Source organism: Plodia interpunctella, chromosome 19 (assembly GCF_027563975.2).
Source record: "Plodia interpunctella isolate USDA-ARS_2022_Savannah chromosome 19, ilPloInte3.2, whole genome shotgun sequence".
NCBI classification, from domain to species: Eukaryota; Metazoa; Arthropoda; class Insecta; order Lepidoptera; family Pyralidae; genus Plodia; species Plodia interpunctella.
Window position 1 is genome coordinate 4,339,848 of NC_071312.1, and position 472,859 is coordinate 4,812,706.

Consider the following 472,859-nt stretch of genomic DNA (forward strand, 5'->3'; position numbering starts at 1 on the left):
TTCATATTTCTGTGATGATGTTACACTGTTGGCATTAACAATATTCTTCACGACTTGCACTCGAGTTTAAAACAGGCATTGTTCTGTGCTCAAGTTCTCAGTAATATGAAAGGTTACTTATTCATGTCATATACATCAGATGTGTTTTGTTTATTATCAGAATAGATACAAAATTTGAGTCTGGACTTACGCGACTCATATCAAGGATCTGACAGCTACGGATGGTGAAGATTGTGGGAAGTGAAGAATAAAAAGTAGGACAGCAGATGAAACCTCCAAAACGCTTAGATGAGATAAAGAGAAATTTGTTAAGGCATGTAAAGTATCTAAAGTACTACTTATCTTTTTATGTCAATGTAAATGGGTTTGACATATATTCTTCTTTACTTTTGTGAGGTTCCTTTATGAAAGCCTCATGGGAGAGGGTCCTGAGAGCAGCATCTATTTTATAAATAAAAGTTAAGGCAGCTAAGCTAAAATGTGACTTTCAAAAGTTAGGAAAAGATTCGTGTCTGGGTTTACCCACATATACTAAATCTATAGGTTTACCCAAAGTCCTCACTGAGCGATTGAGCACAGTATGACACGATGCAACGCTTTGCGGTTACAAATATTACGATAACAAAAAGCAAAACAATAGCATACGTTTGAAATTGACGCATTGCACCGTGTCAAGCTGCATTGTCTCATTTGTATCTCATCCGGCAATTCTCGCTGAGTGACTGAGCGCTGTACGATGCGATGTGGTAAAGATCACATACATTTAAATCCCGTATCAAATGTACACGTCGTGCTTCCTTGTCGCATATGTGTAGCTTACCCGGGATCCTCACTGAGGTATTGTCCTAATTAACACAAAGCAGCCGCGACGCGAAAATATACGGATGCATGTTACACAGGCCATTGTATACAGACAGGATACCTACACATAAGTCTATACATTTGATATTATCGCGCCGCTTTGTCTCAATGAGGATGCGGGGTTAGGTTTTGACGATAGCTACAAGTGAATACGGCACATTGGATTTTGGCATTGTAGCCTTATGACATTTGTTGCTCAGCTAGGACGTTGGGTAGCGCCACGCGGCCGGATCCCGTAGGATTATCCCTGCTTGCCGCCCGCAAACGGGATAAATTGAGCAAATATCACCATCATGGGATTACGGTTTCAATGACACATCTCACTTTTGAGGAGACTATTTATTACAATTCCAGTTTTTGCTCCGAAGGATTTATTAGATTAATTGGAACATACACTCTTTATGTAATTCGCTTATGGTCCGGAAGGTCCCAGGTTCGAGTCCTACTTGTGGCACGTGATTTTCTTGTGAGGAAACCTACACTTAAAGTTGACAAATTTACCATCTAGCATGTGAAATGGAGAAAGACAGTCCAAGAAAGTAGTTTCGTTTGTTTCATTCTATGTAATGACCTCGACTCGACTATAAGGAAAGATAGAGGGGATATGAATAAAAAAAATAATGGGTTGCACTCCGGAGGTGCCGGCAGAAGTGAAAACTTGTGAATTTTCGATCAGGTGACGTGTCGTGACGCGAGTTTAACATTTTTAACCCATTACAAAAATTGCACAACGCCGCTAAAGAAGTTTTAACTTCAACAAATGTTTACGTCATATTAAAACATAGCAACAAACTTGTACAAATACGTCCACACCTAAAACTGAAAAACCCCAGTGGGAAAATCCGAGGTAAGCATAAGTTGATCCAGTAAGCGTCCCTTTGTGCTCCAGATGAGCATTTTATTCCGCAAGGTCGCACGTTAAATCCTAGTTTGAGGGTTTATTTGCAATTAACATGTTTATTGTATTTTAAAATCGCCATTTTAGTCTACATTTTGGATATCTTCTATCGATTCTGTAATCGATAGAAGATATCCAATGTCAATCTGGAAAAACCTTTCTAAAATCTGTATTTTAGAAAGGTTTTTCCAGATTGACTACACCAGTCGACGTATTTCTATAAAAAATAAGATTTAAACAAGCGACAGCATTTCGTTTGAGATTAGAAAAATTCTATTAGTTGCTTGGTTGCTCGAAAGTTAGCTTCAGTTAGCACAGCTAAGTACAGCTCTGCTCGAGCCCAGCCCTTCAACCACCAGGTGTATAAATAAGTATATGAATCATCTGACTACGTATAGCAATATTTTATTAGCTAATGAACCCTAAAAAGCGCTAAGTTCGTCAAAATGCAAATCATCGAACGAGTAACAAGTAAAAATTGCAAAATTGTCTCTCCATAAAAGTTTTTCTGCGATAAAAGTTGTCTCAAAGGATCTTCGCAAAGAACATCGCTTCTGTGATGTTTTATTTTTTATTTACTTCCTCTTAATAGCACCGACGTAGGATCAAAATAAAGACACCAAAGAAGTGAAATATTAGCTTGACACTTTGAACAGGTCTGAATAATTGAGAATACTTTGAAGTTAATGTTAAAATGTTTTTTTTTTCCTTATGTTGAGATAGAAAACTATAGCCCATTTAAATGCCGGTTAGAGCGAATGCGTATGAGTGCGTTTATTGTATAGAATTATATCACATTATTCATTGAGCTTAATTCATTATAAAAATAGAAATTCATTCATTATTTATAAAGGCAGGAACAAATGAGTTCGCGTAAGCATGTATATGCGTTAAGTGACATTGATTATATATAATTGAACGAGCATATGCACGCCCACGCATGCGTCAGGTCTGCTCCGGCCTTAAGTTCTGTAACCTCCACATTTTGTCTCATAGTCACTACAGGTAATAATAACTTGACCCACTAATTTAATTGAAGTTTCTTAATTGCTTTTCTGGGATCAATCTTACCGATAAACTGCGGCAATAACACACACGGCACAGAAAACGCAAAGTACGCCATTTTATCTAAACGAGGGCGGCGTGCAGGTTAAAGTTAACGTCAAAGTTGACTGTCGCAACCGACTCTTATACATCATAAGCATTTTGTAAATATCCAATAAAATTCAAATCAAAAATATGTTCATACTTTTGTTGCAAAAATATATGCTTTGCTACCTATTTTTGACTACTACTTATAGGTAATTAAATATAGACAAAAGGTTCCTATTTTGTCTTTCTAATTTATATTACTGGTTATAAAAAAGAAGCAGTAAAATTGTCGTACAAATTGGCTTATCACATCTACAATATTTATCTATCTAATTTTCGGCTCTAATGGTTTCTCGTATTACTTAATTTGTACAGTTTATCTGTCTTTCCCGCTCTGGTTCTCTTATTGGCTTTTATGACGACTTAGCAAATAAAAATTCTGAGCGAATTTGTCATCGTTTTTGTACAGTCAGCAGTATCAAAGTACATATATTCAAATGGCAATGGGGTGGTTTTCAGAGAGTTTCAATCGCTCCGGCCGCGCTGTCGTTACGATCCGTCAATTTTCTTGAGAAAGGAATCATTTCCAATACTATAAAACAACATAAATATTCGAAAAATTGTAATGAACAGCGCGGCCGCAGCGGTCGTATACGTCCTGAGAACCACAAAAAGTTACACTCTATTCGTGGGTTGAATAAGTCAACTTCAATATTACATACCAGCACAGAAAACGCAAGGTACGCCATTTTGTCTAAATATCAGCGGCATGTAGGTTAAAGTCAACGTCAAATTTACCTGATGCAACTCAAATAATTGTGAATACAATTTCAGAAGGAACAAATGATTGCCTCGACAGTTTCCGTCAGGTCCTGACAATCCGGAGACGAGGGGCAGCCCAAAAAAGTGCTGGCTTGATGTCTTCAACTAGAATAGCCAATGATCATGCGAAGTGAAGAAGAAAAGTATGAAAGTGGACTCTGGGCTCCGACACTTACGAAAACTCGTTGCGTAGCACAAAGACGAAGATTTTTTTAATTACAAACAACGTATTTCATACTATTATTATGCTGTTAGGTGCGCGATCGATTATTAACTATGCAGTCCAACACATGTGACCATTAATATCGATACAGGTTAGTTACATCTGGCATTGTTATAGGTATATTAGGTATAATGTTATAGGTATAATATAATCGTCATAATTCATTGTACATGCTCATACAATTGCTGTATTAGCAGTAACATGAACAGCGTTTACATAGCTATGTCAATACGGAAAGCACCCAGCTTTGCCTGGTTGCATAATTAACTCCGATAACGTTATTAGAGAGAGAGGGAATATGAGAGTTATTATACCAGTGTTTCACGCGGCCTAAAGGCATTTGACATGACCACCGCCAGTGTGCCATCTAAAGGTCACATTACCTAATTAGCTGTCCGACAGATCCGCCCAAGGCAATATGTATTGGGTGCGTTTGTCATACAAAGTTTATAACCCTCATTTCAGGTCTCTGGGGGAAGACATTTGAAAAAAAGAAATTACCCTATGTTTAAAAACGGTTCTTTAATTACATGCATACTAAATTTCATCAAAATTGGTGCAGTGGTTTAGCTATGATAGCTGGTTTCGCAATTACATTAGTAATATGGACTAAAGTGAGAAGGAAAAATGTGTGTGTCTCATTAATAGCTTTAATTTATACTGCAAAATTGAGGCGTGATATTAATAACGATGATTTCCTTTTACCGGAGCCAGAGGATCCATTTAACGGAATGAAACTCTTTCTTAGAAAAAATATTTATATAAATTCATACGACAACCCATTTTAAATCAATTTTACATATTGTATTCACAATCTTGATATAAGTACATACTCTACTAAGACTATATTGCAAGAAGTATACATATATTAATTATACAGTTTGATAAAAGATAACATGTATTTTTTTTTATTTGAATATGTTAATTATTTACATGTTACATTAGATATTTATACATAAGACAGGCACACCGGTTTTGATGATGTTGCACAGGGATAAATAAAGTATGAGGAAGGGTTCACTAAGTTTTAACCTAAAAGCATCAGTACTTGTAAAGTCCTTTAAAAAAAGTTTCACCGAATGATGAATTAGTAAACAACTGATTCCGCAAATGTGTCATTTAGCAAAAACAAAAACAAAAACTGAAATTGCAAAAACCTTAGTTCTTATTTTGCAAAAAAGGATTCATAAAATCGTAGATTTGGCCAACATGTGTTATTTACTAAAAGCACTGTTTTGATGACTTATTTTAATTCTCATTTTTGGACAAACGAATAATTATATTAATCTTTAATTAAGATTAAAAAACTATTTTAATATACAACTTTTCTGACGAAATTACATTTTTATTTTTATTGCAACATAAGTACTCGTTCGTATTACAATATATACATAAACTTATTTTTCCATTTTAATATTTCTGATTTTATGAAATTTGGAATAAAGTAAATCTGTCATAATAACTTTATATTCACCTGCAGTATAAATTGAGACCGTGCTAGATTCATAAATTACTTCGAATATCACGATATTTCCTAGGAATGTGAGGAATTGAAGTAAGCCTAACATTTATACATAATTTTTACATAACCATGAATTAAATTCTATTTGTACATATAAGTATGTGACATGGATAGTTATCCAACATCAATAAAACGATCACTTTTTATTAAAAAACAAAAACACATGAATATGATAATATATGGTAACTTCTTTTATATTATGCAAGTATTAGGTGAGAAATTAATACCTTAATGCTTATTAGATTTTGAACTTTATGAAATTACATTAATAATTATTAAAAAAATATTTGTAGACAATCATAACAACTCGATTAAACGAATATAAAATAATATAATTGAGCAAAATTATTAAATATTATATTTTAAAATAACAACATTTAATATAGAACGAGTTATAATGCCCATACAATCAAGTGCTCCTACGTAAACTTTATAAACAACACTATATTTTGAGTAGGTAATTTAAGTAAAATAAAGTTCTTAGACATTAAACAACAAGAGCACCATTACTATTCCTTTTTTGTATGAAATAACTAATACTGATAGAAAGATTATTTAGACCACCACAACGAATAGGTCAATATTTAAAAAGGTCCAACAATTTAAAAGATTTTTAAAATTACTTTCACTTTCGGAAATATTATGCAATTTAGAACCTCTGTTAGATGGAAAAAAGTTTTTTTTAATAAGATTTTTTGTAGTGTGCTCACAACGTACAGTACATCCGTTACGTGAATTTTAATAGTTAAAGCATTATAAAATTTAATGGGATTAGTGTCTTATGCCTAATAAAACCACTTCCTTCTACGACAAGATTGTTACTTTACTAATTTACATATTACACAAATACTTGACTTTTACAAACCAATATATAGAAAAAAAAATTTTTTTCTTTATTAATTAGACAGAATCATTCTTATTTTAACTCATTTTTCATTAAAAATCAAGTTGATATCTTAAAAAAATATATAAAATTGATTTGCTGCATATATGTGCTAGATTGAAATCATTATATATTTAGGTACATTTTGAAGCGTATTACTTCCCTTATTCATAAGCACAGTGATAATTCTACATGTATCTACTCCCATACATGCAGAATATATAAAAATATCAGATTCGTATTTCTAAAGATATGGAATAAAAAAAAATGTAATGGTGGGGGAGCTCTAGGTCGTAAGTAGCTAGTAAACACATGTAACTGTTTAACTGAACACTCGACTTAAGAATCTCCTTCTTATTCAAAGTTGGTTGAAATATGATTCTATTTAATAGCCAAGCTCTCCACTAAATCTCTCTCTTTTCAAACAACCAATAGAATTTCGTCATATATTTTATTGGGTTCGAAACCTATCTCTGCTTTTGAGGAGTCCCAGCCACACATCTGGACAGACTGAAAAATCTATATACCTATCAGTTAGATACTTATTTAGTATATTAACTACATTCACCATACACATTTAGATATTCAATTATTTGAGATGATAATGATAAATTACAATGCGATAGAAAATATTTACTGTACAAGTTAATCAGTAAATCACAGCTCCTGATTGAAAGTTTCATAATATTCACATGTTTACGACTCAGGCCATACGACTTCATGCATTGCTACATCAAAGCTGATTGATTTGATATTCGACAAGGTACCTGTACTTTTTTTGGAAAGTTGAAAAATCCATTTAAATACAAACCTTCTTTTTAAACCTTCTTTTAAGATTCAGTTCAGTCTAAATTATACAGATAAAGGAAAGTTAAGAGCAATCATGTGATGTTCGAAAATGTTCGTTAAATTGAAGTTATTAATGTAATTGAACACTCATCCCAATATTGATCAAAGAAAATATAGGTCAATTAATCTCGTCACAAGCTCTAATGTTCACTAACGCAATACTGCACTAGGGACTAGAGTGATGAAACTTTGATTTACAATTGGACGAATGGCCACGAGTCTTGAGACTAAAACTTAAAACAATTTTTAATTTAAACTACTTCTAATTTGAGATCACTTCTGCTTTGGTTTGGTAAGTGACTTTTTTCTTGCTCATATTCCGTTTAATAGACGGGTTTCGGCTTTCGCTTTCTAGGCTGATCTCACTGACAGACTCGGAGTCTTGGCAGTAGGGGACGTTGTCGGGGCACAAATGTCTGTCAACACACTGTATGGGTTCTTCGAAGGAGGTGTGTTCGAGGTTCCTCATGCGGTAGTTGTCGCCGCGCCTGCGCAAGGAGCGGCGGTCCCTGCATCAGGAGCAGCGAGCCCGTGGGCCCCGACAAGGGCCCGCGCGGGCCTGATGTCACAAGCGACACATCTCATGCTGCGAAACCGACGAATACATCATTGTCGAGACTGGGTACTGGAACATAAACTGTGTTATTTGGCAATTGCTTGCTACGAAATTATAGTCGACTCTTATCGCGATCTTGAATTTGGATATATAAAACACATCCATTTAGGAATTTAATCAATTTATCTGATTTAGTGTAGTGTTGGAAATAAAGAAACATATTTGAAATAGGCACATTTAAAAGTACGAAAAATATTTTAACAGATTATGGCATGTATTATATCATGATTGGCATTATGAGAAAGAAAATGTCAATTGATTTTCAAGTCCTATTTGGAAGAATGATAAATTGAAATATAACGTGCATAATTACATGTAAATAAATTTTAAATAATAAAAATGAAGAAAAATATCATATTTGTACTAATATAACAAAAATGGCATGCATAAAAGTGAAAATCTATGCTAAAATTTTACAAAAATACAATGAACATTTGCAAAATACAACAAGATAAAAAATTATAACAATCAAAAATATAACCAAAACACGAAAAAGTTGAAGAAATCAGTGATGCCGTCATTGCGATAGGTCCATGCCTGGTGGTAAGAGGATTCAGTGAACAATTGATGACAAGGAATATTGAAGTGCTTTGTTGGTACGATCTGTCGATGAAGGAACACATATAACACTGAGAACACTTTTGGAAATAGAAACATCAACAATAGGTAAAGAATTGAATACAGAAAATGATGAGGATAGGGTCACACCGTGTGGTAGTGCAACATATGACGTGAAACATCCTCACCTCTTAATTTATTTGTGACAACCAAACTGATGGACATTGAAGGAAATAGTATCTTCCTCAAAAACGCAAACTAGAAACCCTCTTTATCCATAAGAAGTAAACTTTTGGAAGATATACGAATCGAAGGCACTTGGAAGATTGGAAAGAAAACCAAAGTGGTTATTTGACTATTGATTTGCTAAATGTAAGTTTGTTCGCAGGAGTTTTGTCTTATTTGCTGTATGCCCATTAGTTCGCTGGATGAGTAATAACGTCTGGTCGAGCGGAACTGTAAAAAAAATATGAAAGTCTAAGTAAAAAGCAAACTAAATCTTGAACTGAGCTCATTTTGATGAGGTTCTGTTATAGACATAGAAGTTTTACCTGGGACTGTTTGAAGCGGAGCTGTGGCTGGTATTTTCTCCGCAGTTTTCGAGGACAACACACGCAGAGGATTCTTAAAAAGGCTCTGAAACAAAAGAAATACTTTAATTTATTTCTTGACTTTACGAGTAATTCCACTTTGGAACACTTATTTTTAGTAAAAGATATTATTGTCTTCTTACTTAAATACTTATTCTATTTGATTAAATTTTGGCTTTGGTATATACTTAAATGATACCCATTGATGTATACTAAAATCATTTGACAGACAGCCTAATGTATGTTTTTGGTTCGTTACCAAGATTTATGTTTAACTTAATTGAAACATTTTTACACTTTCCGATTGTTTAATTTCTAATTTTGTGAAAATTGTAGAATTATCGAAACATACAAACACGAATTAACCTCGAAAACAGAAATCTATTAAACTAAATCTCCGTTAAATTACAATACTCGATACTAAACAATAATCTCTTGTGGATTTAGCTAGATTCGACGCGCTCTATTTCCATATTATTACGGCAATATGGGACACTGAAGCTACAGGCAAATTGGCCTATTAAAGTGACTTTGAACACCTATCCTATGAGCACGTGCAATGGTTTTTAACAAGTATTAAAAATATGGCGAACTTACGCATGTCTACTTTAAATAAATATTCCAAATTGATAGTAGACACTTGCAAAAAATATTCTTTTAACTTTATTCCAAACAATGTAGCATAATTTAGTAATTAATATGTGTCCTATGTACACTTTCTACTCGTATTACATGGGATATTCACGTCTATTTAAATTAATATGCATATGCTTGTCTAAACGGATGTCCAAAAGCTAAATGCGTTTTATACACATAATGTAATGATTTGTGTTAGAAATAAAAATCACATTTACTCGATCATCTCCTAAATGGTTAATATCATAAGTGTTTTTGTTCATACAAAGCGGTCTACATAATAGCCACGATTTGTCAGGACAGTCTCGATGAGACAGTGTTTATTAATTAGCATACACTTAATATGTCATAATGTATTATGCGGGTCGTAACTGGTTTCGTAAGTTACAAGACCGAGAAGGATGGCGTTCATTAAGAGAGTCCTATTCCCAGCAGTGGGAAATAGAGGGCTGTCAATGATGATCATGATACGCTTATTAATGTAATTATTATTAAATATGGTATTGGTGCACAATTCTCATTAGATAGTCCCCTAAGCAAAGAACATTCTTGTTATCTTTATTGAAACCGTGTTTTCTTGGAGGATTTAATGGACTGAGCACTTCAGAATAAATCACCAAAAAAGACCATGAGATTCATTATCAATAATTGAAACAAATCGAGGTAATGTGACTATATAAAAAATAATCTTCTATTTATTACTGGCGGCTGACGTTTTAATAAGTTTCAAACTCCGTATTCGTTATGCCCAAAGATTTGGATAGTTATGCCTATCTTCACCATACTGCTGCGTAGGAAAGAAGCTGTGTTTTTCCACAGCCACACTTTTTATCTAAGCTATGGTTTGATTATACTATTACAAATAGTTGTAAACTCCCATCTCCATATTGTCTACGCCCTCGGCTCACAATAAAATTATCATACATATGTACACTTTGTTTTGTTTTATTTATGTATGTTGTACTGAAAGCTTGTGGCAATAAATCTCCAGAACTATTTGGCTGTAGAGGAACAGAGGGGAAAAAGTGTGAGAAACAGATTAAACCGGGGGCGCGTTTGAAAATACACATTTGTTTCGAGAATGAATAATGCGTGCAATCTTCATCTTGGAACCTTGTGGAATTGAGAATCTGTTTTTGACCAACGTTGAAAGGGAGGTTGCTATTGCAAAGATAAAGAAAATAATAAATAGTAAATATATGGATACAAGACCGTAGGAAGTGTCGCAAAAGAAGGGAGTACTATATCCAGCAGAGGGTTGATTTAATATAGAGAAAAATAACATAGAGTTTGTATATATAACACAAATTTGTTTTAGGAATAAATCAATGATAGAACACCTTTGTTATTACATAGGTGTTCTATCGTTGATTTATTCCTATTTTATCCTAATTTTATAAATTATACATATCGCATGTGGGTAAATATCTAACGTATTTTCAGAATGTAGATTGGAAATAATACAAATAGAAAAAGAAAAATTACAATAAACTTTTTTATTAAGAACAAAAAAAAAATCCCGGCATGTTTGCCCACTACATACTATATAAAAAACATGAAGATGTCAACTCAATGTAACTTATTTAAGCGGGGTATTTTTTATAAAAAAATATTTCCACGAGCCTTGTGGCAGCCCTAATTTGGGAGCACAAAGGGAGTCCTGAACAGCATGTAATGAAATTTCAATTGTTGAGGTTTCTCCTTTGTCTGCTGTATTAAAGCTCCTTATAACTTTTAACCAGTTTTATTATTTAGAGTTGGATCTGGTCGACATAGTTTACGATATGAAATGCCCGACTTCCCCTGGTTTTTATATTTTGCACATTCTTAACTGTTCATAATATTGATATAGTCCATTGACGTTTCGAAGTAATATAAACTATCCTAAAATAGAGTCTTGAGGAATTTCTGTCTGTTATATTAAATGTTATCAGCTTTATTGATTATTTGATTATGTGTCAATACATATTGTATCTATAGACTTTGAGCAAAATACCTAGTCTTATGTTAATTACAATCGAATGTTTATTTATAAACATATTTTACGTATATGCGAAAGTATCATAATTTGTTTTTAAGCCTAAAAGTAAGTTACAAGTTGTATACTACTAGATAAGTCTAAAGTAATAAAAAAATATATATTTTTTATATAAATTCATTGATGTATTCTTATTTTGTATTATTATTATCATGTATTATTCTGACTGAAATAAATATGGTCAAATAAAATATAATTGTAGTTGTTTTATAATGATAATTTTCTGTAAGAATGACGAATATAAGCATAAAACTAAAAATAAGTAAGTACTTTTTATCTTTTCATTCTAGATCCTTTTCTCTACATTTTAATCTGTTAAATCCTTTGATTAATTATACTCAAAGTCTATTCTTTTACAGAATTAAGGAAACCCTTTTTCAAGTTCACAAGATTCATATCTTTATATCCAGTGCAAAGTTAAATATATCTGCTGTCAGTATAGGTAATTGTTTTGTGTATTTTTAAAAATAAAACCAAAACTAAACTTAAAATTAATCATTACAATTTATACACACCAAATAGTTAAATAAATTTATGAAACTTATTTAAAGTAGTTGATTTTAAGTTATTAGAATACACATCGATGACTAATAGCATTTAAACTATACATAACTTTAAACACATTATTTTACAAGTAGCCGTATTAATTTACTGCATTGTCGTATGTAGTGATTTTGAGTTTGATTTTGAACATCTGAAAAAATGTACTTACGTGCCACAAATTTTCTATTTAAGGTGGCGCCAAGTGGAAGTAGGGAAAATTTTGTGATAGATAAAATGTACTTATACTTCATTATTTTGAATTCATAAAAAATAATTTAGTTTACATGAATCAAATAAACGAAAATTTCCATCCGTAGGCGGCTTGTTTTTTATATTTTAATGTTGTAAATATATTTTCAGCCTAATCTCGTTTAAGGCGCGAACAGAGATGAAAAAGGAAAATGCTTGGTTCTGTCGCAGCTGGAGACATCAAGGTTAACTTGATCCTTATTAATAGGTTTAAGTTTTTAATTTCGAAGTGTTTGTGGACTTTTTATATTTTTTCCCTGCGATTACATTTTTCACTCCTCTCATCATTTAAAGAGTAGAATTATTAAAAGCCGTTTTGTTTAAAACTTTCAACTCGCATGGACATGACAATACAATACGTCTGTGTCTTATTAAGTATATTTACATAAATAATTATCACGTTTTGTTCAACTTTATATAAATTAGCATTTAAGGGAATACAACCTCTAAATACCTAAAGGATTTTACTCCTAAATGCAGGTGACGGCAAAAAGTCCTTTATACCTACTATAGCAATTTTTATTAATATTTTATAAAGAGTACTTTGTTTTTAGAATTAATTAATTTCGATTGATTTTTTTGTCCTACCTGACAGGAACTTTGTTAGGTTTAATAAAAAAGAAAACCTCTTTTTTATTAAACCTAACAAAGTTATTATTTTTTAGAATTTTAATTCCGATACTAGTATTTAAAACTACTAGTAATAATTGTGTCACTTATTATACTTTTAAAAATTCGATTACAAAACATTTTTTAATCACAGATGACCTCTATTGGTTATAAATCGATTGTAGTCTTGTCTGTTATATGTATATATATATATATATATATATATATATATATATATATATATATATATATATATTCGATTGTCATTCCAATCTCTCATTTATTCATATTTAGTCATTTTTCTTATTAGGCTCAATTTGACAGACTTAAGTACAGAATATTAGACTTTAGTCGCCTAACTCGAAAGATATGACCGCGAACATCGGGCAAGTTCGAAAACAAACAGTTATTGTTCCGATATTGGCTTATCTGTGAAGGCGCAAACTTCAGGCCACGCTGGAAACCGTCCAAGGTTCAAGGGTAACGGTGGCTATGTTGAGACCATTAGGTAGGGTTACCATAATTTCTAGTGATTGAACAGGACCTCCCTATATCTTCCCGATGCATTTGGCACAGTCGCGAATGTAACCGGGAAAACTCAAGGATAATGGAGACATAATTTTAGTAATCAATACGAAAATTTTTCTTATTCGATGGTCACACACCGAGGATTTTCAATTTTTTATTGACTATATCGATCGACCATGATGTGCAAATATCTATCCCATCTAACTTGAAGGAACTTGGAGAGGCGAGATATTCACACACATCACACACATGGTCGATATTTTGATATGCGGGAGTTGTTGTAAGACAAAATGGTACGTTCAAGTACTGTAATCTCGTACATACAGGACGTATGGTAACCCTACTGATAGGCTTTCACAGCCTGCAAATTCATAGTATGACGCAATCTGTTACTAGAGCCGCCAATAACGTCATTCTCATAGATTTCGAATATAAATGAACTTGAAATAAATCGGGCTAAGGAATATAATATTAGTTAGATCAAAATATAAACTATTCATTTCAAATTATTTTTTTCATTCTAATAACACTATGGTCCCTATTTAGTTTTAGAAAGTCAGAGTTTTTTTAAACTAGTTATGAAAAATAGTAATGAATATATATTCTCTTTGTCAAATTAATTCAATGAATGAAGTGAACAATGACATTTCAAAGTTAATCGACTTGAAAGTAGGCACTATCAGTTTCCATTAATGGCTTCTATCTAGTGTTTGTATAACATAGATTGACTAGATACTCGTATCTAATATTATAATTATTATCTCAATCGAGATAATTAACATTAGATGGTATCCCAGAATGGATGATGGAGAGGTATATATATTTTTGTTTTAAGCTATAAAAAGGGAAAAAAGAAAACGGTTGAGATACCTTATGAACTGAACCTTACAGAAAAGCATACATGTACTAATCCATTAAGTTATTTAAAATCAATAGGTATAAATAGACGTCCAAATATATCTCTTACCAAAATGTTTATACTCGCAAAAATGTATTCGCATTAATCTCAGTAACAACAATTTGGAGTTCGTGTTAAACTTGTATTAGCATTGCAATTTAATTAACAGCCAGCAACAAACTTAGGTGATTCATTAATCAAAGCTATGGTAACAGTTTAGTTGTAGCATTGTTACTAACATTTACTATGGATTCTGTCCAGGATTTATCTTACACACACTGGCCACTGATAAAAGAATAAGTTACGCTGTGTTCTAAGTTTTTTTTTATATGACAGATAGATTTATCCCGCAGAAAATTATAGTTATTTTTTTGTTGATTTTGTGTGAAACTATAGTATTTTATTTGGATTTTATAGGGTTTATTTAATTAGTAGATTCTGTCCGAAATAAATAATTACGATATTACAGTCAGCCCTGGGTAACTGGTATGAATTTGGGCAAGTTACTGTGTTATTGTAGAAACTGAACATTTGCAAGATTGACTGAATTCAACTTTTGTAGTTATTTAAAAATAAAATGTACCTATTCAAATTACGAATTCATAAAAACTTATCAATATATCTTATATACCTACAACAAAAATTCATTCTTACAATTTTTTTTTCAGTAAAGTGTTATTTTTATCATTCCGCTCCGCTCCGCTCAATAGCGGTGGAAGCAACTGGGAAACGCTAAGAGCTAACGAACTAAAAATATATAGTTTTACCCGCGAAGCCGGGCCGGGTATTTGATAAAATAAAAACATTGGTGCTCTCCAAAACAATAATACTGCATTGTAAATATTCGAAATGCGCAAAAAAACATGGCGAAAAACAAGCAAATTTTGCAAAGCGATCATCAATCACGAACATTGCTCATTCGTGCCGGCTCAATTTGGCGGGCGATTTAATTAATGTAGTAACAAATAGGCAGTTTGCATGCGCGAGACATGTCGTGGCTATGATACGTCTTAAAGGCAGGGACTTTGAAACTGTCTCGGATTTCGAAACTTCGCACAATTTATACTCGTATGGAATTTGGTAATTATATATTATTTGTAAGTTTATGAAAAAATACGATAATGAGAATAGTTTCAATGTGAACACGTAAATTTAGAAATTAAAATGTTTTACGTCTGTCTTGTCATCTTGTAATCTCATATTTGATAAATTCTTCGAAGTTAACTTTTGATAGTGTGTTCCCCTTTTTCGCTTTGGTGTTGTCGTAGCTTTCATTATTGTCTGTAATAGATAAACCTTTCGATTTTGATGGTTAGGCTGTGATTTTAATGTCCTGTTGTCATTTAGGGAATGCTATATGCAATTCTTGGCTTTGTGGTATACATAAAAAAGACAATGTTAGTCGCTTCTTCTAGAGGCTTAAAAAATATTAGATTTGCATTTTACAAAGTGAACACTTTCCTAAGCTTAGACGATACCACTAAGAAATCTGAATACGTGTGCGTGCGTGTACGTATAAAAATGTCGTATGTAAATAAATGTTAATTTATGATGTGCATTTTAGTACACATACCAACATAAATGATTGTTTTATTTTCCACATCGTTAAGCGCGTTCCATTTTTTGTGGTCGTGCGGTTGAACCCGCTGCGACGCAGGGCGTTCTTGGGAATAAATTTTGCCGTCATTAGGTAAAAAGACGTATCTAATTTTGTTTTTCGAAACGTAGTATACATATTTGCAATCGCCATTTCATCCTGATTCTGAATATGTTTGCAATACGTTAAAACAAATATAAGTGTATCATTTTAACTGATTTTATTTACATGTTTTCATTATTTATTTCTCAAGCACTGGTTGGACCAATGGGTTTCATTTTTAGTTCTTTATACATAAGAAATTTATATAATATGAAAACTTCCCGTAAGATTGAACTAGCGCTTTCTTTCGGGCATTATAAATGGAGGTACTGAACCTCCTTGATCTTATTGGTGGCTAGTAGTTCCCATAGACTCTAAGGGGCAAATGTCACCAGTGTTTTGTTTGGGGTTCTGCGTCATGTTCTCATAATACGCAGTGGTTTTTTGGAGTTGCTCGTTTTGCCTCTGTGAGAAAACCGTCATAGATTCTCCTAAGTTATTGGAGACACTGTTAATAAGTGCAGTGGTTTGGTTTGTGACTCGTGTTCAAGTGAAAATAGCTTCCGACAAGAAAAACGTATCAACCTAAGCCCCCTGATAGCACGTGAATACCTGGACATCAGGAGCTGCTGGTTGCTGGGGGTGATAGTTGGTAAGTGCCTTCTTTGTATTGTTTTGGAAGTAGTGCGGTTTGACTTGCGGAAGTTTTCATATACAGAAATATAAAATGACCATAATTTATTTGGTCTGAACTTATGAACCTGAAGTTATCCTCCCCGCTTGGAAGGCCTATTTACACGGCCAACCATAATTTTATTGGTCCTTCGAGCCGGATTAACCACAGACTCATTGGAAGAAGTCTTCGAGGAAGTCATTTTTAAAAAATTATGTTTTAAATTTATTTATATAGTTAGAATTAGAAATATATAGATAAGTATTAATCCACAAAACTAAGAAATATCAATGTTATTTTCAATGTATTTCCTGAGGAGTGATACTATAATAATAATGAAGGAACTAATCAATTATGTACCTGTCAATTGAAAAATATGACAATTTAAGCCAAATTTATCTTGATACAATGGCGGTCGCTCGAACGAATTTACGCGTCAATTATAGTTACACGCTATATTTCGAAAGATTGACCTAACCAGTTCGTATCAGATGGATAGCTTGGAAGGCCTATTTACACGGCCAACCAAGCACTTTTCTCACGAAACGTAAATATTATGAAGTACGCAACTAAAAAACACTTAGGTCTAAACTAATCAACGAAGGATTCCACGCAACCTCGGAATTCTTTGATCTAAGCAGTGAAATAGTTAGAAGCACGGTGAAGGACATAGGGTATCTTTGATTAAAAAAAACAATTCTCGTGGAAATCCACGTGGGCAAAGCCGTGGGAAAAATTTAGTCAAAATATACCATTAAGAGTACTTTAATCAAAACTCAAAGTATTCCACTTGACCTAGAATCCTAAGATTTGGCACGGACCAAGATTTCACAAGACAAATAAGGAAGCAATCATATTTTATACTATCTACTTATTTGGGATCAGTGAATTGGCATGAAGAAGGTTCCTAAGTGCGGTAGTAAAACTCGTACCTCCACTTTTTATATTTCATAGCTATGCCTCGCAGTTTCGATTCTGTGAAAATTTTGATGTTCTGAACGTCGACCTCCGTGACGTCCGTCTGATGGAAAAGTATTTGTACCTGTTTCCACAGATTTTCGTCCGAGATTCTGGGTGTTTATGTCTATTGGATCCACGATGTCTACCATATAAGGTTAGTATTCAGTCTGGGTCGTTGACGTTATCCATTGAAAAATACATACTTACATGATGGTGTATGACATAATATACTATCGCGCGCCTATTTTTTGTAACGACTAGGGAAAACTTACAATTACTTAACCTCAATATATCTTGTTATATATCTTGTTTCCTCTTCGGTATAAGTAAGAAATATAGGGTACCTATTCTTTCTTATTGAGCAACAAACATTATTGCTCTGACATGACTTTACACCTACCGCCATCTAGTGGCAAGCAGTCGCATACATACTAGTTAGTTAAAGTACTAGTTAGTCTACTAGCTTGTAGGTAGGTTTCCTCATAATATTTTCGTTAACCGGAATGGGTCATTTAGTGTTTTAAGCTAAAATTTAGATATAGATACAAAAATAGAAAAAACCTCTACATTAGAAACTTGACATTTGGCCAGAGCTCGTCAGCTGTGGCAAAAAACCAAGGTTGCGAAAAGGTCCGTCGTTCGCACGAGTACACGCTCGATAATGCTCACGGATCGCGATGGAGTCACTGATATTATACCAGATCGTAATGGAAGTTAATCTTACTACAACCTTTTGGAAGGTTATGTAAAAACTGTATCAGTTTCCTACCATACCGACAGCGTGTGAGAATAAAATAACAACGAATACATTGTCATCTTCTTCATGTGCCGATTTATTATGAATGTCGTTTATTTCAGAGATGTAATAAACGACGTGGCCTATTATTCACCACGTCCGTTCGATATCTGGAGGGGTAACCCAAGACGGGTTCGATTCCCAGGGTGGGTAAATATTTGTACCTATGAACACATATATTTATTTGCGGTTCTGGGTGTGTTGTGTTGTGCCCGTTTCTGTATTTACCCGTGATACAAGCTTAGCGTGGGCCGTTGAAAAATAATAGACTATCAAATATTTTCGTTTAGCGTTATGTGAGAAGTAATCAATTGAGTAAAGTACACATCGTCATTAATTTAACAAAAACACCTACTGCATAATTTCAAACTAATGTTAAACTGAACGGAAAACAGGTTATTATTGTCTCGTAAGAAAGTGTCGACAATCCAAGCTACAACTGACCGACTTTCTAAATGTTGGCAACACTGCCTCCAACAACCTCGGCAGTTCCGCTCCTAGTTCCAACAGGAAAGGGACGTAGAACATTTAGCGGACAATCAACAGCATATCAAGAAGCCTCCATTCATCTCTATGCGCTGGTAATAAAGGCGAATTTGAAGCGAGTTTGGGATGGTTCATGCTGTTGGCTGTGCGTAATAGAAAATTGCTGTGGCACAATGACAGTTATTACTATTGTTATTAGCAACTAGTTTCTAGATAGTTACTGAAAAGAGGAATTGAAATAGATTGCGCTAGAATTAGCTAGATTAAATTTTGCAACATTAGTACAACAATTTGATCATATGGGGAAAGAAAAAAAAAACTTAAAAATCTATCTAGGTTTAGGGCTTCGGCTTCCTCATAAATTAGGTCAACACATACCCTGTATTAAGTATTCAAATGCTATTTTAGATCTCATCGGCTCACTTCCCTGTCACTGTATTAGACAGTCTGAACTGAAATGGCTTTCAAGTAAACTAAGTTTATTTCGTAAGACCGCAATATAGTGGGTGGAAATGCCCACGCACTATACGCCTACGAAAATAAACTACTAGCTGCGCCCCGGGGCTTCGCTCCCGTGGGATTTTCCGGACAAAAAGTACCGTATGTCCTTCTCCATACTTTACACATCGTGTAGGCAAGAAGATTGATTAAGCAGGTAAAGCTTGAAGAGGTAACAAACGAACAAAGTTACATTCGCATTTATAATATTAATTAGGATTAGGTTTAGGATAAACGCAGTCGAAGAAGCACATTAGCTAAGATATATGTCCATGAATAAATACAAATAATACATATAATAAAACTGTAAGTGGGCTATGTACAGGAATATGTATACAAAGGAGATATTAAAGAAAAATAATTATGGAGGGTCTTCATGAGACTAATAGAAGACAAAACTTTTCTGAAACGCCTCATTCAAAGAAATGCAAGCTATAAATCTCATGTTTTAATAAATAAATAAATAAATAAATATATTAGGACAAATCACACAGATTGAGCTAGCCCCAAAGTAAGTTCTAGACTTGTGTTATGGGATACTAACTCAACGATACTATGTTTTATAACAAATACATATATAGATAAACATCCAAGACCCGGGCCAATCAGAAAAAGATCATATTCCATCATGACCCGACCGGGGATCGAACCCGGGACTCTCGGTTCAGAGGCAAGCACTTTGATACTGCGCCACCGATGTCGTCGAAAATGTTGTTAATAACTTTTGTGATAATAGGGATGATTATTACTCAATCACATAAAATCTACTGGACTTAGTAGAATACTAATACGGGTAGAATAAAGAAGAAGTCGTAAAAAACTTCATATCTCTTTTGTCAGGTTTCATTAGAAGCTCGAAGGCCACATTTAAAAATATTATGTTCTCAACCAGTTTTTACCTGCGAAAACGGGTATTCTAAATCGATAATTTAATAATCTTACAGTGCATAATTCCATGAGCGACTGAGTGCATAATATAGTGTATAATAATAAATGTTCACATTAAACTGCATGTAGGTCGAGATTCAGTTATTACGAGCATGTAGTGATGTATCGATAGGCTTTTAACGATAGTATATCGATGTTCAAGTAATAGTGGAACTGCTGTAAATTATTATCGATACTGTGATGATGATCTACAACAGTATTAATACCAATTGACAGTAGTAATCACCACATAAATACGTAGATACTATCAATATCTTAAATGATTTTCGAGATAGCGATAATAGAACTGTCGATAGCTCAATCAATTCAATTGATTTGTTTCATTGTTGAACATCGATAATACATTATATGGATAATGTATTATCGATGATCATGATATACACATCATTACGGATTTGGTTGTTAGTAGTAAGTATGTTACTGTTGTACTCTCAGATTTTTTACTTTAAAAGTTCATACTAGCTTCTCGAAGAGTACGCAAAAATACAAATGTAATATGTACTCTCGCGGAGACATACAAAATTCATGCATCTTACTAATATTATAAATGCGAATGTATGTGTGTATATAGGTGTGTTTGTTACTCTTTAATGCAAAATCTACTAGACAGATTATGAAATTTGTTACACGAATAGACCTGGAATACCTAACACATAGGGTACTTTTACCGAAATTTCCCATGGGAGCCAAGCCCCGGGGCGCAGCTAGTACGTTATATTTTGAAGATATCTTCATGAAAGAACTCCAAGACAGAACTGATGGATAGTGCTATTTCACATTTCTAAAATCACCAAATATAAGTAAAATCGAAGTTGTAATTAAAATCATCATTAGTAGTGGAAGTTAGACAAACGACGGTAGGAATTGGTATTGTTGATTGCGACTGTCGTGTTCGCCCGCCCATCACTGGGTTTGATGCTTTGTAGCTTGAGTGGAAACACACGGGAGCTTTCTGCGACCGCGCACGCTTGGATAGATGTAATTTTTGAAATTACATTTAGAAACAGGAGTGATGTAGTAATATTGAAATGTTGCTCTGCTGAGTAGAGGGTTGTCCGCTTAAATGCAATTTTAAGATTTTTTATTTATCCCTAGAAATCTAAAAATGTAGCCTAGAAGGAAAATAAAAGTGATACTATTAAAAATATTACATTAATTTTTACACATCCAAAAAAATATTATTTAAATAACAATCTTGAAAGCAAAGGTGAGCTGAATATTTACTAAAAGTTGCTGATATGATTATTAAATACTCTGTAACTTTTAGAACGCGAGTTTTGTTACCCGTTTTAAATAGATAAGAAGCATTAGTTTTAATTTTTTTCCAGTAAAATGAAGCACCTGTCTCGTTACGATTGTACCGTTTACGTGAATATTCAGAGCCCATATGTTTCCTCGACGCTGACGATTGCGGCTGTTGTTGTAGGATGTTTTGCCCCTCCAACTTCAGCATTATTATTTTCAGTCTAAATTGTATCTTATTACCTTGAAATATATTCAATAGAATAATATTGTTACCTACACATGCATACATAATTTTAAACAATATTTTTCACATAAGTATTGTTTACTTGGTTTTATATTCCAAATATTTTACAACAACATATAACAACTCTAATACGGTCTAATAGATATGTAAATAGCTACACCTTTGGCTGGAAAGTTGAACCAAAGGGCTGATTAAAATAACATTCACTGTATCATACATGAAAAAACTGTACACGTTATTAACCTAGGTGTCGACACTACAAACTATAATCATTATCGTGTCTGAATAGTGATTCCTATTGCGTATTCATTAGAGCTATTATTGAACAACGATTTCTGCCGCGTGTCCAAGTGGATACAGAATTGACAATCTATTATCGGCACACTTAATACAAAACCACCACTTTTCGAACCACGCAATCTCATATATAATTTCTTTATTGTCATCATTCCTTATTCATGTGGATCAGTCATTTTAGGCTCTATTTAATTTAACTTTGTTTCATATGTGATTTCTGAATAAAAAATGTTATAGAACAGTCACATATGTAGAGGCGGACGGTTGCAAAATCACAGCCGAAACAACTTTTTACAACTTTTTAAGGTTATTTTTTTCATTGACCCCCGGCTTTGGGGCGTCACAACCCCCGGAGGCAACCGGGAACATACGGAGATGAGTATATAAAATTTATATTACCTATATCGTGACTAGCACACTGTTCTTGTGAACCTATTTTTCGTTAAAAAATCGTGAACCTATCCTAGTATCCACTGGCATTTAGAAAAATTATGTTTACCGACTTACTTTCCCGGAAATGCTTTGCAATCCTAGGCATGAAAAAGAGATAAAAGGACAGACATAGTTTCTTCCATAATTTCCAAATGTGGAAAAGGAACAGTCGAAGACGAGAGCCATTCTGTTATAGTTAAACCCTGTTATGCATAAAAAAGATAAAGCTTACTTTAAGCTAAAGTATGTTTTATCACTATCGGACTTGAAATTGACAGAACGAGACAAAACATATTTTAGATTAAAGTAAGCCTTTTTATGAAAGACAGGAAAATTCAGTGTGTTCTGTAGTAACTCTTTCTAACATATACTTTATTGCACAAAATACTTAATGATATCTATTATAATATAAGCATATATATTGATATCATTGTTGTATTCATGTTGGGACGTCACCCTTTTTTCTTTATCCCTAATAAAGAAGAACTTTCAATGTGCTTTAGAACGCACTTTTATATCGCTAAGCCGCCATCATGCGGTCGTCAAAATAAACAATCAGGCGTGATGGCCCTTTAGAAATGGTGAGTTTGAACGGTAAAAGAGTTAGAGGGACTGGGGACTGATTGACAGAAAACACAATATAAATGTACAGTCAATATTTTTAAATAATCTTCCTCGGTCGTGATCATTAAGTGTGTCATTACGTGTGCTTCATACACGTAATAACTTTCTTGTTCACGTAGTGGTTTGTCATTGCCGTCTCCATTTCACACATGATATGATAAATTACCGACTAGAGTGCAGATTTTCTCACGATGTTTTCCTTCACCGGTAGCAGATGGTGGTCTATGAAAACTACAATACATGAGTCAGATTGGTATATGAACTCACGTGGCATGAGTAGGATTGGAAGTTGGGGCGTTTTGGTTCACAGGGGGTCTTAACCATTACATCGTCACCGCACCGCTTCAAAATAAATAATTTTGAGAGTCAAATTAGGGGAAGGATGCAGGGTTTGTGAGATAATGGATGATGAATAATTAGTTAAGTTTCGAACTTTTAAACAGGCTGATAACGTTTGAGCACAAAATCAATAAAAAAAACAAATATTTTAGAAGCTTATCTAGTTTATGCTTCTAGATACCTCTAGACTATTTACCAATGTCTAAAATAAAGCGTATGAAAGCGAACTTTTCTAAAATGTAAATAAAATTATTATCTCAAACAACGCCTTTATTCAACCATCACATGCTTGACCTACATAGTCACAGACCTGAAATACTTTTAGAAGAAAATGTTTAAGGCGAAGGCACATGGGAGGCTAATATCGATTTTTCATTAAATAATAAGATTTGGGGCTTTGCCTCCGCTGTCGTGTCGGGTTTTGATAATATGAGCATCTTCATGAGTGACGCTTCTTGCTATAGGTTGATGAACTCACTTTTTATGAAAGTCGGTCAAACTTTATGGTGTCGCTGCTGTGAGAGAGTAATCACATAAATTGAACACAAAGAACTTTAGAGTAAATTTTTAAAGTTTAATTAATTTCAAAGTGTTATTAATTTGTGCAATAAAGAATTATTGTATTGTTTAAGAAGAATATTATGTTATAACATGCATTGGCCAATCCTTGAAGTAACACGTTTTTATCGCCTAAAGGCATCTGACATGACTTTTACGACCACCTACAATCTAGTGATAAGGAGCCGCATACACACTAGTGAACTAAACTGTCCACCAATGCGTAGGTTTCCTCATGATGTTTTTCCTTCACTAGAAGCAAAAGGTGCCCAGTTTGATAAACAGATTGAGAGTCAGATTGCTATAAAAAGTCATGTGGCACAAGCAGGATTCAAACTTGGGACCTTTCGGTCATAGGTCGTCCGTCTTAACCATTGGGCCATCACCGCTTCTTGCTATAGGTTGATGAAAATTGCTTTTTCAAATTTTATTTATCTAACAAAAATACTACAAACAAAACCATTGCATGATTTTAAGTGCCATAGTGTTACTGCTATACTTACTACTAGGCGCTGCACAGTGAGGCTATAACTACTCTATCAAGTAATTAATAGCAATACTTAAGTTTTCACATAAGTACTAAAGTTACCTTGGCCTTAGATTTTGTAGACCTTGGCATTCAGTTGCTAGAATGTTACTCATCCGCTACTGAATTAGTGAGTTGTATAATATAGGTAAAACATTAGTCTATTTTTGTTATTACACGATCAGTTCATATTTATCATGTTGGTCTGGTTAATGCTGGTACTTTTTAGAGGATTTTGATCTCTAATTGGAATGGCTGGGTATTTTTATTTAAAATATCAAATGAAACAACTATTATTAAGAGTTAAAAACAACCCCTATATGGAAAAACTTGAAGTCGCCTTTCAATGAAATAACTAATATTTAGTAATAAAAAGTAAGTAAGTAAAAAGTTTTCAATCTTGAATGGAATTGCTTGCTAGTTCACGCTGTAAAATAACCGTAACAAAGAAAAAAATATCATAAAACAAAAAGGAAACATTTCAGCATAGCTGTCTCCGAACTACAATGGTACTTTTAAAACCATCCACATAAAAGTAGCGAAAAAGGTATTCATTTCTCAAACTGTGACAATGTAGAAAGTTGTAGAAATCTCCATTTGTAGTTACTAAGAGCAGAGCCGGATTTATAGGTGTTATTTTTCGAGTATTGATTATTTTCCTTGGTGCAAGTATTTATTATACGATTAGAGATGAAACAAATAAATGATGAATAAAATCCGGCCAGATACCGGATAGTTTAATTGAAAAAAATATCATTACTTTGCACTAGGCAAATCATACAATATATTATGAACACTGTTTATTTTTATAATTGCACGTAAAAAAATATTGTTTTATTATAATTTTGTACTCAAAGTCAACAAGTAGCAAATTGTGGTGAATGGACACCATTCTTGACTAACTGCAAGTCAAGTGTAAACGCGATAAAAAACTATATAGGGAAAGTTGCATAATATATTTATTTACTTAATTACTAGTGTTGGGAATTTGTTGTGGAGGCCCCAGGGCAAAAGCCGCTTCAGCCCTCCCCTAAATCCGGCCCTGACAAAGAGGAACAAAGAGTTGGCGCTGAGTAGAAGCTTTAAAGCATCTTTTGGAAACAATAGTTTGTGAAGCACCCAATACCGCTTGTCGGACAAAAGATTTAGTGGCCTTTTCGTAAGCGGCGAGAGAAATCAAATTTAAAGTTGACTTTAACCAGCGCACATTAACAAAAAGTACCCCATTTTGTTTTATTATATGTATGAATGCATAATTATTTTTATTTAAACCTCCTAAACACAAAGTCCTTACACACAAGTGTTAGGACTACTGATGTAAAAGTAGCCTTCTAGTGCTTTTTGATATATTAATACTTAAAATAACCAACAACTTGCATAACGATTGCCAACTCGCTGGCCAAATCTGCCTATTTTGAGAGCATTTTCCAAATTTGTCACGTTTTAACTTGGCGCGTCTTGGGAGTGACCTATTAGTGAGCTATTAACTATTCTCGTAGTAAGTAGATTACACTGTGTTTTGAGAAATGGCATATTCTTTCCACATTAGGAATATTTCCATTTTCATCCTTAGTCTCGTCCATTCAAGAGCGAGAACCACACGTAAAATACATGCGTACCCTCGCAGCATCATTCCGTGCCACGTCTTGCTGCCTTGTCGTATTCGTAGCTCAGCTAGATCGTCAGAATAGCAATTCAATAGCATTAATTCATTCGTAATTCGTTTAAGAATACATTTTTCTAATTTCCGCCAGCGCCATCTTGAGGATATCGATAATTTTCCGACCCACTTGATATAATAATTGCGTTTCATTTTGCTAACAATGATGACCAAGCATCCTAGCTGCGTTGTGGAACACTATCGAGATACGATGCTGTGCGTATATGAACGATTATGAAGACAACACAGGCCATAGTTAAATATTTAACTATTGGTATTTCCACACTAATATATATATATTAGGGTGGAAATACCAATAGTTTCACACTTGCAACCTAGCTACGGGCACGCATACTGGTTCTTCGCTAATTGCAAGTAAGTTGATTTTCAATATCAAAGGGTGGGAATACACATGCAAGTAAAACGAGCAAGATGGAGCAAGCTGGCATGCAAGCTACTAGCATGTATATTTCCATTTAAACTCAGCACATGGCACATACCGACAACTTACCCATTTTACTTTTACAATTATAATTCACGATTGTCGCTCTGCAGTGCTTTGCAATGGTCTGAAAACTAAGGATGCCGAAGACCTTGCAAAGTGGAGGAGAAAATGAAGGAAACCCTGGACTCCGACTTTCAATGACGGTGCAGCCTTGACGCTACAGAAATTTGTAGCTTAAATGATACGGAAAATGGTAGACGGTATTATTGAAAATAATTACAGTCGTATCGGTATAAGAGTTAATGGATTGACAGGGGTAATCCCCAAAAAAGGATATCGCAATATATTTAACTTCTGTGTGCGACCTATAGCTATTCGTATAAATATTTTTCCTAAGTAAAAATATTACCTACATATAGTTAAAGTGTTGCCTTGTTGGAAATTCACACGCGAATATTAAAAGTTTTTTAAAATTTGGATGTTAGTTAAAATAGGGTGTATGTCGATTGTTACTTAATTTAGCAAATCTACAGAACACACACATAGGTACAAATTATAAAATTAATTCATTAAATAAGATCCACTTGAATTTACAAGAACGTTAAAAGATTAGCTAAAGTGTTGTATTTTTATTTAATTTCAATCTTACACAAGTGGATAAAAGCTGAATTAATTTTTTTAGATTGAATTTATCAACAAAAATTATTATGGAAAATTGTGATTGCTAAAGGTTTATTCTTTCAAGAAAATTTAGCTAAGGCTCTTATCTCAAAATGAAAGCTTATTGAAAGCACTTGTAAAGATATTTCAGCTTTTATTAAAACTGCTTCGTATCGTGATTTTAAATAATTAGAAAGTTAAATATCTATTCTATTTTAACAGATTTGGATGTTATTTAGATATCTTTGGATTATTAATATGATAATATTAGTTGCGCCCCGGGATAAAAATGTGTGTTATTCCCATACAATCTGTTCAGTAGATTTTGCGTGAAAGAGCAACAAAATATACACACATACATATTCACAAATTTTCGCATTTATTATTAGGACATTGAAAAATCATCAAAGGTAAATTGTAAATATTCTTAAATATAATGGTAAAACGTAATTATTTTTTCAAGTAATATATGTGTTTCGTATATGTATGATGTAAGAAAGAAGCACATACGTAGCGCATCTCATCACGAAATGTTTTGTGCAGTGGAAACAATAATTTTGGTTGCCTACATATATTTAACATTATAACCAAATGACAACGACCCAATTTAATTTTCAGAAATATCACATTTTCAACGATAAAATCTGCTGTAGATTTTATCGTCGTAAATGTCGTAAAAGGAGGTATTTTGACACGCTTATATTGCGAACGAACAATGCAAGTGGCGCCATCACATTGTAACATTTTGTCATTCAAATCAGAAGACCCCGGCTGACTGCTGATGCTGCTTGCTATGCACTAACCAGCATATTGCAATAATGCAACGATTTGGATTGTTCGACAGGATTCAGTGATTATCGAGGACATGCTGAATTTTCATGACTAATTCGTAGATGAAATGGAACACATGCGTGAAATAGGTAGAGAACATAATGATCAATGACAATGCACGGATGTTCACCAATATCACCAATTTCTGTCTGTTTATTGTTAGTTTTATGTAAATAGTTTGCTGTTGAAACGATGAGTCCTTGGGGTCCTGAAGCAAGGCTATTTTTAAGAGAAATAACGACGCGCCTCGTGGAGGCAACGGGAGACTCGAGGGCTGGCAGCTTTTTTGCTCAGCGTGTAAGCCTCGCTATACAACGGGGCAACGCTGCCAGTATACTGGGCACGTTGCCTCCCTGTGGCACGTTGGAAGATTATTTTTATTTGTAAAACGGCATTTTTGTTTTGTATTTATGATGCTTTTTGTAAATAAAATTATATACTACCTGTTTTATGTATGTATCCTATATTTTAGGATTGATAAAAGGTCTAAGAAAGTGGCTGACTAGTACCTATCCGAGAAATGAAATCAGGAAAAAAAAGGAAGGTAGAAAGATGTCTACCAAAAAACTACGAAGCACGATGGAGCAATGGTTGGTGCAATAAAATTCACACATAATTTATATGTGTAAACAGAAAATAGAAAATAATACAAAATAGTTTATAAAATTTTGCCTTCATGCAATTTTTGTTTAAGTTACTTATTAACACGAAATCTACGATGGTATTGCCATCTGCCGTCGAAATGTGAGTTAATGTGAAAACGATGCTTACTTGAGACTTAATTGCCTATTCCAGGAACTCGGGTTTGTTAGACTCCAGGCAATTACGTTAATTAGATTATTAATAAATTGCTCTGAGACAATACTCTGTGTTTCATTAACAGTAATTCAATGTATATGTTAAACATTGTCATAGTCTCGATGTATATGTTAAACATTGAAAAGTTAAGTTCTCATTTATCAAAAATGAGGCATATTTTTTTATTAACAATTTCTCTGAATACATTTAATAGTCATATTTATAAATTCAAATGATAATAAAAACAAATAATAATCGAATAGTAACTGCTCAAAATAAGATTATAACTAAATTCATATTTACATTACAAAAATAAAATTATTAACTAATATATGCTATAAAATTAATATTATTATAATCGACAAAGATCCTTCGTAGCATATCGTAGTTGCGTTTTACGATGCCACGAAGGAGGAAGCTACGAGGAGACCACATGTGTACAAACAAATATACTTATATTATCGAGCCAGTAGATGTGAATACACCTTTACAGGAGGATAGCACCGCAAAACCGGGCTGAATTTTATGATCCAGGTGGGTAGGTTTAAATTAATTTCGGTTTAACGAGATCGCATTTAACGAATGTGCCTTCCTATGATAAACGGGTATAATTTGGCTATTTTCTTTTACATGATTTTTCCGTACGTCAAATGGTAAAATTAGAAGCTCTATAGCATCTTTTCGTTGTTCGTCTCTCCGTCTGTCAAGACCCTAGAATAAATAAGCAAAAATAAATTAAGTACACAAACAAAAATGGAATAATTATTCTTCTTTGACCATTAGTTGCCGACAAACAGCGAAAGTAAAATATTCTTTTGTAATTGGTTAGGTAAGTTTAGTTACCAAAATTGACGAAGGCGTGTAATCTACAGTTGAGAGTCATGTACATGTTTTAAATTGTGAATAATAATCATCTGGTCACATCAAATCATTATACAGCATGTGAAGTTAAAGATAACTTTAATTTCTGATCAGAAAAATACATTTTGTATTTTTAATATATAGTTAAAATTTAGCAAATGGGTACTCCTATTGTAATGTAAAAATATAGTATAGTACTATATATTAGTCTGAATTAATAGCAAAGTTTATTTAAATCGACCATTGACTGTGGATAAAGTGCAGAGGTTGAACTTTCAGAATATAAAATGAGAAGTTGTGACTAAAATAAATCACAAAATCAACCACAACTTGCTCGTTCTAGTTATCATAAACTCGGTTCCGAAAGTTTTAAGCAATTTCAATCAGAAAAAGACCATGGAACGATATCAAACAGATATTTTTAATCTCTGAAAAACACACTTCGTCATTGTTTTTCTCATAGCCGTAATTATCGTAGATTAATATTGTTTTACGTTACGGTGGAAATTTGACGCATTTTCTAAATGTAGTATTTTTTAAATACAAAGATGTACCTCTTTAATAATGTTTCTTACATGACGAGTGCGTTTATATCACGATAGTATCGTTACTATCAAATTTATCGATATACTGTGCATAATAGTATATACCACAAAATTAAACTCTTCAAATTCCATATTTTTTCCATTTCTAAAAATGATTTAAATTCAGTTTATTTATAAAACCGAAATTTAAATAAAAAAATCACTTAAACATTGCTATGAATTGAGAATCTCGTCCATTTTTGAGTTTAACCGACTGTTCATCAGTATAATCTTTCTTTTTTTCTCATCAAAACGTTTTCAGGTTTCTTTCGTAGCCACTTAGGGTCCAAGCCCAGAGTCTGGTTTCTGCTTTTTCGTCTTCACTTCGCATGGCCGTTGGCATCCCTAGTTGTCAGACCATTAGCACGCATATCATCTGTGACGACGTCAAGCAGTCATGGCTTTTTCCCTTTGCCTGGCCGTGGCGGCCAGGCGGGAATGGCATAGCCAGACATTTGTTCCCTAGATAATTCGTCAGTCTAAACAAGACGTAACTGTACCAACGCATTCTTGAAGTTTGTCTGCTATGTCACGGACATGGAGACTGCCGCGAATGCGCGAGTTCCTGACACCACACAACCACAGCTAAAAAATAAATAAGCGCGCGGAGCCCTTTCTAAATTAATGAAACAAACTTAAAAAAGAACATGCAGATGAAATTCCATTTTCAAAATCAGGTCATGATAACGATTGCTGGCTGTTAATGTCCCTTTTACCATCTAATCAATTACGTTAATTTATTCAAAATTATTTCCCAAATTATAGCAAGATAACCGTGCCAAAATAACTGAATTTCCTGAAAACAATGGAATAGTTAATGATGTTTATTCATTTATTTATTAGATTGTTTAGAAGGGAGTCGTGTAGTTTAAATTTGCTAAATCATTTCAGGTCAGCTAAAGTAGAGGGTCGGACGGATTTGATGTAGGTCGGCATTCTAAATGGCAGTTTCTTATTATGTAATAATTTGTTGTTATTAATTATTACCCGTTGTTTTACTCTGAATAATCTTTCAGTTAGTTAAAATTTCTTGTTAATTAGTTTAGATGGTCCTATATAGATAGGACCATCAATTTATTTAATTTTGTTTATTTATCAAATTGTAAAAATTTCATAAGGTACAATGAAATTTTAATTTACATTATAACCAAAAATCTGATTCTTATTACTAATTCTTAATTTTGAACCTTGGTACCTTCAAACGTAATAAAATGAATATTATTACGTTTGAAGTATATAATAAATTAATATTTATTCGATTTATTATTAGTCGAAAATATTTCAACGGTGTACAATTCTACTTCATACTAAAATTAGCCTTACATTTTTGATTTATATAACTTTGAAATTGTTATCAATATGCTGGTAACGTTTTGCGCTCAATTTATGACCAAAGTGATAAACCCATGCGGCCGTGCAATAAATTGTCACGCGATATTAGAATTGACAGAAAAAAATATGTCAGCGCAAAATGATGTACTGGGGTTGACCGTTACCCGGCGGCGTCCTTACTAAGCGGCGAAATGAAGTACTACGCGATGCAACTTTATGAATCATCACTACATAGCAAGTCGCCTGCCGTGTCTGTCTATAAACTTTCTTTTTTTATACCACGCAATGGATTTTAATGCAGTTTTCAATTTTGTTTAAGCACAAAAAACAGCCCTTGCGAAGCCAGGCCGGGTCGCTAGTGTACCTATAAAAGATCCTGGCACTAGCAACAATACAGGCCACACACACATACGTTTCATACAGTGTTTTTGCGTCCAATCGCTTTATTTAGTCGCATTTGTAGCTAAGCTAGGACGCTGTTACAACAACGTAATGTGATTTAGTATCCGCCTTCTGGTTCAACAAACAAGGAATAAAGTTGTCAAGTCATAATCCCAGTTTAACTCAAATTAATTTGGACTGAATGTAATTTACTATAAACCGTGATATTTTCATACGTGACCGTGTTTGATAGAGCTTTTTATACAAGTTTGTTGTTTAGTATGAACACAGTGTGTGTTGTCCGTTCAGCTTTATCCACAATATTAAGAGAGGATTGCCCCCGTCAACTTTGTTGTTAACTTTTACCTGCACGCCGCCCCTCCGATAAGACAATGTCAAGTCATAATCCCAGATTACCTCAAATTAATTTGAACTGAATGTACCTAATTTATAATAAGCCGTGATATTTCCATACATACGAGTTTTATTTGTTTAGTATGAACACAGTTTATGTTGTTCGTTTAGCCACAATATTAAAAGCGGACTGCTCCGTCAACTTTGATGTTACCTGCGCGCTGTCCTCCGATAGGGCATAATGGTATACTTTGCGTTTTTGGGTGAAGGTTAAAGTTAACATTGACAAAATTGACAGGTGCAATCGAATCTAAGTAGCAATTTCTTGCAAAACAAAGAGTTCAGTACATAGTATAAAACAAAGTCTTTACAATTACGCAAAAGATTTTAATGCGGTCTTTTCTAATTCAAGAGGAATTTTTAGGTATATATTATGTACTATGGTTTTACCCAAGCCAAGCCGTGATGGGCCGCTAGTTTTTCATAAAATAGTTTTAAAAAAGAAAATTGACAATGAGTTTTGTGTAACCGGGTAATATATCGGTTTATATGTTTTTATGATTTCCGATGACGATCATAAATAATGGACAACACTGAACTGCCCACATTAGCGGACTAGCGTGATGACCACTACGCCAAGGAAAACGTCAAAATCATCAATTAAGACTGCGGCGTCATATTCCCAGGATGGACTAATTTCTCTGAGTGTCGAGGATAGCCCTTAGAAACACAAGACAATGGCTCGTTGATTACTGCTATCGCCAAAAGATTAATGAAATATTCTCCGATGAGGCGTATGGTTCGAAGTCAAAAAGCATTTTTCAGAAATTAGGCCTTCATAGATACCTATGAATTTTCATGTAAAATTTAAGTTCAATTATGCTATTTACTACTTCGTTCCTGGTTCCGTGGACTTTAAACGAGGCAACTAAGGTAAGAGCCTTGACAGCTATAGGTAGCAATAGCATTCCCAAATAGGCAATTGGTCGCAAAATACCAGCAGGATTGTCATACTTTTAATATTTATTCTTCAAGCGAACCCTGGGCTTCGAGGCATCACAGCCAAAAATTGAAAGAGGAATAACTAATGTCTCTTCTTGTCGAGGCTGGCACTTAGAAACACAATAGCACGTTGATTACTGCTGTCGCCAAAGGATTAATGAAGTTTGCTTTCTCGATCTTATCCAATTCATTCCCGTCTCGAGGATTTTTGTTGAATCCGTTTCCCACTTTGTTTGCTTTTGTGCTAAATTTAGAAAATATTGTTGGTAATTTTCTGCTGTCAATAAGCGGTTTTTAAAGGTCTGGTACACTTGATAATTTGAAAATAAAGATAATTTTATATGTGTAATTAATAAATTTTTAATCTCAATAGGCTTAAAAGTATTGTTGTTATATTTGGTGGTTTTAAAGAGACATCATTAGCAGCGATCAGAACAGAACAAGTAGTTCATTTACACACTACAAGGAACGAAATTATATGCTGATTCCCACTGAGCCATTCCTGGGTCCACCATTAGGTCATACTTATCATAATCGTCATTGCCATCTAAACTAAATGCTTGTACAAATTGGTTGCAAATGCAAGATTCCATCTGGAATATTGGGACATTGACATTGCAAGTTAAATAAAAGCTTGTGCAAATTAACAAGGATTTTTTTTAATTTTTACAAGCTTTGCGTCTGGCTGCCGGTCTGTCTGAACGCGATAAACTCAAAAATTACTATACTGATTTTTGTGCGATTTTCACTAATAGATAGTGTGATTCTTGCGGAAGGTAAATTTATTATGGTTTGACCCGAGCGAAGGCGGGACGGGCTGTTATATTTATATATTTTTTCCATGCACCTTGACACTTAGGTGTAAAGGCAATTTGTCGTGTCAACAATAAAAAAATAAGCTGAAAATAACATGTCTCATGTTTCTACAAATACAAATAATCTTGATTCAAATAACGCGTAAATCTAAAATCAACAATGACGAGCAACATTATTTTCCTTATTAATTTACACGCAAATTGTATTAATCATAATGTTGGAAACGACAGCCCCAGCCATTCCCGACGCTCCGCTAATCTACTTTAAGTTCGTCCGACGACTCATCCCGATTGGTGCGACCACAGAGTGACTAACACTTACAGAGCATGGGCCATGGACAGAGAAAAATATCTTTTATTTCGCTCATGTAAGAAAGAGAATCGCGTATTAGCATGTAAATGAAAAAAAGGATCACATTGATAACCGACAGGGAAACAATGATGTTATAAAATAATAGGTAATCTGTGTTTCGTAACCGATCACAAATTTCGCTCACAAATCATATTACCCTAAGAAATTTCAACACATGCACTAGTAAAATTTATTTATATTTTCTCTATTTTTTATATTTATATTTACTACTTCTTCTTCTTGATGTTTTCTAAGCGTTTGTTGCTCGCTCTATTATGATTGCAAGACAGATGCACGCTCTATGTAACCAACTTATTGGATTTTCTTAAACGATTTCAGTAAAATATTCAGCCCGCAGTATTTAAGGGTTAATGGTGTCATGGAGTTTGTAATTTTGATGGTTTAAATGCTTTTAGAATCCTGCTGAAATTTATGTCTTTGACCTCCGACAAAATAGCAAACCTATGTTTCTAAATTTCTAAATATTTAGGTCAGCTGAGAGTGATACACAATTAGGTAATACATACAACTACAAGAAGTAGTGACAAACTCACTCTAGAACTTTTGCTTTATATTAGTGGGACTACTATGGGGTATAATATTAGTGGAATTCCTTCCAATATTGAAGCACAATGTGTACGAAATCGATTGTCTTGGTGAGTCATATTTGTTATATTCCAACAAGTTATTAGAGTCTCGAACTTACTTTGGGACTAGCTCAAACTGTGTGATTTGTCCTAATATATTTATTTATTTAGATAATATCATACCATATTTTGTATTATTATATTGTAACTTATCGTCTCTTGAATAAATTTACTTTCAAAGTGTACGCATGATAATGACTACATTACTCATGCTCATAACTAAATTTTGCCGAGTCGACACACTAAGAAGTAGGAATGAAAAATTACATAAGTATTTTCCAAAAATGTAATTTTTGATAAGTTTTTATTGTTTGACAAAAAAATCATATCCGTGAAGTAAACTGTTGAGGAGTTCCCACGCCTGGAGCCGTTTCTGGGTGCACCATCATGTCATGTTCAGCTCAATGGGTTGAAGATATCTGCTTCAAAATTGAGTTGCAAGATTCCACCCGAGACATAGTTACATTGCAAGTTAAATCAATGCTTGTAAAACATTTTACTTGTTTGTTAATTTTAATATCGCGTGATAAGTAATGGAAAGTTATAAAACAAAAACAATATACTCATAAAATAAACTATACTTTATGTTACCTAATTGTCTTTTCCACTTCTAGGAATACATAAAATACAACATAATTTATTGTTTCATATACATACTAATAATGTATCGCTATTAAAAGTGATTAGTGCCCGCAATAAAATGCATTTCGTGTTCTAGGGAGTGGTTTGAGGCATAAAATTTAACTCGCTTCAGAAAATATTTCATTGGGTCTACAAGTTATTACTAATTTAATGTATTTTTTTACTAACGAAAATAATATTATGACCTTGAGAAGCCTTGGAAGTGTATTTTATAAGACTTCTAAGGGTAAGTTGCACATTCAAATTGACGTTGATTATAACCGGGGCGCGCCGCAGACTGTCGTTTAGGCAAAATTTAGACAAAATGGCGTATGTGACAAAATGACAAAGTTGACGATGCAACTCACCCCAATTGTCACATCGTTGTTAAATTACTTAAATAAAAACCGTAAGTACCTACTTCTCATGACAATATATTTCTATCCAACTATACATACTTACTTTTGTGGTTATGTTAACAAAACAACATTAAATCACGACATAAAATCAATGCATGATAATATATATTTATCACATACTGATTTCAATCGAAAAAACAAATTCTAGTAAGTTCTGGGACCAAATAAAAAAAGTAAAATTAACCTACATTGACTTAATATTATTAAGTCGATTGAAAATGATACAAATTTATGGATACCAGAATTTCGGTCAAGAGTATCGAGACAGTCCTCTGCACTTTTGAACCAAAGTGCGCGTTATGGGCTCAGAAAAGGCTTAATCAAGCGCACAGGGGACTGACACTCCATAGCTATTGTGACGAAATTGCTGAATATTAGGCGCAGAGTTTGGTGACCGAAAATATCAATATACAAGAACTTTTGTCGCGGATTTTGCCCCATTCCTATACCTACACATATTGTGACCCACTGCTGAGCGAAGGCCTACAGCTTATTTGTTATTTTAAACGGTTCTTCGATAGAAAGTTTAACAGAGCATTGCAAGTAAATGGAAAAAAAAACATCCCTTACGATATACCAAATAATAAATGACAATAATAGATGGAGAATTTAATTTAATAGTATGCACCAAGAAAATCGTGTGTGTTTCATTCCACGTAATGCCTACGCCCCTCAGCCATGAGGACTATGAAAATTACCAAATAATAGCATTTAAAAATGTAAACAATAAATTTCCAGTTACAAAATTTTGGCATTTAGAGTTTTTTCACTAAAGGTAGATACCGTAGAACAGAAAACATGAATCGTAAACAAGGACAATGCTCTTAATCAAAAAGCTTTTACTTTTTCAATCACATAACGATATTTCGTTCCAACTACCACTAAGCACTTAACATAAAAACATCGATAATAAAGTTATGGAAATACGAGCGAGCCGCTTCACGATTCGCTGACATCAGATTTGTTTGGCTAACAGACTACCTAAAATGTTATTTTCGAGACATCAACATATCAAACTACCCTAATTAGTTGCAAATTCGGCTTTATTACCATCGCATAGAGTTCGGTGCAAGAACTTGACGTACGGGTGAATATACTAAAATGGTTCTTTTTGTATATTTGTTTAAAAACATCGCAATATTAAACACCGTCTCAGCTGCAAGAAGTTCCATGCTAACTAGACCTATCTTGCGACATTAAAATAGCTAGTTTCATACAGACCTCTGAGGTGGAATAGTAAGTATTGCACATGTACAGTACAGTCGGAAGCAGAACCTAACCTAATCGAGCATCTAAGTTACTACCACAGGTCTGGTTAATCTGCTCCTGATTGTACTTATGCTGAAGACGGCAATACAGTCCCCTGGACTATACTAGAACACCCTAGCTGTACGACCGAATTTGGTCACGCCTTAATTTCGTTTGTCTGGCCCATATTCAACATGTAAAATTGTCATTCATTTGATATAATTATTCACCAAACAATGAATATTGTACCGAATTCAATTAAAACACTTGGGGTGATTTCGTTACAAACAATTTAATTTTTAATATCATCCGTAGGATATTGGTATTGTTTACTCAGATTGGAAATATGAAACATGATTCCTGTGTAAATGGACTGCACCGGAAGCTTTTACCTGTCACTAATTGTCTCATAGTTATTCGACCTGATATACCTTCACTAATGTATATTTATTGCAATAATTGGCCAGTAGACGCGGTAGAAATACGTCATTTCAGTTGACTTTAGTCGTCTTGAATAAAATCTGATACTAGTGTTAGCGATTAACACACACAAAAACAAAGAAAGAATACATGATAAATCCAACCTGACATTAGAATTCTTAAACAACGATTTATTTTATTCATTAATTAGAGTTATGGTAGTATTATGAAAGGGTAATGCGTAATATATTTTGACTGATACTGAATATATTATGACTTACTACTGTCTGCAGCGTTGTCTGCATAAATTTCATTTTCACACAATGAATTCCAAGGTTCTTTTGAGATTCCGAGATTAAAACGAGTTGTGTCATTCTTCAATGTCTAGCATAATTTAGTCGTAAAATTTCGTCCAGCAACTATTGCGAAAAAGAGAAAAAGAATATACGCAAATTACTAGCATAGATTTTAGGTATTCTGTTGTTTTATTAAAAACTTTGAAAATCCTTTTTTTTTGCAATTTGCAAAAAAAAATGTCAAAACATGAAAAGGGAAAATTTAACTAAACGTATTCTCACCTTCTAAAATCTCTACTCCAGCAGGCGTAGATAACCGGGTTCATGGAAGAGTTGACCCAGCCGAGCCACGTGACCACTACGTTGACTATTTCCTCGTGCGCGATGCACGCCGAGCAGATGCCCGACAATAAGTTCACCACGAAAAACGGCAACCAGCACACTATGAATACTCCCATCACTATACCCAGCGTCTTTGCCGCCTTCTTCTCTTTCGCAAACTTCGCTAATTTACGAGATAAGGAAAAGTTTTTAGGCAAATGCTTGCCGTGTGTCACATTCGTCAGCCGAGTTGACGACCGCGACAGTCCATTGTTTTGAAGTGCTGTCAGCGGCTCCTGGTCCGCCTCCTCTGGAGTACACACTCCATGACACGCATCACTACGCTGTCTTACAGTCCCACCCCTATGAATACGCAAAGTTAACTCTAATTCCCCACTTGGCCGCATCACTTGTTTAGTACCAATCTTTAAGGACCGCGTCTGTATCGTCGCCGCACGATAAATACGGTAATAAGTGAACACCATCACAAACAGCGGCAAATAAAACGATATTGTCGATGAGAATATTATATACTCCAAGTTTTCCGTGAAAGGACACTTAAAATCTGGCACTTCTTCTAACCTTACGGCCCTCCACCACGCGATCGCGGGAAAGGATATAGCACCGGAACACACCCATACTGCGGCAATAAGGAAAGCTGCTTTCCGTCCGCTCATTCGCATCGGATATGTTATGGGGTCCGTAATGGCCCAGTACCGGTCTAGCGAAATCACACACAGATTTAGTATTGAAGCTGTACTGAAAAGTACATCCAACGACCGCCACACATCACACCAATCCACTCCAAAGAACCACGTGTGTTCTAACACTTCGTAAAGCGCTGAGAATGGCATCACTACCAGTCCGACTAGACAATCAGCCACGGCAAGCGATGTCACGAAGTAATTAGTTGACGTATGCAGATATCGCTCACGTACTACGGCGAGTATGACGAGCATATTTCCAAATACCGTTGTCAATGAGAAAAGGAGCAAAAAGGTGACCAATAAGGCGCGATCTTGCAAGAGTTTGATGTAGTCGTTCCAAAGATCGAGCGACTCGTTCGTGGCGTTATACACGGATGTATTATCGAACGTGATGTTGAACTCGAGAACGGTATTGTATGTAGCGCTTGGGGGATCCAAGGCATATTCTGGTCCTCTATACGATATGTCCAGTTGGCCTTCTGCCACCAATATATCAGGAGCCGTCGCATTCATATTTTTCCTGTGGTTATTTGCTCACTAGCGCCATGGTGAGTGTTTATGTTTCCCCTGTTTCGCCCGCAGCCATTTTGAGATTACATTCTTGGCAGGCATTGTGTACTGGTATTCCAATTCCTGGCTCTTGTCTCCTTGGCATATTTTACTTAGCGGCTGACGCGTTCCACCACATTCTGAAACAAGAACAAAAACACATATTAATTTTACGAAGAACACAAATGCTCATTTTAAATCCTAAATAGAATAGATATGTTTGCCATGAGAGCAAAAATAAATAGAATTTATATTGAACCGTAATGTCTTGGGAGTATCTGATGAAATGATATCTGAAAGTAATGCATAAATATAAAGGCAAATGTGGCTTTTTATATGCAAGCATTACATAAACATTAACTTGTATTTGGCTATATAGAAAATAAAATATTATTTAAACTTTATTTCTTACGCAGAGTTTAGGAATGGAACTTTTTAGTTAATTTATGTGTGTAAGAACTAGGCCCTAAACTGAACATAAAAAGTAGTTGTATAGCTGCTGATTTAGGCTTCCAGTAGTTCGACTAGTGACATTACTCTGTAAGAAAGAAGGGAACAGTCACGATGCACGTTACTTTTTGCGTGCTTAGAAAGCCTTGTACGTTCGCTTGAAAGTCTGTGTTCTAAACACAAGTCGAGTAATCTTCCCAATGTGTCAATGCCACGGGCTCGGTCGTCATCATGGCGTCCTTCGACATAAATAACTAAGCGAACACCGCCGAGATCAAACGAATTGTGCTCCATGGGCCGTGAGCAGTCCGTCCGCATGACAGCGCCTGAACCTGAGACACAAATACTGGCTGGTTAGAAATATCTCTTCGTATTTTTGGAAAAAGAAGCTGTTGTTAGTGTTGACATTTGAGGTTGTAAAACAGAAAAATATAATAAAACAGAATGCACTATAATTTTATTTTAGATGATAAATGATAAATAATATTTTTTATGTAGGCACTTAATAGTAGAAGAAAACTACTTAACTTCTGCTTCTTTATACTTTTGTCAATGTCTTAAGTAGGTACTTAAGTATGCAAACGGTTCCACTTTTAGACATTTAGTAAGTATCGATTTATCCGCATACCACGTGAAAAAGGTTCCACTTCTTTCCGCTTTTCAATTTACGTTCCAACTGATCCGCCCTCCCATCACTCACCTACACATCCAAACTTTACAATGTTATCATAGCTTCAGTTCCATAATATAAATACCCAACAGGTGGTTGCGCAAAGGGTACATGGACGCAAGATTGAGTGGGAATAAACATTCTGACGAGGATGGATTGATTACTGACGTGTTTTCCTTGCCCGAACAGGCTCCGGCAAGTGCTTAATTTCAGCTGAAGGCCGTTTATTTGGCAGGAAAGGTAGCTTTAGCTCCCGAGGTATTTTCTGATATGGATCAGATTTCACGGCGATATTGAGAATTTGAAATGTTTATTCATGATATTTTTTAAAGAAAAAAAAACTATATTGTTTATGGAAGACCAAGAAAACGATGGCGTCGCGAATTCGATGGTTTCCAACTTGGCTTCTCTTGGCTTCTTGGCAGCAAGGTTTTCAGAGACAGGTCCACTGTCGCCTTGGAAAGGGATATATGAAAGTAAATTGGGGAGACATTCGACAAAAATGTATATTACATTAGTATAGTATATTGTACCTATTCGTAGCCGCGTGGTGGATCATGACCCATACTCCTTATCTATTCATAAGGAAGCCCCAGCCCCTGTGCCCCAGCACTGGGGACGTTTAAATAGCTGGTCATGATAATGATGATGAAAACACCCAGAAACAAAGTCTCATTTAGTTACATTAAATGAGAATTAAATACGAAAAAAAAAGTCCAACTAGTTACATTAATGTATCTACATGTAGCTAAATGGAACAGACGAAAATTGTCGCACGTCTAACAGATCCTCCTAATGATCAAGTAAAAGCGGCCAGATAATTCGGAAAAGCTTAATTTTTTCCTCCACCACAAAAGTGATTAGGGAATAGACCGGGAGCCAGCCTCGCAAACTTGATTAAATAAGTTCATCGTTGTCCGCACTCGAGGAAAAATAAGGCGAATGTCGAAACTTGTAATTGACAATTTGAGAGTTATAATGCTTCGTGGGACGTTATACTAAACTCAATATTCCTCGTCGTTTCTACTGAAATTGTTGACCCGGTTGGTATAAAAATTTGCATTGTATAGAAATTTTGTTTTCTATATTTGGATTTGTTCAATTATGCTTTGAGTTCTGTGAAGAATCTAAAAGAAAATGTATATAATTAAATTGTATTTTTCTTTTCACAGTTTGATGTGACTTTTCTTAAATTAAGTTTTTCTGTACAATATAAATTATTTCAAAACAATAAGTATATTTAAAGTTTATTTTATTGTTTGGACTCATTCAGTTTCATTTTTGTTTTGATTTCGCATTAAGTATTTTGATTATAAAATATAGATGTCAACATGTAAATTCAGATAGTTTGCTTTGATATTCAAAAATATTATTTCTAAGTTCATTTAACAAGCGCAAATAAAATGGTCACTTATTTAGAAGACAACATGTCGCATCGTTAGCATGTCATGTTTCTCGTATATTTTGTTTAGGCATACTCTTTATCTATACATAAACACAATTTAAGTAGCAACATTATTTATATTGAAAACCTTGTTCTATATTTTAATGATACTGAAGCACTTTGTAGCGTGTTGTCAGCGTCATTATATTTTCGTAAAATGTACCTAAGCTGAAAATCATATAATTTTACGCGGGCTCACTTTAGAAGAGATAATAAAATTGTGAATTAAAATATGCCATTATTCAAATGGTTGAAGGTTCTAGTCGTGAGATGTAATATCCATTTTTTGCGGGGAATTTCTAAGTTGTTATCTAAGATCACTTCCGACATCAATTTCCACTTTAGCTCTGGAATTTCTGGGAAGTGTCAGCTGCCTGCACTTGCACAAAAACAATTTTATCGTGACGCCAGCGGAGATTGCTATCAATCAAGCGATGGGCTATTCGTTTACATCATCGGTTTTTTAGCGTCTCTTCAAAATATGATGGCTTTCGGTGATAAAATACGAGGGGTAGAGTCAATGTTTTTCAATAAATAAGATAAACTTTTTTATAGGTTTTCTAAGGAGTACTCCATACCTTATAGAAAAAGTTTAAATACGTGCAGTGCCAGAAATAGTAACATTTCTAAGCTAACTAAAACTACCAATATCATTATGAAATTTCATACCACAGACAAGCTAAACTACGCAATCTGACGGACGGATCTATGGACTAATGAACATGAAGCACTTTATTACCCTGTGGTGTGTGTTATTCATACTATATTTTTGAAGTCCGCAAACACGTACACATTTTCGTAAAGGACCATAAAGAATCGCCGCTCGCAGGTGATTAATGTTCGGGAATTCCCCTCAACGAGGACGCTGGGCTAGTTACAACCTCAGCTTAGAGATCCTGCCATGTAATTAATAAACGCCAATGTAATTAGACCCATAGACCCGCCTGAGTGTGTCGATTTTTCTTCGAGTTGTTTCCTTTATTTATAGTCTTATATCGTGAATATTCATGGCTATATAATTCATTTTATAAAATGGATATGACATATTATCCACAACCATATATTCTGCTTCCCTAGATTTAAAAGTTTTCTATATCATAATAATTTTACATAGAAAAATATCATCAAAGGTTGAGCTACAATTAACTAACACTCAAATTTTTTACAAAAGTCTACACTTTATTCATCTTTCCCAACCAAGGTTTTTCCTTACAAAGCAAAATTATATTCACCTTTTATATTCTTGCATAAATTGACTTTAAGCTGAGATTCAAAGTTAGGTAAACGAGTTTTTTATTTACTGACGCGTAACTTGTTTATTAACGTTCTAAAAGTAACAAAATAAAAGTAACTGCAGTTTATCATGAGTTATTAGAAACGATTTTGAGTTTCCTCCCTTATCTCTTTTCATTTACTTTGCGAGACAGTGACAAATTTGACAGTTTGGGCCTATTGGACAAGATTTATAAGATTCTGTTGTTCTCTTGACTATAAAATAGACTCTGCCAAGTGGAATGCTAGTTGAGATATTAACTTTGTTACTATAGCTTTGCGTGTGTACGTTTAAAGTAATAGTAATTTTTTTATGTCAATTAGGAGAAATGTATTTCATTCTGAGTTTAAAACGATGAATCTAACTTTATAATGATAAATCATTATAAATCATAGTGTTAAAACTTTTAAAAGCTTTTACAGTTCCAAAACTAAATCAGTTTTAGGAACGTAAAAGTCATCATTTGGAATACAAAAAGATGGATCCAATGATCAGATAGCTTCTCAATGACGTCACACTGAACCTTTATTATGACGTTAGTCAGCCCACAATTTTCTCAGAAAACCGAATAGCTACTATAATTTATGTAACTAAGTAGCTGCTATCGATTTAGCGCGGTTTCAGTTGGTTAGTGACTATTGCTTTTGGGACTTCGCTTTCGGTTTCGCTGAAATTCTATGAAAATTTTGAGTGAACGCATACGTAATAGTGTGTAGATGTTTGTAACTATTTTAGTTCGAGTCGATTACTCAATTTTCATTTTATTCCCTACATTATTAATCTTCCAAATTTTCGCATTTTCATTATCAGTGGGAACAAGTATATATAATTATATACCAGCTGTTGTCCACGGCTCCAATCACGACAAAACGTAGCCAATGTCACTCTCCAGCTTTCCAACTATTTCTACACGAAAAACCACCCAATCCCGAAGCTCCAATTTCATGCGAAAGAAGGATAAGCAAGTTTGTAATATTGGTTTACATATATAAAAAACCCAATAATTGACTAACGAACTCACCTGGCTCTGAAGGAATAAAGCCCAATAAACTTTACAATGCAGCCAACATATACGCAAAACATTATGCAAAGTACAAAATCCCATTTACCACATCTACTGACGCCTTCCGCTTGAGAGACGATGGAATAAAATAAAGAAACACGTATGTGGCTCTTGATGAAATACAAGATGGAATTCAAAGACAATTTAAACTGTGAATATTAAAGAACATTTTCGCCAAAAGGGAAGATTTCAGTGGTTTGTCTCGCTTTTCTCATGTTTTTCTAATACACACATATTTTTCTATAGCTTTCTTTGTCTACGATTTTCATGTAGATGTGTAGATACATGAGTATTTATAACAGTCGGATATGATTGAACTTTATTGATATTAACAAACTGGAAATAATTTAAATGACCATGTTTTGAAATTTTCTATTTTATAATTCTTTGAGATAATAACACTCCATTAAGTAAATTAAAGAATGAATTCCATGGAATTTGGGTTTTATAGTTTTTGGGTTCGTGGGTTTTAACTTCGCAGTTTTGTCCTAAAATACTGTAATACTTTAATGGATGAACCTCAATACTTCTCTCACAGAGAGTAATAACTCTCTGTGGTGTATTTGGTAGTAGATATTTTTATTATATCTTCAAATAAATACCTGCCAAATTTCGAGCTGCAGTTTCACATTTTCCATGAAATATAAAAAGAAATTAGGTCAATTATTATACATAGAATTCTTCTGTTCTGTGTGTATTCTATACCTTTGTGCCGATGCGTAATAGACTTGTTTATAACCTGAAAGTGGATTCTCCCCTTGAACCTCAATACAATGATTTTCTTAGAACAATTTTTCAAAAAGAAACGCGACAACCTCACTTTTATTTTGCTAGACATTTTGTTTGTAGATTTCGTTTTGGTGTGCAACTATTTAAGTAAGTGTTATATACTCGAATATAGTCCCATTTTTCAAACTATCAAGTAAACAACGCACGTATTTTACTCGCCATTTTGTCTAAAAGTCAGCGACGCACCGGTTAAAATCAACGTCTAATTTGACAGTTCAACTCACCCGTTATAAAATCAAATCAATATAGCTATACCTAATGACATAAATGCAAGCAAATCTTTTTATACTTGCGTGTTTTCTAAACATAAAAACGTAGGTACAAACAATTTATGTTTTCGTATAAAAGACTTGTCAATTTGCTTAAAGTGCGTGAACATTAAAAAGTTATCTCATAAAATGTTCCGCAGGAGCGGGGCAGCTCGATACTTTCCCAGGAGTTAACTTATCGATTATATTCGCAAATGCTATTCGAAAGATGATATATCAGTTTCGGCAAATTTTACATTTGGAATATATATATATAATAATTTGGCATTTGGAAGTTATTCACTGTCCAAATGCCAAAAATCAAATTTTCCTATCCCTTTATCATTTCGGGCACAACAAATCATTCCGGTTTGTTGGGAATAAAGAAATAAGGGATAACAATAAGCTGAATGGACAAAAGACGGCGTGCAGGACGCTTGGCAAGAGGGATGGAAATGCTGATTTATCGCATGCATATTTATCTTGTCTGTGGTTTAACGGAATTACATAACTATAGATCAAAGAGGACTTGCTTGATTATAACTTTGTTATGTTATAGAGCAATATTTTTTATTTTATTTCGTTGAAAAGACCGACATCGCTAAAAAATATAAATTTATAATATTTTTTCAGGAAATCAATTATAAAGTTGTATAAAAATAATAATAATCACGTTTAAATGATGTATATCCGAATATACTACATAGTAGTGAGAAATAAAGCACCAAACTATAATTTCAATAATCTTTACAATCATCAGAAAATTTATTAATTCCTATCAACCTTTTTCCACGAATAAGGCTGTCAAAGTGAGTGTTCCATTTAAATAGTTAAGTATATTTAGGAAAAATATTTTGCAAACAATTACCTTAATTTTAGCTTACACAGCTAAAATTAAGTAATTGTTTACAAAATATTCGATTTGATTCTTGTTTAAATAATCTGGAATCGCTAGATAGCCTTTCGGCATTCCGCTCTACAGTTACATAATGGCGCCCATGAGACGGAACGGAATTGAGTCGAAGTTAGTTTTGATGTTCGGCGTAATAAACAAGAAAATAGTCGGATTGACTAGCTTTTGCCTGCTTCTCTGCCCGCGTGAATTGAACAGTTCCTTTTACCCGCGTGAATGTGTCACTATTTTCTTTTTCGTTCAAAAAATAGAAAATTACTTATGAGCAATATTACTCTTAGAAATAATGTTGGACGTTTCACGTAATCGTTTCTCGAAGTAGCAACCTGCCGCCGGCCGGGGACGCCCCGTAAATAAATCTAGGAGTTAAACGAGTTGTATAACTTCTGGGAAAATTGTCAGCGAGGTATTTTATAAAAGGAATGTCTGTAACAATGCGAGTTCTATGAAATACTTATAAGTAATTGCCGATAGAGTATCGAAGCAAAATGTTGCTTTGAAGAAAAATGCAGGAACTTGTAGAAAATGTATTGATGCGACGGTAAATGTGAATATTGTTGGGTGAACTAGTTTTATTTATCTCTAAAATACGATTTGGCTAAGTACTTATTAGGCTGACAGTATTGTTCCATCACACATACGTGTGGGCTTGTATTGTTCTGTTACTGCTGTAGAAATGCGTTCTTTATCGTATGTTATAAAATATTTAAGTACTTCTAAAAAAATATCATAACACACAAATATTAATAAAAACAGCAACAAAATAATTATTCTCCTATTGTAAATTTACACTATTTAAGTTTTTTAAATCAAAACTAGCATTTCTATTATTAGACTCGTGGTTAGTAAATTTGTCGTTTTAAATTCTAGTTAGGTGCAAATTATTTAATAAACACAAAGTTTTTAAATAATTAAAATTCACCGAAAAAGTAATTTAAATACGGTTCACGCTTCGCGGCCTGCTAAAGTAGGACTATGACGGTCTTGATGGAAATAAAAATTATCCCGAAAAGAGAGTAATTAAGATGTAAATTTTGGGAGAAATGCCTTGGAATACAAATACAGCCCGCTGCTATAACATGAAGAGGGGATAGATGGAGAGCTGCGTGTACTTTTCTTTAGTTATTTACGACTAGCGGCAGCTCGCGACTTTTTCAGCGTTTTGCGCTGTAATTTATTATGCCTATGTCCTAATCCGGAATGTCTAGTCTGTCGTGATACATTTCTTCAAAATCGGTCTAGTAGATTTTAAATTCTTATTTTTACAACGAGAACAAATCGAAATTATAATGTTAAGTCAGAGGTGCTGGAGGTTCGGCAAACTTCGAGGTTTTGTGTACTTTGATAAGGCTATGAATGTAAATTAATTGGTATTATATGCAGTTCATGATTGTTCATAATAGTAATTATGCGTAATATGTAATAAATAATACGCACTATTTTGGTATAATATTCGCGAGTGTACAATGGACAAGGTTAAAAGTAAACCATTACTTGTATTTTACGAAAAATACTATTTTACAACTAATTACGAACTAAACGCAATTTAGTATTCCAATAATAGATAACCCTGAATGAATGACAGATACGGTCATATCCTGGCAAACCCAACTGAAAGACATAACGTGCGTGACATATTAGAAATCACAGGAAAATCCTAGATTGTCGCTTCCCATCACTCTGTGGTTCTTTGGGGCTTTCACCCTACAATTTAAGTGATTGTTATATTTTACACGACGCGACGTTTTGCTCTTTTACCTACATCTACATGCGTGTAATTACAACGCCATGTTTATCTCAAAGGGTTTATTAATCAATATTATTAACATAGACGACCTCCGTGACCTAATGGTCATCATGCCGGACTGCTACACTGGGACTCCTGGGTTCGATCCCCGGTCAGGTCAAGATGGAAAATGAACTATTTCAGATTGACTTGGGTCTTGGATGTTTATCTCTATCTATATCTGCATATGTTATTAAATATAGTGTCGTTGAGTTATTATGGACTTAGAAGAGCCCCGCGCACGGGATTATTAAAGTGTCATAGGTAAAATCACGTTAAATCTATATTGTATGGAAATATAATATGGCTGAAGAGTAAGTTGATTGCGTCAATGTCTATAACTTCGTACTGAATCAATCTGAATCATTTGTGTATTGATAAATCTACCCTACTCATTTATGAGAAAGTTATGGCGGAAATTCATAAGAAAGAGAAGCTGCGAGGCTCAGCTAGTGGATAAAATTAAATTATTCTTTTGGTGTATATGTTGCTATTTGAGAGTTTTTTTTTCTTTTTCTCAAAGTGTTCTCCGGGTAGTTTCTTTAGCCATAGAGTGTCAGAATTGATATCCAGAGTCCGTTTCCCTAGACCTTTAGATCTAGTAACCCTTCGCAATTGTTAGAACTTACCTTACCTTTGGCATGAATGTCATCGTTGATAACATCAAGCCAGCACTTCCTAACCCATTCGGGAGTTTATGTTCATCAAAAAATCGGCAATAAACCGGATTTCCCCTGAAGATAGGTGACTGTGAAGGTTTAACGAGCGAATACGTTTTTATAGGGCCAATCAGGCATTCCACCCACTTCACATTGGTCAAGTAGACTGGACTTTTCGTTCATGCTGTTTATGTTTATATCTACATTAGAAAATAAGGTTATTTCCTAATGTAGGTAATAGGCTATTTTCCACCATAAATAAGTACCGATCTCCTCACTTCAGTTCTATATCGAATATAAGTAGTATTGGATGGACAAATCTGAACTCTTTGTTCGCCCTAAAGGGTAAGCGAGGGTTTATTGAATACTAAACGTTATGGGGAGATTCAACTCCCAGTGACACCAGGAGATTTGACCCTGATGTACCTATTCTTACAGTATATAGAAGTAGGAATTGAAGTAACGTACATACAAACTAAAAAATTCGCTTTAAATCTTCGCTGCATGTAACAAAAATGTTGTAATGAAAGTTTGGTTATATTGTTTGAAGAATAGAACGATATATGTAAGTACCTAACGAATTATATACATACTAAGATCAAAACATTTCATAAATAATTAGTCTACATATTTATTACATCAGTGTTAGCATTAACACACTCGAAAATAATGAAAGCCTTCGACATACAAAGAAGAAGGTGATGCAAGAAATAATAATAATTTATTAATTATTAAATATTTAGATAATTATTTTTTTCATCTCCAGTTAAAATAGGTCATTGTTCTAAAGAATGAAAATATTTGCCAGTTTTTTTTATTGACGTCTGAAATAAATAGATAAGTGCAAAGCATGGATTTAGTACTTACTAAAGAGACAACTTCGAGTAACCTACTAATTCCATGGTGCAAAGTGGAAACTAGTTCATGTGGCTAATCTGTGGCGGCCAGTTTTATGATCGCATTTGGATAAAATATTTCTATGTTACATCATTTTCCCGGTGAAAGTGAAGTATTTAACAATGCTTTTAACAAAGTATATGTGATGTTATAAACTTTTGAATTGCCTTTCCATAAAGAATGAGTTTTTATGTCTATTGTATTGTCCACAATCTGTAATCTGTTCAGAGTTTAAAAAAAATTATTTTGTAAAATGACGAGTGACAACTTCGAAGAAATATAAAGGCGCTCTCTACTCACGATATCCTTACATATAATAAAACAAAGTCCTCTACCGCGTCTGCACAAAGAAAGCTATATATTGAAATAAGTATATTAAGAAGTTGGACAGTAGGGTCAGAATCAAGTCATTTATAAAATGAACAGTGACAGGTCTATGTAGGCCACTGCCATCTATCATAAGTTTGACCCTAATGTTTTATCGTGATTGTCTTGGAATACCAAAAACTTTTACTTGAAATTCTTTTACTAGTATCATCAATTTTGTTTTTAAGACTACAACGAAAAGAGGAGTTTGATTAGTTTGTCATGAAGTATCCGAGTAGCCGAGTTGATATATATAAAAAAATAACAGACGCCTTATCCTTAGAGTTAAGGATGAGGTGCACCAGTCAACTTTGACGTTAACTGTAACCTGCGTCGTAATCGTTTTGACAGAATTGCTCATTTTGCATTTTACTGTGTAGGTTCAAATAGACAGAGTTGGTTGCACCAGTTAGTTACTACTACTGACTGGTCTGGTGCAACCAACTTTGTCTTTTGTGAGGTCAATATAAGAGATGCATTAATGCTTAGTAAAGTAATGTAAACAATAAACAGATATAGTAATAGTAAGCTTTAAAATGTATGTTTTATTATTAGTACGATTACTATATAGTTTTTATAATATTTTTAGAATGAAGTTTTTATTACCATGCATTTTGTTATGTTCTATTATAAGTAATGGTACTTATACTAGAACATAACATTATCTATGGAGATAAAAGAAATATTTATTAATTTATCTATGATAAGTACTATGGCGAGACTAGACACAGATTATATATAGATATACAGACAGAAACGCGCACATCCAGCTATCGAAAAACATTGTTGAATTCGTTGTTATTTAATTTTTATCACATAGTTCTCCGCATTTAGGGTAACTTGCGATTTGTGAGTGGATTTTTATTATTTATTTTTTACGCCGGATGAAAGCGAATTTCATCGTAAATTGAAAACAATGACTGAATATTGATTTTTTCTTCAATAATTTGTCGCCACTATTTCGAGAACGCAAACTTGACGGTAAATTGGATCGTGTATGGCCACCTTAACCCAACGACCCATAAAATTTATGCATCTCAGATTAAATTAAACCAAAATGACGGCAGCGTCTAAAGCAGACATAATATTCAAATTTTACTGTGGCTTGGTGTGGTGTAACTATTTAATGACATTATTATGTGCATAATAATCAGACAATTATTTTGACACATTTGGGTTGACGAGTTTTAATCCAAATGTGACAAAATTATTGTTCCTATTTAGTAAATTTAGAATTATGTATTATGTATATTTCCGCTGTCTTCGTACGTAGGTAGCAAACTATCTATACCTATATAACTATATCAAAAAATAAATATAATTTAATGTCAGTAAAACTCCAGAAAGATCAGTCCACTTACCGATTTGGTCAATAACTTTTGGGACACAGAAATTAGATTTTTACTATATCAGATAAAACAACTTTTTTACTCCAAAGTGCTTTAAAGAATTAATTTGTAGTTATTTACCAAAGTGAAACATCGCAAACAAATACGTTTCTATAAATTTATTAACTGAGCATCAAACAACAGGAATTGGTCGTCGAATCGCAACCGCATTGTTCGAGGATAAATTTAACAGTAACCGGACTTTACTGTTTGTGGATTGCGAACAAAAGGTCACGCTACACTTCTTTTCACGATTCTGTATTTAGAACTGAAGAGTTAAAATATAATTGCAGTTTTTTAGACCATATTACGTCATCTAACTTTGTGCAATCCCAGAAACCCACTGGGAAATATCGAGATTAAGTTTACAAGTTACTTTTTCCTCTTATCTACCATTGAGACAACTTAGTAATTTTCTCATTGGCCCCGGACCACCTAGAAAACGAAGCTGTCTATTTTATTAAACTGAATCTAGGCTTCGGTGTGCCATAGCCCACAACGCAACTCCATCATCTTAAAAATACAAAGCCATTGTCATAATTAGTAACTAATAACATAGATTAAAAAAATTATTTAAGTATAAACAAACCTACCTATCGACACATTACAGGGTCACATGTCAAATACAATTCAATATTTTTTTTATGTTCTGAAAGTGTTTCATACAAAGACAAAGAAAACTAAAGATGACGAACCAGCGTAGCCAAATGAGATAGAACATTTCCACCCGCGTTGTAAAACCGGACACTTGTTAACGGTCACGATATTAACGCTCTGTCCCGTTTCTTCTCCTATATTTTTATAAATTAGAAATAATTTCCATTAATAAAACAATAACAAACCAAAGACTTTATCATGTATTTTTGTATGAGATAAACGAAAAATACTTATGATAAAGTCTATAGATTTATCTTTTTTACAGGATTCCATAGAGTCGAAAAGTTTGGCTGTTATTTACTTGTTTGTTATTATTATATCAATGTTACCGCAGTTTTTACGTGGGCGGATCGTAAATAAGTGGACATTTTGTTATTTATATTATGAGGTACAAAGACGTTTAAATAAGTTGTTTATTCTCAACTAAGCTCGTTAGTTACGTAACTTTTTTGGAACAAACACATTCAGGATTAACTAAGAAATAACTAAGGTAAAAAGATTTTTTTGCACACACTTTAAAAAAGTATCAATTTTTTTATCTATCCTGTTGATTGTGTCCCACAGGTGGGCAAAGGCCTCCCCTTCCTCAAGTATGAAACAGAAAAAATATATTTTAACCTAGAAAAAACTCATATTAAATAGCTTAGCATTATTGTGTAAATTCCAAGTACATTTACGACATTCTTTATGACAATTTTCACCAAAGAAATAACTTATAAATTCTCAATTCCTTCGTATAAGCCTACAAAAGCCCGTATTGTCATAATCTTCGACATATCTTCGATATTCCACCTCCAAGTGAGTACATCAACGCATTGAATAATTCATTTGGACGGAATAATAGTAACATAATCTGTTTTTCATTTTGTATGACGCCATAAGAGCTGTTATTGTATAAGTTCAGCTTAGCGCTCTCTCGCCCTTGGTTACTCTTTTATTGATGAGCATAATAAAATTATTGTTGACTACAGTTTCATCTACTTTTTTTTTACAAGCTTTTACTTAACTTGCAATGTACCCCTATGGACCTCTATGTTCGGGAGGAAACTTGTAACCCAATTTCGAACGAAATACTTTCAACCTATTTAAATGTGGATAGGTTGTTTTGAGGAATGCAGTCTTGTCAGGACAACGCGACGATGTAAAATTTTAATTATATATTTTTTTATTATCACTTTATTTCTTTGTTTTCTCAACACAACTTAAATGTAAGTAGATTGCAAATGCAAATTCACCCTATATTTTAGCGGTGACCGACGGCTATTCCGAGTATTCTCGGAAACGAATAACGGTGATCGATATCGAAGGGTGACTGTGCAACATACGGCTTTCACGGTAATGTTACCGATTGTTACCTGGCGCCCTAGGTGAGCGATAAAAGGCCGCAGCGTCACATGACGTGATGCATTAATATCAAACGCCGTAATCACTAAGTACAGCATTGCATCGTGCTGTGCAGTAGTATGTCGCTCACCTAGGACGCGGTGTTCGTTTTACAATGTTATGCCGGCTCCACACTGTCGTCGAACAGCTTGGTGGTTTTAAAATACATTGCTGGTTTTTCATTGCGGTAAATAAATGCACTCATCTGCACGCAGTATTCACGCATTCGCGTCGGCATGTTCGGCGACAGTGTGGAGCTGGTATTACGATTTGACCCAATGTTGCGGCAAATTGATCGTTAAATTTAACATGATCCTAAGTTGGTTTGGTTTTTCTGATTTTAGAACACATTCCATCTGCAATGTGGACATAGTTACCATATTTAGGTGTTTACATAAGCAATTAAACTTTTTCCGTGCGAATACCGTGTGATTAAAGCATAATTTATTAAGTTTCTAATTTGAACAGGTCGTTGGCTAAACTCTAACTAAAGCCGGAAACGTTTTGCTATTTATAAAAAAATATATTTAATATATTTTTTTTTTCATTCATCTTGAAATGCGATCTCAACTCAACTACAGATTTTCTCGAACTAACCTACCTTACATATTAGAGGAGGCCAATTACAGAAATCTAAAATACTCGTGCAATAAACCCGCAAAGTATACAGGCCCTCTCGTAACTCGAGCCGCCATCGCACTTGACCCGTTTTTTTTTTTCATTTAAAGATCTGCACAGACGTGGGATTTCCATGCACCATATACAAAAAGTATAATTATATATCTAAACCTTCCTCAGGATCATCTATTGGTGAAAACCGTGCAAAAATCCGTCCGGTAGTTTTTGAATTTATCACATTCATATGAATTTATCGACTTCTTTTTATATAATAATATGTATGGATGATCTCAACACATTTGACTACATAATGTGCGCTTTTCAAGACATTTTCAGCTGACAAAAAATAGCATGGGTAACTTGTAACTTGAGGCAGATTTTAATATCTTCCATCTGTTTTCTCACTTTCTAGAAATATTCAGGAGTTATTTTGTGAAAAAGTATGGGAAGTGCCTAGTAGGAAGGTGGAGAGACGCATGCTTATTCATTTAACTACTTACACGCAACTACATACAAACGTTACCGACAAAATAACTTTTATTGAAATGGCAGGTTTATAGCGTATAAACGCGTAAGTACTATACATTGTCAACACAAGAGAGTTACATAATACGATCCTCTAACCCCGTTATTCATAACCTTATTTATAATTCACTTGTATAATATTTGAAACTGTCAGAAAGAGACAAAACGTAAGTACGTTTTGTCTCTTTCCGTATTAAATATATAAAGAAAGTTTTAAGCTGAAGTCAGCTTAAAGCTGTTTTTATACGTACCTATTTAGTAAAGTAGTACTTTTTTATGTACTTAGTGAAGTTTATCCGTAATATATAAGAAGCTCTACTCACTTGTCAATATACAAAATGTTAACATTTTTAAGTCATGCGTTTGTCCACGCAACGTACAGGGCGGCGCGGCGTCTGAGATCCATCATCCGCACTTTTGATGGGCAACGTGGACACAAGTTCATAGTAAATGTAAAATCAAATCTTTATTGCCACAATAAAGATTTGATTTTACATTTCATTACATATGGATTATTAAATATTATGCCTGCATCTTCGCTCCTATTTCGGACGACGGATGCGGCGTGATAAACGGAAAAACTGCCTTTTGCTGGATGTTTTCACGCTTCGATGATTGTAGTCCATGTGGATAAAAAGTCCCTCGTCTGGTTAGCCCTTACGGCAGTTAATTTCCTCGGGGAGTGTTTTATTACTGCACATTTCTGGCTCTGTTTAGACATAGGAATTAAACGGACGCATTAAGAGGAGCCCATGGCTCCCATTCGTCGTTATCTTGGGAATTGATCTTATCGCCTGATACGTGGTTTTATTTTGTCTCGCTCAAAATGCGGCTGTTTGTAACCAAGCATACTTTAGTCTAAAATAGACAATTAAGTATATTAAATTTATAAAAACTTTACAGCATTTAAAGTAAACAGAGTTCTGATTCTAAAGCAATCGAAGAAAGGCTTTTCATCAATATTATCCAGTTTTAGGAGGTATTAAGAAAATACTTTGATCTTTCGAAAATTTAGAACTTATCGATTTTAATTTTCATCGAACAAAGCATCGAGCGTTAGATGTTAAAATAAACACTGGTGTAAATTAAATTAACATCGATTGCGTGAGAATCACACTGGATTGTCCAAGACGATATAAGTAACCAAACTATGATCATGAAAAAAAAAACTAGAAAGAAGAAGTACCCTGGTTTTGTTGGTATTAACACGTCAAGGCGGGTGCGCAGGTCTGGTGTTTCCGCATACGAGTCGTTTAAAAGTCAACAAATCGAAATCTCTATACTCTACTGCCTATGTGCAATCGGCAAGTAAGCACTATTCATTCACCGAGTACAATACACACCATACATCAATTACTTTAATGTGAGTGAGTGTGAATACGATCAGTTTAAACAAAACGAATACACAATGGAATGGATTATACATAGGATTGAATAATTTTCATCATGTATAGGAAATACCTAGAGTTAGTTTAATATTGGTTTGTCTCAATTTTGAATTATATAAAACTTTTTTAATAAAGTTGTCAAATAGATGGTCTAAGTCAAATACTGGCTGGTATGACGCTTGGCAGTGATTTAAAAACAAAGAGGCAAGGCATTTTTTGCGTTGCGTTGCATTTTCATTATAATAATTACTTTTATCCGATACATGTGACTCATGTATAGGATGAAAGTAAATACATGCAATTTCATCCTATAAATGATTTCTTTCTGTAAGACCTGCTGTTGCTTCTTGATAAATTTCATGATTCTAAGTATCTTTAGATTTTATTAAAATTTCATCTTTAGGGATGACATGATACACATTCAACAACTGATGATGAGACAGATGAACAACGAAGTGATACTTGAGAGCTCTGCTTTTAACTTTTTAGAGGTACAGGTCCCTAAAAAACTTCATTGGAGACATTAAACTTTTAGCTACCTTACACCTACACCGTTTTAGGGTAATTTAAATAAAATGTAATAAAATGAAAGTACTATATTCAATCTAGACATAATAACATCATGTGAATCGTCACATACAAAACTAAATTCGATGTAAGTAAGCAGACTTTTATTGATTTATTGTTTTATTAGCTGTCATTACAAGTTGTAGGGTGTCGCCAAGATGTCTGTCTGTGAAGGTTATTTTCTATGGCACTGGTAAGTAATGAGTTTTAATTTTATTAAAACTGGTCTACTTTATGGTTAAGTCCTATTCTAGAGTTAGAGACCAAACACCAGAAACCTAAAACTGTTAGCCTATCGCTACTAATAACAAAACGTGGCCTTCGACTCAGTCTCTTGGCTCTATAACAGAAAATAATGCACTTATGTGACAATTTATAATTATGAGGTTTTCACCAATATATGTGATTCCTAAAGAAGGTTTCGGTGTAGGTATAATTTATTACGTTTTCACCCGAGCGAGCTGGACGGGCCGCTTGTTTTACCTACATTAAAGCTTGTTCCACTGCGTGTTTCAATTCCCACAATGTATTTGCACGGGCGATTGCAACGCCAATCTAATTTGTGATAACTCGCAATTTGCGCTCCATGTAATTAAGCAGTCGCATACATTGTCAATAGCATCCCGCTATGGGAATTTGTCAATACTAATGCTGCTTTATGTAGATTTGCAATCGAATCACGTGTTTGCAACTTCCATAATTATATTCAAAGTGAATTTGCCACACCTACTCCGTATGATGAATTAACTTTTTTTAAATTATTTTATTTAAGTATCGAATAACACGTGGTACAAAGGCAAATTAGATCCTAAAAGTATAAAGTAAGTAGCGGTTATGGAAAATCGACTATGGTTTGCAATAAACTAAAAATAAACTCTAAACGAAGTTACATTTGGCAATACATTATGTATTTTCCATAGACATTTGTAACTTGGTTACATTATTTGCCATACGTTCTCCATTTCAGATTTTCTTGATGACCTACTGATGGTATACCGAGAGTAACTCGCTTTCAATTACTGAATGAATTAATATATAAATATTTTTCAAGCTTACTATTTAATAATTACACTGCTGATAAATTGTTAATTGTAAATAAAAATAAGGGTATTAATAAATATTTAAGACAGACGAAAGGAGAAAATTGGGGAACACGACTGAGGCGTAACGAGTGGTAAATCACAAAACTGTTCAGTAGAACAAATTGTACAAATATATAAAATCACCAATAAATTCCATCGCCGTTTAACAGAGTTTAGTACATGAAAAGTGCGACAGCGTACGTAAGAAGAGATTTTCGCCTAAAGCGTTTACAATGGCGCTTACATCGTCATTTTTACAGCCGAAAAACGCAATATGTTACGCTTTATTTACTGCGAACTATAAATTTGCTTTATGACTGTCTTATTTCCCGAAGAAAAGGTAGAAGGACCTCCGATGGCATAGGAATTTCCCTTTTATTCGTCAGTCGCCGTCAATAAACAATTTTATTGGTGTTTTGCAACCTACGAGCGCTTTTTACGCGAAAAATTTTCCGGACCTGTTTGTGAAATGGCTTCCACAAAATGGACGGGTCTCTATCTATAAGAATAAAGATTTAAGTCATAATGTAATATAACATATTATGGTATAATGATTTGAAGAGCATTTAATTGTTTATGCTTAACTATTTGAAGCCTAATTAACCTAACCTAAAAATTTATCAGTAGGTATGCCAAAAATCAATAAAGCTTTTAACTTATTATGCCAAAACCGGTATGCCAAAGAACAAATTAATATAAAAAAAGATCCCAAAATGGACATCTTAGCCAATTGTGTAGTACTTATCGCTATGGATTCGAATTTCCGAGCGGCATTTTAGTGTTGTTTGTTGAGTGTTGATCTTTCATTACTGAGCGTTATGATTATGTACCCAATAAATATCTTATTTCTTGAGTAAATATTTCTTGAAAAAATCAAAATAAAAGTGAAGCTAACACAGTGACATACTCCTCATACAAAATAAGTTTTATTGTTATAAACGATTGTCATCGACTCATCGATATATCTGCTGTAAAAAAAACTAGATTCAAATCGGTTCATCTATTTGCGCGCTGTGGCCACAGACATACAGATAGGTATACTAAGACGTGTAAAACTGATTACTTATAAATCTTATTGATTAATTAACTTTTGAGTTAAAAATCCCATCAAATCGATTGCTACCTATTTATAAATCTAGGGTTTATTCATAAAACCAGTCGATCGTTAAGCAATGAAAACATCAATACATTTGCATTTTATTGGGATAGGTACACGAAATTTGCATAACAAAAGAATTCATGATCTGCAGAACAAATATAGCTAAATGAGAATTCGCCCCGAAGAAATTAGCAATTAAGAAAAATTAATAAAAAATATAGTCGTACATTTTTTTTATAAATTTTTCTTAATTGCTAATTTCTCCGTAATATATTAGTACAGAAAATTCTGCGTTGGGTATGGTGATACTATTTTCAGAGATAATTTAGGCTAACAGTTTTCGTATATTGATTGAGTAACAAAATCTAAACGTTTATGTACGTTTTTGCTTTCAAAGAAATAAATTTGAATAGGATTTGGATTTCATGGCTTTCGACTGTAGTAAATTGACTTTTTTTATTACCTACTGCACCCCAGAGTTCATTTCCATCGGTTTTTACATTTTTAAAGGTCCGTTTCCTTTTAAGGTAAAATCGGAACCCTTATCAAATTTACCCGACCAAAAAGCGGAAATCTTTCATAGTTGGCCTATAACTGATTTCCACCTATGATTATCATCTTCTATGACACTCACGTCCGTGGTCCGTCTGCCTGTAAGGGCAAAACTCGTCCAGCATTGAGCCGTTGGACGACTGGGACCACAATAAGCTTGGACCGCGGTCCCAGTTGCCCAATCACTGTATCTGAATGGGTTCTCTCTGGGACCTCGGTTCAAGTCACAGAATATTTTATTTGGAATTGTTCCATCCGAACCGCATTTCGTATAGATTATATAATCAGGCACAATATACTTATGATTTTCTATGTTAAATAGACTGTGAATAGCACCATTTATCAAATTCAAATTCAAACTTTCGAAAATAACATTTAATTATTTCAGTAAAAATATTTTAAATTTACAACTTAACAATTGCACAAAATGTAGTTTTAAAAACACAATAGTAGGTAGTTTACTCAAGTCACTACCAGTGTTCCGCTATTAAGACCTGGAGCAGAGCCAAGGCACCGAACTGAGAAATTCTTACACAAAGAATTTACTAAGGTAGATAGATGTATTTATTACGACAGAAGCTAAACCATTGTTGAACAGCAAGACCTCCACAGGTGTTTCAATTTTCAATTCCATTTTCAGAGTAACGGAAAAGAAAACCTTTATTTTCCAGCTATTACTTAGTTTAAATTGGGTTTCTTCAACAAGTTCAGTCTATTTTTTTAATTTCGAAAAAAAAACAAATGTGCCTAATAGTTGCAAGTTTGTCAAATCTTTGAAATTTTATCTTTTGGTCTACCAAACTCGTGACTTTCAGATGAAAGCAATCAATAATAAAGGTTGTTTCCATTTTTAAAAAAATATTTTTTTAAGCCAAGCAAAGCGTAAAGGCACTACGTACCTTTTCTCGATCCACTTTTATGATCTACTGTGATTAGTTTTGGAATATTGATCATAAAATATAAAATTGTACCTACTTGTCATCAAACATCTTAAAAAATGACCAGGACTGATTTACATTCTTTGTTTTTCCTCTATGCAAATAGGATAACATTTTCCCTAAAGATCTTGTTATATTTTATAACAAATTTGTTGCTACAACGTTTTCCTCATTGTAGATTAGGATTAGGAGCAGCTTATTCCGTCACATTGCTGGAGAAATTGAATCAGCAATCCTGATTGTTTTTGATCATTCGCAACATTTTTTTTTTCTTTGCCGTGCAAGGACTTATTATGGCGCCTTTCGTAACTATATGAAATGAGGACATACCAATGCCTCAGAAAAAACCATTTGTTCGTAATGAATTAATCATGGATCGTTTGCACGTATCATTTGGCTTTAGCTTTAGCTGGTTTTCGAAAATATGTTCGAATTTTGATTTTAGAATATTCTTCTTAAGTACCTACGTGATTCGTTTCATAATGAAATTTAAAATTGGAACGCCTGGCATCCTGTCCATACGATTGGTTTCAATGGTTTAATAAAGTTGTGACACATGTTTTGATCATTATCAATCATCAATACATATAATAAAATTGAAGAAAGGCCAAATTTATTGAATATACTTAGTTACTGATATAAATGATGAAAATATAGTTTTGGAAATTTTTGTCTGTCTATCTGTCTGTTTGTCTGAACGCGCATCACTGGAAATCTACTGGACTGATTTTTTAAATTTGGTATGTAGGTTCCTTACATACCGGTTTAACATCTTAGATACATTTCATCCCGGTAAATGGTCAGGTTCCCGTAGGATAATTGAAAAACTAATTATGAATCAAAAATGCCTCGGAATCCCGGGTTAACATCTTATAGACATTTCATCCCGGAAAATGAGGAGGGTCCTGTAGGAAAATTAGATACATTTCATCCCGGTAAATGGTCAGGTTCCCGTAGGAAAATTGAAAAACTAATTCTACAGGTGTAAACAGAATATAAATATTTTTTTTATTTCGATGAAAGACTGATATAGTTATAATTAGAAAATTTCAATTTAATTTTGTTATATTTTAGTTTTGAATATAAAGATAATAGATGGCGCCATCAAGACTTTTAAAATGCACTATGGTTTCGCTCAGACAAAATGATATATATATATATATATATATATATATATATATATATACAGAATATTATATATATATATATACAGAAACAGGAAATTGAACAAAAGATGAGAAAAAATATAATCATATATGTTTACTAGTCTTACACAGTATGCGATAAAAAAGTGAACACCGAAATAATGTTTTTTAATTAGTATTTACTAGCTGCACGCTGCGGTCTTTCTTTCTTTTCGAGTGTGTTATTGCTAACCAGGTGTCAGATTCTATTCAAGTCGTCTACAGACATCTGACATGACTTTTACGACTACCTACCGACATTTAGTGGTAAATAGTCGCATACACACTAGTGAACTAAACTGTCAACCTTTGCTTTGCCTTGCAACTTTCGCCTTTATAATATTAGTGAGATATTACTACATTTTAAAAGATTTTCTTTCATCCTTACATACTCTGTATAGAAGTAACAAAAACGTTCGCATACAGAATCTTTTCGTCAGACCCATATCAACGCCATTCGCGTCTAATTTATATCTTGGACGAAGTTAAAAAATAAAATAAATAAGGGACAAAACTGAGTCATCTTACCCTATGTGTTAATGTTTTGGTTTGACTTCCGTCGTTGGTACAATGGCACTGAGTTCGTCGTCCGGTGCCTTGAGTAAATGGATACAACATTAGTAATATGGTTAGTTATTATGTCTTCCTCAAAATAATAATTCTAAATTTAAAATAGAGTGAGGGCACGTCCTTCCAAATTTAAAATGACCTACCTACCTATATTTCCTCACAAAATATACTGAAAGAGGGATTCACTTTCATTAATTATGATTAAAATTACATTTACGTCCTTAAATATAGTTATTAATGTTATATTATTGTAAGGTACTTCATACCCCACGTTTTCACCCCCGATTATCACACGGGGGCAAAGCTAGTAGTAGCTAGTAGGTATAATATGTATATTGAAAATTAATTAGGCCAGTTTACATAATACATATGAACTGAATTTACATAATATAAATTTTGCTCTCTGCTGAGGCCGCAGCATATTGCAACTAGCAACATTAAGTTTAGTTTTTATTAATATAATAGTCATATATATAAAGTCTCGAAGCCTGCAATTTCAATTCCCAGCGACGAACCTAACTCAGCATCATAAAACACAGTCCACTCACAACCTGAACACTTTGTCCTCCGAGTACTCGATCACAGATCCTGAAACTGTTATTACTTGAGCCTATAATTACCGAGTGTTTAATAGCAGGTTACATTATACTCCGTCACAAGATGGATTACTGGGAGCTATTTACACCTCGTAATGACCCTTTCAGTGTGGGCGAACACGAAGAGATTTGCTAAATTGTCCAAACTTTGCATTATCGCAAACTTTTAACGACCTATATCTACAAATCACACTGTTAGAAAGATTAATAAGAAAAAATCTATAGAATTTCTATGTTAATGGAAGTTTCGGAATAAAAAACACTGCCTCTCATTGCAGTCAGGTAAAAGTTTAAGTTAATTCTAAGTTATGTTACACATGTATATCGAATTCCTTCCAGTAGATTTCGCGAAAGAATAACAAATTTAATACCAAGCTACACACATTTTCGCTTTTATTTATTTATTTAGCGCCATTAATTGTCCCACTTCTAAGCAACGACCTCCGTTATTTCCGTTTTATTCTGTGATAAAGTATTGCAGATTATCATATAATATCTACTATATAGTATCTACTCCCTAATAAAATTCTGTGGCATAACAGTTGAAATATTTATTTTCGCCAAGAAACACAAAATAAAAGTATTAAAATGTAATGGTTCGTTTGATAAAATGAATATTGTAGAGATTAAGGGCGAGTTGCACCGTCAAATTTGATGTTGATTTTAACCGGCGCGACGCCGCTGTCGTTTAGATAAAATTGCGTACTTTGCGAATTTCTGCGCACGTCAAAGTTGACGGTGCAACCCACCCTTAATTTCATTTTAGGAACGTCAGACTTTACCACCGCTCTCTATTTCTCCTTGCACTTCTGAACATTGCACTAAAAGATGTACTCCAGGGAATCGATTGCAACTATATCGTTACGTACATTGCGGCGAACCCACTAGCAAATTGTATTTATTTCCCTTAGTAGCCGCCTTTGAACTCGCTACAATAAACTATGTACACTTATCTTTATCAGGCTGAACCTATCTACCTGCTTTTTCAATTTCTAAGAGTGCTTTGTTTGTACGATGTTACTTTATATTTCTAGTGTAAGTATATCTTGTCTCGTTTGTGTGTTTGCTCAGTCGGACAATGATATTTGTTTTACGTAATATTTCCAACAACATTATATTACTGTTTAAGAGATTAATTAATGAATTATTACTTAATGAGGTAGTTATTTTATAACAAAAGCATATTCATTATCATTTTATTTAATGTATTCTTGAAATATACAGGGCCATTACGCATATTACCCGATCGCAATGTAAAGGGATGGATCCCTAAGGAGCAGTTAGGATTCGTTTGTGGGCAGGGTTCCTTGCATCCAGGGGCTCGTAACAGATTTTGTGCCTTGCCGTGACCTTGAATCAAGACAGTGACCAGAAAGAAAGGTTTTGTTACACGTAATTTAGCCTGCGAACCATCTTCCCGGATTAAATCGCAACTACGGTAGGTACCACACGATGAAGATATGAACTGAATTAATTGTAATGAAAGGTTTTCTTTGGTGACTAGAGAAATAAAATTGACATAGTTGAGAGATGGTCTCTGTTCTATTTTGCGAGACTGTCTCATGTAATAACCACTGATAGTCAAAGAAAGCTTAATGATTGACCACTAGTATAATAAGCTCACTAATATTATACGCAACAGTGTGGCTATAATATTAGTACTATACGGCTAATTTGTTGCGCGTTGGGCCGATTGATATGAAATATATATAGTTCATGACTAGGTAGTAGGTACCCAAAGGTACCCAAAGAAAGGCTACCGTGGTGAAAAGCTGCAGGCAACAGTTAGCAATCTAAATTAAAAAAAATATATTAAGAATTAACGACTATAACTTAAAAAGTAAAAGAAAACTTTCAACAGCTACTTAACTGTATCTGAATTACTACGTATTAAGTACAATTTCTGTCGATCTCTCGTTTAATCTCGGCTTTCGTTTTACTGAAACGGGGATCGAACAATTGAATTTGCTGAAAATGCATCCATCCAGATTACATGGAAATCGTCTCGCTTTTAGCTAAATCCTTTGACGCGTATTCCAGACTAAATACAGTGTGATGGATTAACGTGCGAGTATTTTAACTAAACGTCGCACACGTTTTTTATTCGAGCTACAAAATTAATATATCATTTTTAACAGTACCTACAGTAAAAATCCGTAACAATTTTTTCTTTAACCTTTTAATTTTGCCTGGGACAAAGTGCCCGTAGCGCCAGATAGGTACATACCTATTTTCCTTAATTTGTTTAACCACCTACGTTTTTTACGCAGGTCAAAGTTAACATTAAAATTGACAGAATTGAAACACATTCATTGGGTGAGTTGCACCAGACAACTTTGACGTTGCCTTTAATATGCGTGCCAATGATGTTTCTGGTTAGGGAGAATTTCACGAGCGTTTGATCGCGGCGTGTAGCGTTTCATTATAGTGTCCGTCATTTTTTTTTAATAAATAATCTTTTTTACTAAATTAAGCATTTATAAAATTAACATTGTACCAGTACTGTACTTATTTATGTACAATTTAATAAATACTTATGAGGGCCAACATAATAAATAAATAAAAATAAATAAATAAACATTTTAACATTTAAAACTTTCTTTTCTGACTAAATTAAGCCTGTGGTGCTACCACTGTTCTACTCCACAAAGTTTTGATTTAAATACTTACTTGGAAAAAATGTTTTCTTTTTTGACGCACACATTAGAGTCCCGTAAAACTGATAATGATGGTTTCCGAGAATCACTTGACTCTTTCACCTTGATGCCTGGATTTATCTATTATTTAAGTCGGGCAACAAAAGGGAAATCGAATTTTCTGCACGCCTAACCTCTTTATTTTCCCGTTTTTCCTTTCTCTAACAGATTGAATTTAAATGTTTATTCTGAAGAGGAAAATAGAATAACATATCCTCCCTGTAGGTATTTGATTCAATGTTAAACTGAATCGCTCTATCTATAAAAAAACGTATCAATATCCATTGCGTAGCTTTAAAAATCTATGCTTACATAAGGACAGAAAGATACCGGGTAACGACTTTATTTTTACATGACTACTACTACATAGAAGTAGTCATGTAAAAATAAAGTCGCAGATAGCAAAAGTACATCACTATCACTACATAGTGATAGTGATGTATTTTTGCTATCGATACCCTTGCGATTCTCGCTCTCGAGTTGAGCCACTTGTACGAGGCGACAGACGTATATTGCCTTGCCAACAACAGCATTCCCAATCGGATCGGCAGGCGGACAATCATAAAAGTAAATTCGTACCTTCAAGCTTTAAGGATATTTTTTGAAATGGAACCGGTTCTATAAGGCATCACATCTGTGAAAGAAATCGTTAACACATTAAGATGAATGTTGTACACAAACTAGGCACCCGTCAAATATTTAGGAGTGCAAAATACCTAATAATAAATAATAGTTTTCTTATCAAATTAGATTTGCATACCATCTGTTCCTGAAATGCTGTTAAAATATTACACGGAGAATAACCTAGTTTTCAAACAAATTTGCTTATATCACAAACAATCGCAAAAAGACTTAATTAATTTAGTAAGAGAATACAATCCAATAATTAAAGAAACTTGAGATTCAAAATCACTCTAGTAGCATGGAGTTTATTTTCAAACTCCACAAAGTTCCGTTTTAATTGGCCATAGATTAAAATTAAACTCGCACCTACAAAAGGCGATTAAGAAAATAATTATGAAGCAAATCTCAAATTTTGTAAGGAAACCCATCGCATTCAATAAATGGTTAGTATCTATACTATTTATGTAAATGTGAAAAGGTGTTTGCTGTTTTAATTGCTTTCACGGCTTAATTGCTGGGTCGATTTTGGTGAAATTCGTTATGAATTAACGATTTGACCCGAAGTGGAACAAAGATTTTTCTAAAAAAATTAACTCTCAAGTGTCGAAAATTAAGGAGAAAGTTGTAATGAAAACACAAAATTCTTTTACCGCAGGTAACAGTTAGTATTGAATAAACGCAGCACTCATTTTCAACCCTTCTTAGGGTTGAGGGATTAAAAACAAACATGGACCTCTTACAATTCGCCCTTCTGTAGTTTTTATAGTGTACTGGTATTTATACACTTATCTACTCTGTGTGTTACTAACCTACGACCTATAAATAAATAAACTTTTAATGCTCTATCCATAGATCTTACCTTTATTAATTTAATTAAATTCAATGATCCATAAATGAAGACAATTTCCGTTCAATGTTTAAAATTTATTGTAATATGATGATGTAAGGAGACAAACATGAAATGTAAGGAGACAAGAAACTATATTCGAATGCTAATACAAATATTTTAACTTAGTTTACCGAACACCGGACACACCAGATGTCAGCACTAACGCTGTGCAGCCATTGGTCGACAACTTGACATATCCGGTCAAATGACAGTGTTGTAATAAGCAGTCACGACCGGCGGTGTTCCACTAGCGCAATATGGAGGGGAACATTTAAGAAAATGTAATCAAAATTCGAAATTATTTTTTGAATACTGTCTTACATGTCATCATTAATTTGCACGGCTATTTAGGTACTTATAATACTTTTATCTTGAGACTAGACTTGCCTAAATATTTACAAATTTACTAACAAACTGAAGATTTCCCTACAATATCAGTAGGATATGTTGTAAGCTTCTAGAGGGGCAATCTCCCGACGGATATTAAGCGACAAAATTGCAAATGTTGCCACTATACAGCGTTCAAAATGCATTGCACTTCGTATAAAATTAAATGGGTGAGTAGGAATTCATACTCTGCATGCGAAATGGGAATATAAATCAGAAATGGTGTGAAAAATTCATTTCGATTTAAATATTGGATTTCTATTTCACCGACTCAGACTAATTCAACCTCTTACAATAAAGCGGTGGTAGGTGGTAATGGTTAAGACCTGGTTCTGCCTGTGATCGAAAAGTCCCAGGGTCAAATCCTACTCGCACCACATGAGTATATACCAATCTGACTCATGTATAGTTTTCATAGACCACCAAGAAGGAAAGAAAACATGGTGAGGAAACCTGCACATTGGTGGGCAGTTTAGTTCACTAGTGTAAGTATAATAAGTAATTAAACAGTATATAGTACTGGACCAACTTAGGTCATGAAATTATGCTCAACACATTATTCAAATTTTTATTGGAGGCTTGGCTTAATAGTGGAACAGAGATTCTAAATCAGCGGTAGTTTTTAAGTTTATCGCGTACATACAGACTGAGAGACCCGACAGGGGGAGTTCTTTTTATAATATATAAGGATTACGGATTACCCGATAGATTTCCACTGTCAAGAGCTAGATGTGTTTGGAGGGGTCAATGACGTGAGCTGGTGTTGTTCCAACTGATTTATTCGTCTACTAAAAACACATATTTTATAAATGTTAGTACGAGTGACAAAGCGACTTTTACGACACTGCTAGTGATGAATCGCATTTTTACAAATTTAATTTGCGTTTGAAATTGCTTTTTTATGCGATAAAACAATTTATTAATAGTCGGGTCGTTAAATTCCTTTGCGAAACAATTAGCTTGCTGATGGCATTTCCAAGGAGGGCTGACGTTAGGCAAGCGGTCGTAAAACCGAAACCAAATAATTTACCCAATGGTATGAGTAAAGAATAAGTATCGTTACATATTATAAAACAAAGTTGTCTGCCACGTCTATCTGTCTGTTCGCGATAAATTCAAAAACTACCGCACGGCTTTTCATGCGGCTTTCATCAATAGATAGTTTGATTCTTGAGGAAGGTATTGGTGTATAATTTATTATATTTTATCCGAGCAAAGCCGAAACGAGCCGCTAGTAAATAAATAATAATACAATATTTTTAAAGGAAAAGTATCAAAATCCGTATATTATTTGTCTTTTTTTTATTACTGAGATAAATTCTTGGGTGCCATTAAAAACTCCACCAGTTCAGGGTAAAGTTATAACAAACGAGGATATAAGGCAATTAATATAAACCCAGTATAAATCACGAATATTTTTGTCGCATAAATGTCACGGAAGCTTTATTACAATGTACTAAAACTGGAACACGACGTTCCAGTTACGTTCCAGTACATTGTAATGACGAGTACAGATGTACACGGCCTTCCCATGATGCGATAAGACTCTAAACGACTACATAATAAACCATAAAAATATTCTGCATGAACGGGCAATTTATCATCAAGTGTAGATCTAAAAGGTGGAATATTCTATTCTCAGTTTTACATCTCAGGTCTCATATTGATTCACATTTCATAAATAAAATACAAGTACAAGACACCTAACAAGAACAAGTTGACTAGAGAATAGCCCTTATTATACAGATAAATATACGGAAAAAGTATTGTTGTATCTTGAGTATTTATTATTTATTTATGTATTTATCCATAGTACCATACTAATCATAATCAGCATCATAGACAGTCTTCTTTCTCCCACTGCTGAGAATAGGCCTATACATAAAGAGAAAAGATTTATAAGTAGTTTTGTTTTTTTTTGTTTGTAACGAATAAACTCAAACCCTACTTGACCGATTTTGAAAAATTTGGCACAAAAACAGATAAAACCTTTAGGAGTAACATAGATCACTTTTTTATTATGGTTTTATAAAGGAAGAAAAATGCCAACCACATGCTGTGAGTCAAGGAACAATACATATAATAATAAAACTATTCATCTATTCGATAGAAGTCGTACCTTGAATAAGAATAATGATTGCCACTTCCAAGTTAAAATAAATTCATGGTCGTGCCACTAGGTACAACACTATTTTTTTGAATACTGGAGATCATACATTTTATAAACATCGTGACGGGAGGTATTTTAGAATTTCTAAATTATGTAATATTTATTCTAAGTCTGTGAGCATATACTAATCTGTAGCGCTAACAACATAACTATATGCAAAAGTGAATATATACAACGATAAATGACCATTGAATCAAATATCTTGAGTTCTATTACACAAATCCATATTTTTATTTATCACCATCCTTTGATGTCGCCGATGGAAATATAAAATAATAAGAAACCTGAATACATCGGGGTCTTATTTCACGGCTTATATTCAGCGACATGGAGATCGTAATAGAATAGAGACCGTAAAATGTCGGGCTCTATTTATTTCTAATAAATTGAGATGGAAAAGGGAAAAAGAATTTTTATTAAAATTGTTACATAAGAAAAGTGCTTGTATTGACACTGCATAGACTGTCGTTTAGTTTTGTTAATGTAAAGTTATTTTTCTTTTCAGAAATCACATACCCTCAGATTGCTACTCTGATATTAGTCGCCAACATGTATTTACTTATATTAAACTAGCGGCCAGTCCCGGTTTCGCTCGAGTAAAAACATAATAAATTATCTAAAACCTTCCTCACGAATACGTGCAGTAGTTTTTTAATTTATCGTGAACAAACAGACAGATGTAGCAGAGAACTTTGTTTTATTTTATAATATGTATAGAGGATAAGGATAGGTTGGTTTTCTGCGGGGGTGGCAACCAGCTGCCCTCAACAGAGATTTGTGGGAAAAGAAAGGCGAGGCCTTTGCCCAATAGTATGACACGTCAATATTCTATAAATAATATGATGGCGCTGTTAGCCAAAGATTCCCTCACGATGTTACCGTTCACCGAAAGCAAATTGTGGGCTATGGAAACTATCAGAATCTATGTGGCACAAGTGGGATTTGAACCTGTGACTCAAACACACGCTTTATATTCCGGGACTTCAAACACATGCTTCATCTGCAATTAATGAAACTGCAATTACATATTTTCTTAGGGTTTGACAATATGATGAACAATAAATTATCTGTTTTACAAGTTTCGATAACTTTGTTTACGTTATCCAAATTATAACAACAGTATAATGGAAACAACGACGTAAGGATAATTAATGACAGTTATTAGAAGGGTGTCGGTTGTGTTGGTAGCATTAACGCCTGAACGTAGCGGCATCTAATTAAATTTGTAGTAAACCCCACAATGAAGTTTGTTAATTGCTTGTACGAGCTTATCATCATTGTCGGCAGTTACTTATTGGCTTTCAACTAGTTCCGTTGTTATTTATTTGGTTTGGGAAAAAAGAATTAATAAATCTAAACAATTTTTGTATTACAAATTATACCTAACTAGCTGCCCGTCCCATCTTCGCTCGAGTAAAACCATGATAAATCATACACTTAAACTTTCCTCAGGAATCATACAGTTTATTGGTGAAAACCGTTCAAATATCCGTCCGGTAGTTTTTGAGTTTATCGTGTTCATACAGAGAGGCGACAGGGGAACTATTTTTTATAATATGTAAGGATAAGGATCAGCGTCCGAATGAAAAGTTAGATTAAAAAATGCTCTGAGTCTATTTTCAGTCGTCATTTGTTTCAAAAAGTAATCACCCTAGTAATAATTTCCGTAAAATCTAATTTAAAGATACAGCGCGCAGCATCTGACACAAAACTCAATAGACTGGTAATAGGCTCAATAACTCGCGAGACGAGTAAGGCAATACATGGCAATTGAACTTCGGCATCCTAGGTGAGCGACAAACGTTGTAAGGAAGCGAATCACGCGGCGTAATATTACATCAAATATGTGGATGTGTGTACTTGTAACCTATGTTGTCACCTCATTACTTATAATACTTATAGACAGAGTCGTGTCGTTCCGTCGTTTACCTAGGACGGGCTAAAAGGAAGTCGGTATAAAAAGACACGGGTTGTATGAAAGAGGAAACAAGTGATAAACATTCTGGGAATCATTACGAGATTAACCTGTCATGTAATAGATACATATGATATAGGCCAGAAAATTGTAATAAAGTTCATTCTTTTCGTTTTTGATTTCACCAGTTCGCTGCTTAATTTCGATAATATTGTATTAAAAACGAAAGGCAAGAAAAAAGGAATTTCAATACTTTATGACTGAAAGATCAGAAACAATTTATCAGTGGCGTCCTGAAGCGAAAAATTAGGCCGCTTTTTACTTAGGGCATTAGGCTTGGTACATACAAACAGATCTAATTGGTCATATTTCAGATACGATGTCGAAATAAAATGTAATGTCTATGACAATAAATTTTTCTTAGATAAAGCGTTCATAGTTTTTCTGGTGGAGGTAGACCACAAAAGAATGGGTGTAATAGCCGCGATGGCTTTCGGCGGAGGTGGCATATGAACCCTGACAGACATTTGTGGATAAATAACTCAGAGGACTTTGCCCAATAGTGGGATACCGATTAAAAAATAATTCAGTGCGACCTTATTCATTATTCGTCGACTATTGACTGGTAGCTTGGTCTTAGACCCGTTAATAACCATTTTTGCATTCGTGTCTCGATTCTTCGCGATTGTGACATTATTATGCCACATTTGAACTTATCCAAATGATGTGATCAAGTAATTAAACAAATTGTACGTTTTAAATAATAAAATATAGTATAACTATTTTGTTACTTGCCAACAAAAGTACTTATTGTTAGAATCCTTAAATATATATTACATAGAACTAAAATATAATATAAGTAGACCTTTATATGCAGTAGTTTCATCCAACCTGAACACGTTTTCTACTCGTAGGCAACTTTACACCCATGTTCCGATCATTTATTGAGACCATAAAGAATTCACGATAGCGAAGGCTTAAACCCTTACGAGATTGGGATAAAGGCTGTAGCCGTCGCTTATAGGTATGTCGTCTTTGATGCCAGCTACACATCATCGGCAAACAATTCGCCAAACTTTGCTGTTTCGACGTACATTGCTGGTTTTCCTCGCGGTAAATAAAAGCTCTCATACAAATTACGCAATGTTGGTGCCATGTCGTCAGCATCTGTTTGAGCGACGATAGTGTGTAAGTGGCATGAGACCAGCCGCATTATAATATGACACTTTGCACGGTAAAGATGCTATACTTTGTACAGGTAAGGGGAGACTAACCTTCACTTATCAATAATGAACCACGATCTAATAAAAACTTATAACTTTTTACTGCTTTTTTTGTCCTTGTGCTTTTAAGACCTCCTTCTTCTCCTAATAAAATGTATAGGAGAGCATTTGATATAGTTTTTATTTTCTGTGTTTTCCCATTTACCATCGCTTGTTATATATGCGTTTCTTCATCAAATTTTTAAATTTCAAAATGTAGATCATCAAAATCACAAAAACATGCAAAAATAAAACAATTAAAAAACCAACACACGACGTTAGGACCACAATGAATTGTATAATTTAATTAAATGGCCCGATCCTATTATCGAATGAAAACTGGGAGCAGCTCGAGAGAAATTCAATTCCGAATTATACATTCAGTAAGCAAATGGCGACTGCAAAATGCCCTTTTCTGGATCATCGCCCTTTCGTTTCGTTTCTCGGAAAATTGATTCTTTGCACAATAGCGTTTCTATCTAGACCACTTTTCGAAAAAAATCCCATAAAGTATTTCTTAGTTTCTTATCACAAACCATACACCACCAAATAAAAGTTTTGTATATACAAATATTTTCATCGAGAATGTTTTGTTATGTTTTTCTGGTAGATTGTCTTTTGTTTAATCATATTTTGTTATTCATATAAAATTGATTTCAGTGTGATTGTATTCTTGGTATATACTAAACAGTATATATTGTTGTTCATCTTTTGTAAGTTGGGAGCCACAAAAAAAATCGGAAATTATATTTACAACTTGCTTATATTTTAAATTTACCTAAAAAAGTAAGAAGATATAATCGCGTAATAAAAAGAAAAATCAATCTATAAATACATAAACACCTGTATTACTTTTATATATGCTTTTTATTTTTTACCCAGTTTGTCTTGTCAATACATTTTATTTGTGGAGATTATCAGTAAAATATTTTTTTTGTTCTGTTTAAAGTACCCTATACTAGGGATACCTACCTACCTATATAGGGATGCTTTTTGACTTCAAAATCGTGATGTCACAGATTATAACTGTCATACAAATATCATATTTGCGCGCGGAAAAAAAGTCCTCATATGACTTGGTAAATATGTATCCGTTTAGCTTTGATAATTCTCAAAGTAATAAATCTTATTGGTAAAAATCAACACCACACAAAACTGCGCATTTAAGAACTATTACATTACTAGCCAACGCATTACGTTTTCTCAGCACCGTAAAAAGCCCTATTGTGAAGATCGTTCCTTCGAACATTAAGAGGGATTTATAGCCGGGCCAATTTTAGACAAGATTTAAACACAGCCCTGCAGGCGCCACTCAAAACAGACTAAAATATTTTATTAAGTTAACGTGCCAAGAATGTACTTTAGTCGGTGATTTTTTAATCCATCCTAACATGATCATTTAGAGTGGGTTGCACCAGTCTACTTTAAAGTTAACAAAATGGCTAAAAAAGAAGTATAACAGATCGGTTATATCCTTATCACCTATAAAGTGGGATAAGAGTTGGCTGATGATGATGATGAAACTCCTATATACTTATGGTTGTAAGGAATGAAAAGCAAAAGTATAGAAATAAAAAACCGTTTTAACAGAGGTTTATATATATATTAGTTACATAAGTTTTATGAGCACTCAAGGCATGAATCCCGGGAGCTGCTACTATAAATGGAGATTTCTCAGTTCCATTTGTAACTTAAACGACAAATTCATTGCAATTTATTTTATTACCTCCTCTTAGATGCTGTCTGAACTCTGCTATATCTTACAACACAATTATGTTGTGTTTTTAGAAATAACTGTAAAATGTTAGGATATGAACTTTTGTCATTATTTTCTGGCGTTCTTTTTTTGATCATCAAGGAATTCCGTCTGGATTCGACCTGGCAACGACAACCCACGAAGTGCCACATCTTGATGAAGCGTGAGTTGCACCGTCAAATTTGACGTTGACTTTAACCGGCGCGCCGCTGACGTTTAGACAAAATGACGTAGGTACTTTGCGTTTTTTCCGGTTGAGGTTGACGGTGCAACCCACCCTAAGAATGCGCAGACCAGTAGACAGTAAATGTGATCAATCAATCAATCAAATCATTTATTCATATAACAATAATAATTGTGTTTGAATATAAATAGAATACAAATTGAATTGGAGAGGGAAAAGTATAGGAAAGCGGTTCTTGGACTACCAGCAAAAGAAACGGGAAAAACGCTTAGAGGAATGACAAACGCCAATCTTCTCAAAATTTATACGATATTATAACGATATAAAGTATGTAGAAGGGAAGGTTATTTTTTATTTAGGAAAAAGAACTGTTCCCGGTTAATCCACTAAGATGTCCATCTTAGTGGATTAACCGGGAACAACATGAGCAAACTAGTAAATACTAAATCTATATGAATCTTTATCAAAATCTCCCTCAAAAATTATCCAAATAAAAAAGGGCCGTTTTTGCGACATATCTCAAAACCGAGGGAAGCAATATGCCAAATAAGCCAAAAGCAGTAAGCGAAATCTAATGATAGACAGAGAGGTCGTGGACAGACGATTTAGATATGTTATAGACATGTTTTCTTGATTTTATTATTGCGTAAAGAGAATAATATCATATTTTTGCTATATCAGATCCCTCACAAATATTCATCAAAAAATATTTTAAACCATTTTGAATTTTAGCAACTTTTATTTGAATTTAATGTTTATATACATCTATAACAAGTCTAAGTTGTTGACAAGAGATAATTAAGCGTGAGTTCGTTATATTAATTCTATGCACAGATAAAGCATGTAACAATAGTTTGCAGCAAGCTCTTAAACCATAAGTGCCGAGCGCATTCCAGCGACACCGAAATGAACAAAAACTAAGAACCAATCTCTCAATTTTCCATTTCTTTTTTATCGAACAGTTTTGTACGACCAAACCGACGAAATTCGTGGTGTCCTTGCGAAACCGTTTTGCTCTGATTGTTTTTGTTTTACTGTTTCACTACGAGGAGAATATTGTCAATTCCAGGTATTGTAGCTTTAAGGGTGCTAGTATTAACGTAGAATATCACACTTTTAGTAAGTTTCGTTCACATAATGACTTTCTCAAAACGTCGTTTCGCAGACTCACATTTTTTTGCTCAATAAGACACTACTAATTCTATAATAATGTATTTTGTTATAATAATTACAGAATTACTTACCTGATTGTCAGTATCTTGTCTCTCTTTATAAAAAGATAATAAAATTTTACAAAAATAACGTTATGCCAGTGACCTTCTGTTTTTAAAAGGAAAAAATGTAACTTCCACCACGTATTTACGTACTTCATGGCGAGACTGCTGGTTTAGCAAGCAATCAACCGTCGGAATAGCATTGTCAAATATTTGTTCGTGTATCAAACAGTCACCCTTTGAACACCGCCTGTTACGGATGTAAAATTTCTAATTGATTTAATTAAACGTTGCGTATATTTATATACGCTGGCTATAATGCGTGGGTTAAATTCGCCGTTCCTACGAGTATTTGTTGTCACATTCATATTACAAACGCGAAAGTCTGTCTGTCTGTTGTGAAAACTCACGTCTAAACCGTAAGCCAATTTTGATGAAAGTAAATGAGCCGCGGTCAAACATAGGCTATGAGTGGAGCTGCGGGCAACAGATAGTATAACAAACTAGGTTTGCACCGAGGCGACAGTGCCGTAGTTTGGGGATAAAAAGTTTGACAAATATGCTGTTTGTTTTGTAATAAGTGTACCAAAGTTTCATAGAAATTCGTCCAATAGATTAACAAGACTCAGTGTTATCACTCATATTTTTTAACTTTGGCATACATTATGTTACCACTGTAAATGTAAATAATAAATACTCACCTGTAAATGTTTAATTATTTTTATAATTTATAAATAACATTAAATTCATATTTTACTTATGGTAATCACGTGCCCCAAAACTTGTCTAATTTCGTATTCATTCCCGACCACGAAGCAAAAATAACAGAATTTGTTTTGAACACTGGCTTCGGTTTATCCTCATAATTTGTTTTTTTTTCTAAAACTTTGTTTGGTGACAAATATTATCATCTCTCATCAATTATGGAAGCAGTAAAGACTATTAGATTTAAACTGCCATCACACAACACAATGTTTCTCTCTCTTGGGTATAATCTTAGTAGATAAACAACGAATTATTATAACACGTTATATTTAGTTTGTTGTAGGTATTGCAAAAATATAATTTTACAAATTTGGCTAGTAATTAATTACTTTTAGGTTTTAGTATATTGATGATTGAGTCATCAATACGTACACCTAACATATGGGACTGTAGGTCACAACCGTGAGTTAATTTCATTTCAAACCATATTAATAGAAATCAGAATATAATATGAATTAGCGTGGCTACGATTATACTTGTTAGATACTTAAGACACGTCAAAAACAAGAAATTTCTACCTTTTTATGATTATTAAATATTTTTTAACTTAATATTTAATTTAAGAAAATTATAATGTCAAAGTTAAAACTGTCAACTTTTATCGCAAAATTAATGAATAGACTTCAGATTGTGCTTACACAAAATCTATGTACTGATATCATTCAGTCAGGACGCGTTGTCGACTTTAAGCCGAGGGAATTTTAATGGGGGCTGGGTGACGTCGCATACCGGCTTACATGAGTAATGGAGCTCCCAGACTATGTTGCGAAAACTCTGCACATTTTTCATTACACGCATAAATTTAGTTAAAGATGCTATTTAATTTTTTAATATGTCTTTCGAGGTGAGCTTAGAAAACAGGTCGTCGAGGTCGCGAATGATTTGGACTACTTGTCTCTTTTCGAATGTGTTATTGCTAACACTGGTGTCAGATTTTGTCCAAGTCGCCTAAAGGCATCTGGCATAACTTTTACAACTACCTACCGTGTAAGTATTAAATTAGGCTATCTTTCGCTAGCAACAGCTACTTTGTATATTATAATAAAGTATTTTAATTAAACAGAAATTTAAAGAAATATAGATAAAAACTAAGTAGTGCTCAAAATGAGTATAATAAGTTTTCATAAATGTTCCTAGGGTTTGAGTACAAACTACATTCGTGCCTCATTAAGTATAGTGCCGGTTCATTAAGACTATTCACCATTTCGCTGCAAACTTTTAATTATAAGATTTTAGTTTCGGCAAAGTGCCAACTCAGGCCAACTTCCCATCTACAGAACCCTTGTCAAACTAAAGCAATTCAAAACGATCAATACGAGCGAAGAGTGTTTTGGGAAGACATTGAGGGATGATGTTCCTTATTAAATAAAAATTAAAACTAGAAAAAAAAAATTAAGAGCATGGTTTATATGCATTAACAGTACTCGTATTTATGTAAAACTCCATAGGAAGAAACTTAACTTTCTAGCATTATGATAAAAACTTTCTTTTTTTATATTAAAGACAAGACATTCGAGATAGATTAATGCGATACGTAGACACGCTACGCATTGGCGTAGCTTCCGAGTGCTACGACTCGTAGAACACTTTGCAGCTACCATAAAATCAGCTACGAACTTACAAATAATAAAATTAGTTAATTGAAATGTTTTATTCCGTATTCCTCTACCAGCTAGCTATTGAGAACTATGTAACAAATAGTAATGACTATACTCAACAGCCAATACTAAGAATTAAGCTTGTATCGTGGTAGGTCCGATGGGCACAATACAAAATCGTGCTTGTTCAGTCAGAACGCAAATAAATATCAGTGCAAGTATTTAACTGAGTTGGAAATGGAACTCAATATCTCCAAAAGGACCAATGTGACCACGAGTACCGTCGGACCAGTGACTTTTGCATCATGGAGGTCATCATGATTAAGGATTATTTACTTCCCTGCACAATAAAAATACTGATATGACTAGAAATGAATGTCACGTAATAAAATGCACACATACATGCAATAGAAATCCCAGAACAATTTTCAACAGAAAATATACCAACCACCAACTTTTTTCTTGCAAACAGTTGTGTCCGAAATATTTCCTAGAAAACTCCAGATTATTACACTGGAATAACATTCACATTACGTGAGACGGTGTCGCCGGGGGTTTTATTAAAATAAAAACGGAATAAGCTGAATATAACTGTTATTCCCAGTTATATTCAGCTTATTCCGTTTTATGAATACGCTGAATATACGTGACAATATCGCCATTTAGGATATTACAATGATCGTTAAAAATGTTAAAATTCAAAGTGTTTTAGTCACAAAATATTTAGTTAAAATATATTTCATGATCTCAATCGCGTAGTGGTCAATGGAAGTCCTATTTTCAGAGATATTCTGCTGCGGTTCTAGGCGTGATGTCATCGTCAATTAATATTGCGATACTTTGAAGCCATACATTAACAAAAATAAATACACCGCCTGTCATGGCTTTTTATCCTTTTGTCTTCTTTTACAACATGTACGAAGAATATGTAGTGGAGTTATATCCAATTTATACTTTTTTAGAATAGGTCCGCTATTCTAAAAAAGTATAAATTGGATATAACCATTTATTTTTTATACGACGTTCCTTTTATACACGTAATTACATATATTTTAATAACGGGATTTAGCACAAACCTTTTTTTATTATTCGTGTTATGTCCCATTAATATAATGTATGTAGTTATATTTATAAAATCTATGAAAATGTTTGTACACTCGTCTATTCAATGAATGCGTGCTGAAAACGATGAAAATTGAATTGATTACCCAATTTAGTTATATCGTATTTATTTATCTATTCAGCAACTGATAACTATTATTGATTGGGTTGTGTTTGCAGCAATAGAACATGTATTTTTGTTTTCTTTTAAATATTTTTAATCATATGACTTTAATTGATCATTTTATAGTTGATTTTTTGTATTATTGCACGTCTATGCAGACAGATTACATGTTCAAAATTGTATCTTCTATACCTGCGTACTATAATATTATATATGTATTTGATTTAATTTCATTTAAAAATATAGCAACCAATCCTCAAAACCCACCACGTCGGTTGTTCAGCCAGTTTGGTTGTTTAGTAGCCGATTCCCGCCATTTTCCGACAATACTCTTGTCGTTTGCGGGCACCCATTAGATTGGGTCCTGTCCGCGCTCCCTGATCCAATTTATACGGGCTTCTTTGGGACTATTGACAGGTCCATCGATACGTAAGAGTTATCGATACAAGTTTTGATGCTAGCATATACGGATGTAATAAAATGCAAATATTATATTTAAAATATCTGTGTATGTTTGTCTCTCACCTCCGCGTGTTCGTGGCACTGCGGTAACGTCCAGAGTGAACAAAAAAAATGTAATATTTGAACTTTGAAGACAGCCCCCTAGCTGACGTTTACGTTGGGGATGTTGTTGATCTATCAACAATGTTCATTATATTCACGTTCTAGCTCCGTTGTTTTCTGTGACATTGACGTGCATTGATATCGACGTATATCTTCACAAAATTTCTGTGTTATTCTGCGTCGTCTGTCGACGGACGTGATAACGACGGAGCGCAACAGAGCAATGAGGCATGGCTCTTAGTCGCCCCAGACGACGTCCTCTGGAGGATATGGAATGTTTATATTTTATGACCTGCTTAATGTAGATTTGATAAAGTAAGTGCTTATCATTATCGACGTGGACTGTGATATTATTTTAAAGAAATTGTTGAAATATAACAGAATAAAAGTTATAATTCCTTCTTCACTAGTTCATGTCGTCACATATTGAGTTTTGAAACTCAAAGGTATGTGATTAAATATAATGGCTGAATATTACTGCAGTGAATAATAAAAAAGAAAAATATGACAATAAAAGCGTACGGCTTCATACTACCGACCGGATAAATTAAAAGCAATATGTCGGATTCATTATAAAGGCGGCTATTCACTGAAATTGCACCTGCATTAACTCCGCCAGCTTCGCGGAATGCCGCCATAATGAAAACGGCACATAAGCCGCACTTTGCTTCAAATAAAAACAGATTTATTTGAATGAAACTATAGAAATGTTGTTTATAAGCTTTGTATTTCTGGCCAGTATTTCTATTAAAATTGTAAAGACTAGGTACCGGCTTTTTTTCGTGTGTCATGATTGATTCCAAATTTGAATATTTTTTCCTCTAAGTAGTTACTTATCTAGAGGAAAATTGACAATGAGAGTCTATTTTATATGTATCTACATGGGTGAACTTTTAAACAATTCGATCACCGTCATTACCTTACTTCAAATTTCAACAACGACAAGTATCTTTTTACTACCTACCTACCCTATTGTATGAATAATTATCTGTGTTGGGGGTAGTCCGCAACTGTCTGTTCGCGATATACTCAAAAATTGCACGGTTTCTTATGCGGATTTCACCGATCTCCCTGGGAAGGGAATCTCCTTGAAAAAAGTTCAGGTGTTATAATTTACTATTTATTTACAGCGCGAAGCCACTATTGATATATACAGTATGTAACTAACATTTTAACCACAATTTAGCAGTACACGCGAGTTAGACGTTTGACATATGAGTAAGGGTTCTACAGTAATCACATACTCCATTTCCGGACTTGAAGCTGAATAAATGTAACGGCATTAATTCTATTGAAAAACCTCTCTACGTACCTAGTAAGTCTTAGGTACGAAGACTAGTAATTATAATACATTTCTACACAATCTTAGACTTGAAATATCTATACATATAATAAAACTGTAAGTGGGGTTTGTCCATACATAATACATATTATAGAAAAATAATTATGGGGGGTCTTTATGGGAATAATAAAAGCTTAACATTTTTACAATTTTTGTCTGTCTGTGTAAAGTACTAGATGGAATTTTATGCGGTTTTACAGTTACATAGAGGAAGGTCCAACTTAGAATCTAGTATAGGTTTCATCGCGATATGTTGCTTAGAACCCGAGATATCTATAATAATATGTTATGATCCGACGCAAGAAATAAACACGGGTGTAGCTGCGGGCAAAAGCTAGTTATAAATAAATTATTTATGATCATTTTGCAACAAAGGTACAGTCAACAGCACATCAAGGTACTCAAATTCATTGCAAACTTACCACTATTGATGTGTCATAAAGATCCATGACTGCACGTGTGGTTCTTAAAACTTCCATTCGCTTTGGCTTTAAAAATATATTTAGTTACACTCTTTTCATCCCTTACTCTCTTTAAATTTACAAATTTTTGTTTCATAAAATTCATTGGAACACGGCGACAGGCAAAAGTTAGTCGAAAATATAAACTTGTAAATATTCCTTCAGTCGACTGTCAGATATAATACCACTTGACATGTTAAGTAGGTATAGTTAATTTAAATAACTACATAATTCCGCCCGCCATTTGTTATGTCACAAAGGGTTGAGTAAGCTGCTCTAGGGAGAGAAATGTTTTGTTTATTTTCTTGTTTCAGTTGGAATCTGCTTCATGTGTGGTTTTGTGGCGCCCAAATAGAAAATAGATAAGACATCGTCAACACTAATTAAAGCTTTTGGAATGTATTGAAAAATATTACAAATCCTAATTCCGAGGCGACTGAGTTTTTGTGACAAATAAATAAATGATTTATTTTTAGTTTATAAATTATAACTCATTATTTACATAATTTTTGATATGAAAATACACATATTTGAAATACTATGAACTAAATTTGTATGGTAGGTTTACACAACAGCTGATTTTTAGCTGACGGCTTGCAGTGAATTTAGTATGGATATAGATTTCAGAAAAAGTGACATTCTGCTGCTGACAAATTAGTGGAACTGTTATGGCACATTTTACGAATTGAGGTTAACCTCTTCATTTTTATGGCTGGTGTATTCCGTACGGTAGTGTGCGGCGCGGTTGAGCGAACGCCCAGGGCTTGTATAAAAAAAGGCGCCGTAAGTACGAACGCCCTGGAATCGCAGATAGGCTAGATATAAAGTCAGTTGTTGTGAAAGAGCTTTATTTAGGTCGCACAAAAGCTTAGGGCAGCTGCCTAAACATTGTAAATAGGGGGCGCCGAAGAAATATAGGCCAATGTGCTTGTACTGCTGAGACCATCACTGGCTGTATCCTTTACTTGTAATGGCGGTTTGGATTCACCTCCAGGCTCACATCATAAAATCGCTCGCGTGTAATACCTGACATGCGGGCACTTAATTTTCAGGAACTTTGTAAGAGTAATAAAAGTTTAACAGTTCCTAATTAACAGAATTTCGCTCAACTTCCATCGGAGAAAGTGCAAAATAAATCATGAAATGTGTTGTCCGAGTGAAGATATTTGTTAGAGTGTGTTGAAACCGTCAACTTTGACGTTGATTTTAAGGTACTTTGCGTTTTTCTGAGCAAGTTAAAGTTAACGTCAAAATTGACGATGGAACCCAATCTTGGTCTGGCAATATTTCGGTAGATGATTTCAATTTTGTCCAAATTACAGAATTGAATTTGGATTCAATTGTTGTCTCAATATATAAAATGATCAATTATACTACTACAAAAAGATTTTCTTATCAACCGAATATAACTGATTTTGATTATTTGTGCTGTGGCTTTCTTAAATCCAAGCTCATTTCAAACACTTTAAGTATAAAACAAAAGTATAAACATATAATAAATGATCCAATTGGATTTCTCCAGCCGAATACAAGAATAGAGGGAGGCCTAGAACGAGATAATTTATGTTTTAAAAATCCTTGAACTGGAAAGAAAAGATAATCGAGGGACAGAGACGAGTCGAGAAAGTTACGATTTTTCCCAGGAGTAAATAGCTAAAACTGAAAATACATTACGAGTAAGGTGGTCTTTACCAGTCTACTTTGACGTTAATTTTAACCTGCGTGCCGCGGTAGATAAAATTACTTTGCGTTGTTTTGCGCAAGTTTAAAGTACCTACCTACTCATTACACGAAGGTCCCTAATTAGTATGATTTATATCTCAAGCACTTAAATATTACTCGTGAACTTAAAATTAATGCTAGCAACTTTTATTTGTCAAACTTTGACTTAATCTAAGCAAAATACAGGAGTTTAAAAGTGACTTCGAAGTTTGTTGGCGAACATCGGTTTAATTATGGATTAACTTCAGACTATCCATTAATACATGGTCTCAAAGTCGACCTATGGACTCTGATAAGACATAGGACTGTTTTAACATTGAGCTATAATTTTAACTCACAGAAATTGGTACAGATATGACACATATTTTTAACATTGAGCTATAATTTTTACTCACAAAAATTATTCGATGCAAATTTATGATACATATATTCTTTGTTGCTCATAACTACGCAAAACAATTAGTTTTTACAAAAATCTAATAGGGAAAATATTAGTTACGTGTATTATAAAAGCAAAGGTAGACAAAATAAATATATAATTATAGCTTTCGTGAAAATGAAAATAAACATGTTTGCCGTGATTATCAAGTGTGTTGAATAATTATTGAATACACTTTCTGAAGTCAACCTTTACACTTCACATACACTGCTTCTGAGACCAACATTGAACTTGTATCATCAATTATATACTTACTTTTATTTTCTCTCTTATTACAATTACTTGCAAGATACATTTCATCTACTTCCGCATGTTACAGAGATGACACAATTTTCCACAACTCTTTAGTTTCCATGACAGGTGCTTTATTATGATAAACATGACCAGATGGTGAACCCAGGATCGGCTACTAACGACAGAACTCCTCAATGTTATTTTTTTATCTAGCATCGAATGCAACGAAATATCTCTCACGACAATAAAAATTTAGATTAAAACTAGAAACTTGTTTAGATTACAAGGCAATTTGTATAAACTGAATATAACAATATTCTGAAATACACGCTACGTGACTGAGATTGAGCTACCATCAGCATCCAAATAGGAAACTGCCGAAAATATTCGAAAAATGAGAGTCTTTTTATAGCTATCGTCTGTTTGGTTCGATCTCGTACCTGTAGGTACTTTACATTCGAGAGGTAAACCACAGCCGGGTCTGACCCGTTCCTGTAAACATAAATACTTCTAGCTCAATCACACTTCGCTAGTTTGCAAACCAATTAGTATACAATACAATCTACACGGTTCCCCTAGAATAGTACCGCTCCAAATCATCCCGTGGATGTCGTACGAGGCGACTAAGGGACACAGCCTAGGATAGAAAACAAGAGCATTAATAATAATAGTAAAAAATGTTAAGACTTCCGGACTTCCATTTGGTAGATAGACAAGAATCAAGAAGAACAGATAAGAAAAAGAGGGTGATACTCTTGCAATAAATCAATCGTCTTCAGATTCAGATGATTCAGCTATTTTTACATCTCGCTGGCGACGTTGAACTTTCTTAAAATGGATGGATTCAAAAATCGAATTCGAAAATTCTTTACTAACTCCACAAACTATATGATCAAACTGTCTAGAATAATTTCCCTAAATACTGGTTCAATTTGGATGACATTTGAACGATATAATCGTTTTGTTTTGAACACAATTTTATCCGAATATTTTCACGAGAATCTAAGCCCCAGCTAGTAAAAAATATATTATAAAAAATATATATATATATTCCTAGGTAGGTATATATGCCATTTATGGTGGTGTACGAAATGAGCACCAGATTCTACATTCAATATTGGATTCAAAAACTACAATACCATACCTACTCGAAATTTAATAGTACCGAGTTTTTCCTATAACATCCAATCTCATCGTAGTTCGTGGCTTCGTGCCATGTGTTTCAATGTTCTAGATATGAGTGCAAAACTATTTTCTAATAAGAAAATATTCTACTATTGCGCTACTTTGTAATTTCCTAAGGGAACAGTATAGTCTCAGATACATAGCCATGTTGATTATATTTGTCTGAAATTGTTATGTTATCGTTTTGAAGAGATGAGAAAATGTCCTAATATTTTTTTAAAGGCACTTAAATATAAAAATATTACTTTTTAGCAATGAATAGTTCTACAAAAAAGAAACAGTCTTTCCAACCTTTAATAATTAGGCATGACTAAACTTAGGAGGACTGCAATTTAAGAATCCGGAACTGGCCACTACATAAAAAAAATTTGAAAGTAATTATTTGAAAATATTCTTTGGGTGTAGAAGGTTGATTCATCCGACTATCAAATATTTTCCGTGTAAAGCGATTTTAAAATTCCGGATATATAAATAGCACCTTATGCATAACCCACTACTTATGCAAATACAGGCAGTAAATGAGTCGCGTTTTGTTCCTTTTTGTGGCAACAAGTGCACGTACATGTTGCATTGCCTTTGATAAAACTCCGCGCCCATTCGTTGTGCATTCGTTAGCATTTTACAACGGTTAACCATAGCTGTTACGTTCTGTTGGTGTGTGTGTGTGCCTCATTATGAAATACGTGAAATGAGTTTATATTTTACTACTTATTATATACTAGCGGCCCGTCCCGGCTTCTCTCGGGTAAAACTATAATAATCTTCCTCTGGATCACACTTGGTGAAACTACCTATATAAAAATCAGGTAGTTTATTAATTTATCACGTTCATACAGATACAAGACAGGGGACTTTTTTCATAATATATAAGGATATACAGGGTTGGGTTTCTACTTAATGGTGTACTCAATTGGTAAAATCGGTAAAAGTAATCCTTCTGCACAAGTAAAAGTAGCATTTATAATTCTTAAGTATGATATATTTAGTTTGGTATATGCGCAACATTACTCGATGATCATTCATTTCTCGTCGAGATAAAGAAATGAAGCATTTATATACCGCTGAGGTTTGCGGTCGTCTCTTTAATATTTGTAATTCTGCAGGCGGCACTGGATGCTGATATTGTTTTCACAAAAACATAGCTTTTTGATATCGTACTAAAAGCCGTAATGAAGCTGAAATAGTGTCTGTGGAAAATATTTTTGCTTGATTAAAAAGAAGACTCTGTATAATTCCGCAAAACAATTTTAGTTTTAAAACCTGAATTATCCAGTAGTTTGTTTATGTTTTAAAAAATAATACTTACTTGATCCTATACATATCTAAGTACTTGTTGAAGACATAATACTGATATTATATATAGTTGATGACATTAAAAATGGCATCAATATATTGAATCGAACGTTTCGGACACTTGAGTCTTTGCACCACTGGTGACACAAAACTACCAACAAACAACTATAGTGATGTGCCACCATTAACTGTAGCCTGTTTTTATTGCAATAAGTTAAATGAAGTTGCTCTTATGTCAAAACGAAAGGAAATTAGTTACAGCCTTTGGTTTTTTTCATAATAAACGGACCAGATATTGACCCTGTTAGTTTAGTTTCCACATTTTCCGATCGAATTCCTTCACATTGACCCTTCCATTCGAACAACTATGGGTGTTCAGCCTTATATAAACGTATCAAAACTTATTTTTTATAAACGCGATAGTATTCGTGCTGTGAATATCCATAAAAATATAAACTTATCTTATGCCAACAAAAAATTTGTCAAATTACAACATCTCATAAAACCTGTGAGCGAAACTGCGAGCTTAGCTAGTTACTAAATACCTAATAGGACGTCGAAAAGTTTTGAGCCTATGTACATAACATCTGGTCCAAATGTGTAGGCTCGCTTAATTCCCTACACAAGCTGAATTGCTGACACGAGTTGCTATTTGATTTGTACGAGCGACCGAAGTCAAATATTTCAACGTAAAATGTTCCGAATGAGTTTTCCCCGCGAATTATCCTGCTTTGACAAAGTTCCCACCTTTTGCGGCGAGGCAAACGCTATGCGACTGTGTCGAACTGAAAGTACAAACTTAAATTACCCAAGTACCGCTTCGCTTCTGTATGAATTAGCTTTCAACAACATTGATACTTTTAAACTTACTTAAACAAAAGTCAATGAGCATTCGGCGGCTGGGTGTTTAAGGCTTTGTTTACAGGATTGTGTTTCTCTGTAATGAGGTAACACCACTTTGTTTTGAACATACCAAATTAGGTTGATTTTATATATTAAATTGAATGAATCCGCCGAGAACATAATTATAATCTATTTTAAAATGAATACCTATAATTAAATAATTATAAAAAAATGTTCCTGATTACTAAATAGAGGACTTCATGTTTTTTATTTATCTTCCTGATTATAAAAAATATTGCTAAAAGCCGTTGCTTAGGTAAATTTTCGTTTGTTTGGTTAATTCTCACTAATACATATTTAAAATTTTACATACCGTTAGTTTGCGAGTCCGTTTTAATCCGCTCTTTACTAAATTCATTTCTACGTAAAAAATAATATGAAAGTAAGAAAGTAACAAAATAGTTACCACGCCGTCTTTATTTCGTATTCTAGTCCAAAGGGCGCAAGCAACCAACTCTAAGTATTGCCATTAGTCTCGCAGGCGCCCGCCACTGACAGCTATCGATTCTATCATTTTCAGTTCGCTTTAATCGCAATGAATACTTTCTACGAAACGGTGGTGGTCCACTGAACTCCAGTGTTCAAGATGTTTGCATTGATCGAAAAGTCCCAGGTTCGATTTCTACTTGTACCACTTGAGTTTGTATACAAATCTAATGAAAGTAAAATACTATCTTGCCTCCTGTGCCCTAACTCCTGTACTCATGTTGGCCACCGACTAAGCTGGGGCTCAACATGGCTCAAAGAATCTAATTCAGATGTCGTTGTAGAGCGACGACACGCAAAGAAGAAGTGAAAGAAGACATCATGAGAAAACCTGCACATTAGTAGACTCTAAGATTTAGTATGTGTGTCTGCCTCTAGAATATGATTTTCGTAAATTTACTGTTTACTGTCAAAAATAATTAGAATTACAATGCAAGGCATACATTTTAATTTCTATTACAATCTTCAGGGTATTCATTGCCCTATAATTTTTTCCCCGTCTCTTTCGATCCACTCGCTATCAATCAAGGAGAGATTTATGAACACGATTTAAGATTTTTTTAAGACTTAAGTAGCTTGCAGTTTTTATTTCAATATTCACATACTTTTACTTAATTGTGGTCTTTATCGAAAATATGGCATATTATCATACTTAAAACTAAAACAATAACCATCTATGTATACAACTAAACGTGACCTTCGAGTTTCGCAACTATTGGCTTTGTCTACCCCATAAGAATAGGGACGTGAACGTGATACTGCATCAGTAGGGAAAACAACACTATTTAGCTTTGATTTATTGTCTCAAAATAAATATAAAAAATATATATTTGTAACGACTGTTTGATGCCAAAATAAACAGAAAAAAAAACTTAAAATAAAATTCAGAAAAGGTCTCATCGCTTATAAACAATTTCTTTTAGACGAATTTTTGGTTTTTGATTTCATAGTATCGAATAAAACATCTACGTACAAAAAATAAGATGTTTCCTCAGGTATTTAATTTAAAAATAAGCCAATCTTTTGTTAAGAAAGTAGACCATTAAAAATACGTATTTTTGTATATGATATGATGATAATCTATGGTTACCCACAGATTATTCAAATTAATCCGTAGGTCTCAAAGAGCTCATTAATTACCCACCCTCGCATGTAATCCCACCCTTTGTTTTACCCCAAATGCTTAAATTAGCTACTATTTTAATTAAAAGTGTAATGTCTTATTTTACACAATTACTTTTAATAAAACGCCTTGTGCGACTGAAGTTAACAGAAATTATGCTGGTAATTTTCTTATCTCCGAGATAGGATAATTAAGCATGTTATTTTGTTGATTTCAATAAAATGATTCTAAAATTGGACAATTATAAACCTGAATACTGAATAATAAATAGAATAAACATATACATTCAACGAAATAAGTAATCATAAAAACCTACGTAGATTTTGATGACGCTAAAAACTAAAACTACTTACTCGAAGTTCGAACGCGCATGGACGTTTTATGATTGTTAATCGGCAACAGAAATATCTGTTACTGCTATAACAACATGTACTAAAAACAAAATAAATATATAAGGGGACTCCCATACAAAAAACGTGATGTTTAGCCATTTTTATATTAGATAAATCACGCGAGTCCGACTCTCACTTGGCAGGTTTTATTTTATCTGTGCAGTATTTTAAGTAACTTTACAGCTTTAAAATAAATCATCAGTGTGCAGTGAACGTTTGACCTCGTGGGTCAGGCATTGGGCGATGGCCAAATATGTCCATAGTTGAACACGATATACTGGGCACTCGGGACAGCATACAAAGTTTATTTGATGGGTACAATTCGTCTTTCATTGTTTACTGTATATTGATAGTCAACTTAATCAAAATAATCTTATACCAACCATTTACTAAATTCCAGCAGAATATTTTCACCTGATGCTGTTTACTTATTAATATTCTATTCTGTTCTAACAATAAGTTATTGGAAATATATTGAAGTTAATAAACGTTACTTACGTAGACACAGCCGGATCAATCATTAGATACTTATTAAATTATTATGTCTTTAAACCATAACCTTCAGAGTGGCTTACTAGAAGAACTAACAAGTCAATCAGATACTTTTTCAAATGTCAAAAACATTTTTTATATGGAACTTGTATGACAGTGATGCTTGGAATTAGTAGGTACTTCGTGAAGTACTTACTAATTCCACGCAGTGATGTTATCGTGACGTCAAGGAGTCAGGCACATTCTGGAGTCAAAAAGCAATCCTAATATACATATCCTAATATATATCTGGCAAATAAAACTGATCAATTAAAGTAACATTTAATTACTGTGTTTGTTTATTTAAATACCTTCATTTATTTTTTACATTTATTTTTTATGCAGTCGAATATCCAATTTTTAGTACTCATTGTGTACCTATTTACATTGTTTCTTTAACATATTTTAAAAATTTTACTCTGAGTTTATAAAAATAACTTTCCACAAAGGACCCACTTACCCAAGCTTCCTCACTCGTAAATCCTTTGTCATTTTACAACGAAATCATTTACATACAAATCAGTGTCATACGGCCTTTAGTCGGATTTATATACGACCCGGCGTCCTATGTGAGCAACAAACGCGACAAGACTGCGCGACATGACAATCTGCAATGTATATATTTACTTTGGTGTTATGGCTGTATTCACTCAAACACGCAGAGCGTCGCATCAATTCGTGTAGGCTTCCGTCGCTAACTTAGGGCGTAGAGCGAGCAAAATTTGGCAAAAAAAATACTTTGGCGCGCGGCCAAAGGAGTTACACGCATGCCCGTATCATCCACTAAATCTTGGAGTGACGTGCGCCGAATGACCTTTCGTTCACCATGTCGAGATAAAGATTAGGCCAACTACGAATATTTGCGAAAGTTCAGTTCTCTATTATCTAATTCTGTAAATGCAACATTACTCGCTTCTTTTTAGTTGACGCCACTGAAAAGTCGATACAGAAAATATTGTTCAGATGGACGCGCTTGTAACTTTATCCTTACATCCCGAAAGTACGTAACACGTAGTACTTACGTAAAAGTTGAATATTACTGTTACCTGGGCAAAAGTACAGTCGGGGCTGATAAAGATGACTCACCACCTAACTAACTTACTTGTTCTTTTCGAGTCGTTATGAAAGTGAGACCAGTATAAGGCCATTGGAAATCGCTTTTTCGTTCGACTCATCGAGGTTCTCTGTAATACCGGAAGTCTTATCGAAAATGTTATTGCTGACACTGATGTCAATAGTTTTATTCAAGTAATAATAATAATAAAGGTTTCTGACTAACATACAGGAAGCTGGGCGATTACTAACTTACTTCCGATCTATTAAAGTCTCCACATTAGTATAACGATTTACAACAATTTAATTTGTTACAGTAGGTTTATCTGCCCTCGACTGTATATTATGCACAAGAAGAAAACTTTTCGAACTTGTTACTTAATGAATGAACGAAATGAGCGAAGTTAATTCGCTTCCCTATTTTGAAGTATCGACATAAATTGTATTCAATCACCAACAAACTTTGAAATATATTTTCATACCATTTATCCGATAAGTATCTACTTATTTGATTGCGATTAAGTGCTCGACTTTTTTAATTTAGTTTATCTATCTACGAAAACAAACTTTTTATTATGCTACATTACAACGAACAAATTATTCATGACCAAAAAACAATATTCATTAAAATCTTTGTATTTTGTATTATTTTATTAATTTTAACCTAATTCTATAATTAATACAAAATAAATAGTAGGTAATTTAAGTATCCTATCTGCCAAGAGTTACATAGAAATAATAAATTAGAAATGGGCAAAGGAATAGCTAAATTAAATGATATTTTAATATTTACAAAAGCTAATTTACATTGTGCTATTTATATCTGGAAAATGTTCTATGGAAGGAGCTTTCCCTTCAGGTGCCTTTCCGTCAAGTCTTCCGGTTGGTTGTTTGTAGTATGAAATTATAATTTAACGTAACTTATTTTAGAGTTATGAAAATTAAAAATATTTTCTTGTTGTAGACACATTGTTGTATGCTCCAAGAAGTTCTTCGCCTAATTACAGAAAATATGTATTTGTGTTATTATTTCAATATGGTGGTTTAGCTATTTCTAGAAATAATATTTTCTTTAGAGATTTGTCTAAAATATTGACTACATTTTTCATTTTACAGGTTGTGTCAACGAGAATTTAGTTTTCCATCAGTGTTTAATTTTCCATCACTGCGATATACCAACCAGTCAGTCAACGTGCAATGTATTTTTTTCTTCTATATCTCGCTAATGGAACGTCAGGTCCAGTCAAGGTCCTTAGGAGGCAGAAACCAAAAAACATTTGTAATTTGAAAACTGATATAATATGTCATATCCTTGGCCAAAAAAACAGCACGTGCACCTGTGCTACCATTAGCACAGTGTGCTGTTATTTTGGCGCTAACATCCATGTATCCGGGGCCTCAATAATTTAATTATTTATGTAATATTAGACCATGACAAATTTTAAAATAATATTTCATAAGTATACCTTCACGCTGACGCATTCACGCCAATCACAATAGCTTACCCTGAGCACATTAATTTAAACAGATACTTTAACGACTGTTAGTACCCTTCCCTGTGTAAGTTATGGTTTCCTAAGTGGGCACAACCGTTTACTACCAACTAACTTTAGCCATTTGAACTTAATAGCTCATTAGCACTTTAATTTCTACTTATTACTCAGTGGTCAGGCTTTTGTAAATATAGATTGTGACAGTTTTTTATCTATAAACATTTTAAAAACTATTGTGTTATAAGAGATATAAAGAAAGTAATTTATTAAATTATATTTTATTTAAAGGTCAAGCTGGTGGTAACGTCGTGAACGTGGGTCGTGAGGTTCCCAATATCATGGCTGACTTTCGCGTCTGTATATCCATGCGTCAACTCGTGAACGGCTGGCAGGAAGAATTAATCCGCCCGATTATCATATATTTTGTTTGATTTATATCATTGTTTTATATCTACATTTTTTATATTCTGTAACCTTCTTAGCCACGATCACGGTAGTAGGATATATGAATTTTCTATAAACTTAATTAATAGGGAAAAGGGAAGCAAATCCATTTTTGAAAAATATGGTTTCGCTTAATAAATCACTTAGATAAAATTGTCATTGAAAAATGCAACTTAAATAATAAATCTATTTATATGTTTAATGAATGCCATGATATTTTTTATGTTTCTTCCAAAATCATTTTGTATATAAAATTTGCATAGACACTTACCTATCCTTGAAAACAGATGAACGATGACTTCACCCTTATTTACTAAAGAAATCCATTCCACATACAACCTCTAAATTAACACATAGTTCTAACCGTAAGTTTTCCATAAGTTTTCATTTTTCGTTCACACTTCCAAGACATCTAAACCCATTATTACTAAACTTTTTCAATTTACTTTTAATAGGAACAATCTTGGCGCCAAGTGATAGATACTGGCTGGCGTGTTTGTTTTTTTATTTTTAGTCTGTGAAGTTTTTTCGCGGGAAAGCAGCAGACTACTCGTCGTCGGATACGTTTGCCGCGCTTCCTAAAATACTACTAGCTTCAAGTTAGGGACTCTGTCCATTTCTCTTGTGCGCAGTACGATGCGCGAAATGCATCAAACCTCTAAAAGATCATAAAATTATTTAATTCTGTGTGTCATTAAAAATATTAATACCGCTAAATGCATTCGGCTCTGTAAATGTATACTATGAAGTTCATTTTCTCTCACGTGTATGGTATTTTGTTTTTCAATATTTCCTTATCTTTATAATTGAAAAGTATTTTATTATATTTGTTATTCATTAAACAGTTTTGCGGAGATAACATTGAATGATAAATAATTACTTAGACAAAATTATCAACTGGTCTTAAAGGATTTAACTATACCTACTTGTGAAAATTTATTGAGGCGCTGATAAAAACACTTTATTTAAACAATTTGGTCTAGTAGATGTCAATGAACTGATTTCTATCATTTCAACCGTTTTTCTGCCGCGGTTCTAAAGAAATATTTTATTGCATGTAGCTCGAAATTGATGTTTTCATGTTACTTAGCTATTTTAATAAATTTCCATCTTGTTTTGGGGTTATTGTGGTTATATATTACTTGTAAATTGATATTTATAACTCAACAACCAACGCCATCTAATGACAACAACCGAACACGAGTGGCAACATGGATACTCAAACTTTCATATTTGCGTTCAAATTCATGGTGCAAAAACAGCACCAACTACAGATATCATCAATTAATTTCATCGGCCATACCAGCCGGCTCGTTGGTCTAGGGGTATGATTTTCGCTTAGGGTGCGAGAGGTCCCGGGTTCAAATCCCGGACGAGCCCAAAACACCTTTTTACCACATGTTGTTTTTATTTTCCAATTAATTAAAAATATATATATTATTATGTTCCACTTTATAAAAAATATTTGATGAATATAAAATCCGAATTACCATTTACAAGTTGATACGCCTTGTCTTATTATCTTATAAAATATGTCCTAATATGACTAAGACCAAGTGGAACACAATGCTAAAAAGAATACTTAGCAGCAAAAATATCATGTCATTTAAATTCGATAGCTTCGTAAAAATCTCATAAAACCACTTCAGATGATGTTCAAATCTGCATGAGAGATAATAAAAAATAAGTAAAATTCGGATGTAATAAAAATACGCAGACATTTTTATGTGAGCAGATAACCACAGCTGTTATAAAAGGGAATATAAAAATAAAAGTACGGGTGCGTCCACAGCGCGTCCACACCTAGCGGATGGAAATAGATACGAGCCAGCTTTATCTAATTTACCACGTAATTTTGTCACGTCAATAACGCTTGAATGTGCGACGACTAAATGTGTCTCATATAATTTATTTTCTAATTTAAGGAAAATTTTATTAATCATTAAATAAAATATCATACAGAAAGATGCAAACTTGCAAACTTTTTCTTTATATCTTTTTAAAAGCTTTTATTTTTTGTTGATTAACACGCATAAAATACTAGTATCTACTCCGATAGTGCAGGAATTTTGTATCAACACTATTATTTATTCTAGCCGTCATACATGGCAAATTTAGTCGCATTGTTCCAGTGTTTGTTTGAAAGAATAACAAATATTCATTTAGACGAACATTATTAGAAACTTCTACAATTAGCAGTAGAACCATGGTTGAACTATCTTAGTTTATAGAGTAAATGGTCATAAGTATAGAACTTACTTGATAAAACAAAACACAGAGTAGGAGTAACATTTCCGATGCGGATCACGTCTCACAAGTTCCAGAGCATTCTAGGAATCGTTTTGCTAAGAATCCACAAACTAATTCAATAAAATAAGGTTTAATTTTCAAATAATTTTATTTTAAATAAATAAATTATTCTATTATACCACGCAATCGTTTAGTGGAATGTCAACTAAATTTCACATTTTATCTTAAAAATAAGCAAATAAAGTACTTAATTCATTTCTTATTTTACAGTCTTGTACATGACCAATCACATGCTTAGAAGTAAAAATTTGAGGCGGTAGAATTTTTTACATTTACTTATAAGTGAATATCTAAACTTCAAAAAGCATTCAATTGTAATCGTAATTAAGACATTGATATTTACAACGGAAAAACATCTAATCTATTAAATTAACAAACATTGGCGTATTATGTTGAATAAAACAAAACACGACAATATTAATAAACAAAATAAACTTAAAATTACAAATTATCAAAGTTGTGAACGCCATTTAAAACGTAGGCAGTGAAAATTAAGGCAGTATGAAAAATAAACTATATAATAGTAATAACTATTCATAAACTAGATAAGAGCTGATGATCTTCAAACGACGGAACATATAGATCATGGTCATGGCTGAAGAACACTCTCGAGTGTCACACAAATCGACAATTTAGGTTCATTCTTCTGGGAGATACGATGACACAGACACTCATAACAAATACAGAGACAAACTTATATACACCCTCTCTATGCATAGAGGTTAAAAATTAATAGCGTAAACAATTTTGACAACGAAACTTCCTATTCATGAGCGTTTAGTCCTGCGATTTATTTTTCACAGTCCAATCGCTTAGCGTTTTCAGGCCAGTCGCAAACGTTCAGCTTCTCATTGAACACTGTCCCGGGCTGGCACGTGAACTGGACACCCTCGCCGTTGACACACCGCCAGTACTACGGACAACAATCACATAAATATTTCTCAAAAAACAAAAGAAAACTAAAAACGATAAGCTAGCGTACCCGTATGAGATAGAAGAAATACAACTTCCTGGCCCATACAAAGCATCAGATTGGAAAATTTGTACACGGTGAGGGACGAAAGATTATCACTTATTATTTGCCCAAACTTAACCTATTATTACAGAAAACATTCTAATACGACAAGTTAGCCTTTTACATTACTTATATAATAATAGTGTTGATACAAATGATATTCAAAGACGTAGACGAAGTATATAGTTTTCTATGTCTACGTATTTCTCCATTTACCTATATCTCTTTATATTCATCTAATAGCGGATGTTTGACTTTAGTCCCTTGGTCGAATATATGGGAGGATATGTAGTGGTCCTATTACACAATGGAAAGCACCCGTCGCAATATTAATATTCATAGAGATTATGTAAAAATGGATATTATTTTGCTAATTAAATGTGTGCTTACCTTATCGCATCGTTTCTTATCGGGAATGTAATCTGCTTCGCTTTTACATACGTCCTCGTGTTCGACCTCGTTTTCCTGAACAAGTGAGCAAAATTGTTTTTATGTGTAATGTGTATCTAATATCCAAAAAACTTATTCCGATACACGTCAAAGTCCAGTAATAGGACGCAGCAGGAAATCAAGAAAAAATGTTTTTCCGATATAGACACTGAATTATAGTTTAGTCATTTTTTATATATATTATTCATAAATTTGAACAAATGTAATAAAAATTAAAAATATATGGAAAATTTGATTAAATGCCCGTCGTTTTTTTTGTGTCCGTAGGATCCACGACGCAAGCTTAGTACTTGGGTGTGCGCTGTTGACCATGATATCTATTTATTTATTTACTTTGTTGGAACAACATAGATAAAAAACGTATATGAAACATACCGCTGGAATTTCCACTGGCTCAGGTTTCTTGGTTGGTCTCACTTGTATGTCATTCTCGTCAGAGTTGTCGATTGGAGCGGCGGTTGTTGGTAGCCTGGTTGTTGTGGTGGTGGGGGCTTTGGTGGTGACTTTGGTGGAAGCCGATGTGGTGGGCTTTGTTGTTGTAGTAGTGGTGGTAAGGATTGGGTCGCCTTCTGCTGGATCTGAAGGCGTCGATGGGGGTCGAGCCCATTCAGGCTACACGGAAATGAAACAAATACTTATACTTAGATATTTCAGTATCTACATTAAGAAAAAATATAATATCAATATCGCTATCGATTTCATTCGATCAGCACTTCTATCGAAATCAATTGAAATCCATCCAGCTTTATTTTTTGCGAAAATGATTCACAATTTTTCTTGCTTATAATATTAGTTGGATAAATTGAGTAGGAGGATATAGATAGGTATTTAAAAAAATATCGAGTTACCCCTGAATAAAAGCCACTAGTTTCAGTTTAGAACATATTTTGCAACTTCAGAATCAAACCTAGGCCGATCCATAAATGACATAAGTAATGACCGCTGCAACTTAGGTCATCAAGATAACAATAAGAATAATGACTTTTCCATTTGTTAGACTTATCGGCACAACTCAAGAAAGAAATATCGCCTTCACCATTTGTCTTTGCTTTCATTAATAGCGAAATTATTTTTTATTATCAATTAGCCTTGCCCCCAACTTCGTACGCGTGAATTATTGTCTCTATTCTGAAATAGCCAATTGTCATATGTGACTAATTGAGATGAAAACTTCCATCAGAAATTTTACTTATTACCATATTATATATATATATATGAACATATAGACGAATTACAATTTTATAATGATATACGATTAAAACTAGCGTCTGAACTTGTTACCGTTTAGTTACATGAATACTAGGGGACTACTCAGAGCAAAATAATTATATTACCAAAGCAAACAACATGTCCCAATTGATCGACCAACGAACCTTTTCTAAGCACCATTCAAATTAAAGGAAATTGCTTGGTCAAATATGACAAGCTCGGTAAACATCGCTAAAGTAAATAAACTATTTTCATACAGTTTTTGTATTCCATTGTCCACTCGCTCTTTGGCAATTCGACGTATGTTGGACACTTTAGAAGAAACATTTTCCTTAAAATATTTTTTTTCTCTAGCATGTTATGGCATCGCGTCTGTTGCATGCATATATACACTCGCATGATTATTTACTTGTAAAGTAACTAAACTCCCATAATAAAGTAAAATAAAAAAGATAATCAATATCTAGCTGTTGCTGTAGTAACATCTAGCTCTCCAGTTATAAAGCTAAGTTCCACACCCAAGAATCACCTCAATCTTTTGACGTGAAATAAGGACAAACAAATAAACAGACTGTCACTTAATAGTATGGAATGATGAATATGAAAATATAGATATTCTGCCATCACAAAATTCTACTTATATATTAGATCATCTTAGTTAATCGCAAAATTCCATGAGACATTTATATAATACAATAAAGCTTACGGTTACGGTTAGTTAGTTAGTAAGACGTTACGGTTATTTGGATGCACAAATATCTGGAGCTACCAGGAATTTAAAAATTATTTTTGATTGCCACAATTATGGGAAATGCTGGAAAGCCTACCTATTTTAAAATATCATAGTTCCCACATAAGCAAAACCACATGAGTAGTCTTGTCATAAAAAGTCATGTCAGATGCCTTTAGACGACTTGAATAAAATCTGACGCCAATATTAATTAACACACTCGATATGAATGAGTAAAACCACAGAGCAAACCTAGTATAGAACTAAGGTACTCACAGTAGGAGTAGTGTTCCCAGTGGTTGGAGCAGGTACAGAGTAAGAACTCATGTGTTTATGAAGCAGCTTGATCAATGGGTTCTTTTCTCCACAAAGACCTTGGAAGTCATCCATGTCGATGGCCCAGGTCATCGCACCGAGATAGCCCTTCTGTTTGATCCAATCCATCTTGATCTCAATGCTCTTAGGGTCCTCGTAGCCGACCCACTGGGTGCCCTTGTAAGCGTAGGGACATTTGCCGTGCTCGTCCCATTTCTTGGTCCAGCCAGAGCCTTCCTTGTCTACTTCTGTGCAAATCTGGAATGAGTATATTATAATTTATAAATGATCTAAATCCCGCCTCGTGCAAAAGTTAATGTTTAACAACGCTCATATTTGTATCATGTTATTTGACGATTTTTAAAATTATTATTGGAGTACGGCCGTTCGTGTAATTTTCGTGCTAAATCTGAGCATAAGATTGACTAAAGATATATCTATGACCTAAATGAAAACTTTATTCTCTCAGTAATCGGTTTTAAATCTCTCCGAGTGGCCAATAACTCTCACCTGGCCGCCTTTAAAGCGTCCATCATTACTGCCAGCTCCCCGACACATTTTCTCGACATCGAAACCTCAGGACCCTACTATGGTGTTTTCTAGTATGTCGTTCCAAAATTTTCAATCATAGATAATATACGGATCGTCGGTCGCGACCCTTTATGTTTGTTTTTCTATAAACATTTAAATTTTGGGCTCACGATCATAAATTAAAATTTACCATTGTCTGCGTTCGTTTTAGTACAAAATCAAACATCGTGTTAAAGTATCGACTCTCTCTGGTCTCTCATATAAGTGTTTTCTCGGTTCCTTCCGTAACATCTATAGAACTACTATTTTACCAAAGGGATAAAACGAAAAGAGGCCAAATCTTTCTCTATGATGTGAGCTTATTTCAGGACACGAACTATCACTTTTCTTCTCCACTTTTCATGGTATTCTGCCTTAGCTGTCAAAACACAGGAGCGTATTTGACAAATGCATTTTTGGAATTTTTCCTAATTTATATCTAGTAAGAACAAATAATATTAATTAGGTATCCTGATGATACAATTACTTTTTACATTAGCACAAAAACTACTAGTTTTCTTTAAGTGCGGAGCTATTCACACTGCAATAAAATATAATGTTTTTCGTAGTTGCGTGACGATATTGTGCGAAAACATTAGTAATGCCACAGATCTTATTTACCGACCATTAGGTACGCCGCTTCCGCTGTCGCCCTCTGTCAATACCAAAACTCTCGTACCTGAGTGCTGATTCTTGTTGCTTTTCAAGATTTGACTGTTCATTACAAGACTTATTGTAAATTATTTAAATATTGCCTCGAATATGTCTATATAATAGAAATAATATAAAATAATATGTGGTTCCGTCCTGGAATAAAACCCTGTCCTCCCGTGGATATCGTACGACACAACTAAAGAAGCTTTCATAGCTGATCAACCATTCGTTACACAACATTCTTAAAATGTTACAGGTTTCTTTTATAAGGGTCTCAATGCGTCACAGTCGTGAATACCACCTAGTAAGCTCAGGTGAAGAGAGGTCGCTAATATTCTTATATTTCGAATCGATATATATAACAGACAAATTCTATTAACTGAATCCAGCAAGAGGCCATATTTACTTACTATAAGGTCGTGACTTGTGATGAGATACTAACTCAACAATATTTAATTTTTATTTAATCTTACCTCATAGTAAGCCCAGAATCCTGTGGCGTTGGTGTAGGGCGCCGGGTCGCCGCCGCCGGCCTCCTTGTTGATGTAAGTGCCCAGGTTGTAGTTGTTGTTCCCGGCAGACAGAGTGAAGGATCTGCCGTAGAAGGGAACGCCCACCACTAGCTTGTTGGACGGACAGCCCTTATCTTCCCATAGCTTCAGCCCATCATTCTATAAAGAAACAGGCAAATAATTTCGTACAGGTTTTCCTTAGAGGAGCAAGCAATTTAAGTTGTAAAATTCAAATTTAAAATCTTAATTTTAATTCATTAACACTTACATTTAGTTGTACTAAATGTATGTGTTAATGAAATACAAAATTCTTATGTTAGTTTTTCAGTTTCAATATGTTAGTTTTCCTAAAAAAAACAGTGGCAATGATTTTCGTTGCTTAAAAAAATCGTACCACGTTGAGTTTTTCATAGGCCCACTGGTCATGAGGGCGTTTGTATAAAGGCGAGTGCACATCAGCGAATCCAGCCCAGTTGCCGCGCAAATCATACGACATCACGTGGATAGCGTCCAATTCCCTGCAATAAAAAAAATCCTTTGTCTTTACATTTTAAATAAATTTTCCTGAAACTTCTCATCAATATCCATTGGTTGGTATTATCTCGTGTAAAGGCATTGCTATCTTTAAAACTAAGCAATAGGTATAGGTAACTCGATTATTAGTATCAAACTTCAAGTCTCATGAACGGGTGCTTAATCACGCCTGAGGGATTTCAGTATAATTGAAATGGATGACGTCACAGTTTATGATGTCTAGAAATTGTTGTTATGAACGTTATTAATTTTCAATTTATTCATTAAAAAAGTTTTGTTTGATGAATTCTTGAGATTAATTGAGAAATCAATATTGTGAATGTACACAGCTAAGTTTTGTAGACAATTTATTACAACGGAATAATTTTAATAATTTGACATCATGTCTTTGGGTGTAGGTTAATTTGGTGGATAAATATTTCAAAAACCAAGTGATGACTTTTTTATAAATATGTCATTCTTGAGACAATCTTTAATTGTCCCCAAATAAATCTTACTGCATTGACAAAAAAATCATGTCCATGCAGTAAACCGTTGAGGAGTTCCCTCGTCGGGAACCGATCCTGAGTACACCATCAGGCATAATCCAAACTAAAAGCGTTTTTGTCGTAAAAATGTGTGGCAAAATTTAAACAAGTACTCACTGGCATAGATCGGGTACGTGGTAGCCCTCCATGAGTCTGAAATTAGCGAGTGGCACGGCAGCAGTCAACTCCCAGCCACGGCCAGCCCTGATGAACGCTCTCTTCAGCTCTTGGACTAGGAATAAGAACCGGTCCTTGTCGGAGAAGGAGCCACCGCGGTCGGCCGCCCCAGGGTACTCCCAGTCCAGGTCCAATCCGTCGAAGTCGTACTTTTTGAGGAAATCTGAAAAGTTTTGTAACGTTTTAATTACATTTTCAAGAATATAGTTGAATGTTTAAATTTTTTTTTAAGATCTTATAATTGGATCTGTTTTCCAATTATGTGGATATAAATGACAGAAAATAAGAACAATATACGTAGAAAATAGAAAATAAGAATAATAAACGTATCTAAACCGAGACTATAGAATCTGGAATCATGTGGTCCATGCATGTGCCAAAATAATCCTAGGTTACAAATATTTCAGATTTAATGAAAATCGTAAAATCATATTATTTCTATCCGGAATAATATTGTATTTTTTATATTTATTGCCAGTGTGTTTTTTAGTTTATATGATTAAGCCATTTCCACAATAAATTTTCTTTTATGTAACCAATTGCACTGTGATCGTAACCGTGGATAGTTTCCGGGATATTATTTAGGTATGACGGAACAATCGTAACATGAATTCAACTAATAAAATATTCGATCTTTTATTATCACGTTCTATATTTTGTATGCAAAGAATAATATGTTCGGAAAATTTCAAGAAGATGACCTGCTTGCAATGCCAACAACGCAAACAATTTTGCATATTTTTATATCCTCTCTGCATTATTGAAAGTTGAAGAGTAAAAAATGCTAAAGATGTCTGACTTTCTGAATCCTAATGATTGTTGTTTATGTCTTCAACAATACTCACATTTTAATTTTATATATTCTTGAGAAATTAGAATACGAGTAAACCTTTGTTAGTACCCAAACCAAAGACATGTAGCTGTTGCCTAGATTGATTTATTTATGCACGAAATACATTAAATTAGTTCAAAGACCTTTAAGTGTTTTGTGATATTTTTTCATTGATTCTTCAATAAAATCGCATTTATTGTGATATGGTAAATATGAAATAAAATTGTTATAGAAATACATGTTTTATTTATTTAAGTAATTTCACTCAACTCAATAACATTCTAGAAAGACTTGAAAAGGGGTATTCACCTTCACATTTAATTATCACACACACATTGCTGTACTTTAACAATACATCAGTAAAATTTAATTTACTAAGTATTTACTGACAACTAAGTATCGAAGTTCTGATTGTTACTCATGTTTATACAACGAAATAAATTGAACTAAAAGTAGTAGATACTAAAAAGAAACTGCTAACTATAAATACTTGCCATTTTATTTTGTTTCTCGAATAAGAAGTAGTAAAAGTAAGAACAAATAAGCTGTGACTAATAGCTTAGTCGTTCTTACTTGTAGTAAAGTATAAAGAACTGCTATAAGTCCTTAATGACATCAAAATAAATTAAGTATCAAAATTTATCGTCCAATTTACCGTCTAATTTGAGGTTGATTTTAACCGGCGCGCTGCTGATGTTTAGACAAAATGGCGTACTTTGCACTTGTCATCTTATGGAGATTTATAAAACGCTTTATTATCTTATTTATACACTAGTTTTTGCCCGCAGCTTCGCCCACGTGAATTTCATAGCCAAAATCTCAGTAATTTTTTTATCGCGTACTCTGTAAGACTGGTAAACATATATGATTCAAATTCGCATTTTTACTCATCTTTAGTTCAATTTTCTGTTTCCCGCTGCATGTCTCGTCCCACAAACTTGTCCAATCCCGCTTCCTGCTATGTAATGTAAAGATAGATATCCCGTACCGTTTCCTACATATTGTGCCATCATGTTTTTTGCAATGTGTCCCGTCCTGTTTCCCACTACATGTCTCCTTCCCATTTCCTGCTCCTACTACCACTCCCGCTTTCTGCAACGCGTGCCGTCCCATTTTCCAGCCCGGTTTTTTATTAACCACAAACGAAAATTAAAGATTTTTTGTATTTACTACTATTATTTACTACAAAAAGTAAGTTTGCCAGTTTTCAACTTTTTATCTTGAAAATTGTATTAAGTCTCATACAATCTTTCACCCCTCTTTTGAAGGGGTTGAGCGTTAATTATCAGAAAAATCTGAAACACGTATTCATAACTTTGTTGTAAACAACCAAAATCCAATTTTTCAAGTAACTAACTTCAACGGTGTAGAACTTTCATATTTACAGCTTTTCACCCCTTTCACCCCCTTCGGAGTAGAATTTCCAAAAATCCTCTCTTGGTGCTCACCTACATGCCAAATTTCAGCTTCCCGCCCAGCAGTTTCGGGTGTATCTTGTCTATCAGACAGTTAGTCAGTCACTCAGTAACGGAAGATTTTTATATTGATATATTGATACATACTGCGCCCATTATATCTATATCAGACTTTAATCGATAGAAACAAATTGTTTATATTCTGTTTACTCCTTTCTACAAAATTTTAAAGTAAGTCGGCTCCGTGGATTGTTATTTTAATTTTCCTACAGGATGAAATGTCTAGAAGATGTTAACCGGGATTCCGAGGAATTTTTGATTCATAATTAGTTTTCAATTATCCTACGGGAACCTAACCATTTACCGGGATGAAATATATCTAAGATATAATTTCAAGCAAATCGGTCCAGTACATTTCGAGTAAAGCGCGTTCAGACAGACAGACAAAAAATTCCAAAACTATATTTTCGTCATCTATATAAGTAATTAAGTATATTCAATGAAGAATTTTAAAAAAATATCCAATGTACAAATTTGACCTTTCTTCAATTTTGTATGTATTAATAAGTAATATACAAGATTCCAATTAGAAACAAATTAGTTGTAAAATATCGTAAAAGGTTTAGGGCGGCCAAGTCATATATTATATAACAAGTTAAGCACAAATACCCCATTACCGCTTGGGGTCCGGCCAAAAAGCCACCTAAGTCCTTTTGCTAAGTAAGTAGTAAAGCACATCAACACTTTATCTTTCTTAAGAAGGGACCCATGTAAGTTTTCTCTAGGTATTTTGTCGCATTGTGACGTATAAACTTTTTATTCCAGCGTTTTTGCTCTTTTTTCTTCTATAGCCAACATTGCGGAAAATAATATTGCCAACTGCGTTACATTGTCGACCGTTCTGGGACGTAGGACTTTAGGTCAGCTATTAGGGATTTTGCTTTTGTACTTTTTATTACGTAAACGAAAATACAGGATCTAAATGTCAGTCTAACGTATGGAATATAGTAGGTATACCATGACTTATATAACTTCTTACATTATAATTATAACACAATTAAAAAACATTGCAATATTTTAATTATGTGATAAGAATGTTTACGCTGCTTGATATTTCCTCATTCACGGTAAGGATCTTTCATTCATTCGGCATGCGATGTTTATGTAATTAATACAATGTTTTGATATGTTACAGGTCTATGCATTTCTAGCCATGTGAATAACTCAATTTTATATAAGTATCGTAAATTATCATGTACCTACTGAAAAAGACGTTTTCAAAAGACGTATTTCACTATTTTTTTAAATACATTATATTACGAGAATATTTATATTAAACCTTGATGTTAAGTAGATATGATATGATCTTGTAACGATCCACTGTGATAGTATGTCATCATAGAAAGCGATCACTACGGTTTCTAGTCAGCTTTAATTACAATAATGGGGTACGCAGTAGGTGCTCAGTCTTGGTGGATTCATAACATTCGTTTACCGACGGTTGAAAAAGAATTACAGATTTTAATGAAAGTGAAATGGATTTAGTTAACGGACCGGGCAATAGCTAGTAAGAATAAGGCAATATATAATCACTGAAGATCTATTGAAAGAAAATGTTATTTCTATATTTTGACTACGATATACTAATGATATTTTCTGTCACTTTTTCACGACTAAGCTGTTGGCCCGATTTCGATGTAATTTCAAATAAATATACTTAATGAACCGAGGTCAAAAATAACCGCGGGCGGGCTAAGCTGCCTCTAATATTAATTTATTTTATTAAACACTCACCAACAACGCTTCTAACGAATGCCATCCTGGAGCTCTTCTGAGCTACCATGTGGGAGTACTTGGAGCCGCCCTCGGCCCAGCCGCCGACAGCAACCATGAACTTGACGCCAGGGTGGGAGGATCGCAGGGAGGTGAAGTTACGGAAGCCGTTCTTGTCCACGTCCAACTAAACAAATAATTGGAGGTAAATTATATTTATAAGTGTTCTGGAATTAAGTAAATATGTTATGAAATTCTAGACAACAAAATAAATAATACAATATCTTAAATAAATAGCTTATATGCATTAACTTATGTTAAAATAATTAAATGTAGATAACATTACATAAATTACATTTATGTTAAAAAAGATTATATTTTTCCTAGCTATTAACATCCCACTGCTGGGTAACAAGCCTCCTCTAATTTATTCCATACATAAGTATGCATTTTGATTTGCAGATCCAATTGACTCTTAGGGTGTTTGTGAAAGTATACCACAGAAAAATTATATCTGTGTCATTGTCATACACATTTTTCTATCTCAGAATTTGTTACTTTATTAATAACAAATTGTATTTCCTTAAGTAATTCATTTGCTTAGATATTTGAGATGTACCTTTTGCTATCTCTATTATGGCCTACAATCGGTAGTACAAGATCAAAACACAAAAGATTTTACATTGACAAATCCTGGTCATAACTTATGCGGGTAGGTACATAACAAAGACCGCATGCACCATACAAACACATTAAGCTGTCACAAACATGCATCGTATGTAAATATCAGCACGAATATTTGTTTTGATGCCCCTGTTTGTATGTTTGTATGTGCCAAAAACCGGTACAATAGTACTTAATAAGAATGAAGAAAATTCACACTTCAATCCGCACTAATAACTTACACATTATTGCACGTGTACATTGTAATACAAGCGTACAAAAGCGCAACGCGATGATAAAGCCGATTCATATAATACCTATGCATGCATGTATCATATGATATTTCCAACATCACAACGAGTGCCTAAATTTCAAGAATACCTCTATAGGTACATAGTATATAGATGTATACTATGTACCTATACATATAGGTTGGTTGTAAGTGAAATAATTTTGTAAATCTCTTGAATTGTTGCAGAGATTATGCCCTACACAGAAACTTACAAACATTTCCTCTTTATAATCTCTATCTCTCTATTATCTTCGCATGTTCCAGATTAAAGGCTGTGACGCCGTGGCTTGATAATCGGCCACCTACCTATAGTCCACAGCACATCAAACGAACTACCTCACCTCAGGATCAATGACAAGCACTTCGTTGCTACTCTCAGTGACGCCGATGAAGGAGTAGATGAGGTGTGTGCACATGTCCACTGGGATGTCCTCGATGCCGTACCGACCCACGCCAGGACGGTACACCGCCCAATTGCTGAAGTAACATACTACGCGCGCTCTGCTGTCCGCTGGAAGATAGAAAATTAAAGCCTAATGATATAGAATTATTTAACTTCCCGGCCTATTTCACACAAATTGGCAGATTGGCGTTGTAGCGCTCTCTCACATTTACTACTCGTGTATTTGTGACACACATTTATCTTTCATGTATGAGAGAAACAAAACATGACGTAGATACTTTTCTCTGTCTACGGCTAAAATCATATACTTATATTAAAAATAACGATTATGATTATTTTTCTTTTAACTGTGTTGTTCGAAAATAAAAATAAACAAATATAAATAATGCAGTTAAATTCATAGCAAGTTTGACCATCATAGCACATTAATGTGAAGTTATGTAGCTTTATAAGACTTGAGGAAAAATTGAGCATGTTCTTTCTTTGTTTAGGATTCCGCTCATGTCCAGTGTCCAGTGTTGACCACAGTATTTACGGCTTTGTTGTTTATTCTTTAGCTATATCCTTTTGCAATGAATGAGGAAAGTTTGCTATTTTTTTTAATAGTTGCTCCATACTTATCTAACGAAATGATAACAAAAACAACAAAAGTACCAAAACTAATAGGTACATACTACGTAATTCTAAGTACATAAAAGAAATGTCAAAAATAATGCCAAATTAATCATATATTTCTGCAAATGTGGTTATCAATCTGTGTTGCGTAATCGTGTTTGTGTGTATATCAACTTCAAGGAGTTAGTCAAGTGGAAGGAATTACGTGCGGAAACTTTTGAATAGGTATAAATACATATCATTTACACGATATCGTAAAGAAATTTCTACATAAATCCATACTAAAATTATTAATGCGAAATTGTTTGTTTTTACCTATTCCGCATAAAACCGGAGAATTTAATACAGGTGACTTTTGGTGTGGAGATAGTGGAGACTGGAAGGTGACATAGGCTAAGTTTTTGCCGCAGGCAGAGCCCCGGGCAACATACTTTTTAATGCCACATTTCTCGTTTGAGTATTGAAAATTGACACATACCTATATCAATGTTATATTACATACAAGAAGATCTTACTAATTGTTAGATTTTATGTGAGTTTTATTATTGAATAAGTAAAAAATAGAATTAATTGTGGGGTTTTACGAGGAACATTGTTCATTATTTGAAGGGAATTTAGAACTAGATCAATTATTGGTTTTTTCACTAGTTCTAAATTCAAAATAACAGTAAAAACATACCTATTAATTTATTTTTTCTTACTTTAAGTGATAAAGTTTACGTACCAACACATAAATTAATACAAAATCTAGTAGACGAATTTTGTCACGTGTAAAATATATCGTAAAATAGCAGGTGAGGCACTATTTACTCAAGTTTTCCCACGGTAACAAAGCCCCCAAGTATAAAAAATAATACTCACATTGCACCGCGGTGGTGGCGACCGCTAGGACGGCCAACGTCGCTAGTAAGGCACGCATTCTCGACCTGTCGAGAATACCAATAAATTATTTGTAATATTGCTGCAACTTCCTATTGCGGTTTGCTTGTAACCTTGTCGTGATATTTCTATGGTGAAATATAAAAGCTAAAGGTATCTCTGGAAAGCGCTGAAAACACAGTGTGATGATTTAAATAACTCTCGCTCCAGTAGGAATTAGCAATTTGACTGGGTAAAAACGACGTCACGGTGGTACCAGGAAATATACAACTTTGAATAACTACAATTTCTAGAACAAAATTCTTAGATTCTCCGGATTTTTCAATAACTTGTTATTCTTACAAAAACGACAAAAATAAATGTAAATAAAATACAAATCACAACGCTAAAGTCGGCAAGCGAAATGATATTAATTCAGAAACACGCTGCATATTTATGAGTTTATTAATTTGGCTAATTATAATTTGATTAAACTTCGCGATTATAATTCAAACTTGGAAAAGTTGGGTTTGCTGACAATTGAAACGGGTTAAGAACACATCCACATCTACTCTTTAACCTTCCACTTATTTGTTGGAATAATCTATGAAATTTGAAGCAACCCACGAAACTCTCAGATCAGAGAGAGATCATTTCCGAAACTTTACCTAGAATAATTAAATTATCATAAAGAGAGCATGTATTAGTATCACTCATATAGAAGGATTATATTAATCTTGAGAAAATTAATATAAAATACGATTTTTGACTTTATGGTTAACGGTATTGTTATGAGATATTTCATTCTTTTAAATACTTCGCACCACCGGCTGATTGATCAAAGAAGAAAGAAATTACCGGCAGATCCAGTAGTGGATTAAAGAGAAATAAAAAAATATTTGATCGACTAGGATAATTGATATACCCTACAGTTGACTAAAACACGGGTCTTCATGATTATTGCGTTCAGCGATTTTTATTAATTTATTTTATTACTTACGACTATCATTACAGGTTTCAACTTAATGCGATAGTGCAGACTTAAGTCCGGCGTAACGCAGTTTTAAAGATCTATAGGGACAGACATACATCGAGAAGTTTCATTTGTTTTATACTATGTTGTGATAGTTATAGCGAGTTTGCAATCATACAGAAAAAATACGCAGTTCACAATTTTATTCGAAATTGAGTTATCCGGCAAGTCTTTTATGGCTGGTTCCGAAAATGTATACAAAAAATCAGATGTGTTCTTTTTCCGTGTGAAAAGACGGCAGAATCAATCTGTACCACACGGCGTCCGACTAGTAACGGGTTTCTTCTTAACGGTACGTCAGAATCCGATCTCCAGTGACCTGGTGCCCGAGAGAATGCCTTTGTCAGTACAACACAATGGTAAGTCGTCGGTTCGAACTGTTTTAATGTCAATAGATTAGTGCAACTGTTTTTTACGTCCCTCTAATTGGTTAGTAATGTGCGAATGGAGATTAACTTTACGTGGTATCTAAAAGAAGCTAGCTAAAAGCATCTTAACCACACAAAATAGTATATTAGTGCTCTAGAATTTAACCTGGATTGGTAATCAGAATATAAGTAAGAATTTATATGGCACTGGAAAACAAGCACTGAGTAAAAAAGAAATACACATGAATAAAACTCGAAACAAAATTGTCGAATTGCGCTTTAGACTTATCTCAAAATCCTATTTACACATCTTGAGGTAATAAGTCCACATATATAAGAAAATTCTAGAAACTCGCATTGATACCCACTTGGACCTTCAATTTGCCACTCTTTAACACTTGCAACTCTTCGAACTAATGCCGTCATATTGTCAAGTCAAATGAAATAATTAAAAAGGAAAAGTTATTTTGTTGCTCTGATCAATTGGAATATTCTCGGAAGGATACTTAATAATTTCAACCGGTTTGACATCTGCAGGAGCGACACATTTGGCATCAGCAATTCAAATTGCGATTGAAAGTCTGACTCATTCCATAATATTTGTCGCAAACTAAAGTTGCATGGATTTTGTCGATATAAAATTATTAGTATTTTATTGGAACGAAATCGTTGCGGTAGTAATAGTTTGAAAGATCAGCGGATTTTTATAACAGGAAAAGGTTTTTTCGATCTTATGGCGTATTGCTAATATTGTGCTGAATATTTACTACAGAACTCAATGTAATCATAAAACTGATTAGGTATGTAGAATAAAATATTATTTTTATATAAAATATTATTTTTATATAAAATATTCCTATTTCAAATAAACGATAGTTATTAGATATTTATTTATATATAGATATTTCATATTCTGGGCTAAATTTTTGTTTATAAACATTAGTAAACATCAAGGTACATTTACACATTAATCATGTGAGTAAATATAGAACACTTTCCCCGAAAACACAAACCTTATAGGTTAATCAATCGATGTTCGTATCTTGTCGTTCTAATCTTGACCATGAAGGCTTAGGTAATTAAACATATTGGTAATTATAAATATAATATTAACATGTTGACTTTTGTGGACTGTTGATGAGACATAAAAGGATTTTTATTGTTATAACTATTATGGCATTTATAAGAATAACTAATTTTGAATTGTTTCACATAATATAACACTATGTGAAACTATTCAAAATTAGCTAATCTAATAAATTCGGGATCATGTTTCTCAATAACATTAGATTTCGTAGGCCTTCTGTACATAAGTACCATTAGTTATTCTGTAGTTAGACGCAATAAACTGCGAAAGGCTGGAGATGGAGAACCCTAAATACCACGCGGCTCGTTAGCGGTCGTTAAATACATCTCCATCGCTTTATGATATGTGAGGGAATCGAGATATGAAGATGTAATGCCGATGTCTAGATCTGACGAGACGGTGAAACTAGATATGTGTGAAGATGTAAGTTTGTGTAGGGTTTGGATCTTCGGTATTGATCGATCGAGCTGACCAGTTCCTCCAGTTCCTGTTCACCAGTTGACGCATGGGTCAGCCATCGCGAAGCTCAACCACAAATGAAGGGAACCTCAGGAGCCGGCTCACAAATCTTTCGAACGTTGCATAGTACAAAAATATTTGTCACAAAAGTAAATGTAAATAAAACAAATTAATATGTTCCATTTGTTACCCTGCTCTGAATCGGTCTATGTTTCTGGCACATCTATTAAATTTACAACAGCAACGCCAACTGAGCTCGTGAAAGCGCGAGTTTATGAAAAATCATCAATCACACTTTCGTCGATCGCACATTTGCGCCGGTATTAGGTATATAGTTAATAGCTGGGTTTATTTCCAACAAGAGATTGTTTAAAACAAAAGGTAGATAGTGAAAATATGAACTTGATAACCTTTTTCATGTTCAACTGAAAACAAATCCAACAACAAATCAACTGAAAAAGGCACTACTTCGGCTAATGGAACTAACTGGAACTATATAGTAGCAAACAAACCATATAAACTACATAGGACTTTTAGACCAATTCCTAAGTAATTTTGTGCTGATCGGAACTTACGAATTTTGACCAAGGATGTTGTGGACATTTTTGTGAATATTCTGATAAAACATATTCTAATATACGTATGTACCTAATATTTACAATTTCAATAGATTCCTAAATTAGGTTTGTCTTAATCTTAAATGGCATTACGATATTCTGGGTATCATAAGGTTATATTGAATTTATCGTCACGTTTTGGCTTAGAAACAATGCGATCGTTCACCGAGTCGTTATTGCGAAACAATATCTGATAAATGTCAATAACACGGACGCAATTCGAGGCGTGCGTACGAGCCGCGCATACGACGACCGCAGCGCACGGCCACTGAATATTAAACCATTGGAAGTTCACTGTTCGGGAGTAATTATATAGGAACATATCACAAGCTATCTTTAATACTCAACGGCATCATAGTTACAAAGGTAAATTGATTATTAGAGAAAAAAGAGCTCTAGGCTCCAACACTTTGCGGTTGGGCGGCAACAGGGAAAACGCTCAGATGAGAGAAAGAGAAGTAAATGCGGATTCGGAAGTTAACATTGGAATCAAGAGTAAAGCAAATAGATAGATTTCACTCAGAACATATAGGGAAGAATACATATTTCCCCATTCCATATTGATCAATCGGAAGTTTTAATAAAAATATTATAAAAAGTTTTAAATTAAGATAATTGAATACCGCCGGAATACCAAATCAGCTTATCAAGCAATGTGGTGTGTGACTTGGTCATAAAGATGTCTTAAGGCCAATTGCCGAAAGTGAAACCTTTCTTTCAATAATATATCGCTAGAAATCGCGTCGCATCCTTTAACGAAACATAACAATAATAGCTCTATGACCGTTACGGTAAGCCGTTACATAAGTCTATGGTGGTCTCATAAACTGTGGCTCCTGCTTGTCACTACTTGAATATCAAGCTTTGAAATGTACGGTCAGCAGCACTTAAGCCTGCCCAAATTCATTGCAAATTGTCCTCTATCGCATCCACATTTTTTCCAAATATCGAAACATAATAATAATCATATGAGAAACTTTTACGACCTTTAAAAAAATTACGTCAATTACAATGTTTCAAAAATTATTCCAAAAACGAATAAAAAATAACATTCAATTATTGTGAAAAAATATAATACTATCTTCAGACTTCAAACTAATATTTTAAACTTACCTAATACGTAACAATTTTTAACACACACTTAAATAAAAACTGAAGTAAATCATCATACTTACAATAACATTGTTCAATTAAAATGACATCTAATTATTGAGTTTAAGTAAAAGCGCATTAACATTTTACCCAAGCAAATACTCTATTATAGTGTTCGATATCAGAGTGATATTTCTCCTTTTCAATCATACACGTAACAAACCACAACGAAATTATTGCTTTAGACGAGACGGAACAATCGGCAGCAATTTATTTCCACGCCACTTTTCGTGAATGAACATAACTACAGCAGTAACGTACAGTCTGTTACGTTAACGATCTAAACAAACTATTAGTAGTTATAACTGTTTGTTTTGTGATTTATGTGAGCCTACTAAAGACAATATAACTAAAACCAAATAAAAAACTTTAAAGTAAATTTAAAATTTTTCAATCTTTAAGGCATTTTTGAGCTTGTCTGTATACCCTGTACCTACCTGTAGCCCTCATCGTTGTTTCCCATCTGGCTAGACTAAGCAAACACACTCAAATCATTAATAAAAAAACTACATTAAAAATAATTATAAAGTCTCATTTATTTTTCTTAATCTATTACCATACTACGTGCCCCTTTGATTTGCTTATGACGTACCTAAAGATAAAATTGTATGATTCGATTAAGTCGTTAATCATAACAATTGAAATAATACTTAAGATTATTATATGTCAATTGTCTATTATAAAATATTGCCAGTTGTATAAAATTTTATACAAAAAAATATTTAATTATAAAATATGTTACCAATTCAAGATTATTAACATTTTAGAAATTAACGAAATTTAATAGACCATAAATAATATTGGATAAACACTTAACACTTTCACTGCGTTAAATAAATAAGTTCAAAGGAAATGTCGGCCTTGAACCACGCATGTTTATGTAAACACAATTCGCGAACCGGTTCCATGCGGTTGCCGGCTCGCCGAGGAAAGTTGAAAAGTTCTAAAATTAAATTTTGCTCTCTGGTTGGCGCAAAATGTTAACGATTAATTTTTAAATGAACCGTGTCACAGATTAACTATATAATACTTCCAGGCCAACTTGATTTAATTTTGTAAGTAGTATTATTTTGGCACAATTTTTCACAATTTTTTCGAAATCAACGCCTAAATAAGTAGTAAACTATATTCACCTATTATATATTTCTTAATGATTAGGAAGTTATTAAGGTCATGTGTACTATTTTTTAGTTATTTTGTGTTTTAAACTATTTATTTCACATTACATCTATCAACAATCAATTAACCATCTATTACAACTTTCTCCCATAAAGTAGGAACTTTTAATTTTTCGATAATAATTTTACTATTTCTTTAATTTTAATGTCATAAGTATAATTCATTTTTTATCCCTTTTTCTTAATTTTATACTTTAAACGATTTTTTTTGTTCCTGTGAAAACTGAATTTCTATGGATGTTTTTTCATAGTTATATGATTTTTATAAAAGTAATAATATGGGTAACTTAACATTTGTTATATTATTTTTAATGAATCTAAAATTACTAAGTCATTAGCGGGGAATTTATTATTTATATATTATATTAGTTTTTCACTTGAAAAACAGATACTTATCTGAAAGGGTATTATTATTTTTATATCATGTTTTTTACTTACATTTACTTTAGGTCACGATTTTATTAATATTTCCCAAAAACAAAGTATTCACTAATTTCAACCAACACAGTATCACTTCTAAATCAAAAATAAATTTTAAAGTATTTTACATTTTGTGTCTTTATAATAATGAACCTAATTTGTTATTAACATTTACAATATTTTTTTTATTTGTGTGTTTTTTTGGAAAGTAATTAATTTTTTTGGAACCGGATTCACTCACTCGATTTTGACATGATATTTTTATTTCACTTAAAAAATTATAATGAAATAAACTGCGTAAGAAAGTGCTATACTCACGTTTGCGTGGTGTGCGTGGTGCGATTGTGTCGCGGCCGCCGTTGCATCGCGGTTTTATGCGCGCGCGCATCACACCCGCGCTCACAGGGTGCGCACGAAAACTTTTTCTGTTTTTTTTTATAATGACGATTATATAAATATATTAATGGCAACATTAATATAATACATATATATATATATATATATATATATATATATATATATATATATATATATATATATATATATATATTATATAAGCTCTAATGATCGCAACTACACAATGCTCCCAATGAACTCGTTAGGTCTATTATTGATTTCTATGACATTGACATTGGAGTATTTTATTTATGAACAACACGCAATATGGGTATCCATCGGTCGGTCTGTTTGTCACGCTTTCACGGTAAAACCGCAGGGCTGATTTTGATGAAATTTAGAATAGATATAGGAATTATTCGAGGTAATAACAACATACAACTTATTTAACAATAAAATTTTACCTATCGCCTATTATATAAAGCTAAAGATGCCTTTCTAACTTCTTACGATGTTATTCTGTACTTTTCTTCTATTTTTCACGGTTTTAGTCATTCTCTACTAGTAAAATAAAAATCCTATTTAAAAAAACTAATCATCAATACATATAATAAAACAGTAAAAAAAAGTGTTCCTGTACATTGAAGATATTTAAATTAAAAAAAAAAATGAGTTCGATACAGAATCAGTAATAGAATAAGAATTTTAAAAAAGAATTATGTCTGTTTTTTGCACACGCCATCTCTGGATCAAGTGGGCGGATTTGAATGAAACTTTTTTTGTTGTATATGTATAAATGATTTTGAAAACTCGAACACCTGTTGGAGTACTATGATGGTACAACTAAACTATAAGGAATATAGAAATGACGACTTAACAAAAAAAATTCACTCTGATGAGCATTTTCTGTTGAGATATTAATCGAAGATCTGGAACACCTGAAGAAGAGTCGTAATAGTTCAGCTAAACTTTAGAAAATATACTTTTTCAGTCTGATTAATATCTTCTGTATGTATAGGTATCGTTACATTTGTCTGTACAATTAAATTTCTCTAATAATTTTGACTCCTTACCAAAAATTGTTGTACCACGCGAACTATCAGCTAGTAATCAATACTAGAATAAAACTAAATTAATATAAAAGAAAATAAAAGAAATTTTATATAACTTCATAATCCGAACTTATAAATGTGAAAGTGTGTTTGTTTGTCCGTCTATCGCTCACGTCAAAACGGCAGTTGCTCCGTTTTGACGTGAGCGATTGAGTTGATTTTAGTGTGGAGATAGTTGGACATCTGGAGAGTGTCATTTGGCTACGTGATAATAGAAACAAAAAGAAAAATTCTAACACCAATTCAAAACTAGATCATCCTGTAGACATATGATCGATGACAGTCCCAAAAGTGCAATGTATCAAACAATGAGATCAATGCTGTGGGTCGACCAACGGTCCTCGGAAACCTGTATGCGGGGAAACGTACCGAATATCGAGACAATATTAATAAAATTGGAGTGTCCGTCTGTAATTCCAAAATAACTGCATTTTTTTTAATTGCATGGTGTCATTGCCCCGCCATTACCATAACAAAATTTTTTGTTCGTCTCTCTGGTTGTCTTCAAATTTAATATAAGTAGGTAGGTACCTACCTAAATACTTAAAAAAAAAAAATAAACTCGAAAAGTTTTCCATCTACTTCGTCTATTCGGTTTTACAAAAACATTATGTGATACCTATATATACATACTAGCAGCCCGGCCCAGCTTCGGTCGGGTAAAACCGTAATAAAACTTTCACAGAAATCATAATTATATCTAATTCAAGTATGGTAATCATATTTAATTCAAAGTAATTGAAGTTCAGGATTCGAACCATCAACAGTAACAACGTGAATTCAATAGTGTTTACCGCTGTCTACTCTTATCTTTAGTTAACGAAATTTTGAATGGGATTATTCGTTATTTCTTTTCACCCTCATTTAAATACCCTAAGGTCAAATTTTAAAAAGTCCTGCACGGGTTTAATTATTTTTGTTGCATAGCATTTGTGCCAAATTTCAAGTAGATTAATAAAGATTTTCGTTATTTTTCCTAAAAACTTTACCCCAAATTGGAATTTTCAAAATTCCTTTTTTATCTGAGCACTACGTAATAACCTATAGCTACTGTCCAAATTTCGCGTTTATAGTTTCTATGATCTAGTCTAGGTGAAAGATATAACTCATAGGATTTTTATAAACATAAATTTGTGATAGTCTGAAGTTTGTATTATGACTTATCTGAAGCTAAATTCACGCATGCGAGCCGAGGGCAAAAGCTGGTATGTAATAAAATTTATGTCTGCGTAAAAATGTCCCGCTCGGAGCCAGCAACCCCGATTGTAATCTCCCCTTATAGCTCTGACCTCAACAACTTAATGAAATTGAAAATCTTTAATGAGATACTTCGGATTCGGATGAAACTTTCACGGTTTTCTTTTATTTTGCATTTATTGATACTTAATATAATATTATAATCATTCTATACAACACCTGTTTAGAATAAGGCCCATTGTCTTGTCCAATAAAAGACAGAAGTGTTTTAGCAATAATTATCTGATACCTCTTCCACGTTGAGCTTCCATTTCACTGGCATTAACTTTTATTACATTTTTTTTCCTAAAAAAATATCGATAGGTATTTGTTAATAGTAACACTGCGTGCCACGTGTCGAAGAAGTGCTGTGGTCATTCTGGAGATCAATTTTTTTCTTTAATTTATATGATCTAACGGCAAACGTGGGGAACAAATGTCTGACTATGCCGCTCTCGTCTGGCCCTAGCAGAAGGGGCAAACCAAAGAACTGCTGGCATGATGTCGTCCAATAACTAGGGAAAAAGTAGAAAAGCGGACCCTAGGCTCTCACGCTCACGGGCCGAGAAGAAACCGGGAAAACGCTCAGATGAAAAAGAGAGCCAAGCAGTCCTAAAATCTTATAATGTATTACGAGTTTTACTAAACTATTCCGAAACTATTCTATAAATTCACACCTAATGAAAATACTTCGTAATGAATTAGATGTTATCAGTGTGACCCAACACACATAACTTGACCTGGATTCATTAAAGGTTCTTTAATCACTAAAAAACTTAGACGACAAGAAAACTAATATCAAATATAAATGAGGTTAATATTATATTAACCGGTTATTGTAGATCTATGCTGAGCGGTAATCTATGCTAAAATGCATTGCTTAAAATATTCGGCTTACTATTTCTTGTGATCTCTGTGGCTCATGCCTGACTGCTGCGTATCAGAAGGCTCAGGTTCGATCCCCGGCCAGGATAAGACCAGATCGTGACCTGGATCAGATGACCTGGATCTTAAATATTTAGCTATATAGATCTCATACATAGTAAAGAACAGTTTATTGTCGAGTTATTATTGTCGTCTCGAAATTTGGTGTAAATCAATTCCCTAGACTTGTTTATCTACTGTAATAAAATTGTACTGTGGGAAGAAATGGTGATACTATTTAACGTTGGATATACAATACAATTTACGACAAAGAGGGATATTAACCTTGACTTAAGGCAACAACAGCATTCCCAGAATTGACTTCAGGCGGCCAGTCATAAACAAACAAATCTTGAAAATTTAAACGTTTAATTTTTATCGAAGCTTTTGCGAGGATAAGATACACTTCACAAGAATTATGTCTAAGAGTCATTCTGATACACTCTCCATCCACATTACTTAAAACATAAAGTATCTAATTAAAAATAGAGAACTCTAGAAGTAAGTAGCTATTTGCATCTTTATTTAGCAGAGGTAATATGTTGGTCAAGAACCCAAATGTCTATTGTTATGAAAGAAAACAGGTTCGCATCTTACCAACGACGCATAAATACACAATATATATTAAACATGAAAATTATAAATTAGCAAACTGGTGTTTTAGATAATTTCGATTTTAACAGACTCAGAATAAATTCTGATATTCCTATTTGAAGACACAAATATATCCCTTAGGGGACTTAAATCATTTAGGATCGATGGCAACCACGCACTTCTCAAATGCCAGCTTCATCCCATAAATTACGTTTATTGTCGTGTTTGGGCTGTAGAGAAATCACAGACTTTGAAATATAAGGCGAATAGAAATTCCGATGTCACATTTATTCTAATATCTTACATGGAAACCAGCTTTAAATCGACTAATAGGACTAATAACTATGCGTTATCCCTTTCCGTGGGAATTTCCGGAATTACTTAGTTCTCCCCGCATTAGCCAGATACCAAATTTCAACGTTCTCGACCAAGTGGTTTCGGCTGTGCCCTGTCTGTCAGTCAGATACGAAACAGTTCTATACTCATACTTATTAAAGCATACTTATTACATTACATAAGTGAAAAATCACATTCGATACAAATTCCTGTTTACCTAGTAGGCGAATTAGTTTTTTGAAGTAATTTTTCTGCAACCAGGTATTGAAAGTATTTCTTAAACGTACAATTAAAGTAGATCCTAGACGTACAATTTTAAGAGTATTTAAAATAAATTTGAACTTTTTTACTTTTTTTTCATCTATGATTTGAACACAAGTCTGTATTAAAAACTTAATTAGTTTGAACATTTAATACACTTAATTAAAATTTACTTATAAACTTTGTAAGTACGTAGTGTGACGTTGCCCACATGAACTAACATACCTGAACATCGAGCATTCCTAAAATGTAGACACATATACGGGTCGAATATATATGATAACCTCTTTATGTTTAAACACTTGAAAATAAAGGTTAATTATATACGGGCTATTAGACACGACACGAGACATTCATTTTTATGTTATTACAAGCTTTTCCCCGCTTCCTCTAATAAATGCCGGGAAGAAAGGTACCTACTCAATGTCCTTCTCCATTCTTCAAACTACATGTATGCAAAATTTAAAGATGATTGGTTGAGTAGATAGAACGTGAAGAGGTAACAAACAAACTTACTTTTGCATTTATAATATTAGTTAGGATATACAGCCATTATCACATCAAACTACTCAGATTAACAAGAAAGTCAGTTATTTCTGTCGTAAGTATACAGTTAGAGTGATGTGACATTTCACAGTTGATTGACAATTTTTCCAATACTCGATTAAAAGAGTCATCTTAAATGTTGACACCGATTAAATCTAGGTGAATGATATTCAAATAGATCGAGTGAGATGACTCACTTGTCAACGAAGTCTTTGTCCATTGTTGTGTCTCGATTGTGATTCGATGCGCATACGATTATGTCCAAGTCCAACCAAGGAATGTTGGTTTCCTTCCGTTATATGGAGATGAGGTGCTGGTAGGAAGGGCTTGGTTTGATGCTGTATAATACAAATGAAATTCCCCGGGGCCCAACTAATGTACATATCATACACAAATCATCCTAAAATATATATTTTTTTTATATTACGACAAATCACACAGATTAAGCTAGCCCCAAAATAAGTTCGAGACTCGTGTTATGGGATACTAACTCAAGAATACTATATTTTATAACAAATACATATATAGATAAACATCCAAGACCCGGGCCAATTAAAAAAAGATCATTTTCCATCATGACCCGACCGGGGATCGAACCCGGGACCTCTCGGTTCAGAGACACTTTACCACTTTAGCACTTTACATCAATAATATACAGATTAATAGTATTTTTGTACTTGGATACAGTGTACACCTACGTGACATACGCTTAAAATAGCCTTTCAGAATACTAACGGAAGGGATCCTAAAGTTTCCTTATACTCGGCTACATCAGGGAAGTTATTAGCTATTCTATTTTCGTATAGATTATGGTAGGATCAGCTACCGAAAAATGTATGCTATATAAAATAGGTACCTTTATGCTAAGCTAACATATAGCTTGAGCTATATAGTGATAGATGATAGTTGTTATTCGCTGTCAAATTTAGCTAAAAAGTAACTAAAAGAAATGGTAGAATCCTCGCCACGAAATAAGTCGTGCGGCAATATGTGGAACTATCTATTTTCTTTTTTGTGAGTTTATTGTAATATAAGTGTGACTTTGTATATTATTATGTATATCCAAAATAAAGAAAGTATTATTTTCAAAGGATCTTAACTTCAATATAAAAATATTAAGAAGTTTTTATGAATTATGGACCATGTTCCATACTAATGATGACAAAATTAACTTTAGAAAACTTTTTTTGTATTTGATTTAGAAGAATAGAAATGATAGAACTTCCTCGTCAAGTATCTCTTAAAATCAAAAATCAATGCATTTTACTGATTTTCGTTGTTACCATAAAATGCTTATCAAACATTTTTGCTACGTTTCAAAACACCAGCATTCAAAACTGACTAGTATTCTTAGAACAATATACATAAAACTATGTAAATAAAAGTGTCTCTCTTAATTTAATGCTATTATTTCCCTCGCGAGTCGACACAGCATGAAATGAATAATGAAAAGAGTTTTGGCATAAAGTTTTATGTCCAGCCTACTTGAAATCCTTGGGAATACATCCGTGAGCGAAAATCTGTCCACTTGGCTTCCTATAAGTATATGAATTTGGTAGTAGCCAGTATTTATTATGTGACTGTTACTTCCAAATAATTTCGATTTTACAAATTATTAGATTATAAAGTAGATACATTACTTTGAAGATTTAAAAAAATATAATTAAACATTTTTCTTTACTTTATAATAACTAGCTGGACCCCCGGGCTTCGCTCCCGTGAGAATTTCGGGAATTTCGTGAAAAGCACCCTTCTTCCAGATTATATTCTACCCGTATATAAAATTTCATAACAATCTGTCCAGGACGTTTTGCGTGAAGAGTAACAAACATATACTTAACTACATCTTCACAAACTTTCGCATTTATTTATAGTAGAAGTGCAGCCGCCTAGAGCGGCAGATTTTAGGGGGCAGCAAATTTAAAATGTTATTAGGTTTCACCACATAACTTGAAAATGTTTAATTTAAAGAGTGCCTGGCCGAAATAACATCTAATAAATAGAGACGGCAAAATTTGAATTGCCTTTTGGCGGCAATTGTGTTAATCCCTCACTGATGGGCATGTATTGAGAAAATATCTCGATGTTCTGTAAAATATAATAAATACAACTGTTAGTTAGCAATTTGGTTTATTTTTAGATGTGAACAGAACAACATTATTACGTTAATAGGTACAAGATATTTAGATAGCATAGTATACTAGGTAAATGCACATACCCTGTTGGTACTATTTACATAACAATGAATAGGACAGCTTTAATATTATTTCTTGACGAAATGGTCAAAGAGAAAAGGCAAAGTTTTACGACAATTATATTTAACATAAAGATAACTTTGTGTAGCATATTTTTAAAATTTTATTACAGAAAACTGAAATCATATTCGGTCAGATTATTTTTACCAATAGCAAGGCATTCAGCATAATAAAACTAATTTTATATCCTGCAGTTTTTCATATGATTGATATATTAATTGTAGATAAGTAAGTAAAAACTCTGTTCCCTATTCTTGAATTCTTCATAAACATTTTTGTAATTAGCACATGGATATACCAATAGGTACTAAATCTATGGATCCTACCTGCATTCAACAATATTTTACGCAGCATAATTTAAATTCTTCACAGAAACGAGAAGTTGCATAAACATATTAATTCATTAATGTTATCCACTGTCAACGTATTTTATAGTTTTCAGTGCAACGCCTGTGGATTATAAATAGCAAGACAGATATATATATATATATATATATATATAATCATATGAATAGTGGAAATGGTATTATACCTAACTTAATTGACCAAAATTAAATAAAAGGCAACAAGGTATATAAAAAGGGTTTCATAAGTATTCATTTAATTGACAATAAATAAAGAAGGAGATTTTTACAGTCTAACATCAGTCTCTAAAAGGTAGCTACGTAGGATCTTACTTTAGCATACTAAACAACAATGATCCTATGTACGTTTGGACTGAATTCATAAAAATTATGTTTATTATTACGATACAATCTTAAAAGTTAGTTCAAGCGATATAACATTATCTAAGAATATTAATTTTGTGTGAGTGTAAAATGTATAATAGATCGAGCTTTAACAATCATGGTACGAAGACACGTCGATGCCACAGATTACCGAACAGAGTCTTTATAATAATATCATGTTCATATAATGTTACACAAGTAATGTACTTACTACTATTTTTTACTAATTCAGTTTAGCAAAGAAAATAAAAGTATCAACGCACAACCAAAACTACTAAAATCTAGAAAGCTGAAAGGAAATTTGCGTAACCCCATCGGCGTACTAGCTATTCTTGTTCTTCTTGACATTTATTCTTATATGGGGGTCGGGTAAAGGCAGACGAATAATATTATAAGAAACATGCATGGCATCTACTCCGATCAACATTCATTCAATATAATATTGCAACGGTGATACAAACTGTGCTAGTCACTTTCAGTTCATATCTTAATAGGTAAGTATTATAAGTTTTTTCCTAGACAAAACGTTCAATGTGTTTAAAACTCAACACTCGAATTTTTCGATGAAATTCGAAAATATTATTTTCACTGCAAATCCACTGATCGTTCTAATATAATTCTTTACATGGTGTTAAGGTGTTAACATAAACGAGCTATAAGTTATATGTTTTGAAAACAGAACACGGGGTCAGGGTCATGTTACCGGCAAAGTTACCTGTTGCACCGGGCAACTTTGCCGATTGCCTGCGCGCCATTCGTCTCTAAGAAAATGACGAACTTTGCGCCGTTTCCGTTTGTGCTGTTTGCGTACAACTACAGCAGATGGACTTGCAACGCTCTTAGAACTTCGTATAGTTTTTTCTCAGAAAACAGACTGGAATTCGAATTTGTTTTAATGGATTCAAGGATTTCTTATTAAAATTTATATTTGGGTTAAAGTGTATTTTATGCTTCATTTTACAGATTGAACAGTTGGACACGGTCATTGCAGACTGAATATAACTTCTTAGTATACTCTACGCTAAATAACATTCTTAATACTAATAGTACCCAATATGGCCAACTGTTCTAAGATATATTGAAATCATAATTTTTATCTGATATGAATTAGATAGATCAATTTGAAGCATTTAGAAAGCATCATGTGCAAACTTCCTATAATATAAAAAGGATCGATGCTATATTTAACTTTTTACATTGACTACCGAGAAAACTGTGTTAAAAATTAATTGTAAAAACCAAAAACACACATGTAACATAAACATTAAAATTTATTGAAATAAAAATACATGATATTTACAGTTATGATACAAGAAAAAAATATAAAAACGAAATAATACTAAAACGCATTGTTATTCGTTTTAACTTAATATAAGTAATGTATAATCTTTAAAATGTGTGCTTTAACTATAATGATGGGTTAAATTAATAGATTAACATGGCATCGTACAAAATATTACTAGCTAAATACAAATAATTAAGTATAGGTATCTTAACATAGTTCTACGATAAAATTCAAGGCCTTTTACATAGAAGACTTCATACATAGGCAAAGTTTTCACAATACACATTTTTTTTTATAATTGTATATAAAACTGGCCTAAATGATATTCAAAATCCTTAGGAAAGTCGCTAATATTGAAAATCTACCAAATATTAGTATAAAACAGCTACCTACAGTGGGAATGTCGTCAAAATTGAGCAAACGTTAATAAATAAATAACCTGTTATCAATTGCTAAGCGGGATAAACTTCATGTATCATCCTCTATGGATATGACATTAAATGGATATGTGCCAAGCGGAGTCTTATTTAGTAAGTACCAAATCAGGAATCCAACTTCAAGTACCAAGCGACAATTTTCCAGTTATTAAAAATTTATTCGATACAAATGTAGTACTTGGTACTACATTTGTATCGAATAAATTTAAGTTTAAATATACGTATTCGAAAGCAATGCAGGATAAAGTATCGCAAAATACTTGAAGGGATAAATTGTTTCATATCTTTCCATAAAAATTAGAAAGACAAGTTGGAACAACTTAAATCAATAAATATACTAAGCATTAGTCTTAATTGAGTGAACTAGTAGTATGTACTTAAAATTTATTAATGGATAACAATTCTAGTTATAAGGTAAATATTAAAACCTTTGACTATAAACATCGCTAGTTCAAAGATTTTAGATATATTGAGTAGTAATAATTGAACTACACAGCTTACAATATATATTAAAGCCCACAGAGATGATTATATTAGATAATGATCATTCATCAATATCTGAGTCAAGATTTAGGTTAGTAAGTCGTCAGTTGATGGGAGGAAAGACACCATTTCTAAGATATCGATGTCAATGATCTTTTTAATAATCTCGATCAAGATTATAATGAGTTAAGTCATTATGTTTTACGTGAAAAAGTTGTCTCGTTGTTGGTAAATGGGGAGTTCGACATCGGGCGACCGATCGTCCAAATCGTAGTTTTGGTCTCGCTCTGGCAGCTCTTCTAACGCTTTCACTGGTGAAAGAAAAAATAATTTGTTAATTTTCTGAATAGTGGATGCCCTAAATATTGAAGTGAATAGAAACTGGCTGGCAATTTTTTAAACAAAGGAAATAAAAATGAAATAAACATTCTACATTCCGGTAATCAGTAGTCAAAAGTCAAGACTATACCTACCAAATTAATATTACTTACTTCTAACTGAATATGTATTATACATCGAATTTTACTAAAAAGGAAATAATTAGTTTATTAACTATCACTAAAATTCTCATTTCAAAATGTCTCTGTGATCATCAAAATTATTGGTGTATTTAGATGATTACATAGATCACTCGCCATTAGTAACTTTGCCATTACCAGATTACCGATAGTATTGTGTACTGAATTCGATGTACATTGAACATACTTAATGCTAACTAACAAAATTAAAAATTAAAAAAAAAACTACTCACAACAAAATGCAATAAAACGAAACCATGCTGCAACAAACTGGACTGGAGTCTTCAAAGGGCCATCCAAAAATAGAAAATAGTAGCAAATCTAGCTGTTAATGTGTAAATATAATGTGACGTTATGTATATGTGCGGTTTGGTATGCTGTGTAGGTCATTTAGAATGATATGTATGGATCAGTTGGCGGTGGACGGCCCTTGGTCAGTGTTGGTTCCTGTTGAATGGTACAGACATCAAGCACTGTGGTTACATGCTGACACAAATTAGCGTTAGTCACGTATAATCTGTTGTTAGAACTGATAATTTTTTCGAAGATTCCATTGAAAAAGAGAAAGAATTCTTTGTAATTGAGGCATACAAATTGTTTGCTACATTTTAAGATCTAATCAATTCTAATAACAGATAAAAATCAAATTGTATAAAAAGTGCAAAAATTAAAAAATGCTTTAGGGTATTGGAAATATTTCTGATTTATTAATTGACATGACTGCGACCATGCGTATCGTAATAATAGAGGAAATATAACAATTTATAAGTGTAGAGAAATAGTCAATATGCCTAATTAATAAATCAGAAATAATGTGACAACAACAAATTGCAAGTGAAAGAACTCCACGCACAGACAACACAACAACAAACGATAAGCTGGATTATATCTGTAGAATATACGCAAAGTCAAATATACTGCTTATTAAAAACACAAAATTACTTAGGCGTGTTAATTTTAAAAGATATAAAAGTTCAAAAACTAAGAACTACTTTGTTTTACGTAGTTAAATTTGCAAAACAATTTAGTAATTATTAAAAAAGAAAAATGTGCCAAGAGTTTCCATTTGGAGTAAAAAGAGCCGATAGTCGTGACATTAAAATACCTCTAAAGTTAAAAGCTTGAGTAAAGTTCTAGCTGCTAAAAACGACACGCCGCATTTAGCTGCTAAAATCATCGATCAATTATAGATCAAATACAGTTCTGTAGTTGATCGATGGCTAAAAACGACTAAAGACTAAAACGGTTTTAACCCAAAAGTAAAAAACCAGCTAAAACACTAAATATTAATTATCTTACCGGCGATGATTTTGCTCATCTCGGTGACCTGCTTGGCTAGAATCTGGTTCATCTGCAGCAAATGTTCCCGCTGTCGCTTCTCTTCTCCGTCGGGGCTCTAGGTCACAAGCAACATGTACTGTGCTGTTTACATATTTACAGCCAACATTCTAAGCGGCTATAAGCTTGATTACGTTTGTTGACAAATTCCTTTACTTTCTTAAAAACGGTAAATGGTCTTGTAAAACAGATTTAGAAAATAGCGTAATTGATGTATTTGATAACTTGGACAATATGTGCTTTAAATCAACCATTGAATACTAAAATTATTAAAATTTATTATAGTGCAGTACCATTTCCAGAACTATATTAACTTCGCTTTGATACATTCTATAGATTTTGGCAACAAACGTAATCATCTAATTTCATATTTAAATATTCATATTCTCTTAAAACTATTTCATCTAGAGAAGTAAGAATGAACATGCAAAAGAATTAGAAAAAGTTCATTCCGACAACGAAAGCAGGGCGGGCGAATGCAGGGTGCAAGAAAATATATTTTTATTTTTTTATCTCATGACAATTCAATGGCCTCTCAAAATTGGTTGTAATTGTATGTACGTTAACATAATTGTATTTACGGAAACATTTACGTTATCTCGAAAATATCATTTCTTTTATGTTAAAAAGATACTTAAATAAACACAACTTTATTTTGCACAAATAACTAGTAAGTTCGTGATGTATAAATAAGAATATGATGATGGAAAAGCATTGCCTAAAACTAGAACAGACAAAGAATGGGAGCGAATAGATTATCACTGTCTCGTAACGAAGTTTGAAATTTAAGTCAATGACTTAACTAACCTTGTTAGGGTCGGCTGAAGAACTTGAGAGCATTTTCTTAATTGATTCCACCTTCTCTTGACGCTTCTGTTGCTCTTCCGGCGATAGTTCTGGAGGCTATAAATAAAGTTAATTTAAACTCACTGGACACTCCAGTGGGTACAATTGGTACTTTAACAGATATTTTACTAATAGAATGTTCGTTTTTTTTATGTAGCTCTCAGGTCCAACTACTGGTCAAAAGCCTCCTCTCTTTGTTTCCAACCACTTCTATTCCTTGCCAGTTATTACCATTCCTTATTGAAGGAGTTCGTAGGACCATCGCAGCCTGTTTGTTATAAATAACAAAAATATAACAATATCTAAAGTCAAACGGTTGCTAAATATATTATACTAAGTGCATAATCCGCGACCCATTTTCAATGCTGACCCCGGGCTTAACGGCATCACAACCCCGAACACAATCGGACATAGTTCAAAGAGCCACCTTTTCAGGGACGTAGCGCTCGGGAATGATTATCTTGCGCGGCGCGGCGAGCAGCTGGTCGATGGCGGCGGCGGCGCGGCGCGGCGCGGGCAGCGCCGACCGCACCACGTCGGGCGCCGCGCCGCGCAGCGCGCGCTCCATGTCCGCGTCGTCCAGGGAACGACCCATTTTCTACACACATACATACATGTCATGGTAAAGGTATCCCACTAATATAATAAATGCGAAAGTTTATGAGAACAACAAATTAATGTTTGTTAATCTTTCACGCAAATTGGATTGTTATGAAATTTTGTGCACGAGTAGAATATAACTTAGAATAAAACAGGGTACTTTTTGCCAAGACGTTGTATGTGTTTCATGCCACGTAATGACCACGACCCTCAATCATATTACTAGCGGACCATTCTGACTGAAACCGTAACTCATACCGTTATATTCTTATTATATTAATCATAATTTAAATCAATCAATCAATTAATTTATTCTTGTCATAATTTAAAATTTATCGGAAAATATTACTAAAAGTATATAATGAAATACTAACTTTTTCGGTACTTACATCTTGATTATATACTTCTTTAGGCATTTCGTTCAATGTCTTTGCACTAAGATGATGTGGTGCAGTATAATGCCGTCTCTTTTCTTTCGGAACTTGTCTCCTATGTAAAGATCCATTCTTTGGCTCTCCAGACATCTCCGTTATGATTTGCTTAGCTGCTTCACTCTTGAATATCGGAGATAGCTCCATATGGGACCGCGTCAGACTTACTATACTACTAGTTTTTGATAAGGGATCGTTAGTTAAAGTTCTGGAACTATCTGTAGGGCTGTTCAGGTACTGAGTTGAAAGCGAAATGGTTCTATCATAACCAGACCGATCGTAGCTCTTATGGTAACTGCTGCTAAGAGACGATATGTCGCGAGAGTAATCATAGTTAGATAGCGAAGGACTTGATGGATATTTGGGACTAAGTTCCATGTTTTTATCATTTATGCGAAGATAATTTGGAGGTTCTTGCGGTTTTGCGTAATATTCTTCGAATTTACTAAAATCGGTGCGAGGAACTGATGAAGCTCTGGCATAATTTAGAGATTGTACTAGTTCTTCCTCTATGAATTGGTCAAGATTGGCTGTAATGTTGTTGGAAGTCCAATCTGACATCGGCTGTAGTGAGCGTTCTCTGTCTCTTTGTCGTCTTTCGCTTTCTCTTTTAACAATCCTGACCGTTTTGATCTCTTGTTTTTCTACATTCGACAGATTTGCTGTAAAGGAAAATAATTCGTTTATTCATTTTTTGTTAACTTTATTTTTATTGAAAGGTAATCTATAACACATCGTATAGTAAACTATAATTATATCTTACCGAATCCTCCATGCTGCATATCTTCACTAGTCATCGGAGATGTGAGGTCAGGGGCAGAAGGCCTAGTATCAACATATAACGGAGTCTCCACATTGGTATGTTCGTAATGTCCAGGTGGAACTAGTCCATTAATGTCGTAGTCGTAGTCTCCTTGTCCGTGCTCGATCGTATGACCGGTATCCAGGTTGGTCTCCTGCCAGATGGATGAAGGCCGGCGTTGTTTACCTGGAAGGTGAAGGTATACTATTTATTAGCAGAACACATGTAAAATTAACGCTTATGTTTCAACTTAGTTGCCTACGCTATACTGATATCCGGAATTAAAATAACACATAGGTCTAACTCTAAGTCAATTTAAAACCTTTTTATCGAGTAATGCGCAGTGGCTCAGTTGAAAAAGTCCCTAGATCTTCGTCTTCACGTGATAGATCAAAAGCTCAATCTTGGGTAATTAAATGTTATAATATCAACATTATTTCAATCGTTTATTTTGGTTATTCATCAAATACCTACGCTCTTCGGCGGCTATGATTATGATTGTATGTAAGTCACAATCAAAATTATAAAACTTTTTCTATGCATCGTTATCAAGTACTACCTGGCATGGAGTCGTGCGTGGTCTGCAGCGCCTGAGATTGCTGCGTGAGGTGTCTCACAGCTCGGCTTAGCTCCTGTCGCTGGCGCTGCAGCGCTGATACCAGTTGTTGTACTCGTGTCACCTCTATAACGAAATATGTTAGAAAATTAATAAAAGCCGAATAGTTTCCTTAGCTGTGGCTTGTCTAAGACGAGGCGATTAAGGACAACAAAATCTCGGCAGATGTTAAGCAACAATGGCATTAGGGGTTGACGTAGGCGATCGGTTTTAATCATAGCTGAATCTTCAAAGTTCATGTCTTTTACGATATCGGGATTCGCGTCACCTCAAACTCGAACGAAACCGGGAACATGAAAAGACGAGAGACAGTCGAGATATAAAAATACCAACAATAAATGTCAATGTACTTTTTTCTTGTGTGAGCGCAATGAAATACACGAAGATGTCTGTAGTATTCCCTGTCTGTCTATGATTCCATATACCGATAGTGGCAACAGAGTGGTTTGTTTACCAAAAATTCCAGAGGCACCCATTTGCGTTGAGCTTTACATACCTAGGTAATATTTTCTATTCTTTTCGTCGTGTGTTTTCAACTAATCTACTTGGAGTTTGGATCCTGGCGCCCCAGAACGAGGAGGGCCGATTCTAAGTAGGAATAGGTAAGGAAAAAGAAGAAGAAGCTATATCTATATAACTCACCGTCCTCGAGCAAGGCGGTGGGATGCGCGGGCCCGGCGGAGCGCCGCGCCTGCAGCGCGCGCCGCAGCTGCTGCAGCTCGCGCTCCAACCGCGCGTTGTCTGCCACCGTCTGCTCCAGTTTCTGAACATCATATATTTCAAGTAAGTTGACCTGTTCTCATTATCAAATTTTGAAACTCTATTTACACCCCGTCCAACACCCAATTGTACAAACATGCTTATAAACACCCAATGATAGAAAATTTTAAAAGTAGAATAATATTAAAGTATTTGTGCAAGTGCATGTTCTTATGGACGAAATTCTTATAAATCTTACAATAGTAAGCGAGCATAGCGAATTTAAAAGGAAAGAAAATGTGTATGTAACTAAAACAAATGCGAGTTTGGCGAAAATCTAGCAAAGAATTAAAGAAAGGAAATGTCTAATACAAAAAATAAAAGTGCAAGTATGGACGAAAACCTTATAAACCTTAGAATTGTGCGCGAGCATGGCGTGCACGCGCGCCAACTCCGCCTCGAGCCCCGCGCCTGCTCCGGAATTCATAATGTTGCTCATACTGCTGCGAGTGATGTCTGTGCGAGGAACGCTGTCTAATTTTCCTCGAACACCTAGAAAAAAATTAAAGGGTTAGGTATTAAAAGAGGAAATACGGCCAGTGTGATGGGAACCTTTGAACCTGATGTTAGATAAATCTGAAAGTCAGTGGTATTTCTGATGAAATTGTTATTTTTATTTTTACACTTTCACACTCTTTTACGCTTTCTGAAATGAATAAGATATTGTTATTTATATTTACTTATTACTTACAACTACCATTACCGACGCAATACTTATCGAACACTATTATAATCTGCATATAACTTTTAAATAATTTTGATTTTCTAAAAAACTAAGTTCTCTGCCAACAAAACAAGTTATCAAATTAAATGTAGAAAACTTTCCAGTCCATAATTTAATATTGAATGTATAAAAACTTTTATAATTCACTCACCAGTGAGCAAAGATTCTAAAGTATCTTTGTCAGTCTTCAATCCCTGCAGGATAGCAGCTTCGTCGGCCAGTTCCTGTTCTAACGCCCAAAGTTCTGCCACTCTGGCCCGGGCGGCTTCTGTCTCCAAGGGTTTTCCTGCTGCAGCACTTTCCAGCCATCTAAAAGTTTATTTAGATTATGTTAATATCGATAAATTGTTTATTTAATTCGATATGTTTATTTTTTCAAATGAGCTTCTTTCTGCATTTCTTCTCAGCAGAGGTTATACCAAAGGATAGGCACATAGATAAAAAATATTTCTTATATCTATGGATAGGCATAAAAAATGCCTTATAAGACGTGAGAAAGTCCTTGGACTAATTTCTTAATACATTCTCAAATAAGAAGAAAGGAAATATAATTATGTTCTGTTCAAATTCTACCACAGTAAAAACACATTCTACTGACCTTTGCTGTTCCATTGCGTGTTCTGCAAGGACCTTTTGCCTTAATCTCTGGTTCCTTTCAAGCCGCTCGACAGTGGAACCGGGTCTGTTATACAATGACCCCAACTTGACCATGTTATCCACTAGTTGTACCAAAGGCTTGCTCTTTTCATAATGATGCTCTAATTCCATCAATTGCATTTTGAGTTGTTCAAGACGTTGCAGGCTCTCTTCACGTTCTATTGCTTTTAAAGAACTGAGGGATTCCTAAAATTATATTAAAATTGTATTCAATAGTTTGTTTAAATTTTAAAAACAATTCAACACAAGCCAAATTACAAAGCATAAAAATACATGATGCACTTAGACATTGTATAAATTACATTTTATCCCACCACCACCATTAGGATGATAAATAACAAATCAAAACTCAAAATACGAATAAACATATAATAGTTTACATAACACAAAGCATAAAACAAATAAGTAGATATAATAATAATAAACACCTCCGTGCTAGTGATTTGGGCGCAGCAATGTTCAATTGCACGATGCGTCGCGGCATGCCTCCGCCTCAACTGAATCAGGAGTAGTACCAACTCCTCGTGAGTGCGACCTAGAAGCTCCCCAGCTGTCGGGACTTCTCCTAGCTGCTCAGGACCCGATCGCTGATTCCTTTGCTAATATACCAAGAATTGCAACACAAATGTAAAGCTAAATGAAACAAACTACCAAACGTACAAAACATAATGCAACTAATGATTTGGAAACACAAAATTAACAAACAAATAATGTATGTAGTATGTATAAAAAATCTTACCAAATCATCAGTTTCTGTGTTCCTTCGGACCCGTGGACTAACAGCTCGGATAGGTTGTTGAGAAGCTCTTGAAGGCGACCGAGTTGTAGCCCAGACATCCTCTGTACTTAGTGTATGTAACTAGAACAAAAAAAATAACTGGTTTAATTTTCTATCTCTACAATCTACTTATATTATCTATTTTAGCAACACTATGAAATAGTGATTATGAATAAATGTAACTGACCGATCCAATGATGACGCAAAAGCTAGTATACATTACATTCGTGCTTACATTTTGTTGTGAAGTAGACATCTGTTGTGATCCATAGTGATCATTAGAAGTTTTGTCTTCGACCCATCTAACTCTAGGACTAACAGCCCGTACAGGTATGTTAGCATCTCTGGTATTTCTTCCGATAGAGGTGTTACTTCCAAGAAAAGCTTTTTTTGATAATGCTTGCTGATTTGACGAATTATTATTTGAGTTGGAGTCCATATGTGCGCCTGGCATTGTCATAGAAGCTGTAAATATATAGATAGATAAAATAAAAAAGCCCAAATAACAAAAGTTATGAAAACATGAGGTGTTAATTCAAATGAAATATATAATTTCTCAATTCTATTTTAATTACTATTTACAAACACGAAACATACTTGTTAAACTTTGCATGCTGTAAAAAAACTGTGAACATGTTTATACATATTCTCATGCTTAAATTTATGTAATTGAGAATACTTATTCCAAAATAATATTTACAAAAATATACTATCAAAATAATGACTTTGCTTTGCTTTATATCATAAAATAAGTAGTAGAACTTACATTGTACCTTACAGGATCTTACGAGTGTTAGAGTAAACCTGCATTGCTTGCGTTATCAGTCCCGGTGTCCATATTACAAACAGTGCGATTTGTACCCATACCTGCACCCCGTACGCAACCAGAACCCCTTTTCATGAGCCCACTTGACATTAAATCCCATTGCCTAAGCTTTTCTCTGTCGATCTCAAACCGTTTTTTATTACCGACAGCAGTGTTAGATTTAATACCACTATTCATTTCTAACATACGCGCATTTCCTAAAGATGAATCAATAGCCAATTGCTCATACACACCTTCGTCAGAAGGGATTATATTATTATCTTCAGTATCTTCCGCTAGACTTACATACACATCATTGTCGTCGCTTTTTTCTTCTTCTACAAAGCCGGAATTTTGTAAATTAGCACTACTTTCTCTCATTCTTAATTGACCCTGTATATCACAATTAACGTAAGTAACATGTCGAGATATTTTATTAGGAATGCTTTTCTTTACTCGTTTTATGCTGTTCATGCCATTCATATCACCAGTAATTCGGCTCATTAGTGGAGATTCAACTGTGTCTAAATCATCCATAGAACGTGCATGTCTATGAGACACTCTTCTTAAGTTATCTCTCCATAAAATATCTTCATCCCAATGTTTTTCTCCGTGACATATATTTTCGTAAGCACCAACGTCAGCTTCTGCGTCATAATATACCGTGTTAGATGAAGTTCCACTACAATGTGATGACATACTAGTATTGGAAACTTGTATGGATGAGGTATTTATAGCACTACGATTTCCTATATTGGAATCTGGTGAAGATGCTTCCGCGTTGTTATAAAAAGAATTTCTTTTACAACTCAGACCAGATATTAAGTTCATCGATTCAGGTATCTTAGAATGGCGTCCATCTGATGATTCATAAATATTTTTCATATCAATTTCGGGATCTTTATCAGCTGCACTCAAAAACTCAACCGAAACACTCCTTGCTGATTCCACTAGTTCAAATGATCGTTCAGTAAATATCTGATTATTGTGAATTGGATTATGTATATGTGAAATTTCATTTTTCTTATATACTGGGCCCCGCCGTCGCTGATTATTTAATCTGCGATGAAGATTAGTGTTCTTTAAAAAGTGAGAGGTTGGCAAAACATTTATGTGTTCTTGTGATGATAAATCTGAGTAATAGTATGGTGCACTATGTTCCGTAGAACTATCTCTACTATGGAAGCCCGTGGAAGTGGAAGAAGCATTCGTTTCATTTCCTGATTTTAGCGCAAGTTTTTCGCTTTCAAATTGCTTAATTTTGTCTGATATATCTTTATTTAAGTTTTTGCTTAACAATTGCTCTTCATCGTAACCTTTAGTGTAATAAGAAATAGGTGACTTCGTTATTCCAACTGAACTGCAAGAGTTTTGAGAACCTGTGTTACTTAAAATTAACTGTTCCTTATTATGATTATTATTGTGCTTGTTGTCATGAATTTTACAACTATTTCCTACAGGTGTACTTGAACAACGTATGTGAACATGTGGAGGTTGGGCAGTTCTCAATGTATTATTATCTTTGTGTGTAACACTACTCTCAGGTGTTGATATATTAATATCCGATCCTTGATGATGTTGGGATTCTCCGATAGGTTGAAGTTTATCCAAGTATCTGTCTAAATCTACATTACTTGTTGTTTCATTGTTAAGACATAATTTCGACGCAGATAATTCAAAAATAGAGTCATCTGAAAGTGGCCTCCTTTTTAACATCATCTCTATATTTTGATAGCTACTCATTGGATACCGTAAGTCTATTGCCAGTTCACTTTCATTTAAACTAGCAACTTCAGATGATAAATTAGAAGGAGCCATTTCAAATTTGCTACTAATGTCGGACTCTAATGATAATCTTGATGATCCTCTATCAGCATTATAACTTCTCAAAGAATCTGATTCGATACTGCTTGAATTATAATTTTCAAGTATTGCAGGAGTTAATAATTTAGGAGATTCTTCGTTTAGTTTTTTCCTCTCGTTTGGTAAACTCGCTCTGCTATTTCGAATCTTTTCGCCACGTGTAAGAGTATCATGAATAGAAGTTCGACTGCCATAAATCATCAGTGAAGTGGTTTTTCTGCGGCGTAGAGTTTGATTTTCATTAGTTAACATTTTCAGAATAGAATTATCTTGCGACATATCAGATTTATCTAACTTTTCTAGAACATATTTTGAAAGAGCCTCATCTGATAATTCCTCATACGGTGGGGTTGAACTCGGTATAGGCGGTGGAGAAAGTATATCACTATCTGAACTTTCTTTTCTAACTAAATCATTTCTACTACGACTTAGGTAATATGATGCAGGTCTAAAGGTATCGGAAATACTAAAGCGATTAAATGGAATGTCGATGGGTAGCTCATCTTTGGTCCCTTCATCATCAGTCGAATCAGAACCATCAGATTTTTTTGATGCCTTTTCAGTTTTTGAAACTCTTTTTACCGTATGATCCTTAGTGTCTGCAAAATTTGATGCAGAATCAAATAAAACAGTAGTCGGTTTATCTAAGTCAATTTTACCATCGTTATTTAGAAGATTTAATTCCATATACACAGGTTCCACTTTTCCGCTACTTACACAAACCACTTCATATGTTTGCATATCTTCTTCTTCATTTCCAATATTCATTTCAACGTAAGGATTATCTTCATAATTTACCGGCATGGTATCATTAAAGACACTTAAATTTTGTAATACCATTTGATGGGTTAGTTCAATTGTTGACGTCTTCCTTGGACTCATTGGTAAATAATGATCTTCTCCAAGTACAACGGGAGGTGTTTCAGGTTTTTTACTAGATTGAACATTATCTATTTGATGTCCCTCTTCTGATGATTTAACATCCGTACTTTTACTATTTGTAATAGAATCGACTTCTGCATCAGAATCCATCAAAACTTCATCTAAATCATTATCAGTATATTCTATTTGAGTTTCAGATTCTGCTTCACTCTCATGAGTTTCGTATCCACGTTCATGGTCTTCATTGACATTTTCATTATCTTCAATCTTCTCAGCATTTTCACTAATATTGAATCCTTTATATATATTTTCATTACTGTTACAAGTTTTAGTTATATTAGGTATCGATAATGTTGTTTCAATATTTTCATAAGTATTTTCTAGTAAACCATTCTTATTTCCTTCAATGTCACTACTAGAGTAATTTATTTTTAAAATGTCTAGGTCATCAGTACAGGGTGCGTACGGAGTTGCAAGTGGTGTAATGTTATGGCTTGTTAGATTCGTTCTATCAGACCTTCCTGCCTGCTTATCTCTTGAATTTTCCACATCAGTGCCCGATGTTTCCTCTGAGGTGCAAAATTGAAATCGATATCTTATTTATATCAATTATTCAGTATCAATAAACAAAAATATCAATTTCACTTTTATTTTAAAATTGCCTTTTTGTTAGTACAAGGACAATTTAAATTGTTAGAAATGAAAACAAACTTATCATTATAGTTCCGTAACATAATAAATATGTATATTTTAACCCTCCACCGGTACTACTTGATATTGACTGGTTAGTGGCACATGTCCCCCGCAGGCAGGAAGGTACCTTTCCGCAAAGCGAAGTCATTATAATGCTACTGCAGGATGGTTCAATGTAGGTATACAATATAAACAAATTATAATAATGCATAATTGTTAAAACATATTAAATATATTAAAATATAACTACTCGTATTTCCGGAAGATTAAACGTAATTTATGCTGCTGTTTCTAAAAAATTCTTAAATATTCGTTTTCTATTACCAAAATAATAATGTATATTTTATTTATTAATGAATCAGCATAATATTAACAATATTTATAATTTTACACAGTTAGTTAAAAGGTAATTAAATTATGATGATTTACATAAATTAAAACAAATAAATAATAAGTATATGTAATTGTTGAAAATTGTTATATGAAAATACACGAATTATATTAACGGAATATTATATTAACGGACTGTCATGCAAATCTTGTACACATATAAAAATATCATGCATCTCATCTTACATACTTGAACCGTTTTTTTAATCAATTGAATCTGTAAATTATCATGCTTATGATACACACCTTCATCGTCAGAAGAATAACTGTTATATGTAGCATTTGTATAGGTTTTAGATTTATACTGGTCTGATCTTAGAGACTGCCGACTTTGGTTCAAAGACCGAGCCAGTGATATAGTAGCTGGGGTGCTTTTTCTCGTCAACGGTGATTGAAGCATTCTCTGTTTCCACTCAAGCAAGCGTTTCATTGATTCTTCTCGCTGAAATAACAAAACAATAATAATTTCATTAGCTGTCATAACAAAATGCTATATTTTATAATTACTTGATGTTTTAAAATATGTACCTGTTGAACTTTCTTGTCGCCATCTTTTTCTGTTAGTGTTGATGGTAACCTAGCACTAGCTGATCTCATAAATCCTTCTGATGTGGGATCAAATCTGCTCATATTTTCTTTAACAAAACTAATATTAGAACCATCGCTCATGACGCTTCCACTTCGATTCAAAACATCTTTTTGATGTTCAATGCCTTTTTCTTTTAAAGTCCAATTAGAATTTAAACCTTCTAAATCACTATACTTTGAATTATAACTAATGTTATCTCGTGCAGGTTTTTTTGGGGCGAATTCGGTCTCGTAATTATTATTAGTGACCTGAGAGTAAGGAGAATTGAGCTGTTTTTCTGCTAATCCACTCGCATATTTTGCTAATGGTATCTGAATATTTTTAGGTCCTAATCCTTGTTGTTGTAAATATTGTGCCGATTGTCTCATTTTCTCTGCATAACTTTCTTCTGAGTAATATCTATCAGAGCTTGGATCGTAATATGAATTTATATCAAGACTAGACTTAGGCCGTTGTGGTTGGCGAGGTGGATCACATGTCGCTGTACTTGGCATGGTTTTATTTAACGTCTCGTTCTTGGATTCATACTCAAGAAAATCGGCACTATGAGGCCTGGGCACTGGAGGCTGAATACCACTAGATTGCATTTTCTTTCTTCTTAATACTGATGGTCCGCTAAAAGTCTTTTCCTGGTGCTAAAATTCAAATCATTTTTAAAATATTATTAATAAAAAAAATATATCATTTAGTCTAGTTTTTTGACTGCGACTAATAAACAATATTTATACTTACATAATTCCCGCCATATTCTTGTTGTTGCTGCCGCTGTTGACTAGAAAGATTATTACCAGCGTTTGTCTGAGACGACTGAGGAGGTGACTTAGCATATGTTTTGCCGTACTCATTCTCCGCTGCATACATTCCATAGACATCTTCATAGTCTCCGATTTTACCCTTGGTATAAGAAGCCATGGTATTAGCACGACCATATGCATCAGGTGTCCGTCTATCGACCAATAATCGCTCATTAGTCACACTCGGTCCCCTGTTCGACCGTGTCATTTCACCATAAATATCTTTGTTATAGACATTGCTGTCAATATTAGATTTAGATTTCTCTCGAGTCTCTGAATAATCGTCATGATAATTTGATTGTACTCTTTCTTGCTCCAATGCAGATTGGTTATGTTGAATAGCTTGTTCTTTAGACCCGTTTCTATCATCCATTGGTGGTGTATTATCCTGTAGGAAAGGATTGCGAGGTCCAGGTTGCTGTGTATCGTACAAACTTTCTTGCGTGTTGTCTTGCGTAGGCTGTCGAGGATGTTGATATCGTGACCTATCGTTAAAGTAAGGCGATTGAGGATTAGATTTGTACGCTGATGAAGTACTTGGTTGGTTATTTTCTAATTTATCAGAGACTGTGTTAGTCAATGGCAGGGAGAGGTGATGCGTGTCATAAGATCGTTTCGTCTGGTATTGAGTTGGCTGTACTGGTGGCGGGCTACGGGTGTATGTACTCTCCAGGTTTGGACTGCTTGGATAGTTTGTGTGATCTTGATAACGAGTGTGATTAGTGCCTTGACTGTAGTGTGATGCTGGCTTTTTTAGAATGTCGTAATTTGGATCGTACCTGTAATTTTGCCAATAGTTTGATCAATTTATTTACATTGGAATTGAAATTAATGACATATATTATTTTTAACAATAGTTGAGTCATGTTACTTACATATCAGGACTAGGAGAATTATAACCTTCGTTAGACCGTCGAGGTTTTGGTGGAGCGTTTGCGTAAGTTGGTCCTGGTACTTCATCTCCCTCCTGTAATATAAATTTAAAGTAAACATATGTATTGTTAAGATAAATACTTGTTTAGAATTTGTATAAATGTATCAATAAATAATACAATAATATAACGTATTATATGATCTATCTATCATATATAATTTTGTGTAACATTGCAATGTAGAGATTAAAACTGTAGTACAATAACTTCTACTCTCAAATATATGTATCCATTCGTTCCAGACAATCGAATTAAGCTAGCGTTAGCACGTGGCACCACCTGCCCTGCCCGTATAACCGATGCTTAAAGATGTTAATGAGAGTATGAAAAGCCATGACATTCCGATCATTATGCCCAGTTATAACGAGCAGTAATCGCTGTCCTTGGTTCCGCTCCGGCGACCTAATTACCGATCACCTGCACTACACATCCGTGCACACAATAAATACCTACCTCGGTTTTCGCAGGTGGCCGCTCGATCTGTTTTTGTGGTTGCTCACTGAAAATAAAAGGATGATTACAATCTCAATTATTATATTGTTGATATAAAATGATCATGTTAAAGTAACTGCCTGTAACAGGAAGGAAATGACGTTTTTGCAATCTACTAACATGTAATTATTTTTAACGTATAAGTTTTTATTTAATGTATGTATGAAGAACTTTCTTTCTTCAAAAAAAAATTCTTCATTTATTATCAGTTTTATTTGTGATTTGCTTTTATACGAATTGGCATGTGGCTTTCAATCAGATTTTCAAACATGACAATGTGTCATGATAACGGAGCTCCATGACTGACCGATTGTTATAGAGCAATTAACCAGTTATCTAAAATAGCGATCTAATCCGGAGGTCATCTTACTTGGGGCTTTGCATCAGTGCGGCCATGGTCAGTGCCTTGACCCATTTCAGCATTGACTCCTGATCAGGAGCCGCGAGCACGTATGTCCTCATATTCGCATGCTCTAGCTTGAATGAATACTTCCTAAGTACTTTGTCCTCCGATGAACACGCCGACACTTTGTATGACGGCAAAAGTACTGATCCCAAGAGCTTTTCCTCATCTTGACCTGCAAACAATTACTTATTCATAATCATACAAAATGTTACGTTACTTAAGAAAATCTATTAAATCTGATATAACTGAAACATCAATCTGCGTTCTAATTTAAACATTAATTTGACAATTATCACTATCTGATATAGACAATATATTTGTACGTGTTTAAGTGGATAATACTTACTTTTGTAGTAGAATAAACAGTACTCTGACAAAACGAACCATCTCTTTCTCCATACTTTGAGTCCATCTGAACCCTGTTTGTACAATATACCCGACATAGCAACCGGTGCCGACGGAATCCTTTGAGCTATAGGAGATCTCAGCGCTTGATTACCACCACTACTCCGGCGACTATCCGAAGATGGAGATTTTACACTTGGTGAACTAGACTCACTGGACTTCATAGGTGATACAACACCAATGTTGTTCTTCTCGTTTTGGTGGCTATAATCGGATGGAGGTGATTGAGGTTTGCTTTTATCGCTCTCTGATTGCCGTCTGTGTCTATCAGATTCCCGATATTCAAGTGGCTGGTTAGTTTGCCATTGAGATTCTAGATAATGTCGGTTTTGCTTTTCTATTTCATTTCTCGTATACATTTCAATGTCTTTTTGTATATCAGGACTACTATAGTCTTTGAAATCGTTTTTACTACTATATCGATCTAAATCCCTATAAGAACCGTCTGAGTATATACTATTTTGTAAATTAGGTGGCGGCTGTACGCCGTGAATCTGTTGAAGCAAAAGTTGTCGTTCAGCGAACTTTTGTTGCTGATACATCTGCGCTTGGTTTTGGTAATGCATTTGCTGTTGTAATTTCATTTGTTGAAGCTCGTTGTACTGTCTCCGTAATAGCTCAGTGTTACTCTGTGGTCCTATCCTATTTGAATACGGAAGATATGGCTTGGAACCGTATGCATTAGCGTTTGGTCTATACATTGGTTGATGATTTTGGTATATTTGATTGGCATCTTTCGGTGGGTTACGTTTCAAATAATCCTGATAGACTTCTGCATTGTACCCTTTGGGTATATTATGTAATAACTCATGATTAACATTATGATCAGTATGTATATCTGTTCTTTCGTGTCCGGGTGGTGACTGAGGATAGTTGTAATTATCATTAGCTCCGTAGTGCCTTGTATAGTCTTGATTGAGCCCAGTTCCATATAGTTCGTGTCTGTTTTCTAGGAGCGGAGACCGGGCATTCATGTTTGAATGGTATTGACTTTGTAGCAGCTGGTGCATGACGCCATTGGGTTGTATTTGACCAGTTTGCGCAGAAGTGAGGTGTGCTGCCAGCTGTGTCTGTTGCGGGGAGTATATCTGATCTGGGTGGACATGGTGTGCCATTAGCTGCTGTTGTGTCAAGGGCTGCTGGGTAGCCGGTAATGATTTCTTGTTTTCCATTGGATATTGTGACTGTACTACGGGTGGATCAAGCCTGAAACAAAAAGAAAGTTTGTTATCATATTATCACTTGCTAACAAAATACAATTATATCGATGGACTGTAAATTCTTTATTTGTCATTTTTCTTTGTTATAACAGTAGTTGAGACTTTTAGAATTTTATTGGAACTATTGCGTGCACGATATCACATCGAATGGAACGATTTTACTCGAGTTGCTTAATCGAAGAGACGTTATCGTCTCGGCTACGATAAGGTGCGTGTTGGAAGAAGTAGATGAACTTCATGGCGTACTATCACGTAAGGTTCATTTGGCATGTACCCATTTATTTACAGGAGCAATTTGTTTTCAGTACTTTAGGCCTTTAGATTCGTTCATTAGGTATTTGATTCAACAAAATTATTTCTACTGAATTTATGAATTAATAGACTGCAGTCTATTAAGATTGTCAAATAACATACTTTTTATGTAGTATGAGAATTTATTTTTCCTATAGTAATAAGCATAGGCTTAAACTAAAATACTACTTGTACATACAACTTATATTTTCAAAACATATGAATACCTGAACGAATCATCTGTAAGAAATAAATGCAAAGAATCTTATTGTACAAAAATATTAGGATAGCTCAATCAAGAAGTCTCACACATATCAACCGATGAGTGTCATGTGAATCTGGTATGAAATAAATAAATTATCCTTACTTATCCCTAGGCATAAGTTGCGGTTGGCCGCAACATCGTTGCGGTGCAGTGTACATTCAACCTTACGTCAATTTATTCTGCATAGAATTCCATGCGTGGTAATAGCGAAGAATTTCTGATTAATTTGGATAGCTTAATGTGTTGTTTACAGTACATAAAGAGAATTCTTGAATCAATTGTCATCTAAGTGTAGAGCAATTTTCTATGAGAAAGTCAAGCAAAAAGTTATAACTTATTTTAAAATATACATGAGAAAATAATTTCTTTATAAACTATATTATAAGTCGCGTCATGTGAAATTATTAAAAATGCAACTGTATTACTAAAAACTATTTATATAATATAAATAAATATTTTTAATAGAGAAGCAGATGGAGGCCTTTGCCCAGCAGTGGGACATCATTCGCTAGCATAAACTGCTAAAACTAGCATAAAAAATCACTAGTCTATTACTCGTCTGCTCGCGGCTCCACTAAAATATTTGCTTTCTAATGAAAATCATAACAGTTTTATTATAGATGCTATCCTATAGTCAATCTGCGTATTTTCAATAGTTAATTAATATTAATTCTAAATAATTTTGCTGCATACGATTACAAATCACTTGTCTCTTTCACATGACCTCAATCTTGACCGTGGGAAGCAAAACAAGTGAAACACCTGCTACAAGCTATACAACATACAACTAATATTAGTTTGTTGGTTTTCTAATGACCATTGTTTTGTTTTTATATCGTAAATGGCTCTTCAAACATAGTTATATTTTTGATTGAATACCTTACTTATCTGTCCTTTGTATATAATTTAGTTTTACCATATTAATTTATTATTATTTTATCAATATCAACAAAATAATATTACATCACGGTCTCTTAAATCAACACACTTAATAGCTAACAATTACAGTTATTACCTATATAATCTCCATAATAAAGATTACCTGGGTACTTCTGTTATCACTATCCAGAACTATCTAATTTTTTAATAATTTTAATTAATTAAGGTACTTATTCATTGCTCAAAGGTACGCAGAAAACCTACTTAACTGTGAATTGATTTCTCCTTGTCATTAAATTAGAGAACTTATGAGACGGCATGGGAACATATTTTGCTCATAAATTACACCCATAAAATCCTCCATCGACCATTTTTCGCTATGATTTAGAAATGAACTATACAGTCATGCTTCTGAGATGCTGTGAGCATCCGGTGAGAGTGGATCTGTTGTTCTAATGACCGGAAGCAAAACATACAAATACGTTGTCATGCGACATTTAAATTCATGGAGTATATTCTGTTCACTAACTTGGTAATGACATGTCAATCAACTTCGTCGGACTGACGAATGGTAATGACTATATGATGGCTTCTTAGAAGGAATATTAAGTCTATTCAAGTAGGTACTATGCCTTTTGTGTGTCGTTGTGGACATAAACAATTAACTTAACATTAACTATTTTTAATCTGATTAAAATTACTTAATTCAAAATTCCCAATATCAATATTTACAAATGCAATGAGCGTATTACTCATTATGTTTGAATATCTTGTTATAACTGTACTCCTTTGTAAATGGTGCAATAAAGAGTTTATCTATCTATCTATCTATTATATACCACTACCTTATATTTCCAACCCGCCCAATCAGATTTATGCATAGTTGTCTACTGTACCGTTCAAATTTTTAATAATCATGAAATTCGTCATATTGTCATGACTAGGACACACTTATTGGAAATATCTACTCACGCGCCAAACTATAAATTAATACTATCGTTGTTTAGTCTAGATCGTTAAAAATACAGCGTGCTCAATTTTCGCATGCATTGCGGCGTACGCGGGTACTATCGTGGAACAGTGGTCTACTTGGCGAACCGCCAGACGACGTGTGCGCCACGATTAGACCGAATGACGGCTGACTGATCCCCATTCAATGTCAATCCAACCTTAGATCGACCTACTTAGGGCAGAAATCAAGTCTGATTTTCTATCTATTTGACATGATACATTTTTATGTATGCAACTACAAAAATAGTTAATGTTAAGATTGTAAACATTTTATGGTATGGATTTGGTCTTGAAATCCAAATTCATCTTACATAGACATCATTTGTTATTCAAATTAATTTAGTATTTATTATTTAGTTTTAACAGTGTAGACTAACTTTTATCAACAAAAATGGTGGAGTGCTAGGAAAAGATATGAATTATACTCTATTTCTTACATAGATACATACATTTCAGAAGTAAATATAAAAAATTAAAAGCTGATACAAATTTTTAATTATCATATTACTGTTGATACTGGGATTTGAAGTGTTAATTAAGATGCTTGTAGTACGATATTAGTGAACCAAAATAGCTGACAAACACATCCAAATCAACCAGAGAGTATGACAGACAGGAAACGGACGCTTTCGACGTATGCGGATAGGAAAGCCGAAAATAAGCCACACTTTTTCATCCGCGTCTCATGTGCCAGAGCGTGATTCTTTTTGGATAGTCATGACGCAAATGAATTTGTTTTGTTGCATTAGAATACAGACAAGAAGTCGGAAGTGAATGTTCATTAGGGAATTTCTGCCATGCCCTCATTACAGTCACTCACTAAGTACCGTAACATATTTGATTATTGTGACAACAAATATGCTAACTGAAATGAATATGATTAAACAACAGAACTCGGTAATGGAAGAACAGTGGAGCTAGTCTTTGGGCTTCTCAAAACATGCCGACTTCTATAAATCTTGTGGGTTTTTTCTATGAATGCACACTAAGTAAACATTGATTGACCACAAGTTTCAAATTTAGTTATTGACAGAGATAATGCAATACATCTCTTCAACACGGATTTCTCAATCGCCACACGTCATATGGATCAACATAGCGAAGTTGTTGAATGAATCATCTAAGTAAGACAATCCTTACGTTACGATCGATGTAAGATCACGACCAAACCCTCATTACCATCCGCGTGTGACAAATCTAAACACGTTTTCCTCACTTAACACAACATTATAATATACGGTTTGTTTTATTATCTCGAATTAGTTTGACATATATAATTTATGCTTCTAGCATAATTTTTTTTTTAGTCAAAGCCTTGACAAACTAAAATAACAATAATCTTGTTTTTGTTTGTTGTACAATAAGACTACAATAATGAGATTTCGTTTTACATATATATGCTATGGTATATTTGCTAGAACCTTACAAAGACAGATTGATACAGAAGTACTTTATGGATATATGCAACAGTCCGGAACTTTTAACATCTAACCATTTGATGAACTTTCTGAGGTATATGTAATAATAACATGTAATCATAAACCAAGGTGTTAAATTGAACATTAACAACGTCCTTAAGACTTTATGATGACTAAATTAACCAAAAGAAAATGTACTTGTGCTAACTAATGTCGTAAACATCGTTAATATGGCGCGTAAACTTATTAATACATTTTTCAACGGGTTAATATGACTATAAATCTAATTCGGGAGATAATATCTTAATATAACACATTTTACATCGAAGAGTCTTTAGTAAAAAACTTCATAATAAGCACGTGTTAATTGCAGTGTTTAACTGGAGATTGTCTGAACGGAAACAATTAACATAATTACAATATACGATACTCACTCGCTTTGAGTAGTCTTAAACCAGTAATAGCCCAATAAAATTGACCACATCCTGGGGAATGAAGCTTAAGGGAGGATCTTAGACATCTAAGTCGCAAACCACATAATACCATTTATCACACAATGTAGCAAAACTTTGTTCTAGAGAATTTGCTGCTTTCGATGATAATGGAGACCATCGCTTTAACCATAAGCTACTGTTGGATCCACGCTATTGAGTATTTAATGATTAAAATCTCATCATGACTCTACAGTGAGTGTATTTACACATGTGCAATATGGATCATGTTGCAGCGAGCGCTAACAAAACCGAGTAATCGATATAGCAGCAGATAGAAATCGATCCATCTGCGTCTCTGATCTAAAAGACACTGCTCAGCGTTGGCCCACACTCACTCGCATTTACATAAGCACGACTTCCGACGACAGCCTACTTTAATGAAAAATTATATCCGAGATAAATTCCGTTCTCATTTCATCAGTTACGAAATGTCGTTGCGTTTCCTCTCATTTCGACATCGTCATTAAAATATATTGGCATTTCACTTTATTTATTATAAATCAAATCAAGATATTTCATCGGATTCTCAACTATATCCCGCAAGAAGATCAAATGACAAGGAATGATTAAAAATGCAGATACGAAACATAAGTTATTATCTGATGGCAATTATATCAGTCAAATATCAGAAGTACATGAACTTCTGATTATTTTGAAAGACTAGTTTAGGTAAGGCCGCGGAATTCAAAGCTATAAGCTTCAGATTCCTTAGCGAATGAACTAACGCTTGATCGTCTTTTATTATTGGATGGTTAATGGAATGACATAAAAATATAATATTACCTAAATATTTTCCGAGTTAAAGCTGTTTTCTTTTTATCTCCTGTTTTAGGATGATCCTTGTTCATATTTTTGTCTTAATGACTGAATAGATTAGTAGTTTATTTTTTGACTAATTGATCGTACCAATGCTCAATAATTACAAGCTTTAATCAAAGATTATTTCCAATGCCGTCACCGGATACTAGTCTAGTTATTGGCCAGTGTTAGCCAAGTTCCAGTTTGGAGAATTTGATATGGCAACCTTAGACCGGTTGAACACCACAACGTTCCCGCGCATTCTTGCTGGAGGTGAACAACCGGCGCGCACGGCGTCGTCCTTGGAGTCGAGTCCTTTCTACCATGCCAATAGCGTATAACTCAGCAACGACATTGCTTGGCAAAAAGGGAGAACCAGTCGTATCAACCGCATCACCGTTAATCTTACTAAGTAACATAAAGTTGATGGAAAAGATGTAAATTTGTTACCAGTTTCGATATATTTATATGCATTTTTAGAAATAAATAACCTACTACTACGGTACGATTTATGACATCTTCAAGTAAATTCTTTTGAGGAAGATTTAATATATAGTGTTAGTAAAGTTATGAACATTAATTTAAATCGTATAAATGACGAAAATATTAATTACTATAGCTATTTAATTTTTCAGTCAAATTCGAAAAATTCAAAAGTAATTGGCAGATTAAAATACAGCTGATAAATTATTTACTGGATACAATGTATGCTGCGGCGCCGAGGCTACTAACAGGCAACAAATGAATACTTCACTAATATACCTATGTATGAGAGATAACGAACCTCTCCGTCAACTGGCGTGACCCTAACACTCGCAAACTCGTTTTCAAGCGAGTAAACTGTGATTCAAGCCATACTATTCATGTACATGTAAAATGAAATGCCAACTGTACGACAAGGTACGTAATTGTCGAGTTTAGTGGTTCCGAGTGGGCGAGTGCAAGTTGTTAATAGACTGGTCTTGGAGAGCACGACCGCTCTAAGATTAGGTTACATCTCACATGCCAAAGAAAGACATAGTCATTTTATTTCGTTTCACGGGAATCAAATTCATCCATATTTTCACTCCCAGGATCTTTATAAGCATACTGATTTGAAATAAATGACTTAATAAATTAAAGTTTTCGATGTCACAGCTAGACAAAACCATATTATGGTATCAACAAAAATTAGATTATATTTTTATTTACACACTCGTCACGTTACTGAGTTATGGCAGGTATTACAACAGATCAATGTGAACGAAGGTAACTCACATGAAACGTTTAGTTGTATGAGCAGCTATTAGCATATTTTTTTGGTATAACCCATTTCGTGGATGGTAATGGTAATTGAACGTGAATTAGCACCTCTATTTATCATTGCCGTTTCAAGCATGTTTAAATAGATAAATAAACTGAATAAATTGATGTTTAGATAATAACTAGACACAGCCCACAGCGTGTTCCCAGATATATCACGTTACGTAAGTACATACATTATAACGTATATACCTCAATTTTACGCAAGAATTTTTTATTCATGATTTACTTTCCAATAATAAATGTAACCAATTTCTCCGATACTTAATAACTTTCGGATGCGATACGTAATTTGTAAATTATGATAACAAAGTGTACTAATTGGCATTAGTAGTTTCAATTTATTATGATTATGATACAAAAGTTGTTCGGCCACGCGAACGAAGTCGCAGGCATCAGATAGTAATTCATAAATGCATTTGTTTAATTTATAAATAATAATAATAAATAAAAAAGTCTTTATTTATTCAATTCCCAGTGTGTTAGTTCACTGAGAATGCATCCCTCTGTGGTATAGGCCGCCTCCAGGCTAAACTATTTCTCCCTATTTTGGGCCCTACGCAACCAATATTTTCCTGCTAGGGCTAATATGTCGTCAGAAGACGAAGACTTTTAATTTATATACGTGTACATAATTTTCAAATATACGTATTATGGTGTCGAAAATTCCACGTTTGTAATCTTGTGGCCTAGCACATTTTCCTTGTATTTTAATAATTTATTTTTAAACTAGATTTCAATATATTTTTCCAGATACTAAACATTTCAAAATCAAATAACTGATATAACATTTATTGAATAATAATAACTATTTAATTTGTAACGTTTCAGAAAAGAATAATAACACTTAGTATAAATTCCATCGTTCTGTAACGTTAAAGTGTGTGATATCAACCATCCTGCAGTATAAATAGAAACATTATAGAGTATTCACAGAAGCAGTAACGGTCGACAGACCATGAAAAGTTAACAAAGGAGTTTGGAGGACTGCTCTGTTCAACCAGTGTAGGATTACTGTAGATTTTTTTTGCATAAAATTAGAAAATACAAATCGAGCTGGTTATCCTATATCATTCCAACATGAAAGTATAAATTATTTATTACATTTCAATTGAAATTGCCAAGGACCACCACCAACCCTATAAAATTAATCCCAATCCCAACTAATATCATAAATGATGAAAGTAAGTTTGTTCGTTTGTTATCTTTTCACACACACGGGTACAAAATAACCTGGAATAACACATAGGTTACTTTTCATCCCAAAATTCCCACGGGAACGGGGCGCAGCTAGTTTCATATAAAATTGCATCTATACTAAATAACATTTCTTCCATATTTTTTTATTGGAAACAGCTTAATCGTAAGAAATATGTATTATTGTCAAATCCTAATGTTCAGTATTTTTAATACAGAACCCTAAAATATGTGGAGTTCACTAAACTAAAAACAATAGGCAACCACGAGACAAACGGTAGGCAACTTTTTAAGGACTGTTGTGGAGCTTTTCAAAGGAAACTTGAACAAAGATTTTATTTTTCTTACGGCACGTGTAGAACTTTAATGATGAATGCATCGCCATACAAATGCGAATATTTTAAAGAGACAGTAGTATTAGTTCAAAGCACATGTTCTCTGTCCTTAATCGACGCGAAACTGGTATGAATGACTATAAAAACAAGAATTGGCACACAATAAAGTTACGAAACATAAATAGTATACGTGCCATGATGTGTCATGTGTAGCAGTTTTTAATTACAAGTTGTCAAATCAAATACAACTGATGAAAGAGACATTAAACGATGACACAGTAAACACCAAGATATTTAGGTAGGTACCTCTACTGATTCAACTTTTTGTAACCTGAGCATCGGTACATTGAAATTGGATGATACGTACTTACGTTCTTAAGATTAATTAAACAATCCACGTTACAAGCAAAATATCCTAATGATGACAAACATCAATCAAAATACTGAATCAAGTTTAATTAAGGCGTATAAAGTGCACCACACCCATTGGCCACCCAGACTTTATCATAATAATGACGTTGCAACACAAAATTGATTTATTTTACAACATGTATGACTTACATAATTTTATGAACCATTTTATTATGAAGTTGAAATTATAACACCGTCACGATGAGGCCATTGTTGAAATGTCGCAAAGGAATTCAATATTAAAATATTTATATATATTGATTATATCTATTGTCTCGCATATTCTCAAAATATTTTGACTTTCTTTTGCGTTTACATTACTTATGTAAACGATCCTAATATAAAAGAACGAGACGAAATGACGATGTGATCTAATGGTCATCATGCCGGACTGCTACATTGGAGGTCCCAAGTTCGATCCCCGGTCAGGTCATAATGGAAAAAGATCTTTTTTGAATTGGCCTGGAATCTTAGATGTTTATCTATATAAACATATGTTATAAAATATACCTAGTATTGTTGAGTTAGTATCCCACAACATAAGTCTCGAACATACTTTGGGACTAACTCGATCTGTGTGATTTGTTCCTATATATTAAAAAAATCTTGATTATTCCTTAGTAGCTTGTGATTCCATCTACGTTCCCTCTAAAAAGTATATTACCCGTAAAAAGTATATTTATAGGTTTCAGTGAGACGGAGCTAATAACTTTGTTCAAACTATGTGTCCAAATTGATTTAGGTACGTGATAGAAATTAAACTGTCTCTCTGAAACAATTCGCCATCACAAAAGAATGCACTTTAATTATAAGATCGTCTTGTAAATTGCAAACCCTATAGTGCCTTCCATTTACAGAAAATACGTGCGTGCGGAAACCAGCAACACGCGACTACACTGTGGTCGTGTTGTGGGAGTAGCCGTGATATTGCATTGTGCCGGCCGTGTCACAGATTGCATACTGGTTTTGTACGCATTCTTACCAAGCCTCCAAGACGTCACTACCATACAGTACCGATATTACATTTTCGATATTATACTGCACTTAAAAGGAAAGAAAGATAAATGCATATTAAATTCTTACCTTAACTACATTTAATAATTCTGTCTAATTCCGAAAAAAATCGGTAAAAAATTTTTATCCTAATTTTCATTGGGATTATATCGGACAGCCAAGATGCAAAAATGTAATTGTAAATTGGGTTATAAAAATAATGCAACATAGTGACACAATTTGATATCTAATCACAATAAATTATGAAACGATAACTCGTCAATAACTGTCGTCGTAAATAGATTTTAAATAGACCAGCACGTAACTTTACAATTGTAAGTTAATCACAAATAGATTGAACACGTTGTAGTGTAGAAGAATTACGTTTTACAGTAATGGATATAGTATTGCAATAGATGTATTTTGGAACTTCGTAATCGATTTTATAAATACTAGGCCGACTATTTCCATAATCGGAGATATTTTTGAAACATTGAATTGAATAATTATTTCATCTAAATCTGTCCGATATTAAACATTTAAAAGATATCCGATCATTCTCTATTATCATAGGCTAAACACCAAAAATAATATCCAATATGAAGATGAAGTTAATGGATCTTTTTGTACTCTTATGTCCACTTTGAGACACTGGACTCAGGATTTGTTTGGATAATCACCCCCAATGAGTTCTTACAGAGATTCGCAATGAGAATTCGAATCGAATAACAAGGCAGAGGCAATATAACCTAACTACCCGACAAGGTAACCTGATAAAATGGGTTTATATAGTACGGCCTCTCTAATCACAAACCAGTCGTAACTTGAGTAGAAAGCATTTGAGGATTATCTCCTAAACTAAATAGTGTTCGTAACCGATAATAGCCAATTGCTCTTAATCCTCAGAACCACGGAACTAAATACATCTGAACTACCAAATTTGTAAATAAAATGATACTGCAGACATAATATAATGTATTGATATGATTACACTTATCTTTTGGACTACATCATTTTGCAAACAAGAAGATGATATATTGAAAGATATTGACAGCAACAATTTCGTTACTACTGACCTAAATAGATATTGTACAAGTTTAGCAAATCCTGTATGTCTGGGTTATATTTATTATATAGTAGGTAGTGCACGATCGTGGAAATTAATTCACAATTTATCTTATGATTAAAAGCAGTTTTATTGTAATCGTAATTACTTCACAACTATTACCCTATCAACTATAATTTAATTGCCAGTAGCATGTTTAGAAGATATCATTAAAACAGAAGACCATGAGAGAAGAAAGTAATTGTTACCGCAGTATAACTTGAATGATATGATAACTTGGAAACGCTTCAAACCGAACTTCTAAATATTGTATTAACAAATGTTCTGAGCAAAGACTACGAGCCGATACTACGGCCGACTAGGATCACGGTTTATACGTAATGCAAGGCATATTGATACAAAGTCATTGTTCCAAAGAAGCTGGTAAGAAAACAAGCCAACAGTAGGCAAAAAGCACTTTTCTTGAATGCCACAATGGCGAACAGATTCCGGAATCCATATACATACCTAAAGAAAGATTCGGTAAAATCTCTTACCAATGTGATTGGACATGGTTTTCACGTTTTCGGAATATTTTTTTATCGTCAGAACAGTTTAATATATCAGCGTCTTAAAAAAATATATATTTTTGACGCATTTTGATAACATCAAAATGAGTAGGAAGTTGGTATGGAACGAGATGACATCTTAGACTACTCAGCGCGTGCCACCTTGTGAAATGGTGATTTCTCGAGCTGATAACCCCTTATTTTCCAGCAATGAGCTCAGACGACAACCTTTCATAGTGGCAGACATATTTCTAAGCGTTTGGTTTCAGCGGGAAAATCAGTATTTATCATAGATAGACTAGCTGTTATCTGAGATCTGACGGTAATGGGTGACCTCGGGTCATTAACTACCTTAACTCTAGAAAGTGTTATTTCTGCATCTTATTCTTCGTCACGTTCAATTTCATTTATTAATTGTGAATGTAATTATAAGTACAAAGGTTTAATATTGCAATATAGAAACATAATGTCAAGATTTCTCAGAACGCAGATGTCGAGACAGTCATTATTTTAGTGTCCTATTTCAAATGAGTTATTAAATTCCTAAATTGTTTCCGTGTATTGTGTTTGAGCTTATGAATACATTATATTGATAGGTGTCTCAGTATTTTATTTGCATTAAACATAAGAATTACAATGTTTAGAGAAAACAACTTCATAGATCAAAATTATTATATTATAATAAAAGTAAATTCGATACCGACATTTCCGTTTCCAATATAAATCAAAAATATACAAAGGATCCTTATTTGAGAGTCTATACCTCGATAGCGAGTATTGGGTATGGCTTCTCAGGGGTCATCGACCCAGTTTCAGGAAGAAAGACCCGAGGCGATCACATATCTCCTTTTTTAGTAATTACGACATAAATCGAGATTGCACTGATGATCTGTCTGGACATTCCTTCATAAATTCCCGTGGTAAATTCTGACTTTCAGACAGAGTGAACACCTAAATTTTTAGGTACCTACTACACGTAAATTGTAAGCATAAACTTTAAATATACTTGTAACGTGTCGTACTGTAATGTTGTATTAATATTTTTTTACTTTAATTACTATTAAGTATCCATTATTTAATGTATAACTATTGCATCTAATATTGGAAAGAAAAAATTTGGATTTGCCTTCCTAGCGGCTGTGCAGCGATGTACTTTGATATTTTTATTTATTCAATACACTTACACTAATAATGTGTATACTATCGACTGGTAATTTTAAATCCTCCAGAATGTAGGAGTTAAAATAACTGCATCAACCAGAATACATTTTGGCACGAAATGAGATTCCAAGACGGAGCGGCCTTGGTCCATTTTATACATAAGTCGATGGCCCGTGTGTCCAATCATTGTGTAAATATTAACAATTTATCAAAAAATATTTTACGTATTTTAAAATGACCCAAATACTGGTAAAGTGCCCCATTAGATACTGTTGATAGTTAGATACTGATGTTATCTTGAAATTTTATTGTAACACAATAAACGATATACTTACTGAAGTATTATATTTCTGTGCCATGTTTTTTGCCGACTTTTGAAAAAGTTGATAATAACTCGGTATCCTTATTATTATGATATTATGTTTTGATTGATTATATCATCTGCACCGTTACTATTGGAAATTTAATGTTTTAACTATAAACAAAATATAAATAGACTGAACTATAGACTCAGTTTGCATTTTTTGCAATTTCAGGCTTAAACCCGTGCTAAAACTCCGTAGTTTGAAATTTCCAACAAGCTGGTAACAAACTACAGCCGTTCCGCTTATTCGCTCAGCTTTAAATATAAGTGCTTCATAGTATAAGTAACCTGCGTTTATGTAGTAAGTAATCAAACATAACTACAGGAATTATAGTTTTGATTCTGCAGTCTGCATTTTTTGCTCCACTGCGACAAACTAGATACCTGTCAGGGTTGGCAGCATGTTGGCAGACACCTTTAACAACTTTCAATAAAAACGGCATTTAAAATTTAATATTTAAACAAAACGTGGTTTATATAAATATATTAGTAATTTTAGAAATTAGATACCTACCTACATGAATACAAAAGTTAAAAGGTAAGTTTATTCGCCAATTTGTTCTTATTTGTACCAGAATAGAATAACCAAACTATGGAGCGTTAATGTTTTAGGTTTTAAAAGCGCTAATAGCGCTGTTAAAATCTAAAACTGTTTACAACCGACCAGCCGTCACATTATCATAACAACTAATAGTGATTCTGGCTGAGTTGGTACCTCATTGTTTTAGTCTTCAAAGTAACATTATACGGAGCGAGGATTTAGTAATGGCTGTGGTGTACGGTCACGGGTCAAACGTAGGTCGTCATTTTTGATGGTTTTACGCTAAACCTTTTAAGTGGGGTTCTTGGAATTATTTCACCATAGCACGAAACTTTTTTTGACAGTTAGATAGGTATTATGTTAAACTTAAGCATAATAAACACTAAAAGCTTTTAAATCGAGTATTAAGATAAATTGTTACATATCAGATTAATCTGTGCAGAAGTCAGAATTTTCTAGATAATTGTACCCAGAAAATTGTGACTTCTGTACTAAAATAAAGAAGGAACGGAAAAACGTTTACGTTAGTTTTTAGATAGTTTTAAGTTTATTTTATTGTAAATTTTGAATAACGCGTGTTACAGGAGAACAATATTTTTTTATCTATCTAAAAAAAATCTTAAGAAATATTTTCTCAAACCTGATTAAAAATGTAAAGTGTAAGTGTTGCTCAATTTGACCACATTCTTTGCTTTCAAAGAGGCCGGGTACAGAATCTCTGGCTTTTAAGACATTAGGCTTATCTCACATGTAATGTGGACAGACTTAGTTCAAATATTTGTTTGTAAACAGACTAGTTTTAGCTAGCTGAAGGCAAACGTGCTAACAGTATCTCCATTAAAATAAAGAATGTACAGGTTTGGACACTTAATTGCAAGATAAGAATCTAAAGTAGATAAGTATGGATTTTCTACGCCATGCGCCAATTTGAATGCTCAATGTATCGATGACGCGTGCAATTAAGGAAAAACCTATGAAAGCATACTTCCGAAATTAACTATCATTCCCCAACTCTGAAATTTAAAAATGGAGTTCAAAGCTATGTTAATACACGGACGGACGACTAAATACTAATATGTGAATACTAATGTTAAAACAAGGACTTCTACCGCTGCTCCCACTTTTAAAATTATTAATGAAAAAATAGATAGACAACATAGACACACGTGCACGAGTCATATTACTTTTATATGTATTTGGTGACCCGAAACACGAGGATAACATGGCTGCAGGTGTTATGCAACAGCGCAGGCTGCAGAGTGCAGGCCCATCTATCGACCGGCTGGCTAAGGAGACGCATTCGGCTAGACGTCCTGTTGCGGAATAAGTAATAGTACTTCTGATCCAGATTGAAGCCTTTTAATGCCACAATTTTTAATAAAACAATATATTCGTCGGACCTAAACCAAAGAACCTATTTCATATAACATGATGAGTTCTTGCAATATTTCAAATTTGAGGTATTTCCCAAAAAAAAAAATAGGTACCTGACAGAAACACATACCATCATCTCGTATCATAAGCACACATTTTTGTTATAGTTATAAACCTAAACAAGATAGAACATAAAACGAAAAGAATAGTGAGATGCATTGTGCCACAACCTTCTTAATATTACTAAGAATTATATTTTGGGGTTCTTTAATGTTTATCATCACTTGTTGATTGCGGCTATTGCGGCTCTTGAACTGAATGAAATATTATGTAAATTTTAATAAGTTACCTACTTTTTAAAATTTTTGATATTGTTGACTTACTCGAATATAATGTTGATTGCATATTTTATCACTACACTTATTTTTGAAAATAAAAGAAATTTTGATTTTACGAATCATCAAAACGCTGTTCATATAAGAACTATTTTTATAAATTCTGGTTACCATGAGTGTGCTATAATTTGAGTTTAAATAATTAAGGTACTCGGTAAATAGGTAAGGACGGATATAAAGGATAAGTAAGCAAATATCATGTACCTATAAGGCAATAGCAACCTACTTAATCACAACACTAGCACAATTTGTAAACATACCTAGAATTCTCATAGCTAGTATGTAGTTAATTACAATAATTCAAAGTAGGCATCTTACTAAATATTACGAACCAGTTCAAGGAACAAGTATCTACATGGGAGGTAACTTTTAATCCTACTTCTGAAAGAATATATACAGATATAACACCAAAAGATTACAAAAGCCAAGTCCAACACGTCTGCTGCATTCCAACGCTCCTTTCACGTTATTCTGCAATGTGCCAGCGGTTAAATGTCGAAGAGTAAATTGCACGGTGCACGACCTTACGAGAATTCGATAAAGCAATATTATTGAAGGATCCTAATAGTAATCCTAATAGGATCCTTTGTATGGAAAGTACCTTATTATTTGAACTATTTTTGATGGTGGTGAACAGCTAGAGTAAAATATTGATAAAAAACAAAAAAAATGGTTTCCCAGTTTTACTTATACAGCATAGCCTATGTGAGGTAGAGATCCAAATATGTCTTATATATCTGATAAGAAAAAATACTACCTAAGCACCTATCTTGTCTTATTAATATTAAACTTCCAATAGTCGCCAGCTCTGATCGAGGCCTCGATTCGATGACCGATTTAAAAGCCAGAACAAATAGATTTCATCAATTTTGCATCGCTTTCAGGGTTACACGGCTATTCAGAAACCCCAAATATTGTTGTACACTAACGGCACATTCTATGTAAGGACGTAGGTACTGTACATGTTGTGATAAATTGTTATTTTTTTTATTTTCGGAGAATATAAAAATTTATGTATATGTCGGTAAAAATAAAATTCAATTTCCTATCAATATCGTAGGGTGAATCGACCGGTTCACCGATCACCACCCGCTCTCGATCACTTTTACAAAAAACCTCTAAAATAACCGTATTACCGCGCGTGAAGTGTTAATTTTGCATAAAAAGGGTTGATCCATCTATCCTTTTCATTTGTATCAGTTGTCTCGGTAGCCAAATATGTTATTTATCGATCAGTGAGCTGACGAAATCTATCCAATGCGTTTGCGTGAATATTACCGCCAAATCTTAAGAAAAAAATAGTGGGACGTGAACATTGAATCGTCAGTAAAACATGTTTTTCATACGGTTTAACCTTTACTTTAATGTGTGTGGTGTTGAAAAAGAGTTATATTTCCTTCTTACGTGGAAATTTAATAAAAAAAGTTAATAATTTACTATAAAATAAGGTGATCGCCATGAGACGTTACAAAACTAAGCTTCCTTCAGTTTACGATTAGGTGATCGTAAGGGGGCGGTTTTGGCCTTATCTTCGTTAAGATTTTGTAGTATCTTGCATGATGTTGTCGGGAATATTAATATTTACTTTGTTCCATCGTAACATGTTTACTTTATAGATCAGATGGCGATCGGCTTAAAATGAAAAATAATCATAAAATTAAATGCTTTTTACTAATGACAAACCAAGTGGTCGGGAAACGGCCTGTTACCGATAATTTATTTTTTCTATAGAAAAATATTAGTTTTATATGACACAAGAAAGCAGAGGAAAAGAAAAAGAAGATTTTATAAAAAATAATAGTAATAAAAAGATACCTTGTTATACAGTGAATGTGCTGAAGAATTAATTAGTGATTTTGAAGAAGATTTGGAAAAAAATATAGCCTGCGATGTATGCATTCCCTAGTTGCACTTAAAATGCACAGAAATGCGCGAAATATCTTATTCTGAAGCAGCACTAATGCCCTATAATGTTCATTTTGTCAAACGGAAAAAAAAATTTTTTTCAACAAATAATACAATACAATTTCGACTTTCAATTCATTGCCCTAGAGTTCCTTTTTCAGTGGTTTTTAATGATCGTAAACAGGCGCAAATGTGTGAACGTAAACTGACGAAAAACGATCGTGAACTAAACAAAACACACTTTTTGATTATTTTTAAATTTAAAAATAACAGATAAATAGGATTATTTATGAAGATAGGTTTATCAAATAGTTGAATAGTTTTTTTACGCGTAAAACACAACATCTAGTTTATAATGCAACATTTTTTTAAGTTATGACGTTTTAAAATCGAGACATCGACTAACTGATCGTAAACCAGCAGGTTCACCCTAATCATTCTAAATAGTGAAATATCCTTGCATGAGATGTTTTTAATTTACTTGCCAGGAACGTTTCAAATAAGACAAGACGGAAGTAAGTTTTTTCATAAGAACATAGGTATAACAAAGAGCTGCGGGCGGGTTCGGGCAGTAACCCTGAGTGTTCGGAGGAAGGGTGCTCAAACTTAGCTGCAAACTTGGCGCAGAGTGACAAGCAAAATCCTATAACGAAAACCACTATACCAACAAAATAGATCTGAGATATACCTTTACTTTAATAGGTAGACACCTAGTATGATTAGGTACTTTGTTTTCCACTTTATTGAAGTGCTAGTAATTTTAAACATTTTATGAGTAGTCGTAATATAATGATGCCAATCATACTTAAACCAGCTATCGTAAAGAAAGAGATAAGATCGCTAAGAATTCTTCGCGGAAAGGGCTTTATACGTGACCGGAAAAAAACAAAAGGGACTTTAAAGTACAAAGTATCCACAATAGCGACAAGTGGCTCGCAAACAAATCTTCGCACGGTCGCCATTCAGCTCCCCACCACTAACAAAGGTCTGGAGACAAAAAACTTGCGAAAGGTCTTCAACTACCTGCTTCAAAGATCGCAAGAAAAGGCCCCATCAAGGTTGGATTTTGAAGATGTCGATGACACATCACAAAACCATATTTGATGTAAAGCCCCGTAAATTGGATGCTGTTTATTTTTAGCAGTTGATCTGTTTAGAGTGAGTCATATAAGAAATACCTATTCGATATGCACAAGTTTTACTTCCATAAAAAATACTATAAAGCTTTTGATCATGTCAAATTTAGGAATTTGATTTTAAAATCGTTGACGTCTTGAGGACATAACGTAAACAAAAAGAGACAAAAATTGAAATTACCTGTAAAAATAACAATGCTCTTTAAATTTCCTAACATGTAAAGTAGCATGTAAAGAGTATGTAGATAATTTTCATACATGTATTTATTGTATGAAATGGCCCTAACCGCTGGTTTTTCTAGTATGCAGTGAGTCATCAAAACAAATGCACTCGCATCACGTTTGTTTACCTTTTTTATTAACTAAGATCCCAAAAACGTTAAATGAACGTTAAAATTACATCCACCTTCACCTGTTGACCACGCACCTGGCTATGTTAGTCGAGGGTCTACAATACAACCGCATGGAGCCATCCTAAATATTTGAACATCGCGTGACTAATTCTGGGATACATTTAAATTGAATGCTCCCAAGATAATTCTTGGGATCATTTTAAACTTGAAAGTCGAGATCCTTTTTCATCCCATGCAACTGTAATTATAGGTGTTGGAACTAGTCCGACAACTACTAAGAAACTAGTAGGTACCATATCCGGTTTTGCGTACCTTATTCACTAGATGCATCTAATCCTCTTCTTTATATGGTGATAATTTTCTTCATTTAACTATTCTCCAGTCTTCCACACTATATATTGTTGCATCACTATACACTAGGTACACAAAACACCAAAAACTTTTGCGGCTTTCTTTGTAATAAAATTGAAGTTTCTTCTATTAACTGCTTTCTACACTTTTTTATTCTTATTCTATTAAATCGAAATTGAATTTTTGGTAATGTTTTCATTTGTTATTATTACAGGCTATTTTGTTTTGATCGTCGACAATTTAATTTAAAACTTGGCCCGATATTATAGAATCGGAAACGTAAGCGGCGGTCCGCCGTCGACTGTTGCTGTAGTAGCGTACGTACTAGCGTCGAGGCAAGCACTACCACTGGAGTGGGAGGAGGGCCGTGCGATAGAAATATAAAAAAGCTCAAGCGCGAGAGAGATGCCATAAAGAGTCAACACTAGAACCTCTATAATGCAACTAATGAAAATTGTCCTCCAAACTAATGATATTACTAGCTTAATCGCACATCTACGTTCTCCCAGAGTAATACTGGTTTTACCTGTGCCGCGACCGCGCTCCGATAAGGTAATTTGAATTCCTGCAGAGTGAAAAAGACGGAGGCTTCTTTCGGAGGCTGTACGTGCCTGCTTATGTGTAAGGGAACACGTTTGAAAAGAACGTTAATAAATTCAATTTGAATACAGGGTATGTTCGTTAACGGTCACAGACGGCCATTCAGCCGAAAACATTTCTTTTCAACTACATTATACGGCATTGCGTAACGTTTTTGAGTCTTTTGTATACTTTCAGTATTTTTAACAAGTAATCAGACCGGTGGTTTTACAAGTAAACTTTTGAGATGTGAATCTTTTGCAACAGTCGATGATGCATGACTTTCTAATTACGTAAATGTGATAATTAGGATAGAATCAATACTGCTATGGTGTGAAATTACCACGCGAAATTGAGGGCCCTTTTAATGTTTGCATCGTGAATCAGATCCGGGGAATGCGGCTACTCGTCTATTTGCCTTTCTTATTGGTCGGCAAAGGTTCACTTTTACCAATTAGACTGTCAGCATGAACGGACAGACAGACGCGCTTTGTTTCCCTAAACAAGTGAAAATCGTTCGATATCGACACACTTTCGGCGAATAGTATAATGATGTTTTTATTTCTACTTCCACTTCTTCATTTACTATTATTTTACTATTTTTGAAGTGCTGTTCGTTTTTTTTTTATTTAATGAAGTCAGTTTAAATAAAGTATCGTTGATTTTATATAGTTTAAAATATCGATTTATTTAATTAATTCTTTCTTTCTCCAACAACTATCGATTATGTACATAATAATTGCTGGCGAAAGCCAAGATTTTCTAATAGAAAACTGTAAACAAACTGAAAACTGAAAACTGTACATTTATTCATTAACTAAAGTGAAGTTATAACTTCTCTTTAGTTAATGAATAAATGTAATCACTGTAACTACTATCATTAGAAACACTATAAATGCAGGGAAATGTCTGCCATCAGTCGACACAAGTCTGACTTCCGTCGCGTCTCGTCTCCTATGCTCAGGATATTTATGCACCGTGCACGTTTGATTGTAAAGCTAGTTCTACATTATAGTAGCTAAATTAATGGCCATGTGCGACATAAAGGATCACATCTTTTAATCGTGTTAACTCACAAGTTTGTATTTACCACTATATAAGTAGATTCATATTCATCTTGAAATCTATAAAATTGGTATTATAACAAAACTCTTGATAAGAAATTGCTTATTTCCAATAATTAAGTATAACAGGATGTGCTAGTAATGTCACCAGCAATGTAAAGTTGAACAGACACCAATTTGCGCCAGATGTCGTTTCGTGCTTTGAATAAAGATCCTGTTGAGTTATTCTGCCCCTGTATCAGCCACAAGGCTATTTGACCCAACGCGATGGATTCATAGACATAAAAAAGAAAGCTTTAAAAAAATTATAAGTATCTTCTTAATTTCAATATATTCATATCAAAATATTGAAAGAAAAATTGCTATAATTATTGATGTATGTTTCATAATGATCATCTTAATAAATTGAGGTATTGAGAGACTTGTGTGTTATAGGTTAGGCTGGTACGGGCATATTTTAAGAAGAGATGAAAATCACGTCACTCAAAAAAGACACTCAGAAATAGAGACCTAAGAAGAAATGGATAGAGTGTGTCAAGGATAGTATGAAAAGGAAAGGAGTATCAATGGATATGGCAAATGACAGAATGAATTGAAAGGAACTTACATACTGTGCCGACCCCACTTGAGTGAGATAAGGTCAAGAAGAAGATTGAGAGACCTGTGTCCACTTCAAACATCCGATTGGCAAGAATTGAAAAAAATGAAAAATGAATATCGGCTGCCAAAATTCTCGTTGGGTTGGAGCTAATAAAACAAGCAATACATTTAGGTAATAAACAAAATTAGTTAAAAGATACGTTTGTTATATAATTGTAACGGAATCACATCGGTCAATTTACTTATCTGGTACCTTTATAGTTCAAAAGAATAACCCAACAGACAAATCGAACGACCCCTTTGCACGACGAATAGTAATGCCCTAAGTAGAATTGTTCACGACACGACATACCAACACACATCAATTATACATGGAGCTCAGTAGGCTAGCGTGAGGGAGCATTCGTCATACGATTTTAATGTCCGATAAGTCGAACACTACTACAAAACATGGTCACTATAATTATTTTTCAATAGCTTCATCATTACAACTAATATAAAAAATATGGTAGAATGCATAGTACTAATATAGGATGGTGAGAGGAAAACCTAATAAGATATGGATAGATTGTTTACAGCGTAGATAATAATAATAATATGATAATAATGGGGGTGGATTTAAGTATAACTAGAAATCGGGAATTGTGGAAAGAGCAGACAATGGGATAAGGCAAGGAAGATGATGATGAGTTTTAATATAAAAATGGATATTTTAAAGTAACTCTCATCGGCCTCATGAAGATATTTTATAGAGCTGGAGGTTTTTAATGAAATAGTAGTTTAACGGCATTGCTCGTAGCCTGATGATAAGTAAATACCACAGGACACGATTACTCGCACAGGTACCCAATAACAATGTGTTGAAGCGATGATCTCTTGAAGACGCTGTGGGAATTTTTTTCCACGGTCTGTTATGTATTAAACACTATGAAAAAATTATGATACAGGAGTAACTACATATGCATAACATTTTAGATGTCATGCGTATGTATATTTACTTTTATATACAACACTAATGGTCTGTCAGAGATGAACATATCAAAATTCTACTTTACCAGGTGCTATTTCGTGACCTGTTTTGTAAAAGCAGTTATTGAGCTATTAAAATAATCTTTAATGCAATATCCATTTTCACATGTGACCTGATTCCACACTTTATAGTATATTTAGAAAGTTAATGGAAAACTTATCTGAAATCACAGATTGACACACAGTACTTAAAATACCTACTGCAAAGGACTTTGTACTATTTATGACAAGCTTTTCATATATTTCTCCACAATTCCTGTAATGTCATTTTCTACAATATTTTTTTTTGTATTTTTGGCAGTTTGTTTGAAGTTCAAAGAGTCGAAATTAAAAAAATCTATATTTTTTTATTAGATCATGCCACCCAATGTTTGTTTATGTAAATGCGGGATCTATTTCCGTAAATACGTTTTATGTCACTTGGTGCGCTGATTGTGGCGTAGCAAGGTATACATGCATACAGGCCCAGATGCAAAAAAGATCTGAAGACTCTGAAAAACTAACCCGGCCCAATATAGGCATTAGGTATAATAATATTTGTTATGCCATGTAGTACCGATTCCATAACACTGGCCTCGGAACTAAATTTGGGGCTAACAAAAATAATAGGGTAGGTGAAATTCTCCGTCCGTCCATGTACTTTTTCGTACTCTAACTAAAATGATAAATTTCAAGAAGATGTATGTATAAATAACGCTCGACAAACAAATAAATAAACAAACGTTCGAAATTATTTATTTTAATTTTATTTCAACTTTATTCCGTTAGCATGAAAAGTCCAAGGGTCCCAAGTTTGGGAGCCCAAAATACAGCACCATCTAGCCCTCTGTCAGCTACGCCACTATGCGCTGACGCAGGTGGCCACGAGCGAGACCTGACAAGAAACCGACGTCGCTTTCCCCACCAAATCTTTGATCCCAGATTAGATTAACGATGTCGATTGCGAAAGCAGAGATTTGTGATCGCCAGTCAAAACTGTTTGTAATTGAGACATTTTATTTGAACATCACTGATTTCTTTATGCAATCTTTTGATCTCAATTAGAAACTTTCTCGTATTTTTGTCCGTTTTTCAAGTTGGACATTTTATTCAGCCCCCATGCTGTTTCAATATTTCTGTATTTTACCTAAATAAGAAAATATCTCTTGTAATTCCATGATCGTTGTCGAAGAATACCTAAGTTGTCGTATCGTCTAGACTCTTGATTCATTTCTTACTTGCTCATATCATATTTTCTCATCAAAAACATATACTGGATAAACAGAAACATTAAACAGAACAGAGAAAATTAAACTCGACTCGACGCACAACACAAAAGAAATGTTGAATTATTAAAACAGACCTTCAAACAAATTCTTCTAAGCTATTGTATGTACCTACAGAATGCTAGATTAGACTAAACTGACTAGACTTCTATACCTCATGTTCTTTTAAGGCGTAATTAAACATTTACAAATTCAATATATGAAGAAGGTAAGTAGTAGTAAGATAATAATATACTAATTATGTATGTTTCATTATTTTATTTATAGTGTCAGAGTGATTTTTGTTTGTTTGTAGTAACTTTATTGTTGAAAAATAAGAACCACGGAGCACTAAGGACATAAAATGAACACTAGAAAAATATTATGTACAATGACGGAGTTATCCCTTATATATACAATCACCCGACGATTGGCTTTTTTTCACCAGCAGTATATTCAGTCAGTTTATTTTTTGAGTTACGTATTCTTCTTCTCCATTTTATTCGTGGAATGACACTGATCAATTGCCAAAATTGATCGAGTGATTTGCATTTTCACTTTCTTCTACATTTAATACTAGCAGAATCATCAATATAAAGATTACTAGTGGCCCGCCCCGTCCATAATAAATTATGCACCTAAACCTTTCTCAGAAATCACGCTATCCACGAAACTCATACAAAAATCCGCCTAGTAGTTCAGCGAAATTTATCGCGTCAATACAAACAGGCGTGACCGAGGTCCTTCTTTTTATAATATACAAGTAAATATACTTGTATATTATAAAAAGAGTCACTCACTTGTATATTATACTCTTCTTATAAATATATAAGAAGAGTATATTACTAGTGAGTAATATACTCTTCTTATATATTTATGACAGGTTTCACTAGTTATGGTCAGTGGACCATAACTAGTGAAACCTGTCATAAACTGGCACTAAAGCACCACAGAAATGTCAGTTGCAATGTGGCTTTGCATCAACAAGGCTAAACGGCCCGTCTATGGAGTTGTAACATGGGCAGGATCATAAAATATGACTTGATCTTCTTAGGCAACTAGAACTGCATTGGTGTAACTTTATTTAGGAATACGCCACTGTGATTAATAAGGAAACTTTTTGTTCATGCATTATTTTTAAGTTTCTACTGTGGCATGTGTTTAACTATTAGTCGTTTGTCTGGCGTTAACCTTCCTGGGTTCAACCTTCAAATGCCATTAGCTATGTGTCCCTTCATCGCCTCGTACGATATTCACTCGAAGATATTGAGTGGTACACATGAATCGAACATGATATCACAATTTTGCAATACTTGCAACCACAACAACTACTATAGCGAACACAAGCCCCGGTCTACATCACTGTGACTCATTTTATAGTTAGCTTTGAAACATAATCCCATTACTGTAGTGCATAGGTGAATGACGTCTGGATTGCATCTGCATCTAAATTGAGTTATAGCCCACGATCACGCGAAAAAGGAGTGTTTTATACCAGGGATTTTGGAGCTCAGCTCGTTGTTCAAGTACCATCAAACACATCAAGTTACCAAGAATTGAAAACTCGTACCTATTACCGCGGTGTAATGATCCATGCAGGGTTCTTGACATGCTGTCGACTGTACCCAAATGAACTAGAGTGGAATAGGGTATCACGAAAGTCCTTTGTAGTTACATCCATGAAGATATCCGCTGCTGTGATATTGCAATAAGACTGACATGGGATGAGTCAAAGACTGTATGAATAGAAAAGGAATAGTCAAGGAAAATGGTAAGTAACAGAGTGAAAGAACAAGAACGACTTCTCAAAAGTTAGTTTTTTTAATTAATAAAAAAATATTATCAAAAATATTATCTTAAAACCAATTAGTATGATCTTTATAAAGAAAGAAGTCTGCCTGAAATATTTGAGAGTGTCAAAAACTTTATAAAATATTACAAATAATACTTCCATCCATGAAATAAATAAGCTAGAACATCCTCATACATTTTGAGGCGGGGTCAACGATATCTAGCAAGATAAATACTGGCGCCAAATTCAACCCCATCAATTTATCTGCCATTACCAACTTTCTGGAACGCATACCAGCGCTCAATAACGGCAGACAGACTAACGTAATTTTATTAAGTCCTCTGTCTGGCCTTTAAGATAAAGGAAACCGGATATTGTCTGTGATTTATTATCTAAATTTAGGATTCGTAACGTAACAAATAGGTATAGCTTTTCATAATCTTAAAGAATATTTAGTTGTCATCGTAATTGAAGCCACATGTTAAATAACAATTCTGTATGAAAATTACGAAGCATGGTAAAGCCCTAGTCCCTAATGAAATATTCAACTTGCATGATTTTAAGCGAATATAGTCATGGAAATGATATGTGGCGAAATTTGCGATCTGCCTACAAAAATAAATTTTAAGTGAACTCTTAAGACACGTTTCTTCTCTCTCTCTCTCATCTAAGCGTTTTCTCGATTTCTTTCTCAACATTTAAGAGTCGGGTCTTCTATCTCCATTTTCTTAGTTGTCAGACCAACTGGTAAACTAATTGTCCTCTCAGTTCTATCTAATTTTGTGGTTTGACTACTTAGCTTCAGTTCTACCTGACTACGCTTGGAAGCAGCGACCACCCAGTCGCAAGCGAAATGAGAAGATAAGTGCATTAGCTTACTAAGTATAAACCTTAGGTAAGCTTTGTGGATTTTATTTGTAGAAAAGAGAAAATCTACGGATTAACAATGATATGTTATTAACAATAATTTAGAAATGATTTTGTATCTAAGTAATTAGATTCCAACCAAGATAATGTTTAATTTGTTAAATTGCCCTACTGTTTAATAGATTACTCGTTATATAGTCACTTTAATTTTATTAACCACCGCGGAGCAATTTACCTTTGCACTTGAGAAAATGGGTTATAGAGTTCTTTGAGGCTTAATTTCCGCTATTAAAGCATTCCAGTAGCTAACAACTTTATTACACTCTCTACTGAGAGACTTTAGCCTTAATTGACATTAATTCTAAACTGTATTTTTTTGTAAAAGAAAACTAATTTGCTACAACATTGTAAACATAAAATGCACTTTCTACGTAAAAGCCCGCTTTCATATACCTACTTAATATACAGTAGGGTCATATGTATTAGTACATTTGTGACCAATGAAACTTGTGCTACCTAACAAAACAAAGTAGACATGGTTTTAATTTAAATTATATGATTTGCCAAATAACGAATCATCGTTATTTTAGGTATTTAGAACAGGAGGAGCAAAATGCTTCGCACGCACGCGCCAAAGAAGTTTTGACTCGCAAGATGTGTGGAAATTCAGTCCTTCTAAAGTATTCCAAATTTCTCATTTGATAGACCGCCACAGCAGTAAAAATTTTTTGACTTTACTATTTACAACAACTAAGGTTTATAAATCATGTTTTACTTCATTATTCGCCATTTCACTAATGAAAACCGTCATCACAAAATTTCTCAGACTTATAGAAAAAGTAACTTGAATGTATAGCGAGCGAACCCGCGGGCAAAAACTATTATTAAGTGTAACGTGGAAATTGTGTCGATCTGCCTCCCGTCTGCCCTGCCTGCCATACATGAAACTCAAGACCATGCAACTATTTACATAATACACAAATACAAAGAAACATCCTAAGAATACGTAATGTGCCAAGCCCATTATTGTTAAGACAATTTCACTTTGTAACATTAAATGTCTTAAAGCACATTTGCTTTCAGCTTTTACGTATGTACCGTAACGCCGGTTGGGATGTCTATCGGTAAAAATGGCTTTATCTTATTTTTCTTTCATATATATCATAAACAAAATGGAAGAGAGATGTAAAAGAAAAGATCTCACAAGAACGGCAATGTTTAGAGAAACTTACCATTCCCAAAGATGCACCAAGCAGTCGAACCCACACCCCCGATCCATGCTGATGCAGGAGGCTGCAGGCGCAGCAGCGGCCATTTTGAAACTTATAGCTTGACGTCACTTTATAATTTCACTTCCATACTGCAACTACTTCACGCTGACGACACACCAATTTTGCGAAGGTAATGTCTGGAAAGAGAAAAGTGCCAATTAGAAACTCGATATAGCGCGGGATGTGATAAAATGAGATGAAAGTGAAATTATAGTAAGCTGGAGATGAGACATTGTGTTGACACCATTATTATGACACCAATTTTGAACAACACTATATTATAGTGTGCATTGTGTACCTTTTGTTTCCGTATTGTATAAGACGTTGTTGACATCCTACGTAACTAAGGGAAAAGGGCCAAATTATACGGAAATCAATAGGCAGTGTTGTATATCATTATTTAGTCATGACATGAATGCTGGTGACTTGTGAATAAATATAATTAGTTTTCAGTTTATTGATTATTTATAAATGGCAAAACAAATATTTAAAACTGTTTGTTTGCCGGATACATATTATCGTATGTATTTAGCGAGTGTGATCATTTGAGAAAGATATTCAGCAACTTAGAAAGTAAGTATTGAAATTAAGTACATATTTTTAGATAACTTTAAAATAGTACATAATTTTCCATAAAATCTTAACAATAGTAGACACTAAAATGATATACAGGTCACCATATAATATTTTGTGAGAAATCGTAATGTAGGTAGTACCTAAAGTTATATGGGACATCTTTTAGTTCCAATGAATTAACGATAAAGTAAGCAACTGTTTATAGGCCTTCAACGGATGTTCCACTATTTTAACACTTATAGTAAAATCATTTTGACGCCTGCGCCGTTGCAATAAAACGTCATAAAATCATGCAGAGGTAATTTACCGTTAGCAGTAATTCTGTCCAGCAGACTAATAAATTGCAGAGCTTGTTTATTACTAAATTATACACAGGAGATTCACTACATAATTGTCATAAGCCATAAATTGCACGAACCAAAGAAAGTTGCGACGAGAAGCACAATCCAGAAATTTAGCTGTGAAAACAGACGGACAGATTTTATAATTATTAATATTAATATAGAAGTATGGATTTTAAGGGGATACATTGATCTTTAATAATATCGGAATTCCAACAACCTGTTAGAATAACCACGGAAATAATTCAACAAAATGGTGCACTACCAGCTTGCGGTGGCAACGCAACGGTTTTCACATTATATAGGCTTGAATATTGATGTAAAAGCACTTAGGTTTCTACTTCGCCACTAATGCAAAAGAATATTGATTTTAAGCCAGTTCCGCGGTTCGAGGCACCATTGAAGTTTCCAACGGTTCCTAATAAAGTTTGGCATTTTATTACAGTAATTTTAGATTTTTTACTAGATACTTAGAAATACGGAAAAAGTGAAATCAAAGTGAAGAATTGATAAATATATAGAATTTCAAATAAAGTAGGTATATAATCATCACATCAGCATCAACCTAAGGTCTACTTATTAATTTTACCATAAAAGATTTGCATAGATATATTGTTATTGCCTATAAAATAAGTATGTTTGTTAGGAAAGTTTCCACTTTGAATCGGTTGCCATGTATTTGGGTCATAGCTCATTACATATGCGAAAGCTATACGGTATAGCTACGAGGTCCTTACTCGAAACTTTTCTACGTAATATCGTAATATAACACGACTAAACTTTTTGCAATTTCCATGCTATAACATTCAAGTATGGTAAAATATGTACGTACGTACACACTCATAGCAAGTAGCTATGATGAAAGCTTTGTGTTGCATACATTGTAGAAAGCAATTGATGCATCAATACCTAATGGCTCTTCCATACTATCACAAAGCTAGTTAATCGGTTTTATTTATGGATAAAACTTTGATTTGTACTTATTACCTGGAGGCGGTATGAGTAGAAAAATTCAAATGAATAGATAAATATAAAACTGTACCTTACCTAGATATAGTTTTCTTCTTTACTAGGTGCATAGTACAAAACAAAGTCGCTACCCGCTGTCTAGGTGTAATGTAATGATAGATGTCCCTAATCTAATGTCTAGATGTATGCATAGATCTTTAAAACTACGCAAGTTCGTCCAGCTGTGCGACAATCAATTATACATATAGCTATTGCTACCAATGGGTATATGTACGTGTCGTGCGTAATTTAGCGAAGTAGTTATTGCAGTATAAAATTTCTATAGGCTCTCTAGCGTCACGATCTCATCTGGAAGACAATTGCGGTAATCGACACAAACCGGCAGCGGTGACAGCGGAGCGGCGTGCGGTTGTCATTGTCAACCGTGGTCGCGCTCTACTTGTACACGTCGTCGTCGGCTTCGATTTCGCCGGACATCACGTGTTTCCATAGCCCTACGTGATTTGCCATTTATTTTGATACATCAAGAAAGGCTTACCTATAACATATCGATTTGATATATACCTATATAAAGCAACCACAACCACGCAATCGACAAGAACAACATTTTTCAGTGAATAATTATGTTATTAACTAAAACTTAGAAATTTGTATATTTATGTCTTGTATGTTGTTATATATTATCTATGGATATAAAATATCCATAGATCCCACCTCATTAAATTTTCAACAAGAAGTACTTTCAGGTGTAACCGCGGTATCTATCTGGCTATCTTCTGTAATTTACGTAAAAATTTATTTGAAACTCGTAGACTGGTAGAACACGTAAAAAAGTTGATAAACTTAGCAGATATTCTAGTTATCGTCTTACAGAAGTATATGAAAAGATTATTCTAGTTAGTGGAATACCTACCTGATTCGTTTATTACTTTTTATACCAGTTGTTTGCAGTTTTACAACGCTTTCTCCAAGAAACTACACATAATCTTTATATTCAAAACTAGCTTTTGCATGTAGCATCGTATTAGTGATTACTCCGGGAAATCTGTTCTTAGACATGTCTAAATTTTCTCACCAATTCTGTCTATTTATGTCGTCGTCGTTTATTATTTATCGTGAATGCACTCAACGCTTCACAGTAAAAGCCTAATGCAGTATGGCTTGTATTCAAGCTGCATTGAACATCGATCATGAATCACGCTAGGCGCGGTCTGCTGTGAAAGTGTCCCTACAACAAAGCTAGCGGTACACACGCTGGAGACCCGGCTATCCTCATCTTATCATATTTAGATAATACGTGTTTTTATCTTGTTAATAATAAATTACTGTTAATAATAAATATTATAATGCTCGTTTCTACGATTACTATCGTAGAAACGATATACTTATCGTGTCAGGCGTAACAACTGTCCACTGAAATTCTGAACATTTATTTCTTTATTGATTCATGATTGTTATAATGTTCATTCCAGACTGTAAGGCCTGCTTTCTTTGTTATCTTCTCCTTTAGGTATATTTTTGTATGTTTTACAAAAGCGTTAAAATAAAATATGAAATTATTGAATTCATAATAAATTTATTTCCGACAATATTTAAAGCTCAAATTTGTCTCATCATGTGCGAAACATAATAAATGTAGGGAACATTTGCTCACGTATCTTCCCACATTATTGTCTCGCGTTTCATCGTACAATCTTGTCTGGAATATTTCAAACGAAATGTACAAAAAAGACGCTCTGTTCCTTTGTTTGAAATTTATTACAAAATACACACAAAAAATATCCATCTTAAATTATTCTGCTTGTTTATTAGGTATTTGGGAACATTAGGCAGCTTTGTCTAGCCTGTGGATGTTCTTCTACTAGTCTCTCTTCATTGCATATTCTGGATCACGATTTCTAAATGTAACTAAAATCTAAATGTATAAACTTAACCTTAATTACGTAAATCTTAAAACTTTTACCTGATTGCTCTCATAATAATAATTCTCGTTACGCAACATGGCTCACCTGCTGAAGCGTGTATTAATCAAAAATACTTCGGCAATTACACAATTAAACCTTATAATTACAACAAAGTGCGTGTAATCGCAATTTCGACCTTTCACCGGACAGTCCTGAGTTCTCAGAAGTCGTGGTCACCGTAACTTTTCTCCTATCCCCGCTCGAATATTGCCAAGTCGATGCCGACAAACAGCTTTCCACAACCATAAGGGCCAACCGAGATATAAAATCTTTGATTATTATATGTGGTGTGGTATTTATTGCGATGTACGTAAAGATCAAAATCGATACACCAATATATTCGATCTAATGTTCATGTTTGCACACTTTCGACAGCTCATGACGTTTATAGTAAGTACTTACGTGGTAAATTTGGCGTTGTAAATGTTGATATTGGATAACATTTTATAAACCAAATATAACTACCATTTCATGAAATAGTTCCAGGACTCTTACTTCAAAGTTCAAAGCACTTTATTTTCAAACATTCAATTTGCCGTGAAAAACCGGTAATTGCAATACTATCACTACCATAACCACTTAATTTTTACATTATTATTATTACTTATATCTTAAATTTTAATGTAGGTAGTTTTTTTTTCTTTTCATTTCATTTATACAGGTCCAACTGAAAATCTGCGCTGTGGCTCATGCCACAGCGTAAAGCTGAGCTGGTTACTTTTTTGGCTTCGATTTTCCTTAATATTAGGTTCTTCTAATATTAGGTATACTTTAGTTTAAGCATAATATGTAAATGTGTTAAGCCAAATAAAGTATTTCTTTCCTATTTTGTTCCATACAATAATCAACAACGACTGACTAGCAACGAGCGTAGAGGATGTTAAAGGATGATGTAGGTATTAGGAAAGATTTAGAAGGGCCCTGCGCTTCGGTAAGGCACGTGTATTTTTTGTACACTTTGTAAGGACTTTCAGAGAGTAACACTTTTCGTCTAATTAGGTACTTTATTTGTCAGATGATACTTAGTCTTTTATTCTTTTATGCATTTATATTTCGGATAATTTGATAAATTCAAAAAACTATTAAGGATTTATACCAACAATTTAGGTTCCCTGTGGCAAAATTGTCTAAAATGTAGATGGCACAATAGGTGGTAGTAAATTTGGCCTGGCTGGATGGCCTGCGGGCAAATCTGCAAGTTTGTTTGTTTAACACGGTAGGCACGCCGAACCCTACTGATATGTCACGTAGGGGTAGACCCAAGGTCAATGACCATTAAATACTCCGGCACTTAGGAAAAATTAGAGGAGCGCACCAAATTTTCCCGCAACGCTAAAACTGCGTGTAAATAATACTTATGTCGGTGCAGCCTCTTCCTTGTTTATACTACAGATCTAGACGACTACAAACTACCTACGCCGAATCCATCGACCTTATATAACTAAGCACATAATTTTCCCGATGGACGAACTCTAGTGGCGCCGATAACTAGGTCATCAACGGGGCAATAATTATTACACTCACCTCACAAAACGATTTTGCGTCGTAGTTTATGGTCACTTAATTTTTCATCCCGAACCCATCTCTCAATATCCGGTAGTTACGAGTCAAAATTTCACTTTTAGCACGTAGGTATATACGTTGGTTTGTAGGGTTGATTGTTGTTTTTAGATTATTTAAAAGCGAGATATCGATTGGGCGGCGCGCGGCCGCGCGTTCCGACTCGGAATGAGAACAACCCTGTGTAGTCTGTGTCACTATGCGCGCGTTTTCCACGTTTTCCCGCTAACTCGCCATTAGGGGTGGCTCGGTAACTGTTAGGTTAGGCATCAAAATCACCGCTTTGCGCATTTTCGCACTTATATTTAGGTGTGATAATACAGGAAATTAGAGTGAAATCAGTCACACTAAAACTGCCTGAACTGCATCATTTCAGTGGTAGGTAAGTCGGTGATATGTGCGTAGGTACAATGTTTTATAAATTGTAATTCTATGTCTTTGTAATTTGAATACTTGATTAATTATTTATCTTATTTTTAATTACTTACCTATAATACAGGAAATTAGAGTGAAATCAGTCACATTAAGTAAATATTTTCTAAACTGCCTGAACTGCATCATTTCAGTGGTAGGTAAGTCGGTGATATCTGCGTAGGTACCATGTTGTATAAATTTATTTTTAAATTGTAATTCTATAGGTCATTGTGATTTGAATACTTGATTAATTATTTCTCCTATTTTTAATTACTTACCTAACCTACCTATTTTTACTTACAGTGTACAACGTATGATAAAACAAGAGTACGAACGAATGAATTTATCAAATAATTTATTATTTTCAAAAGAATTTTTACCTTATCTCATATGGTAAGCTTGCTTATACAATATACAAACTACCTAACCTGTAATAGTAAATCAAAAACTTAGACCAAAAACACATTAAAGATAGGTATTCCAATTCATTGGAACAATTTTGAGATCGCGTCAAAGATAAGTTGGGGATTCGAGTCCCATAACGTTGGGCTTGATTAGGGTTAGGGAGCGCCACCCCTCCCCCTCGCAACCCCGCGTCGTGCGTGGCAGGCTGCGGAAAATAGTGTTTTCACAACAAGACTCGAGTACGATGCACTTGCCCCTTGTCTGGAGAGCCGTCCCAGCTAACTCAAGCGCCACAATTAGGTACTGCTTGAAGTTTACTTCCGTTAATTTATTTACTAACGAGATACCTATTTGTTTCGATAAAGTATATTATTATGCGAATGTTTGGATGCATGGATGCTTGCACAGTACCTACCTACTCAAGAGACAGTTTGTAAAATATATTAAGTAGGTATAGTAAAAATTATTAAGACGTATAATTTTGCCAAATATTATATCAAAAAAATTATGCTTGATATGATGCCTGCTTCGATAAAACGTTTCAGACTTGCTCAAACAGAATATTCTACCTATAGTTGACGGAAAATCAAATAGTAAAATGAATGTTCAGCCAAGCCAGCCATAATATTTTCAATTATGGCTGGCTTGGCTGAACCACACTACATCGTCACAGATGTAGTGTGGTTATTATTTATTGCTAATATTAGTGTTACCTACTTTTCAGGGTTCATCATCAGGATCACTCGTGTGTCTATCAGTCCGTCTGTCACAGCCAATTTGCTCCGAAACTACTGGACCAAATCAGATTAAATTTGGTAAGATGATGTAATCCTGATGATTTTGTATAGTAAAATAAATCGTTTCGATCAAATTCATGAAAAAAGACGAAAGTTGGCGGCGACAGAACATATTAATTGATTCGAGAAAAATTGGTAATGGCGCTAGTGATTTTATGCCGTTTCCACACTGTCGTCTATCAGTTTGTCAAACTTTGATGGATTCGATATACGTACATTGCTAGATTTTCGTTATGGAATATAAAAGCTCTTATACAAATTACGCAAGGGTAATGTTTTTATATCTGTGCAAGGTTCACGCATTCGCGGCGCCATGTCTCTGAGTTCCGCGACAGTATGGAGTTGGCCCCTTGATCTCCAAAACTACTGAGTCTAAAATTTTATATAGAAAACCTATAAGAATTTACGAGAATAAAAAATACGAAAATTAAGGTATGCAATTCACGAGAGTTTGATTCGATCTTAACCGGTTTTTTTAGAAACAGAAAATATTAGGACAGAAAATATTAGTAATTTTGTCGCTCACAGAAATATATATACTTCGTAAATGCATTTGACAATAAGAACAACTAGAACAAGTCAATGTTTTCCCATAGATGGGCTATGTGAAAACACAACACTTCATATTTGGGCAATGTTATAAAGAAAGACAAGAAGAATGAAACGCACTAACATTAAAAAAAATAAACGTCACTGTCATTGCTATGTCAAACCAATTATCAAACTCGTGCTCGTGTCAATGTCATACAAATTTTGATTTGACGACTTGTTTGAATTGAATGAACAATTAAAAATAACGGCAACGGACGGTGGATTTATTTAATTTTACTTTGTTTTTGTCGTTTATATTTGTGATTAAATCGTACATATTGCGTGTGAATACAAAAAGTTAATATGACAATGAAGAACGAAGTCCTCGAACTTGAAACTAAAATAATAAATCACGATGCATATGGACAAGCGTTAGTAAATTTAAATTATCTACTATTTTCTCTTTCTATTTACAAAATTCATGTCCCTATGTATACAATACAAAGTTTACCTTACATTAAGCGAAAATACTGGTTTCGTGTCATGAACATTTAAATAAAAAATAAACTACTTTTTAGATACAAATGGTCTCCCAGAGATTTTGAATTGGGCTCGGCGTTAGGACAAGGAAAATTTGGACATGTTCATGTTGCAAGAGAAAAGAAGACTGGATTTTTGGTAGCAATCAAGACATTATTTAAGTCTCAAATTGTTAAATCAAGATGTGAACGACAGGTGATGAGAGAGATTGAGATACAGTCTCATTTGAAGTGAGTACCTATATTATTACAAACTATAACATCAATTTATTGTTCCAAATTTTTTTTATTTAGTTTTATTGGAGCATTTTTAATAGGTGTTTCATAAGTAGCTGAACAAAATTCATTTCAAAGAACATTTTTATTTATAACTGTAAATATAATACCAGGTATTTGAAATTTGCAATTAATAAGAGCATAATAGCATATTACAATGTTAGATTTTCTCAACTTTTCCAAATCCAGTTTTGCAGAGCATCATCAGGAGTTTTAGAACCCAAAATGTTAAATTTCAATATGTTATTTGTAGGCATCCAAATATTTTGCGATTGCTGACATGGTTCCACGACGAGAGGCGCATCTACCTGGTGGTAGAGTTTGCAGCAGGTGGGGAGCTCTATAAACACCTCACCAACTCACCTAAAGGCAGGTTTCCAGAGGCGCGTGCAGCTAAATACATATATCAGGTAATTTAATTAAAAGTAAACTTTTTAATTAGACCCCCAGGAATAGTTCAGATAAGAAAAAAATAAGGAGAATCAATCATTCATTCGATTAAAACACCAGATGAGTGATTGGCTCAAATTCTTGGCCAAAAGTTCTTGACAAGATTAAGACCAGAAGAAATAAGCTGCCTGTCTATTATTCAATAAATAAACTTCCATTAGGATAAGTAAAAACATTCCAATACCTTAATAAAATGCCCAATAATGTTCAATACTAATGTTCAATGAGAAATGTACAAAAAACATTACATACATAAGGTGCCTTATTTGTAAAGAAGCCTCTTTCAGTCACAAATAAAATTATATGCTGTTGTAAACAATGTTCAATAAAAAATTCCAGGTAGCAGATGCAGTGGAGTACTGCCACCAGCACCATGTGATGCATCGGGACATTAAGCCAGAGAACATCCTGGTGGCATTCAGTGGAGATCTCAAACTTGCAGACTTTGGCTGGTCTGTACATGCACCTTCAGAAAGGTATTACAGATTCATCTTTTATTGAATCATGCCATATATCAGCAGTACAGTATAATATGGTAAAAAGAAAATCAAATGCCAGATTTCACCTCCAATCTACAACCTCAGTTTTTATCTATAATCAATACTCATGGGAGGATTGTGACCACCAGTAGTTGTGGCTCTCTTGACTAGGGCCTGCCAGGCGATGAGAAGTGTTTTTATCTATAATGCTACCAAATTTCATCAAAATTGGTCAAAGCTCTAGTGTTTGTTTTCCCTCAAGCAACCCACATACTCGTTTGTCCACTAAGCTCGCTTACTGTTTGTTGATTATCATCTTTGTATGACTAAGTTACGTCTTTATTCACGTCACAACTCACCCGCCTCAATAGCCATCAGTGTGCTTCAATTACATATTTTTGTCAAAGTTTCATAAAATTCCTTATAATTTTCAGACGCAAGACAATGTGCGGCACTCTGGACTACTTGCCGCCGGAGATGATAAAGCGCGAGGTGTACGACGTGTCGGTGGACCAGTGGTGCCTCGGAGTGCTGCTGTACGAGTTCCTCGTAGGGAAGCCTCCGTTCGAGAGTGAGGGACAGGACAAGACTTACAACAGAATCCTCACTCTGGACATGGTCTACCCGGAGTATGTTCCCGAAGGTGCCAAAGATCTCATTTCTAAGGTAAATTTCAAGGTTTTACTACATTTTTACATAATTAATTTTTATAATGGAAAGAATTATAAAATCTGGATCAAAGGATATACACGTGCAGTGCATATCGTTCACTTGCGACGACAATGTGACATCTCAAAAACCCCAACTTTACAGGAAACAACTTTTAAACTTTTGAACGGTCTTATTTTTTTAAATACTGTTCGAACGACCTAACTCTGTTAGAACGTATTATAGGTTAAGTAATGAACAAATTAATTATGTATAATCATCGTATCTTTACAAAGAGAATACCCATAATTTATACGTTTAAAAAAAAAAGAGAAAACTTATCACCATTTTCCTGAAATATGCAAGATTTTTGATGTGTTATAATGAAATGTAACGTTGAAGATGACAAACTAAGTTACATCGTGTTGAGTCATGAAATGATAAACCGTTGATATCGAAAATGTTTCTTTTATATAACAGCAATATGAAATATCAAAATAGTGGTAACTAGTACTTAACAAGTTTTACTTAGAAATATATTTATGATGAGATCTTCAATTACAATTAAGACATTAAAATAAGGCACATATTTAAATCACATATAACTTCTTTTCGTCTTTATTCAACAGTCAATCAATAACTAAGCTTGGCCTAGTAAAAAAATCTTACAATAATTATCACAATCATGTATGGCACGTTAGCAGAATCATCAAAGATGAAAAAATACTGATATCAAAATTAAAAATTCTAATAATAAACTTTTAACAAAAACTATATTAATTCAGTCTTCAGACAAAAAAGTACTCCTTATCTTAATTAATCAGGTTAATAAAAAGCTACAAACTTTCAAAATATGATCTGTAGTATTCAGGAATGTGATTACTATTCAGCAGAGAAAATATATCTTCTTTCTTCTTTTCAGCTAAACCAGTTTTTCTGTCAAAAGCCTTCTTGAGGGGAAAGTTAAAATCAACCTTCTTCTTCTCTTTATTATGATAGCTCTTTTGAATTCTTCAGCGTAAGAAGTTTTGAAGTACAATGTATCAGGCTCATCTTTCAGGAGCTTAAACACTTTTATCTCTGAAATTTTAATGGCATTTTTATCTTCATCCTTTTGAAGCACAAAATTTACTTTACTTATTACAGCTTTCCAATCGCAAATATCACTATAACAGATTTCGTTGACGTGAATCGGCGTAGATTTCTTTCTGGCAGCTTTTATGGCGCCTATGAAACCTTCAGGGGTATATATAGGTCCAGATCTCAACTGCCTTTTCACTTGCCGTTCAATCTGAGAGTGAACTGAGTCGCCTTCGTTCTACATAGTATCTGTGAATATCCGAAATAGTCTTACTTCCGTCAATGTAATGTCTTTTTGAATTAGCTCGCAAATAGTGAGATTCAATTTTAGGGATAGCTTCAATGAAACCTTTTGCACCATTCTTCAGTGCGTCATCTACGTGGGCATGGTTAGAGTGACACCCACGTTTATCTTTGATTAAAGAGATGTTTGTATCTTTATTTTTCTTCTTTAGTGCAGTTTCTATAGGTCGGTTATTTATTGCCAGAGTGTTTCGAAAGAAGTCCTTGCAAACCCTTGTTTTTACGCCTTGCAAAGTAAAAAAGAATGCATTATAATTGTTTCGTTTTGGTGCTGGAGTTCCATTTTCATCAATTCTAAGATAACGTTGTACTGGCTTTACTTCATCAATAGACTGAAGTGACCATTGTCTTTCAATATCACCCAAATTCCAGTAATCATTTAGAATTTCTTGGCGTTGGGTTTCATTAATGAGGGATCGGCATTTAAATTTACAGGTTTCTTTACAAGGGGGCTTAAGTATTCGTTCAGGCATTACTTTTTTAGTTTTAGATGATACATAGGACTTACCACAATTTCTCAAATTTTTAGCAACATTTTTATTTCAATTACTTTCCTGTCTTGGCCGTTTCTTTCCCTTTTTTGTAGGCGTCTGAACTATTTCAACTTAATTTGAGTTTGGAGTTTAATTTTCAGTTGTAGCTGTGTTTGACTGATACAATAAACTTGTGGTAGTGTATTTTCATTTATTGCGACGGTAGACATGTTTTCATTTTGGTTTATTTCTTGAGAGTTCCTTTCAGATGTCATTGGAATTTCACTAAATTCAGCTAGTGTAAATCTGAATTTTGATTTTTCACGTAACTCTTGATAATCTGGATCTTTAACTGAGTCATCGCTATCTGCAAAGAAGTATAAATAAGAGGGTAATGATTTGTATTCTAGTAAAGTTATAAATTTAGGTACACTTTAGGTTATCAGGCAGTCAAAAACTTATCAGCGCAAGAAAATTAAAGAATACATAATAACAAATGGATACAAAATTTGCAAATAATTTGTTTTGGTTACTTAGCTTTTAAGTTTTACCGACCTTCTACAAAAGATGATGACGAGGAGCTACTGGAAGAACTACTGGACGATGAACTTGTAGATTTAGAACGGCGGCGATAGTTTTGAGTTCTCTCTGAATTTTCTGAAATCGATGAATAAGTATAATAAAGTTTCCACCGATATTTTAATCAAAGACTTTACTCTCGATGCAAAACCAATACACGGACATCCTTCATACAATAGACTATCTATTGTAGGATGTCAGTGATAGTGGTTTCTAAAGGCGCAAAGTACGGAATAGTCGTGAAGCATACTTACCGATCATTTCATTCTCTTCAGTATCTGAAGAATCCATGTTACGAGTATCATTTGAAACAACATCGCAACCATCATCATCTTTTTTTTTTCTTGCTAACTCTAACAACAATTTGGTCCTCGACCCCATCTGTAAATAATATTATTAGCACATACAGTGTAATAAGCATAAATAATTATTTAAGCTGACTTAAAATTATTCGGCAAAATCAGCACATCTACAAATAACCCAAATTAAATTTCGCTAACGTGTAATCAAATTATCATCTTCAATGTTACAATAAGAGTTATCGCAGTGAAATTAATATTTTTTACAAGAAAACTGTGATATCAATAACCTAAAATCTTAATATTTTTTAAAAATTTCACGAACACTGTGATAACAAGTTGTACAATGTTATTGAAGGAAGAAAGAAATGATATAAATACTTACTTTTCACACAAAAACGCTGATATTATCGTGATGTCACGTTTTTGGCGAAAGCCGGGAGCACTTCACACTAGCAACAACAGACAACAACTGAGCTGTCACAGTCTTGATGCTAACTGCATCGCCGAGTGAGATAGTGCTATACAGTGATATTTGCATCTCATTCTCTCGTAACTCGGCCATTTTTAAAGTAAAAAATACCGCGATTTTACCGAAAAATAGATCGTGACATCGCGAGTTTGAATATCAATAAAACAAAAAATTGAATATTTATAAATGTCACACTGTTGTCGCAAATGAACGATATAGTATCGCGTCTTCATTTATTTCATGAAGGTGTCACAACTATATTGCTAGCACATAGCAAATGTCACTTTTAAATATATTTCTTTTTTACTCCGTTTCAGCTTCTACGACCGGCCAGCAAAGAAAGGCTACCTTTGTCTGAAGTGAAGAAGCATTACTGGGTCAAACAGTTATACAACAACGGGCTAGCAAATGGAGACTCGTAGTGAACCCAACAGTATCATGTTAGTATTAATTTACCTATCATTACTCAATCGTGCCAGTTAAATATTACATTTCAATAGGCATTTATTTTTGTAACAAGATTTGTAAATATATATTTGAATGACATATCAATTTCTTTCATTCAGTCTTCACAGTTTATATTTATTAATTTATGCATACAACAAAAATAGTGTTGTATACATAGTACTATGTTAGATATTATCCTCTTTATTTCTACAGAAATTTAGGTTATTGATATTATTTCATACACTACCTAAAGCCTTATAAACGGATGTTAAGAACCATATTGTCTATGTCTTCTTCTTGTTGAATTAAAAATGCTTTTCATATTGTCTTTGTCCTATGTTCGAACTGTATCGAAATAATGTATGTGTCATGTCAAAGGACAAAGGACACAAACAAAGAATGGCGAACGATAAATATGAGAGAAAAGTGCAGTGCGACCTGATTTATTTTTATTTGTGTTGTAACATTCAATATGCATTGAAATTAATAAAAAAGGATCATGCTGTAATATTTTATTGTATCAGATGAATATATGCAGGTGTACGAATATGTTTTATTCACGATTTAAAAAAACCTCTTTCACAACAAACAGTATAAAAACAAATTCTAAAACAATTAAAAATCAACAAGGATGATGTAGTCACTATTTCGTTGTTTTATTTGTTAAGCTATTTTATTACGTCGAAAATTTCACGTGTAAACGTCATATCTTGTCATAAAGCACGCGTTGTAAAACTTCACGTTTTCATGACAAATTTTTGACGAACAAAACTATTTTGATGTCATTTGTATCGTAATAAAAATAGCTTAGACTTTACAGCAAATGGAATAAGCAAATAATAAGAGTAAAAAACTTACAATTAAAAACCTAGGTGTTTTTATTGCGTGTCATAACATTTCAATATACATGTAATTTTATCCACCGGCGACATTCGTGACGCCTGGCACCACACTTTAATGGCCTAATTTTAATATAGCATGAAATTAAACAAACCAAAATATTTTTTAACAAAAATAAATGTAGAAAATGGCTAATTTATGCTGAGCTAAAACTTAATACTAAGCTGCCTAATAGACATATCATACATCACTTCATTAAATATAACGGAATGATCGTTTATATTTTAATTTTAAAATACTTATATATTGTATTTTTAGTGTAATCGTAAAACTCGCTTACTCAGCAGCTTCAGAAAACTTTAAAATATTAAAAAGAGAAACGTACACAGGTAAAATTTATTTAATAAACTGTTAATTTCAAAAGATAGCAAAATAAATTAAAGGGAATCTAGAACACTGAGTTGTATATTAAGTTTTACGAAAACTTATAATAAATGCTGGCAAATGCACGTGCTGACAAAACACAGTCTTATAAACAAGAGGTATTTATGGTTTATAATATTTATATGCTTAATATAAATATGATTTTTGATATTAACACAGCCATATTTTATGTTAATTTAAATCTAGTAAATATTATACATAATCAATGCCTTAATTAATTTGTGGACAGTTCTTACAATCTAGGTGGAAACGGAGTGTGTTGAGCATAAACAAAATACCCTGTACTGTTACATCGTCGTATTCAAATATACGAACAGTCATGGCATCTAAATTTCAAGTAGAGGAAAAAAATTATAAAAGTATTTCTTATAGCAACAAACTAGATTTGCAGCCGAGTAAATTCATTCTAATAGCCGTTATCATGGGACAAGACTCCATTAACTAAAACGCGAACATTTTTCCATCAGCTTACCAATTACTAAGGCTCATGCTAATAAGTAACGTCCGAACTCAAAATCAAACCTTCAGGTTTTTACATAAAATTCAAATTGCTCAAGCAACAATTTCAAAGCAAAGACATTAACTATCTGCTAAATGATCTACCATTCCACGAGTCTTAGAGATACTGGGGATTTGGGCGACAGGAGGAAGTCGAATTGAATATCCAATTCGCCGTCAAATTCCACTCGCCATCGCTGCATTATCTGAGAGAAAAAAATATTATCATTTCAAGTAATGTAATTAATGTTTATTTCAAGAGTGCTGTTTGTGTGACGCGATCTTTGTAAATTTGAATTACATTTTATAATATAATGCATACTTTTTCATAAAATTGTTCATCTACAGTTGCATAATTTGTTAAGATTATTTTTTAGATTTGAGTGATAAACAAAATAAATTGATAAAATGTGATGGTGACACTATGTAGAACATCCTGCCATTTAGCGACCTTCCACATACTCAGTTTCAAGATTTTACTTCATTATGTGAAAAAAATCCAAATTAGCAACAAATGTGGCCCCAACCGCCCACACCTATTTCAGGGAAATACTCTTGAAAAGCGTCATCATTACCTTAGCTAGTAGCAAATGTAGCTCCAGCTCCACAAACCGCTTGCCGGGACACATCCTGCGGCCGCGGCCGAAGGGCGCCACAAGCGCGGCCGCGTGCGGCTGGCGGCTCTCCAGCCACCTCTCGGGGAGATACTCCTGCGCGCGCCAGAAGTTCTCTTCTCGTCGACACGCTGCCCCCGTGTGGGCCAGCACGAAAGTCTGGGAAGGATTTTTTTTTAGCAAGATTTTTATTTTTTGAGCGAGCCAGATAAATTAAACACTACAATAGAACCAATCCTCTAGATCAATTTATTCAATCAATTATGATGGTTGAAAAAGCTTTCGTCTCAACTTAAAGTCGGTTTTATTTGCCTGATAACCCGCCTCCAGGACGTCTCAAGGAGAGGGAATATCAGGGATCCCTTCTATATAAACGTTATTCCCCAGAACTTTGGATATAATAATTGAGGTGTGAATTGCAGCCTGCATCTGAAGTATATTTATATCTATTTTGGAGTCAAGGGAATTGCAATACCTTTGTAAACTTTTCGCTGTTATACCTGTTGTTCCTATTACTGGTATTACTTGGGTGGGCATTTTCCATAATCTGGTTATTTCTTTTTGTAATAAATGATATTTACTAAGTTTTTCAATTTCCTTGGCTCCAATATTATAGTCAGATGGTACGGTAATGTCAATGAGATATATTTGGTTAGTTAACTTATTAATGCATACTATATCTGGTCTATTGTATGTTACCGTGATGTCAGTTTGGATGGGTATTTCCCACAAGACTTGCAGTGTCGTTTTCTTTTACTTGTGGTTGGAGTAGATATTCTTTCCACCATAGTTTGTCACATTCGAAACCGTGTTTTTTTCAGTATTGTCCAATGGACATTACATATTGTACAAGGTTGTTATGTCTCTTGGTGTAGTAAGTGCCGGCTAGCTTCTCACAACCTACTACTACGTGCTGAGCAGTTTATTATTATATTAAATATATGATATTATCAATTTATTATCTGAGGGTATCAGCCAATAGCATTAGTGTCTAGTGAATTTAAGTATCGGTAGCTAAGCAGGCAATCATTTTATTGAATCCCCTCGGTTAAACTCGGAATAGTCATAAAAATACAGAACTAAGTTGATATCCGTGATAAGGTCACTGCCTCTCGCCCCGGCCCGTTTTTATTGCTCTGATTATGTTGATTATTTCAATGCTATAAAAATCGTTAGGGACCACATCGGAAACCAACATTTTATATTAGTACTAGCAGCCCGTTCCAGCTTCGCTCGGATAGAAATATAATACATTATACACCTTCCTCAGGAATCACACTATCTATTGGTAAATTCCGCATGAAAATCTGTGCAGCAATTGTTGAGTTTATCGCGTACAGACCACAGACTGGAGTTTTTCTTAATCTCAGACAGCCAAAGGCGATAGAGGACTGATATGTAAGGATTTTAATATGTAAGTTTTATTTTATGATTACCTACTACATTTATATCAGGAATAGGGATTCCTAGAAGGGGTTCTACTACAGCTAATGACGCAATGAAAGTTTGAATAAGTTAATGTGAGTAAATCATTATTGTCATGCAAATTCAAGATCCCGCTATAAGATAGTTACCCCTGCTGGTAATTTATGTCCAGATATATTCATGGGCGCTTCCAACAGCCTAGCCAGAAATGGCGCAGTAGGAAGCAATCTGAACGCCTCGTTAGTGGCGGCCCTGACTGCCGGAGCGGCCGCCATCTCCTCGGCCTTCAGGATCCCGCACACGGGCAGTTCCGAGCGGATCTTCTGCTGCCAGTCCGGGCGCCCGCTGAGCAGGTACAGCAAGAAGACCAGACTGTTCGCCAACTGTTGAAGATTTTTAAGTTATGAAAAGGACTAGGATTTCGTTCAACTCTGTCAGGTCAGGACTGTGTGCTGTAGGTACATATTTGCAATAGTCAAAAATTACTAACGCCAAATAGTGAACAGCTTTTTTTTTCAATTAGCCTATTGATGTGTCCCACAGCTGGGCAAAGGCACTAGGGCAGCCTGTTGCCAACATCATAAAGTTATTAAAAATATCAATATAACTTATGAAATAATTCCTCATTCAAGAAGAAACTGCGATAGAATCTCAATAGACGATTATTTCAAAATGAATTTCAAGTAGAATTAAGTAGCATTAATTCTACTTGAAATTCATTTTGAAATAATAGGAGGTAATAATAGGAGGTAGGAAAAGTCAGTACAGTACCAATTGCACCATGGTACAAATGGGACAATTTGGTATCAGTTGCATAGAACAAAATAAAACGTTCATCTAAAATTCTACAAACATACACATTAGATACAAAAATACCATGTCAGCATGCATTTTCACCATCAATGGTATTGTTCTAATGCGAGTAATATTGGTATCCACCCAACAACAATAGAAACTCACTGTTTCAATCCCAGCTGTGATGAAGTCTATGATGGCAGCTTTCTTATCCCTCATGTCCAGAGCTGGGTTCTCCAGGATCTTGAGGAAGATCTCCTGCATGCCGTCGTCTTGCGAGGTGCCGCTTGTCCGTGACTTCGCTTCTTCCATTAAATCTGACACTATACTGTCGACAATTACTCTTGTTGTCACATTAAGCGTAAAGAAATAAGTAGTATAAAGTTTATTGAACCAGGCCAAAGATTCGCTCTGTCCGGTTCAATTGTGATGTCTTTAGATTTCTAGTGTGGATTTTGGAAATGAATAATAATATATATGATCCCACAGAATCCCTTATTGTATCGAGGATACACGAAACTATTGACCCGAGATAAGCACTGTAACTAAGTGATTTAATCAGACTTCTGGTATCCATCGTAATAACAATCTCCAAAATGAAATGAATGAGCATACCGCTGCGTACCCTACAGACTCACGTGTGAATGGTTTCCTCGCTCTTGACGAAGGTGCGGTACAGCTGTGTGGGCACGAACTTCCAGAGCGGGGCGCCGTAGTAGGAGTCCCTCTGTGCCCTGAAGTGGGTTTTCACTGCGACGGCCAGGGTCGCCACGCGGCCCGACATACAGCGCTCCAAAAAACCCAGACGGCTGCCCAGCATAAGGCCGCACACCGCTAAAATTTAGTACAGTGAATCTTATACTGATAGTAGCATTACAAATATATTTGATATTTTTTTTAATTTTCCGGAAAAATAGTTTATGTTAACAAGACATGAACAATGGTTCGGGCACTCTTTACACTAGAGATATTTATTTTAGATTGAACTACATCTCGATTTTTACATTTCACTTGCTAGAACAATCTCATCAAATTGGTTTATTTTCTCTGCGTCTTGAATGTTGTCCGAAATTATTTAATTTTCAACCACTACATATGTAACCTAAATAATGACGCAATAATCTCTCAATCTCAAACTGTCCCAATAACATCAATCTACGACCTCATTTGAGAATTCACCGAGTCTCTTCTAGTTAATTCATTTTGTACTGCGCTCAGTGGAGAGCACTTAATGAAGCTTCGACCACGTCATCCTAATAAAATATTGCAGTCACAGAAATCGGATTTTCTTAGAAACTTTTCTCAGAAAGGGCATTGAATTTTGTTCTGATATATATACATATACATGATATTATTGCACGGTCTAACTTCCGAATATAATAGTTTTTTAAATACCTACTAAATGTGTGTTAAGATGTGGAATGACAAGGAACTTGACTTGGAGGCAACGACCAAAATTTTGAAAACTCGCTTTCTTATAAAAGTTCATCAGCAGCCTTCGTCGAGCTTAGGTACAAATTGTGCAAATTGATGACATGCGCCGTAGATGACGATTCTACATGGCGTGCGGTTGTGGAGCCCTAAAATAGGACCACTCTATATCCTGCCGTGGATGTCGTACGAGGCGACTAAGACTCGAAGACTCGAAGCCTCGAACGAACAAGCGGAGATGAGAGAGATGACAATTCTACATCTTTTTTTTTTACTTCTGTGATTGCAGTAGTTGAGGCATGCAGTTCATGACGACTATTTGAAGTGACGTCTATGATAAGAAAATGTAGGTCAGCTATCTTCTACAGGCGTACTCTTGGAATGCATAAATACAAGGGTGATTTTAAATTTCTAAAGTAGGTATCTAGTCTAGATATGTACAGTAGGTATCTAGTCTAGATATGTCTTGCTAGTAAGTACATGAAACTGAGACTAATGAAAATAGATGGTGAAATGCAAAGGTTAAAACAGATTTTTTTTAACGTTTCGCTAACAGTAAAAGCACTGTCAGCAATTTTAGTAATAGTTCTTTATGTGCACAAATAACCTGTTTTATAATAATACTTGTTTTAAAAGGTCGTCCTGTATATTGTGTATTTATTATAGTAGACATTAGAAATGCATTACGAAGTTATCTTGATGGGCGGAAGCTATGTCTTCGTAAATGGGTTACAGATGGTAACAGGAAGACATTGTTATCGGTTTTACGACAGTGAGGCAAGATAAGTTCAATAATTTTGAATGTTAATGTTGCGCTGGATGACACGTATTTCATAATGTTAAATCATTTCTTGTTAACCAAATCCAAGTTCTAAACGCAAGATGAGTTTATGTAGGTTATTACAGATGGTAATGACACATTGCCACACCAGAAATGATATTAAAAAAAAATTTTTCTGTAACTTGCTAAATATTCTTGATTGCTTTGCTTCATATGTCATCCACAAAAATAATTCTAAATGTATCAATTGAACTCAGTTTTCAAACCTGTGGTTTTCGCGATCATGACATAAGCGTTTACAAGGAAATCATTCAAACTATTATAAAGAGCCCGCCAATTCGACACGAGTCAAGGACAATGTAATAAAGTTGTAGTATTTGTAGATATTGTGGTCATTCTCATAAAAAAGTTATTAATTATGTATGTATTATTTGTAAGTTAAACTACTGTAAAAACTTGAAAGCAAAAAGTAATTGTGGTTAACTAAGTAGTCTGACACATTAGACGAAGAGCAGTGATTTGAATTATCATTTTTTTACTAGGTACATCATTAATCAATTTATCGGTCGTTCCGAAATGCTAATAGTTTGTATCTTTGGTAAATACTTATCATTTAATTTAGAATATGACGTGAAAAAGTGCCTGTGGAGGTCTAATTTCTGAATAAATGATTTGATTTGAATGATCATTTAATATAATAGTAATAGTTCGATAAGCTGCGCAAGTTTGTCTCAAATATGTACTAACACAATAATAAAATCAACAATTTCAACTACAGTACTTAGTTTATCTTATTGCTGAGCGGTAGTAGTAGTAAATAAGCTATAATCTAAACTCTTCACTCCAAAATAGATAATATTGGACTTGCTTTATTATAGGTAAAAACTTCAAGGTCTCCAGGAAGGAAGGACAAACTTGCACCTATTATAGAAATCCATTTCGCAAGTGACCTCAAACGTGATTGTAATTTATGGGCGAGTAGGTAATAAAACAAACCCTAGCATAAGACAGACTAACGATAACATCTTTACCAGGTTGACGTATCGCGTTTTCTCAATTTCTTCCGAAAACCTAAAAATTTGCGTCCGAGATTTTGGGAATGAACTGGGAAAATACTTATTCAGTGTAAATCCCGCTCTGGACGTGCCTGTGGATGCTGTTAATTTGTTTAATGAACTTATTCACCCTTTAACTTAACGAAAATAAACTCAAAATTAATCTTGCCATTACAAAATCACGCCATCCTCCCAAGCCCACGAAAACTCCCGAAAGCCATCAACTGACAGCTTGTGTGTTCACCTCTTTATGTCTTCCGTAAACCCTGGTAAGCTCTCTTCATTGCCCAGCCACTTCCATCATCACAACGTGGCTGAACCAGCAAAGTCTCGATCTCATTATGAAAGTAAGTGTGCATTAAATTTACTCACATTCCAGCCCCATTCTGTTGGTGAGTTGGTCGAACCCGTGGACGGTGCCGTCTGGCTTGCAGCAGGACTGTAGAAGGCTAAGGAAGTCGTCGCAGATGCTGTTCAGCTCTGGTAGAAAGTTCTGCATTGTGTGAGGACTTGTCAAGTCGGCTGTCAGATGGTGGCGGAGGTGGTACCACTTCTCGCCTTGTCTGTAAAACAAATTTGAAAACTTTAGTAATTTTGTTATTGACCAGCTGTATTAAAAAATATGATCTAAGATATAGAACTCGTGATAGGCACGTATTTCCCCGTATAACGACTGACTGATGTAATCGAACCCCCAACTTGTTTGTAGGTATAAAAAACCTTTTGATATTTGATTCTCACATCGCGTTTGCGCACAGGAAATGCCAAGCAGTGCATAGCACAAAAAACAAGATAACTGCGCAGTCGCAGCTTTGGCCAAATCAGTGGTAGGCATATAACTACTAGAAAGGGCTTGACGGTGCCCTTAGCCTCAAGGGGCTTTCAGACCCTAGTCTTCATCTCAAACCATTACACCTTATTAATCGTTTTATATATTAAACCATCTTCCTTGCAATGGAACCCTAAATCTTTTTTTATGCCAGAGCCTACTCATCATTATGTATGATAAAAGGATCCCTGATGATATTTGCATCAAATCAATAGTTACCTACGTACTCATCATTGCATATAGTAAAAGGGCCCAGGTAATATATAATATAATGTGTATGATTACCTAGGTACGCCACACCACTTGCCCAAATATACGTGACCGGCAAATATAGTAGATCCTTGTCAAGTTGTTGCGTCATGTTTTATTGCTTTTTTATTGTGTCCAGCCAGGATATTTTTATCCTTATATTCCAATCTAAAAATTTTTATGAAGTTTCTTGCATGAGAAACGACCATGAAACGACTATATTTCTAGTCAGATGTCTTCCGTCAGACCATACGCTTCTGATATAATAAAATATGACATGACATTGTTTTGCGTAACTTTTGTAAATCTCATGCATGTTATCATAAAGTTTCTAATGGCAATAAATGTGAATAGGTATAGGTATGTACCTAACCTTAGTACACTTGTGCCTAGAATAAAAAACTTGCCTAATCGATATTGAAAGCCACTTGGCGAACCTTATAACATTACAATTACCAATTACTGTCCTTCTCATACGTTTTTATATAGTTCGAGGTCAGGCCACCTGTGGCTAATCATGACTATTGATCAGGGTAGTTGAGTACTTATACTTACAGATATACTTGTGAAATAAATTATACTAGCGGCCCGTACCGGCGGTTAGCGGTTCGTTCGGGTAAAAACGTAACAAATTATACACCTAAACCTTCCTCAGGAATCACACTATCTATTGGTGAAATCTGCATGATAATAGGCGCAGTAATTTTTGAGTTTATTGAGAACAGACAGACGCGGCAGAAGACGTTGTTTTATAAGGATGGATAGTAGGTAGTTGTAGGTATGTCAAGAGATCTCCTGCCCGCCCTCGACGAAAGTGGTTTGATGACATAAAGGATTGGACCGGACTTAGATACAACCAACTGAAAATAGCGACCCAAAGCCGCGAGGGTTTCCGTATGCTGACCTCCAAACTTCAATTCGAAGATGGCACCCCATGATGATGATGAGTAGGTACCTCTATTACATATCACCACTAGTGTAAGATTAACAGCAAATCAAGCTACCGAAATTCATTGCAAATTCGTTGCTATTACCGCAACATAGAGGTCCTTGATTTGATATGCGGTTGACGGGTTGAGAGTAGGGCACAAGGTACAACAAACAGTTTTGTAGAGCATCTACAAAACAGTTTTGTAGATGCTCTACAAAACTTTATGATGTGTAAAGTGAATGTATGTAAAGTGTAACCTACGTATCCCACCAAATACACAAATATGTATAGGCGACAAGGATCGCATTAAGATAAAAAACATGATAATTGCGCAGTCAGCAGGATATATATATATATATATATATATATATTAATAGGTATGCTCATTTGTTTGTATTTATCATGTTCAACAAAAAAGAAAACAAAGTTTTTATTGATTCAACTTGTTTGTAATACTTAAAGTATTTGAACCTGTGCCACAAACCATCTTAACACAGACTAGCTAGAGCAAGAATACCTATTCCAATATTTTAAATATGAAGTACAGAGTAAACTTGTCTCTGTCCAAATAAATGTTACATGTTAGGTATTTAATTAGTACAAAATAACACAATTTCACCAAAAGAATCAATTGTAGCAGGTATATATGCTAATCACACTAATTCAAACCATGTGACTGACCACTTAATCATTATAAGGCGCCAGTTAACGAGGTTATTCTTCTGTAGGCGCCAACATTTCGCCACCTGAGACTTATTGCCTACAATGTGAGAACATCCAACTCGTCATAAATATAAAGTTTAAGTTACTCTATAACCAACTGTAAGAGAAAACTTATACATACACTTACAATTGTATTTTTAGTTAAATATATACTTGAACGGTTTTAATTTTTATAGTTTGTGATAAAAGTAGATGACGACCTACAAATATCAAGAGCCATGGTTTCTTTAGGAAATTTATTATACAATACTTACTTCATGAAAACCACGACATACATACGGTACATAATGAAAATACAGGACAAAGTGCGGGTCGTGTCGTGTCCTCTCAAGCGGTGAAAGATTTAACAATGGAGCGAGCAAAATAGAAGAATCTCCACCTACAAAAGCCTCGTTAATTAAAGATATCTACTTTATGGAATTAAAAAAATACTCACTCATTGACAAGTCCAGTGGAAGCGTATCTGTCAGGCCTGCTTCTCCTGTAGACCTGAACGATCTCTGTGGGTGGTCTGTATGGTCGCTTCGCCGGGATTCGAAGCACCGCTTCTAGGGCTTCGCGCTGCGCTATCGAGACCACTGCGGCGCCCCCTGGCATCGTCTCCACGAACACTGGCCCGTAGCGCCTGAACATATCTGTTTGTAAGGTTACCAGGTGTCAGGAGCTTGCCTGACCTCATGACATTAACAAGCGACTTAACTTGAATCAGACGTGCAGTGAAGTGAAAGATTTTGGAAATTAGTGATGCTACGATTCATGACATGTTGATTTGTTATTAAGACACTGCTTATACCTATCGCCATCGTTACTTCGTATAAAGTTTATAACTTGTTTCCTATATATTTCCAAAAATAATGGTTTACAGTGGGCCATACACATTGACTCCAAGTGGAAACAAATAGAAGTTAAGCAATAATTTGTTAATTATTATGTTAATTTAGTTTCGAGATAACTGTATGCTTTTATTATGTGCAATGAAAGGTTTTGTGTTGTATTATACTTTCTATGTTTATCTAAAAGCCAATTTCACCAAGCAGGCGAATGTTCGCTCGATACCCACTCTGGCTGTCCCACCAATTTCTGGACATAGCCTGTGACCAGCCCGAGCAAGCAGTTGGTTGGACAACTAAATACGGACTGAATAAGTCGCTCGCTTATTATAAATGCATCTTGATATTCCATGTACAACAAAGAGTCGCGGACTTGATATAAGATTTTCAACATATTCACCTTCATAAGCCTCGTGCAGTTTGTTCATCTTGTACCGGCTCCAGAAGAGCCACCTGGTGCCCAGGAAGGGCAGAGCCGGGGGGCCGGGTAGCCGCGTGGCCTTGCCGTCAGGTCTGGCCATGAGCGCCGTCACCGCTATCGCCAGGGCTGTCAGCACGAGGACCAACGTCGGGATCCCGAGGCCCGACCAGTCCACCAGCGGCGGGGGACTGCTCTGTGAACAATGTGAGAAGACTTAGAGAGCATTATTTATTTACCCTGTTATTTATTTTTAAAAAAAGACTAGGCATACTTTAAGCTAAGTATGATTTGTCTCGTTCTGTCAATGCACTAGAGAAGAGAATACTTTATCTTTTTATGAATAACAGAGTTAGCCTCTTCGATTACAGAAACGGGGTATACCCCGTTTCTGTAATCGAATTATTAAAATATATTATAATGTTTTGAATAAATTAATTAAAATAAAAACTTTGAAACATTTTTCTATTTCACTAGGCGACTACAAAATTTTCTTGTCGTTTTTCTATTTCACTAAATCTAGGCTATGGACATACTCTAGTTGTGTGTTTAAAGTCCATATCTAGTTAAGTCATATCGCTTTTGCTCCTCGAAGTGTGAACATTCCTGGTGAAAGTCGAATAACTTCTACATAGTAGCATAGAATTTAATATTTGTATATCGCTTAACCCGTTGATAAGATGTATGTCTTCTATTTATAGCAATTTCTGATAAATATCAACGATAATAATATTTTTAACTGAAGAGAAAAATATGACTAAAATTAAAATCAGGCTGATACGCAGTATTTTTTTCTTTACGCAACGGTATCAAGTAGGTTTCGTTTTGTTTGCTATCGCGGCCATCGACCCTGGCTGCTGCCCGTAGTGATCTTGACATTGGTTTGCGTAACTGTCAGTTACTTACGTAACGTCACGCATACGATGCGCGACGGCGCAACCAACCGTCAAATTCCAAATACCGAAGGCAATATCGAAGATATGAAACGCGAGGAAGACCGTTTGGTTTATATTTTATGGACAACTTCTTAAAATGACAACTTCGAACGTTTATTTTAAGGTGTAACTTTGGATACTGTTACTCAATCACTTTTCTCACTCAATGACGGAACGGTCCCCAAATCTAATAAGATTAAAGATAAGTCTTCTGAACTTTCGAAAGAGCGAAAAGCTATTTTACTTCTTATTCTCCATCCTTATCAGACCAGACCTGATAATTGAAAGCCCACAAAGGTGACTATTTTATCAAGGATTTCCCAGAAATTCACCATGGCAAGTTCTGCTTTACATCATATAACGGGTGGCCATTGCACTTCTTGTAAACAACGTGAGAATTTAGATTTAACGGGAACTGTTTTTGGAGTTTACCGTTGCGAATTCCTCGAAAAAACTGCGTAAAGTTCAGTCTGTAAAGGCCTATTTAATATTTACTTCGTTATTTTTCCCAAATTCAATATGACCAACTCTACTGAGCCCCGGGCTTTGCTCTAGGAACTTTGGGGTAAAAAGTACCACATAGTATGTACCACTTAATTTATATTCTACCCGCATACTTAGGTACCTGTCTAGTAAAATTGGCGAGACTGAGTAACAAACTGCCAACTATCGCGCTTATTATTATCCTTAGTAGGATGTTAATCTCATTATCTACCTAAATGCCAGATATTTTACTAAATATAGCTCTATTTTAGTTCCGAATCAACCTCGATAAATTAAAAGTCACTTAGCCTGTAGCTTTGTTTTAACTGAAGAAAAAAGCTTCATTGGTGGTCTTAACTTAGTAGACAGATAAAAATAGAACGCGTTTATGTCGTATACTTGCTTAGTGATAAGTTATAAACACAGACCTTAGCCTGATATAAATAAAGACCTTATAACTATTTTATTTTTTAAATCGTTGAGTTGAAAGTACAATGAAGATATTTATTATTAATTACATAAGTGTCGTTAGTCTCTTATGCAATACGTTTTATAAAACTGTCCCAGCGATATAAAAAATAAACATTTTTTTATCAGTACACTGCCATTATTTACGATAGGGGAATGAACTATACAAAAGAATCTCATAATAAGTACAAAATAGTTAAACACTATCCAAAATAATTAGTTGAATTTTAATAATGAATTCAACGATAACAGGGTGAAATTAAAAGGTAATTACTTTACCTTAAAACTTCGATTATTTTACCCAATTTTACAAAAAAGCAGTTGGTGTCGCGAAAATTTATTACAAAGTCAGTTTATGTATTCCGTTATGTTCTTTATATATTATACTTACATGTACTTGATGTTACTGGCATGTATGATATCTGACATGCGGGCTAGAATAACAAATACATATTGGGTTATTTAGTAGTTCGCAATTTTTCAGCAATATTTCATAGCGATAAATATATCATATTCATAGGGGTGGTTTAATGATAAGCACAATGTGACACACTAAGTGTGTTATACTGCTGGAAGTATTATAAACTGTGTAGTTACGTAGAGATTCCCACTGTAAATGTAGGCACTTAACCTAAATAAAAGATTGACTTAATATGTATTTAGGTTTAGGATATTATGTATTAAAAAAATTGCAAAACAACATATTGCGACTTTACATAAAGAATCAAAAATAAACGCTGCGCTGTCTACTTCTTAAATATTTAAATTTAAAAATCAAAAACATGTATTGCACTTCAGTAGGTGAATATACTTAAATAAATATAGGTAGGTAGTACTACAACTACCTATAGGTACTTGTTAGATATAAAGCATATGTATGTATACCCTTCCATATCCATACCTGTTCACAAATTATACATAAGTATAGCAAACAGCAACGAAAAGGAATTTCTCGCCTAGTAAAAAATGTGAACAATCTGTTTGATTATAGAAATTCCTTTGTACTGCATGTGAGAAAACTCCAAATGCAATTACTGGTGATAATTAAAATTTCATTTAGTTAATTAGAATAATTGCGCAGGCGCAGACGTGGCCGCAGGAATCGATTTAATATCTTTTTTTTTCTTCTTATAATTGACTCGCGGATTTTTAATTGATCCCTGGTGCACTTGTATCGAATACCAGACCATAAACTATGCCACTCCAGTGTTGCAACACAAGCGGTTTGTTTAGACACTGAAGCAAATTGTCTTCATAAAATCTTCAATTATATTTTAAAAACTTGAAATGCAACTCCTTATTATACGTTATTGTTTGATGTGAAATATGAAAACATTTGCTGTAGAAGATTTTCAAATTTAATAAAATGTCTTTCAAATGAGATTTTTTTTAATTCTTTGTTTTTTTTCGTGTGGTCTTTAGATGAGATAGGTACTCCTTAATTTACCTTGATAATGTGAATAAATAAACATGTTAATCATTTTAATCGTGTAACAAAAATATATTCTGAAACTGAAGTTAATTTTGATATACAACTCCGTCATCGTAGTTATTATATGGTAGGGATAATATTGTTTATAACAGATATTTCAAACTACAAACTTTGAAGTATTGTTATAAACAATATTTCAAACTACGATGGTAATTTAACATTAGGTAATTATATTGTCAAATGCCAAGTGTAAACTTACCTAAGTATAAACTTAGTTTAATCAACCGATCGACCTTCTATACTTAGATATCGACTGCATAAAATGCAATAGGTTGAATAATGAAGGTCTAAGGAGTTGAGATAGGAGGTAACATAATAGTAAAAGATAAGATATGAAGTGTATGTGCTCTACATTCGGTAAACCGGGGAGATCTCAAGGACACAGTGTCATCGCTAAGAATATCCGCGACCCTGCATCTTTGACTGCGTGAGTGCGTTATTGTGCATTGGTCGTACCTACTAACAAAATCTCACAAGATAGACAAGAACTCAAAAATATGTTTTTTTATTTATTTACCATAACCGTCACTTATCATTAAATGTATTGGAGAAGTAGGTGTGGATAATTTGTATTCAAATTGTGAAAATTACAAATACATGGCAAATTACAATATAAAACTAATATTCTTTATTTTATACATATTATTCTTTATTTTATATATATAGTTTGTGGTTCAATTCCAATAACATAGTTTGAAACTTTTCAACTTATAAATAATTATATGTAATCTGCAAGTGTCTATCTCCACGTTCAACCGCGAAAAAATCAAGAAAATTCTATCATAAAACTAACAAAATTTTGGTTATCTTAAAGAACTATTATCGAATTTTATTATGCTATTCATTTCTTGAGGAACAGAGATAGGTCAAAAAACTCGTAAAATTTGACTCGTATCTCAATGGTCTGTTTTGACTAGCTAGCAGTAGGTAGGTAAGTACATTAACCGCTTCTTTATCCAATGTGGAATTTCATTTATCACTCAGATATTTTTACTGGTTTCACAAAGAATGCCTGTAAATGGAAATGAGTTTAATATTACTTTTACATAAGTACCTACTAGTTATGTAAACATAATAATAAACTTTTTATAACTTTAAATAAACGTTTGGTTGTATACTAATTTGGATGTAAGCCCTAAACTCATTCATATTTTTTTACAGTATGCGGTAATACACGAATTATATTGCGTATCAAAATATCTAAGGGATGAAGTCCATTATAACCTGATTTAATAAGCACGAACTGTATTTCATAAATAATCCTAGGTGTTGTGCGAAATTAAGTAAAAATTAGAATGTGTTGAAGATCGTGTAAGTTTTGTAAATTCAAAGTCGATTACTTTATTACATACCTTTTAGTTAGATTAATTTCAGTCAAGTTCGTAACAACCTCGTTGGTCCTTAAAATTACCCAGTACTTTTATTGACGATTTTATTAGGGTCATTTTAGTGCTGTCACAAGATCGAAAATTTGGTCTGAACCTGCGGGTGTTAGGTTTCCCACTACGTAAGGTGCTTAACTATGAGAAATTACCTCAAACCCCATATTGAAGACTAACTCTAAAAAGTATTAGATGTCTTTCTTATGCTTGAAGTTTTCTGTAAGTATACTGAATATTTCAAAGGCTTTCAATTTGTGCATAGTTTTGGAAATAGGTAGGTACTAGTTGTAACTAAATATTATAGACCTATACAGGTATTAGTAGGGTAGTACCTAATAGATAGTTGGTAATCGTAACAATTTTTATGAATTTATAGAGAGTATACTTATGTACACAACGAACAAATACTTTAAACCTCTATTTATACATCTTGACATTGGATAAGAACTATCATTTGTAGTTGATGCCCTCGCTCTTTATTTTATCACACAACTACAGAATGTCGCGCAAAAAGTAAATAACGATATGGAAGAGCAGACAGGTAACTTGCTGTGTAGATAGATACGTTAACATTTCTTTGACATATTTTCATTCCAAAGATTTACCTATGATTTCCTTATTTAACCAAAAATATCATATACCTACTCTAGAATCCGTCTTTTTATTTTACGCCGTCAAAGATTTGTAATAAAGACAGATAAGTATTTGACGTTTGGTATAAACCAAGACTTTTGCGAAAATCTATAATCATGGCTTATGCCAAAATCTTTCAAAAGTTGATGATTTTTGCTTTTATTAATTTCACACAGTATTGTTGATCTAACTTGTCTAATTGACCGATTACTAAGGGTAATGCACTTTTTTCTAAATAAGTCTAGACATCATCACGATAACATTTTATTATATTTTTACAAAACAAATACGTTCCTTACCTATGCTGTTAATTCCACTGATTAATACACTTAAGTAAATACGACTGCTGTTTTATATTTTAGAACAGAGTTTGCCTAAAAATTTTCCTACTTGTTTATTTCAGCTACTGTCGATTAAAATAAATGTATAAAACATATGCAATCAAATAAATCACAAATCCGACAAAATATAGACCGTCGATAACAATGAAGCGAATTAAAACGTGTTTGGAGTTTAACGCTCGCGTTTAATTGGGAGTTGAATGAAACCTTGCTAACATGGGCAAGGTTAACGCTTGTTCACACTGGGCAAGTTAAATGTCCAACTTAGTGGAATTGAAGATAGCGGATTTCGGGGATAAAAGTTAATAAAATGTATATGCAGGTACCCTGAAATGTACTTATTGTGAAGTTAAATTTATAGTTTTTTTTTACGAATTGTCAAACTTTCATGGTCTTGTTATGATTATGAAGCAATTACAGAGGTTCATATGATTTAAATTCTAATTAATATCCGTATATTGCCAATTTGAAGTTTGCATAACAAAAGTTTTTACCCAAGGAATTAATTTGACAACAACGACAAATAATGACAAAACATTACATTTACATATTGAGATAGTTGCAATTAGCGCGTTTCCGTTTTAATTTTTTTAATATAGGAAACATTCTCATAGGAGAACTTCCCACGATTGGATTCCCGAGAAATCAAGGGAAGAAATGTCCGAGAACAGAGCATTTCCTGCTGGCACATCACTAGCTGCGGCCGTAGCACAATGTGAACTGAGCCCCAGACTTGCAGATGCAGACAGCAGCTCGCTGCAGACGCCGCCTGATTCGTTTTGCCCCCGAAGGCCGACCAGTCTGTTCTCCCTCGGATATGTGTCACTATAACACTATAGTTCACTTCCATATATGAGCCGCGGAAGTAACATGGATTTCAATTTATTTCATGGAAAAGTAATAACTAGAATTTCACAATTTTTGAAAATTAATTACCTATGTGTCTTTCTACTTTTCATACCTAATCAATTGAATATAACTTGCACATTTATCAATGAATCTAATAACGATTTTTATACTATTTAACCTGCATAATATATCCTAGACACATGATACTTATTATGATGTCGATAAAATCGCGTAAAATAAATACATAGGCAGTCGCTAACCTCGGTGCGCTAATTCCATTGAAAGTAGGTAAGTGATCACGCAATATTTGCAATATATGTAGTTTCAATAAACGTGTCTGTTATGGAGTAATAAGGAACAAACTTATGGACTTGGCTATACCATTAAAACAAATGCAAAAACAACAAAAAAGCTAAATACTAAAAAATATATATTCGATTAAAAACTTTTAGAGCGAGAACCAATTTTTAATTTTAACATCTTATTTTAACTAACAAACAGAAGGCATACTTGTTAGGTACATACTTAATTAAGTAGGTATTAAAAGTACCATGTACACGTGTTGTTACTAACTAAATGCCGAAGTTTTACGATCATTGAAATAATCGTAATGCATTATCATATTAATGGTGTAGTTATAGTAATTTTAGTCACATTTTAGTGAACCAACCAGTTCGCTAGGGGCCAGGAAAACGCTAAATGTCGAAAACAACTTCACTATTTAATGTGATTATTTATCTATCTATAGTTGTTCCTAAATCCTCCTTAAGAATTTCATAATACTTATTCATTGTTTTTAACATAATTTTATCTTGATACCCGAAACAGATAATATTGTTCGTATCATCATGATCCTCAAAATGCTGCACAGTGTATTTGTATATAGTTATTAATACACCTTTAAAAAATGTATCAAGTGTGAAATTGATCAAGACAAAGAATGATACGCTTTTATATGAATCGATTTAATAGATAAATCATCAGTTACTCCGGCGACAAAAGCCATCATATCAACCTCAGAATTGATAGAGTCACGTTAGGATACGTTTTCCAAAATAGCAACATCATAACACAACAATAGCTAAATATCGGCTAAACGTCGAATGCAATTATTCTTAATTACTGTGGCAAAAAGTGAACCTTGAATCGGAGGCGATAGACGACCGTTTGAATGCTGGCGATGAGTGCACGCGCGCAGACGCTGAATATGCAACGTCTCGGTCAAGTAGGCGCACGCACCTCACTGTGTGGTCGTGGTAGTGCCTGGCAGATTTTCTGCCATCACAAGTCAAATCCAAAATCGATGCTCGGCCATAAATCGACGTAGAGTGCCACATACCTAACTATGATACATGGCAACTATGTCCAAGAGCAAGAAGACTCTTAAAATCGATGACAGAGCCTCGATTTAGGAAATAGACCTTATGTGCAGTAAATCCTTCCTGTCTGATTTAATAGAAAACGCGACGAAAATTAGTATAATAAAATGTATGGAACACAAAATGCCTTTATTTCTACCTATAGGTACTCGTAGTTTCTCCTTGAGCAAACAGCCAGCACGAAATAAAGAAATAAAAAAGTTACGAATAGATACAAAGTCAAAAAACTGACAATCCTTCAGACCTCGTACCTATGTTTATTAACCACGTCCACTTCGATCCACTGACCAGAATTCAAAGGTGGAGAAACAGCTTCAGCGGGCCACACTAATTAAATACAGGATAAGCGGGTCGGAAAGTTGATAATAACATAATCAAATAGGAAGTCACCCAGACGCAGTCTTCCAAGTCAGCAATTCTACAAGTGTTTACAAATCAATAATCAGCGAGTAAAAGGTGTAATATTTCGCGTTCTTTGAAATTATACTTAGCGTTAATGCAACTAAAAGAAAATGTGGGCTAATCTGATGTTACTGCGATATAATTGTGCTTCCCAAAGGTCAAGTCTAAACAATTAACCATGTACGAAGGAAGTTGTGAACTTTAAGAAAACGGTTCATGCGTAACACACTTTACGGACGAATGATCAAGTTTACTTAATTGTCGATTGAAATTAACTTCATTAATGGCGGGATGTTAACACATTTGGTAATAGGGACACGAACCCTCTTAAATTAAATTATGTGACTTTATCTCTTTAGCCACCTGACATATATCAAAGCAAAGAGTGATAATTATGTCAGTGTTAGGGCGCATGAATGCAGTCAGCCCGTAAATTGGAATAGGTACCTAGGACAAATTACCATAAAATATAGGCAACAAGGAGGACTTCCTTGTCCAAAAAGTTATTGAGACATGCCTACTTAGAGGTATCCCAATATAAAATAGCCTTTAATGACAATTAACTTGATATGTTCAATAATTTGGGTTACAAATTTTGTATTAATTTAATAAGTAAACATATAAAATTAATAAAAAAGTATTGATTTACTTATTCTCTTCTATGTCGAAGAGCAAGAATATAATTGTAATATAATATATGTCTTAATATAGATTCAAATATTATAAAAAAATATAAATATAATGCATTTCAAATCAAAAGACTTATAAATCTTTTAATTGAGCGCAAAAAGTTTCTCAAAAGAAAGTGCATAATTTACTTTCCCATAAATCGTCATATTTGGTTTATTATTATTTATTTTTTGTCAGCAACAAAAAGCTTCTAGCACTCCAAAACACGCAAACCGCACGTAGCGCTACGTAATTCACAAGAAAATTTTATGAATAATGTTTATTCCGCCCCATAGAGCCACACATTGTAAAATGACGCGGTTGAATCTCCAATATGTATATTTTTAGTTAGTTCTTTGTAAAGGGATAATCGTAAATCATTATAAGTAATCGTAAACTGTTGGTAAGTAGGAGAATATAGAACTAGGTATGCTAAAATTACATTTGGTTTTTATTTTGACCTAAAATTTAAAGTTATATCTAGGTAATCTAAATATAATTTGTTATATTACTTCTAACTCGTACTTATTACTTAGTCAGTACTTTAATTTTGCTATTATCGTCAGAAATGAATACAAAGATATATAGGTAATATTTGGTAAATAGGAAATAAAAAGCGCACTTACCCAAAAGTTTTCCACATAATGCGAAAAAAGTAAAACTCCCGGAAGAGCCATGATGTGCAGCTTGAGTTCGTCGCTGGACTGGCGAGAGGAACACGTCACGCTTTTTATTTATACACTTTTTGTTTAATAACATCACACAAGTATCCCTTTATCTCGATACACGTCTCGGGCTATCAGCGAACAGAGGGCCCGCGCAGCGCGTGCGCCTCGTCAATGTAGACTGAGAAATCTTCGATGACGGACGCCCCTTCTTATACACTGGAACTCCTCAGCTTTGCTTGAACGCTTCACGCTCTACATCATAGAATTTATTACCAATCGGATCTTGAATATCGAGCACTAAGTGCTTATTGCATGTGCCTGTACTACATTTTCCACGCGAGCTCTCAATCGCGCCATGATTGACCTAATAAGTACGATAAGGGACGATTTGAATATGTACTAAATTAGATCAAGGTTGGCAGACCCGCTGATCGTTTCAGAGGCGCAAGCTTCATCGCACCGACTGTTTATGTTATGGTACTTACTTAACTGGATAGATAAATATTTTTTTTACAAAAATATCATTATTTCCACAAGCTTTTATTGTCATCAGAATGATCTTGTTGCATTCAATGCGTGAAAAAAAATAACATTTCAAAGTCTATAAATACAAAACTCTTACGTTACTGAGTTATTGACTGACTGACAGACAACCCACATCCGAAACTACTGAGCGTAGAATGCTGAAATTTGGTGTGTAAGTTCCTAGGACAGTGTAGAGGAGCACGAAGAAGGGAAGGGGTTTCCTGAAATTCCCACGGGAATTGGATTTTACTCACATACGAAGTTATGGGCATATAACTATATAAATATTATAACTATATAATATATTCTATAGTTATACTATTTATATATATAAACATATAAATAGTATAACTATATATCCAACTTATGCCTAGTTTGGTAGTTTAGAAAACGAGCTCAAGCGATTGTTCTCCGCATTTATAATTGTATTGTAATGCGTTTCATGGTTTATAATTGTACAACATATAACATTTAGACTTATTGTCGCTGTAAATGGATATTGGATCAACGATCAACCGACTTGTTTATAAAATTTTATATTTCCACTTTCATGGATATCGAATTTTGTTCTTTCTAAACTATTTTTTATTTATAGGCACCTTAAACCTTTATTCATCTTGAAATTAGTACAATGGGATATTAATTACCTATTAGAGTAACTACATCCCGACATTTTATCCAAAATTTATACTAGCTAATCCTCGTGACACCATTCCCGTAAGTACATTCTCAAAAACTACTGAGCCGATGAAGATGAAATGTGGCAGGAAGCTAGATTGTGACTAGAAGACGTCGGCTAAGATAGGATTTTTGGAAATTCCATCCCTAAAAGGGTGAAATAGGGATTGCCAGTTTGTATGAAACATTGTCATTTTAGAAATTAGACACATGTTTGATTTTCGTTTATGATTATAAAAAAACGAGCCGTAATTCGTCGTGAAAAATAGAACGGCATGCGATGCGGGAAACGGAAGTGGAAAATAGACTTGAACTATGATAGAAACACATAGCGGGAAAAGGGACAGACACCCTGCGGGAAAGGGGACACAGCCACGTGGAAAATGGCCGAGGCAAATAGTGGAAAAACAAAAAAGAACACATTCCGAAACTGGAAATTTAAATAAAAATGACAAAAAATAAATTTTACCAGTCATACAAAATACGCGATAAAAGAATAAATGAAACTTTACTTCGATTCCTTTCAAGAAATGAAATTCAGGCGGGGTCCCGCGGGCAATAGCTAGTATTGTATACAAGAAAACTATAAATATTTTCTAATAAAATTATTTAACTAATGTAACTTAATTTGTAAGAAGTGTTTTTTTTTTGTTTTCGCTAATTAATGCAGAAGAAATAAATAAAAATATAATAGTGCGATTTGTAGTCGAAACTGTTCTTTGGGTTTTTTATAGAAACAACTTTTTTAATGGGGAGATGAAGGGGAGGTGAAAAGATCACCCATAATAGGCCATATTACGCAAATCTCAGCGCAGATAGCGCTACTGGTACAACTAAGGTACACAAACATTGCCAATGAAGGCAAAAGAGCTAATTTTCAATATTGTTGCAGATTTACGACCAAAAATACCTTCTACGCAACGTGGTGCGAGTTTAAAGGAAAAAGGAAGGATTTAGTGGATTTTCCTGAAAAAGATAACACTATTTTAGGTTATGTTCTGCATTATTTTGTCAACTGTGGTCATAAACTGATATAAACTTGATTTTGACTGAATAGTCCATATTTTAATAAGTCTTCTCGTGTGAAGTGTTCCAAGCTTCTTTTCGACCGTTTACTGGCTCGAAGATTTTACAGCGTGAGGCGTATCCAATAGTTTTCGATGTTTTTTATCTTATGGAAAACGATTTTTCCCAATATATCGACACCCCAATATGCTACATTGTTGTATATTAAATAATGAAAGGATTAATAAAGTACTCTAAAATAAACGTTTTGATCGACATAGCAAAAGGCGGCAAAGCTTTTGTGTACCTAACATACAGTGCTGTACTCTGGCGGGATAAATGTGCAGTAATACTCCCTATTGGTCATGTTTCCATAGAAATTGTCATATTTAGAAATAAAATTAATAAAAAAATAATACCTACCTAACGTGACTTTATGTCAATGTCATTGGCTCTATGGGCTTTGCCCTTTGCCTATCCCTAAGGACAAACGAAACAAAAAATGTCAATGTCACTACTACTTGCATTTGTTTTGTTCTAAGGTTTTGTTTTTGTCAAGTCCTTGTCACTTGTCAAGTCAAATCCTCAATTAATTGATTTTATTTGAGAAATTCTTTCGCGGGTTATGAATTTATTTGATATTACCTAGGTACCTAGTTGATTTACTGTTGAAGAAATAATCATTTTATGTAACAATGAGTTTCAAACCTGTAACACACGTATTATTCGATTTGGACGGCTTACTTTTAGGTAGGTAGGTTATTACAAATTCAACCATTTCCTTGAGTATAACGTTGCGTAATAATTTCAGTTTAAGATATTTTTGGATTTTGATTTACTCCCTGTTGGTACATGTAATTGTATTTTGGCTTCTCCATTATCGGACGATGCCAAACGCTTTATCAAACTATGTCTTCACATTAATTGATACTATTTGTAGCAAACTTTACGGGGGTGACATAGTCACTGCGTGACCAAACCCCTTTAAATCAATAAAGAAAAAAAAAGATATTTTTGCAATCGCAGATTCCGAAGTCCTGTACACGGAAACGTTTTCTACTGTCTGTGCTAAATATGGCAAGAATTTCACATGGGAATTGAAGTCGAAAATTCTTGGGTTTCAAGGGCAGGAATGTGCTGACAAAATAATCACTGCTCTGGATTTACCAATAACCCGAGAAACATTTATGGCAGAATGTCAAGCTGTTAACGAGGTACTGTTCCCTAAAGTGCAGCTTATGCCAGGTAAAACAAATCTGAAAATTGCATGGTCTGTTAATGGTGTTGTATTTTCTTTCTATGATTTATTTCTAATAATAAATATATATTTAATAGACTCTCCGTCACTTTAGCACGAAACTATGCTCAATCAAAGACTATCCTAATGACAATAAGTACTTTTTCATAATTTAGCACTAAGAATTTCATGGTCATTCACACAACTGCCTTATTGAAGTCACATTATATTTATGGTAATATAGAAAAAAATATGGAGACAGTATTGACATACAACTTTTTTTTATTGTCTTCTTTTTAAGGTGCTCATAAGCTTGTAGAACACCTATATAAGAAAGGAGTGCCAATAGCACTAGCCACAAGCTCTAGTAAGGAAAGTGTAGATGTGAAAATGCAGAATCACCAAGACTTCCTGAAATACTTCCACCATCTCACTATGGGGACTTCTGACCCTGAGGTCACTAAAGGAAAACCTGACCCTGCTATATTTTTGGTTAGCGCCTCTAGGTTCCCAAACACCCCTAAACCAGAAGATGTAAGTAGTACAATATGAAGAATAATTTGGAAAGAGAAAGTTTTGTTGAATACATAGTCACTTATACCCTATGGGGTTAGACAAATACGATAGACTTCCACTTGCTTACAATGTCGGTGTGTAGCTTCATTTCCTATGACAAAACTCCAAAAAAAATGTTTATTCCAATAATTTACTTTTTCAGTGTCTGGTATTTGAAGATGCTGTCAATGGGGTTAAGGCTGCCTGTGCTGCCAACATGCAAGTTGTTGTTGTACCTGATCCCCGCATACCTCCTGAAGAACTGACACAGGCAACTTTAGTCCTTAAATCCTTGGAAGACTTTGAGCCGGAGCTCTTTGGTCTACCAGGGTATGATTAAAATGCTAAAAGATGCGCAGTAATGTCTCAACCACAATCTATCTATCACATTCTTATGATATTAGTTATTATTTTAATTTATGATGACTAGCTGAAAATAATTGCCTATGCCTATGTTTTTGTAGTGATATAGTCATATGTGGAAAATACCTCTCCGACTATCTCCACACCAAAAATCACCTCAATCAAATGCTATGTTTTGATTTAAAAGAACAACCAACACTATCACATTTATAATAGATTGGATGGAAGTTATGTATTTCATATAACTAGAAGAACCTAAGTAGATTTTCTATGTATTTAACCACTTGGGTAGTGTAATGGTTGGATAAGCTATATCTTTACAGAAATCTTCAATTTGAAATTTGGATTCTTGAAGGGGTTTGGATATTTTGATAGCAAAACCTTTATTTTTAATATTATATCTTATATTTTTTGTTAATAAAAATTGTTTATAAGAATGATGGTTGTTAAGGTCAAAATGAAAGTATGCAGGTTATATTAATTTTGTACTTAATACGTAAGTTTTGTTGAAATACAACTGTTTTTCACAAACTATGAATCTACCTCACATATAATGTCACAATTTTATAGGTTTTCAGAATCATAATATGTTAATATACATTTTTTACTTATTTATAATGTTTTGTTACATTTTATTATGTTTTAAACCTTCCACGCAACATTTCAGTTAATATCTATTAGTTATCTGTATCTAGTCAAATATTGTAAAAGTTATATTTGTGGTAATAAAACAATTGATAGACATTATTATATAATGTGGATTTATTTTTCATTTTACTTAGATCACATTTTATAATTAATCATCTAATGCAAAAAATAAATCCTAAACATACGACTAGACAACATATATGTATATACATTTAATAATATTTGATTACAAGATTTAATGAAGGAAGAAATCAGAATATGGTTAGATTTCTTCTCTAGGCGAATGTTAATCATGGCTGAATTCAATTTGTACTTGTACTATATTGTCTGTTTACATACGTAATATGACTTTGAATAAAAGTAAAAAAAAAATGCTCGAGGAATATATACTATTCTTTGCTTTAACATTGCGTCACACTTTTGATTGTGTCTTATTGATCGTCTGAGAAATTGTTAAGAAAAATATATGTATATTAGAAAAACAACATTAATGATTGCTATTCATGAGTCATTGTTGTGTTCAGAGTCATTGTTTTGGTACACAAACTACTATTTAGCTACATTATACTAACAGTTTTGTTCAGTCGTCGTAAGGCGGTAGCCCGAACGCTTCAGGCTGGAAATCCTCCATGGAGTCTAAGACTAGTGTTGCTTCCGCGGCTGCGGTGCGGTCGAGCCGCGGGTCGGGCACCATGACCACCTGCATGCCGGCCGCTCGCGCCGCGACCACGCCGTTCAGGGAATCTTCGAATACAAGACACTGAAACATTTTTTTATTATTATTTTCTGGTCGGTTTCGTACACCAATGTAATGATCAGTTCTACCATACCATTGCACCTAGTTTCCTGAGGCACTTAAATACAGGTTCATATCATACATACAGGTTCTTCAATCAATATTTTTGTAACAAAGGGCAGAAGGAAACTGAATTGGTGATGATATTTTGTGATTTTTGTAGTTTTTGCAAGGTTTTTAGATTTTTTTGTAGTAAGGTAGAGTGTAAAAGTAGTCAGCTCTTCAACTATCTCCACACCAAAAATCACCTAGGCTCAAATATTCAATTTCAACATGAAATCTAAAAAAAAAGACAAACAAACACACTTTCACATGGCTTTCACATTATAATATTATTGTCGGAATTGATACCTTCTGAGGCGGAGGATTATCAGGAAACTTGGCCGCAGCAACCAAAAATATATCAGGGCTAGGCTTCCCGCTCTTGACTTTAGGGTCAGAAGAACCCCACGTCTTTGTTGGGAACAGGTCGAACAGAGCCTGGTGTTTCACCACCTTCATGTTATACGACTCGATGGAACTGCTTGTTGCGAGGCCTATCGGGACTTCGTGTTTGTGTAAATGACGAATCAGCTTCTCTACGCCTGTAAATGTATACAATAATACATTTTATTACGCTACCAAAACATTAGACGTTTTAATAGAATATTGTTTATTCGAGGAATAATAACAACAAAAAATAGATGTGTGCGCGTGTTAAAAATAAGTGATATTTAAGAATTCGACTTCCTCCTTCTAATTTCGGAATAAATTCAACTTTACCATTGATATACTCACCAGGCCTAACTTGACACAGCGGAAACAACTCTTTCAAAATCTTCTGTGACTCCTGGACAAACTCGTCAACAGTCATGGGCAGGCCGAGGTCTTCGACGATAGTGGCTGCGAACTGCCGCGTCTGCATACCCATTATCTTGCTCTTCAGCTCGAAAGTGAACTCCTTGCCGAAGCGAGACGCTATCTCCTGGAACCCCAGTGTGTACAGGTCCTCTGTATCTGAATTGATAATAAAACTGATAACATATCTGGATTGCCTTTATCTGTGCTTTTAATTAATGAAGAAAAAAAATAAGTTCTCGCTAGGATTCATATTACGCATAGATAAAAGAAAATTTACATATCTACAATTTTTTTATATTATCATATTCTTATATTTCTTTTATCTATGATATTCTTCGTTAATTTTTACTGGTCGGAAACTCTTAAAAACGATAGTGTAGTTTAGAAAATTTAATATTTTACTCTAAGTAAACCATTGGAAAACACCAGGCTATTTAAATATTTCAAGTTATTGGGATAAAAATAAAACATTACTTACATAGGTCAGATTTATTTAACATATCATATAACGTGATTATCTTTTTCGGTACCTACCTATGTAATTTATTTATCTATATATCTAGTTATCTAAATTCGTATTCCGCGTAAATAATAATAGGTATAGTCCGGAAATATTTTTTACAGAATGAGGTATGTAGTTAAGTATATAAAAATATTTTGCTTTGTGCCGCAAAGCGAGATAACATCAGCTTCAAAAATTTTCCGACAGGTTTCAGAAATTTCAGCGGAAAATTTTGCTACTAACAAAATGTAAATAAATATCTCAAAGTAAACTCACTCAGAATAAGTCCGTCCATATCGAATAATAAATGAGTAACCGGTTCAAAAGACATTTTCGGAAAAAGTCAAGTCAAAAAGTAAAAAAAAAAATCAATGCAATAACTAGGCTAGGTGTGAAACGTTCGAGCCGTAGTTTTCGTACTACACCGGTACACTACTGACGATATTTACATCTGTGACGATAAATTATTGCATCACTGTTTTATCATGGTCGACCTTCAACTTCAGTATTGCCAGGGCGAGACGAGAACTATAGCTATGTTTACGTCGGTTCTACAAAGTCGGTTGCATGGTTGCAATACTACATAAAGAATAATAAAATGTATAGAAATCTACATAAAATATAAATAAATCGTATTTGTACTATGGTAACATACTGTTTCAACAACTACTAAATTAAAATTTTAGAAAATAGGAAATTGTTACTAAAAAGGATTTGTTAAAGATATCAATACCTTTTATACCCAAAACAAATACAAAACATTTGCTTTAACAGATTAATTAAAATAGATGTGCAAAGTTAATAATATATTCACTTCACTACCATAACACTAGCACCAAGATACATGGTAATATAGTGGATACAAGAAAGATGATAAAAAATTATTTCACCAATATACTACTATTACACAAAATCAACATTGTCATGTCATTATTAAATTCATACTTATTAAATAACACAACATTCAATCATGAAATATCTGTAATGATGCTTTCCAGAAATTATATAAAGTAAATCTTCAGGAAATAAAAAATATTACCCTTACATAATATTATTTTCTACCCAAACACAGCCAATTAAAGTAGGTACTTAAAAATAAATCCAACCTAATCATCAAAAGGTGGTAAACCAAAAAGCTCCGGTTTGAATTCCTCTAAACTTTGTATAACAAGAGTAGCTTCAGTAGTTAGACTTGCATCAACTCGAGTGTCTGGGACCATAACCACCTGCATCCCTGCTGCCCTCGCTGCTTTCACTCCATTCACTGCATCTTCAAATACTAAACACTGAAACAAAAAAACATGCTGTTTAAAAATTTTTTCTTTGAAATTACAAAATTTTTTTCTTGACACAGACAGACCAAACACTACATAATTGTAATTCACTACTTACTAATAAATCCCACACCTACAAAATCCTTTTCCACAAATTACATAAGATTGTAACAAAAACTTGTGACTTGTAGTATATAAATCTGAAATCTACATAATAATTATTAATTTCATAAAGTGTGGTCTCTTACCATTTCAGGGTTAGGTTTGTCAGGAAACCTTGATGCAGCAACTAAAAATATATCAGGGTGGGGCTTTCCCCTCTTTACATCAGGGTCAGAAGAACCCATTGTTTTGTATGGAAACAATGAAAACAACTCCTTATGATGTCTGTTCACTTTTAGTTCATAGCTTTCTTTGCTAGAACTAGTGGCCAGTCCTATTGGGATATTCTTTTTACTTAAATGTTCTATTAGTCGTCTGGCTCCTGAAATATTAAATTTATCAAAGTAAAATATTATGTAAAGTTACAATTTTAATTAGTACCTATACAGATATGTTTAATCCTATATTAAACATATCTGTATAGGTACTAAATTTATTGTTGTTTTTGCAAATTGATAGGATTATTCATGAAGAATAAAGATAAAACCTTTTATTTTTCTACTATATAAATGCAAACTATTCAATTCATAAAATAAATTCTGTAATAAAATTTAAAATTGTATAAGTATCTACTATAAATTATTAATCACTAGCACATCTGTATTGCATTTAAACTCATAGCCAAAAAGTCAACAAAAGCAAAGATGTAAAATATACATAATTTTTTTAAAAGTAGTTGATTTTGAAAGTTCATCTTATATTCAAATTTCTTTATTTGCATAAACTTACCAGGCAGAACCTCAGTGTCTGGGAATAACTTTTGAAACTCTTGGGTTGTTTGTGATATAAACTCTTCAGGAGTAATAGGTAAATCCAGACTTGAAATCACCATGTTAGCTGTTTCATTCGTTTGCAAGCCCATTAGTTTCAATTTCAACTCAAATGTGTAGTCCTTGCCATATTGCGAAATAATGTTTTGGAACGCGACTGTATATAAATCTTCAGTATCTTAAATATATGATAAGTTCGTTTTGATTTTAAAGTGATCACTCACACTGTTCTGTAAGGACTAAGGTTATGTACTTACCTATATCTGATCAAAATTTAAAAGCTTACTTAAAAGTTACTGAGCCTTCAATTGTACTTAGAGAAATAAAATTTATTCCTTTACTGGAAATATGAAGATATTTGGAGTTTTTGTCTGTTTATAATTATTTAGCGACTTAAGTTTATTTGCAATGAAACAATGAAAATACTTACTGAGAATTAATCCGTCCATATCAAATAACACATGGGTAACTGGTTTATATTCCATATTGTGGTATATTTATTATTTTAGAAAATTTTAATTTAAAACTGAGGTTTTACAACTTGCAACAATTTGGTTTCTTGTTCTTTCTTCATACAAGAGACTCGCGCGCGGACTCGGGTTTCTTTATAACTGTCATCATCCTCTGTCATTTTTTTTTGTTTATTCCCTCGTTTTATTGAGGAGGCAAAGGGTACTAGCCCATACAGCCAAGTCTTTTTCATCCTCTGTCAGATTGTCAGTTAGACAAATAAAGTTGCACATTCACACTCACACCCTCATAGAATAGAAAGTAGGCAGGTACTTTATATCTGTGGCAGGTACAGCTACGTATGCTCCTGTTACTGAATTCTTAACTTGCCAACGTCAAATCAAATGCATATCATCAAACAACTAACGTCAACCTGAATGAAACGTCATTCGCTCGACAACCAACGCAAGCAAAAGCAAACAAAACGTTGGCGATGGAGATATGATAATAGATGATACTTTAAATGTTTTGTTATGTTATTGTGATCTTTATTTCTTTTCAATACAACAAACTTAACTTATAGTAATTACTAATAAATGGTATGGAGGGCCCTGGCATGAGTTTGTTTCAAGGTGCTCCAAGCATCCATATAAACAATAGCGCACAAGACCGACTTGAGGAACAAGAAGAGTTAGAAGACCAGAAACGACGAAATGAAGAGGTGCTTTTATAAAATATCCTACAATATTTATAAATATGCCTACACTTTACATATACCTACTATAAACCATAACCTACAAGATATTGTTGACATTTTGTTACAGCTAAAACATAAACTTGCAAATGCATTCGATGATCTTTTGGACGATGACGAGGCTAGTTCAGTGAACAGTAGCGGAAACTTTACTTTAGATGCCGGCCAGACTAATGGAGGTACAATCTTGATTTTACCTATATTGCCAGGATGTTTTGGTAATTGATTCACCAGTAGCATTCTAATTAACCTGTAGTAATCTATTCTTAGCTTGTGTGTATAAAACTACTAATGGTGCAACACCCATTTTGAAAATCCATGTTTTTTAATTAATATCTGTTGAATGAATATTAATTACATTTTAGTATAATGTATGTTAAAATAAAATTGATAAAACATAAAAGTAACATTCATATATAAACTTGATGTTTGAATTTCATAAAATAGATATTAAATAAATATATTGTACAGTGATAACCAAATAAAATAATATAATCAAATTCATAATATTGTGAGTATATCATATTGAAATTACAGCTACACCACACACAAGACCTGGTCTTCCCCCTACCTATGTGGAATCCCTCAACCATCTCAAAGAGCAGCATGCATCAGACTCCCCTAAGCCATATTGTGAGACACCTAAAAACCACATGCCCCATATGAGACAAGAAGAACCTTTAAAACATCAGTTCAGTCCTTATGGTGCCGGTGATGGCCAAAACCATTACTTCCAACAAGAGTTCAGAGGTAAGATACATAGTTTTAAAAAGTTTTATTTATTTAGTTTCTTATTTTCTTACATAAAATGTAAATTTAATAAAATACATTATTTGCAATATTGCAAAGTTTTAGAAAGTCAGATGTCAGTTTGTAGTGACAGAATCCAAATGGAGAGTTATAAGAGAAACCACAAGTTATTCTTATATATAAATATATGAAGTGACATATATTTTTAAACCTATAAATCTTAACTTGCATACTTAATTAGCTATTTTCATTTATTTCCTAGTTGGGGCACTTAGCACAAACACCAGATGGTTGATAGGTCCTCGCATTCTGGTGCCATTTCACCCAGTTCTCCATGCAGATTTATCCAATTCCTAACAATATTTTTACTCTGAATATTTTGCTTCATTGGTGCTTCAAAAAAAGTGAACATTTTTTTGCAGGTCATCTTAATGGCATCAATAACTTTGATACCAGGCAAGAAATGATGAACACTGAACAGCTGAAAGTAATGTATGAGGTAAGCCTGTTTAAATCTGTTGTTTTAATAGACCTTGATAAAATTTGTTTTTGAATTGAGTAGTATGACTTTACTCTATCTGTCTTTGTTCCTATTATTATATATCCTTTTTTTTATGGTTTAAGTTCTGGGTGAAATGGTCCAAGTATAAAATAAATATATAAATAAGTATTTTAGGACAAATCACACAGATTGAGCTAGCCCCAAAGTAAGTTCGAGACCTGTGTTATGGGATACTAACTCAATGATACTATATTTTATAATAAATACATATATAGATAGACATCCAAGACCATCCATCATGACCCGACCGGGGATGAACCCAGGACCTCTTGGTTCAGAGGCAAGCACTTCACTACTGCGCCACCGAGGTTGTTATGTATGTAATATGAGAGGACTGAGTACATATAGTATCGGTATTACAGTTTTCTATTGTACACAGTTGCCACAATTAAAAAATTTCTAGAAATATGATGCTGGTGCTAGTGGCCCAGTCTTAAAGTAAAGATATATATATATATATATATATATATATATATATATATATATATATATATACCTGTGTATTACTCAATATTCAGTGTATTTTGCCTGTCTATTATTCAATAAATAATTATCCCATGGCTATATATAAAATTATTTTCAGATGCGGGTAAAAGAATGCCAGCAGCTGGCCAGCCAGATGGAGAAGCTGGACGGCGAGGTGGACGCGCTGCGGGCGCGGCTGGCGGCGGCCGTCAGCGACCGCGACAAGGCCGAGCTGTGTCTGCAGGAGGCTCATCACTTGCTTGGTAATTATCAACTGCCAGTATCAATAGTGCTTAACCCTTTGCAGAACATTTAACGTCTTTAAAGGACGAAACTGTGATTAATAAGAAAGATGATGAAGACATTTATCAGAATAAGGCAAACAGTTTGAGCTAATAAAAATAGTAACAATTACTATTTTTATAAATATAACACATACATACACAATACAATATAATACAAATATAACACAATAATATAAACCGAGAGTGCCCATCCTAGAGATCAGTAAATAGAAACAAACATTTATTTGAAGTAACTAAAACACATACAAGTGATTTAGTAGATGTCGTACGAGGTGAGCATGGGGCATAAAGCTTTGACAGCAGCGTCACAGTCGAGGATGTAACAAGATCAAACTCAGATGACAAAAAGAGATTTTCCATGGAAATGACAAAATATTTTCTTTTCAGCGTCCAGCAAGCACAAGTTGGTTGAGTTGGAGCAACAGGTGACGGCTCTCACCGAGAAGCTGGTGGCGAGCGAACAGGAGAAAGAACAGTTGAAGATGGAGCTTCGGTCCGCTAACATCAGTCTTCAAGATGTGCAACAAAAACTGCACACACTACAGGTAACTATTACATTAACAGTTTAATGAGTTTAATACAGCTGTTCCGCAGCCTTGGTAAAGGTGAAACAGGCGCCACTGGTAAACGTGCAGTCAGGGTTGTCACAAAATAAGAAAGTCTCTCCTTTCTCTTCCTCCCATTTTTCATAAATGTGTGTGGTATGAAATCATCGATGTCATCTTTTTATCTCTTTCTCAGTTTCCCTATGCCTACGCACCTCTGCTGCCAATAATCCTATTCAACTAATCAGGCTCATATTAAGTTAATTTTTTTTCCAGGTGGCTCACACTCATGACACGGACGCACTGTTTAGGGAACAGCAAGATAGGTGTGTGTAAACAACAAGCTTTTATTTAGTTTCTCCTGTCCTGTAAATTGCAATCCAACTGATACTACAGGATTGAAAACGTTCATTTCGCTTTAGTTGTCAATCTGAAAAAATATATTTTCGTAAAGAAGTTATCTTGAATGTATAAGATAACTTCTTTATTCATTGATATACTTTATTTGATGGCTCATTACATTTTTATTCTTATATTTTTCAGACATAGAGAAGAGATGGACAGATTACAGAATGATTTATTAAAAGCGAAAAACAGACTGGAAGATAAAGTGAGTACTTAAGAAAATACAATTTTGCATTCACAAAATGAGAAAGTCCTGTTAATATACATAATCACAAATTTTATTAACTAATAACTAAAATCTTTCATGAACAGGAAAGGGAGATAAAAACTCTAGAGCGACGTTGCATGGAAAGAGACAGAGAGAAAGAGGAGATACTAATAGAGAAAGGTGCGACAATAAACCGCCTGGCCGGCGAACTGGAAGCCGCACAGAGTAGGCTGCTGAGCGGAGAACCAGCTCGGTTGAAGGAGAAAGTCGCTCAGCTCACGGCTGAGAGGAGCGCCGCTAGGGAACAGGTCAAGGAGCTAGGGGTGAGTACATTTTTACGGTTACGTACTTTAAAAAATCCGAACCCTTATCACTATGATTACATGGTATAAAACGTAGTGGCAACGGATATTGATGCTGGTTTTTTAAATAGAATTTTGAAAAACTTTTTTTATTTTTATTTTGTGGTATGTTTGTCTTTAATCTCCTTCTTAGTACAGCCAATGCTTCTTGAAGAAATTTTTATAGAAATAAATAGTACTTTTTGATGGTAACTAAATATAGTTTCCTATTTGTAAGTATTATATAAATTTACATTGTTTTGTGCCTAAATAATCATATATTATTTCTTGTCGTTCCAGTCTAAATTGGAAGTGACCGCGCATGAGCTAGTGTTGTGTCGAAGTAAACTGGCCGCCAGCCAGAAAGAGTATGACAATTGGCGCTCGACCCTCAACCAGATTGTGTGCGAGGCGTTGCCCGACAATAATTATTTAGGTAAGCATTATCGTCATAATGATAAATCGACACTAGATTTTTCCCACAATTTTGTGGAAAACTTGAAATAAAATATAGCCTAACAAACGCTTACTTTATAATAAAAGATGAAATACAACAACCAATAGAATGTTATCATCAGGATATCATCATTGTTTAGACATAAATGTAGTGCACAAAAAAATATTTCGGCATTTTTAAAACGCTTATGTATGTGATGTAGTTAAAGTTATCTTTCTTATTTTTTATCGATGTATTGGTGTAAACCAATACACACCATTACGGTCTTAGTTATTTCTTCAAATAAATATTCTAAGGGACAAATCGCCATCATAGTATCATAGTTGATAAATGTAAACAATAACATTTCTAAAGAGGCTTAAGGGCTTAAGGCTATACACAGCTTTTTCAAAATTGTAAATTTTTACAATATAAGGGGTTTGCAACCTCACAGCCCTGGATGTAACCGGAAACATGTGCTCAAAGCACTATCCAACAGTCAACCATTGGGTCATGCAGAGAATGTTATTTGGAGGCAAAAAAAGAATAGAGAGTTCTTAAAGTAATGGTATAATTTTATTTTCAAAGGTGAAGAACCATCTCCCGGCAAACTAACAACGCTAAAAGAAATCCTGAGCAGCTATAAATTGCAGCTACAGAAAATACCATCGTTACAGGAAGAGATCGTCAAAAGGTATATCACTTAATCTACCAATCAACTTGTTTCCTAAATAATATATTTCAAATATACTTCCAATTAAGCAAATATAATTCAACAATTTAAATATACAACTTTTTTTAAAATATTTTTTCTAAAAAATAAATATATCACCAATTCGCTGATTACTTCTCAGCCAGTCCAATGATCAATAATAATAATATCTATGCTGTATTAATTTTAGAATTTATATTTGTAACAATATTTTCAGTGACAAAAAGTTAGAACAACTTAGGAAACAAGAATCAGAACTGCGCTCTAAATTGGAAGAGCAGAAAGTAATAGAGATGCAACTCAACTCACGCTTAGCGGTGCTGCAGAACAAGTTAGAACTGTTGGGAAGCAACTCTGATAGTGATTTACTTGAAACATATAAAGTACAGAATGAGAGGCTGCAAGCGGATATTGAAGATGTTAGAGCGGAGCTCAAAAAGGTACATTATTTTGTTGATTTCAGGTTCAAAATCTGTAACTTGAGTTCAAAAAGGTACCATATTTCTTTGATTTAAGTTTAAAATCTGTAAATATATAATCTTCTTAGCTATGTAAGGCCGCTTTTCTACAAACCTAAAGTCATCATGCTGGGCTTCTGTACTGGAGGTCCCGGGTTCGATCCCTGGTCAGATTGACCTGTGTCTTGGATGTATATCAATATATATCCCATATCACAAGTCTCAAACTTACTTACTTTGGGGCTAACTCAATCTGTGTGATTTGTCCATTTTTTTAATATAATTTTTTCATTCTACTACCGGGATTACAAAGGTTTGTCTACTTCTTATATGGAAATAACCCGAATACGCGAAAAAAATCAGATGAAATTAATTTTCCTCATGTCAGGTATTTGATTTTGTATGAACGGCTGATTTTAAAAAAATACTCGTAACTTTCAGTTGGAGCTGAAATACACGGAATTGGAGCTAGAACACGAGAAAGTGAGGACAGAGAAGGGCAGCCGCGCGTCGCCGGCGCAGGAGCCCGGCGCGGGGCGCCTGCGGGAACTCAAGGCCGCGCTGCGGGACAACGCCGACCTCAACAACTTGTATCTGCAGGTCTTTCTATATACACCATTCTTAATATACATGTAGTGTTAGCCTGTAATGATAGCTGTAAGTTTCATATATAAATAAATTTTGATAAACATTTCCAGCCACAGGTCTATGAAAAAGAATATCCAGTTTATAGCTCTTTCCATTGATTGACTTTAACAATGCGCAGGGGAAGCAAGCCGGGTTTTGTTTGTATTTCTTTCTTTCCAAACCGCGTTTATCATCATTTCAGGTACCTTCCGCCCACTGCTGAGCATACTCTCTGTACCCAGTCCTATATCCATTAATATTTATCAAGAATATTTATCATTAACTTTTCAGGCGTGTAGTTCCCGAGACGCAGTCACAAGAGAACTCAAAGACACACAAGCCAAGTTCCAAAAAGAAAGGGAGTTTTATAAAACCCAAGAGAAAGAATACGTCGAAAGGATAGAAAAAGAGAAACAGAAAGTTGAAAAAACGACAGCAGAATTAACATGTACTAAAGAAGAATTAGACAAAGCTAATAAGAGAATATCGGAGTTGCAGAAAGAGTTTACGGATAAACAGAAAGAGTTTACTGATAGGTTGAACAAATATCTTGATGGTAAGATATTACGATTGTTATAAAAATGTTACTAATATAATATAAATTCTGGAATAATTTGTATGTTTATTTATTTGTTTGAACGCACTAATCTCCGCACACCGTAATATTTGTATACTGTATACCCAAAATGTCAGAGTACTACTTCTACTTTGAGTTCTACGTTGTAAATTACAATTACAATACAAAACAAATTTGTTATTTCAGAGGAAAAGAGCGCAATGAGAAAAGAAATGGAGTCGTGTGGCCAGTGCGAGAAGAATTTGAAGCATATACGACAGCTAGAAGACCAACTTAGCAAATGTAGCATTAGATTAGGTATGCATTTTAATGAAGTAAGCCAACGTGAAATAAAAACAGAATATCAAGCGGCCCGCGTCTTCGCTGTAAAAACAATAAATTATACATAGAAACTTTCCTCCGGAATCCATGCAGTAGTTTTTGAGTTTACAGGCAGACAGACGCGGCAGAGGAGTTTATTTAAAAAATACTTATGATTTTTTCAAAAAATCGCCAGCATCACAAGAAAGCAACGAGGAACTGATGCGCGAGCTGAAAGGCAAGGCGGAGTTCTTCCAGCAGTACATAGTGGAGAGGTTCCGCAAGCTCAGCGACCAGCGCTCCGTCTCCACCAGCACTGACGTCCGCCTCGACCGCGACCTCGACCTCGACCGCGACCTCGACCTCGACCGCGACCACGACGGCATTGCTGCTAAGGTACATTCGTTTACAGCGGAAGTTGTAACGAACGAGATATAAAATGATTTAAAAAAATTTTTCAGTCTTTTATTTTTTATGTAGTAAGTAAGTAGTTTGAATGCTCCTACGAGTATTTCAAAAATGGAACGATTTATTTTATTAGGTCTATATAGAATGCTCCTTCAAGTATTAAAAAAATATATATTTATTTTTTATACTTCTTCGAGCGTTACAAAAATGGAACGACATTCTGCTCTAATGCCGGCACCCAAGAACGTAGGTAGAAAATTACACCAGTGCCATGCTGAATTTCTATAGCTATAAAATCTGTAACAACACTTGTATTCATTAGCAATATGTAATTGCTTTTTTTATTTTACAGACTGCGCTTATGATGAAAGAAAAAGCGATAAGGGATCAAATAGCAGAAAAGTTCACTCTAGAAATGAAAACAATGGAAATGAACTGTGCAAGACGCATCAAAGAGTTGGAGAACGAGCATCTAGGCACTATCACTAAACTAAAGGAATTGCTCGAACGAAAAGCTCAAGAAGTTGAAACATTGAAAGAATTTATACTCGGGGAACGGGCGAAAATAACACATATACTTGAAGCGAAAGAGAATGAAATATCCATACTTATTAAAGAACATAATGAATTACAATCTGAATGTCAGAAAGCTAAGGATAGCTTAGGTGAGTGGAGAGTGAGAGCGGAGAAGTACAAAGATAAAATAACTAAAGTTTGTACGTTAGAAGAGACGTTAAAGAAGGAAAGAGAAAGTATGAAGAATAAAGTTACGGAGTTGCATTCAAAACATTCGCAGTTGGAGCAGAAGTTTGAGAAGCTGCAGACCGAGCATGCGACGTTGCAGGATAAATATAAGAACGCCAAGAAAACTATTTTTACTTATAAGGTATGTTGAAATAATTAGTCTATATATTAACAACAGTACAAAGTAAATAAAGACACTCGTGTGCTTTTGGTTATCAACCAATCTTGATCTCTCTCTCTCATTCAGTATTGCAATGTCAAAAATTTAGTTCTAAAAAACTATTTATTTGATGAATTTCATTGCACCACAATGCCTTTTCGATATTATGGCCGACTGTATTTAATTTGTACATTTTTTTTTTCATAATTGTGCAATACAATCTGCAGCTTTGTATGAGATGGACCGGAAAGTCGTATGAAAATCTCATTTTGGTACGATCGCCCGTGGACTTCAGTTTTCTTTGTTTTTGGCCGTCAGATATTTTGTTGCACGCTCTATATTTTTAAAACACTTACAGGAATACATCTCGAAGAAGGACGAGCACGTGAGCAGCGAGATGAGCCGCATCCAGGAGGAGTACCGCAAGATATTCGTGAAGCTGCAGGCGCAAGTCAACTACCACGTGCACTGCCGCCTGCAGCACGAACGCAGGGACAAGCGGCACGAAGCTGATGTGAGTATATATATATATATACATCTCTCTCTCTCTCTCTCATCTGACCTCGTTCTCATTTTCCCGATTCTCGTCGCGAGCGTCGGAGCGTAAAGTCCGATTTCCTACTTTTTCGTCTCCATTCCTCACGGTCGTCGGCATCCCTAGTTGTCAGATTTACTTCTTCGTCTGCTTGATCTTTTTCCCATTCATGTGACACGATATGCTCCTTCCATTAAACTCTTTCATTAGCCATTTCACTTATGACTTCTTCATATTCATACTTTCTTTTCTACTTCTTTGACGACTTGAAGCCAGCACTTCTTGGGTTTGCCTGCCACGACCACGCGGAAGTGCCATACCCAAACATTTGTTCTCTTTTGAAACATTTAATAAAATACACACAATTACTCAGATTCAGTTAACAACAGATGTTAATGTCACTTTATTTACAAGATGGCCAACGGCCAATTTCTATAACAAAGTGCGTATATGACATGTTCACCTGTCGTTGTCATATAACTTTGGCTTGCTGCAATGTAGTGTACTTTGTTGTTGGCCGGCCGTTCTATGAAGTTACGTCTATTTTTGTTTTCACTAAATAATTTTACTTTTATCGAAATTGCAGTACTCAGAGAAGATGGAAAAATTGAGCGAAGAGTTCGCTCGTCTCGCTCAGTCGCGCTTCAAGGAGACGGACGTCAACCAGTGACGTCACGCGGCGCACGCGCAGCTCGTCCGAAGATGTCCTTCCCGGCGCCGAGTGGGCCGTTAAGCTGGATTCCTAGATTTGAAAGGTTACTATTTATCGCCTTATTAAATTCACTGATATTTTTCTAAATATAGTGCAGAGTGCAGTCGACAATAAAATACAAAATATCTTTATTGCCCATAATAAAAACAACAACAATGGATCAATGATCGTCTATATCCGTATCCATGTAGAAGATCATTGGTCCATACAAGTGACAGGCTTATTGCAAAGCTATCTCTTCCAGTGGTTTTTCGGTAGTGCCAACACGTCAGCCTAACCAAATTCATTGCAAAATAGCCGCTATTGCTGCAGCATAGAGTTCCGTGAAGGGTAACTTAATATACCGATTGTACAGTAGTGCATGTCGATTTCCTACTGAATTTAACGCATATTTTTCCTAGTGTAAACGATAGTTTAAAAGGTATTGAAAATTAGCTACCAATTATATCTAACCGATATAATCAGCACAATAAGTACGATTGCTATTTTTCTACTATAATTAATAGTATTATGCATTAAAATAAAATTACCAATAGCTTTTCATAAAACGAGTGTAAGCGGTAACGCAATTTTTTGCTCGACTGTTCTTGAAACACAGTCATATAAAATAAAAGCGATAAATATAAAATTATTAGTACAAATCAATGCCTATTAATAATGCGACTGTTTGTTGATATGTAACTGCTTATTTAATCATAAACTCATATTTTCCTCGATATATTAATTATACAGAAATTTAATATAATTTTCTGTGCACACTTTTGGCAACTGTTGTGGTATTGCTGTAGAAGTGATAAGTATATTTTATTTTTTTGTAAATATGCTATACGTCAAAGCTCAACGCCCAGCCTCATGCTCAGTAGGATTATCTGTTTCCCAAGTCCTAATGTCCTAATTAATATCATGAATGCAAAAGTAAATTTGCTTTCTTTACTTGTTACCTCTTGACGTTTTATCTCTACAACCAATATTTTTGAAATTTTACATACATGAAAAGGACACACCTATATGTCCCTACCATTCATCCCGGGAAAAAACTCCTCTCGTGGGAAATTCACATGAGCGGAGACGCCGGCAAAAACTAGTGTGAAATATTTGTTTGTTTTCGTTATTTCAAATGATGGCGCCATCGGCAAACCCATAAGGGTTAAAATTTTTAACCCTTATGGGTCCCTGTTAAAAATATCTCTACCGAGCACGAGGTATGTCGCACGCAAATGGCGATTATGTACAATTTTTTAGAAGAATTGCATTTGTTAGGAGTAAGCAGGATATAATTCGAATATCTACAATTTATCGAAAGACTGCAATTATCAAATAACTACACAATCGCATTGTCCCAGTTTTAGCCTTAATATTATGATGTATACAATTATATGTGTATTTTATTTAGACTGAACAATCGAATTAATTAAATCATTCCATGATATAAAACTAATATATACCTGTGATAAGTCTGGTACGGATTTACATATAATGACCAGTATTATAAATTAGTTCAAAATGCCTCAACATTCCTTTTGATTCCATACACTTTCGATCCGATGTGTTGGATATTTTCGAATTTATCATATGTACTGCTCAAACTAGTATTATGAGTAATGTTGATTTTCGTTTAATGTTAAATATTAGATATTTTAATTAGTTCTATCTAATGTTTGCGATTGGGCTGCCCCGATCGGACATTATGAAGCTAAAGATAAATGTGGCTATGGAGATATTGAAGATAATGTCGATGAAATCGAATGTAAAGTATTGTATTTGATGTATTGTATTTGATGCTGTCTTAATTTTACCTCTAGCTTCATAATGAGTATGGAGCCTTAAGGTTTCTTTCCTGTTCTTAAAGCAATTACAAATAAAACTATTATTTTAGATATTAGTAAGTTTTATTTCTTAACATAATAATGAGATGGAACAAAAGGCATTTTTTCCACTAGACAAGGCGCATCTTTACCCCTGATATTTACCAGTAAGTCAGTGCCGGCCTTCTTGAGCGCCTCCGCGACGTAGCCCATGGCCACGTTGCCGCCCAGCGACGGGCTGGGGCAGCCGCTGGTCACTTTTCCTACCACTTCACCTGTTTTTGCGTCCTTTAACAAAGCATCCTTCCTCGCCGGCGCGCCCGTTTCCATTCTGATCCCTACTCGTCTTTTACTTACGCCTCCTTTTATTTGGTTCAATATAATTTCTGCCCCTGGGAAATTTGCTTCGGCTCGCCTAGGCTTAGATATCAACCAAGTGAGATTGGCTTCCACCGGGGTCACGCTCTCGTCTATATCGTTGCCGTACAAACACAGCCCCGCTTCGAGGCGGAGCGAGTCTCTGGCGCCCAGGCCGGCTAGTTTGACGTCATCGCTTTGCAGCAAAGCTTCCGTGACCAGGCCCGCCTCGCCCGCCGCCATCGAGATCTCCACGCCGTCCTCGCCCGTGTACCCGCAGCGAGTGACCCGGCACGGCACCCCCGCGACCGAACCTACGCGTGACGTCATGAAAAACAAATCGTTCATCTGAATGTCGGTGAGAGACTGTACGGCCGCGGCCGCTTTTGGGCCTTGAACCGCTATCAAACCTCTTTGGTTCACATCCCAAAATTCAATGTTCACGTCTTTTCCTTTCTTCCTAAATATTTCGGACGTTTCTTTCATATGTTCTTTATCAACGTCTAAACGCCCCGCATTGGAGACTATGTATAGTGTTTCGTTATTTACTTTTGTAACAATCAAATCATCGATGATGCCCCCTTTATTGTTTAGAAACACGGTCAGTGAACTGGACCCGACTGCCATACCTTTCAGATCTACGGGGCATATTGACTCGAACCACGCAATACAATCTTTGCCTTTGACGTTGGTCTGCAGCATGTGTGAAACGTCGAATATAGAAGCACTTTTTCTAGTAAACAAGTGAGATGCGGATACAGACTGATCGGAGTACTGGACTGGTAGCAGGAAGCCTGCAAAGTCGACCACTTTTCCGCCATATTTGATGTGCAAGTCATATAAGGGCGTTTTGGATGGCTGTTTGCCACTTTCACTGTACGCGCGTAGTTTACATATTGCGACACCACTTTGTTTTACATTCAATATCTTTTTAGTGAAGCACACTCGTCTTAAACTCTGCAGAGAACACATTTCCACCCTCCACGACGCTCTTGTCCGCTGTGCGTTGTAAAACTAACTTTACTTATCATAAAGGTCGTAAGATCAAGCGAAAATATGTGATAAGGTAATGTATCATTACAGAACAGCAATTATATTACATCATTTAGAAATGTAATATTTACCACTATTTACATTGAATATTGACCATAATATTTAAATAAGAAATTATGATAAGGCAGCCTCACTGGATAATCAATACATATGTATAATAAAACAGTATTTTTTTTCTGTACATTGAATAAATTTACATAAAAACAAAATTAGGTGATAGAGACATAGTAACAGAGAAAAAATCTGTCTGTCGCTAATCTTCGGAACTACTGGAGGGATTGGAATGAACCTTGTTATATAGCTATTAACCCTGGGCAACATATAGAGTATAAATTATTTTGAAAACTGGAACACCAGATGGAGAACAATGATGGTACAGCTAAACTGTAGGAAATATAAATGACGCCTTGACAAAAGTTGTTCAGCCTGATGAGTATTTTCTATTGAGATATAAAAATCGAAGATCTGGAACACCTGACGTAGACCCATGATGGTGCAGCTAAACTATAAATAGGAAATATAGAAATGACGACTTAACAAAAATTGTTCAGTCGTAATGAGCTTTTTCTGTTGAGGTATAAAAATCGAAGATCTGGACAACCCGATGCAGACCCATGATGGTACAGCGGAACTATAGGAAATATAGAAATGGCGCCCTAAAAAAGTTGTTCAGTCTGTCTGATGAGCATTTGTTGTTAAGGTATAAAAATCGAAGATCTGGTCCAGCTAAAATATAGGAAATATAGAAATGACCCCTTAACAAAAGTTGTTCAGCCTAATGAAAATTTCCTGCTGATGTATAAAAATCGAAGATCTGCAGGGAACACCTGAAGAAGAGTCATAATGATCCAGCTAAACTAAAGGAAATATAGTTTTTCAGTCTGATGGGCACCTTCTGTAGTATAGGTATCGTTACACTTTGTCTGTACAATTAAATTTCTCAAATTTTGACTCCTTACCAAACTATGTTCGGCCACGCGAACGAAGTCGCGGGCATCAGCTAGTGAACAATAATTAGTTAGGCGTCCAAAATGAATATTTATATTTTTATAAGGTAAATAATTTTGTTTCACACCAATAAATCAATTTATGTATTTAGAAATTAAACCTAGGCACTTTATAACATCATATTCTAAAATAAAATATAATATAATATTATTTACCAAAGCCATACGAACTACTAGCATTTTAGGACCACTGCTCCTAAATTAGGGCCACTCCATAGCCTACCATGGATGATACAATAAGACATAATTCCATACGGAAACGAAAAAAGTTAACACACAAGGCAACTAAGGAATATACAGCATTAATAGCTGATAGGCAACAACAGTATTCTCGAAGAAAGTTAATGACAAATCAAAACTAAATTTTAAAAATTATTTATTATTACCTAATTCATAAAATAAATTTTGTTGAATACTATCCAAATACTACAAGTAGCTCAATAAATAATCTTTTTAGTATATGATAAACTACCTTATAATGCTACCACCAGTAGCTGTAGCTCTTTTAACTAGGACCTTCCAGGCAACATGATCTTGCAGGAAAATAAGGGAATGGAAATGGGAATATGTTTAAGCCAAAGCAAAAAGCACTGGCTATAATAATTAAAAACATTATTATATATCACAAACTAATTTTATTATGACTAATATTACCAACTTGCAGCAATTTTAACATAGTCCTCATGACTCAACAACTCACTCTTTGCGGCCTCTGAGTTAGCAATACTGGATAAAATTATAGCAATGTAACCATCTGCATCTGGCATTTTCTTCAGCAGTTCTGGATGTTCTACCAACTGTTCATTAACCTCCATTAGGGTTCCCTTCAAACCACAGGGGATATCAAAGGCACTTCCATCACTATATTCAACTTTACAAATGACAGAGTTTGGTGTCAAAATTTGACCACCTTTCTTGCTTTTGCCCTTCACAGTATTATTAAGACGATCCACATTACCAATAGAGAAATTAATCTTGTACTCCATATCTTTTTTGAAAAAGAAATGACTGGGAGCCAAGCTCAAAAGAGTGATTCGGTTTGAGTGAAACATGAGCATTATGTCATTATTTTCTACACCATCAACATTCAGAATATACCTCTTACTGAAATACCTATCAGTAAATGTCTTAAAATTAGTCAAATCTGGTATGGAATCTAGAATATTGTAATCCATTTCGAATAAATGCTTATGCGTTTACCGTAGCAGACTTGGCTCTTTCTGATGCTAAAATTCGGGCGCGAATTTCGGCGTGACGCTTCTTAGAATCTTCTAAATTAGCTTTTTGGCGTCGCAATCGTTCTTGCTTCAGACACTTTCTCATCGCCGAATCATAGTCATTGCAATATCCCATGAACTTCCGAAATGGATGCTAAAATATTAACAACAGGTTATTATTATAAGCCGAGTTGACTTCACGCAAGAAAATTAGGTTAGGAATCATGCATTATTCTACTGAGTGTTCGTGTTTTGTCATTCATTCATCGTTATTGAAATTTATAACAAACTATATAGGAAATATAATCAAAAAGTTTTGGTAATTTATCAATATTATGTTACGCAACATTGTTTTCTTACTTCAGTGTGGCATTCCATCAATTTCCTGATCAAAACATTGCATTCGTCTGTATGTAAATGTGGCGACAAATCAGTGTGCATGCCTTGCGTCTGAATTAGTCGCGAAATATGTAATTAAATTCACAAGTACTTTTAACATAACCAACTTGGACCTCCAAAGTCCGTACAAACCGCAAAGCGCACAATACAGCAAAATACAAGCCAGCAAAGAAACAATGTCATTGTCAAAACTGACAGATTGTTTGACATTAGGAACCATGTCTCATGTGTGTTTTGTCATGATTAATATCACAAAACAAAATTATTTTATTTTTTGATAAAAAACTTTTTCTTTGCAGATAGTTTCTCATAATTATATTTATTAATTTATAATGACTCTTTTTCTTTTCTAATAAAATAAGGTAAAATACCTGGTGTAGCCTACTAATTCCATGGTGTAGGTATCTAATATCTGTGGTGTGTAGGCATGGAATTAGTAGGTACTCCGTACAACCTCCATGGGTGTTGGTAGGTCGCCAACACTCTTGTCATGCCTGACATGTCATGACACCTGACCCTGGTGGTGCAGATAAGCTGCGGCGGTGACCACTCTGCATCATGTGGGTCGCATGCCTGTTTGCTGCTAAGTAATATAAAATCTTTCTATACATTTTTTAAATCGTAGATAATAATTTTTACGTTTAATTTTTGTTTCGTTCTAGAGAGGTTTCGTTGTAGAGTACCTACATTTTAGCGACCTGTTGGCATAATGGATCATGACGACCGTTCTTTGGTCTTTGTGCTAGACTGACAAACCTGAAGTATCGACACGTACCTACCCAACTGCTACTACTATTTAATTTATGAATGCATAGTAATCAACGATGATGTTATTTCACTCAGAATATTTTTTCTTTTTCTGTAGTCTAAATGGCAACCAAAGGGGTTTTTGACCAAAAAAGTTTTTGCCCACATTAAGCTTGTAATTAATACGGGATATTTTACCTAGCTATTTCATAAATTAAAAACTGATTTTTTTAAAACTTTTATTATTACTTAAATAGTCACATTGTCTCTCATAAGTTTATGATACCTAAGAAGAAATAGGGCAGAGACCGCTTAAGATGATATATATTTTATGATTAGTCCTAAAATGGAAGGAACTCACCTCAATAAATAAACAAAATAACAACGTTCACTAACAAACTTTAACATAATGACTAGATTAATTTATCGCATTTTTGAGACTTTATAAGACAGTGTTAATTAGGGAGTTGGAAATTGTCTTGCATTTTACTTACTACCGTCACTAATAAACGCACGAAACAAATCACACATTCAATCTTTCTTTCACATTTCATCACAAAAACAGGAACAAGCGAGTATTTAAGCAAAATAATACAAAAGTATACAAATACAGAAATGCGATAATAACAAAAAAACTTGAAAAAAAAATCGATGCCCGATTAGATAAGAAATGCAAAATGTGCCCAAAATAAGTCCAACCAATTGACTAATTAAAAAGCGGGTGTTAAGTGTGGCGCATAGGGTTCGTTCGTTCGCGTGGGCATCAACTCTTGGGCATGCCCTGGGGCGAGGCGGTCTCCACCATCTTCTTGTATTTGCCCACGAGCTCGGGCAGGTCGTAAGCGATGGCGACATCGAGCCGCGTGATGGGACAGCCGCGGAAGTACGTGCAAGTCGCAGAGAGCTGCTGGAACTCGTACAGCTGGTTCAGCCGGAAGAAGTCCCGGTACGTTTCCGGATCCGGCAGGTCATACCTGTAAGAAATATTAAATTATACTTACGTAACTTCTCAGTTCTCGCGCGGCCCGATCAGACTGCGATCCTATTGTTGTTCAATTGTTGGCTCGAAGGGTATATTGTGTGGTATATTTATTGGAGGCTATTTGGTGGTTTGTTAATAATAGTATGCGTGCGTAAGCTCTTCTGCCATAATAGGACTAACTTACACTGTTTAAATGAGTTTCAATATATCTTCTCAACAGTGATCGTTTTATATGCTAGTAGTTGGTAATTTTGAGAAGTATTGTTTATTTTAGAATAGTGCATGAAAAAGTGCCAGCGAAGGTGTAATTTTTGAATAAATTTTTATTTCGCTAGGAGACTTATGAGTAAAATTAACTTTTTTTGCGACATTGTTAACGCCGTTTCTTCGACTTTGGGTTATATAATATTTACAAGATCAAGTCTAGGTATTTTATTTACTTCAACTAAAAGAGTTGCTTCAAAAGACGCACCTGGAAATATTAGTGAGAGTGCTAAGACCCTCGTAGATGTGGTAGTTTTGAGGATTTTCAATGATGGCGTCGGCTATGAGCTTCTTGTTGCCGAAGATAGTCTTGTGGTTGTAGTATGTTGTCAGGTAGCAATCGACCATCTTCGCGTGATTCCTAACACGCACCTGCAGTATAAAATCTTTAATTAGATAGTAAATAATTGAATAATTAAGATTAGCTTTCTCTCGCATAAAAATGTTAGAATCTCGCGTGTTTTCCACTAAACCGACCTATAATACTTTCTGTCAGTTAAACGAACTTGATTTAGTTTGAAGATCAATTGATTTTAAGAGCGGCATAACGGCTTTTTTGTAATGAAGTCTTATAAAGCCAATTTCATGGAAACAGTAAACTCTACACTACAGTAAACCAAAAGACAATGTATAGTACGGTATGATAACGTACCATACTAAATCATAAACGTGAATAAGATTAAAGCATCTTCATAATATTTGATGAAATTTTGATATTATATGTGTGTGATATATCAATATAAATAAATAAAATAAAAATAAATATTATTTTTCCATATAGGTTTAACTAAAGTGTTTTCAATTTTTAAATGACGTATGTAGCCACATGGTAGCCACGATATTGAAAAAAAAGGTATGTATCTATTTGACATAAATTTTAATGATATTTTCTTACGATTTTTAATTAATTAACACTGTAAAATTTGCATGCCGAAAGGTAGTGTATGGCAGTTCTATAATATTATATTTAACATGTTGTACACCCATATACGCAAATAATTTGATTTGATTTGTCTTTCAGTGTGTTTAATAAAAAGAGTGTCAACAAGTTAGATTTTGTCCATATTTATTTTTCGACCGATTTTCTATTTGCGTATATCCGTGTGAATCATCAGGCTGAACCAGATGATTCAGTTGTGTGCATGTGTGCAATGAAGATATACTACTTATACCATGGTTCGGAGAATAAATAGATCTATAAATAAATGTTTCATCATGAAGGTGAAACGTACAGCAAATCTCCTAGCGCTAGCAATCTTATTCTCTATGCGCTTGTCGATGGCCTGCCGCAGGTCCCGCAGCAACTCGCGTTCCTGGGCCTGCAGCAGACGCACGGGCGCGCTCGGCTCGTACGGTATGGACCATAGAGACACGGTGTACATGACTGGTGGCTGCGCAGAGCTCATCAGCGGCGAGATGTTCCATATCAGAGCGCTTTGCACGCGCATCAGCTCTTCTGGCTTCACCGTGTCCGCCTTGTTGAGGACGATGCGTGTCTAGAACGGTACAAATATCTTATCAAATTAATTATCCAAATTCAATGCCCATACTTTAACTTTCAATTTAAAACAGACTTATAATTTTTGGAAATAAGCACCTAAATATTATTTCAAAAGCTGATAAAGATTACTTAGATAACTGTTGGTGGCAATGGCCTATCCTCGTTATCTATTTATCAGAAGTCCAGTATTCTAGCAGGAGAGACTAATGAATAACTTGCCTGTGATTCTCTGCCCTTCAGTTGATCAAGGATAGCTTCAGTTTCGGGTCCAACATCCAACTTTGAGGGATCATACACAAGGAAAATAATGTCAGCTCTGTCAATAAACCACTGGCAAGCATCGTTGAAGGGAAATACACGGGACACCTGCTTCCTTACTTCAAGTATACCAGGGATTTCTACAATGTTCACCTAAAAATCGAATTAAAACTTTTAAGGTAAACATGAGATGGACTGATCTAACAATGGAAAATACTATTCCCAGGAAAATTCTTTACCTTTTCCAAAATTTTGCTGGGATGCTTCAAACCCCTCAAACGCTCTTCCAGACCCTGTCCGAATTTTTGTAGACCCGAAAAAGTCCAATCTGCTGCTAATTGAGTTCCGTCCAATACCTCGGGATTTTTTCCGTGCATCAGAATATTGAAATAAGCGGGAGATGGCTCTGCACCTGAAAATGAAACATTGTTTGAATTGCTACTATAACTGCCACGATTTTTAATATCTTATTACTAAATTACAAAGGTTACCTCTTACCAGTTCTCAAAGACCATTCGGTAAATTCTAAGCCTGTCAAGTAATTCACAATAGATGATTTTCCACCGCTCCACGGTCCCATAAATAAAACTAAGGGCTTCGAAAATATTTCTGGATCACCAAAATGTCTATTACTTAAATCTCTGTATTTATAAAGACCCTCTAAAGGTTTGATGGAGTTCTCATAGAGTTTCTTTAAATCTCTGAGTATGATTTCAGCTGATTTCTCTATCGTCAATTCACTTTCACTGGCCTCCTCATCCAGTCTAAGGATCTGATTGATGTGGTCACGAGATCTCAAGTTTTCAGGAATATCTCCCGTCTGTAAAACATATTAATATTAACTAATAGTAGGTAGTATCATGTACCAATAATGTTTATATTACAGTACATACTTAAGTAATCTCGTGCATTTGTAAAAATGTCACCAGTAACTTACAATTAAAAGGTCTTCTTCAGGAGCACCCTCTTCTTCTTCTCCTTCGTCAGACTGTTCCTCTGTGTCATCGCCATCTTCGGATTCCTTCGGCGCTTCTGCATCTTCTTCCTGAGCCGTTTCAGATTCTCTGTCTTCCTTAACTTCCGAGCCAGTTTCACTAGATTCATCATATTCAGCTTTAACATCTTCCTTGCTTTCACCAGATTTATCTTGTTCATTTTCATCCTTTTCATCGACTTCTCCATCAGCTTCTGATTCTTCAGCAGACTCTTTCAGACCTTCTTCTGACTTATCTTTTCCTGCTTCTTCGGATTCTTCTTTGTCAGATTCTACTGAATCTTGGTTTTCACCACCAGATTCTGAACCCTCTTCTTCTTTAGAATCATCATCGTCTTTTGTTTCTTTGGAATCAGCATCTTCTTTATCTTCACCAGAATCTGCCTTTTCTTGAGATCCATCGTCTTCTTGTGTCTTATCATCTTCTTGTGTTTTGTCATCATCTTCATCCTTCGACTCCGCTGATGCATCATCAGCTTCTAGTTCGTTTTCTTTAGATTTGTCATCCTCTTTACTATCAGTTTCCTTTACATCTTCACCTTCGGTGTTACTTTCATCATTTTCTCCACTATCACTTTCCCCATCTTCGTTGTCTCCATCTTTTTTTTCTTCACCATTATCTGAAACATCGATTAATAAAATAGTTTGCAGTTATACTGCGGCGGCAATATTGATTTAAGTAGTTTAAATTAATTTTGACCTTGTACAGTAAGGATTTGCATTAAATTGTATTTTTAATGCTATATTTATAATTACTGAGAACATGCAGTTGCATCTGCAAAAATCGGAGCGTAATTGCAGAAATTAATGAATTAAGAAAAGAAACTGACGTTATTTTCACGTGTATCTATAAATACAAGTTGAATTCAAATCGTAAATATATCGAAAATACACTTTGGGGTCACAGAGCCAGCCGAGTAAGTTAGTAAGTAAATACCCTGTTCGGCAGTTTGGTCTTCAGCGGATGCTTTTTCTTTGCTGTCTCCGTCGGTATCATCTTTGCTTTCTTCTTGATCTTCCCCACTGTCTCCATGTTTCTCTTCTACTGAAGTTTCTTCTTTCGTATCTTTGTAATTTTCATCAATTTCAACAGCTTCTACGGATGATTGAGCCACATAAGGCTCGTCTGCTACCTCCACAGAAGGCCCATCATCTTCTTTGCTATCCTCTTCTTCTGTTTTTCCATCTTCTGCCGATTGCGCTTCAGTCGTATCGTCATCTATACTTACTTCACTACTGTCGTTTTTTTCAGAGGAATCTGAAAATATTTGTTAATTATATTAATTAATAACAATGCTCGTAATTCAGATCTGCCTGTTCTATTAACACCGTTAGATTTAGCTGACATTCCCTGTTTTCGAAAACTAACGTCGTTGTGTTATTTATATTCCCAACGCTTATATAAATTTAGATGACCCTGCTCAATATATTTTGGAAGACAATGATAATAATCATGGCATTTTACATATGTTAATGTGTTTGCGGTCTTACAAATGTAATCCTTTTCTATCAACGATTTTCTTTATTTAGTGCAATATTTTTATTTAAAAAAAGACGTAGACACTTAAGATTCTCTAAAATGCTAAATTTTTAATAATTTCTAAAAAAAAAAAAACGTTTATGAAATAGCGACATAGTATTTTTACTTCATTACTCATCGACAACAGTAGATGTATAATTTTCTCTCTGTTGCGTAATATACATTATAAATTATTTGGTTAATGATTCATTTGCGTCCAAAGAGCGGAAAAAATGGGTCTATTATTGTGCTGCTCATAATATCAGTGACGTTGCGTCGGTCGTAGTTAAAATAGAATCAAAGTCCTAACTAGAATGATCGTGGATCAGTCGGAGTTTCAACCATCCGGTGTTATTCTGGCGTCAGTGAGGTCAAATTTAATGACGAGTTTTACTTCCCGCAGAATCGTAAATTCCGAGGTAAATGAATTTCTGAATGTTCAACACATCAGAAGAATCTTGCATATGGAAGAGTTTAGTTTTCCGTCAAAGAAACCATTTCATTTATAACAGCGTTTTTTAAACAATCTATGTAAAGTATCTTTAGCAAAAAATTGTTCTCCCATACAAATTTATCATTTTTTTAATTCACAGTATATTTTTACTATTGTGAACTTATAAATAAAATAAATTATTTAAGTACTATTTCATTAAAGAAATTATTATACGTATATGAATGTATGAGCCCAGTAAAAAACTAGTTCGAAACGGAACCATGGAATTAGTACTCCTAAATCCATGAACGGAACTCAATCTGTCTGTGGCATCAGCGGAACTATGAAAAAAATACTGGTATATTCACCTGGTTCAGCGCCCGATTCCAGCTCTTTAAGAGCTTTTTCGATGTATGGCCGGCACTGTGATTCTGAAGGTACTTCTTCGTCCGCTGAAAAGAAATACTAATATTCAACATCCATAGTAGTTATGCCGCTTTATGGCGGATATCAAAGGACACCTTCTTACAAGTTCTGACTTATACATTCTAACTTGACATGTCTTTCACGTTGGACTTTTGCACCTAAAAATTATGACTCAAGACGATGGTCTTGAGTCTCTATCGAATAGATCGAATCTATGCAACAAGGTCTACGTCATAGGATGCTATGACGTAGACCTTGTTGCATAGATTCAATGTAGTGTTTTTGAATACCGCCTCCTTTCCCGTTTCTTCACCCTAGAGATGATAATGTGTTCGGAACCTGTACCACGAAATAAAGTATTTAACGATCCGTGAATATCCGTGTAGAATCGAATTCGAGATGGTACCTACAATTCTTAAAGTCAGGATCCTTACATGTCAAGATTATATCATGTTCCTCGATTCTGCAATATCAGTAGACAATTTGCAACAAATTTGGGGCGATCGGTGTGCTTTTGATGGTGCCAGATGGAGTGTTACAAAGTACAAAGGTACATAAGATTTAAATATTGTAGGTACCGTCTATTTCAGACGAGATTTTACAACTAAAAATATCAGAGCGAGAGCGAAATATCTTCTAAGAAATTTTACCTTAAGAATTTGCTACTAAGAAATGTTACCCGATGAATTTGCTAATTTGAAGAACCAGTAGGATAAATTATTAAATCGATTAATAAAAGCTAGGGCATTGGCACGTGCTACTGATCCAATTAGAATTTGTTGCCAGAGTTTATGTACTTACCTATTTAGATAGGTACCTACTATTATGTGTTACATAAAATTTATATATTAACATTAATTTCAGCTGTTTAAATCCTAATTCTATTCTGAGTTCTCCAACGTAAATCCAATCAATGATTACGCAATATATAACTTCCACAGTGACAGCATTATACTGAATTCTTTCAATATCACGTACCAGTTAGTGCTTTTATGATTCTTAAACTGGAGATTTTTACAAACTTTATATATATCCTCCTATTTACGTAACAAAGGATTATGCTTTGTAAGTTTTGGAGGCATATTTAATTAGAAGTTAATTTGTCCACTTTGCTGTAACTGGCTAAGTATTTTAAATTCGCTAGCATAAATAATACGAAATAATATTGCCGATTCCCGTAGTAACTAACGTTTCAAAAGGTCTATTTCAATTTGTTCCAGATTAAGTAGGTACAAAAATGCTTTGTGCTACTAATCTTACTACTCTTACTTAGATACTTATGTAAGTACCATCTTGATGGATAAAGGAAAAGTCGTAGACATGTTTGTTTGTGATTGATTTCGTACTCCCCTTTAAAATACTTCGCGATTTGTGCTTGTTCTTCATCGTAAACAAACAATACCTTCATGAAACAAAGTAATATTATGATTATTATTACCATCTGCCAGATTTCTACTGAGTAGTTAGCATCAATAGGGAACGTTAACATAAACTTCCTACTCAAATATGCGCATAAACATAAACTCTACATAAAATCTCTAGTGTAAACACTGACAGACATCAAAAAGAATGAGTAAATAAAGGTAGCTTTCCCACGTTGTACTAGAAGCGACGGAGTGTTTAAGAGGTAGAACATAAATCATGAAAGTGGGTGCTGTACCATTAGTGACAAAAGGGCGCCAAGTCGAACATTGACTTCCACTACCTTCCGCTGACGATTCTTCTTTATATATTTTGTACCTATCGGCAGGCCTCTAAATTGGTAGTGTTTAAATACTAAAAATAAACGGAGCAATACCTACAACTACATTTTCATGGTAAACCTCAATTTCAAACATTTAGATAGTATCAAATTATAGCATCAACTAGGGTGCGGCGCACCTTTCCTCAAGCTATGGTAATAGAACATAAGTACGGGTAGCTAACATATAGTCCTTTTGATTCAAAGGTTTGTATTCCTTTTGTATTTTAAAGATGTTGGTTGAGTAGGTACCTAATTTCTATAAACTCAAAAGAAACGGTAAATAAGCCTAGGTAGGTACCTATTCAAACCGATGCAAGTTTCGGCGGCAGATCGGCTCTACCATTCGGCCATTAGGGCCGATTTGTTTTCATATAAGTAATTTGAAAACTCATAAATCGTCTCATTGCTATGTGAAATATCTTGGCAGGAATAATGTAGTACCTATTTATTGCCTGTACCTTGTTCTACCTGCCTGTTTTATTACTCATATTTTAAAGGTCGCAGTCGTAATGTAGATACTTTCTACACATTTACATTAATTTATTAAAAATCAGTTCGGTATTTAAGGTGTTTTTGTAACGTTCTTAACTATTTAAGTCAATATCGTATGAATAATATAAGAATTAAATTGACGCCCAAGTCGCACCTACCTCCTTTTAGTTGGTATAATTTTGAAAATTTTCATCCTATCTGATCTCATTTTTAGAAATTTCGATTAGAAAACTTTAGTGGGTTATTTCTGAGAAGCTGGTAAACTAGCCTACATTTTCAAGGTCTAAACCTTGATGCATTCCGGTCTACGTCAAAACAAGCCTGACTATATGAAACTGCAAGGTGAATCGCTTTTGATTATTTTTTTTAAAGTTTTGTTAAAATCAAGTTTATTTATGCACTTACTTAAATAAGCATAATAATGAAGGTATTAATTTCTTAATTTTAGGCACCAATATTCATTAAACACGTTACCTAGCTGTTTTATGATTCTGGATATCACCGAATAATCTTAGATCTGGGTAGGTAGTTTATTTTGGGGCATTTTGTAAGTGAAGGTACTAAAACATATTATGCCTAATCTGTCTATTATACAGGTCGAATTTTAACAATGTAAATATAAAAACCGAGTACTTAGGTAGACCGCCTACAACTAGCTTTTAATTTTTCACGAGTTGTTCATTGGTTGTAGGTACGCTCCAAATAAATTAGTTCTACTTCTATTACTTATTGTACTGTTAACTTCCACACAGCGTGGGTGGTTTAATGTTTTTATTTATTACAGTCAAAAGAAATTGTACTTGTAATGATGTGATGTGACCCATTTTCTTGTCACATTTTTATAATGTGTTCGTCACGATCCTATCGTTTTTCACAAGATGGCGACGCACAACGACAAATCCCTGTATTTCTATTTACGTATCTCGCATTGGGACTAATCGCCTGGCAACCAAGTTCCCGCTTTCTATACGATGTTAGTTAAATAATACGTCCAAACGAAATGTAGGTTACTAGATCGTTTTATCACAGAGATCTTCACCAAAGGTTATTGCCAAAAATAGAGCACATACGCGAGCTTTTTACATAATTTCAGCACAAGTTACGACGAAAATAGCGCCTGTAATGACGCAGGGTTACGCGTGTGCGAACGAGCGCGCAGGGCGCTGCGCGCGCGCCGCGATCTCACCTCGCGCCGCAGCCGTCAATGTCGCCACCGCCAGCAACGTGCACAACATAAACCTCCATAACCATCTTTTGGTCCACATTTTATTAAGTTCAGCCCGCTGTCGGGCTATAAGTCATTTGCACTCACACTCGCGCACCCGGTCGACTGATCTACAATAGCACATGCACTCTCGAACCGCTTCGATTCGAATAGCATTCCCGAAGGATTGCTACTCGAGCCAAAGTTCCATTAAGCCGCAGTTAACCGTCGAGCGTGGGAAGGCAACATTATTTAATACTTAATAACAAGTGATAATTATTATTTAATAGCGCCGGGTTAACCGCGGTTTAATGGCGAAGTGATATTGGTTGCGACGACGGTAATACGCGACACTGAATGTATGTCGTGAAGCGTACTCTATTTCCGGAGACAGCACAGCATCGCTGGTCGGAGGGGTACTGGCGCGGCGGCGAGACGCTCCCCACTCGAGCGAGTTTCATCCTGGTGCGGGTGCCAAGAGCGGCCCACGACCGCCACCACGACTCATGCGCCACCCGCTCTCGCAGGACTACAACATCATCTTACTCAACAACACAACACTTCAGCGAAAACATATCGATGTCCTATAGTAATACTATAAACGCAAAAGTATATAGGGGATATGTGGGAAATTCATCAAGGCGAAGCCGCTGGCAAAATCTCGTCTAATATATAATATAGTCGTATAATCTTGATTGTATAGAACTCTGGGTACAGCAGTATTTGGGGCAGTTTTCAGAAAATGTAAATGAAAATATAGTATTGCTAGCGTATACCTAGTAGATATAGCTTGAGAGTTATACCTATCAGCCGGCAACAAAGTAACGCGTCTATGCCACAAGCTCACGAATTAGGTAAGGTAAAACCTAGCTTAAGAGGGCTAATACGTTTATTCCAACGCTTAGATAATATTTGTCGGGCACCACACACACCACATCACCTCGTGTGCGGTGCGCCTGTCCATTGTTCCGTTAATTTACCTGCACATCTTCATATGCTTAAAACATTAATTTACAGCATTGTAATTATTCTTTACTACAAATTACACAAGAATATGAAGACCTAGTATATACCTATGTATAGACTCAGATAGAGAATTAATATTTATTAATTTTATCTGACTCAGACATACGTTATTATTATTATAATGAGATGGCGTGAGTTGCCGCATAGCTCCCAGAATCGCAGTTCAAGATCTCCGATGTTTTTGTCCAAAAAAGAGGTGCTATCTTTTAATTTAGGGGTTATGTAAGTACTTAGGTAAACCAATGCGGCAGTGAAATGTTAAATCTTCTCTATTATGATATCGTAGTCAGTCTAGCACGCGTATCCTCCTTGACAGTATCAAGTCAGCACTTTTTGAGTTTGCCCCTCCCGCCATGCCCGGGCTGGAACGAGTAGAGACAAGGCCAGACATTCGACATTTGTTTCCTACATAACTTGTTGGTTAACGCAAGTTGTGGCCGTACCAACGCAGGCGCATGTTTGGAACTTCTATAAAGATATAGATAGTATAGAAGCTTCTTCACGTCCTCTTGGACGTGAGGAAGCTTGGACGAATATATAGCTATAGACGTAATAGCCATCTCTAGATTTGTAATCTGTAGACTTACTTACTAGCTATGACAACTGACAGGCAACAATAGCACTCCCAAGGAGAGTTAACGTTAGGCAGGCGAACGGTCGTAAAGTCACAGCCGTATCTTCAAAATTAATTTTTGAGTTCTTTTTCTCAGCTTCATAGCCCCGAATGCCACCTGACCTGAGCCGAGCTGAGGCAAAGCCATCTTTCCAGGTAAGTCCACATTTTTCCGCACAAAATCGGGACGGATGGTAACCCTGCCGCGATGCACTGACATGATCCGTCGAGGCAATGTTACGTAAATAGTTCGCATTCGTGGCAATGCGGCTATTTGTGGCCTATCCTTGTTATCGTAGGAGTTAATTTGCAAGTACGACATCAAGTTCATCGAAACATGGTGCGGCTATAGATATTGTCTACTTACATAAAAAAACAAAAGATAGTTAACAAAATACATTACAATTACCTTCTCACATTGCAATGCCCGTCGGAGTCCTTGTTTGTTTCTAGAAATTTGTAAAAGACCTTTATTTTGTACATTAGGGAAGCATTATACAATTCGAATATGAAAACTCTCTTTCTGATCTGTGCGCCTTCCCGGTTTCTTACAACATATTATTCTAGAAGGACCACTATTTAATAAAAAGCTAGAATATTAATTATGAGTATCATATATAATATTTGGCAAACATTAATTGGACAATAAACTCAGTATATTTCCTACGTTTGAAATTAATTCTTACAACTTTTTTGTTATACAATTTTAATACCTTTTTCTCTGTTTATAAATAAATTCTTGGGAGTTTCCAATGTAGATTAAAAAATACTCATTAGTATATCAAAAATATTTTGTAATTTATAATTAACTTAATTATTAAAAGAGAAATTTTATTTTATACAAAATGATAATACCAACAGCTACATCAAAAATATAAAAGGGCAAAGTAATCTAGTCACAGTTTAAGATCATTGTAAGTTTACTCATAAAATGTAACCGGGTGAATTTCACGACTCTTTGAATGTGGCATGTAATGTTTCATTAGTGTCACACATTTTTTTTAAATTAAACATTCATAAAAATTACATTGTATCAGTACTTATTTATAAAATAGAATAATTAAATTGATTACTGTGTATGGTACAATTTAATAAACACTAATGACAGCCTACGATGGCGTTCAAAACACTCCTAAAATTCACCCAACCCTTGATTGCCTTTGATAGTCTATCTGTATTTCACTTGTTTCTTAAAATAAATTTATTTAATGGTCTATGATAATGAGTTCATCAATACTCCAGTCTTCATAGGAATGATCAGGCAGGTATCGTCTAATTATAATGGGGATCTTGCGCTGCTTTAACTCTTTCATTGCAATCTGAAGCGGATCTGTCTCTCCCTCCAACTCCACCATCACTGGAGCACACATTGCTATTTGTAATGCTCTAGTACCTGAATCATATACATATTAATTAATTATAACTGTAGTACATTTTCCATAAACCATATCCATTTTTTATGGTTTATTATATGTCTATACTATATTTGATAAATTAAAAATTATAAATGAACTAATAATGAATATTAGGCCGTAATTCTCAGAGAATTGTTTTCTAAACACACGACTAGAGTGCCTACCTAGAAAAATAAAACATAACCTCACCTAAAACTCTGGCGCGTTCGTATTTAGTCATGTATCGTGTAGTGATTCTTTTATGTTTCTCAACTCCACCACCTCCTTGTCCAGGTGCTAAGAACTGTGTGTTATACCCATCTTCTTCCTGTTCTTCAGTTTCTTCAATATTATCGTCTTCCTCGGCAATATCGTCGTAGTCTGCGCCTGCATCTTCCGCCTCATATTCTTCATCAGCCATTGTATTGTAATTTAACTAAAGTATTTCGAATTAAAGAAGCAAAACGTTTTATAAAATATTATTCAGACCACCACAAAATAACTCGCCAAACAGTAAATTATTATACACGCACTTTCATTCAAATTCACTCTTCCTTCACTCGATAGTGCTCAAGTGCTGCTCGCAGTGCTCGTTGTTGTTGTTGTTGTCATTGACAATGACGTTTATGATTTTGTAGTGTGCTTAGACTACTCGAAATAAAATGCCAATGAGAAGAATGGAAGTAGAATAATTTATTTTACAATATTCACATATATTTATAGTACAACATTGTTATTTAACTAAGTATCAGTATGATTTGGACGAACGAATTAAAATTGACATTCCTAGAATTTTGTCAAGCAGAACCGATATTATGGAATTAAATTTAAAAGATTACAAAAATAATGCAACAATTACTTCTCCGTCATCAAGCGTGAGAACTGTATTGAGAACGTTGCGTGCGAGTGTGTATCCAAAAAAGTTGTCGCCGATATTCTCGCGTGAGTGTGGAGCTCCGATAAAAGTGAATGGAAATGAAAACTTGCACTAACATGAACGCAACCAAAAAACTACATCGCAATAGAACGCATTACATTTTAGTTTATTTTTGGCCGATCGACAAGACAAGCCTAGTCTATGGCACATTAGCTATCTTTCCTTTTCCGGTTCTGCACTAAAGCTGTAACCATGCCGGTGTGTATTTTTATTTAGAAATAGAAAATAATCGCGTTGTGTTACATTTGTGCATTAAATAACTGTGTTTTTTTCGTTTCTACGGAATCCCAAATGAAAGATACGATAGTCAGCCTATTTGTTCAAGACACACAATTCGTTGCTTCAGACAGTGTGATACACATGGCAAAAGCTGACATGTCAGACCTAAAATCTCTGTTTAGAATTTATGTGGACGTATTTGTGATACGTAAAGATTGAATTTGTACATGCAGAACTTCATTTTACTGCAATTTGGCATAAATAGAAATTCCAAAGAAGTTGAGTGATATGGTGCAACTGATAACCTAAACGTCAAAATTTCAGCTCGCAATTGACTTGCTGCACCCTTCGCCCGCGTCGGAGAGGAGGAAACATAAGTTGAAGAGATTGGTGCCACATCCCAATTCATATTTCATGGATGTAAAATGCCCAGGTTGCTACAAAATCACGACAGTTTTCAGTCACGCACAGAGGGTGGTCGTATGCGCAGGTTGTTCCACAATCCTCTGCCAACCCACCGGAGGTCGTGCTAGATTAACTGAAGGTAAGTAAAACATCACTTTTTAATATATATGCGGTATAATAAATTGTATGGCATGTTATATATCAAGAGTTGTTATATTTTATTGATTACATACCATAACAATGCAGTAAATTAAGTTTCATGTTTTTATCAATCATTTTTGAATGTTTACATTTTCTTGAGATTAATTGAAATTATATAAATAAAGTTTCTGTTAAAAATAACAAACTACTTTAAAAAGGCTACAGAGTTATATACATATATTTACAACAAATGCCACTCCCTGCAGTTTGTTGCCTTGATTTTGATTATATTATCTAAAGATTAATGTATTTAGATAATATTAAAAAAATATAGTTTAAACAATTTTTAAAATTGTGACGAATGTAAATTATGTTGTGTAATATTTTGTCCATTGTGCAACAATAAGAAATAGTGCAATATTTTATCATTTCACCCATTCATGCAATATGCAATGAACAATAGAAGGCATTTGGGAGAGATCATTATTTTTTTGACTTAGAAGTTGCCAATCTCATTCAGCCTTTTATATAGTGAATCATCCCCAAAGATTTTATAATATCTTAACATGCAAACATGTTGCACCTGCTCAGCCCACTCAGAACAATAAACAACAAAAAAAACTGTCTTAAAGAAAGTATAATGGTATAATATCAGTTCATTCTTAATTTGTATGTAGGAATGGTGTAAGAGTGGATAATCCAGGTTCCATTTACATAATCCCCAATACTGTAATGATACCGAATCATGAAAAATTAATATAATATGAATTTTTTTACAGGATGTTCATTTAGGAGAAAACAACACTGAAGAGTCCTGGAGAAGATCCCCTAATTTAAGTTTTTATTTCCAAGAGTATGAAGGAGTGATATCTTACAAATTCATTATATGGATCCATTAAAGCATTAATAAAGGCTTTTTCAAAGGGATGATGTCTTTCATTTGAAATATATTTCATTACTAGTTGTACCCAGTGGTGTTAACTGCATAATTATTTTTTTTAAATCATGTATTTATGTACAGTAGCACCATCTATAAAGTGCCATTGACTATCGGACTTTATCCAAGGTATCAACTACTTCAATACAAATTTTCATAAAAATTGGCCCAGCGCTATTTAAGTGTGGTGAAGAAGTAAAAAACTTATTAGTGGGATAGTAACTCTTTTTTTTCAGGGGTGACAATGGGAACAAGTTATTCTTGACTGAGTCATTTAAAAGGTTAAAATTGAAAACTAAGTTTTGCTCTAAGTAAATAAATCAAACTCTAAGTAAATAATCACACTATTCATGTTACTTATTAGGAATACTGAGTGTATTGAGTTACATATTCAAGAAACATTTCTCATTTGAGTAGCAGAAATACAAATCAAAGGGTGACTCAATTGGAAGAAACAAATTCCCAATACCTATGTTCGGAAAGATTAAAATGCTTACAAATTTTTAATAAAATATATTTATTACAACAATACAAAATATCACAAGTGCAGGAATTTGCATTAACAAGTTTAACATTACCTTTAGTTTAGTAGGTACCTACCTACTTTAATATAATTTGACAGTGTTCTATTTATTGGTAGGTAAGATACGATTCTTCTTTAAAATCACCAAACATTTATACTCTCCAACAGCAATAATTCGAATTATTGTCAATAAAAACGATAAGATAAAAGATAAGTAATGTCATTAGAAACTCAAAACTTCTCCCAATTTAAATCCTTCATAATATAAACGATTTACATGAATTACTGAGATAGTGAGTATAATTTTACGCTTTTATCAAGAATATATGGATGCACTCACCATCATCTCTGATAAGTAGGTACAAAACATTATATTATTCACAATGCTAATGTACGTATACTCATCACTAGGGTAAACATGTGTCTGCTTCGGCCATTATAAAAGTTAATTATGCTTTTGCCCGTAGTTTACAAAGCTTATATTGGAAATTGTATGTAACAATAAATTAAAATATTAATTAAATTGAATTTAAAATAGAACATTTTACTAAATAGTATGTAAGTACTTAAAAAATAAAGTAATAAAATTAATAAATTCATTTGGTTTATAGAGGTAGAAATAAAAATTATTTTTCTCCTAGTTTGGAGGAGACAAAAAAATCGTGGTTTACCAGCTTTTGTGCATCTGGAAAATCTAAGAATGTAATAGCATTGGCAATATCTGCATTGATGGCCAATATCAGTTTATCAAGAGAATCAAAGTTCATTTCTGCTCTCAAGTACCCCACAATGATTGTTTTCAAGTATTCTCCATAGAAGTCTGGACCGCAGTAGTGTATGACGTGAGTTTCCTGAAATTAATATGAAAAATACCAATTATATGTAGTCAACTTGAATAAGTACTAAAAAATAGGAACCAATATGTACTCTCAGCATAATCTCACGTTCTCGGCAGACTGAATGTATTTCTTGAACACAATGAACTCCAAGATTGCTGCCTATGCTGATACAGCCACGTTTTTTATTAATTACTAGCTTTTGCCCGCGGCTTCGCTCGCGTGAATTTCATAGAAAAATCTCAGTAATTTTTTTATCGCGTACTCTGTAAGACTATATCATATGATTCATATTCGCATTTTTTTCTCATCTTTAGTTCAATTTCCTGTTTCCCGCTGCGTGTCTCGTCCCGCAAACTTGTCCAATCCCGCTTCCTGCTATTTAATGTAGATATCCCGTACCGTTTCCAACATATTGTGTAATCATATTTTTCGCAATGTGTCCCATTCCGTTTCCCTTTTCCTTTCCCTTCCCCGTTTCCCTTCTAATTATATCTATATCAAACTTTCATCAATAAAAAAAATTGTTTATATTCTGTTTGCACCTTTCTATAAAATTGTAAAGTAAATCGGCTCCGTGGATTGTTATTTTAATTTTCCTACAGGACCCTCCTCATTTTCCGGGATGAAATGTCTATTAAGATGTTAACCCGGGATTCCGGGGCATTTTTGATTCATAATTAGTTTTTCAATTATCCTACGGGAACCTGACCATTTACCAGGATGAAATGTATCTAATTTTCCTACAGGACCCTCCTCATTTTCCGGGATGAAATGTCTGTAAGATGTTAACCCAGGATTCTGAGGCATTTTTGATTCATAATTAGTTTTTCAATTATCCTACGGGAACCTGACCATTTACCAGGATGAAATGTACCTAATTTTCCTACAGGACCCTCATTTTCCGGGATGAAATGTCTGTAAGATGTTAATCCGGGATTCCGAGGCATTTTTGATTCATAATTAATTTTATCCTACGGGAACCTGACCATTTACCGGGATGAAATGTATCTAAGATTTTAACCCAGTATATAAGGTACCTAAGTATATACCAAATTTCAAGCAAATCAGTCCAGTAGATTTCGAGTGATGCTCATTCAGACAGACAGACAGACAATAATTTCCAAAACTATATTTTTGTCATCTATATCAGTAACTAAGTATATTCCATGAAGAATTTTAAAAAAATATCCAATGTATAAATTTGGCCTTTCTTCAATTTCATTATATGTATTAATATGGGGTACAAATGTCTAGCTATGCCATATTTTAAATTTGCCAAAAGAGGCAAACCAAATATGTATTCGCTATCATTAATGACAGCCAATACATACAACTGTGCATTGTGAAGCCCATGCTTCTCCATAGGAGTTACTGAAAACTACTATATATCATTGTATAAAGATGTACTCTTATTTATACATACAATAGACATTTCTTCATTTTTGTAGAAAGGACACCAGCCTATGTTTGCAACCATCTTGTAGACAGGCCCCCCACCAATCTTTGCAAATCCATAATACACACCAGGCTCTATTTGTTCAGGTAAAGTTTTCACAACACTGAGTGGGTAGTTTGCTGAAAAATAGTTATATGTAATATATTATTTATAGTATTCTTGGTAATGTGCTTCATTGGACACACATTTTGAACCTTGTGTATATGAATCTTAAGTTTGTCTATAAATTCTTTAAATAATATTTTGGTTTGCTAAGGTGATTCAATTCAGTAATCAATTCTGTGTTTGAGCAAAGCATTTATATCAATGAAGGTTATCATTGTGAAACCTGTTTACTATACAAATAGGAAAACTTGAAGGACTATGATTAGATTACACTGACATAGATTCTTTGTTAGTTTATTAACTAGAAATGAAGTAATAATGAGATAAAGTTGTAGGAATGTATATAAATTGTGTTTAATATTTGCAGCTATATAATCATACACAAGTATCAAAAATACACTTATTTGTTATAATGTATGCATGTTAAAAAATAACATACACAAAAATTAAACCATTTTGAACCTATTTGTAACTATTTTACTGTTAACCAATTTTAAGTTTGGTTGAACTTTGAGCCTTGATCTCTTTTTCCTTTTAGGAAAAGATTTAACCAAACTTAAAATTGGTTAACAGTAGTTTAATTTTACAAACTTTATTAAGAAATAATACATATATTGGTAAATCATTATTTTTAAACTTTCTGGATGAATCAAATTGTTATTCAGATCATAGCACATATCATTAGTAAGATAAACTAGATTTACCTTTTTATTTGATTCACTAAAAAAGACAAGAAAAAATTAGAAATTGATAAATGCTGATGATCATTGAATGCATTACTCTTGTTATACCATTTCTGTACCTGTGGGGCAACCCAGCTCCTTGGATCCTCTTCCGAAACCTTTGATTACTTCTCCTTCTATAAATAGAGGCAGAAAAGGGCGGGACATTTTAGGAAGTTTAGATTTTATTGCGTTACTCAGTAATCTGATAATCAGCATGAATTTTTTAATTGTCTCTTTACATATATATTTTTTAAATAGGTACTTTGTCCTTTTTTAATTTAGAAATTGGTGAAATCGTTTTATAACGAATAGTTACAAAAGGTTAAACTAATAAGGTGTATATTATCTAGTAACAAATTAATGTTTCAGCGATCACAATCAGCCAACACTTGCTCTCAAAACAAAATCTAAATTGATTGAATTATGTAGACACTCAAGCTAAGCTCGCACACACACACGTCACCAAACTGACAGAACAGCTGATAGGTAGGTATCAATGGGTAGGTAGGATTTATCAAATGTTGCCAGCCGCTCGATAGTTTATATCGATAGCGTTTCTTTAAACTGTCGATATCGAGAAAAAAAACAATAATTTTGATAGTATCGATTTGCAGTCTAATCTGAAACCGAAAGGAAATGCCGAGCCATGTAGTTACCTACATAACAATAAATCAATACCTACCTACATAAATTCATTGCACCTTGTATAACATTAGTTTTTTTATTTTACTTGTTTATAGTAATGGCCAGACGAAAGCCGTATGCCGCTTTGCTCTTACAGTTTCTTTTGTTATGGCATGGTGGCATACGACCACAGCTGGTGTTTGGCCATTACTATAAACATGTAAAAATATATTTCCTCGTTTCATACTTTTTAAAGCGCAATTTGCAGTATGGTAGTCAGGTTTTAGTTTTTGAACTTAATTTTATTCTGTTCTGAACACTATTTCAAGTTATGTTCCGCATTATTTGTTTTCGAAGTTCTTTTTATCTTATGGAAAACTATTTTTCCCAATATTTTGGCACCCGAATATGCTACATTGTTGTATATTTTTACAAACTAATGCTTACATAATGAAATGAAATACTCTAAAATAAATCCACATAGCAAAAGGCGGCAAAGCTTTTGTGTACCTAAAATACAGTGCTGTACTCTGGCGGGATATAAATGTGCGGTAATACTCCCTATTCCGATTCGTTATTAGGTTTATGTGTGGGAAACATAATGTGTGCAACCCATTGTAGCCCCTGTTGTACGAAGTACTTACTAAATTCATGGTGCAGCCGCTCTTATTAATCAATGTCAGTAATCTGACTTAAATTTCAGCTTCAACAATTCACTCATTCATTCCATTCACAAAAAATATTCAATTATTCATTCATATTCACTCACAACTGATCAATGTAATTAATTTTTGAGTCGTAATATTTCGTTTTCTTACTGATTTGCTCTATATAATTTTTCAAAAACAAATTTTGATTGTATTATTATTTAAATTAAATCAGTGGATATTCATGGAATTTTGATTATGTTCCAACAATTGTGAAAAACCTATAGTACTTACTCCATGTTGGTTGTGGAAAGTGAGCAACTCTTTTGTGTGTGTCAACTCAACTATTTGAGACAACAATGACGATAAATGTTTGAGCTATAAAATGACGGAAAAGGGATTCGAGGGTGATCAGTCTTCATCCTCGTGGGACATCCCTGGTCCGTCATCATTGGCCGCTATCTTAGACACAGTATTTACGTCTACTGCATCTGACCATCAGAGAAATGGTAAATATCTATGTTAGGTACAAATGAAATCTGAAAAAACACTGATGAATACATAAACTTTGTGTTTATTCTCTTTCATGCATAAACTCTACTGAACTAAACCACCGTGAATAGTTCGGTTATTTTGTACTTTACTTTGTCACAGAAGCCAAGTCCCAGGATGTTACATATCATATAAATGCTAACAGTGAGTTTAGGAATTGTCGTTATTGTTGAAATAGTTGTGTAAGAATAAGAATGCAAATAGTACACTTTAAGCATTTAAATTAGGTTTTTCTTAGGTTATTGGTATACTCAAATGTACATTGTGTATCAATTTATGTTAGTTACTGGAAATAAAGCTTGAGATTTGTACTAAAAAACTGTAGTGTTGAATAGTTATTGTTTTTTAATTTCAGAAGAAATGGAATGTGATGCACTATTTGCAGAGAGTGATGATGATGTAGAAGTAATGCCAATGTCTTCTGAAGCTGCACCAATGGTGAGGGACATTACTCCAAAGCCAGTTTCTTCAAATTATGTGAATTCAACTACTCCTACTCAGCCTTATGAAGTAAATGTAGCTGCTCTTTCTCATCCTATACCATCCCACACTCCAGTGCCAGAAGAATACCAACCACTACCTGATAGTTCTAGTTCACTAGGGTATGTACTTGGTGACAACTCTGAAGGACTTTCTGCAAATGGCCAGAGGAGATATTCAGATATGAATATTAGATACCAACCAAAACCTGTTCCAGTGGGCTCTAGAGGTTACTACTACCCTAACTATACGCAGTATGCAGCAGGGGTGAGACCAGCTCAAGATTATTCATTTGTTCCATATCACTCAAATAATGTTATAGTTCTAAGTGATGATTCTAACTATGTACCTCATGCTCTACCCTACACAGTTCCATCTAATCAGCCTCAAATAGGGGATAGTAATCAAATGTCTGGTGGCTACCCAAATATGTACCCTAATAATTATAATCAACTGCATCCTGGGGATAACAATATTACAGCCGGTAATCAAGTCCCAAATCATTTAGAAAGGCCTAGTAGAAAACTAAATATATCTCCCAGGAGGAGACAATCAAGAGAGAATGAAGGTAGTGCTTTTTTTATAGAAGTGAGTTCAGAGGAAGAAGATGATGCTACACCTAGAAAAAAGCAGTGTGATAACAGTATTGGTCATCAAACAGCTGGAAGCAGTGGCAGCAGTAGCAGAGGAAATAGTAGCCAGACAAATGATGCAGGAATAAGTATTGATGTCAAGAGAGAACCAGGTGAACAAGCCGATATAGCTAATCCAGCTGAGAGTACGGCCATCATCACAGTATCAGAGAACCTCCTACCTCAGCTTGAACAAAGATATCGCAATCAGCGCCTCACTCAAAATTGTCCTCATGCACAGCCCTCCACTTACAGATGTGTACAAAACTCACCAGTGATACACATAAAACAAGAGAACTTTGGTTGTGTTCATAACAGTAGTTCTGGTTGCAGAATTAATCATATACCCAATACATATTCACATGTTCATATAAGCCAGAATGAGTTACATAGGCGCAATTCTAGTCATTGTCACCATGCCAATGGGTCTCACCACCATCACCATCATCATCACAGAATGCATACATCATGCACTCATAACACAGAAGGACCAGTTCTACCGAATCCTTCTACATCCCAGGTAAAAGAGGAGCCAAGGACACAAAATATTAAACAAGAGACTGATTCTTCTCAAGCACAAAAACAAAGGTTGGAAAATAATCCTGCTCCGACTGCACCATGTCCAATCAAAGTTGAGAGGAATAGTGAAGCTTGTGTCAAAGTGGAACCCGGTGCTCCTAGTCCTCTGAGGCCGATGGAAGTGCAACAAAATGTGACTGTAAAATGTGAAAGGCAAAATGAGGACAGTAGACGTTGCTGTGACATTAATGCTGCAGGAGACAGAGCAGCCAATGCTTCGCCACAGCCGGGCACCAGTTCTGGCAGGCCATGTCAGGCTCAGCCGCAAATTGTAGAAAATAGACCTACAAATACACAGGTAATTAAATGATTGTCATTATAACATAACCTACAACACTGAACTATTCGAAGAATGTCCATACTAAAAAGAAATATTCTTTTTTACTATTTTACTGTTTTTAATGTTGCAGGAAGATCAATGTTATGAACAAAATGCAGTGTTGTCAGCACCAGACTTGCAGCTAGATTGGGTCTCAGATTCAAGTTCAGATGATGATGTGCAGCTCTTGGAAGAAGACCCTAATCCAGTATGTTTTTATTATTAATCTAAGTCTAGTTTTAATAAAGAAAGAAATATGAAATATAATAAATAATAATATGGTGTTGGTTTGACCAACTTCATCTGAGTTCTGAAATGAGTGTATTCAAAGTATTGCCATAGCTAGGTTTACCAAAACACAAAAGCGTGATACAAACGGGTAATAAATCTAGGTCTGCTCGGTTTCCTTATAGCTAGATCGAATCTACCGGGCGAGTGAATGACAGACAGGGAGTGCTAGATTAATTATACATGTGTGGTGTTGTAGTATAAATTTTGATTTTTATGTGTGCTTAATGAGAAAGATTTGAATAGATAAGAATGTCAATGAGTATTTGTTTTCTTTTCGTTTTTCTATTTATATTCAACAATTTGACACATAACAAAAATTTTCTTAAAATCTTTTTCCCATATCGTGTACGCACGCATTATGTAAAAAAATTGAGAATTGTGGACGCAATGACCTGCTACGTATTTTATGTTTCATGGTAGCCCCCCAGTATTCTAAAGTAATTGTATTTTGAAATGTGGTAATCGCAGCGTGCAGTGATAGACTTGACAAGTTCGCCGGGCCGGGCGCCGTCGCCGGCCGCGGCGCCGGCGGATCCGCCGCGGCCGACGTTCGATCAGCCGCGCGTGTTTCCGCCGCACCCCCTCTCTCACAATGCACACCCGCCGCATGCGCATCTACTGCGCACGAGGTATGATATTTCTGTAATATATATATAAGAATATTTTTATGTCTTTTTACCTGACAGGGCACTGGCCCTGAAGGACATTTAAGAATTCTATACATTTAATACTATGAATGCTAATGTATGTCTGTCTCGCTTTCGCCGATAAACCGTTGCGCCGATTTTAATGAAATTTGAGACAACAGCTAGTTTATTTTTCTAATTGTTCTAGTTGCAAAGTAATAAAATGAAATGTTAAATTGTAAATGAAATGTTATTTGTATTAGCGGCTAAACTATTAATATTTTAGAATCGGATTTTCAAAGGAAACAATTAACTTACAAATCCATCATAACATTATTCAAACTTACTGTTTCATAAGAACAGCGTTTGTCGAATGTTTAATCAGCAGTCGATTTTGCGTAAATAATTAATTATAATGTGGTTTATAGTTTCGCCATGCATAGTCGGTTTATTTTCATTTTGAACTGGAAATTTTATAATAACTTTGTATTTGTGGATCTTTATTGTTGTCGTGTTCTCTGTTTTATATAAAACGGACTGTTTAAAACGATAGACACTTTAAAAATAGTTTTTTAATGTCGTAAGTTCCTAACATTTGATTGGAATATGTTTTCATAATTTGTGGTTTGTTATAAATTAAGAAATCAAAATTCATTCTCAAAGTTATTAAAAATAATCATGTAATTTTTATTTAATTATTATTTTAAATCTATACACTTACTATTTTATTTGCAGATATAATTATTTGAGAGATCATAAAGAGGTGAAATAGCACCATACCTTAAATTTTATTTATACAGTTTGTGTGTGTAAAAACTATTTTACTTTAATGTTGTATGATATTGAGAAAATTGAAATTTCAATCCCTGAAGCATGCGCGCGCGGCTGCTGGACAAAAACATATAAAATATTAGATTTTGTCATATTAGTTTAAATTCGTACCAGTACCTAGCTGTTGAGACCGCCGGCTCTTGGTATGCGGAAGCAAAAGAGTTTGTGATATAGGACGCCGTTTTACACTTTTGCGAACGCTAGAACAGACACAAAAAGAAGTAACAAATTTATTATTGTTATAGTATTCGTGACTCTGTAAAAATGCTAAGTATACCTTGGCCTGACATTCGCTCTGCTTCTAAGGTTATCCATGGTTGTTCGAAGAGAAAATGCGGTGTGATGGAACCTTTGAGCACGGTGCTTACAATATTTTTTATTAAATTTCCTGTAATATGTTCAATTAGTTTGTGCAATATACATAGTTGTAAATAAAGTTGTGGTTGCAGGGTCCGCGTGGGCGGCTGCATGGTGTCGTGCCGCGGCTGCTGCTGCGCGGGCTACGGCGCGCTGCAGCCTCCGCTGGCTCACCACCCGCCGCATCACCCGCCGCACCACCCGCCGCACCACCCGCCGCACCACCCGCCTCACCACCCGCCTCACCACGCCCCGCCGCACCACGCCCCGCCGCACGCCCCGCCCTCTGCCACGCACTTCGTGCATCACACGCCGCTACACGCGCACAGTATGTATCATTTGTTAATAGATAATAGGTACTATGGTGTAGGGTATAGGGTGGCCTACCTGGCCACCATATTTGATGACTTTGGAGACGAAAAGGTAGGAAAGCGGACAATGAGCTCTAACGCTTTACGGCTAAGGAAGTAAAAGGGGTAAACGTTTAGATGTGATACTGTTGCCTGCCTGGCGTGTGGTTTCTCCTTAGTATAGCAACTCCATATACTCCCGTGGATGTCATATGAGACGACAACAGCATTCCCAAGGAGTGTTGATGTCAGACAAGCGGCTGATTATGAAATCACAGCCGAAACTTTAACATTTTATGATTATTTTTTTACACTGAAACAGTTCGGCGAACTTACTTAAACTTGGCGGTTTCGAAGTACATACGGCTTTCTAATATTGCGATAAAAAATAGACATACAAACTACGCTGCCTGACTTCGATGACAATATGAAGGAACCATAAAACTAGAGAGCTAACATGTTATATTTCCAGTGGGCGAGCGGCGGCGCGACGTGTCGCTAGCGCCGCCGTACCTCGTGCACGAGCGGCTCTGGCATCGGCAACAACACATGCTGGTTAACATTTCATTTGTTTTATTTTAATTATTGATTGGGCGCATTCAGTACTTCTGAAATGGAGAGACCATAGCTAGCTTTACCCCTCCTCTGAAACAAAAGCGAAACGCATGCGTTATCAAATCGTTTTGTTCATACCTAATAGTAAAAACAGCATAAATTTATATGTAACATGTGCAACAATGTTGTGAACATTCCCAGGAGGTGCAGCGGCGCAGTATGATGGGCGACATCGGCGGCGGGCTGGCGCTGTCGCCGTACATATCGCCGCCCGCTGCGCCGCTCCTCGCTGTAAGTTAAGCGTTTCTTTATTGGCTGTGACGCCTCATATACCTATCAATATATAATATGATTCCACCAAGCTCGCCATTGATTTTAGCAACTCTTGGCTCTGTCCACCCCGTAAGGGATAGATGTGATATTGTATGTTATTTCACTATCGGATGCCTGCAATGCTGCACATAGGGTACCTTTTAAGCTTATATTCTGATTGAAGTGAATTACGGGGCGTGTATATCAAATGAAAAAAATATTGATGCTTTGACAATTTCTAGTACGCCGCCGCCGCAATAAACAATGGAATAAACTCTGGTCTTCGAAGCTTAATAATAATATTTGATATCAAAATGTATAAATAACCAAAGACCGAAGTCTTTTGTACGTGGTACGTACAAGTATTACATTTTTTGATAGAAGATCTAATCAAGGAATAATTTTTTTTTTCCAGTTTCCAGATGAACTGGAACCCCACGATCTGAGTTCGAATCGCGTGTCCCAAGGGCTCCCGTCCGGTGTTTCCCCGCCTATGATGCTGTGAGTAATTTTTTTTTTGTTTGCATTTGATTGTTGTCTGAATTATGTAGCCGGTCACAAACCTCACGAGTTTTTTACTACAGCATATTGTTTTTTGTAAACAAATGCTAAATAAAAAAATAATAAATAATTCATTTTGTAAGAATCGAAACTAAAACAATGTATTTATACTATAAAACTATATTTATACTATAAAACATAAATTTACACATTATGTTACAATTTTTCTTATATAATTTTCACATGTCACTACAAAAAATGTAATATTGTTTAGAATAGAAAAACATACATTAGCACACAACAATGAAGACAATTTATGAACATAAGATACTATGAAGATAGAAAAATGATATAAAGGCTTTTTCTTCTTTTTCTTTTAGTGTTCTTCTAATATCAATCCTGAAATAATAAATGATTTGTTAACTTATTATCCACAATGTGATCAATTTGATTGTTCTAGTGAGGGTCCGCACATCCACCACCACATGCACCACTACCTGCAGATGCACCCTCCGCATCTACACATTTCCATACAGCCCTCAGTCATGGTATGTTCGTCTAGACGGAAAAAAATTATAGACTTCGTTATAATTAATCTATCGTTTCGCAAGAAAAATAAATGCGTATTAGAGAGTGCTAATGTCTTTTGCACGTGACCGTGTGCCCAGTTTTACAAGGCCCAACCTGCCGATTTGTATGAGATGAGCCTGGAAGTTATATGGAAATCTTCTATCTCAATTGGGTATGCTAGCCGTTTTTAGTTTTCTTTGTTTTTCTGTTAACCTCTCTTTTTTTATTTATATTTTTTTCATGGCTGTGATGTCTTAAAGCCTAGGGTCCGCTATAAAATTTAATATTTTAACATTTTGAAGGTTATGTGGTTTTATGACCGCTTGTCATCAACACTCATTGGCAATGCTATACACGCCGTCGGTGGGGGATATTATTAAAATGCGCGACTTGTGTATGTAAACGCTTTCAATGTGTTTAGTAACTATTTCATTGATACAGTTGTTTCTAAGAACGGTATATAAAGAATAGTAAAAAATAGCCTAATATGTTATTCTAGGTTTCGTAAAAATCTGTCTAGCAGTTTATGAATTTATTCGTAACAAACATATAATATTAGCACGTATTTACTCCAGCAGTCGTCGGCGCTGGCGGCGCAGATGGTGGCGGTGGTGTCGGCGGCCGAGCGACGCGCCGAGCGCGGCGCCAGCTCCGCCGTCATCGAGCGGAACACCTACAGGTAACGGAGCTTCTGACGACTCCTGCCAACGGACACTTCAATAAAATAAACAAAACATTCATTCTATTTTCATCTCCGAATCTATATACACTTTTTTGACTACCTATTTAATTTATATTCCGCTAAAATCAATTTAAAATTAGTTTTAACAATTTCACTGAGCAGAAGCGAGAAACAAATATAACAGCCCTTGCCGACTTTTAGCTTGTCATCAACAAAATCAGTGTTATTTATTAATCAGTATTAAAATTTGCGCAAAAAAGTAAAACTAATAACCCCGGGACAATATAAACTTATTATTCATCATCATCTGCCTTATTTATCTTATCCCATTCACAAAGTCTGTTCTTTCCACAATTCTATTAATACGCCATAGAAAATATTTGAACTCACGAATTTCTTACAGACACGCGTACGCGGCGCCGGCGCCGCACCATCAGGATGAGAAGTGCACCATCTGTCTGTCTATATTCGAGGTCGACTCTGACTGCAGGTAACTGGATGTTATATTCATAGCTATATTAACTAATTTTTTAATTCTAGTAGAATTAAAAGTCGTAAATTATCTCCTGGGTGTATTAAAATCGAAGAGTTTATTTAGAAACTAGCTTTCGCCCACAGTTTCGTATGTAATTCTCTGCGAACGCAGAACAGACATGATATACGAAATAAACTCGAAGGCTACCGAACGGATTTTAGTACAGTTTTTATCAATAGATAATGTAATTCCTGAAGGAAGGCTTCGGTGTATAATTTATTTTGGATTTACCTGAGCGACGCCGGGACAAGCTGCTTGTTAAACCATATTTATCAAATACTCATCTAAGGAGTGTTGTTGCTATGGAAGAGAATGTATGCAAATTATGAATTCGCAGACGGCTGCCGTGCATGCACCTATTCCACATGGAGTGCGTGGACCAGTGGCTCAGCACCAACAAGCACTGCCCCATCTGCCGCGTCGACATCGAGACGCATCTCAACAAGGACGCCACCTTCTGAGTGCGGACAGGTATATAGCTCGTACAAGCTACAGTCATGCCCCATTGCCCAATCGCTCCGTCATTTTAACGTCCGTCGACAGACAACGCAGATTGTATAAAGTTTCGGTGTACGTCACAGTTCAGTGTCAAAACCTATAGAAAACAAGTGATCACGACGAAGCTACAACGTGGTGTGTCGTCGCATCGGAGCGCGACTGAGCAATGGGGCATGACTCTTATTCAAAAAGATTTTAAAGATCTTACAATGCCTAATCTACCGCTTTGTATTTGAAGGGCCGAGAAGTTGTATGTGAAACGTCTATCTCATTTGGGTATGCTAGCCCATCATCTTTAGTTTTCTTCGTCTTTGATATCATATGACTCACTATTCACATTGCATAAGTGTATGTAATACATTCAGGACCTGTTTCACAGCTTGCTGATAAAATATCTGATAGCCTATATGTGACACATCAAACAGCGTTCACAAGTGTTGGATCTGGCAAATAACTTTTGGAAGTTTTATCTAGCAGGTTGTTTATCTGTCAGATTACAATTTGATATTTTATCAGGAAGTGGTGTCCACCACTTCCTGATAAGTCCGAGAGGGAAGTCCCGGGACGCAGCTAGTATCTCATAAAATTCTCGTCCTTATATTCCTTCCGCCCTTATACCATGAGTCTTGGTCTGAGCTAAAAATACTGAGAGGGTTCGAAGTGAATATAGTGGTTAAAAATATTTAAAAAAATATATAATTAATGAAAATAATAAATCAGAGATTTGTAAATAAACATAATATTATTTTTAAATTCATTTATTTAAGTTTTTTATGTTTAACTTTGTACATTAGTAATTTAAAGTAATTACGAAACTGAATACAATTCTGTAAGTGAATAGACTAGTTACGCTATAATAGCATCAAGTTTTTCGTTTCTTCCTGTCTTGTTCAGTAGTGCCTTGTTCCAGCTTGTCCTGGAGCTGCGGGGAACTGATGATGGCCGCCTGCTGCAGCGCCAGACTCTCCTGCTGCAGCTCGTGTGTCAGCTGCTTCTGCATGTTGCACGTCCTGACACAAACATACTGCCAATCATGTACATATTACCATAATAACATATTGTATTTACTTTTTAAATTTTGTTACACTTATTACAATGTTAGCGGTCAAAAGAAGTGACTATTGTTGATTTAAAAATAAGGCTAAATAATATCGAATGTCAATGAACTACGCATAGTTTATAAAATATAATTTTGTTGTTCTTGACAAACTGATAATTTAAGGAAAAAAATTGGAAGATTTTTTTAATTACACTATGAAATAATGCTTTATTAAATGTTTTTTCATTTGTATTTGTTTTATTATTGACTGACCTGCATGCTTGGTCTATCCTCTCACATATAGCATCTGATGCTGTAGTGTTTCCAGAAAGGTATGATATTTCAGCAGCTACTGTGGCCAATTTTTCTGCATAGTCCATATATCCTGAAATCAAATTGGTAATGTTTGAGATATGAATGCATAATATTATACTTCCTACTAATAATAAACATGAATCTGGTGAAAATGGGTTGGTAAATTTTGTACTTGTATAGAGAAAAGTATTTTTGTCATAAAATTGATGAGTTGTAGCAGAAGATGATCTCGAAGACATAACACTAGGGTTGCTTAGGTTCTGCACAAGGTAAATTTAATGGGTCACTGCTATTACTAGTGAACCTGCATCCAAAAAAAGGGGACTAGAAACTGAGTGAAATGGTCCCACATTGGGGAACCCATATGGTGCTTGTGTTGGTGTCCCTAACCAGGAAATAATGATAATAAACCCACCCACCAATTACCCAGAAACTAGTATGTACCAAATAATGTGCGAAGATTGTGCTTGAGGTCTCTGAGTGAGCCCCTTACTGCCACCAACTCATCCCAATGCTGAGGTGGTGTTGCACTCTCACCCCATTCTAATGCTTGCTTCACCAAACATATTTCCTTTGTAAGTGCTTCCCTCAAACTGAAAAACAAATTAGATAGAAATATAACATATTTTGTTGAATTTGGGAGAGACATATGTGTGATATTGTAATTTATGTATATAAATTAATATACATTTAGGTTCCCTAAAAATTTAATTTTGTTTTTTGACAAGGTTTCAGTGCACTATGAGTGACTATGTCAGCTTCATGGGGGATCTCTAATATAAACAGTATCTAGCTTTCATAATGGTTGTCCACAAGATATAAAAGTATAAAGTAATATTTTAAAAAAGCTCTCGGTGGGATGTAGCAATAACATGTCCCACTGGTGGTCAAAAGCCTCCCTTATCTCTTTCCACGTGTCCCTTTCTTTGCTAAAAATATTATTGTTAAAAATTAAAACATACCGTTCACTAGTGTCATGTATGGCTACCAAAGTTACAGTGAGCAACTGTGTAGCAGCATTCACATTCACTGTTGTTGCTTGCCGTATCAAGAACTCGTGCTCCAAACTATCTTCACTCCATGACATATTCAACTCGCCGAACTCATTTTGGTTATCTTCACAATATACAGTGCCAATAAATCCTATTGTTAATGGGGTAACCATCCTTATTTTTGGTATCAATGTCCTTTGCGCCTTGGCAGCAGATCGGAGAACATTCACGAGTTTCGTTCTAAACATTATGGGTATTGAAAGTTTTGATAAAATGGCTTTTGAAATACTGTTAGTTACATCATAAAGAATAACTTTATAATACTAGTACTCTATAAATTTAAATTTATCAAAACCTTTTTGTGGAGGTTAGTTGGATTTGTTTGTTATTGTACGTCAGCTGGCTGGCTCTTCTCCCTCAGTCCTCACAGGTCATCACCTATTGTCCTCCTCACTCACTGTCAAATGTAGCTAGTTTAGTTTGTGGATTTAGTGAGTACTTCGCGGAGGGCACATTAGATAAAGCTCAGCGCAGATGGCGTTAATGCTACAACTAAGGTATACAAACATTGCCAATGGAGGCAAAAAGCGCCAATTTTCAATATTGTTGCAGATTTACGATCAAAAATACCTTCTACGCAATCGTGGTGCGAGTTTAAAGGAAAAAACAAGGATTTAGTGCATTACCTTTAAAATAATAACACTATTTTCAAGACAATAAAGAATATTATTATTATTATTTTAGGTTATATTCTGCATTATTTAGTCAACTGTGGTCATAAACTGATATTAACTTGATTTTGTCTGAAGATATATTTATATATACATATAGACATATTTTAATAAGTCTTCACGTATGAAGTATGCCGCTTGTTTTCGACCGTTTACTGGCTCGAAAATTTTACATATGGCGTATCCCATAATTTTCGAAGTTTTTTTTATCTTATGGAAAACGAATTTTCCCAATATTTCGGCACCCGAATATGCTACATTGTTGTATATTTTCACAAACGAATGCTTACATAATGAAAGGATTAATAAAGTGCTCTAAAATAAACGTTTTAATCGACATAGCAAAAGGCGGCAAAGCTTTTGTGTACCTAACAGACCTAACATATAGTGTCGTACTCTGGCGGGATAAATGTGCAGTAATACTTCCTATTACATCATGGGTCGGACGTAGATGCTTTTTTATAGTACACCATATTTTCTTTACGGTTGCCTTGGATTCCACCCACACACGTTTTGTTTAGGACATTTTTATACACACCTTTAATTGGATTTGATGTATAAATATCAACAATCCCGACCATTCGAAACAACATAGAATACTTATGGATTGATTTCTGTAGATCTCACATATTAGAATAAAAAGGTACCTACCTACAAAAAAGCCTCTTCAAAGTAAGCTTCGGGCTTCGGCCTAGGCTTGCCAACTCTAAACAGGCATTTCCGGGATTTTCCAGCACGGCATCCGGGACTTTAATATATACATATATTACGCAGGAATAATAAAATAAAAATAAAATTTGTTACATATATTTCTGGGGAAATGCATCAAAAATTCATAGCGTTTTCCTAGCGCAAAATAAATATTTACGAGCTATATTAAAGTTAAAACCCTGTGATAGCTGCAAAATACATTTTCAAGAACTAAAAATCCCGATTCAGAACTCTCCCATCATTATATATTTATGAAACTGTTACTCTTGTAAAATAGAATATTAATTTATTTCACCGTGTGTGTCGAGAGTCAACGTCGCTCAGACAAGCTACTCCTAGTACATACTACATTTCTACACAAGAGTAAAAATATACGAAACCCTAATAATCTTAATACTTTTAAGAGAGAATTGCTCCAATTATTTATTGACAAAGCATATTATTCGGTCAATGAATACCTTAATGACAAATTTGACTAAGTAACTCATTAATTTACTAGTTGAATATTTTATTTCTATAATTTGATATTTATATATACTTGACATAATAGATTACCTATAGTTAGTTTCTGCATGATATTGTTTTGTGATGTAATAAATGTAACGACAAACGTATTTTATAAAAACGGCGGAACATATAGAGAACCGCTCTTGTATACCATTTACTGTACTACCTATGTTCACAAAATAAATGAATTTGAATTTGGGACACTATCAACACATCCGGAATGGTAGCAAAAAAACTAAATCATACAATAGAAAAAAATAAATACAAATGTATGTATACAACTTAAACGAATGAACCACCGAACGCTCTTCAAGCGAAATACGTAATGCGTAGGTGATCAATAATTAATAATAAAAAATATATGTATATAATAATATTAATGATCACTGATTTCCGGGACAAAAGGCATCCCGCAAGGGGTCATGTCGGGACGGCCCCAAAATTGATCCAGAAGCGGGACGTGCCGGAAAATCCGGGACAGCTGGCAAGCCTACTTCGGCCCCATTAATGTTTCAATTCAAAGGATCCATGGCTGGAAATAGGTACCTTATTGGTACCTAGCCATAATACTGAACACAAGCTGAATCATGCATACATACTACATGCATATATACTGCACTCGCATGTACATTCAATAGAACCTCTTTTACGCTTGACTTCGGTCCGCGTATTAGTTGTATACCAAACACACTTTTTCCAAATAACTAGTATCCTGCTTCGAAGTAGTTAATAAAAATAATAGCTTTTGTGGTTAGTTATTATAAAACTCTCGAAACCTTAAAAATAAGTATCCATAAAAGGTTATATTGAAGAAGGATAAGAGAAATAAAAAGACCAAAATAAAATATCTATATGTGTAGGTATTATTTATTTATGTACCTTTAGGGCATTAAGACTAGGCCAACCCAATAAAATTTCTATGCTACACTAGATAAAATCCTTTATCTAGTGCAACATTGTATCTCCTCTGTCATTATATTAGTTTTCTCAATAAAGTAAAAAAAAACGATAAAAATGTGATTGTGGCGCTAGTGAGTCGGGAGCGCTATACTAAACGCTAGTGTAAAATATAAACTATGGGATATTGGCTGAAACCGAACCTTCTGGCTCGGCAGGTAATTTTTTTTATTTCACCCTAAGGGGTCGTCAACAAATTATGTAACGTAAAATTCACGATTCAAAACGTAAATAAGATCGCAAACTTTGTTCGAACCCTCCTACTCCAGATTGCGTTACGTAATTTGTGGCCAACCTAAAAGTAAAATAAAAACTAGTTTCGACGGGTTGAAGCAAACCTTATGAATTTATTCCATCCCTTCTCCAAATCTTATGAATGAAACTAGATTTTAAAGCCGAATTGGAAGGCAAACATTTGAACTTTATGTACAAGGTTTATCTATTTACAAATTCAAAAATTTGAGAATAATCTCTTTTTTCTGCATATGATGTCTCGTTGAAATTTAAAACAGCTACACTCCGGTCTGCCGCGGCAATTAGTTTTGTTGAATCGAAGTCTAAACTGTAGATGGGAGACACCTTTTTCTGGGTGAAGTAAATCTAAAAAACAAAGTTCAAATTATTAATAGGTAATATTGTTACATAAGATTCTATGATCGGGTTATAATGTGCTTTAACTCGTATTTATAAACTGTTGGGCAAAATTGCATATTATACATATGTATAGATTTTATATTTAATGATAATAAATAAATCATATATATTTTAAGTAATATATGCATATGATTATGGGATTACTATATACTGATCCCATCCTACTAATATTATAAAGGCGAAAGTTTGTGATTGGACAATTATTATGAAATTTGGTATTGAGGTAGCTGACACCTTGAATTAACACATAGGGTAAACCAATCTTTTTATGAGATACCCATAATATTTGATCTACAAGTCTAATAGTGAATGACGCTTTATAAAGTAGATGGCGCTACTGTGCATAAAAACACAAGTATTTTTTAAATAATTACGCGGGTAACTCCTCAGGGTGCAGCTAATAGTATATAACATTTGTAACGAGTGGCAGTAAGGGCATATGCTTTTTTATACTCACTTGCTGGTGGTGCTTCATATTTCGGACATCAAAGAGCACACATCGAGAATATTCTGCTGAGCCGACCACAACCGCTCTATCGCCGTCTGATTTCACGCAATATAATGTTGACTGGAACGGGTCCAACTGATGGAAAATCTGTGAATATTGAAATATATGCCAATTAGATACGTATTTGTTAAGGCGATTAAATTTATGGTTTGAATGAAATTATATTATTTTGTATAATAAATGATTGATTTTTGCTGAAAATATGAAAACGTGACACAATGTTCATTTGATTTAAACTAAAAGGTTTTGAAACATTGGCAACTAGCCTGTTAAAAACGAGTAATAAAAATAAATTCGGCAAAAGTAATGACAGCTGAATCAAACAATTAGAATTTAAAATTGATTTTCAGTTAGTGTTGTATTCATATTGTACAATGTATTCTGTATTCTCTACTAACCACTTCATGAGTGCGAGTGTCTATGAGCTGCAATGAACCAGAATGAGTGACATAGACAATAACATTCTCATTGTGCCACTGCACATCTCTCACCACATTTCTGGATTCACTTTGTGTCATTATTACTTCTCCACTGAAATTGAAAAATGGTACCTATTACAAAATGTAATATTTGTATGATAAAACTGGCCACATGATCAGACTTCTTTGTCCTACCAATTGGACGACATGAATTAAATGACACAATGTTCACTGTGCAGGACAGTTAAGCTCAGTCAATATGGCTCACTAGAACTACTTTTGCTATTGAGACCATAAAAGATACGTAACTATATTAGATAATGTCTTGTGGTTTGAAACATTAGGTTTATATAGAGATAGTTCGTTTCAATTCAACACTAGTGATTGCACGAATTTTTCACATTAATTTCCCACATTTTTCAACTAAAATGTGGGAAATTAACAGCTCTTTCATATGTAATGGGAAATGTTCATTTTCCTTAAAAATGTCGATAGGATCGCACCCGCCAAAATTCGTGCTAGCAGCACTGGAGTGTGAAAAGTGAAATAATAGAAATCCCTCTGTCCAGTCTTTATATCTTTGAGATCACAAAGCCCTACAAACTAAATTATTGAAATATGTACAAAAATGCACCTACATGTTGACATCAATCAAAATAGGCTTACTGTTTTCATATAGTCCTACTATTAGCCTGTCATTCATGGAGTTGCACTGAATGCAGCTGACACCTCTTCCATTTTCTATTTCAATGTTCCTGCAATCTATGTGACCCATTTCATCTATAAAAAATAAATCAATTTGTGTAAGTTGACAACCTTCGTGGTTTAATAGTTAACATGTTAACATGCCTGTCCTAGCAGACATAAAAACCGAAACCTCCTGAGTAGTTTAAGGAGGTCCGGGTTCGAGCCCAGGTCAGGTCAGGATGGAAAATGATCTTTTTCAGATTATTTGTTAGCCCCTGTGGTTAGCCCCAAAGTATTTGCTTTGGGACTAAAACAATCTGTGTATATGTAAAAAAAGTGTATGAGGGCAAGAATTTTATTCAGGGTGTTAGATCTTATATTACCTCAATAGGGTGAATGAAAAACATTTTTTCTTATATCTGGCTCTTATTCTGGAGAGGGTGATGACGCAAAGGCCAATGAGGCTGGCATAGTCGCACCAAGCAAGTGAAGACTCGACAAAAAATAGATTAAATAAATATATATAACTGGCTCAGTGAATTTGAATCAATATCCCATACAATTTCTATGATCTCTGCATGCATTTATATACCAATCAGTAAATGAATACAAAACAATAATAATATACACTAGCGGGCTGTGCCAGCTTCACTCAGGTAAAAACACCATTAATTATACATCGAAACCTTCCTCAGTAATCACACTATCTAACTTGACAATACATATAAGGACAAGGAAAGATACTTATTAAAAATAATATATAAAATCTCACCATCTAATGATCTTTGGGTATTATTGTCCAATTTGATACTAAACAGCTTCAAATTTGGACTGTAGTTGGAACCACTAACAACAATAGGGCAACCCTCTGTTTTGTTTATTAACTCCACAGCAGTTACTTCTAAAAGCCCATTGTCATGACAGTCAACAACATGGCATAGGAATTGTGGCATTTTTGCTATATCATTTGTGTGGTACAATGCAAAGCAGCCATCCCTGTTAAGCAAAATATAAATGCAATTTACATGTGAGTTTTACATAATAAATAAACAAATTTGTTTTATATTAGTCTTTTAATTTTAAAGTTTTTTATTCTGCAACAAAAAATGATGCAGTTACTTAAGAAATGAGAAGTAGTAAGAACTTCTTCTCTGTTGCATAAATACATTCCTATCCGTTGCAGTGACAGAATGCAACATATTATGTAGTGTAATTGAATTTAATTACTATGGAATAATTTGGTTAATTTTGGTGTTTAATATATGTAATATAATTTAAACTGCTGCAATGGTTTAAATATTTATGACTACTAGCAAAACTCACTTATTACCTGTTTCCACATACCAGGAATTGATCTTTAAAAACAAATCTTGAAACATCATTTGTACGTACATCATCCCTTTTTACAGTTGGCACTTTTAACTTCCATGCCACTTTGTGACAGTTTGGTATCCCTTTTCTGTCTGATTTGTAAGCATGAAGTTCTGAACCAAAAGACACCACAAGAATCTCTGAATTGTGGAATTTAATCCAGGGCATATAATTTACATAATGATGAAGCAGCACCTGCAAATAATTGAATTAATTTTAATCAAATTTCAGAGAGCAGTGATCTGATTAGTGTAATTAACATTAAATGTGAGCCATTTCTTTGCATTAGAGAAATTTGAAGAACATTGTTATGTTCTTATTAAATTAAAGGTTAAATTAAAGCACAGATATATCACTTGTTAATGATATATCTGTGTACCTAGTAGGTACATACTGGATTACAGACTTCATCTAGGATGATATGTATCAATGGTCAAACTAATTAAGCCAAAGATCAAGCAAAGTGGGGGAAAAAGTAACAAAGAGAAGGCACCAATGCCCAACAGATGAAGTAATAGGGACAACACTGCTGGAGAAGGAGAATGATTATGTTGTGATAGTGATACTTCACACTATGACACTACTTAAATTGGTTACTAATAAAATTTTGATATTTTTATGTAGTAAGTATAGAATAGTAGTATCAAATAATAGTTTCACCTTGTTTTGGTATATCCCATTACACCAATTATATGATATTCTGCATCGGTCGTACCAAGTGATTGTGTCTGGCTTTCTGTAACAAATTGGGAAAAATGTTTAGTTTATCATAGAGCAATCGTTTTCTTTAAAAGTCTAAATGTAGAATCAAATAGTACAATAAAAGTAAATAGATAAGTACTATTCTATTTACTTTTTTATTCAATAAAACAAGATTGTACATTATAGTGTAAAAAAATACCTGTTTCCGAAGCTGTTAAATATTATTAACCCATGATGTTGTTGAGATCTCCAAAGAGTGTTATCATTTATAATTATTTTTCTTAAAAATTTGCAGGTTAACATAAGATTCCGCAACTCATTTTTGTTTAATTTGATAAAAATATATGACATAACCTCAGGGGGCAATGAAAGAAGAAAACTTTTAGCCATTCTGATGTTTATAAGTATGTAGTATGTATTAAGTAACTACAACACATCTCTAGTAGAAACCGTAAATTAATCACCATTCATTTTCATATAACAACACAATCACAACTTCACAACACAACACCGAATACATATTTTTCTCATTTTTTTGCCTTTTTTGACATTTTCGAATTTTTGATACAATCTTCCTTTCTTGTCAGTTGTCATTCTTGTTGTCAAGAATATTGAGTGAGGGGTGGTGTTAAGTGATGGTATGGTTCTGCGTTCTGCCCATTGGTTCTGCCAAGTTCAGCCGATGTTTTCCCGGAAGATTCTTTCTTCCTTGTTATTTCAAGTTTATACCGGTATGTCCAGAAATAATAATACAACACTAATTCCATGTACAACAACTAACAGAATTGAATTATGACTACACTAAAATACAGTTTCCTACACGGAAAAATAAACACAGGGTTTCTTAGATTCCTTCATTTTTCAGAAATCTAAATAAAACTTTCAAAAAATCCATAATAATTGCTACATGAAAAGAATTTTTTTTTGATTTTTTTTTAGATAAAAATTAAGTTCATAAAATACAAACACGTTCAAAATATGATCAACATATATTTTATACCTACTTATTACATGTATATAATAAGGTATTATTATTTTAAGAACATATTATTATATACAAAATACTATGAATTATTATGGACTAAGTTTACTATATTAAAGACAACGACGACGTCTGGCAATACGTTCAACACTAACTGCTGTTATGACCTCAGTGGCGTAGTGGTAAAGTGCTTGCCTTTGAACCGTGAGGGTTCGATCCCCGGTCGGGTCATGATGGAAAATGATATATTTATTTAATTTATTTATTTGTTACAAATCATGCATCAACATATCACGATTTTTACAAGCTTTTATTAAGTTTCACCTGTCTAATTGTCCTTCGTTCTCCTACTTCCAGTTGACCAGTTGACAGAGTTGAAATTTCCCACGTCGCTTCAGTTCATTACAGTGCATTATTATGCATGTATATAAGCATGATATGATCGTGCAGCCCGGATCGGCTCCAAACGAGGGAACTCCTCAGGTTTTCTCCGTATACTGCACGGACTTGGGTTTTATGTCCGGAATATAATATGTTAAATGCCATAAGCATTGAATTAGTACTCCTACTCCTACTAATTCCATGGCCATAAGATCTCTCTGACGACACTAAAAGCTTGTCAAAATGTAATTTTAGTAATAAACTTGTCTTATCAGTGCTCTATTAGTAGTAAGTAGTGCTTCATTGTCTAAGCATTCAATCATGACCCATCCATGACGTTTATTTGACGTTGACTTCATGTTTGACATTGACATAGGTATCTATCTATCTATTGCGCTCTCGCAACCGCAACACAACGCAGCAGAATCGTTTATTTTATTGTTTCGTTCGTTGTTTTATTCATCGGGTGAGCTCATTTTAAGAATTTGGATTTTACAGATTGGTAAAGAAGTATATATTACGTCGAAAGATCGCTATAACTCTTTGAAACCGAATTAAATTACAAACAAATCCACAATGAAATTCAAATAAAATTTAGAAAGAAACTGTTAACGGAGGAAGTGTTACATACATTTCAGTTATAAAATAATCAAGAAATGGATTTATTCAAGCATGGTAAGTCAAGTTGAAACTTAAAAGTGTTAAGATGGATTGGAAAATTATTGTTTACATTCTTAGGTGGCGAAAGAATCCATGAAGATGATAACTCGTTTATAATTGGTTTGCGAACTTTATCAAGGCCGTGTTCTCCCGTGCCTGGTACAAAAGCAAAAAGCAAGTGACACGTTAGGCGCGGTACTCGGTGGGTGGATGTCGATAGTATTATAATCTTATCGCTTATTATGTTTTGTATTTTGCGTTTTATATCCCAATTCATGAGTCACTAGGTCAGTTCGAATAGCTCGCTCGTCGGGTCTGGACACTTTGTCCGTATTGATCTTGAATCGTACTCGTCGCGAAATATCCTATGTGATTTGTGTTATTCTTTTCATAAGCAAAATGTAATCAGTGATAAACATTTAAACATTGCATTGTTTCATAATTCTAAGTAAAGATTTACAAGTGAGTTGACAAGCTGAACATAAAAAAATCTTTTACAATCTATTTTAGTTGAAAATTGTATTGCAATTGACTATCAATATATGCTTTATTATCAAAATTAAATGTTATAGATGCCATTTACTTCCTTTGAGGGTATTTTCTGCAGTTGAATGTCTTGATTGGTTTGTTTTTGTGAAAGGTAATTGCTGAATTTCAGTCAAATTGAATAAATAGTTTCAGTGAGTAAAATGCATATGAGAACCCTGGTAGTGATGTAACTTTTTGTTTGTAAATGTGTAATGTGAAAGAGAAATATCTTATATATTGGTTTTGATTTAGGTATGAAGGGGCCATCAAGACCAGCACCAGCAGCCCCAGGGCTCAGAGTTAACCGCTATTCTCCTGTCACCAACTGGAATGATGATCCATTCGGAGCAGATGTATTTGAGCCCACACCTTTTACACAAAAGAAAAAACCACCACCTCGCCCTCCTCCGCCAAAAGTGAATAAGCAACCAGATATTCCTGCTAAACCTTCACATTTTATTAGAAGACCAACAGTACTTTCTTCGTTGATGACTCGAAAAAAAAATTCAGGAAATAATACCTCCTCTGAGCCAGCACAGACTGTGGTGTTTACAGACTACAGCGGTGACCTTGATACTCATAGAATGTTTCCTAAATGTGAACCTAAGAATGTGCAAACTGGTGCACTGATAGATTTGTCATCTCCTCCAAGTTCACCCACATTTACTACCAGATCTAGCAGTGATGGACTCAGTGTTGACAGTTTTGGTTCTGATGCCACTACATCCACAAATCAACATCATGCCAATAATGGCAATGCATCCCAAGCTGAAAGTGGATTTGAAGATGATTTTGATTTATTTTTGAACACTAGAAAACCCGTGAAAGAGGATACCTTGGATGATTTTAGTACAATAGACCCGTTTTCGCCTTTGCCGGCGTCAAATAAGCCTCCAATTTCAAAAAAACCTGTATTCAGTAGAGATATTTATGATTCATCTAGTGGCCAATCAGTTGCTCGGTTGAAGGGCCCCACGATTATCCGCGCTAAGCCAGCAAGACCTAAACCTCCTGATAATTCTGCACTGCTGAAGAATACTTTCAAATCAAGTTTTCCAGTTGCATCGATGAGTTTGAACACTACAACTCCTATACAAAAAATCAGTAATAGCTTTGGCGATAATCATGTAAGTACACTTTTTACTCTTTTTGTTTTCATATTATACAGTCCTTGAAACAATAGACCATTGCAGTCATAATCTACTAATTGTACCTAATTAGCCTGACATGACTAATTGGAGTAATTTCCAGAATTATCTTTCTGATGTTTGTTCATTTTCTATGACCAATGATGTGCAAAGTTAAAATTTTTACATAAACTAAGTTTATGTATTTTTGGTCAAAAATTATGTTTGTACTCATAATGTACATATAGTAATTAAACTATGTATGGCGTGTGGTGTGGTTACGCCATAGAATAAGACCACTCCACTTTCTTCTGTGGATGTAAAATAAACATTTGTAGAAAAAAGAAATGAAGCAGTATGGTTTCCGTGGACCGTCACATTGCCTTACGTTCGTATCCATTATAGTAACAGGCAGTAGCACTTTACCATGAAATTGATTTCTTCTTATACTGGATCTGCGATTAGCGTTTACGTCGGCAAACTTATGTGCGACGTAATCGATTTAACACGAGTTAATTAACGCTTGATTTTTCTTTTGTTGTCATGGGTGAGTGTCTAATCGTAGCAGAATTTGCTAAGCCAAAATAGTTCTTCAATAGTAGCCCTTATTAGGACGCAATAAGTGCTACTATTGTCATAATATAATGACATATCGTAGAACTGAAATCATGGTCAGATCAGCTACGATGTCATGATAATTCGCCGTGTGCGAATATTGAATGTGGTTTTGCAACTAACACAAACTGTGCCTAATTGTATAACGATCTAGTAGGTATACTGAAATATTAATTAACACATAGTTACGGTTTTAAGGGCATATGAATTTGCTGCGTTTTGTTAATTTTGGTCATGGCTTTGTTAATGATCGAAGATTTAAATTATATTCTTGTCTCTATACGTAATTTTAAGAATATTTTGTACCAAATGATTACTTATACTGACAGCTTATACTAGAACAAGTGAGAAATCAATCTCTTGGTAGTCGTACTAATGGTTTTTCTCATTTGTTTGACAACACTTCGAGAATTAGGATATGTTTTAAAATGATATATTTCTTGTTTGTTTATAATTTATAACGATGTCGTATAATTGCATTACCTTATCGGTCATCACATTACTACATAGTGTAATGCAATGGAAAATTGCAATTGTTCTTTTCTTGCATGCATATGACACTATATATTTATACATCTATACTATTATTATAAATAAGTAAGCGTTTGTGAGTTTGTATGTAAAAAAAAGTTTTTTCGTAAATACATACTACACAAATATAAATAACTACTTATTTGTTACGCTTTCTCTGCTCAAGGTGAATAGGAGGTTTCGGGCACTTACGGGTTTTAATGAACGGTTTGAAATTGACGACAGCGACAATGTCATGGAACCGTTAGAACGAAGATTACAACCGAAAAAATAGTTATAAAGAATACGGCAAACAACAGATTTTCACAGTAAAACATATATGAGTTTGTAATAGGTATTTTTTTTTATTGTCCACAAAAACTTATTTATACAGATAGAGAGCTACTCTAATGTATACTTTGTAGTGATACTGATTATTCTTATTCCAGAATTCGAAACTCTTGGGCTGGGACGTCGAATTGACTCGAGATCGGGAGTCGTCGCCACCAATGCCAAGTATACCTCCCCCTCCCCCGCCGCCCGTGGTCGACGATGACCTGCCCTTGGCATGGCCGGACGACTTGCCGGAGGAGTTGGCCGACGAGTTGCCAGACTTGCCTGGGCTGGATCCGCCCTCACACCCTACCGAACTAGAGGAACCGTACGCAATAGCTCTCTTCGATTACTTCACGGATCATCCAGATGACTTGTGTTTTTCGGTAAGTGTTTTTTAAACTTTAATACCTATATATTCAAATAAAATTTGGCATTTACCGGAACTATTTTGTTGGCATTCTTCGCTCGCCGTGTCGTCATGGAAGCATAGGAAAAGTTATACCTATGAGCTGGACTTGTCCAAAAACTATATATATTAATCAGTTTGTTTCTTGCGTAACTAGGTACATTGTCAATTTCTTCACAAACCTAAAAAGTATTGAATGCTCTGTTTTTTCAGTAACAATAAAGGTAATGTTGATCACCTATCTGGAGCTCACCGACCTCATTTTAATATAGTGAAGATTTATTCTGACTACCCTATTAAAATCACAACGTTAGCAGATATTATTGTTTAGATTTAGATTCATTTGCAGTATGATTCTTGCGGTAGTTGCAAGTGTATTGAACTCCTAGGTTGACGACCCACTGAGTCACGCTATAGGTACCTTGCATATTTAATTACAATATAATTTTATCAGAATACATAAATAGCCGCATCTCCTACTTTCATTCGGGGTAATGTTCTATATACTATTATAATTAAAAAATAATAATAATATGTAAGTTATTAGCTCAGATACATCCAGGATACTAGTTGATGATTAATGATATTAATCTTATTCAAGCGAATAAAGATTGAACCGTAGAATCAGAATCCTCTCAATTGATAGAAGGGACGTCCGTGTCCTGTCGCGAACGCCCATTTTATTGCGCAAACTATTTATCAATACATCACTACTGGGTTTATTGTATTCTCCGGTTGTTTATTTGATCCCATCTTTATTGGTTCAAACTTGTTTGTTGTTCATTGCAATTTTTGTTTTCATATTATGTCTTGTGTCACTTGCAAATCAAAAATGTACCTTGCTCGCTATTTGCCAGAATATTTTCATTACTTGAAATTAAATTGTATGCTCCCATCGATCACGCAATTGGTAATGTTTTCAGGCATAATTTTGGTATATTATATAAGATATATGTGAGGGTTTTTTCTCCTTAACTCCTATATTTATCAGTTATTATGCATAATTATCAGTTATTATACATAAGTTTCTTTTGGAACTAACGAAAGACCATGTAACAAAAATCCTTATAAAATCAATTAGAAAAAAAAGTCCATCTTCATATCCAATTTTCTCAGATATGTTTTCAAATATCGATTGGTAGTTGGTATACGCAGTGGCATGAAGCCAATAACACGTCTATTTATAGAGCCAATAAGTTGGTGTAAGTTTTCTTTGTAAAGAATCGGCTATCGCCACTTATCAAGTTCAAGGACTGCACGTTGATTCATTCATGTTTTTCATTTAAAATCTCTAAGTAGACTTGATGAATCCAACCTTTACCTTTACGTTCCGCGTTAGAATTGCCCACCGTCCGCTTTATACTGGCAGGATAGGTTTTTAATTCAAAATTAATTAGGCGACTTATACCTACTGAAATGTGCAGCACATGGAATTAGTAGGTACTCCGTTGTACGAAGTACTTACTAAATCCATGGTGCTGCATTCATGAAGTTATCATAAAGTAAGGTACTGTTAAAGAGACTGGTTCAGGGTGACCTCGAATACTACCTTGCTATTTTATGATTTATTTTTAAGTACAATGAAAGCTTAGAACGAAAGTAACATTTGTGCTAATGTTCTTTCGAATTTTGAGATAAGGAAAAATGGCATCATTTGTCGGTTTTTACAGTAAATCTGTAATTCAGTATCGATCAGTCTAACATTTTTATTAGATAAGTAATTGAGCAGTTTTCTAGTATTGATATTGCAATGTGATTTCATGGCGGGTGTCGAAACGTCCTCAGTTTCCTAACAAAACGTGACCGGCGCGGTGCTCGGTGCCGCATTGCACGGACGCAGCTAATCTTATTAATTTCTCCAGCTTCTTATGTGATTGTTATTATATGAATAGCTCTTGCCTCTGAATTGTGTTTTGAAGTAAATGCCACAAGGTTGTAAAATAATTGGAGCGTGATATGCGCAATAATGCAATGGGTAAATGTTTCGAATGAGGACGCGGCTAAGGTGATTTTAACGTTTAGAGATGATGTAGGGACTATATGATGTTTCTAAATAGCTCAACTATTTAGGAATAAATAATCTTTTCATTCAAAATTGATATCATAAGTCTTTTCCCAGAGTGTATGTATGTATGCGTATGTTTATTCGCTCCTTATATAATTTTATCGTTCCGTAGATTCTTTAACAATGCAAGTGACCATGACATTCTTGCATCTAAATAAAATTAGTTGCAGATTTGCAAAGTCACTTTAATTGTATCATTAGACTATGTATTGCATTATAGTATCATACTATTATTCTTACGTCTTTTAAAGACGGTCTTTATGACCTGAAAAAAAAACAAACGTTTTGTAGTTTAATTTGTTTAATTTTCTTGGATCAAAGTTGTCAGTTTATTTCTAACATGGAGATTATGACATTTGGGGATTTGGAGGTTTAGGAGCTCAGTCTATTCACATTCAATCTTTTTATAATCTGATTTCGACCAATGTATATTACCTATACTATAACTTCATCCAACATAAAACATGTGGAGTGTCGATGCTGACGCATTGTGTGTTCATGTTTTTCGCAAAAGAGCCGACCATCTGCTGTGACGTTTCAGGAATACTGAATGTGGCGTTGTTATCTGCGATATGTGATATTTGAAAACATTTTACATAAATCGTTCTTCTGAATTTTCAATTTTAGATATTGTTAATGAGCTGTCATCGAGTAGGTGTATCTTTATCGACGAGCACAGGAACTTGATATCATTATCAAAGAAACTATTCCATTAGCAGCAACAACAGCTGTTAATGGGAACGAATTTTATGTTATTTTTTTAGGCTTTTTGGTTGATCGCCTGTTATATTCATCTAATAAAAAAAATATATCGATCAAATTATTTTTATTAGAATATGCCTGAATGATTTTTGTTGACGCCGTCAACACAAAAACGTATGAATACTGCATTTAAATGAAATTTGTAGGATACGAGAATGAAACCTGTAAACACACTACCTGTCCAATATAACTTCTACAACTGTGTACTGCAATAAATATATTTAATTTGATTTAATGAATAGTCATTTATTTATACATAAATAAATTATGTTTTAAGGTATGGGCCATACTTTTACCAGTGTAATCTTTATAATGTACTTTTACTTCACACTGTTTCATTGAGTAGTACTAATATTCATTACTTCTTTAAAGATTGTGCACTATGGCCTCAGTGCTTCATTTAGTATTCAGATTGAAATAGTATCATGCGAAGGCCAATATAATTAGCGCGATTGATCACACCTAGCTAGGACTTTGAACTTAGTTTGATACAGACTTTACAGTAAGTACAGTATGTATCCGGAAATATGCGTCGATAAACAAGGGTCCCCGCAATCGCTATATATGTGCTAAATAATGTTATATTTAAATTCGTAATAATTGTTTACTCGGTCTCGTTGACTGATAAAACTTTCCTAAATTACGTGTAAGTTCTCTCTGCTAAACGCTCAAGTTTCCTCAGGTTTATTATAGCGAAATTACCAGCTGGCCATTCACTAGAAGTTTTTATCGGTTTTTGTATAACAACGATTACTAGTTAGAAATTGCGTGGTTCTTGTTATTCTTTCTTTTTATAAGATTGTACTTCCAGAAATTATATATTTTTGTCTTATGTCCAGCCAGCTGCCAGATAAAATGATTGAGGTCTGCTTTTTGCAAATAACAAAACGAATGCCTTTGTTTTGGTTAACCAGCTTGGTAAGCTTTATCTTATCATTGACAGACACTTCGTCTGATGCGTAGTTTTATCACATGTTATAATAAATGTGCGCATATAATGACACTAATCAATTTTAATATTTATCGGCATTATCGCATATCATCAAAGTAATAGATTTCTCAGTTATTTATAAAATTTTAAATAAAAAATTCACAATGAGGCAGTATATATTTCTTATAAAATATTGTTATAACTATATTTTTTTAAGATATAGATATGCGGAGAGTTAATACGTAATGCTACCTACTGCGATCACACGAATGCACGTTCGATGTCACGTCACCGCGAATTATATATTTCTTTTTATTTATTCTCCAGAATTATAACCTATTGTTCTAAATTTTTGTTGAAATTACGATTTTATTTTGCTATATTTAGACAAAAACTTGTAATTGACAATAAGGTGACACACTCGGTTATCTGCCCGATTAGATACGAGTTCATGTCCGGCTTTACGGCCCAAGACTTAAAGAAGTTTGTCATTTTTGTTTTAGTTTAGCACCGATATATGTATACAATGTTATTGTAAATTCACAAACTGTTAGCTTTTTTAGGTATTTAGAAAACTTCATTATGAATGGTACTTCATTATGAAAAGTGGTCACCGCAGCCCATGAGTGCCTTTTTTGGGCACGGTACGGTAAAGAGCAACAATTACGATATATTTTAGGTTGGATTTGTGTCCATTGCTGGACAAAGGCGGGTCTCTATTGGTTCCCCTATTTTTTATATTACTAATTTAGACACTTACTTAACATAACAACAGACATACACAAACTTTTTCCTTACAATTTTTTCGAACGTTTTTATTATTCTTCATTTAGTACAGCCTATTTATTATTACCCTAAGATTTTACCGCCGTTCATTTACTTCCCAAATTAGTCAGTAATCCAAATAATTTATTACATCTAATATTCATACTGGTTTAAGTATGTTTCTGACTAAACGATTAAGTACAAAAGTATAACGTATATAGTCGTCCTGTCATCTTTACCAAGTTTTACCCGTAAGAGTGGAGACCATCTATTAGGAGGCGGCATACAATGTTCGACCCAGTTCCACTTCGACACTATCCTATTATTTTATTTCAATTTCCAGGCACACTCGAGAATCAAGTTAATACGCAGAGTGGACCACGAGTGGCTATACGGCAGCTTGCACGGGGACGAGGGTCTCTTCCCTTCCAACTACGTGGAAGTGAAGGTGCCTTTACCAAATGAATCCGCTTCAGTGCACCGTCTCGGTGTGGCCACGGCGCTGTACGACTTCAGTCCGCACCAGGCCGGCGACCTGCCCTTCCGGGCCGGAGACTCCATCGCCGTCTTCCACAAACTCAGCGACGAGTGGTACTTCGGTGAGTGCAATGGCGTCAAAGGACAATTCCCAGTTAATTACGTTCAAATGAAATAGTCATAATCATCGCATCACGAAATCGATGCGACGTGCACGAAGACTGATGTCGACCATATCACAATCCATGTATTTACAATATTAAATTCCTCCATGATATGGCAGACTAGACGCACTTTCCCACTTTTTGATACAAATTTAAATTGTTAAAAGGAAATTACAAGTAAATTAATTAAATTGTGACTTTGAAATGACTACCTGCTTAATTGTGTCTAATTACTAAAACCAGACAAAATATGTGAAGCCATTAAGTTGTACAATTATAAATTTGTGTATTCGCGCCGTTGTTGCCATAATAACGTTACGTATATAGGTATTCACTAAGCTTCTAGCATTTGAGTGTTGTCACTTGAAGTTATTTTGTATTTTAATATAATCACTGCAAGCTAGGTGAATGAATGACTGAATTTAATATATGTATAATAGAGCTTGTAAAATATTGTCCCATAATAGAGTATTAATATATTTTAGAAGTAATGTTGTGTAATATAGTTAAAAATCGATCTGATCATTAGTTTATAAGTAATTAATTCTCTTATATAATTTGCATATTTTGTCGTCGACCAAATAATAGTTACAGTATCCATATACTTTTGTATCTAAAGTGTGGCTTACTGTGTCATCATCTACTTCAGCTGTATTATTCAGCAGCCTGTTGCGCTTATAGCTGCGTAGTATGTGTATGTACTAATTGCGTCGGTAAGATGGCAGTCACGACTATATAACAATATATAAAGTAACTTCTCCATTATCTCACTATGTTGGGCCACAGAACATGCCACTGTTATTTTTTTTTTAATGTAATATAATGTTTTTTATTGTTAGTTCTGTTTGTGTCATTTGTTATTATTAAGAATAATTTTGGTGGGACCATAATGTTAAGTGCCTTAAGTATGTTTGTATATGGCGAATTTATTTATGTAAAAGAATAAAAATAGATGCAATATGAAATATACACATTTTTTTATTTAGTACACACCTTGGGCATGTCGATCAGTGACCATTACAATAAAACATGTAAGTATATTTTCTTCACATTAGTGAGATTTAATATTTGAACAAAAATAATCTATAGGTACATAAAATATTTACAATTCCTTAGATTACAACTTAATGTCAACATACCCTGTTCGCTTTTCAACCGTTGCTTTGAACAAAACAGTTCATAACTTGTTGATGGCAAGACTTTACCATTGCCAGTGCATAAGAAATACCAAACATAAAATTGTATATTTTGAGATATGCGTAAATGGCGAAAATCAGTTTGGAGTTCGTGAAAACTTCTCATCCACAACATGTTGAAAAGGGAAAAGAGGGCGAGGCTTCTAATGTAGAATACATACAACAATATATATACTCCACTAATTAACTATAATAACACAGTACCGAACATTTCCCTAACACAATGTTTGTCTAACAATTTCTGTCTTGCCTATGGCGTCCCATACTAATTTCCCCTTCAAGACATTCAGGTACAAATCATAAACATGTTACTTAGATAGCTGTTCAATCTATTTTTATAATAATATTTCCAGAACAGTAAAGGAGATTAGAATGAATTTGAGAGTTATTTACAAGTGCAATAAAAATGAGTGAACATGTATCACATGTCAGTGTTTAGTGATCGTTCACGGACAAACACATAACGAAACTAGTGTTAAGTCATTTACCGGTTTGAAACAGTTCATATTGTAACATAATCAAAAATCTTTAGAAACTAATAAAATTTATTAAGTAAAACTAATATTTTTTCTAAAGAAATTACACTTTGTACAAATTTAAGATCTATAAATGTATATACATATACATATAGCTTTAGGAACCGTAGTTAGGTATTAATCAAGAAAAAAATGTAAACATAACTATCAGATAAAAGGTATCTTAAGTAATGTCTAACTTGGGAACCTAGATCTAGAGGAAATATTGCAAAATTAAATTCGATTGTTATAAATCTTTGGCCAGACGACCAAATAATCATGAATTCGGTAAATATCAAAACATTCCGTGCCAGCACCAAACAGGCGGTATCCAACTGCAATTCTTACAACTTATGATGTACGTACATTATACTCTGCCAAAATATGTCGTATATAGTATTAGTAATAATAGTAAAAAAATCAATTTTGTATCAAGTATTTTACTATTATTATATATTTGATACAAAATTGTTTTTAATAGAAGTGACTTTTAAAATATTAAAGATTCACCAGGTTTTATAAAAATACACCGACATTAGCAAAAATTATCTCCAATACATTTTGATTGCATCTACAGATGTTCAACATTCTACTGGAAAAACTGGTCATATCTAATTAAATAGTTGATAGTATTACAATACAAATATAACATGTTTTCCAGAGTACCATCACCGTTAGATCATTTTGAGTAACCTTAGAGATAATTTTACACATTAAGTTAACATCGCTTTCTTAAACAAACTAAGCTTGCAAATTTCATAATGTGGCAACTATACACAAAAAGCGAATAACACCACTTATTTGTCAATATTAGAACATTTTTTATTATTTACACATAGCTAGCAAAATTTAATTATTTTACTTGACAACAAGCTACACCTTGCCTGTTTTGACTCTGCATCCAATCTGTTCAAATATAATAATAAAGATGTATTATGTAAATTTAATTGATAGCATAACCTAAACGATTGGATAGATGTTAAACTTTTATATTGTAGAATGATTAATTTGTAAGTTCAATTAATTAGTAAACACTGTAAGACGAGTTTGTAGTGCAAAATCTACATAAATATTTTCTACTTTAGTTCATACATAACAGGGTAACATGGATATATACGTAAGTTTCGATCGATATGATGGCGGATGCGTGTTTTTTTATATTTACAAATTGTACAAGCCAGTAGCATTGGCTATTTAATCCGGCCGGTATATTGGTATTTTAGGGATGAACTCTATAAGAAGTACATACTCCATCATGGAAGATGAGTCGCAGTGCTGCTTTGTGAGGCGCCAGCGAAGACCCAGCTTATTGTAAAGTCGACTGTTTTCCCATTCTAACAATTTATTCAAAGAATGTTGTGTCTGAAAAAACATAAAATATTCTAATTAAAAAACATGGCAAAGGATATTTATATAAGTAAAATAATGTTGGAACTCCACAATAGGGAGAATTGGGCACTTGTCGTAATCTATTAGAATCTATTAGTTCCTTCCTAATGGGTAAAACTGGAACCTTATAATGCCTTTACTTGATTCTTCACTCGATTCAATCACTTGATTGTCACAAACACGTAATCCCTATTTCACCCTCTTTCGATTGGAATTTCCAGAGATTGGCACAGTCGTTTTATTGCCGTATCAAGAGAGCGGGATAAGCAAAAATTGTACAATTTTCAATATATATAATACATATACCCCTATTTCACCCCGTTAGGGATGGAATTACCAAAAATCCTGTTTTAGCAGAAGTCTCCGAATCACAATCCACCTTCCTGCCAAATTTCATCTTCATGGGCTCAGTAGTTTTTGAGATTTCGTGATGAGTTAGTGTTTTTCACTTTAATTGACTGAGCGAGCGAAGCAAGCAAGATCTACAAATCAACTTGGGGCAAAAATACATTTTATGTATGTTTGTAATGAGATTACTTTCGAACTGTTGGTCTGATTTTGATGAATTTTAAAATGTATGTTGGATCTGCCAATAGAATTTTCAAGTTCAACAAAATCGGTTAAGTCTTTTGAAAAATTCACAATTTTGTAAAAATGTATTGAGTTCACGAAGTCTAAGTTCGCGGCGAACAACTAGTATATTTAGATTTGGCACTCACCCTTTTACTAAGGCATATGACTGGCCAGAGAGAGCATCCTAAAGTGCAGCAGCAGCAAACGCACCCACAGAATAGCCACTTGACATTGACAGGTAATGTTTTCTTCAAAACACTGTTGATCCGCGCTACCGTCGCCTGGTACTCCTCAGGTGCCACGCGGGATTGTAGTCCGGAGGGGAACTCTGTGTTGAACCGGTTGCTGAGACCAAAACTGAAACAGGAACAAGGGTTTTTAATTTTAAAACAGATACTCTTTTGGAAATAATAACTAGCTGTTGCTCACAGTGCCACCTGCGGTATCATGTTTGACCATGGGTCATGGAATGTATTATATTCTTATTTTCATCAAAATGGGTCCAGAGGTTTAGCAGTAAATTGCAATATACAAACTTTTACATTTATAATATTAGTATGGAGTCCCTTTCACCTCTGCATGGTCCCGGTTGCATTTGAGGCTGTGATGCCACAAAGCCACTGGGGTCAGCGTAAAAAATAACCTTATAATTTTGAAGATTTGGCTGTGATTTTACAACCAACACCTACCTGACCTGCTATTGTTAACTATCTACTGTTTAGGCAGTGTGCCTAATCGCCTCATATGACATCTACGGGAGGATATGAAGTGGTCCTATTCTAAGGCTGAACCACATGCCACGTAAGCAGGTTTAGCAGTAAAAGTGCAACAGAAAAACTTTCATGAATGTCTGCTAACCCTTCAGCTATATTACATGTAGTATTTTGAGTCACAAAATAAAATTATTGCAGCTAGGTTATCCATTTTTAGATGTATGACTCAACATGTGAATAATTTGTAGCTTTTGGCCAGATTTGTGTCTATTTGTCAAGTCTTTGAAAATTGCTAATTCTCAAGTGTTAATCGATCAAGCAGTTCAATAGAACCAATTCCTCAAGTCTTAAAAAATTAACATCTAATATTTCCATTTTATGGCGGTATTTGTAAAAGTTATGTCAAAATCCTTTATGAGGGTGGAATAAAATATATAAAGTTTGTAAACTTTTCCTTATTAGGATTGGATAAAATATGATAGGTGTAAAAATTTTCATGAATTTTATAATTTAAGTTTTTTATTTTTCCACTTGAACTCTGATTGTAATAGTTTAGAGTTATCACTGAACATGCAACCAACATGAATCAACATGGAACTGATTGCAGCAGTAATCTGTACTTTGATATGTAAACAAAGTGTTATCAGTTCTCCAAGCATTTGTGTTGTTCATACATCTCCTGTTTAGTGATACAGATATACACTTTATGAAATGAACTCATTATGAAATAGTCAGGTACCCTACCAGAAAAGTTATATCAGCCTCTTGCCCAGCTGTTATTTACCTGCTAATGCTATAAGTTCCTCAATTATATCTCTAACAAGAGAATCATATGACGCACACAATCTTCTAATTTAAAGTTGGCGCCAGGTCAATACCCCAACACAAGAAACATGCTCAATGCCACAGAAGGCAGACAACAAAGAACTGAATAGCCTTGTCTCTATCGACATTACGTAGATCTCACAAGTTGGTAATCTGCGACATGTGAAGAAAACACTAATAGTACCAAATTATTCATAAATTACAGGGAAACCTTACACTGTCATGTTACCAGCTCCTCGAATGACGATGGGATCAGGAACTAACGTCACATGTGTCTCCTCTATATTCTCCTCGCTCTCCGTCTCGTCTGGATAAATTGCATCAAAATCTGCCATTTTATTTTAACACTAACTAAATTTAACAGTTTGATATATTATAAACACATAACAAACCACTGAAAGCTCTGTTTGTGAAATTTTATTGTATTCATGGAAGAGAAAAGTGACGTCCCATTTCATAAACAGTTTGATTTTTTATTCTGTTTGCTTGTCATTCATTTCTTCGTCTGGCTGTCAGGGCTTTCGGGCACAAGTGTTGCTATATGAAAACATCCATTTTATTGATTTTTATCGAAGCCGCGCGCGGAGCTCTTCGAAATCTATGATTTTTATTATAAAAACATAACTGTGATTTTTATGCGTAGACCACAGATATAAGAACATTATATACTTCAATGTAATGTTCTTAACTGTGGCGTAGACATATTTTTTGACATGATTTGATTGTATTGTTTGTAAAACAACATAGATTTAGAAGCCCCGCTATTTGCATTGCTTTTAAAAAGTAAGGGTAAGGTTAATCCGGTAAATTTTGTTACGTCCACGTACACGGCTAAATTGCAAATTTCAGTATTTGACTGAGCAATTTCAAATCGGGCGATACCGACCACCCAATGACCTTGAATTTTATATTTCCGGCCACACGACCCAATTTGATTGTTAATCTAATCAAATTGGGCGTAAAATTGAGTCGTGTGGAAGGGGTTTTAACAACCTCGTAAGGTTAAAGGTTGTTTTTGAACTAGGAGGATAAAATGGGGCTGCCCACCTTCCTTGCTGGTTATGGCAACAATTTGGCTATTTGTTTTTTTATTAGAAAAAACAAATAGCCAAATTGTTGTCTTTTTGTTTTTTCGAATAAAATTTTCATGTTGCATGTACACATTCATAAAATGAAGCTATAGTAAATTTACAAAATAATATAGTCATTTAGATTTAAGTGCCAAAACATTAAACTACTAAATATAATATATTCATATTTCATATTCATGGGCATATTACGCAAAGCTAAGCGCAGATGGCGCTACTGGTACAACTAAGGTACACAAACATTGCCAATGAAGGCAAGCGCTAATTTTCAATATTGTTGCAGATTTACAACCAAAAATACCTTCTACGCAATCGTAGTGCGAGTTTAAAGGAAAAAGGAAGGATTTAGTGGATTATCCTGAAAATAAAATAATAACACTATTTTAGGTTATGTTCTGCATTATTTGGTCAACTATGAAAAAAAAAAAATATATAGAAATAATACTATAGAAAAAAAAAACATATGATAAGCCCTTCTGTTCTGAAATGATAGGGACCTACACCCTTTAAATGAGTTTCTTTCATCATTTCTTTTTAGTAGTGGTTGTTCCGAAATACTAGTAGTTTTTTAAAATTTACTGTTTAATATAAAACTTGACGCGATGGTCTAATTTCTGAATAATTTATTTGATTTTAAATTGTCATGTGTAAAATAAATAAGCTCTTTTATTTTTCACTTTCATTTTGAGTAGATTATATATTATATTCTGTAACCTTCTTAGGCACGATTACGGTAGACACGGATAGATTATTTTTCTATAAACAAAGCTTCTACAAAAATATGTCTTCTATTAGGCTCATAAAGACCCCCCGTAATTATTTTTCTAACTCCTACGTAAAGACTTAGCCCGCTTACAGTTAATTATACAGCTAATTTAGACGGGAAATATGAAAAAAGCAAAACTTTTCAAATGTTATAAAATTGGTTAATAATATGACATCAACATATTGATTATTAATAGCAATAGGTAATTATCTCGTTAATTTGTTTTAATTGGTAATTAATTATCTTTTTTATTAAACGTGAAGTCATTTCCACTCGACAAGTCCCATTGCTAATAAAATGTTCATTTTCTCCAAGTTTGATACGAGATTGTTGCACGACAGGACCAACTAAGTATCTAATGCAAAGATCAATTACTTATATCGTTTAAGGACAGAGGTATTATTAATGTGTAGGTATGTCGCGGAACTACTATCACACGCACACACTTGCGCAGTGATAACGCGCAGCTGTGCTGTGACCCAAAAATATACTCTTGTCTCGCTGTATATTGCCTCCAGTGGCGTAGCTATATCGGAGGGCTGGACGGCAAGGGGCGTAGCCAGTATTTTTTATAGGGATTGGTATTTTTTTTCTATACCTAATAATAAACTAGGTATAAGCTACCATTGTCATCATGTGATATTTTTTTGATATTTTGTGTATACTATGTTTGACCTCAAAATCGGTATGGATTTTGTAGACCGGAAATATATACTTTTCAGTCTGAAATTACGTATGTACTTCCCAAAATATCCGCAATATAATGGAAGCCTAGCTTTATTAAATCTTTTGTAATAGATTGATGAATAAAACATAGGCAATACGTGAAGGATGTAGGGTTGGCCCTGACAAATCGAACCAAGCGGGTTCGGGTCCGCTAACCACACATGCGATTGCGTATAAAAGCGACGCGTGCGCACCCTTTGACGTTCACAGCAGGCCAGACCCGACGACGTACCTAAGCAACATGAAGGCAAGTGAACTTTTACAAATATTTTTGTAAAATGTATTATTAAGTAAATTTAAGATAGTATTCCCGTATAATAAAAAACAAATAAGAAGTGCTGATACTGACTATAAATTGTTCTGACCGGATAAGCACATTCAGACAGAGCTGTCGTATTTTCGAAATTGTTGAAGAATTTTGTTCGATGTTCGAAGTGGTTCTCAAAGTTGGTTGCCGGGTTCTGCTGTACGTAAATTCGGTTAACAATAAATGGGAACTACTATTGACACGCAATATTTCGTCAATATCTCGTATCAATAGTAGTTTGTATGTACACGGAATAAGACGTTCAGACGTCATAATTTAAAAAAACGTTTTGACTTGATTATCACAGGTTCTAATTTTGGCTGCTATCCTGGCGGTGTGCAGAGGAGCGGCCGGCATCGTGCCCGTGGCTGCTCCCCTCGCGTACGCGAGACCCTACGGCCTCGGGCTGCATGCGCCCCTAGCCGCCCCGCTCGCCGCTCCGCTCGTGGCCCGACCGGCGCTTGCGGTCGCAAGGCCAGCCTTCGCAGCGCCCTATGGTGTACCAGCTCTGGCCAAAGTCGCCGCCCCCGTTGAAGACTACGACCCGAATCCCCAGTATTCTTATGCGTATGACATCCAGGACGCGTTGACTGGTTAGTAATTACAATCAAATTTGTCTGCTCACGTTTTGTATATCAAATGTTTTTGATCCAAGTGCTTACGAGATTTATTTATTTATACACTAGATGGTCTCGCTCCCATGAAATACCGCGTAACCAGGATTACCTTATGAAATTTGGACTATACCTATAGTATAGGTATATTCCAAATTGTATAGAAATGCATTCAGTAGATTTTGACTGAAAAAGTAAAAAACACATCCCCACCTAATATTAGTCAGATCATATAGTACTAGCGGCCCGCCCCGGCTTCGCTCGAGTAAAATCATAATAAAAAGTAGCCTATGTCACTCTGAAGGTATCGTCTATCTCTGTGCCAAATATTTTATCGAGTTATATTTTTTGAGTTTAGTCATTACAAACAAAAATACAAATCTTTTCTCTTTATAACGACGATTATTTTTTTTAAATTACTATTTATTATTTTAATAGTTCGATTTCTTTGGAAAGATAGTGATAAAATTGTTAAATGAACCAATGTATTTTCTTCATCAGGCGATTCAAAGAGCCAGCAGGAATCCCGATCTGGCGACGTGGTCCAAGGCTCGTACTCTCTGGTGGAGCCCGACGGCACCCGGCGTGTGGTGGAGTACACGGCCGACCCCCAAAACGGGTTCAACGCGGTGGTGCACAAGGAACCCCTGGGTGGCGTCGTCAAGGCAGTAGCGCCCGTCGCCGCCGCGCCTGCCTACCTCCACTAGTCCGCTGAACCCAAGATATTTAGACGGATTTGAATGTAATGGTAACTGGCAGGAAATGTTACAAATGTGATCCATTTTTAATTTTGATTTATTTTTAAATTTATATGGCCGGCAGCATTTTATGTATCATGTTGCAGGTTTATGGATATAGGATTTTTGTTGATAATGTTAAGTTGTTAAGTTTAAAAGGTTTTAAAATCCCAGTAACATTAACATATTTGCGAATGAAGTCATTATTTAATCATTTATATTTACACATTTATGTATGTATATGTAAAGGGGAATCGTACGATTTAGGGAGTGCATTGCCAGTGTCGTGAGGAGACAAGTGTTTTGCTAAATCCGTCTAAACTCCATTGTCTCTGTCTATATGAAAAGTGCTAAGTTATTTATGGATATTTAATTAGAATAATGTTAACGCTAAGGTAATAAAAAGAGGAATCAAACTTATTTGTTTTCTTAAACTCCTCCATGGTGCGGACTTCGATGAAGTTTTAACTGGTTGATAGGAAATTTCTTGCGGCAGGTTTATAATTCACACCTTTTAAAGATAGAACGGATCATTAGATTTAGTAATTTTAAATTGTTTTGGATTGTTATTGGATTCGAGTGGAGTTGACGTATTCTTCAGATAAGAATCGAGTAAAAAGTTTTCAGATTTTAACACTATGACTGTGATATTAGTTCCCGTCATATTATTAAACCAAGAAAATACATTATACACAAAATACTGATCAATACTAAAAACCTCTGTCTAAAAGCCAAACGTGAACAACGTGAGTTTATTAGTTTAATGGCCGATATCAATAATAATAATAATAAATAATAAAAAATCATTTATTTACTCTTCACAATGAAGCGCTTATAAACTAGTAATATACCTAAGTAGCTAAGCACTATGACTGCACTTGTAAACTTTGTGAAGAGATTAGTTCCTGAAAAAAGACTCCTAAGAGTCCTGTGCTACAGGTAACTAGGTATATCAATAATTTGTTCCACTGGACTAGTGCATGTTCTTAGGTCAATCAGAACGTATACTATGTGTGAATTTATAAAATAATACCGTGCGTGAATGTGTGTCAGCCGCGCCCTGCTTATATCTCGATCGCGCATACAATTCAATGCAGTTCGAATTTACAAAAACTAGCACTCTTATTTTGTGGAGGCTATTAATTAATGCAATATAGAATGTGGAGGCATGGAGTCATAAAAGTTATTATATCTATATTGTAAATCTATGGTTTTCATAGCTGGTCCGACTGCAATAGAAAAATAACTAAAGTACACCTACCAACTGTTTTTCCTCTCGCGGATGTTGTAAAATTTAAGCAAACAAAATTTCAAGTCACTAAGCTTCAAAGTGGCTTCAAACAAACAATACTATACATGGAACAAATATCGAAAGAATATTATGCTTATATTAACCATTAATAATTAATTCACATTTACATTAATAATTAATTCACGTTTGCAATGAGCCTTAGTACATGTCAAGCACTTTGCTTTACAGCTTTTGTTATAGTTCAGACGTGATGCATATCAATGTCATTCCGCGACTCGCAGTAATATTATCGCAAACCAAACGAATGATGCATAATCAATATTAAGTATTATTTATTTAGTACAATGTATTTAGATAGAGGATTATAATATTTTAAACAAAATCAGAATTTTTAGACATGTTTGTGAGTTAAATACCGGTTAATTTATTCATAAAACACCTAGATGAGCCATCCACTCACCACGACTATATACTTAAGTATTTAAATAAAATACAAATACACATGCAATAAAACTAAGTAAGTATTCAAATTATATTATACCTATGTCCAACGGTGCCTCCTGAATCTTTGCAACCTTTGGCACGAATCTGTGGTAATATTTAAACATGCCTAAGAAACGTCCAAGTTGTTTGGCGGTAAATGGAACAGGATATGGCTGAATAGCTTCTACTTTTTCCGGCATTGGTTTCATACATCGATAAAAGAAATAATGGTTTTATACCATCGGCGGAAACAGAATACCCAAGAAACTGTACATCTTACACCTATCAAAACTGTACACCTATCAAACAATGGAAAGGGATAAAAGAAGATCAAATGGCTCGTTGATGTCTTTTCTATTGACGTATGGTGCGTACACATACACATGAACCTACTGACCCAAGTGCTGCTACTCGAGGTTATTACTAGTAAATTACTCAGTGGTATGGTAAAGTATTACTTGTTCTAGTTAACACACAAGTTCAAGTGCTTACGGGGTAGACACAGTCTAAGGAAACCTAAAAAAAACATGTAACTTTATTTTTTTTAGGTTTAAAAATAGAATTATAATTTCTAAGAGCAAAGTTTGTAAATTTTTTGATAAGTTACATTAATATCAACGTTATCGAACAATAATGTAGATGAATCATTATTCAATTAAGTAACGTTCTCACAAGTGCTCATCAATTCATTAAAATCAATTAGGGATTGGGAAAGAAGTGGATGGCTATATAATTTAACACAAATGTATTAAGTAACATTGCTTGAGATTTTAATGAAAATCAACGAGTGTAAATATCAACGTATTTTAGCTAATAACTATTTTCTTATAATAATTTTGAAAAATTTACTCTTAAGTACATACAAAACATTAGACAAAAATAACTCTTTCCGGTTACCTGTTATAAAAATATTACTTAACGAAAAATATCCGCACTTGAGCTAATGACTTCCAAAAATTATTACCCTTGTAACGACCACATAAGTTATGAAATAACTATAAGTATACTTAAAAATCGAATTTTTTTGAGAAAGTTACGAAGTTATATGTGAAACTTTTACTTCTTTCAACACATAATTTTGCCGAATCTTCTGCTCCATGACCTCTATTTTTCGTTATTATGGGTGATTTTCAAGATTTTCAGAAAAAAAACTTTAGTATGGATATGTTTTCGACTGCCTGCGAAAATTCTCATTCATTAAAAAGTTCAGACATATGTATACCACACCTCAGTACCTGAGTACCACATTTTTCTTTACACTGAACATCCAAAGTAACCGACCGTGAGCCGCAGAGGATTATTATGTTTTGTACAAAATTTCGCAGTTTCGTAACTAAGTTAAAGTTGACAGTTTACGGAGGCTTTATCGGTATGTGAAGAGCACGACTATGACCCCTGGTAACCCAATTAGAAAGTGCATTATCATATAGTTAGTTATAGCATGTGTTTGCTCTTGCACTTACTAGATGGCTGTGGTTCAGTTTTGACTTTTGTTTGAACGTTTTATGCAGACGAATAATTTATTTTAAACATTTTTGTATATATGTTAACCCTTTCTTGGACACTTGTCGTGTAAATGTGATAACAATATGTTTTTTGTATCATTTAGATTACGCCAGATGTTTATTCTACTTTCACAGGTAATTTTCTGAATTGAATCATCATACTCCATCAATTTTTTCTTATATCTATTCTATGTTAGTATAACTAATTAAGCCGTAAACGTACGTAGTAAAAATGTCCAGGTAATTCCTCTTCTGGTGTCAGATTTTATTGTGGTCGCCTAAAGGCATCTTAGCAATAACACATTCGATATGAATGAATGACGGAAAAAAGTCAATACAGTTTCTTCCGTTTTTACCCGTTTCTTCCCCAAAACACAAGATAAGTTTAACCTATTTAAAACTATAATATATTCACGATCCTCTCGTATTTTTAAATTGGTATATTTGACCTCTAGACTAGACATGACATACAACAATATATAAATATCTCCACGTCAATCTGTGAGATCTCGCGCACAATGCAAGATGAATGGGAGATACGACAACATACACTTACATGTTGTAAACAATCGGTTTTTGCAGAATCTATTTACGCCCATGACCTACAAATGTATCCATTTATTTTGATCCCACAAATAAATGTATGCAATGCTTTCGAAATATATTAAAACATTATATTATTAGCTACTGCGTGAGTGAGTGTGATGATAGTGAATATAAGCTATTTAATTTGTATGATACGTTGAGACTAAGGAACCATACAAACAATAAATCGTTATCTTAGTTGCCAACAAATGGCCACAGAACCCAAGAAATCCTAGGACTCTAGATGTAAAGGACAGGACTCACTAATGTGTACTTACCGACCGCGATGACCCAAAGGTATTTATTCTCTACGATTATCTGAACAATCAATTGACTCAGCATGCTATAAAGTTTAGTGTTAAAACCTCGTGGACAAATACTCTAAGTAAAGTAGTTAGTACCTTGACCTTCAACCCTAGTGAAGGCTCATTAGTAGGGATAAGTATATGAAGCAGAACGTTCCATAGTTATATTTATGTCAGAAAAGACAGTAATAGAAGGAAAACACCAAGAGTTCCTGTTACCAGAAGAGTTATATCAGTATGATTATGTCTATGTGATAGGGGATTTTTGTCCATTTAAATCGCCTAGAACCTTTAATTGCGTTGATTTATGAAGCACACCTCAATGACAATCGGTGTAAGCTCCAGCTTGGCAATACGGAACATTCGAGTGAACGCTCGCTGCTTCTATAAATACGATCAACGCTTTATTCCGCGGACTATTTACCGCGAACCCTATTGTTGAACGCCGTGCAACATGATTGGGGTAAATAATTTTATTTACTTTCAACTAGCCGCGTCTTTCTCAAATAATCTCGAGATAAAAAGTACTCATGTGCTATCCCAGGTTTATTTCTTTCTTTTTATAGTAATCCGTTTTGTCAATTTGTGAGTAATAAATCCTTATTGGGACTATTTAGTCAGTGTTTAATATATTCATTAATGACATGTTTTCATTACAAGTATCTCTTATCTAGATTTTAGACTATTTATTCTAATATGGTTTCTCTTTAATCTCTCCACAATGGCTTTTTCGTTTCAGGTAATTTTATTGGTATCCTCCATACCCACAATCCAATGCATCATAGTTACAGACCCGCCGCCAACAGAATTAGACTACAAATACTCGTACAATGTCGAGGACCCCTCAACAGGAGATTCAAAGAGCCAGCACGAGGTCAGATACGGTGACACAGTCACCAGCGCCTACTCTGTGCTCGACCCGGACGGCACCAAGCGAACTGTGCAGTATTCAGCTGACTCCAAGCACGGCTTCAAGGCAGTCATCAAACAAGAACCTATATATAATATCCAAGCAAAACCACAGCAGTACATGCCGAACGGATACATCAACTACAGATACGAACCGGAATTGGGACAGCAGCAGGAATACACGAATGGAAAACCAGTGATTGAACTGTCTCAAAACGTTATAGATCAACTTGGATACTACGCGAAGGCAGAAGGATACGGTCATCAAGATGTACGAGTGTATTTCACGCCAGAAAACGAAGTGCCTCCCCAGGAACATACCAATCGAGGACAGTATTTCACTCCAGCGCATAATCGATAAAAAGCAATGCAAATACTTTCTCCAGTGTTGTGATATTATGTTAAGTTGCTGTTTATTTAGGAAATGCTGTGAATTATAAACTGAATGTAAATTTATTTTGTGACTATGCGGCGACGACGAGCCGGTCGTCAAACCACACTATTTTTTTAAATACATAAATGTTGTTTGTTGCTCTGTTTATTGATTCAAATGGCATATATTACACTCACAAAAATAATTTATTATACATACCTAAATCTGGATCATATTTTTTTTGGATGCGTAATATGCTTCGTTAGGAGTATATACTATTCTGTGATAAGGTGTAGTTAGTGGTCGCTCTGATAGAGCGACACAATATTCATGGTCCTGGATAGGTCGGATATTCGCCACTATAATAAAGTTAAGACTGACATTATTATGAAATCTGAAATCCTAATACTGAAATCCATTATGGTTTTCTCCTTCACCTTGTAGATAATATAATAACGAATTCCAGAACTGGACTAAATGGTGCAAGCTCAGTTCACGGCCAGCAAATAAGCCGGCGAGCGAGTGGCGGCCGTCTTACCAATTTATAAAGACCTCTTGCACTCATACAACAATGAAGTCACTACAATACTATTTTGTCTCTTACGGTATTAACTTGATAAAGCTAAGAGTAGCGAGACTCGGGCCACACGTTTATTTAGAAGGATAGTAAAAATGGATTTGTTATACATGTCACACATACTTTTAACTTTATTTTTGAAAATAATAATGAGATGAAAAAATTCTGGAATCGAGGGGAAATTGAACCCGCGCTAGATTACTTACGCGCTAGATTATTGACTTTTAGATAATAAAAATATATAGAGAAGTAGGTTTTTTGGTAAAATTAAGATTAATATATTGAAGAATTTGTTTTATATGTATTCAATAAAACACAGGCTCTACAAAAAAATTATCAGCATAAATTACACAATGATCCTCATCTTTACATATGGTATAAAACAAAGTATTTTACTGCGTCTGTCTGTTCACAATAAACTCGAAAAACTATTAGACGGATTTTCATGTGGTTTTTACCAATAAATCGTGTGACTCCTTAGGAAGGTTTAGGTGTATAATTTATTATGGTTAAACCCGAGCGTGCCGAGACAGGCCACTGGTATGTACTGGTAAATTAAATTAGGTGTACTAGCGCAAAACTTCTTATACCAAACCTCTTCGACTCGACATTCATAAGTTTCTGAGCAATGTCGCTAGAAATGGCTCTTGCCAAGAATCAATGACCGACTACAACATGAGTTCTTTAAAAAAATACGTGGGTAGATTTGGAGCAGCCTGTGCCAAACCCCTAGGGGTTTCTAGGGGGGACTACTGTAATACCCTAGGGTATTTCAGTAGTCTTTTTCAACTGCGTTTTGGAATTCAGAAAAATGTGTGCCTAATCCCACTGGAAAAATAGTGATATAATAAATATATATGCACAGATATTAGAACATATGTAGCAATGTTTCGTTAACTCATAATCATCAAGCAGCCACATTCAAAAACTAGCTGAAGAGCTAGGGTATTTTGTCATATTATGTTGGTAGGTACCTTATCTTTTTTGACTGTACCTTCGGTTAAGTAAAGTGAGTGATAAAAACAAAATCAGTCAGGTCATGATGGAAATTGACCTTTTTCTGATTGACTCGGGTCTTGGATGTTTATCTATATATGTATTTGTTATAAAATATAGTATCGTTGAGTTAGTATCCCATAAAACAAGTCTCGAGCTTACTTTGGGGCTAGCTCCAATCTGTGTGATTTGTACTAATATATTTATTATTTATTTATTTACCGCGATGAAAAATCAGCAATTTATACCAAATCTGCCAAAGTTTAGTGAACAGCAGACCAACTTATACGGAATGATTCAAATGCAGCGCAGTTCAATTTAAGATCCTGAAATGAATCGCATTAGTAATAAATATTAACTTGGTACGAGATTGCGACGCTGATCAGTTTAGGTCCCGAACTGGATCGCATTAAGCCCCCTGTTTGCGGACAGTGTGTAGCCGGCTTAAAGGAAAAACAATGTTGTATTGTAAAAAATATATTCTCCGATACTTCAGCTGAAACGGCAAATCAAAGTGGTGCAACTGGACAGAGCTCGAACCAGTACCCGCAGCCGCAGCGCTTGGGCACGCCCTGGTGCAGCCACATGTACTCCACGTGCATCTGGTCCGGGTGGCACACGCAGCCCATCAATCGGTTCACGTACGCGCTCGGCACCAGGTTCGGACGCTCTCTGGTGCCTGGTCCTGGAAATAATTTCCGATTTTATTATCTCAATCAGCGTCAGAAGTTATTTAAACACCGTCATGTTACACAACAATATTTATGTATAAATTTTACTTTTATAAAACCATTATTATAATAAAACAGGACGTGCTTCTTACATTAAAATGGCTTAATACTAAACTGACAACGTAAGTATACATTACAAAATTGACTGTTTTAAAATTCAAACATCTATTGTTCTTTTTAAAATACATCCAGCTAGCAATGGCCACAGGTAATTTCTATCGTTTAACACAAACTATCCAAATTCATTACGAATTCGCCGCTATTACCATGGCATAAAGATCCATTCAGGGTAACTTGACAATACAGCCTCAAATGCGACTATGAGAGAGATTTGTAGGTAGGAAGTAGGATATCAGGTTTAAGTACAACTTCTTGGCGTGTCGATACTATTCCAACGATTTACAGAAGTACCTGATATGCACGTGCCAAGGGAACCGAGGCAACTGTTCCTTCATAAAACCAAGAACGACCCTAAACGTACCTCTCTTGAGAGCCAAGATTCGGAAGGGATCACAGTCTCCGGCCAAATGGGCCAGTAGTTCCCTCTTCTCGATGCCGGTCACGTGGTCCAGGGGGTCGTGGAACTGAGCATACACGCGCGATCCCATGCGCTTGACCGTGGACACTGAGGGAAGTCGTCGTACACAAAACATCGTCCTTCAAAGAGTTCGGTCGTATAAATGTAGCTGAAAAAAATATACTGCGTTGTTTCTTAATTGCTAAATTGCAAACTTCGATTAATTAAGCCTTTTCCGAAATAATTTGATAATATTGATAGCTGTCATTAAAACTAAAAGTCACGAAAACACTGAGTTTCCAAAAATATGCCCATTCAAATAAATGAGGTTTTTATCAGGATTTTAAACGAGGTTGGTAAATTTTTCTGTGCCTAGGTTTTTCTTTTACTTAGTATTTTCATTGATATACCAAAACAAATTTCTAGTGTATAAATTTCTTCAACATGATATTTATGCATATCATATATCGTTAGCAAGGACATGTCACCCAAGCAAGAAAAAAAAAGAAAGCAGACTCGCATTGTAAAACAAGTGATCTTTGTGGTCGAGATCAATCACAGCCTACTCATGCTTATTTTCATACAACACTGTCAAATTCTGTAGTTCCTGGCTTCCTAACAAATTATGGAACACGATAACATATTTAAAGCAACCGGTTTATAGCTCTCACGCATGTGAGCGCAGTGGTTGCGATGCACGCTGGAGGCTGCATTGAGCATATAAAAACTCCGTCGGATATGATCAAGGCACATTCAACTAGAGGTCTTCTCGAAGTGAAGTCACACAAACACCTTTCCCAAACGCAATGGCTTTCAAGGTAGGTTCTGTGAAGCCTTCAATAACAAAATGGATCTACTTTAGAATTAGGATAAATTAAAACGGATTTACTTTAGAATTATTCCAATTGAATTATTTATTTATTAAATTTATCAATAGTCATTCATGATTTTCTTACAACTACTTAAAAGGAATCCTTATTCAATTTCTTTTCGTATGGTGTTTCCTGTCATCTAAGCAATAATATTTATTTTAAGAATATACTAAGGATTTTATTTTGGAGATTTATTTTCATCATAAACAACAATCGTCATAGATTTATTTACACCATTTTAATGCTAATGTATTGACGATAGATTAATTTAGATACCTAAAATATAGGAAGAGTTGCATTAGTACATTTTCCATATTTTAGTTAGTACATGATGTTATTATTAGGACCTATGTCACAGAAGTGGTAACATTTTCCAGCTGGTAGTGTTGGTGTGCGCAGTCGCCTATGCGCAGGCGGGCGTGATCGCGCCCGCTGCGTACGCGCACCCTGCGCCGGTCGCATATGCCGCGGCACCCGTCGTGCACGCCGCTCCGGCCGCGCCGCTCCTCCACGCACCAGTAGCCTACGCCGCCCCTGTCGCCAAGGTCGTCGCCCCCGTTGCCAAAGTTGCCGTCGAAGAATACAACTCCCACCCTCAATACAGCTTCGCCTACGATGTACAAGACGGACTCACTGGTGACTCCAAGACCCAGCACGAGACTCGCGACGGAGACGTCGTCCAGGGCTCCTACTCGGTCGTCGACCCTGACGGCACCAAGCGCACTGTGGAGTACACCGCTGATGACCACAACGGCTTCAACGCTGTTGTACACAAAGAACCAGTTGCTCTGAAAGTGGCCGCACCTTTGGTCGCTAAGGTCGCCGCCCCAGTGGCCTACGCTGCCGCCCCCGCTCTCCACGCCGCCCCTGTGGTTCACGCTGCCCCGGTCGCTAAGCTGGCAGCGCCCCTTGCCTACGCCGCTCCTGTATACCATCACTAAGCACAAACTAGTCAATTGAAACGCTGTAATTCCTGTATTATTATTTATTTAAGCACATGCCATAGAAAAATAAACTTTGTATTTTTTTAATTTTTTTCTCTTTTTAGCCCTAAAACTTCCTCCACCCACGTTTGTCGAAGAAGTTGTCTATTTAGTTATTTATTTATCTTTACAACACAAAGCAGTGCAGTATTCAGTTTCGTATACACAAGCCATGAATACGTACCCGAACAAATGTAGATCATAACACTTACAAATCATAAGATAGATGAGTCATAAACTTGCGCGGACGTAATGTCGCAATAAAAGCTTTGATTTAAAGCGTTCGCAGGGAGGGACAAGGCAAAACTAAGAGACGACATGCATACATGCAACAGTTGATAATAATGCCAATCTTATTGCAAATCGCAGGCGGATCGGAATGTTTAATTTTATAATAATAACAATTTTAGAATAAATTATATAAGCAACACTTATGAAGACAGATAGGAAACTAAATGCCGCTCTACTGTTTCTGTCAGGCAACTTACGTGAAAATTTCATTGAAGTGACTGCAATAATATTAGGACAAAACTAACGATATTTAATATTACCTTTAAATAAGTAAGTACTTGTAGTCTTTGATCACAATTTTTGTTCGAAATTAATATCGATTTTTTTGTTAAAACATGTAGGATCAATCGATAGGAACGTAAGTATATTCTAAATTAACTCAAATGATAAATGTCTTGCGCTGTAGTCTTGGGTCCAAAATCTAAACACTTATTCAGAAATTAGACTGTCACTTTATCGTGCCAATTTTTCTGATTTTATATTATAATAATACTATTTAATTATTTAATACTAGTGTTCCTTCCCGGTTTATTTCCAGTAAAACCATAATAAATTCTGCACCTATACCTTCCTCAGGAATCACATGGTGAAAACTATACACAAATCCGTTCGGTAGTTTTTGAGTTTATTGCATTCATACATTTTAATAATAGTGTTTAATTTGTTATAGTTTTACTCGTTTTCGTGTTAGTTTTACAAGCGAAGCCGGAATGGCTGCTACTTAGTTGCCTATAATTCCAAGTTGACTTGTTTTCTTTTGGTATAGACTTTGAACTTTTGATTTTCCTACTTGTGATTGAGGCGCCACAATGAAAGAACAGTGTTAATTACACTCTAATTAACTTATTCATTAAAATGTTTAAGTATTTGCATTTTACAATATGTTTTAGACAGAACGAGACAAAACATATTTTTGCTTAAAGTATGCCTTATTTTTTTATGAATAAGAGAAAAAGTAAATCTATAGGTTCAGTAATTTATTCATTCATATCGAGTGTGTTTGGTATTGCTTACACTGGCATCAGATTTTATTCAAGTCGCCTAAAGGCTTCGGATGTGACTTTTACGACTACGGTTCAGCAATGATTCAGTAACAACTTAACATTTGCTACCATGTGATTTACCAGTGACCTAGTTTTGCTTGAGACAAACCATAAAGAGATTTAAATCACTACTCAATTATTTACTTGCATCCTTTAAGTGAGGACTTCTAATATCTATAAATACACATCTCTAATATCTAGAACCATAACCACACATGAAAATGAATGACACGACATACTGAAATTATTTAATTACTTTTCGATTGAAATCTTCTTATCGTTACACAATTAAAACACGGAACATTCTTATTGTCAAATATGTTTAACTAAGTACATCTGTTCAATCAGCTGAACATATTGTGCAACTTTTCGCTAAACTTTTTCAACTGTTTCAAAAAATATGTCGTAAAAGAAACAATCATCAAAAGTGGCTCACCGACAAGAATTAAACTGGCAGACATAATTTACAATCGAATTAAATAAACTCTTCAAGTTTTTCAAAATTCAGTTATAAAATATTGTCAAAATGTTTTTAATTTCCATTAATGAGACTGTTCATTTGCAATAATAAGCGTTATTATCGGACATAGCCTACAGCCAAACATTTGCAGTATTTTTGACATTTGTGACCCAGTAGTCCTTGTGCCCATATCGAGCAACAATTGGAGCTCAGTTCATGTCATCGGCTCCGATGAGTAGATCTTGCCTCGGGCATCTTTCGCTGATATAAATTTGCACGATTGATCTTGATCTATATTATTAGCACTCCATAACTTGCAAGACTTACTTCGAAATAGCTTTCAAGGTAAAAAAATGCAAGTTTACTATAATATCTAAAGTGGGGTTATTATGGGGGTATAACTCTAGAACTAATCTTGTATATATTGGGAGCTAATAATAAGTACTTAATAATTATTAAGTACTTAAGTAGTTTATTGTAAAAACATCTTAAACTGAACATATTTTATCCTTAAAAAGTTTTACATATAATCCTAATAATCTAATTTTAAACAAACTTTATTTTCTAGCAACGCAGTATTCTATTCATTTCCGATGTAATCTTCAAAGGTGTTCTATAAAAAAAATATTTTCCCACAGTTTGTAGTATTAGCCTGTTTGGTGGCAGCCACCAGCGCTGGCGTCCTACCAGCCACACCTGTGGCCTACCACGCCGCTGCTCCCGTCGCGTACGCAGCCTCCCCCGTGGTGCCCGCTTCTGCTCGTCTCGTCCACGCTCCAATCTCCTATGCCGCCCCTGTCGCTAATATCGTCGCACCCATTGCTAAAGTTGCCGTGGAAGAATACAACTCCCACCCTCAATACAGTTTCACCTACGACGTACAAGACGGTCTCACCGGTGACTCCAAGACCCAGCACGAGACTCGCGACGGAGACGTCGTCCAGGGCTCCTACTCGGTCGTCGACTCTGACGGCACCAAGCGCACTGTGGAGTACACCGCTGACCCACACAACGGTTTCAACGCTGTCGTACATAAGGAGCCCCTCGCTGCTGTGAAAGTCGCCGCCTCTGTCGTCGCTAAAGTAGCCCCTGTCGCGTACGCCGCTCAACCTAACTACCATCACTAAACCGTTATTTTTACAGTAATATTATTTATTTTCGTACATCGATGAACTGATAATGAATAAGTAAATTATTAGAATCTTAATTGGATATTTATTTCAACGGATCGAACTAACAATTTGAGCCCTTTGTAGCGTTGCAAGTTGGCCGAAGCAAAGAAAACACGTGGGGTTACAGATCTAACACCGCCTGCAAAGGTATGGTGCCTCTCCCCAAATCATGGCTCACTTTCTGTCCTGCCCTGCGTACCCTAACAACTGCGTACCTATTGAATTACACGATGAAACTTACATGTCGCCACAGATAATATCGTATCAGTGGCATTGTATTGGTCCACACAAGTTTAGTCGGGTCGACACGGTTAGAAGAAGAAGAAGCCCTTTGTATGGTTTTAAAGGGGAAATGCATTGCGATTGTAGGTACGTGGTAGGTATATTGTAATATTGATAAAAAGCCACGACTCAAAAATGGAATGAAATGCTAGTTCTGTTCACGGAATGACGGAATGAAATAATTGTAGTCTCTGTGGGTCATATATTCGTAGGAAGAGTTTCTAATCTTTTAAATTTTGTTCCGTTTTATTTAGGCAGGGTGTGCAATGAATGCCGCATTTGTTTTGCTTATGCAGCAGGACAAAAAAAGTAAAGAAAGTTCCCGTAGGATTTGACCACTACCACATCGACCACACTGGTCAATGACGACGAATTTTCATGACAAAAATATGTGTGTTTTGTTTTTATTTATTTTTCTCAAAGCTATAAATACCGTTAAATAAGTAATGTAGTTCAGTTGAACAAACTTTTCTTTCAAATTAATGAAAACAGTTAATAGTTTGGTTTCGATATTTAATCGAAGTTTTTATTAGGTAACTACAGAAAATTGATTTAGGTATTTTATTCCTAAAATATTTCATAACTTTTGGCATAACGTCAAATGCGCGTTCAAATTTTCCGCCATTGACAAATTGCAGCTCATTTCCAATTGCCTGCACATCCATGTGATGCGCAGACGCAGACATAATACTAAACGCGAACTTGGGCTGTGTCACAACCTGTGGTATATATACCTCGCCGGACTTTACAGGAGCATAGTCACAATTGATATCTTCCCACAACTCATCAGGAACAGTCATGGCTTTCAAGGTAAATATTACAGAAATCGAAAGCTCATCTAAGTTTCCAATAAGTTCCCGGATAGGTGTATTTTTAGATACTTTCATTATACGTAATATTACAAATATCGAAATATTATTCTCTAAGTACAATAAAAGTAATTTAATCTAAATATCAAATGCCTAATTATTTTATTCCATAGTTATTTAAGTTTTGAGTCTGTTCAATCATTCTAACCATTCCTTACATATTATAAAACAAAACTGCGTCTGTCTGTTCGCGATAAACTCAAAAATTACTCCACGAATTTTCATGCGGTTTTCCACCAGTATATAGATATAGTATTCCTAAGGGAAGTTGAGATGTATAATTTATTATATTTTTACCCGAGAGAAATTGGGATGGGGCGCTAGTACGTAATAAATCATTAATATCAAAAACAATTTTAAAAATATTAGGTAGGTTTGATTCAAAATCATCACCATAGTCGTATCCTCATGACTAAAATAATAATAAGATGAAAAAATCTAATCGAACGGGAATTGAACCCACGCAACGTCGCTGTCTATCCAGGATAGTGACCTTAACCATTATTAAGGTATTTTCGGGTTAGTTTATTAATTAAGTATTCAGCTTCATTAACAAATTCTCTCACAAACCACCGACCCTCATTCGCAGGAGCCGATTAGGATGCGAGGCGCGTATCGCCATGTCCTTGACTACACTATCCACAGCTTGTTAGTAATTTCTCCGCGCGTGGTCTTGCGCAACCGCTCTAGTCTCGCCCTCGCAAAACCGTGTCACTGTTTCAAGTACAGCTGTTTGTGACGTATACACGAACGCCTATGACATATACATATAATTATACATGATTGATGGTTATGAAGTGTAACAATTTTATTTCTTGGTTCTAGTTTGTTATCATCTCATGTTTGGTGGCCGTTGCCCGAGCGGGCGTGGTGGCCCCAGTTGCCGCTCCCTTGGCTGCGGCGCCCGTAGTGGCTACGGCGCCAGTGGCAGCTAGGCTTGAAGAATTCGATCCCCTTCCGCAATACAGATTTGGATACAACGTAGCTGACGCCCTGACAGGCGATTACAAGAGTCAACAGGAATCCCGGGATGGTGATCTAGTGCAGGGTTCATATTCACTCGTCGACCCTGACGGTACCCGCCGCACTGTGGATTACGCAGCTGACTCTGTAAATGGATTCAACGCTGTCGTAAGGAAAGAGCCGTTGGTGGCGGCTGCCCCTGCCGTGGTCGCTGAGCCCGCGGTGCCAGCGAGACTAGCGGCTCCCCCAGTGGCTGCTCCTGTCGTGGCTCCTGCGAGATACACTGCAGCAGTCGCCGCTCCCTACGCCACTGCGCCGGTGGCTGCAGCTTACACAGCCCCCGTGGCTGGTGCTTACACCGCACCTTTAGCTGCAGCTTACACCGCTTCGGTAGCTAGATACTCCGCCCCCATTGCCAGACTTATTGCGGCACCATTTGGTTATGCCGCAGCTGCGCCATATATAACTGTTTAACTAAGCTTTACCTTCAGGACTGAATTTCTCACTTATGGCTGATAAATTTTTTTACTCAGACTACCTATTTTTTTAATGAAACTACATCCCTAATTTCCTATTTCACAATTCTAGAAAAAGTTACCCATTTTAATATATCTAGTGCGTCGCGTCATCTAGGAAAATGTTAATATATAAATCTGTGGAGGATATACTCATAAATAGGGACTAGGGAAATCCATACCGGTTATATAAGTAACTATTATATGGAAATGTGTCACTAACGGAACATGTAATAAGATATTGGATGAAATTCATCTTTAAAATGTGTCACTAACCGAACGTGCAATAAGATATTGGATCAAATCATCCAGGAATATTAATCAGACTGATATATTCAAAGTTATTTTTGTTTGGATAGAACATTTATAACTATTTTGTAGGTAGATATTTTAAGTTTGACATTATGACTGGATTTATACTTTTAAATTTCCGTTTATGAATATAATAGGTATAGACATAGAATTAGTAGGTACTAACGGGGTACTTACTAATTCCTCGAGCAAAACTCTATTTAAAAATAAAATCGTCAACAACTTAACTGGCCAGAACAAAAAGATAACTATATCCACGAATATTAAAATGCTTATTATTAGTTTAATTGATAATTTCTTTCAAATCGAAGTGAAAAGTAGTACTTACGAGTATATATACCTCGATCGTAAATCGACATCTCACTCTCGCCTACTCTAATAAACATTTCGATGAAAATATTTCGACGTACGATCTTGATAATAATTTGTCACTACATACATATACATCTTTACAATCTTTATTTCTAAGTTGAATGATTTCTATCATGAACTTTAATTGAAACTTGCCCTCATTTTAAGTAACTAGAAAGTTAAGAAATGCTATTCTTCCACATTTGACATTCACGTCGAAAAAAGCATAATGTCATCTTGATTTTATTTAGAAAGATAAATAAATAATTGATAATATCTAAATAAATATATGTAAATACTAAAGAAACTTTTTGTTGGTAAAGTCTTACAAAATTATATAAATATGGCTAACCTGGTTATGGAAGAAAAGCAACTATACGGTGCACTTACAGTGTACCGTGAACGCGGAGCCTACCTGCGGAGGCTCGAGCAGTTCGAGAAGGCGAAGGATTCTTACGATGAAGCTTTCAAGAGCACTCCTGACGACGTGCGGACGCTCACAGGGCGCAGCCAGGTGTGCGCGGACGCCGTGCAGCCCGTGCAAGCGTACGCGGACGCGGACATGGCGCTCAAGCTGCAGCCCGCCAACATGAACGCTCGCAACATGCAAGCCCGCGCCATGTACACCATGTCGGACTTCGAGAGATCTGTCGTCATGAACTTCCGCGGTCTTAGGTCTCGTCGTCAACCACCATATTTCATCGAAGGCATTAATCAAGGTTTAGAAACTATTCAGGACTGCATCGGAGTAAACGCTGGAAATGTAATGTTAGATTTTTTACCATTGATAAAACAAGTAGAGGCTGCCCGTGTCGATGACGGTGAACCGATAAAAGTATTGCATATTTCTCGCATACCACAGCCGCTGAAGAAAAAAAAGTTAACGCAAATGGAAGCCCGTAAGCATTTGACTTTAGCTAGAGTTCTTGCAATGAAATATCTCGGACCGATGGCTTACGATAAGTTTTTTCTGCAAGAGCTAACCGAAGATAAGCGAATACATTCGGCTAACGCGGGAGGCAGCATACAATTAAAAGCTTTGGTAAAAGAAGCTCTACGTTCTCTGTCTGAGAGACAGGAAATGTTACGTTCACAGAGACCTTATTATACTATCAAATTGTCTGAAAAAGCAGATTCTAAGCACCAGAACAAATATAAAGAAGGTATACTTATTAAAGAACGTGAAATTGGTGCTCGTACTTCTGAGCGTCTATTGAAGGCAATTGAGAAGTGCTTACGTGAAAACCGTATCATGGACTTGATTGCCCAAGCGGAACGAATGCAGATATTCCTCGATAGTAAGACCCCCAGAACGTTGCCTGATAAAGAAGTCTACACTGATCGATTGTATCGAGCTGTCGGTGAAGGCTATTTGGCACAGCATCGTTTATCCTATACGCTCAGTGAGCGTGGGAACCGCCGCCGTATTGCGTTCCTCATGGGACTGCCCGTTGGTCGTCCTCAGTCATTCGATTCAGTTATGGCAAATTACCCATACAAATTCATTGATATTAAGCAAGCTACTGAAAAAGTAGTGCTTACTCTCGAAATGTGTGAGAATGCAACAATGAAGTGTTGGTTGCAGTACGAGCTCTCTCGTCTGTTATGTACCCAGAAGAACTATGCACTTGCTAAATTCTATGCCAAGAGATGTCAACGCGATGCTCAAGAGCTAGGTAATACGACATGGTGGCTGAACGGTTGTTTCGTTTTGATGAGTGGCGACATGCAACAAGGCAATGCAAACGAAGTGCGCATTCAAGTGGAAGAGGCTTACGAATGGTCAAAGAAGATGCAAGATCCAGAAAGGGTCCAAGCGTTCCTGGCTAAGTGTGCTGAGATGGCGGCTGAGACGGTGACGTCTGATGAGCGCAAGGCGATAGTGCAGCGCGAGAAGCAGATAGTGGCCGTGCTGGATGATACGTTGAAGGTGGAAACAGAGGTGCTATTCAAGAGGATGTCGACAGTGCCGACCGGTCGCCGGTTCTCGGTGCTGCCGCGCAAGCCAGAGCCGGGTGAAGCCAGTAGGGTGGAGCGGCGCAAGCGTCGCCAGCGAGGCCTCACAATCATTCCCGGGCAGGAGAAAGCTCTTCCCGCGCCTCCCAAGTCCAAAGTATTGGGCTTCCAATTATTCGACATTTAATTTTTTGCTTTCTTTAAATACACGTCTAATTTGTATGTTCTTGTAAAAGATAATAAGTACTTAATTCCATAAACATTTTTGAAGATTTTATTTTTAGGACTTCATATTGTTTTATTTCATTTACCCTGTTATTTGCCCACATCAAACTGCACATGTGATTTCTGCGTTATCTATGATTTGGTAGAGGACTTGAGTACCATGCCACCATTTGAAAAGCATTTTAAATTATAGCTAATAGAGTAGTACATAATAACGTGAGCAAGTGAATATATGGTTTGAATTTGACTATACTTAAGAGGTAACTTAAGATGTAGCATGTTTTTTCTTTTTTGTTGATCTATGGTGGGTATTATGAATATATGGGTATATTTACGAACTGAATGTATCAAACATTTATCGGGGTAATTACGACGATATCTAAAAATATTGTATTCACTACAAGAAAATTTAATTACGTCGAAATAGATAGCAGAAATAAAAGTAAAAATTGAAATAAATAGATATTATATTTACATTATGGCATTCAAGAATGTCTTAATTTTTAGTGATGGTAGACAGGGGCGGAGTAGGCAAGCTGGGGGGCGGCATATGCGACCTTGGCTACAGGGGCGGCGTAGGCCACGGGGGCGGCGGCGTATGCGACTGGTGCTACTTTAGCGACGACGGGAGCGGCCACTTTTACGGCGAGAGCCTCCTTGCGGACGACGGCGTTGAAACCGTTGTGGGGGTCAGCGGTGTAGTCCACGGTGCGCTTGGTGCCGTCAGGGTCGACGACCGAGTAGGAGCCCTGGACTACGTCTCCGTCACGAGTCTCGTGCTGGCTTTTGGAGTCGCCAGAGTGTCCGTCTTGAACGTCGTAAGAGAAGCTGTATTGAGGGTGAGAGTCGTAAGCTTCAACGGTCTTGACGACTGGGGCAGCGGCATAGGCTACGGGGGCGGCGTATTTGGCGACCGGGGCAGCGTAGGCTAGGGGGGCGGCGTGGAGCGCGGGGGCGGAGTAGGCCAAGGGGGCAGCGTGGACGGCCTGGCTGGAGTAGGAAATTGGGGCGGAGTACGCCACGGGGGCGGCAGGCAGGAGCCCGGCGCTCACGGCCGCTACCACGCAGGCGAATACGACAAACTAGAACAGAATAAGGCAATAGATTAAAAACATGAAATAAACAACATTTAGAAATCTCAGATTTGAATTCTTTTGGAGTTCAATGCCAGCACTTCATTTCCACTTTTTCATTATATAACTCACTTTCACAACACACATTTGCAGTTTTATTTATTATCATAGCTTGGTTGCTATTTGAGGGCCGTGGCTTTATATTTCGGGGTTTTGTTTTGGTTATGTGAATATGTCGTTTTATAATAAGTATATAGCTATATTATAGGTATTTTTATTGTGTTGAGCATACATGTAGCAGCTCGTAGGTACACTAAGTTGGTTACTAGTTTCTGATAATATTACACTTGTTGAAGATATATCTACCTTGAATGCCATTTTGGTTCTGATTATGTCCAAGAGTGAGATTGAACTGCCGAATATAGTGCACTGTCTCTTTTTATATTCACCGAGTGTCCACGCGTGACATTCGTTTGTGACGTCATATAATTCGGAGCGGTAATCGAACCCGCACCCATGAGGAGCTTATTGAAACTTTCGCTTTTGATTCAGGCGTTAAATCAAGGTCGCGAACTTGGGAGTATGTCATTTGATCTTGTTCTAATCTAACGCATACATATTCAGTATTAGTCAGACAATGGAAACGTGAAGAACGAAAAAATCAAATATTTTAAAGTTATGGAAATGTGTCTACTACGATTTGTATATGTACATCTGAAATAATTGTTTGTCCTTAAGAAGATAATTTGGTGTCTTAAAGATCAAGTTAGATTTGGTTTTGATTGGTGATAATGGTTTATGATAATATCCGCTGGTATTAGGCATGCGCAAAAGCTGTGCATTCGGTTATTTTGCTGTTTTTTCAAACAAAAGATCGGAAAAATAAAAGTTTTGATAAAACACGATACATATTAATTTTCATAAATAAAATTAATATACTTTCAATGTACTTATGACTTTTTAATTACACATCTCGGCGACCTTCAATTGGTCGTACTTACTACAACAGAATAACCGACTGACCTATATGAAAATTAACTGAACAGGTTTGTTGACATAATATCTGAATCGGAAGTTATTTAATATGTTTGTCGATCGATACCTCGCCTTGTACACATAAAACAAAACCTTTTTAACCTTTAAGTCGTTTAATGATAAAAATAACAGTCATAAAAATCCTATGAGTACAAAAATAACACAACAAAATTGTAATAATTCACCTACAAAAAGTAAGGACTAGGTAGTCTTGGGGCCAGGAGTGGGGCTGGGGCTGGAGCGAAAATTGGTGCCCTGCGGTACACGGGGGCGGGGGCAACTAGTGGGGCTGGGCCTACAACTGGGGCAGGGGCCAAGACTGGTGCTGGGGCTACAACCCTCGCGGGCGCAGCGACGACCAGTGGTTCACGGCGAACAACCGCGTTAAAACCATTGAGAGGATCGGCAGAGTAGTCCACAATCCTCCTTGTGCCGTCGGGATCGACGACTGTATACGACCCTGTTACTAGATCTCCATTCCTTTGCTCTTGGTGGCCCTTGTAATCCCCAGTCAGGGCGTCCTGGACGTCGTAGCCGTAGGAGTATTGCGGGAAAGGGTCAACTCGAGCTAAGGGCAGGGGAGCTACTGGGGCAAGGACGCCGGCGCTGGCCACGCCGAGTAAACAGGTGATTACTACAATCTGTAATAAATAAACAAATTCATTTTAGGTATTTCAGTTAAAAAAGTGTTTCACATGCTGTCAATCGTCATGTTGTAAATCTATACATATTCTGTACATATAATAAAACTGCAAGTGAGTTGTCTGTGCATGGGGTCAGAGACCAAATGGCGCATCTCTCAAAATTTGCTGGATGCAATTTAATGCTATTTTTACAGTTGTATAGCATATTCTAGCATGGTCTAACTTAAAATCTGGTATAGGTTTCATCGCGATACATTGTTGCTTAGAACCCGAGGTATTGAAAAAAATAAGTTACGAGCGGACGTACGTAATAAACGCGGGCGAAGCCGACGGCAAATGCTAGTCTTGTAATAATAGTTAAATATGTAGGTAATCTACGTTAGAATCTAGATTTTTCCTCATGGACTTACTTAGTAAGTTAATATAACATAACTAATTCAAAATGCAGTCGAAGTAATTAGGTAAAACGATCTGAAATCATACTACACGTCATATTTATTTGAATCACCATTTCAAAACTAATTTAGTACGTATTCGTAATGTAATTATGTTATCGATTGAATCCAATCCAAGGCGTGTTATCTCGTGGGCGGCCATTACCATACAATGATCGGTTGCGTCTGACATTATCATGAAAGTCTTTAAGTTAAATCCAGATTTGCATCCCTCCCTTTAAAAATTCATGTTTCTTTTGTTTTTTATTCTTATATCAGTAGGTCTTTTTAAAAAAATGCTATGAATATTTTGAAGTTATTAAGTTGAAAAATATATATTACACTCGTATGTCCGTACTCAAACGTATTTTATGTCTGTATCAAAACATAAACGAGAAAACCAAATAACTTTTAAATAAGAGGATCCTATTTATTGTACTAGAAAAAAAAACATGCTTTGCTGTAAGTTGAAAAAAATATCAACGATCAACCTAAATCATTCATAAAATCCTTCATTGTTATGGACCACAATGGACGAAAGCTGCTAGAAAGAGTTTCGCAAAGCGGCTAATATGGATCGGTTGGGCAAGCGCACGCGCACGACATGTCCGCGAACACGATGCAGCCCTCGATAAGGTATAGTCTCACATCAAGCTATACAAATTTATTAAATCGAAACTATTACCACGATATACAGATCTATGCAGGGTTACTCGACAAATGGTTGCCTGTACACGAGTTGCCAAGCAAAGATGCCAAATGATTGCTGTATCTATCATTCGTAAGGAATTTAGCAGTCTAGTCTAGTTTATATTACTCAGGTCACTTTACGTATATCTAGAAAAGAAAAAAAAAACAAAACATCCTATGGTAAAAGTGCTAAATTATTTCTCTAATTTAAGATGTAAAGCTACGCCAATCACGTGGACCAAATATGAAGTGACCTAAGTTAACACAACTAACTGTAAGTACTAGATAAAAGTTTTGGCGGTAAAAAGTAAACCACCTTGTTATTCGTGACAAGAAGTTTCTTATAGAATCATTACATGTTACTTTACCACCTTTTAGTTTTAAGTACCACTTTGTAAGACTACAAAAGCAAAGTTAAAATTTACTCTTATTCAAAAATTTTCTATAAAAAGGAATTTACGAAAGTAGATCAACCCCTTACCTTGGTGTCCATGTCTGTCTGCTTGGGATAGGATGTCACAGTCCTCGAAGTGGAGTGTAGGTATAATGTGGAGCCCGAGCGTTTTATATCAGGCGCTGCGTAACTCCGGGACGTGAGGCCCATACGATAGCCCTCATTGAAGAAAGTGCTGCGATGTTACGCGATGATTCTTGCGATACATGTTGCGTTTAAATGCTTTCTTTGTCAGTATATAGAGCAGTGACGCAGTTCCGGGTTCTTTGGGATTCCTGAATTCTGATTTTTTACATTTAATATCCTTGGGAAACATAGGTCTTTAGGTTCAAGTTCATAAATAAATACATTTATCAAGTTTCACAATATTTCATCAGTATTTCCAATACCGGCAAACTTTTCATTGCGAGCTTTGATTTAACAAAATAATAAGTAATGAGTGCTAGTCCTAGTTATGTCATGCAACCCGATTGCGTTGCTATCATTCCGATCAAAATTTTTATTAGTGTCAGGATCAAGAAAGTTTAAGAGTAACTTATAGAAGAACTGCACTTGTAACTATTTTTACTAAATAGTATTATTTTCGTTATTTTGGTAATAAAGTTTCTATTTATCCTAAATATCTATACAGCTATACAGCTATGTTTCCAGTAATACTTACTTGTGAGTTACAAGTAATACGCACTTATGAAATATAATGTACAAAATCTTGCGACAAATAAACAATGTAGAGCGCTCTATATAATATCTCACTTTGCAACAAGAGAGACTAGGTAAAACTCTATAAGAAGTTATCTACATATCATTAAAATTTCTGATCGAAAAGGACATTATAATGATAACGTGATCTTTGATGATGATATATTTCAGTGACTACGGTAGGTACGGACGTAGGTACACACATCACTTCCTCGGCGTAGTTTTCTACAGTGATCATAGCTTGAAAGTTTATTATGAGCCTTTCTTATTTGGAAATAATTAAATAATAATATAATATTGTGGTAAATATCGTGTGGTAGATAAACATTTTGTTTGTTATATAGTTCTTCGGTTAGCAATCCTGTTCTTTTGTTTCTTATCCAGTGTATGTATAACTAATCACTATGTAACACTGGTGGCGAGTTTCCTGTCATAGAATAGGACCACTACATATCCTTCTATGGATGTCGTATGATACTTAACAGCTGCCATGATAGGCAAAAACGATATTCCCAAAGCAGCAACACAGCCAAATTTTCTAAATTTGTAATGTAGTATATTCCAGGTTTATATTTTACGTGGGCCCTGGGCTTCAAGGCCTCACACTCGAAAATAAAAACGGGAACACGCGAGGATGTGAGAGAGATTGATGTCAGATGTTATTGAGACTTCTGAAAAGCAATATTTGAATCTTGAATTCCATACCTTGTAAAATGGCAGCACGACCATAAAATTTCAATTTGATGATTTATGCAAATCTCATTTATGGATATAATTATTATGAAACTATAGACACTCTGCCTGAAATCTAAATTAGGCACTCTGGTATATTGGCAATTCAGGTTCAAAATTAGCTCCAAATTTATTCGCTCAAACACAAAGACTCTTTTCGAGCAGGGTAGTATGAGATCAAGTTATGTGAAATAAGATTATACTTAGTAAGTTTTTTTTAAATAACTAAATACATTAAATAGTTTTACTCTGTTAGTAAGTAGAGTAAGTATGTCTTTAAGTATTCATTATTTACTGTTAGGAGAGGAATCAACATTCAAAATAGACCAACCGGTAACGAAAGTAGACTAATGGTTCCGCAGGGAAAATAATACCTTCTCTACCTAATTTTTTATGTTGTCGAATTGGGTTACTTTCACTTTGAACATAAACTATGAATAGGTATTTAACAGTTTATTCATTCCATAAAAAATATAACTATATACAAATCAAGTCTTTAAAATGAGCCATTAAGTTGGTTTAGTCTTTAGGGGTAACGGTAGCCGGCGGCGACTGGTTCGACGATCTTAGCAGGCGCTGCTCGGAGCACGGGCGCCTGCGCGGGTGCTACGGCGAGTCGGGCCGGTGTCGCCACGGAGGCCGCGTACGCAGCGGGTGCGGCATAGGCAGCTGCGACAGGCGCGGCGTATGCTGCCACGGGAGCTGAAGCTGTATACGTCGTGTAGGCAGCGGTGGCGACAGGAGCTGTGTAAGCTGCGGCGGCAACTGGAGCGGTGTAGGCCGCGGCGGCAACTGGTGCTGTGTACGCAGCAGTAACAGGAGCGGGAAAAGCCGTTCTGTAGGCCGCTACTGGTGCAGTATAACGTGCTACGTAAGGAGCGGCAGCGTAGCGAGCGGCCACGACTGGAGCTGCTACAGGAGCAGCGGCGTAGCGAGCGACTACTGGGGCGGTGGCATAGCGGGCGAACACAGGAGCGGGAGCGACGGGCGCGGCAGCAATAGGGGCAGCGGCTAACCGCGCAGGAGCGACAACTGGAGCGCTGACAGCGTAGCGGGCAGCTACCACTGGTTGGGCAACAGGTGCAGCTGCAATTCGAGCAGGCACCACGGCAGGTTCAGCCACAACAGCAGGGGCAGCAGCCACCAGAGGCTCCTTGCGAACGACAGCGTTAAATCCATTGACAGAGTCAGCAGTGTAGTCTACAACACGACGCGTACCATCGGGGTCAACGAGAGAGTATGACCCTTGAACTAGATCGCCATCTCGCTGCTCCTGCTGGCTCTTGTAATCTCCAGTCAAAGAGTCTGCTACGTCATATCCGAATCTGTACTGAGGTAATGGATCAAACTCCTCGAGTCTTGCAGACACGGCTGGGGCGGCGTAGGCCACGGGAGCCGCTGCAAAGGCAGCAGGAGCCACGCTGCCGTAAGCCACGGCCAGAAGGCAGGAGAAGACCACCAACTGAGAGAGAAACAAATATATTAACATCTTATGTCTTATAGCTTTCCCAATTGATATTCCGGATGCATAATGGCTATAACAATAATGATGTTGTTGATGGACCCTACACAATTAATATTGATTGATTTCTAATCTAATTTAGTCTTTAATGTACATAGTTAGGATGAGTTGTATTTATAAAATAATTAACAAGAAACAACTGGATGAACTTAATCAACACTGATTATGTGAAGATTACACTTGACACTGTTTCACTATCACTTTCCGGATTCCACTTCACAAACAATCCAACTGGTTTCGTACCTTAAGAGACATTTTTTGTTTGATGAGATGTGTTCGGGGGTGCTTGAAGCTGCGAACTGTACACCCCAATGGGTTCTAACGCCATTTATAGTTGTTCGCGTCGTGCGCTTGCCTCATCCCGGCCGCATCTCCAAATTTAAATATATTCAAGTACGCACGTACGACGTGGCCGATGGGACAACTGGACAATGCCACAGACAAAGCAGCTACTTGTGCAACCACACCGGAGCTATGAAACATCGCGGTCATACCAATTCTTCACTTAATTCTCAATAGAACTTGTTTTCAGGAGGCATTTTGACGAATCTTCACGCTTGCATCGCTGAAAAGGCCTTCAAGGAAATGCGCCGCCAAAAATCCGTAAAAAATTGCTACGTGAATCGCAAAGCAGTCGTCAAAATTATCGATTTTTTTCTAGCTGTTTATGTCCCAATGCTGGGCAAAAGCCACCCCTGATTTCATCCATTAAAATTTGATAAGATATGGCAAGAGAAAATACCAACATTATCATTACTGATATAAAAATACTCATTGCACAGATTACACCAAGCAACTAGATTTTATCATACAATTTGTAAGTAGCTATACTTATATAACCAAATTAATAATATAAATGTGGTATACCTAATAACTACCTAAACGAGGTTTACGACAGATCTGTCTAGTGATCTTTATTCGTCCTAAATTGTATTAAAGAGTTAATCTTAATTCTCGATCTTATAATCTCGATTCAGTAGTTATTCTAATCTGATTCAGTTGCCGGAGATTGAATTACGTGTGATACTTAAAACAATGAGGTCTGGTTAATGAGGACTGAATTTTATACAACTACTTATGTCCTAGTCATGTAGGAATATGAAGAAAATATTTCTAGATCCGTTCATAACTCTATAAATAACATAAAACTCTATGCAAAGAAAATTTAATTTCAAGATTGAACTTGAATCACAAAATAGTAAGTATACAGACAAGTTTTATCGAATGTAAAAAATCTCTAGTCAAAATATTTTCTCCCTCATTTTTTCTAGAATAAATTCAGAATTGATGAACTAAATGAATAAACATGTATAGGTTTATTCAAATTATATATGTAAATACTCGCGTAATCAGGTCTAACGTCAAATATTGGTTTGTATTGGCTTATTTTACTACTGCCGGAACTATATGAAACAAAAAAAATGATAAGGTTACAAAAGTTCTTAGCTTACAAGCTTAAAGAGAAAATTGTCAGAGCCGTTCTATATAAAATGTAAAACTTTATATTTTGTGCATGTTGTTTGGTGAAACGGTATTATGACTGGTGGCCTGTGTTGCTCGCATTAGCATCACAATACTCGTTTTGGACGATATCTTGGCAAGGACACAAGGTCACATTCCTTCGTGCACAAATACTGACATTACCACTTTTGTTTCCACTAATGTTGCCTATTGCCCTAATTTTGGTTTTCCTTTTTGGTCGTGAATAGTTTTTAATTTTTCCACATTGAAACAGTTTTAAGTTATTATTTGAACTAACTAGGTACCTGAAGTTTTAATAATAACGTCGGTTTGAGTAGAGATTTGATTCCCCCTCTATATTAAAACTAACCACCGGCTTTGGGCTTGGGTTTCCCACCATCGATCGGTCGGCGGCGGATGTTTTTTATTTATTTTATTTTTAGTTCAAAGATTTTGCATTCACTTGTCCGGTTTGTCAATCTATTGGAGTTGAATTAAGTACGTAGGTGCACTTACTTCCGCTTGTTCTTTTGATGAGAATTTCACCAAGGCGGCGCCGCTTACAAAACTTACCTAATATTTAATAAATCTTCTCTGAAAAGGCATTCTCGCGCAGCGTTTCATAAATTAGTTGTCGTCGATATCGTGACTTCTCATGAAAATGCGCAGCGGGCATTTCCCGAAGATCACGCGCGCGGCGTCCTTCCCAAGGCCGCCTGCGCAGCGCAGCCAAGCCGTTGCGAAAACCATGTAAAGTTTGCTACGCACGCACGACTGCTCGACTGCTGCATTCATACACCATCAGTTATTGATTGCTTCATTACAAATGGTTTTTCGTGAAGAGTTATTAGTCATCATATAGTCTAAAGGGAATCCCCTAAGGGAGATCAACATGTGAGATATCTTTCCACTTTTCTTATTTTGACTAGATACCATGAAAAAATTGTGCGCCAGACAATTAGATTTGTCTTTTCTCTTTTAAGTACCCAAAAAAATACCGACTTAAGTAGTGGAATTGCTATTAAAAAAAATCAATTCATAATCATAAATCAATCATACAGTTTACCATAGATAGATAAGTGTAACCCTACACTTATCTATCATGGTAAACTGTTGGTCATTTCACTCATAATCAGGGTACCCACCCTTATTATGATTGAAATGACCAACGCTTACAAACATATGGCCTTGAATCATGATGAACCCGTAAGTATGGCTTCCTACATTCACTCACATATGGTGAGTGAAAGCACGAACCTGTAAGGCTTATGAAGGCCGCTTTGAAGACTTATAACCGAGTCATTCCTTAAGGATAAAAAACTCTACGAACAAAATAAACCTTTAATACTTTATGGTATGAATAACGAATTAATTCATATGCCATTATTTAAATACAGACTAAAATTTCATAGATTTACCTTATTTCGGCCATGTAAAACTTATCTTATGGAAGAAACTACAACCTAGTTGATTACAAATAAAGACTTGATGGCTCCTGCCGCAAGTGTCTATTCAACGAATGTTTATGTGGGTTCCAGAGTCAGATTTATTTATTGCAAATCACAAGTTTGGAGTTATTACGAGTACATAAAATCCACCTCTAAGGAAGGTTTACGAATAATTCACGCAGATGAAGCTGTGACAAATATGCTTTTGTAATACAAATATTGTGATTGGTTGGCTTTTTCAATTGTAAGGCCTAAGCCTAAGAATTGTTACCTAAGTAACTAATACAGCCTTGGCTTTAAATAATGACCCCAATAAACGGAATAGCCCTTGTTATGCTATGCATTTCTATGAGTAACGCATCCACGTGACTGGGTACATTCTACAATATTATTTTATCAACCCGACGAAGATTTTACAAACGTTTTATCCTAAATTATCGGACGGCTGGCAGCTTTTTGTTGAAGAGTATTGTTTCGCTATCAATACGGGAACGTAACCAGCTTTCTTGGCACGATGCCTCAAATTCAAATTCAAATTCAAATCATTTATTCAGAAATTAGACCTTCACAGGCACTTTTTCTCGTCAATCTTTAAATTTATAGTTATTTCTCACAAGCTAGAAACTACTGGCATTTCGGAACGACCACTGCTGAGAAGAAATGCCGAAAGAAACTCATTTGAACAGTGTTGGTCCCTATCATGCCAGATCGGCTTACCATTATTGTTTCTTACAAAAAAATTTTTTTTTCTTTTCTTTCTAATAATATATAAAAGTACATAATGTACATAGTCAAAAGGTATATCAAAACAGGTTATGATTGTGATCCGAGTGCTGATTATAATATATATATATATATATATATATATATATCGATGTGAAACACAATTAACTTACATGAAAATATATGAGAAACGAGATGACCAGTTCCCTCTGGCAGCACCCGTTCACGAGTTGACGCATGGGACAGCCATCGCGTAGCTCAACCAATAGAGGGAACCTCACGACCCGGCCCACGACGCCACCACCAGATTGACCATTTGAGTGAGCATGACACACTCGATTCCCATGACTTCATAATTACAATTCTTATTCGTCGAAATAGAAGTATAATTCAGACACTTGAAGATCACAAATCACGTACATGTTTTACAAATAAAATTTAAATGCCATACGAATTATTATAACAAAATTCAAAATTGTGAATAAAATAATAAAAAACAGTAAAATAAAAATTAGGAGATCATGTGTGGAGTGGCAAAGTTGTCGGGAGGATCCAAGCGTTTTTATCAGTCAAATAGGCGTTAATTGTGTAATACGCTTTATCCATTAAATTTTTCTTAACATAAATTTTAAAATTTTTCATTGGCAGATTAATAGCCTCTGCAGGGAGTTTATTGAATAATTTCACGCTTTGACCCACGAAAGACCGCCGAACCTTTTTAAGCCTGAATCTATTCATACAAAGTTTGTGCTTATTTCTAGTGTTTACACTATTTACTTCGTTTAATTTTTTATATAAATGTAAATTTGATTTGACAAAAATAAGCACATCAAAGATATACTGACATACCACAGTGAGGATGTTAATTGATTTGAAGAGTTCTTGAAGAGAATCTCGAGGTTTTAACCCATAAATAAAACGGATAGCTCTTTTCTGTAATACAAAAATTTTTCCTATGTCAGCTGCATTACCCCAAACTAATAGTCCGTAGGACATAATGCTATGAAAGTAGCTGAAATACACAAGTCTAGCTGTATCTATGTTCGTACACTGTCTGATCCTTCTCACTGCAAAAGCTGCCGTACTAAGTTTTTTGGCCGTGATTTCAATATGTTTATCCCACTTTAATTTGTCGTCCACAGTAATGCCCAGGAATTTAGTACTATGTACCCATTCCAGAGCTTTACCATTTACTGTTAAAGGTATAACATTGTGCGAGTTATTTAAGAGAGAAAATTTAATACATTTTGTCTTCTCTGTATTTAGAGCTAAGTTGTTGGTTGTAAACCAGTTAAGCACTACCGACATGCTATTACTTATAAAGTTATAGTTTTCACTTTTTCTATCGACTTTAAATAATAAGGATGTATCGTCTGCAAATAGAACTACTTCGCATAAATGTTGGGCAAGGCATGGGAGGTCGTTAATATAAATCAAAAATAAAAAGGGACCGATAATGGAGCCTTGAGGTACGCCTATGTGAACAGGTGCACTATCGGAAATTGTTTTGTTAATTTCTACTCTCTGTGTTCTATTATCTAGGTAAGACGAAAGAACACTAAGAGCCGCGCCAGTGACACCATAATGTTGAAGTTTATTTTTGAGTATATTATGATCTACACAGTCAAAAGCTTTCGATAAGTCACAGAAAATACCTACGACATCTTGCTTGGATTCCCAAGCTTCATTAATTATTTCGACTAAAGTGGCTGCTGCATCAGTAGTTGAACGACCTTTGGTGAAACCGTATTGACGATTATGTAAAATTTTATTTATATTAAAATACGACACAAGTTGACTGAAAATAATTTTTTCAAATATTTTACTTAGAGTGGGTAATATAGAAATAGGTCTATAGTTTGTGGGATCATGTTTAACATATATGCCTTGCATATTTATTTAGTTTTGTTTATTCTTGTAGTTTTTTTGTTTCTGAGTTTATAACTATTTATTAGTACTGTCTTTAGAAAAACACACAGAAATAGAAAATTTATAAAATTACTAATGAAAATAACAATCAATACTGATTTAAATTACATATATTATATTCAAAGTGCAGGTGGCAGTGCTAATTAGACACTTTCCTAGACTATTTCTCAGAAGTTGTACGTGTCGCAGAGTGACACCAGAAACTAGAACAAAAACCAAGACAAGGAAAATAGAGTTGGGCCGATATTCCAGCAAGATTATACAGTTACATTACAATCCAAATCTCAACTAATATTATAAATGCGAAAGTACCTATGTATGTTTGTTTTCTTCAAGGTCAAAATTCCAAGAAAATTGGTTGAGTAGATTACAATACACTCAACCAATTTTCTTGAAATTTTGTATAAATATTGTCTGTGATTGATGTATGTACAATATATGAATATTAAAATCTAAATCCTTCCTCATTTGTCATGCACGGAAAGTAGAGACTGTTTGATCCGAACATCCGGTAGGAGATGCGGAATTTCACCCTACTCAGTTGGGAAAAACTCATACAAATCTCTTCCTCTAAAGGAAATGAATTTTCAATATAAACAAAACAAAAAAAGTCTACGAATACAAAAATATATAAGTGGGATTTGAGGTTTGTGTCAATCAACAAATGTTTTAGAAAAACTGACCTACTATTTTACTTTCCATAAATTAGCAATGAAAAGTAGAGTGTTATGAGTCAATACCAACTCGAATGTACCTAGTATAGGAATTGATTCCTTTCGAACCTTAAAATCCACTATTTCTTGTAAAGATAAATAAAGGCTTGCTGTTAATAATTTCTATAACATATCTACACATCCTGGCTGTGTCTAGAGTCGGCTCCTTTTTGAGATTCAATTGGTCTAGCTCCTAATTTAGCCTGAATAATTAGATGCACGTTCATGAGTTTCAAAAGACGTGGGAAAAGTTTTCGTGTTTCAACATTGAGGCTGCACTGCAATAAGTTTTGTTCTATTTCTAAGTATTTATACTTATTACATATATACCTACATAGATGATTTCTTAATTAAATATTTATTACTAACTAACCCGTTATTATACGAATCCCTAACACAACCAGGATAAGTCCATATATACCTACTTTATATTATGAATGTGAAAGTATTATATTTCTGTTTGTCTTTCTTTCACGTCAAATTGGAGCATTGTGACATCGTCCACTTTTAGCTGCTAACAAACCCCGGTTGACTGTAAGTTTAGTAAAAACCATAGTAAATATAGTAGACCACACAATCTTGTGGTATGAGATCAAGTTTTTTTTCTTGATCTCATATCACAAGGTATATATAAATATCTAGGTCTAGCTACACAAAACTCAAGAATCAAATGTTTTATAATTACATTTTGATACATCGAAAAGATTAACATCAAAATTAAAATATCAAACGTACGTAACCTTCATTGGACTCACTACCTGATATTTTAATGTTGGAAGTAAAATAACGTGACAAGCGAAATGATAGGTAACGATATAATTAAACAATATCCATCTGGACGGCAGCGGTCCGGAGTGCAAGTGTTGCAACACGGCTCGTGAGCAGCGGCCATACGCTCCACTTAATCAGATAAGCCCACTTGACTAGACACTGCCAATATTAAAACAACAAAACATGTGTTAAAAAAAGAAGTTTAGCGCTATTGCAGTTCTAACAAATATAGTAGTAAATATAGGTTATATGTTTACTTTTAGGAATTAGGAAATAGGAATATCATATAGCTCCAAAGACATTTATTATGATACTATATCAAATCTATAAGACTATTTCATTATGTTTCTGTTGAAGCGTTCATGAATTGATACAGTTCACAAATCAAGTGACAAGCATCTGAAGTGGCAAATACATGCTACCTAATTCAGCAATTTTGATAGTGTAGTCTAATGCAGTATTTTTCTATATTCATCAAATATCAGGAAGCAATTATATGGTAGACGTGGTTTAAGCGTAGGGACCTTTTAATCTGGCGTGCTATAGTAAATCCCTTTTGGAAACATCTACAAAAGGTAAGGAAATCCAAAATGATCTAAACAACTAACTCTACATTAAAAATGATTAAAAATTATTTAAATACTCTGAAACCGTTAAAGTCTTGTATACATTTTATAAGATAAATGCTTGTTTTAACAGTTAATTAGTTATGGTCTCAACGGCCATGGCCAGTGGTAGCCAGAGTTAGGTTATGGAGGCCTCGATGAAAACAAAAGTAGCTGGACGGGTGTGGCGAGGCAGTAAAGTCAAGGAGTGCACGCATGCAAAACATACGGCATTGTAATAGATATTTTAAATATATACATGTTTTTATGTACCTGATTACTTATAATTTAATTCAATTAGGTGGTTCCCATATATATATCTGTTATCAATGGTGGTTCACGAATTCACGGATCTTAAAAGTCGTTCAAGAAACTTCATTTAAATAGGAGTACTTAACAACGATTCATAAAATTACCTAATACTTAGTACTAATAATAAATGTTTCGTTTACTTCAATCTAATTTCGCTTCATGTTGTTTACAAATACTTCCTCAAATCTTAGAAGCGATTCAAAGGGACAAAGACCTAAGAACCGGGTCACACGGGTTTAAGTGGAACACACCTAAAATAAAAGATTTAATCCGTAGTTCCACACCGCTGTGATCCCCTGATGGGAGAATAGATATTTTTATTCCTCGTACACCTATTCACCACCAGCACCACCCAACCCATCCAGTGGGTAATAAAAATATTGTAATTAAAAATGTATGCTTTATATATACATTTCGGTAAAAGCATAGTATGTATGGCACCGAAAATTTACAACAAAATTCCAAATCAATATAAAAGCTTAAATTTAAATCTATTTAAAAATATTATTAATAATTCTTTTTTTGTTTTGGATTTGTAGTGGATAGCATGCTCCTCTTTATTTATTTATATTTGCATACCTATATTCGGTAAAACGTGTAGGTCTAATTCATTTTGACATCAATTTGTCTATTTGTACTCATGTTTTTGGCAAATAAATGTTTTCTTTCTTTCTTTCTTTCTTTCTTTCTTTCTTTCTTTCTTTCTTTCTTTCTTCATTCAATGAATATTGAAGTAAAAATGAATATTATTATTTGTTTTCAACTACTTAACAATGGGATTAAAAGGTCTAGGCTACTTATTTTCTTTATAGATAACATCGGCCGTTTCCCAACGTCCAAAGCGAACGACAAAACACAAAGCGTCCTCGTACGGCAGCGCGGCTGCAGAGCGTTATGAATATGACGAATGTACCTAAGTAGGTGTGTATGTGGCATGTGGCATATGGCCTTTGTTGTCGTTGTAATTACTTATGATGAATGCATATCGTTACATTGAGTCGTGCTGCGTTCCGTCGCTCACCCAGGATGCCAGGTTAGAACCTTTGGGCAGCTTTCGGATAAGATCGCGCATTAGGCGTGTGCACACGGTAAGCATAATGTCAAGGCGACCGCGTATTGTTTCAACTAAATGCGATATGTTGCTGGTCAATATTTTATTGAATCCATGGACAATACTACTGTTATATTGGTACCCTATTACTAACGTTTCATACTTTTGGTTTAAGAATTACTGGATGGATTTCGATGTTTGGAAAACTCAGTAGAATACGTAACTACGATAACTAGATTTTTTTTTCTAAGGAAGCCTATCATGTCTAATTTAAGAGGCAATCAAAAAAAGTTAAAAAATGAATGTGAACTTATTTAGAATTACGAACATAAAAAAGTAATTGTATATATATATGTATAATATTCATTATTTATACACAAAAAAATTATGAGATAAGTAATTATAGAATGAAAATAACATTATTTAGCTCAAGGGTTTGGATAGGATGTATTTTTTAATTTAGTTACTCAATTTAAGACTGATAAAGATGTCAAAATAATTACAGTAACGTCTTTTTCTGATAAGTTCATATCGCCCGATACGCGTTTACGAGGGTGTCACCTGCAACCTCCGTATTACGACGATATCTGCATTCATGAGAACCGATTTAATTGCGCAACGACTTATTATTGAGTGACCCTTGTTATTATTCAATGGGATCGACCAGCATGATTTCGTGACATTTTTTGTTAATTAAAGACCTTTGTTAATTTACCTAGTTTACATGTTATTTATGTATTGACATAATATAAACCTATATACATGATTTGTTCAAGCGATCAATTACGTACTCATGAGCTTAAGTCAAAAAGATTTTTTTGAAATAAGTATGATAGTCATAATTGATAGCTAAATATCACAAATAATATGATAAATAAATACATTTTCAAATTATTTATTTAATATATATGTACTAAATTCGCGCCCTAATGCATAAAACACATATCTAGTACCTAAGTACATTGTGTAATCTAACGATACACTTTAAAACACTATTTTATATATCATTCATTTAGTCATAAATCAAGTTTTGAATATTCAGTGTGTGATAATTTAATGGCTAAATAAATGAGTTGCGAGGCGTATGTAGGAGATTGATGTGGCTACGGTAGCCATCCTTGAGATCACAGGCGTGGCTGGGCTTGTGCAACACTCGAAATCAGAGCAGCTTTACAATGTGTTTAAACAGTACTTCTTAGGGTGCATTTCATAACATAAGTTATAAATAAAACATATTAATTAAATAGGTACGTTATGCGCACCGGTAAAAAATATGATTCTAAAATTCAGTTCGAAAGATTAGCATTTTCACACAGCACACTGAACTCAATAATTGAATAATTTGAGTACATATTAAATTACATAATATTTTTTTTTCCTGTTGGCATGGTTCGTTGATGTCTTCTTTTCTACAATCAGCTTTGTGTAGCAGCATAAAAATTAACTACAGTAATTTTTTTAAAACATGATTTTCATGCAAACTTTCATCTCCCTTCAATTTTAGAAAATCCTGTGTTGGAACGTGGGTTTTTATTTTGGGTGGTATTTACATGCATATCAAACTTTATTAATATATATAAACCGGGGGGTTTAGCCGTGAGCTTTCACGACAGACAGACTTTTGCATTTATAATATCAGCATATAGTATGGATGATATTTGATTCTACCGTTAAAAAATATTCATAAGGCTACTTAAATTACAAGAAATACGTTGACATGTAGATAGTCTTATAGCCTTCGTACTCGTGCATATTAATTGACGCAACGTGTTCTAGCACTCACTAAATGTCGACGCGATAGTACCTTTACTGAATGCCATGGTGATATTAGAATCTAATTTATTATTTGGTTTACCGCCGAAATTACCGCTTTCTAAATTATAACTCACGGAGAAAAAGCTAAAACTAAAGATATTTAAACTAGCTATTTATAGATACAACATTTCCGAACTAGATAAACCTATAATTTTATCCAATCCCAACTAACGTTATAAACACGAATAAGTTTGTTTGTTACCTCTTCACGCTCTGTCTACCCAACACTATTCTTGAAGTTTTATATACTTACATGTTTGAAGTATGGAAAAGGATATAGGGTACCTTTCATTCCGGAAAAATAACTGTTCCCGTTAAAACTAGTTAATATTATAAATGGTTGGTGAGAATGTATGTGTGTATGTTTGTTACTCTTGCATGCAAAATCTACCAGACGGATTGTAATGAAATTTGCTACACGAGTAAAATATAACCTGGAATGGAAGGGAACTTTTTATCCCGAAATTCCCACAGGAGTGAAGCCCCGGGCGCAGCTAGTTTTGTTATAAATTTTAAAACGCTGTAGATAGTATACGTATGTACTTACTTCTTAATTTCGAGCATATTACAACAGGCACAATTTTTTATGCCGGGCACATACATAGCTTGATTGACATACATAGCATTAGCATGATTAGGCACTAATTATACGTATAAGTTCCACTCATATTTCTCTAGAAGCTTACTGTCTAGTTGGAGTAACGTACACTATCAATTGCTGGAGTAAGTTTTTTTCGAAACACCCTTATAAACATTTTCTTCATGTATTTCAGCATGTTCTAATGACGTAGTCGTTAAGAGACGCATACGCAAATACTTTCTTGGAAATTTTAATGGAGTGGATTTTCCATTTGTATTCACCTTTTTTATACATAAGTTTCACCGGAATCAAATGGCGGTCTATAAAAACTACCAAATGTAAGTCAAATTTCTATACAAATTTATAAATCGTCATGCACGATTTATAAATTTGTATAGAAATTTAACTAAAAAACTGTAAAACCTGAAAACCTCAAAATGGCGTTGTAACCCTTCGACCACCACGTCCACCGTCACTTCCAAAAGCTAAACTTGAAAAGAGAATCACAGGGTCAATCAAAATTTGCAATTCTTTGGTTTAGTGCCGAAACAAGGTTTCATAAACTGCAGGAAATTATAATGATAATTGCCGTAGCTAATAAAATCGACGAGATTTATATCTTTATGGCGTTAGATTTTGATAAATGATCCTGATTAAAGCAATTAGATTTCCAAAAATATGTAATAGTACTGTATCATATACGTTGTCTCACTACCTAATTGCCAAAAAGCTCAACTATTTTGTCATATTTTATTTTTAGTTTGTCTGACCAGTAAGTACTATTTCAGCTGTACATTTAAATAAGTTGAAAGTGTCTAAAAATACCGTACCTATAAGTTTGACATTTTATAGAGTTCACGATAATAAATAATGTTAAAAACAAATTTAAACTAGGTAATTAAATTAAATGTCTAAGAACATATATTTAAAAAATGTACTCTTGTATATATAGTAACACCAAGCAAAATTGTCTCGGTTTCATCGTCAACTGACGGATAATCGCGGTACCCTTACTGCGGTAGGGCTGAACTAGACACGGGAGCTTCTGGGTGCCCCGGGGCTTAAAGCTCACGGTCGCGTGACGTCACAACCCCGCAAGTGAAAGGGTGCGCCCCCGCTGCCACTATAAAAGCTCCGCACGCTCCTCATCAGACATCATTCAACATCCCGCTTCACATTTCTCACAATGGCATTCAAGGTATAACATTAAGTATCGATGATATAATTGTGATATTAGTGAGACGAGTGTTTTGTTAGAACGATATTAATTACGAAGTAAAAAAATTGTTTCCTTAATACTTAGTTTCCTTACGTACAAAAATACGAAAAATTACGAAGTTATTCGTGAGTGAAAACAATATATTAGTAAACTGTGGTGGCGTCTTATTGGTTCACTAATAGATTCGCCGAGTCGACAAGTTCAGAAGGAGAAGTAACCTGTGATAAATTTGTCATCTCTTTTAATAATTGACTAGTAAAGTGATTGGAAAACATACCATTCCTAACCATCGATTAAGTGAAGTATTATTACTAAAATCATTTTTTTTTACAGTTTGTAGTCCTCGCTTGCCTGATAGCAGCCGCTAGCGCTGGTGTCGTCCCAGCCGCACCCGTGGCATACGCCGCCGCCCCGGCTTATCAGGCCGCCCCAGCGTACGCCGCCGCCCCAGCCTACCAAACTGCTCCTGTAGCATACGCTGCCGCCCCAACCTACCACGCCGCCCCCGTCGCCTACGCAGCTCCAGTCGCCAAGGTCGTAGCTCCCGTCACCAAAGTCGCCGTTGAAGAATACGACCCTCATCCCCAATACAGCTTCGCTTACGACGTACAAGACGGTCTTACCGGTGACTCCAAGAGCCAGCACGAGACACGCGACGGAGACGTCGTCCAGGGCTCCTACTCGGTCGTCGACCCTGACGGCACCAAGCGCACTGTGGAGTACACCGCTGACCCACACAACGGTTTTAACGCCGTGGTGCACCGTGAAGCTCTCGGCGTGAAGGTTGCCGCCCCTGTGGTCGCCAAGGTCGCCGCTCCCGTGGCTTATGCTGCGCACGCCCCGGTCTCATACGCTTCCGCCCCTGTGGTAGCCAAGTACGCCGCCCCCGCCGCGTACGCCGCCACCCCCGTGCTGCACGCCGCCCCTGTCGCTAAGATTGCCGCTCCCCTTGCCTACTCCGCCCCAGTGTACCACCACTAAATCGATACCAAATCTTTAGTTATATCTTAAATATGGTTTAGCGTATTATTTTAAATATGCTGAATCATGCATTAGTTGACAAGTTAAGGGTAGTCAATTAAATTATTATCTATCCTACATATTTTTTTATTGATGAATCTCTTTATCTTTAAGTACATCCTTAAATCTTAAGATATCTGAAGATACCCTAAGATATTGCTAGAAATTCACATCTTATTAGGAATTATTACCAAGGCCTATCCTTCAATTAATTGTAGTACGTGTAATCGGTATTACACGACGAAAGTACTATTTAACCTGCAGAACAAAACAAGAGCACAACCCAACTTAATGTTAATAGTATCGAGTTAAATACTAACACATGACATTTAGAATGCAAATAAATTGTCTCGCCTAGACAGAACTTATGTGTGAAGGCTGTGCTAGGTTCACGACCTAATTACGTTCGAGTCAAAGGTATACGATATTTTTGTACTATCAAGTTGCAGGTACCTATTGTATTTAATTAAATGCCCAAATTGTTGTTTATGATCATTTTATAACCATTACTTATTATAATAATATTTTCTGCAACAATTAAAAGAATACTAATTTAGGCAATTCCAACTAAAAAGACCTGATTTATTTATTTATTATGAAATCTCTCAAAATATATCCACTAATATTGCTACGAGTATGTTACCGGATCGAGAAAGGATACACACTCCTTGTCTAACTTAACTAAAAACTTATTTTTAAATACTTTTTACATAATTAAAAATACTTACTTTTTTTAATTACCTGACTAATTAAGGTTAGAATTTGCGATTGCGTCCTGTGGTTACCGTGGAGTCGTGAGGACGAGGCGTCGACCTTGATATTTCCATAGTTCCCACGAGAAGCGCCAGCTGCTGCGGTGTTACGCAACCCATCCCATTCAGACCTCCGCCCTTTGATGAGGCTAGACTGCGACGTACTTAGTGATATACATTCAGTTACACCAGCCATTACACAGCTTAGGATTATCTACCTCAAAGCTTAGAAGGCTATGGGTTGAGTAAGTCGGGAAACAACAGGTTAAATTAAGTTTGACCATGTGATTTTTTAATGTTTAAGTACCCTGGACGTTATTTTTCTATATTCATTTATTTAATGTAATATTAATTTATTTAGTAAATTGAAAATGTAACAAAAATGTAAATCGACCTATGGCTGTGGAACCATGAGGAACCAAAAAGTTAAATTCTAGTTCAAGCATTTTACTGATAAATTTAATTAGTTTACTATTTCCAACTTGTTTACAAAAGAATAGGTATGTATGTACTTACAATGCTCCATCAAACCGCGGGCCCTTCTAAATCTATGTTAGGTACTTACGTACCAACCAAAACATATAAAACCTTATAAAACAAATTACTTGTTTCCTATTTCATACTGTTCCGAATTGCTGTTTCCGGTTTTCGTTTGAACAGTCTTTTTTTCTAGCAAAGAAAAACAAGGTAATACTACTATTATAAAATAATTTGAGTGGTAGATTTACAAAAGATTTAAGTATAGATATGATAAAATTAAAACACTATGTATTTTATCTTCAAGTGACAAGTAAGAAAATATAAACATGTTGCCGTGCAACTTACTGTTTCTATTACAATAACATTTAACGAAAAAGACATGAAGAAGTGATTTCTTGTAGAATAATAAATACATTTTGTTTGTGAGCAATGTATAATTTTTTGCCCTCCGTGCCGTGCTTAAGCCGTGGCTGCCTGTGCCCTGTGCTTGAATGCGCCAATTTTCTGCGCATCATCTGGTAAACGTCAATGTCACTGTTGCACGTCAGTCGGTTGTTTGTTGTCAACAACAAAACACTTCTTTCCGGTCGACGCCCAAACATTATTTTAAATATTTAAAGCAAAATAAGATATTTATTGAATGAAATCAATACTATTTATTAGTGAAACAATAAATATATAACAGAATAAAATAACTTTTCACAATTATTATTTACACCAATATTTTTCAAGTTGTTATTATCGTGCGAGTCGTTTTGCGCGTCATATTCCGCATTACAGTACAGTGTATAGTTGCCGGTTATTAACTCCAGAATTAATTAATTATATTGAACAAATGAATGATATTACGATACGTGGTTGAAAATATGGTATCAACACGTGGCCTTAGATATAAGTTTAGTGAGGGAGAACGAGTCTTATGTTACGAACCTGATCCGACAAAAGCCAAAGTTTTATATGATTCTAAGGTAATATAAACATTTTGTCAGTATTACCATCGCTCTAATAATATCCCACTGCATCGTTCTTCCAATAAGAAACATTTAACTAAACTTTTTCACCAAATTATGATGCATATGATTCTAATAATCCATATGTTTTGCCAAAATTTATAAAAACTTAAACATGATAAGTGCCTTCCTCTTATTATTATTTAAGAGCTATGCTCTTGTCGGTGGAGTATACGCCACACCTCTCTATAAGATATCTCTCATGATAAGTAACTATGAACAAAAAAAATTACAAATATGTTTCATCAAGTTCAAGGTCATTATAGTTATTCACAATTATCCAGTCTATGCAATCTGTGTTTTGTCCCATACTGAACTTATTATAATGAGATGATTATGTAGATATTATTAAAACAAAGTTATTCTTATCAATTTTAGTGAAATTCTAGCCTATCAGATAATGTTTGTAAAGTGATGTTTGCATGCTTTCAGGTATTAGAGGTGATAGAGAGTAAGGATAAACGTGGACGACGCACTGTTGAGTACCTGATCCACTTCCAAGGGTGGAACTCCTCCTGGGACCGATGTGTCAGCGAGGACTTTGTTTTGAAGGACACTGAAGAAAACCGCCAGTTGCAGAGGGACTTGGCTGAGAAATCACAATTGCAACTGTAAGACTATTTTTCAATTTTAAATCAATAATAGTGAGAAAGTGGTGATCCCATTTTGACATCATTTAATGAAAAATACATGCAACATTGGTACTGCCTACCAAAATAAAATGATTATGTACAGTCAACAGCACATCAACCTACCCAAATTCATTGCAAACTCATATCTATGGTGTGCTATTAGTGCGCCATAGAGATGCATGTTGGGTAACTTGATGTGCTGTTGACTGTACTTAAATCAATCATACAACATCACTATTCATCTTTCTTGTCTACTAGTACACCTATGGTGATTTCTGCCGAAATATGCTCACATTGGTTTCTATATACAATTTCCCCATACTGAGTAACTTGATTTGAATTTGGAACCTCTACTTATAATTAAAATTTATAATTTGTTTACTAAATATTGATGAAATATCAATATCTTTTTGTGTAAACACATGGCATGCAATGATAACTAAAATATACATAATTTTTAGCATGCAAACTTACATGCAATGGTAAATACTCACAATAAGAAATTAATTGATGATAAAATTTTACTAAATTATATATTTAGTGTCTTAAAGTCCAAAAACAAAAGTAATATATAGACTCCAAGTTCACTCAGGAAAGTAGGTACTTTAAAGTCCTTCAAATGTAATCTTATATTCCAAATGTATTTCAGAGGTGCATACTTATACCGCCGTGAACGCAAGAAAGGCAGCAGTAACAACACGGGCGCCGGGCCGGCCAAGCGCGCACGCCATGGATTCAGTGATGACGGCTCTTCCAGCAGCACACAGCCTGATGGTTAACACCTTTGTAAACATTTTATGTGTCAATTTGTTCATGAAAAGTTCTAATCAAAAGCTCATGCAAGATCAACAACATCTGAGATTCTACACAATCTAGGAATGTGAAATCTATTCATTTATATATAAATAAATAGATTTAACTTTAGGATTTTTTGTATGAGATGCATTTAGTTTTGTATTGAAGCACAGCTTAGCACTCTGTCTAATTGTGGTTACCCACTAGACATTACACTGGAACTCCTATATATCGCGCCTACTTGTGTCTCATTAGTAAAATAGTGATATCAAATATTTCAATAGGTGGCGAGACAGTAGACACGGACTCTTCCTCGGACACGGGGTCCAGCACGCCGCCGCCCAACGCACACATCGGCCGAGCGCACATCAACTTGCCCTCTGCACTCAGGTGAATTTCTATGCAAGGATTCTTTCATTCAACCTTCAAGTTTATCAATGTTTGTATTGAAATAATCTACAAGAATGACTTGTAATGAAAAATGTATCAACATTATTTTTATTCAGTATTATCCTGCATGTGGTGGTCGGAAGAATCATACTGATATAATATTGTAGTAACCAACAGTGAACCGAATAAATGAAATATAAAAAAAATGTGAGCGTGCAGAGACCGGCTCACGTTCGACTACCACCTGGTGGTGAAGCGCGGCCTGGTGTCGCGGCTGCCGGCGACGCCGAGCGCGGCGCAGGTGCTGGAGTCGTTCGTGAAGTGGTTCGCGCGCGCGGGCGCCTGGCATCCGCCGCGCGCGCGACACGACCCCGCGCAGAAGCCCGACCTGCTCGACGTCTCCTGCAGGTCTACTATACCTTATGCTTTGTTTACTGTTCATCTTCTTCCATATATACTAATTATACAATTATCGTAATTAATCAGTTATTATACGTAACTAACGACCCGTCCCAGCGTTGCTCGGGGAAAATCAGAATAAATCGTTTGTCATTCCTGAAATTTCGAATATACATATACCGTTTCATAAGTGCAATACGCCAAAAATAAAGAAATAACTGTGTTATTTGATGTTTCTTTTTTTGGAATAAAGTCTTTTTTTTAATGATACGTTTGATATATTGTTCTATTGCAGGTTAAACTTAGTGAGAGAGGTGGCGGACGGCTTGCGAGTGTACTTCGACTTCGTATTGCGAGGCCATCTGCTGTACAAGCAAGAGATTGACCAGTACCACGAGATATGCGGACAGTTCAATGAAAAGTAAATATCAAAAATTATAATAATCAAAATATGATTAGATTTATTTTTCAGATTTATAAATTTAGGGTTATGTTTATCTGCCCCCAACTGTTCGTAGAAATTAGAAACACCCGCAGGCGAATACGAAGGCACTCAAATACAATAAGTATAAAAAGACGACGTTATACTATGAACATTTTTTTGTAAATTTTGTTTTTAAGTTAAATAGGCTTTGGAGAATAAGATTATGATGATGATTATAGAATGAATATATTTAAAAAACCATTCCGGTCATATTGGCATTATTCAGAACCAAAGAAGAACTAACATATCTATATGCGTCCAGCCACGAAGATGACATACAATCGAACGGCGACGACGAAGAGCACTCGCAAGACGACAGCTCCCCCGCGGCGGCGGAGGAGGAGCTGAGGAGCCCGAGGCTGCCCGAGTACGCGCATCTGCCGCCCGACCCCGTGCTGCCCGACACCGAGCGCATCTGTGAGTGCCCGCTGCCCACCGGCATAACGTTTTTCATTATACTTATTCATTTCAGAGACGGCCATATTGAGAATACATCATAATCGCTATTGCTAACAGTGGTGTGTAAGTCGCCTAAAGGCATCTGACATGATGAAATGATAAATGTAAATGGTTAAATCACACAGATTGAGTTAGCCCCAAAGTAAGTTGAGACTTGTGTTATGGGATACCGATACCAACTCAACGTTACTATATTCTATAACAAATACTTATATAGGTAAACATCCAAGACCCAGGTCAATCTGAAAAGATAATTGTTCATTTTGACCTGACTGGGTATCGAAACCGGGACCTCCAATGTAGCAGTCTAATGATGCCATAAAGGTTGTCGCAAGCGCGCAATACTTAAATACCTACATAGGTTTTACTTAACCGATTCATTGCGGATGGCACGCCTGCCGTGCCATTACTTTCTTTTACGTGTGGCGTAGGGCGCGGGAGCCGTGTCATTTTTAAATCGATGATAACTCCTTCAAATTAGGTTTTAGGGAGATCTACCCAGAACAAAATTGTCGCTATTTTTCATCTAAATCAAGGTCGTAGCCTTCGTTTCTGGTAATTGTATGATTTTATTAAAAGCCGGTGTAACCAACCTTTTCAGATGCTTAAAATTGCAATTTAATAATACCTAGGCTACATGACTCAATTTTGTTTTGTTTAAATATGGAAACACCTCTAAAAATAAGCCCACTAGTAAAAGAAATACCATGATTACTGAAGAACTCTTTGACATAAAGTCACACTTTTTTGGCGAGTCCAAAACGTTCCATAGAGAAGGCTACCTAGGTGTGACGTCACTTCTAAATAATATGTATTTCGTAGGACACGTGCGTGAACTTTATATGATAACTATGTAAAATATTGTGTTTATAGTATAGGCCTCATAATAAAAGTTGCTTTGATTTTAATAAGTTACCTTATGATAATACAATTTTTTGCTTTTTCTATAGTTTTAAAATGGACTTGCCCAACTAACTTCAAATAATCTTTAATATAAAAATAAATCGCTAAATGTGTTGGTAAGCGCATAACTCAAGAACGCCTGGACCAATTTGGCCAATTCTTTTTTTTTAATATTCTTCGTAGCTCAAGGATGGTTTTTACGGCGAGAAAATGTATGTACCTCGGGCGAAGCCGGGGCGAGCAGCTAGTAGTTACAAAATTAAAAGTGTGATTATTAGTTTCGGTTAGGTAAAAATTTATGTATTATGAATAGGTAATTAGAGTATAATGGCAATATTAAGCAAATTAGGATTTTGAATGACTGAGATTGAAGGCACCCGTCTATTTACTCTTTTTCTTAAAATGTAAAAATCTTATTCCATAGTGCCCTAGTAAACGACTCATAGTATTTTTGGTACTTACATATAAGTTTGATAATTTTTCCTTTGGTAAATTCAGAGAAAAATTGATTACCGCCGAAAGTGGCCACTTTTGGCGGTAATCAATTTCCCTCGGCGGTTTTGAAAGGAAAAAATATGAAACTGCGAAAAATACTATGTGTTATTTACTATGACACTATGGGATTAGATTTTTAAAATATGATACGGAATTTATAGACGAGTGGCGCTAGTTTCGCTGCACTAGTCGTCTTAATGACTTAATGTATCATATGACAACCATACTAGTAGTATTATAAATGCGGAAGTTATCATGCTTGTAATTTTGTGAATTTGGATGTTTGTTCTCAATCACGCTGAAACGGCTGAACTGATTTGGATGAAATTCTGAACGGGAATATTACAATCAACTTAAGCTTAGACAATGTATTAATTTGAACGCGGGCGAATTGCGGGAAAAAAGCTAGTATTTTTAATAAATATATACCTATTAAGTACTAAATCAAACTTGACAGTTTATCATTACGTAGTGTAAATAAGTTGAAATTTCTTGTGAGCAAAACCAAAACAATAATTACAGAACTAACTTAAAACCTCATTTAGTCAAGCCCACATTCCTATAAAACTATTCAAACCATTAGGACTTAAAAATAAGTTCAAAAGGTTTTGCACACCTTCATTAGAAATGTCACTTACCTTCCATTTTCAAAAATACACTTGTTATGCCACTTATAATCACTTGAAACAACGTTTCTGTATGTTCGCGTTAGATTTCGAATGTCAACTAAAAGTATGTAAGCCTAAAACATGTAAAAACTGGTTGAAATACTGTATTCTTTTCCACATGGCTGAAGACACAGGAGGCGTGTCATGTAATCGTATGGCGCTTGACCCGGCAGCCGTGTCACATAGTTTTTGTTGAACGCCATTAGTAAAAGTTTGCAAAATTAGGCATCGCAATGAATCGGTTAAATTAATAATTTTGTTTATACCAAAGAAGTGTCGTACGACCTGCAAAGAGATGGGAGGACAACATAATGAAAGTCGCAGCTCGTACATGGATGAGAAATGTACAGCACTGGGGAGGGTGGTGTATGCGAAGAGAAGCCTATGCCCAGCAGTAGGTGAAAAAGGGCTCCTATACAACTCTACATCTATCCTCTCGTCTATGAGCTTGTGGGAGCACCAATGTGCACCCCATTGGTCACCACTATGGGGCGAACACTTGGTTGATATTGGTAAATGATACCAGATTACCCCTGTAGAATAATCTATCTTTATTTTGTGAAGTGACTTGTTGAAGTGTATCGTATATAATGAAATAAACTGTGGCATTGTCTTGGCAACACCATAGTTGATAATTATATATATTTGTTATATTAATGTAACTTTTAGTGACACCGGTAAATCATAACGAAGATAGTCAAAAAATGGAGACAAATGACAAGAACTCATCCAAGAATGACGTGGGAAACGAAGAGAACAGGGAGAACTTAAATCATTCGGGCGGCTCCGCCAAGCCTAGGGAGGGGCGCTCTACACGCAGTGGAAATGTGGCGAGACGGTAAATAAGCCTAATTATTATAATATCTGTGACATGAAAATGATTTCTTTCTACACAAATTTGACGTGTAAAAATAAAGTTCAACAATTCTTGCGTTGCCTTTATGACGGAACTTTACACTTGAAATAAACTAACCAGAATGTAGGTTGAGCAGATAAAAAGTACATAATAAACAAATTTACTTTCGTATTTATAATATTAGTTAGGATAGGATACATATGATCAGAACTTATTAGGATGTAATTCTTATAGTGTTCTACACACTATAAGAAACGAGAATGAACGAACAGAATGCTATAGTGTTGTACAATATGGCTGCAGGTTGCGGTCGCACAAGTCTGCGGTGTCGCAGTCGGAGAACGACGAGCCCGCGCCCTCCACCTCCACCGGCGACCCGCGCACATTCGAAACTCTCTCTTCCAGGTATACTTACTTCCTTCGAGATCTATTTTTCCGCATCTACGCCACTTGTCTGGATCCTTTCTGCATACGGAGAAGCTGCTCCAAGCATTTCTTAGAGAGTGATTTATCTGTTACGAAGTAACTAGGCAATTACTAGCCCATAAATCGGGCCATATTTTTTTCTTAATATTTGTTAGTTTATATTTAGTGGCGAATAAACCATATTGTATTGTCAGTGTGGGCAGCAGCGGCTCCTCCCTGAGCGAGTGCTGGGCGCGGCCGGCGCACACGCCCGCGCCCGTGTCCACCCGCACGCCGCTGTCGCTGCTGTTCGACAAGGTGAGTACACCGCAGCGGCTCTACTGCGGGTACCGTAGCTTAAGTTCGCTAATCGTTAAGTAGCGAACAACAAAAGCTCACCGGCCATGTTAGAAGCGATTACTTATAAAGTATATTGAATTGAATATTTGTTTATTAAATGTATACATGAAAATTTATTATTTTATCAGGTGGCGAAATGGCAAATTATTCCTCGAGAGGGCACCGAACACTTACCATGCCGGGTCTACGGCGCTATACACCTTGCCAGACTTTTTGGTAAATACATATAGGTATATTCATAAAATACCTGACAACACCAAATCAATTTTTTCTTAATCTAAAATGATTCCTCTTATTTTCAGTAAAATTACCAGACTTTCTAAACGCAACGCAGATGCCAGATTTCAAGTTAAAACTTATATTGAAACATATCGATATGTTTATTCAGTGAGTATGAATAATTTATAAAAATAATAAACTCCTCATCGATATTAGATATATTGAAATAAGATGTATTAATTCATGGATGATCATACTTTTGCAAAAACTGTAATGTAGCCTTATATAGTAGTAATCAGAATAAATTATGGTACTTTTGATTCCAAAATTTCTGTCAGGGGGCAACTAAACTGCATTTTAGAGTAGCCATATTATGTGTGCAGGTATTTGGACGAGCACAGCGAATGGTTCGGCGAGATGTACTACATAGCAGACAACGTGTCGCGGTCTCATTAAATATCAACCACTAAATAATAGTTCTTCCGTTGACCTGTTAAGGCAGTTTGTGAAAATGATACCATTCCTAATGATTTATATTTTGAAAGAATGTACAAGAGATCAAGAAATAATAATTATGAATATAATAATACAATATTTTTTCACAAATGTATTGTTTTTTATTTTGTAAGCATTCCTGGTCCTGTTATTATAAAAGTAAATAATTATGTTTTGATGCAAATGGAGGCAATCGCAAATGGCTACGTAAATACCGCCTTGAGTCTGTTTAATATCAGTATTTAACGTTTTTCATTGCAACCTTTTGTATGTATCACAAAAAAGCATCCGTAAAGTGAATATATACAGAATAAAAGAAAACTTCTAATCTTACAATTCAATTTTATTATAAAAATACTTTTAATCTGACAATCACAACGAGAACGATTTGAGTTGGAGAATAATGCTATGTTCGTCATACATTCACCCGATGAACGAAACATACAAATTCCTACAACAATTTCAAAATAACATGTTTTGATACGGCCTAGCCGCGAGTTTAGTATTAGATCTAATCTACAACGAAATGTTAATGAGGTACAAACACAAAAACTAAATTAATATAAAGCAAAACATAACATTAAATGGACAATTTAAACATATCAGCCTTCACAGTAAAATGTTAAGATAATTCACAATATTGTAAAGTAAAAAAGGAGATAAATAAGAGGCCAGTTAGAAAAAATAAAGATCCATCCAAGATTTTCGGCCTTAGGTCTAAGATTTATCATATTATCACGTATAGAACAAAACTAATAACACACGACCACACATCTTTTCATACAAACGCCGTAATATAAGTATTTATCATCATTTTTGTCATTATAATGTTATTGTGTACAATTCAAAATTTTATAGAATTGACTTTTGAAACCAATTTAATTGGAGTACAATTTCGCCATATCAGTCTGACGATCTGCCGTTCACCTAGATGGTATCATCTTACTTTTAAAATCCACTTTAAAAATCAATAATTAACATTACGAAAGAAAGACGAGCCAAGCGAAGCGCAATGGCACTACCTACCTTTTCTCGAAACGTTTTAATTTTTACAGTGAATATTTCATTCAATAAGAGACGTCAAGATTGTTTACCTTTTTAAAGAGCCTATACAAACAGGGTAGTATTGGGAATTTCATATTATTTTCTGAGGAAATTTACCTTCTGAATCTGAATTTATGATAGGGGAAGGGTGAGTATTGGGGTACTATTTAGTTTGGTTTATCTAGTCGTGTTCCATGCGGTGTATGACGCGGCGGTACTCGTGCTCCAGCGCCGCATACAGCGCACACAGCCGGCCTTGAGTCTCACTGACGCCGCTAGATGTTACTGTCGCCGCAAACTCTTCAGGCGCTAGAACTTTCTGGAGCTTCTTCATTTCCAACTTCTTTTTCTGTAAATCAAAACCGATGACTGACGTATGTACATAGTTAAAGTAAGCCAATATAATAGACCTATATTGGCGTTCTTCACTTTTTGTTTTGGTAGATTAAAACGCAATAGCGCCATATGTCATTGTGTACTTCAATTACCTGGAAAGGTGCATTTAGCCTGTTCTTAACATCTAGCCTGTAGTTCAAATATGTAGTTTTATCAGAAGTGTTAGTATTTTTTAGCCGCAGTATCTCGTAAATACGACGCGCCTGCTTCTTGTTGATCTTGAACTTGCTACATGCTTGGTTTGCCATCTCTTGTGAGAACCTGGGAAATTACTAATTATTTACTATTACAATCTGCTTTAAATAATCATATTTAAAGAAGTGTTCCATATAAAAAATATAAAATGGAATTTCCCTATGAGGCTGGCATAGTCGCACCAAGCAACTTCCACAAACAGCCTCGACAAAAATAGATTAAATTTAAAATAATTTAGCTATATAGATAGTTATTTTTTTATTAATAGGTACTTTAAAACGCGTTTTGCATAATGGTTTGCGCCATTAGCAACCAGCGAATAGCGTGACCAACAAATTCATAGGGAACAAATTTTTGGCCATGCTGCTTCTGCATGGTCCTGGCAGTAGGAGGCAAACCCCAGAAGTGCTGGCTTGAGCCGTCAAGACTGACAACTAAGGTTATCGAAAAGGTGACAGAAAGGTAGGGAAGCGGACAGTGGTCTCCGCGCTTCCTGCGGCGGAAAGACTGATGTAACGCTTAGTTAAGACTTTTTAAGCTTAGACTTTTTTATTAAATGAATGATTTCAGCTTACCCCTGATATAGCTTGGCAGGTTGGAAGGCTGGCAAGGTTTCACAATTTTTGGCATCCACATAGTCTCTTATTCTCTGAAAGTCTGCAGATGGGTCTTCCACTGTTATATCAACAACTTCTGGTAATACTGTAAAGTGGGTATATATCGCCTAAAAATGAAAATGAAATGTGCTAATATAATAATAACACAAGAGTTTGTAGAGGATATTTAAATATATATACATATATACAGAAAATTTGATGTTTTCATTACACACACTAGACGGTACTTAGATTCTTGATATTTTGTGTAGTGTTTTTCATCAGACACCTTAATCAAAAACATTGTAGATGCAAGCAAAAATATGTAAATAGTGGACCAATATTTTCGTGTATAAGATTTTGTAGAACATGAACATGTTTTTGTTAGAATAAAACACATGATGTGGATTGGGCTATTTTGCATTGATTGAAAATCAGCTCCTTGGTATATTACTAACTAGGGGTGTCCGCAGTTCCGTCCGCCCGTGGTAGCCTAGGTCATCAACAATGTCTTGTTCCAAATTTTATCAAAATCAGCTTAGAACAGAGCTATGAAAGTGTATGTAGTATAATAGACAAGCACATGCATTTATTATTTACAAATTTTATATTGTTTTGTATGTAATTTTTGCGAGATGTGTATTGTGTTTATGTATAAAACTACAAATTAAGGTAATAATAGTACATACTTTTATGAGATGTGCGCAAATACCAAGTTTTCGGAATGGTGGCAAAGTGAGCACTTGTGAGATCCGAGGCCTCAAGTTGCGTGGGTATGCATAGTAGCGGTACACTGTGGCATAGGCAGCTACTGCATACCGGTGGCCTCCTTCACATGAGTCATATTTCTCAAATCTAGAAGAACATGTTTTTGAAATTACTTGCTTACATAGTTATTTTAAAGAATTATGGCAATTAACATAAATTAAACCTGTGGAACTGCCACAGCATGGATACTTTACTGTCAATAAAAATTTAAAATAAATATCTTGAAAAAATACAATACACAGAAAAACTCTACTTACACTGTAAAGAAATTCCACTGATCGTCATCAACATCAATAAAAGATGCGGCGTCAACATACCACAGTAGGAAAGTTTGCAGGCGCTCATGAAATGTCAAGAAACCAGGTGTCGATATCTCACTGAAGTAAACTTCAAACATGCGCCGGTCACTGCCATCATCAGGAGTTACTGTGAATGCATGAACGAGACGACCGTGTGGGATGAACGACTTGTCTTTGTCTACCAGAGAGATAAAATGATCCAAATTGGTGACAAAACCAGGAGCAAGGACCTTTTTCAAAGCACCTTCTACGTCGTCTGCTTTCATCCCTTCAGATTTACTGGGCTCAATCTGTCAATAATTTAATATCTACTAAAAACAAGTATCATAATCATTTCATTTACGATGACTGCAAATTACTGTTATTACTTGCACACACAGGTGCAAGTAATAACAGTAATTTGCAGGTGAAATTGTAATGGACATATTATAATATTATCCAAACCACTTTATTGTAAAGATGCAAAGCAATTTGAGATTCTGACATTGTAAATTTTTTTCACCTATGAGATTAGAGTTTTCCTCATTACAATCAGTTAATTTAAAATTACTTCATATAAGTACAAGTCATTGCCTATATCAACATCTCATTTTTGTTATTTAAGGTAACTAAGTAACTAAACTAAAATCCTTTCCTTCTCATTGGCAACTAACAGATACAATGTGAATAGCCATAAAACATGTTTTATTTCTATACTTTTATTATATAATATACATATTATGATTAAAAATCAAAGCCTTATATGGTTTAAATAGTTACTGCTCACTACTATTTCACAAATACTTTTATTGGAATACCAAATGTCAACACTTTGTAATAGGAACACTAGAGAAAGTCAATGACCCCTTGATAAAATTATTGTCAACAGTGTACCTTATCTGTGTATTCTATTCCAAGATATGTTTGTAGGCTGCCTGCACTGTAGTATAGTCTTATGTGCAGGTCTGTGTACCCAAAAATGTTCTCATTTTCACCAAATACCTGATGACACATTTCAGGACCAAAACTTGTGTCATCATTTTCTATGTCTTGGACACTCCTCACTGCAACAGAATTTTTATTTGTGTCAAAATGTTATTGCTGCATATTTAGTTAAAAAACTTCGTACCAATAATGAATCAAGGGATAGTATCATTACTCATTATTGACAAGGTAGGTAGTCTGGAGAATTACACTTTCCACTTACCCAATTTAAATTCTAAAACCTCATTTCCATCTACAACTAAATGGCACAACGCGTCAGTCATCTTTTAATTAAAATATGTGCAAATTCTCATTCCAATAAGACTGTTCCTGCTTCCCGCGCAAAACGTTAATCGTTGCCAATGAAAAACGTGATTTATTATTTCTTTGAACAAAGTGCTTAACGCCAGTAGCAGGATTAATATCAGTTTTTTATTTCTGGAAGGTGTACTTTTCAATAGTAAATTCAAGAGATTCAGCAATTTAGCCCACAAAATTTAATTTCACAAATCAAGGACCAGAACTCCTCTCAAAGATCAAAAGAAAACCAACGAAAAACGATAAACGATCGAGCCCCCGATTTAAAGTGAATGAACAAAAATTGACATGAGTTGACATACATTAAATTAGTGACATTGACGATTTCAAATAGAAAAAAAAAACAAATTTAATTCATGGCATGGCAGTCCTGCAAGTGTAGGACACACACAGACCTGCAGTCATAATTTAGGGCCAAGATACACCAGCCGCTTTATCCGATATAAAAAGCGCTGAAGTGAAAGCCCACCCAGCATCACTGATTATATAATACTTCCACTACCAGCAGCAAGCACTGCGTGCGTTTACTGCTGGGTTAGAAGCGCAAAACTGGATTGACGAGACGGCACAAACAAAAAACAGGTACTATGCTGTATCCTATGTGATGGTGCTGTCTATCTATGATGCTGTACACCCCAAGGAACTACTTGTACAGATTATATACAATTTCTGTAAAGTTGCAACACTGATTCATTTATGTGACGTCATTATGGCCTGGTTGGGTTAGGTTTGCTTGGAAATTTTTGTTAAAATCTTGTTTATTGTATGTTGTGCTACTTATTTTAGATTAGTAATATAAATACCTCATAGAGTAGCAGAAATCCTGGTGCCAAGAAGTGTTTGTTTCGACGACATTTTCTGGCGAAAATGAATCGCCATGAAGGTGGGTAATGATAATCAAAATTTGTTCGATGCTTTTGTCACAGTAAATTTATTTGCGAAAACAGTGATATTACAGTGATGGATAAAAAATAAACCTTCAGTGAATTAGTTTCTTGGAGAATAAATTCTAATTTAGCCATTATTTGTCATATATTGTTATTGTATTTTGTATTGACATCTTTTTAGGAGTCAGCTGTGATTCTTGTTTGAAAAATAACTTTAGAGGACGAAGATACAAGTGTTTAATTTGCATCGACTACGATTTATGCGCTGCATGCTACGAATCTGGCGCTACCACTAATCAACATACAACAGAGCATCCAATGCAATGTATTCTCTCAAGGAGTGACTTTGGTAAGACGTCATTTCTTCTCCCACCTATGCACATGCCCCAATTTCTTTGTGATGTAGAGATTGATGTAAATAGTGAGTTCATTTCACAACTTGTTTTCAAAATGAATGATTAAATTGAACCCAAGTGGAGACTCGGGTCAACTACTATCCTAAATACACAATGAGGGCTTCAGTTTTTAAGGTTCATAAGGTTTTAATTCTTATGGTATACTAATTTCACACATTGGCCTTGATAGTAAACCCATAAACCCAAATAAAACAGCTGATTCAAATTGATAGTTGATAGTTGTATGGTACACTCCGTCCATACACTCCGTCCTAATTTTTACTCAAATTTAATGATTTTTTTAAGTAACCAGTCTGTCCAAATAAAGACAGATGGAAGCAACCCTTATCCTTGATTAATGTTCACTTCTGAAAGGTAGAAGCAGCTGGCAGATTGTATGTTTTTCTGTAGCTCCCAGACCAGCTGGCTATTGGTAAAATGAAAATTTCTCAACTAGAGAAGTGCCTATAAACAGCAATGCCAATCATTTAATCATTACTTGTTGTTACTATATTTCCAATTGAAATCAGATTCATTGCAAATGCAATCTCTTAATTTTCAATCAAGATAATTGAAAAACGAGTACTGACAATACATATTACTAATGTGAAATAATAGGTATTCTGATTCATTACAGGGTAATGGGAGGTTTTTAAAATATATTATCATTTTCAAATTATAACTATTTCTGGGTTTTTTGATGGATATTATAGATTCAATTTTACAATAAACATTACCTCAAAAGTTGGTCCCTAAGCTATACTATGTATACTACAAATATTATAAATGTTTGTGAGGATGTATGTGTGTATGTTTGTTACTCTTTCATACAAAATCTACTGGAGGGGTTGTTATGAAATTTGGTACTCGGGTAGAATATAACCTAGAATAACACATAGGTTACTTTTTATCTCGAAATTCCTATGGGAGCAAAGCCCCAGTACGCAGCAGACGAAGACCTTTGTAGCCTAATTATCATCAAGCCAAATGTTACAATAAAGGTGAAAATCATGGTCTTGGTTCTGATCTTGATTTAGAATCTCATATAATAAAAGTTTCAAACTTAGTATTATTTTTTCCTGGTTGGGGACGCCTGTGCAAGCACCAGACAGGTGATCTGTCCTCTTAATCTGGGACCATTTCACCTAGAAGTCTCACACTAACTTTGGGGGCTAACTCAATATATGTGGTTTGCTCATATTTATTTAGGTATTTATTGTAAAAGATCTAAAATTATTTTTAATTAACAAGTAAATTTGATAATTTCCAGATTTATACTATGGAGGTGAGGCACTGGCCTTGGAACAGCCTCAAGCATATACTTGCCCGTACTGCAACCGCATGGGGTTTACAGACACAGCTCTCATGGAACATGTCACTGCCGAGCATGCCGACACCACCCTGGCTGTCAGTATTATTATGTTGCTTTCTCATTTATTTGTGTGGGTATTTAAAAGGCCAAGAAACGAAATGTTCATATTATTATAAGTACTTAGAGTAAGAATGGAAGGGGCTATAAATTGGGATGCATGAAAAAATATTAATGCTTTTACACAAAGAGGGGTCAGTCATATTCCTCATGGCTGAGGTTTGTGGTCATTAAGTGGAATTAAAAACAACAACTTTCTTTGCAATATTAATGAAGTAATTTGCCACACTATATGATAAATTATCTACTAGAGTGCAGGTTTCCTCACAAGTTTTTTGTCCAGGTGCATACCCTATTTTTTAAATACTGACCTAAAAATAACGTTATATACCTATATTTTTAGGTGGTCTGCCCTGTATGCGCCTCAATGCCTGGAGGGGAACCAAATTTTGTGACTGATGACTTTGCTGGACATCTCACCCTGGAACACCGGACTGGACCCAGAGATTTAATATCATTTCTCATATCCTTTTCAATATCACATATTTTTATGGCAAGCCAAAATCCCATTCTCATAAATTTTTGGGAGGAAATCATGCATTCAGTTCGAAGTTTACATGATGTATGTAGTTTCATTTAAATCTATTTGGTAACTCCGATTCTTTATAATTGAAATGTTTATTTTTAAGGGGGTTCCAGACTTCAGGGCGGCCGTGAATAATACTGGGATTAGGGATTTTCGAGTTGAGTAGTATTGAATGTTTATTTTTCGTCTTTGTTTTCGGTGGATAACCAATGGTTATAATCATTATCATAAGGTTCAAATTAAGCAATATTTCCTTAACCGCCTTGCACGATGAGCCGAGCGGCATCCGGCACGGCGGCGTGCGCCGCATGCCGCACTCCGGCCGCGGCGTCAGTCGCCCAAGACGCACCAATATGCAGTTCAGGTAAAGTTTATTCATTAATATTTTATGGATGACGTTATATCATCTCCTGTATAATACTGGCTACACACTATCGCCGAACTCTGACAGATGCCGACGCGAGTGAATGACCATTACGTATTTTGTACATACAAATTTTTATTTAAGTACCGCAATGAAAAACCAGCAATATATACCGAATCCGCCAAACAAAGCTGTATCGTGATAATGTATGCGTAATGTAATGTCGAACGAAGCCGGGACGGGCCGCTAGTTGTTAAAGTAACTAATTATAAGTTTAAATGGAATTTGAATATCAATTAAATGGAATTTGAAGCATGTGTCCATGCTTCCATACTAATATTATAAAGAGAAAAGATTTGTTTCTTTGTTTGTGATGGATAAACTCAAAAACCACTGGGCCGAATTCCATGTAATTTGGTACAAAGATAGACGAAACCTTCAGGAGTAACATGGACTAACATAGTATATTTTTATTGTGGTTTTAACAAATGAAATGAAGGTATCGTATATTGCAGCACGAGCGGCGGCATAGCCTCGCTGTCGCCGTCGTCGCGCGACGCGGTGGTGGACCCGATCGCGGAGTTGCTGTCGCAGCTGTCGGGTGTGCGGCGCGGGCCTGGCCAGCCCGGCACGCCCAGCCAGCTGCAGCAGCTGCAGATGCAGCTGCAGCTGGAGCGACAGCAGGCCACGGTCAGTATCCCATTTTATTACATTTATGCTGTTATTAGTCTTGGTGTAACTCGCTTGCTTGAAGACCTCTAATATAAATAACGCGCCGACTGTGGATTGATTTAATGACAACAGTTCCAAGTCATGTGGTAATGATTAACGGCAAAGTTACTTGCCCACCTCCGCATGTAACTGGACATCACAGCTAGACGCAGCTCCACCGTATTCAACATCTATAAAACATATAAAAATAAAATACGTATTTACATAAATTATTTTCTATTTTTTTTTTTCATAAGTTATGATATGGTTATAAGTTCAAATATTTATGGGTAAGTTATCGTGAAATAATTCCATAGCATGCTAGCGGATATTTCGCCATTAGCAAGGTCGTCGAACAATTGTATGTCGTAAACGTCAGTAGTTTGTAGCTTTTAGCATACAATTTAATTAAAGGTTAAACCTTCACAGGCAATTTTTCACGTCAATTTTCTGAACAAATAATTTGATCTTGAAACTGTGTTACACTTTCAGTGGTAGTAGTGACCACTGTAGTACTAGTATAATGTGCCCCGCAGGCGGCGCGGCAGCAGCTGGAGCGACTGCCGCGGCGCGGCTGCGCGTCGTCGTCGGGGAGCGCGGCGGGCGCGGCGCCGGCGCAGCAGCCGCCGCCCGTCGCCGCGCCCGCGCCCGACCAGCCCTCCGCCTTCCTGCTGCAGGGCTTCCTAGGTAAACACGATCACCATGCCACGCTCTACTGGTGAGGTGGATTAACTACATTTTTATACATTAAAAATCGCACACACATAGTTGTCTTCTTCTCTCCTGTAGAAATTTCGGGATAAAAATACCCTATGTGTTATTTCAAATTATATTCTACCCATTTAATAAATAATGACAATCCGTCTAGTAATTTTGCGTGAAACATACACGCAAAGATTGTTACAAACTTACACATTACAGTATTAGTAGGTTAAGTAAATCGTAAAATTTAAAAAAACTCACATAGGCTCAACACTAACGCTACCTCTCTGCATTAGTGGTAATACGATGCGGCAAAACGACAATCCTCGTCTACTTAAATAACGAGGAACCATTGCAGGAGTAACAAACAGCCGCGCGGCGGAGGAAGCCTCGTCGCGCGCGGCGCTGCTGCGCGGGCTGATGCTGGCGTCGCTGGGACGAGCGCCGCCGCCCCCTCCCGCGCAGCCCGCGCCGCCGCCCGCGCCTCCGCCCCCCGCGCACCGCGCACCGCCCGCCTTGCCCCGCGCTAAGCCGCAGCCGAGGACCAAAGTATGTATTGCCTACATTCCACAGAGTTAAGACGAGAACAATAGTAACATTGTAAGATTTGTGGGCACCTATAATTGACTTTCCGATTTATATTGAAGTGACCGTTTTGTAAACACTTGGTTCTCTTGAAAATAATGAAATTACCTTGTACAAAAATAGAATAATATAAAAAATAAATCTAGAAAAATAGTCTGATGTCACACAACAACGAATCTTACCTCGTGACATAAGTATTACAATTATGTTCACATTATGCTGTGGACTAAAAATATAATTATCGATGTGTTGTTGCGCGCTAAGTTTGCCCAATAGTTAAGATTAGGAGTACCTTAACTATTCTATTAAGGGAGAAGCAAGGGCGTGGACAAAGCCTATCCTGCCCAATCGGCTAGCGACGCCCTTGAAAAGAATAAATATACGTTACCTCATCACCAACGTAACATTTGCCTTTTTTAATTTTATCGTTTTAGCTTAGCTGAATTGCGAAAAACTAAAGTAAGTGTTCATAAACCTTTCCACAAAAATGTGTTGTTTCTACGTACAAATGCGCAAATGGTTACATAGTAATACAACACACACATGTCCTCCCGTTCGCACAATTCATCATATTTCCTTTTAACTATTTTTCGGTCGTGGAAAAGATAGTGGTATGTTATTTTTATCAAGTCGGTTTCATTTAGTTGTTGAAATGCAATGTGTAGTTCCACCCAATAGCCGAATTACGTATTTTGTGATTGTCCCCTTATATTTTATGACATCTTTTGACACAAACGAAATTCCTCGATTTATAACTTGGTTCGTAAATAAGCTATAAGTAACATCAACTTTTGAAAACACGGCCTTTAGATTCACATTTATGTATCGTTCCGCCTTGTTTACTACATTTCAGAAAGTAAAATAATCCACCGACAATTAGTAGTCGCATAGACACTAGTGAACTAAAAACTGTCAACCAGTGTGCAAATTTCCTCACGATGTTTTCTATCACCGGAAGAAAGTCAATGAAACAAACATTAAAATGGTGGTGTCCTAACGGTGACTGATCTCGTTCGCTCCGACAGGGAGCCGACGAGTCCGTGTTCGCCGACAAGGAAGACGTTTGTTCGCCAGTAACCAGGAAATGATGTCGGCAGGAGGCGGCGGCGCGCGCGCTGGCGCCGGCGCGGCTGCCCGAGCGCAGCTAGGGGCGCCGCAGGGGCTCGCCCGCACCCGCATCCGCACCCAGGCGGTAGATGAAACTATTTAATGTTTACTCGTTAGATATTACGGTAGTCTATGTATTATTTATCCGAGGAACGGTCGCAGCCTGGAGTCGCGGCCGCAGTGATGTACATACCGCCGGTCTGACCGGACCGCGCCGAACTGGACTTGTCCTCGTTGTTTTTCGCTAACACTTATTAGTGGACGCTTATGTTTGTTTTGTTGGCTTTCCAAATATCAGTGTGATTTCCTTTCTCGTAGTAAATAATAGCTATGGAATGTTTTAAGTAACTTAATTACCGTAAATACAAAATAATGATCATCGAATAGGCAATTTTTGTAAATGATTACAGACAAGAGGAGCCCCGACCGACAATGACCAATTTCGTTTTTATAAAATAATCCAGCTTGCTTCTCCACATGTATCTTAGAAATGTCGACCAGTGGCAGGATTGTTAGTAAATCACGTTTATTTGTATTGTATTTTGTAGGTACACTCTTGATTGTAAATATAACATCGGGGCTCCTCTCCATTCATTTGTAATTGATACACAGATGCTACTACCACAAAAATTCACTAGCTATTCAAAATGCTTATTAGTTTGATTATTATACTCCAACATTACAAAATGTTTGTATGTACCCTAATTAAATTCTATAATATTAATTCGGGTATTTTTTATTTCAGTCAACCTCTTAATTTCCTTCCTTATACTTTCGAAACCTTCCGGTGCAAAACGTCTATAGTATCTGTAATGTAATGTCTACTTTTGTTATTGTGTATGTATATATTAAGGTCACTTGGTGCGCTAGATGTGTGCTCTCACGCGGCAGTACTTATATCTATGAGTGCGTGTATTCGCATAATATTAGTTTACCAAAATAGCAGATATCAATTTACTAGCTGCACCCCGGGACTTCGCCCCCGTGGGGATTTCGGGATAAATATATTTGCATTAACCAACAAAAATTTAAACAATCTTCACAGTGTACCTACTAAAAAATTGCTTTAAAATCATAAACAGAAAATATGACAGACGGAAATTTAAAGAAATGTCTGAATCATGAATTTTGTAAGTACTCGTAACAGTACCTACTAATTCCATGTGGCAACTAGCATTTCTTTGCTTTTCCCCTTCTACCAGGACCAGACGGAAACGGTTTAGCCAGACCATGGAATTAGTGGGTACTCCGTAGTACTTACTATCCATGTTTACAACATTAAAACTAGAGCTTTCGTCAATTGACTTCTTATTTATTGTAACCCGGGTCATTCACGACCCGTAAGCGTGGTGATCGAGTCTAAATGATTCGATCATTCAGAGATCTCGATCACTTTGAAACTATACCTCGTGGATTAATGGATTTGGGTTCTATTGTATGATTGACTCGATTCCAAAATTCACGTAGGTATCCAATCAATGCAGGTGTCGCATACGCACTCGCGGGCCGCGCAACTGATCAAATTAGAAATCCAATCTAAACAAATTTTAGGTATAGGTGTAGCGTATCGCGAGCGAACTGAACCCGAGAACGAGCGATTGACATATCTACTTATCTCTCTTCCGCATGCTATCGAACGAAAAAGACTGACATTGTTGTGAAAGTGAGAATCTTTTAGAAATTCGTGACTCGATCACGGAAAGTGATCGAATCATTACAACTCGATCAATCACGATCGACTCAGCTCTAATTAAAACACCTTAGGTGCTCTTGCTTGACAGGGACTACTATAACCCTAGCTTTTTTGAAAGACAACAATGATCAGTAGGTTGTTCCTTCAAAGTAACTTTTATAGGAAATACAAAATGGAGGGATAAGGATAAACCATGGAATTAGTAGGTACTCGTTGTACAAACGACTTATTAAATTCATGGTTTAGGTCTGTGTCTGTGGGTTTACGGACGAATCACGTTCTAGAGGTCAAACTAATGTCTATGTCAAAAGAAGTATTAAAAAATAATACATAACGTCAATGTCATTATTTTTACATCAAAACATAAACAAACGTGTATAAATGGTATAACCTACAAAACAGAAAATAGTAAACAAGAAGTCGGTTTAAAGTATTGTTTCTCTTAAATTTTATCATTAATCATTTCTCAACTCATTGCGACCTCTTTTTGTATTGGTTTTCTTTGTACACTTCAATATCTTCAATAACTATGGCCAGCGAGGAACATAAATTACTCGCGGAATTTTTAAAAGAAGTTCACTCGTCTCTTCGTAAATCATCTTTACAATATGGAGCTGAGGAAGCATGGAGGAAGCATTGTCAAAATAAAGACGTTTTGGCAAAGTATGCTCAATGTATGCAGAAATTAGCAACAAAACACTGGGATGTAAATTATGCTAATGATGTGACAGCTACATCACGTATTTCGTGGGCTACACAAATGTGTTGCGACTATTTTTTCAATAAAACTTATCTCAAGTACAGGCAAAAAGAAATTGAAATTGCGGAAAAACTAGACATTTCTTTAAGCGAGCAAGAGTTGTTCACAACACCATTAGAGCTTATAGATGTTGGTAGTTGTTACAACCCTTTCAGAATCTATGATTTTTTCAAAGTATTTGCTATTGATTTATGCCCGTCAAATGATTCAGTTTTACAATGTGACTTTCTACAGGTTCCTGTTGGAAATACCAATATTATTAAAGACAATAAAGCTATTCAATTGAAATATAATTTCTTCGATGTAGTAACATTTTGTTTCCTCTTGGAGTACTTACCCAGTTCTGAATTTAGGATAAGAGCTTGTGAGAAAGCTTATGATATACTGAAAGCTGGTGGGCTCCTTATCATCAATACTCCAGATTCAAAACATGTTGGAGCAAATTGCAAAATAATGAAATGTTGGAGGTATACTTTAGCATGTATAGGATTTACAAGAATTAAATATGAAAAGTTAAAGCACATGCATTGTATGGCTTTTAGGAAGGCTATGAATAAGGATACTGCAGTACGATGGGCCACATTGTGTAAAGAACCATATATGACATATTCTCTGAACATACCACAAGACTTTCAAAGAGATAAAGATGACAAATTACTTTTAGCAGAAGAAGTGGAACCTTCTCCTGATGATTTCACTGAACTTCCATTTTCAATTTAAGATTTTCATTATACACACTTCCACAATGTCATTATCTAGTTATAAATTATACTATGTGTAAGTGAATAGTTGTAATATTTGTACATTTAATTAAAATTACAAATAAAATGTGTACAAATAATATGTCAATTTTATTTCTTAATCATCAATGATTAATTTAGACCAAACTAACAATACATTCTTAAATGCTTAATGTTAAAACACAATAGAAGTGACACTCAATAACGGGTGTACACAATATTTACATAGTTCTAAATCGGAATAATGGCTTTGACTACTTCACAGTTCCAAACTTGGCTTTTCTTTTTTCAATACGTTCCTTATTTTCAATATCTGTCATAATTTTGGACACAGATTGTCCAAAGCGTTCTGCTCTCTTCTTCAACTTTTCAAGGTTCTCGGACAATGTCCCAGTATCACCCGAGACACTAATAGCACTAGCAGTGTTCTGTCCAAACCTCTGCTTCCTGGCTTCCTTCCTTTCTGCATCTGACATCTTCACAGGAAGACCAAATCTTTTTGCTCGTAACTCTAGCCTCGTTTTGGGATCTATGTCAGCAGTTATCTTAACCTTATTACTCTCAGAACTGGTGGATTTCTCTGTAGATTCTTCAGTTTTCTCCAAAACAGTCTGCGCCACATTGGATGTTGCAGAGGAAGATCTATTTAGTACAATTTTTTTGGATCCAGCTTCTTTATTTTCAATTGGCTTGTCTTCAGCTTTATCTTTATCAGCCATTGTTATTTTTCTTTTCAGTGTACGCTGGGTTTGAGGTTTTGCTTCTTCAATGGGTTTTGAAGGTGATGAATGTTCTGTCAACGCTAACTCGTCAGTAGAAACGTTGTCAGTAACAGGATCATCAAGAATATCAGTTTGACTCTTTTCATCCTCATCTTCCAATACTCCGTCTGAGTCGAGGTCCCAATCTAAATTTATATCGCCTTGATCGTCTTGGGACATCGCCGCTTGGAGCCTGGCTACCAATTCTGCTTTATCTCCTGCATAAGACAGTCCACGAGATTTCAATTCCTTCCGTAGTTCAACTACCTTCATTTTACTAACATCTGCCACAGTGGAGTCTGCCATATTTTTTGTAGCCACTTAGTTAACTTTTTTACGAGTGGGTATCCCGAAAATAGCTAAAACCAATTTACAATAGATATACTTTATAGCGCAAAGCTATATAGGTAGATACCAAACAATCAAATGCACTCAAGAGACGACGCAACGCACAGCAAGCATTGCGCATAGATAGCAAAGCAATGCCTAATCATATCATTCATTCAAGTCATACAGGCAGAACGACATTGACATTTGAATGCATTAGATTTTTTCACTGACTCTTAGCACGCTTAGCACTGACGTGACGAGGATATGAAAGGAATAATTTGGGCGGGTAGGTACATGTAACGTTTTTATGTCTGTGGTACCTACATGTTTTATACAGACAGTTTTTACTGTTGTATCCCACAGCAGGATATTTATAAAATAAAACAATAAAGAATAAAATAATTTTTCACCCACTTGAAGAAACATCTCAAATTGTGAAAAGGAGGTAGGTACCTATATTAGTTGTTTTGGACATAGATTTAGAAGTGTCCCGAGCCCGGCCCCGGTTTCGGACCCGCGCGCCCTTTGTCGCATTGACATGACATTGACAATTTGTATTGTATGACGTTTCTTGAAGGAAGGAAAATGGAAGTCGTCTCACCGGTTTGAATTTGTTATTGTTTTTATGGCATAAATTTTAATTGTAGTTGATAATTATAACATTTAGCCATGAATAATTGTGTACCAATGGAAATTTGGGACACCGAAGGTGATATTGATAAATTGATAAGTGACCATGATGATACGTCCATGCCATTGCCAGATATCGAATTTCAGCCGCATCTTCTGATATCTAAAGTAAGTTAGTAAGTTATATTAGTTATATTTAGAATTTAAACCAGTGAACAATTATTATACTTGTTTTTGGTATAAATAGTACCTAGTATTTATAATTTATTTCCTTAGTTTATTTCTTATTAAATAACACGTTCAAAATTTGCTTAATTCGTTTTTTCGGACAGGTTCGAAAACATTATATGGAGTATATTATAAAGCTGTTGTCATTAAATTATGAAACTAATCAAAGACTTCTTAACAAGAATATATACTTACCCAGTGCAATATGGCGTTGCGCTAAAAATATAGAAATGAATGCTGCTCAAACATGCATGCTGGTGCAATTGTATAGAAAGAATGTTACTAAAGTGGTAAGTATTTAAGTAAGTATGTAAGGAAAGGAATTGCAATGTTAAAAAATATTGTTGAACATTGCAATTCCTTTCCTTTATTCCTCTTCTTTATGTGCCTATTCATTACTGAATGTTATACTTCATTCCTTTATTACAAGATCTTCATTTGATAGATACTTATCTGAGATTTATTGCAGAACTGTTCAATGTTCAATCTAATTCCAAATCATCCTTGTTCATTAATATTTCTGACAATAATTATAAAAGAAAAAGACAAAAAAAGTATAAGTACAATTTAAAAAATATTTTAATATAATTGTGTCCTAATGTCATTTTAATTAGATGAATATTATTATTAAAATCTTAATTAGATTAATAACACAAGTAACTATTTACTGAAAAATAATATGGATGCTTTTTATTACCTACATAACATTTTTTATAATTATTTCAGATCAAAGACTTAAAAAAAGATACCACAAAGGGAAAACTTAACAAGAAATTATATGAATGCTTAAGGAACCCACCAGTGAATGAAAAAAAAATACAAACTACAAAAGAGACATCCAAAGACTGCTGTACTTGTCAGTGTACATGCTCCTTACGGAAGAAGCCCCGAGTTTCAGAATCTCCACTAAAAAAATCTGATAATCATACACTGACCCCCATAAACAGAGTAGAAAAGTCGATTGAAAATTCAAACAGTTGTCCTGCTCCTCAAACAGCACCAATTTCTACTGATGTGAAGCAAGCATGCAATATATCGCCAAGTCAAACACAGAGAATATCTGTGGAATCCCAAGACTCAGATGAGTTGATGTCACAACTTGAAAAACTTTTTCAGGGTGATCCCAATGATGATGACATTTTTGAAGGGACATTCTGTGACACTTATGATATTTCCATACATGAAGATAACAGCAAAAAATTACAGACATCTTCAGAGCTCCAAACTGGAAATACAGTTGATAAACAAAATGTCATTGAGGATCATGCAGCTCAAATAAAATCTTTAGATGAGAGGTTAGCCTCATTAACTGGATTGTTAGTAAACAACAATGAAAACTCATCACTTCAAAAACAAGAACCAACAAAACCAAAAAGGAGCTCCAGCAAGTGGCTGTGTGAAGAATATTTCCTCAAAGTTAAATTACATGAACAATTAGACCTTATCAGAGATACAAATAGGAGAAAATTACTAAGGGTACCTACCTATTCATAATTTCATTGTCATCATTTAAAGTTATGTTGAGCTCCATTAATGTGAGGCATAGAGTAGTAATAGAGAGCCTTAGCATGTTTAGTGTTTTTTTTATTTGTTTTCCTAATTATTTGTATTTTACAATTAGTTTCTTAACTTTATTTCAGATAAAGCAAATACTTTCAGACCTGTTTGGTGAAGATAGTGATGATGAAGATGTTGTATCACCTTTGGATGAAACCTCGGACTTTGTTTTAAGTTGCAAAGAAAGGATGGCGCCATGGGTTGTAAAGCTGCTTACGCCATATTATATTAAGGGCCGTATTAGAGGGAAGGCACTGTTCAAAGCTTTAGCCAAACATTTGATCAGACTCATATATCAGTGCAGTCGTTATCCAAGTAAGCATATCCTTAAACTAAAAGTACCTATATCCTTAAACTTGACAAATTAATTACAGTTCATATTCTTAAATAAAATAGAATAACAATAGCTATTTTTGTTTATTTATTTTACTAGCTAGCCCCGGGCGAATCTCCATATAAAAAGTACCCTGTGTGTTATTCCAGGTTATATTCTACCCATGTACCAAATTTCATAATAATCTGTCCATGATATTTTGCATGAAAGAGTAACAAATATACATCCTCACAAACTTTCGTGTTTATAATATAAGTGGGATAGGATTAGTAGTTAGTTTTTAGACAATGGGAAGATTAATTTTGATGAGTGGTAACACAACCAGACTGCTCAGATTATATTTAAGAGATAATATTTTGTTTTCAGGTGAATATGAAGTGCAAAGTTTTGTGAATGACTTTCTTGATAATCACAAAATGATAAGATGTGAAGCTGACTTCAAGCAATTTAAAATTGATAATCTGGCTACCTACTAACTACTTGCATTAAGATTTTTAAGTTGTTAAGAAAAATGTGTTAGTTTCCTAGTCAGTTACAAGTTTGCTATTTGTAATTTTAAGGACCCAATTGCTTAAATGTTTTCATGAGCATTGCTCTTAATTTACATTAGTTCCTTCTCAAGATTATTGATATCAAATTGTTTTATTTTGTTGTCTCTGGCATGTAACATCAATGTTGCCTGTTTAATTTTACCTTCTATAAATTATATCCAATAAAAAAAGAAGTTTATAAACTCTATTTATTTCTTTGCCTTTTTAAATACAGAACTAGTTTCTTCACTGGATTTCCTCTTCTGCACCGGAGAAAACCATGCACTTAATGTTTTTTGTGAACTTTTATTTTTAGTTTCTTCTACTCTTTTATTGCACTCTGTAGATTTATTACGTGAATTATTTACTAATGTAGACACAGGATGCCATGATAGAACCTTTGTAGGCTTCAAGAAGGAGAGAGCCATGTCTGGGGGTACACTATCAATATTGAGCCATGCCTAGAAGAAACAAACATTAAAACCTATGTCTAGAGAATAGGTACTTTTTTCTGATAGTTGCAGAAAATATTCAGTAATAAGTTTTTGTATACACACATATACATTATACACATTTATTTTTATAAGCAGATATTGTGTTTTTAAATAAAATGTATAATTTATACAAATACTGACTTCTATTTGTTCTTGAGTATCCAAAATAGCTGGCATTCTGTGATGCAGCCAATCAAGAGTGCTGTTGGAGTCCATAGTTATGACAGAATAGGAGTAAATAGTGACATCTTCATTCTGCCATATGTTGTAAAGACCAGCCATTAAGAGAAGGCGCACCCCATTCCATCCATTGATTTCATTAAACTCATTCTTGCATGTGCGAGGATCATCTACCTACAATGTAAAATAAGATAGATACCAACATTAAATGACATTAACATGAAATGCACAGCTGTGTAAAAAACTAAGGAATAGAACAGTAACAAAGTTACATACAACATATTTGCTCAATAGATGATGAGTTTGTCACAAGAGTGACTAGTATTTCTTACCTTGACCTCTCCATCCTGTGGAGCATAGATATAGTAAGGTTGTTTTCCTTTTTGTGACTTTTCACTTGTTTTCCATTCATAAAATCCTTCAACCACAATGATGCACCTGCCTCCTCCTCTCAATATAGGGAAATAGAGCTTAGAGCTTTTAATGCTTTCTAAGCGACAGTTGTTTGTACTAAGATTATGTGTATTATAGTCACCCTAAAAATAATAAATAAATTTAAAAATTACCTAATTTTATTTCAAAAGTTAAATTTATTTTACTAGTGCTATATTCTTTAAAGTAGTTCTTTTGAATATTTTTGATATTACTTCCACTTACTTTATGCCACGGAGGTATGATGCCCCACATCATTGGTTTCAGTACTCTTTCAGTTTTTGATGCATTCCTGAACTTGCTAGAAGAAACTAGCACGGGTGTAACATCAGTTGGAGCTATGTTATGAGATGGGACATATTCCTTCCCATCATTATGTTCAGACAACCAATCCGGTTGAATATATTTACTGCTTCCTTTGGGTTTATAACTGGTGGCACATTGTATCTGGTGCTTGTTGAGAGACCTGAAATATTAAAATTGATTTCTTAAATGAACAACTCTATTAAGAAGGTTGCAGATTCTAGTTTGACGTTTAGTCTAATCTGGGAAGGATACAAATAAAAAAACTTGCAAAAAGTTAAAGCATACTTTAGCATAATATTTTGTCACTATCACTCTTTAAAATATTTTATATGCACAGAACAAGAAAACCAACATCATACTTTAGCAAATTCACTGGACGGATTTTGAAGAAAATTTCAACACAGGTAGGAAATAACCTGGAAAAGCCTGATATTTGAATTCCCACGGGAGCAAAGCCCCGATCGGATAATACATATTACAAACTAAAACTATCATTTGTGGAACTATTACTAACAATCCTGTACGACCACACATTTCCGTCCGTGATAAAATTTCAGAGAAAATTTACAAAAAGTCAGAAATAATAATTTACAATTTACCCGCCCTAAAACAATTTCAATGAAGAATGTCATTATAAATTATTTACCCGAATGACATAGACAGACGAAACGAAAGCACAAGCAGTTTATTAATAATAGATATAGAAAGGACCCCGCGCTTGGGATGAATACATAGGTAACTACTAATACAGGATAGAAAGAAAGGAATACTTTCGAAACTTAGTGAGTCTGCTTCCTCTGAAGTTAGCAGCTCCACCAGCGGGCTAATTACCTGCTTGTCTGAAAATTACGATTCAAGAAACAAACGACTTTTGGTTAAATAAATAAAATTCCGGATTCGAATTGGTTTTTGGAATACCCGATCTCTAGTTGATAAGATTGTAAATTGGCGCAGGTTGAATAGGAGATGATAAAGTACATCGTTGGACTCTTTTTGGAGGGCGAAGGAATGGATTTTGTTGAGTATAAGTAATTTAGTGGACAGCCACCACATTTAAAGGTTATATTCTATTATAATATATTGTTTATGGTTATCATATAGAGTGACATTGTTGTTATGAAAAATGGTTTGAATTTGTAAGACGTTAAAATGTAGCTGATAGAAATAGAAGAGAAATAAAATGATTTAATAACCAATAGATTTGGAGAAAATATGCAAAGGCTTGGCACTACTGTTTTCTCGTAAGGTTATATAGTAGACGATGACCGAAGACGCTGGATATGCGCTATTGGATTGGAAATCGATCTCTACTTACTTACTGCTCACTTCAATTTTATAGATATAGGAAAATTACAGTTGTTCAATGCTACACTATCCTTTACTTCCGGTGTTAGTGGGAACTAACACTGTAACACCGGAAGTAAAGGATGGCTTTGTGAGAGTTTACGCCAACGTGCGTGACAATGCACGCCCGATTATTCAACAATACGCGCGCTCTGGTAGAATTAGTATATTTTATTTTTAATATTACTAAGTGAAAACGTGAGAAATAGTGTCAAAGTCAATTTGACGTTATAATCTCAACTGTCATTTAAGGCGCACCATCTTGCCTTGCAAAACAAGCTTGCTCTTCGGGCTCTCCCATTAAGAGATTTTGGTTCTGGTTTTCAATGGAAATTTTCGTTTTACATATAGTAAAACGAAAATGTTCTAATTCAGTTATCATCCGTGGTTAAAATAGTGAAATAATAATGTGGAAATTTGTGTCGCGACGTCTTTCTGTCACATGCGAGCGAGGCTTTAACCAATTTGAAAACCGTAGTCCTGGTATTGTGAACCAGGGAACTGGACCAGAAGAGAAAAACAATAGTTCGAGATCACCATGCCGTTGGTTTGCTTCAAAAAGATTCCATAAGGATTCACATAAAACAGATAACGCTAATCACTGGACATGTAGATCTGGTCGTTTCGGTGAAAAGCTTGGTAGTACTTCTGAAGGAACAGAATCCCAAGAGATAAACAAGAGGTCGGGTCCGCCGTGCCGCTGGTTCTCATCGCGTAGATGTTGGGATTCCTTTAAAACTGACAATAATGACACTAATCAGAAGAAATTTAATTTCGACTATTTGAATCGAAATTGGCTTGGTGCCATAACTTGGGTAAATTGCTGGTTTATTTTTGTTTTGGTGTTTTCTATAGAGTCGTAGTTATTTGCACTTTATCAGTATGAATGACATAATTTTAGCTTTTATCTTTCATATCATACATTAAATAAATGCATATTTAAAAAAAACAGGTGATACCACCTTTTCCTAGTAATCTTGGAAATTGACAAGTTGTATTAATACTTTCAGAGTGGAGTTCTAGTCATTGGTTGGTACACCAGTCAGCTGGCTCATTTGAAATTGAAGTATCGCTCGAAGCAATATCAAGAACAGTGTAAATCTTTTAATAACATTGTCAAAACATTGCATCCTTATATTTTAAATCTTAAACAATATTCACCACCATTGACCTCATCACCAAATATAGATCATGTTCTGCGTAACTTGGACCCAAAGGTGGAATTTGTATCAAATGACAACAAAGAAGTAACTACAAGTGCAAATAAAAGTGATTATGGGAGTCAGTCCACTAGTTCCAATGATGAATTTCAAGATACATTGAACTACATTGAGAACAAACTTGGCTGGGCTGCCATCCAGAATGGGCAGCTGAAAGATGGATTACAACTTCTCAGGTTGTAAATAAATTGTGTTCTCAATAAAATGTCAGAAATTGATTGAGTATTTGTAATGCCAATATTTTTTTCAGATCTGCTGCAAACAGAAATCATGCCCCAGCTCTATATAACTTGGGTCTATGTTATGAAATGGGAATTGGACTGGATGTTAATGAGAATAAGGTAAGATTTACAGAATCCTATATTTATATATAGGATAGGATTAATATGCATATTACTCATGCCCATGCTCACACCCCATTACCATTTCTAGTCAGGATTAAATATATACAAAATAAAATTATTATCAGACTCACATGCCAAATTTATTAACTGTTGAATTTGACTGTACTGTTTACATTTTGTATGAACCTGAAATGTTATTTGTTTGCTTCAGGCAATGGAGTTTTATCGTTTAGCAGCCACCCTTCAACATCCTGATGCATTGTACAACCTGAGTGTCTATTATGCTCAAGGTCGAGGAGGGTTAACTAAAAATAAAGGTACTGCAACCAGACTGTTGCGGCTGGCTGCAGTGCAAGGCCACCAAATTGCCAAGGATGCTTTGGTTTTCTTGGAAGAGGATGAAACTGACAATGAAAAAGAAACAGAATTAAATTCTTGGAGCTACCAATGTTCTCCTTTTACCCAAAATGGTGTAGGACCACCAACTCTCACATCTCTATTTGTACAGAATGTGAATTATGTACAATCACATTAATATAATGAAGCTGTTTGTTACATACTGTATGTAATTTGGTGATGGTTTTACTTTATATTATTTTATTATATAACATTTTTCTTAAATCCCTGTTTATTGTTTGTAGTCATATTTTAAGATCAGTCTATAAAATGCATATAGCATTATAAGAATAAGATTATTATAATATTGATTTCGGCAAATAGTGAAACCCAACCAAATGACAACCACAGTTATATTCTTATGGGACTTATGGTTAATTTAATGTGATATTTATTATATATGTATTGTATATGTTTCTGTTGTAAAAACTTCAGTCTTGATATTTTATGTGTGCTACGTCTTTTTGTTTGGTGATATAGTACATTTATGTGTAAAATCTCACTAACCTTGCAGATGTGCTCTAAAGTAGTTACAGTATAAGTAGGGCAGAGTCCCACAGTGTAGTTTACATGGAATAGAATTCCATGTATAATAGTTTGCTAAGTATTAAACAACTATGATGACTTGTTTCAGACAATTTAATAGTGTGATAATTTTTAAGTAAGTGAAACCAATAAACATTTGTCTTGTAATGTCTTTATTTTATCAACAACTTAATTACACCTAAAATAAATCTTAAATAAAAATGTACACAATGGCAGTTACACACTTCTCCATTATATTTAAATGAATACATAATTATAATATTTTTTTATTTGAAGAATGCATAAGAACATGCAAACCAAATGACAAAAGAAGCTGGCGAAAAACAAAACTATGCTGTATAAATGCTAAAATCACTGACTTAAAGAATTAGAAATTAATGAAGATTTTTCACAATTATTGTAAAAATAAATGTTGACAGCAAGTCTTAAAATCAATAGAGGAATGATTTTTATGGGCTGGAGATATTAGTATGATTAATAAATACAACAGACACCTTTATATATTTCAGATACATCATAAATAATTATGATAACATTGTTTATATACCTATTTTAGGTAATACTTACATTTGTCGAAAATATATATGTACTAATATAATTTTCTTAGCCAATTAAATTATGCCAGTGTCCAATCTTAGTTATAGTCATTATCTGAAAAAGAAAAAATAATACAATCTACATGGCAAAATCATCAGACAAATTATGTACAATTTACAGCTGAATAAACTAATAACTAAAAATCTGTTGCGTGGTTTAAAAGTAGAATGCTTAGAAACAGACACCGATGGCGACTTTCGTTTTATGCTATATACAAGTACTGTTTCTTATTTCGAGCCAATTAGAGCATTACAAAGAGACAGGCAAAGCGATGGTAGTGTACTGACTAGTACTTGCGCGTGTAATCTCGCTGCGGGTAGCGGTCGGGGTAGGCGGCGCCGGGCGGCGGCGGCTGGTACTGCGGCGGGTAGCGCGCCTCGTACCCGTACCCCGACCACGCCTCGCCGCCCCCACTGCCGCTGCCGCTGCCGCTGCCTGTGCGCAAACAAACCAGATGCGATGAGGAACTAAGTCCTTATCTATACTATACTACTTACATACAAAATAACAAAAGGTAGGTAATTAATGGCATGATAATGCAGTTACATAATTGATTAATTATGTAACTGCATTCTCATGTAGTTAAGGTGTGCGTCGCACACCTGTAACTATTGCGCAGCTTAACTTTAATAATAAGTTTCATCTCCTCTCAGTAGCTATCAGTCTAATTTGAACCTATGATACACCTTGAACTGTAGTGTAATATGACTAGTTGGCAAGTACATGTTTGAATTCTAACCGGGATAACGTACGAGATGAGTAAGGGATTAATCATTAGCGCCAATAGTTGCAAATGGTCGAGAAGTGAAAAAGTCGGCTTGTGAAATATCGACAATCCTAAAGAGTTATGATTTCATTTGTCTTCATGGTTATTATAACTCTGTTTTGACATAATCTCTACCTTTAGTCGCTTGATTGGCAAGTCTAATAATAACAATTACCTAACACAATATCATAATTTATCATTACAAACTATGATATTGTATATAACAAAATAATTACTTATCTCAATGGAGATAAGCAGCAAAAAACATCGAACTATCCACTATACCCCCGAACAGAAAAAGCTTTGAATGTATTGTATAATATTTACATATGACTTCACAAAGTGTGTGCAATGTATAGCAGGTATGATCATTGATCATATCTCTGAAGTTTTAGTGTAACCTTCTACATTTTATTTGGAACTCCATATTTTTAGCAAATAAACGGATTACCTATCTAACCCGTCAACGAGATAAGATTATAAATGATAATATACTCAACACGACATTATACCACATCTACGTAACACCTAAGAGATAGTTTGTTGAAGATTATCACAAGTTAATATGTAGTATATCTTTATGCTCTATCTTTCTTTAATACAGCAGTATTCCTTTGATTAGAGGACACAAATCAAATGATAAGTAGACAGACAACACAATATGCGCCCTAATAAATAAAAATTAAAGCATATTGACAACACAAATGTTCAAAGTGATAAGTTAAGCAAATATAAAATGTGAGAATTGTGTTATTGTACACTACATGGCAATATTGACTCATTGTTTACAACGCGTGATAGCGAAGATAAGGGAAAAGAATATTTGGTGTATTTTTATTACTAGTAATACAATGAGGTAAAAACGTGATACTGAAAATTGTACTACAAATTGTAATATAATATTCAGTTAAAAATATATTTATTTATATTTACCATTGTAGTTATTATTCGATTTATTTATGTTTCTTTATACATACATAGTAATCAATTAGTCTTTCTCTCGATGTATATTTTTTCAGAGATTAGTATTCAGTTTGATTATAATTTGCTGTGATTAGCTGTGACATTGAATACAAAGACGGGAAGAGAGAGACACCAAAGATGCATATGCGTATGGACTGTATTGAGGGATGATATGAAGGTGTTGAATATCTTTTGACTGTGTTTTCCGTCAAACTATTAATCCCCGCCTCGAGTAGTGGACATAGTGACATACCCTTGGAGAGCTGCGCGACGTCGACGTAGCGGCCGGAGGCGCTCCAGGCGCGCTCGGGCTTGGCGGGCGGCGACGCGCGGTAGCGCGGCTCTCGCGGGGAGTACGACCGTCTGTGTGGCAACACGATACACTAAATAAAACACCTCGTCTAACAATAGATAGTGTGTTTTTGAGGAAGGTTTAGGTGTGTAATTAATATGATTTTGCGCAAGTTTATATGGAAATCAAAAATATAAACATCCTTTATTGCTCACTAGCGACCCGGAATAAATTGTTTAAATAATAGGTTTAAAAGAAGAAAGCTAAGAAACAGACAGACACGGAAGACGACTTTGTTTTATGCTATGTAGTTATAAAATAATACACACAGTTACAAACTTGAAAATTCGACCTCACTGCATGATATAGAAGTATATTTTTCTATTTTATTAAATTTTACAAAAAAAAAAAGATTTCATTGCGTCAAAATACGCGATGAACGAATGAACAAGCGAAACGTCTTAACCCACTATAAGGTATCTTTTCTCGTGGACTGTCACAAATGAAATCATAATTTACCACTTTCTATAATATAGATATTCCATAGATTTTTAAAATTACCCAGGTTCTTTAGGTCTGGTACCGGGCGGCATCGGTTGCCGACTGTCGTCGTTTGTGTTACCGTTGCTGGGGTACTTCATGTTGCTAGCTGTAAAATAAATAAATCATTTTACAAAACTATGTAGTCTTTTTATGTCTTGAGGAAATCAGATTATTTGTTGATTTTATTTTCATCACTTTTTTGACAGAGTTAAGTTACAAAATTTAGTTTTATTTATTCCACAAGTGAAAGCAGTATAAATAATATAAACTTAACTGAATAACTCCTGTCTCTTGGGCTACCAGGTCCTTTGAATAATTTAATTTAATGCATTGTAAGCTAAGATAATATATTTATAATTTTCAAGCAAAGCGACCTTGACTTTTCATAACGTACGTACAGGAGACGTGGCGGGGATAGTCGCGCTTGTAGTCGCGGTCGCGCTCGCGCTTGTCCGCGCGCTCGTACGCCGCCTCGAAGCGCGGCGGCGGCGGCGCCTCGAACTGACTGCGCGACGACTGCAACAAGATAATGTTACTAACGATACTAACTTGCATTAGTGTTAGTAAAAAACAAATCCTCATAGACACTAATATTATAACGAGAAAAAAGTTTTTTACAAAAATTTAATTTTTGTCGTCAAGAGATCTTATGGCATTTAACACCTGACAAAAGACCCATGTCCATGCTGTAAACGGTTGAGTTTACTCGTTTGGAGCCGATCCAGAGTGTAACATCAGGTCATGCTTATCATAATAATGCATTGTCATGAAATGTGAGCGACGTGGGAAATTTCAACTCCGTACGTCAACTGGAAGTAGGAAAAATCTAACAGACAGACAACGGGACAGATAAAAGCTTGTGAACATCAGTATTATTGTCGATTCTCACCATGTTGGGCGGGGGCGGGCGCTTGTGGCGAGTGTCGCGGTCGTAGGCGGCGTCGGGCGGCGGGCTGCCAGCCTTGCGGTACGCGGTCGTGCCTTCGTAGCCGCGCTTGCGCCGCTCCTCTTCTAGTCTGGAAAACACAAATACACTATTTACAACCCACGGTTTGTTTAATTCATGAATAGTAAGTAGGATTGGTAGTATTTAAGAGCCATTGATCCTAAATTGCCTCTTTTGATTCTCCTCAACGTGAGGTTTCATCGATAAACGCAGCAAAAACAAAGAGGAAACGCCTTATAACCATTTCTCTGACAAAAGTTACGTAAAGATATGCAGGACGGAAGGCAGACGAGTGGGGTACAGAGCCCATACATCGAGTCCATCGACTCTAGTAAACGGAATTTCCGAAATCTCCTTTTATAGTCAATAAACTTATAATCACAATGGCAAACACACCTGAGTTGAGCTCTCTTCAACTCCAGCCTCTCCAGCTCCAACTTTTCCCTCTCGAGCCTGTGCCTCTCGCGTTCCAAACGGAGCAGTTCATTCTTTTCACGTTCAATTTTTTCTCTGAAACATAGTACATTATTTTTATATTTTTTGTATTAAGCATAAACTATTTCTCGGTCAATATTTTTTGTCGAATTTAAATTCCCTGTAAATCCGTACTTTTAGTACCTACGACTAAGAATAATCTTAATTTTTTAAAATAGTATAGATAATACCACACCACACTTCGTAGCTTTTCGGTAAAAAAAATCGTGTTTGATGAAAAAATAAATACACTCCTTGTGATATTTCGTGATTTTTGCTCAACGTCCCCAATTTCAAGTCTCACAACATTAATGGGCGACCCTCTAACGACAATAAAAGTGGATACCTCTCAGCGCGCAGCTTCTCGCGCTCGAGCTCGAGGCGGTGCTTCTCCTGCCGCTGGCGGCGCTCGCGCTCGCGCAGCGTCTCCTCGGCCGCGCGTCGTCGTCGCTCCTCCTCGCGCGCTGCCCGCGACCTCTCCCGCGCGCGCGCCACGTCGCGCTCCTTCTGCGCACCGATCATATCATCTAACCTCCTATCTCTTATTGGCTTGTTCCCGTTGCGTCACACCGCGATTTGTAACACTGATACACATCGGGAGATAAATGCCCGTTGAGTGTGTTATTCTATATCACACATTTTGATAGGTCAAAATATGTTAGTCACATACTTATATTAGGTGCATCGGAAATTACACGAGCGATTGTTCCGCACATAAGAGCTTAGATAATTATTCTATGACAACATTTTATAGTTTTAACTTTGCCAGGTGGTGTATTGCACTTATTTATGGTTTTTAAACTTACCCATATTTTAGAAAAGGACAGCACCTCCCTAGGTGATCGTCTACGTTCTCGACTCCTGGTACTGCGTCTAGGTCTGTCCTGCAATAATATAAAACATATGTTTCAAATATCTAAAAATGAGTCAAAACTTTTTATTTACACATTTAAAAGTAAAACACCGGAATTTTGTGGCTATAATTACAATTTGTAGATTATATCAAGCCTTTGTAATTCAATTTTATAAGTCTAATGAAAATATGGCTTGTACTCAAAAATTAAATTCAATACTATTGTATGGTGAAAAAGTGTAAAGATTTCTGAATAAATGTGATTTGACATCACATATTTTAATTTGTCATTTGTCGTTCATCTGAGAATGCACTCACTTTATCGGACCTATGCGACTTCTCCCTCGTCCTTGAGGTAGCTCTGCCATTTTCATCCCCAGAAGCCTCACCATCTTTCTTGGTTTTTTCTCCAACCCTTTCTCCATCCTTCCCCTCCTTGAAAAAAAGATCATGGCTACAATAAAGACATCTCTTAATTAAAATTATTTAGTTATTATAATGGTATAATTACTTTTACTTGGAACTTGTGTGATAGTTATTTTCTATGAGGTAACACTTCAGAAAAATATAGTAAATCACATAATTCTTAAAATCAATTAGTGACACTTATGCATTTTGTAAAAAGGCGTTTAACTACCTAACTTAAATCTTGGAAAGACGAGATATTGTGTATTTTCTTTTTAGACAGTATAATAGTAATTGTTTGGTAGTTTACCTCGCTATCTTTTGAGTCTTCTTTGCGGTCCCTGCTCGAGCGCCGGTCGGATCGCGAGGGCTGACGGCGCGATGACGATTCCGATTCTGATTTGGCTTTCTCCACGGAAATCATGCGTCCGTGCAATTCTGGCACATAATAGTTCAAATCTCAAAAAATGATTCAACTGTTGACTATGGTTGGTTCGAAGATACATGGACAGTAATGCCAAGAATCTTCGAACCATGAATTAAGTCAGACAGACAATACACGTGTGTATTTTTTTGTCCGTGGCAATATGTGGTCTATAAATTTCAGATCCGCCACTTTGTTCTTATGCCGCCGTCCGCTGCACTACATTCGTGGCGCATACTCTATCGTGGGTTTATACTTTTATTTATAAACCAATTTTTGTTAGAATTATTGCAAATAAAGAAAGAGTTTTAAAATTAAATTGTTATATTGGAAATATGAAATCTCGTACTCATTAATAATGAAACTCACCGGTCCTATGAAGGTTTTTGATGCAGTTTTCGGCATCTTGCGGGCTCGCCATAGTGACATACCCATAGCACCTAGATCCTGGGGTTCTTGCATTGGTCACCACTTTAGCTCCAATTACCTGTATTCATTAAAAAACGTAAATGAAAAGATAAAACAATGCTAAAATGAAGAGCAAAGTGGTCCTGCCTTAACTAATTTTATTGTAGAAAAATAATATAATGTTTCATGTTCACAAATGGCATTGCAGATTCTTTATTAAAGAGCATAAGTTTTGAGCTCCGAAAAATAAGTAAGGGTTGTTTATATGGGGAATGCTTATACATCTACTCTATACCATACATCATATCTCGATAAGCAGATGAGCTTATTACATGATAAATCATTACAAATGGTTCACCTTTCCATGTTTGCTGCACAGTTGCTTCAGGTCCTTGGCGCGAGTGTCGCCCGAAAGACCGCTGACCCAAAGGTTGCGCGCGCCACCCTCCTTGCCATCATCCTTTTTGTCCTTCTTATCACCTTCATTCTCTTTTTCTTTGTCATCTGCAATCATAGAATCTGTTAATATTAATATTTATTATTATATATATATATATAATATAATCTATTTATTATTTGGCGTCCTAACAGGATATTATAGTTTGTAATGAGCAAAATTAGTTTCTAATTTCATATTGATATTAAATAAGATTTGGATGAAAAGGGGCACCGGTTCAAATATCTTGCTTTGTAAGGCCAAAGATACTGGAATAACACCAGTATCTTATTAGTCAAAAATAATAATTATGATATAGCAATTTCAAATAAAAAGTAATAATAGCATTATCTCTTACCTTTTTGTGCTTTATCGTTTTTGTCCTCATCATTGCTGAAAATAAAACCAAACTTTCAATGTAACAATTTATCATAAATAAATCATAAAGACTGAAATAGAATTTGAACATTTAGGTGTGACAGTGTTAACAAATCTATCCATATCTTTTATTTCAGAAAACTGATGAATCTATCCATTTCTTTTATTTGAGAAAACTGATAAGACGGCAACACACATCATCTACAAAGTTTTGCACCAGTTCATCACCGCCAATCCAGTAGCCATATGGTCCTGTTTCTTCTTTGAGTCCTCATGAAGGAAGGTTGATGCAAGGGATGTAGTAGTCGACATTTGCACCGAAGCTCTCACGAAGCAAACTTTTGCAGTGGAAAAGTGTTCAAAGTGGATCAATGACTGTAGTCCAAAGCACGATGTCCACAGCAGCAGGATTCAGATCTTCATGTCGCCATAGTCTTCTTCCAGAACAGGATGGTGCAAAACTTTGTAGTGATAACGAAAATGAAATGACGAGAATATTGGAGGTAGCTGCGCGACGTCGCGAAGGCCGTTCGTTGTACACCAACCTAGTGGCAGGGGCGTCGCTGTTTACTTGCTGTTCATTATCACCGGGCGCCGCGTCCGTTGCTGCGTCGACGTCCGCAGGCGTAGAGTCGTCGCCGGCGGCCTCGCCAGACTCGTGGAGCTCTGCATCATCTACGTCAGTAGTGGATATCAGCTCAACAGGCGAGTCAGCGCAGGTCGCTCACTTAAATCAAGGAGCGGCCCACACTGTCTCTCTTCTTCTGGCAAACAGGACATCAGATCACCAAACATCTTCATTGACTTTCATGATTGCTGCTAAAAGGTAAAATTCTTGACCTGAAAACTTGATTTTAAATTAGCACCACTGCCTGGAAATGGAGCAGAGTGTTGTAGCACTGCATCAATGTTATTTATAAACTACACAAGGTGAAAATCAGATGGCCATTTGTGATCAAAGACCTGTATTCATTAATGTGAGTCCCTTGAAGACAGAATTCTATTTCACTTGAAGATAGTTTCCAATATGCATAATAGTTTCTTCTAGAATGCTATCTGCATTCTCATCCACCCAAATCACTAAATGAATCTCTATATCAATTCAGCATATTGTAATGTCCATACACATCATTTCTGATCTTCTTTTTTTATAATTTTTGTTTGGTGCATCCTGTGTATGACTGTGACTGCAGTGGTGGCTGATACTAAAGCAGCTTCATCTAGGAGATTATTCTTTCCTCTTTCAGCAACAAATTCATATCTTTTGGAATAATTGTTATGGTATTATTTCATACTCAGACCTGTTATTTAAAAACTGTACAAAAAATAGTTTAAACACACACTTCAATAACTACAATTCACACAATTTATGCTGTGAATTTTATATGATGCCTATAATAATTTTTATATAATTTCAAAGATTACTTGTTAATTCTCAAAGATAACTCATTGTAAGTACCTAACATGCCTATAATATACAGGGAATAGGGAATGAACGGTAAAACTTACCAATTTGATGGTCTTTTGAAGCATTGTCAGTCTGAAATAAATAAACATAGGCTTATCAGGGAGAACAGCATAATCCCTACACTTGACATGTATTCAATCTCCCATTCAGTAAATACATATAGTTTACCAAGATTCAATATCAAAAAATTGTTTCTGATCATGAGACAGTTAGTTAAAAGAAATAAATTATACTTAAATATTTGAATAAAATATATTTTTTAGCCATAACAAACAACAATAAATATTTAATCTTCTAGTCTATATCCATCATCAATCCATTAGCAATTGTCGCCTTTGCCGATGGTAAAGTAACTGTAACCTTGAAGAAATAAAAACATACCTCTTCATTGAGAAGCTCATCTTCACCAAGATCCAAGTTGATACTGTCTTCAGCATCTGTATTATTTTCACCTTTTTGATCATCTTCACTTTTCTCATTTTCCAAACAAGGTTTTTTAGCTGCTATAACCTCAGAGTCATCTTTCATTTCCCGTTTCCGTGGTGATTTCATATCAACTTCCATTTTTTCTTCTGATGGCTTTTCGTCCTGCTTGTCTTGATGTCTTTCAGTTTGATCGTTGTCCTCTTCTTCACCCGCATCATCTTGCACAATCATATCTTCCATGGCCGGTGTCTCTTCAGATTCCTGCTCTACTGAACGGCGTGTCTTTTTCGACGGAGTCTTAGATTCCACAGCGAGTTCAAATTTATACGTGGTGGGGTCCTCACCTTGATCTTCCAAATACTAAAAAATATTATAGAAATTGACTAAATATTCAAAGCAGTTGTTCAAAATGTTCAATAAATTATTTTTGTGTATATTACCTACCTTTGTCAAGCGTTGTATGAGCACACCGCGTACACCGCTCTTGTCTAGGTTACGCTTCTCTAACTCGGAGCGCAAATCTATAACTCGCAAGTCTTTCAGTAAACGCTTTTGGTCCGACATTGCGTGACGTTATTTTAAGCAGCTTTCTAATAATATCCACTGAGTTAAGGTATTTATTTCTGCACTTCAATTTCAAAATCACACGAAGACAAATTGGATAAAATGAAAGAAATGGCGTCGACCAGCTAGTGTTGTGTTACCGATCGATTGGTCGATAGTCTATGACTTGACTTTGCCATTTTTAACCACTGTCAAATGACTATCGATAGTTAGGTCGGCAATAGTGGAAAATCGATAATTTCATGTTGTATTATATTTAAAAACAATTTTACATTTAAAATGTGAAAATTTAACGAGAGAACAAAATATTTATTGAAAAACTAATCATGGCTATAAAAACGACAGTATGCAATCATATGTAGGCATGTATACCTCATGGTACAATGAGTATACTAATTCTATAGTCTACCCTGTCTGTCTAGAATAGATTTTGAAAGGGCCCCGCGCGCGTCTGTCTACTGCATGCCCATTAATTTAGAAGGGCCCCGCGCCATGGAATTAGTAGGTACTCAGTCGAAATACGTACCTACTAAATCCATGCTCCGCACGCATTGGCTCATTGGCATTAATTTCATTCATTCATTGAACGAAAGGACAACTTCGCTTTGGCAGAACTTTTACATGTCACTGTCATCATGACATTATAATCTGAAGAATCAAGATCTTGTGATCTTTTTGTTGTCGATTTTGAGGAATTGAGTCTGTTCTATTTTCATTTTACGTTACCTATTTTATTCTGCGATTTAATGATTTGTATACAGGTTGTGTTCTATTGCTTTTATTGAATGAATTAATTAATTAATTGCTTGTTACTCCTAAACCTTTAATCCTAAGTAGGTATGGCTCTTGAAAAAAAAGGTAAGTTCTTTTCCAAATCAAAATTATTTTGGTTCCTTAATTGCCTTGCCGTAGTTATTATAGATTTTAATTTTATCATATCCAATAATCACAATATTCTTGTTGCAGATGATTTTGATGTGCCCACCATGGAAGATGTTTGTGAGTTGCTGGACAAGCTAACATTGAAGCAGTTACATTTAATGGAAGAGAAAATGAGAGGGGAAATGAATATAGAGTCAAGTATTCAAAATGGCAGTATTAACTTAGCCAAGTCGCGGTACATCATGGGTCAAAGTTCAGTAAGCACTGCAAGGCTGCCCGTTGAAAACAGCCCTGAGTTTGCTGCTTCCACCAAATGTGAGACTACAGAAGAAGATGGGGTGAAGCAGTTGAGAGTGATAGAGAACGAAAAGAATACAGTGAATCCACTTCACTGGTTTGGTGTCTTGGTACCTCAGAATTTACACAAGGCACAAAGTATTTTCCAAAACACCATAAACTTTGTTGTAGAATGTGTCAATGTGCAATTACAATTGTATGAAAATTTGAAAACTCTTGATGTCTTAAAAAAGTATAAGGGTTTGTTAGATTCTTCATAATCTGATTTTAAAGCAGAAGGAGAACTTTAGTTGGTGAACAAAACTTGAACACCATACAAGAGTCAGAAATCTTAGACACCATTTTATTATTTTAACAGGGTTGTTACGCTGCTTGGGCGTAAAGAATATTTACAGTGAGTTATTTATTATTATACATTTTGCTGTGGAGAAAATAAATAAAAGTTGTCTTTTGTTTTCATCAATTTATTTGGAACAGTGAAATGATCACTAAGTATAATGTATCAGTGATTTAATACAAGCATCCATAAATTATTTTCACCCCAGTCTATATGGGGTTTCATGTTTCACATTTAGATGTATTCAAGGCTTTGGCATTACACATATGTATTTACATTACAATTGGTATATTGACATTTGTTTCCTAATTTATAATAGTTTCCTTGTTTATTGATTACATGCATTTTAAATATTTCTTTACAATTTAACAATTTATTTATACATTGGTGTTAGTATTCATGTCAGTAAATTCTGCACAGCTTTAACTATTTGGGATGTTCTCAAGGTTGTATGTTTTATATTTCTTGATGTAATACATCTAATGCTGTTTATTTACTGTTGAAATGCTGATTAGTAATATACACCATCTCCAATAAAACTGCAACTAACATTTAAATATTGCAGTTAAATTAATATAGTGTATGCAAACTTTTGATAACATAAATGATGCTACATTAATTCTTGGAGACAATCATATTCATCCAAAACATGTGAGTTTAATTTAGAGACACACTTTATGTTTTTAATGCAGGGGAATATACACAAACAATAAAAAATAATGTTGTGTTTGTATGATATCCATTTTTTTTATAAATTGTGATGTTTTGCCCTGCTATAGAAACAGATTATAGTGATAATATAAATCTATCTATATTCCTTTTGGTATGTGTACACTGTGCTTGTTAAAAATAATTGTCTTATGTTGATTAACTGCAGTAAAGTTTACTGACAAGGCACAAGTTCTTTGGTTTAAAATACACTGGTAACATCTTGTAGTCACTATCTTCATGGAATGTATGTTATTATTTTAAATGCAAGAACATTAAATTAATACATTTCACATAAACTAAAGCAGCCTTTCTATTAGTACCAAAACTTAAACTAAGATTATCCAAGTTTTGAGATAGAGTTCTGATGTCTTTTGTTTTGGTTCAAATTAGATCAAATAACTTAATTGCCAAGTTCAAATAAGTACTTACTAACAAGATAAATTTAACGTATAATAGTAGTTGGTTAAACATTTATCAACCTATAAGTTAATACCCTGACAAATAATTTAAGTACGTTTGTATTGATAAAGTATTGATAAATAATACAGATGTTATGCAATAAATAAAATACCTATATAGGTAAATTAAAAAGAAACAAGCACTATCAAGAAGAAACTATAAAAAGCTTAATATGTTCAATAAATTCAATATATGGAAATGTAAAAATATAAAATAATATAACAGTATATAGTATAATTAAGAAATATAAAAGAATAAAAAAACGATTAACTATAAATTTGCAACAGTCAATTGACTTAACCTAAAGATTAAAAATACGTGGAAAGTAGGTTAATTACTGGTGACTATGGATAACATTCATACCAAATGACTTCTTAAAGAAGTCTAAAAAATACAATAACGAAATTAAGTAACAGAGGTTGTATGACGAAATTAAATAATTGCTAAAAATGTTATACACATTATATTGCTGAAATTTCAATAAGTGGTGTAAAATGTATAATTTACTAGTTATAATATTCTATAATTATGCGCCTAGCAGATGTTAAAGGCAACAAAGCTTTGTGCTTATGGCATTCGCCATGACTAGAATTAGATCAAATTCGTATAAATATAATCTAAAAAAGTATATAAAATCTTGTCGAATTCATTTTATAAAAAGAATAAAATACAACTGTTTGTGCCAATTTTAACATTTTGCGCAATCTCTGACAAGAAAATATGAGTATACCTAAACGCACTAAAAATTACATGTGAGTAAAACCCAAAAGTAACATTACAAAAAATATCAAATTTACAGCTTATGCAACATAATATATGCTTATAAATTAACAATTCAGAAAAAAGGTAGCAAGTAGAGTAGAATTTCAACATAAGCGATCAGGTCTCGTTCACATTTCTTTGCCCATAATTCTAATAAGAGTCTTTTAAAAATAAGTACATAGCCAAATAAATGTACTTCATATAAAGGTACAATGATTATTAGGTAGGTAGTTATCGTCGATGTTAAACAAAAATATTTGACAATCTTGCTTATGAGTCAGCCTCAAAGATTCGTAATCCCGGTACTTCTTTAAAAGAACTAAATTTAGCCTCGAATATTTTCGATCACAGTCCGACGTCCCATGATGTTCACTGAAACAAAGTTCTAATTGGAATTCATAAATGCTGCCATCTGGTGTGAAGTATCGGACAACCCTCATTGACATGTTGACAATTTGCGTTTATAAACAAACGGGGCTAATAAGGCCATAACCGCACCGCGCGACTTCTTTTCCGCAAATCTGTAATACATAGATATCCTAGGTCCGTAAATCTGTAACACATAGATATTCTAAGAATATCCGCTACATATGGTTTGAATCAAATTGAACCATTGTGCCACTGACTATAAGCGGCTGAAAACTAAAGCGATTGGGCAAATCTGCGGAACTCTGTAACGCGTTTGAATACACGCGATGCGGACGCGCCCAAAAATTTAGATTTTTTTTATAATTTAGATTTATATAAGTACATCCAACCAGCCGTTCTTAAATATTTATCTGTATAAATGATTTTAATGCAATTAAAAAGCAATCTATAACAAATTGTAGCGTAAACCCGGGGGGCTTACGCTCCTGTCCTGTGGACATTACATGTACCTATTAAATTACACAAGAATTATCCAAAACCAATCTGGTAGTTTCAAATAGCCCAGTCAAACAAATAAATACACAAAAAATCTTCAGCTTTATTATATTAGTGTAGTCATATGGCCTGCCATACATTACTTAACATTACATGCCTTAATGGACGTGATACATATCAGTCACCGATGCTATAAACGATAACAATAAATAAAAACATCTGAGCTCTACAACTTACAATTTAATAAACCGATCACACGCTCCGACACTGGCGGCAGTGGCGGCGTCACGAAGGAATAAATCGATAATCACAAACATCTTACACGAAAGTACCTACTTTATAAAGTATACTTTCATTTTAAGATATTTTTATGATCATGGTGGATGGGCGTAATTGTAGCCTGTGTAGCCTAACTAGCGTTGAAAATTTAGCGACATCGTATTTTCTACTTAGGTATTAAACCAAAGTAGAAAATACGATGGCGCTTACGTGATTTTTTTCGAAAACAACGGAATTTGAAAAATATGCAAATATTTCCTGCTTATTTTCAACGCTAGACCTGACAATGACCCGATTATTATTATGGTATAAAATAAGATAGATTATCCGTTGTCGCGGGTGCCGTGCTCCGCGGAGCGCCAGTTGGCGCGCGTGCAGGCCCCGTTCCGCCACCACGCCTGCACGTCCGTGTAGTGCCCGGTGCGCCCGCGCACGTCGTTCGCATGCACCATGGCGCACACACGGCAGAAAAAGTACGTATTAATGAACTCTCCGGTGCCCTGAAAAGTTTATTCTTATTTTGAGATTGTAGGTGTGTAGGATTCCTCATGGCCAGAGCAGGACGATGGTTTTTAAGATTTTTCCGATGTACATCATACATAGGTACTATTTGTTTATATTAAGGATACAAACGACCATGCGAAGTGGAGACAAATGTTAGAAAGCGAACCCGTACTCTGATGCTCGCGGTTGCGGAAGAAACCTACGCTCATGACATAGAGAGAGTGTACATGAAAATTACCCACCTTCCACTTGAAGTAAGAGTTGTAGAGAGTGTCGTTTTCGTCCAAACGCCGCAGATACGCAGCCAGCTCTTCAGGGCCCGTGAATTCGTCCACGTGAACGTAAGAGTTGTGGGGTGCAGCCGCCGCATATTCCGACGCACGCGCACCCATAACTATTGGTATAACGTTGTGTCTGAAAATTATAATAACTTTATAATCATTCTACGGTAAAACGCCGTAGAATACATGTTTTGCAAAGAGTATACAAGGACAAAACCGCCGGTATTTACGCGCTTAATCTATAGAGGTTAAGCGCGTAAAACTAGCGCGGTCTAACCGTATTTTACAAGCCTATATTTGGTACATGTTATTCGCGCATGCGTATAAGTATTGTATGTGACTATGTATATTACCGCAAATCTTCCAAACTGCTGGATGGGTTTTCTTACATATATTACAACTAAATCCCGACGAGCGGCTACACTAAGGTTCAGCCGGCTAGACCTAGTAATCCCCGGCCAATCTCAGTTGTTTACAGCTATGTGTAACCTGTTTATATTCGACTAGCACTATTCGACCAAAGTTAAATTATTGAAAGCTATTAAAAAAATAACTTACTGAAGGCCATTGACAAAGAATTTCTCAGTGATGTAGTCCCGGCAGTTGGAGTTTTCGAAGGCAAGATAAAACTTGTAGTCTTTATTCAGCATCTCCAGGCAATGGGGGTCGGCCCGGGGGCAGTGTTGCGAGCCGCAAGCGCCGAAGATATCCACTGAAATTAATTTTGACAATTTCCGTGCGTACTGCAACCGGCGATTGCTAGCGTGGCAGTTTGACACGAACCACGCGACCTAGAAAAAAAAAGAAAAAAATCCTCCTTGACTTAAAATACATATACAAGAATCACCCTATAACTAAGCTTATTTATAAAGTTTCATTGGATGCCGACATCCTATCCATACGCTGACGTAACCTCCGTTATTCCTTTAAGGTTCGCCGACTAATATACACTATAGGAATAAAAAACTAGATAGTTTTTAATTAAAAATAGTAAATGGAGACACATAAATCTTAATTATTACGTTTACACTTCACGTTACATTTAATCTACTTATACCTTTTTAGTTTTGTTAGCGGCGAAATTTCTTTCCATTTTATTCTCTGTGTATGCCGGGTCGTGGTACACCCAGCGCTCGTAAGGTGCGACTATGTCAGAGTCTCGGCGGTACGTGGCCGTCCAGTTGAACAGGTCCATGGAGGAGGGGCGCAGCGAAGCCGTGTGGTATGGACACTCCAGATAGTACAGGATCCAGATCTGGAAATTCAAGTTGAAATCACTTTTTTCATCAGAAGTAAATGATGTAAACACTCGCCATAAACTAGGTATTAAGTTTTGTCATACCGTTTTGTATTTTCTTGTGTGCTATTAAGTTTTATTAACCAAACAAACTTTTACAACTAGATGTATGCCTAAAAAAGTTTGGCGGTCTTTCGTGGGTCAAAGTATTAAATTATTCAATAACGACCTGTAGAGACTATGAATAGATAAGCATGCTACATAAGAACACTGAACAATTTTATTTTAAACTAGCTTTTGCCCGCGGCTTCGCCCGCGTGAATTTCATAACAAAATCTCAGTAATTTTATCGCGTACTCTGTAAGACTGGTAAACATATATGATTCAAATTCACATTTTTTCTCATCTTTACTTCAATTTTCTGTTTCCTGCTGTGTCTCGTCCCGTAAACTTGTCCAATCCCGCTTCCTGCTATGTAATGTAAAGTAGATATCCCGTACCGTTTCCTACATAGTGTGCCATCATGTTTTTTGCAATTTGTCCCGTCCCACTACGTGTCTCCTTCCCATTTCCCGCTCCTACTCCCACTCCCGCTTTCTGCAATTTTCCATGACGTTTTACGTCCCGGTTTTTTATTAACCACAAACGTAAATTAAACATTTTTTGTATTTACTATTACTGTTATTTGCTACAAAAAGTAAGTCTGCCAATTTTTAGCTTTTTATCTTGAAAATTGTATTAAGTCCCATACAATCTTTCACCCCCCTTTATGAAGGGGTTGATTTTCAGAAAAATCTGAAACACGTATTCATTACTTTATTGTAAACAACCAAAATCCAAATTTTAAGTCATTAACTTCAACGGAACTTTCATATTTACAGATTTCACCCCTTTCACCCCCTTCGGAGTAGAATTTCCAAAAATCCTCTCTTAGTGCTCACCTACACTCACCTACATGCCAAATTTCAGCTTTCCGCCCAGCAGTTTCGGGTGTATGTTGTCTGACAGACATTCAGCCAGTCAGTCACTCGAAAAAGTTTTATACTGATATATACATACTGCGCCCATTATATCTATATCAGACTTTAATCGATAAAATCAATTTGTTTATATTCTGTTTACACCTACAAAATTTTTAAGTAAATCGGCTTTGTGGATTGTTATTTTAATTTTCCCACAGGACCCTCCTCATTTTCCGGGATGAAATATCTATAAGATGTTAACCCGGGATTCCGAGGAATTTTTTATTCATAATTAGTTTTTTAATTATCCTACGGGAACCTGACCATTTACCGGGATGAAATGTATCTAAATGTTAACCCGGTATATAAGGTACCTATATACCAAATTTCAAGCAAATCGGTCCATAAGATTTCGAGTGATGCGCGTTCAGACAGACAGACAGACAGACAGACAGATAGACAAAAACTATATTTTCGTCATCTATATCAGTAACTAAGTATATTCCATGAAGAATTTACAAAAAATATCCAATGTACAAATTTGACCTTTCTTCAATTTTATTATATTTTATATTTAAAAAATGGTAAGCCCTTCTGGCATAATAGGGACCAACACTGTTTGAATGAGTTTCTTTCGGCATTTCTTCTCAGCAGTGGTTGTTCCGAAATGCTAGTAGTTTGTAGTTTTGGTAAACATCATGTAATTTAGAATATGACGTGAAAAAGTGCCTGTGAAGGCCTAATTTCTGAATAAATGATTTTTTTGATTATATGTATTGATGATGATGATAATAAAATAAAAAATAATAAAAATTTTACGAATAATACATATTACACAATCTCGAATTATTTAAGTGACAATAACATATCCCGACAACTTCGCCACTCCACACATGATCTAATTTTATTTTTAGTTTTAAGCGCGGAACTGACGTCACTACAGTTACGTCTACTAATCAACGTTCCACCGTGAACTAATAACAATTTAACCTAAAAAACTGTCTCATCATTAAGAAAGTAACTTACTAACCACACAGTCATATCCTATCATACTAATATTATAAAAATGAATGAAAGTTTGCAAGGTTGTATGTGTGTATGTAGGTATGTATGTTTATTACTCTTATATCACGCAAAATCTACTTGACGGATTATTATGAAACTTGGTATAAGGGTAGAATATAATTTGGAATAACACATGACACGAAGGCCCAGGGCGCAGCTAGTAAGTATATAATACATTAATTTGAGTTTAATAAAAATTTCCAACAAGTTATGATAATTTCGTTGCTGTGTCTTGCAAAAAGACTAAAACATTAAATATTCTTTTTTCTCGACAGATGTAATAACCAACCATTCTTGTATGTATATGTAGAAACAAAGATTTTGCAATAAATGCTTTCGATTTTGACCCACGTTGGTACGCGTGATACCTATACATAAAATGTTCAGTAGCTTTTTGGACGAACCTGTTTGGGCGGACGTGGTACGTTGAACGGCGTGTGATGGTCTTTGAACAGGATGGCGTCCACGGTGCCTGCGTCCCGCGAGTCTGCCGTCAGCGAGCACCGGTCGACGGGACAGTTGTTTTTGATGAATTCTTGCCGTCCCGCCGACACTCCCCATGAGCTCAGTCCGTTAGCTAACAGAATCTTCTTTATAGGCACGTCGTCATTTGGAAGTTTGTACATTAACTGCTGCACAATTCTGAAATCAGAGTTTGACCACGTAGCTACAGGGTTCTGTTTGGAATGTACAATATTTACGCTAAAATGTATACCTAGTCTACTGCAAGATCACAATCGTAATTTATACCAAATAAAACTAACTTAGGTGTCGGTACCTAACTAAAGTACAAGCACACTTTTAGTTCCGAAACAATCATATTGTGTCGTACGTATCGTATCCGGTGCATTGCAATCGATCGTTGACACATAAAACAAAGGTAAGCAAAACTCTTCAACGTCGCGAAATCGTGATAATTTTCAAGACTTTTATGGCCCGATAAGACATTTATTGTAATGGCTTGTTAAAACCAACTCTCGTAGTTTGATTAAAATTAAACCGCTCTATATTACTAGCGTAACGTTAGTACATTATATCGATAGCTTAATAAATTATTGGATGTATTACTTGGTACTTATTTTTATTGATTGTTACATAACTGTTAATTTAATTACCTACTGCATACTAGTACATACTTTTCTCTCTAATTGTTACTAGGAAAATATTAAAGTAGGATATAGATACATTTAGCTAGACTTAGGTACGAATATAATATTATTAGCTGTTATAATTTTTTTGAGAATGAATAGGGAAAACACATTACCTCACCATACATATCACCGTCCAAATCGAAACCTGGAATTGGTCTGTGTATATACCATACTACCATGGGCGACCAACCCGACTACTAATATATGATATCTTTCGTTAGATACACACGAGTAATATAAAACAAAACCCTCTGCCGTGTCTGTCTATCTGTTCGCGATAAAGTAAAAAACTACTTATAGGATAGGATTTTCATGCGGTTTTCATCAATAGTGTGATTCCTAAGGAAGGTTTTGGTGTATAATTTTTTATGTTTATACCCGAGCGAAGCCACGACTGGCCGCTAGTTTTTTAATAAATTGATTTGACTGATAACCTGTCATCGCCAGGCGCATCCTCAGGGAAGAGCGGCAAGTCAGGGTCGTGTTTCTTGGGCTGCTGCTCCCCGCCGCGCATGTACCACGGCCGGATGGACACGTCGTCGTCATGGAACTCTTCCTCGGGTTCGTCACGTTTCAATTTGTCTTCCTCTTTTCCGTCTAGGCTCTGAAAATTATAAAAACTAACTTCATTATTTTTTATTCTATACAATTCATCCCTACTACTGGAAGTATTGTATAATCTGTGATCCATACTAATATCTATAGGTAGGTTAGGTTGTTAGGTTACCTATATTATAATGTGAAAGTGTGCTTGTCCTTATTTCATGTCAAAATGGAAAATTGTATTCAGGTGTTTTTTTTGTTAGAAATAGTTGAAGAGCTGGAGAGTTATTTTTAGTCGCAAAGGAAGTTGCGGACAACGGCTTATTATATATTTACTTGACGGCACTACAGCAAAAGGCGTACATAAACGTACGAATTGTGGCCGGCAGGACAGGACAATAAAAACTTCAAATTTGTTTTGTCTGTGTAGAGTTGTGTCAATCAAAACCCGTAGAACCACAAACCATTTAAAGGTAAACCTCGATGCATCTAGAACAAGCTTTGTTGTTTGTGAGGTCAGCTTCCCTGCGGTCTTGTTGATGACTTTACTCTTTATATATTGAGATTTATATATATTTGATCTTTATATATTGAGATGTGATTTTGAAATATTAATATGATATCAGGAGGCAACCTGGTGCCACCGGCGGGCTGGGGCTGCGCAGCAGATGGTCGAGCAGCGGCGGACACGGTAGTAACAGCAGCGCCAGAGTGGTCAGCAAGAGTGACAGTAGCAGCAATGCCCCCCGCATGCTTCTCAGGCTACACACTACACATTCTGAGATACCTGTAGGTGTTCGACGGGCAGTGGCGGGGCTGGCGCCACCGGCGGGCTGGGGCTGTGCAGCGGATGGTCGAGCAGTGGCGGACGCGGCAGTAACAGCAGCGCCAGAGCGGTCAGCAAGAGTGACAGTAGCAGCAATGCCCCCCGCATGCTTCTCAGGCTACACACTACACATTCTGAGATACCTGGAGGTGTTCGACGGGCAGTGGCGGGGCTGGCGCCACCGGCGGGCTGGGGCTGTGCAGCGGATGGTCGAGCAGTGGCGGACGCGGCAGTAACAGCAGCGCCAGAGCGGTCAGCAAGAGTGGCAGTAGCAGCAATGCTCGCCGCACGCTCCGCAGCGCCCGTGCCGCCCGCAGCCACATACTGACTACATATTCAAAAGTAGCTAACTAAAGTGAGGTATAAAATATCAACCTATGTGGGGAATATGAAGAGGTGTGATAATGATTACCCACCTATTTGGTACATGTACTTCAAGTATTTGGTTTGTTTCGATGCGTCATTGTCTATAAAATGAAAAAGTATTTATTGGCAATAAAATCAAATCATATAATTTGTTCCGAAATTAGACCTTCTTCACGTCAAATCTTATATAGACGTTTCTCAAAAAGCTACAAAGTACTGTTGGTCAACAGTATACAAAAACATGATCGGAAGTCGGAAAAAAATTGAATGAAACACGATTAATCACAAAAAAATAGAACTGCTGAACATCTTGGAATTGGAATGTGTTCAAATTTATAATTGAACTAACTGCGCCCCGAGGCTCGCTCCTGTGGGAATTTCGGGGTAAAAAGTATATGTTATTCTAGATTATATTCTACCCGTGTACCAAATTTCATAACAATCGGTCTAGTAGATTTTGCGTGAAAGAGTAACAAAAATAGACACATACATCCTCACAATACAGGTAAACTTCACCTTTCACGTTGAATACGGACGCTGCCTCTTCGCTATCCTCCAGTTCTGTGACCTTTGACTCGACCGCTCCGCATTACCATAACGACTACCGCTCGCTCATTTATTATCTGAAAAGATTTTTTTTTTGTAGCCACGTTATATATGCTTAGGTTAGACCGAATAGGAAATAATAAAGTTGTACCACGTGACAGGGATACGGTTTTTATATTAGACCTGATCGCGGATAATGCTTCCATCTCAGTTATCCCTAAGAACTGTTGCAAGGGTGGTGAATAGGTTTTCATAAAAATTATAATCATAACCACGAAAGCCGTAAAAACAGTGAACATGTGATTAAAATATACGAAAGACCTGTTCGAAAATCAAATGAATAGTTTAGTATACAATATCGACGAACAAAGGAATTTGAATCACAAATGTTTGAACCAAATTGGTAAATCAATTGGATAACCATGTCCACTGTATTTTAGGCCAAACTAATTAAAATCTAACGTAGTTATTAAAATATAACGATTGCTATAATGTATTCAATATTATCCATATCCATACCATGTTTGTCCTTCTTTCACGTTAAATGGAGCATGTTATCATTCAATATTAATCAATCAATCATATCAATCATTATAGTTGGTATACAAAATAAAAAAAAATTAGATAAAATGACAAAATAGAAAAAGTTTCACATAAATCGATATCCCTAAACTAAGCTTTTTACTACAGAACCCTCATGGGCGTGTTCGACGCGCACTTGGCCTTATGTTCTCTTCATCAAACTATTTGCAAGATGATATTTAAGATTTGATTCTTGATAGACTACAGGTATACTATTAAGGTAGACTATGCGGCTATTACCATTCTATATCAGGCCAACCTGACAAACCTACCTGAAGTAGGTATCCACTTACTAATTTTTATATGTACATACCCATGTACATATAAAAATTGCATAACTGCATAGAGTAAAAACAGAATTTATTTGTTTAGACAAAAAATTTCACATGTGAACAGTATTCAAAATTAGTTTTCCCAAATTTTATACACAATCCGGGGCCGCGCGCAGGGCCCTTCTAAATATATGTTTTATTCTGAGTTACAGAAATCAAGTCAAACATGTCAAAGTAAAAACGGACATTTTCTACAAAAACTCTATGAACTCTATATAGAGTATTTTTATGAGTATTTAATATTTTTAATTTTAGAAAGTAATGAATATTGATTAATATTACTAAATTAATCATTAAATTTATTGTCTTCACGGTTGCAATTTTTCTTCTTCTATATTATGTGTTTTACGCATGAAAAGAATAAAATACGAGTAATAGGAACGCAGACCCGGCGTTTAGATGAGAGAGTGAGATCTCTTCTCAATTTCAGATTAGTCCAAACAAATAAATTCTTTGCAGCTATAAATGAATGCTTGTATGTGAAAGAAAATTGTACTATTAAAAATAATAAAATAAATGATAAGTAATAATAAGAATTAATATTTATATTGTACCAGAGATAATAATATTGTACCAGAGATGTAGGTACTCTAGCTAGGAGATTGATTGTTAGCAATTGGTTATATATGTATTATGATTATACGTTATTGAAGTGAAGTATATGAGACGATAAGAAAAGCGATTGATTAAATTAAAATGTAAGTCTCTACTACAAACTTTAGTTAACAATATTAATTACTAACTACGCACTGAGTTCCGCTCCTGTGAGAATTTCAGGATATGTAGTCCTATGTGTTATTCTAGGTTTTATTCTACTTGTGTACAAATTTCATAACAATCCGTTGTGTAGATTTTGCATGAAAGAATAACAGACATACATACGCACACACATCCTCACAAACTTTCGTATTTATAATAGTAAGAATAGGATATAGATACAATGTACTTTGGTAAAGAATGATATAATTTTTTTTGGTATATTTTGACGACCTCGGTGGCGCAGTGGTAAAGTTCTTGCCACTGAACCGAGAGGTCCCGGGTTCGATCCCCGGTCGGGTTCAGATGGAAAATGATCTTTTTCTGATTGGCCTGGGTCTTGGATATTTATCTACATATGTATTTGTTATAAAATATAGTATCGTTGAGTTAGTATCCCATAACACAAGTCTCGAACTTACTCTGGAGCTAGCTCAATCTGTGAGATTCGTCCTAATATATTTATTTTTTATTTATTTATTTCTTTTATCTATGGTTTATATCTAATATTGAAATCTATTGAATGATGTCGAGTTTAAGTACATAAAGTACCTACATCAAACAATATAAATTGTATAGCGAAGCGAGCATGGTTAAAGCATAGATAGGTACTTTAAGCTAAAATATGTTTTGTCTCTTTCTGTCAATGTCAAAATATAGTTTTATCCTATCTTCTTTTTTGAGTTGCTTGCTAAGTTACCACAGTAAGTTAGAGACCGTTTCTTAGGGTTTTCGAACTTAACTTTGTTACAAAAGTGAGCCACTTAGTGCACAAATGCTAATTCGATTCCGTTTTGTCGCAGTGCGCACGACACGACTTACATGAATGTAAAAACGTTAGTTCAAACCACAAGTTCGCTAACCTCATATAAATTACCTACTACCTATTAGAAAATAGCTGAGAGAAAGAGAACAATTGAGCACGCTTCCAGTAACATTCTCGACTGTGATGTCCAAAATTCTGGGATTCAAATTTTTAAAGATTCGGCTGCAAATCAACTTTGCCGCCAGCGCCTACTTATACTTACCTTTTCCCTTTTGGGAATGCTGTTGTTGCATACCAGTTCGCGGGATCATATGGGGTAATTACAGCTAATTAATTATAAAAATGCACTTATTTATACTAACAATTTTCCCCGTCATTTCTTTGAACGAGTTGCAATATATAAAAAAAAAAAAACTAGTAAGTACCCCTAGTTACTTCTATACACAGATGCACTAGTTACTTCGTAAAATAGTTCATATGTGTATAAAAAGACATGTATTTTTTATTTTTGTTTAATGATATGATATATATTATATCAAACGAAACGTGCGTTTACTATCAGGTTGATCGATATTATTACAATTCGATACAATTTTTATCAATTTCAAACATATTAACAAAATATTCTGTTCTATTTACAGCTAGACACAAATAGGTAAATGTATGTAGCACGGCGTTATCTGAATGTCGATAAACTTTATCACAGGTAATTGGATCCTGAGTTTGCGCAGCCTATCTCTTCATGTTCGACATTTAGTTTTGGTGAATTAAATTAACGTTGATGGTCGAAACGGATACACATAAAAGAATAGAGAATTATTTTTTTTTATAGAAGCAATCTATTTTTAAGAGCAAATAAGCTTTCGCTAACTTAGGACCGATTTGACACCATCAAACAGTGAAATTGTGGACCGTGACTCTGCTCAATAACCAGAAACATATGTAGGTAAAATTACTGTCAGTTATTTTAGTTTCGTAAAACATGATAACTGAAAAACGATTATTTTAAAATTACTTGTGCGTGAAGTGCACAAATAATGACGACGAAATGTTTAAATTATGTCAGAACAATTTATTTTTTGGAATACATTTTATAGCGCATACATAACAGTTTTTTTGTGTTCAAACAAAGTTCATTGTTTATTATGTATGTTGTTTATATTTTTTCATGTGCATAATACAATATTATGGATGTATTAGCTTTCTTTTATTGTATTAGCTTTTTTTTTTTAAATAAGCAATGTGCAGCTGTTAAACTTTAGTATCATATCTATTTACTAATGCCTCTATTAGGTAGATCTAGACCTATGTAACATGTATTGTCACTATCATTGTATTTAATCAGGACTCGTGATTGCCTTATAACGCATGCCAAATTCAGTCGAGACGCGACTCTACGTGAATTCGAATTTTCAATATTTTATCACTTTCTACATATAGGCACGCGGAACTATGAGACACACACATTTTTGATAAGTATAAAGTCCAAAAAAAATATAATCTATGCCTATATGTATTAAAATATATGTAAAAATAATTAAAAAATAACAGCGTAAAAAGTTTTCATAAAATTTTTTTCATGGCATCAAAATGTGTTCAGTTATTGCCGAATTAAGTTTTTCTTTTCTTCTTTCCTACACTTCTCCACTTCGAATCGCGTCGGCGCGCTGCGTACATACCTATGTATTAAATAGTAAAGTAGTGAAATATAAATTTTATTTGACGCATCGTTTTACAGTGCAACAATCATTCGTATGCCTTATCATTATTTATTTAGTGCCTGCTACGAACGATTACGGCGCGACACAATACAATACACGATGAACGTGATTGTAATAGTTTATATTGTACACATACGTTATTCATCTACACGGTTGATAGATGCGTAATTTATAGTTTACTCGATTTTCGCACAAACATCTGAAAACTAATAGATGAGGCATAGTAGGCTGATACAATTAAACTATGATTAAACATGAATCCAGTTTAAAGAAAAAAAAATATTTGACTTCATTGCTTCATTTGTTGCCCGATATCCTAACATTGCATCTATACAGTGGTGGGGGTTTGAAAAGTACTGACAACAGGAATATTTTTCGGTTTTACCGGTTGTACGGTTACTTCTACTCACTATATCGAAAGTTCTATAAAATATTAAGTAGAAGACGAGTGGTGTGTTGCGCCATGTACCTACACCGGAAGCTGCGAAACAAAAGATTTCAACGCGCGGGTTTTCCTATTTTTGTATACTTACCGCTACCATTCGTCCGCGGCTCCGCCCGCGTGTATTTCCCACAGGAACAGTTATATTTTTAGGGACGAAAGGTACCCTATATCCTTTTCAGTACTTACTTCAAACTACAAGTATGCAACATTTCAAGTAATTTGGTTGAGTTGATAAAGCGTAATAATACCTAGGTACTAGTACTTCGTTGACTGTCTGAGTTTCTTAATTTATTAGGCAGCTAGTCCATTTGAATAGTATTCGAAATGATTATAATGGTTGTCAACACTGGTCTATAAGCGCAGTTGTAAAATAAGGCGATTACATTTTAAATTCAAAATTTTGCTACATAACACGTTACAATATTGATTTTACGACACAGTTATATTAAATTGGGAGCAGTTTTATTGTTTTCCACACGCACGTTTATTCGGGCCGCCGCGCCCGGAACATTATTTGGTATTCGATATCAATTAGCGCATGTTTTTGTTTACCCTACGACTTCCACTGAACGTGTGCCAAGTCTGATAGGGCTGCCGCTCGTATTTTATATCGCTCTTCCTACATTAACGTAAATGAGATATATATATTTTAATATTGCACTTGTAAAATATTTTCAATAGTAGTCCGAGGAAAAGACCAATTCAGTGTTCCCATCAGTATTCTTATACTTAGGTAATATATTTACGTACATATGATTTCGATATGAATGCAATATAAAAATCATGCTTATATAAAAAAACTCGGTGATGATTGTAAATGTCGTTAAAACTGTTGACTAAAGGTGCACTCTTCAGTCAACAGTTTTAAGTACAGATTAGACATACTCTCCAAACTTCACACACAAATCAGTTTAATTAGCTGTTTGACTGTTATAAAATAAATACTTAAGTATAGGTATTAGTTTAACTATTTAACCTTCTCCTCTATTCTATCGGGGATAAAAATATTACCTACTCGTAGCTCATACAATTTTTTTGTAAATTATATACCTAAATAACATTCATTTAAAATTAGTTATTGTAAAGTAACTGCGTTATTAGACTTTCAGGGTTCCTGCCAGACATCTGTCAATTTATTTCATGTCAGTCAATGTTGAGGCCATGAATTTAGTAGGTACTCCGTACAAAGTACCTACTAAGTAAATATATGTTATGATAAATTTATGTTATGTAAAACGTTTAAGTTGAATAATTAAATAAATAAAATAAATAATTCCATGGTAGAGGCAACCTTTGTTTTCCAATTTTATAATTTTTACTTCCAAAAAATATTGTTTGTACCAATTGTCTGCTCTACATAATCGATAATAGTTGAATATTTTTGAAAAAAATGTATTTACATACAATTTAAAAAATCAAATAATTTTAAAAATTACATTTTACTTAATTCAAATCGGGATGATGTAATTACTAAAATAAATAGTGAGAAAAAATTTCTTCTGATTTATGAGTTTTCGGGCGATGGATCTTCTAATTTAAATAAGTGACAAGATGTAATGCTTCCATCATATCGTCATTTCTATGTACGTATAACTCGAATTATTTTTAAACTAATTATTGCATCATACACATCCGAGGCACATTATAACATTATTCAGTAATAAACAGTTTTGTTTTAGAAGAATTGATAGTAAACTACCTAAACTCCGTTTTTCTTACAAGTCTTATATGATGTAAACAATCTTATTAAGTATGTCTTTTTATGATTTTACAGCAATACAAATTAAAATCGACTTTATAGGGAATTACTCCCATGTTTAATAAATAAATGTTTTACTGTAGAATGTTTAGGTTTGAATTAACATTTAATTTATTTTAGAAATATAGTAATAGAAATTCTTCTTATTTGTAGCGTAAAATAAATTGTAAGTATATTTTTATCAAAAATAAAGACAGTGAATATTTTTTACACGTTATACATTCAGAAATGATAACGCCAGGACATAAACTGGACTCGTTTACACCCGTATTTTTCTTATATAACTTATATAAATCCAGTGCGTTATGGTGCGGGTAGGCAATCAGATTTTTTTTTACACTACAGTACTTTACTATATTTTGATATAAGTTGGTACCTAAGTACTTAGATAATAGTCGCCATACCTAAACCATTCTTTGTTTGTAGTTCGATCAATTTAATACCCCACAACCTATACTGTGTCCTTGGAACCTCTATAAATACTTATAAGTGTTATCTAACCACTAACCCTCCGGATCCACCTCAGTAAATTATTTCTGTAAGTAGATCCTTACAGGAGATATGTCAATAGTTCAAAACTCCATGATAGAGAATCAAGCAGATTAATGGCTGTGTTCATTCGGTAATTTGAAAGGGAATAAAAAATATATATTTCACCGTATCATATACAAAATATATCGTGTGACATAAGAAAATGCAGGGCTTGTTTTGAGGATCTCAAATATATCTATCTAGTTACATTAGTTACTAGATGTTGCCCGCGACTTTGCTCCTGTGGGAATTTTGAGATAAAATATAGCCTATAGCAATCTTGGACAATGTACCTTTCTAATGGTGAAAGAATTTTTGAAATCGGTTCGGTAATTTCTGAGATTACCCGCCTCAAACATACAAACTCACAAACGCTTACCTCTTTATAATAATAGTATAGGTATATACATACAGGGTTACTGGTATCAAAGGCACAACCTCCAAAAGACTACTTGGGTACATCAAAACAAGCAACATTTATTCTACGACTTTTCGTAATTCGTAGTTTTTTGTTCATATAAAAAAATACAATCTAATTTGCGATTCTACATATAACTCTATGTAATAGCCAAGCAACACGGGACCGTGAAGTAGCGTTATGTAGCGGAATCGAACATAGAGGTAACGTTTTATAGAAACGATATTAAAACTAAAAATGGAAAATCTTTGTATTTATTACGTTTATACAAAAATCGTCGAACAAAAGATGTTCTCTATGTACCTTATGCGCCATTGGAAGGTTATGCGTTAGATACCAGTAACCCTGTATACATAAAAGCGAAAAACACTAACTCACTCATCACGAAATCTCGAAAACTACTGAGTCCATGAAGATGAAATTTGGCTGGAAGGTAGATTGTGATTAGGAGAAATCCGCTAAGGATATTTCGAAATTCCATCCCTAAGGGATTGAAATAGGGGTTGCCATTTTGTATGAAACTTCGTCATTTTTGAAGTGATACACATGATTTTTTTTATTTAAATATATATTTAATGTTACAAAATAATAATGCATTAATTCAATTTTGAAAATTACATCCCAATAGGGGTAAAATAGTGCTTGCAAGTTTGTATGAAACCCATGAAACTTTTAATTTAAATTTGTAGTTGGTAAAAAATAATAAATGCATTAAATAGATTTTGAAAATCCTTATAAGTTTAATAAGTCTTATAATCCTTATAAGTTTGAAATAGGTTGTAAGTTTGTATTTAATTTCATCATTTTTGAAGTCATCATAACTTGCAATTTCAGGTAAAAACTGAATGAAGAAATGATTAGTAAAATATAATAATACAATAACTAGATTTTGAAAATTGCATCTCTAGGGGAAGTAGGGGTGGAAATTTATGTGAAACTTTATGATTTTTGAAGAGAGGTCCATGAAATGTTCGGCACGCGTTATGGGAAGCGGGAGTGGGACACTAGCGGGCAATGGGATGGGGCATGTTGCGGGTAACAATATGGGACGATTTGCAGGAAACATGACAGAACAAGTTTCGGAATGAGACACGTAGCGGAGGTCGTAGCGGGAAACGGGGAATTGAAGTAAAGATTACAAAAAATACGAATTTGAATCACAGTAATAAATAAATTTTACCAGTCTTAGAATACGCGATAAAAGAATAACTGAAAATTTACTTCGATTCCTTTAGAAACTGAAATTCACGCGTGCGAAGCCGCGGGCAAAAACAAGTACTTTTATAATTTTAAAAAATATTTCACACTGACTTCTTCTTCTGTGTATTAATGAAATAAAATAACTGCATGTTAGGGTTTATTAATTCAACATGAGTTACAAGAATCTCAGATAGTTATGACTTATACGTAGATAAGGGTGATAACGAATAATGAAGTTTGATAAGTAAGCATGTATTTTGTATTACCTACATTTTTAGTGATAAGAGTGGGATTTAGCGATAGCTAACTTTTATCGGTGATTATTTCAATCTTATATCAATTTTCATTTCAAATAGGTAACATAAAGAAATACCGCGGCGACTTGCTTCTTGTCCGTCAGATGTATATCTTTTCTCAAATGTTGATTGGTTTTGGTTATGACTTGTAAGACTATAAAAAGCAATGACGTCACCTATATAACATGGAACACATGGTATATAAAAAACCAAGTAAATTGACCACTAAAAATAAAGTATGCAAATCATAATATTAATAGAACTGATAAATTAAAGTTTATTTAATTAATGTGTTTCGATGTAAATGGATTTCATAGATTTAAGTATACATTTTATTTTTCACACATGCAAGCAGTTAGCCTACTGTTGTAGTTAGTGTTATTTGGAGTTTTGGATATCAACGGAGACAAATTCTGGTTCTGTTGTTTAGCGAACGACTGTGATTGGAAGTAGGTAGCTATTTGTAAACGAGTTGTCTGTTTTCCAAAACATTCCATCGTAAATTTGCTGAGAGAAATGCAAACATGAAACTCGGAGATTCGAATGCATAATAGTTACATAGACTATGTCATACACATAAACCATAGCGTGTAAAACAAATATCGATTAGATCAGAACTCATCATCACAATACTACAATAGGTAGGTACCCAGATTGTAGATTATTAGCTCTGAAAATAAATAGAACTAAGTATTTTTTTAGAGTTCTACTACATGTGCAGACTTTTCATATGATTTTACGTGAAGGTAATTTGTCTACTAGGTAATATGTTTATACTTATCAATTATAAGTAGGAGCTTAACACACTTTAACTTTTTAAACTATTTTATGTACTAGTTGCGTCATTTGACTTCTATTGTGGAATTCTGATACAATCGCTAAAAGTTTACGTTTATAAAAAACGAACACGTTTCTTCGATAGTGAATTTCTGAGAAAACTTGATTTTTAACCCGCGAAGCAAAAAGAGGGGTGTCATAACTTTGACCGCTAAGTGTGTCCGTCTATGTACGTGGCACCGTAGTTCATCAACGGGTGAACCGATTTGGATGCGTTTTTTTATTTGATAGCTAATTTTTCTGCGGTGGTTCTGATATTGAAAGTCGGGGGTTTTTTAATTTGTCTAACAAATAAACTTGTAATTGAAGTAAAAGTATGTAGAAAACTTCAAAGTATTATTTCCATCGTGAGTACAGTAGTTAAGTGTAGATCAATTTATATTTATTTATTTATACTTTGATAATAAGTATTTATAAAAAAGTAGGTACGTCTCAAAAACCGGAACATACACCGTCAATCTACAATCTGTTGTGAATAGTAAAAAGTGTTTACTTTCTTACACCTAATTTCCTAGAATGTAGGTACTTATCTATTTTTATACGAAAAATATTTGAAATTACTTCCCGAATGCAGAATTTCTTAGTAAAATTCATGAGAAGCTAGATGTGGTTGCGAAAACGTGAACGTTTCAATTCATATTAGAATCTGTTTTTTATAACATTTTCTTATCACGCAATTTAATAGGCATGACTATTACTATAAATACTAAATAGGTACCTATACCTATTAACAATGAATTCAGTTCAGTTAATAATGAATATCATGTAAATAAGTATGCAAATACCTAACAACTAAGTAGCTATAAGTTGGTATTCGATTGACTATTATTTTATAAAAACTAGCTGATTCCCGCGTCCATATACTATTAGAGATTTAAAAAAAATTATATACTACAATGGGGGGCTTTCCTTCGGGCGCCAAGTTATTATGATATCTAAATTATGAATAAGCGAATTTCTGTGAATTCCAAATCAGATGTGCCAGATCTTTGAAGTTTTAAATATTCATAAAAACAATGTTAAGGAAATAAATTTAACTGTACAGAAAAAGTGTAACGTTACTTATACAGAAGATTCTTATCAGACTGAAAAAAGTTAAGTTTAAATACTATATTTCATATAGTTTAACTGGACCATTATGACTCTTCTTCAGGTGTTCCAGATCTTCGATTTTTTTTACTTTAGCAAGAAATGCTCATCAGACTGAACAACTTTGGTTAAGGCGTCATTTCTTTATTTCCTATAGTTTAGCTGGACAATCATGAGTCTGCATCAGGTGTTCCAGATCTTCGATTTTTATACCTCAATAGAAAATGCTCATCAGACTGAACAATTTTTGTTAAGTTGTCATTTCTATATTTCTTATAGTTTAGCTCGTGTTCCAGTTTTCAAAATCATTTATACTCTATATGTTGCCCAGGCTTAATAGCTATATAACAAGTTTCATTCGAATCCGTCCAGTAATTCCGGAGAATAACGTGTACAACAGACTCTATTACTATGACTCTTATCGCCTAATTTTATGTAAATAATATATTCAATATACCTACAGATTTTTTTCTACTGTTTCATTATTGTATCGATTAATAGATAGTAAAAAAGTATCGAGTTAGGTATACCATCCTAGGTAGGTAGTTAGATACATATGCCTATCTATCTCGGCACTATATAGTGTCGAAAGCAACAATAATATTTAATACTAATACAATAGAGTTTCTCAATAAAATCGTATCAATGGTACTTAGTAGGTACTTTTTATTTTACCTAACTAGGAATTCTTGTTGATTATTGAGGCACAAGAATTGACTATAACACTTTGAGATGAGAGTAGATTTTGTTCACGTTATGTCATAATCGTATCTAAATAGTTGTTAAATAGTATTACACTTTACAATTACAATAGTACTGAAATAGGATCGAGAGACGATTACGACTTATAGTTGGTAGAATCGGCACTCTGGTTTCTTTAATTTGAAAAATTATTGTAAAATCCGTGTAACAAAATATTTATTCTATAGGTAGTTACTATAGCACCCTATGTGTACAAAATTGTGTGTTTTTATATTTAGGTGGATTAGAGTAAGATCAAAACCAGTGGTTTTCACACAATGTTCAGGTATACGACACGACCACTTCAATGGCTTATGTTTAAAAAATATCTGTAATCAGTGCTGTTTGTGTTTCTAGAAAAAAAAAAGTGAGTACTCACCCAAATAGTTTAATCGATTATTCCAATCACTATGAGATTTCCGCCGAAAAATTGGCGGTCTTTTTAATTGTTATTTTGGTTTTGTTCACAGAATTAAGTCACAATTTCGATTATCCGGGTGTGCACGTTGCCGCGTCGATATTTAGCGAAGTATAGACAGGCGCGTATTTAGCGACCGAGATGCAGAGCGGTATTGGCGGTTAGGCGGGCTCTGCGCGCGCAGCCGCGCCGCTGCCGCATTGACACGGCTTGCAGTCTTGACTTGCGTCGTCCTCGGTCGTGCAGCGTGCAGCCCCCATAGCCTACTGACATTCAAAATCCATATCAGTGACAATGTATGTACGTACTTAGGTATACCCACATCCCGGTGTCAATGCGAATGATAAGAGTAAAGGTCATGATGTTGTATGTTTATATCAGTATATACCTACCTACCTACTTTAGTTATCAGTAAGTTTAAATAGTTAAGGATTTCTTGTTTACTTCAGTAATTAATTAACTTGAAATGTCTATGTCTATGTAATGTACCTATGGTAATGAATCTACAAACTCAAACTCGATAGCGTATCTACATTTCTCTATAAGTCATGTCTATAAGTAACCTAAGCCCTAGAGCGGTGTTGTTAGGAAAATGAATTCCACATAACATAATAGGTATGTCGCTGACTGATATGCTTATCAAAGGAATAAGCACAGCTTAAAGGTTGATAACGCTAAAACGAGCACTCATACAAATAAATTAATGATTTCTGTGTGGACGGCTAATATGGGGATGGGAACCCACAGCTGAGTATAGCTATATCTATAGAGATAGAGTACAGCAACCAATATCATAGTCGCTTCCTCTGAGGGTATGTTCTTATTAAGCGTAAATAAAGACAACTTTCAGAAAACATTGACTTCTAGCAGAAACAATTTCAAACTGCCACACAGACACACATAATTTATTAGAGCAAAGTACCTTGAGTTATTTAGGTCGGCGAAACCACGGTGTTGCAGCAGCTGTGTGCTTGATATGCGACACCGGATTCTCAAATCCAATGCCGGTTTTAGGACCACAAACGCCCTGGGCGGAAATTCTACGGCGGCGGCGCCCCCTTCTGTAATTCTACGGCGGCGGCGCGGGCGCCCCTTCTGTAATTTTAGGGCGGCCGCGCGTTGTGTGACTAGCTTATTCTAGATATCCTCTTCGACGCCTTACAAAGCGGATTTTTTGAGTTTTTAAAATCACCTGCCAGTTATGCGAAGTAGGTAATTGCACGAAAATTTCAAAAATCCCCTACACAGGGGTTAGTTTAAGGAAGCCCATATTATTGTGCTTGTGACTCGCTTAGCCCAACTGCGGCTTTCCAAACGCTATGCCGGTAGGTACTGCCCGAAATCATTGTTTATTTTAAATGTCACTCTCATCCCAACTGACAATAATTCAGCTTTACAACAGTCGGCTTTGAAGATGGGTCGCGCGTAAAACAAATGTCGTTATTCCAGTTAGTTGTTATGTAATCATGATGTAGGTAAGTACCTATTAGCATTTCGGATTTCGGCCAGTATCGTATTTATTGACTGACTTGGCACTTGACACTTTTGGGGTATGTTGAAAAGTGTCACACACCATAGATTTACAAGGGCCCCGACCTTATCTCTGGTCCACACCCTATTAAAATTCATGTTATTGATACTTGGGGTGCCGCAGAGTTTTAATAAATCCAAATCCTGAAAAGGAGAACTGTATCAGTAACACTATGTACGGGGTGTTACTGATACAGCTCTCCTTTTCAGGATTTGGATTTATTAAAACCCCGCGGCACCCCAAATATTAATAACATTATTTTAATAAAATAAGAGTATGTAGTAGGTAGGTGTGGAGTTCGATCTACATAGGTACCTATTACACTACAGCTAGCAGCGTATAGATACGAATACAATACAAAAGCATACTCACCTACTCCAAGACGTAAACTTGTGAAAAAGAGCATATTTTAGCAGCAGGAATAATATGTATTGTCCGACCGAACTATGGAATCGTGATGATGTTTAGCCGAAACCTTTGAATATCTAATCTTTTTATTACTAGAACATTATATTAATCTATGTACACAGTACATTGATTCAATTGGTGGCAAGAGATTAAATATATAGGTAAATTTTAAGGACAATGATAGCACTTCAATATTAATTTTTAGACATTTATTAATTTCCCCGAAAATGCATGATAATAATATAAAAGAACTTAAATACCTTCCTAAGCTAACAGTCAATACTTCTTGAAACACTGATGTGCTATTAGAGACAACTTTTTGTAAAAAGTATATTATACAATTATTATGTTGGTGTATAATAGTAATCAGGTAATCCACCATACATACCACCAGAGAATAATTAAAATAGTTTTATGCTAAGTATTATTGTTATAATGACAAACAGAGAATTTCATCAATGATTCCAAAAACAACATAAAAGTAACACACATTTTATTTGTTCATAATAATAATTTTTCCAAGATATTCTTGACAAAATTGTTATCAATTTTGCCAATTTGTTTATATATCATTTAGGCACTGGATTATCTAAACAATAATAAACTTTATTTTGGCAAATCCAATGGTGTTTCGGAAATCATTGATAAATTTATCTATAATTTATGCGCTACTAAATACTTCATAGATATTTGCCCCAAGCAATTTCAATTTGTCATTGAGAGTCAACTGTTGCGTCAGTAAATCTGGAATGTTAGTGTTATCCCTGCAGGTATTCTTGGTGATGAGCTCATTTACCACTGGCAGAAGCTTCACGAAATGTAACTCCACCTTATTTATATCTACAAAAGGCTCCAAGGGAGCCCCTAATTTTAGAGCTCCATTAGTTACAACATGCTCATTTAACTCCAAATCGTTTTTGGTGATAGGAGTTGATTTTGTGACAAACAAATTTGCTACTTCATCAATTACAGATGAAAAGCTCCTACTGACTGATGTCATAGCAATTGATGTCACTTCCTCACTTTCTAAAATATCCATTGTCTCCTTTACAATAGTGTCCAATTTTGCTTCATTTATTTCCACATGACCCACTAGATAATGAACCATATTCTTGACAGGATTACCTTCAGTTGTGTCTGTGCATAGAATTGTTTGTATAGACCAGAACATTTGCTCCACTTCCTGGAGAGTAATCTTTTTCTTCAAGGAAACAGGTTCCACAACTCTCTTAACAGCCTTCTCAATTTGTTTGATCAAATCCTCTACTCCCGGTCCAACAAAGTGGTGGCATAGAGACAAGTACTTGGCTTGCAGCTCACTATCTATAAGAGGTTCATCCTCATGCACTGAGTCCTTGTAAAGGTACCCCCCTATCACATTAAGCTGCACCCTTAAGGTCACTTGTAATATGCACAGTGCATACACAAGAACACAGATTCTTGTAAAAATCATTATCTTCAACTGTTCCCATAATGCCAACTTGTTGTCCGGATTCTCCTGCAACTTCTGAACTATGTCTTCAGTGTTTAATACCTTCAAAATGCTCTCAGATACTATTTTTGACAGAGATAAAATTGTTTGGTTGCAAGTGCGCTCAGTGCTCTCAAAGTGTTGCTTCTTTCGAGTCATTTCAAAGAATTTCTTGGCCTCTTTTTCCTGCCATGCTCTGAGTCTCTTCTGAGCATAACTTGTCAGTAAGTACAGACCTCCAAACACCGCACCGGTGATAATAAACTTCCTGCGATGCCGGTGCAGAAAGTTTCTAATACTAGAAAACATTGTGAGTTATTATATTATACTGTGATCTGATTATTGGAATTCAAGGCGCGATTCTGACCTGTATTTGGTTGTGCTCATGAGACGCTTGGTAATGAAAGTGGTAGCATCAATGAATCTTTCCACGCAGTTCATTATGCATACTTCAGTTTTTGTGTCCATCCGATTGGAAGGACGTCCCATACATGTGTCCCAGCATGTGTCAGTCAAACCGTGAACCAGTACCTGAAATGTGCGACACAACTTTATTATTTTGAGATAGAAGACTTTCTTTGGTTTTTTAAAAATATAAAACACTTAGGAATGTTTTAGGTACCTATCTTAATCAATACTTTACAGATCTATGTTACGACATGTCTGATCACATTTATGGGTGTTATGTTTCATACAAAAATAGGTTATCAACTCTCATAATTCTGAGTCATTGGTATCAAATAATTTTATAATACATAACATGTTTTGTATTTCTATTTAATTAGAGCAAAAATTTGCTACCTACTAATTTAATCACTTCTTCAGTTCATTATATGCAAAATGATTCGTCACTGAAATAATTCTACTGGTACAATATAATATTAGCTACTAATTAATTTTGAACAAACACCAATATAATTTTTATACAAATTATATGGTAAGTAAATCAAGGTAATTGCCGCAGCAAGGGCAAAGGTCGACAGATACATTGTTAATGAATCCACTTAGTTCAATCCGTTGATCTATGTAATCAATAAATTAACTTAAAGACATACTAAAACTGATTGAAACTAACTTGAAAACGTTGCTTTTGCGTTTCGGCTAGGATAAAATCTTGTAACTGTGGGTCGACACTTTCTGTTTCGCTCATAATCAGACTACCAATGAATACAATTAAGCACTTGCCGGAAATACAAAAACTATTAGTTTTATTAAATAAACGGAATCAAAAAAAAATTACGGGCATTTTGTATATGGGTACCTACACCGAGAATGAATAAATTTTCATCCAAATCAGAAAAAGATCCATTCGTCATACATTGTCAATGTCAGTTACTAAATGTCAATGAAATAATTGGTAAAATGACAGTGACAATATTTTTTTTCATTCAAAAATACTAAAAAGGCCCATTCATTTGGTTGGTTCGTATTTGCTTTCCGCCGCGGTCGATTCTTTATGTAGTATAGGGATGTCATCTTAAATGCCGATGGATGTGTTGGTTGCGTAGACAGCTACGCAACCAACACATCCATCGCAGCAGTTTTGATATCATTTTATGCACGATCATTAAGCTTGGTTGGCGAACTTTATAATTTTAAAGCTGCATCCAGTTTCATGTAAAATATTTTTTTTTCCTGGTAATTGTTATGTCAAAGTTGTCTAATTTGACAGACGTGACTTGCCAATGTGCCGGAAGATATTGCACAAAGTTTTAAAAATATTTTCTTTTTTCTTCTCTACGTGTAACTAAAAATTACAATTTCAGAGACATGGCAGAAAGCAATATTTGGAAATTTATAGACGAGTCGGAATTAAGTGAGTACACACTGATAGTACCAAGCGTAGCAGTTGGAAATGTTGGTCAATTGGCGTGCGACCTTCTTATTTCTTCATTGGATATGAAGAAAATAGCTTCCTTGTACAGTCCAGCATTGATTCCTGTACTGGGATATGACCCTTATGATCTAAATTCAGATAATCTTTCCAGTTGTTGTGAAATTTACAAATCTTCTTCCCGGAATCTAGTTGTTTTACAGTTAAGAGCTCCTCTTGTTTACAAATATGCAAGGTCCTATCTGGAGGACATAGTGCAAAAATTTCAAGAGAAAGGAATTAAAGATGTTATTATACTGACAAGTAGTTATGCTCATGAGAAGAAGCATATACTAACCTCTCCATTTAGATATATTGCCAGTGAAACAAGTCCACACAAAAGCAAGATTAAAACATTAAATTGGCAGGAACATGAGTTTGTGGATACATCTGTCAAAATATATGGTGGAGGGTTTGCATCATTGTTGTATGATATCTGCTTGAATAACTCGGTGCCTTGTTTGATTTTATACAAGTATTCTTCAGAGGGAGACAACATTCCAGATGCATATGAAATGATAAATTATTTGTCTTCAATTGTAACTTTGTTTTCTCAGAAAAGTGATGTTGTATCTCAGTTGGTACAACCAGTATCTTGGAAGCTCTTATTTGGGCGACCACCACCTACAGATATTTATTGAACATGTTATTTTGGTAAAGATATTTTGAATCCTAATAAATGTTTTTTTTTTTACTTTTTATGATGTTTTAACACTCTTGTGTGTGTCAGTATAATGGTCTTATAACTATAAATGATCATATTCATTTATAGTTATAAGACCATTATATGAAATATTAGTACATTAGTGGTTTTATAAATTCAAAATGTGTTTCATTAAAACTCGTCTAATATTGGTGTGTTGACATACCTAATCTACTTTACAATTGCTCTCTGTCTTGTATCGTGTGTATGTTGAAAACTTCGGCCTTGTATTCATGTAACAAAGTAAACAATTGCATATAATGTTCCCGGCTGTGATCCCTTGAAGCCAGGGATAGGCATAAAAAAATTGAAACTGAAGCTGATATTTTTATTTTTGCAACCGGCCACCTACCTGACGCCTCTGATTAAGAATGCTATTGTTGCCTATCAGCAAGCTACCTAGGCTATATATCCCTAGTTGCCATGTTCTATATTAATGGGAGGAAACCAACCTAACATTTAATTCTTTAACTGTCTTATTCTTTACAATAGGTAATAATAATTCTTGTAGGAAGAATTAAAATTGCTACCAGTACATATATTTTTTAGATCAAAGTTTGCTACCTCGGTTTATAGCTAAATTCTATGGCAAACGTAAATTACACGAACGTGACATAAAAGCAGTAAGTAACGTTAAGTAAAATACATGTCTCAATGATTTTTCAGTGGTATTGCTTATTGTAGTGTTAATAAGGACCACAATTTAAACAACATTGGGATACGATTGTGACTTATCCTAAGCAGAATAGCCGCTCTGGTGAGCGTATAGTTTGCTAGAAACAACAAACAGTCAGTTCGAGTGGCCTCCCGGGACAAGACTGTGATACAACTGCAATGAGTGGCAGCGTTTCGAACTGACTAGAAGCTATCGTGGCGATGTGATACAACTTTAACGACTGTCGTTAATACAAATAGCATATAAGTAGGTACTGATATTAAGGGACATGAGTAATCCTGGAGTGAAAGGATATATCAAGCTTTATAATGGAGCTATCGCACAAATCTGAAAAATTAAATGCATAATCCTCACATATTACCTATACAAATAATTCGCCCTATCGCGTATATTGTTCTGTATGAACAAGATAAACTCACAAACTACCGGACGGAGTTTTGTACGGGTTTCACCAATAGATATTGTGATTTCTGAGGAAGGTTTAGTTAAGTGTATAATATATTATGGTTTTACCCGAGCGAAGCCGGAACGGACCGCTAATACCTATATAGAAATTACACGATTTCTTACGTCCGAAAGTAATGAAAATCCCCATTCACTTTAATATTATTGACCGAGCGAGCGAAACGACCGAGGTCCAAACATTCTACTTGGGGCAAAAATACATTTTTTATATGTATGTATATAAGTTTGTAACGCGATAACTTTCGAACCGTTTTTCGTCTGATTTTGATGAAATTTGAAAGGTATATAGGATCTGTTAATAGAATTTTCAAGTTCGCGGGGCATCAGAATCGGTTAAGTCGTTTTTTAATTTTTTTATACTACTAAGTAGGCAAATAGGCATGCGGCCCACCTGATGGAAAGCGGTCACCGCAGCCTAAGGACGCCTGTAACATATTCACAATTTTGTAAAAACTTATCAAAAAGTCATTGTGTTCGCGAGATCGAAGTTCGTGGCGAACAACTAGTTAATAAATATACCTAATAGGTACGGCTTTCCTCTGGAATAACTTCTAGTGTCCCAAATTGGAGTCGCCATTTAATGTTTTATAGAGATAGCGACACTAAAAATAAAATTACAGTTACGATAGGACTTTAGAAGGGATTGCGAGCCGTAGGTACTAAGTAGTAAGTAATGTTGGGTTATCGTTTTAGACTTTATGAACCAAATGTACCTAACGTTCATTTCTCCTGTAATGCTGTTAGGTCAATCCTCTTTTGGGATTTAATATTCCCTACCTAGAAAGATACCTTATCTTGTAACATAACACAGATACATTACATCCAATCCGTCAACTAATCAGATTGCATTTTTACCAACCGCAAGTAATTACCTAAAAACCAAATAAGGAAACGTGACGAGCTTTTACCTAATAGTACTTACTTTATTTTAGAGAACTATCCTTTATTGTTGAATAGGTTCAAATTTTCCCTCAATGAAAACTCATATTTTCTAGGAAGATTTATCTTTACGTCACCACATAAAATGTTCCGTAATGGTTGACCCTTGCCAGTATTTTCCCCCATTTCGACGGTAATGGCAGCTTGCGACTTTAATTAAATTTGCGGATAACTACTCACTCTGATAATCTATCAATTTGCAAGGCCTTATTTTAATCATTTTATTTGGAACCCTAATAAAGCAGAGAATTTGTGGATAGTAGCTCCCTAACGGAAGAACCGATTTAGATTTACTTTCGTCTTTATTTATTTAAAAGGTGACTTGTGCTTTCTAAGCTACATTGATTCAATTTTATCATATTTTATGTTTTTTTAGTACAACCCCTACATAGCCATTATTGAATACATACCTATTTTAAATATTTGTAGTTCGACACAAATACTTGATGTGTATGAAGGCCATAAACGGCGTTAATAGTGTTGCACGCTGTAAAACACGAATGATCACATTGTAACACCGTATACTTATATTACCGCAACTTTTATCGCTATTAACCTAGTTTTGTTTTCCCTTTAGCTGATATAAACTTTCATCATTATTTTCTTCATTAACGAACCTGAACTAGTAATGAAAGCGTAGGTTTTAAGCTTCTTTATGGCTCCAAAGAGAAAGAGAATAAACGCTATTAGTTCGATGCCAGTAAAAGAACTAAAAGTTAAAACTTCTTTACAATAAACTTGTGACTGCAGCAACAAGATAAAAACTAAAGTTCTACGTATTTTAATAGTGAAGCGTTATTTATAATACTTAGTGAAGTCCTAAGTTGGAATCATACTCGTGCCGTGCCACATGCCAATCGAATTGATATATTAAGTATGAAAGTTTGCGTTATTTCACCAATGCAATAATGAAATGCTAAGAATAATTAAGTACTTACGTAAACAAATACTTTATTACTTCCATGCATTGGTCTGAATGTCTACATGTATTTTAATTTCAAATAATGTGCAGTTTCAAAACTTTCGAGAATGTACAAAAAAGGTCAAGAAAAATTTGGGAAATGCACAATTTTATTTAAAGGGCGAAGGTTTCTACTACAGTACAGAAGGTTTTTAGTACAGTGACTTTTTGGGCGGCACTAGCTCGGGTGTATCAACACTTTTTAATATTGTTTTCATTTACCTAAGTATAAAATTATATAATGACAGACTGACAAATGGGATAAAATAATTGCTTGCTACTGATATTTAAAACGTTTCATAAACTGGGTTTCATAAACCCAGCGTATAAATGTAAGATGACTCGTACGAATCTGTGAATTGCTTTCAGGGAAAAATGAACCCCCGGGATGGCAGCCCGTAAAAAGTAGGTAATAAAGAGGGACAATAAAAATAAACATTACGATAGCTTCCACTCGGTGAGCTTTTTATCGCGTTATATAAAGCTTTATGAATTGAATAGCTGCACGGGTTGAAGAGATATATTAACAGTACAGTCTTCTGCATACTTATTTTAAAATATATTTTGACTAGGTTTAACCTTCGGTTTCGCCCGCTTATTGATTTGTTAGAAAATATTTTGTTATTTTTGCATGATAGGTACCTATAAAATTTTTACTATACTATCTACCTATCGTAAATAAGAACAGGTAATCATATGCGAAACGATTCATATGTAAACGGAATCTCCCATGTCGAAAAGGAGGGGGTGAAGCGAGTAATTTCATGATAAATTGCCCTTATCTTTCATTCGGTATCGCAAATCTCACTCATCGCACTGCGCACCGACTGTGTTACCAACTCCTGGAATTGTTTAGCTACCTACCGCTGAAATGTCAACGTTTCTCAAAATCGTTGAAAATAATTTCGATGAAATTTGAGACAGGGGTAGAATACGAAGAAATAGGTAGTAGCTGAAATAGTAGTACATTTAATACCTAATTTCCCTCACGGGTATGAAGCCACAGGGCACAGCTAGTTTATATGACAAAATGCAGCAGTTGATTTTAAATAAACCTAAAGGGACGACTCAAATGCTAAAACTTTCTCGTTATTTTTAATTATATGTATACGCAATGTATTCTATAGTCTGTTCGATATATTTGTAACAGTAATTAGTTAAGTTTGATTGGGTTTTTAAATATTTAAGTAATATGTTATTATTTTTCTACATAACTGTTTATTTCCCAAAAAAAAAAATGAAATCCCACTTGAGCGTATTTATTTATCCCCTGTATTTGTGGGGAAATCCTGTAAGTTGGTAACCCTACGCGCCGCTACCGCCACTGCTACTCGGTAATACCGCTCATCTTGCCGTGTATTTATCATCATCATCTCTTAAATCCCTGAACGAAATTATTGATAGCATCACTTTATTATTGCTGAAATATTATCCGAAGTGAAGAGGGATCTCACGGGTTGTATATATATAATATTTCCAAAATAAAATTTTATTTCGTTCGAATTTGTTCGTCATGTAGATATAAATACATTTTTTATAAGTAGGTACGTTATCAAAGGTGCAATAATTAATTTAGGCGCCAGTATATCTTAGAACAAAGTCGAAGGAATCGTCTGGTGATAAATCCAGTTCAAACATTAAAATGTCTATGTACTTACTTCCTAATTCATATAATAATTAATTACAACGTAATTATATTGCGGGGACTTGGTAACTATAATGAACATTTTCGAGTAAAAAACACTACATCACTTCGTGATTCGTTCGTAGTGTTAATTATGTTTTTTTTTTTGTGTTTTTTTATTTTTGTAGTGTTATTTCTACGTGACGTATAAAACCCTTTAATTTGAAGAGATGAAAATCGCTTGTTCGAAACCATCAAGTTTCACGATAACTGATCTTCAGTCTAGGTTCTACTTGATTGTATCACTGGATCTCTATGTTTGTGATATTTATCTAACAACATATTTTGTATGTTTGTAACGTGATAACTTTCGTACCGTTGGTCTGATTTTGATAAAATTTAAAAGGTTAAAAGGATATATGAATAGAATTTTTAAGTTCGTGGGGCATCAAAATCGTTCAGTCGTTTTTGAAACATTCACAATTTTGTAAAAATGTATTGTGTTCGCGAGGTCTAAGTTCGCGGCGAACAACTAGTATATAGTATAAACCTATTAGATAAATAAGATTTTTATTTCACATAACTATCATATGCATGTGCTAGCGAAAGTTACTATTTTAGTGGCAGATCTGACTAAACATAGCCTTGAAATTTACCTAAGTAATAACACTATACTTTGAGTATAGAGAGGTAGTATAGAGTTGTATTTCGAATTCAGCTGGTTTTCTTGATAGAAAAAAAATATCGCTACGTAAAAAATACATACGCTGTATTCAATTCAGTAAATATCTCAAACCGTTTATTTAAGACATATTGTGATCGATTTTAGCATAAACAACTAACACAAAACGTAGCGAACGTTTTAAAGCAGGTCAGTGAGTCAGAATGGGGGCAAACGAGTGGAAACGCTGCGATTCTTTAATTGATTCGATCCTAGATTGTCCAGCCCTAAACAAGGCGAATACTCTAAAGTGTAGGTACTGTATCATAGGTCCGACCCCTTGTGGGGTATTTCTCGATAGACCAGGGGCTTAATATTATCTTTTCTCCAATAGTATGTTCTCAAATTTTATAAGTAATAATTTCGAAATAATAAATTACAATCGTTGTAATGTTCATGTATAAACTTAGCCTATACATTGTTCAAAAAGTTAAATTTGTATGTACTGCACGTACCCATATGTAAAAGAACATAGTATTATAAGCGAAACTTAACGCTAATATTGCATGGCTGTAAGGATAGACTGTTGAAACTATTGTATGTGCGATCTCCTTGTACCTACTACACAGTTAGTGCAATAAAGATATTAGAGTTTGTATTTAATTATAGCCTTGATAGTTTCGATTACTTACGAATTTCAAGAGGTAACATTCTGTACGTAAATGTAACAAATTCTGTGTCTCAGATGAACGACCATTTTTAACCGGACCTTTTGTTTAAAAAATGAAGACCGTCGTCGGCGGGGCCCCTAAACAAAACCCTTTTACACCCACCAACGGGGCTTTTAGGAATGTTGTGAATTAAACAACGAAAAATTCGTGAATTTTAATGAGTATTTATTTTCGCTTTTGACTTTTGTATTCGCAGAGATACCACTGCGGCCGAAAGTAGTGCTTTGAGCTTTCTCATTTTCCCGGGGTGCTGCTGTGGGAATTTCGGGATAAAAGTGACCAATGGGCTGTTCCAAATTATATTATACCGGTGGTAAATATGAAATGTCATCAAAATCCGTTAAAAATTTGTAGAGAAAGAGATACAGACAATAACAACTCTTGCTCAATAAAATTACGTAATTATTGATCATTAGTTATGTAATTTTATATTTGTTCCAAAACTATTTGCATGCTATGACAATGTCTGAACAAGCGATCTATATTTTGTTAAACCATCTCATATTATGTGTTTGTCTTTAAAAACAAAAAAAAACACTCATTCGTTCATTGAGTTTAGGTATAATAGATATTTGTACGATTGTAGGTATAGAGATTAGGAAGAAGGATTGCAATGCAATAAACACCATTCTATATCCTCCCGTGGATATCAGATAGGAACGGCCTGGAAATGATAGCTAAAAGACCACAACCACAACAGCATTCCAATATAAAATACATTTATTTTTACCCGGACTCTGAGCTTCACACGAGAATAATGTTTTGCACAACAAACTTATTTCATAGCACATAGTATCGCTGACCGCGCTTATAAAAATATCTGCTTATGGCTGATAGGGCTGCGTTGTTTTTATGGGACTATAAAGAATTCGCTCTGAAGGCGATAACGCGCTATTTATAACACTTTACTTCGGGCGATCATTGCCGCGATACTACTTACCCTTCTATACATCATATTTTATGTCTGTTCACCAAGCCATATACCGACAATACAATACAGTTTTTATCATCAAGTTTCTATGATAATATTGTAATTACATATATTGATTTACGAATAGTGCAGTCGAACGCATATTCTTTCATTTTCTTGTGTTTCCGGTTGTATTTGATGATATGATTATCATTTGAACTCCGGAACCGCTTAAATTTCTTTTTTTTTATAATAGCTACAAACTATACAAAATAAGAAAAGTACTTACGTCTAATAGTATTATACTACTACTTGAAGTATTGTATAATCTGTCATATACACTTCGTAATAAATTAATTGTCGAACTTTCTTATGCAAATATTGATTTTAAAACTTACATTTATTTTTCCTTTACACTTTAGTATAGCATAAGATTGTGAGGACTTAAAATCGAGGATGCAGGTAACTAAGTTGCAACTAATGGTATATTCCGCACTGAAATGAAATACAGAGTAACTACGAAGCGAAGGAAGACAGAGAGTAATATTTTATGGGACATTACTTTCGTATTGCTAATGCATCTAGCTACTTTGCATGTTTATTTATATAACTATGGGAAAACTCGGCGTACAGTTGAGTTTTTAATATATATTTATATTAAAAACTCAACTGTACTATTTGTATTATATGTTAACTGCTTACCATCAGGTGTGCCGCATGCTTGTTTTCCCGCTTGGTGGTAGGTGAAAATTATTGACTTTTAAGTATTAAGTATAAAGCTTTATGTTCTGGATTTCCAGTATCTACGAAAATAATTTCAGTTTTTTCATAATCCTTCTAATATAAATGCCAAAGTTTGTCAGGATGTATCGCAAAATCTACTGGATTGACTTTTATGAAATTTAGTATACGGGTAGAATATAAGCTGGAATAACACATAGCGTACTTTTTGTCCCAAAATTCACGCAGGAGTATAGCCCCGGGGCGCAGCTAGAAGTCTTCTTATAATCTTCTTATCACATTCATCGCATTTTCAACAGAGAATTCTGTTTCTGTCACCTATCGTATATTCTGTTTTAATTAATAATGATATTCATTAGTAAAGTAGTTAATGCTATATTTTACATTTTTTTTTGTATTTAATGCACGTTTAGAACCTAAATAATGGAATAGTAACAAAGCACGATTCTCAAAAACTTTTTACATCGTAATATTTCACAAATCAGCGCCATTGTCCTGCAGAAGGCAACAATGTAACATGAAAATCATTTTCATAAAATATTTTTGAACCGTGAATGGCCCGAAATAGGGACGCCATTTTGTCTTTAGAGATTGGGTTATAGGAATATAATTTTAGAGGTAAAATCTGAAACACGGTGTAGCTTGAAAAAGAGGTAAGTAGGTAATGTAGTGAGAGACTAGAGCTCTTGAGACCTTTTGAAAGAAAACTTATTTGATATCTGAAAATAACATTTATCAAAGAATTTCTATATCCCAGCTAAGACTTTATTTAGGTCCAAGACATCTAAAAATTTATTTAAATAATTAAATACTTACATACTTTTAATATTATTCCGGAGACGTCATCAGGGATGATTAGGGTGGTCATGAGAACTTATACTTGAGTACATGTCGCGCACATCGGTGTATTATTGCATAATAGTATTATCGAGTACTTCCCCATTTTCGATCGTTTCCGGTTGCATTCTAGGCTGTGATGCCCGAAATAAGAAACCGCGAGAAAAAGATTCCGATCTGATTTAACGACTTTTGACCTGTCTGACATTAACCCTTTGGGAATGATGTTGTTGCCTGCAGCCAAACATTTCATCCCAAGACATTATATGGCTCCACACTAACGGCGAGTTCATTGCGTAGTTTGCATGTGGCCTTTTTATTTCCGCAAAGGAAAAAATGAATGTCGTCAATATGTGGCAATAATAATGTACGTCGAAACCGCCAAAGTTTGGTAAGCTGTTTGCCAATAATGTGGAGCTAGGTTCGTTTATGAAGGTATAAGTAAGACTGGAGCCAGCAGTACTTCCAAAACTTTATGGTCATAGGACAACTAGCGATGAGTGACAGTAGCAATTACCGCCAGGGGGCGCTGTCGCCCGTGTGCAGCCTCCACAAGAAAGTTTTAATTGAACCGATAAAACTCCGGTGCACCACAGCGACACACATCGATGGTGACTATGATTAATTTATTACGAGATGATTAATTACCTGTAGTGCGTGAACCTACATGCATCTGAAAATACTCAACTGAAAATGTGATGTAAGAGCCATGCCCCATTGCTCAGTCGTGCTCCGTTGCGACAACGCAGCACTTTCCTTGTTTTCTTCACACAAATCACGCACAAACTCTACTAGACGGGTCTCGATGTAATCACCACACATATAACTTAAATTCATTGATGAAAATATTATTTTTCCATAACTTATTTTTTTTTTCCATACGTATACAAGCGTGACAAACACGAAGCTGCTACGGTAAAAATATGCAATAAATATGTATGAAGGGAGTAGTCAAAATGTTGGTACGAATTCAATCAAGACGACCCTTTTATGGAGTTTCCTGAGTGAAACATGTAAATTGTTTGTTGTTCGACATTACTCGATCCAACTGAATTCTTTATTACGCTAGCCTCTCAGACATACATCATTTTCTCATTAAAATTACATCTCCAGAATTTTATTTACAAATATAAAAGATGATTTGATAATAAAAGTCTTTTAGCATTTTCTCGAACGCGGTATACTCGTAAGATTTTATTTTACACCAGGAGTAATAACTAAACGCTTGAATGAGCATTTCACGTCTCATATAGTGTGTCCATGCGCTTAACAAACTCAGACATCGTGAAGTGGCGTAGCTAGGTAACCATAGGTCCAAGTGCACAATTGATTTTGGGCCCACTTTAACTAGCTGTTTAAACTTTAATTTCATGAAATAATTAATGTTTGGTGAAAAATGTTGCCGGTCATGGACAGAGGGCCCCTGAGGTAGAAAGCCCCGGCGTGTTGCCCTGCGGTAGCTACACCGCTGACGTCGCGTCTACTTCGTACATATCACTGGCTGGAAACTTTCCAAGCGGCTCGTAGCTGAACAGATTAATTTGTTCTCAAAAATATCACTGGATAAATTTGGCCTGGATTAAGCTGGCGCATGCCTAGATGAATGACGTCACATTATCGTCAGCTTTAGAGCTGTTGCGGTTTTATTTTCCGCATAGCTATTTACAGGCGAAAACATTTTATTTTAGCAGGATGCAGGAGGAAAGGTGGGCTAGGATGGTGAAGTAGGTTTACACAAATGACAGAATACTAAGAGATATAAAATATCCTAGAATTCCATTGCAAGAATATATTATTTGACATTAAATGCAGTCCGTCTGAAATTGTAGTGAAATGCCGTATATTAGCGCCCACGGCAAATGAGAGCCAGGCATGACTTTGGCTCATACCTATGACACATTTGCATTCTAATGTTACTCATTATGTATTGTACTCAGTTTAAATATATTTTATGAGCATATTCCAAGCCTTGCGTAATTCAGGCCCTCATTGCGATTCTGTTGCAATTATTTTAATGTTTGAAGTTTTAGCCACAGTTTTCGTGGGAAATTCACGCTGGGAAATTAGTGGTCAAAAGATAGTTATAAATAAAGGATCTCGTTTCATTATAATAGGGAAAACATTGAAAAGACGAAATGCAATTCAATCAATGCATCTAAGCAAGAAAGTAGCTGGTGAAATCGAAAAGAGCAGGTAATGAACGATGAATGAACGTCGTTGTTAGCTCTGTGAGCTCGCGCGCTAATGGCAGCGAGGTGCGGAAATTGACAATGTGTCAGAACCTCCTGATCAGAAGCAATTGGGCTTCGAAAGTACATTGAAAATAGTTATTCAACGATATTCACGACATTTTTGCCGCACAAATTCACCGTTTGAAACCCACTATTATGTTGATGAAAATGAACTATATCTAAGTTTTATACACTGTTGTGTTTTACATAAATTAATAAACCCACATATTAACTTTATCTATACCACATACCAAAATAAATTGACGATAATTATATAAATGGAACCGTAAAGCAGAGAATTAAAATTTGCATTGTATAAATTGTACTCCCGCGGTACCAAGGCGACGAAATGGCTGCATATCGCACGATCTGTTTATCGACTCGCCCCGGTATTTTATTTTCACGCTTTTATGCATTCAAATTTCAGTTCTCTTCCAAGCGAAAAATGCATCTTGTTTACGGATTTACAATATACATTTTTCAGAATTTGAGCTCAAGGGGAAAACACATCCTCTCAGTTTTCTTTTATTGAATTTTAATATTCTGTTTTATTGTAATTTTCACTTTATAAAATCCACAATAAAATTAATAATTAATTATTTAAACCATGTAGTTTAGGAAAGGTTTAAAAAAAACGAAGTTTCTTTTGGCATTTCTTCTTGGTAGTAGTCGTTATAATTTTTTAGTATGTTGATTTTTTTACCTATTTATATGTAGTATTTATATGCAGTACCTATTTATTTATACCTTCTTATCAGTTTAGAAAATGGAATCATAATGCGATTTTGATGATATGCGATTTTTTGCCACGAGCGGAGCCCCGGCAAACCCATAGAGAGAATTTAAATTTAACTTTAAATATCTTAATCTCAGTATGTTTGAATATCTTGTTGTAACTTATAACTCCTTTGTGAATGGTGCAATAAAGAGTTTATCTATCTAGCTAATCGGTTTTCAGTCTGTGTATAAAGAGTAAAAAATGTATTTTTATTTAACTATATTATTTTGCTATTACAATGTCAATTCATTAGGTCAGAATAGGTTTATAAAGACCCAATGTTGCCAGTCAAGAGACACAGTGCCGTCATTTATTTTCTACTCTATAAAGAAATACTATATAGGTACTGCGATGTTTCAGTAAGTACATAAAGAAATTTTACAGAATATATAAATTTACAACATATAAATGTGTCTATCTCTCTGTCTTATTCCATTCCTTACTGTTGTTAGGTATAAAAATTACCGTGAGGAAAATTTTCGTAATACCCGCCATCGCAGCGCTCGTCTACGACCTAATTACCAGGTGGTCGCTCGGTTTTAACCTAACCTTTACTCTTACACACAATAAGGGCCTGTTTCACCATTTTCTGATAAAATATATTGTAATCTGACAGATAAATCTAGATGATGTGACTCTAGATGATACGGCCAATATCATAATTTTTAATGCTGTCTGTTCGTTATGTTAGGTACATCTGTTTTTAGACCATAAAATGGTGAAACAGGCTCTATATATAGTATTACTCTTGAAATTGCTTTTAAAATTTCAAAAAGAATCTAAATGATATAATGTATACTTAATTACAACCTTATTTCTATTAACAGTAATCACCTTATACGACAAACAACACATTTCAATACGTTTCTTTTTCCAACCGGAATAATTAAGTACTTTCTTTCACTTTTTGAGTATTTTCTTATAGTTATATATGTAATACTACTTCCTCTTCTTTATACACGTAGCTTAACTTCTGCACACATAGTGTTTTGTGTCAATATCACTTGGGAGATTTATCTCATTCTTCTTCTTCTCTGAATACATTATTCTTATTTGTAAATAATTACTCTCATCGCTCGGCTTCTGGGATTGGGATCGTGACTTTCATATTTAAATGTATGTTACCCATAGATAAAAATATATACTGGTTACGTTTGTCAGAAAAAAATAGTCAAATGGTGGACAAATAAAACTCCTAATCACGTAGAGTGGCTTAAATACTTATATTTTGTTTTGAATTTAAAAAGGTTTATTAATTGAGAAGATAGATCATCTAAAAGAAGATCGCCCAGAAAAATATTTTTCATATTGTCAAATATTTAAACATATGTCATCATTCGACAATTTCCAAAAAGGCCGCATTATTCTTAGCTTTCATGTAAATAGCTTGTATTTCGAATAATCTCATAAATTCGGAGCCACTGTCACAAACAAGTAGAAAAGCCGTCGCTCGAGTGGAGAAGCCGCTTACCGACATTATCGTCTTATAAATGAAACCCCATTTAGACGTGACATAATGGAGACAATGCACGCCGATAATATTCTCTAATCGTATTACGGACAAAGCAAGAGAAACATTAATCTACACAATCGCCAGGTAATCCGGTGACTGGCAGGTTGCTATTAACACAATATTCCCATACGTCACCGCTCCATACTCGATCAATTCCGAGCAAACCGGATACATCGCTCACTTTGTTTCTTACGAACACACAATTAAGATACTGAAGCAGCAATATAAGCAATACATCATAAATTGATGATGTTCTGTGAAGTTAGGGGAGCGGTGGTGCAGCGGCTGGGGAGCGATGCGCGAATATCTCGGGCCACGGTAGTCTGCTACGTGTCGTAGACGCGGTTGCTACGCTGTAGCCGCGCCCGCTACGAGGCTACGACACGCGCGCTTCAATGGACACGTGTGTAGACACTACTTAAAATAATTTATAATAGACAAAAGTAAATTTTGAAAATATTATTTTGTTAGTGTATAGAGTAGTATTCGCATAAGTATATAATTAGGTTGGTTGTGCATTTTTAGTTGGATAAAGGTAATTTGGATATGTTACATTAAATACTGACAAATAATACGCCTAACTTCAACGAGTGCAAATGTCTATTTTTTATTCACAGTTAAAGTATGTTATTTTTTTAATATTTTTCGCTTTCCATTTATAATTATAAATAAATAAATTTATAGATATTTTTTAGATTTACAAATAGTGACATCGTTGTTGTTCAGAGTCAGACTGTTTAAAATGCTTAGACATTTCTACAATAAAGATTTTTGTATTTTGATTCAAACGGCAATAATAAAGCTTTTAATACCTATCTTGTTCATAATAACATCATTTTAATTATATGACCCAACCAAGTTAGATATTTATCATTTGTTAAGTAAGATAATTAAAATGAATGAGACAGTATTACTCACAGACAAGGATTCTAATAAGTTTTCTGACAAATTACCTCATACCAATCAACAAACCTTGTTTTATATTACTAAATTGTTGTAAATGGGTTTGTTTATATTATATTTATATTGTCACTGAGGTCACTATTTAAATTTTGTAGTTACTTTGCCCGACAGCCGCCTTTTCCTTTAACATTCATCGACTATTATGATAAAATGTACACTACTACATACACTATGTAGTTAGTGTAGGAAGTTCTAAAGATACAGCCATCACTTTGTTATTCCCTATTGGCCATTCAAGTACGTTTCGATCTTCTATCGAAGTTAGAATTGAGGAAAATTGCTTCAGAGAACTTCCCGCGGCAATAATCATGAAACGTATTTGCTGATCTACATAGTACGAGCGCACACAGACAAACCTGCAGGAAAATTGAAAAGACACATTACTTTGGGAAACCCCAACACAATCGCCTATGATGGCAGCTCCCCATGAGAATACTGTATTTCCGATAAGGAACCCTTTCGATTATCTGGAATAAAGTAAATGTCAATAAGAAATTCACGCTTATTTTCATTCGATTAACTTTCATATTTTTATATTTTTGTCACACATTTTGACCTTGTTTTGACACAGAAGTGCAAAAACCATTTCACATTTTAGGTGCTAAACATGTGTTTCTTTTTATGTATAAAATCTATGTTTGAGTTGTTGAATACTATTTCAAAAATGGTGGCCGAAAATTGATGATACTTGAAACTCTGAAAAAAACTTCGACGGAATATTTCATAAGTAATCAATTGAACTTTTGTCAATGGCTGGTGCAGACTGAATGCATATTCAATACAATCCACACGGATACGTGCTGCTTATTAATACAGTCTGCACCGTCCTTTAACATACTATTTTTCAGATCTCTGAAACATTTATATTATAATTTGACAATCTAGTAATATAAAACAGTGCAATAGAACAGTGCACAAAATCACAATGTATTCTCCGATGTGGTTCCTGACGTTAGTGAGTCTTCTGATGATGGATTTTAGAACTGGAGCAATTCAACAAAAAGGTAAAAACTTTTACAATACTTATTTCCTATTCCATTTTTAATATAGACATAACGAGGGAGTACAATATTAAACTTTCTCTAATCCATTTCATAATTTACTTCATAAATTTAATTTTGTCGATTGACTGGTATATTTTTGATATTTTATACAGTCCTATGTGAAATACCTAAGTGTACATTTTTTATCTATACTAATGATTTATAATGTTTGATCTTTATGGTAGATCTATATATCATCAATGGTTTTGGATAGTAGTGACATAGTTAAAATTAACTTACCTAAGTACTTTACGTCTCTAGATATATATACCATAACAATATATCTTTAGAGATACATATTACATACCAATATGTAACCTACGCGAGTTAGTGTTACGCCTGACTGGTTACCTATTTATTTCACATCAGTCAAGACAACACAAATAGATTAATGTACTATAGATGTATATGAAGTGAGCAAAAAGGAAGATTCCTGCTTTTATTTGAAACGCTACCTATGTTAAATTTGTTTTCGTCTTCAAAGAGAGGAATTAAATTCAGCACTCAACTGGATAGGTCGAGCTCCGTCCGTTCCGAAATAAAATGAACGATATCCTACGTATGTACATCTCGTCTATAAAATGAAACGAATACTTCTGTTATCTGTTTTCAGATAACAATTTACTCGCAAACAAAATAAAGATATGTATATTTTCAAAAATATGTCATAATTCTAGTAACATTGTAAATGCGAACATTCGGTTTCATGTTTGTTACTCAATCACGTGAACGAAATCACGTTGTTGAAATTAATCTAAGATTTACACATACGGGCACATTCTTGAATACCACAAATACAATCTTGAATAGCACATAGGTTATAGTTTATCTCGGAAATTTCTATGGAAGCGGAGCTCTGTGACATATATATAATGTTAGGATTATAGTTTTATTTATCCTATATTGTAATGTATGTAGTACCTATATAGAAGGCGAATATTGCAGCAATAACCAGCCAAGGTCTAAAAATTGTCTGGAAAAGCTCATATTATTCCCTTAGTAGAGTACAGCTAGAGTAATAAAGCACGATTTCGGTGTAAAAAAATACCGGCGCTATAGATTATTACGTTTACACAAGAAATAAACATATTTTATACATTCCAATAAATATACTTTGTCTAACGAGTTTTGACGGGATTTAAATAAATTGATTATTTGCAAAATATATAGTCATGTTTATATTCGAGTCAGTAAAAACGAAGTCGATCCATTAAAAATCACAGAATGCGAACTAACACAAGGTATAAATAGAAGTGGCATAGACTTTTGTAGCTAGCAGACATAAGCTCAGACTCTGAACTCTCTCAATCGAATTTAAATTTTTATTCAGATTTGATTTTTAGTAAACGTTAAATTTTATTATTTGAAAGTCAGGAGTGGTACTTCTGCTTTATTATAGTGAACTCTGCGCATAAAACGATGTTGCCAGGCAGACGGGCTAATTAATAAACACGCGTATTGTGTGAATAGAAGTTGGTATCAGTATTTACATTGCGAGTATCGTTGCAGAATAAAGAGATTATACAAGTGAATATTTGCCTGTCCTGTTAATGATTTACGTTCCTTTTTCCTTTCACGGACACCAATTGTGACACAAAATAAGTTTTAAAAAAGGGTTAAAAATATTTGATTTGATAATTGATAAACTAATAACATATTGAGCTAATTAGACAATTTAGCGTTATGTATGGGTAAATTTATTTATTAAACTAATAGTCGGTTGCAGTAGTTAAAAAAAGCACCATAGAGTTACTTATGGAATTCTATAGTCCTCTATGTCAATACAAAAAATCTGAATAATAATATTGCTGCGATTTGACATGGAAGATGAAAAACCAATATAATTTTAATATTATAACCAAATTGTCCACCAGGACCCCTTACCTAGAATGGATTGCTATCACAGATTACACAGAATAACAATCGCATAACGTATACAACGTGCGATTGTTATTCTGTGTAATCTTTATTTTGCTTCGCAAACTCGTTAAATTTTCATGGCAATGATATCCAAACACCAATTGTACTCAGCGAAATGTGGGACAACTTCCAACCGCGGCTTGTGGTTATGAAAATGTTCAAACAAAACACACGAGTGTAAATACCTAGCACTAGTTACTTTTGTTGCGTCGCTTTTAAGGGAATTAAAGGATAAAGATCTGTCTGATGAATCCACGAATTTTTCAGTGTCTGAAAAGTTTTCTGAATAAAAGTTTAGCTTAACTTTTATTGCTGAAGGTATATCTCTAAAAACAGTGAAACTGACCTATAAAGATAATGATATACAGAATAGCCATAAAATAAATGTAGTATGAACATTATGCACTACAATAATATTGAATAAATGTGAGCTAAGCCTTTTAATGTGACTTCAACTAAAAATTAAAACCTATCGGAGAAAAACCGTTATGAAGCTTTTCCCCTATTCACTCGAAAACTTTCTTATCGAGTGTATTATTGCTAACACTGGGGTTAAATTTCATTTCAATTGCCAGAGTCACAAGACTATTACGACTACCTACCAACATCTAGTGGCAACACTAGTGACGACTACTAGCGACGCGTACTTACGAATTACGAGGTACGAGAGCGTACCTCGTAATTCGGAAGTTGCGTCGTGCTGCTCTGCTATGCTCCATTGTTTTCTATATTACATGAATAGAATATGTCGGTACTATGTATTTATGTATATTTCCTGCGCTGTCCTTTAACGGACTTCAAAACAACGGAGCACCAATGAGCAATGGGGCTGCGCTCTTACTCGTAGTTATCTACGCCATAGCTCTCGTAGACGGTCGTAGCTCGTAGACGTGTGCGCGGAAAAGCTATATCACGCGCGTGACTTCTCTACGCGAAAAGAATGGCTTCTACCAAATAAATACTAATGTGGGAAAGAACTGGGATTTATATTGATCTGTCCTGATTTATCATTTAATTTTGTGACTAGATGTTCAATAATTAATTGATTTTAAGAATAAAGAGTTGTTACTCCAAAATATCTTATATAATGTTTATTGAAGAAAAAAAACATTTTTGAAAGCTATAGTAAGCTATGCTAGTTATACTAGAGCTGTATTTTAAAGGATATTTTTTAATTAAATAATAAAATAGAATACGAAATTGTGTTGTTAAAATAGACACTAACGTAAACACAAGCAAACATTCAAGACAATGGCTCTTACCCATCTCAGTCTAGCAGATAATCAGAATTATTATTAGAAAAGTTGTAGTCTAAGAGTATCTGGATTCGCGTATTCTTGGAAGAGGCGAGTGCTCACTGTCGCACTTTGTCAAGTTTGACTAGAGCTAAATTTACTTCTTCTGAGGCTTCGCTGTGAATTTAAATATACTCTGAATTATTTGTAACGTCACAAACTGATGTCCGCGGCCGCTATGCCCGCGACGAAAAGCAACCTATGTCGCTCTCCACATAAATAAAATATATATGTGTATTAAAACTGTTATAAGTACTTATGTATACATGTATTAACTCATTAACCCTGATATTTATCAAGGTTAGTTAGTTATATACCTGTAGTTTTTTTTTCAGTAATTGCAAAGTGAAAAAATAAATCAAAATGTATCTTTAGAGCCATGCCCCATTGGTCAGTCGCGCTCCCTTATTTTCTATAGATTTTGACACTGACGTGTGTTGACACTTCATACAAATTTGCGTTGTTCTGTGTTGTATGTCGACGGATCCATTATAAAACAAGACATTAGGGCCATTATAAAACGAGACCTATAAAGTATGTCTAGACGTGGGTCATGTCTAGACTGATTAAATACTTTTGAAGGTCAATTTTTATTCAACAAAGTGTTTTTGGTTTCGTTAAAATGCTTTTTAATTCACAGCTGAGAAATTGTACTTATTTTAATTTTAACAGAAATAAATTTCTCGACTAAGTCCGTTGCCGAAAAATATACAATAATTTTTCACAAAATTGTTTAATCCTCTTACAATACTGAGATGTTCAAATAAAGCTTTTAGTTCAATGATTTAATTTTTCCTTAAAAAGTCCTTGCATTGTGGCCGTGTTTTATAGTATGGTGTTAGGTGTTAAAAAGATAATGAAAGATATACAGGATAGCGTTTTAACCAACGCAATTTTTACAAAAGGGCTGGATGACAGATGACGCGAACAAGAGATAGAAATTAAAATTATATTTTAACAGATTTATTACGGACTGTAATTAAGGTTGGTGCTATTTGGTCTCCTTCAAAACAAGCAGATTTTGATTTTGGATGTATGCTTATTGTTAATGATTTGTTGCTAATATGTTTATACATCAAATAAATGTTTTTTTTATTTCAAAATTTTCAGCAAAAAATGCGTTTTTTTTTCTTTTATATACAAATTGACCGATCAGCTGAACGAATTCTGTACAGAAAATATACAAAAACGTTCTATTAACATATTTTTAATTTCTTGTGTTTCAAACCCTGTTTGATTAAGTCGTTAAGTACAATTAATATGTATATATAAAGACAAAAAAGTATATGATAAGATGAAATTGAATATACCTGAAATTCTACTCTTTTACTTCGACTTTGATTTTGCAACGCGTGAAGCACTTTGGTGCCCAAATATAAAATTACATTCCTTAGTATACAGCCTAAAATATCTATAGAGAATCCCTATCTGTCTAGAAAGTATCCAGTGACAAAGGCCTTTCTCAGTGTCACACCTTCACTGTTGAGTTCAAAGAAAAGAGATAATAAAATGCAGAGAGCGCTCTAGGCACTTTAAGGCGCATCTCCTGGCTGCGACACTAGCCGGGACACTTCACGTGTTAGGGAGAACTTTCACTACAAAATGATGGTCTTCTTTTAATTTTTTATTAAAGCGTCGCCAGTTTCTTGTTTGTTTAAATTTTGTACCTTGTCCACAAAAAATAATCTCAATGCGGTTTGATGTAGGGGGAAGTAATAACAGTGTTGTTTACTAATTAAAATATAGCCACAATAACCTATAATTATCAATCAATTTTAAAACATAAGTATATTTGTCGAAGAGTTTGTTGTGGGTTTTACTAAAGTGAAGCCGGGTCGAACGAATATTATAAATCGTTTGTTTGTTAACTCTTCACGCTCTATCTGCTCAACCAATCTTTCTGGAATTTTGCAATAGGGTGCGTTTGATCCCGGAAAAATAACTGTTCCTCTGAGAATTTACGCGGGTGAAGCCGCGGGCAAAAGTAAATAATAAAATGATTTATTTCAGAAATAAGTTTCGTAACATCTCATGCAACAGACAACAACAAATATGCTTATGAGTAGTTGGAAAGTCACTTTGTAAGTTTGGAGTGTACTCGAGACTTAAGTGAACAAGTTAGTTGTTAACCTCTAGAGTTATAGTTATTGTTTACAAAATACATACTAATAATATAAATACGAAAGTCTATCTGTCTGTCAGTTCCGCTTTCACGGTTAAACCGCTGAACTGATAACTTTATATGGAATAACTGAAGGAGAAACTGATCTGAAAATGAATCATGGAAGCTTTGTGATATACAATAACATACCAATGTCATTAGAGATTTTAATTTTCCCACCGATCCCGCGGCTTAAGTATATAAAGCGGATAGGCAGCAACAGCATTCATGAAGAGGGTCGACGTAAGGCAGGCTTCCAGTCGCAAAATCACGAAGTATATTTATAATTTAAAAGTTAGGTACGTAGGTACGTTAACCAAGGACTTCGGGGTGTTATGGCCGCGGAGTAGTATCAGTAGCCAAGATGAGAAGAGAGACAATTGTTAGTTATTTTTGTGATAAATAATAACAATCTTCTTAGCCATAAAATAATATATGTTACAGTTCAAATATACGTTTCATGCATATACGTAACCTTAAGTAGAATTAAAACATGCTAACCTATACGATTTAGCAAAAATTCCCTAGACGAAGCCAGTCTCGTGGGTGATAAATAAATTGAATGAACAATTCGAGTTATTGCTTTAATAATAATAATAGTTGAAATAAACAATATATTTGCTATTTACTCTCGGAATCTTAAGACCATTTACCGGTCTGAGTAAATACAGACTTTAGTCAAACATGACAAGTTTTCACCTCCGCCGTCAACTTGGTCCCTTGAAGTGAGTGGGCATTTTAGAGAAAAGTTTCGTTCCCAAGCTCCCGAAACTTGTGACCGATACAGTATGTAAATTCTCACAAAACTTTGTTTTCAAGATTCAGGGATGCCAATTAAGGGAATACTAATCAGCGTTAAGTAATGCAAGTTGTGAGGTATTTTTGATTTACCTTCTTCCTGACAAAAATAATAATATTTGAGGAAAAAATTAAGAATAATAATTAAATAGCCGCTTCGAGCGCTGGTCGCTTTTTGACTTTACAATTTTATTTTGGGACGATTGTAAAAATAAGCATTATGATCTGATTTCTATGTAAAATAAAAAAAAAAACAAACAGCAAAAAAAAAACGGTTACAATGGGTGTTTTTATCGTTTAGAACGATCTCTGCCAGAAAACCAGAAGAAAAACAAATTATAAAAGGCGAGCCTTTTATAATTTGTTTTTCATTTTTACACCTTTATTTTTTTCAAAAGTCTGTTTTTGTCTTTTCACGAAACTGGGCGATGTTTGGCCTTTATTTTATGCATGCGTATAAGGATCTTACAATACGAGTACATATCTAACTAAACATATGCCTAACGGTCATCTTACAATATTTATATATCAAAAACCATAGGATCAATAATAAAGAAAAAATATTTGATCCAAAACCCTTGGTTTAAGATGAAATAGATTGATTTGACTTTCCTATCTCTATTCTATATAGTGTAACGCTGTTATCATTATAGTTTTCGAAAATGGAACTAATTCCTTGTTGACAGATGAACCGCGGCGTTGCTATTTGTGTGTTGCCAGCAACACAACTTCCTGCGACCAGCCGAGCAGCGTGACTACTGTCGAGTGCGCCGGACCCTGCGCCACAGTCGCCGTCGCGCCCAGTGAGTTATGCATCATTAAGGTGTTAAGAATGCTAGAATTACAGGATAAAACGGCAGGGATGTTAAGGAACTCCGTAACCGTATCCGAAATTATCGCATCCGTGATAATGATCCGTATCCCTAACCGGACCGTAATAAAAGTTTCGGATGATTTCAGCTAGAAGGTTTTTATTTTTTAAATTCCTTAAAAATCCCACATCACAGAAATTATCTAAAACTAATTGCTAACGATAATCCGTATTCGAATCCGGTATACCAATTATTCCTGTATACATATCCTATCCATATCCGAAATTTCATTTCGATAACAACCCAAACAAGTAAAAATCGACATGTACCTATTTAGAGGTAATGCATCAAGTGAACTAATGCTACTCTTAAGTTACTAAAGAAAGGACAGAAAGTTATTAACTAATTTTATCTAGTATATGATACGGATCATCCGTATCATGGAGTGTTGTGTAATTCATACATATTTCTGTCAAATTACACGGGTGCTTTGGGAGGCTTCGAGGATTTAGTTTATTAATGAAATTTATAATGGCGAGGCGAGATCTACCTCGCGAGACTCAACGTGTAAAGGAAGTGTACTAAGTGGTTTGAGTAGATTACGTAATTAGGAGCTTATCCATCTTGTTTCACTATAGTATTTGTTACAAGATAGTGTATTTCCAGTAATATTCTTTATACGTATACTTTACACGGTTGTTTTATGTTTTTAGATATTCTTGTAAACTTCCGTTAGGGTATATAACGCTCTTGTCTATAAGTATATGTTTTTTTTACAATTGGAGATAACTATCCGACCTCACTTAATGGCAACTACCATATTCACACTCACCGTAGCATCATAACGAAGTGTTGTTATTGCAGACTTCACCTCGTCGCTGCAGTGCGCCGCCGCGGCCGCGCGCGCCCCCTGCTCGCTAAACTATTCAGGAGCGCTCCAGCTGACCTGCCTCTGCGACGGGCACCTCTGCAACGCCCCCCTGCCGACCCAACTAACAAACGACCTACTAAATTTCTCCGCCAACCTCCCCAACAAAACTGCTGACCTCACGCAAACTTTCTTCGAAATTTACTCCTCTGCTAACCTCACCGACGAACTTTTTAAACCTACTACTAAGACGCCTTTGAATATCACTGCAGTTACTACAGTCAGTACAACTACTGTTACTGCTAAGACGACTGTAGGACATAATGAGAACGAGATGGCTCCTCGAGCTGAACCACTAAAGCAAGCTACGGCCCCGTCTGATGATGATGAGGATGAAAGTGAAGGCAGCGGTGCGTACGAGGAGACGCGTTCCCAGAGACACCCGGCCTCCGCACCCGCTGCACCAAGCTCTTTCCTTCCTGCAAATGAAAACAAATCACCGCCTCTTTTCACACATCTATTCTTAACAACACCTTTTATCATGTACGTCATAGTGTAGATATCCCAATAGACAATTTTAGATAAACATATAATTAAGTATCTACAATAAAATACAATGTTAAAACATAAAGTAAGTACCCCAGAGAATTTAAACTAATGGTAGTGTTTACCTATCGGGAACAAATAACAACTTTTGTAATTCTATTAAACTTAGGTATCATTAGTGTTTTCCAAATCTATGTAAAACATAGTTGTATAGAAAGTCTTACAGAAAGTTTAATTAAAGTGAACTGAGATAAATCCAATAAATTAAATTATGTAGGTAAACTTTCTTTTTTGAAGTATTATTTTAGATTTAGCAATACCAAAAAATAATGTGACGTGAGCGAGCATATGACTGCATCTCGTTATTTTCGTGCACAAAGATGTTTCATAATCACAGAAATGTGTCGGCAGGTGGCATTGTACAATATTCACACAATGCCGGCTAGAGGATCAGCGTCACGTGTGGAAATGGAAAGACGCCTTTTGCTTTGTGTCCGCCGCGCCAACACAAACGTTCCCACATCATAAATGTACCGAGCGCTTCGGGTTAAGGCTACATCTCGTCTCGGTGAAAGACAGGGATTTGGACTGACGTACAATGGTTCTTAGGCTGCGGTCACGAAATAAGCGAAGGCAGAGACACGATGGGGCGGAGAGTGTCAGATAGAGCCCAGCCCCATTGCTTTTTCCATTTCCTTTCGCTACATTGACTTGAGCTTCGTCGATTGATAACGCAGAACAATGTTGTAACACGTCAATATCAAGACCTATATAAAACAACGGAATACATCGGAGCGTCAACACGTTGCGTCGGACAACGGAGCAATGGGGTCGGGCTCTTACCGTACGTTTCGTAGCAATACTTTTAGTGTAGAAGACTGCGTTGAATCGTCGATCTTCTCCTTATAGTCGCATTCCTCGCATGGCCATTATATGGAATGTAACACACACATCGACTTTCTGGGCAATATTTCTTGAGTCGTTTGCTATTGTCTTCTCCATATCACACACTGCTAATAAATATCAACCAGAGTGTAATTTGAAATAGACCGGTCACCGTTCAGTTCAGTAAAATTTTTGCATCTTTTCAACATAGATGAGCTTAACTTCAGACGATTGCACGGATTGTGATAATAATACCTACGTGCCAAATGAGACGTTGTAAATATATGTTTCCTCAATTGCGTAATGTTATTACCTATATTATAAAGTAGGTAGGTGAAACACATGATAAAACCCTGAATTGAAGTTAGTAATTATATTCTAAATCTTTGGTAAGTAGGTAAAGGTATGACTGTTACGAAAACTTATTCTGTATGAGTTGAAAAGACCAACTAAAATTTTTCATTATAAAATTCATTCTTAACGACTGCACATTTGTTTCATGAGAAAAAGCACATAAGAATATATATTATTATTTTATATTGCACTAGTAGCTAGGCACCTGTAGATAGATACATTTTTAAAGTAATGCTCAAACCTTCTGCATCAAATTGTAGTGTAGTACGTAGCATAATGTGGCGTAAGTAATATTATTGTAATAAAGTATTAATAAAGAGTCCCATTTTCACATGACGACCCTGCCGGGATAAAATAGAAGTTCTATGTATACATATGGTTTTGCTACATATTACACTACAAATTAAGTATTTTTAAAATAAAATAAAATACGTAGAACGTCAACAGAATTAGTTTGAATTCACTCGTAGGTATTTCTAGTAGACATATAGTCAATTATGTACGTAATTCTGAGTGTGGAGATGGATTCATTGTTTGGAGGGAATGTTGTTGTGATCATCAATTAAATATATTACCAGATTCTTGTCTTTTATTTATTCCTTAGTAAGTGAAACTTGAAGTCCGATTGATTTAAATACAAAAATTAAAGAATATCCGAAATTTTAGATGTTCGAATATATCCATGTTCACAATATTTAATAAACTCAGAAGCCGATGATATTTTTCTATATTTTTTTTTATTAAAAAAGAAATGAAATATTTTTTAATTCACATGACATATACTTGAAACTCACAAAATATGAAAATTAACAAAAGTTTCTTCTTTGCCATACGTTTAATTTATAAGTTTAATTCCTAAGTACTCACATTTTATCACTTCCAACACGTTCGCGCAAACAACGATAAACCCATCCAATTAACTTTCTCGGCTGTATTGTATGTACTGAGAATTATTACAAAATCAATTCTCGTTATGACCTTATTTCCGATATCTTTGTTGAATAATGCTTGTGAACTTTTAAGGCTTCGTTGAACTTTCAAATATAAATTTACCTTGCATTTATGGGGTTTCTTTGATATACAATAGAATTTAATTTATAATAATTAATAATTTGTTTAAAGAAAGTTATATATAGTACGTAATATCACCGTAATATTCCAATATCTTTGGAAGTACCTATCTTACCTAAATACCAGCTAACCTATAATGAATTTGAGAATCGAAGCACCCACCTCTATCTCATCATTAGCCACCAACCAGAACACAAAATTGAAAAGTTTAATAAAATATCAGAACTCCTGAATATTTTCAACAATTAAGATGTAAGTAAATTTTTTAAGTAGGTATATTTTATTCAATAAATTGTAATAACTTCAAATCGCTTATTTACAATTCATTGTATATACAATTGCATGTTAATATTTCAGAATCTCTGGGTACGCTATATTATTGCCGTCTGTCGCTCGCAGTCTCCTCTATTTGTTTTTTGCGAATATCAGAAATGATAGCTACAGACTCCCCCATGCCCCCGAAGCCTTGAGTATTAAACCAACTGGCGAGACAACTAACGTTTACCCTTGCCATGCCATATATGTTAAAACCACGGAACAATAAAAGAGAGGTTAAAACGATAAGTAGTTTGTGATTGTGTGCGTAGTTTTTACGCGTGTTGTCGGCAATGTTTTTTGTGTATATTGTTTGTCGAACATGTCGTAATAAAAATTGTATTATTAAGCAATTACCTCGCCCTGTACTAAAAGTGGCATTCAGAGATCAAAATAATAAAATCTATGACATATTTTGTGATCGCCTCCGCGGGTGGTTTAACACTCAAAGCCTCGAAGCGACCCCACTTTCAATTCTAATTTCGAAACAAGCACGTTGATGCGCTCGACTGGCTAAAACAAAATGAACATCATTTTTAATCATGGAGTTTAAAATTAGTTCTCTTTGAGGTGCCACGCGCTCGCAGCAGTCTGCTCAAAGAGGAAACCGACAAAAAATCTGTAACAATTACCCTTTAAGAGAAAATGAGGGAAAACAATATTAACAGAGTCTGTGATTTAAACCGACAATTGTCTATTATGAAAAGTAATAGACTTTTTATCACAAAAGCCAAGGAAGAAATAAAGCAATTATTTTATCGGCTTTTGTGGATTTCATTTGCTAGAAATATCGGGAATTTCAATAGATGTTTCAAAAGGCCCAAATAGACAATATTACACGGGACGCTTATGCAGGATAGGTAGGTCATTATCTATACGAACCAGTAGCCTACAATATTTATTTCATTTTCTATAAAAAAGAGAAAACTAGCTGAGGGATCCTGGTAGAGGAAATAAAGACAATGCGTCATCGCGCTGCTGTACAACTTTATACACTACTTCTCTCTTTGTTTTTCCTCTTCTTTAGATGATACAAATGTATTATTATGTTGTCTCAAAAAGTTCGCTCAAATTAATAAAAAGACACCATTTAGAACAAATGATAGTGAGAAACAAAAACGACATAATTAAAACTGCTTTTCATCAAACTTTAATCCCAGAAAACGTCCCGGAAATTCACTATTTTCTTAATAAAAGTCTGGAGAAGCGTCCAGTAAGAAAATTTTCACGTAATTTGTTGTGACCGATTCAGAATTGAATCATTCATTGACTGCAGTGAAGCTCGCGAATTAAAGACTTCTCGCCCGTTAGAGAATTTCAATTAAGTTCTGTGAAATCTTTTGATCCTTAAGTTTTTGATTCGTTTAACTTATTACTTATTCTCTTCTTTCTTCCTCTATAAATGTTTTTCAAGATTTGCTTTTTAGTATACCATTTAAGATTAAATAAAAGTATTTAAACTGTTATTCTCGGTGGTTATTACAATGTGTGGTTGAACTGTACTATGTTATGTTTCCAGTAACATATAAACAAAATTTTAAATAAAAATATTAAATTACCAAAATTTTGTTCAATTTGAGAGTATTCGTAAAAAAAGTTAACCGTAGCAACGTTTACAGCCTGTGTGAGGCAAACAATCGCGGTTTGATAGTTATAAGACTTACAAGGGAGGAACAATGTGGCGGAAACTTCTTTCATTGCTTCGCTGAGCATTTTATATCTCGAATGCTGGCGACCGCTGCCGCCTTCGAATACACTTTTTTTGCATTAACCGCTTATCTATCCAACGAATCTAAGTATTTAGTAGATATCTTAACTACTTGTGTAGTGTAGTAGTACTTAAGTAGTGAATATTATTATGAATGCGAAAGTAAGTTTGTTTATTTGTTACCCGTTCACGCTTTAATCTATTCAACCAATACTCTTGAAATCAAACTTTCCATACATGTAGTTAAAAATACAGAAAAGAACATGGGACTCCATCCATACCGGAAAAACAACTGTTTTCTTGAAAAGTCACGCGGGCTTCGGTAGTGAATTTTAATGGTATTATTGATTATTATCCACGTATTGGAAATGGTAATAACAATAGCATGATCTATTTATTGTATTAAATCACAAAAATATAATTGTACCAAATGGCATTCAAAGATGTTCGTGTCTATACGGAAACTGGTCAACATGGAATTATCCCTGATTACAGTTTCATTGAGCAATTAGGCCAATAATTCCGTCTGCAGCTCCGACGGAGCTCGAGTTGTTGCACCACAGATTATATAGTTATATCACAAAGTATCTATATTGTTCCACCGCTATTTACTGACATTATAAAGGGAAACGTAATTCTGAAGTCGTTGGAACGCGTTGAATGCCAACCGACTAAAGACGAGACGACGAGACAGTAGGTTGATTAATTAATTTAAAGTATTTTTAGCAAATAAATATATTAAGGACAGTGTTATATAATAAAAATAAATATAAAATATTCCGCTCTCGTTTCTGTCGCGTTTCGATACGATACCGCCAGAGGATTATTCTGATTTCTAATATACTAGTTAGTAAGACAACTTATGTATTTCGAACCGTGACCAGGGATTTGATCATGAAGGTACGACTGGATAAACATACATATACATTTAAAAAGTATGTACAACAAACACATTCACATTTAACTCCGTTCAAAATAGTATATGGTAAGAAACAAGATGATTAAAATAAAAAAATAATAATATATATTGTACTAATATTATGGTGAAGCTTAAAAATTCAATTCCGTAAGCAATCTGCGAGCCATTTTCATTTAGTATTATTTAAATAGCACCACTGCGGTTAACCTATAACGGGGTTGGAAATAAAATATTCACACCACATCGCTCGTATAGTATGAACTTTTGAAATTCGAAATTTTACGTTTCACCGATGGGTTATGTCCCGGTGCGGCTTTTTCTTAACGAATTCAAACCTCATTTCGCGGGATAAGTTTTTCAATTTACTTTCCGTTTTCCGCCTGGGCGTGTGCACCATTGCGCACATGATGCGAGTAGTAATAAATAAAATGACATCAAAATTATAAAATACATTTCTAACTTTAGCAAACTCGTAACCAGAAAGCTGGGAACGGCCTAGCACAAAGGGCCGGCATTGTCATTCAAATTAGCAATACTGATCCTCGACAAAAGTTTGTAATAATGATCGTATTTATGTAATTTTGTTCCATTACTTTTAATGCCTCACTGTTGTCGAACTCGAATACATGCCGACGCGAATGCGTGAACATTGCGTAGTTAGCATGAGTGCTTTTATTAACCGCAATGAAAAACCAGACCAACCGAATATATCCGCCAAAGTTTGGCCAACTGTTTGGCGACCGTGTGGAGCTGCCATAACAAAATAAAATAAAATAAAAAAACAACTTTAGTGTAAATCTGTGTAAGGGACATTTAGGTGCAAGATTCCTTTGTCAATATTAAATTATATATCTTACATATTCACATTATAAGTAGCATTAAAATAATTTCTTTAATGCTACTTATAAGATGTATCTAATTAGGTACCCGTTAAAGAAAAGAAAATAAAAATTCAAATTGATTTTTCTTTCAACAAATACGAGTACAAATATCATAGTTACATTGATAATAGTGTTGCAGTAATAAAAGCTAAACAATTTTTAGAAACATGATTCACATTAGGTACTACTTATCGGCACAATGTCTTTTTGAACTAACACATATGAGAAGGAATGTGATGCAGGGCAGTGCATCTAAAATTACCATTATATTTGAAGTCAAACCGCATACTAGCTCACAAATGTAACATACTATTTTCCGTTTTCACTCAAATCGCAGCCATTTTACGTATCTCTCCGCACTCGATATTCGGAAATATCCGATGATTTGTGCGTTTGATACTGAAAGTGATTTCATTTCACATTCCGATGAACGTTGTTTCGCGGATATTAGACAGTAAAATTTAATGTTATCACCGCCTAATGCCAATGGTGACTACTGGCGGTCCATGGGGTCTATTTGTAACGGCACTGTTTCATGTCCGAGCGCACTAATTGTTCATTAGCAAAATTAATGCATCACAGAGAACACAACATAATATTAATTAAAACAATTGAACAATTAATTATTTTATGGCAATGGAATAGTTTTAAACAATTAAATACGAAATTTGAATTTCACTCGCAATTTTAACTCTACCTGTACGTTATTGCTTAAATTGATGTCGATTTTATTTATGTAGTTTAAAGGTAACCGATATGATTTCTATGAATAACGCAATCTAGTAGCAGTAGATGCATACATAATGGTGAACAAGCAGTGTGCAGGATTCCCCACGATGTTTTCCGTCACCGGCTAGTGGTTAAATGTTAAGAACTATTACTGATATTCACTTTGGTATACAAATTCATGTAGCACGAGCAAGATTTCAACCTAGGATCTTTCCATGACAGGTCAGTGGACACCATAACATTAATTTATTTATCGGCAATATACTTATATGTAGGTACCTGTACTCTTGTAGCAGCAAAGGAATAAAGCAGCCGAAGGGGCGCTAACCATACGTATGTGGAATCCGATTACAACTTTGATGAATTCAATGTAGAATGAGTTAAAACAAAATTGTGCCAGCCAATGTTGGTTTTACCTCTTCTCTCATTCGTATTAATACAAAAATAGTACCTATTTTTTTTTAGAGTTTCGCATAAACTTTTTAATTTCGGGCCATGTTTTCGCCCAGTCCCGGCATGGAAATTGTACGGCTAAAGTATTCGAATCACAATGAGTTAAAGTTCTGAATAAATAAGCATCTCGTGAGAGTTTCGCGAACAAAGTTGGAGTCTCAAACTGATGTTGACAACATTTCAGTGTCGAGGGCGAGCCAGCCTGTTCAAACTGCATTTTGCCTCAAAATTAGAGAGTACCCAATTACGACACATTTAATTCCTTACTTCTTGTTAAACATAATATCAGAGGTAGGGAACTGCAACATACTGGTCGTTTTACCGCCAGAGACAGATAAAGTAACGACTATACCGACGACAAATCACATCTTTTTAATTTTTGCAATAGCTATTGTCAATATTAGAGAAAACACGTAACATTCTTATGCGCCAAATAGACTTAATAGAAAAATGAGAGGTTGTGACTGTTGTGAGTAATTATAAAAAAAATGTCTTCGTATAAACGAAAGATACTTGCATTACGCGGTGTTCGCGATTCGTGCCATAAGTCTAGAGGGGACGTTAAACTAAAATTTTTTAAATTAATTATAATAAATTAAATTTTATTAAATTTAATTTTAAATTTAGAGCTCTAGCTCTAGGTATAGTCCTGCTGCACGGCAACTAGAAGAATATACAATTTTCCAAATATCCACTGCGAAGCTCAAGGCATACCTACTAAAATGAGGAATTTATTTAATAATGGCCGAAATCCCCAGAATAATCTGAGCTGAGGCGTTATTTCAATGAAACGCCAGAAACCGGTTATATAAGCCTTTGAGTTATGCCAGACAGAGTCATTGAATTATTACACAAATTCCTCAACTATTATCTGTTTGCAGATTTACTTCAAGGCCAAAACGACATGGCAACGATATGTTAAGGATCCCACGTCGGTATTTAATCCAACATATAATTTTTTTTCGGAATCATACATGGGCTATCGTTGATAAAGATTTCATTGAAGGAGTAGTAAAAGAGTGTTGTTCAGGAATAAACGATAAGTAAAGGAAAATTGAAATAGTTGCGATTTTTTTATACTTTCTTAATGAGAATATCGTTACAAAGTTTCTGTAACGTATATTCAACCTCGATAGTTTTCAATTTGTACCTTGTTTGCAAAACGTGCCGACATAAACCTTGCCCGCCTCTGCATCATCCAATCAGGGTGCTTATCCATAAGTAGGTTACCTCGAATCTGCCCGAGGTGCCGCACCCCACTCATTGCCAGTTTTATTGCTTCTTCCGCCATATTTTCTAGTTATTTTCATGTTTGCACATTTTCATTTTTTATTTTAGTATAGGTTTATTAGAATTCTAATATTACTTATAAAAAAATGCGTTACTTTACATTAATTGTTCCACTTATTTAAGCATTGTCTATATCCAAATAACGTATAGACATTATACCACAATGGCGAGCTCAGAAGGGCCCTCCAAGATTAAATCACGGCGCAAAAACAATATGTCCCTGATTCGGTCGACAATTAGGAAAGCGTTTCCGTCTACCTCCGCAGCTTGATATATGCGGAATGTGTGGAGGCACTCCGCCCTTCCGTAGATTAATCTACAAGTGAAATGAAATCCTGTCAATAATTACATTATAATCATATTTTTCTTTGCATAAATATAAACCGCTTTTAGAGGAATAAAAATGATGTGACCCGTGATTTTTAATTATGTCTTCTGGCTTTCTATGTGTCAATTTTAGGAAGGTTAAGAAAATAATATTATTATGATATAATATAAGAAAATAATATTATTGTGAAATATATAATATGTGGATTTTTGTCATTTAAATCTGTATTGATCATCTCCGTAAGGTATTTGCTTACTTTTCACTCTTCTTCAGTCGTTTTAATCAATACAGAAATATTCACAAAAGTAATAAGCATTTGAACATTAAATTTATGATTCCTCCGAATGATTAGAATAACATAAAATATCGAATATCGAGCGGTAAAGTTATCGCATCTGGTGGTAATGAGCGATTTCTGCGGAATTGTTTCCGGACCCCCCGTCAGCGTGATGAGGGAAACTGTAAAAAAGGGTAAACGCTCACGATATATCAGAGCAAATCGACGATCAGTTTGGCTGAATATCGTGCTATCGGATCATGCCGATATAGGTACAAATTAAATAAACTATAAATCAGCTAACAAAGGAATAGGGCTCCTCATTATCTTCTAGGTGCACCTCTCTGATCAAACCTTGACTTGGATGTAATACATGAATAATATCAAATAACTTTTTCAGGAAGTACATATTATGTAAAGTTGAGACTTTCAGCTGAAAAATCTTAAACATACAATAAATCTGCAAGACATCGTAAGTGAATATTCAATTTAATAATAAGTATATGGTTTATGACAACAAATTTATTTAAAACTAAGTTCGGTCCATGATTCTAAATTTATATTACACCAAATCACATTAAAATTAAATAAAACAATGTGAAGCACAACGTTACGTACATTATGCTATTGTTAAATATTTACCCTCTAAACCTTAACGTAATTTATCCTTTTGTACGCTCGTCATTTTCAACAATACCCATGTTTACTTTGAACAACTGGTTAAACTGTCGGGGAAGACCCATCTGAATTATGTGGATTGCATTCACAATAGGTTGTTTCTATGGTGATGCTGTAAGGCTGTACATCAGCCAGACGAGGGTCACCGATCTTATCACAAAGAGAACTAGAAACATTGTTTCACATGTCCGGCCCGTCCCTTTGAACACATTAAACTGCTAAAGCTTTATTTTCAACGATAGCGTGAAAAACTTATTTAATTACCTCCGCTCGAGAATGAACAAAGCTAAACAATGAAAAGTCAAAGGCACTTATTCTTTTGGTGGGAAATGAATAGAAACTTCAGTTCTTTCATTACAACAAACGACCGCGCATCTAATGGTTTTAAATTTCCGTCGTTATTCAGAGTCGTTGGAGGAAATTCTTTTGACGTCAGAATGAGTCTCGCCCGTCATAGGGCCCCAGTTTGACATGAGTGGTTTAATTTAATTCTGAGAGCGACGAGGCGTCTCGTCTCTTAGCGTCTCAAGCCAAATCTCCGCGGTGTCTGCCGGCGAAGCCCTGATTGATGTTGCGACATGATTGGATTACTGATTTACGCATTAACTTATACACCGATATCATGGAAAACTGTCGTTACATTTATTTAATGATTATAGAAGCGAATATTATGGAGATGATGGAAGAGAATTGCAAAGGAAAGGTGATAAAGTACGTTGAAATTAAACCGTAGGAGCATTTCACATTGGTAATTTACTAAAGTACCTTCTTACCTAAGTATCTCGTTTCAAGAGTAGTAAAGTTGAGAGTTAGATGTTTTTCGCTAACAAAAATCGGTGGTTTCCGATGCTCGCTGGCCAGAGCAATCAAATTAAAGCTTAATGAGATTGAAAATTCGCTCGATTTGTCTTTGTTAGCGGCGGCGGCGCGGCAGGCGTGTGAATTTTTGATGGATGCTATCCAGCTGGTGCATAAAAACGGAGCTCTCAACGGTACTATTTACTGCTTATTGTTATCCTTTTGAATTACTGAGATACTCGAATTATAGGTGACATGTTTGAGATCATGCAGATATTTTTATATGTAGGTTAGAAAACATCAAACATCTATTTATTTATCAAAACATAGATACACCTGATTTTTATCGTAATACTTATTGCAAAGTTCAGTGTTATATTCAAGTCTAAAGGCATCTACCTGCCGCCATCTAGTAGTAGGTAATGAAGAGAGACCTAAAACAAATGGAAAATTGCATCCCGAATTCAGAAGCGAGACGGCTAAAGTTAATAAAACTTCGCAAGTAAGTACAGGTTAAATAAGTTGTTGTTGAACTCGCATTAATCATTGTTCGTGGAAAAAGTTAGTTAATCTGTTCCCGCTCCCGCCACGTCACGGCGCTTGAGTGTGCTATAATTGGCTGGAATTGAACTACTAACTGTAGCCTCAGAACATTTATGAGGGTTTAGCATGAGATTTTGCAAGAACTAGACGGAACTAGCCGCGCCCCGGGGTTTCGCTCCCGTGAGAATTTCGAGATAAAAAGTGCCCTATGTGTTATTCCGGGTTATATTCTACCAGTGTACCAAATATTATAAAAATCCGTCTAGTAGATTTTGCGTGCAAAAGTATCAAACATACATACACATACATCTACAAACTTTCACATTTTTAATATTCCTTTTACATACCATAGAGACGCAGTTCATTTTGTATATAAATATAATAATCGAAGACCCATAAGGGTCTTCGATTATTATAAGATATAAATCTTATTTAACTAGATTTTTATTGTTAATTCTATTTTGTGATATAATGTCAATTATTTATATTATACATATTTTTTACGATTCTCTGAAGGTACAGTATAACTAACTTGACAGATAATACTAAAAAGATATCTTCCAAAGGAAGATGCTTGTCTACAAATGGGATTCCCCGGCTATAAATAAGAAGATAGGTAATAAAATGCCACAAGATGGCAGCACCTAGGGGAAGGTCGTGTGAGAAACAATTTACGACTCCGCTTAACAGTTGATTGGTTCGCTAAGTATTGGCAAGAAACATGTCTAGTCCAAACAAGTGCAAATAAAAATGCTTCTGCAGTTGGAAATTGCTTTCCGTTAATTGCATCCTGGAAAAACCTAAGCTGTCAAAATAAGTTTATGATTCTGAAAAGGAAATGTCCCACGAATAAAGAAATTTAAAAAAATCACTATTCATACATTAATTATTAGTATTTTTTAATACATTATTTCCAATCAAGTCTAAGAAGATTTAAAACAAATCTTGCATTTTAAAAAAATACATACCTAAATAAATACCTAACAAATTATGTAATAAACAACATATCTAGATTTTCCAAACTTTCAAGAACAAACCCAAGATTTTCTGCCTTGATGTAGTCAAGACAAGTATGATATGTGTGCCTGACAACTAATTAATCGCCGAAGTCCTTGTAATGTGGAAGAGAAAAAGTAATAAAGCGGATCTTGGGCTCCGTAGCTCTATGGCTGAGGAAAGTACGTTCAAATGATGATTCTTTCTTCTCGTTTGTCTTTCGTTTCGCTCATTCAAAAAAAATAAAATAAGTACAGAGAGAACAGAGTTCTAAAATATTTCATCGTGTGCCGGGCCTAATCTGCCGCTTTGTATGAAATTAGCCGAATTGGGCCGGAAAGTTGTATGAAAATCTATCTCATTTGGGTACGCTAGCCCGTGTTACTTTATCTTTGCAGTGAAACAAAAGGTATATATAATACGGCAAAAAGCAAGGAAGGAAAACATTTCGATATGATCGACGGGGCGCGGCGTGGCGTGACGTAGCAAAGGGGATGGCGTGGCGAGGCGTGGCGCTCGTCGCGGCCACATTTTCCGCAATATTTTTTACCATCCCGTGAACTTCCCGGGCTCCCAGCGGCGAGATTGAAGTCATCGTAATTCTTACGAAATGCAATTTACCACGAAAATAATCATTTTTAAACTTCTTTGTTAGCCAAACTCAATATTAACAAGTGGCTCCCAACTTTGTTTACATTTTTATATGACAAATTCCGAGTTAAAAAATCTCAAAGTGTCGAATCGCATTGTTCATGTTTATTTTCCAAAATGTTCTCTTTATTTTTTTTATTGCAAACCGAATACATTTTAGGAAACTCATTTTTATCAAAGGTAAAGAATCCCATTCCATTTATAATGATCTTATTCCTTTCCTTTCCGGTCGGTAATTATTTCACTATATAAGAATGTGAATTAAAAATGATTTTGGGTCGCCGCCCTCTTTAATAATCAAAAATAAATAATTTTCAAGATTTGATTGTGAAAAATAGGTACTTGTAAGTAGGTAATATCCAAATTAATTATATTTTTCATATTATGTAAGTAAATAGTTCCAAATATACTATTTTTGTTATTAAACATTATTCAACAATATTCAAAAGTATCGTTGTGTTATAAAATAAGAGATTAAAAAAAATGTTTACGGATTCCTCAAAAACTTGAAAACTAATAAATCTAAAATTAAGTACAAAAAACACACTACGCGCAAAAATTAAAATAAGTTCTCTATAATATCTTAAATCCAACAGAATAATACCTAAAGTATATTTATTAGGAAGAAATCTATAAATTGAAAGCAAACAGTAAACAGTTGATCGAGCGTGTGGACTGCACGGCGGGCACGACTGCAAACATCCTAAACACACGGCTCCGTACTTTACGTCACGCAAAGTGCTTATTTCACACAAACAAAAACAATAAAGCCAAATTAAAAACCAACTTAAACAACTCTTCCATATCAGTTATGACAGACAGACAACGCACACATAGGTAACTGCCGGGCGTAGATAGCTGTTCAATCTTGTTTTATATCTATTACTTTTATCAGCACTAGTTCACAATCATAATGTGTTTCCGTATACTTTTTGAACTTTGAAAAAATATTTGTGAATATTGTGAAACATGATATCCTTATCAAGCGAGATGAGATTACCATGAGTTACCAATTGTTTAAATAAGTTTCATTCGGCATCTCAACTGCTGTTCAGATATGGTAGCAGTTTGTAGCTTTGATAAATATTATTTGATTCGGAATATGACGTGAAAAAGTGCTTTGACTTTGAAAGGTTGTATGCTCCTTAGCTCCCTAAGGAGCGGGATGTGGGAGTTTATGGATACGAATGCACTAGGAGAGGATTTCCCAGAATTCCTTTGGAAGCAGTAGGAGAATTTTACTGATCCTCCACTGGAGCTCTACCAATTGCACACTTCTCCAATTAAAACTACCCCGATAATTTAAAAAGTGGACACAATAATTTCCTTTACAACTAAATTTAAATGTATACGTTTTGTAACGGAAAATGATTTGTCCATTTTGTCACTAAAGTACTCAGTTTACGTGGTACCAAGCCCTAAATGAAATTTTAATTAAAAATAACACGGCGCCAAGTAGTGAGATTAACATTGATTAAACGTAACGAGAATAATTAAGGACTATTATTATAAAATCATTAGACTTTCATCAAGTTGGTTTAGGTAATACTATTAATTCAACAAGAAAAATAAAATATTTATTTAGTCCGCTTAGATTAAAATACCTAAAGACAAGAGACAGAAAATGGACATCACAACCTGCGCCCCGGATTGATATACGGGGAGCAGGTTGTAAAGAAATGTTTGAAGGAAGAAGATCAGAATAAAAAATAAAATCTATATGCAATTTCAATCTATATTCTACCCACGTGCCAAGTTTCATAAAATCTACTCAGAATGATTACGTGTGATTAACAATAATTCCCATTTCTCACCCACTCTCCTCTATTTAGTATGAAGTAGAATATTAGTAGATAAGCAAGCCATTATTTAGGAGTATGCAGGATAATCTGCCAAAAAGCGCGGAATCCGCAGCTTGGTTTGAGTTGTAAAATAAAGGCGACAGTGGTCAACGCGAGTTCAGTTTAATATTGCCGCATCGAGTACGCAAACAACGGCGAATCGGATATGACGCAAAATATTGATGGTGCAGACAATACAGAATTGTGCATTAGTCAACTGTCGTAGAAGTACATAATAAAGAGAAGTTTTACAGATAAACAAAATTATATTTAATTAATAACTATGTTTTATTTAGTAACTGCACTTTTCTAAATTTTTAGGCTCCCCGGTTCGGGTATCCTTTGAATCTTAATTTATTTATTATATATTTATGTAATCTCTATTGAAACCTGTTGCTCGCGGCCCGTCAACCTAAAAAAGAAAGGTCAAACATACATACATTTATAACATTAGTATGGAAGTATTTCAACTTCAATCCATTGTTCTAAATATCTAAATCAGTAACATGTGTATGTATGTATGTCTCTATACTTTCACCAATTTGCAATCTCGCCAACCCTCGGGATACGAAGCAAATAATGTCGGAAATAAGTATGAGCTTTGAATCGAGATTTAACGGGATGTACTTACCACAAATGCATTATTGTAGATCAAGCACTAAAGCTGTGTTTACTCGAACTTCGAGAATTGTGCTTCGATTCCGTATATCTTGTTTTTATTTCTTTCTTCGTGTTTCCATTGTGTGAAAACGTTTGCTTTGAATTGTTGCGACTTATAGATAGATTTTTTCCAAACTGTTGTTTTCTTAAATTGTAACACTCCTTAATAATAAAAAATAAATGGATTATATTTATCAAGGTCTACAAACTGGATACTTATCGTCATTTCCCCTGCTTTGTTGGATTGGTCTTTTCAGCTTACCCAATGGTCTCCGTTGGGGATATCTACTTAAAAATATCTCTTTGTCAACTGTTTTTGTTATTCAAAATATCTGAAACAAGCCTTATTGAATCGTTGTCAGAAAAAATGTGGAATAATAAACGAAGATACAGTCACACGAACATATAGTCATCATTAATCTGTGAAGTTATCTCAAAGCTTTATTGAAAAGGGATTTTTGTTGGGCTCTGTAAATAAAAATACTTTTCAAAACTCGATAAAATATGCACACCCTCGATCCTTAATTGTAAAAGTCCGGCCCTTTAAAACACATTTGCAAGTCCACGGTGCAGTCCACAGACACAAAGACTGTAGCAAATAAAGAGAGCGTACAGGGCCGGATCAGGGAAAAAGGGTAAAAGTTGAAAAAGTTATTAGCAAATGTAGTGCACCAGCGCAGGACTACTTTTAACTAGGATTCTTGAATTTTCGTCTCAGAAAAAATATTAGCATTTGTCTTAAAGCGAACTTTATTAATTTGACCATATACTATTATTAGTACTAAACAATCCGAACGATTCTGATAAATATTTGCAACCAACACTTATTTTAAAATTAAAACGAGTTCCAATTACACGTGGCTTTTAGGTGCAACTTTTGGCTTTGTATAATAAGAGATAAAGACATTGTTTATCTATTTATTAATATAACAAGTACTTCAAATAGACAGAAAAACAAACTTCTACCGGGGTATTGTGTCTCATCGATATTAATCAACTTAGCCCATCCCTGCTCAGTCTTTGTCCGCCACAAATCCATTCCAGGTCGTCAGGTGTCCAGACTACCGATTACTCTGTCGACAAACAATAACCACTGCCGACTACACCGGGTGCAGTCCTAGTAAATGGCGAATGCGAGTAGAATTGTAGCCGAGGACAATGTTAGGAATTCTAAAGCGTTTCGGTCACTTAATTTGAGGTTTGCAAAACAAAATTACAATAATCTAATCTTAATATTATAATCCATGCTAATGTGTTATTTGTACAATAAAGATATTACGATCTCAACTACATTTTAGAAAAAAATTGAAGAAAAATCAAGTGTTGCTGTGTAGCAAACCATCGATCAACACTTTATTTCCAACGCCATCTTGAAATATACGATATTGTTATACAACAATATGCTTTATATTCAACGAGTTATTACGAGCTAGAAGGTGCATCCAATCCAATAGCAGGGAATCCTGTTTGCAATTGAAATGAATGCCGTCTGCGGCAAGGAGCGCGGTCAGAATTGATTGTTTTTATCGTATTCTATGTTGTATCGATATGTGTTGTATCGATACTAAAATAAAAATGTACTGAACAGAAAGCATCATGGTATATTTTAGTATTTGATTGTAAAATAAAAAAACAATAATAGTTCCATAGTTTAGTAAAAAAAATAAGTTAGATTCATAAAAGGTCATTAGAGTCATAAGGTCAAGCAGAGTTTTAATTACAATGTCTGAACGTGAGAGCTCCAAACAAAAATAATGATGTAACTCTACAACCTCAACTTTATAATGGCAGCATATTTTATATACATATATTCATAGTGAACCCCAGATTTAAACTGAGTTTTAATTACACTAATGACTACTCTGATACTGTTGTATTTATTCAAGGAAACATTTACATAATTACAATCAACATTTAAAATGATAATAGCATTTACATTTAACTGTACAATTGAAATGTGAAGAATAGTTAAAACGTTTTTAAATTATAGTGAGAAAAAAAACGACTAATCTAAGACCTCCCCTATGCTGTCCCAGCCTTATATTTACGTTTAAGATTTTAATCCTAATATTATAAATGCGAAAGTGTGCGAGTATGTATGTGTATGAAAGAATATTTTTAAAAATATATGACCAAAAACAAAATACATATAGACATTTAATAGTTTTATATTTTTATTAATTTTAGTTTATTTTTTTACGATTAATGATAGAATAAATGGGAATAGAAAAATAAATTAAAGGTGTCATATAATAAAATTATGAAGCTTTGATATTTAAGCATAGTAGAGAGTAATGAAATACACGTGTAACATGGTTAGGCTAACGAGCCGACACATTATTGCCGCCCTGGCAAGATGTCATCTGAATTATGGGACCAATCGGCCGGTGGCAGCTGTTTGTGGCCCTCCTTATTAAGTTTGACCCCGGTAATACATTAAACAGACCTTAGATACGTTAATTTAAAGCCTGGCTACCCGGGCCATACTGTAAAGATCACAAAGGGGTAACTTTTGTGTTAGTATTCCGTTTTTTTGCTACTGCTAAGAGGAATCTTCCGAACCAGTGGAAACTATTGACAAATGCAAATTTATTTAGGTTAGATGATCGGGTTAAGTTGCATTACTAGTATTTGTTATTTAGAATTGAAAGTATTAAATAAGTACGTTAGATCAAGGGCAATCAAAGCCAAATATATAGATTATATCTTTGACAAAATAAGATTTTTTCCAACCTTCTAGTCTTATACTTGAGAATTTATGTCGTTTAGGTACCTTCTATGAATTAAAAATATTTTTTTAACGTGTTTCGTCCCACTGCTGGACAATTAAATATATTATTATTAAAAGTAATATTAATTAAAACTTATCTTGATACTGGCGGATTGATACGTCCTGGTTTCACTCGGGTAAAAACAATAAATTACCTAAAAATAAACTAATAAAAAAATAAATTATTATAAAATGTTAAAACATGAAGTAAACACACTATTCAGTGGAAACCGCATGAGAATCCGTGTAGAAATTTTTGAGTTTATCGCGAAAAAACACTGATTTGGCGGAGGACTATGTTTTTATATATAAGGATATCGTGAAACATCTGCTCCTTAATTACTCTAGTCCCGGGCTAGGTCTTCGTAATCCTGCATAACATAGTAGCTGAAACATTTCAGAGATTTATGAACCGCGCCGCAGAGATAACGGACGGCTGGCTGCTAAGACCTAGCTGCGGCTGACACCGAACTAATTCAGGCTGGAGAGTTCATTTGCGTCATTTTGCGGCTAGCCTTAAATCATGGCCACTGCGGACGCCAATACGTTTTTGTACGACGCTAGTATGAGAGAAATAATGTTGTGAAAATGTCCAATTTTGACTTTTTTCATTTTATTGTCCAGGGAAATATTAAACAGACTGACATTAATATATCACGTTTCCATTTTTCTTTTTCTGGCCTTATCCAATCTCTACTTGGATAGGCTCTCTAGACGGCACCATGTATTGGGCTTGGGTTGTTATTCAAAATCCATATTTTCATCGACACTTCCATAATAACATTATACTTAATTACGAAATAAATTTCGTAATTAAGTATAAGTCTGTCTGTTACGTTTTCAAAAATAAATCGCTGTATCAATTTTGATGTTATTTGATATGCATGCAAATATGTAAAGACGCGAGTTCAAGTATAAGCTAATATTTTCAAATATCTAATCTTAAAAAATAAAATATTTTAACCAGCTGTTCTCACGAGTTATTGCATATGTGGCATACAGACATAAACATCCATATAATATTTGATATTTACACGTCGCGTCGCATCACGCCGCTTTTCCTTAATGAGAACAACCAATTTATTATTTAAAACAAACATTAGTAGTATTACCAGCACTCCCCTTGATTCCAACCATCGGTATTCCGACAGCCACATTTCAGGCGGCGCTGGCGACGCAATCCTAGTCTAAGAGCCAGAGCACATCTGGCTCCGAGCAAATTGTGTCTCTTCGAGGCTCAATTCAATTAACAAGCTTTTTGTTGAGGTGTCCTTTATATTGTGCCTTCAAGTTACCCGCCCTGTAATCTCATAAATTTTATTAATCTAAATTCACTGTGAATTGCTGGCAAAGTTGGCTACAAAATTAATCTTAATACCGCTTTAAATAGTTATGTGAAAGGCAACAAAACGGCTACGATCTGAAATATGAATAAACAAAGGAAAATTAACTTTACATAACCATGCTACCAAATCTAATTAAATATTATAAAGAAAACCTAATATTCTTTTACAAAAGGAAACTCAATGCTAACCATGTGTTCAATACAAAGACAAACGACAATGTTCGACAAAGGCTGGACGTAGTTTGTTTACAATGTAGTCCATTACATTATTGTATTCCACCATACTAATATTCGACGGGCAAGACTGTGGTATTAAGTTTATTTTTAAATCAACCCTCAAAAGGTCTTGATAAAATAAAAACTAAATTAAACTTACCTAAAATACAGACTAAGAAATAAAATTTTAACTACTACTTAAGAAATAAAATACAACTTAAGAAATAAAATTTTAACTAAAGTATTAAAATATTTTTGACTTTCGATGTTATATTGTGTACCTACATAAATAAAATATAAATTATTATTTCAAATTAATATCCAATCAACTGATCGGACGATTTGTATGGGGCTGCAGGCTTTATATTAAATTTTGAAGTCGTGTGAGTTTAATTTTGGCAAAAACAAACAAATTATTCAACCCATTGAGTTGAAATTCAATACTGATACATACCTACTATATTACTTACCATTAATATTATAGTGGGAAATGTTTTGGATCATATCGGAAAATGTGTCGGAATTTCATCACATTGCATAACATAATGGAATAGTGTGAAATACGAAATGTGCGCTAAGCCACGAGCAACAGCTATCATGACAAGAGAGGTTATTATACTAATGGAGGGAATTTACTATATCCCATTTCTAGAACAGACAATTGGCAGGGACATTCCTGTTTTGGCCAAGTTAATTAATTCAATGGACTTCCCACTACATTAGTACCGCGGCGCCAGAAAGCTATGGTTTCAAAATGAAAATAAATAACAATAATAATAAAGAAAATAAAACCTTCATAATACCACCACACATTTATAATAAACTAAATTGTCTGTTGTTTTTATTCCGAGTTCTTCTCATGTACGGCAGATTTTGCCCATCTGATATTCCTACAAGCTTGGTTCTCTAGTATCGCTCTTAGACTCTTGTCTTTTTCTTCTCGGTAAGTATCCTTGAATAGCAAAGAAAGCCATCTTTATATTGCGTATGATAAACAAAGTTGTCGCTATCATAATTTTTATAGTAACTATTTAACTTAAAATAATCGATTTCTGTGATTATACAAAAATAATAGTCGTCAGTCAATTCATACAAAATCCAAATTGTTTCCAAACTGAAAAAGTAATGTCAAAATAATCGATTTCGTTACAATTGTTGTGTGCTCGAGGGGCTCCACGGCCGTTGTTTATCCCTCTCATGTCTATATTTATCCAAGTCGCTGTTCTCATTTATTCCGGGGACCTTTTTGAATAGGCAATGTGGCGTATAAATCGTGCCCGACGCCTGCGCCCCGAGATCCTTTAAAAAGGTGCTGCAAATTAATTTCACCTGACGGCGACAGAATACGTTAGCTGTAATGAGATGACTGTCCGAACTTGCTTCGGCGTAAAACTGCGCAGTGGTGTCACGTTACTTGAAGATAGTTTCTCCATAGAATTAGCACGTACTGTTGTAGTACCTACAAATTCCATGAGTTTCTCTTAGTTCTCTGTCTCAATTCTCTCCCCGCTTTGATATTTCCTGAATCCTACAATTTAAGGATCTTCAAGGCAAGAGTGAACAGGCATCATTTGAGCTTGTGTAACCATATAAGACCATGTCCGCGTCCCATCAGGACGAGAGGTCAAACGCACTCAAATTAAAAAAAATAAAATATAAAACGGTTTGCGATAATCTATTTCGTTAACTTTAACCTGTACGCCGTCGTTTAAATAAAATGGTGTACACTGTGTTTTTCTGAGGTTCACGTAAAAATTGACCAGTGCCACTTATATAAGATAAAGAACCAAAATTGTAAATCCTTACGATACATTAGAATAGATAGATAGATAGATAAACTATTGCACCATTCACAAAGGAGTTATAAGTTACAACAAGATATTCAAACATAATGTGTGCAAAGGCGGACTAATGCAATTTCTTCCTGCCAACCTTTGGATGGAAAGAGAAACAAGTAAACTAAGAGGGTGCAGTAAACTTAACAGTATAAATAAATAGATAAAAATAAAATATTAAAATAAAAAAAATATAGGAGAAATATATAAACATACAGACAGGCGTAAATGTTGTTGTTATGGAACAATGAATATATATATATATATATATATATATAATAGATTAAAGAAGACTAATATAATAAGACTTTACTTGCTTCCTAAAAGATGACAAAGTTTGGGCGTTGCGAATTTCAGCCGGCAATGCATTCCATAAACGAGCAGACAGTAAAGGAGTGGGAATAGAACTGGCACACGTGAACGAGTTAACGCTATGTCGTACGTCGCGATTATTGAGGAGTATAAGGGTTGTAAAGAACTGAGTACAGAAGTAAAAGTATATGTAGATTACGACGGTATCTAATAGGACGGTATCTAGTAAATAATATTTATTCAGAAATTGAACCTTCACATGCAACTTTTCACAGCAAAATTTAAATAGACAATAATGGATAGATAATAGTGGATATGACTACCGCTCCGGATGGTACCTGGTTCAAAGGCTATCAATTGCTACCCAACGAGGAAACGCGTTATGGGTACTTTTGAACCAGGTACAATCGGGGTGGCATTTTTGATTGACATTGCAATTATTTATGTTTTATTTTATTTCATTATTTGTATTTTTAGCAATATTGTACGTGAACATTTTGGGAAATAAAATATATTTACATTCAAAAATTTAATTTATATAATATTTCTCAAAAAACCACAAACTGCTACTGATTTAAACAGTTTAGTCCTATCATGCCAGAAGGGCTTACCACTATTTTACACAATTTTTACATAATTTTATTCTTCTAATGTATCTTACATTACCGTTAACTTACTTACATAAAAAGGTTAAAGAGCTCATGAATCAAAGTAGATCGAGATAGAAAATTCAAGAAAAAGATAAACGCTGTTCCTTTAGAAATAGTATTCTCGTCATCTAACTGGACGCCTTTTTCTCCGTACACACCTATTTATAAATTTTGTATCTACACTATTTACGAGTATGTTGTGCAGATAATTTAATAATAAATAGTCTTAACGTAACTTTGCTTGCTTAATAAAAATTACTGCTTAATGACAGTATTTTAAAATTAATATACATATACAGGTAACATAGATTTACTTTATCTTATAAAATACAACGTAGTTATGATATAATATATACTGAATGGGTAAAGCACGATTCAGTTTAACTGTAATAATCCCGCACATCTTTAGGTAAGACCCTCAGATTTAGTCGCAAATTCAACATGTCAAATAGTTTCTCGTGTGATTCGCTCGCGTAGATCTCAAATACCTAGCTCGAATAAACCAATTTGGACATGTTCGTAGGCGGTGAACTAACTTCACCCGATATTGCTCTATGAGCGTAGAAAGCCCCGCATCTAACTAAGGCGTCCTGGGTGAGCGGCAAATGCAGCAAGGCGGCGCGCTCGATGCGTCTATTTTAGGATGTTTTCATAGCTGGGGTTCATTAGGTGGAATGAGACACACACAACGACTCTTGTCTTAATGGAGTGGTTTGCCATTGCTTTCTCCATTTCACACACCTTACTTTACTTGTTTTAATAATATTTTCCTCTGAACAGCAATTCATTATACAACTGCAGGATAACCTAAGTTCCTGTCTTTCAACTACTATCACTTATCTTAAAAAACAAGTATAAGAACACCTGTATTAATAAAGGTCAAGCGCGGGTTGTTCCGTTCCCGGAGCGCTAATCTCGTCGGCATCATTAGTCCCACTCGAGCTGCTCTCAGTTAATAATGTCTTTGCCGACCTAATTAAATAAAATCCCGAGAGCGATCTTGGGATCTTCTGACGTCGTTTTTGATATTGAGAGGGTCTCCTATTCATTTTAGGAAGAATTTCACATATCATATATCTTTAAAATGTTTTGTTTTTGAATAAATATTTTTTTGTTATGTTATGATAGTGTGACAGTTTTTTTAGATTGATAATTTATGTATGAATGTGTGCTGTATACAAATAAAACATTTTATCTATTTAAACTTATGACAGTGATGAATATATAAAAAAAATGAAAGAAGCGGCAGCCCAAGAAAGACTGGCTTGATGTCGTGCATGCCAATGGTCTGACAAACAGGGATGCCGACAACCATGCGGAATGGAGACGAAAAGTAGGAAAGCGGACTCTGAGCTCCGATGCTCAATGGCTGAGGAAGAAACCGGCAGAACCCTCAGATAAGAGAGAGAGAGAGTATTTAGTGATTTAGGAAAAACTGTCGACAATCAAAATTTCTTCGTGATTTATATAAAAATAAATTGCACACTTCATTTTATTTCTGATAATATGCTACAACATTGCTTTCATTCTTCAAGTAGGTATCCAATAATAATAAGATTAATGCTTAATATCGGCGTTGTTATCCTGGCAAAAACAATAACAATAAATTGGCTGAAGTGTTCTATATTTCAATCAAACTTGTCTAAGTCCCGCCTGCTGCAGCGGCTGTTTCGGTATTGTTCACAAATTCGTTACGAGTACGTTATCGAACAATTAACAGCTGTTCGATTTTCTGACATATGATAATAACGTTAGGGACCTTTTTCATCACTTACTGATAAAGCACCTGATAGTCTTTATGCTGCTTATCGAACAGTTGCAATTTATTTAGCAGATACATTTATCTGTCGAATAACTATAGGTATAATATTTTATCAAAAAGTAGTGAAACATGCCCTAAATGAATTATTTATTTTGTTTAGAGCCATCGGTGTTCCACTGAATTAATCTTTAATAAATAAAATATATAAGCACATAATTAATTTAAGTATGAACGTAATTAAAAATGATTATAAGGTAAGGTTGATCGTGTATTTAAAATAATAATAAGGACAATATTTCGTGGTTTTATCATGACCTGTAATTATGTTTTTTTTTCAGTTAATGCTTTTTTCTGGATATTAAAAAAAAAACAAAAACATCTCTATCTCTGAGTTTATCGTAGGTCATCGTGCGCTACATGTGTGTGCAACATACAACTTTCTAAATCCATCTCTTATTAGTTGCTTTTAAATATTACTTCTCATACCATATAACATTGCAGCGCCTATAAAACAAACAACGCTGCCAGCCTGGCCCTACGATTTAGAACCTTTTTAGAATATAATTAATGTAAAAAAGTCTACCAAATGGGTCGTTTCCGCACAGATTACTTTTTATTCACAGAATAATTTTACCAGATGTATCATTTCAATAACAGTAGTAATAGATAAGTATTTTTGTTAAAACGAATGCAGCGCCTAGACAAACCATTACGTGGTTTTAAGTACCATCGTGTTTATGAAACTGTAACTGAAAATAAATAAATAAAATTTAACAGCAGTTAAGCAAACTTACCAAGCCGCATGTGTAATTCCATAATAGTATTTTACCAAAATTCGAATTGCCGTTTCTTATTCATCTTCGATCCCTTGGGAATTTCGATATAAAAAGGACTATGTACTCTTTATTCCAGGTTATATTCTACCCGAGTACCAAATTTCAAAACAATCCGTCCAATAGATTTTGCGTGAACGAGTAACAAACATACACACATCCTCAAAAACTTTCATTAATAGGATAGATGCCACGCCCCATCTCAAGTTCATAAATAACTTAGCATTGATCAACTTCACTCTAAGTTTAACACGGCAATTTTAAATTAACCGCTCGAGCGGCGCCTAGCCCCACGTGAATAATTCAATGAGCCACGGTGTCTTGGCGAATCTAATCAAAACTCTCATCATTTCGCATGTAAAGTATAAATAATCCAAAGTTCTGACGTGACGTGATCTGGGACAGCCGCTAGAATGCATAACTGAATAGCATATTAAGTTTTTTACAAAAATGAAATTTTGACACAAGCTTTTATTGTTATAAGAGATGTTATTTTATTCAAGATAAAGAAACCCGTTGAGGAGTTCAAACCCTTCTGGTCTCCCGACTGTAATTGAAAACTACTAAAATTGAAAAATTTCGCAAAAATATATTTTTATTCGTATGATGCGTTACAATGCGTTATTTAAGGAACATCAGTTTTTTTTTTTACATAAATAGTAAGGAAAATCGAAACTATGATTACGGGATAAGATAGGGAAAAAAATTGTGAAACTAGGGTGACAGTAAATCGTGCGGTTCAGTACAACGAAGGCAATCAGAAGTGACTGAATGATTCATGCGTTCATCTTCAATAATGTGTGTCAGGATGATTTTTTATTTGCATTAACTATGAATGTTACGTATATCGGAACGCCAAAAACTTAGAGTAATGCTAGGAACTACTAAGATTTTTTTTTTCGTAATTTTCAAAATTGAATTGAAATTGCAATGATCAATGAAACACCAACCAAATCCAACAGATAACATGATTTACTAAAATAGTGTTGTTGTCTTATTGTGTTGTGTTGTTATTTGATTGCGGTTTGTATGTATATCTGTATTTGTAAGTATATACATATAGATATATTGAATACCTGCGAAATTAAAATATTACTGACCTTAAATTATATCAAGCATTAAGGTAATTCAAAGGAAAATACTATAAATAATAATATTTATTTATAGTCTAGCATTCTTTTGCAAACCATACATGTCCGTGGTAATATCTATTCGATTGAATCAAGTTTTTCGTTCGGAACATTTATCATTCAGTCGTCGCAGAAATACTTGCACGGAGAACACATTAGTTATGCGTGAAAAATAGATAGGTTGCTACGTCATTTATCAGTGAAAAAATACAATGATACATATCAATCATGTTATCTGTGTGGCCTACAGTGTAGGTGTGGGTTTCATAATGTATGTAATAATGAAATCCACTGACTAAATTACTTTCTCTGGCCTGTTGGAGCATCTTAAAGTGGGTTACGCCAGTCAACTTTGACGTTGACTTTAACCGGCGGCGGCGCAGAATATGGAAAGTAAGCTATTTTATGTATAAATGACGGCAGCGCGCAGGTTAAAGTTATCGTCAGTGTTTATTGGTGCAACCCACCCTAAACGTCTTTTGTTCTAAAATGAACAATTCAGAAGAAAATTTCCTACTTCTGGCCTTCTCGATCGTTATACGTGACCAGATACAATCCAATTTCTTCAGCCATGTCAAGCAAGGGAAGTTCGGTTGGGGATAAAAATAATGTTGACCCTATTTTGGCCTGATTTTCTTTTTTGTTTATATTCGCCATACATTTACATAACCGCATCAGTATGTTTTGCTGAACGATCTATTTTGTAATTATGTAGGTACAAAAACACATTTTTGGAATTTTTACTAGCACAAATTTTGAACAGACAAAGTTTAATTTTAGTATCTCATTTAGTCAATATGTATATTACATTACAATATGATATTTAGGCACAGGTAAAAATACAATATAAATAGCTAAGCATATTGATATAAATAAAATACAGACAGAAAATAATACCTGCGTGATTGGAGAAAGATAAACAATATTTGAAATTTCAATTGAAAGCGGAGCGAAATTAAACAAATCCATTTTGCATCAAACATAAGCGGAATAAAACAAATTACGGAGTCCGCCATTGATATTACGGCCGTCAAAACAGAAGTAAACAAACAAATTCAGAAGTTATTTCGTTTTGGCAAACCCGCAACTTCATTTATATGGACTAGGGAAATTGATATTCTTTCCCCTTTAGGGAAGATAATGTTTTCTGCTATAAATACTTATTTGTTTTACTTGTTATAAACAGTTTCCTCTATTCAGAAAAGGAACTAGCGTATCGTTTTCTTTCTTTAGTAATTTTCTCTAGCTAAAAATTTCGTAACACAGTGAAGAATATTTGTAAATATTAGCTGAAACTTATTTGGATGTATGCAAACCTACGTGTATCCTACACCGAAACTCAAGTAGATCATAATCAAAATGTGTGTTTCTTTTGGTATTTTTTTCTCAGCACAGATTGTTCAGTTACTAATTATTCTGGAAATTAGTAGATACGGAAAAATTCATTCTTTAACCACATTAATAATAAACAATTTTATCTGTATTATTGTATTCATAACGTGATTTTGGCTTCCGAAAAATGAAGAGTTACTAAGAAATGACAACGAATTATCTAGAAAAATTAAGCCAAAATTAATTAAGCCTACGTACCACAACACAATATAAATATGTGCAGACAAAGTGCGGATAATGAAGACACGGGCGTTTTACCCGGCAAGTGGGGCTGTAACGAAGTTAGGTAGGGTGCAATCAACGACATTGATTTGACTCGACGCGAGCACCCACCGCTAATCTGCTTACCTTGTCTCAAATAATATATAGACTGTGCCAAATATATTACTACATATAAGTTGTTCATGTAATATCCAAAATCTGTACAGTATGAACTGCAGTTTATAGAAATATTTAGATTATTTATTTAAATTTGAAATAGAACTTATCCTTGAGTTAGACGCTACAAGATAACTTCAGTTCCGAGTAAGTGTAGTTTGTATTGCTGATTGTGTACACTCCGCAACATAATATATTAACTGAACCACTTCTGCAATTGTACTTGCAAGCTGCACAAGCAATAAAATGCAGTGTGCACAATACAACCTTGGCGTTATTTGATAAGTTCTAACTCAATATCCTCAGAATGTGGCGAATGCGCGTTACAACACCCTGTGATTCTGGGGCGACGCCAAATGCTTGCACTAAAGAGAGTCTTGACAATACCCGACATATTATGTAAACTATGGGAAAATTGTCTGACATTGCGCAATATATTTTAAACTAGCTTTTTGCCCGCGTGAATTCTCACAGAAACAGTTACTTTTAAAAGATGAAAGCGGTACCCTATATGTCCTTACATATACCTAAGCAAAATTTTAAAAAGATTGCTTGGGCTGATTAAGCGTAAAGATGTAACAAAGTTACATAAGTGGGGATAAAGCTAATCCTCCATAAACATACATGCAAATAATGGACTTTCTTTTCCGCCAAGATCTAAAAAAATAAGTATAAAAATATACCAATATTGTGAGAGCTGCAAACCGAATCCACTATCAGTGGTTCTCGCTTTCTCAATGGACAGTGTTATTATTTTAATCTATATTATTATCTTCGTAGGTACTTATTACGCCACGAAATTATCTCTAACCATGTACTATATAAGTGTTAAAACGCATTTCGAGTGTGCGGATAAAAAAATAGCAAGCTACCAATAATAACAAATAAGAAATAGAAAAAGAAACTGAGACCACTCCTACTGAATTTAACTTGATTTTACTTTAGTCTAGAAAGTTTAATATTGGAACATGGTTTTTTGTAGATTGAAAATAATCTGATCTTACTTTACGAATTTCTTTAATTCCAAGCACAGTTATACATTTATCGGATCGAAACTCAAATCGTGTAGCGTAATGGTGACTTTTATGTGATATTGCCTTATGCTTGGAAGTCCTAATTACTAACTTAACACTAAGCTTGGTATTATTACGTTTTGCAAGCGCGGGGCACGTTGCCAGTAATCACATATTGTAACCCTTCTTATACAGCGAATGAGATGTGCATAATATTAATATTTGCATGTATTTCCACGGAATTATTTAAACGATGATATGAAATATTCATCCGTGTTTACATTTTGATGAATCGGAATGGCTTTCGGCTTAATAAATTTTCTGTAAAATTGCATCATAAAATGAAAGTTATATAGAGAGATCTACATAAATAACCATGTTTATACTATTACAATTAATTACTGCATAGACGATCAATCAAATTATTTGCAAACGGGAACACATCAGATGAGAGAGAATAATTTGTATTGCGTAATAAAATTAAAATCAGAACTAGTTCGCAAGAAACTACCTATTTGTTGACAGTACCTGCAGAGGCAACCCAATGTTCTTTACTGGCAATAAGTGGCAGATGCACTTTATAGGTTTGATCAAACATTGTAAGTAGCCTGCGTTCGGTAAGTGACTGTTCAGCAATCGTCTCACAGTTTCTCAAAACAGTTAAGAAATTAAATGTAAATGTTCAATTTTGACATAACAATATCTAAACATAAGTAGATGGTAAATAGATGCAATGAATGTGGAATGCAACATCGTTACAAAAGTCACTCGTGGTCTCATAAATACGAAGCGTGTAGCTGCCGCCCTAGAATGGGACTACTCCACAAATCCACACCACGAAACAGGAGGCTGAAGGACTAAATTTATTGTATGTAGAAAAGTTTGCCAACTTATTTTCACGAAGAAAATAGAAAAAGTATATTTTTTCTGAATTCCTAATACATAATATTTTTTGTACGGCTCTGTTTTTGAACGTTGTTGGCTGAACATTACTTTTTATTTTTCAACATAATACTGCCAGATAATAACAACATCGATAGAATTTCCTAATATACTTACCAAATACCAATATCCGGCTCATTTCCGTAGCCTGGAGGGCGTCCTCGTTACTCTTATATAAACCTAGGTATATTAATATAATATATTCAATGTAACGAGTTTGTACATAGTCACGTTTACAACACAGAACATTTTATATTTAATAGTATGTGAATTTATTTAACTTTCCGTATTACATTATTATTAAATCCAGTACTGGCATTTTATCGGGACATTCACGATGGATCGAGATTTATGGAAAATTTGTACATATTTTTTTTTAATGCAATATGTTTATATGCACATCAAAAACTCAATTACATTGTTCTTATATTATTTCATTTCATTCGTTCCAGTAACCCTAAAAAGGTAAAAATATATTAAAAGTTACTTCCTCTCGAGCTATGCTCTTATCGGTGAAGTATTCGCCACACCTCTCTATTTTCGGCTTTACTTTTAAGGTCTCAATATGACACGACTCCTGCCATCTCTTTCAGTTGACTCGTGTACCTCTTCCTCTGTCTCTGGATCTCTTCTTTCTTTCACCTTTCCTTCAAGAATAGTTAAATAAGGCGTCGTATCAAATGGACAAAATAGAAAAGCCTTTATGGGCGTTTCTGATCTACGATTGGAAAAAAGCTGTCTCAAGTTGCTATGCCATATTGAATTAGTAACTTCGAAGAAAGTGTGTGCGAAGTAGCGAATACAAATTGATTCACGAACTGAATAAACTTTATTACTTGCTAATTATGTTGAGAGTTCTTTTTCTCGGATTCATCATTAAAGAACGACTGAATAGGTCAGAGGTCTCTTTTTGCTCTAATTAGTTTTAATGTCATCTAGATATTACACGCTTACGAGTTTCAGCATTAATGTCACCACACTACATTTAACCTTACATTTTAATTTGAAAGGGTCTTGCTAAAGCTTTTGTCAAAAAATTCCCAACAAAGCAAATCCCCACAGAACAGCTACACTAGGTTACAAATATAGGTGTTGGCAAATAAACATGAATCATTTATAAGGCACAAATAGTGGAAACTAATTAGAGCGATAACGTCAATGGTGCATCTCTGTGGTTTAATATCGTCTGCCGCCCCCGGCTGACAACAGCCACATCCATCTCCATCACGGAATTTAAAATAACCTAGCCAATAGAAGTGCTAACTACTATCTTTCTCTTTCTTTCAGATGAAAGAAAGAGAAATGCGCTCATCTGAGCGCATTCCTCTTTTGGAAGGAGCGATGTGATATGCCCGATTGTCACAAAGGGAAAAAAATATTACCATCGTAATTGTTATTATTTCTTAACCCATAACTCGCCGCGTCTATCACCTTCTCTAAGCACGCACATCCTCCTTGACATCAAACCAGTACTTTTTTGGAGTGACGGAAGTGACAAAGTGATATATATATTTCTTATATATATAAGAAAGAAGTGTTAGAAGTTCTTCTAACAAATACGCATATATATTTATATATTTGACCCGGGTTTGATCCCTGGTCGGGTCATGATGGAAAATGATCTTTTTCTGATTGGCCCGGGTCTTGGATGTTTATCTATATATGTATTTGTTATAAAATATAGTATCGTTGAGTTAGTATCCCATAACACAAGTCTCGAACTTACTTTGGGGCTAGCTCAATCTGTGTGATTTGTCCTATTATATTTATATATAATACTACGTAATTTCCTAACGTAAAATACAATAGAGAATAACATGCTGTTCTTCATATGTACAGCAAACCGTAGTTAATAGTTCAATTTCGGACGAAATTTTGCTACAACAAAATATCACGGCTGTGCCACTTCTACTTGGCTTATATTATTTCATGTTCGGTGATCACCATGTTTGTTCCCCGTTGGCGGATGTTTGATCGCACTGTAGTATTTTTGTTGTGTGGACATCACACACCTATTTTTACATTTTATGTCAGTTTAAATTAAATTCAACCCAAGTGGTTGAGAAAGCTTGTAAATTATATTTATGCCGTATCTTCTTTGCGTGTCGATTTCAAATCAACAATCTGTTGGGTGCAAAATATACATTTCGATGGCTTCATCGGAAGCTTTAAGTCAGCCCGAGTACAGGTGTTTGGACACTCGGGACAGGCGAGGAGATGAGCCATCGATTCTGGGGAGAGGCCACAATCGTACATTTTCTGAGACTGGTCAAGCATACCCCACCTAGCCAGATTATCTTTGCACCGGCCCACTTGTGTGCGCAGTCTATTTAGGGACTTCCAAGTGGGCCATGGCTGATCATATGCCTTATATTATATGCCATTAGAGTCGGGTCGACTTTTACATATAGGTAATAAAAAAATTATCCATTCATCTCAGTCGTGATCTGACTGTGTAAACTTTACACACAAAGTAAAGTACTTGTAAATTACCTACATACAATCAACATTATATCAATCTCTCCAGATCTATATATATAAATATCTACTAAGATCTCGACTCCGAGCCAGAGGACGTGGCATGGCATATTGAAAAAAAAACATTATATAATAAAAGAAGATTATGCTGATTACCGCCCCTGGCATAATAGGAACCCTTAATGTTTAAGTGAATTTCTTTCGGCATTTCTTCTCAGCAGTGGTCATCTCGAAATGCTTGTAGTTTGTAGCTTCTTGAGAGAAATGTATAAAGTATAATAGAACAAATTTGACGTGAAAAGTTGTCTGTAAAGGCATGATTTCTGAATTAATTGCTTTGACTTTGTCCATGTACTATTTACCCTACTTTACTTGTAGTTCTCTCTCGTCTCTGCATGTTCCCGGTTGTGTACGGAGTTGTGAAGCCACGAAGCCCGGGGTGAACGTAAAGAAACACCTTCAAATTTGAAAATTCGGCTGTGATTTTGCAATCGGCTGCTTGCCTGACGTCAACTCTCATTGTGGATGCTATTGTTGCCTATCAACTGCCTAGGCTGTGTGTCCCTTAGTCGCCTCGTACCACATCCAAAATAGGGCATGGAGTGGCCCTATTCTAAGACGTAACGCCAAGTAACTTAAATTAAAGTCATGGAATATTGATTTTGATGTCAATATAATATGTTATATAACGCGTTTTTCCCATATGAATTTCAGGAAATGTTCGAATGAAAAGTAAAATCGTAAATTTTTCTCAAATGTGTCGGAACGTTCGTTAGTACATACGTTGATAAATATTAAATATTTCCCCTGACGCTATACCATCGGATTAAAGATGCATTTAACAATGTAGGTAGAAAATATTTTCCCGCGGTTTTCCCCGAAACCCTCGGTCTTGGCAGATGTCAGTCGACCCGGCCTCTCCGACACAATAACCAACCACTGAATTAGAACGATAAATATTTTATTATTCACCCCTATATTACCTTTCAGGGTATTGCCGAATATAATAGCGAGACTTCCATTGAATCCGTAACTGATATTTTCGTTCGTAATTTCGCATATTACAAGAGAAGTTTCTGACTTAGGAAGATGGATGTCTATTCTTCTAACAAATACGCGTAGTGATGTTTTTCGGATGATTTTTTAAATTTACGTCGAAATCTGTTGAGCAAATTTCAATGAAAACGTACATTTACAGGGAGAAAGTAAAATAATAGCTCGTGGGTTATAATATTTTTCGTTCCATTCCCGCATAAGACAACCGAACCATTTAAATAAAACCAAATACATTTTATAGGTATCTTCTACTTATGTCAAGATTTAATAAACAAAATTTTAAATAAGTGCAGGGTTTCTATAAGGGCTTCTAATAAAATCAAATCGTCAAAAATATAATTTTAAAGAAACATAATATTAAGATGGCATTACGCAAAGCGACCGCGGCCATTGTTTGAGTTTCTGTTTCAATTTGAAAACGTAATTGATTGAAAAAGCCATTGTAACGAGGGGCGGAACCCTGCCCGGTCTCTAGAGTACAAAACAGTGAAACACAGAGAAATATTCTAGAGTAGGACCCACTCCACAACCTCATGTGGATATGGTATGAGAAGACTAAGGATAAAACTCTCGATTACTTATAGGCAACAATAGCAATCCTAAAATGGGTTGACGTCAAACTGCTGCCTATACAATACACACCTAGCTGACCTTTAATTACCGTCATCATCTAATAGTCTAGGGGTTAGAGTTATAGGGCCATAAATGTCTACAGAGATAGGATTATACATATTAATCGATTGCCATATAACCCTGAAGTTCAAACCCCATGAGAAATATACATATGTCGTTTGTTAAATTATTGACAAAATAAAGTTTATCGTAGTTGTACGCATACAAGTGTATACTGTGTATTTATGTATATGTATACATACAACAACTCCCATAAAGTATTCCAAGGGTGAAGCCTAGTTAACTCTAGCACAGGTCTCCTAGGAGACCTAGGGACGAAGAATACCAGTGCACGTCACCTTTATCGTATATCTACTTAATTATATAACTTATTAGCTACCTATATGTAGCGTTCTATTAATCCTCACAAATTATATTAAGTCAAGTTGACACGCTAAGTAAATAAAATAAAGTGTTCTCACTTTATTTCTGTACGTTAGTAAATTTTCCCGCCCTCTCTCGCCCTCGGTCCCTACGCATGTGTATTTAATTTTCACCTTTCACATTATTCAGTAAAGCGCGTCCTCTAGTGAATCTTCCAAATAACTTGAAACACCTGAAACCATGGATTTAGCAAGTACTTCGTACAAAGTAGCTGCTAATTCCATGCCTGAAACTAATTTTGACATGTATTTTTTTATAAATTCATAGTAACCTTCTAGAAATGTTTTTATTTTGGAATTATGCCCTTGTGGGTGGAGTATTCTCTCTATGAATTCTCAGCATTACTTATAAGGTCTCGAACCGACACGACACCTACCTTCTCTTTCAGGCTAAAATATTATTGGTTCATTATCAAATGTATGATTAGAGTTTATTCAATATTTGTGAATATGAATAATAATTACTTACCGCCTTTGTTCTTATATTTTTCTCAAACGTTTCTTTCCCAATTGGAAAGCGATCTATCACGTGGCGAAGAATCGCAGCTTCTCAGCTCAGCTTCAAATGGGATCTTTCCTTATAAAATATTTACGGTATAGAATTAACATCGTATAAAACTTTCTTTGTTTAATTGTTAACAGGTGTTTTTTAAACGATGATAGTTAATATTTTTTATTGATATAAAAATATAAAAATACGATTAGATATATAGTCAAACACGATTGTTAGATTTTAATTACTGACTAAAATCCCGTTAGCTACGATGTGCAATATTGATTTTTTGAGGTCAGTCAAACATGATGGTTATTATGTGTGTGTCTGTAGTTTTTTGAATAAACTTATTATTATATTCTAGTTCTAGATTAAATCTAATTTTAGTAAATAGATACTAAACTTTAAATTCTTCTCAAAACTCATTATTTTGTGACCTCTCTTACTAAAACCATAAAAAGATCGTCCGGCATCGATTTATCGTTTAATTCTTGCCGTCAGCGAACGGATTACGGCTATCGATGCCGCGATAGCCTGACAGTTGCCGAATTGGCTTTTTCCAAAGTGAATGGAGACGACTACCATCGGAACGTATACTCGATTACTTCCCATTAGCCAACTCGATTCGACTCGAGCGTGTTGTGATTTTAGAGGTACTGTCGAGGAGTAAATTTCATCACATGCAATTAGGTACCTATAGAAGTCCTTATAAATGAAATCTTAATTATAGAAAGACAAGATTTTTATTTGTGATGTAATCATATGCTGAAACTAACGTTCATTATCACTTTGCGGTCACTTGAGGTGATGGGGCCTATATGCCAAAGTTGTGCTACGTTTATGTAAGGTAGCGTTTTTTTATTAGCTATTTAAGAGTGAATTATGACTGTAAGTTTGAATATAAAAATCATTGTACTTTTATTACTGACGAAGTGAAACAGGTCAACAATTTTTCTTTCTCGTGGACACAATTTTTTGGTTAGAAATATATAATTTACTAGGTATCGGGTGTATACCCGAAATTAGCAACAGTGGATCTATTTCAATATGTCGGAGTGGTAATCATCTTTTAGAGTGAGTTGCACCATTCAACTTTAATACCAACTTTAAATTACGTTGGACAACGTAAAGTACGCCATTTTGTCTAAACATAGCCGCGCGCAGGTCAACATCGACGTAAAAGTTAACTGGTACGATTCACCCTTATACCACAGAATCAAATGACAGTACCTAGTCATTACACGTCGAAGAACGTAATTTAAATAATAAATTGTTCATCATACTTATACTGTTTTAAAGAGACACAAATCCTTAGCTTGAAAGCGAGGACAGCACAAAGTGGCGGCTTCCTTTCAGCAACTGCACAAATGCATACTGCGCATTCTGAGAGCTCTGACCTTGCTCTAAGGATGCCGCCCGCTTGTCTTCACGTGCCTTAGCTCCTTTATATTAATGCACAGGCACGAGATGCCGATTTTGATTTTGAACAAAAAGATGGGAAGAAAAAATGGGTAGAAAACGTACCTACCTAGTATTTCTTTGAAAAAAGGAAGTTTTTGTTCCTCATGTTTTACAGGAGTTTAAACATAGGTTTAAACTCCTGTGAAATCACCCCTGTGAAAAACCTCCTTTCAACAAATGGTAATAGAACCATTTGTTGAAATTTGATAGGGAATAAAAAATAACAATTTTAGAGAAGAGTTCAAAAATACAAAATCAGATACCTTTTAAGTTTTGCTAGTCGGGGGACACCGATTATATTTAAGATAGAATCGGTTTCGAAGTCCTAAATCAAAGGATTGTCGAGCCCGGCTAAACGATAAGTCTTATCAAATAGAAGTAATTCTGAATTGAACAATCAAAGGGTCTAGTTATCTAGGTCAGGTTAGTTAGGTAGTCAGGATAACAAATATATAGATATATAACACAACGTAACGTCACTCTTTCCGAGCCAAAAAGGATTTCTTATAAGTATTATATTTCTCTGATTTAATGTAATCTAAAAAATAATCAAAACGCGATCAATTCAAATTTTATTAAATTAGGTATCCTGTTTTCTTATTTATACATTATAGTTACCTTTTTACATTTATTTTTTTCTTAGAAACCTCTTAAACTTAAGTTCTTGTGGTGCTTATTACCAAATTGTATTGTTCCCATCATGGGCAGATAGAAGGAAATTCAGATACATATGACTATATGTATCTGAGAAGTACATATAAACTTAAGTTTAAGAGGTTTCTAAGAAAAAATGAAATGATACATATAAACTGACATACAATGTAAAGTAAGTAACAATAAAAAGTAGTATTTGAGCATGACCCTCGCAACCCTTGTAGCTATGAATTGATAAGCGTGTAGCATGTAGGTTAATACTCCGGAGAATAACGACCCTTGAAGCGAAGACATTAGTCAGTGTTCCTGCCAGATGTCTTTGTATAACTCGACCAAGCCAACTGGGCGACCTGTATTCGTCTAGTTGACTTGGGCGTGTAGTTTATATATCTATAGAGAATAGTACCATTAGACCAATCCTATTAGACAATTTGTATTTGCCTAGTAGGCTTCGTTGTGTTATAGTATGTGGTATAGGGATTATGATTTATGTGTTCAATATCTGCGTAGTAGTCCCTATTTAGAAAGCACGTCGGAACACCGAATAGTAAAATTTGCTGGAATGTCTTGAATCTATCAGCTATCAGAATAAAATGGTATTGTTCGATTTAAAATAGTATTGTTGCTAAAATAAAAAAGTTTCAAAAGGTTTAAGTACTAGTAGACCGAAGCTGTCCATAATCACACGTCGTTGTTTATTATGTCAGCTAAGGTCCTACAATTTTGCTGGTGATTAAAATTATAAGTAAATCATAATCCGATATCTGATATTATAAAAGGAAAAGATTTTATGTCCTTCTTTGACGTCAAAAGGGATCATTGGATTGAGATTATTTTTCGTGTGGAGATGGAAAGTGACATAGAATACTAAAGGCCGCTAACCCTATATCAACATAACAATATAAAAACAAAGCAATATTATAAACTGAATAAAAAAAAGATGGCTAATCGAATACGTCTGTCAATCGGATCGTTCGGGTCATTACAATTTCTCCCGCAATAAGAACCCTTCTCCCGACTTATCAGATCAATTCTTATACTTACCCATTTTTTTTTATGCCTTTTCAGGATTTTGCAACAGTAAAATAAGTATAATAAGCAAAACAGTAGTACAATAACTTGTCCTACCACGAAAATTTTATTCATCAATTTTATTTCAATGAGGTTTCCAATCCTTCCATTTGTAGCCAAACAAACAAGATACTATGAACGGAACGGACTCGTAAATTCTGGCGAATTTGGTGCATGAATTTAGGTAGATAAATGTGCTAATAACTATATTTTTCTTATTATAATCGTGGATTATCTTTCATATACCATAGATTTAGAAGCGTCCCGGGCGCGGCCTCTTATCTCGAGCTCAATTCCGCATAAAATTTCTCATTTCGAATGATGGATCAAAAGTGCCAATATGCACCAATATGTCTAATATTCAAGTTTCAAATGACCAAAGAGGTGGAATTAAATTTTTGAATATCTGACTAAAAAGCCGTGTTATCAAATGTGCACATTGGTTCTGTCGTGACGTGACCTTATACCGTGCGTCACGACTCAGGACATGCGTTTATTTTTATTGCACCGACCCACTTTGCACCCTCAACGGTGACCTTAGCACTCATTTCTGTATCCTCTGCGATTTATAAAAACGGTTCAAACGATTGCTATTATTATTTACAACGCTTATAAAAAGCACGCTATTATAATATCTCAATTTAATTAGAATTTATTAAACTTGCATAAGTTTCGGGTATATTATACCTGGTTTATATTATACTCGGGTATTCTAATGATTTTATTTTCTAGGATCTACGAAAACAGATCATGCTCTCTCTCTCTCTTACCTATCGGAACGATTTCCGTCAGAGCATAGGGATCGTTACGATCAATCACATCCATATTTTAATTTATAATTTTTAAAAATTAGATGTATCGAAATGCCCTTGCATCTGGACGTCATTGCGTGGGGAACACCCCACTAACATTATTCAGAGCCGTGAACTCACAAGCGTGACCCAGTCGGGGCATGCGTTTATTTTTATTGCATCGACCCACTTTGCAGCCCCCTCTTGACCTTTGCATGGCAGTTATGCAAAAATATTATATGTGTTTTCATGCAGGGACACGTATTTCTAGTAACGTAATGCATCCTACTAATTTAAAAATGCGAAAGTTTGGTTTTTTAAGTAGGGTGTTTATTAATCAATCACGCCTGGATGCATTTCGATGAAATTTGGTACCTTAAAGTACTTATATTTTATTCTACAATTACATGAGTCTAACCGGGCGCAGCTACTTTTTTCATAAAAATCCCCCTACACCACAAGTCGTACATAAATTTAGTTTACTTATCCCCCACAATCCCACAAGAGGTGGCGTGAATGTTACAAAATGTACATATGGAACAGGATAAGCGTATCGAGATTTAGGGATAAAAAAGGCTTTTTGGTAAATCGGATTTATGGTGCACCCATACATCTGGCCGAATATCACTTGGCTTGGGCCGGATGCAACTGGTCAAAAGCATGCCTGTTATTTTTTCCGTTTTGCCGAATGGTCTGTAGACCGCGACATGTTCGGCAAAAAATAAGTCAAATTGACAGATTGACAGAACACTGAACCGAATCATGTAAGTCGAATGCCCGTTAGTCGATTTATTTTTTTTATGTTTTCGACAATCGCGCTTTTTATTATCGATATGTACGGGGATCGAAAAATTGAGAGTTCGTATCACCTTATCATAGAAGACAATATAGGGTAACATGTCAGATTTCGACTGTACGTATCGTAGCAATATGTACCTGAGGTACCAATTCCGGTTTCCACTAATAGGGGCTTACAATGCTGCGATAAGGGATTTTTTTTTCATATCGAACATTTCACAGTCTGTTATGCCCTTTATTGTTAAAAATATATTGAATCAGATATATTCCCTGTATATTTTCTTAAGACAAAGAGTATATAAAAATACATTTGTTTAGTACGTGAACCTATAATGGAATTACATTTTGATTTATATAGTACATTAATCTGTGATTTCGTTGTCGTGAGATTTTTTATTTTAACGCTAAAAACTCCGATTTTTTTATAGCTAACATTATTTTTAAACTTTTGAAACAATTTATATTTTTAAAACAACCTACATATTTACGTTTATCTAAAAAAGCACGCAACAAACTGCATATCACCGCATCAAATTTTATGCAAAAACTACCCAACATGTTATTAAAAAACTAAAACCATAAAATTGTATTCCCAACTGCGGCGGGCGTGTGATACGACTACAAAAGCTGGCATACAAACTACAACAATGCCCAAACTATGGCAGTTATTCATATTTCCTGCTTTTTCTACATAAGTGGATTTTCACACGCGTTATGCGCGTTTTACATTTCATACGTACGAGTTTTTATCCCCTCGACTCCGTAACATTCTGCGCGATACGTTTTAGATGTTATGGCGTAAATAGTTACGATACGATAGACTGGTCTATTTTGTGTTGGGTTCGATTATCATATTTTAACAATAATAAAACTGTTCCATTTCATAATATTTAGCAACTTTTACGGTAGTTTTTATGAATATACTTAATATTTAAGATTCCATAATAATATTGACTCCATTCTATTGTGGTACTAGAGAAATATGAAAAACTATTTGATTAATTTTTATATCATTTAATTACTTAAATATCTTAAACAGTTTTATCCTACATTACTTCATAATTTCCTATTCAAAACCTTTTATTTGGTTTCAGGCAAACACGGGCAATCAATATTATTATGTTACTCAGTTATTGTACCAATCTGAAAATCATGACAGAGGATGCGGGCGGAACACAAATCTATACAAATAGTGTCATTTATCGCGGAGCCCCGGAGCCCGAGCAGGCACCTCCGAGGTGCGTAAAATGAAGACGGAGGGCGCCACGCCAAGGCGCTGTTATAAATCGGCTCAGCTCCTTTAGCAGCCGCTTAGGGCGCGTTTCCGTGGCCTGAATAGCTTTCTATTAAATTTATTTATTTAAAATCTATAAATTCAAAATATTTTATTCAAATGGATGATTTACATCACTAATTACGTCAAAAATTTACTTAAAGTTTCAAAAGCGCAAGTGACGAACAACATCGAGTATGCGAAACAAATTTCACCGTAGCCTTTTCTCCATATACGTTAATCGACAAATGTGGTTCTTATAAGTATAATTAAACTAAACCCTTGGGATGATGCCATACCTGTGTTGATTAGACACTGCTTTCGAAGATCTTATGGAGAGAAAGAAATTACAGCTTATGCCAACGTAAAGATATGACTATTGCTCATGTCAGAATTAAAAACCACAAGATAGGTTTCCACAGTCTTAAATCAAATGGAAAATATAGATTTCTAAGCAAGGTGTTCCTGGCAACATTGAATTTGAGTTACTCATGATCCAACTTGGCATTCTCATATCCAACTTATGATAACACAGCCTTACTAACAGTTTGTAACGTACTCGTGTCACCCTACAGAATAGCTGGTACAGTAGGGTTGAGGTTATAAGTTGTTGAAGCGTAAATATTCGAATCCTAATATATCTTTCAAAATGTTTTGATAAATGCTTCAGATTTTGGACTCCTTGTAATTATATTATATAGACCCTGTCATTATTAAGTTGAAGGCTAGTTTTTATTTACTATATACTAGATATTTTTGTTCACTTTTTCGATTTTTAATTCAAGTTTGTTTAGTCTAATTTAGTTTAATTTTATTCTTACTTGTTTTTATTTGTTTTGTTAACAAGACATACCTATTAAATTCTTCAATTTATATCATTCTTTAAGCTTAAATAGTTCTAAATACATGATACTTGCCTATAACATGTATAACGTATATTGCTGAAAGAATCCAAAGAAGCTCTACGAGAAAGGATATGCCAAAAAGTGTACATTTAAAATACGAGCAAATTAGATATGATACCTTTATATATTATTAAAACTCTTAGTCTAGTTATTTTAGGAAAAAACTATAACCAAACCGATATTTTGGATATTATAAGCAACTAAATTACCATTTTTACATTTTAAAAAGTCTCGGGCAATCAAATGTTTTTTAAATATGTGTAGACGACGTTATCGGTCGTAGCGTTGATGCTACAGGACAGCGGCTACGAGGCGTTACGAGCTGCTACAGCTACAACAAAGTGCTACACACTATTAATTGTACCTATACTTCGTTTTTTCTTACGACTCCTAACTATCACAGTACTTATTATATTACTTATATTTATTAGTACTTAATGTTGTTGAATTTTCCGAAAAATATATCAAATACCTATTAAGTAGTTTAAACTTATATATTCTAATGTATTCGTCCTAATTCGTCTATTTTAATTTATTTTGCTGTAAAATCAATAGACAATTTAATCCTATCAGTGAAATTTAGTTTACAATAAAATAAGCCTCTTACTTCCACGAACTGAACGCCTGGAGGACGGTGGGAATTACTTTTCTTGTATTTTTATAATACCGAGAATAATACGAGAAGAAAACTCGTATTTGTTAATACTTAAAATATTTATGCACTACCTATATTTTTTACCGCACACAAAAAGAAATTTCAAATCTACTGTAAAAATATATCATTTTAAAATTTACCTTTAATAATTGCTGATTTTGGTCCCCAGACCGGGCCAAGTATACCACAGGTACACTGATGGCAATGCTTCTGTCATTATCACTTTAGAAAGCAGCTTTGTGTGAAACAGCCTTAAGAAAATAAGATCAGGCGTTACGTTGGAAAGTTACTGGTGATGTGATAACTTTGTTTTATTATGGAACAAATTCTTGTAAAGAGAAAATTATCCTGTCATATTCAGGCGAAGGAGTTTAACAAGAAATGAACTTTACCAATAACATTGTAATAACTAAAAATTGTAATAGTAAATTTGAATTTATCGTGATTGATCACGATATGAAAATTTAAATAACTTTTCTTTTTAAATAATAAACTGTTTTTTGTTTAAAAACAATGTGATCTACTGCATGTGCACTTTTCTACATATCTACTGACAAATCACGCAAAATGTTGCACTCTAAAAACTAATAAAATTTTACAAAAGCTCCTTTGCTAAACATAAAAGCATTTGCCTAACGTAGAAAGAGATAAAATAACAATAAACCTGAATACAAGTGTAAAAAATTCTTCCTCCATGAGACTATCTGAATCGACACTTGGCATTCTTTCCCGCCAAAACTGTGAGCTTGGGGAAGCAATGCACGGGAAACATTCCAATCATGTTCCAAGCGGAAAATGCAAATATCTCTGTTTTCTTTTAATATTCCTTTTGACACAGTCACATTTTCCTTTCAAGAAACTTCTAGGCCGATATACACTTTGTTTTGTGAATGAATTAAGTATGGAGATTTCACCCATATTTTAATGAAATTGTCCAATTTTCAGTCTAAATTGCTATTTAGTGTGAAAATTGGAATATCGCACCAAAAAATAATTCAGATCTTTTCTTACACATACCTACTTACTAAATAAATAAATTGTTATATTCGTTTGATTCTATAAATAGTTTATTTCAGGTAAAAACATAAACACAATATACAATAACTAAAAACTAGCAACTATAAAAAATGTACATAAAATAATTCAAAATTTTTTTTCTCAATAGAAAGGTACACATTATTGAGTTATTTAACATAGTGTAATTTTCATCCCGATATTCTCATGATGGCGAAGCCCCGGTGCACACCTAGTACCCACAGTAGAAAAAAATGAAGTGTTGGTAGGTACATCCCAAGTATTTTATGTATCTTAAGAACTGTATTGTGTAATGTGTAATGTACACTTCAAATATGTATTAGGATAACATTACTATGGATTCTGTCCAAAATAAATAATTATCTATTTAATACCCAGAGCAAACCTCATCGCCGCAGTTCATTTGTTACTCAATCAAGATTTTAATTTGGCGCGCTCCATAATGAGAGAGCAAGAGAGCGTCGCATTGCAGACTGCACTCTGCACCGATGACCTAGATCGCACAATACTCTCGCTGCAACCCTGCCAACATCAAGATAACGGTTACTCACCTTGTAATTTAAAACAAAATGCCTTAAATAGTGAAACGCCCTTCATGTCATGGTTGACAAAATTGTCGGGACCAGAAAATTGAAAATCGAATTGGCTTCTTTCGAACTAGTCTAATCGGACACTTAATATTATATTTTCAAAAACAAAAATTTATATGGAAATCGTATGATTTTGGAGTCCAAAGAGATCCTTATATACTTTAATGAGAACAAAAAAATGAAAATCACATACTTTGTTATTATTGTAATCTTTATGCATTTTATTATTTCCACTCACTCACACACATTCACACATTTTCACATTTTTAGTAGGCAAACGATAGACATACCTAATAATATTATGGGTATGTACAATCCGTTCATCATATGATAAATGAATGTGTGCTGTCTATTTACATATTATCTATATTGGTTGACATAAAAATTGTTATCTGAATATATTAAATAATAATAGAAAACGGTATATTGATCAATACCGCACTTACGCAAGTACATGATTTAGATCTCTATCAGAAACTAATCCAATAACCTCCTTTCAGAAATGACAGGTTCATAATTGAAACGGAATGACAAAATCACCCTCGTCGCATCGGGTCTTTAATAATAAAACACAGGCATTAGTCGATCAAATAAATGCTTTATATATAGTACAGTCAACAGCACATCAATTTACCCTGCATGATCCTCTATGGCGCGGTAATAGCGGCGAATTTGCAATGAATTTGGATAGGTTGATGTGCCGTTGACTGTACAAACATGAAGGTTTTGACAAAAAATATATCCGCAAGATTT

At 34.7% G+C, this 472,859-nt stretch overlaps 43 protein-coding genes, 2 long non-coding RNA genes and 1 other non-coding gene across 85 annotated transcripts; 23 read left to right on the forward strand and 23 right to left on the reverse strand.

Annotated features, from left to right (window-relative positions):
• Positions 1 to 4,564: 4,564 nt before the first annotated feature.
• On the reverse strand, positions 4,565 to 94,009 carry LOC128678317 (dopamine receptor 2-like). Of its 3 annotated transcripts, XR_008405626.1 has the most exons (5): positions 93,710 to 94,009; positions 38,689 to 40,123; positions 8,876 to 8,960; positions 8,513 to 8,780; positions 4,565 to 7,775 (listed from the first exon to the last, which is right to left on the reverse strand). XR_008405626.1 is itself a non-coding variant. In XM_053759772.1 (4 exons), exons 2-4 carry the CDS (start codon positions 39,945 to 39,947, stop codon positions 7,716 to 7,718), a joined length of 1,404 nt encoding a protein of 467 aa, XP_053615747.1. In that variant the 5' UTR covers positions 39,948 to 40,123; positions 93,710 to 94,009; the 3' UTR covers positions 4,565 to 7,715. The 3 variants fall into 3 exon arrangements, 2 of the variants coding, with proteins under 2 accessions (XP_053615747.1, XP_053615746.1); XM_053759772.1 differs by lacking the exon at positions 8,513 to 8,780; XM_053759771.1 differs by lacking the exon at positions 4,565 to 7,775 and having other exon boundaries at positions 8,029 to 8,780.
• Positions 94,010 to 94,746: 737 nt separating this feature from the next.
• Positions 94,747 to 94,818, forward strand: TRNAP-AGG (transfer RNA proline (anticodon AGG)). The gene has a single exon. It is a non-coding gene; the product is annotated as a tRNA-Pro (tRNA).
• Positions 94,819 to 95,817: 999 nt separating this feature from the next.
• Cht5 (Chitinase 5) lies at positions 95,818 to 115,997 on the reverse strand. Of its 2 annotated transcripts, none has more exons than XM_053759669.1 (11): positions 115,925 to 115,997; positions 109,296 to 109,360; positions 107,758 to 107,927; positions 106,483 to 106,648; positions 102,382 to 102,604; positions 101,598 to 101,721; positions 101,165 to 101,362; positions 99,429 to 99,725; positions 97,589 to 97,825; positions 97,154 to 97,228; positions 95,818 to 96,661 (listed from the first exon to the last, which is right to left on the reverse strand). In XM_053759669.1, the coding sequence occupies exons 1-11, from the start codon at positions 115,969 to 115,971 to the stop codon at positions 96,539 to 96,541; spliced, it is 1,725 nt and encodes a 574-aa protein (XP_053615644.1). In that variant the 5' UTR covers positions 115,972 to 115,997; the 3' UTR covers positions 95,818 to 96,538. The 2 variants fall into 2 exon arrangements, with proteins under 2 accessions (XP_053615644.1, XP_053615645.1); XM_053759670.1 differs by lacking the exon at positions 115,925 to 115,997 and adding an exon at positions 111,062 to 111,080.
• A 9,118-nt stretch (positions 115,998 to 125,115) lies between these two features.
• Positions 125,116 to 176,258, reverse strand: kmr (kramer). Of its 8 annotated transcripts, XR_008405638.1 has the most exons (24): positions 176,088 to 176,236; positions 170,675 to 170,850; positions 142,401 to 143,665; positions 142,019 to 142,226; positions 141,610 to 141,655; positions 141,100 to 141,191; positions 140,163 to 141,003; positions 139,370 to 140,065; positions 139,088 to 139,283; positions 134,444 to 134,673; positions 134,170 to 134,289; positions 133,859 to 134,029; positions 133,372 to 133,616; positions 132,925 to 133,082; positions 132,393 to 132,541; positions 131,933 to 132,053; positions 131,234 to 131,356; positions 130,636 to 130,860; positions 129,816 to 130,534; positions 129,269 to 129,439; positions 128,803 to 128,898; positions 127,957 to 128,053; positions 126,891 to 127,104; positions 125,116 to 126,450 (listed from the first exon to the last, which is right to left on the reverse strand). XR_008405638.1 is itself a non-coding variant. In XM_053759930.1 (23 exons), the coding sequence occupies exons 2-23, from the start codon at positions 170,755 to 170,757 to the stop codon at positions 126,341 to 126,343; spliced, it is 6,153 nt and encodes a 2,050-aa protein (XP_053615905.1). In that variant the 5' UTR covers positions 170,758 to 170,850; positions 176,088 to 176,236; the 3' UTR covers positions 125,116 to 126,340. The 8 variants fall into 8 exon arrangements, 7 of the variants coding, with proteins under 7 accessions (XP_053615905.1, XP_053615906.1, XP_053615904.1 ...); XM_053759930.1 differs by lacking the exon at positions 126,891 to 127,104 and having other exon boundaries at positions 132,402 to 132,541; XM_053759931.1 differs by lacking the exon at positions 126,891 to 127,104 and having other exon boundaries at positions 129,831 to 130,534.
• Positions 176,259 to 176,311: 53 nt separating this feature from the next.
• Positions 176,312 to 178,186, forward strand: LOC128678412 (uncharacterized). Its single transcript, XR_008405639.2, has 4 exons — positions 176,312 to 176,505; positions 176,841 to 176,930; positions 177,667 to 177,757; positions 178,033 to 178,186. It is a non-coding gene; the product is annotated as an uncharacterized LOC128678412 (long non-coding RNA).
• Positions 178,187 to 178,504: 318 nt separating this feature from the next.
• aurB (aurora B) lies at positions 178,505 to 184,414 on the forward strand. Its single transcript, XM_053759936.2, has 6 exons — positions 178,505 to 178,701; positions 178,849 to 179,040; positions 179,339 to 179,495; positions 179,875 to 180,011; positions 180,449 to 180,680; positions 184,186 to 184,414. Exons 1-6 carry the CDS (start codon positions 178,634 to 178,636, stop codon positions 184,288 to 184,290), a joined length of 891 nt encoding a protein of 296 aa, XP_053615911.1. The 5' UTR covers positions 178,505 to 178,633; the 3' UTR covers positions 184,291 to 184,414.
• Positions 180,946 to 184,016, reverse strand: LOC128678411 (protein FAM133-like). The gene is made up of 4 exons (XM_053759937.1): positions 183,782 to 184,016; positions 183,352 to 183,478; positions 183,074 to 183,175; positions 180,946 to 182,885 (listed from the first exon to the last, which is right to left on the reverse strand). Exons 2-4 carry the CDS (start codon positions 183,476 to 183,478, stop codon positions 182,641 to 182,643), a joined length of 474 nt encoding a protein of 157 aa, XP_053615912.1. The 5' UTR covers positions 183,782 to 184,016; the 3' UTR covers positions 180,946 to 182,640.
• Positions 184,415 to 184,812: 398 nt separating the features above from the next.
• On the reverse strand, positions 184,813 to 206,073 carry shd (shade). Of its 2 annotated transcripts, XM_053759934.2 has the most exons (9): positions 205,838 to 206,073; positions 196,161 to 196,374; positions 195,367 to 195,565; positions 192,571 to 192,761; positions 189,570 to 189,765; positions 189,097 to 189,259; positions 188,286 to 188,519; positions 186,673 to 186,870; positions 184,813 to 186,303 (listed from the first exon to the last, which is right to left on the reverse strand). In XM_053759934.2, exons 1-9 carry the CDS (start codon positions 205,886 to 205,888, stop codon positions 186,199 to 186,201), a joined length of 1,551 nt encoding a protein of 516 aa, XP_053615909.1. In that variant the 5' UTR covers positions 205,889 to 206,073; the 3' UTR covers positions 184,813 to 186,198. The 2 variants fall into 2 exon arrangements, with proteins under 2 accessions (XP_053615909.1, XP_053615910.1); XM_053759935.1 differs by lacking the exon at positions 205,838 to 206,073 and having other exon boundaries at positions 195,367 to 195,555; positions 196,161 to 196,299.
• A 2,567-nt stretch (positions 206,074 to 208,640) lies between these two features.
• On the forward strand, positions 208,641 to 210,997 carry LOC128678329 (pseudouridine-5'-phosphatase-like). Its single transcript, XM_053759793.1, has 4 exons — positions 208,641 to 208,837; positions 209,114 to 209,332; positions 209,626 to 209,858; positions 210,043 to 210,997. The coding sequence occupies exons 1-4, from the start codon at positions 208,783 to 208,785 to the stop codon at positions 210,217 to 210,219; spliced, it is 684 nt and encodes a 227-aa protein (XP_053615768.1). The 5' UTR covers positions 208,641 to 208,782; the 3' UTR covers positions 210,220 to 210,997.
• LOC128678328 (pseudouridine-5'-phosphatase-like) lies at positions 210,983 to 215,859 on the reverse strand. 3 transcript variants are annotated; one of them, XM_053759789.2, is made up of 5 exons: positions 215,665 to 215,859; positions 215,194 to 215,412; positions 214,551 to 214,786; positions 214,135 to 214,314; positions 212,546 to 212,682 (listed from the first exon to the last, which is right to left on the reverse strand). In XM_053759789.2, exons 1-4 carry the CDS (start codon positions 215,717 to 215,719, stop codon positions 214,135 to 214,137), a joined length of 690 nt encoding a protein of 229 aa, XP_053615764.1. In that variant the 5' UTR covers positions 215,720 to 215,859; the 3' UTR covers positions 212,546 to 212,682. The 3 variants fall into 3 exon arrangements, with proteins under 3 accessions (XP_053615767.1, XP_053615766.1, XP_053615764.1); XM_053759792.2 differs by lacking the exons at positions 214,135 to 214,314; positions 214,551 to 214,786; positions 215,194 to 215,412 and adding exons at positions 210,983 to 211,650; positions 212,038 to 212,270 and having other exon boundaries at positions 212,464 to 212,682; positions 215,665 to 215,852; XM_053759791.2 differs by lacking the exons at positions 214,551 to 214,786; positions 215,194 to 215,412; positions 215,665 to 215,859 and adding exons at positions 210,983 to 211,650; positions 212,038 to 212,270 and having other exon boundaries at positions 212,464 to 212,682; positions 213,305 to 214,139.
• A 264-nt stretch (positions 215,860 to 216,123) lies between these two features.
• LOC128678324 (paramyosin-like) lies at positions 216,124 to 227,565 on the forward strand. The gene is made up of 19 exons (XM_053759782.1): positions 216,124 to 216,405; positions 216,509 to 216,617; positions 216,976 to 217,188; positions 217,611 to 217,687; positions 218,334 to 218,478; positions 218,908 to 219,065; positions 219,342 to 219,391; positions 219,609 to 219,675; positions 219,783 to 220,001; positions 220,320 to 220,455; positions 221,044 to 221,149; positions 221,385 to 221,607; positions 222,067 to 222,225; positions 222,544 to 222,808; positions 223,016 to 223,126; positions 223,326 to 223,525; positions 223,890 to 224,423; positions 224,800 to 224,955; positions 225,563 to 227,565. Exons 1-19 carry the CDS (start codon positions 216,286 to 216,288, stop codon positions 225,644 to 225,646), a joined length of 3,132 nt encoding a protein of 1,043 aa, XP_053615757.1. The 5' UTR covers positions 216,124 to 216,285; the 3' UTR covers positions 225,647 to 227,565.
• LOC128678327 (uncharacterized protein) lies at positions 227,556 to 228,872 on the reverse strand. The gene has a single exon (XM_053759788.2). The coding sequence runs from the start codon at positions 228,820 to 228,822 to the stop codon at positions 227,578 to 227,580; it is 1,245 nt and encodes a 414-aa protein (XP_053615763.1). The 5' UTR covers positions 228,823 to 228,872; the 3' UTR covers positions 227,556 to 227,577.
• Positions 228,873 to 230,522: 1,650 nt separating this feature from the next.
• LOC128678330 (uncharacterized protein) lies at positions 230,523 to 231,230 on the reverse strand. The gene has a single exon (XM_053759794.1). The coding sequence runs from the start codon at positions 231,083 to 231,085 to the stop codon at positions 230,561 to 230,563; it is 525 nt and encodes a 174-aa protein (XP_053615769.1). The 5' UTR covers positions 231,086 to 231,230; the 3' UTR covers positions 230,523 to 230,560.
• A 268-nt stretch (positions 231,231 to 231,498) lies between these two features.
• Positions 231,499 to 232,809, forward strand: LOC128678331 (uncharacterized). The gene is made up of 2 exons (XR_008405627.1): positions 231,499 to 232,113; positions 232,189 to 232,809. It is a non-coding gene; the product is annotated as an uncharacterized LOC128678331 (long non-coding RNA).
• Positions 232,757 to 242,625, reverse strand: LOC128678325 (uncharacterized protein). Of its 5 annotated transcripts, none has more exons than XM_053759783.1 (11): positions 242,468 to 242,625; positions 242,073 to 242,221; positions 238,593 to 238,676; positions 237,210 to 237,530; positions 236,216 to 236,892; positions 235,777 to 236,098; positions 235,518 to 235,690; positions 235,240 to 235,431; positions 234,752 to 235,015; positions 233,728 to 233,891; positions 232,757 to 233,247 (listed from the first exon to the last, which is right to left on the reverse strand). In XM_053759783.1, exons 2-11 carry the CDS (start codon positions 242,149 to 242,151, stop codon positions 233,037 to 233,039), a joined length of 2,487 nt encoding a protein of 828 aa, XP_053615758.1. In that variant the 5' UTR covers positions 242,152 to 242,221; positions 242,468 to 242,625; the 3' UTR covers positions 232,757 to 233,036. The 5 variants fall into 5 exon arrangements, with proteins under 5 accessions (XP_053615758.1, XP_053615760.1, XP_053615759.1 ...); XM_053759785.1 differs by having other exon boundaries at positions 242,073 to 242,240; positions 242,468 to 242,506; XM_053759784.1 differs by having other exon boundaries at positions 242,393 to 242,488.
• Positions 242,626 to 244,325: 1,700 nt separating this feature from the next.
• On the reverse strand, positions 244,326 to 245,697 carry Polr2F (RNA polymerase II, I and III subunit F). The gene is made up of 2 exons (XM_053759602.2): positions 245,334 to 245,697; positions 244,326 to 245,122 (listed from the first exon to the last, which is right to left on the reverse strand). The coding sequence occupies exons 1-2, from the start codon at positions 245,542 to 245,544 to the stop codon at positions 244,935 to 244,937; spliced, it is 399 nt and encodes a 132-aa protein (XP_053615577.1). The 5' UTR covers positions 245,545 to 245,697; the 3' UTR covers positions 244,326 to 244,934.
• A 411-nt stretch (positions 245,698 to 246,108) lies between these two features.
• On the forward strand, positions 246,109 to 247,752 carry RpS27 (Ribosomal protein S27). Its single transcript, XM_053759603.1, has 3 exons — positions 246,109 to 246,258; positions 246,604 to 246,823; positions 247,605 to 247,752. Exons 1-3 carry the CDS (start codon positions 246,253 to 246,255, stop codon positions 247,631 to 247,633), a joined length of 255 nt encoding a protein of 84 aa, XP_053615578.1. The 5' UTR covers positions 246,109 to 246,252; the 3' UTR covers positions 247,634 to 247,752.
• A 508-nt stretch (positions 247,753 to 248,260) lies between these two features.
• Rfk (Riboflavin kinase) lies at positions 248,261 to 251,892 on the reverse strand. Its single transcript, XM_053759601.2, has 3 exons — positions 251,488 to 251,892; positions 250,548 to 250,699; positions 248,261 to 249,136 (listed from the first exon to the last, which is right to left on the reverse strand). The coding sequence occupies exons 1-3, from the start codon at positions 251,624 to 251,626 to the stop codon at positions 248,912 to 248,914; spliced, it is 516 nt and encodes a 171-aa protein (XP_053615576.1). The 5' UTR covers positions 251,627 to 251,892; the 3' UTR covers positions 248,261 to 248,911.
• An 892-nt stretch (positions 251,893 to 252,784) lies between these two features.
• On the forward strand, positions 252,785 to 262,642 carry LOC128678217 (E3 ubiquitin-protein ligase Arkadia-like). Of its 4 annotated transcripts, none has more exons than XM_053759607.1 (13): positions 252,785 to 253,190; positions 253,589 to 255,222; positions 255,335 to 255,451; positions 256,003 to 256,163; positions 257,441 to 257,676; positions 258,171 to 258,253; positions 258,455 to 258,544; positions 258,981 to 259,066; positions 259,527 to 259,614; positions 260,212 to 260,315; positions 260,722 to 260,808; positions 261,191 to 261,324; positions 262,262 to 262,642. In XM_053759607.1, the coding sequence occupies exons 1-12, from the start codon at positions 253,067 to 253,069 to the stop codon at positions 261,312 to 261,314; spliced, it is 2,934 nt and encodes a 977-aa protein (XP_053615582.1). In that variant the 5' UTR covers positions 252,785 to 253,066; the 3' UTR covers positions 261,315 to 261,324; positions 262,262 to 262,642. The 4 variants fall into 4 exon arrangements, with proteins under 4 accessions (XP_053615582.1, XP_053615583.1, XP_053615585.1 ...); XM_053759608.1 differs by having other exon boundaries at positions 260,215 to 260,315; XM_053759610.1 differs by having other exon boundaries at positions 253,592 to 255,222.
• Positions 262,094 to 264,173, reverse strand: LOC128678218 (uncharacterized). The gene is made up of 4 exons (XM_053759612.2): positions 263,668 to 264,173; positions 263,150 to 263,298; positions 262,664 to 262,775; positions 262,094 to 262,361 (listed from the first exon to the last, which is right to left on the reverse strand). Exons 1-4 carry the CDS (start codon positions 263,943 to 263,945, stop codon positions 262,214 to 262,216), a joined length of 687 nt encoding a protein of 228 aa, XP_053615587.1. The 5' UTR covers positions 263,946 to 264,173; the 3' UTR covers positions 262,094 to 262,213.
• A 2,313-nt stretch (positions 264,174 to 266,486) lies between these two features.
• LOC128678304 (uncharacterized protein) lies at positions 266,487 to 271,512 on the reverse strand. The gene is made up of 8 exons (XM_053759747.2): positions 271,144 to 271,512; positions 270,903 to 270,978; positions 270,202 to 270,437; positions 269,644 to 269,867; positions 268,823 to 268,964; positions 268,164 to 268,296; positions 267,715 to 267,852; positions 266,487 to 267,203 (listed from the first exon to the last, which is right to left on the reverse strand). Exons 1-8 carry the CDS (start codon positions 271,332 to 271,334, stop codon positions 267,039 to 267,041), a joined length of 1,305 nt encoding a protein of 434 aa, XP_053615722.1. The 5' UTR covers positions 271,335 to 271,512; the 3' UTR covers positions 266,487 to 267,038.
• Positions 271,513 to 272,692: 1,180 nt separating this feature from the next.
• Positions 272,693 to 282,622, forward strand: l(3)05822 (lethal (3) 05822). Of its 2 annotated transcripts, none has more exons than XM_053759437.1 (4): positions 272,693 to 272,982; positions 273,748 to 274,622; positions 276,197 to 276,466; positions 281,356 to 282,622. In XM_053759437.1, the coding sequence occupies exons 1-4, from the start codon at positions 272,964 to 272,966 to the stop codon at positions 281,665 to 281,667; spliced, it is 1,476 nt and encodes a 491-aa protein (XP_053615412.1). In that variant the 5' UTR covers positions 272,693 to 272,963; the 3' UTR covers positions 281,668 to 282,622. The 2 variants fall into 2 exon arrangements, with proteins under 2 accessions (XP_053615412.1, XP_053615413.1); XM_053759438.1 differs by lacking the exon at positions 272,693 to 272,982 and adding an exon at positions 273,174 to 273,429.
• On the reverse strand, positions 282,614 to 287,356 carry LOC128678112 (uncharacterized protein). Its single transcript, XM_053759439.2, has 3 exons — positions 287,081 to 287,356; positions 285,473 to 285,683; positions 282,614 to 284,726 (listed from the first exon to the last, which is right to left on the reverse strand). The coding sequence occupies exons 1-3, from the start codon at positions 287,197 to 287,199 to the stop codon at positions 284,559 to 284,561; spliced, it is 498 nt and encodes a 165-aa protein (XP_053615414.1). The 5' UTR covers positions 287,200 to 287,356; the 3' UTR covers positions 282,614 to 284,558.
• Positions 287,357 to 289,593: 2,237 nt separating this feature from the next.
• LOC128678487 (cuticle protein-like) lies at positions 289,594 to 301,238 on the forward strand. The gene is made up of 6 exons (XM_064436598.1): positions 289,594 to 289,691; positions 290,059 to 290,344; positions 290,867 to 291,071; positions 298,603 to 298,762; positions 300,097 to 300,153; positions 300,585 to 301,238. The coding sequence occupies exons 1-6, from the start codon at positions 289,686 to 289,688 to the stop codon at positions 301,146 to 301,148; spliced, it is 1,278 nt and encodes a 425-aa protein (XP_064292668.1). The 5' UTR covers positions 289,594 to 289,685; the 3' UTR covers positions 301,149 to 301,238.
• LOC128678257 (uncharacterized) lies at positions 295,626 to 296,742 on the forward strand. Its single transcript, XM_053759686.1, has 2 exons — positions 295,626 to 295,695; positions 295,972 to 296,742. Exons 1-2 carry the CDS (start codon positions 295,687 to 295,689, stop codon positions 296,500 to 296,502), a joined length of 540 nt encoding a protein of 179 aa, XP_053615661.1. The 5' UTR covers positions 295,626 to 295,686; the 3' UTR covers positions 296,503 to 296,742.
• Positions 298,549 to 299,628, reverse strand: LOC128678258 (cytochrome c oxidase subunit 5B, mitochondrial-like). The gene is made up of 2 exons (XM_053759687.1): positions 299,300 to 299,628; positions 298,549 to 298,772 (listed from the first exon to the last, which is right to left on the reverse strand). The coding sequence occupies exons 1-2, from the start codon at positions 299,469 to 299,471 to the stop codon at positions 298,597 to 298,599; spliced, it is 348 nt and encodes a 115-aa protein (XP_053615662.1). The 5' UTR covers positions 299,472 to 299,628; the 3' UTR covers positions 298,549 to 298,596.
• Positions 301,239 to 301,645: 407 nt separating the features above from the next.
• LOC128678488 (larval cuticle protein A3A-like) lies at positions 301,646 to 304,191 on the forward strand. Its single transcript, XM_053760073.1, has 3 exons — positions 301,646 to 301,669; positions 303,288 to 303,329; positions 303,623 to 304,191. The coding sequence occupies exons 1-3, from the start codon at positions 301,646 to 301,648 to the stop codon at positions 304,109 to 304,111; spliced, it is 555 nt and encodes a 184-aa protein (XP_053616048.1). The 3' UTR covers positions 304,112 to 304,191.
• A 962-nt stretch (positions 304,192 to 305,153) lies between these two features.
• On the forward strand, positions 305,154 to 306,804 carry LOC128678323 (larval cuticle protein A2B-like). Its single transcript, XM_053759781.1, has 2 exons — positions 305,154 to 305,248; positions 306,133 to 306,804. Exons 1-2 carry the CDS (start codon positions 305,237 to 305,239, stop codon positions 306,742 to 306,744), a joined length of 624 nt encoding a protein of 207 aa, XP_053615756.1. The 5' UTR covers positions 305,154 to 305,236; the 3' UTR covers positions 306,745 to 306,804.
• Positions 306,805 to 306,882: 78 nt separating this feature from the next.
• Positions 306,883 to 309,674, forward strand: LOC128678322 (outer dynein arm-docking complex subunit 4-like). Its single transcript, XM_053759780.1, has one exon. The coding sequence runs from the start codon at positions 307,792 to 307,794 to the stop codon at positions 309,589 to 309,591; it is 1,800 nt and encodes a 599-aa protein (XP_053615755.1). The 5' UTR covers positions 306,883 to 307,791; the 3' UTR covers positions 309,592 to 309,674.
• A 404-nt stretch (positions 309,675 to 310,078) lies between these two features.
• Positions 310,079 to 317,243, reverse strand: LOC128678489 (calphotin-like). Its single transcript, XM_064436599.1, has 4 exons — positions 317,156 to 317,243; positions 315,919 to 316,852; positions 311,069 to 311,226; positions 310,079 to 310,711 (listed from the first exon to the last, which is right to left on the reverse strand). Exons 1-4 carry the CDS (start codon positions 317,165 to 317,167, stop codon positions 310,133 to 310,135), a joined length of 1,683 nt encoding a protein of 560 aa, XP_064292669.1. The 5' UTR covers positions 317,168 to 317,243; the 3' UTR covers positions 310,079 to 310,132.
• LOC128678268 (larval cuticle protein A2B-like) lies at positions 311,834 to 314,040 on the reverse strand. The gene is made up of 2 exons (XM_053759699.1): positions 313,987 to 314,040; positions 311,834 to 312,378 (listed from the first exon to the last, which is right to left on the reverse strand). Exons 1-2 carry the CDS (start codon positions 313,996 to 313,998, stop codon positions 311,923 to 311,925), a joined length of 468 nt encoding a protein of 155 aa, XP_053615674.1. The 5' UTR covers positions 313,999 to 314,040; the 3' UTR covers positions 311,834 to 311,922.
• A 12,175-nt stretch (positions 317,244 to 329,418) lies between the features above and the next one.
• Ccp84Ad lies at positions 329,419 to 330,637 on the forward strand. Its single transcript, XM_053759795.1, has 2 exons — positions 329,419 to 329,518; positions 329,873 to 330,637. Exons 1-2 carry the CDS (start codon positions 329,507 to 329,509, stop codon positions 330,518 to 330,520), a joined length of 660 nt encoding a protein of 219 aa, XP_053615770.1. The 5' UTR covers positions 329,419 to 329,506; the 3' UTR covers positions 330,521 to 330,637.
• Positions 330,638 to 332,343: 1,706 nt separating this feature from the next.
• On the forward strand, positions 332,344 to 340,472 carry msl-3 (male-specific lethal 3). The gene is made up of 13 exons (XM_053759733.2): positions 332,344 to 332,759; positions 333,234 to 333,412; positions 334,083 to 334,207; positions 334,513 to 334,618; positions 334,838 to 335,026; positions 335,313 to 335,438; positions 335,764 to 335,918; positions 338,696 to 338,864; positions 339,186 to 339,287; positions 339,503 to 339,605; positions 339,776 to 339,863; positions 339,950 to 340,034; positions 340,250 to 340,472. The coding sequence occupies exons 1-13, from the start codon at positions 332,631 to 332,633 to the stop codon at positions 340,320 to 340,322; spliced, it is 1,629 nt and encodes a 542-aa protein (XP_053615708.1). The 5' UTR covers positions 332,344 to 332,630; the 3' UTR covers positions 340,323 to 340,472.
• A 211-nt stretch (positions 340,473 to 340,683) lies between these two features.
• Hat1 (Histone acetyltransferase 1) lies at positions 340,684 to 345,216 on the reverse strand. 2 transcript variants are annotated; one of them, XM_053759735.2, is made up of 7 exons: positions 344,846 to 345,216; positions 344,533 to 344,702; positions 343,618 to 343,949; positions 343,282 to 343,447; positions 342,572 to 342,720; positions 341,894 to 342,062; positions 340,684 to 341,754 (listed from the first exon to the last, which is right to left on the reverse strand). In XM_053759735.2, the coding sequence occupies exons 1-7, from the start codon at positions 344,904 to 344,906 to the stop codon at positions 341,587 to 341,589; spliced, it is 1,215 nt and encodes a 404-aa protein (XP_053615710.1). In that variant the 5' UTR covers positions 344,907 to 345,216; the 3' UTR covers positions 340,684 to 341,586. The 2 variants fall into 2 exon arrangements, with proteins under 2 accessions (XP_053615710.1, XP_053615712.1); XM_053759737.2 differs by lacking the exons at positions 344,533 to 344,702; positions 344,846 to 345,216 and adding an exon at positions 344,313 to 344,435.
• Positions 345,217 to 345,612: 396 nt separating this feature from the next.
• Positions 345,613 to 352,370, forward strand: Kcmf1 (Potassium channel modulatory factor 1). 3 transcript variants are annotated; one of them, XM_053759741.1, is made up of 10 exons: positions 345,613 to 345,823; positions 346,009 to 346,176; positions 347,493 to 347,629; positions 347,995 to 348,113; positions 348,446 to 348,541; positions 349,057 to 349,231; positions 349,789 to 349,939; positions 350,313 to 350,503; positions 350,974 to 350,998; positions 351,637 to 352,370. In XM_053759741.1, the coding sequence occupies exons 1-9, from the start codon at positions 345,808 to 345,810 to the stop codon at positions 350,980 to 350,982; spliced, it is 1,062 nt and encodes a 353-aa protein (XP_053615716.1). In that variant the 5' UTR covers positions 345,613 to 345,807; the 3' UTR covers positions 350,983 to 350,998; positions 351,637 to 352,370. The 3 variants fall into 3 exon arrangements, with proteins under 3 accessions (XP_053615716.1, XP_053615714.1, XP_053615715.1); XM_053759739.1 differs by lacking the exon at positions 350,974 to 350,998 and having other exon boundaries at positions 351,565 to 352,370; XM_053759740.1 differs by lacking the exon at positions 350,974 to 350,998.
• Positions 352,371 to 352,487: 117 nt separating this feature from the next.
• Samtor (S-adenosylmethionine sensor upstream of TORC1) lies at positions 352,488 to 354,940 on the forward strand. Its single transcript, XM_053759742.1, has one exon. The coding sequence runs from the start codon at positions 353,869 to 353,871 to the stop codon at positions 354,817 to 354,819; it is 951 nt and encodes a 316-aa protein (XP_053615717.1). The 5' UTR covers positions 352,488 to 353,868; the 3' UTR covers positions 354,820 to 354,940.
• LOC128678303 (uncharacterized protein) lies at positions 354,932 to 356,089 on the reverse strand. Its single transcript, XM_053759746.2, has one exon. The coding sequence runs from the start codon at positions 355,904 to 355,906 to the stop codon at positions 355,094 to 355,096; it is 813 nt and encodes a 270-aa protein (XP_053615721.1). The 5' UTR covers positions 355,907 to 356,089; the 3' UTR covers positions 354,932 to 355,093.
• Positions 356,090 to 356,478: 389 nt separating this feature from the next.
• LOC128678296 (uncharacterized protein) lies at positions 356,479 to 359,412 on the forward strand. Its single transcript, XM_053759734.2, has 5 exons — positions 356,479 to 356,728; positions 356,893 to 357,078; positions 357,515 to 358,264; positions 358,429 to 358,660; positions 359,046 to 359,412. The coding sequence occupies exons 1-5, from the start codon at positions 356,600 to 356,602 to the stop codon at positions 359,153 to 359,155; spliced, it is 1,407 nt and encodes a 468-aa protein (XP_053615709.1). The 5' UTR covers positions 356,479 to 356,599; the 3' UTR covers positions 359,156 to 359,412.
• Positions 359,405 to 361,293, reverse strand: LOC128678301 (uncharacterized protein). Of its 3 annotated transcripts, none has more exons than XM_053759744.1 (5): positions 361,268 to 361,293; positions 360,541 to 360,781; positions 360,216 to 360,419; positions 359,845 to 360,057; positions 359,405 to 359,670 (listed from the first exon to the last, which is right to left on the reverse strand). In XM_053759744.1, exons 1-5 carry the CDS (start codon positions 361,276 to 361,278, stop codon positions 359,419 to 359,421), a joined length of 921 nt encoding a protein of 306 aa, XP_053615719.1. In that variant the 5' UTR covers positions 361,279 to 361,293; the 3' UTR covers positions 359,405 to 359,418. The 3 variants fall into 3 exon arrangements, with proteins under 3 accessions (XP_053615719.1, XP_053615718.1, XP_053615720.1); XM_053759743.1 differs by lacking the exon at positions 361,268 to 361,293 and adding an exon at positions 361,136 to 361,252; XM_053759745.1 differs by lacking the exon at positions 361,268 to 361,293 and adding an exon at positions 360,907 to 360,929.
• A 901-nt stretch (positions 361,294 to 362,194) lies between these two features.
• Positions 362,195 to 364,618, forward strand: LOC128678298 (uncharacterized). The gene is made up of 4 exons (XM_053759738.1): positions 362,195 to 362,780; positions 362,976 to 363,361; positions 363,436 to 363,526; positions 363,741 to 364,618. The coding sequence occupies exons 1-4, from the start codon at positions 362,373 to 362,375 to the stop codon at positions 364,062 to 364,064; spliced, it is 1,209 nt and encodes a 402-aa protein (XP_053615713.1). The 5' UTR covers positions 362,195 to 362,372; the 3' UTR covers positions 364,065 to 364,618.
• On the reverse strand, positions 364,607 to 374,553 carry LOC128678293 (SAFB-like transcription modulator). Of its 3 annotated transcripts, none has more exons than XM_053759732.2 (18): positions 374,295 to 374,553; positions 373,806 to 374,210; positions 373,466 to 373,496; positions 372,502 to 372,631; positions 371,937 to 371,971; positions 371,501 to 371,646; positions 371,104 to 371,221; positions 370,621 to 370,748; positions 370,224 to 370,340; positions 369,859 to 369,936; positions 369,399 to 369,559; positions 368,975 to 369,088; positions 368,522 to 368,648; positions 368,031 to 368,148; positions 367,651 to 367,738; positions 367,051 to 367,160; positions 365,362 to 365,503; positions 364,607 to 365,122 (listed from the first exon to the last, which is right to left on the reverse strand). In XM_053759732.2, exons 1-18 carry the CDS (start codon positions 374,412 to 374,414, stop codon positions 365,119 to 365,121), a joined length of 2,172 nt encoding a protein of 723 aa, XP_053615707.1. In that variant the 5' UTR covers positions 374,415 to 374,553; the 3' UTR covers positions 364,607 to 365,118. The 3 variants fall into 3 exon arrangements, with proteins under 3 accessions (XP_053615707.1, XP_053615706.1, XP_064292653.1); XM_053759731.2 differs by having other exon boundaries at positions 365,356 to 365,503; positions 374,295 to 374,552; XM_064436583.1 differs by lacking the exon at positions 364,607 to 365,122 and having other exon boundaries at positions 365,355 to 365,503.
• A 487-nt stretch (positions 374,554 to 375,040) lies between these two features.
• Positions 375,041 to 376,942, forward strand: LOC128678452 (uncharacterized protein). Its single transcript, XM_053760024.1, has 2 exons — positions 375,041 to 375,272; positions 375,381 to 376,942. The coding sequence occupies exons 1-2, from the start codon at positions 375,254 to 375,256 to the stop codon at positions 375,851 to 375,853; spliced, it is 492 nt and encodes a 163-aa protein (XP_053615999.1). The 5' UTR covers positions 375,041 to 375,253; the 3' UTR covers positions 375,854 to 376,942.
• Positions 376,943 to 378,809: 1,867 nt separating this feature from the next.
• FucTA (alpha1,3-fucosyltransferase A) lies at positions 378,810 to 399,428 on the reverse strand. 9 transcript variants are annotated; one of them, XM_053760008.1, is made up of 11 exons: positions 399,300 to 399,428; positions 398,339 to 398,643; positions 386,457 to 386,563; positions 385,991 to 386,041; positions 385,718 to 385,902; positions 384,640 to 384,809; positions 383,459 to 383,696; positions 380,848 to 381,045; positions 380,349 to 380,581; positions 379,752 to 379,923; positions 378,810 to 379,505 (listed from the first exon to the last, which is right to left on the reverse strand). In XM_053760008.1, exons 4-11 carry the CDS (start codon positions 386,001 to 386,003, stop codon positions 379,329 to 379,331), a joined length of 1,386 nt encoding a protein of 461 aa, XP_053615983.1. In that variant the 5' UTR covers positions 386,004 to 386,041; positions 386,457 to 386,563; positions 398,339 to 398,643; positions 399,300 to 399,428; the 3' UTR covers positions 378,810 to 379,328. The 9 variants fall into 9 exon arrangements, with proteins under 9 accessions (XP_053615983.1, XP_053615987.1, XP_053615985.1 ...); XM_053760012.1 differs by lacking the exon at positions 385,991 to 386,041 and having other exon boundaries at positions 399,300 to 399,425; XM_053760010.1 differs by lacking the exons at positions 398,339 to 398,643; positions 399,300 to 399,428 and adding an exon at positions 394,977 to 395,106.
• A 1,082-nt stretch (positions 399,429 to 400,510) lies between these two features.
• On the reverse strand, positions 400,511 to 403,119 carry Pex3 (Peroxin 3). 2 transcript variants are annotated; one of them, XM_053760018.1, is made up of 2 exons: positions 403,053 to 403,119; positions 400,511 to 402,318 (listed from the first exon to the last, which is right to left on the reverse strand). In XM_053760018.1, the coding sequence occupies exon 2, from the start codon at positions 402,094 to 402,096 to the stop codon at positions 400,978 to 400,980; it is 1,119 nt and encodes a 372-aa protein (XP_053615993.1). In that variant the 5' UTR covers positions 402,097 to 402,318; positions 403,053 to 403,119; the 3' UTR covers positions 400,511 to 400,977. The 2 variants fall into 2 exon arrangements, with proteins under 2 accessions (XP_053615993.1, XP_053615992.1); XM_053760017.2 differs by having other exon boundaries at positions 402,863 to 403,118.
• A 321-nt stretch (positions 403,120 to 403,440) lies between these two features.
• Positions 403,441 to 404,359, forward strand: LOC128678451 (uncharacterized protein). The gene has a single exon (XM_053760023.2). It carries the CDS (start codon positions 403,558 to 403,560, stop codon positions 404,299 to 404,301), a length of 744 nt encoding a protein of 247 aa, XP_053615998.1. The 5' UTR covers positions 403,441 to 403,557; the 3' UTR covers positions 404,302 to 404,359.
• A 13,399-nt stretch (positions 404,360 to 417,758) lies between these two features.
• LOC128678450 (uncharacterized) lies at positions 417,759 to 429,648 on the forward strand. 3 transcript variants are annotated; one of them, XM_053760021.1, is made up of 4 exons: positions 417,759 to 417,873; positions 419,242 to 419,397; positions 426,297 to 426,413; positions 427,287 to 429,648. In XM_053760021.1, exons 2-4 carry the CDS (start codon positions 419,319 to 419,321, stop codon positions 427,847 to 427,849), a joined length of 759 nt encoding a protein of 252 aa, XP_053615996.1. In that variant the 5' UTR covers positions 417,759 to 417,873; positions 419,242 to 419,318; the 3' UTR covers positions 427,850 to 429,648. The 3 variants fall into 3 exon arrangements, with proteins under 3 accessions (XP_053615996.1, XP_053615997.1, XP_053615994.1); XM_053760022.1 differs by having other exon boundaries at positions 417,763 to 417,833; XM_053760019.1 differs by having other exon boundaries at positions 417,769 to 417,965.
• The last annotated feature ends 43,211 nt before the right edge of the window (positions 429,649 to 472,859 follow it).

Bases quoted from the DNA above. Each gene is read 5' to 3' on its own strand.
- LOC128678317 (XM_053759771.1), bottom strand. From the start codon at position 39,947: ATGAATGCGACGGCTCCTGATATATTGGTGGCAGAAGGCCAACTGGAC. The intron at 8,961-38,688 runs GTGAGAATACGT...CTTTTGTTTCAG, and splicing joins TGGAGTAGAGATTTTAGAAG to AGCCTTTTTAAGAATCCTCT. The intron at 8,781-8,875 runs GTAAAACTTCTA...TTTTTTTTACAG, and splicing joins TCCGCTTCAAACAGTCCCAG to TTCCGCTCGACCAGACGTTA.
- Cht5 (XM_053759669.1), bottom strand. From the start codon at position 115,971: ATGCAACGGCGGCCGCGACACAATCGCACCACGCACACCACGCAAAC. The intron at 107,928-109,295 runs GTGAGTATTATT...TCTATCTTCCAG, and splicing joins CGCCACCACCGCGGTGCAAT to CGGACAGCAGAGCGCGCGTA. The intron at 97,229-97,588 runs GTATGTTTCATA...TCACTTGTTCAG, and splicing joins AGCCAGTGGAAATTCCAGCG to GAAAACGAGGTCGAACACGA.
- kmr (XM_053759926.1), bottom strand. From the start codon at position 170,757: ATGGCCGCTGCTGCGCCTGCAGCCTCCTGCATCAGCATGGATCGGGGG. The intron at 143,666-170,674 runs GTAAGTTTCTCT...TTTTTGTTTCAG, and splicing joins TTGGTGCATCTTTGGGAATG to GCTTGATCCACCCGTAGTAC. The intron at 139,284-139,369 runs GTACATATTTTA...TTGTTATTTCAG, and splicing joins GCGACAAGAAAGTTCAACAG to CGAGAAGAATCAATGAAACG.
- aurB (XM_053759936.2), top strand. From the start codon at position 178,634: ATGACAATGAAGAACGAAGTCCTCGAACTTGAAACTAAAATAATAAAT. The intron at 180,012-180,448 runs GTATTACAGATT...TATAATTTTCAG, and splicing joins GTACATGCACCTTCAGAAAG to ACGCAAGACAATGTGCGGCA. The intron at 180,681-184,185 runs GTAAATTTCAAG...ACTCCGTTTCAG, and splicing joins CCAAAGATCTCATTTCTAAG to CTTCTACGACCGGCCAGCAA.
- LOC128678411 (XM_053759937.1), bottom strand. From the start codon at position 183,478: ATGGGGTCGAGGACCAAATTGTTGTTAGAGTTAGCAAGAAAAAAAAAA. The intron at 183,176-183,351 runs GTAAGTATGCTT...CATCGATTTCAG, and splicing joins TGAAGAGAATGAAATGATCG to AAAATTCAGAGAGAACTCAA. The intron at 182,886-183,073 runs GTCGGTAAAACT...ACTTCTTTGCAG, and splicing joins GTCATCATCTTTTGTAGAAG to ATAGCGATGACTCAGTTAAA.
- shd (XM_053759934.2), bottom strand. From the start codon at position 205,888: ATGGCTCTTCCGGGAGTTTTACTTTTTTCGCATTATGTGGAAAACTTT. The intron at 195,566-196,160 runs GTGAATATGTTG...CCTTACAAACAG, and splicing joins ACTGCACGAGGCTTATGAAG to ATATGTTCAGGCGCTACGGG. The intron at 192,762-195,366 runs GTGAGTATTTTT...TTTGTTTTACAG, and splicing joins TCCACTGGACTTGTCAATGA to ACAAGGCGAGAAGTGGTACC.
- LOC128678329 (XM_053759793.1), top strand. From the start codon at position 208,783: ATGAGTTTCAAACCTGTAACACACGTATTATTCGATTTGGACGGCTTA. The intron at 208,838-209,113 runs GTAGGTAGGTTA...TTGCAATCGCAG, and splicing joins TTTGGACGGCTTACTTTTAG to ATTCCGAAGTCCTGTACACG. The intron at 209,333-209,625 runs GTAAAACAAATC...CTTCTTTTTAAG, and splicing joins TAAAGTGCAGCTTATGCCAG to GTGCTCATAAGCTTGTAGAA.
- LOC128678328 (XM_053759789.2), bottom strand. From the start codon at position 215,719: ATGGAATATAAACCAGTTACCCATGTGTTATTTGATATGGACGGATTA. The intron at 214,787-215,193 runs GTAAGTTTATGC...TTAATATTTCAG, and splicing joins AGACACTGAGGTTCTGCCTG to GAGCCAGACGACTAATAGAA. The intron at 214,315-214,550 runs GTAAGAGACCAC...TTTTTGTTTCAG, and splicing joins ACAAACCTAACCCTGAAATG to TGTTTAGTATTTGAAGATGC.
- LOC128678324 (XM_053759782.1), top strand. From the start codon at position 216,286: ATGGAGGGCCCTGGCATGAGTTTGTTTCAAGGTGCTCCAAGCATCCAT. The intron at 221,608-222,066 runs GTACATTATTTT...CGTAACTTTCAG, and splicing joins TTAGAGCGGAGCTCAAAAAG to TTGGAGCTGAAATACACGGA. The intron at 222,809-223,015 runs GTAAGATATTAC...TTGTTATTTCAG, and splicing joins GTTGAACAAATATCTTGATG to AGGAAAAGAGCGCAATGAGA.
- LOC128678327 (XM_053759788.2), bottom strand. From the start codon at position 228,822: ATGTGTTCTCTGCAGAGTTTAAGACGAGTGTGCTTCACTAAAAAGATA.
- LOC128678330 (XM_053759794.1), bottom strand. From the start codon at position 231,085: ATGGATTACAATATTCTAGATTCCATACCAGATTTGACTAATTTTAAG.
- LOC128678325 (XM_053759783.1), bottom strand. From the start codon at position 242,151: ATGTGGACCAAAAGATGGTTATGGAGGTTTATGTTGTGCACGTTGCTG. The intron at 237,531-238,592 runs GTGAATATACCA...AAATATTTTCAG, and splicing joins GGAATCGGGCGCTGAACCAG to ATTCCTCTGAAAAAAACGAC. The intron at 236,893-237,209 runs GTATTTACTTAC...TCGATGTTTCAG, and splicing joins AGACCAAACTGCCGAACAGG to ATAATGGTGAAGAAAAAAAA.
- Polr2F (XM_053759602.2), bottom strand. From the start codon at position 245,544: ATGGCTGATGAAGAATATGAGGCGGAAGATGCAGGCGCAGACTACGAC. The intron at 245,123-245,333 runs GTGAGGTTATGT...TATATGATTCAG, and splicing joins CGAACGCGCCAGAGTTTTAG to GTACTAGAGCATTACAAATA.
- RpS27 (XM_053759603.1), top strand. The intron at 246,824-247,604 runs GTAAGTAAAACA...ATTTTTTTACAG, and splicing joins TCGTGCTAGATTAACTGAAG to GATGTTCATTTAGGAGAAAA.
- Rfk (XM_053759601.2), bottom strand. From the start codon at position 251,626: ATGCTGATTATCAGATTACTGAGTAACGCAATAAAATCTAAACTTCCT. The intron at 250,700-251,487 runs GTACAGAAATGG...ACTATTTTTCAG, and splicing joins GGAGCTGGGTTGCCCCACAG to CAAACTACCCACTCAGTGTT. The intron at 249,137-250,547 runs GTATGTATAAAT...TATTAATTTCAG, and splicing joins AAAATGAAGAAATGTCTATT to GAAACTCACGTCATACACTA.
- LOC128678217 (XM_053759607.1), top strand. From the start codon at position 253,067: ATGACGGAAAAGGGATTCGAGGGTGATCAGTCTTCATCCTCGTGGGAC. The intron at 258,545-258,980 runs GTAAGTTAAGCG...TTTTTTTTCCAG, and splicing joins CCGCTGCGCCGCTCCTCGCT to TTTCCAGATGAACTGGAACC. The intron at 260,316-260,721 runs GTAACGGAGCTT...AATTTCTTACAG, and splicing joins ATCGAGCGGAACACCTACAG to ACACGCGTACGCGGCGCCGG.
- LOC128678218 (XM_053759612.2), bottom strand. From the start codon at position 263,945: ATGTTTAGAACGAAACTCGTGAATGTTCTCCGATCTGCTGCCAAGGCG. The intron at 263,299-263,667 runs GTATGTTTTAAT...TTTGTTTTTCAG, and splicing joins ATACATGACACTAGTGAACG to TTTGAGGGAAGCACTTACAA. The intron at 262,776-263,149 runs GTACATACTAGT...ATTTGATTTCAG, and splicing joins CAATCTTCGCACATTATTTG to GATATATGGACTATGCAGAA.
- LOC128678304 (XM_053759747.2), bottom strand. From the start codon at position 271,334: ATGGCTAAAAGTTTTCTTCTTTCATTGCCCCCTGAGGTTATGTCATAT. The intron at 268,297-268,822 runs GTAGGTGCATTT...TTTCAATTTCAG, and splicing joins ATTTTGATTGATGTCAACAT to TGGAGAAGTAATAATGACAC. The intron at 267,853-268,163 runs GTTAGTAGAGAA...CAATATTCACAG, and splicing joins ACACTCGCACTCATGAAGTG to ATTTTCCATCAGTTGGACCC.
- LOC128678112 (XM_053759439.2), bottom strand. From the start codon at position 287,199: ATGGCAGATTTTGATGCAATTTATCCAGACGAGACGGAGAGCGAGGAG. The intron at 285,684-287,080 runs GTAAGGTTTCCC...TTCCTGTTTCAG, and splicing joins GGAGCTGGTAACATGACAGT to TTTTGGTCTCAGCAACCGGT. The intron at 284,727-285,472 runs GTGAGTGCCAAA...ATGTTTTTTCAG, and splicing joins TCATATGCCTTAGTAAAAGG to ACACAACATTCTTTGAATAA.
- LOC128678487 (XM_064436598.1), top strand. The intron at 290,345-290,866 runs GTTAGTAATTAC...TTTCTTCATCAG, and splicing joins CATCCAGGACGCGTTGACTG to GCGATTCAAAGAGCCAGCAG. The intron at 298,763-300,096 runs GTGCCTGGTCCT...ACATTCAACTAG, and splicing joins CCAGGTTCGGACGCTCTCTG to AGGTCTTCTCGAAGTGAAGT.
- LOC128678258 (XM_053759687.1), bottom strand. From the start codon at position 299,471: ATGTTTTGTGTACGACGACTTCCCTCAGTGTCCACGGTCAAGCGCATG. The intron at 298,773-299,299 runs GTACGTTTAGGG...AATTATTTCCAG, and splicing joins AATCTTGGCTCTCAAGAGAG to GACCAGGCACCAGAGAGCGT.
- LOC128678488 (XM_053760073.1), top strand. From the start codon at position 301,646: ATGCCGCTCTACTGTTTCTGTCAG. The intron at 301,670-303,287 runs GCAACTTACGTG...CTATATTATTAG, and splicing joins CGCTCTACTGTTTCTGTCAG to CACTCCATAACTTGCAAGAC. The intron at 303,330-303,622 runs GTAAAAAAATGC...ATTTTCCCACAG, and splicing joins ACTTCGAAATAGCTTTCAAG to TTTGTAGTATTAGCCTGTTT.
- LOC128678322 (XM_053759780.1), top strand. From the start codon at position 307,792: ATGGCTAACCTGGTTATGGAAGAAAAGCAACTATACGGTGCACTTACA.
- LOC128678489 (XM_064436599.1), bottom strand. The intron at 311,227-315,918 runs AAAGACTAAACC...AGTTTCAATAAG, and splicing joins CGCCGGCTACCGTTACCCCT to CTCCTCATGGGTGCGGGTTC. The intron at 310,712-311,068 runs GTAGATATATCT...ATTCTGTTCTAG, and splicing joins GAACCAAAATGGCATTCAAG to TTTGTCGTATTCGCCTGCGT.
- msl-3 (XM_053759733.2), top strand. From the start codon at position 332,631: ATGATATTACGATACGTGGTTGAAAATATGGTATCAACACGTGGCCTT. The intron at 334,208-334,512 runs GTTAACACCTTT...ATATTTCAATAG, and splicing joins CAGCAGCACACAGCCTGATG to GTGGCGAGACAGTAGACACG. The intron at 335,439-335,763 runs GTAAATATCAAA...ATATGCGTCCAG, and splicing joins TGCGGACAGTTCAATGAAAA to CCACGAAGATGACATACAAT.
- Hat1 (XM_053759735.2), bottom strand. From the start codon at position 344,906: ATGACTGACGCGTTGTGCCATTTAGTTGTAGATGGAAATGAGGTTTTA. The intron at 344,703-344,845 runs GTAAGTGGAAAG...ATTCTGTTGCAG, and splicing joins GGTTTTAGAATTTAAATTGG to TGAGGAGTGTCCAAGACATA. The intron at 342,721-343,281 runs GTATGTACTATT...TTTCATTTTTAG, and splicing joins TTTGCGCACATCTCATAAAA to GCGATATATACCCACTTTAC.
- Kcmf1 (XM_053759739.1), top strand. The intron at 347,630-347,994 runs GTCAGTATTATT...CTATATTTTTAG, and splicing joins ATGCCGACACCACCCTGGCT to GTGGTCTGCCCTGTATGCGC. The intron at 349,232-349,788 runs GTCAGTATCCCA...TGTGCCCCGCAG, and splicing joins TGGAGCGACAGCAGGCCACG to GCGGCGCGGCAGCAGCTGGA.
- Samtor (XM_053759742.1), top strand. From the start codon at position 353,869: ATGGCCAGCGAGGAACATAAATTACTCGCGGAATTTTTAAAAGAAGTT.
- LOC128678303 (XM_053759746.2), bottom strand. From the start codon at position 355,906: ATGGCAGACTCCACTGTGGCAGATGTTAGTAAAATGAAGGTAGTTGAA.
- LOC128678296 (XM_053759734.2), top strand. From the start codon at position 356,600: ATGAATAATTGTGTACCAATGGAAATTTGGGACACCGAAGGTGATATT. The intron at 357,079-357,514 runs GTAAGTATTTAA...TAATTATTTCAG, and splicing joins GAAAGAATGTTACTAAAGTG to ATCAAAGACTTAAAAAAAGA. The intron at 358,661-359,045 runs GTAAGCATATCC...TTTTGTTTTCAG, and splicing joins TCAGTGCAGTCGTTATCCAA to GTGAATATGAAGTGCAAAGT.
- LOC128678301 (XM_053759743.1), bottom strand. From the start codon at position 361,155: ATGTGTGGTCGTACAGGATT. The intron at 360,420-360,540 runs GTAAGTGGAAGT...TATTATTTTTAG, and splicing joins TCATACCTCCGTGGCATAAA to GGTGACTATAATACACATAA. The intron at 360,058-360,215 runs GTAAGAAATACT...TTTACATTGTAG, and splicing joins CACAGGATGGAGAGGTCAAG to GTAGATGATCCTCGCACATG.
- LOC128678298 (XM_053759738.1), top strand. From the start codon at position 362,373: ATGTGGAAATTTGTGTCGCGACGTCTTTCTGTCACATGCGAGCGAGGC. The intron at 362,781-362,975 runs GTAAATTGCTGG...TAATACTTTCAG, and splicing joins GGCTTGGTGCCATAACTTGG to AGTGGAGTTCTAGTCATTGG. The intron at 363,527-363,740 runs GTAAGATTTACA...TGTTTGCTTCAG, and splicing joins TGGATGTTAATGAGAATAAG to GCAATGGAGTTTTATCGTTT.
- LOC128678293 (XM_053759731.2), bottom strand. From the start codon at position 374,414: ATGTCGGACCAAAAGCGTTTACTGAAAGACTTGCGAGTTATAGATTTG. The intron at 368,649-368,974 runs GTGTGTTTGCCA...TGTGTTTTCCAG, and splicing joins TTGAAGAGAGCTCAACTCAG to ACTAGAAGAGGAGCGGCGCA. The intron at 367,161-367,650 runs GTAATTTTAAAA...GTTGCCACACAG, and splicing joins ACCAGACCTAAAGAACCTGG to ACGGTCGTACTCCCCGCGAG.
- FucTA (XM_053760008.1), bottom strand. The intron at 383,697-384,639 runs GTTATCAGTCAA...CTCTGATTTCAG, and splicing joins GATGCGCCTGGCGATGACAG to AATTGTGCAGCAGTTAATGT. The intron at 379,506-379,751 runs GTGGGTAATTTT...TAAACTTTTCAG, and splicing joins ACTCTTACTTCAAGTGGAAG to GGCACCGGAGAGTTCATTAA.
- Pex3 (XM_053760018.1), bottom strand. From the start codon at position 402,096: ATGTTTTCTAGTATTAGAAACTTTCTGCACCGGCATCGCAGGAAGTTT.
- LOC128678451 (XM_053760023.2), top strand. From the start codon at position 403,558: ATGGCAGAAAGCAATATTTGGAAATTTATAGACGAGTCGGAATTAAGT.
- LOC128678450 (XM_053760021.1), top strand. From the start codon at position 419,319: ATGTATTCTCCGATGTGGTTCCTGACGTTAGTGAGTCTTCTGATGATG. The intron at 419,398-426,296 runs GTAAAAACTTTT...CCTTGTTGACAG, and splicing joins TGGAGCAATTCAACAAAAAG to ATGAACCGCGGCGTTGCTAT. The intron at 426,414-427,286 runs GTGAGTTATGCA...TTGTTATTGCAG, and splicing joins CACAGTCGCCGTCGCGCCCA to ACTTCACCTCGTCGCTGCAG.